Source organism: Narcine bancroftii, chromosome 5 (assembly GCF_036971445.1).
Source record: "Narcine bancroftii isolate sNarBan1 chromosome 5, sNarBan1.hap1, whole genome shotgun sequence".
Lineage (NCBI taxonomy): Eukaryota > Metazoa > Chordata > Chondrichthyes > Torpediniformes > Narcinidae > Narcine > Narcine bancroftii.
The window spans coordinates 181,606,277-182,141,989 of record NC_091473.1 but is presented as its reverse complement, the minus strand read 5'-3'; the positions used below and the strand labels follow the sequence as shown (position 1 = coordinate 182,141,989).

General features: G+C 49.7%; 13 protein-coding genes across 39 annotated transcripts; 5 read left to right on the top strand and 8 right to left on the bottom strand.

Moving 5' to 3' along the window:
- Positions 1-32,140: 32,140 nt before the first annotated feature.
- LOC138764293 (mitochondrial import receptor subunit TOM40 homolog) lies at positions 32,141-55,465 on the top strand. Of its 2 annotated transcripts, XM_069940020.1 has the most exons (10): positions 32,141-32,483; positions 34,619-34,686; positions 42,417-42,509; positions 42,978-43,079; positions 43,763-43,868; positions 44,992-45,114; positions 45,207-45,290; positions 45,795-45,871; positions 47,397-47,499; positions 54,580-55,465. In XM_069940020.1, the coding sequence occupies exons 1-10, from the start codon at positions 32,297-32,299 to the stop codon at positions 54,717-54,719; spliced, it is 1,083 nt and encodes a 360-aa protein (XP_069796121.1). In that variant the 5' UTR covers positions 32,141-32,296; the 3' UTR covers positions 54,720-55,465. The 2 variants fall into 2 exon arrangements, with proteins under 2 accessions (XP_069796121.1, XP_069796122.1); XM_069940021.1 differs by lacking the exon at positions 45,207-45,290 and having other exon boundaries at positions 32,143-32,483.
- Positions 55,466-59,860: 4,395 nt separating this feature from the next.
- Positions 59,861-62,830, top strand: LOC138764295 (apolipoprotein A-IV-like). The gene is made up of 3 exons (XM_069940026.1): positions 59,861-59,910; positions 60,657-60,810; positions 62,267-62,830. Exons 1-3 carry the CDS (start codon positions 59,868-59,870, stop codon positions 62,805-62,807), a joined length of 738 nt encoding a protein of 245 aa, XP_069796127.1. The 5' UTR covers positions 59,861-59,867; the 3' UTR covers positions 62,808-62,830.
- A 14,692-nt stretch (positions 62,831-77,522) lies between these two features.
- LOC138764294 (apolipoprotein Eb-like) lies at positions 77,523-86,149 on the top strand. Of its 3 annotated transcripts, none has more exons than XM_069940023.1 (4): positions 77,523-77,726; positions 79,317-79,377; positions 84,378-84,510; positions 85,425-86,149. In XM_069940023.1, the coding sequence occupies exons 1-4, from the start codon at positions 77,538-77,540 to the stop codon at positions 86,041-86,043; spliced, it is 1,002 nt and encodes a 333-aa protein (XP_069796124.1). In that variant the 5' UTR covers positions 77,523-77,537; the 3' UTR covers positions 86,044-86,149. The 3 variants fall into 3 exon arrangements, with proteins under 3 accessions (XP_069796124.1, XP_069796126.1, XP_069796125.1); XM_069940025.1 differs by lacking the exon at positions 77,523-77,726 and adding an exon at positions 78,949-79,102; XM_069940024.1 differs by lacking the exon at positions 77,523-77,726 and adding an exon at positions 79,111-79,218.
- Positions 86,150-115,634: 29,485 nt separating this feature from the next.
- On the bottom strand, positions 115,635-185,912 carry nphs1 (NPHS1 adhesion molecule, nephrin). Of its 4 annotated transcripts, none has more exons than XM_069940016.1 (30): positions 185,837-185,912; positions 182,145-182,285; positions 181,392-181,589; positions 179,138-179,260; positions 178,289-178,420; positions 177,473-177,554; positions 176,433-176,536; positions 175,143-175,264; positions 156,827-156,998; positions 155,442-155,599; positions 148,101-148,242; positions 147,630-147,754; positions 146,880-147,048; positions 146,302-146,431; positions 145,928-146,100; positions 145,202-145,342; positions 144,751-144,891; positions 144,322-144,443; positions 141,983-142,145; positions 138,596-138,752; positions 137,732-137,883; positions 136,309-136,420; positions 135,685-135,866; positions 129,649-129,699; positions 128,816-128,938; positions 128,160-128,184; positions 122,839-122,968; positions 118,278-118,332; positions 117,553-117,713; positions 115,635-116,489 (listed from the first exon to the last, which is right to left on the bottom strand). In XM_069940016.1, exons 1-30 carry the CDS (start codon positions 185,910-185,912, stop codon positions 116,409-116,411), a joined length of 3,843 nt encoding a protein of 1,280 aa, XP_069796117.1. In that variant the 3' UTR covers positions 115,635-116,408. The 4 variants fall into 4 exon arrangements, with proteins under 4 accessions (XP_069796117.1, XP_069796118.1, XP_069796120.1 ...); XM_069940017.1 differs by having other exon boundaries at positions 181,392-181,586; XM_069940019.1 differs by lacking the exon at positions 117,553-117,713.
- A 1,636-nt stretch (positions 185,913-187,548) lies between these two features.
- On the bottom strand, positions 187,549-212,039 carry st14 (ST14 transmembrane serine protease matriptase). Of its 6 annotated transcripts, none has more exons than XM_069939977.1 (19): positions 211,951-212,039; positions 208,873-209,038; positions 208,570-208,721; positions 206,880-206,950; positions 206,254-206,429; positions 206,023-206,058; positions 205,306-205,537; positions 204,886-205,025; positions 203,362-203,459; positions 196,336-196,445; positions 196,037-196,167; positions 195,464-195,568; positions 195,030-195,137; positions 194,432-194,545; positions 193,746-193,865; positions 192,638-192,815; positions 192,164-192,429; positions 188,908-189,044; positions 187,549-188,179 (listed from the first exon to the last, which is right to left on the bottom strand). In XM_069939977.1, the coding sequence occupies exons 2-19, from the start codon at positions 209,033-209,035 to the stop codon at positions 188,021-188,023; spliced, it is 2,496 nt and encodes an 831-aa protein (XP_069796078.1). In that variant the 5' UTR covers positions 209,036-209,038; positions 211,951-212,039; the 3' UTR covers positions 187,549-188,020. The 6 variants fall into 6 exon arrangements, with proteins under 6 accessions (XP_069796078.1, XP_069796080.1, XP_069796081.1 ...); XM_069939979.1 differs by having other exon boundaries at positions 211,966-212,037; XM_069939980.1 differs by having other exon boundaries at positions 211,948-212,007.
- Positions 212,040-217,730: 5,691 nt separating this feature from the next.
- aplp1 (amyloid beta (A4) precursor-like protein 1) lies at positions 217,731-248,919 on the bottom strand. 2 transcript variants are annotated; one of them, XM_069939991.1, is made up of 17 exons: positions 248,763-248,919; positions 240,590-240,763; positions 239,985-240,114; positions 239,375-239,487; positions 238,770-238,921; positions 237,906-238,105; positions 236,894-237,024; positions 236,200-236,274; positions 234,695-234,853; positions 233,998-234,126; positions 233,283-233,382; positions 231,803-231,946; positions 230,861-230,884; positions 229,528-229,604; positions 229,374-229,439; positions 218,392-218,532; positions 217,731-217,882 (listed from the first exon to the last, which is right to left on the bottom strand). In XM_069939991.1, the coding sequence occupies exons 1-17, from the start codon at positions 248,850-248,852 to the stop codon at positions 217,781-217,783; spliced, it is 2,007 nt and encodes a 668-aa protein (XP_069796092.1). In that variant the 5' UTR covers positions 248,853-248,919; the 3' UTR covers positions 217,731-217,780. The 2 variants fall into 2 exon arrangements, with proteins under 2 accessions (XP_069796092.1, XP_069796093.1); XM_069939992.1 differs by lacking the exon at positions 230,861-230,884 and having other exon boundaries at positions 217,732-217,882.
- Positions 248,920-254,232: 5,313 nt separating this feature from the next.
- On the top strand, positions 254,233-283,613 carry LOC138764289 (uroplakin-1a-like). The gene is made up of 8 exons (XM_069940013.1): positions 254,233-254,336; positions 260,769-260,860; positions 265,227-265,427; positions 266,687-266,761; positions 267,920-268,030; positions 270,925-271,104; positions 272,008-272,091; positions 281,869-283,613. Exons 2-8 carry the CDS (start codon positions 260,795-260,797, stop codon positions 281,911-281,913), a joined length of 762 nt encoding a protein of 253 aa, XP_069796114.1. The 5' UTR covers positions 254,233-254,336; positions 260,769-260,794; the 3' UTR covers positions 281,914-283,613.
- Positions 283,614-289,808: 6,195 nt separating this feature from the next.
- Positions 289,809-323,930, bottom strand: LOC138764280 (rho GTPase-activating protein 33-like). Of its 5 annotated transcripts, none has more exons than XM_069939971.1 (24): positions 323,730-323,929; positions 316,815-316,943; positions 316,630-316,722; positions 310,296-310,369; positions 309,583-309,667; positions 307,908-307,994; positions 306,758-306,895; positions 306,210-306,302; positions 305,687-305,809; positions 305,173-305,250; positions 304,060-304,141; positions 303,576-303,656; positions 302,777-302,926; positions 301,697-301,799; positions 301,308-301,452; positions 300,924-301,006; positions 300,335-300,442; positions 299,932-300,077; positions 295,483-295,639; positions 294,948-295,090; positions 293,919-293,993; positions 292,504-292,881; positions 291,621-292,003; positions 289,809-291,325 (listed from the first exon to the last, which is right to left on the bottom strand). In XM_069939971.1, exons 3-24 carry the CDS (start codon positions 316,699-316,701, stop codon positions 290,402-290,404), a joined length of 3,708 nt encoding a protein of 1,235 aa, XP_069796072.1. In that variant the 5' UTR covers positions 316,702-316,722; positions 316,815-316,943; positions 323,730-323,929; the 3' UTR covers positions 289,809-290,401. The 5 variants fall into 5 exon arrangements, with proteins under 5 accessions (XP_069796072.1, XP_069796071.1, XP_069796073.1 ...); XM_069939970.1 differs by having other exon boundaries at positions 323,743-323,929; XM_069939972.1 differs by lacking the exon at positions 316,815-316,943 and having other exon boundaries at positions 323,743-323,929.
- A 5,403-nt stretch (positions 323,931-329,333) lies between these two features.
- Positions 329,334-346,199, bottom strand: proser3 (proline and serine rich 3). Of its 5 annotated transcripts, XR_011358095.1 has the most exons (14): positions 346,130-346,199; positions 344,378-344,498; positions 343,616-343,896; positions 343,138-343,310; positions 342,329-342,471; positions 341,553-341,641; positions 340,044-340,165; positions 338,724-338,881; positions 337,903-338,220; positions 336,461-336,859; positions 334,119-334,308; positions 333,762-333,843; positions 331,532-331,624; positions 329,334-331,355 (listed from the first exon to the last, which is right to left on the bottom strand). XR_011358095.1 is itself a non-coding variant. In XM_069939987.1 (13 exons), exons 1-13 carry the CDS (start codon positions 346,144-346,146, stop codon positions 331,582-331,584), a joined length of 2,136 nt encoding a protein of 711 aa, XP_069796088.1. In that variant the 5' UTR covers positions 346,147-346,199; the 3' UTR covers positions 331,409-331,581. The 5 variants fall into 5 exon arrangements, 4 of the variants coding, with proteins under 4 accessions (XP_069796088.1, XP_069796089.1, XP_069796090.1 ...); XM_069939987.1 differs by lacking the exon at positions 329,334-331,355 and having other exon boundaries at positions 331,409-331,624; XM_069939988.1 differs by lacking the exon at positions 329,334-331,355 and having other exon boundaries at positions 331,409-331,624; positions 343,162-343,310.
- Positions 346,200-346,260: 61 nt separating this feature from the next.
- Positions 346,261-358,108, top strand: lin37 (lin-37 DREAM MuvB core complex component). Of its 3 annotated transcripts, XM_069940010.1 has the most exons (10): positions 346,262-346,364; positions 348,675-348,769; positions 349,172-349,247; positions 351,580-351,633; positions 352,158-352,187; positions 352,421-352,506; positions 352,890-353,056; positions 356,418-356,561; positions 356,868-356,941; positions 357,394-358,108. In XM_069940010.1, the coding sequence occupies exons 2-10, from the start codon at positions 348,715-348,717 to the stop codon at positions 357,473-357,475; spliced, it is 768 nt and encodes a 255-aa protein (XP_069796111.1). In that variant the 5' UTR covers positions 346,262-346,364; positions 348,675-348,714; the 3' UTR covers positions 357,476-358,108. The 3 variants fall into 3 exon arrangements, with proteins under 3 accessions (XP_069796112.1, XP_069796113.1, XP_069796111.1); XM_069940011.1 differs by lacking the exon at positions 352,158-352,187 and having other exon boundaries at positions 346,261-346,364; XM_069940012.1 differs by lacking the exon at positions 356,418-356,561 and having other exon boundaries at positions 346,261-346,364.
- Positions 358,109-363,344: 5,236 nt separating this feature from the next.
- LOC138764282 (dual specificity tyrosine-phosphorylation-regulated kinase 1A-like) lies at positions 363,345-472,009 on the bottom strand. Of its 4 annotated transcripts, XM_069939984.1 has the most exons (12): positions 471,781-472,009; positions 465,426-465,523; positions 386,667-386,899; positions 382,086-382,205; positions 379,625-379,813; positions 377,183-377,330; positions 375,850-376,136; positions 374,512-374,658; positions 373,683-373,823; positions 368,876-369,179; positions 366,100-366,203; positions 363,346-363,815 (listed from the first exon to the last, which is right to left on the bottom strand). In XM_069939984.1, the coding sequence occupies exons 3-12, from the start codon at positions 386,817-386,819 to the stop codon at positions 363,408-363,410; spliced, it is 2,001 nt and encodes a 666-aa protein (XP_069796085.1). In that variant the 5' UTR covers positions 386,820-386,899; positions 465,426-465,523; positions 471,781-472,009; the 3' UTR covers positions 363,346-363,407. The 4 variants fall into 4 exon arrangements, with proteins under 4 accessions (XP_069796083.1, XP_069796085.1, XP_069796084.1 ...); XM_069939982.1 differs by lacking the exons at positions 465,426-465,523; positions 471,781-472,009 and adding an exon at positions 407,319-408,883 and having other exon boundaries at positions 363,345-363,815; XM_069939983.1 differs by lacking the exon at positions 465,426-465,523.
- Positions 472,010-487,476: 15,467 nt separating this feature from the next.
- On the bottom strand, positions 487,477-505,528 carry fbl (fibrillarin). 2 transcript variants are annotated; one of them, XM_069939993.1, is made up of 9 exons: positions 505,324-505,528; positions 500,174-500,353; positions 499,044-499,148; positions 497,215-497,309; positions 495,302-495,472; positions 494,382-494,514; positions 492,521-492,633; positions 491,332-491,477; positions 487,477-488,159 (listed from the first exon to the last, which is right to left on the bottom strand). In XM_069939993.1, exons 1-9 carry the CDS (start codon positions 505,511-505,513, stop codon positions 488,135-488,137), a joined length of 1,158 nt encoding a protein of 385 aa, XP_069796094.1. In that variant the 5' UTR covers positions 505,514-505,528; the 3' UTR covers positions 487,477-488,134. The 2 variants fall into 2 exon arrangements, with proteins under 2 accessions (XP_069796094.1, XP_069796096.1); XM_069939995.1 differs by lacking the exon at positions 505,324-505,528 and adding an exon at positions 505,186-505,294.
- Positions 505,529-506,741: 1,213 nt separating this feature from the next.
- Positions 506,742-532,103, bottom strand: haus5 (HAUS augmin-like complex, subunit 5; the record flags this gene model as incomplete). Its single annotated transcript, XM_069942418.1, has 17 exons — positions 506,742-507,281; positions 507,800-507,932; positions 508,260-508,398; positions 509,552-509,663; positions 509,978-510,123; positions 510,439-510,519; positions 511,315-511,477; positions 512,043-512,200; positions 514,361-514,439; positions 516,493-516,620; positions 517,505-517,562; positions 518,247-518,332; positions 519,201-519,291; positions 520,116-520,275; positions 520,983-521,097; positions 525,911-525,973; positions 532,071-532,103. Coding segments are annotated over 17 exons (1,908 nt in total), but the record flags the coding sequence as incomplete, so codon positions are not given.
- Positions 532,104-535,713: the final 3,610 nt, after the last annotated feature.

Here is a 535,713-nt window from a genome sequence, read left to right as displayed (position 1 = left end):
TGACGAACACAGGCGCCCAGAACATCCTCGCTATCGCTCCTGGAGCTGGCGCTAGTTACTCCCAGAAACGGAGCTGCTTCAACCGAACTCCTGGAGCGGACGCTGGGTAACTCCACTCGCGAGTTCCAGCTTCCAGTGAACCTGTGCGGACCGGGCTCCACCTGTTCTCGCCGCCAACGATGCCCCCTCTCTCGGTGACTGTCGAAACTGAGCAACAAAGCAAACATGTTGGGCAGTTTCGGCTCCTCCTCCGCCGCGTTTCTGTTTCTGCCTCCCCTCCCACTGTCCCGGCTGCCTGTCCTTCACAACGCTCCAATTCTCCGCACCCTCTCTGGCCCCTCTCAAATTTCCTCGCACACCCACCCGACCTTCCTCTCTTCCCAGTCCCTCTCATTCTCCTCCTCCCCTCTCTCCCCACACTCACACCTCTCTCCACATCCCCCCTCCGCACACACACCCTCTCCCCACACCCCTCTCCACACATCCCCTCTCCCCACAACCCTCTCCACACACACACCCTCCACACATCCCCTCTCCCCACTCCCCCTCCACACACACACCCTCTCCCCACACCCCCTCCACACACACACCCCTTCTCCCCACAACCCTCCACACTCACACCCTCTCCCCACACCCCCTCCACACACACCCTCTCCCCACACCCCCTCCACACACACACACCCTCTCCCCACACCCCTTCTCCCCACACCCCCTCCACACACACACACACACACACACCCTCCACACATCCCCTCTCCCCACAACCCTCTCCACACACACCCTCCACACATCCCCTCTCCCCACTCCCCCTCCACACACACACCCTCTCCCCACACCCCCTCCACACACACCCTCTCCCCACACCCCCTCCACACACACCCTCTCCCCACACTCCTTCCACCCACACACACCCTCTCCCCACACCCCCTCCACATACACACCCCTTCTCCCCACACCCCCTCCACACACACACACACAAATACACACACACACCCTCCACACATCCCCTCTCCCCACACCCCCTCCACACATCCCCTCTCCCCACACCCCCTCCACCCACACACACCCTCTCCACACACCCCCTCCACCCACACTCACACACCCTCTCCCCACACCCCCTCCACATACACACCCCTTCTCCCCACACCCCCTCTACACACACACTCACACACACAAATACACACACCCTCCACACATCCCCTCTCCCCACACCCCCTCCACACACACCCCCCCTCTCCCCACAACCCTCCACACACACACACACCCTCTCTCCCCCTCCCTCCCTTTCCCCTCCCCCTCTCCCCTCCCTCCCTTTCCCCTCCCCCTCTCCCCTCCCTCCATGAAAGCCGCCTTCAGCATATTCAAGAAAGTAAATCTCTTTCCAGAGTATGCCAGGGGTTGGCCTCTAAGGTTAGGCTTGTTCTTTGCATGAAGGGGCCTTTAGAGTGAAAGTGAATATCTGTCAGGCACTTTTCCAATGGGCCACATTGTGTCAATGGTGACTTACAAAAAGGCTTCATGAAAATTCCACAAATTCTTTCTTTGAACAGACACAATAAAGAACTGATAAAAGACTTCAATGGTAAAGTGTTATCACAAAGAATTTGGCAAGAATGCATTGGGATAGTCACAAAGATTGAGAATCACTGCTCTAGACCCAAATGTCACTGAAATATTTTGCTTGAGAAAAATTGTCATTGGCCCATTTCCTTTGGAGTTATGAAACCATGCACATAATTAGTCAATAAAGTACGATTTAAATCCAGTCAAATTTTTATTTCCACTCACATCCCACCTTAAACAATATCTTACTAATCACAGAGCACCGATGGCAGAGGGATTACTTAAAGTGGGATATGACTGGAAAGAAAAAGGTTGAGAACCACTGATCTAGACAAATAAATATTGCTTTGTGAGAGTCTTGGATGTGAGCCGTTCCTTTGGGCATTCAGCATTCTTGCTGCCCATGGGAAGAAGCTGTTTCTCAGCCTGGTGGTGCCGGCTCTGATCCTCCTGGATCTCTTCCCCTGACTGGAGCAGCTGGAAGACGCCGTGTGCGGGGGGTGGGGGGGGGGTGTGGAAAGAGAGATCGGTGCCACAAGACTCACACCATCAGATTCAGGCAAAGCTGCCACCCCCCTCCACTATCATTACCCCTCAATGACTTATTTGATTCTTACTTTTGCACCTTATCGATTTTTTAAAAAATTCTCTTTATTGCAGCTTTAATGGGAGGGAGGGAGGGGAGGTGACTGTGAATACGGAGCTGGAGGAGAGAAGGTCTCCATCTTTTTGCTCATCCCTTGATGAAGGGCCCAGGTTATGTGTCTGTGCCTCATGCCTCATGTGGACGCTGGGAGACCTGCTGAGTTCAGGGCCTCAGGGAGCAGAGGCCCAGTTCTTTTTTACATTTTTTTTATTTTTCACACTATAAACCATATTGACCAAACATAGAAACATAGAAGATAGGAGCAGGAGTAGGTCATTCGACCCTTCGAGACTGCTCCGCCATTCAATGAGATCATGGCTGATCTTAAAGTTCAGTACACCGTCCCCGCCTTCTCTCCATAACCTTTAATACCCTTATACTGAAGAAATATATCTAATTCCCTCTTAAATATATTTAATGAACCTGCCTCTACTGCCCTCTGTGGCAATGAATTCCATAGATTCACCACCCTCTGGGTAAAGAAATTCCTCCTCATCTCGGTCCTAAATGGTTTGCCTATTATCCTCGAACCATGGCCCCGGGTTCTGGATTTTCCCATCATTGGAAATATCCCATCTGCATCCATTCTGTCCAGTCCTGCCAGAATTTTATATGTCTCTATGAGATCCCCTCTCAATCTTCTAAACTCCAGCGAGTACAATCCCAAATTGTGCAATCTTTCCTCATAAGTCATTCCTGCCATTCCAGGTATCAGCCTGGTGAATCGCCTCTGCACTCCCTCCATTGCAAGAACATCCTTCCTTAGATAAGGTGACCAAAACTGCACACAATACTCCAGGTGTGGTCTCACCAAGGCCCTGTACAGCTGCAGTAAGGTATCCTTGTTCCTATACTCAAACCCTCTTGATATGAAGGCCAACATACCATTTGCCTTTTTAACCACCTGCTGTACCTGCATGCTCATCTTCAGAGACTGATGTACAAGTACCCCTAGGTCTCTCTGCACTTCCCCATCTCTTAATCTATTGCCATTCAAATAGTAATCTGCCCTCCGGTTTGTATTACCAAAGTGGATAACCTCACATTTATCCACATTGTAGTGCATTTGCCATGTATCTGCCCAGTCCCTCAATTCCTCAATTTATCCAAATCACACTGGAGCTTCCTGACCCCCTCTTCAGTGCACACAACCCCTCCTAGTTTAGTGTCATCTGCAAATTTGGAGATATTACATCCAATCCCCTCATCCAGATCATTAATGTAAATTGTGAACAGCTGGGGTCCCAGTACAGATCCCTGTGGCACCCCACTGGTTACCGCCTGCCACTCAGAAAACGAGCCATTTATCCCAACTCTCTGTCTTCCACCTGCCAGCCAGTTCTCAATCCACATCAATACTTTGCCCCAGGAAGTCACGTGATGGAGTAGTGGCCGGACAGTGAACTCCAGCCCTCTCAGAAAGTGGAAAAAAATAAAGGAAAGCACAAAGGCACAAAATAAAAATTAAAGTAAAGTGAGTATAAGGTGGAAAGAAGATGGCGACAAAAAAGAAAAATCAAAATCAACGGTAAGAAGAGAGGAAGAGAAGACAACGGAGGAAGAAGGAGAAGGCCTTACCAGTTCGAAGAGGCCCGCGGTGGAGAGAGAAACCCGCTCCCTCAGGTCGGTAGAAAGTGGACTACAAAAATGGCTCGCTGAGCCGAGTAAAAGTGTGCAACCGCGCATGCAAAAAAACACACCGACGGGAGGGGTGACCAGCTGGGGAGTCGATCTCCACAGCCGGCAATGACAGCTGCAGAACACCTGCAGCAAGAGGAGGACATAGAAGACAACGAAAACAAGAAAGAAGAGAAGAAAAAGAAAACAAAGAAACAACAGATGGCCAACCCAGAGGAAGAAGAAGAGGAAGAGTACAGTGAAATGGAAGAAGAAGGGAAAGGCAAGACAATGGATATATTTTCTCTTATTAAAGAATACATGGATTCATTTAAAGAATGGCAAGCACAAGAATTTAGTGATTTAAGAAGAAGAATAAACAGTACAGAAGAGAAAGTGAATAAAATAGATATGACCTTAACAGAAATAGGAAAAAGAATGATCAAGGTGGAAGAACGAGAAGCAGCAGTAGAAATGGAGGTAGAGGACTTAAAAAAGAAATTAGAAGAATCTAATTAAAAAAAGTTAAAGAGACACAAGAGCTGTTAGCTCAGAAGATAGATATAATGGAAAATTATAACAGAAGAAATTGCGCGCAGTACTGGCCCCACCCTTTACACCCATGGTTCGTGTGCCGTGGCCGAGCAAGCTGGGACGTGGCAGCGAGGTCCTTGGGTCGTAGGTTTTATATCGGAGTGGCCTTCTCCTATGCAGGTTTCTTACCCGGGCTGGAGGGGCCTGCCTCCCCTCCTAGGTCGGTCCATACTGCCCGGACCGGGGCCGAGGCCGCCACAGCTCTCCCTGTGCCTGGACTGGGGCCGCCGCCTCCCACTCTCTGCCCGGATCGGGGCCTCCGCCTGCCTCACTCGACCGAGGCCAGGGCCGCCGTCTGCCCCTTGCTCCAGCTCCCTCAACAGCCCCTAAGGCTAGAGCTGGATGTGGTCCTCACCCTGGATGAGACATATAAAGCAATCGAACAACTGAAAAGTGGCAAAGCAGCAGGTATGGATGGAATCCCCCCAGAGGTCTGGAAGGCTGGCGGCAAAACTCTGCATGCCAAACTGCATGAGTTTTTCAAGCTTTGTTGGGACCAAGGAAAACTGCCTCAGGATCTTCGTGATGCCACCATCATCACCCTGTACAAAAACAAAGGCGAGAAATCAGACTGCTCAAACTACAGGGGAATCACGTTGCTCTCCATTGCAGGCAAAATCTTCGCTAGGATTCTACTAAATAGAATAATACCTAGTGTCGCCGTGAATATTCTCCCAGAATCACAGTGCGGCTTTCGCGCAAACAGAGGAACTACTGACATGGTCTTTGCCCTCAGACAGCTCCAAGAAAAGTGCAGAGAACAAAACAAAGGACTCTACATCACCTTTGTTGACCTCACCAAAGCCTTCGACACCGTGAGCAGGAAAGGGCTTTGGCAAATACTAGAGCGCATCGGATGTCCCCCAAAGTTCCTCAACATGATTATCCAACTGCACGAAAACCAACAAGGTCGGGTCAGATAGAGCAATGAGCACTTTGAACCCTTCTCCATTAACAATGGCGTGAAGCAAGGCTGTGTTCTCGCACCAACCCTCTTTTCAATCTTCTTCAGCATGATGCTGAACCAAGCCATGAAAGACCTCAACAATGAAGACGCTGTTTACATCCAGTACCGCACGGATGGCAGTCTCTTCAATCTGAGGCGCCTGCAAGCTCACACAAGACACAAGAGAAACTTGTCCGTGAACTACTCTTTGCAGATGATGCCGCTTTAGTTGCCCATTCAGAGCCAGCTCTTCAGCGCTTGACGTCCTGCTTTGCGGAAACTGCCAAAATGTTTGGCCTGGAAGTCAGCCTGAAGAAACTGAGGTCCTCCATCAGCCAGCTCCCCACCATAACTACCAGCCCCCCCACATCTCCATCGGGCACACAAAACTCAAAACGGTCAACCAGTTTACCTATCTCAGCTGCACCATTTCATCAGATGCAAGGATCGACAATGAGATAGACAACAGACTCGCCAAGGCAAATAGCGCCTTTGGAAGACTACACAAAAGAGTCTGGAAAAACAACCAACTGAAAAACCTCACAAAGATAAGCGTATACAGAGCCGTTGTCATACCACACTCCTGTTCAGCTCTGAATCATGGGTCCTCTACCGGCATCACCTACGGCTCCTAGAACGCTTCCACCAGCGTTGTCTCCGCTCCATCCTCAACATCCATTGGAGCGCTTTCATCCCTAACGTCGAAGTACTCGAGATGGCAGAGGTCGACAGCATCGATTCCACGCTGCTGAAGATCCAGCTGCGCTGGGTGGGTCACGTCTCCAGAATGGAGGACCATCGCCTTCCCAAGATCGTGTTATATGGCGAGCTCTCCACTGGCCACCGTGACAGAGGTGCACCAAAGAAAAGGTACAAGGACTGCCTAAAGAAATCTCTTGGTGCCTACCACTTTGACCACCGCCAGTGGGCTGATATCACCTCAAACCGTGCATCTTGGCGCCTCACAGTTTGGCGGGCAGCAACCTCCTTTGAAGAAGACCGCAGAGCCCACCTCACTGACAAAAGGCAAAGGAGGAAAAACCCAACACCCAACCCCAACCAACCAATTTTCCCCTGCAGCCGCTGCAACCGTGTCTGCCTGTCCCGCATCGGACTTGTCAGCCACAAACGACCTGCAGCTGACGTGGACTTTTACCCCCTCCATAAATCTTCGTCCGCGAAGCCAAGCCAAAGAAAGAAGATAACAGAAGAAATAATATAAAGATAGTGGGCCTTAAGGAAGATGAAGAAGGCAAGAATATGAGAGAGTTTATAAAAGATTGGATCCCCAGGATCTTAGGATGTCCAGAACTACAGCAAGAAATGGAAATAGAAAGGGCACATAGAGCATTAGCCTTTAAACCACAACCACAACAAAAGCCAAGATCCATTTTAGTAAAATTCCTAAGATATACTACAAGAGAAAAGGGACTGGAGAAAACAATGGAAAAAGTAAGAGAGGACAACAAGCCACTGGAGTACAAAGGGCAAAAAAATTTTATTTATCCAGATATAAGTTTTGAACTCCTGAAGAAGAGAAAGGAGTTCAATACAGCAAAGGCGATTTTATGGAAGAAAGGGTATAAATTTATACTAAAGCATCCAGCGGTATTGAAAATATTTATTCCAGGACAGCAAAACAGACTATTCTCGGATCCAGAGGAAGCACGAAAATTTGCAGAACAATTATACAAAATAGACTGAGAGATGAAGACGTGTAATGAGAGTACAAAAGACTGCGAACTAAAAAGACGTGTGTATAGGACTATATACATATATAATACATATATTACATAAGTGTATGTGCATTTAAAAGAAAATATATAGTGTATAGAGAAGAATTAATGAGGGAAAAAAAGGGGAAGAGAGGAGTAAAGAGGGAATTTAGAGAGTGACCTTTGTTGTATATAAAAATTGAAATCTTTTCAGGGGGGCTGGGTAGGGAGAAATTACGGTCACTGCAAAATCAGTTGACGCTTGCGAGTGAATTCGCAAATCCAAATGGAGAGGGGAGATGTGGATGCCCGACAAGGGATAATGGGCAACTCAGGAAGGGGAGGGGACAATGGGGTTAAAGAAATATTAGGTAGGAGAATAAGGGGAATGTTTGATGTGTTAAAAATGTTGTCTTATAAACTGTTCAAAGAAAGAAAGCAGAAATGGATGAGAAGGAAAGGTGATGATGACGAAACGGAAGGGAAAGATAAACAAAGTATAAAATGGCTACATTAAACTATATGAATTTAAATATTAATGGAATACATAACAAAATCAAAAGGAAGAAACTGCTAAATTTACTGAAAAAAGAAAAAATTGATATTGCATTTGTGCAAGAAACACACTTAACTGAAGTGGAACACAAGAAATTAAAGAGAGATTGGATAGGACATGTAACGGCAGCGTCATATAACTCAAAAGCTAGAGGAGTGGCTATATTAATCAGTAAAAATGTACCAATTAAAATAGAAGAGGAAATAATAGATCCAGCAGGAAGATATGTAATGATAAAATGTCAGATATATTCGGAGTTTTGGAATTTACTTAATCTATATTCGCCTAATGAAGAAGATCAAAAGTTTATGAAGGATATTTTTCTGAAGATAGCAGATACGCAAGGGAATATATTAATAGGATGGGATTTCAATCTCAATTTGGATTCAAACATAGATAAAACCGGGAAAAAAATTAACAGAAAGAATAAAGTAACCAAATTTATAATTAAATCGATGCAAGAAATGCAACTTTTGGATATATGGAGGAAACAACACCCAAAGGAAAAGGAATATTCATATTATTCGGATAGACATAAAACATATTCAAGAATAGATTTATTCCTGTTATCAGCTTGTATACAAGATAGAGTTAGGAAAACAGAATATAAAGCTAGAATATTATCGGACCACACACCCCTGATATTGACAATAGAGTTAGAGGACATCCGTCCAAAAATGTATAGATGGAGATTAAACTCCATGCTACTTAAAAGTCAGGATTTTAGAGAATTCATAGAAAGACAAATTAAAATGTATTTTGAAATAAATACGGAATCAGTGAAGGATAAGTTTATATCATGGGACGCAATGAAAGCGTTCATCAGAGGGCAAATAATAAGTTACGTAACTAAGATGAAGAAGGATTACAATCAGGAAACAGAACAGTTGGAAAAGGAAATAGCAGATATAGAGAAAGAATTAGCAAGGAAGGAAGACACTACTAAAAGAAGGGAATTGGTAGATAAAAAAATAAAATATGAAACATTTCAAACATATAAGGTGGAGAAAAATATAATGAAGACAAAGCAGAAATATTACGAACTAGGAGAAAAACGCTCAAAATTCTAGCGTGGCAGCTTAAGACAGAACAAACTAAAAGAATGGTATTGGCATCAAGGAAAAAAGACAAACAGATCACATATAATCCAACGGAAATTAATGAAAATTTCTGAGAATTCTACGAACAATTATACCAAACTGAAAACAAAGGGAAAGAAGGCAAAATAGATGAATTCTTAACTAAAATTGAACTACCGAAATTACAAACAGAGGAACAAAATAAATTAATAGAACCATTTGAAATAGTAGAAATACAAGAGAAAATAAAAAATCTGCCGAATAATAAAACACAAGGAGAGGATGGTCTCCCAATAGAATTCTATAAAACATTTAAAGATTTATTAATTCCTCCCCTCCTGGAAGTAATCAACCAGATTGATAAAACACAAAGCTTACCAGATTCGTGCAAAACAGCAATAATTACAGTAATACCAAAGCAAGGGAAAGATCCACTCGCACCAGTGTCATATAGAGCAATATCATTACTTAACACAGATTATAAGATAATAGCTAAATTATTAGCAAACATATTAGCTGATTATGTACCAAAAATAGTAAGTCTAGACCAAACTGGATTCATAAAAAAAAGACGAACAACAGATAATATTTGTAAGTTTATTAACTTAATTCATGCAGTAGAAGGAAATAAAACTCCAACAGTAGCAGTTGCTTTAGACGCAGAGAAGGCCTTTGACAGAGTAGAATGGAATTATTTATTCAAAGTACTACAAAAATTTAGTTTACCAGAGAAATATATTAATTGGATTAAAGCATTATATAAGGGGCCATTGGCAAGAGTGACAGTAAATGGATATGTATCAAAACATTTTAACTTAAGCAGATAAACAAGGCAGGGATGCCCACTATCGCCCTTATTGTTTGCGTTAGCCATAGAACCACTAGCAGAACTGATAAGAACAGAAAATAAAATAAAAGGGATAAAAATAAAAGGCAAGGAATACAAAATCAGTTTATTTGCAGATGATGTTATAGTATACCTAACGGAACCAGAAACATCAATAAAAGAATTACATAAGAAATTGAAGGAGTATGGAGAAGTGTCGGGATACAAGATTAATGGAAATAAAAGTGAAGCAATGCCAATGAATAATGCGGATTTCTCAAAATTCAAGAAAGAATCACCGTTTAGATGGCAAATGCAAACAATACGATACCTAGGTATACAAATAAATAAAAACCTCAGCCATCTATATAAACTTAATTATTATCCACTAATGAAAAAAATACAGGAAGATTTAGAGCATTGGAAAGACTTACCATTAACACTAATAGGAAGGATAAACTGTATTAAAATGAACATTTTTCCAAGGATACAATACCTATTTCAGGCACTGCCAATATACTTGACAGAAAAATTCTTTAAGGAGTTAAAGAAAATAATAAGGAAATTTTTATGGAAAGGGTGGAAACCGAGGATAGCACTAGATAAATTAACAGAATGGTATAGACAAGGAGGCTTACAACTGCCAAATTTTAAAAATTATTATAGAGCCGCACAATTAAGATATCTATCAGATTTTTACCAAACAAAAGAAAAGCCAGATTGGACTAGATTAGAGCTAGACAAAATAGGGGAGAAGATACCTGAACATATATTATATAAATGGGATGAAAAATTAGTAAAACATAGGAATTCTCCAGTATTGCACCATTTGCTTAATATTTGGAAGAAGATTCATGTAGAAAGAAATAAAACAAACTACCAATTATCAAAACTAATACTGACGCAAAATCAGCTAATCCCTTTTACGGTAGATAACCTGTCTTTTAGAGAATGGGAGAAAAAAGGGATTAAAAAAATAGAAAATTGTTTTTCGGGGAATAAATTATTATCCTTTGAACAAATGAAGGATAAATATAATATAACTCAAGATACAGTGCTGGCATATTACCAATTAAAATCCTATTTAAAGGAGAAATTCGGAAGTAGTCTGAAGTTACCAGAAGGAAGCAATTTTGAATATGTGATTACAGACACAATGATAATCAAAAAATTTATAACAAACATGTATATCAAATTACAAGAAAAGGAGAATGAGGAAATAAATGATAAAACTAAACAAAAGTGGGAACAAGATCTAAACATAAAGATAAAAAAGGAAACATGGGAGAGGTTATGTTTAGGAACTATGAGAAATACAATAAATACGAGATTACGTATGATACAATATAATTGGATACATAGGTTATATATCACTCCTCAAAAGTTAAATAAATGGGACCCAACAGTATCTGACAGATGTTTTCGTTGTAAAAAAGAAATAGGAACAATTCATGCAATCTGGACTTGTGAAAAGGTGAAAAAATTTTGGGAAGATCTAAACCAAATATTAAATAAAATCACATAAAGCAATATACCAAAAAATCCAGAGATCTTCCTCCTAAGTAACATAAAAAATAAAGAATTTGGACTTGATTTGGAGGGTGTACAAAAAAGATTTGTTAAGATAGCCCTCGCTGTAGCAAAAAAATGTATTATGTCAAACTGGAAATTAGAAGATATTAGAAATTAGAAAACGACACTGTATATATTTGAAAGGAGAAATGTGTATATTGTAAGGTAAAAACATCATGAGCTGGGAATGAAGAAGGAGTCACCCAATGCTGGGCCGTAACAAGATGCAGATGTGACCTTGTACGCTCAAGATAAGCTTGGCACTAACAAGAATGATGTGCAGCAGACTAACAGAGAAGGATAGCAACAGTTTATTCATTGGACAATGTAATGGTATGATAATTTACTAAGTACGTATCCTAAGGTATATAAAAAACACCACTTGCTGATAACGGCAGAATGCGCCTTCTCCAACTAACACTGTTAGTTGCAAGTGTTACAATCCGGCAATAAAGAACAAAGAACCTTGATTTCGACTCAGTCTGGTGTCTGACCCACTCATTCATGAACAAAGCAGACTTAACAATATCTTGAATAATGTGATCTATAGTGTGAAAAATAAAAAATAAAAATAAAAAAAATACTTTGCCCCCAATCCCATGAGCCTTGATTTTGGAAGTCAGTCGTTTATGCGGGACCTTATCGAAGGCCTTTTGGAAGTTCAGTTACACCACATCCACTGGCTCTCCCCCATCTATTTTACCTGTCACCATCTCAAAGAATTCCAATAGATTTGTCAAGCATGATTTACCTTTTGTAAATCCATGTTGACTCCGTCCAATCCCTTCTCTGCTAGTCATATGCTCCGCTATTACATCCTTAATAATGGATTCCATCATTTTGCCCACTACTGATGTAAGGCTCACCGGCCTATAATTCCCCGCTTTTTCTCTACCCCCCTTTTTAAATAGTGGGGTAACACATTAGCTACCCTCCAATCCATGGGTACTGATCCTGAGTCTATTGAGTTCTGGAAAATAATTCTTAAAGCATCTGCTATCTGAATGGCCACTTCCTTAAGTACCCTAGGATGTAGATTATCAGGCCCGTGGGATTTATCTGCCTTCAATCCCATCAATTTCCCCAAGACCATGTCCTTAGAGATACTGATTTCTTTCAGTTCCTCCCTTGCATTAGTCTCTATGTTTCCCAACATCCTTGGGAGGTTATTTGTATCCTCTCTTGTAAAATCAGAACTGAAGTAAGAATTTAATTGGTCTGCCATTTCCTTATTCCCCATTATATATTCCCCTGATTCCGACTTCAAAGGACCTACTCTGGATTTCACCAATCTTTTCCTCTTGACATATTTATAAAAGCTTTTGCAGTCGGTTTTTATATTTGCCGCAAGCTTACTTTCGTAATTTATTTTTGCCCTCTTGATTAATCCCTTTCTCCTCCTTTGGTGCATCTTGAACTGCTCCCAGTCTTCGGTTGTGGTACTTTTTTTGGCCAATTGATATGCTCTCTCTTTGGACCTAATGCTGTCTCTAATTTCCCTTGTTATCCACGGTTGAGTCACCTTTTTTGGTTTATTTTTATGCCAAACCGGTATAAACGATTTTTGCAATTTCTCCATTAGATCTGTGAATGCTTTCCATTGTCTATCCCCAGTCAACTCCCCCATAAACACCACCCAATCAATCTTACTCAACTCCCGTCTCATACCATCATAATTCCCTTTATTTAAATTCAGGACCTTAGTCTCGGTTTTAATTTCATCACTCTCCATGTCGAGTGAGAATTCGATCATATCGTGATCGCTCCTACCCAAAGGGTCTCGTACAACAAGATTGTTGATTAGCCCATTATCATTGCATAATACCCAATCTAAAATGGCCTGCTCCCGAGTTGGTTCCTCGACATATTGGTCTAGATAACCGTCCCGTAAACATTGAAGGAATTCCTCCTCCTCAGTATTTTTACCAATTTGACTAGTCCAATCTATATGCAAATTAAAGTCTCCCATAATTACAGCTGTTCCCTTATTGCACGCTTTTCTAATTTCTCTTTTAATGCCTTCCCTCACCTCTACACTACTATTTGGAGGCCTATATACCACCCCCACTAACGTTTTCCGCCCCTTGCTATTCCTCAGTTCTACCCATATAGATTCCACATCTTCTGAGTTAATATCCTTCCTGTCAATTGTGTCAGTCCCTTCTCTCACCATCAATACTACCCCACCCCCTTTTCTTTCTTGCCGATCCCTCCTAAATGTCGTATACCCTGGGATGTTAAGTTCCCAGGCTTGCCCACCCTGCAGCCATGTTTCTGTAATCCCAATCAAATCATATTTGTTTATCTCAATTTCCACAGCTAATTCATCTACCTTGTTCTGAATGCTTCTTGCATTAAGATATAAAGCCTTCAGATTTGCTTTTTTCACCCTCCTTGCTCTTTCTGATTTTTTACTTTCGCTGCCTAACCTAACATTTCCTGTTTTATCTTTTCTGTCCTTTGCCCTATCATACAGGTTCCCACCCCCCTGCCAAATTAGTTTAAAACGCACCCGACGGCTGTACCAAACCTAGCTGCCAATATATTGACCCCTTTTGGGTTTAGGTGTAACCCATCCTTCTTGTAGAGGTCATGCCTTCCCCAAAAGAGATCCCAATGATCCAAGAAGCCAAAACCCTGTCCTTTACACCAGCCCCTCAGCCACACATTCATTTTTCTTAACCTTCCATTTTTGTCCTCAATTGCACTTGGCACAGGTCGCAAACCAGAGATCACCACCCTGGCTGTCCTATTTCTTAGTTTCTGTCCTAGCTCTCTGTAATCCTTTTTCAGTACTTCCTCCTTTTTATCTATGTCATTGGTTCCCACATGTACCAAGACATCAGGCTGTTCGCCTTCCCCTTTTAGAATACCCTGGACCCGATTTGAGATATTCTGCACCCTTGTACCAGGGAGGCAGCACACCATGCGGGCATACCTATCTGGCTCACAGAATCTCCTGTCTGTATTTCTGACAATGGAGTCCCCAATGACCACTGCATTCCTCTTTACCTTTTGGTCCACCATGCCAGGCTCAGTGCCAGCGACCTGGTCACTGCTGCCAGCTTCTGTCAGGTCATCTCCCTCAACAGCATCCAACAAAATATACCTGTTACTGAGAGGGATATTCACAGGTGTGCTCTCCATTTTCCTGGTATTTTCCTGATACATACAGACATTTTTCTTCTTAAATATATACAGTGTCGTTTTCTCCCCCTTTTCCCCCCTCCCTTCCCTCCCTCCCTCACCCCCATCCCCATTTATTTGAAGTTCAATCTATAAGATACATTAAACCCGTTAAACAATGTTGTCACCCAATAAAAATAAACAAGAAATTCCACTGAGTCAGTTCTTTTCATTCTCTTCTCCTTCTGTCATTTTAGGTGGTAGATGTCCCCGGTAGGTTTTCTCTATTGTGTTTCACGTATGGCTCCCATATTTGTTCGAATATTGTAATATTATTTCTTAAATTAATGTTATTTTTTCTAATGGAATACATTTATTCATTTCTATATACCATTGTTGTATTCTCAAGTTATCTTCTAATTTCCAGGTTGACATAATACATTTTTTTGCTACAGCTAGGGCTATCATAACAAATCCTTTTTGTGCTCCATCCAAATCAAGTCCAAATTCTTTGTTTCTTATATTACTTAGGAGGAAGATCTCTGGGTTTTTTGGTATATTGCTTTTTGTGATTTTATTTAATATCTGGTTTAGATCTTCCCAAAATTTTTTCACTTTCTCACATGTCCAAATTGCATGAATTGTTGTTCCCGTTTCCTTTTTACAGCGAAAACATCTGTCTGATACTGTTGGGTCCCATTTATTTAACTTTTGAGGTGTAATGTATAGTCTGTGTATCCAGTTATATTGTATCATACGTAAACTCGTGTTTATTGTATTTCTCATAGTTCCAGAGCATAACTTCTCCCATGTTTCATTCTTTATCTTTATGTTTAGATTTTGTTCCCATTTTTGTTTAGTTTTACCATTTCTTTCCTCATTCTCCTTTTCTTGTATTTTAATATACATGTTTGTTACAAATTTTTTGATTATCATTGTGTCTATAATCACATATTCAAAATTGCTTCCTTCTGGTAACCTCAGACTGTTTACCAATTTGTCCTTCAAGTAGGTTTTCAGTTGGTAGTGTGCAAACATTGTATCGTGAGTTATATTATATTTATCCTTCATTTGTTCAAAGGATAATAATTTATTTCCCGAAAAACAATTTTCTATTCTTTTGATCCCTTTTCTCTCCCATTCTCTCAAGGAAAGGTTATCTATTGTAAAAGGGATTAGCTGATTTTGCGTCAATATTAGTTTTGGTAGTTGGTAATTTGTTTTATTCCTTTCTACATGAATCTTCTTCCAAATGTTGAGCAGATGATGCAATACCGGAGAATTCCTACGTTGTACCAATTTTTCATCCCATTTATATAGTATATGTTCAGGTATCTTCTCCCCTATTTTATCTAGTTCTAATCTGGTCTTTCCCGTGTTTGATAAAAATCTGATAGGTATCTTAATTGTGCAGCTCTATAATAATTTTTAAAGTTTGGTAGTTGTAAGCCTCCTTGTTTGTACCATTCTGTTAATTTATTTATCTAGTGCTATCCTCAGTTTCCCCCCTTTCCATAAAAATTTCCTTATTATTTTCTTTAACTCCTTGAAGAATTTCCCTGTTAGGCGTATTGGTGATGACTGAAATAGGTATTGTATCCTTGGGAAAATGTTCATTTTAATACAGTTTATCCTTCCTATCAGTGTTAGTGGTAAGTCTTTCCAATGCTCTAAGTCATGGGTGTCAAACTCAAATTCACGGAGGGCCAAAATTAAAAACTTGGACTAAGTCGAGGGCCGAACTAAATATTTATTGAAAATTTTCAACAACATCTGCATGTTTTCTCTTCTTTCAACATATGTAATGTTAAACTTTAGGATATAACTTTAGGAGGATAATGTTACAGGTCAAGAGTAGGTAGCTCAAGTTCACCCTTTGCTTGACCTGAGGGAAAGATATTTAGTCCCTGTGGAGATGTAGTCAGCATTCACAGGCTGTGTCCATTTTGACCTGCATCAGGACTCAGCATTTCCTGCTCACTCCTCAGGCTCTAGGCCTCTATTCACCCTCGACCCACCATCCCTCTACCTGACCAGTCCTTTACCCAACCTCTACTCACCCCTCACTCCACTTGCTCTGCCTCTACCCACCCCATCCTATACACGCCCCTCTACTGCCTCTCCCCTCAACCTGTTCCTCCCTCTACCCATCTCTCACCCTCTAATCACCCCTCCCCTACTCGCCTTGCCCCTCCCCTTTTACTTCTTCCCTATCCACCCCTCCTTCTACTCATCCCTCCCTCTAACTACCCCTCGCACCACCATAACTTCCCCTGCCCATTACTCCTCACCTACACCCTCTGCCCACCCCTGCTTACCCACCCACTCAGGCCCAGCGCACTGCCGATCAGCCTTTGTGGAACAGCGGGGGCCGTGCGCAGCCTGCCATGTCCGTCGCGCCGACAGGAAATCACAGGCGCTCGCCAATCCGCCGCACCGCTCAACAGGTGGGAGAAGTGACTGGTTGTGCGGGGAGCCTTCCAACTGGCTTGCCGGCTGATGACATCGACAGACTTCTCGTGTTACAATTTTGTTTTCCCCATTCTCAAAGTTTGCACAGTCAACCTGCAACACTCTTGCTCCCTCCGCATCCCGTGGATCTGATGCCCGGGTGTTGTTAGGATTCCCAGCAGAAGGTTTGTGGAACTTTACCATTCTGGATTCCTTTTTGAGAATTTTCTGGCCATCTTTTAAGGGGGGTGGTTTTAGGAGGGAGGGGATAGTTAGGGGATGGGGAAGGATGTGCAATGAAGGGGGAGGATGGTGGGGGTGACATTACCAAAAAACAGCATCGGCTCTCGCTCCAGGGCGGGCCACCTCTAATACATTTTTGAAATGATCTTGCAGGCCAAATATAATTATATCGCGGGCCAAATTTGGCCCGTGGGCCAGAGTTTGACATGTGTGCTCTAAGTTGTCTTGTAATTTTTTCATTAATGGATGGTAATTGAGTTTATATAGATGGCCTAGGTATCGCATTGCTTGTGTTTGCCATCTAAATGGCGATTCTTTCTTAAACTTTGAGAAATCCGCATTATTCATTGGCATTGCTTCACTTTTATTTGCGTTGATCTTGTACCCCGACACTTCTCCATATTCCTTCAATTTCCTATGTAATTCTTTAATTGATATTTCTGGTTCTACTAAGTATATTATAACGTCATCTGCAAATAGACTGATTTTATATTCCTTCTCTTTTATTTTTATCCCTTTTATTTTATTTTCTGTTCTTATCAGTTCTGCTAGTGGTTCTATAGCTAACGTGAACAGTGAGGGAGATAGTGGACATCCCTGCCTTGTTGATCTGCTTAAGTTAAATTGTTTTGATATATAGCCATTTACTGTCACTTTCGCCAATGGCCCCTTATATAATGCTTTAATCCAATTAATATATTTCTCTGGTAAGCTGAATTTTTGTAGTACTTTGAATAAATAATTCCATTCTACTCTGTCAAAGGCCTTCTCTGCGTCTAAAGCAACTGCTACTGTTGGAGTTTTATTTCCATCTACTGCATGAATTAAGTTAATAAATTTACAGATATTGTCTGTTGTACGTCTTTTTTTAATAAATCCAGTTTGGTCTAGATTTACTATTTTTGGTACATAGTCGGCTAATCTGTTTGCTAATAGTTTAGCTATTATCTTATAATCTGTGTTAAGTAAAGATATTGGTCTATATGACGCTGGTGCGAGTGGATCTTTCCCTTGCTTTAGTATTACTGTAATTATTGCTGTTTTACATTAATCTGGTAAGCTTTGTGTTTTATCAATCTGGTTGATTACTTTCAGGAGGGGAGGAATTAATAAATCTTGAAATGTTTTATAGAATTCTATTGGGAATCCATCAGCAGAGGCCCATTTCTATGCCGACTGCAGCCGAGGGATTCTCGCTGGGCTGCGGAGGCTGGTTCGAGGGTGGCTGGGGCACCAGGCATCAGAACCAGGGCGCGGGAGGGTGCCAACGGCACTGGAGGCTTCCTGATCGCGTTGGAGGTTTGGATGGGGATCTCGGGCAGCTGGTGGTTTGGACTGAAGGCCGTGCGGCTGCCTAAGGTGAGAATACGGGCACCTGGCGACCCTGGGGGAACACTCCTTTGCTTCTCTTGCTCGGGCTGCCGGGCAATTTTTTTGCTGACTGCAAATCATTGTCTATGGAGGTAGACTAAAAGAAATTTCATTTAATATTTGTTTTATTATACATAAAAGAATCTGGAACCTGTCGATTGGTGCTGCCACCTGCTGGCGCCCGCCCTCATTTACAGGCGCAGGAATTTCTTCAATTTATGGTCATGTAATAAAGACAGTGTAATATTGTATGAAATTTGTTTTCACCGGCTGTGTCAGGCAGACAGATTCACCATTGGCAGATATTGCCTGAAGCGCCTGTTATAGTCAGAGAGAGAGAGAAGCAACAGACCGTCGCCAAGTGTCCGTGGATTCGCCTCCTGCAGCCACACGGAGTCCAGTCCAAATCCGAGCCACCGACATGATCTTGCGTACCGGTACCGGATGCCCCTTCAGCCGGAGTCGAGCCGGTTCTAGTGCCCTGCACCAGTCCTCCGCTCCCCCGGAGCCCGCAGCCCCTTGTGGCCACGGCTGATCAACTTGGGCGCAGGATCGTTAAATAAAACCCTTGCACGTCAGCTCCTTTAACGAGCCTGTACAGAGCTGAGGTCAGTCATATTGGGTGGTTGGACCCTGTGGAGCAGCCCTGTCACTCTACTCTCTGATCCCCGCGGGTCTGCACCAGCAGTAGCAGCACCTCTACTCAGCTGTGGCCATAAGATATAGGAGCAGTAAGGGGCCATTCAGCCCATCGAGTCTGCCCCACCATTCAATCATGAGCTGATCCATTCTCCAATTCGGCCCCACTGCCCAGCCTTTTCCCTGTAACCCTTGATGCCCTGGCTCATCAATCTCTGCCTTAAATGCACGACAATAAATGGTTATTGGTGGAAGCTTTCAGTAACCGAGAGGGGTTCTTGCAAGTGGTGTTGCTGGCTGCAAGAGGAAGTATTCGAGTGACAAAATGTCACAACTGTGGGAGACAAGGGAAGTCAAGGCCAGCATTAAAGGGAGGGCATACAGCAAAGGAAAAATTAGTGAGAAGATTTTAAAAACTTTGTGGGTTACTTCCAAGGAGAGAGAAAAGGTTGTGAGAAAGTAGCCTAACAAATAATATTAAAATGCTTCTTCGAGTATAGAAAGAGAGGTTGGAGTCACTATCAGAATTTATTGCCATGAAGAAGTTATGAAATTCGTTGTTTTGTGGCAGCGTCATGGGGCGAACATTTTTATGAACCACCTTCCAACCATAAATAAATATAGTCCACGAAAAGTCAAAGTGAGGCCGTGTCTGGGGTTCATTGTCCATTCGGGAATCTGATGGTGGGGGTGGGGGGGTGTGGTTGGGAAGAAGCCATCCCTGTGCCCTCTTCACTCTTCTACTATTGGGAAGGAGGTCCAGGAGCCCCCATTGGCGGAAGGACGGCTTCTTCTCACAAGGCAGCCTCTCCAACCCAAGCAGTATTCTTGTAAATATCCTCTCCAACGTCAGCACGTCCTTTCTTCAATGAGTAGCCCAAACCTCCGCATGAGGTCTCCCTCCACTGTAAAGGCTGATGCAAAATACTCCTCTGCCATCTCCCTGTTCCCCATTGTTATTTCTCTAGGGTCGTTTTCTGGTGGTTCTATACCTACGCTCACCTCTGCGGGGGCAGCCGAGAGATATCAACAAAGAGCTGTCAGGTGGCTGCCTGAAAAGAGGAAATATCCAAAAGGTAAAAATATCACAACTGTAGCCAACGAGGGAAGCCAATGTAAAAGCAAAAGAGAGGGGAGACGGCAAAGCAAAATTTTAGTGAGAAGATGGAGGATTGGGAAGTTTATAAAGACTTGTAGAAGGTAACCAAAAATCTCATAAGGAGGGAAAAAATCTTAAAGAGGATTCATAAAGCTTCTTCAAGTATATAAAAGGAGGAGTCACGCGATGGAGTAGTGGCCGGTCGGGGAACTCCAGCCCTCTCCAGAAAAGTTAAAAAAAAACAGAGAAAAAACAAAGGCATAAACATAAAAACTAAAATAAAGTGAAAATAAAGGTGTGGAGAAGATGGCAGCGAAGAAAGAAAAGCCAAAAGCAACGGGAAGAAGAGAAGAAGAAAAGACGTCGGAATAAGAAGGTGAAGGCCTTACCTGTCCGAGGAGGCCCACTGTGGAGAGAGAAGCCCGCTCCCTCAGGTCAGTTGAAGCCCCGAACTCAGGACTACAAAAATGGCTCACGGAGCCAAACAAAAGTGCGCAACCGCGCATGCGCAAGACAAGAAAAACACTGACGGGAGGGGGGACCAGCTGAGGAGTCGATCTTTACAGCTGAAATTGACAACCACAACAAAGCAGCAAGAGGAGAACATAGAAAATAATGAGAACAAGAAAGAAGAGAGTAAAAAGAAATCAAAGAAACAACAGATGACCAACCCAGAGGAAGAAGACCAACATCAAGACATTTCTAGTAAAAATAAGAAGACCAAAAATACTCAACAAGATAAAACAAACAACCCAACAAGAAAACCAGAAGAGACAGAGGTAAAGGACACAGATCCTGGAGTGGACTCAGAAGAAGAAGAGGAAGAACACAGAGAAATGGAAGATGAAGGGAAGGGCAAGTACATGGATATTTTTTTTAAAGAATATATGGAATCAGTAAAAGAATGGCAGTCACAAGAATTCAGTGAAATAAAAAGAAGAAGAAAAAGTACAGAAGAAAAAATGAATAGATTAGAGATGATCATGTCAGATATAGGAAAAAGAGTGGACAAGGTGGAAGAACGAGAAACAGCCGTAAAAATGGAGGTAGAGGACTTAAAAAAGAAATTAGAAGAATCTGATAAAAAAGTTAAAGAGACACAAGAGCTGTTAGCTCAGAACATAGATATAATGGAAAATTATAATAGAAGAAACAATATAAAGATAGTGGGGCTTAAGGAAGATGAAGAAGGCAAGAATATGAGAGAATTTATAAAAGAATGGATCCCCAGGGTCCTAGGAAGACCAGAATTACAGGAAGAAATGGAAATAGAAAGGGCACATAGAACATTAGCCCCTAAACCACAACCACAACAAAAACCAAGATCCATTCTAGTAAAATTCCTAAGATTAACAACAAGAGAAAATATATTGGAGAAAGCAATGAGGAAAATAAGAGAAGACAAAAAACCACTGGAATACAAAGGTCAAAAAAATTTTTTCTATCCAGATATAAGATTTGAACTCCTGAAGAAGAGGAAGGAGTTTAATACAGCAAAAACGATCTTATGGAAAAAAGGATATAAATTTATGCTAAAGTACCCAGCGGTACTTAAAATAGTTATTCCAGGGCAGCAAAACAGACGATTCTTGGATCCGGAGGAAACACGAAAATTTGCAGAACAACTACAAAACAGACAGAGAGATGACGACATGTAACGAGAACAAAAATGACCACAAACTATATGTATGTGTGTATATGTGTGTATGTATATTTTTAAAAAAATAGAGTATAGATAAGAACTAAGAAGGGAAAGTAAGAGAAGAAAGGAAGTAAGGAGGGAATTAAAAGAGTGACCTTTGTTACATATGAAAAGTGAAATCTTTTCTGGGGGGGCTGGATGGGGAGGAGTTACGGTCACTGCAAAATCAGTTGACGCTTGCGAGTGATTTCGCAAATCCAAATGGAGAGGGGAGATGTGGTTGCCCGACAAGGGACAAAGGGCAACTCAGGAAGGGAAGGGGATAGTGGGGTTAAAGGAATTTTAGATAGGAGAATAATGGAAATATTTTATGTTTTTGAAATGTTGTCTTATAATGTGTTCAAAAAAAGAAAGCAGAAATGGATAAGAAGGAAAGGTGATGATGAGGAAACGGAAAGGAAAGATAAACAAAGTATGAAATGGCCATGTGGAACTATATGATTTTAAATATTAACGGAATACATAACCAAATCAAAAGGAAGAAACTGCAAAATTTACTGAAAAAAGAAAAAATTGATATAGCATTCATACAAGAGACACACTTAACTGAAGTGGAACACAAGAAATTAAAGAGAGATTGGATAGGACATGTAACAGCAGCATCATATAATTCAAAAGCTAGAGGAGTAGCTATATTAATCAGTAAAAATGTACCAATTAAAATAGAAGAGGAAATAATAGATCCAGCAGGGAGATATGTAATGATAAAATGTCAGATATATTCGGAGTTTTGGAATTTACTCAATGTATATTCACCTAATGAAGAAGATCAAAAATTTATGAAAGAGCAGACACGCAAGGGAACATACTAATAGAAGGAGATTTCAATCTTAATTTGGATTCAAACATGGATAAAACTGGAAAAAAATTAATAGAAAGAACAAAGTAACCAAATTTATAATTAAATCGATGCAAGAAATGCAACTTTTGGATATATGGAGGAAACAACACCCAAAGGAAAAGGAATATTCATATTATACGGGCAGACATAAAACATACTCAAGAATAGACCTATTCCTGTTATCAGCTCACATGCAAGAGAGAGTTAGGAAAACGGAATATAAAGCTAGACTATCATCAGACCTCTCACCCCTGTTATTGACAATAGAGTTAGAGGACATGTATAGATGGAGATTAAACTCCATGCTACTTAAAAGGCAGGATTTTAGAGAATTAATTGAACAACAAATTAAAATGTACTTTGAAATAAATACGGAATCAGTGAAAGATAAGTTTATACTATGGGACGCAATGAAAGCGTTCATCAGAGGGCAAATAATAAGTTATGTAACTAAGATGAAGAAGGACTACAACCAGGAAACAGAACAGTTGAAAAGGGAAATAGCAAATATAGAAAAAGAATTAGCAATGAAGGAAGACACAACTAAAAGAAGAGAATTGGCAGATAAAAAAATAAAATATGAAACACTACAAACATATAAGGTGGAGAAGAACATAATGAAGACAAAACAGAAATATTATGAACTAGGGGAAAAACACACACAAAACTCTAGCGTGGCAGCTTAAGACAGAACAAACTAAGAGAATGGTATTGGCATTAAGGAAAAAAGACAAGCAAATCACATATAATCCAACAGAGATTAATGAAAATTTCAGAGAATTCTATGAACAACTATATCAAACTGAAAACGAAGGGAAAGAAGATAAAATAGATGAATTTTTAACTAAAATTGAACTAACGAAATTACAAACAGAGGAACAAAATAAATTAACAAAACCATTTGAAATAGAAGAAATACAGGAGATAATAAAAAAAACTTTTTTTTTTTTTCTTTGGCTTGGCTTCGCGGACGAAGATTTATGGAGGGGGTAAAAAGTCCACGTCAGCTGCAGGCTCGTTTGTGGCTGACCAGTCCGATGCGGGACAGGCAGACACGATTGCAGCGGTTGCAAGGGAAAATTGGTTGGTTGGGGTTGGGTGTTGGGTTTTTCCTCCTTTGCCTTTTGTCAGTGAGGTGGGCTCTGCGGTCTTCTTCAAAGGAGGCTGCTGCCCGCCAAACTGTGAGGCGCCAAGATGCACGGTTTGAGGCGTTATCAGCCCACTGGCGGTGGTCAATGTGGCAGGCACCAAGAGATTTCTTTAGGCAGTCCTTGTACCTTTTCTTTGGTGCACCTCTGTCACGGTGGCCAGTGGAGAGCTCGCCATATAATACGATCTTGGGAAGGCGATGGTCCTCCATTCTGGAGACGTGACCCATCCAGCGCAGCTGGATCTTCAGCAGCGTGGACTCGATGCTGTCGACCTCTGCCATCTCGAGTACCTCGACGTTAGGGGTGTGAGCGCTCCAATGGATGTTGAGGATGGAGCGGAGACAACGCTGGTGGAAGCGTTCTAGGAGCCGTAGGTGGTGCCGGTAGAGGACCCATGATTCGGAGCCGAACAGGAGTGTGGGTATGACAACGGCTCTGTATACGCTTATCTTTGTGAGGTTTTTCAGTTGGTTGTTTTTCCAGACTCTTTTGTGTAGTCTTCCAAAGGCGCTATTTGCCTTGGCGAGTCTGTTGTCTATCTCATTGTCGATCCTTGCATCTGATGAAATGGTGCAGCCGAGATAGGTAAACTGGTTGACCGTTTTGAGTTTTGTGTGCCCGATGGAGATGTGGGGGGGCTGGTAGTCATGGTGGGGAGCTGGCTGATGGAGGACCTCAGTTTTCTTCAGGCTGACTTCCAGGCCAAACATTTTGGCAGTTTCCGCAAAGCAGGACGTCAAGCGCTGAAGAGCTGGCTCTGAATGGGCAACTAAAGCGGCATCATCTGCAAAGAGTAGTTCACGGACAAGTTTCTCTTGTGTCTTGGTGTGAGCTTGCAGGCGCCTCAGATTGAAGAGACTGCCATCCGTACGGTACCGGATGTAAACAGCGTCTTCATTGTTGGGGTCTTTCATGGCTTGGTTCAGCATCATGCTGAAGAAGATTGAAAAGAGGGTTGGTGCGAGAACACAGCCTTGCTTCACGCCATTGTTAATGGAGAAGGGTTCAGAGAGCTCATTGCTGTATCTGACCCGACCTTGTTGGTTTTCGTGCAGTTGGATAATCATGTTGAGGAACTTTGGGGGACATCCGATGCGCTCTAGTATTTGCCAAAGCCCTTTCCTGCTCACGGGGAACAATAAAACACCAGGAGAGGATGGATTCCCAATAGAATTCTATAAAACATTTAAAGATTTATTAATGCCTCCCCTTCTGGAAGTAATCAACCAAATTGATAAAACACAAAACTTACCAGAGTCATGTAAAACAGCAATAATTACAGTAATACCAAAGACAGGGAAAGATCCACTTACACCAGCGTCATATAGACCAATATCTTTACTTAACACAGATTATAAGATAATAGCTAAACTATTAGCAAACAGATTAGCCGACTATGTACCAAAAATAGTAAATCTACACCAAACTGGATTTATTAAAAAAAGACGAACAACAGACAATATTTTTAAATTTATTAACTTAATTCATGCAGTAGAAGGAAATAAAACTCCAACAGTAGCGGTTACTTTAGACGCAGAGAAGGCCTTTGACAGAGTAGAATGGAATTATTTATTCAAAGTACTACAAAAATTCAGCTTACCAGAGAAATATATTAATTGGATTAAAGCATTATATAAGGGGCCATTGGCGAAAGTGACAGTAAACGGATATATATCAAAACAATTTAACTTAAGCAGATCAACAAGGCAGGGATGCCCATTATCTCCTTTATTGTTCGCATTAGCCATAGAACCACTAGCAGAACTGATAAGAACAGAAAATAAAATAAAAGGGATAAAAATAAAAGAGAAGGAATATAAAATCAGTCTGTTTGCAGATGACGTTCTAATATACTTAGTAGAATCAGAAATATCAATAAAAGAATTACATAGGAAATTGAAGGAATATGGAGAAGTGTCAGGGTACAAGATTAACGCAAATAAAAGTGAAGCAATGCGAAAGAATAATGCGGATTTCTCAAAATTTAAGAAAGAATCACCATTCAGATGGCAAACGCAAGCAATGCAATATCTAGGTATACAAATAAATAAAAACCTCAGCCATCTATATAAACTTAATTATTATCCACTAATGAAAAAATTACAAGACGACTTAGAACATTGGAAAGATTTACCACTAACACAGATAGGAAGGATAAACTATATTAAAATGAACATTTTCCCAAGGATACAATACCTATTTCAGACATTACCAATACGCTTAACAGATAAAATTTTCAAGGATTTAAAGAAAATAATAAGAAAATTTTTATGGAAAGGGGGAAACCGAGGATAGCACTAGATAAATTAACAGAATGGTATAAACAAGGAGGCTTACAACTACCAAACTTTAAAAATTATTATAGAGCCGCACAATTAAAATACCTATCAGATTTTTATCAAACAAGGGAAAAGCCAGATTGGACTAGATTAGAACAAGATAAAATAGGGGAGAAGATACCTGAACATATATTATATAAATAGGATGAAAAATTGGCACCACGTAGAAATTCTCAGGTATTGCATCATCTGCTCAACATTTGTAAGAAGATTCATGTAGAAAGGAATAAAACAAATTACCAACTACCAAAACTAATACTGACGCAAAATCAGCTAATCCCTTTTACAATAGATAACCTTTCCTTTAGAGAATGGGAGAAAAAAAGGATCAAAAGAATAGAAAATTGTTTTTCGGGAAATAAATTATTATCCTTTGAACAAATGAAGGATAAATATAATATAACTCACGATACAGTGTTGGTATACTACCAACTGAAATCCTACTTGAAGGACAAATTGGGAAGCAGTCTGAGGTTACCAGAGGGAAGTAACTTTGAATATGTGATTACAGATACAATGATGATCAAAAGATTTATAACAAATATGTATATTAAACTGCAATAAAAGGAGTTTAATCTCCATCTATACATTCTTGGTGGGATGTCCTCTAACTCCATTGTCAATAACAGGGGTGAGTGGTCCGATGATAGTCTAGCTTTATATTCCGTTTTCCTAACTCTCTCTTGCATGTGAGCTGATAACAGGAATAGGTCTATTCTTAAGTATGTTTTATGTCTGCCTGAATAATATGAATATTCCTTTTCCTTTGGATGTTGTTTCCTCCATATATCCAAAAGTTGCATTTCTTGCATCGATTTAATTATAAATTTGGTTACTTTGTTCTTTCTGTTAATTTTTTTCTCAGTTTTATCCATGTTTGAATCCAAATTAAGATTGAAATCCCCTCCTATTGGTATGTTCCCTTGCATATCTGCTATCTTCAAAAAGATATCTTGCATAAATTTTTGATCTTCTTCATTAGGTGAATATACATTGAGTAAATTCCAAAACTCCGAATATATCTGACATTTTATCATTACATATCTCCCTGCTGGATCTATTATTTCCTCTTCTATTTTGATTGGTACATTTTTACTGATTAATATAGCTACTCCTCTAGCTTTTGAATTATATGATGCTGCTGTTGCATGTCCTATCCAATCTCTCTTTTATTTCTTGCGTTCCACTTCGGTTAAGGGTGTCTCTTGTAACAATACTATATCAATTTTTTCTTTTTTCAATAAATTTAAGTTTCTTCCTTTTGATTTGATTATGTATTCCATTAATATTTAAAGTCATATGATTCAACATAGCCATCTTATACTTTGTTTATCTTTCCTTTCCGTTTCCTCATCATCACCTTTCCTTCTTATCCATTCTGTTTTCTCTTTTTAAGCACATTATAAGACAACATTTCTAAAACATAAAATATTTCCATTACTCTCCTATCTAAAAATCCTTTAACCCCATTATCCCCTCCCCTTCCTGATTTGCCCTTTGTCCCTTGTCGGGCAACCACATCTCCTCTCTCCATTTTAATTTGCGAAATCACTCGCAAATGTCAACTGATTTCGCAGTGACCGTAATTCTTCCCCACCCAGCCCCCCCAGAAAAGATTTTAATCTTCATATATTACAAAGGTCACTCTCTTAATTCCCTCCTTACTTCCTCGCTTTCCTTACTTTCCCTTATTAATTCTTATATATACTCTATATATTTTCTTTTAAATATACATACACACATATACACACATACATATAGTTTGTGGTCATTTTTGCTCTTGTTACATGTCTTCATCTCTCTGTCTGTTTTGTAGTTGTTCTGCAAATTTTCGTGCTTCCTCTGGATCCGAGAATAGTCTGTTTTGGTGCCCTGGAATAACTATTTTAAGTATCGCTGGGTACTTTAGCATAAATTTATATCCTTTTTTCCATAGGATCGCTTTTGCTGTATTAAACTCCTTCCTCTTCTTCAGAAGTTCAAAACTTATCTGGATAGAAAAAATTTTTTTGAGCTTTGTATTCCAGTGGCTTTTTGTCTTCTCTTATTTTCTTCATTGCTTTCTCCAATATATTTTCTCTTGTTGTATATCTTGGGAATTTTTTAAAATGGATCTTGGTTTTTGTTGTGCTTGTGATTTAGGGGCTAATGTTCTATGTGCCCTTTCTATTTCCATTTCTTCCTGTAATTCTGGTCTTCCTAGGACCCTGGCGATCCAATCTTAATAAATTCTCTCATATTCTTGCCTTCTTCATCTTCCTTAAGGCCCACTATCTTTATATTATTTCTTCTATTATAATTTTCCATTATATCTATCTTCTGAGCTAACAGCTCTTGTGTCTCTTTAACTTTTTTATCAGATTCTTCTAATTTCTTTTTTAAGTCATCTACTTCCATTTCTATGGCTGTTTCTCGTTCTTCCACCTTGTCCACTCTTTTTCCTATGTCTGACATGACCATCTCTAATCTATTCATTTTTTCTTCTGTACTTTTTATTCATCTTTTTATTTCACTAAATTCTTGTGATTGCCATTCTTTTATTGATTCCATGTATTCTTTAAAAAAATATATATATCCATGTACTTGCCCTTCCCTTCTTCTTCCATTTCTCTGTTCTTCCTCTTCTTCTTCCTCTTGGTTGGTCATCTGTTGTTTCTTTGATTTCCTTTTACTCTCTTCTTTCTTGCTCTCATTATTTTCTGTGTTTTCCTCTTGTTGTTGTGCTGTGGCTGTCATTCTCAGCTGTGGAGATTGACTCCTCAGCTGGTCCCCCCTCCCGTCAGTGTTTTTTTTTGTCTTGCGCGGTTGCGCACTTTTGCTTGGCTCCGCGAGCCATTTTTGTAGTCCCGAGCTCGGGACTTCGACTGACCTGAGGGAGCGGGCTTCTCTCTCCACAGCGGGCCTCCTCGGACAGGTAAGGCCTTCACCTTCTTCTTCCGATGTCTTATCTTCTTCTCTTCTTCCCATTGCTTTCGACTTTTCTTTCTTCGTTGCCATTTTCTTCCCACCTTTACTTTCACATTATTTTAATTTTCGTGTTTGTGCCTTTGCGTTTTCTCTGGTTTTTTTAAACTTTTCCGGAGAGGGCTGGAGTTCCCCGACCGGCCACTACTCCATCACGTGACTCCTCCGACACTGTATATATTTAAGAAGGAAAATGTATGTATCTTGATCAATATGGTTTATAGTGTAAAAAATAAAAAAATTAAAAAATGTATATAAAGTGTAAAAGAGAGGCGACCTCAGGAAATGTATTTAAGGTCAGGTTGGAGAGATGTTTACATGGTAGGGGAATTAAGGGAAGTGGGGATAAAGGCAGGTGGGTGGAGATGGGGAGTGTGAGAGAACTCAGAAGCAGGTTTATTGTCATGAACATGACCCGAAATGTGCTGCTTCGCAGCTGCAGAACAAGGTGCAAGTTGGCCAGTGGGACACAGGCATTCTTCACCACGAAAGGGTTTGGATTTCGGAGCCAGGAGCCTCCCTGCTGCAACCATCCAAGGTCCTGGTGAGGCTGCATCTGGAGCACCGCGGGCAGTCCTGGTCTCCTTGCCCCAGGAAGGACGTGCTGGCCGCAGAGGAGGTTCACAAGGTTGATCCCAGAGATGAGGCGAGGTTGGCGGAGCTGGGAGAGAGATTGTGAGAGGCATAGGCAAGGTGGACAGGCAGCAGCGGTTTCCCAGGGTGGGACCAGCAAACACCAGAGGAGGTGCACAAAGGGAAGGGAGGGGAGTTTAGGGGAAATGTCAGGGGGGCATTTTTTACGCGGGTGCCAGGTATGCCTAGGCAGGGATGGAGGCTAAAACACTGGGGGCATGTAAGAGACTCTTTAGCAGATAGATGAAAGAAAAACAGATGGTTAAGGGGGTAAGGAGGGTTTAACATTTTTTTTAAGGAATAGTTAGGTCGGCACAACCTAATGTTCACGAAGGGGTTGGGGAAAGGGCAGGTCGGTGGAGATGAGCCGATCATCAGGTCAGCCATGATCTCATTGAATGGCGGAGCAGGTTTAATGGACCAAGTGGCCAACCCCTGCTCCTGCTTCTCATGGGTGACAGGTTTAGCTGTGTGACTTGGACAAATTAGGTGAGTGGGCCAAGATGTGGTAGATGCAATAATAATGTGGATAAATGTGAGGTTATCCGCTTTGGAGGCAAGAACAGGAGAGAAGGTTATTACCTCAATGGTGTCCGATTAGGAAAAAGAGAGATGCATCGAGACCTGGGTGTGGCTGTGCACCAGTCATTGAAAGTAGGCACTCAGGTACAGCAGGCATTGAGGAAAGTGAAGGGTATGTGGGCATTCACAGCAATAGGATTTGTGTACAGGAGCAGAGAGGGTCTACTGCAGCCATTCAGGGCCTTGGTGAGACAACACCTGGAGTATTGTGTACAGTTTTGAACAACCTGCCCATGGAGGGAATGCAAAGAAGATTCACTAGATTGATACCAAGGATGGCAGGACTTGCATATGAAGAAAGGTTGGATCGACTAGGCTTATACTTGTTGGAATTTAGAAGATCGAGGGGGGATCTTATATAAAATTCTTAAGGGATTGGACCAGGCTGGACGTAGGAAGGTTGTTCCTGTTGTTGGAGAAAACCAGAACCAGGGGTCTGTGGGTGGGAAGGGAAAGTACTGCTCTAGACCCAATTGTTACTGAAATATTTTGCTTGAGAAAATTGTCATTGGCCCATTTCCTTTGGAGTTATGAAAACGTGAACATAACGAGCCAATGAGGGACGATTAAAACAGTGGGTTTCAAACTTTTTTCTTTCTACCCACATCCCACCTTGAGCAATCCCTCACTGACCACAGAGCACTGATGGCATGGGGAATACTTAAAGTGGGATGTGAGTGGAAAGAAAAAGGTTGAGAACTACTGGCCTTGGAGGATTACGAGAGGCATCGATAGGGTGGACATGCAGCTCCTATTTCCCAGTGCAGGAGTAGCAAACAGCAGAGGACACCTGTATAAAGTTAAGGGAGGAATGTTGAGGGCAGTCCCCATATGACTATATAACAATTACAGTACAGAAACAGACCATCTCGGCCCCTCTAGTCCTCACCGAGTGAAGAGAACTCCACTAGTCCCACCTACCCGCTCCCTGTCCATAATCCTCCAACCACCTCATCCAACCTTCTCTTAAAGGACAAAATTGACCCTGCTGCAACCACTTCTTCTGGAAGGCCATTCCACTCAGCTGCCCCTCTCAGGGTGAAGAAGCTTCCTCTTAAGTTACTTCTAAGTTTTGCCCCCTAACCCTCAACTTATGACCCCTTATTCCAATCTCCCCGACCCTCAAGGGGAAGAGCCTGTTCATATCTATGTCCATTCCCCCCATAAGTTTATATCCTTCTATCAAATCTCCCCCTTCTACGCTCCAATGCATAAAGACCCAGTCTACTCAATCTTTCTCTGTATTCTCGAAACTGCAATCGGGATAAGTTTTTACACACACACAGTTGTGGGTGTCCGGAATGCCTTGCCAGGGATGGTGCTGGGAGGCTGCAACATTAACGGGGCACACGGATGGAAGAAGAAAGGAGGGTTTCGGGGTGTGTTTTTTGGAATGAATCAATGGGTCAGCACAAGGTCGAGGGCCGAAGGGCGTGTACTGTGTTGCAGTGTGGTTGATGCACAGCGGAGGGTGGTCGTCCCCGGTCCTCCTGAAGTCTACGATCATTTCCTTGGTCTTGCCCTCGATGTTCCGTCTCTTCGCTGCACTGTTGTGGTCAATGAGGCCAACCGCAGTCAGCGACTCAGTGAAGGGGTTCAGGGGGAGGTTGCATGACAGGGGGAGAAGGTGGAGAAGGCAGGAGTGGTGGACGCCCCCATTCATTCCCAACGGCAGCATGTTGCCTTCTGACCTTGGGCAGCACGTGGGCGCGCTGCTCAACCCAACCTGAAACGGGCCTCAACTCAGCCTCCTGACGGGAAGCAGGGCCGACCAATCAGCGGGCCGGGCACGAGACAGAGGCGAGACAGCCACTGATTGACGTGGCAGAAGGCCAGTGGTGAGGCGGCGAGCTGACGTCGCTGCGGCGGCGCAGCCAACGGGAGCGGGGGGCGGGGAGAGCGAATTAGGTTGCGCACGCCTCAGGGGCTCTGTTTCTCTCTCTCTCTCTCTGTGCCGGGGTTTGGGCCGCCGTGGAACGGCCGTGAGTCATACAGCGAGGACCCCCCCCCCACCACCACAGCCTGGGTTGAGTGAGCGACCATGGGCAATGTGCTGGCGGCTGGCTCGCCCCTGCCCGTGCCCGGCGCAGCCTTCGCCGTCCCGCCCGGCTTCACCGTGCCTCCGGTGCAGGGCCCCGAGCAGAAGCGGGCCGCCGGGGCCGAGGCCGAGGCCGAGGGGAAGCTGCCCAACCCCGGCACCTTCGAGGAATGTCACCGCAAGTGCAAAGGTGAGGCCGGCCCGATGGGCAAGGGGGTGGCCCCTGACCCTTCACCTCCCGGGACCCTTCACCTCCCGGGACCCTTACCCTGACCCTTCACCTCCCGGGACCCTTACCCTGACCCTTCACCTCCCGGGACCCTTACCCTGACCCTTCACCTCCCGGGACCCTTACCCTGACCCTTCACCTCCCGGGACCCTTACCCTGACCCTGGACCATCCCCTCTCCCATCTCTCTCTCTCTCTCTCACACACTCCCTTCCTCCCCTCCACCCCCCCCCGCCGTCTCCCTCCCCTCCACCCCCCACCGCCGTCTCCCTCCCCTCCACCCCCCACCGCCGTCTCCCTCCCCTCCACCCCCCACCGCCGTCTCCCTCCCCTCCACCCCCCCCGCCGTCTCCCTCCCCTCCACCCCCCCGCCGTCTCCCTCCCCTCCACCCCCCCGCCATCTCCCTCCCCTCCACCCCCCCGCCGTCTCCCTCCCCTCCACCCCCCCGCCGTCTCCCTCCCCTCCACCCCCCCGCCGTCTCCCTCTCCTCCACCCCCCGCCGTCTCCCTCTCCTCCACCCCCCGCCGTCTCCCTCTCCTCCACCCCCCCGCCGTCTCCCTCTCCTCCACCCCCCCGCCGTCTCCCTCTCCTCCACCCCCCCGCCGTCTCCCTCTCCTCCACCCCCCCGCCGTCTCCCTCTCCTCCACCCCCCCGCCGTCTCCCTCTCCTCCACCCCCCCGCCGTCTCCCTCCCCTCCACCCCCCCGCCGTCTCCCTCCCCTCCACCCCCCCGCCGTCTCCCTCCCCTCCACCCCCCCCGCCGTCTCCCTCCCCTCCACCCCCCCCGCCGTCTCCCTCCCCTCCACCCCCCCGCCGTCTCCCTCCCCTCCACCCCCCCCCGCCGTCTCCCTCCCCTCCACCCCCCCCGCCGTCTCCCTCCCCTCCACCCCCCCGCCGTCTCCCTCCCCTCCACCCCCCCCGCCGTCTCCCTCCCCTCCACCCCCCCCGCCGTCTCCCTCCCCTCCACCCCCCCGCCGTCTCCCTCCCCTCCACCCCCCCCGCCGTCTCCCTCCCCTCCACCCCCCCCGCCGTCTCCCTCCCCTCCACCCCCCCGCCGTCTCCCTCCCCTGCACCCCCCCCGCCGTCTCCCTCCCCTCCACCCCCCCCCGCCGTCTCCCTCCCCTCCACCCCCCCCGCCGTCTCCCTCCCCTCCACCCCCCCCGCCGTCTCCCTCCCCTCCACCCCCCCGCCGTCTCCCTCCCCTCCACCCCCCCCGCCGTCTCCCTCCCCTCCACCCCCCCGCCGTCTCCCTCCCCTCCACCCCCCCGCCGTCTCCCTCCCCTCCACCCCCCCCTGCCGTCTCCCTCCCCTCCACCCCCCCGCCGTCTCCCTCCCCTCCACCCCCCCGCCGTCTCCCTCCCCTCCACCCCCCCCGCCGTCTCCCTCCCCTCCACCCCCCCCGCCGTCTCCCTCCCCTCCACCCCCCCCGCCGTCTCCCTCCCCTCCACCCCCCCCGCCGTCTCCCTCCCCTCCACCCCCCCGCCGTCTCCCTCCCCTCCACCCCCTCCCGCCGTCTCCCTCCCCTCCAACCCCCCGCCATCTCCCTCCCTTCCACCCCCCTCCCCGCAAGCACCTCCCCTCCACCCCCCCCCCCCCCCCCGCAAGCACCTCCCCCACCCTCTCCGCGCCCCTCCCTCTCTTTCCCCTATCCCCCCTTCCTGGGTTCAATACTGGTGGGGACAGGTCTGTCACTGTGTAACATCGGTGTACAGTACTGGTGGGGACGGATGTCGCTGTGTAACACTGGGGTACAGTACTGGTGGGGACGGATGTTGCTGTGTAACACTGGGGTACAGTACTGGTGGGGACGGGTCTGTTCCTGTGTAACACCAGGGTATAGTTCTGGTGGGGAAGGATCTGTCGCTGTGTAACACCGGGGTACAGTGCTGGTGGGAATGTCTCTGTCGCTGTGTAACACAAGGGTATAGTTCGAATTGAGGACGGGTCAGTCATTGTAACACTGGTGTACAGTATAGGTGGAGGATGGCTCAGTCACTGTATAACATCATCATCCGGCCCCCCTCTTTTCTCCACCCCAACATTGGATGAGCTCTTGACGTGGTACCTCTTTGTCACCTCTTTCCGTTTCCCCTCCAGAACTCTTCCCGCTACAGATGGAGGGAGTGAAACTCATCGTGAACAAAGGTCTGAGCAATCACTTTCAGGTCAGTCTCTACATCCTACCTATTCCCCCCAGTCCTTTCTCATGAAGCAGCACTTTACTTTTGTGTCCGAGGGAGTGATCTACACATCTGGTGCTCCCGTTGTGGCCTTGTCTACGTCGGAGCGACTGAGCGTAGACTGGGGGATGGTTTCGCCCCTCCGTCTCCTTGTTCTGTCTGCTTCAGTGGCCAACCGCTTCAAATCTGCACCCCACTCCTCTGTTCGCATGGCTCTCCGCGGCATCGTGTACTGTTCCATCAAGACCACTTGAATTTCCATCTGGCCTCTCTCTAGCCGTATAGAATTAACATCAAATTCATCGGTTTCTGCCACCCTGCTTTCCGTTCCCATTCCCTTCCCCCCCTCCGTCTCCTTCCCTTCCCCCCCTCCGTCTCCTTCCCTTCCCCCCCTCCGTCTCCTTCCCTTCCCCCCCTCCGTCTCCTTCCCTTCCCCCCCTCCGTCTCCTTCCCTTCCCCCCCTCCGTCTCCTTCCCTTCCCCCCCTCCGTCTCCTTCCCTTCCCCCCCGTCTCCTTCCCTTCCCCCTCTCCGTCTCCTTCCCTTCCCCCCCTCCGTCTCCTTCCCTTCCCCCCCTCCGTCTCCTTCCCTTCCCCCCCTCCGTCTCCTTCCCTTCCCCCCCTCCGTCTCCTTCCCTTCCCCCCCTCCGTCTCCTTCCCTTCCCCCCCTCCGTCTCCTTCCCTTCCCCCCCTCCGTCTCCTTCCCTTCCCCCCCTCCGTCTCCTTCCCTTCCCCCCCTCCGTCTCCTTCCCTTCCCCCCCTCCGTCTCCTTCCCTTCCCCCCCTCCGTCTCCTTCCCTTCCCCCCCTCCGTCTCCTTCCCTTCCCCCCCCGTCTCCTTCCCTTCCCCCCCCTCCGTCTCCTTCCCTTCCCCCCCTCCGTCTCCTTCCCTTCCCCCCCTCCGTCTCCTTCCCTTCCCCCCCTCCGTCTCCTTCCCTTCCCCCCCTCCGTCTCCTTCCCTTCCCCCCCTCCGTCTCCTTCCCTTCCCCCCCTCCGTCTCCTTCCCTTCCCCCCCTCCGTCTCCTTCCCTTCCCCCCCTCCGTCTCCTTCCCTTTCCCCCCCCTCCGTCTCCTTCCCTTTCCCCCCCCTCCGTCTCCTTCCCTTTCCCCCCCCTCCGTCTCCTTCCCTTCCCCCCCTCCGTCTCCTTCCCTTCCCCCCCTCCGTCTCCTTCCCTTCCCCCCCTCCGTCTCCTTCCCTTCCCCCCCTCCGTCTCCTTCCCTTTCCCCCTCCGTCACCTTCCCTTTCCCCCTCCGTCTCCTTCCCTTTCCCCCTCCGTCTCCTTCCCTTTCCCCCTCCGTCTCCTTCCCTTTCCCCCTCCGTCTCCTTCCCTTTCCCCCTCCGTCTCCTTCCCTTTCCCCCTCCGTCTCCTTCCCTTTCCCCCTCCGTCTCCTTCCCTTTCCCCCTCCGTCTCCTTCCCTTTCCCCCCTCCGTCTCCTTCCCTTTCCCCCTCCGTCTCCTTCCCTTTCCCCCTCCGTCTCCTTCCCTTTCCCCCTCCGTCTCCTTCCCTTTCCCCCTCCGTCTCCTTCCCTTTCCCCCTCCGTCTCCTTCCCTTCCCCCCCTCCGTCTCCTTCCCTTCCCCCCCTCCGTCTCTTCCCTTCCCCCCCTCCGTCTCCTTCCCTTCCCCCCCTCCGTCTCCTTCCCTTCCCCCCCTCCGTCTCCTTCCCTTCCCCCCCTCCGTCTCCTTCCCTTCCCCCCCTCCGTCTCCTTCCCTTTCCCCCCTCCGTCTCCTTCCCTTTCCCCCCTCCGTCTCCTTCCCTTTCCCCCCTCCGTCTCCTTCCCTTTCCCCCCTCCGTCTCCTTCCCTTTCCCCCCTCCGTCTCCTTCCCTTTCCCCCCTCCGTCTCCTTCCCTTTCCCCCCTCCGTCTCCTTCCCTTTCCCCCCCTCCGTCTCCTTCCCTTTCCCCCCCTCCGTCTCCTTCCCTTTCCCCCCCTCCGTCTCCTTCCCTTCCCCCCCTCCGTCTCCTTCCCTTCCCCCCCTCCGTCTCCTTCCCTTCCCCCCCTCCGTCTCCTTCCCTTCCCCCCCTCCGTCTCCTTCCCTTCCCCCCCTCCGTCTCCTTCCCTTCCCCCCCTCCGTCTCCTTCCCTTCCCCCCCCTCCGTCTCCTTCCCTTCCCCCCCTCCGTCTCCTTCCCTTCCCCCCCTCCGTCTCCTTCCCTTCCCCCCCTCCGTCTCCTTCCCTTCCCCCCCTCCGTCTCCTTCCCTTCCCCCCCTCCGTCTCCTTCCCTTCCCCCCTCCGTCTCCTTCCCTTCCCCCCCTCCGTCTCCTTCCCTTCCCCCCCCTCCGTCTCCTTCCCTTCCCCCCCTCCGTCTCCTTCCCTTTCCCCCCCTCCGTCTCCTTCCCTTTCCCCCCTCCCGTCTCCTTCCCTTTCCCCCCTCCGTCTCCTTCCCTTTCCCCCCTCCGTCTCCTTCCCTTTCCCCCCTCCGTCTCCTTCCCTTTCCCCCCTCCGTCTCCTTCCCTTTCCCCCCTCCGTCTCCTTCCCTTTCCCCCCTCCGTCTCCTTCCTTTCTCCTTCCCTTTCCCCCCCTCCGTCTCCTTCCCTTTCTCCTTCCCTTTCCCCCCTCCGTCTCCTTCCCTTTCTCCTTCCCTTTCCCCCCTCCGTCTCCTTCCCTTTCTCCTTCCCTTTCCCCCCTCCGTCTCCTTCCCTTTCCCCCCCTCCGTCTCCTTCCCTTTCCCCCCTCCGTCTCCTTCCCTTTCCCCCCTCCGTCTCCTTCCCTTTCCCCCCTCCGTCTCCTTCCCTTTCCCCCCTCCGTCTCCTTCCCTTTCCCCCCTCCGTCTCCTTCCCTTCCCCCCCCTCCGTCTCCTTCCCTTCCCCCCCTCCGTCTCCTTCCCTTTCCCCCCCCTCCGTCTCCTTCACTTTCCCCCCCCTCCGTCTCCTTCCCTTCCCCCCCCTCCGTCTCCTTCCCTTTCCCCCCCTCCGTCTCCTTCCCTCCCCCCCCCCCCCCCCCCATTCTAGCTGGATCTGCCAGAACATTACAGCACTTTGGGCCTTCTGGTCTGTGCCAAATAATTATTTTGCTTCATCCCCACTGACCTGACCTCCCACATCCCCTTTCGACTGGGCGGCCGCCCAACCAGTTGGCATTAATATTTACTTCTTTGGCTTTTGTTTAAACCCTCCCCTCACCAACCTTCCCCAAGCTCTGTCTTACTTTCATACAGGCATGATAAATCCTTACCTCTCTCCTCTGTATCTCGTTTACACCTTTGGTCTGGATTCCTCTTCTTTCCACCCGCCCCCCCCCCCCACCCAGCCATTGTCTGAGATTTCCTGCTTCTGGTTTATTCCTTGAAGACGGGCTCTGGCCTGAAACGAGAAGTCAGTGTTGCTTAGTATTGATGCAGAGTTCCTCCAGCATTTGAGTGATTTTTTTAAAACCACATCCCTCTAATACCCCTCCTGACCATGTACCTGTCCAAATTAGTTTTAAATTTTAAAATTGAGCCCGCATTCAGCACTCCAACTCATTCCACACTCTCTGTGGGAAGAAGTTCCCCCCTCAACTTTTCCCCTTTTGCCCTTAACCCATGTCCTCTGGTTTGTATCTCACTTACCCTCAGTGGAAAAAGCCGACCGACTCTCTCTGTCCCTCTCATTATTCTGTCCACCTCTGTCAAATCTCCCCTCATTTTTCTGCGGTCCAGGGAATACAATCTGATCTGTTTAACCTGTCCCTTGTATTCCACCCTTGTGCATCTGGGGACCCTGCAGCCGGATGGCATTAACATCAACATCTCCGGTTTCCATGAGCATGCCCCCACCCCATGTCTCCATTTCTATAGTGCATTCTCTCTCTCTGTCTTTTTTCCTAGGACTTTTCATCCTCTGCCACCGTCGGGAGACTGGCTTGGAACTGAATGAAAAGATATTTCTTACCTTTTTATGCAGGCCCACAAAAGCCTGCTCTGATGTCCCCTTTCACTCTAGAGGCGGCTGGGGCATTGACGCGGTGCTCGGGAGGTGTGGCGATTGGTGCCACAACGCCATACATGCGTGCCGAGCTCAGATGTGCCAGCAACTGGGGTGTTGGTGGCTCAGCTGGGAGGGGGTTCAGGAGCTCAGGTAGGTGGGCAGCTGGGGCCAAAAATAGGATTTTTAGATGGGATCAACTACTACCCTGAAGAAGAGCTTAGGTAAGAAATGTTGGTTATACAGTAAAATCTACGTTATCCACAACTCGAAGCCTCAAGCAACTGGCAAAAAAAACCATAAATAAATAGATAAATTATACAGATGTTTAAAATTGGCGCACCTTTACTACAATCACAATGTCTGCAGACTTTCCCTTCAACTCGGTTCCTCAAGTCCCGGCAACATCCTCTTAATCTGCAGCATCCTTGGTTCAGAGTAGCCCACCTCTCCCTCCACTCCCACTGGGTACCCTTCTGAATGGGTCCCCTCCCCTTCCACATTCGATTGTCCGTCGCCTGTTGGTTCCGACCTCTTCCCTGGAGAAACCTGTTCAGAAAGTCCTGTGGCCTGAAATCCACAGAAGCTTGGCTGTGTGGGATTCAGAATCAGGTCACCCATGGAAAGCAGAGAGTGGCAGTGGGGAAAGTATTTTGCCTGGAGATAGGTAACTAGTGGCATTCTGCAAGGGTTGTGTTCTGGGTCCCCTGCTCTTGGTGATAGTTATAAATGATCTGGATGAAATGAGACGAGTTTGCGAATGATACATAGATTGAAGGTATTGGGGATATTGTTGAAGGTTATTGTTGCAGTTGAGTGGAAAAGTGGTAGATGGGGTTCAATCCAGTTTGAGGTGATGGATTTTGGAAGGTCAAAGTTGGAACGCAGAGTACATGGTTAATGGTTGGTTACGTAACGGTGTGGATGAACAGAGGGACCTTGTGGTCTAAATCATACCTTTCCAGGTTGCCGTACAGGTGGGTAGGATAGTTAAGAAGGTCATAGAAACATAGAAGATAGGAGCAGGAGTAGGTCATTCGGTCCTTCGAGCCTGCTCCGCCATTCAACGAGATCATGGCTGATCTTAAAGTTCAGTACCCTGTCCCCGCCTTCTCTCTGTAACCCCTAATTCCCTTATACTGAAGAAATATATCTAATCCCGCTTAAATATATTCAATGAATCTGCCTCTACTGCTCTCTATGACAATGAATTCCACAGATTCACCACCCTCTGGGTAAAGAAATTCCTCCTCATCTCGGTTCTAAATGGTTTGCCTATTATCCTCGAACCATGGCCCCGGGTTCTGGACTCCCCCACCATTGGAAAATCCCTTCCGCATCCATTCTGTCCAGTCCTGCCAGAATTTTATGTTTCTATGAGATCCCCTTTCAATCTTCTAAACTCCAGTGAGTACAATCCCAAATTGCACAATCTTTCCTCATAAGTCATTCCTGCCATTCCAGGTATCAGCCTGGTGAATTGCCTCTGCACTCCCTCCAATGCAAGAACATCCTTCCTTAGATAAGGCAACCAAAACTGCACACAATACTCCAGGTGTGGTCTCACCAAGGCTCTGTACAACTGCAGTAAGGTATCCTTATTCTTATACTCAAACCCTCTTGATATGAAGGCCAACATACCATTTGCCTTTTTAACTGCCTGCTGTACCTGCATGCTCGCCTTCAGTGACTGGTGCACAAGAACCCCAAGGTCTCTCTGCACTTCCCCATCTCCCAATCTGTTGCCATTCAAATAGTAATCTGCCCTCCAGTTTGTATTACCAAAGTGGATAACCTCACATTTATCCACATTGTAGTGCATTTGCCATGTATCTGCCCAGTCCCCCAATTTATCCAAATCACACTGGAGCTTCCTGACCCCCTCTTCAGTGCACACAACCCCTCCTAGCTTAGGGTCGTTTGCATATTTGGAGATATTGCATCCAATCCCCTCATGAATGTAAATTGTGAACAGCTGGGGTCCCAGTACAGATCCTTGTGGCACCCCATTGGTTACCACCTGCCACTCAGAAAATGAGCCGTTTATCCCAACTCTCTGGCTTCTATCTGCCAGCCAGTTCTCAATCCACATCAATACCTTGCCCCCAATCCCATGAGCCTTGATTTTGCATGCCAGTCGTTTATGTGGAACCTTATCGAAGGCCTTTTGGAAATCCAAGTACACCACATCCACTGGCTCTCCCCCATCTATTTTACCTGTCACCATCTCAAAGAATTCCAATAGATTTGTCAAGCACGATTTACCTCTTGTAAATCCATGTTGACTCTGTCTGATCCCTTCTCTGCTAGTCATATGCTCTGCTATTACATCCTTAATAATGGATTCCATCATTTTGCCCACTACTGATGTAAGGCTCACCGACCTATAATTCCCCGCTTTTTCTCTACCCCCTTTTTTAAATAGTGGGGTAACATTAGCTACCCTCCAATCCATGGGTACTGATCCTGAGTCTATTGAGTTCTGGAAAATAAATTTTAAAGCATCTGCTATCTGAATGTCCACTTCTTTAAGTACCCTAGGATGTAGATTATCAGGCCATTTATCGGCCTTCAATCCCTTCAATTTCCCCAAGACCATGTCCTTAGAGATACTGATTTCTTTCAGCTCCTCCCTTGCATTAGTCTCTATGTTTCCCAACATCCTTGGGAGGTTATTTGTATCCTCTCTTGAGGTCGATGGAATGCTGGGGTTTGCACGTCAGGGGATTGAGTTCAGGAGCTGTGATGTTACAGCTTGATAGAACTCTGGTGAGACCATACTTGGAATATTGTGTCTGCCTCATTGCCGAAAGGATGTGGAAGCTGTGGAGAGGGGGCAGAGGAGATTCACCAGGATATTGCCTGGGTCGGAGAACATGTCTCATGAGGCGAGGTTCTCAGAGCTGGGACTTTTCTCTCTGGAACGTAGAAGGATGAGAAACAAACTTAATGGAGGACGGACAGGACCTTTTTCCCAGCGTGGGATGAGCAAACGATAGAGGACGTCTGTACAAAGTGAAGGAAGAACAATTTAGGGGAGACGACAGAAGCAATATTTTTACACAGAGTGGCGGGGGCCTGGAATGCATTGCAGGGGGTGGTGGTGGAGGCTGGAACATGAGGGGCATTTAAGAGACTTTTAGACAGGCCCATAGGTGAAAGAAAAATAGAGGGTTGAGGGGTAGGGAGGGTTTAGTATTTTTATATAAGAATATATAGGTTGGCACCACAATGTGGGCCGAAGGGCCTGTAATGTTCTATGTAATCTCAAAATCCGACACAATCAGGAAGCCTTCAGGGGCCCTTCTTGCCCTCGGCACTCTATGGAATTCTGGCTCTGATGCCAGGTCCTCATGAGCCCGTCTCCAGAAGCCTGTGTGGGTCACTCAGCCACTGAGCCTTCGCTGGCCCGCTGCTGTGGTCACTGTCCTGCGGAGTCGTCTCCTCTGGTTCTCTCTCTGAACCGGGGGGGGGGTGTTTTATCCGTTTCTGGTACCCTGCACTGGTGCGCCGCTCCCCCGGAGTCTGCAACCCCTAGTGGTCCGCTACCCAGCACAGGCACCACCATCCTGGGCACAGACCTCCGTAGATTTTTTTTAAAAATAGGAAGTTTAAAGCTTGTGCTGTGCCATTGGATTCAACACCAGGCATTAGGACCCTGTGGAGCAGCACAGAGACCCAACCCCCAGAGACCCAGAGCCTGGTTTCCTGCTGGATGATTGCGTGGAGGAGTTTCCCTTCCCTCCATCACCGTCCACCCCCTATTTTATGCACTCTGCCATTCTCAACACCCTCCTCCCCCCCCTTTCCCTCCACAGGTCAATCACACTGTCTCTCTCAGCACAGCCGCGGAATCCAGCTACCACTTCGGAGCCACGTACGTTGGAACAAAACAGATCAGTCCTACAGAGGTGAGAGGCGGTGGGAGGGGGGGAGAGGGGTGGGCTTGCGTCTGTGGGGATGGTGTGAGACACGTCTATGAGCATCTATACATCCGTATATGTGAGAGAGACTTACTGCACAGACGGGAACGGGGAGGATAAGGTGGGAATGCGGAGGGCTAGGAGAATCCCCGCTCTCCAAGGGCAGGGGGGGAGCATCCCCGCTCCCCAAGGGCTGGGGGGCGTAGGAGCATCCCCGCTCCCCAAAGGTGGTGGGAGGGGCAGAGCCTCAGTTCCCTGGGCAAGAATTACAGGGTTTTGGAGTGGGGGAGTTTGCTTTAGATTGGCATGTGTCAGACCCCTGGGTTGCACGCTGCAGCCTGTGTGTCTCAGACCTTGGTCATCCTCAGCCTGGCATCTGGTCGGCAGGATTTGGGGAGCTGTGTTCCGAGTATGATCGGAGGACTTGCCCGTGTGAACCCACAAACTGTTTTTCAGGCATTCCCAGTGCTGGTCGGGGACATGGACAACACAGGCAGCCTGAACGCACAAGTCATTCACCAGTTAACCAACAGAGTCCGCTCAAAAATGGTCCTCCAGGTGAGTGAAAACTGCAAGGTGGTGGGGGGGGGGGGGGTGGGGGGGTGGGTGGGAGGGAACTTCATACTGTACTACACAAGAATATCAGAAATGGGACCAGGAATCGGCCACCTGGCCCATCGAGCCCGGCTCCCCAGTTCAATATGATCGCAGCTGATCTGATGAGAAGCTCATCTCCACCTTCCTGCCCTCTCCCCACATCCCTTAATGTGTAAAGAAATTTTACCTGGTCTGAAATTTATTTACTGAGGCTGCCTCCACTGCTTCAACGGTCAGCGAATCCCACAGATTCCCCACCCTCTGGGGAAAGCAGTTCCTCCTCATCTCCTTCCTGAATCTACTCCCCTAGATCTTGAGGCTGTGCCGCCTAGTTCTCGTCTCCCCCACCAATGGGAACAACTTACTGACCTCTATCTTATCTATGCCTTTCATAATTTTGTTTGTATAAGATCCCCTCTCATTTTTCTAAATTCCAGCGAGTTCAGTCCCAGACAACTCAATCTCTTCTCATAGGCCGAACACCCTGCCCATCCCTGGAATCGACCTGATGAACCCCCTGCACTGCCCCCAAAGTCAGTCCATCCTTCCTCGAGTAAGACCAGGACTGCACACTGATCTCTAAATCCAGCCTCACCAGACCCTTATACTGTTGCGGTACTCACCCCAGCTCTTGTCCCGGACAGACGCAGCAGTCGAAGTTTGTGAACTGGCAGGTGGACTCGGAGTATCGGGGCGAGGATTATACGGCAATGCTAACCCTGGGGAACCCCGACATCCTCCTGGGCTCGGGTGAGTCAGCTCCAGCAGCTGGAGGCCATTCAGCCCATCAACCTGCACCACCCTGTCATTCCTTTCTTGTCATGTTACAGTACAGCGTGTGTAATATTTCACGCGGTCGCCTTCTGCCTTTCATTAGTATCGCCCGCAGCCCCTCAAAGTATGGGAGAAAGAGCCCCTTCAGGGTCACCAAGTGTCCGTGGATTCACCTCTGCAGCCAGGCGGGCTCCTGTTCGATCCGTCAGCTGCCCGAGTTCCAGATCTGAACCCCTAACACAATCAGGAAGCCCATTGATGCCTGAGGCCCCTTCTTGCCCTCAGTGCCCTCTCCAATCCCGGCTCCGATACCTAGTTCCCACGAACACTGCTCTCTCTAAGCTGTTTGTGAGTGCATTTTGCAACTAGGACACAAATAAATAGTATGCGCACAAAAGGGCAGTTACCTAAAAGACCGTAATTAATAATTATACTTTTGAAAATAATTGCTTAGCTAACTGTTTCCGAACTAGTTTGTGGGTTAAACAAATAGTTAATCATAATATAATAGAACATTCCAGGACAGTTTTATTAGCCATGAGAGAGGCTGTGCCAAAATGATCTTGAGCACTCAGTGCCCACATGCTTTTGTCGCAGGAAAACAAGATTTTTGCACACACTGATTCCTAAACAATTAAAGGAAACGTTGCCCATGAACCCGGATGGCACCCGCAGCTGCTGAGCCCCTCGCTGGTCCCCTGCCTTGGTCACCATCTGTAGGGTCTTCTCCTCCTCAACGGGAAGTGTTCTCCTCATTACCGGTCCACTAATCCTCCAGCACGGGTGCCGCCATCTTGGGCACGGACCCCCACATTTGCAGAATTTAAAGCCCAATGCGGAGCCGTCAACAACAGGAGCAGGCGGACTGTGAAACTGTTGCTGTGTTTTCGCTGACACAGTCCCCACCAGTACTGAAACCCCAGTGTTACACAGCGACGGACCCGTCCCCACCAGTACTGAACCCCGGTGTCACACAGTGACGGACCCCTTCCCACCAGAACTGTACCCCAGTTATACACAGTGGCAGATCTGTTCCTGCTGTGTGTTGGGACAGTTCTATGCTGTAAACTGACTAATCTCCCTCTCCTTCTCCCTGCAGGGATCATGGTAGCACACTTCATGCAGAGTATAACTCCGCGCCTGGCACTTGGTGGAGAGCTGGTTTACCACCGCCGGCCAGGAGAGGAGGGTGCTGTGATGTCCGTCGCTGGCCGATACACAGGTGAGTCTACTGTGTGATCAGCCCCCAGAGGCTGTGAGGGGATGGAACACAACAGGGGTTGTTGAATCCTGTTTCCATCTTCTCTGGGGCAGTAATTCCAGGGATGGCCAGCAGGTGGTGCGTTTGTGACATCAAAACAGTGTCAATCCACCCACCAACACCCTGCTCCGGTACCGGTAAGGGAGATGCATTTACATTGGAACCACCAGGTGCTGCGTAGTCTGGGACCGGAGGGGGTTACAGATATAGGGAGGGGTGTAAGAGACCAGAGGGGGTGATAGAGACAGGGAGGGGTGTAGGGGACTGGAGAAGGTTACAGAGACAAGAAGGGGTGTCAGACACTGGAGGAGCTTACAAAGACAGTGAGGGGTGTAGGGAACTGGAGGGGGAGTTTCCGCGGCGGGGAGGGGGGTATCCGCGGCGGGGAGGGGGGTTTCCGCGGCGGGAAGGGGGGATTTCCGCGGCGGGGAGGGGGGGTTTCCGCGGCGGGGGGGGGTTTTCCGCGGCGGGGAGGGGTTTTCCGCGGCGGGGAGGGGGGTTTCCGCGGCGGGGAGGGGGTTTCCGCGACGGGGAGGGGGGGTTTCCACGACGGGGAGGGGGGTGGCGGGGAGGAGTGCAAAAAGAATCAGTGGGAGGTGGGACTTTATCAGTGACCAGTTCATCTTTGGCTTTCCCCACAGGTAGTAACTGGATTGGGACCCTGACCCTGAGTCCTGCTGGAGGCCACGCTACATATTACCACAAGGCCAACGATCAGGTACTTGCAGCCCAGCTGACAGGGGAAAGGGTGGGGGGTTAGCAAAGAGGAGAGGCTGCATCACCCTTTCGCCTCCCTCCATTCCCCCTTTTCGCCTCCCTCCGTTCCCCCCTTTTCGCCTCCCTCCGTTCCCCCCTTTTCGCCTCCCTCCGTTCCCCCCTTTTCGCCTCCCTCCGTTCCCCCCTTTTCGCCTCCCACCGATCCCCCCTTTTCGCCTCCCTCCGTTCCCCCTTTTCGCCTCCCTCCGTTCCCCCCTTTTCGCCTCCCTCCGTTCCCCCCTTTTCGCCTCCCTCCGTTCCCCCCTTTTCGCCTCCCTCCGTTCCCCCCTTTTCGCCTCCCTCCGTTCCCCCCTTTTCGCCTCCCTCCGTTCCCCCCTTTTCGCCTCCCTCCGTTCCCCCCTTTTCGCCTCCCTCCGTTCCCCCCTTTTCGCCTCCCTCCTTCCCCCCTTTTCGCCTCCCTCCGTCCCCCCCTTTTCGCCTCCCTCCGTCCCCCCTTTTCGCCTCCCTCCGTCCCCCCTTTTCGCCTCCCTCCGTCCCCCCTTTTCGCCTCCCTCCGTCCCCCCCTTTTCGCCTCCCTCCGTCCCCCCCTTTTCGCCTCCCTCCGTCCCCCCCTTTTCGCCTTCCTCCGTCCCCCCCTTTTCGCCGCCCTCCGTCCCCCCCCTTTTCGCCTCCCTCCGTCCCCCCCTTTTCGCCTCCCTCCGTCCCCCCCTTTTCGCCTCCCTCCGTCCCCCCCTTTTCGCCTCCCTCCGTCCCCCCCTTTTCGCCTCCCTCCGTCCCCCCCTTTTCGCCTCCCTCCGTCCCCCCCTTTTCGCCTCCCTCCGTCCCCCCCTTTTCGCCTCCCTCCGTCCCCCCCTTTTCGCCTCCCTCCGTCCCCCCCTTTTCGCCTCCCTCCGTCCCCCCCTTTTCGCCTCCCTCCGTCCCCCCCTTTTCGCCTCCCTCCGTCCCCCCCTTTTCGCCTCCCTCCGTCCCCCCCTTTTCGCCTCCCTCCGTCCCCCCCTTTTCGCCTCCCTCCGTCCCCCCCTTTTCGCCTCCCTCCGTCCCCCCCTTTTCGCCTCCCTCCGTCCATCCCTTTTCGCCTCCCTCCGTCCCTCCCTTTTCGCCTCCCTCCGTCCCCCCTTTCCGCCTCCCTCCGTCCCCCTTTTCGCCTTCCCTCCGTCCCCCCTTCCCGCCTCCCTCCGTCCCCCTTTCCGCCTCCCTCCGTTCCCCCCTTTCCGCCTCCCTCCGTTCCCCCCCTTTTCGCCTCCCTCCATTTTCCCCTTTTCGCCTGCCTACCAGTATTGCACCCAAGTGACTTTTCTCCACTAACTGGTATCTCTTCCCCCACCCCAACATCCCTATCCTCACTTCCGGAGAGTTCTGCCATCAATCACCACACCATCACTGTGGCTTTCGTGATCCAATAAGTTAATACTCGATTTTTTTAAAAAACTCTTGCCTTCCCTCCTCCATGCTTGCGTGCCCCCATTGCCCTCGGGCTCCCCATTCTCTCTTTCATTTCTCCAACCTTCCCCCCCCCCCTCCACCAGTTGCAGGTGGGAGTTGAATTGGAGGCCAGCCTCCGCATGCAAGAAACCAGCGTTACGTTCGGGTACCAGTTGGACCTACCCAAGGCCAATCTCCTGTTCAAAGGTGGGTGTCCTCTCATCCTCTGTTGTTGTGGTACATCCCCAGAATCTGTCCAAATTCAGAAAGATTTTTCGAACCTTTGCCCATTGGAAGCTGTTAACCCAAAACCTTGGCAGTGTCTGCCAACGAGATCGGGCTCATTTTAGAGTCCTGATGCAGTAAGTGGAGAATAATCAAGTTGGGTCTCTCAGTGATGGTGGGGAACCTTGCTGATCGAGCCCGCTCAAACTCTCAGCAGCTATTCCTTGTCAGAAGGTTCAGGAGATTTGGTACGTCTATTTGTTCAGGAAGAGGGAATCAGAACATGGCCCAGTCCTCATCGAGGGCTCAGCACAGGGGGGGAGTCACGTGATGGAGTAGTGGCCGGACGGTGAACTCCAGCCCTCTCCAGAAAAGTCAAAAAAAACAAAGGAAAACACAAAGGCACAGAAATAAAAGTTAAAGAAAAGTGAGTATAAAGGTAGAAAGAAGATGGCGACGAAAAAAGAAAAGTCGAAACCAACGGTAAGAAGAGAGGAAGAGAAGACAACGGAAGAAGAAGGAGAAGGCCTTACCTGTTCGAAGAGGCCCGCGGTGGAGAGAGAAACCCGCTCCCTCAGGTCGGTAAATAATGGACTACAAAAATGGCTCGCAGAGCCGAGTAAAAGTGCGCAACCGCGCATGAAAAAAAACACACCGACGGGAGGGGGGACCAGCTGGGGAGTCGATCTCCACAGCCGGCAACGACAGCTGCAGAACACCTGCAGCAAGAAGAGACCACAGAAGACAATGAAAACAAGAAAGAAGAGAAGAAAAGGGCAACAAAGAAACAACAGATAGCCAACCCAGAGGAAGAAGAAGAGGAAGAGTACAGTGAAATAGAAGAAGGGAAAGGCAAGGTAAAGGATATACTTTCTCTTATTAAAGAATACATGGAGTCATTTAAAGAATGGCAAACACAGGAATTTAATGATTTAAGAAGAAGAATAAACAACACAGAAGAGAAAATGAATAAAATAGATATGACCTTAACAGAAATGGGAAAGAAAATGGACAAGATGGAAGAGCGGGAAGCAGCAGTAGAAATGGAGGTAGAGGACTTAAAAAAGAAATTAGAGGAATCTAATAAAAAAGTTATAGAGACACAAGAACTGTTAGCTCAGAAAATAGATATAATGGAAAACTATAACAGAAGAAATAACATAAAGATAGTGGGCCTTAAGGAAGATGAAGAAGGCAAGAATATGAGAGAGTTTATAAAAGATTGGATCCCTAGGATCCTAGGATGTCCAGAACTACAGCAAGAAATGGAAATAGAAAGGGCACATAGAGCATTGGCCTTTAAACCACAACCACAACAAAAAGCAAGATCTATTTTAGTAAAATTCCTAAGATATACTACAAGAGAAAAGGTACTGGAGAAGACAATGGAAAAAGTAAGAGAGGGCAACAAGCCACTGGAGTACAAAGGGCAAAAAATCTTCATTTATCCAGATATAAGTTTTGAACTCCTAAAGAAGAGAAAGGAGTTCAATACAGCAAAGGCGATTTTATGGAAGAAAGGGTATAAATTTATACTAAAGCATCCAGCGGTATTGAATATATTTATTCCAGGACAACAAAACAGACTATTCTCGGATCCAGAAGAAGCACGAGAATTTGCAGAACAATTACAAAATAGACTGAGGGATGAAGACGTGTAATGAGAGTAAAAATGACCACGATTTATATGTATGTGGGTAAAGAGGTATAAGTGTGTATATGTATAATGTGCATACGTGAATGTATCCGTATTTAGAGGAAAATATAGATAGTATAGACAAGAATTAATAAGTGAAGGAAATGGAATAGAGGGAATAAGGAGGGAACTAAAAGAGTGACCTTTGTTACATAAGAAAAGTGAAATCTTTTCTGGGGGGTGCTGGGTGGGGAGGAGTTGCGGTCACTGCAAAATCAGCTGACGCTTGCGAGTGAATTCGCAAACCCAAATGGAGAGGGGAGATGTGGTTGTCCGACAAGGGATAAAGGACAACTCAGGAGGGGAAGGGGAGATTGGGGCTAAAGAAGTTTTAAATAGGAGAATAAGGAAAATGTTTGATGTTTTAGGAATGTTGTCTTATAAAGGGTTTAAAATAAGAAAACAGAAATGGATAAGAAGGAAAGGTGATGATGGAGAAACGGAAAGGGAAGATAAACAAAGTATGAAAAGGCTACTTTGAACTATATGACTTTAAATATTAACGGAATACATAACCAAATCAAAAGGAAGAAACTGCTAAATTTACTGAAAAAAGAAAAAATTGATATAGCATTTGTGCAAGAAACACACTTAACTGAATTGGAGCACAGGAAATTAAAGAGAGATTGGGTAGGACATGTAACAGCAGCATCGTATAATTCAAAAGCAAGAGGAGTGGCTATATTAATTAGTAAAAATGTGCCATTTAAAATAGAAGAGGAAATAATAGATCCAGCAGGGAGATATGTAATGATAAAATGTCAGATATATTCGGAGTTTTGGAATCTACTCAATGTATATTCACCTAACGAAGAAGATCAAAAGTTTATGCAAGATATCTTTTTGAAGGTAGCAAATACGCAAGGGAACATATTAATAGGAGGGGATTTCAACCTGAATTTGGATTCAAATATGGATAAAACTGGGGAAAAAAATTAACAGAAAGAACAAAGTAACCAAATTTATAATTAAATCGATGAAGAAATGCAAATTTTGGATATATGGAGGAAACAACACCCAAAGGAAAAGGAATATTCATATTACTCGGCTAGACATAAAACATACTCAAGAATAGACCTATTTTTGTTATCAGCTCGTACGCAAGATAGAGTAAAAAAACCAGAATATAAAGCTAGAATACTATCGGACCATTCACCCTTGATATTGACAATAGAGTTAGAGGACATCCCTCCAAGAATGTATAGATGGAGATTAAACCCCATGTTACTTAAAAGGCAGGATTTTAGAGAATTTATTGAAAAACAAATAAAAATGTATTTTGAAATAAATACGGAATCAGTGGAAGATAAGTTTATACTATGGGATGCAATGAAAGCATTCATTAGAGGGCAAATAATAAGTTATGTAACCAAGATGAAGAAGGACTATAATCAGGAAACAGAGCAGTTGGAAAGGGAAATAGTAAATATAGAAAAAAAATTAGCAATGAAGGAAGATACAACTAAAAGAAGAGAATTTGCGGATAAAAAAATAAAATATGAAACACTACAAACATATAAGGTGGAGAAGAACATAATGAAGACAAAACAGAAATATTATGAACTGGGTGAAAAAACGCACAAAATCCTAGCATGGCAGCTTAAGACAGAACAAGCTAAGAAAATGGTATTGGCATCAAGGAAAAAAGACAAACAAATTACATATAATCCAAGAGAAATTAAGGAAAACTTTAGAGAATTCTATGAACAATTATACCGAACTGAAAACGAAGGGAAAGAAGGGAAAATAGATGAATTTCTGACTAAAATTGAACTACCAAAACTACAAATAGAGGAACAAAATAAATTAACAGAACCATTTGGAATAGTAGAAATACAAGAGATAATAAAAAAATTACCAAATAATAAGACACCAGGAGAGGATGGATTCCCAATAGAATTCTACAAAACATTTAAAGACTTATTAATTCCGCCCCTCCTGGATGTAATCAACCAGATTGATGAAACACAAAGCTTACCAGATTCATGTAAAACAGCAATAATTACAGTAATAATAAAGCAAGGGAAAGATCCACTCTCACCAGCGTCATATAGACCAATATCTTTACTAAACACAGATTATAAGATAATAGCTAAACTATTAGCAAACAGATTAGCAGAGCATGTACCGAAAATGGTAAATCTAGACCAAACTGGATTTATCAAAAAAAGACGCACAACAGACAATATTTGTAAATTTATTAACTTAATTCATGCAGTAGAAGGAAATAAAGCACCTCAGTAGCAGTTGCTTTAGACGCAGAGAAGGCCTTTGACAGAGTAGAATGGAATTATTTGTTCAAAGTATTGCAAAAATTCAATTTACCGGAGAAGTATATTAATTGGATTAAAGCATTATATAAGGGACCGTTAGCGAAAGTGACAGTAAATGGACATGTATCAAAGCAATTTAACTTAAGTAGGTCAACGCGGCAGGGATGCCCACTATCACCTTTATTGTTTGCGTTAGCTATAGAACCACTAGCAGAATTGATAAGAATAGATAATAATATAAAAGGAATAAAAATAAAAGACAAGGAATATAAAATCAGTCTATTTGCGGATGATGTTATAGTGTACTTAACAGAACCAGAACTATCAATAAAAGAATTATATAAGAAATTGAAGGAATATGGAGAAGTGTCGGGTTACAAGATAAATGTAAATAAAAGTGAAGCAATGCCTATGAATAATGTGGATTTCTCAAAATTTAAGAAGGAATCTCCATTTAGATGGCAAATGCAGGCAATAAGATAACTAGGTGTACAAATAAACAAAAATCTCGGCCAATTATATAAACTCAATTATTATCCACTAATGAAAAAATTACAGGACGATTTAGAACATTGGAAAGATTTGCCACTAACACTAATAGGAAGGATAAACTGTATTAAAATGAACATTTTTCCAAGGATATTATACTTATTTCAGGCATTGCCAATACAACTGACAGAAAAATTCTTCAAAGAGTTAAAGAAAATAATAAGGAAATTTTTATGGAGAGGGGGGAAACTGAGGATAGCACTAGATAAATTAACAGAATGGTATAAACAAGGAGGCTTACAACTGCCAAACTTTAAAAATTATTATAGAGCCGCACAATTAAGATACCTATCAGATTTTTATCAAACAAGGGAAAAACCAGACTGGACGAGATTAGAATTAGATAAAATAGGGGAAAAGATACCTGAACACATATTATATAAATGGGATGAAAATTTGGTACAACGTAGGAGTTCTCCAGTATTACATCATCTCCTCAATATTTGGAAGAAGATTCATGTAGAAAGGAATAAAACAAATTATCAATTACCAAAACTAATATTGACGCAAAACAAGTTACTCCCTTTACAATAGATAACCTTTCCTTTAGAGAATGGGGAAAAAAAAGGGATTAAAAGAATAGAAAATTGTTTTTCAGGAAATAGATTCTTATCCTTTGAACAAATGAAAGATAAGTACAATATAACTCAAGATACAGTGCTGGCATATTACCAATTGAGATCCTACTTGAAGGACAAATTAGGAAGCAGCTTGAGTTTGCCAGAGGGCTCAGCACAGTGGAGAGGGGTCAAGAACGACAAATTCCTGGGGTCAACGTCTCCAAGGATCTGTCCTGGAGCCTCCACGTCGATGCAGTCACGAAGAAGGCTCACTGGTGACTAGACTTCGTGAGACGATCTGCTGTGTCACCGAAAAACTCTACAGATGCATCGTGGAGAGCGTTCTCTCTGGTACGGAGGTGCCAACGCGCAGGACAGGGAAAAATAAATCTCCAGACAGTTGTGAATTCTGCACCAGATTTCACTCCATCGAGGACACCTACAAGAGATGGTGCCTTAGGAAAGCAGCCTCTGTCCTCCAGGACCCCCACCTCCCCCCCCAGGCCGTGCCCACTTCACTCTGCCACCATCAGGTAGGAGGTTCAGGAGCCTGAAGACGAGCACAGCAGCAGAAGGACAGCTTCTTCCCCCACCCCTTCCCCGCCATCAGATTCCTGAACAGACAGTAAACCCCAGACATGGCCCCACTTTCTCTAATTTTCGTGCACTATTTATTTTTGAAATGTAATTTATGGCACAACGACAAAACCCCTGGTATCCGGCACCTATGGAGATTGGAAGATGCCGGATAAGTGTATTTTCCGGTTGTTTGAGACTCACTCTTACAATGCCTAATTAATACACCTGCATAAAGAATAAACAGTTTAAAAGACAAAAACACTAGACTGTACTTACATCAAACAAATTCCAGTTGCATGAATGTATAAAAAAACCTAAAGCATTTTCCTTTATTTTCAGACACATTCTTTCAAAACATTTAATTGTCGCTGCATCTGCAGGTTCCTCCCCCCTCCACAGAGCTGCCCGAAAGACGAACAATAATGTTACAGATAATTAACCCCCCCTCCCCCAAGTTTACAGATAAAGCCTTTGACCAGGGCAACTCTTACTAAATAAGCAGGGACAAGGAGCCACTTGAAGAGAGTCTCCCCCACGGAGAGCGGCATCAACCCGCTCTTCGTCCTGGGCGACGCCATTGCCATTTCACCCAAACACCGACTACGAGCAAAGCCCCGACCAAGGCTCTCCCTCCGCTGTCCGGATATTTGCTCCAGTCTTCACCAAAGGTTACGTGTTACTTCAGAAAACAGTCACTTTTACAATTTTAAACGTAACATTTTTTTACTTGTTATTCATATTTATTTTTTAATTAATTTTTTCCCGATACCCCCAGGGGCTTTACTGTATTTTGATTCTTCCCCATCTCCTCCCCAATTTCAAACAGCTGAAAGTAAGGTGGTGGGGGGGAGGGGGGGGCAGAGACAGCATTAAATTCCTGGGAGTCACTCTCTTGGAGGATCATTTCTTGACCCCAACACACTTGTGGCGTCATGAAGAAAGCACGTCAGTGCCTTGACTTCCTCAGGAGGTCGATATGACATTTTAAAAACCTTGGCAAACGTACAGTTGAAAGTGCACGGTCAGGTATGGGAAGGGACACCAATACCCCTGAGCGTAAAGCCCTGCTAAAGGCAGTGGATACAGTCCGGGGACATCGCAGGCCAAACCCTCCCCACCCCACCATCGAGACCATCTACAGGGGACGCTGCCGTCGGAGAGCAGCAGCAGCGATCGAGGGTCCACCCCGCCCGACACACGCTCTGTTCTCATTGCTACCAGTTACAGGGGCCACAAGACTCGCACCCACCAGGTTTAGTATCAGCTGCTACCCCTCCACCATCAGCCTCCGGTTGCTTGAGGCTGCCACTTGCATGAATTCTGGGCACCTGGCATTTTAGTGTATTTGCACTGTTGTAAAACAATACATTTTGACAATAAATGAATTTTGATTCACTCTTCACAGGGTCGTTGGACAGTAACTGGGTCGTGGGGGCGACTCTAGAGAAGAAGATAGTGCCGTTACCCTTGACCTTGGCGCTGGGAGCACTTCTCAACCACAGGAAGAACAAATTCCAGTGTGGCTTTGGGTTAACGATTGGCTAGCTTGGCTGTCAGTGGAATGCAGGGTGTCTCCCTCCACCCCTCACCGAGGATGGATGGACGAGCTGGCGGGGGTGGGGGGGGGTTATACTGGGGTGTACTGCGGTCTTGTTTCCCCAGAGTCAGGGAGGGCAATTGGGCTGGGTTGTTGTGAAATCTCCCCACCACCAAGGTGTGTGATGGAGAACTGGATGTCAGGGGAGGGTGTGTGTGGGGACCTCCCCTCCCTCCCTCCTTCCTTCCTCAACCTCCTAAGAACGGCAGTCATGGGAGGGGAGAGGTAGTGAGATGAGACCCACCCCATCCTAATGTCCCCCTAACCTCCCGCTTCTTTGTCCTCTTCCCTTTCCATTTCCCTGGGCTTCAAAGGGGGGCTACGAGACAGAGGAGCCCTGAATATCCACTGGGGATCTGTAACCCCATGCCCCCCCATCTCCACACAGGCCCATCCACTCCCTCTCAACCTCCCAGGCCTCAATAGGTTGACCCCCTGACCTCTTGGCCGGGCAAGGGAGAGATACCCACAACACACCCCATGCTTGTCCAGACTGGGATCTCTCCCGAGCCCCTCCTGTTTTTAACCTAACGGTTCCCCACCACTGGGTGGTCCGACTGAGGTCCCAGGGTGGCTCAATGTCCAGAGAAAGAACTGTGCATGTAAATCATGTTCCATACCGTAAACCACAGAAGCTGGTTTTATTTTTGCCTATTTTTTTGTGTTATAACTGAATAAACAAACAAGGAGCCTCCCACTGTGTGTCAGGAACTTTACCTCTACACTAGCCGTTCTCAATTAGGGGGGGTGGTCCACGGACTGAAATCTTAGACTGAAATTTTGTTGCCTGTTGGAGAGAGGTACGGAAGGAACCGACTAAACACAACTGCTTTAGAGGGAATGGGCCCATAAACCTGGAGTAGGCCAAGGGGGCCGAGGCCGGGAAATGGCTGCTTTAAACCAGCCTTCCTAACCTTGTCGCTCCCTCCCCACTGCCATTAGGAAGAGCAGGAGAGGAAGAAGGAAGGGACAGTGGGAGGAGGGAGTGTAAAGGATTAGAAAGGAAGGGGCAGGGAAGGAACATAGGGCAACAGGTAAGAGATCACACATGGATACGGTTGGGAGGGTAGAAGGACAGAGGTGGTGACACTAAGATTGGAGGCATTGGGGACAGCGAGGAAGGGTTTCAAACCTTCCAGAGGGATCTGGACCAGCTGGAAAAATGGGCTGGAAAACAGCCAATGGAGTTTAATGCAGACAAGTGCAAGGTGGTTGCATTTTGGACAAACCAAGAAAGGACGTACAGGGTGAACAGTCAGGCACTGAGGAGTGCGGTGGAACAGAGTGATCTGGGAATATAGATACAGAATTCCCTGAAAGTGGCGTCACAGGTGGACAGGGTCGTAACGAGAGCTTTTGGCACATTGGCCTTCATAAATCAAAGTATTGAGTCCAGGAGTTGGGATGTTATGTTAAAATGAGGTCCATAGACAGGGTGGGCGGCCAGCGCCTGTTTCCCAGGCCAGGAATAGCAAACACCAGAGGATGTGTGTATAAGGTGGGGGGTGGGGGTGGAGGTTTAGGGACAATGCAAGGGGTATATCTTTTTACTCACAGAGAGTGGTGGGGGCCTGGAATGCGTTGCTGGGGGTGATAGAGGTTGGTACAATAGGGGCATTTCAAAGACTTGGTGCATGGATGCAAGAAAAATTCAGGCTTATGGGTGTGAGGGAGGGAAGGGATAGATTGTTGAGTAGCTTTATATGGGTTGGCACAACATTGTGGGCCATAGGGCCTGGACTGTTCTATGACACACACCTCGAGATCTCTCAGGTCGTCCACTTCTCCTATTGACCCGGTGTGCGGCGTTCAAATTTGACCAACCATAACGAACCACTTTACGTTTTTCTGAGTTAAGCTCCACGTAGGCAGCGTCAGAGGTGGGGATTGAACCTGGGACAGTGGGACTAGCCTGCCCAGCCGAGTTGGAGAGTAGAAGGTGACCTTTATCCCTCTGAGGCATCTGGTAATCTTGCCAGTGTTTTGTACGTTGAATGGTTCCAAAGGTAAAGCATCCGATGTGTGGCAGGGAGAAAGGGCAGGGTGATAGGATTGCTGGGCAGGGCTGTGTTGGAATGGCAGGTATGATTCAGCAATGTGGCAGGCAACCCTGGGACATGCCATTCACCCCATCCTTTCTGGCTTACCTCATTCCAAACCATAGTCATCTCCAACATTCTGGATCCTCCGTCTAATCCCCAGACCTCGTACACTTCACAAGGAGATGCAGAGATAAGGAGGGGTGTTGGGGGGGGGGGGGGGTTACAGAGACGGGGAGGGGTGTAGGGGACTGGAGTGGGTTACAGAGACAGGGAGGGGTGTAGGGGACCGGGGTGGGTTACAGAGACAGGGAGGTGTGTAGTTGACCGGAGGGGGTTACAGAGATAGGGAGGGTTGTAGAGGACCGGAGGGGGTTATTTGGCAGTTGCTGTTCTCTGTGCTGAGATAATTCATAGGTAATTAACCGTGGGTGCCTGTGGTAGACAGCGGCCTCGAGGAGTTGCAGATTCAGGGGAGCAGTGGACTGGTGCTGGGCACAAGAAACAGGGAGAACACAACCCCACAAACCCCCCCCCCCCCCAGATTAAGAAGACCCTAGAGGATGGTGATCATGGTTGCAGACCAAAGGGGTTCAGCAGCTGATGGATCCACATGGACTGGGAAACCCACACAGGCTCATGGAAGCCAGTAATCGGAATTGGGATTCGAGAGGGGCTGAGGGCAAGAAGGGGCTCCCAAAGGGTCTTCAGGCTCTGATAGGGCTTCCTGATCATGTTCAGAGCTCGGGTGGCCGATGGACAGAATGGGTCCAGGGGGTTGCAGGAGGTGAATGCGGACACTCCGTGTTTCTGAAAGGACTCCATCTTGCTTCTCTTCCTCTGGTACTGCAAGGGGTGCCAGGTGATCTTAATGGCAACACTTGCCGAAGGTGCCGCTGTGTAATATTACATGTTCTGTGCTATTACGTGACAAGGAATCCTCAATCCATTCAGTATCTCTGAAGGAACTCTCTTTCGCCAGAGGGTCACTGGAGTCTCCCTCCCCTTGTTCTCGTGATCTACCAGGATTGTTGTCTGAAGGAGGATCAGAGCCGGCACCACCAGCCTGAGGAATAGCTTCCCACGTGCAGCGAGAATGCTGAACACTCAAAGGAACCGCTCGCACTGACCCTCCGAGATTCATATTCATGAAACTATTTATTCATTTATTTGTACATTGGCCTTCATAAATCACAGTATTGAGTCTAGGAGTTGGGATGTTATGGCAAAGTTGTACAAGACATTGGTGAGGCCAAATTTGGAGAATTGTGTGCAGTTCTGATCACCAAACTACAGGAAAGATCTCAATAAGATAGAAAGAGGGGAGAGAAGATTTACTAGGATGTTGCCTGGATTTCAGGAACCGAGTTACAGGGAAAGGTTCAACAGGTTCGGACTTCATTCCCTGGAGCGGAGAAGAATGAGGGGAGATTTGATATTTAAAATGATGAGGGGAAGAGACAGAGTAAATGTAGGTCGGCTTTTCCCACTGAGGGTGGGTGAGATACAAACCAGGGGACGGGTGAAGAGTGAAAGGGGAAAGGTTTAGGGGGAACGTCTTCACACAGGGGTGGGGAGTGTGGAATGAGCCTAGGTGGTGGATGCGGGCTCGATTTTGACACAATAAATTTGGATGGGAGGGATATGGACCAGGTGGAGGTCAGCGGGACTAGGCAGAAACATAGTTTGGCAGAGCCTTGGGTGGCATTGCAGTCAGTGCAACGCCTTTACTGCGCCCAGGACTGGGGTTCGACTCCCACGCTGAATACAAGGAGCTTGTACATTCTCCCCGTGCCTGTGTGAGTTATCTTCCCATCATTTGAAACGTACCAGGGGGTGAAGTTCAATTGGGTGTAAATCGGGTGGCACGGACTCATGGGCCGAAATGGCCCATTACCACAGTGCATGTCTGAATTTAGATTGAGGAGGCCTGTTTCTTTCATGTTCGGCTCATCATGTATGTGTTGTTTGTCTGTACGTGTGTATGTTTAACCCTAATGTCCGCGTGACCTGCACCGAGGACCGGAGAGTGTGGATTTGTCAGGTTGCAATCAGATGGCAATAAACCTGGCCATTGTTAGGGGCAGTGGGCAATGATGAAGGTGACCTTAGCCTCACCCAAGGGGAGAGTGTCGTGCATGGTACATTCTGTAGGTGACAAGGAAAGGAACATTGTACCTTGAGAGATGTCACCCATTCAACAGTGAGCTTTGGATGGGGGCCAGACCGAAACTACTGCCCGTTCACCAGTAAGATGCCCTTTACACCGACAGGTGTAACCTTTGAGTGACAACGGGGCACCTGGAATCGTGAACTGACAAACGAGGGGAGATAAGGAATTGGACTTTGGGACACCCCTCCCGAGGGCTGGAAATTCTCCTGTCTCCACCCCCTCCCCCTATGCAGGGATCCCGCTTATATACCTGGCGAGATCAGTTGCAGCTCTGACTGACAGGTTCCACCAGTCTGCAGGTGAGTCTGGAGTGAGGGGAAAACGTGACAGGCGTTTGCAATGAAGGGTTTCTGGGGAGGGAGGGGGTAAGAGGGGTGGGCTAAGACGCAACCTTGAGTTGGGAGGTCGCACACAAGGCGGAGGGAGCTCTCGTTTGGGGGTGCAGCAGGATCCCACAGAGGGCTCCCATTGGTGAGGGAATTAGCTCTGAGGATTTGATGGGGGGGGGTCCTGGGAGGGGACGAAGAGGAGGAGGCTTGAGTTTACAGGACAGAGGAACACCCTCAAACCCCTCGCCCCCCCCAGTAGGAAATTACAAACCCAGTTGCCTCCGATGAGGTGAGGAGGGAGAGGGAAGATGAAGAGGGAGGGGAGGGTGAGGAGAGAGGGGGTGGTGAGGAGGGAAGGGGATGGCGAGGGATGAGGTGAGTGAAGGAATGTCGAGGAGGGGGCTTGGTGAGGTGGGTGGGGAAGCGAGGAGGAAGTGAGGAGGGTGGGAGGTGGGTGCTGCCTGGGAAAGATGCTGCGATCCTCCCAGATGGAATAAATCTTGAGATTGTGTGTTCTCTCCCCAGCATCGTGTCAGTTCCTGGGGTAACATCAGGATGAAACTCATCGCTCTGCTCGTGACCCTGACCTTGGCCCTCAGTGAGTTCACAAGGAGAGGGGTTCTTGGGTGGAGGATTGTGGTCACTGTAACCCCCTCTGGTCCCCTACACTCCTCCCTGTCTCTGCAACCCCCTCCGTTCCCCTACACCCCTCTCTTTCTCTGCAACCCCCTCTGGTCCCCTACACCCCTCCCTATCTCTGTAATCCCTTCCAATCCCCTACACCCCTCCGTCTCTGCAACCCCCTCCGGTCCCCTACACTCCTCCCAGTCTCTGTAACCCCATCCACTCCCCTACACTCCTCCCAGTCTCTGTAAACCCCTCCTGTCCCCTACACCCCTCACTATCTACCCACGCCCCTCCCTGTCTCTATCACCCCCTCTGACCCCCACACCCCTCCTGTCTCTGTAACCCCCTCCGGCCCCCTACACCCCTCCCTGCCTCCCTGTCTCCCCACACCCCTCCCTGACTCTGTCACCCACACCCCTCCTGTCACCCCACACCCCTCCCTGTCCCTGTAACCCACCCACCCCCACCGTGGTCTCCAACACCCTCCCCAAATTTCATCTCTGGGGAAGGTCTGCATTGATGGTGGATGTGAACATGTTTGTATTGGCACCTGTCCAAGTAGCACCCTGCATCCTAATGCACCTTACATGCAGATGCAGGCACTGGCGCGCATACGTGCAGTCCCCTGAATCCCAGCATGCGCCCATGCGATCTCGGGGTTGTGTTTCCGCGTCAGTCACAGTGGAGATTCACTGGGCCCGTTTTCACTACTCACAGGCTCCCAGGCGTTCCAGTTCCCGTGGCAACACGAGCATCGTACGCGGTTCGAGGAGGCACGCGATGCATTCTGGGAGTACGTCAGTCGGATGAGCAACATGGCAGAGGAGTCCCTGGAGGCAGTGAAGCAGTCAGAACTGGGCCAAGACATCAAGTAGGTGAAACCAGCACGGCCGCATGCAGGGGGCAGCACTGAAGGCAATGGTCATTCCGTCCATTAGCTCCCTTATCCCTGAACCCACTCCGGTCACCAACACCCCTCCCCGTCTCTGTAACCCCCTCCAGTCCCCTACTCCCCTCCCCATCTCTGTACCCCACTTTGGTCCCCTACACTCCTCCCTGTCTCTGTAACTCCCTCTGGTCCCCGACACCCCTCCCTGTCCCTGTAACCTTCTCTGGTCCCCTACACCCCGCCCCGTCTCTGCAACCCCCTCCAGTCCTCTACACTTCTCCCTGTCTCTGTAAATCCCACCGGTCCCCAATACCCCTCCCTGTCTCTGAAACACCCTCCTATCCCCTCCACACCTCCCCGTCTCTGTAACCCCCACCGGTCCTCTACACCCCTCTGTCTCTGTAACCCCCTCCGGTCCCCATACCCCTTTCTGTCTCTGTAACCCCTTCCGGTCCCCTACACCCCTCCCTGTCTCTCTAACTCCCCCTCCAGTCCCTGACACCCCTCTCTGTCTCTGTAAACCCCTAAGGCCCTCTCGTCCCCTCACCCCTCCCCGTCTCTGTAACCCCCTCCTGTCCCCTTCACCTCTCCCTGTCCCTGTAATGTCTTCTGGTCCCCTACACCCCTCCCTGTCTCTGTAAATCCCTCCGGCCCTCCGGTCCCCTACACCCCTACCTGTCTCTGTAAACCCCTCTGGCCCTCCGGTCCCCTACACCCCTACCTGTCTCTGTAAACCCCTCCAGCCCCCTACACTCCTACCTGTCTCTGTAAACCGCTCTGGCCCTCCGCTCCCCTGCACCCCTCCCTGTCTCTGTAACCCCCCCCACTATTGATTCCAATGCCTGACTCCCCACCAACAAACCCAGAGCTTCCACTTTTGTGACCCTCAGACACCCACCCCCCGAGATTTTTCTCACCGATCTCTCTGACTGACCTGTCCCAGGACCCCTTCTCCAGACCAGGGTTGCATGATGACCCTTCAATAACAAGAGAGGAGCCAAAGCTGTTTCCCAGCCTTCCCACCACAATTGGCAAGTCAACACACAGGAAGGGAATGAATGTATATAGGCCGGGCCTGATTCTAAAATGCTCTCTCCCCAACCCCTTTCTCCTTTACCCCTTCCTCCTATTCCCCTACCATCCCTGTACCCCCCTCCCCTCTCTCCCTCCCGCACTCTCCCTCTCTCCCTTCCTTCCTCCCTTTCCCCTACATCCCTCTTTCCCTCTCTCCCTCCGCCCTTCTCTCCCCCTCCCCTTCTCTCCCCCTCCCCTCTCCCCCTCCCCTTCTCTCCCCCTCCCCTTCTCTCCCTCTCCCCTCTCCCTTCCACCCTTCTCTCCCTCCCCTTCTCACTCCCACTCTCCCTCCCCCTTCTCTCCCTCTTTCCCTCCCTTCTCTCCTCCCCTCCCCCTCTCTCCCTTCACTCCTTGCCCCCTACAGTCAGCGGATCGCACAGAGCGTAACCAGTGCCAATGTCTACGCGTCTGAGATGAGCCTGAGGATGAAGCCCCTCGCCCAGGAGCTGGTGGAAGGACTGAGATCCAATGCCGAGCTCGTGAGACAGCAGATCACCAGCAGCCTGGCAGAGATCGACGAGCGTCTCAGCCCCTACACTCGGGACCTCCAGGAGCAGCTGACAGTCGGCCTGGGCAAGTTGAAGGAGCAGGTGGATGTTGACCCCGAGCAGCTGGGCCGTGAGGTGCAGGAGATGGTCCTAAGCGGAGTAGATGCCTTCAGGGAGAAAGTGGGACCCTTCTCCAAGGAGGCACAGCTGAAAGTGAACCAGGGCTTCGAACAGTTCCAACAGGGCCTGGTACCCTTCGTCGAAGAGATGCAGGCGAAGATCATCCAGGGAACGCAGCAACTCCACGACAGCCTCGCCCCCTACGCAGAGGACCTTGGCGAGCAGCTGGTCAACTACGACCAGACCTTGCGGGAGAAGGTCTCCTCCTTCCTCAACGATGTCCAGGAAGAGGACTAAGGCCCACAGCATGAACCCTTTCCGCCTGCCCGCGCCACCACCTTGGCTTCAATAAATCTCTCTGCAGTTGACTTGAGTTCTCTTTCTTCCTTCATGCTTGCGTAAACACTGGTGGGACCAATAGCCGATGGGCTGAATGGCTGAATTCAAACACAGAACATAATGCTAGTGTCATCAAGGTCAAAAGGGCTGAATGGTCTAATTAGAAAATAACATGTCAGGCGCTTTGGCCCACAAGATTGTACTAATCAACATAAAACAACTCAACAATCTAACCTTTACATGCTTCACTCCCATAACTCTCAATTGTTCTTGCCCTCTGTAACCCCCTCCAGTCCCCTACACCTCTCCCCATCACTATAACCCTGTCCGGTCCCCTCCACCCCTTCCTGACTCTGTAACCCGCTCTGGTCCCCCACACCCCTCCCTGTCTCTGTCACCCCCTCCGGTCCCCCACACCCTCCCTGTCTCTGTAACCCCCCTCCAGTCCCCCACACCCCTCCCTGTCTCTGTAACCCCCTCCTGTCCCCAAACCCTCCCTGCTCCCTGTCTCTGTAACCCCCTCCAGTCCCCCACACCCTCCCTGTCTCTGCAACCCCCTCCTATACCCCACACCCTCCCGGTCTCTGTAACCCCCTCCAGTCCCGCACACCCTCACGTCCCCCACACCCTCCCTGTCTCTATAACCCTCTCCAGTCCCCTATACCCCTCCCTGTCTATGTAACCCCCTCCGGTCCCCTATACCCCTCCCTGTCTATGTAACCTCCTCTGGTCCCCTATACCCCTCCCTGTCTCTGTAACAAGGAATTAGGGGTTACGGAGAGAAGGCGGGGACAGGGTACTGAACTTTAAGATCAGCCATGATCTCATTGAATGGCAGAGCAGGCTCGAAGGGCTGAATGACCTGCTCCTATCTTCTATGTTTCTATGTTTCTAATCCCCTCTGGTTCCCTATACCCCTCTCAGTCTCTGTAACCCACTCCAGACCTCCACCCCTCCCTGACTATGTAACCCCCTCTGGTCCCCTATACCCCTCCCTGTCTATGTAACCCCCTCCGGTCCCCTATACCCCTCCCTGTCTATGTAACCTCCTCTGGTCCCCTATACCCCTCCCTGTCTCTGTAACAAGGAATTAGGGGTTACGGAGAGAAGGCGGGGACAGGATACTGAACTTTAAGATCAGCCATGATCTCATTGAATGGCGGAGCAGGCTCGAAGGGCCGAATGACCTGCTCCTATCTTCTATGTTTCTATGTTTCTAACCCCCTCTGGTTCCCTATACCCCTCCCAGTCTCTGTAACCCCCTCCGGTCCTCTCCACCCCTCCTTGTCTCTGTAACTTCCTCCAGTCCTCTACACTCTCCAAAGACAAAAGTCCCAACTCTGTTAAATTTGCATCACGAGACATATTCTCCAATCCAAGTGACGTCCTGGTCAATCTCCTCTGCCCCCTTTCCATAGCCTTCACGTCCTTTCTGTAATATCACTTGACTAATAAAGTTCAATGTACGCTATCAACCTGCCCGGCGACCTTGAGTGATCTGCGGAATTGTACCATAGAACATTAAAGCTCAGAAGCAGGTCTCTTCAGCCCTTCTAATCTGTGCCCTGTCCCACTGACCCAGTCCATACCCATTCCATCCACGTTCCCATCCAAATTCTTCTTCAGTGTAAAAATTGAGCCCGCACTCACCACCTCAGCTCGTTCCACACCCCCACCCCTTTCTGTGTGAACTTCCTCCTTAGCCTTTCCCCTTTCACCCTTAACTCACGTCCTCTGGTTTGTATCTCACCCACCCTCAGTGGGAAAAGCCGACCTATATTTACCCTGTCTCTCCCCCTTATCATTTTAAATATCAAATCTCCCCTCACTCTTCCATGCTCCAGGGAATAAAGTCCGAATTTGTTTAACCTTTCCCTGTAACTCAGTTCCTCAAGTCCGGGCAACATCCTAGTAAATCTTCTATGCACTCTTTCTATCTTATTGAGATCTTTCCTGTGATTTGGTTACCAAAACTGCACACAATTCTCCAAATCTGGCCTCACCAATGTCTTGTCTAACTCCTGACCTGTTCTTGAACCTGGAGGTGCTGGTCTTCAGGATTCAGTGCCTTCTTCCTGAAGGCAGCAGTGAGACCAGGTTGTGGCCAGGGTGAAGGGGATGTGGGCGGGGTCCTTTACAACTTTGGCTGGCTGGCTCCTTGAGGCCGCACCTCACGTAGATGTCCGCAGTGGGTGGGCGGTCAGGTTCCAACCCTCATTGTCAGAAGGCATACTAAAATAACAGACAACTCTCAGGATCTTTTCCGTCCAGAATTTCCCCCCCAAATTGGCAGTGCAAGAAGAAAACTCTACACAGCGTTTTTTTTTTAAATGCAAACAGACAAAGAGCTGTTAACAGATAACAATTGAGTTGAAGGGCCACGATGTAATGGTGCAGCTCCGCAAAACTCTGGTGAGCCCCACTTGGAGCCCCATGTTCCAGTTCTGGAAAGACGTGGACGCGTTGGGAAGGGTGCAGAGGAGAATGACCAGGATGCCCTCTGGTTGTCGAGCGAACGGGCAGAGCTGAAGGAGGCCGGGGCTTTTACTTTTGGGAGGTCGGGAGGAGACGTGATCAGGGTGTACGAGAGTGGACGGCTAGCACCTTCTTCCCAGGGCGCCACTGCTCAATGCTTTAAGGGAATGGGTGGGAAGTTCGAGGGAGATATTTGAGGGGTTGTTGGGGGTGGTTACATTGGTGATTGCTCAAGGCGCATGGTGTGATTTAAAGGGGAGGGTGTGGTATGCTGTTAGCCAGAATCAAACACACACAAGGTAAAGACGGTACAACAGGCTTTAATCCACAAAGACTTCCACAGAGCCAGGCTGGCTGTAACTGCAGTAACTCTGAGTGAGGCTTTGGGAGGCTGGCGCAGGCTTATATCCCAGAGGGTGATTGACATCCGCCTGCCTGGATGGGGCTTGATCCCTTCAGGCTGACTGATTGACAGCCAGCCAGGTGTTGTCCTGTCCCCTTACACTCCAGCGGGTACAGAGATTGCCCCCTGCAGTAGGTCAGCGGTGTACCACCACATTCACCCCCTTCTTTAAAATTGTCCCGGGGGAGCAGTAACAAGGAATTGTACCCACTATACAACATACAATATTTACAGATTGAGACGATCTGGCGGCCGCCGGGGTCTCTGTGACCATCGTAGGACTGGCTCCTGGTTACTGGTCAGAGGGAAATTGGGGGGGCTGGTGGCAGGGGTGTGTGTGTGTGTGTGGCTGGTGTGGTGCCACGCGGAGGGGTGGCCAGGGGGGGCCGGGGTCGACGTATGCAGGTCGTATTGGATGGGGGGGGGCGCGGGTTCATCTCCTAAGGCTGAAGCAGGCTCCTGGTGGTCAAGGAGGCCCTGTGTGCCCCATAGCTGGCTGGGGATGGGGATGTGTGCCCAGTCAGCATCATCCTGGGTTGGAGGGTGGCATAGTGTGGTGGGTGCTCCTGCTGGTGCCAGGTCCCCGATTGAGACGGTGTCCTCCTTGCCACTGCCGAACCTAATGTAAGCGTAGTTATGGTTTGCATGAAGGAGGAAAACCTGCTCCACCAGGGCTTCGGCCTTGTGTGTCCGTACATGCTTACGGGAACATGAGCCATGCTGGGAGTGACATCCCAGTCACTGACCTCCTGTGGAATGAGAACAGACGTTCATGAGGGGTCTCATTGGTGGCCATGCACAGAAGTGACTGAATGGCATGGAGCGCCTCTGGCAGGGCGTCCTGCCAATACTCAACAACCCACCTTTTTGACCTGAGAGCCAGGAGGACTGCCTTCCAGACCACCCCATTCTCGCATTCCACTTGCCCATTGCCTCTTGGGTTATAACTCCTCGTGTGACTGGTCGCGATGCCCCTCGCTGTCAGGTACTGGCGCAGTTCGTCACTCATGAAACTAGACCCCTGGTCACTGTGGATGAAAGCGGGGTAGCCAAACATGGTGAAGATCTGCCCCAGGGCCCTGAGGTGTCTGGGTAAGGGATAGCGAAAGGGAAGCGTGAGTACTCATCAACTTCCGTGAGGAAGTAGACTTTTTGATTCGTGGAAGACAGGGGCCCTTTGAAGTCCATGCCGAGACGTTCGAAAGGCCAAGTAGCCTTTACTACGTGGGCCTGGGGCGGGCGGAAGAAACGGGGTTAACACTCCGCGCAGACCCGACAGGCCTCAGTCATGTCCCTGACATCACTGATGGTGTATGGCAGATTTCAAGACTTTACGAAATGTTACAACCAGATGACACCCAGATGGCAGAGGGACTCATGCAATGCCTGCAACCTTCGTCATGCAATAACGCGCAGGGGAGTCTTTAAACTTCCCGGGGCAGTACTGGATGTCATAGCTGTAGGTTGCCAGCTTGATTCTCCAGCGCAGGATCTTGTTGTTCTTGATCTTGCTCTTGTGGAAATAGTTAAACATGAACGCCACGGCCTGCTGGTCCGTAAGGAGCATGAATCTCCTGCCGGCCAGGTAGTGGCACCAGTGGCGGACTGCTTCCACAATCACCTGGGCCTCCTTTTCAATGGCGGAGTGCCCTAGCTCGGAGTCGTGGAGGGTCCTAGAGAAGAAAGCGACGGAGCACCCCCCCACCTTGGTTGAGGGTAGCAACGAGGGCCACCTTGGAGGCATCGCTCTCCACCTGGAAGGGGGAGTCCTCAACCACAGCCAGCATTGTGGCATCCACGATGTCTTGCCTGATGCGGATGAAGGCTGCCTGCGCCTCAGGTGGGAGGGGAAATGTTGTGGCTTGGGACAGTAGGCTGACCTTGTCCGAGAAGCAAGGGACCTGCAAGTAATAAGAGAACAGGCCCAGACACTTGCAGAGGGCCTTTAGCGTGGGGGGAGGGGTATTTCCATTAATGGGCACATCCTTTTCGGATCTGGGCCGACGACTCTATGGGTCACGATGTACCCCAGGATGGCAAGGCAGGTGGTGCTGAACACACACTTCTCCTTGTTGTAAGTGAGGTTCAGCTCCGCGGCCGACTGGAGGAATTTTTCCAGGTTAGTATCGTGGTCCTGCTGGTCACAGCCACAGATAGTGACGTTATCCAGATACGGGAATGTCACCTTTATCTTGTGCCGGTCTACCATGCAATTCATCTCCCTCTGGAAAGTGGAGACCCCGTTCGTGACCCCAAAGGGAACACGGCGGAACTGGTACAGGCGCCCATCTGCCTCAAAGGCGGTGTAGGGCTTGTCCTTCGGATGGATGGGGATTAGGTGATATGCCGACTTCAGGTCAATCGTTGAGAAAACCCGGTAACGGGCTATCTCGTTGACCATGTCGGCGATCCTCGGCAGGGGGTAGGCATCCAGCTGGGTGTACCAATTAATGGTCTGGCTTTAATCCACGACCATCCTCGGCTTACTTCCCCCTTTGACCACCAGGACTTAGAGTCTCCAAGGGCTGTTACTGGGCTCTATGACACCTTCCGCCAGGAGTCGCTGCACCTCCACCTTGTTGAAGTCTCTGTCTGTGGCGCATTAGCGCCTACTTCTGGCGGCAATCAGTTTGCAGCCTAGCATAAGATGTGGGAAGAGCGCCGGTGGGGTGATGCATAGTGTGGAGAGGCCACAGGTTGGCCGGGGCTGGTAGGTTGGTGTGCTGTGTAACTTGAGTGGAGGTTGGGGCCCCCCGAAGGCAAGGGTGACACTCTGCAGGTGGCACTAGAAATCCAGGCCCAGGAGGAGTGGTGCGCAGAGTTTGGGCATGACCAGGAGCCTGAACCCTGTGTATGTCTCCCCTCCCACAGTTATATTGGCCGAGCAGAGCCCAAGGGTACCAACAGTCTTATTCTTGTTGGTGAGGGCGATCGAGCAGGTGGTGGGGTGGACTTTTAATCTCAGGGAGTGGGCCACATTCGGATGAATGAAGCTTTCGGTGCTGCCACTGTCGAACAGGTACTTCATTACCTGCCCGTTGACTTGCACGTCCATCATAGAGCGCCTGAGGTCGTGAGGGATGTCCCTGGTCAGTGTGGTGGTAGCCAGGACCGTCTCGGGGTTGGGGTCATCACTCTCCGGTTGTGGGCGGCAATTTATGGCATCCGGAGGCGTGAGGAGCGTTGGTAGGGAGGCCTGGTCATCGCTCGTGTTGTCCACATCGACGTCGGTCATGAGGTGCGGCATGTGGCAGCCAATGGCATCTGGAGGTGTGGGGAACATCGGTAGGGTAGCCTGGACATCATCTGTGTTGACCATGTCAGTCTCATCGTCGTCGGGGACCCTCCATGTCGGCCGCTGTCTGGCCCAAGATGGCAGTGACACGTGGGGGACCGCTGCGTGGCTGGCCTTCCCCAGCCGTGTTTGTTGTGCCTGGGGAAGTGACGTTGCCATGGCCAACGGCAGTGACGCCATTACATCAGCTGGAAGTGATGTCACTGTAGCTCTTGGCAAGCGGCGCTGGCGGCGGGGTAGGGCTGGTCCAGGTGCTTGGAGCACACACTGCGATCGTTGCTGGCGGAGCCAGATGCTGCACTGTTGGAGTCAGGGAAGGCGGGAGTTGTAGCAGAGACAATGGCGCCACCCAGCACGTGCACATAGAGGAGTCCACAGGGGAGGTGGGGAGGTCATAGAGGGCTGCCGAGCTGCTAGCTGGTTTTGAGAGGCACACTTTAGGGTAGTTTTGGCATGATCGTCGGTCTGACCCACACCAGGACCCACAGTACTTACAGGGGCGCCGGGTGCCTGCCACAGCGACGTTTTCCTTGCCCAGCTCAGTCTGGGGCTGCAGCTGCAGTGTGAGGGGGCCATGAGGGAGCCTGGGGAAATCTGGACTCGAAGGCTTCAATGTGCATGGCTGCAGCTTCCAGGGTTCAGACCATTTCCACTGTCCTGGTCAGGGCATAGATATTATCTTCCAGCAGCTTCTGCCGGATGGCCCTCGAGCATAACCCTCAGACAAAGGCATCCTGGATCAGCCTGTTGACCTCCTCTGCACCTACCCCTGGTTCAGCCAGACACGGTCGGGCCACTCTTGCAGGTGTCCCAGGTAAGACTGAGCCATCTCCCCTGGTTGCTAGGCTCGAGTGTTGAGGAGGTACCTTGCACAGACCGCATTCATGGGGGGCTTGTACAAGTTCTCGAGAGGTCCATTGCACTCTTGTACATGGAGGAGCCTTTGGTTGCCTGGAAGGTGTGGGGACCCAGCTTCGACCGGGGTAGGGCCAGCCTCTTCCGATCTGAATCCAGGATGCTGCCTGGGTGCGCTTCGATGATTGCCTCGATCGCATGCCGCCAGATCTCGAAGCATGTCTGGGCTTCCGGGTGGCACGGGTTGATTTCGAGGCTCCCTGCGCTCAGGAGTTTTTCCATGGCAGCCGTGGGAAAATTTTGTGGATTAAATTGTGGTGCGCTGTTAGCCAGAATCAGACACACACAAGGTAAAGACTACAACAGGCCTTAATCCACAAAGACTTCCACAGAGTCAGGCTGGCTGTAGCTGCAGTAACTCTGAGTGAGGCTTTGGGAGCCCAGCGCAGGCTTATATCCTGGAGGGTGATTGACACCCGCCTGGATGGGTCTTGATCCCAGGTGTTGTTCTGTCCCCTTACACTCCTGCAGGTACAGGTGTTGCCCCCTGCAGTAGGCCGGAGGTGTACCACCACAGAGGGCGATGTGGGAGGGCAGGGGCTAAAATTCAGCCCAACGTTGTGGGCCAGAGGGCCTGTACTGTGCCACTCTGTTTGGCATTCCACGGGAACATACTGCGCAATGCAGAGAGGGCAAAAAGAAAATCAATGAAGTGCTCGAGCAGAGGGCCCTGAAACAGACTGAGTTGGCCGTGGGAGGAGCCTGTGGAGGGACTAATGTGTGATGGCTTTGTGCCACAATTTCCCAAACCAGGCTGTATTGAAACTACTCAGTATACTTTTCACGGTGCACTGTGTCGAAACTTAATCGAATATTTGACAGCCTGCCAAATCTCCTCGGAGTTCACAGAAAGTAGAGCTGTTTGTGATTCAGTCGCGAGGCCCTCTGAACTTCAATGATGTGAAGAGAGCTTTTTAAAATAAAATCTGAAGTGGGGAGGGGGGGGAGTTCACTTCAGTTCAGAGGGGAGGCGAATCGTTCTCAATTCTGATGGTAGAGGGAGGGGTGCGCTCCCTCAAGGATCAAAGTTCAAGGATCTTCTAATTGTCGCATAATAACACAAAATATATGCACGATATTTTCTGCTTCCAGAAGCGCAGACAAACAGTCGCCGTGACCGTTGCTCAGTGCCCCAACAATGGGGAAACAGAAGCAAAAGAGAGTCCCTTCAGAGACACCGAATGTCCGTGGTTTCGCCTCCAGCGCTCCCGCACGGACCCCTGTCCTGATCCGAGTTGAGTAACCTTTACTTCTCTTTCACACCTTGCTCACCCGGTGAAGATGAGATGGCATTTCTCCAGGACCACGGAGCATATAAATACAAGTTAGAATAGAAGTTAAACATTAAAATATTAAGACAGTTACATTAACGGTCCACAGTTCACTGTCCACAAATGTTCTAGGAATTCAACAGTCTGATGGCTTGGGAGAAAAAACTTGCCCAATCTGGACATTAAGGCCCAAATGCTGCGGTACCTTCTACCCGATGGCAGAAGGGAGAACAGTTTACGTGAGGGGCATATGGAGACCTTCCAAATGTTTATTGCCTTTCGCCTGCATCGAGTGTTGTCGATGCCCATCACGGTAGGAAGAGAGATCCCCGATGATCTTCTCCGCTGACTTCGCGACCCTCTGCCGGGTCTTGCAGTCCAAGGCAGGTTTGCTTCCAAACCCGAGCACCAGATCCGAACCTCCTGACACAGTCAGGAACCCCTTCAGCGCCCGAGGCCCCCCCTCAGAGCCCTCTTGAATCCCGGCTCCGATACCTGGTTCCCATGAGTTGATCTCCCCCTGCGTGGGTTCTCCACTGTTGGGCCCCCTCACTGCTCCACCGCTTTCCCGCGGTCTCCTCTGCTTCTCTTTCTCAGCACAGGGTGAGGGGGAGGAGGGGAGGGTGTGGTGTTCTCCCTGGTTATGGTTCCCCGTGCTGGCCCACTGCTCCCTTGGAGTCTGGAACCCCTCATGGCCTGCTGCCCAGCTCAGGCATAGACCCCCACGGTTGCAGGATCTTAAAAAAAAAAGGACCCCCACAGGACCTTGAACAGTCCATTTAAAGCCTGTCAGCATCAAGCCCGTCCAATAGGATCCTGTGGAGGAGCGCTGAATCTCTGCTCCTTGTTCTCCCAGCAGCGCCACCATCTTCCTTCATGGACACCGATGATTGTCCTTCCCTCATCTCCAGCGGATGCTTCTCGGTCCACTGATCCCCACCAGCAGGTCATGTTGACCCTACTTCCTGCTTCGGGACTTCCCTTCCTCTTGCCCTCTCTCTCTCTCCCTCTCTGCCCCTCGACCTAGACAGGATGCAGGGTTGTGCAGAGAAGCGGCAGATGGGAGTACAATCCAGATAAATGTGAGCTGATGTGTTCCGGACAGTCAAACTGGAAGGATGGGCGCAGGGTCAATGGTCAGATACTTAACAGTGTGGAACACTGGTTTTCAAACTTCTTTCCACTCATGTCCACAAGCCTTTGGTGCTCTGTGATAAGTAAGGGATTGTTTCAGGTGGGATGTGAGTGGAAATAAAAAGTTTGTGTAGAGGAACAGAGGGACCTCAGTGAGGGGGGTCCAAATCCACACATCTCTAAAGGTCACCGTGCAGGTTGATTGGATAGTTTAGAAGGCCAATGGGATTCATTGGCCTGAGGATTGAGTTCAAGAGCCGTGAGGTCACGTTGCAGCCCTGGTGAGACCCCATTTGCGTTCAGTTCTGATTGCCTCATTGCAGGAAGGATATAACTGTATAACAATGACAGTTCAGAATCAGGCCATCTCGGCCCTTCTAGTCCGCACAAGTGAAACTCCTCTAGTCCCACCTACCTGCTCCCTGCTCATAACCTTCCTAACCCCATCACATCCAACCTTTTTTTAAATGACAAAATTGACCCTGCTGCAACCACCTCTTCCGGAAGGTCGTTCCACTCAGCCGCCACTCTCTGAGTGATAAACCCCCTCTCATGTTACTTCTAAAACTTTGCCCCCTAACCCTTAACGTGTGACCCCTTGTTCCAATTTCTCCTACCCTCAAGGGGAAGAGCCTATTCACATCTACTCTATCTATCCCCCTCATAATTATAAATAACTCTATCAGATACTCCCTCAGCCTTCTATGCTCCAATAGAATCAACTCAATATTTCTTCATATTCTAGATACTGCAATCCAGGCAACATTTTAGTAAATCTTCTCTGCACCCTCTCTACCTTATTGATATCCTTCCTATAATTCGGTTACCAGAACTACACACAATACTCCAAACGTGGCCTCACCAATGCCTTGAACAGTCTCAACATCACCTCCCAACTCCTATATTCTATGCTTTGATTTATAAAGGCCAGCATACCCAAAGCCTTCTTCACCACCCTATCCACATGGGAATTCACCTTCAAGGAATGATGAACCATTATTCCAAGATCTCTCTGTTCCTCAATGTCCTCCCCTTCACCACATACAACCTGTTTTGATTATTCTTCCCAAAATGAATCACCTCACACTTTAAACTCCATCTGCCACCTTTCAGCCCACTCTTCCAAGCGAGTCCAAGTCCTTCTGCAGTCCCTGAAAACCAACTCCCCTTATTTTTGTATTGTCCACATATTTACTCACCCATCATCCAAATCGTTAATGCAAATGACAAACAACAGGGGACCCAATGCCGAGCCCTGATGTGGAAGCTGTGGAGAGGGGGCAGAGGGGATTCACCAGGATGTCGTCTGGATCAGAGAGCATGTCTCATGAGAGCTGGGACTTTTCTTTTTGAAGCGAAGAAGGATGAGAGGAGACTTAATAGAGGTCAGCAAGAATGAAGGGGATTAGCACATGACAGCCCTTGGACTGCACCTCCATGGAGTTCACAGAAGCATTTTGAACCGTGAAAGGCCTGGACAGAGTAGATGGAGAAAGATTGTTTCCCAAGGTAGGGGAGGCAAGAACAAGAGGGCACAACTTCAGGACTGAAGGATGCCCATTTAGAACAGAGACATGGAGGGATTTCTTCAGCCAGAGGGCGGTAAACCTCCAGGATTTGCCACCATGGGCGGCTGTGGAGGCCGGGTCGTTGGGTGCATTGATGGGTCTCTGAATAGTCAGGGTATCAATGGGGAGAAGGGTGGGGATCAGCTCACGATGGCAGATGGGCCAAGTGGCCTGCTTCCGCTCCTAAGGCTTACAAACATGGAGAGGATGGCAGGGGAGGAAAGCTGCAAGGTGATTGAGGGGAGGGGGTTGGCTCTGTGAATGCGGATCTGGGGAAAGAGAGGGAGAGAGAGAGAGAGAGAGAGAAGGGGCGGGGAGCCGGTGGAGAGGAGATGAAGGGAGGAATAAGGAATGAGGGAGATGAGGAGGGAGGGGCGGAGAAGTCGATGCTAATGCCGTCCGGTTGGAGGTGTTGTTCCTCCAATTTGCACGTGGTCCTGGTCTGGCCATGCACAACATCGTGGATCATCCTCTCTTGGCTTGGGTTCGCGGACGAAGATTTATGGAGGTGTAAATGTCCACGTCAGCTGCAGGCTCGATTGTGGCTGACAAGTCTGATGTGGGACAGGCAGACACGGTTGCAGCGGTTGCAGGGGAAAATTGGTTGGTTGGGGTTGGGTGTTGGGTTTTTCCTCCTATGTCTTTTGTCAGTGAGGTGGGCTCTGCGGTCTTCTTCAAAGGAGGTTGCTGCCCGCCAAACTGTGAGGCGCCAAGATGCACGGTTTGAGGCGATATCAGCCCACTGGCAGTGGTCAATGTGGCAGGCACCAAGAGATTTCTTTAGGCAGTCCTTGTACCTCTTCTTTGGTGCACCTCTGACACGATGGCCAGTGGAGAGCTCGCCATATAACACGATCTTGGGAAGGCGATGGTCCTCCATTCTGGAGACGTGACCTACCCAGCGCAGTTGGATCTTCAACAGCGTGGATTCGATGCTGTTGGCCTCTGCCATCTCGAGTACTTCGATGTTAGGGATGAAGTCGCTCCAATGAATGTTGAGGATGGAGCGGAAACAACGCTGGTGGAAGCGTTCTAGGAGCCGTAGGTGGTGCCGGTGGAGGACCCATGATTCGGAGCTGAACAGGGGTGTGGGTATGACAACGGCTCTGTATACGCTTATCTTTGTGAGATTTTTCAGTTGGTTGTTTTTCCAGACTCTTTTGTGTAGTCTTCCAAAGGCGCTATATGCCTTGGCGAGTCTGTTGTCTATCTCGTTGTCGATCCTTGCATCCGATGAAATGGTGCAGCCGATATAGGTAAACTGGACCATCCTATTGGCAAGGGAATGGGGCGGAGAATCAGTATCAGAATTCATTGTTGCGAACATATCATGAAATTTGTGGCATTATTACAGGGCTATATATTGCGATAAATTACATATAAAAATAAGTAATTGCAAGACTAAGTGGAAGTGTCTGGGGTTCATTGTCCATTCGTGAATCTGATGGCGGAGGGGAAGAAGCCATCCTTGCGCCGCTGGGTGCTCGTCTTCCCAATGGTAGCAGAGTGAAGAGGGCAAGGCCTGGGGGGGTCCTGGAGGAGAGGGGCCACCTTCTTCAGATGCTGCCTCTCACAGACATCCTCAATGGAGCGGAGTCTGGTGGCCGCGATGTCGCAGGCTGGGCTTGCAACCCTCTGGAGTCCTTTCCTGTCCTGTGTGCTGGCACCTCTGGGCCAGATAAGCGAGGCGACCGGCTAGAACGCTCCCAGCAGAGGTTTTCGAGAGTTGCCAGTGACACGCCGAATCTCCTCACGCACCATAGCTGCTGGCTGGCCTTCTTCACGACGGCGTCGACAAGGAGGCCTCAGGACTTATCCTCAGAGATGTTGACAGCCCCCCCCCAGGAAATTGACCCTCTGCGCGACTGAGCCCTCGATGGTAAAACATGCTGCTGGTTTCCTGAAGTCCGCAGTCAGTCCCTTGGCTTTGTTAACAGTGAGTGGAAGATTGTGGAGAGAAAGCAAATTTAAGTTCCTAGCTGGGTCAATCTCCCCCTGCAGCCTGCCCCACTGGGGCAGAAATGGCGGTGTTACAACTTCACCTCCCGTGGACTCTGCGAGACCTGCTGAGCTTCCCTCCAGCATTTCAGTGATGTTCAATGACTCAGTTGAAGTGTGGGCCACCACTTGCAGTCACGCGAGGCCTCATCTGCACATTCCTGACCTTATCTTTCAGCTGGCTGATCAAGGTCGTCCAGGATCAATGAACTTTGAAACGAAGGTTGCCCTCGACCTGGATTGTTGGAGCCCGTTCTAACCACGTCAGGTTGGCGGCAGGAAACCATCCCGCCCTCTTTTCTGCTAAACCAGGCATTGTTCGGGGCCTGTCCATGGTGACGTTGGGGCAGGAGGGAGTTCAACCCACCTTGGGCCTGCTACACCGTGGCGAGGCTATTCAGCCCCTCTCTCTATCTTGCTGCAGGACAGTTCAGCCTATCCACACTGGGACCAGAGGCCTTTCAGCCCTGCTACACTGGAACAGGAGGCAGTTCAGCCCATCAACAGCCTGTTAAGCCGGGAGAGGGGGCCATTGGTCCCTCTACACCCTGCTACACTTTTGAGATCTGTGAAGGGTTAATGTCCAGGGGCAGAGGCATTTAAATGAGTATTTCCCCCTTCCCCTCCACAAGGGAGACTGGGTAGAGGCTGAGAGCCCACTCCAAGTGGAATGGAATTGACCTGGCATCCGTCTCCATCCTGTCTTAAAGGGACAGGCCACCAGACTCCAAGAGCTAGATGGTGGGCCCCTCCCACAGCCCAAGGTCAGACCAACATGGACGGTCACCCCCGTGTGTCCCGGACATGGGCGTCCAAGACCTGGATCACTCCCACATGTGTTCCAGACATGTTAACACATCTGGTCTCCACACACATGTTCCAGACATGTGAACACATGTGGGCACCTCCATACATTAACATTTCACCACAAGTTCTGGTCGTCTCAGTACAAGAAGGATGTGGAGGCTGTGGGGAGGGGGCAGAGGGGATTCACCAGAATGTTGCCTGGATTGAGGAACGTGTCTCACGAGGCAAGGTTCCCGGAGCTGGGACTTTTCTGTCTGGAGCGAAGAAGGACAAGAGGAGACTTAATAGAGGTCAACAAGAATCTGAGAGGCTTAGACAGGGTGGACGGCCAGTGGCTGTTTCCCAGGGCAGGATCAGCAAACACTAGAGGACGTCTGGACAAAGTGAAGGGAGGGAAGTTTAAGGGAGACGTCAGGGGTAAGTTTTTTTTGCACAGAGGGTGGTGTGGACTTGGAATGAGTTGCCGGGAGTGGTGGTGAAGGCTGGAACAATAGGACCATTTAAGAGACCTTTAGGTACATGGATGGAATAAAAATTGAGGGATATGGGGTAGGGAGGAATATATTTTCTGGTAGGAACATATAGGTTGGCACAACATTGAGGGCCGAAGGGCCTGAACTGTACTATATTTTATGAGTTCGAGACTTGCTAATCAGGTAGTGTCTCCACAAGTGTTCCAGACACGTTATCCATGAAGATATGTCCAAGCGCGTTTCAGACACCTAAACATGTGGATGTTCTCTCCGCGTGTGCCCCAGGCACATTATCTCCCAGACATGCTGACAAATGAGAGTCTTGGTGTGTGAGGACCGATTTCTCGCCATGCCGCAGAGGCAGAACAAGAGCTCTGGGCACGTGCCAGAGATAAGCTCAGGGACTGATTTATCACTGCTTCCTGGACCTTGGCCCCGTGAGTTGGAACGACACATTGTTCCCGGCCGAGCCCCCTCTGCCCCAGACGCCGCTATAAGAGGACCACTCCCACTCCTCATCCCCGCATGCAGGCAGCAGGTAGGTGCTCAGGGAGGGGAGGAGTGCGTGGGAGGGAGGGTAGGGTTAAATCCGGCAATTCTGTACCCCTAGGGTGACCAAGGTGGGCAGTTTCCACAGGTTTGGAATTTTTCCTAAAATTCTCACACGCTGAAAAACACGACACATCCATATTCTCACATTGTCTCATAGTCTCATGCACATTATTGCATACTCACACGTTCACACCTACGAATACATCCACACACACTCTTAAACACACTTCACACACATATTCCCACATTGTCTCTCAGTCTCTCTCTTACACACACACACACACACACACACACACAAACACACACGATCACATATGCACACATATTCGCCCGCACACACACGCACGTTCACGCCTACAAACACATCCACACACACACACTCTCACTCACACACACTTGCACACGCACATACACAAACACACACCCTTGCACACGCAGACCCGTGCACACGCTCGCACATGCCATCATGAAGGATCAGGTTATGGGAGAATCCGGGGAATGTACCACGGAAAAGGGGTAGAAATCGACGCTGAAATGTGTGATATTCCGAGATAGCGGATCGGTGGGAGTTTTACACGACGCGTCAATTCCTCGTCTCCGGATACCCTATGAGTCCAAGAACAAAGTGGGACATACTCAGCCCCCACCCCAGTTTCGAGGGAGCAAAACAGAAGATCGAGGCGAAGCAAGATCCCGTTATTTCAGGGAATGGGCAGACCTATTTGCAAGGTGGATCCCTGTAGCGGAAGCAGCCCCAACCCATGGGATTCTCGGCCTAAACAAGGCACACCCCGCAGTGTGACGTTCCCTCAGGGCAGCTCGTGCCCACCACGGGACCTTGGAAATGTTCGATTCCAAGGAGCTTGAGAAGAGGGTGCAGTGGACTGGAGGGGTGTAGGGGACCAGAGGGGGTTACAGACAGGGAGGGAAGTAGGTGACCGGAGGGGGTTACAGAGACAGGGAGGGCTGTAGCGGACTGTAGGGGGATGTTACAGAGACGGGGAGGTGTGTAGGGGATTGGAGGGCATTACAGAGACAGGGAGGGTGTAAGGGACCAGAGGGGGTTACAGAGACAGGGAAGGGTGGAGGGGACTGGAGGGGTTTACAGTGACGGGGAGGGGTGTAGGAGACCAGAGGGGGGAGGGGTTACAACGACAGTATGGGATTTCACAGCTCCAGGAACACACATTGGGCCAGTTCCATGTCTCTAACCAAACATTCAGAGTTTTGAGTTGTGCCCCGTATCTGGGAGAGAAGTCCGAACACATTCCCATCTGGGAGATAGGGAAGAATCTACGCTGTTATCTCTGGTGGAATGCTGCAGGGTTGATGTGAAAAGCCAGAGGGGAGGACAAGGGCGGGGTAGGTTTCATAGGTCTGACTAATCCTTTTATAAAGAGTTCAGTTCTGCACTGGCTCTGTGGAGCAGGAGGGGATCGCAGGCGCACGACCTGGAGACTAACTGCAATTTCTGAAATGTTGGTAAATTAGTATCCTGTCTGCGTTTAGCTCATTTCTTCGTCAATTAGATTGGCTGTTTGGGACATTTTTACTGTAATCTTTTCTCTCTCTCCAGACACCAGGATCAGAAGTCATGAAATTCATTGCCACCATCCTAATTCTGGGGCTGATAACAGGTCAGTAAATGTAAACCGAGATCCCATCTCTCTCGAAAGTTTCTCCATCCCCTCCCCCTCCGCCCACCCCCCTCCCCCCCGCTACCACCAGAAAGGGCAGGATGGGGCAAAAGTCCAAAGTTTACAGTGAGATTCGAAGGTCCCCATCCTCGAGTGTCGGCCGTACAGAGCGGAGAGGGCAAGAGAGGGAGGGGTGTAGGGGACCGGAGGGAGGTTACAGCGACGGGGAAGGGTGTAGGGGATCGAAGGGGATTACAGAGACGGGGAGGATTGGAGGGGATTACAGAGACGGGGAGGATTGGAGGGGATTACAGAGACGGGCAGGGGTGTAGGGGATCGGAGGGAGGTTACAGAGACGGGGAAGGGTGTAGGGGATCGGAGGGGATTACAGAGACGGGGAGGATTGGAGGGGATTGCAGAGACGGGGAGGGGTGTAGGGGATCGGAGGGAGGTTACAGAGACGGGGAAGGGTGTAGGGGATCGGAGGGGATTACAGAGACGGGGAGGATTGGAGGGGATTACAGAGACGGGGAGGATTGGAGGGGATTACAGAGACGGGCAGGGGTGTAGGGGATCGGAGGGAGGTTACAGAGACGGGGAAGGGTGTAGGGGATCGGAGGGGATTACAGAGACGGGGAGGGGCGTAGGAGATCGGAGGGAGGTTACAGCGACGGGGAAGGGTGTAGGGGACCGGAGGGAGGAGGGGTGTAGGGGACCGGAGGAAGGTTACAGAGACGGGGAGGGGTGTAGGGGACCGGAGGGAGGTTACAGAGACGGGGAAGGGTGTAGGGGATCGGAGGGAGGTTACAGAGACGGGGACGGGTGTAGAGGATCGGAGGGAGGTTACAGAGACGGGGAGGATTGGAGGGGATTGCAGAGACGGGGAGGGGTGTAGGGGATCGGAGGGAGGTTACAGAGACGGGGAAGGGTGTAGGGGATCGGAGGGGATTACAGAGACGGGGAGGGGCGTAGGAGATCGGAGGGAGGTTACAGCGACGGGGAAGGGTGTAGGGGACCGGAGGGAGATTACAGAGACGGGGACGGGTGTAGGGGATCGGAGGGTTTTAAAAAGGGGGGTGGTGGTGCTATGAAATGTGGATTATCAGGAATGGGGATTGTTGGGTGAATTAGTTGAGTCTATTGGGAGTGGGGGGGAGGGGGGGTCATGTACATTCCAGTTGCCTGTTGTTTTCACTGATAGCAGCTCCACTCCACCATCACTGATCGGAGAGATAAACTGGGGGAGGAGAGGCGGGAGGGGGAAGGCCATAGGGAGGGAGGGAGGGTGATAGGGGACAGAGATGGAGGAAAGGACAGTGAGATGGAGAGTGGGTGGGCAGAAGGGGACTGAGTTGGAGGGAGGGAGGGGGAAGAGAGATGGAGGGAGGGGGAAAGGGGGAGAAAAGGTTAATATGGAGGGAGGGAAAGGGATGGGGATAGAGAGATGGGGGTGTAAAAGGAGAGGGAGGGGGAAGGGAATGAGAGCTGGAAGGGGGAAGGGAGAGATGGAGGAAGAGAAGGGGAAGGGGATAGAGAGAGACAGAGGGGGAAGGGAACAGAGAAACAGAGGAAGGAAGGACGAAGGGGACAGAGAGATGGACAAAGGAAAAAGAGGGACATGTAGAACATTAGCACTCCAACCAGAAGGTGTTGAATCTGGAATTTAGGCTGCAGGTAGTTGTGGCCAAGTCTTTGGTGTTTATTGTTTAAAGACAGGAGGGGTATCCGAGGGGGTTACAGAGACAGGGAGGGGTGTAGGGGCCGGAGGGGGCTACAGAGACAGGGAGGGGTGTTGGAGACAGGAGGGTATTACAGAGACAGGGAGGGGTGGAGGGGACTGGGGGGGGGGGTTTACAGAGACAGGGAGGGGTGTCTGGGACCGAAGGGGGTTACAGAGACAGGGAGGTGTGTCGGGGTCCAGAGGGGGTTACAGAGACAGGGAGGGGTGTAGGAGACAGGAGGGGATTACAGGAGACGGAAGGGTGGAGGGGACCGGAGGGGTGGGGGGTTACAGAGATAGGGAGGGGTGAAGGGGATCTGAGATGGTTACAGAAACAGGGAGGGGACTGGAGGGGGTTACAGAGACGGGGAGGCATGTGGGGGAGCAGAAAGGGTCACAGAGACAGGGAGGGGTAGAGGGGATTGAAGAAGGTTACAGGGACAGAGCAGGGTGGTTAATGGTGGAACTCAGATTCTCCGTGACCATTTTGTATTCTCTGCCAGTTCAGTTCTGCATTTCCTGAGGGTGAACCTTTCAACAAAACATCATTGGATCGATGTGACCGGGTCTTGATGAATCAGGGTTTCAAGGGTTATGGGGAGAAGGCCAGGCAGTGGTGCTGAGTGGGAGAATGGATCAGCTCATGGCCTCTTACTGCTCTTCTTATAGGACAGAAAGATGAAGGAAAGTGGGAGGGAAATGGGCCATAAAGATCATGGAGGGATAGGTGGAAGGGAACAGAGAGAGGGAGGAGGGGGAAGGGAACAGAGAGAGGGAGGAGGGGGAAGGAAACATGGAGAGGGAGGGGGAAAGGAAACAGGGAGGGAGGAGAGGGGACAGGAACAGGGACGGAGGAGAGGGAGGAACAGGGAGGGAGGAGAGGGGAACAGAGGGAGGGAGGAGAGGGGGAAGGAAACAGTTATGGAGGAGAGGAAGGAATGGGGAGAGAGGGAGGAGAGGAGAAGGGAACAAAGGGGAAGAGAACAGAGATCAAGGGAGGAGAGAGGGAGGGAACAGAGAGAGGGAGGGGGGGAAGAGAACAGCGAGGGAGTAAGGGAAGGGGATAGAGAGAGGAGAGGGGGAAGGCATAAAGAGAGAGAGAGAGAGCAGATGGCAGGTGGGGAGGGAAATAGGGGCAAGGAGAGAAGGGGGAGTGTGTCCCAACTCCAGTATCTCCCAGATCAGATCCATAAATCTAAAACAGTGACACACACTGGCGTTCCAAATCTGGAGAACGGGTTCCAAGCTGGACCATCTCCCCCCACGGACTCTCCAGTGATCTTTTGTTGAAAGTTTCAGCCTGGGGAATGGAACGTGGTCACAGGAATCCAAAATTCTATTATTAACCCGTCCCTGTCTCTGTAATCTCCTCCAGTCCCCGTCACCCGTCCCTGTCTCTGTAACCCCCTCCTGTCACTGACACCCCTCCCTGTCTCTGCAACCTCCTCTGGTCCCCTCCACCCCTCCCTGTCTTTGTAACCCCCTCCAGTCCCCTCCAATCCGGATCAGTGTTGGGTGATGCATTTTGAATGGACAAACTTGAAGGCTGAGCATAGGGTTAATGGCTGGAAGTTAAGAATCCAGTTGTGAGAATGAACAGAGGGACCATAGGACCCAAATTCATAGATCCCTCAAGGTCATCTCAAGGATAGTTAAGAAGGTTTATGGTCTGTTGGCCCTCATCAGTTCAAGAGCCAGGTTGCAGCTTCACAAAAGTCTGCTGAGACCACACTTGAAGATTGACCAGGGCATTGCCTGGATTGGAGAATGTGTCTTTATAAGCAATGTTAGCGGAGCTAGGACTTTATGAATTAATGGAGGATGAGAGGAGACAATAGAGGTTGAGAAGATTCTGAGAGACATCGATAAGGTGGACGGCTGGGCGCCTGTTTCCTGGGGCGGGAGTAGCAAATACCAGAGGACAACTGTAGAAGGGGAGGGGAGGGAAGTTTGGGGGAGACACAAGAGCGGTGGGGGCCTGGAATGCATCGCCAGGGGTGGGGGTGGAGGCTGGTACAATAGGGGCCTTTTAAAAGACTCTTACACACGGATGAAAAAAAAATGTGAAGGTTACGGGTGAGGGAAGGGTTAGATTAGGTTTATTTGGGTCAGGAGAGTATTGTGGGTTGAAGGGCTTGGACAGTGCTGGAATGGTGTATAAAGATTGGAGGCATTGTGGTCAGCGAGGAAGGTCCCAGATGGGAAAAAGGGCTAAGAAATGGCAGAGGGAAAGTTTAGGAAGGGCCTGCTTTCTGTGCTGGAGTGCTCTACGTTACCAACCTCTTACCCTCGGACAAGAATGAAAGGAGATTTGATAGCGGTATACAAAATTACAGAACCATGGAACATTACAGCACAGAAACAGGCCCTTTGGCCCTTCTAGTCTGTGCTGAACCACTTTTCTGCCTAGGCCCGCTGTCCATCCAGAGCCCTCCACCCCTCTCCCATCCACGACTCTGTCCAAATTCTTCTTAAATGTTAAAGTTGAGCCCACATTCACCACCTCAGCTCGTTCCACACTCCCATCGCTCTCTGGGTGAAGAAATTTCCCCTCAACTTAACCCACATCCTCTGGTTTGTATCTCACCAATATTCAATGGAAAAAGCCGACCTACATTTACTCTGTCTGTCATCAGTTTAAATATCAAATCTTCCCTCATTCTTCTCCGCTCCAGGGAATAAAGTCTGATCCTGTTTAACCTTTCCCTGTAACTCAGTTCCTGGCCACGTCACAGTAAATCTTCTCCACACTTTTTAAATCTTATTGAGATCTTTCCTGTAGTTCGGTGACCAAAACTGCACACAATTTGCCACATTTGGCCTCACCAATGTCTTAGACAACTTTACCAGAACATCCCAACTCCTGGACTCAATACTCTGATTTATGGAGGCCAATGTGCCAAAAGCTCTTGTTACAACCCTGTCCACCTGTGATGCCACTTTCAAGGAATTCTGTATCTGTGTTCCCAAATCCCTGTTAAATTCTGTTTATATTCCAGAGTAAATATAAGGTCGACTTTTCCCACTGAGGGTTGGTGAGATACAAACCAGAAAATGTGGGTTAAGTGGGAAAGGGGAGAAGTTCAGGGACAACATGAGGGAGAGCCCCTTGTGAGGTCTGTATCAGATCATGGGCAAATGTTCTCCTGCGAATCGGGGAATCCCCGGGTTTGGGGATGGGTCAAGATCTTCCTGGAACCCTCTGGTGACACAGTTCAGGGGAGGCTGAGGGGGAACCCTGTGCCGGAATGTTCTGACAGAGTCTTCCTGTCCGGGGCAGCTGCCTGGGGAGACCAGGAACCGGCCGAAAGCGAATGGGAGAAGGCGGTGGAGCAGTTCTGGAACCTGGCCAGCAAGGTGGGCTTCTCCGCCAAGAACATGCCATGGAGCAGTGAGACAGATGGAAAGTTTCGGTGAGGAGGGAGAGGTGGTGGGGAGGAAGGGGAGGGGGTGAGGAGGGAAGGGCAATTGGGGAGGAAAGAGCTGTGGGAGAAGGAGGGGGGGTGAGGAGGGAGGTGGTGGGGAGAAGGAAAGGAGTGTAGGGGAGGGAGGGGCTGTTGGGGAGGGATGGTGCTGAGCTGGGAGGAGGAGAAGGGAGGAGCGGTAAGAAGGAATGGACATGAGGAAGGAGTGGGGGTGAGGAAGGAGAGGGTGTTGAGGTGGGAGAGGGCTCAGGAGGGAGGGGGAGGTGAGGAGGGAGCTTTCACTCTTTCTCCAATTCCCCCTTCTCTCTACTCCCTCTCTCTTTCCCCTTCCATCTCCCTCTCTCCTGGAGGTGACCGCCAAGACTCGACCTTCCCTCTCTCTTGTCCACTCCCCCTCTCTCTTCTCCCTCTCTCATCATTCTCTACCCCTCCTCCCCCTCTCTCTCTCCCTTCCTTTCACTCTCTTCCTCTTACTCCTTCCCCCTCTCTTTCCCAATCTCTCCCCATCTTTCTCTCCTCTCCCATCTCTCCTCCCCTATTTACCCCCTCTCTCTCCTTCTCTCCTGAAGCAGACAATTCAAAGCCCCATCCCTCACCCTCCCTCCCTCTCTCTCTCTCTCTCTCTCTCTACCCCCCTCCTCCCTCTCAGCCCCCTCTTACTCCTTCACCCCCTCCCCATTCTCTTCCCATCTTTCTCTCCTTTCCTACCCCCTCTCTTCTGAAACAGACAATTCAAGGCCCCCATCCCTCACCGCCTCTTTTCCCCCCTCCCTTCTGAAGCAGACAATTCAAAGCCCCGTCCCTCACCTTTTCTCTCCCCCCTCTCTTCTGAAGCAGACAATTCAAGGCCCCATCCCTCACCCCTCTCTCTCTCTCTCTCCACCCCCCAACTCCGCTGGCAGGGAGCTGATAACGGAAACCCTGACCCAGCTGAATGTCTCCAGCGAACAACTGCAGGCGCGCCTGGGCCCCTACTCCAAGCAGTTCCAGGCCGACCTCGAGCTGCTGCGTGCGCGCCTCGAGAAGGACCTGGAGTCAGTGAGGAGCTCTCTGCAGAACTACCACGAGGAGGCCCAGCTGTTGCTGCAGCAGAACCTTGATGATGTGCGCCGCATTTCTGGTGTCTACATGAACAAGTACCGCAAGCGGCTCTCACGGGACCGTGCCGAGATCCGTCGCAAGTTCCAGGAGTACCGCGAGCTGCTGGAGTCCCAGCAGCAACGTGCCGTGGAGGGCCTACGGGAGGCCATTGACCCCATGGTCGCTGCTGCCACCGGCCAGTTCCAGAAACGCGTCAAGGCCCTTGCTGACGACCTGCGCCAGCGCACGAGCGAAATCAAGAGCCTGACCCAGTCCCTTCAGAAGCATGCGGCGGCCAACACCGAGGAGCTGGGCGAGGTGGTCAGCAGAGTGTTGACCGCCATCCAGAGCTGGTTCCAGACTGAGCCCCAGAGGGTGTCCAGCTACTTGCAGAGCCTCCTCAACTCGGCCCAGGAGCTCCCGAAGGAACAGAATGCCTGAGACCTTCTCCTCCCCTCCCCCACCCGCCCCCTCTGCCATGTACTAACCCCTCCCTTGGTCACCACCGAGCCTCCGCCATAACTAACTCAATAAAGGATTGCTGCAAGCCTTCGTCTCTCTGCGTTGCTGTGACTCAGGAAGTGGTGGGGTGGGGGGAGGAGAGTGGGGTGGATCCAAACCTGGCCATAAGCCCTCCTCACAATTCTCCCCCACCCTCACCCCCTTTAACCTCCCTTTCCTCATCCCTGGGGTTGGGAATTTGAGAGAGCATGTTACCCAGCATCCGCCACATTTTCCCCTCCCGTCTACAAGGCAAGGGTTGGGAGTGTGAGAGAGCGCTCCCCTATAGATGGTGACCCTCTCTGCCGCTCTTGGGTTCCTATGGATCGACCTCCAATCCATTTCTCTACAGCAACCGTCCCCACACTGATGCAGCCAGCCAGGACCCCTCGATAGAGCCTCTAAAGAAGGTTAACGTAGTAGAAGAAATAGACAAGCAGACTATTATTTAGACGGGGAGAAAATTTAAAATTGGGAGGTGCAAAGGGACTCAGAGTCCTCGTACAGGACACCCTAAAGGTTAACCTCTCGATTGAGTCGGTGGGGAAGAAGGCGAATGCCCTTCATTTTTAGGGGGATAGGATACAAGAGCAGGGATGTGATATTGAGACCTTGCAGGGCACTGGTAAGACCTCACAGGGAGACGATACAGGTTTTGGGCGCCGTGTTTGAGAAAGGACAGGCTGGCGTTGGAGAGGGTTCAGGGATTTACTCGATCGATACCTGGAATGAAAGGGTTAGTGTATGAGAAATGATGGTCTGTGCTCACTGGAGTTACAGAAGGAATGGGGGGGGGTGGGGGGGGAACCTCATGGAGGCATTTCAAATGCTGAAAGGCCTGGGAAGAGTCGATGTGGCCAGGATGTTCCCCATGGTTGGAGAGTTAAGGACAAGAGGGCTCAACTTCAGGATAAAAGGGCGTCGATTTGAAACAGAGGCAGGGTGACATGCTGAGTTTGATTCCACATTCCTTTATTGTCATGTAATGAAGACAGTGTAATATTACACGGAATTTGTTTGCCGTCAGGCGGACAGATTCGCCTTCGGCAGAAGTTGCCTGTAATGCCTCTTACAGTCGGAGAAAGGAGCAAAAGAGTCCCCTCCCCCCCCAGATTCACTGAGTGTCCATGGATTCATCTCCCACGGCCTCACAGAGTCCAGTCCGAACCGTCGGCCGCCTGAGCTCTGGATCTGGACCCCCGGCCCGATCAGGAGGCCTCTTACGTCCTGGCTCCGATACCTGTGTGTATCCCTCAGCCGATAGCCCCTCGATGGTCTTCCGCCGCAGTCACTGTCCCGTGGGTCATCTCCTTCTCAAACGTTGGGGGGTGGGGGGGAAAGGACTGTTCTGCCTGTTTTCTGGTGTCCTGCGCCAGTCCTCCACTCCCCCGGGTTCTGTAAACTCCCTTGTGGCCACTGGTGATCACAGGTGCCACCATCTTGGGCCCAGACCCCATGGGCATGGGATTTTTAAATGAAGTCCTCATCAGCTCCATTCATAGGCTGTGGGACTGGGCAGTAAGACCCTGCAAAACCATGCTGTGTCTCCACTCTGCTCTCCCTGAGTCCACACCAGCTCAGCTCTGCGGTTCCAGCATTCTCATGCATTATTGCTAGAGGGATCTCCTTTATGGAAAACCAGTTCCCAACCTTACTGCCGGAATCCCAGCAGGAATTTTCAGTATGGTAAACTACCCCCACACCCCTCCCTGGCCCTGGAGTCCACAAATTTCTAGGAACCCTTCCTCACCCCCTAGATGTACAAACAGCCTCCAAAATTTCTGGGAAAATTGCCCCACCTTGGATGTGACCCCCTTGGGGTCTGGGATATGGGGTGAGGGTCTGATCTGCACTGTGCCAGAGGAACAGCAAGATCCCAGAGAGTCTGTGGGGGGGGGGTATTTTGGTAACTGGGTTCCAGTGTCGGACCTTCAACTCCCCTACCCTGGATAAACCCTCCCCCCTCACAATGTAAGTCCCATGACCCTCCTCAGCAAGGGGTGATGGGCCCTGACTATGGATCAGAGGGTGGTCCCCTTCCATACTGGGTCTCTCCTACCCTCCTCACTGTCCCCTCCCTCCTCATCGCTCCTGCCGCCCCCTCCCTCCTCACCATCTCCTCCCTCCCTCCTCACCACCCATTCCTCTTTATTGCCCCCTCCCTCCTCACCACTCCCTCCTATCCTCCCCTACCTTTGTAACCTTGTGAGGCTTGAACGCCTGTGTGTGTGGAGGGGTGCGCGAGACGCAGGAGATGGGGGAACATGGGACAACATTCGGGGCAAGTAACTATTGGAAGAGGCTGTTCCACTGACAGGTACAGACACTGAGATGCAGCTGTGGTTCACATTCGGTTTTATTGAGAGCAAGAATGATGCTGGAGAATTTCTACAGGGAATGAGACACCTGGTGGAGTCATGGACCATCTCTGGGAGTGTGTCAGGGTCACAGGTCCAACCCCTGTCCCGCCCCCTTGAGTCTGTCACTCCCTGACACATCAGGCCTCTCTTGGGGTATGGGGTACAGTTTTTGGCCTCATTACTGCTGGCGTTGGAGAAGATTCACAAGAATGGCTCCTGGATTGAAGGGATTTGTATATGATGAACATTTGACAGCTGTTGGGCCTGAATCTGCTGATATGGGACACTGGTCTTCAATAGGAGTGAGTTCAAGAGCCGCAAGGTCATGTTGCCGGTGAGACCACACAGAGTATTGTGTTCAGTTCTGGTCACCTCATTCCAGAAAGGATGTGGATGCTGTGGAAAGGGGGCAGAGGAGATTCGCCAGGACGTGGCCTGGATTGGAGAATGTGTTGCATAAAGCAAGGTTATCAGAGCTGGGGGCTTCTCTGAGCGAAGAAGGATGAGAGAAGACTTTACCGAGGTCCACAGGAATGATCCCTGGAACAAAGGGGTGTGCAGTTGAGGGACGTTTCACAGCTCTTGGACTACACTCGGAGGTCAGAGAATGAGGGGAGACCTCATAGAAGCATTTCAAGTATTGAAAGGTGCGGACAGAGTTGATGTAGAAAGTTTGTTTCCCAGGACAAGAGGGGCACAACTTCAGGAGTGTAGGGCGTCAACTCAGAACAGAGGAGTAATTTCTTCAGTTGGACGGCAGCGAATTTGTGGGATTTGTTGCCACGGGCGGGTCATTGGGTGTATTTAAGGCAGAGATTGACAGGTTCTTGATTAGCCGAGGCGTCAAAAGTTTTGATTTAATGGTGGGGGTGGGGGGATGGCGCGATGGCCCTATTTCTGCTCCTATGTCTTGTGGTTGTGTGGTTGTGGGGAGAAGCCAGGTGAGTGGGGAGGCCAGATTTGGAGAATTGTGTGCAGTTTTGGTCCCCGAACTACAGGAAAGATCTCAATAAGATAGAGAGAGAGCAGAGAAGATTTACTGGGATGTTGCCCGGACTTCAGGAACCAAGTTACAGGGAAAGGTTCAACAGGTTTGGATTTCATTCCCTGGAGCGGAGAAGAACGAGGGGAGATTTGATATTTAAAATGATGAGGGGGGAAAGACAGAGTAAATGTAGATCGGTCTTTCCCACTGAGGGTGGGTGAGATACAAACCAGAGGACGTGGGTTAAGGGTGAATGGGGTAAAGTTTAGGGGGAACGTCTCACACAGAGAAGGGTGGAGGTGTGGAACGAGCTGAGGTGGTGAATGCGGGCTCAATTTTAACATTTAAGAAGAATTTGGACTGGTACTTGGATGGGAGGGGTGCAGAGGGCTTGGTGCAGGTCAGTGGGACTAGTCAGAGAAATGGTTTGGCACAGACTAGAAGGGAGGTCAGGGCCAGTTTCTGTGCTGTAGTGTTCTATGGTTGGAGCCGAGGGGGTGAATTGATCAGCTCATGATGAAATGGTGGAGTAGACTCGATGGGCCAAATAGCCATCTGCTCCACTATGGCTTCCACTCACTGCACTTTAGAAACAATCCTGGTATTATTGGAAGAGACTTTGCTGTAATTCCGGTCGCACAGAGTGACTCTTTTCCAGGAGACCGTAGACTTTTGGCGCCATCATCTCTCCTTTGCCCGCGTTTGGACACCTGGACCTTCGCCACCTCAGGGGTCAGAGGTCTGAGGACCTCATTGGGAACCAGCTTTCCCTTCCACAGCCTCATCGAATGCCTCGATCGCCGCACGCCAGACCCCCCTGCATCCAAAGGGAAAAGGAAACATGGCGATATCCCTTCGAAGGTCGACCTCAGGACCCAGCGCGGTGGATCCGGTTTCCCTGGAAGCCTGCCCTACTCCAAAGATTTTAGACTGATCAAGAGAAAGGTGGGAAAGTGAACAGTCACAAGAACGGGCCGACTGAATGGGGTGGGGGGGGAGGTGGAGGATGACATTTAAAATCCCGGGATGCAAAGGGACCTGAAGGGTCCTCATGCAGGGGATCGCCTGAATCTCATTGCAGGTTGAGTCGGTGGTGAAGAAGGCGAACGCAATGCTGGCGTTCATTTCTAGAGGAAGCCTTAGGTACCGGTCTATGGCGAATGCCACCTCACTGGCTCGACGCAAAATTCTGGGACAGCAAAGATGTGTTCATCAGGACGCTCTTTATCAACTACCGTCGGCATTTAACACCATCGTCCCCTCGAAATTGAGACCTGGGACCCAACACCCTACTGTGTAATTGGATCCTGAATTTCCTCACCTCCAGACAACAATCGGCAAGAACATCTCCTCCACAATCTCCATCAGTACCAGAGCACCACAGGCCTGTGTTCTGAGCCCTCCGCACTACTCACTTTACACCTACAGCTGTGGGGCTCGGTCGGACAATAATGGCATCTGCAAACTCGCTGAAGGTACCACTTACCAGCGTACGCTGTCTACAGGTTATTTCTTTTTTGCACTACAAGTCAGTGGTAATTCAGCCTGGCCCACAGGAGAAAGAATCTCAGGGGAGGTATCGGACAACGTCCGAACTTTGAATCGAGTACAGGAGCAGGGACGTGATGTTGAAGGCATCATGAGCAATTTTGAGAGAGGACGTGTGCTACAATATTTACGGGAAAAATTAGGTCCAACAATGTGAAAGGTTGAACTGGAAATTTTGATTGGTCTAAAAATAATTTATTTTGGCTTTTTCTGGCTAAAAGGAACTCACAGAGCTCAGCAGAGATGGGATTTAAATATTAGTAGTGGGGGAAAAACATTGTTGGGACTCTGTCCTGATATTAAGACAAAAATAATGAATGCTATCTACGGATGACTGCACCGTAACTTCGTGTATCCTACCCCACAGAAAGGACTCGGATGGAAATCAGATTTATCAGATCAGTGGGGGTAAAACCAGGATTCGGTTGATATCATGGTAAGTGGGGAGAAAAAAAACACCCACAAACGCTGGCGAAACTCAGTGCCTTTTCGCATTGGCCCTGCTGAGTTTTGCCAGCGTTTGTGGGTCGAGAGGCAAGCGCTTTCCTTCACATGTTCAAAATAAAGACCATTTGCGGGCGTCGAATTCCCTCTTCCTCGCTTTTCCGATGTGGGTCAACACATCTGGGATGAGAACAAACCGAATCGCTTTGAAAACTGCAAGAGAAAAAAAAAGAAAACTGCAAGAGAAATGGCCCGGGAAATGGGATTCTCGTTTTGGGGAACGGACGGTTGGTGTGCGGAAATTCGTAGTGGTAGACCTCTTGAGGAGATTACTTACAATAGATGGGATTCTTTTTTGAAAATTTGGTGTCCATATTTACGAATTGTAGGTACTAATGTATAAAAAGTCATCCCCTGGACCTCTGAGAACCTTATCAGCTCCAGATGGAGTCAATTAATTAATGTACAAGCTTGATGAAATTATGAATATTCTAATAACCAGGTGTGTTCTATCTTAATTTTCTTTCTTTTTAGTTTTCCACCTTTCTTTTCCTTTATTTTTGAGTTTAATATTTAGGGGGAAGAGATGGGAAGGAATTATACATATAAAAGACGTGTGTTATAACCATGTGATGTATGATTGCTAAATTCTGTAATTTGGATTAATGCACATGCAGGATTTAAATAAAATATTTTTGAAACAAAGAGAACGTGTAGCTGTCTAATTGAACCAGCTCGGGAGGTTCCGAGTGACGTCGCGCTATCAGAACGCGATGGCACTGTTTGGAAAGCGCCCGCACGGCGGGGGGTAGGGTTTTTCAAAAGCTGCACAAGGAAGGAAGCCTTCGAGTGAAAAACAGCTTCAACTCGACGATGTCTGATCCCTCTCTTGCTCTTCGTTTCGCACTGTGGCTACAAAAGGCCGTGCTGGTGTTCGAGGACAGTTCCGATAATGAGTGGGCGATCGTACACGTTGGAATTTCTGGGCAATAGAAGTTAATTTAATGTCTACGTGATTCAGCAAATCTGAAATTGTGTTCAGTTTGAAGTCGTCTATCATAATCCCCAATTCTTTTACCCTCTTGGGGGGAAAAAATTGTTGTCCAGTGTAACCAGACTGTTTGCTGACTTCACCTGTTTAAACCAGGGGTCCCCAAACTTTTTAGACCATCAACCCCCTTCATGGACCAGGCATAGACAATACATAATTCAGTTAAATTTCCTAAGGCTTTTCAACAAAAAAGTGATTATAATGGCAGTCAGAAAAGAGACCTTTGTTTCTGACCGGGAAGATGCCAAACCGAACTGGGTCCAAGTCTTCAGCACCAGCTGCAGCCAGAGTCGGCCACTCCATTCACCACATCGGGAGCGGTGCTGTCCGCATTGAAGAGGTCGCCTCGTTGCCCAAGTGCACTCAGTGCAGGAACCACAACTGCGCATCGGCTCCCGGGGCAGGAACGCGGACCTCAGGCTCAACAATTCCCTTGATCCCAAAAGTTCAATTGACCGGCCCCAACTGCCAGCATTTATCGACCTTTCAATCCCTTGGCATTTTTTGACCCCTTGGATAGTCCCATCGACCCCCACCCAACCCTCAACAGGGGTCAATATTGACCACTTTGGAGATCCCTAGTTTAAAAAGACTGTTGTTTGCGAAAGAATGCACGTTCAGCATTTCAAATCTTTGGTTTGAATGCGCCTGATCACGAGACATGGAGGGAGAGAGATTGGGGAGAGAGAACAGAGGAGGGAGGGAGCGAGAAAGCGGGAGAGCAAAAGTGTCAGATAGGGGAGGAAAGAGATGGAAAATGGAGAAGGAATGAGAGAGAGGGAGAGATAGTGAAGGGGAGAGAAGAATGGAGAGAGGGGAGATGATGGGAAAGGGGAGGGGAGAAGGGGTGAGGGAGAGGGAAAAAGAGACAGGGAGGTAATGAGAATGGGGAGAAAGGGAGGGGAAGGAGGGAGAGAGGGAGAGTGGTTTGGCATGAAAGAGAGGAAAAGGAAAGTGGGGAAGGGGAGATAGAGAGTGCGGAGAGAATGGGGAAGGGGAGAGAGAAAGAAGAGAGATGAGGGGAAGGGGAGATAGAGGGGGTGATAATGGAGAAAGGGGGAGAGAGAGTGAGAAAGAGAGGAGAGATGGGGAAGGGGAGAGAGAGTGAGAGAGAGGGGAGAGATGAGGGGAAGGGGAGAAGATGGGAAGGGGTGTTGGAGGGAGAGAGGATTTGAATGGGAGAGAGAGGAAGAAGAATGGGTGGGATTACAGCATGGACTGGATTGGTTGAATGGCCTGTTTCCGGGCAGGATTCTGGGACAGTGACTCTGTGATCCAGGAGTGCGATGGCAGACTGACCTGGCCACGTGTTCCACACTCTCCCGTGTCTGGCGGTCCAGGAGACCCAGGGCTGACTCGAAGGCCTGATCGACCAACCTGTGGCCGTTGTCCAACAGCTCCTCCAGGAGGGTGGAAGCACCTGCCACCTCACGAGGTGTCTCCCGACTACTTGTCTCCGACCTGCTGCTCCCGGCGTCTAGATGGGCAATCAAGAAGATGGTCAGATCGTCCCCTACAACCCCCTCTGGTCAACTACTATCTCTGTAACCCCCTCTGGTCAACTACACACCTCCCTGTCTCTGTAACCCCCTCCGGTCCCCTACATCCCTCTCTGTCTCTGTAAACCCCTCCAGTTTCCTATACCCCTCCCTGTCTCTGTAACACCCTCTGGTCCTCCCCCACCCCTCCCAGACTCTGTAACCCCCTCTGGTCCCCTCTACCTCTTGCTGCCTCTGTAAACACCTCTGGTCCCCTACACCTCTCCCTCTCTATGTATCCCCCTCTGGTCCCCTGTACCCGTCCCAGTCTCTGTAACCACCTCTTGGTCCACTAAACCCCTCCGTCTATGTAACCCCCTCCGGTCCACGACACCTCTCCCTATCTCTAACTCCCTCCGTTCCCCGACATCCCTCCCTGTCTCTGTAACTCTTTACGTTTGTTTACACCCCTCCTTGTCTCAATAACCCCTCTGGTCCCCTACAACCCTGCCTCTCTCTGTAAACCCCTCCAGTCCCCTCCACCCCTCCCTATCTCTGTAAACCCCTCTGTTCCTCTACACCCCTCCCTGTCTCTGTATCCTCTTCCGTTCACCTACACCCCTCCCTGTCTCTGTAACCCCCTCTGGTCCCCTGCACCTCTCCCTTTCTCTATAACACCATCTGGCCCCATCCACCCCTTCCTTTCTCTGTAACTCCCTCTCTGGTCCCCTACACCCCTCCCTGTCTCTGTAACCCTCTCCGGACAACTGCACCTCTCCCTGTCTCTGGAACACCCTCTGGTCTCCATCACACCTCCCTGTCTCTGTAATCCCACTCCGGTCCCCGACACTCCTCCCTGTCTCTGTAACCCGCTCCGGTTCCCTACAACCCTCTATTTTCCTGTAAGCACCTCCGGTCCCCTCAACCACTCCCTGTTTCTGTAAAACCTTCCATTCCATTCCACCCCTCTCTGTTTCTGTAACCCTCTCCAGTCCCCTACACCCATTCCCCGTCTGTTTAACCCACCCCCTCCAGCCCCCGACACGCCTCCCTGTCTCTGTAACCCATTCCGGTCGCTTACATCCCTCCCTGTCTCTGTAACTCCTTCGGTCACCGACACCCCTCCCTGTCTCTGTAACCCACTCCAGTCCCCTACACCTACACAGTCACTGTAATCGCCTCTCTGGTCCTCTCAACTGCTCCCTATCTATGTAACCCCCTCCAGTCCCTGACATCTCTCACTGTCTCTGTAACACCCTCCAGTCCCTGACTCCCCACCCTGTCACTGTAACCCCTTCCGGCCCCTGAAACCCCTCCCTATCTCTGTAATCCCTTCGGTCCCCGACACCCCTCCCTGCCTCAGTAAACCCCTCCGGTCCCCTACACCCCTGCCTGTCTCTGTAACCCCCTCCGGTCCCCTCCACCCCTCCCTGTCTGTAAACCCCTCTCTGGTCCCCTACACACCTCCCTGTCTTTGTAACCCACTCAGATCCCCAACACCCCTCCCTGTGTCTGTAACTCCCTCTGGTCACCTCCACCCCTCCCTGTCTCTGTAACCCCCTCCGGTCCCCTCCACCCCTCTCTGTCTCTTTAACCCCTTCGGGTCCCTGACTCCCTTCCCTGTCTCTGTAACCCCCTCCAGTTCCCCACACCCTTCCCTGTCTCTGTAACCAACTCTGGTCCCCTACACCCCTCCCTGTCTCTGTAACCAACTCTGGTCCCCTACACCCCTCCCTGTCTCTGTAACCCCCCCTCTCTGGTCCCCTACACCCCTCCCTGTCTCTTTAAACCCCACTCTGGTCCCATACACCCCTCCTTGTCTTTGTAACCCCCTCCGGTCCCCTGCACACCTCCCTATCTCTGTAACACCCTCCGGCCCCCGACACCCCTCCCTGTCTCTGTAACCCCCCCTCTCTGGTCCCCTACACCCCTCCCTGTCTCTTTAACCCCCACTCTGGTCCCATACACCCCTCCTTGTCTTTGTAACCCCCTCCGGTCCCCTGCACACCTCCCTATCTCTGTAACACCCTCCGGCCCCCGACACCCCTCCCTGTCTCTGTAACCCCCCTCTCTGGTCCCCTACACCCCTCCCTGTCTCTTTAACCCCCAATCTGCACCCATACACCCCTCCTTGTCTTTGTAACCCCCTCCGGCCCCTGCACACCTCCCTATCTCTGTAACACCCTCCTGTCCCCGTCACACCTCCCAGTCTCTGTAATCTCCTACGGTCACCAACACCCCTCTCTGTCTCTGTAACCCCCTCAGATCCTGTCCACCACTCCCTGTCTCTGTAACCCCCTCCGGTTCCCTCCATCCCTCCTGCTTCATGTCTGGCCGGTGTCTGCTGTCTAGACACAATCTGCGAACTCACGACTCCCGGTCACGAAGAGGAGTAGAATCAGGACGAGGAACATAATCTGCTGAAGAGATCTCGCTCTTTTTCTGTGGAAAGAGGAAATGGGAAGGGTCAAAGGGATCATGGCAGTCGGCCATTTGGGCCATCACCTTTGCTGCTGATCCATCACCTCGAGGCCCAGGGTTATGACCAGCTCCAAAATTGAAAAGTTTATGTAGATGTGTCTCGCAGCGCTGGGAATTGCTGGGGTCAATCGGAGAGAGTGGTCAACGTCTGGGGACAGAGGGAGAGAGGGAGAGGAAAGGAGGGGGAGGAGGTGAGAGAAAAAGGGAGAGGGAGGGAGTGAGAGAAGGAGAGAAAAGGAGGGAGAGGGAGAGATAGAGAAAGAGAGAGAGAGAGATAAAGACAGGAGGGAGAGGTGGAGAGAAAGGGGGAAAGAGAAGGAGAGAGAGAGAGAAAGGGGGAGAGAGGAGAAAGGGAGTCATTGGGAGAGAATGAGAGAGCTGAGGGAGATTGTGAGGAAGTGAGGGAGAGGGTGAGGGAGGGGAGGAAAGGGAGTGTGAGGGGAAATGGAAGGAAGGGAAAGGAGGGGGAGGGTGAGAATGAGGGGGAGATGGGAAAGAGAGAGAATCCTTACCTCACCGTTCCTGGGACTGTGACAGATCGGGGCAGAGTCTGCATTCTGTCTGCACACAGCAGCTGAGACTGACTGCAGTGCCCGAGGGGACGTCCCACGGGCAGGGAGCAGAGGAGCAGCGGGAGACTCCCCGCCCTGCAGTTTCCCAATCGTGTGGTTCCAGAGAGAGATCCCACAGGCGCAACTCCTCCCTGCAGGGCGCCGAGAAGGTGCACAAAGAGTTACCTCCTCCTTGTCCACTCAACTAGCGATCTATTGTGGAAACACAACATCCCCACTCCCTGTGAAGACTGAAGTGGGTGAGGCTACTGACCTTCTACAAGGGCTCTATTGCGAGTGTCCTGGCCAACTGCATCACAGTGTGGGAATGGTTGCTTCAAAGAAACAGATTGGAGGGACACGCTCACCAAAATTCTGCAGCTGAATATGTATCTTCGTTTTAAAAAAAACCATCTACAATGGTAGACAATTCAATTAAACAGAGATGGGGGCGAAGAAGGGTGAGGGGAGACTTGATAGAGGGGTACAGGATACTGGGAGGGTGGGCGGCCAGCACCTGTTTCCCATGGACGTGTGTACAAGGCGATGGGAGAGAGGCTTCAGGGAGGCACACAGAGAGAACGGTGGGGGACTGGAATGCATTTGCCGGGTGGGGTGGTGGTGGGGACTGGGAATGATGGAGTAAAAACACGAAACGCTGGAGAAACTCAGCAGGTCAAACAGTAAACTGCAAAGATACAGAACCAACATTTCGGGCTTGGGCCTGTCATCAAGGTTTTGGAAAATGTCAGCAGTCGCCTGAACTAAAGTGTGGTGGGGGAGATGCTAGGGGGTGGGAAGTAGGGTCGCAAAGGCAGGAGGTGGAGGAGGGAGGGAGTGGACAGCAGCGATCCAGGGGAGGGGGGAATAGAGAGAGAAGGGGAGGAGAACAAGAAGTGTGAAGGTCTTCTCCCCCTTCCTCATCTCCCTTCTCACCGCCCACCTCCTTCCTCACCACCCCCTCCCTTCCTGCCACCCTCTTGCCCCTTCTCGCCACCCCCTCACCCCTCCTGACCCCAGTAGATGACACCATGATTCCTTCAAAATTGATCTACAAACTCAACACCCCTCTGTGTAACTGAATCCTGGATTTCCTCGCCTCCGGACCACAGTCAGTGAAGAACTTCTCCTCCCCAATCTCCATCAGTACTGGAGCAGCACAGGCCTGTGTTCTTAGCCCCCTGGTCTACACACTGTACACCTGCGACCTAGGTACGACAATAACACAACAAATTCACTGACAATCCCATGGTGGTGGGTTGTATAAAGGAAGGGGATGGGTCAACATACAGGAAGGAGGTTGAAAACTTGGCCGAACGGTGATACCAACAACAACCTTGCACTCAATGTCACCCAAACCAAGGAGCTGATTGTTGACGTCAGAAAAGGAAAACCAAATCCAGGGATCACTGGGGGGATCAGAGGTGGGGAGGGTGAGCAAATTAAAATTTTTGGGAGTCACATCTCAGAGGATTGTTCCTGGACCAAACACACTAATGGCATCGTGAAGAAAGCATGTCAGCACCTTGATTTCCCCAGGAGTTTGTAGAGGTTTGGTACAATATCAGAAATCCTGGCAAATTTCTACAGATTTTTGGTGACCGGCTGCATCATGGTCTGGTCTGGGGGATCCCCCGAGCATAAAGCCCTGCAAAAGATCATGGAACGGCCCAGGACATCACGGGCAAAACTTTCCCCACCGTCGAGAATATCTACGGGGAACGCTGCTGTCGAGAGAGCAGCAACGACCGTCAAGGACCCACCCACCCACCACATGCTCTGTTCTCGCCGCTGCCATCAGCAAAGAGGTGTAGGGGCCACAAGACTCACACCACCAGGTTCAGGAACAGTTGCTCCCCTCCACCATTAGGGACTCATTTAAGGAGATTATTGAACATTTATTTTCTGCATTGCACAGTTTGTTTACATTTCTTTCTTTCCTTGAGCACAGTTACTGGTAATTCAAAATTCTGCCTGGCCCACAGGAGAAAGAATCTCAGGTTGTATGTGATGTCAATCCAGGGCCCAAGCCCGAAACGTCGGTTCTGTATCTTTGTCTTTGCTATGCAGACGCTGTTTGACCTGCTGAGTTTCTCCAGCATCGTGTCTTTACTTCAACTGCGAGGTCTGCAGACTTTTATGTTTGACTATGCATTTTGGAGGTTCAAACTTGAAGGCAGAATACGTGGTTAATGGCAGGATTTTTGGCAGTGCGGAATAGATCCACAGATCTCCCAAGGTCACCGCGCAGGTTGATGGGGTGGTTAAGATGGCTTGTGGTTCGCTGGACTTGGTGAGATGGGGGAGCGAGTTCAAGATCCGTGAGGTCATGTCGCAGCTCTATATAACTCTGGTGAGACCACACTTGTGTTCAGTTCTGGTCGCCTCATGACAGGAAAGATGTGGAGGCTGTGGAGAGGGGGCAGAGGAGATTCACCAGGACATTGCCTGGATTGGAGAACAGGTCTCATGAGGCGAGGTTCACAGAGCCGGGGGCTTTTCCCTTTGGATGAGAGGAGACTGAGTAGATTAATAGATTCTGAGAGGTGTAGCCAGCGCCTGTTTCCCAGGGAGGGAGTAGCAAACACCAGAGGATGTCTGTACAAGGTGACGTGAGGGAAGTTTAGTGTGGAAGGTCAGGGGTAAGTTTTTTTTCTACACAGAGAGTGGTGGGTGCCTGGAAGGCCTTGCTGGGGGTGGTGGTGGAGGCTGGAACATTTGGGGCACTTAAAAGTCTTTGATATTTCCCAGAGGGTGGTGAATCTGTGGAGTTTGCAGATATGGGGAGGAGATGGGGAAGGAGGGTGGAATGGGGGAGGAGGAGGAGAGGGAGGGAGGAATGGGGGAGGAGGAGGAGAGGGAGGAAGGAATGGGGAGGAGGAGGGGAGGGAGAAAGGGGCAGGTGCAGGGAGGAGGAGAGGAGGGAGGAAGGGGTGGGGAGGAGGAGGAGGGAGGAAGGGGCAGGGAAGGTGAAGGGGAGGGAGGAAGGAGAAGGGGGAGGTGGAGGGGAGGGAGAAAGGGGCAGGGGCAGGGAGAAGAGGAGGGAGGAAGGGGCAGTGGAGGCAGAGGGGAGGGGGAAGGTGGAGGGGAGGGAGGAAGGGGCAGGGGAGGAAAGACCAACAGGTAAAAGGTCACAGGTGGATCCGAGTGGGAGGGTAAAAGCTGAGGTGATGGGGGGAGGGGGCAACTGAATGGAGAGGGAAGGGAAGGGGGTGGGGAGGAGACAGAGGGAATGAAGAGACGGTGGGGGGGGGGCAGGGGGCTAATGGAAACTGGAGGTCGGCTCTAATACCGTCCGGTTGGAGGGGGCTCCAGACGGAAGATGAGGTGTTGTTCCTCCAATGTGCATAAGGCCACGGTTGAACATGTCCGTGCGGGAGTTGGGTGGAGAACTAAGGATGGTTTGTAGTCTGGGAATGAACAGAGGCAGGTGGGGTCAGACACAAGGAGCAGACAGTCAGTCACAGACACAGGGGAGGGGTCACCACCTCTTGCACAAGGACAGACCTGTGGCAAGGAGGGGCCATAATTATAGCCCTCGACCCATCCTCCGGGGACTGGAACGTCTCCAATATAAGGAGGAAGTGTTACCCAGTCAGGCAAACAACGACTGGTTTAGGGAAGGAACAGTCGTCTCGGTGGTAAGTGCTGGGTGCTCCGAGCACCCTTCCCCACCATCCCCACCTCTGATCTGTGGTTATTCCGTGACCATGTTTCTTCCCAGCCAGATCCCTCCAGAACCGCGATTCCCGTTACCCTACTGCTCACAAGCTGACCCAAACCCGACACCCCTCCCTGTTTCTGTAACTCCCTCTGGTCCCCTACACCCCTCCTTGTCTCTGTAACCCCCTCTGGTCCCCTACACCCCTCCCTGTCTCTCTAACCCCCTCTGGTCCCCGACACCCCTCCTTGTCTCTGTAACTCCCTCTGGTCCCAGACAACCCTCCCCGTCTCTGTAAACCCCTCTGGTCCCCGACACCCCTCCTTGTCTCTGTAAACCCCTCTGGTCCCCTACACCCCTCCCCGTCTCTGTAAACCCCTCTGGTCCCCTACACCCCTCCCCGTCTCTGTAAACCCCCTCTGGTCCCCGACACCCCTCCTTGTCTCTGTAACTCCCTCTGGTCCCAGACAACCCTCCCCGTCTCTGTAAACCCCTCTGGTCCCCTTCACCCCTCCCCGTCTCTGTAAACCCCCTCTGGTCCCCGACACCCCTCCTTGTCTCTGTAAACCCCTCTGGTCCCCTACACCCCTCCCCGTCTCTGTAAACCCCTCTGGTCCCCTACACCCCTCCCCGTCTCTGTAAACCCCCTCTGGTCCCCGACACCCCTCCTTGTCTCTGTAAACCCCTCTGGTCCCCTACACCCCTCCCCGTCTCTGTAAACCCCTCTGGTCCCCTACACCCCTCCCCGTCTCTGTAAACCCCCTCTGGTCCCCGACACCCCTCCTTGTCTCTGTAACCCCCAGTAGTGTGCAGGAGGGTGAAAAGGTCTGGGGAGGGAGATTGATGTCTCTGTTCTTCAGCAGTCGAGGTGATCCGTACGAAGATGCGTCTCTCCCTGACATCACTTGCTCTCCTCGCTTTGGGCATTGCCCTCCTGATGGGTAGGTATCCAGGAAAGGATTAAATTGACCAGCGTTCCATGTATTGACCCCTCGGGGGTCCTTCAATGCGCAGGTCAGGGGCAGCTTGGAGGGAGGGTCTGGGTGGAGCGGGGGATGGGAGATGAGAGAGTGGGGAAGTAAGGACAGGGAGAAAGAGAGGGGGATAGGGGGAATGGAAGGGGAAAAAGGGGAAGGGGAGGATGGGTGGGTGCCCATGAGATGGGAGGGTTGTGAGAGTTGGGATGAAGGACAGCGAGGGAAAGGGGTGTGAAGGGGAGGGGGAAGATGGAGGGAGAGGGGATGGGAGAGAGAATGGGAGGGGGAAAGAGGGAAGGAACAGAGATGAGGGAGAGAAGGGGTCAGGGGAAGGGAGCAGTAGAAGAGGAGGAAGAGGGAGGGAGGAAAGAGGGGATGAGGGAGAAGGGAAAGGAGTTGTGGGTGAGGAAGGGAGGGGGAGGGAAGGAGGGAGTGGGGAGGGAGCCCATGAGATGGGAAAATGAGGGAGGGAAGGAGAAGGGTGAGTGAGGATTGGGGTGAAGGGAAAGGAGATGAGGTGAGGATGGAGGGATAGGATGAGGGACAGAGAGGGGGAAGATGGGGAGGGGGAATGGTGTGGGAGTGGAAGAGATGGGGTGAGAGGGAGAGTGGGGGAGAGAGGGATAGTGAGAGGGAGGGTAAACAGAGAGGGTGGTGTGGGAGGAGGAGAGGGGAATGGTGGAGAGAGGGGGATGGAGGGATGGTGTGGGAAGGAGAGAAAGGGGAGTGACAGAGAGAGAGTGAGAGAGGAGAAAGATGGAGAGTGGGGGATGGAGGGATGCTGTGGGAAGGAGAGGGGGAGTAATGCAGAGAGTGGTAAGGTGAGGGATGGAGGGACAGTGAGAGGGGGGCAGAGGAATGAAGAGGAAGGGACAGAGAGGTTGGGGAGAGGGGGACAGTGAGAGAGGGGAATGGAAGGAGGGACAGAGAGGTAGGGGAGAGGGGAATGGAGGGAGGGTCAGATAGGTTAGAGGAGAAGCAGACATTGAGAGAGAAAAAGAGACGGAGGGAGGGACAGAGAGTTAGAAGGGAGTGAGGGCAGTGAGAGAGGGAGCGGAGGGAGAGGCGTGAGGGGTGGAGCTGCAGGGTGATTGACAGTCCCCTCACTGGGTCCCCAGGATTTAACCCTTCATTCTCCCTGAAGGGCCTGTGTGGAGCTACAAGAGGCGAGGGCATGAGGAGCTCTCTGAGTTCAGTCTGGACATCATCCGCGATGAGGCACAGGGCGTGATCAGTCGGATCAAACAATTCATCTCCTCCTTCCTCCGTAACCCCGAGTTCAGGCGCAACATGGCGTATGTGTCTAACCATGCGGTGGGGTGGGAGCTTCGCTCTGTATCTGACCCCAGGAGTGTGTGGAGGGAGCTTCACTCCGTGTCTGACCCTGGGAGTGTGTGATGGGACAGTGCGGAGGGAGCTTCACTCTGTGTCTGACCCCGGGAGTGTGTGATGGGACGGTGCGGAGGGACCTTCACTCTTTCTGACCCCGGGAGTGTGTGATGGGATGGTGCGGAGGGAGCTTCGCTCTGTGTCTGACCCCGGGAGTGTGTGATGGGACGGTGTGGAGGGAGCTTCGCTCTGTGTCTGACCCCAGAGGTGTGTGACGGGACGGTAAGGTGGTGGTGGTGGGGGGAGTGTGTGATGGGTCAGTGACCATTATTTATTCCCCACAGACTGCTGTACAACCAGTTCATGAATTCCATCAGGAAAATGATGCGTTATTGACCCAGGTTCCATCGCCGTCTCCACCTCCGCCTTCTGATTAGGCCGCCGACTTTTATTCATCTTTCAACCCTCTCTTGCTCCAAGACAGAAGAAAGCATTTCATCCCATCCAGCCTCCCGCTGCCGTCCCACAGAGACCATTGGATCCGGTTCTCCTGCTGTCCCGTACCCACCCACGGACCACAGGAGACTCCCCTTCCACCTGATCTGCTCACACCATCCCCCCTCTCCATCTTCCATCTGACACCTCTCCCCTCCCTGACTGCCCACTGCTCCGATCTTTCCCCTCTCATTGAACCCTTCAGCCATTCCCGTCTGTGCTGGACACTTCTGCCTCATCCCACTGACCCAGTCCATCGCCCTCCCTCCCTCTCCCATCTGCGCATCTGCCCAAATCTTCCTTCAGGGTTCACTCACCACCTCAGCTGACAGCTCATTCCACACTCCCACCGGAGTCGAAATTTATTGCCATGAACATCTTGAAATTCATTCTTTGCAGCAGAATTTTACAGGTGTAGAAACTGCTATAAATTACATTTAAAAATAAATAAATGAGTGCAAGAAGATTGGAGAAATGAGGCTGTGTCCATGATTCATTGTCTGTTCAGGGATCTGATGGCGGAGGGGAAGAAGCCGTCCTTGTGCCGCTTGGGGCTCATCTTCAGATTCCTGGACCTCCTTCCCGATGGTAGCAGAGTGAAGGGAGCACGGCCTGGGGGGTGGGGGTCTTTGAGGATAGAGGCTGCTTTCTTGAGGCACCACCTCTTGTAGGTGTCCTCGATGGAGTGGAGTCTGCTACCCGTGATGTTTCAGGCCGGATTAACAGCACTCTGGAGTTTCTCTTGTCCTGTGCATCGGCTCCTCTGTACCAGGCATTGATGTGAGCGTCCAGAGTGATCCCCACCGTCCACCTGTGGAGATATTTGTGACACGATCTCTCCACCTCTCCCCTTCTCCCTCCACCTCTCCCCTTCCTTCCCTCCATGATCTCTCTCCTTCTCTCTCCCCTCCCTCCACGATCTCTCCCTCTCTCCCCTCCTCCCTTTCTCTCTTCCCCCTCCCTCATACACAAACCTGCCCTCACTCCCCACTCTGTGCTGAAGAGGTTTTTTTTAAAATTTTTTATTTTTCACACCATAAACCACATTGACCATGATACACACTTTTTCCTTTTCAAATATATACAGTGCCATTTTCTCCCCCCCTCCCTCCTCCCATCCCACCCTCCCTACCTTCCCCCCCACCTCCCCGTCCATTTAAAGTACAAAATCTAGGATACATTAAACCAGTCGAACAATGTTGTCATTCAATAAAAATAAACAAGAAATTGCACTGAGTCAATTCTTTTCATTTCCCTCTCCTTTCGTTAATTTAGGTAGTGAATGTCCCTGGTAGGTTTTCTCTATTGTGTTTCATGTAAGGCTCCCATATTTGTTCAAATATTTCAATATTATTTCTTAAACTATTATGTTATTTTTTCTAATGGAATACATTTATTCATTTCTATATACCATTGTTGTATTTTCAAATTATCTTCCAATTTCCAGGTTGACATAATACATTTTTTTGCTACGGCTAGGGCTATCTTAACAAATCTTTTTTGTGCATCCTCCAAATCAATTCCAAATTCTTTGTTTTTTATGTTACTTAGGAGGAAGATCTCTGGATTCTTTGGTATATTGTTTTCTGTAATTTTATTTAATATTTGGTTTAGATCTTCCCAAAATTTTTCTACTTTCTCACATGTCCAGATTGCATGAATTGTTGTTCCCATTTCTTTTTTGCATCGAAAACATCTGTCAGATACTGTTGGGTCCCATTTATTTAACTTTTGAGGTGTAATGTATAGCCTGTGTATCCAGTTATATTGTATCATACGTAACCTCGTATTCATTGTATTTCTCATCGTTCCAAAACATAACTTCTCCCATGTTTCCTTTTTTATTTTTATATTTAAATCTTGTTCCCATTTTTGTTTAGTTTTACCATTTGTTTCCTCATTCTCCTTTTCTTGCAGTTTAATATACATATTTGTTATAAATCTTTTGATTGTCATTGTATATGTAATCACATATTCAAAGTTACTGGTATTCTGGTAACCTCAGACTGCTTCCTAATTTGTCCTTCAAGTAGGATTTCAATTGGTAATATGCCAGCACTGTATCTTGAGTTATATTGTATTTAACTTTAATTTGTTCAAATGATAATAATCTATTTCCTGAAAAACAATTTTCTATTCTTTTGATCCCTTTTTTCTCCCATTCTCTAAAGGAAAGGTTATCTATTGTAAAAGGGAGTAACTGATTTTGAATCAATATTAGTTTTGGTAATTGATAACTTGTTTTATTCCTTTCTACATGAATCTTTTTCCAAATATTGAGCAGATGATGTAATACTGGAGAACTTCTATGTTCTACCAATTTTTCATCCCATTTATATAATATGTGTTCAGGTATCTTTTCCCCTATTTTATCTAATTCTAATCTAGTCCAATCTGGCTTTTCCCTTGTTTGATAAAAATCTGATAGGTATCTTAATTGTGCGGCTCTATAATAATTTTTAAAGTTTGGCATTTGTAAGCCTCCTTGTTTATACATTCTGTTAATTTATCTAGTGCTATCCTCGATTTCTCCCCTTTCCATAAAAATTTCCTTATTATTTTCTTTAACTCCTTGAAGAATTTCTCTGTCAAGTGTATTGGCAATGCCTGAAATAGGTATTGTATTCTTTGGAAAATGTTCATTTTAATACAGTTTATCCTTCCCATTAGTGTTAATGGTAAATCTTTCCAATGCTCTAAATCGTCCTGTAATTTTTTCATTAGTGGATAATAATTGAGTTTATATAGTTGGCCGAGATTTTTATTTATTTGTATACCTAGGTATCTTATTGCTTGCATTTGCCATCTGAATGGTGATTCCTTCTTAAATTTTGAGAAATCCGCATTATTCATTGGCATTGCTTCACTTTTATTTACGTTAATCTTGTAACCGACACTTCTCCATATTCCTTCAATTTCTTATATAATTCTTTTATTGATAGTTCTGGTTCTGTTAAGTATACTATAACATCATCTGCAAATAAACTGATTTTATATTCCTTGTCTTTTATTTTTATCCCTTTTATATTATTTTCTGTTCTTATCAATTCTGCTAGTGGTTCTATAGCTAACGCGAACAATAAAGGTGATAGTGGGCATCCCTGCCGTGTTGACCTGCTTAAGTTAAATTGCTTTGATACATATCCATTTACTGTCACTTTCGCCAATGGCCCCTTATATAATTCTTTAATCCAATTAATATACTTCTCTGGTAAACTGAATTTTTGCAATACTTTGAATAAATAATTCCATTCTACTCTGTCAAAGGCCTTCTCTGCGTCTAAAGCAACTGCTACTGTTGGCGCTTTACTCCCTTCTACTGCATGAATTAAGTTAATAAATTTACAAATATTGTCTGTTGTGTGTCTTTTTTTAATAAATCCAGTTTGGTCTAGATTTACCATTTTTGGTACATACTCTGCTAATCTGTTTGCTAATAGATTAGCTATTATCTTATAATCTGTGTTAAGTAAAGATATTGTTCTATATGACGCTGGTGCGAGTGGATCTTTCCCTTGCTTTAGTATTACTGTAATTATATATATGCCGCTTTAGTTGCCCATTCAGAGCCAGCTCTTCAGCACTTGACGTCCTGCTTTACGGAAACTGCCAAAATGTTTGGCCTGGAAGTCAGCCTGAAGAAAACTGAGGTCCTCCATCAGCCAGCTCCCCACCATGACTACCAGCCCCCCCACATCTCCATCGGGCACACAAAACTCAAAACGGTCAACCAGTTTACCTATCTCGGCTGCACCATTTCATCAGATGCAAGGATCGACAATGAGATAGACAACAGACTCGCCAAGGCAAATAGCGCCTTTGGAAGACTACACAAAAGAGTCTGGAAAAACAACCAACTGAAAAACCTCACAAAGATAAGCGTATACAGAGCCGTTGTCATACTCACACTCCTGTTCGGCTCCGAATCATTGGTCCTCTACCGGCACCACCTACGGCTCCTAGAACGCTTCCTCCAGCGTTGTCTCCGCTCCATCCTCAACATCAATTGGAGCGCTTTCATCCCTAACATCGAAGTACTCGAGATGGCAGAGGTCGACAGCATCGAGTCCACGCTGCTGAAGATCCAGCTGCGCTGGATGGGTCACGTCTCCAGAATGGAGGACCATCGCCTTCCCAAGATCGTGTTATATGGCGAGCTCTCCACTGGCCACCGTGACAGAGGTGCACCAAAGAAAAGGTACAAGGACTGCCTAAAGAAATCTCTTGGTGCCTGCCACATTGACCACCGCCAGTGGGCTGATAACGCCTCAAACCGTGCATCTTGGCGCCTCACAGTTTGGCGGGCAGCAACCTCCTTTGAAGAAGACCGCAGAGCCCATCTCACTGACAAAAGGCAAAGGAGGAAAAACCCAACACCCAACCCCAACCAACCAATTTTCCCCTGCAACCGCTGCAACCGTGTCTGCCTGTCCCGCATCGGACTTGTCAGCCACAAACGAGCCTGCAGCTGACGTGGACTTTTTACCCCCTCCATAAATCTTTGTCCGCGAAGCCAAGCCAAAGAAAGAAAAAAAAAAGAATTATTGCTGTTTTACATTAATCTGGTAAGCTTTGTGTTTTATCAATCTGGTTGATTACTTCCAGGAGGGGAGGAATTAATAAATCTTTAAATGTTTTATAGAATTCTATTGGGAATCCATCCTCTCCTGGTGTTTTATTATTTGGTAATTTTTTTATTATCTCTTGTATTTCTACTATTTCAAATGGTTCTGTTAATTTATTTTGTTCCTCTATTTGTAGTTTTGGTAGTTCAATTTAGTAGTGCCAATACCATTTTCTTAGCTTGTTCTGTCTTAAGCTGCCATGCTAGAATTTTGTGCGTTTTTTCCCCTAGTTCATAATATTTCTGTTTTGTCTTCATTATGTTCTTCTCCACCTTATATGTTTGTAGTGTTTCATATTTTATTTTTTTATCTGCCAATTCTCTTCTTTTAGTTGTATCTTCCTTCATTGCTAATTCTTTTTCTATATTTACTATTTCCCTTTCCAACTGCTCTGTTTCCTGATTATAGTCCTTCTTCATCTTGGTTACATAACTTATTATTTCCCCTCTAATGAACGCTTTCATTGCATCCCATAGTATAAACTTATCTTTCACTGATTCTGTGTTTATTTCAAAATACATTTTAATTTTTCTTTCAATGAATTCTCTAAAATCCTGCCTTTTGAGTAACATGGAGTTTAATCTCCATCTATACATTCTTGGAGGGATGTCCTCTAACTTTATTGTCAATATTAAGGGTGAATGGTCCGATAGTATTCTAGCTTTATATTCTGTTTTTCTTACTCTATCTTGCATACGAGCTGATAACAAAAATAGGTCTATTCTTGAGTATGTTTTATGTCTAGCCAAGTAATATGAATATTCCTTTTCATTTGGGTGTTGTTTCCTCCATATATCCAAAAGTTGCATTTCTTCCATCGATTTAATTATAAATTTGGTTACTTTGTTCTTTCTGTTAATTTTTTTCCCAGTTTTGTCCATATTTGAATCCAAATTCAGGTTGAAATCCCCTCTTATTAATATGTTCCCTTGCGTATCTGCTATCTTCAAAAAAATATCTTGCATAAACTTTTGATCTTCTTCGTTAGGTGAATATACATTGAGTAGATTCCAAAACTCCGAATATATCTGACATTTTATCATTACATATCTCCCTGCTGGATCTATTATTTCCTCTTCTATTTTAATTGGCACATTTTTACTAATTAATATAGCTACTCCTCTTGCTTTTGAATTATATGACGCTGCTGTTATGTGTCCTACCCAATCTCTCTTTAATTTCTTGTGCTCCAATTCAGTTAAATGTGTTTCTTGCACAAATGCTATATCAATTTTTTCTTTTTTCAGTAAATTTAGCAGTTTCTTCCTTTTAATTTGGTTATGTATTCCGTTAATATTTAAAGTCATATAGTTCAACGTAGCCATTTTATACTTTGTTTATCTTCCCTTTCCGTTTCTCCATCATCACCTTTCCTTCTTTTCCATTTCTGCTTTCTCGTTTTGAACACTTTATAAGACAACATTTCTAAAACATCAAAAATTTTCCTTATTCTCCTATTTAAAACTTCTTTAACCCCATTCTCCCCTCCCCCTCCTGAGTTGCCCTTTATCCCTTGTCAGACAACCACATCTCCCCTCTCCATTTGGATTTGCGAATTCACTCGCAAACGTCAGCTGATTTTGTAGTGACCGTAACTCCTCCCCACCCAGCCCCCCCCAGAAAAGATTTCAATTTTCATATGTAACAAAGGTCACTCTTTTAATTCCCTCCTTATTCCCTCTATTACCTTTCCCTCCCTTATTAATTCTTGTCTCTACTCTATATATTTTCCTCTAAATACGGATACATTCATGTATACACCCTATATATATACACACATATACCCCTTTACACACATACATATAGTTCGTGGTCATTTTTACTCTTATTACATGTCTTCATCTCTCTGCCTCTTTTGTAGTTGTTCTGCAAATTTCCTTGCTTCCTCTGGATTCGAGAATAGTCTGTTTTGTTGCCCTGGAATAACTATTTTAAGTACCGCTGGGTACCTTAACATAAATTTATATTCTTTTTTCCATAAGATCGTTTTCGCTGTATTGAACTCCTTCCTCTTCTTCAGGAGTTCAAAACTTATGTCTGGATAGAAAAAATTTTTTTGACCTTTATATTCCAGTGGCTTTTTGTCCTCTCTTACTTTCTTCATTGCTTTTTCCAATATATTTTCTCTTGTTGTATATCTTAAGAATTTTACTAAAATGGATCTTGGTTTTTGCTGCAGTTGTGGTTTCGGGGCTAAAGTTCTATGTGCCCTCTCTATTTCCATTTCTTCCTGTAATTCTGGTCTTCCCAGGACCCTGGGGATCCAATCTTTTATAAATTCTCTCATATTCTTGCCTTCTTCATCTTCCTTAAGGCCCACTATCTTTATATTATTTCTTCTATTATAGTTTTCCATTATATCTATCTTCTGAGCTAACAGCTCCTGTGTCTCTTTAACTTTTTTATTAGATTCTTCTAATTTCTCTTTTAAGTCCTCTACTTCCATTTCTACAATTATTTCTCGTTCTTCCACATTATCCACTCTTTTTCCTATCTCTGATATGGCCATTTCTATTTTATTCATTTTTTCTTCTGCACTCTTAATTCTTCTTTTTATCTCATCAAATTCTTGTAATTGACATTCTTTCACTGATTCCATATATTCTTTAAAAAAAGATACATCCATTGTCTTGCTTTTCTCTTCTTCTTCCACTTCTTTCTGTTCTTCCTCTGGGTTGACCATCTGTTGTTTCCTTGTTTTCTTTTTACCCTCTTCTTTCTTGTTGTCGTTATTGTCTGTGTTCTGCACCTGCTGCTGTGCTGCAGGTGTCTCTCTCAGCTGTGGAGATCGACTCCGCAGCTGTTCCCCCCTCCCGTCAGTGTGTTTTTTTTCATGCGCGGTTGCGCACTTTTACTCGGCTCTGCGAGCCATTTTTGTAGTCCCGAGCCCGGGACTTCCACTGACCTGCGGGAGCGGGCTTCTCTCTCCACGGCGGGCCTCTTCGGACAGGTAAGGCCTTCACCTTCTTCTTCCGACATTCTTTCTTCTTCTTTTCTTCCCGTTGTTTTCGACTTTTCTCTCTTCGCTGCCATTTTCTTCTCACCTTTATTTTTACTTTATTATAAATTTTAATCTTGTACCTTTGTGCTTTGTTTTTTTTTAACATTTCCGGAGAGGGCTGGAATTCCCTGACCGACCACTACTCCATCACGTGACTCCTCAGTGAAGAGGTTCAGTTCAGTTGGAGTCCTTCCATGAGCAGCCCAGCAAGTCCTCTCTAACATTCACCTGGCTGAATGGAGCAGGGGCACGTTCCAGAGCGGGGTGTGATGGTGAACAATCAGTCAGGGCTGACTGCAGGCAGCAGAGCGAGCGTGCCAGGGTGCCGGCTTCCTGATTTACAAACGATTGGCACCCATGACCTGTTTCCCCTTGATCTTCCAACCACAGGACTCCCCCACACCCCCTGCTTGACCCCTGACCTCGGGGCAGATTTGGAGGTCGAGTCTGTCACAGAGTGATTGTTGCGTTCTATTGACCTTGATTCCTCGCCTTGGTTGAGGTGAAGCAATTCAGGGAAAACTAATCCATCCTCTCCTGGCTCCCCCCATGACTCCAAAGAGAAAATCCCCAAGGGGTGGGGGGGTAAAATTCCTCAAATGGAAATGGGACAACAACCCCCGGGACACTGAGCAGAATGGGGCTGGGCGTGAGCTCTGGAATGCACAGGAACCAGGGGGGAGGGAGTTGGGACCGTTTAACTGGAGGTGCTCTGGAACAGAATGGTGGAGGGGAGTACGGTTTAGAGGGGCGCACATTGGTAGAAGGACAGGGGCACTTGGGAACACAAGAGGGTGTGTGTGCTTCTTCAATGTGCGCGGCCTGGAATTCCGGAGGCAGGAGCTGTCACTCTAGAACATGAGGGATGGGAAGGTTAAAATAATTGTGTGCTAGAATCCAGGGGTGTGAACACTCGAGAACATAGGACGGTATGTTCTAGATCCTGCGCGCTCTGGAAAAGTGAGTGGCAGGTTCTAGAGCCCAAGGGTATGTGCACTCTAATGGGGTAGTGGTACAAGCACTCAAGAACTTCAATTTGTGTGTTCTGGAACACAAGGGTTGTGTGCAACCCAAATACCAGTGGTTGTAGGTCGTGGGTGCCCTCTAGGACACGGGCCCCAGAGCAACCTCAAACACTACATTCTCAATCATAAGGGGTGGTGGGTAGTGTGTACATGAGGCAGGGGGTCGAACCAGTGGGATTTAGAACACAAGGGCACAGGGCAAGTGGAAGCACTGGAGAACACAGGGGCGAGGGACCTCAGATTTTGTGCCTTAGTGCACAAGGGGTGCGTGCACAAGGATGCCGGTGGTTGGGCAACCTAGGTGCACTCTAGAACACGGGGCCAACAGAGGAAGCTTGCATGACTTCACTGCAGACCAAAAGGAAGTGGGTGCTAGAAGATAAGTGGATGCTCTTCGTGACGTGGGGCAGGCTCTAGAACACAAGGGGCCTCCACATTCTAAAACACACATGGTGGTGGAGGGAACACGTAGTGGTCTCCAGAACACAGAGCGGCGTGGCCTCATGTTGCATATTCTAGAAAACATGGCCTCGGCAGCATGGGCGTACTTGAGGATATAGGGGTGTTGGAACTTGCGGGTGCGCTCTAGTGGACAAGGCAAAGGTTTAAGTGAGTGTACTCCAGAATGCGGGTTGGCAGAGGGAGCACACATATGTTCTAGAACACACGTGCCACATGCATGATGGGGGATGTGGTGCACTCCAGAACATGGGGCAGAGAAAGCTCATGTGGGTTCTCTAGAACTTGAGTGTGGGCGCTCTCTAGAATACAATTAGTGGGCGGGGGAGATAGGTGAATGTAAAACACAGAGGTGGAGGGAAGATGGCACTCTAGAACACAAGGGGTGGGAGACAAGTGTGTTCACTCTAGAACAGAAGGCGGGGCTTAAAGGAGTGCACTCGAGAACACGGGGTGACGGAACAAGTGAGAACAAGGGGTGCTCATGTTCTAGAATACTCAGTGGAGGGAGAACCTGGTGCACTCCTGAGCACAGGGCAGGTGAGACACCAATGGGTGCGCTCTAGAACCCAAGGGTGCGTGCATGAGAATGCCAGAGGTTGAGGGAAGTGGTTGCACCCTAGAACATGGGAAAGAGGAGGCCCACATGCGAGAGCTCTAGAACACAAACAGCGGGGGAGATTAGTGGTGCACTCCAGAATGCAAGGTGGAGGTTGGAATGAGCATAATCCAGAACATGGGGTGGCAGAACAAGTAGATGTAATCTAGAACACAAGGCAGAGGAAGTGTAAATGGGTACACCCCAGAACACAAGTGGAATGGTACAAGTGGGGTGCACTCTAGAACACAGAGCAGACAAAACATTAAATTGTACATTCTGGAACAGAGTTGTGCATGAGAATGGGTGGTTGTGGGAGTTGGGCACACTCTAGAACACAGCCCGGTCCCCTCACATGGGAATGTTCTAGAACATATGTGAGGTGCACATTCTAGATCACAAGCTTTGGGAGAGGCATGAATACTTCTAATACACAAGGCAAAGAATCGATGAGTGCACTCTAGAACATAAGGAGTAACAGAGTGAATTCCGGAACGTGGGGTATGGAACCTCATGGCAGAGTGGTCTCAGGGGAACATCCCCTCATCAAGGTGGGGGGTCAGCATTGGGGAGAGCGAAGAGCTTCAGATTCCCGGGGCCAACATCTCCAAGGATCTGTCCTGGGCCCTCCACATCAAAGCATTCACGAAGAAGGCCCGGCCAGTGGCTCGACTTTGAGATCCAGCTCGTCACCAAAGACTCTTGCAAGTTTCTGCAGGGGCGGGGGGTGTGGCATGGAGAGCATTCAGGCCGGTTGCATCACGGGGCTCGTACAGAGGTGCCAATGTACAGGACAGGGGGTTGTGAACTCAGCCAGCACCATTATAGGGACCAGACTTCACTCCGTCGAGGTCATTTATTTGAGGCGGTGTCTCAAGAAAGCTGTCGGAATGTGTATAAGCTCATCTTCCTTTGATCCGGAAGATCAATGCGAGATGGAAAACTAACGTTGATGGGCAGAGTTAACGGTGTAAAAATGATGCCAAGACCACCACATCTTTTTCAAACACTGCCCATTTCGATGTCCCAGAGCCTCTATAAGGTGAACACATCAGAAACCATTTGTGGAATGGTAGGAGGTCTAGAGTCTCCATGGAAAGGTTGACGTGAGAATATAAATTGGGGGGGGGGGGGGGTGGCGCTTAAAACTGCCAGATTTTAAAAACACACCACTGGGTGTCCTAGGCGAGGTTTGTTGCCTCATTTTTCGAGGGAGGGGGTCCCCCTTCTTGAGCACAAATTTGGTTACATGCAATAGGGGGAAAAGAAAGCAGGAGAATTTATAGACAAATGGGACATTAAATTAATTTTTAAAAGCCCCAGATAAGCCCATAATAAAATGTGTCAGATGTGGCAGAGAAAATCAATTTAGGGTGAGGATATAGACTAAAATGCCCTTGACCCAGAACAATTTAATACCCATGACTCTGGGCAATAAGATCCTGGACACCTGGGGTCAGAAGGGGATCAGGTGTATTGTGACCATCAAGGGCAGCTCAAGTCATTCGAGGAGCTGATGACTAAATACGAGTTATCGGAAAGAACATTCTTCTGCTTTCTACTTCCTAAGGGACAAACTCTGCCCGACTGTAGTGACACGGAGACCCTAACTCGAAAGGGGATTGTGTGTAAATTCGCCTCTGGGATGCATTCCATTATCCAAAGTGAGGGCCCGAAGCCGGGCTTACGTCGTCGATGGGTGTTGGGCTTGGGCGTAACGATGGTGGGAAGATTTGTGTCTTGAATTGCCTGGCAGGAATTGTCAATGCCAGACACCCGCTGGTGCAATAGAGTTTCTTGAATCAGTTGTGCCTCACGCCGGCCGGTAAGTGAAAGCCTGAAATTTCAGAAAAGTACTTTAGCTGCCGTGTGGAGGTTGGAACCTTTTGTCCACTCCACCTGGCTGTGTATGAAGGTGAAACCCTCCTGGGAAGACCTGGGGGACAAAACAAATTACACAGGTGGATTTTCCAGAGGATGCAGAATTGTACCTTCCAGGGGACATTGGGGGAAGGGCAGTTTAAACCATCCAAACACCAGATTCAGTTTGTGAAGGTTGGCCTTGTCAGGAAGTGGACCGCGGTAACGTGGACGTCCGACTCCCAAATACATTCCCCTGGAGAAAGTCACCGACAATTTACGGAAGGGATAGGACACATTCGTTGAAATGGGGTAACCGGATCTGAGGCACAGATATAATTCATACCCCCTGCCCTTCCCCGAATAAGAGAAAATACCCAGCAGGTAAAAGAGTGTGAATTAGAGGACATGATGCAGATGGAGAAAGCAACCTCTATCCACAAGGAACCCCCCGCACCCCACCTCCCAGGCCGTGCCCCCTTCACTCTGCTACCATCAGGAAGGAGGTCCAAGAGCCTGAAGACGAGCCCCCAGCGGCACAAGGACAGCTTCAATCCACCCCCCCCCATCTGAACGGACAATGAACCCCAGACTCGGTTCCACTTTCACAACGTTTTGCACTAAATTTATTTATTATTAAATGTAATTTCTAGCCATGTTTGTTCTGTGATGTGGCCGCAAAGCAACAAATTCTGTGATGTTTTGTGACAATAAATTCTAATTCTGATTATGAAATTGAACATGATAGATCACAGGCAGTGTGTGGTCAAGTATGGCAGAAGGAGGGTGGGAATAAAGGGAGGGAGTGGGGGGATAAGGGAAGGGAGAGGGGAAAGGAGGAGGGATAAGGGGAGGGAGGAGGAGAGGGAGGAAGAATAAGGGGAGGGAGAGAGGATGTAAGGGGGGAGGGAGGAGGAGATGGAGGGTGAGAGGATGCATAGACGTGCTGATGTAACCCAGTAGGCTACGCAGCGCCCATATAGAGTAACAGGGAACCAACGGTTCAGGCCTGAGCAGGAAAATCTAGACCAAGGGGCAGAGGAAGCCCAAGTGGGTGAGCACTAGAAAACGAGGTCGGGCGTGCTCTAGAACAACAGGAGGGCATGAAAATGGGTACGGTCTGGAACCCCTTCAAATGGAAGTGGTGGAGGTAATGTGAGTTGGGAAGGGTCTTCAATGAGTGCACAATGGAGCAAAGCTCAGGGGAACTCTAATGGGTATACTCTAGAACAGGAGGGACGCCGAGGAGATACTCTAGAACATCCAGGGATGGATCCAGTTCTGTAGGAGATCACAACCAGTGGGTGACGTACACTCCCCCATATAGGTAGAGAGAGGGGCAGACACGAATTTGCACAGTCCAACCATGTGGAACCATCAGACAAGCTCTCCCAGGAGTTCCGTGAGGCCAGAGGATCGATCAGCTTCAACCACTCTGTCTGCATCCCACACGGTTCCCTGTGCAGGGGAGAGAGGGGGGAGGAGACAGAGGGGGGGAAGGAGACGGGAGGGGGAGGAGAGGGGAAGGGGAGGGGGAGGAGTGGGGGAGGGGGAGGAGGGGGGAGGGGGAGGAGGGGGGAGGGGGAGGAGGGGGGAGGGGGAGGAGAGGGGAGGGGGAGGAGAGGGGAGGGGGAGGAGAGGGGAGGGGAGGAGAGGGGAGGGGGAAATTTAAAAAAAGGGTGAGAAGAGGGGGAGAAAGATACAAGAACTCAGAATCACACCCTCCTGCTTCATTGAGGCCCCATTCGCCACGATTTTGGTTCAAGTTCATTTGACGTGTTATGGGATGCAGACATGCTGGATAAACTCAGCAGGTTACGGAGCATCCATGGGCCCTTGTCAAGGGATGGGCATAAACAGGCAAGATCCTGAATAAAATCATGGGGAAGAGGGGATGGAGGAAGGGGCAGGGGGGGAGGAGGAGGAGAGGGGGGAGGAAAGGTGGGGAGGAGGGGCAGGAGGAGGAGAAGAAGAAGAGCAGGGGAGGAGAGGAGGGGTAGGGGAGAAGGAGAGACAGGGGAGGGGAGGAAGGGAGGAGGAGAGGAAGGGGAAGGGGAGGAGGAGAGGAGGGAGGGAGGGACAGGATAGCATCTCTTGCGGTCACGGGTTAGGTGGCAAGGGGGCGATTAGTGGGAAAAGAGAAGGCGGTAGTTATGGAGGGAGTGGTCCCGACAGTAGTCAGAGAGGGGAAGAGAAGGGAAGATGTGTCTGGTGGTGGGATCAGGTCATGGGATCATCTGCCTATTTGACCACAAAGTCATTAATTCTATGATCGAAATCAATGAGAAACATTGGCTTGGGGTGAGAGGGATCTGGGGCGAAACACGGGGAGGTGGGACCAGTGTAGGTGGGACATGGGATGGATCCATGGATAGGACAGGGTTTGAAGGGACATGGGACTGTTGGACCGATCCATGGATAGGACAGCTTCAGAGGATATGGGCCACTGTGGGTGGGACAGTTTCCTCATGTGGGCAGGTTGGGTGGAAAAGCCTGTGACCTCCAAAGAGAGGTGACTCACGGGATCAGTGTCCAAAGGTCTAGGCCAGGAAGATGAGGGAAGTGCAACTGATGATTCCCTCAGGAAGGAAGGGTCTTCAAACACATCTTCATAAATGCCTTCGTCGGAATCAAACTCACGTCGGGGGTCTGGGAGAGTGGCCTGAAACAGCCAACCATGACCTGGAATAGAGCACAGGGAAAATCCATCCCCCCCAGTCAGGGTCAGTGTGTCTGGGACCCGTCCCCCAGTAAGAAGGGTCAGTGGGTGGGACCCGTCCCCCAGTAAGAAGGGTCAGTGGGTGGGATCCGTCCCCCAGTAAGAAGGGTCAGTGGGTGGGACCCGTCCCCCAGTAAGAAGGGTCAGTGGGTGGGACCCGTCCCCCAGTAAGAAGGGTCAGTGGGTGGGACCCGTCCCCCAGTAAGAAGGGTCAGTGGGTGGGACCCGTCCCCCAGTGAGGGTCAGTGGGTGGGACCTTTCCCCCAGTGAGGGTCATGGGTGGGACTCGTCCCCCAGTGAGGGTGGGACCCCATTCCGCCAGTGGGGGTCAGTGTGTGTGGGACCCGTCCCCCCAGTGGGGGTCAGTGTGAGTGGGACCCGTCCCGCCAGAGATGGTCAGTGTAAGTGGGACCCATACCCCCAGAGATGGTCAGTGTGTGTGGGACCCATCCCCTCGGTGAGGGTCAGTGTGTATTATAACCAGACCTGTGACACTGAGCCCCTTGCAAAGAATTCTGGATATTTACCTGCAGTGCCAGTTTCTTGGAATGTTCTTGGGCGGGTGTAGGGACCTCTCTGATTCTGCAGGGTCAAACAAAAAGATTTCACATTGATAATGTCCCATCACACACTCCCGGGGTCAGAGTGAAGCTCCCTCAGCACCGTCCCATCACACACTCCCGGGGCCAGACACAGAGTGAAATTCCCTCCGCACTGTCCTATCTCACACTCCCGGGATCAGACACAGAGTGAAGGTCCCTCCGTACCGTCCCATCACACTCTCCCGGGGTCAGACACAAAGTGAAGCTCCCTCCGCACCGTCCCTGTAGAGCGCATCGAAAGAACCAAAGACTTGTTGATTCAAACCAAGGCCTTTATTAACTAGAAGACTGGAGCATATCACATGTAGGTCGACCAGTCCAGAATGACCTGGTCTGGCTAGGAGCAATCCTTTAAGACCTGCCAGTAGGTGTGGCTACATTCTCAGCCAATCACAGTCACCCTACACTACAATCTGTATATATACACATGGTGATAGAATCTGTACTATCACATTCACCCCTTCTTTGAGAACTGACCTCGGGGTGGATGGAGAGCTGTAAAAAAAAAGGAAAAAAAAGGGCCCGGTGGAGGTTAGAGGCTGTAACAGTCAGGGAGCCTGAGCATCCGGCGTGACCACCGTGGCACCGGGATTGGGGTCGCCGGAGTCATGTCACCGTCAGGCCCATAGGGTGCGGCCACTGCTTTACTCAATTCCCTAACGGCGCTGTCGACAGTCTGGCCTGAGCTGGTGGGGTGGTGCTGGTCCCTCTGTTCAAGCACATGATCTGAGGGAGAAGGAATAGGGGGAGGTTGGGTTGGAGGCACTGCTGCACCTAATCCAGCTTGGGCTAGGTCCCTTACCGAGACTGTGTCCTCCAGCCCGTGAACCGTGAGCCATGCCAGTATGGTTGTTCCCGATTCGGATTTTCTGGGGAAAGAGAACATCCTTTCATGAGGTGGTGACATTGGTCACGGTGCATAGGAGGGAGCGGATGGAAGGAGTGTAGGGTACTAATGAGCACTTCCTCCTAGCAGGAGGTGGGGAGACCTTTGGACCGGAGGGCAAGCGTAACTGTTTTCCAGATGGTGGCATCATTCTCTCTTTCGACCTGCCCATTATCGCATGGGTTATAGCTGATGGTCCTGCTTGAAGCAATATCACCCTGCAGAAGGTACTGCCGCAGCTCCATGCTCATAAATGAGGACCCCCTGTCATTGTGTATGTAACTGGGGTATCCGAAGATGGCGAAGATGCTGTGCAGGGCCTCTATGATTGAGGAGGCGGTCATGTCCAAGCAGGGCACAGCGAACAAGAAGCAGGAGTACTCGTCGATGGCCATAAGGATGCAGGTATTACGTTTGCTCAATGGTAGGGGCCCCTTGAAGTCCACGCTGAGATGCTCAAAGGGGCAGGTGGCTTTGATGACATGTGTGTTCTCCGGACCAAAACTTGTCGAAATTGTAGGTCAAGTTCAGCCGAGTTGCAGTCTCCAAAAATTTCTCAAGGTTGGCATCATGGTCCTCCGTGTCATGGCCGCAGATGGTGACATTGTCCAGATACAGGAAAGTAGCAATCAGACCATCCGGTCCATTTCCCACTGGAAGACCGCGACGCCATTCGTGACCCCAAAGGATACCCTGAGGAATTGATACAGCCACTCATTTGCTTTGAAGGTCGTGAAAGGACGGTCTTCTCGGCAAATCGGGAGCTGGTGATAGGTCGAATGTAAGTCAATGGTGGAGAATACGCAGTATTGAACGATCTGATTCACCACATCCGTGATCCGTGAAAGGGTGTATGCATCCAGAGGCGTGAAGTGGTCGATTGTCTGGCTGTAGTCAACCACCATCCACGGCTTCTCCCCGTTTTTAACAACCACCACCTGGGCCCTCCAGGGACTCGAGCTAGGTTCAATAATGCCCTCGTCCAGCAGTGCTTGTGATAAATTTCCTGTCTTCAAAACTATATTGCCGGATTTTGGTGGCCACAGGCTTCCAGCCAGGGTTGAAGTTTTCGAAGAGCGCTGGCGGAGCAACTCGGAGGGTGGAGAGGCTACAGGTGAGGCCCCAGGGTGAGTGGCTCGGGCTCCCGCTGGCAGGAGGCTTCCAGGATGGAGTGTTTACAGACAGTGGAGCGTGAGGACCCTCAAAGTGCAGGGAAACAGTTAGAAACTAGCACTGAAAGTCCAGTCCCAACAGTGCAGGGGCGCACAATTGAGGAAGGACTAATAGGTTGAAGTCTGTGCACATGATGCCCTGGACTTTCAGGGTCGCCACGCAGTACCCCTTTACTCCAGTCGATTGCGATCTGGTCGCCAATGAAATCCTCAGGGCATTGGGGAAAATAGCCAGTCCGCAACAGTGGGCCAGGTCTGGGCGGATAAAATTCTCAGATGAACCCGAGTCAAATAAGCAATTGGTACAGTGTCCATGCACTTTAATCAGTGCCATTGCTTTTGTGAGGGGATGGGGGCAGTCCTGGTCTAGGGTTACTGATGCAGTGAATTATAATGGGGACAGTGGAGTCCTGCATGATGACGTCACACAATGTTTGCGTGGTGATGTTACAAAAAAGTCAAGCCTGAACAGTCAGCGTCCAGGAATTGGTCTGCTGCCTGCAGGGGGTGTCGGCCAGCTAACGGTAAGTGCTGGGGGTCACTACTTGCTGTCGGCGGTGGGGACCAGGTCGGTAGCGGTGGCGGCAGGCTCAGCGGTGATGGCGGCGGCGGCCTCAGCGGTGATGGCGGCGGCGGCCTCAGCGGTGATGGCGGCGGCGGCCTCAGCGGTGATGGCGGCGGCGGCCTCAGCGGTGATGGCGGCGGCGGCCTCAGCGGTGATGGCGGCGGCGGCCTCAGCGGTGATGGCGGCGGCGGCCTCAGCGGTGATGGCGACGGCGGCCTCAGCGGTGATGACGACGGCGGCCTCAGCGGTGATGGCGATGGCGGCCTCAGCGGTGATGCCTCGGCGTCGGCCGTTGAGGTCAGGGCTGGGGCCTGGTCGGATGTTGCTTCGTGATGAGGGAGGGTGAACGTCATCGCGGCAAGGGTGGGTTATATCTTCCGCGCTCCGCATCTGCCCCGTGACGTCAGGCACTGCCGCGCAGTGGAGCCCTCGCTCTCATTGGATGAGAGCTCTGAGGAAGAAGTGTTTGAATGGGAGGGTGGTGGTTGGGCTTCACATGAGGCACTGTGTTTGATGGTGGCCATTTTGGAATGACAGACCACAGCAAAGAGGCCGTTTTTAATGCACTTCTGGCACCTGGCTTTTCTCGCTGCGCACTGGGACCTGCTGTGCTTGTCCCACCTGCAGAAATAACACTTTGGGATTGCATCGGGCAGTGTAGCGGCAGCTGATAGGCCGTCGGTGGGCCGGGGGGGGTAGTAGGGTAGAGGAAGGGCATCCAACTCACATCAGAGCGTGGGGTCCAGCCCCGAGAGTACACGTCCACACTTAAGACGCATCCTCCATTGTCTCTGAGATCCGGATCACATCCTGTAGGTTTTCTCCCCTATGCTCTAGCAGGCGCTGCCTCACCTCATTCAATCGGACCCCGGCCACAGGCATTCCGAATGAGATCGTCTGTGGTCTCCGCAGCAGTTCTGTCTGTGCAGGGACAGTCCCTGCCCATTGCCCTTAGTGCCTGAATATAAGCTCTACAGGACTCACCGGGCTGTTGCCTCCTTGTTGCAAGTTTGTCCCGAGCATAAACCCTGTTCACCGGTCGCTCGTAGAGCCCTTTCAGCACCTTCATGGCTGCGGCGTAAGTGGTCGCGTCCTGGATGCTCTGGTAGACTCTCGAGGATGTCTGTCCTCTATCACGGCAGGGTCAGAGAGCTGTAAGTATGTTTCGAAGCATCTCACCCACTGCTTAAAGTCATTCGAGGCTGTAGCTGACTGTGGGTTGATGTCGAGGCGTTCCAGCCGTAGCATACACTCCATCTCTTCAGAACTTTTTAGTTAATAAAATTATAGAGCGCGTCAAAAGAACCCAAAGACTTGTTGATCTAAAAGACTGGAGCATATCACAAGTAGGTCGACCAGTCCAGAATGAGCTGGTCTGGCTAGGAACAAACCTTTAAGACCTGGCAGTAGGTGTGGCTACACTCTCAGCCAATCACAGTCATCCTACACTACCATCTGTACGTACACATTGGTGATAGAATCTGTACGATCACAGTCCAAACACACACTCCTGTGTCAGACACAGAGTGAAGATCTCTCTGCGCCATCCCGTCACCCACTCCAGGGGTCAGACACAGAGTGAAGCTCCCTCCGCACCGTCCCATCACCCACTCCAGGGGTCAGACACAGAGTGAAGTTCTCTCTGCACCGTCCCGTCACCCACTCCAGGGGTCAGACACAGAGTGAAGCTCCCTCCGCACCGTCCCATCACCCACTCCAGGGGTCAGACACAGAGTGAAGCTCCCTCCGCACCGTCCCATCACCCACTCCAGGGGTCAGACACAGAGTGAAGCTCCCTCCGCACCATCTCATCTCAAATTACTTTCACATCAAGATTTCAGAAAAGGGAGTGGAGGAACTCACATATTGAGAAGAACAGTTGTCATAGCTTCCATTGTTACTGGGTTCAGAGCTGGTCTTGAGGAACATTGACTTGTCAGAAGTGATATCCTGAATATCCTCACCATAATCATTTAGTTCCAGGACACCGAAACTGGGAATCAGCAAATGAGAACTGTGAGAGCTGGAACCGAAGGCTTAGACACAGTGTGAAGCTCCCACCGCACCGTCCCATCACACACTCCCGGGGTCAGACACAGAGTGAAGCTCCCTTCGCACCTTCCCATCACACACTCCCGGGGTCAGACACAGAGTGAAGCTCCCTCCGCACTGTCCCATCACACACCCCCGGGGTCAGACAGAGGGTGAAGCTATCTACGCATCATCCCATCATACAATCCCAGGGACAGACACAAAGTGAAGTTCCCTCCACATCGTCCCATCACACAGTCCCAGGATCAGGAACAGAATGAAGCTCCCTATTCACCGTCCCAACGTACACTCCCGGGGTCAGACTCAGAGTGAAACTCCCTCTGCACTGTCCCGTCACACACCCCCGGGGTCAGACAGAAGGTGAAGCTCACTCCACACAGTCCCATCACATGCTCCCAAGTTCAGAGACAGAGTGAAGCTGCCTCCGCACTGTTGCATCTCACATTCCTGGGGTCAGACACACACATCCCTGAGATCAGGAATAGAGTTAAGCTCCCACCGCAGCGTCCATTCACACACTCCTGGGATCAGGCACAGAGTGAAGCTCCCTCCGTACCATCCCATCAAACACTCCTGGTGTCAGACCCAGATTGAAATTCCCTCTGCACTGTCCCATCACGCACCACTGGGGTCAGACACAGAGTGAAGTTTACTCCGCACCGTCCCATCACACATTCCCAGAGTCAGACCCAGCGTGAAGCACACTCTACACCATCCCATCACACACTCCCGGGGTCATACCCAGAGTGAAACTCCCACCACACCTTCCCATCACCCACTCCCAGGGACAGACACAGAGTAAAGCACCCTCCGTCAGGTCCCATCACCCACTCCCGAGGTCAGACACAGAGAAGCTCCCTCACAAGCTCCCATTGCACACTCCAAAGGTCAGTCAAAGAGTGAACTTCCCACTGCACCATCGTATCATACACTCCCGTTGTCAGACCCAGATTGAAATTCCCTCTGCACCGTCCCATCACACATTCCCGGAATCAAGCACAGAGTAAACCTATCTCTGCAACGTCCCGTCACACACTCCCAGGGTCAGATCCAGAGTGAAGCTCCCTCCACACCATCCCATCACACACTCGCAGGTTCAGTCCCAGAGTGAAGCTCCCTCCGCACCGTCCCATCACACTCTCCCGGGGTCAGACACAGAGTGAAGCTCCCTCCGCACCGTCCCATCACACTCTCCCCGGGTCAGACACAGAGTGAAGCTCCCTCCGCACCGTCCCATCACACTCTCCCGGGGTCAGACACAGAGTGAAGCTCCCTCGGCACCATCCCGTCACACACACCAGGGGTCAGACTGAGAGTGAAACTCCCTCCGCACCATCCCGTCAGACACTCCCAGGGTCAGAAACAGAGTGAAGCTCCCTCCGCACCGTCTCATCACACACTCCTGTCATCAGACCCAGAGTGAAACTCCCTCTGCACCGTCCCATCTCCCACTCCCATGGTCTGACACACAGTTAGCTCCCTTCCCACTGTCCCATCACACACTCATGGGGTCAGACACAGTGAAGTTCCCTCTGCACCTTCCCATCACACACTCCCGGGGCCAGACACAGAGTGAAGCTCCCTCCGCACCATCCCATCACACATTCCTGGGGTCAGACACAGAGTGAAGCTCCCTCCACACCATCCCATAACACACTCCTGGGTTCAGATACAGAGTGAAGCTCCCTCCACACCGTCCCAACACCCACTCTTGGGCTCATACACAGAGTAAAGCTCCCTCCACACCGTCACATCACACATTCCCGGGGTCAGATACAGAGTGAAGCTCCCTCCACACGGTCCCATCACACAATCCTGGGGTCAGACCTAGTGTGAAACTCCCACCGCACTGTCCCATCACACACTCCCGGAATCAGGCACAGAGTGACGCACCCTCCACACCGTCTCATCACACACACCCAGAGTCAGAGACAGAATGAATCTCCCTCCACAACGTCTCATCACACACGCACAGGGTAAGACACAGAGTAAACCTCCCTCCACACTGTCCCATCACACATTCCCGGGATCAGGCACAGAGCGAAGCTCCCACCATACCATCCCATAAAACACTCCAGGGTTCAGATACAGAGTGAAGCTCCCTCCGCACCCTCCCATCACACACTCCCAGGGTCAGACACAAAGTGAAGCTCCCTCCGCACAGTCCCGTCACACATTCCCGGGGTCAGACACAGAGTGAAGCACCCTCCACATGGTCCCATAACACACCCTGGGTTTAGACACAGAGTGAAGGTCCCTCTGCAACGTCCAATCACAAACACCTGAGATCAGGAACAGAGTGAAGCTCCCTCCGCACCATCTCAACACACACCCCCGAGATCAGGAACAGAGTGAAGCTCCCTCCGCACAGTCCCGTCACACATTCCCGGGGTCAGACACAGAGTGAAGCACCCTCCACATGGTCCCATAACACACCCTGGGTTTAGACACAGAGTGAAGGTCCCTCTGCAACGTCCAATCACAAACACCTGAGATCAGGAACAGAGTGAAGCTCCCTCCGCACCATCTCAACACACACCCCCGAGATCAGGAACAGAGTGAAGCTCCCTCCGCACTGTTCCATCACACAATCCAGGAGTCAGACACAGAGTGAAGCTCCATCCGCACCGTCCCAATACACACCCCAGGGGTCAGACAGAGTGAAGCTCCCTCTGCACCGTTCCATCACACACTCCTGGGGTGAGAACTAGTGTGAAACTCTGACCGCACCATCCCATCACCCACTCCCGTGGTCAGACACAGAGAAGCTCCCTCACACCCTCCCATCACACACTCCCGGGGTCAGTCACAGAGTGAAGTTCCCACCGCACCATCCCATCACACATTCCTGGGGTCAGACACAGAGTGAAGCTCCCTCCACACCATCCCATAACACACTCCTGGGTTCAGAGACAGAGTCAAATTCCCTGTCCACCATACCATCACACACAACCGTGGTCAGACAGAGTGAAGTTCCCTCCAAACCGTCCCATCACACATTCCCGGGGTCAGACACAGAATGAAGGTGCCTCCGCACCATCCCATCACACACTCCCTGGATCAGGAACGGAGTGAAGCTCCCTCTACACCGTCCCATCGCACACTCCCGTGGTCATACCTAGAGTGAAGCTCCCTCCTCACCGACCCATCACACACTACTGCAGTCAGACCCAGAGTGAAGATCCCTCCACAACATCCCATCACACACACCCTGGATCAGGAACAGAGTGAAACTCCCTCCGCACCTTCCCATCATCCACTCCTGGGGTAAGACACAGAGTGAAGATCCCTCCACAACATCCAATAAGACACTCCTGAGTTCAGACACAGAGTGAAGATCCCTCCGCACCGTACCATCACCCATTCCTGGGGACTGACATAGAGTGAAGCTTCCTCTACACTGTCCCAAAACACACTCCCGAGGTCAGATACAGAGTGAATCTCCTTTCACACCGTCCCATGATACATATCCGGGTTGAAACCCAGAGTAAAACTTCCTCCGCACCATCCCGTCACACATTCCCAGGGTCAGACACAGGGTGAAGCTCACTTCCCACCATCCCATCACAGAATCCAAGGCTCATACCCAGAGTGAAACTCCCACTGTACCTTCCACAGAATCCAAGGCTCATACCCAGAGTGAAACTCCCACTGTACCTTCCCATCACCCACTCCCGGGGTCAGACACAGAGTAAAGCTCCCTCCTCACCGTCCCATAGACACTCCTGAGTTCAGATACAGAGTGAAACTCCCACTGTACCTTCCCATCACCCACTCCCGGGGTCAAACACAGAGTGAAGCTCCATCTGCACCTTATCATCATACACTCCCGGGGTCAGACCCAGAGTGAAACACCCTCCGCACCATCCCGTCACACACTCCTGGGGGTCAGACCCAGAGTAAAGCTCCATCCACACCGTCCCATCACACACTCAAGGGGTCAAGCACAGAGTAAAGCTCCCTTTGCACATCCGGTAACACACTCCCAGGGTCAGTTACAGAGTGAGGCTCCATCCATACCGTCCCATTACACACTCCTGGGGTCAGAACTAGTGTGAAACTCCCCCATCACTCACTCCCGGGGTCAGACCCAGAGTGAAGCTCCCTCCGCACCATCCCGTCACACACTCCCAGGGTCAGACCCAGTGTAAAGCTCCATACACACCATCCCATCACCCACTCCCAGGGTCAGACCCAGAGTGAGGCCCCCTCTGCACCGTCACATCACACACTCTTGGGCTCAGAACTAGTGTGAAACTCCGACCGCACCATCCCATCACCCACTCATGGGGTCAGACACAGAGAAGCTCCCTCACACCCTCCCAACGCACAATCCCGGGGTCAGACACAGAGTGAAACTCCCTCTACTGCGTCACATCACACAACCCGGGGTCAGACACAGAGTGAAGTTCCCTCTGCACCGTTCCATCACACACTCCCGGGGTCAGACACAGAGTGAAACTCCCTCTACTGCGTCCCATCACACAACCCGGGGTCAGACACAGAGTGAAGTTCCCTCCGCACCGTTCCATCACACACTCCCGGGGTCAAGCACAGAGTAAAGCTCCCTCTGCAACGTTCGATCACACTCCCGGGGTTAGTTATAGAGTGCGGCTCCATCCGCACCGTCTCATCACACGCTCCCGGGGTCAGACACAGAGTGAAGCTCCCTCTACTGCGTCCCATCACACAACCTGGGGTCAGACACAGAGTGAAGTTCCCTCTGCACCGTTCCATCACACACTCCCGGGGTCAGACACAGAGTGAAACTCCCTCTACTGCGTCCCATCACACAACCCGGGGTCAGACACAGAGTGAAGTTCCCTCCGCACCGTTCCATCACACACTCCCGGGGTCAAGCACAGAGTAAAGCTCCCTCTGCAACGTTCGATCACACTCCCGGGGTTAGTTATAGAGTGCGGCTCCATCCGCACCGTCTCATCACACGCTCCCGGGGTCAGACACAGAGTGAACTTCCCTCTACTGCGTCCCATCACACAATCCGGGGTCAGACACAGAGTGAAGCTCCCTCCTCACCATACCATCACACAATCCCGGGGTCAGACCCAGAGTGAAGCTCACTCTGCACCATTTCATCACACACTCCCGGGGTCATGATTCTGGAAACTTACCTCTTCATTTTTCCTGCATTTGTTCCTGTTACAAAAGATAAAGCAAGAAATCATGTAATTTACTGAAGCTGAGAGAATGGGAACTTTTGGAGAGAGCGGAATGGGGAAAGTAGGGGAGAGTGGAGGGGTGAGAGGTGGAGAGAGTAGGGGAGGATTGAGAGAGAGGGCTTGAAGTGTGGTTGATAGGGGGTGAGAGAGGGGGATAGAGGTGGAAGTGGTGGAGAGTGGGTGAACGAAGGGGGAAAGGGTGGGGGAAAAGAGAGTAGAGAGGAGACAGAGTGCGGGGGTTATAGTGGGGGGGGGGGGTAGCCTGGCAGAAAGATTGCGGATAGAGAGGGGAGAAAGAGTGAGGGTGTGTGCAGGGTGAGAATTTGGGAGGAGAGTGGGCAGGGAGAGCAGGGGGACAGAGCGGGGCACAGAATGGGGCAAATTAAAGTGAGGGAATTAAAGTGAGAGAAGATGTGGGGGCATGAGGGGGGGGCGACAGAATTCTTGAATCAGACCATCAGCAGAAGCAGGTGTTGTGCTCAATACCAGCCTGGCGTAAGGTAACTCCACAGCCTTTTGGTGTTGATAGTATATCAGGGAGAGAGTGGGGGGAAAGGGAGGAAGTAATGCTGTGGGGAGGGGGTTTGGGGATTTCGATGACCAGGTACCTGACGAATGTCCAACCCTCATTTTCCGCAGGATCCAGAGCAGGATTCCAATGTTCAGGAGGAGCAGGGAAATAGCAAGGATTATGAGCGGGATTAGGATGGGGAGAGGCAGCGTGAGCCCACCTGAATGGGTGAGGTGGGGGGGGAGAAATGGGGAGAGAGAGGAGGGGGGGAGAGAGAGAGGGAGAGAGAGGGGGAGAGAGGGAGAGAGAGGGGGAGAGAGGGGGAGGAGAGGGGGAGAGAGAGGGGGAGAGAAAGGGGGAGAGAGGGGGAGAGAGAGGGGGAGAGAGAGAGGGGGAGAGAGAGGGGGAGGGGGAAAGAGGGGGGAGAGAGGGGGGAGAGAGGGGGGAAAGAGGGGGGAGAGAGGGGGAGAGAGGGGGGAGGGGGGAGAGAGGGGGGAAGCGGGAGGGAGAGCGGGGGGGAGAGGGGGGGAGAGAGGGGGGAGAGAGGAGGGGAGAGAGGGGGGAGAGAGGGGGGAGGGGAGAGAGGGGGGAGAGAGGGGAGAGAGAGAGGAGAGAGAGGGGGAGGGGAGAGAGGGGGGAGAGAGGGGGGAGGGGGGAGAGAGGGGGGAAGCGGGAGGGAGAGCGGGGGGGAGAGAGGGGGAGAGAGGAGGGGAGAGAGGGAGTGCAAGGGGGGAGGGAGAGTAGAGGAGAGAGGTTAATGCAGATTAAATAAAATGACCCCTCCCACCCATTCCCATCCCCCCTCCTCGCCATCCCCTTCCCTCACCACCGCCCCTCCTCATCTCCACCACCCCCCTCCTCGCTGCCCCCTTCCTCCTTGCCTCCCCAACTCACCTTCTCCCCTCCCCCCATCTCCAAGAATTGACTCACCTCCCTGGACATCCAGATTCTCCAGGGATTCCATGGTGAAAGGACTTTGTCCTGGAAATCAAAGTCAGATCAAGAAGAGACTGAGAGAGTGCATCCCGCTCCTGAAACCCTGCCCACCGATCTAGAACCACCACCCCCCCCTCCTGGACCCAGATCTAGATCCTTCCCTTGGACCCGGAACCCCTCTCTGGACCAAGGACCTCACCCCAGGCACTAAAACCTTTCCCAGATCTAGAATTCCACCAGGACCTAGAACCCTTGCCTGGACCTCACTGGCCTTGGGGCACTACCCTGTACCCAAAGCCTCTGGGACCCTCCCCCAGACCCACCTTCCTGGATTCTTGGATCCAGAACCTCTATCCAGATCCAGGACCCTACCCTGAACCTGGACTCCCACCCTGGCTCTAAAACCATTCCTTAGTCCTGGAACTCACCCCTCCCCCCTTCCCCGAGGTCTCAGTAGGCAAAGGTCTGGCAGATGGAGAACCATGTTAGTAAATGTGAGGTGGTGAGATGGAGAGATATGGTTGACCGGCACATAAAGGTCATGGTTTGAACTGCTGAGTTTCCCCAATATCGTGTTTACCCTTCAACCGCGGGATCTGCTTTATCTTGGACATCACCTCACCCCAACATCAAGGACACTGCTCGGGACCCATCACCCCTCCCTGGCTCACAAATATATATATATATATATATATATAGATGTGTATGTATATATGTGGATACATGAATGTATCCGTATTTAGAGGAAAATATATAGAGTATAGACAAGAATTAATAAGGGAGGGAAAGGGAATAGAGGGAATAAGAAGGGAATTAAAAGAGTGACCTTTGTTATATATGAAAATTGAAATCTTTTCCGGGGTGGGCTGGGTGGGGAGGAGTTACGGTCACGGCAAAATCAGTTGACGTTTGCGAGTGAATTCGCAAATCCAAATGGAGAGGGGAGATGTAGTTGCCCAACAAGGGATAAAGGGCAACTCAGGAGGGGGAGGGGAGAATGGGGTTAAAGAAGTTTTAAATAGGAGAATAAGGAAAATGTTTGATGTTTTAGAAATGTTGTCTTATAAAATGTTCAAAACAAGAAAGCAGAAATAGATAAGAAGGAAAGGTGATGATGGAGAAACGGAAAGGGAAGATAAACAAAGTATGAAATGGCTACTTTGAACTATATGGTTTTAAATATTAACAGAATACATAACCAAATCAAAAGGAAGAAACTGCTAAATTTACTGAAAAAAGAAAAAATTGATATAGCATTTGTGCAAGAAACACATTTAACTGAATTGGAGCACAAGAAATTAAAGAGAGATTGGGTAGGACATGTAACAGCAGCGTCGTATAATTCAAAAGCAAGAGGAGTAGCTATATTAATCAGTAAAAATGTACCAATTAAAATAGAAAAGGAAATAATAGATCCAGCAGGGAGATATATAAAAATGATAAAATGTCAGATATATTCGGAGTTTTGGAATCTACTCAATGTATATTCACCTAATGAAGAAGATCAAAAGTTTATGCAAGATATATTTTTGAAGATAGCAGATACGCAAGGGAACATACTAATAGGAGGGGATTTCAACCTTAATTTGGATTCAAATATGGATAAAACTGGGAAAAAAATTAACAGAAAGAACAAAGTAACCAAATTTATAATTAAATTGATGCAAGAAATGCAACTTTTGGATATATGGAGGAAACAACACCCAAAGGAAAAGGAATATTCATATTATTCGGGTAGACATAAAACATAGACTTATTTCTGTTATCAGCTCGTATGCAGGATAGAGTAAGAAAAACAGAATATAAAGCTAGGATATTATCGGACCATTCGCCCTTGATATTGACAATAGAGTTAGAGGACATCCCTCCAAGAATGTATAGATGGAGATTAAACTCCATGCTACTTAAAAGGCAAGATTTTAGAGAATTCATTGAAAGACAAATTAAAATGTATTTTGAAATAAATACGGAATCAGTGAAAGATAAGTTTATACTATGGGACGCAATAAAAGCGTTCATCAGAGGGCAAATAATAAGTTATGTAACCAAGATGAAGAAGGACTATAATCAGGAAACAGAGCAGTTGGAAAGGGAAATAGTAAATATAGAAAAAGAATTAGCAATGAAGGAAGATACAACTAAAAGAAGAGAATTGGCAGATAAAAAACTAAAATATGAAACACTACAAACATATAAGGTGGAGAAGAACATAATGAAGACAAAACAGAAATATTATGAACTAGGAGAAAAAACGCACAAAATTCTAGCATGGCAGCTTAAGACAGAACAAGCTAAGAAAATGGTATTGGCATCAAGGAAAAAAGACAAACAAATCACATATAATCCAAAGGAGATCAATGAAAACTTTAGAGAATTCTATGAACAATTATACCAAACTGAAAACGAAGGGAAAGAAGGCAAAATAGATGAATTTTTAACTAAATTGAACTACCAAAATTACAAATAGAGGAACAAAATAAATTACAGAACCATTTGAAATAGTAGAAATACAAGAGATAATAAAAAAACTACCAAATAATAAAACACCAGGAGAGGATGGATTCCCAATAGAATTCGATAAAACATTTAAAGATTTATTAATTCCTCCCCTCCTGGAAGTAATCAACCAGATTGACAAAACACAAAGCTTACCAGATTCATGTAAAACAGCAATAATTACAGTAATACCAAAGCAAGGGAACGATCCACTCGCACCAGCGTCATATAGACCAATATCATTACTTAACACAGATTATAAGATAATAGCTAAACTATTAGCAAACAGATTAGCAGATTATGTACCTAAAATGGTAAATCTAGACCAAACTGGATTTATTAAAAAAAGACGAACAACAGACAATATTTGTAAATTTATTAACTTAATTCATGCAGTAGAAGGGAGTAAAGCGCCAACAGTAGCAGTTGCTTTAGACGCAGAGAAGGCCTTTGACAGAGTAGAATGGAATTATTTATTCAAAGTATTGCAAAAATTCAGTTTACCAGAGAAGTATATAATTGGATTAAAGCATTATATAAGGGGCCATTGGCGAAAGTGACAGTAAATGGATATATATCAAAGCAATTTAACTGAAGCAGATCAACAAGGCAGGGATGCCCACTATCACCCTTATTGTTCACGCTGGCTATAGAACCACTAGCAGAATTGATAAGAACAGAAAATAATATAAAAGGGATAAAAATAAAAGACAAGGAATATAAAATCAGTTTATTTGCGGATGACGTTATAGTATACTTAACAGAACCAGAACTATCAATAAAAGAATTATATAAGAAATTGAAGGATTATGGAGAAGTGTCGGGTTACAAGATTAACGTAAATAAAAGTGAAGCAATGCCAATGAATAATGCGGATTTCTCAAAATTTAAGAAAGAATCACCATTTAGATGGCAAATGCAAGCAATAAGATACCTAGGTGTACAAATAAACAAAAATCTCGGCGATCTATATAATCTCAATTATTATCCACTAATGAAAAAATTACAGGACGACTTAGAGCATTGGAAAGACTTACCACTAACACTAATAGGAAGGACAAACTGTCTTAAAATGAACATTTTCCAAAGGATACAATACCTATTTCAGGCATTGCCAATACACTTGACAGAGAAATTCTTCAAGGAGGTAAAGAAAATAATAAGGAAATTTTTATGGAAAGGGGGGAAACCGAGGATAGCACTAGATAAATTAACAGAATGGTATAAACAAGGAGGCTTACAAATGCCAAATTTTAAAAATTATTATAGAGCCGCACAATTAAGATACCTATCAGATTTTTACCAAACAAGGGAAAAGCCAGATTGGACTAGATTAGAACTAGATAAAATAGGGGAAAAGATACCTGAACACATATTATATAAATGGGATGAAAAATTGGTACAACGTAGGAGTTCTCCAGTATTACATCATCTGCTCAATATTTGGAAGAAGATTCATGTAGAAAGGAATAAAACAAATTACCAATTACCAAAACTAATACTGACGCAAAATCAGTTACTCCCTTTTACAATAGATAACCTTTCCTTTAGAGAATGGGAGAAAAAAGGGATCAAAAGAATAGAAAATTGTTTTTCAGGAAATAGATTATTATCCTTTGAACAAATGAAAGATAAATACAATATAACTCAAGATACAGTGCTGGCATATTACCAATTGAGATCCTACTTGAAGGGCAAATTAGGAAGCAGTCTGATGTTACCAGAGGAAAGTAACTTTGAATATGTGATTACAGATACAATGATAATCAAAAGATTTATAACAAATATGTACATTAAACTGCAAGAATAGGAGAATGAGGAAACAAATGGTAAAACTAAACAAAAATGGGAACAAGATTTAAATATAAAGATAAAAAAGGAAACATTGGAGAAGTTATGCTCTGGAACGATGAGAAATACAATAAATACGAGGTTACGTATGATACAATATAACTGGATACACAGGCTATACATTACACCTCAAAAGTTAAATAAATGGGACCCAACAGTATCTGACAGTTCCCAGAAATGGGAACAACAATTCATGCAATCTGGACATGTGAGAAAGTAGAAAAATTTTGGGAAGATCTAAACCAGATATTAAATAAAATTACAGAAAACAATGTACCAAAAAACCCAGAGATCTTCCTCCTAAGTAACACAAAAAACAAAGAATTTGGACTTGATTTGGATGGTGCACAAAAAAGATTTGTTAAGATAGCTCTAGCCGTAGCAAAAAAATGTATTATGTCAACCTGGAAATTGGAAGATAATTTGAAAATACAACAATGGTATATAGAAATGAATAAATGTATTCTGTTAGAAAAAATAACATATAGTTTAAAAAATAATATTGAAATATTCGAACAAATATGGGAGCCATACATGAAACACAATATAGAAAACCTACCGGGGACATTTAACACCTAAATTAACGAAAGGAGAAGGAAATGAAAAGAATTGACTCAGTTCATTGGAATTTCTTGTTTATTTTTATTGAATGACAACATTGTTTGACTGGTTTAATGTATCTTAGATTTTGTACTTTAAATGAATTTGGGGGAGGTAGGAAGGGTGGGATGGGAGGAGGGAGTGGGGGACAAAATGACACTGTATATATTTGAAAAGGAAAATGTATGTATCTTGGTCAATGTGGTTTATGGTGTGAAAAATAAAAAATTTAAAAAAAAACATCTCAGCTCCTGGACTCAATACTTTGATTTATGAAGGCCAATGTGACAAAAGTTCTCGTTACAACCCTGTCCACCTGTGATGCCACTTTCAGGGGATTATGTATCCGTATTCCCAGATTCCTCTGTTCTATTGCACTCCTCAGTGCCCAACCGTTTACCATGTACGTCCTTCCTTGGCTTGTCCTTCCACCTCCCTGGATCCAGTGCTTCTCCCCAAGCCAGGATGGGCCCCCTGAAATCCAGAACCTCTACCCACTTCTGAAACACTTGCCCAATAGTAATACCCCTCTTCCCTGGTTCTAGAATCCTTTTCTAATACCATATCCCCTCCCTGATTCCTGAACCCTTCTGCAATGCCAGAAATACTCTCTGCATCCAGAACCCCTCTCTGCTCCAGGCACCCTTCAAAAGCCAGTGCATCTCTACCCAGCTCTAGAACCCATCTTAAATGACAGAAACCCCTCCGCAGCTCTGACCCCAACACCATAGCCCCTCCTTGGTTCTGGAACCCTTCTCCAAAACCCCTCCTTGTTCAGGATGCCAAAACCCTCTCCTGACTCCAAAACCGCCCCCTTCCTCCAGTTATAAAAACCTTCCCCGATATCAGAATCCCTCTTTGGTTCCAGAGCCTCTCCCAAGTTCTGAAACCCTTCCCCAAAACTCCCCGACTCCTCCCTGGATCCAGAAACCTTCACTAGACGCCAACCCCTCCTCCTCTGCCTCTCTCCCTTCACTCCCCATCTCAAACCTCCCTCCCATTCTCTTCCACCTTGGCCCTGACTCACTGGAACCACCCTCTCTCCATTCCCCAATCCCATCTCAGACTCGGAGTGACACTCACCTGGAGTGGAGACGGTGAGAGAGAGTCCCCCATCTGCATAGCTACTCGCTCCCAGCTGGTTGATGGCGTTAACAGAGAAATTATATTGAGAGCCTGGTCTCAGGCCTGTGATGGTGAATGTAGTGTCCTGGGGTGGATAGACGTCAGCATACAGGTAATTTCGTGAACCCCTCTCGGCGTACCTACAACAGGAAAGAGCTGGTGGACAGCAATATTTGATCACAGTGAACAGTTCCCGGTCTCCGTATCGCACACCGGGAGCACCGTGCACAGTTCCTTGTCTCCGTATCCCACACCGGGAGCACCGTGCACAGTTCTCCGTCTCCGTATCCCACACCGGGAGCATCATGCGCAGTTTTCGGTCTCCTTATCCCACATCGGGAGCACCATGCACAGTTCCTGGTCTCCATATCCCGCACCGAGATTACCGTGCACAGCTCCTGGTTTCTGTATCCCACACCAGGAGTACCGTGCACAGCTCCTGGTTTCCATATCCCACACCAGGAGCACCGTGAACAGTTCCCAATCTCCGTACACCTGGGGTCAGACCACACCACCCACGGTGGCACCCTGCACACCATTGAAACCCCACCATCCCTGGGCAAGAGTCCAAGTTCATCGAACCTGACACGGAACGTCTGGGTCACTCCGCCATTGAAGCCCGCGATCCAAGCCAGGGTGATGGAATTCTGGGATACTCGGAGCACCATCAAGTTGGAGGGTGGGTCCGGGGGCCCTGTGCACAGAGAGAGAGAGAGAGACATGGAGAGTGGGTGACAGGGGGGAGAGAGTGGATGAAGGAGGGGAAGGGTCCCAGGGGAGTCAATGAGGGGACGACCTACCAGGGACGTCGCGGTGGTCAGGTCTCTGGCACTGGGGGCTGGCCCCTCAGCTCAGAAGGGAAGGCGTACAAAGAGGAGAGGGCTTGTAATTTGGGATGCTGCCTAGGGGAGCAGATTGGACAAGATTGGGGCATTGCCTCCCAAGTGCCAGGGTCTGGGACATCTCTGATCGAGGACACATCATTTTGGAGGCGGAGGGCAAGCAGCCAGATGCCATGGTCCATGTGGGGACCAATGACATAGAGAGACATGGGGATTAGGTCCTGAAGGAAGAATATGGGGAGTTAGGGAAGAAGTAAAAAGCAGGATCTCAAGGGTGATTACTGCCTATGCCAATGGAACAAAGGGATTTAGGAATTCTGGTACATAATTCCCTGAAGGTAGAGTCACATGAGGACAGGGTAGCGAAGAAAGCTTTGGGTAAGTTGGTTTTCATAAATCAGAGTATTGAGTAAAGGAGTTGGGATGCCATGTTGAAGCTGTATAAGACATTGGTGAGGCCAAATTTGGAATAATGGGTGCAGTTTTGGTCACCGAATTACAGGAAGGATATAAAGAGAGAGGGCAGAGGAGGTTGATGAGAACATTGCCGGGATATCAGGGTTTGAGTTACAGGGAAAGGTTGAGCAGGCTGGGACTTTATTCGCTCTAGCGTAGAAGGTTGAGGGGTGATTTGATAGAGGGGGACGGATAGAGTCAACGTGGACAGGCTTTTTCCATTGAGAGTGGGGGAGATCCAAACAAGAGGACATGGACTGAGATTGAAGGGGGAAAGGATTAGGGGAAATACGAGGGGGACTTTCTTCACTCAGAGGGTGGTGGGGTGTGGAATGAACTTCCAGCCAAAGTTTAAGGAAAAGTTGGATAGTATATGGTTGAGAAGAGGTGAGGAGGGTTATGGACCAGGTGCGGGTCAATGGGACTAGGTGGGAGAAGGTGTTCGGCATGGACCAGAAGGGCTGTAATTGTTAAATGGGATTCAGTGAGGGATGGAGGGTCCTAGTGGAGCTGGTGATAGAGGGCCTTAGGGGAGTCAGTGATGGAGGGAGGAGTGGGTGAGGGAATGGAGGGTCCTAGGGAGTGGGTGAGGGGATGGTGTCAGGGAATCGATGAGGGGATGGGGGGGTCCTGGGGGAGCTGGTGATGGAGGGTCCTGGGATCTGGAGAGCAGGGCTGGCATGACACCTGCCGCCCTGGCCCCTTACCCATGTGGATCAGCTGCACATCAGCCACATCTGATCCCAGCGAATTGCGTGCAGTGCAGGTGAAGCGTCCAAAGTCATGGAGGGCGCTGGCATTGCCCACCCTCAGCTCCGAGGTGTGGAGGGGACCCTCATGGGTGGTCTGGTGAGAGTACCTAAGGGGAGCATGAGGGGGAAGGGGGACAGGGGAGAGAAGGGGAATCTGGTCACGTCACTGCCCCATGACATCCCATGTCCCATTTAGGGTGGGATCCCTTCCACCACCTCCCTACACTCTGTCACCTCCCCTCCCCCCGGACATCCCCTCTCCTCCAAACCCTCCCTCCTCCTCCTGTCACCTCTCCCTACCTCCCTCCCTCCTCTCCTTCCCACTTCTCCTTCCCCTTTCCCTCCTACAAACTCTCCTCCCACAACCCCTCCCTCCCTCCCTCTATCCCACCTGTCCCCTCAACTCCAAACCCAATCCTCTCTCCCTACCCTTCCAACCCTTCCCTCTTCCACTCCCCCTCTGTCAGGTCCAAACCTTTCTGTTCCTCCTCCACTCACATCCCCTTCCCTCCTCCCTCTCCAATCAATTTCCCTCATCTCCCACCAAACCTTCCCCTCCACTTCCCTTTTAACTCTCCACTCCCACCTCTCACTGACTGTCTCCACCACTCCCCTCTCCCTGCCAATCGCCCAACTTTCCACTACTCCCGTCTTTCTCCTCCCCGATCCCCCCTCCCCCATGTCCCACCTTTCACTCTTCCCCATTCTACCTGGGCAGCCCAATTCTCACCCAAACCTACTGTGATCTATCTGCCTTCCTACAGTGGACAACCATCCTCTCCCTGCACACACGCCTGTGGTGGGTAAAAGGAGACTTACCGAGGAATTTCGGGGCCCAGAGTCACCCCATTCTTGGCCCAGCTGAACTCCACATCTGGAACACCCTCGGCCTTACACCTCAAAATGGCCGACTTGCTCCCGTTGCCCACGACAGCCACTTTCTGCAGTCCCACACCCTTCTGAATCATCGGTTTAACTATGGACACAATCCATAGCGTCTCATCACTCACGGAGTCAGACAGAGAGTGAAGCTCCCTCCACACCGTCCCATCATACACTCCCGGGGTCAGACACAGAGTGAAGCTCCCTCCACACATTCCCGGGGTCAGACACAGAGTGAAGCTCCCTCCACACCGTCCCATCATACACTCCCGGGGTCAGACACAGAGTGAAGCTCCTCCACACATTCCCGGGGTCAGACACAGAGTGAAGCTCCCTCCACACCGTCCCATCACACATTCCCGGGGTCAGACACAGAGTGAAACTCCTCTGCACCGTCCCATCACGCACTCCTGCGGTCGGACACAGAGTGAAACTCCCTCTGCACCGTCCCATCGCACACTCCCGCGGTCGGACACAGAGTGAAGCTCCCTCCAATCCATCCCGTCACACACTCCCGGGGTCAGACACAGAATGAAGCTCCCTCTGCACCGTCCCATCACACACTCCCGCGGTCGGACACAGAGTGAAACTCCCTCTGCACCGTCCCATCACACACTCCCGCGGTCGGACACAGAGTGAAGCTCCCTCCACTCCATCCCGTCACATACTCCCGGGGGTCAGACACAGAGTGAAACTCCCTCTGCACCGTCCCATCACACACTCCCGCGGTCGGACACAGAGTGAAGCTCCTCCACTCCATCCGTCACACACTCCTGGGTCAGATACAGAGTGAAACTCCCTCCACACCGTCCCTTCACACACTCCCGCGGTCGGACACAGAGTGAAGCTCCCTCCACGCAATCCCATCACACACTCCCGGGTCAGACACAGAGTGAAACTCCCTCCACACCGTCCCATCACACACTCCCGGGTCAGACACAGAGTGAAACTCCCTCTGCACCGTCCCATCACACACTCCCGCGGGTCAGACACAGAATGAAGCTCCCTCCACACATTCCCGGGTTCAGGCACAGAGTGAAGCTCCCTCCTCACCGTCCCATCACACAATCCTGGGTTCAGAAACAGAGTGAAGCTCCCTCTGCACTATCCCATCACACACTCCCGGGGGTCAGACACAGAGTGAAGCTCCCTCCACACACTCCCGGGGTCAGACACAGAGTGAAGCTCCCTCCGCACCGTCCCATCACACACTCCCGCGGGTCAGACACAGAATGAAGCTCCCTCCACACATTCCCGGGGTCAGACACAGAGTGAAGCTCCCTCCTTACAGTTCAATCACACACTCCCGGGGGTCAGACACAGAATGAAGCTCCCTCCTCACACTCCCGCGGGTCAGACACAGAATGAAGCTCCCTCCACACATTCCCGGGTTCAGGCACAGAGTCAAGCTCCCCTCCTCACCGTCCCATCACACACTCCTGGGTTAAGAAACAGAGTGAAGCTCCCTCTGCACTATCCCATCACACACTCCCGGGGGTCAGACACAGAGTGAAGCTCCCTCCACACATTCCCGGGTACAGACACGGAGTGAAGCTCCCTCCACACCGTCCCATCACACACTCCCGGGTCAGACACAGAGTGAAACTCCCTCCACACCGTCCATCACACATTCCCGGGGTCAGACACAGAGTGAAACTCCCTCTGCACCGTCCCATCACGCACTCCTGCGGTCGGACACAGAGTGAAACTCCCTTCTGCACCGTCCCATCACACACTCCCGCGGTCGGACACAGAGTGAAGCTCCCTCCACTCCATCCGTCACACACTCCTGGGTCAGATACAGAGTGAAACTCCCTCCACACCGTCCCTTCACACACTCCCGCGGTTCGGACACAGAGTGAAGCTCCCTCCACTCAATCCCATCACACACTCCGGGTCAGACACAGAGTGAAACTCCCTCCACACGTCCCATCACACACTCCCGGGTCAGACACAGAGTGAAACTCCCTCTGCACCGTCCCATCACACACTCCGCGGGTCAGACACAGAATGAAGCTCCCTCCACACATTCCCGGGTTCAGGCACAGAGTGAAGCTCCCTCCTCACCGTCCCATCACACAATCCTGGGTTCAGAAACAGAGTGAAGCTCCCTCTGCACTATCCCATCACACACTCCCGGGGGTCAGACACAGAGTGAAGCTCCCTCCACACACTCCCGGGGTCAGACACAGAGTGAAGCTCCCTCCGCACCGTCCCATCACACACTCCCGCGGGTCAGACACAGAATGAAGCTCCCTCCACACATTCCCGGGGTCAGACACAGAGTGAAGCTCCCTCCTTACAGTTCAATCACACACTCCCGGGGGTCAGACACAGAATGAAGCTCCCTCCTCACACTCCCGCGGGTCAGACACAGAATGAAGCTCCCTCCACACATTCCCGGGTTCAGGCACAGAGTCAAGCTCCCTCCTCACCGTCCCATCACACACTCCTGGGTTAAGAAACAGAGTGAAGCTCCCTCTGCACTATCCCATCACACACTCCCGGGGGTCAGACACAGAGTGAAGCTCCCTCCACACATTCCCGGGTACAGACACGGAGTGAAGCTCCCTCCACACCGTCCCATCACACACTCCCGGGTCAGACACAGAGTGAAACTCCCTCTGCACCGTCCCATCACACATTCCCGGGGTCAGACACAGAGTGAAACTCCCTCTGCACCGTCCCATCACACACTCCCGCGGTCGGACACAGAGTGAAGCTCCCTCCTCACCGGCCCATCACACTCTCCCGGGGGTCAGACACAGAATGAAGCTCCCTACACACATTCCCGGGGTCAGACACAGAGTGTAGCTCCCTCCTCACCGTCCCATCACACACTCCCGCGGGTCAGACACAGAATGAAGCTCCCTCCACACATTCCCGGGGTCAGACACAGAGTGAAGCTCCCACCGCACTGTCCCATCACACACTCCCGAGGGTCAGACACAGAATGAAGCTCCCTCCACACATTCCGGGGTCAGACACAGAGTGAAGCTCCCTCCGCATTGTCCCATCACACACTCCCGCGGGTCAGACACAGAATGAAGCTCCCTCCACACATTCCCGGGGTCAGACACAGAGTGAAACTCTCTCTGCACCGTCCCATCACGACACTCCCGCGGGTCAGACACAGAATGAAGCTCCCTCTGCACCATCCCATCACACACTCCCGCGGTCGGACACAGAGTGAAGCTCCCTCCACTCCATCCCGTCATACACTCCCGGGGTCAGACACAGAGTGAAGCTCCCCCCGCACCGTCCTGTCACACACTCCCAGGGTCAGACACAGAGTGAAGCTCCCTCCACATCGCCCTGTCTTACACAGTACGATGAGGCGCGCGCTGGCTGTGACACCAGGTTTGATCCCATTGTCCGCACTGCATTGATATGTTCCAGCGTCGCTTCGCGTCACCTCTCCCAGGACCAGTCTGGTCGTGTTCCCCTCGAAGATTTGATCACCATCGTTCACCTCTCGTCCCCTCCCCTGCAACAGAGTGGGACATGAATATTGCCGTGACCGTCTATCCCTATCACCGTCCCAGAGCGGGGGGAAGGTGGGCGACTGAATTACCGATCCGCTGGTGTGACTCCCCGAGGGGGCAGAGAGTGGATGATGGATTCAGGGAGTGAAAAAGCTGAGAGGGACCCTCGTCTCGGTGAAACATTTGCTGGTGTCTTTGGCTCGGAGTCATGGGTTTGATCCAGACCTGCAGAGCAGTGTGAAGGAGAGATGGGGGGAGAATGAGAAAGGGAGGGGGAGACAGATAGGGGAGAGAGAGAGATAGGGGAGAGCATAAGAGAGGGTAACAAGTGTCTGCGTGTGTAAGAGAGTCAAGGAGATCTACATCAGGCATGGTGGTGCCAAAGCTGGATGAGCGCACCAGGGCCGGTGCTCATTCAGAAACATGGGAGGACGCAAAAGACGGATCCGATTGTCTAAAAGGGGGAGCTGCTGCACGTAGCCCCACACCATGCTTTTGTGAAGAACCCCAACCGAAGGCAGGATTCGGTGTACATGCGGAACCTCGCACCGGCGGGAAACACAGAAGTATTGTCGGTACCAGGAACACCCCGACCAGCACCAGAGACTGGGATGTTATCGCCAGGACCCCAGGTCACCACCCCTGACCCCGGACACTGCTGAGCAGACACTCCCAAACAATCCTTTAACCCTACTTCCACCCTCGCCCTCACCCTGGGCAGCACCCGAGCCCGTCCGGAGGAAGTGCTCGAGACAGAGAAGAGCCCCGGTGAAACAGACTATGTAAAAATGTATAGGTGGGGTGGGGGGAAAGCTCAAAATTCTTTAAGTGGGGGAGAATGTGATGACATGGATACCTGCCATTTCATCACCTGGGCACACTCACTATATAAGGTGAGACAATCGCCTATTGAATACTTCTGACCTATCCGGCTAGAGGCAAGGCTGTGTTAGGTTTCCTGGTTGATTAAAGTTGCACTTCAATCTCACACTCTACTTGGTTGATGGGCGCTACAGAGATAAGCCATGTGAGTGAGGAAGGAATTTGAGAGACAGGGAGAGAGATCACGAGAGAGGGAGGAGTGTTTGAGAGAAAAAGGTAGAGAGATCGAGAGAAAGACGAGGAGAGGAAGAGAGATGTGTGAGAGAGAGAAGACAGAGGGAAAAAGAGTGCGAGAGATTGAGAGGTGTTGGAGATAGGAGAGAGGAATGTCTCTGAGAGAAGTTTGAGAGAGGTAGAGACCAAGAGGAGTGTGTGTGTGTGTACTTGTGTGTGCGAGTGTATGCTGTGAGTGTGTAAGGTGTGCAGGTGCATATGTGTGTATGGTGTGTGCAGGCATGTGTGTGTCTCTACGTGCACATTCACACTGTGACCCCACAGTTCTATCCACCTCCAAGATCTCGAGATCATTCCCACGTCCCAGTAAAAGATCAGGGTGGGGTGGGGGGAGGGTTCAGCAGGTGGATAGATCCCTCCCCTCATGTCAGGGAGCCCTGTGGGGAATCGTGCAGCACCAGGTAGATCTCCTGGGACCCGGGTGAGATTACAGGGTCGAGCACCTTTCAAACAGCAGCCGAACCTACCTGTTTGTACTGTCAATAACCACACCAGCAGTGCGAGTATAAGACAGCTTTAATAAATTAATATGTACACTAAGAGGTCTTGTCTCTCTGCAAGACGAATCTGGAAGGCGAGACTGTAGCTCTGGACTGCTTTATATACAAGGTCACCGGGGTGACCCCTAGTGACCTAGTGGTGTAATTACATATCACCACACTGTTAAACCAGCAACCCGGCGATTTAAGGGGGAACCCCCCCCCACCCCTGCAATGACATGTCGCACAGTTGCAGGGAACCCCTATTCCCCGTGTTTTTGCTGTTTAACGTTCCAGGGTAACCAGTTAAATCATTTCCCCTTTCATATCAGTAGAGGAGGATGCCAGGGTAAGTTTTACTGGGTTCCCCTGACCCCGTCCGAGGCAGATCTGGGACTGGGTAGATTTTGACTGGGCCTGCCTGGTTTGGCGCTTTCAAATAACCTTGTCCCCTGGGTCTTCACCCTGGTAAATTGCCTGGTTAACCACATTTTACAAGGCCATGTGAAATGAGTTGGGACGTCCCAAAACAACTGCCATAAGATTTCTCACAATGGTCAACACAGAAACTCAGAGCCCTCACCACCCAGTTCCAGCGAACCATCCCACTCCGGACTGGATTCGCATCCACAGTGCACACCATTTCCACACTTCCGCCAACTTCCACCTCCGTGGGATCCGAAATGGATGAGACTCGGGGAGAATCTGTGAGATGAAACTTAACTTGAAATCTGGAAAAGTCCCTCTGCACCGTCCCGTCACACACTCCCAGGGCCAGACCCAGAGTGAAGCTCCCTCCGCACCGTCCCATCACAGAGTCCCGGGGTCAGACACAGAGTGAAGCTCCCTCCACACTATCCATCGCACACTCACAGGGTCAGACACAGAGTGAAGCTCCCTCTGCACCATCCCATCACACACTCACAGGGTCAGACACAGAGTGAAACCCCCTCCACACCGTCCCATCACACACTCCTGGAATAGAAGTAAACTAAATTGATTCCAAACTCACAGATCATCTCCAACTTGATGAAGGCCTCAATCACCCCTTCAAAATTGCTCACACTGATCCTGTATGTCCCTGCATCAAAACGGGACAGGTTCCAGATCTCCAGAGAACCATCAGCCTTCAAGTGGTGCCGGGTTGGACCATCTAGAAATTCCAGTATGTTCTGTTAAAATTTCTGCAAACTGGGCTTTGTGTGCGTGGGACCCGTCCCCCAGTGAGGGTCAGTGTGTGTGTGGGACCCGTCCCCACAGTGAGGGTCAGTGTGTGTGTGGGACCCGTCTCCCCTAGTGAGGGTTATTGTGTGGGACCTGCCTGCCCCCCAGTGAGGGTCAGTGTGTGTGGGACCCATCCCCCAAGTGAGGGTCAGTGTGTGTGGGACCCATCCCCCCCAGTGAGGGTCAGTGTGTGTGGGACCCAGCCTCCAGTGAGGGTCGGGTGAGGTTTGAACAGTCACCTTTAACCAGCGACTCTCCACGGAGACTCCAGGTGTAGGTCACAACTTCGGGATTTGCAGACACTTGAAGTGGGATCACTACTGCTCCATGTTCTTGACCCTCCACAGCCCAAACCTGATCGTCCTGAAATCTTGGTGCATCTGGGTCAGGACGAGAGGCTAAGTGAGAGATGGGAAGAAAGTGGGGGGTGGGGTGAGAGGTGGGGAAGATAGAAGGCAGGAAAAGAGAAGGGAGAGAGAGAATGGAGATGGGGAACAGCGATAGAGGGTGTGAGAGAGGTGGAGAGAAGGGGGTAAAATGAAAAGGGGGAAAGAGGGGGAGAGAAAGTGGGGCCAGATAGAGGGGGATGAGAGAGAGGGGAGAAGGAAGGGGTGAGGGGAGAGGGATGAGGGAGCAGAGGGGGATCGAGGGTGGGTGCAGGGATGGGAGCAGAGGGGGGGTAGGGGAGAGGAAGAAAAATAAGGGAGAGGGGAGAGAGCGAGTTGTAGAGAAATGGGGGAGAGAGAGCTGGTGAGAGAGGAAGGAGGAGAGAGAGAGGGGGAAGTGGAGAGCAGGGGAGGTGGAGAGAGGGGGAAGGGGAGAGATGGGGAGGGGGCATGGGAGAGGGGGAGAAGGGGAGGGAAAGAGATGGTAAGGGCAAAGTGAGAGGGGAGAGTTGGGGGGTGGGAAGAGGAAGGGGAGAGGTGGCCGATGGATGTACACACGGTTTTGTGCTGCACACATACGCAGGATGTTGAGAGTGTGGAACGTGCGCAGGGTCTCGTGCAGAACTGGGGTCTCTGCCCGGCACGAGAGGTGCCTCCCGTTGTCTACAGCAACGGCAAGGAGGGTGAGGGAGGAGGAGACGGACCATCCCCCGAACTCCGCTCGTTCCAGGCCCATCTTCACTCCTGGAATCCTGACGGAACAGAGACACTGTTAGACTGGTTGGGGAGGGGGGGGAGCGGGGGAAAGGGAGAGTGAGGAGGGAGGGGGCGGAGAGGAGGAAGGGGGCAGGGAGGAGGGAGGGGCAGGGAGGCGAGGGGACGGTGAGGAGGGATGGGGAGGTGGTGAGGAGAGAGGGGACGGCAAGGAGAGAGGGAATATCTGGTGTCCTTACCACTTCCCATCCTTGACCCAGGAGATCTCGGCGGCCGGGTTACTCGATCCACACTGACAGACCAGCGTGAAGCCGTCTCCCTCATGGATCCCAGATGCCGGAGGCACAATCGTCAGGGAGGTGGGAGCAACTGGAAGGGTTGACCGGGAATTAGCTCTGGGATTATCCGTCGCGAGGTCATCTTCTCCCCGTCCGCTCCTGTTGTGATTGTGTGAATGAGGGAGAGCGAGTGTGTGACAAAGAAGGTGAGAGTGTGCAAGAGTGGGAGACAGAGTTTGAGAGAGGGTAGGCGAGAGGGAGGGGGGAGAGAAGGAGGGGAGAGGGGGGGAGAAAGAGTGGAGAAGAGAGGGGAGTGGAAGAGAGATGGGGAAGAGGGGGAGTGGAAGAGAGAGAGGGAAGAGAGGGGAGGGAGAGAAGGGTGTAGAGGGCAGAGATAGGGGAGGGAAGGGGAGATAGAGGGGGAAAGGGTGTGTGTACAAATGCCAGAGTGTGTACATGTGTCAGTTATGTGTGCATGTGTCAGCATGGAACGTTTATGAGACATGGAGCTCCTTCCCCACACCAGTAGACACACTCACACTGCACAGTGACGTGGGTGTGCGCGCTGAGCGTGCCCTCACTGGCCGGGTGTGTGGCCGTGCACCGATACTCTGCCTGGTTGTCACTGGGCTGAGAGGTAAAGGTGAGGTCCAACGCAGAAACACTGCCCAGAGTCCGTGGGGTCGCTCCAAACACTGCGGTCGAATCCTGGGGAGAGAGCAGCAGCATCTCCAAGTGAACTGGGGTGGGGGGGGGCGGAAGAGAAAGGGGGGAAGAGGAGGGAGAGAGATGGGGGACAGAGAGAGAGGGTGGGGAGAGAGAAATGGGGAGAAATGGGGGAGGGGGGGAGAGAGAGGGGGTGGGGGAGAGAGAGGGGGTGGGGGAGAGAGAGGGGATGGGGGAGAGAGAGGGGGTGGGGGAGAGAGAGGGGGTGGGGGAGAGAGAGGGTGGGGAGAGAGAAAGGGGGAGAGAGAAAGGGGGAGAGGGGAGAGAGGGGAAGAGAGAGAAGGGGAGTGTGGCGGGAGAGAGAGAGAGAGTGGGGGAGGGGGACGGAGAGAGGGAGGGGGAGAGAGATAGAGGGGTGCCCATCCAGTAGGTGGACAAAGTGCTTGGATAAGCGAGAGGCATTTCCATCACAGTTGATATGTCTGCAGGCTAGCATCGTTGATGGCCTGAATGGCTTTTGCTGCTGAGAGTTTGGTGTCAAGGTCCCGTCCTGTTGGGGAGCTGGCGTCCAGGTCAGTGTTCCGAGGTGAAGGTCGGACAGGGAAAGAGAGGTCGGGGGTTACCTTGGTCCAGACAAGAGTCGCGGGGGGATTCCCTCCGCTGCAGAAGCAGGACAGGGTGATGGAAGTCCCGACTTGGAATGGGGTGTCTTCCCCCGGCCCCTGGATCCAGATCTTCTCGGGAGGGTCTGTTCCGGAGCAAGACAAGAGGGGAACAAGTTCAACAGGCTTGCCTCTCACCCCTGGCCCACCCACATCCACTCTTCCCATCCCTCTGGGCCCAAAACCTGCAGCCAAGGAATTCATGTTAGTACTGGACATTCAGGCCTGCAGCCTTGGAACTAATGTTAGGCCTGGAGACTCAGGCTTGTGACCTGGGAACTGGCGGAAGGCCCGGAAATTCAGGCCTAAGTCCTCGGAATTGATGCGAGGCCTAGAGATTCAGGCCTGTGGCTTTCAAAATGACGTGTTCCTTCAGACTGAGGCCGAGGCTCTGGTCCAATCGCAGAGGCTGAGGCAACGGGGCCGACTCACAGAGAACGTAGATGGTAAGATGTGCACTCCTGCGCTCCAATGTGGCCTCATTCAGTGCTTCACACACCAGGCCTGTCCCGTCCATCGAGCGTTGGATCACAAAGCTCATGTTGGATTCGGCCACCATTCCACCATTGTCGGCCTGGTGGGGGAGAAGTTCAAGGGGAGGTCAGAAGGGTGTAGAGAGAGAGGGGAAGGCGAGGAAAGAGGGATGTTGAGGAGGGAGGGGCAGTGAGATGATTGGTGAGGGGGGCCCTGAGAGGAGGGGGGCGTGGTGAAAAGGGAGGGGGCAGTGAGGAATTGAGGTAATCATGGATGCTCTCCTCAACAATAGAATCATAGAGCATTGCAGCACAGAAAGATCCTTCAGCCCTTCTAGTCTAAACTATTATTCTGCCTGGTCCCACTGACCTGCACCCAGTTCATATCCCTCCATAACCCTCCCATTCACGTACCTGTCCAAATTCATCTTATTTTTTTTTATTTTTTTTATATTTTTTTATTTTTCACACCATAAATCACATTAACCATGATACACATTTTTTCCTTTTCACACATATACAATGTCATTTTCTCCCACCCCCCCTCCCTCTTCCCGTCCCACCCTCCCCACCTCCCCCCTCCCGTCCATTTAAGGTATAAAATCTAGGATACATTAAACCAGTCAGACAATGTTGTCATTCAATAAAAATACACCAGAAATTCCACTGAGTCCATTCTTTACATTTCCTTTTCCTTCCGTTAACTTAGGTAGTGATTTCCTTGGTAGGTTTTCGCTATTGTGTTTAATGTAAGGCTCCCATATTTGTTTGAATATTTCAATATTATTTCTTAAACTATATGTTATTTTTTCTAATGGAATACATTTATTCATTTCTATATACCATTGTTGTATTTTCAAATTATCTTCCAATTTCCAGGTTGACATAATACATTTTTTTGCTACGGCTAGAGCTATCTTAACAAATCTTTTTTGTGCATCCTCCAAATCAATTCCAAATTCTTTGTTTTTTATGTTACTTAGGAGAAAGATCTCTGGATTCTTTGGTATATTGTTTTCTGTTATTTTATTTAATATCTGATTGAGATCTTCCCAAAATTTTTCTACTTTTTCACATGTACAGATTACATGAATTGTTGTTCCCATTTCTTTTTTACATCGAAAACATCTATCAGATACTGTTGGGTCCCATTTATTTAACTTTTGAGGTGTAATGTATAGCCTGTGTATCCAGTTATATTGTATCATACGTAACCTCGTATTTATTGTATTTCTCATCATTCCAGAGCATAACTTCTCCCATGTTTCCTTTTTTATCTTTATATTTAAATCCCGTTCCCATTTTTGTTTAGTTTTACCATTTGTTTCCTCATTCTCCTTTTCTTGCAGTTTAATATACATATTTGTTATAAATCTTTTGATTATCATTGTATCTGTAATCACATATTCAAAGTTACTTCCCTCTGGCAAACTCAAACTGCTTCCTAATTTATCCTTCAAGTAGGATCTCAATTGGTAATATGCCAGTGCTGTATCTTGAGTTATATTGTATTTATCTTTCATTTGTTCAAAGGATAATAATCTATTTCCTGAAAAACAATTTTCTGTTCTTTTAATCCCTTTTTTCTCCCATTCTCTAAAGGAAAGGTTATCTATTGTAAAAGGGAGTAACTTGTTTTGCGTCAATATTAGTTTTGGTAATTGATAATTTGTTTTATTTCTTTCTACATGAATCTTCTTCCAAATATTGAGTAGATGATGTAATACTGGAGAACTTCTATGTTGTACCAATTTTTCATCCCATTTATATAATATGTGTTCAGGTGTCTTTTCCCCTATTTTATCTAATTCTAATCTAGTCCAATCTGGATCTTCCCTTGTTTGATAAAAATCTGATAGGTATCTTAATTGTGCGGCTCTATAATAATTTTTAATTATAAGCCTCCTTGTCTATACCATTCTGTTAATTTATCTAGTGCTATCCTCGGTTTCCCCCCTTTCCATAAAAATTTCCTTATTATTTTCTTTAACTCCTTGAAGAATTTCTCTGTCAAGTGTATTGGCAATGCCTGAAATAGGTATAATATCCTTGGAAAAATGTTCATTTTAATACAGTTTATCCTTCCTATTAGTGTTAATGGTAAATCTTTCCAATGCTCTAAATCATCCTGTAATTTTTTCATTAGTGGATAATAATTGAGTTTATATAGTTGGCCGAGATTTTTGTTTATTTGTATACCTAGGTATCTTATTGCTTGTATTTGCCATCTAAATGGTGATTCTTTCTTAAATTTTGAGAAATCCGCATCATTCATAGGCATTTCCTTCACTTTTATTTACGTTGATCTTGTAACCCGACACTTCTCCATATTCCTTCAATTTCTTATATAATTCTTTTATTGATAGTTCTGGTTCTGTTAAGTATACTATAACATCATCCGCAAATAAACTGATTTTATATTCCTTGTCTTTTATTTTTATCCCTTTTATATTATTTTCTGTTCTTATCAATTCTGCTAGTGGTTCTATAGCTAACGCAAACAATAAAGGTGATAGTGGGCATCCCTGTCGTGTTGACCTGCTTAAGTTAAATTGCTTTGATACATGTCCATTTACTGTCACTTTCGCTAATGGTCCCTTATATAATGCTTTAATCCAATTAATATACTTCTCCGGTAAACTAAATTTTTGCAATACTTTGAACAAATAATTCCATTCTACTCTGTCAAAGGCCTTCTCTGCGTCTAAAGCAACTGCTACTGTTGGTGCTTTATTCCCTTCTACTGCATGAATTAAGTTAATAAATTTACAAATATTGTCTGTTGTGCGTATTTTTTTGATAAATCCAGTTTGGTCTAGATTTACCATTTTCGGTACATACTCTGCCAATCTGTTTGCTAATAATTTAGCTATTATCTTATAATCTGTGCTAAGTAAAGATATTGGTCTATATGACGCTGGTGTGAGTGGATCTTTCCCTTGCTTTAGTATTACTGTAATTATTGCTGTTTTACATGAATCTGGTAAGCTTTGCGTTTTATCAATCTGGTTGATTACTTCCAGGAGGGGCGGAATTAATAAGTCTTTAAATGTTTTATAGAATTCTATTGGGAATCCATCTTATCCTGGTGTCTTATTATTTAGTAATTTTTTTTATTATCTCTTGTATTTCTACTATTCCAAATGGCTCTGTTAATTTATTTTGTTCCTCTATTTGTAGTTTTGGTAGTTCAATTTTAGTCAGAAATTCATCTATTTTCCCTTCTTTCCCTTCGTTTTCAGTTCGGTATAATTGTTCATAGAATTCTCTAAAGTTTTCCTTAATTTCTCTTGGATTATATGTAATTTGTTTGTCTTTTTTCCTTGATGCCAATACCATTTTCTTAGCTTGTTCTGTCTTAAGCTGCCATGCTGGTTTTTTTTACTCTATCTTGCGTACGAGCTGATAACAAAAATAGGTCTATTCTTGAGTATGTTTTATGTCTAGCCGAGTAATATGAATATTCCTTTTCCTTTGGGTGTTGTTTCCTCCATATATCCAAAAGTTGCATTTCTTCCATATTTTTAATTATAAATTTGGTTACTTTGTTCTTTCTGTTAATTTTTTCCCCAGTTTTGTCCATATTTGAATCCAAATTCAGGTTGAAATCCCCTCCTATTAATATGTTCCCTTGCGTATCTGCTATCTTCAAAAAGATATCTTGCATAAACTTTTGATCATCTTCGTTAGGTGAATATACATTGAGTAGATTCCAAAACTCCGAATATATCTGACATTTTATCATTACATATCTCCCTGCTGGGTCTATTATTTCCTCTTCTATTTTAAATGGCACATTTTTACTAATTAATATAGCTACTCCTCTTGCTTTTGAATTATACGACGCTGCTGTTACATGTCCTACCCAATCTCTCTTTAATTTCTTGTGCTCCAATTCAGTTAAATGTGTTTCTTACACAAATGCCATATCAATTTTTTCTTTTTTCAGTAAATTTAGCAGTTTCTTCCTTTTAATTTGGTTATGTATTCCATTAATATTTAAAGTCATATAGTTCAACGTAGCCATTTTATACTTTGTTTATCTTCCCTTTCCGTTTCTCCATCATTACCTTTCCTTCTTATCCATTTCTGTTTTCTTGTTTTGAATCCTTTTTTAGACAACATTCCAAAAACATCAAACATTTTCCTTATTCTCCGATTTAAAACTTCTTTAGCCCCAATCCCCCCTTCCCCTTCTGAGTTGTCCTTTATCCCTTGTCGGACGACCACATCTCCCCTCTCCATTTGGATTTGCGAATTCACTCGCAAGCGTCAGCTGATTTTGCAGAGACCGTAACACCCCCCCACCCAGCCCCCCCCAGAAAAGATTTCACTTTTCATATGTGACAAAGGTCACTCTTTTAATTTCCTCCTTATTCCCTCTATTCCTTTTCCTTCCCTTATTAATTCTTGTCTATACTATCTATATTTTCCTCTAAATACGGATACATTCATGTATGCACATTATACATATACACACATATACCTCTTTACCCACATACATATAAATCGTGGTCATTTTTACTCTTATTACACGTCTTCATCTCTCTGCTTGTTTTGTAGTTGTTCTGCAAATTTCCTTGCTTCCTCTGGATCTGAGAATAGTTTTTTTCCATAAGATCGTTTTCGATGTTTTGAACTCCTTCCTCTTCTTCAGGAGTTCAAAACTTATGTCTTTTTAGTTTGCAGTCTTTTGTACTCTCGTTACACGTCTTCATCTCTCAGTCTATTTTGTAATTGTTCTGCAAATTTTCGTGCTTCCTCTGGATCCGAGAATAGTCTGTTTTGTTGTCCTGGAATAAATATATTCAATACCGCTGGATGCTTTAGTATAAATTTATACCCTTTCTTCCATAAAATCGCCTTTGCTGTATTGAACTCCTTTCTCTTCTTCAGGAGTTCAAAACTTATATCTGGATAAATGAAGATTTTTTGCCCTTTGTACTCCAGTGGCTTATTGTCCCCTCTTAACTTTTTCCATTGTTTTCTCCAGTACCTTTTCTCTTGTAGTATATCTTAGGAATTTTACTAAAACAGATCTTGGCTTTTGTTGTCATTGTGGTTTAAAGGCCAATGCTCTATGTGCCCTTTCTATTTCCATTTCTTGCTGTAGTTCTGGACATCCTAGGATCCTAGGGATCCAATCTTTTATAAACTCTCTCATATTCTTGCCTTCTTCATCTTCTTTAAGGCCCACTATCTTTATGTTATTTCTTCTGTTATAATTTTCCATTATATCTATTTTCTGAGCTAACAGTTCTTGCGTCTCTTTAACTTTTTTATTAGATTCCTCTAATTTCTTTTTTAAGTCCTCTACCTCCATTTCTACTGCTGCTTCTCGTTCTTGCACCTTGTCCATTCTTTTTCCCATTTCTGATAAGGTCATATCTATTTTATTCATTTTCTCTTCTGTATTGTTTATTCTTCTTCTTAAATCATTAAATTCTTGCGCTTGCCATTCTTTAAATGACTCCATGTATTCTTTAATAAGAGAAAGTATATCCTTTATCTTGCCTTTCCCTTCTTCTTCCATTTCACTGTACTCTTCCTCTTCCTCTTCTTCTTCCTCTGGGTTGGCCATCTGTTGTTTCTTTGTTGCCCTTTTCTTCTCTTCTTTCTTGTTTTCATTGTCTTCTGTGTTCTCTTCTTGCTGCAGGTGTTCTGCAGCTGTCGTTGCCGGCTGTGGAGATCGACTCCCCAGCTGGTCACCCCTCCCGTCGGTGTGTTTTTTTTCATGCGCGGTTGCGCACTTTTACTCGGCTCAGTGAGCCATTTTTGTAGTCCACTTTCTACCGACCTGAGGGAGCGGGTTTCTCTCTCCACCGCGGGCCTCTTCGAACAGGTAAGGCCTTTTCCTTCATCTTCCGTTGTCTTCTCTTCCTCTCTTCTTACCGTTGGTTTCGACTTTTCTTTTATCGTCGCCATCTTCTTTCCACCTTTATATTCACTTTACTTTGATTTTTATTTTTGTGCCTTTGTGTTTTGCTTTGTTTTTTCTGAATTTTCTGGAGAGGGCTGGAGTTCACCGTCCGGCCACTACTCCATCACGTGACTCCTCTCCAAATTCCTCTTAAATGTTAAAAATGAGCCCGCATTCATCACCTCAGCTCGTTCCACACCTCCACCCCTCTCTGTGTGAAGACATTCCTCCTAAACTTTACCCCTTTCACCCTTAACCCACGTCCTCTGGTTTGTATCTCACCCACCCTCAGTGGGAAAAGCCAACCAACATTTACTCTGTCTCTCCCCCTCATCATTTTAAATATCAAATCTCCCCTCATTCTTCCACGATCCAGGGAATAAAGTCCGATCCTGTTTAACCTTTCCCTGTAACTCAGTTCCTAAAGTCCGGGCAACATCCTAGTAAATCTTCTCTACCCTCTTTCTATCTTATTGAGATCTTTCCTGTGGTTCGGTGACCAAAACTGCGCACAATTCTCCATATTTGGCCTCACCAATGTCTTATTAAACTTCACCATAACATCTCAACTCCTGGACTCAATACTCTGATTTATGAAGGCCAATGTGCCAAAAGCTCTCTTTACAACCCTGTCCACCCGTGACGTCACTTTCAGGGAATTTTGTATGTGTTCCCAGATCCCTCTGTTCTACCGCACTCCTCAGTGCCCGACCATTTACCGTGTCAGTCCTTTCTTGGTTTGTCCAAACTGCAACACCTCGCACTTGTCTGCATTAAACTCCATCGGCCATTTTTCTGCCCATTTTTTCAGTTGGTCCAGACCCCTCTGCAAGCTTTGAAAACCTTCCTCGACATCCACGACGCCTCCAATCTCAGTGTCATTGGCAAACTTGCTGATCCAATTTAACACGTCAATTTGAAAGTAGAGAGAGCAGGCCAGTGGGACGACTTTGGGACTGATACGAGACTCAAGTTTTGGTCTGCAGATGACATGCTTGTAGTAAAAGCATGCACATGATGGAGAAATTCAGCAGGTCTCGCAGCGTCCAGAAGCCACAGGAGCAGAAATAGCCCATTCGGCCCATCGAGTCTGCCCCACCTTTCAATCATGAGCTGAAGAAATTCTTCCGTGTCTCTGTTCTGAGCAGACACCCTTCAATCCTGAAGTTGTGCCCTCTTGTCCTGGACTCTCCCACCGTGGGGGAACAACCTTTCTACCTCGACTCTGTCCACGCCTTTCAGTGTTCAAAATGTTTCAAAGACGCCCCCCCCTCCTTTCCAGATCCATCACCTCCCTCCACCTTCCTGAGGGCTCCACTCAGTCAAACATGTGGCAGGAGCATTGGTGGTGACCTGTGACCCTGCGGTGTACAAACTGACCTCACGGTAGGTGACATCGCTGATGTTGAACTCCACTCCATGTCCCCACCATTGGATACGAGCAGGTGGGTTGCTGCTCGAAGTAGTGCAGCTGACGGAGACACCTTCCCCTTCCAGAGCGCTGGAAGACCCAGCGATCGACACCGTCTCTGCAGAAACTGGTGGAGGAAGATACTCAGTCAGGGTGAACCAAAGCCTATTCCCCACTAGTGTGTGGGACCCGTCCCCCAGTGAGGGTCAGTGTGTGTGGGACCCGTCCTCCAGTGAGGGTCAGTGTGTGTGGGACCCGTCCCCCAGTGAGGGTCAGTGTGTGTGGGACCCGTCCCCCAGTGAGGGTCAGTGTGTGTGGGACCCGTCCCCCAGTGAGGGTCAGTGTGTGTAGGACCCGTCCTCCAGTGAGGGTCAGTGTGTGTGGGACCCGTCCTCCAGTGAGGGTCAGTGTGTGAACCTGCCCCCCCAGTGAGGGTCAGTGTATGTGGAACCCGTTCCCCCCAGTGAGGGTCAGTGTGGAACCCATCCGCCCAGGTGAGGGTCAGTAGGTGTGGGACCCGTCCCCCCAGGGAGGGTTAGTGTGGGACCCATCCCCCCAGTGAGGGTCAATGTGTGGGACCCGTCCCCCCCAGTGAGGGTCAGTGTGTGTGGGACCTGTCCTTCAGTGAGGGTCAATGTGTGTGGGACCCGTCATCCAGTGAGGGTCAGTGTGTGAACCTGCCCCCCCAGTGAGGGTCAGTGTATGTGGGACCCGTTCCCCCCAGTGAGGGTCAGTGTGTGTGTGTGTGCGTGTGCGTGATCCGTCCCCCCAGTGAGGGTCAGTGTGGAACCCATCCCCCCAGGTGAGGGTCAGTGGGTGTGGGACCTGTCCCCCCCAGGGAGGGTCAGTGTGGGACCCATCCCCCCAGTGAGGGTTAATGTGTGGGACCCGTCCCCCCCAGTGAGGGTCAGTGTGTGTGGGACCCATCCTCCAGTAGGGGTCAGTGTGTGTGCGACCCGTCCCACCGGTGAAGGTCAGTGTGAGTGGGACCCCGTTCCCCCAGTGAGGGTCAGTGTGTGTGGGACCCGTCCCCCAGTGAGGGTCCGTGTGTGTGTGGGACCCGTCCTCCCAGTGAGGGTGAGTGTGTGGGGCTCGTTCCCCCAGTGAGGCTCAGCGTGTGTGGGACCCATCTCTCCCCAGTGAGGGTCAGTGTGTGGGATCCATTCCTCAGTGAGGGTCAGTATATGTGGGACCCATCCCCCCCAGTGAGGGACCATGTGTGTGTGACCCGTCCCCCCCAGTGAGGATCAGTGTGTGGGACCCGTCCCCCCCCAGTGAGAGTCAGTACTTATGGGACCCATCCCCCCAGTGCAGATGTGAGACAGAAATCTCTGCCAACTTTCCTTGAACTCACACATCACGCGGAGGGAGACCTCTGTCCTTAGAGGAAAGTGTGTGACACGGTTAGACACTTCGCAGGCCAACGTAACTCCATTGTCAGCCTGTGTTACCTCATAGGACAGGACACTCCGCAATATCCCCGTGCTTTCATCCGTCTCCCAGATCCTGGAGACCGTCTCTTCCCCCTGGGAGAGGGATTCACAGCGTAAGTTATTGACCAACCCTCTGAGCACCCAGCCTTTCCTCCACTCCAGACCCCATTTCGTGAGGGCTGGTATGGACATCTCCTCCACAATTGAGTTTGTGGTTGAGGGGGGCTCTGAAGGTGGAGGGGGGAGCAGCTGTTCCTGAACCTGGTGTGGGCGGAGGAGTCACGTGATGGAGTAGTGGCCGGTTGGGAAACTCCAGCCCTCTCCGAAAAAGTTTTTTAAAAAACACAGAAAATGCAAAGGCACAAGCACGAAAATTAAAATAAAGTGAAAGTAAAGGTGGGAAGAAAATGGCAATGAAGAAAGAAAAGTCGAAAGCAACAGGAAGGAGAGAAGAAGAAGAAAAGACATCGGAAGAAGAAGGTGAAGGCCTTACCTGTCCGAGGAGGCCCGCTGTGGAGAGAGAAGCCCGCTCCCTCAGGTCAGTCGAAGTCCCGAGCTCGGGACTACAAAAATGGCTCGCAGAGCCAAGCAAAAGTGCGCAACCGCGCAAGCGCGAGGAGACGTGCATGCGCGATGCGCAAGACAAAAAAAAATGACGGGAGGGGGGACCAGCTGAGGAGTCGATCTCCACAGCTGAGAATGACAGTCACAGCACAGCAGCAAGAAGAGAACATAGAAAACAATGAGAGCAAGAAAGAAGAGAGTAAAAGGAAATCAAGGAAACAACAGATGACCAACTCAGAGGAAGAAGAAGAAGAAGAAGAACACAGAGAAATGGAAGGGAAAAGCAAGACAATGGATTTTTTTTTAAAGAATATATGGAATCAGTAAAAGAGTGGCAATCAGAAGAATTTAGTGAAATAAAAAGAAGAATTAAAAGTACAGAAGAAAAAATGAATAGATTAGAGATGGTCATGTCAGACATAGGAAAAAGAGTGGACAAGGTGGAAGAACGAGAAATAATCGTAGAAATGGAAGTAGAGGACTTAAAAGAGAAAGAAGAATCTAATAAAAAAGTTAAAGAGACACAAGAGCTGTTAGCTCAGAAGATAGATATAATGGAAAATTATAATAGAAGAAATAATATAAAGATAGTGGGCCTTAAGGAAGATGAAGAAGGCAAGAATATGAGAGAATTTATAAAAGATTGGATCCCAAGGGTCCCAGGAAGACCAGAATTACAGGAAAAAATGGAAATAGAAAGGGCACAGAGAACATTAGCCCCGAAACCACAACCACAACAAAAACCAAGATCCATTTTAGTAAAATTCCTAAGATATCTTTGGCTTGGCTACGCGGACGAAGATTTATGGAGGGGGTAAGTGTCCATGTCAGCTGCAGGCTCGATTGTGACTGACAAGTCCGATGCGGGACAGGCAGACACGGTTGCAGCGGTTGCAGGAGAAAATTGGTTGGTTGGGGTTGGGTTTTCGGTTTTTCCTCCTTTGTCTTTTGTCGGTGAGGTAGGCTCTGTGGTCTTCTTCAAAGGAGGTTGCTGCCCGCCGAACTGTGAGCCGCCAAGATGCACGGTTTGAGGCGATATCAGCCCACTGGCGGTGGTCAATGTGGCAGGCACCATGAGATTTCTTTAGGCAGCCCTTGTACCTCTTCTTTGGTGCACCTCTGTCACGGTGGCCAGTGGAGAGCTCGCCATATAACACGATCTTGGGAAGGCGATGGTCCTCCATTCTGGAGACGTGACCCATCCAGCGCAGCTGGTTCTTCAGCAGCGTGGACTCGATGCTGTCGGCCTCTGCCATCTCGAGTACTTCGATGTTAAGGATGAAGTCGCTCCAATGAATGTTGATGATGGAGCGGAGACAACGCTGGTGGAAGCGTTCTAGGAGCCGTAGGTGATGCCGGTAGAGGACCCATGATTCAGAGCCGAACAGGAGTGTGGGTATGACAACGGCTCTGTATACGCTTATCTTTGTGAGGTTTTTCAGTTGGTTGTTTTTCCAGACTCTTTTGTGTAGTCTTCCAAAGGCGCTATTTGCTTTGGCGAGTCTGTTGTCTATCTCGTTGTCGATCCTTGCATCTGATGAAATGGTGCAGCCGAGATAGGTAAACTGGTTGACCGTTTTGAGTTATGTGTGCCCGATGGAGATGTGGGGGGGCTGGTAGTCATGGTGGGGAGCTGGCTGATGGAGGACCTCCGTTTTCTTCAGGCTGACTTCCAGGCCAAACATTTTGGCAGTTTCCGCAAAACAGGACGTCAAGCGCTGAAGAGCTGGCTCTGAATGGGCAACTAAAGCGGCATCGTCTGCAAAGAGTAGTTCACGGACAAGTTTCTCTTGTGTCTTGGTGTGAGCTTGCAGGCGCCTCAGATTGAAGAGACTACCATCTGTGCGGTACCGGATGTAAACAGCGTCTTCATTGTTGTGGTCTTTCATGGCTTGGTTCAGCATCATGCTGAAGAAGATTGAAAAGAGGGTTGGTGCAAGAACACAGCCTTGCTTCACGCCATTGTTAATGGAGAAGGGTTCAGAGAGCTCATTGCTGTATCTGACCCGACCTTGTTGGTTTTCGTGCAGTTGGATAACCATGTAGAGGAACTTCGGGGGGCATCCGATGCGCTCTAGTATTTTCCAAAGCCCTTTCCTGCTCACGGTGTCGAAGGCTTTGGTGAGGTCAACAAAGGTGATGTAGAGTCCTTTGTTTTGTTCTCTGCACTTTTCTTGGAGCTGTCTGAGGGCAAAGACCATGTCAGTAGTTCCTCTGTTTGCGCGAAAGCCGCACTGTGATTCTGGGAGAATATTCTCGGCGACACTAGGTATTATTCTATTTAGGAGAATCCTAGCGAAGATTTTGCCTGCAATGGAGAGCAGCGTGATTCCCCTGTAGTTTGAGCAGTCTGATTTCTCGCCTTTGTTTTTGTACAGGGTGATGATGATGGCAACACAAAGGTCCTGAGGCAGCTTTCCTTGGTCCCAACAAAGCTTGAAAAACTCATGCAGTTTGACATGCAGAGTTTTGCCGCCAGCATTCCAGACCTCTGGGGGGGATTCCATCCATACCTGCTGCTTTGCCACTTTTCAGTTGTTCAATTGCCTTATATGTCTCATCCTGGGTGAGGACCTCATCCTTAGGGGCTGTTGAGGGAGCTGGAGCAGGGCGGAATCTTGGACTGAGCGGTTGGCATTGAAAAGAGATTGGAAGTGTTCTGACCCCATCGGTTGAGGATGGAGATCTTGTCGCTGAGGAGGACTTTGCCGTCTGAGATGCGCAGCGGGCTTTGGACTTGGGGTGAGGGGCCCTACACAGCCCTTAGAGCCTCGTAGAAACCCCTGAAGTCGCCAATGTCCGCACTGAGCTTGGTTCGCTTGGCGAGGCTAGTCCACCACTCATTTTGGATCTCCCGGAGTTTGCGCTGAAGATGGCTGCATGCGCGACGGAAGGCTTGTTTCTTCTCTGGACAGGACGGTTTTGTAAGGTGAGCCTGGTGGGCAGCTCGCTTCTTTGCCAGCAGCTCCTGGATTTCCTGGCTGTTATCGTCGAACCAGTCCTTGCTTTTCCTGGAGGAGAAGCCCAGTACCTCTTCAGTGGATTGCAGTATGGTAGTCTTCAGCTGATCCCAGAGGGTTTCAGGGGACGAGTCCATGAGGCGGATTGCATCGTCGAGCTTTGCTTTGAGGTTTGCCTGGAAGTTTCCTCTCACTTCGTCTGACTGCAGGTTTCCAACATTGAAGCTCTTTCTGGGGGCTTTACTGTTCCTGGGCTTTGGCTTGAAGTGAAGGTTGAGCTTGCAGCGAACCAGCCGGTGGTCAGTGTGGCATTCCACGCTGGGCATGACCCTGGTGTGGAGCACATCTCGTTTGTCTCTTTCTCGCACCAGGACGTAGTCCAGGAGGTGCCAGTGTTTGGATCGGGGATGCATCCAGGTAGTCTTCAGGCTGTCCCTCTGCTGAAAAAGGGTGTTTGTAATGACAAGCCGCTGTTCTGCGCAGAGCTCCAACAGGAGGCGCCCATTGTTGTTGCATTTGCCGACACCATGCTTGCCCAGGATTCCTGGCCAGGTTTCTGAGTCTTTGCCGATGCGAGCATTGAAGTCGCCAAGGATGACAACCTTGTCGACTGTAAGGGTGCGTTGAATGAGGTTGCGCAGGTCAGTGTAGAACTTGTCCTTTTCTGCTGGTTCTGCCTGGAGGGTTGGAGCATAGACACTGATGAGGGTGATGCGACGCTTGTTTTGAAGGGAGAGTCGCATGGACATGATCCGGTCCGAGTGGCCTGTCGGGAGGTTTTCGATTTTGGAGGGAATGGAGTTCTTGACCATGAAGCCTACACCAGATAGGCGTCGTTCATCCAAAGGCTTGCCAGACCAGTAGAGTGTGTAGCCTGCGCCGCGTTCTTGGAGGCTGCCTACATCTGCCAGGCGGACTTCACTGAGAGCGGCTATGTCGATGTCAAGTCTGAGGAGTTCATGAGCAATGGGGCAGACCGACTTTCAGGTCGGTGGCTGTCAGCCTTGTCTAGCATGGTTCTGATGTTCCAGCATGCTAGCTTGAGTTTGTGTGCATCTTTTGAGGGGGAGGACGTGGAGGGGGAGGACGTGGAGGGGGAGGACGTGGAGGGGGAGGACGTGGAGGGGGAGGACGTGGAGGGGGAGGACGTGGAGGGGGAGGACGTGGAGGGGGAGGACGTGGAGGGGGAGGACGTGGAGGGGAAGGCCGTGGAGGGGGAGGACGTGGAGGGGGAGGACGTGGACCTGTCCTCGGGCCTGCGCAAAGGAGCTTTTAGGTGGAGTGCAGTGCGCGCAGTACTGGCCCCACCACCCATGGTTCGTGTGCCGTGGCCAAGCAAGCTGGGACGTGGCAGCGAGGTCCTTGGGTCATAGGTTTTATATCGGAGTGGCCTTCTCCTATGCAGGTTTCTTACCCGGGCTGGAGGGGCCTGCCTCCCCTCCTAGGTGGGTCCATACTGCCCAGACTGGGGCCGCCGCCTCCAACTCTCTGCCAGGACCGGGGCCTCCGCCTGCCTCACTCGACAAAGGCCGGGGCCTCCCCTTGCTCCTGCCCGGATTGGGGCCGCCGCCGCCTACCCTCTGCCCAGACCGGGGCCGCCGCTGCTTTCCCTGTGCCCGCACCGGGGCCGCCACCTCCCCCTTGCTCCTGCCCGGATCGGGGCCTCTGCCACCTACCCTCTGCCCGGACCGGGGCCGGGGCCGCCGCTGCTTTCCCTGTGCCTGGACTGGGGCCGCCACCTCCAACTTTCTGCCCAGACCGGGGACTCCGCCTGCCTCACTCGATCGAGGCCGGGGCCGCCGCCTCCCCCTTGCTCCTGCCCGGATCGGGGCCGCCGCCTCCCCCTTGCTCCTGCCCGGATCGGGGCCGCCGCCGCCTACCCTCTGCCCGGACCGGGGCCGGGGCCGCCAATGCTCTCCCTGTGCCCGGACCGGGGACGCCGCCTCCAACTTTATAACTTTATAACTGGACAAACTGGTCTTCCCCACACCTCCCCCACTGCAATTTAAACAAGAGAAAATATATTGGAGAAAGCAATGAAGAAAATAAGAGAAGACAAAAAGCCACTGGAATACAAAGGTCAAAAAAAATTTTTCTATCCAGATATAAGTTTTGAACTCCTGAAGAAGAGGAAGGAGTTTAATACAGCAAAAGCGATACTATGGAAAAAAGGATATAAATTTATGCTAAAGTACCCAGCGGTACTTAAAATAGTTATTCCAGGGCAGCAAAACAGACTATTCTCAGATCCGGAGGAAGCACGAAAATTTGCAGAACAACTACAAAACAGACAGAGAGATGAAGACATGTAACAAGAGCAAAAATGACCACAAACTATATTTATGTGTGTATATGGGTATATATATATTTTTTTTCTTCTTTTCTTTTCTGTGAGAATATGGGTATATATATAAAATATATATAGAAATATAAAATATATATACGTGTGTGTGTGTGTGTGTGTGTGTGTGTGTGTGTGTGTACGTATATATGTGTGTACATGAGTGTATGTGTATTTAAAAGAAAATATAAAGAATATAGATAAGAATTAATAAGGGAAAGAAAGGGAAGAGAGGAAGTAAGGAGGGAATTAAGAAAGTGACCTTTGTTGTATATGAAAATTAGAATTTTTTCTGGGGGGGGCTGGGAGGGGAGGAGTTACGGTCACTGCGAAGTCAGATGACGCTTGCGAGTGAATTCGCAAATCCAAATGGAGAGGGGAGATGTGGTTGCCTGATAAGGGATAAAAGGCAACTCAGGAAGGGGAGGGGATAATGGGGTTAAAGAAATTTTAGATAGGAGAATAAGGGAAATGTTTGATGTTTTAGAAATGTTGTCTTATAAAGTGTTCAAAACAAGAAAGCAGAAATGGATAAGAAGGAAAGGTGATGATGAGGAAACGGAAAGGAAAGATAAACAAAGTATGAAATGGCTACGTTGAACTATATGACTTTAAATATTAATGGAATACATAACCAAATCAAAAGGAAGAAACTGCTAAATTTACTGAAAAAAGAAAAAATTCATATAGCATTCGTCCAAGAAACACACTTGACTGAAGTGGAGCAGAAGAAATTAAAGAGAGATTGGATAGGACATGTAACAGCAACGTCATATAATTCAAAAGCTAGAGGAGTAGCTATATTAATCAGTAAAAATGTACCAATTAAAATAGAAGAGGAAATAATAGATCCAGCAGGGAGATATGTAATGATAAAATATCAGATATATTCGGAGTTTTGGAATTTACTCAATGTATATTCACCTAACGAAGAAGATCAAAAATTTATGCAATATATTTTTTTGAAGATAGCAGACACGCAAGGGAACATACTAATAGGAAGGGATTTCAACCTTAATTTGGATTCAAACATGGATAAAACTGGGAAAAAAATTAACAGAAAGAATAAAGTAACCAAATTTATAATTAAATTGATGCAAGAAATGCAACTTTTGGATATATGGAGGAAACAACACCCAAAGGAAAAGGAATATTCATATTATTCGGGTAGACATAAAACATACTCAAGAATAGACCTATTCCTGTTATCAGCTCGTATGCAAGACAGAGTTAGGAAAACAGAATATAAAGCTAGAATATTATTGGACCACTCACCCCTGATATTGACAATAGAGTTAGAGGACATCCCTCCAAGAATGTATAGATGGAGATTAAACTCCATGCTACTTAAAAGGCAGGATTTTAAAGAATTCATTGAAAGACAAATTAAAATGTACTTTGAAATAAATGCGGAATCAGTGAAAGATAAGTTTGTACTATGGGACGCAATGAAAGTGTTCATCAGAGGGCAAATAATAAGTTATGTAACCAAGATGAAGAAGGACTACAATCAGGAAACAGAGCAGTTGGAAAGGGAAATAGCAAATATAGAAAAAGAATTAGCAATGAAGGAAGACACAACTAAAAGAAGAGAATTGGCAGATAAAAAAATAAAATATGAAACACTACAAACATATAAGGTGGAGAAGAACATAATGAAGACAAAACAGAAATATTATGAACTAGGAGAAAAAACGCACAAAATTCTAGCATGGCAGCTTAAGACAGAACAAACTAAGAGAATGGTATTGGCATCAAGGAAAAAAGACAAACAAATCACATATAATCCAACGGAGATTAATGAAAACTTCAGAGAATTCTACAAACAATTATACCAAACTGAAAACGAAGGGAAAGAAGACAAAATAGATGAATTTTTAACTAAAATTGAACTACCGAAATTACAAACAGAGGAACAAAATAAATTAACAGAATCATTTCAAGTACTAGAAATACAAGAGATAATAAAAAAAACTACCGAATAATAAAAAACACCAGGAGAGGATGGATTCCCAATAGAATTCTATAAAACATTTAAAGATTTATTAATTCCTCCCCTCCTGGAGGTAATCAACCAGATTGATAAAACACAAAGCTTACCAGATTCATGCAAAATAGCAATAATTACAGTAATACCAAAGACAGGGAAAGATCCACTCACACCAGTGTCATATAGACCAATATCTTTACTTAACACAGATTATAAGATAATAGCTAAACTATTAGCAAACAGATTAGCAGAGTATGTACTGAAAATGGTAAATTTAGACCTAACTGGATTTATTAAAAAAAGACGCACAACAGACAATATTTGTAAATTTTTTAACTTAATTCATGCAGTAGAAGTGAGTAAAGTGCCAACAGTAGCAGTTGCTTTAGACGCAGAGAAGGCCTTTGACAGAGTAGAATGGAATTATTTGTTCAAAGTATTGCAAAAATTCAGTTTACCAGAGAAGTATATTAATTGGATTAAAGCATTATATAAGGGGCCATTGGCGAATGTGACAGTAAATGGATATATATCAAAGCAATTTAACTTAAGCAGATCAACAAGGCAGGGATGCCCACTATCACCCTTATTGTTCACGCCAGCTATAGAACCACTAGAAGAATTGATAAGAACAGAAAATAATATAAAAGGGATAAAAATAAAAGACAAGGAATATAAAATCAGTTTATTTGCGGATGATGTTATAGTATACTTAACAGAACCAGAACTATCAATAAAAGAATTATATAAGAAATTGAAGGAATATGGAGAAGTGTCGGGATACAAGATTAACGCAAATAAAAGTGAAGCAATGCCAATGAATAATGCGGATTTCTCAAAATTTAAGAAAGAATCACCATTCAGATGGCAAATGCAAGCAATGCAATACCTAGGTATACAAATAAATAAAAACCTCGGCCAACTATATAAACTCAATTATTATCCACTAATGAAAAAATTACAGGACGACTTAGAGCATTGGAAAGACATACCATTAACACTAATAGGAAGGATAAACTGTATTAAAATGAACATTTTCCCAAGGATACAATACCTATTTCAGGCATTGCCAATACACTTGACAGAGAAATTCTTCAAGGAGTTAAAGAAAATAATCAGGAAATTTTTATGGAAAGGGGGGAAACCGAGGATAGCACTAGATAAGTTAACAGAATGGTATAAACAAGGAGGCTTACAACTGCCAAACTTTAAAAATCATTATAGAGCCGCACAATTAAGATACCTATCAGATTTTTATCAAACAAGGGAAAAGCCAGATTGGACTAGATTAGAACTAGATAAAATAGGGGAGAAGATACCCGAACATATATTCTATAAATGGGATGAAAAATTGGTACAACGTAGGAATTCTCCAGTATTACATCATCTGCTCAATATTTGGAAGAAGATTCATGTAGAAAGGAATAAAACAAATTACCAACTACCAAAACTAATATTGACGCAAAATCAGCTAATCCCTTTTACAGTAGATAACCTTTCCTTTAGAGAATGGGAGAAAAAAGGGATCAAAAGAATAGAAAATTGCTTTTCGGGAAATAAATTATTATCCTTTGAACAAATGAAGGATAAATATAATATAACTCACGATACAGTGTTGGCATACTACCAACTGAAATCTTACTTTTTAAAAAATTTTTTTATTTTTCACACCATAAACCACATTAACCATGATACACACCTTTTCCTTTTCAAATATATACAGTGCCATTTTCTGCTCCCCCCCTCCCCCCTCCCACCCTCCCTACCTCCCCCCTCCCGTCCATTCAAAGCACAAAATCTAGGATACATTAAACCAGTCAAACAATGTTGTCATTCAATAAAAATAAACAAGAAATTCCACTGAGTCAATTCTTTTCATTTCTTTCTCCTTTCGTTAATTTAGGTAGTGAATGTCCCCAGTAGGTTTTCTCTATTATGTTTCATGTATGGCTCCCATATTTGTTCAAATATTTCAATATTATTTCTTAAACTATATGTTATTTTTTCTAATGGAATACATTTATTAATTTCTATATACCATTGTTGTATTTTCAAATTATCTTCCGATTTCCAGGTTGATATAATACATTTTTTGCTACGGCTAGAGCTATCTTAACAAATCTTTTTTGTGCACCATCCAAATCAATTCCAAATTCTTGGTTTTTTATGTTACTTAGGAGGAAGATCTCTGGATTCCTTGGTATATTGTTTTCTGTAATTTTATTTAATATTTGATTTAGATCTTCCCAAAATTTTTCTACTTTCTCACATGTCCAGATTGCATGAATTGTTGTTCCCATTTCCTTTTTACATCGAAAACATCTATCAGATACTGTTGGGTCCCATTTATTTAACTTTTGAGGTGTAATGTATAGCCTGTGTATCCAGTTATATTGTATCATACGTAACCTTGTGTTTATTGTATTTCTCATGGTTCCGGAGCATAGTTTCTGCCATGTTTCATTCTTTATCTTTATGCTTAGATCTTGTTCCCATTTTTGTTTGGTTTTACCATTTGTTTCCTCATTCTCCTTTTATTGTAGTATAATATACATGTTTGTTATAAATTTTTTGATTATCGTTGTATCTGTAATCACATATTCAAAATTACTTCCTTCTAGTAACCTCAGACTGTTTCCCAATTTGTCCTTCAAGTAGGATTTCAGTTGGTAGTATGCCAACCTTGTATCGTCAGTTATATTATATTTATCCTTCAATTGTTCAAAGGATAATAGTTTATTTCCTGAAAAACAATTTTCTATTCTTTTGATCCATTTTTTCTCCCATTCTCTAAAGGAAAGGTTATCTATTGTACAAGGGATTAGCTGATTTTGTGTCAGTATTAGTTTTGGTAATTGATAATTTGTTTTATTTCTTTCTACATGAATCTTCTTCCAAATATTGAGTAGATGATGTAATACTGGAGAACTTCTATGTTGTACCAATTTTTCATCCCATTTATATAATATGTGTTCAGGTATCATTTCCCCTATTTTATCTAATTCTAATCTAGTCCAATCTGGCTTTTCCCTTGTTTGATAAAAATCTGATAGGTATCTTAATTGTGCGGCTCTATAATGATTTTTAAAGTTTGGCAGTTGTAAGCCTCCTTGTTTATACCATTCTGTTAACTTATCTAGTGCTATCCTCGGTTTCCCCCCTTTCCATAAAAATTTCCTTATTATTTTCTTTAACTCCTTGAAGAATTTCTCTGTCAGGTGTATTGGCAATGCCTGAAATAGGTGTAATATCCTTGGAAAAATGTCCGTTTTAATACAGTTTATCCTTCCTATTAGTGTTAGTGGTAAATCTTTCCAATGCTCTAAATCGTCCTGTAATTTTTTCATTAGTGGATAATAATTGAGTTTATATAGTTGACCGAGATTTTTATTTATTTGTATACCTAGGTATCTTATTGCTTGCATTTGCCATCTGAATGGTGATTCCTTCTTAAATTTTGAGAAAACCGCATCATTCATAGGCATTGCTTCACTTTTATTTATGTTAATCTTGTAACCCGACACTTCTCCATATTCCTTCAATTTCTTATATAATTCTTTTATTGATAGTTCTGGTTCTGTTAAGTATACTATAACATCATCCGCAAATAAACTGATTTTATATTCCTTGTCTTTTATTTTTATCCCTTTTATATTATTTTCTGTTCTTATCAATTCTTCTAGTGGTTCTATAGCTGGCGTGAACAATAAGGGTGATAGTGGGCATCCCTGCCTTGTTGATCTGCTTAAGTTAAATTGCTTTGATATATATCCATTTACTGTCACATTCGCCAATGGCCCCTAATATAATGCTTTAATCCAATTAATATACTTCTCTGGTAAACTGAATTTTTGCAATACTTTGAACAAATAATTCCATTCTACTCTGTCAAAGGCCTTCTCTGCGTCTAAAGCAACTGCTACTGTTGGCACTTTACTCACTTTTACTGCATGAATTAAGTTAAAAAATTTACAAATATTGTCTGTTGTGCGTCTTTTTTTAATAAATCCAGTTAGGTCTAAATTTACCATTTTTGGTACATACTCTGCTAATCTGTTTGCTAATAGTTTAGCTATTATCTTATAATCTGTGTTAAGTAAAGATATTGGTCTATATGACGCTGGTGCGAGTGGATCTTTCCCTTGCTTTAGTATTACTGTAATTATTGCTGTTTTACATTAATCTGGTAATCTTTGTGTTTTATCAATCTGGTTGATTACTTCCAGGAGGGGAGGAATTAATAAAACTTTAAATGTTTTATAGAATTCTATTGGGAATCCATCCTCTCCTGGTGTATTATTATTTGGTATTTTTTTTAATTATCTCTTGTATTTCTACTATTCCAAATGGTTCTGTTAATTTATTTTGTTCCTCTATTTGTAGTTTTGGTAGTTCAATTTTAGTTAGAAATTCATCTATTTTCCCTTCTTTCCCTTCATTTTCAGTTTGGTATAATTGTTCATAGAATTCTCTAAAATTTTCCTTGACTCCTTTGGATTATATGTGATTTGTTTGTCTTTTTTCCTTGATGCCAATACCATTTTCTTTGCTTGTTCTGTCTTAAGCTGCCATGCTAGAATTTTGTGCGTTTTTTCCCCTAGTTCATAATATTTCTGTTTTGTCTTCATTATATTCTTCTCCACCTTATATGTTTGTAGTGTTTCATATTTTATTTTTTTATCTGCCAATTCTCTTCTTTTAGTTGTATCTTCCTTCATTGCTAATTCTTTTTCTATATTTACTATTTCCCTTTCCAAGTGCTCTGTTTCCTGATTATAGTCCTTCTTCATCTTGGTTACATAACTTATTATTTGCCCTCTAATGAACGCTTTCATTGCATCCCATAGTATAAACTTATCTTTCACTGATTCCGTGTTTATTTCAAAATACATTTTAATTTGTCTTTCAATGAATTCTCTAAAATCCTGCCTTTTGAGTAACATGGAGTTTAATCTCCATCTACACATTCTTGGAGGGATATCCTCTAACTTTATTGTCAATATTAAGGATGAATGGTCCGATAATATTCTAGCTTTATATTCTGTTTTTCTTACTCTATCTTGCATACGAGCTGATAACAAAAATAGGTCTATTCTTGAGTATGTTTTATGTCTAGCCGAGTAATATGAATATTCCTTTTCCTTTGGGTGTTGTTTCCTCCATATATCCAAAAGTTGCATTTCTTCCATCGATTTAATTATAAATTTGGTTACTTTGTTCTTTCTGTTAATTTTTTTCCCAGTTTTGTCCATATTCGAATCCAAATTCAGGTTGAAATCCCCTCCTATTAATATGTTCCCTTGCGTATCTGCTATCTTCAAAAAAATATCTTGCATAAACTTTTGATCTTCTTCGTTAGGTGAATATACATTGAGTAGATTCCAAAACTCCGAATATATCTGACATTTTATCATTACATATCTCCCTGCTGGGTCTATTATTTCCTCTTCTATTTTAATTGGCACATTTTTACTAATTAATATAGCTACTCCTCTTGCTTTTGAATTATACGACGCTGCTGTTACGTGTCCTACCCAATCTCTCTTTAATTTCTTGTGCTCCAATTCAGTTAAATGTGTTTCTTGCACAAATGCTATATCAATTTTTTCTTTTTTCAGTAAATTTAGCAGTTTCTTCCTTTTAATTTGGTTATGTATTCCATTAATATTTAAAGTCATATAGTTCAGCGTAGCCATTTTATACTTTGTTTATCTTCCCTTTCTTTTTCTCCATCATTACCTTTCCTTCTTATCCATTTCTGCTTTCTTGTTTTGAACACTTTATAAGACAACATTTCTAAAACATCAAACATTTTCCCTATTCTCCTATTTAAAACTTCTTTAACCCCATTCTCCCTTCCCCCTCCTGAGTTGTCCTTTATCCCTTGTCGTGCAACCACATCTCCCCTCTCCATTTGGATTTGCAAATTCACTCACAAACGTCAGCTGATTTTGCAGTGACCGTAACTCCTCCCCACCCAGCCCCCCCCAGAAAGGATTTCAATTTTCATATGTAACAAACGTCACTCTTTTAATTCCCTCCTTATTTCCTCTATTCCATTTCCCTCCCTTATTAATTCTTGTCTGTACTCTATATATTTTCCTCTAAATACGGATACATTCATGTATGCACACTATATATATATATATATATATATATATATATATATACACACATATACCCCTTTACACACATATATATAGTTCGTGGTCATCTTTACTCTTATTACATGTCTTCATCTCTCTGCTTGTTTTGTAGTTGTTCTGCAAATTTCCTTGCTTCCTCTGGATCCGAGAATAGTCTGTTTTGTTGCCCTGGAATAATTATTTTAAGTACCGCTGGGTACCTTAACTTAAATTTATATCCTTTTTTCAATAAGATCATTTTCGCTGTATTGAACTCCTTCCTCTTCTTCAGGAGTTCAAAACTTATGTCTGGATAGAAAAACATTTTTTTGACCTTTATATTCCAGTGGCTTTTTGTCCTCTCTTACTTTCTTCATTGCTTTCTCCAATATATTTTCTCTTGTTGTATATCTTAAGAATTTTACTAAAATGGATCTTGATTTTTGCTGTGGTTGTGGTTTCGGGGCTAAAGCTCTATGTGGCCTCTCTATTTCCATTTCTTCCTGTAATTCTGATCTTCCCGGACCCTGGGGATCCAATCTTTTATAAATTCTCTCATATTCTTGCCTTCTTCATCTTCCTTAAGACCCACTATCTTTATATTATTTCTTCTATTATAGTTTTCTATTATATCTATCTTCTGAGCTAACAGCTCCTGTGCTTCTTTAGCTTTTTTATTAGATTCTTTTAATTTCTCTTTGAAGTCTTTTACTTCCATATCTACAAATGTTTCTCGTTTTTCCATATTTTCCACTCTTTTTGCCAATTCTGATATGGCCATTTCCATTTTATTCATTTTTTCTTCTGCACTCTTAATTCTTCTTTTTATCTGATTAAATTCTTGTAATTGCCATTCTTTCATTGATTCCATATATTCTTTAAAAAAAGATACATCCATTGTCTTGCTTTTCTCTTCTTCTTCCACTTCTTTCTGTTCTTCTTCTTCTTCTTCCTCCTCTGGATTGACCATCTGTTGTTTCCTTGTTTTCTTTTTACCCTCTTCTTTCTTGTTGTCGTTATTGTCCGTGTTCTGCACCTGCTGCTGTGCTGCAGGTGTCTCTCTCAGCTGTGGAGATCGACTCCGCAGCTGTTCCCCCCTCCCGTCAGTGTGTTTTTTTTTTATGCGCATGCGCGGTTGCGCACTTTTACTCGGCTCTGTGAGCCATTTTTGTAGTCCCGAGCCCGGGACCTCCACTGACCTTTGGGAGCGGGCCTCTCTCTCCGCGGCGGGCCTCTTCGGACAGGTAAGGCCTTCACCTTCTTCTTCCTACGTCTTTCCTTCTTCTTTTCTTCCCGTTGTTTTTGGTTTTTCTTTCTTCGCTGCCATTTTCTTCACACTTTTACTTTCACTTTGTTTTGGTTTTTAAGTTTGTGCCTTTGCTTTTTCTCTATCTTTTTTTTACTTTTCTGGAGAGGGCTGGAGTTCCCCTACCGGCCACTACTCCATCACGTGACTCCCACCACTGAAATCCTACTTGAAGGACAAATTGGGAAGCAGTCTGAGGTTACCAGAGGGAAGTAATTTTGACTATGTGATTACAGACACAATGATAATCAAAAAATTTATAACAAACATGTATATTAAACTACAAGAAAAGGTGAATGAGGAAACAAATGGTAAAACTAAACAAAAATGGGAACAAGATCTAAACATAAAGATAAAGAAGGAAACATGGGAGAAGTTATGCTCAGGAACTATGAGAAATACAATAAATACGAGGTTACGTACGATACAATATAACTGGATACACAGGCTATACATTACACCTCAAAAGTTAAATAAATGGGACCCAACAGTATCTGACAGATGTTTTTGCTGTAAAAAGGAAATGGGAACAACAATTCATGCAATCTGGACATGTGAGAAAGTGAAAAAATTTTGGGAAGATCCAAGCCAGATATTAAATAAAATCACAAAAAGAAATATACCAAAAAACCCAGAGATCTTCCTTCTAAGTAACATAAAAAACAAAGAATTTGGAATTGATTTGGATGGTGCACAAAAAAGATTTGTTAGGATAGCCCTAGCTGTAGCAAAAAAATGTATTATGTCAGCCTGAAAATTAGAAGATAACTTGAGAATACAACAATGGTATATAGAAAGGAATTTTCTATATTCCACTAGAAAAAATAACATATAATTTAAGAAATAATATTACAATATTTGAACAAATATGGGAGCCATACATGAAACATAATAGAGAAAACCTACCGGGGACATCTACCACCTAAAATGACAGAAGGAGAAGAGAATGAAAAGAACTGACTCAGTGGAATTTCTTGTTTGTTTTTATTGCGTGACAACATTGTTTGATGGGTTTAATGTATCTTAGATTCTGAACTTTAAATTAATGGGAGGGGAGGTAGGGAGGGTGGATGGGAAGGGGGGGGGAGAAAACAACACTGTATAAATTTGAAAAAGAAAATGTATGTATCTTGATCAATGTGGTTTATAGTGTGAAAATTAAAAATTTAAAAAAAAAACCTGGTGTGGGCGAGTCCTGCAGTCCCGTGACCTCTTTCCAGATGGCAGCAGCGAGAACAGAGAGTGTGCCAGGCGGGATGGATCCTTAACGATCACTGCTGCTCTCCGATGGCAGCGTCCTCCGTAGACATTCTTGACGGTGGGGGAGGGCTTTGCCTGCAATGTCCTGGGTTGTGCTCACTACCTTTTGCAGGGCTATATGCTCAGGGGAGGTATTGGTGTCCCTGTGATGCAGGGCACTTTCCACTGCACCTCTGTAGAACTTTGCCAGGGTTTCTGGTGTCGCGCCAAACGTCCGCCAACTCCTGAGGAATTCGGGGCACTGATGTGCTGTCTTCATGATGCCGTTAGTGTGTTGGGTCTCCTCCCTAGAACTTACACTTGACCACCCTCTCCACCTCTGACCCTTAATGATCACCAGATCGTACTCTCCCACCCAGATTGAAAAACCGCAAATGTTCTGACACTGGCTCCCTTAAAACCTGTGCTGCCTAATTGCATCCAAATTAACCTACATCCCGGGACGTTTTCGAATGGTGGGAGAAACTGGAGCCCCCGGAGGAAGCCCACGCAGACACGGGGAGAATGTAGAAACTCAGGACAGATTCTGGGTGCTGTGCTGTAATGGCAATGCGCTAACCCATGTGTCTCAAAACTAAAAGGAAAATTCCAGAATCTCTCTTCTCTGCTGGGCTGACGTTGGAAATAGAATGAATTATTAACTTGTGCAACAGGCAGTGATTGGGTGCGATCTTGTTGGCTAAATCACCCTGCTTTGGGTGATTTTCATAAATTACCTGGACGAAGAGGCGGGAAAGACGGGTCAGCGCATTTGTGGGTAACATGAAGGTTGGAGGAGTCGTGGATGGAGCTGAAGGTCAAACAGGATACAGACGGGATGTAGAGTCAGGCCGAGAAGTGGCAGATGGCGTTCAATCCGGACAAGCGTGAGGTGATGCATTTTGGAAGGACACTGAGTGCAGGGTTAATGGTCGGATGCTTTAAGATTTGGACCTTGGGGTCCAAATCCATGCATCCCTCAAGGTGGCCACGCAGGTTGATAGGACAGTTCAGAAGGTCGATGGAACACTCGGATTCACAAGTCAGGGGACTGAGTTCAGGAGCCAAGAGGTCATGTTGCAACTTGACAAATCTCTGGTGAGACCGCACTTGGGTTCAGTTCTGGTCACCTCATTACAGGAAGGATGTGGAGGCTGTGGAGAGGGGGCAGAGGAGATTCACCAGGATGTTGCCTGAATTGGGAAACAAGTCTTATGAGGCAAGGTTAGCAGAACTGGGAAAATTCTCCTTGGAGAGCAGAAGGATCAGAGGTGACTTAATCGAGGTCGACAAGATTCTGGATAAGGGTAGACAACCAGCACCTGTTTCCCAGGGCGGGAGCAGCAAACACCACAACGTGAAGGGAGAGATGTTCAGGGGAGACGTCAGGGGCGTTTTTTTTTAAACACAGAGTTGTGGGTGCCTGGGATGCCTTGTCGGGGGTGGTGGTGGAGGCTGGAACATTAAGGATATTTAAGAGAATCTTAGACAGGCTCAAGGATGGGTGATGGGATAGGGAGGGCTTAGGAATATATGGGTTAGCACAACATCGAGGGCTGAAAGGCCTGAGCTGTGGTGTAGCATTCTATGTTATCCATAGAGTGAAAGGGCAGTTCTGAACAGATGTCCCTAAGATGGATCAGGGGCAGGAAAAAGATTGATTTCCCTTTGCAACCGGCCACAACACTGCCCCCTGATTGACTGTCGCTCACCTTCATCCACTGCAGGGCAGCTGATGGGTTGCCTCCCCGAGAGGTGCAGGTTAGCTTGAGGTTGTTCCCAACTCGGAGCAGGTGGCCATCGTAACCTTTGACCTTTGGCTTCTGCGGGGGATCTGGGAGGAGTGAAACAGAGTTCAGGGTGGGAGAGGGAGATGGAGAAGGAGTGAGGGGGTCAAAGAGTTGGAGAAGGGGAGGGTAGAGGGGGAGGAGGGGGTTAGGGGACCAACCGAAAGGCCTCCTATCCTTTCCCTCTGTATAACAGGACAGAGAGAAGGGTTGAACAGCTTCAGCTCTATTCCAAGCTCCTGAATTCCAGCTCTTTCACACATCCTGGAATCTCCCACCCCCATCTCCTACAGCACATATGTCAAACTCAGGCCCGCGGGCCAAATTTGGCCCGTGATATAATTATATTTGGCCCGCAAGATCATATCAAATATGTATTAGAGCTGGCCCGCTGGCCGCCGCGCCAGTCTAGCACATGCACAGCTAATACTACAAATCCCAGAATGCTTTGCAAATGCATTGGCACCGGCCCGTCAGCCCGCTAATCGCCCCCACCTCCTCTCTTTACTTTTATTAGCATCTGCGACCTGTCGCCTCACTCACATGTAATAAACCCCTTACGAAAAATGGCCAAACGAAAGACAGAAAACAGGACCTTTCAACACAGGTGGGAGGCAAACTCTGACCCCAGAGTTTGATGAACTTGCATCTAAGAAGAGATGCCAAGTATCTGGTTTAGACCCAGGTGCATCAGAGTAAATCACAGTGTAGCAAGCTAAGCTTGGATTCATATTTTCTTTGGTTAACTTTGGACTGTTCATAGTTGAAAGATTGGATTTTCATTGAAGCAAGTTGTTATTTTTTTGACGTTGGCTTGTGAAAAAATACATTTAAAAGGAGCTTAAAGGCAATAGAGAAATATTATTTATTGAATATTTTAGTTCTCATTTGTTAATGCTTCTTCTGGAAAGAGTTTAACCAAAACTATTATTAAACATTTATTTTAATAAGAAAAAGTTTAACATTACATATGTTGAAAGAAGAGAAAACATGCAGATGTTGTTGAAAATTTTCAATAAATATTTAGTTTGGCCCACGACTTAGTCCAAGTTTTTAATTTTGGCCCTCTGTGAATTTGAGTTTGACACCTCTGTCCTACACGAAGACCGCACACCACTCTGCCATTCTCCCGTCATTCCCAGTAATGGAATTGGCAGAGATTGAAATGCTGATTTCACAACGTGCCTAAGTGATTCCGATCGTCGAGAGACTTACACAGGACATTCATGGAGAAAGTGGTGATCTTGGGTTCTGTGAGGGCCTCATTGATGGCTGAGCACCTCAGTTCCTTCCCGTTGTCAGAGGGTTCAGCGATAAATCTACCAAAACAAGATATCCCGACGTAAAGTGTTCTCCCTGCCCTGGGAACCTGTGGCAGGAGTGTCGCTCTGCATCCGACAGAGTGTGTGATGGGATGGTGCGGAGGGAGCTTCACTCTGTGTCTGACGCCGGGAGTGTGTGATGAGAGGGTGCGGAGGGAGCATCACTCAGTGTCTGACCCCGGGAGTGTGTGACGGGACAGTGCGGAGGGAGCTTCACTCTGTGTCTGACGCCGGGAGTGTGTGATGAGAGGGTGCGGAGGGAGCTTCACTCGGTGTCTGACCCCGGGAGTGTGTGACGGGACAGTGTGGAGGGAGCTTCACTCAGTGTCTGACTCCGGGAATGTGTGATGGGATAGTGTGGAGGGAGCTTCACTCGGTGTCTGACCCCGGGAGTGTGTGACGGGACAGTGCGGAGGGAGCTTCACTCGGTCTCTGACCCCGGGAGTGTGTGATGAGAGGGTGCGGAGGGAGCATCACCCAGTGTCTGACTCCGGGAATGTGTGACGGGACAGTGCGGAGGGAGCTTCACTCGGTGTCTGACCCCGGGAGTGTGTGACGGGTCAGTGCGGAGGGAGCTTCACTCGGTCTCTGACCCCAGGAGTGTGTGACGGGACAGTGCGGAGGGAGCTTCACTCAGTCTCTGACCCCGGGAGTGTGTGACGGGACAGTGCGGAGGGAGCTTCACTCGGTCTCTGACCCCGGGAGTGTGTGACGGGACAGTGCGGAGGGAGCTTCACTCGGTCTCTGATCCCGGGAGTGTGTGACGGGACAGTGCGGAGGGAGCTTCACTCGGTGTCTGACCCCGGGAGTGTGTGACGGGACAGTGCGGAGGGAGCTTCACTCAGTGTCTGACCCCGGGAGTGTGTGACGGGACAGTGCGGAGGGAAGATTACCTGCTCCTGGAGTTGATGGGAGTCCTCATGCTCTGCTCACCTGAAAGTGGACACTGTGCTGAAGACTTTGTCCTTTGAACCTTGAATGACCAAGGTTTCTGCTGTAGAAATCTCCACTCCATCTGTGATCAAATTTGTCAAAAGCAAAATCTAGTTGGTAATCTTCTTGGGATAAATAGTTGGGAGCTTCCTTTGAGGGGGAAGGCTATCAGTTATTCATAGGGGCAACGAGCTCGCTTCAATCCCCCTTCTTCCTCATCCCGTCTCCCTCCCTTGCCCCCCCTCTTTCTCTCTCCCCCCTCGCTACCCCCCTCCATCCCGTCCATTCCCCCACCACTCCCCTCTCTCTCTTTCTCCCTTAACTCTCTGTCCCCCTCTTTCTCCCCCCTCATCTTTCTCCCCATTGTCACTCTCTCTTTCTCTTGTCCCTTTCTCCTCTCTCTCTCTCTCCCTCTATCCTACCCCACCCTCTCCCTCTCCTTTCACGGTCCCCCCTTTCTTTTGCCCCATCACCTCTTCCTCCCCCACTGGTCCCTCTCCCTCCCCACTCCCTCCTCTCTCTCTCACCCCTTCCCCATGCACTCTCTCCTTTCCCACGCCCTCTCCCCATCCCTCCTCTTTCTCCCTCTTTCCTCTCTCCCCTTCTCTCTATTTCCCCGTTTCTCAAACCCTTTCACTCCCCTCCTCTCTCCCCCTTCTCTCTATTTCCCCGTTTCTCATTCCCTTTCACTCCCCTCTCTTCCCCTCCTCTCTCTCCCTTTCACTCCCCTCTCTCCCCCTCCCCTTATCCCTCTTTTCCTTCTCTCCTCCTCCTCCTTCTCTCCCCCTCCTGCATCCCCTCCCCCAGCCCGCTCACTCTTGCTGAAGACGACACTCGACTCTGGTTTGGAATCGGCCGCGCAGCAGGTCAGCGAATACTCCTCGCCCGCCACCCAGTCCAGCACTTCCCCTGTGGCCAACTCCTGGAAACTCGGCGCTCCCGGGGGAACTGTGGGGGAGACAGGATTAGTTGAGACATAATTCAGGTGACAGATAATGCAGAGCGTTATATTCTACCCAGACCAAGATCTCCCAGCCAGAGAGGACGCCACTCCCTGAAATATACCCACCTGTTTTCAATGTGGAGGTTGACGCCTGGTTGGACACGCAGAGGAAAAGGGAAACTAAACGTGAGGCAGGTGTGGCAAAGTCCGACTGGGAGGAGAGTAGTGGGTGAGGGAAATATGTCGGACTAACTTGCAAATGTGGATCAGTGGCAGGCAGCGGGGATTTAATTTGTATTGAACATTGTGTACAGCAGAGACCAGGTGGGCCGAAGGGCATGTCCCTCGGAGGTACCGCTCCACATTTCTGTCTGTCAGAGGTAAAGAGAGAGTGTGTATGTGTGTGTACACGATTGTGTGATTATGTGTGGGTGGGTCGGTCAGTGTGTGGCAGTTTCACCGAGTTAACAGACCACGATTGCTCTCTACCCCTCCCCTCCTCCCTTCCCATCCCCACGCCATCACCTCCCCTCCTCCCCACCACCCTTCCCTCCCCATCCTCCTCTCTCTGTAATCCCTCTCTCCCCTCCACTACCCTCATCTCCTCTCCCCCTCTTCTCCCACCTCTCCCCTCCTCCCACCACCTTCCCTCTCCATCAGCTTCAACTCCTCCCCACCCCCCTCCCCCACTTCCCCTCCCCACCCCTGATCTGATCACTCACCCAATACCTCGAGCCAGGCCATTTGGGACACGATTCCAAGACTAGCCCCCGACTGCCCAGCCTGACACTGGTACCAACCCTCGTCCGACAGCCTCACTCCTGACACCTGCAGGTGAAACACCCCTGGGCAGGGGACAGGAAGGGTCAAGAGGTCAGCCATCTCCAACCCACCATGGCGGACCAGCACGTGAAGTGAACGGGCTAGAAGGAGGGGCTGAATGAACTACTTTCCCCACCGTGTAACGAGTCAAGAGACAGAGGGGCTGAACAGCCATGGGATAGAACAGAAAGAGGGACTGAGCAGCCTCCTGTGAGAGAGAACGGAGAGAAGGGCCAGTATAAAAACACAGGAATGCTGGAAGAGTTCAGCCAGTCTCACAGCGTCCACAGGAGGTAAAGGTCTATGAACGACATTTCGGGCCTGAGCCCTCCCTCAAGGAAGAAGCAGGAAATCTCAGCGTCCCAGACAGTCCTTCCAAGTGAAGCAACACATGTGTATCCGCGATATCCTCCATTCAGCGCTCCCGTGGTGGCCTCGTCTAGGCACCCAGACAGCGCAGTCACAGACCATGACAGCTCATGTGCCCCCCACAATTTACACCCCATTAACCTACAACCTTCCCTCTGGAACGTTTTTAAAGGGTGGGAGGAAACCGGAGCCCCCCTCCCTCTGGAGAAAACCCACACAGACAGACTCCTCACAGACGATGGGCCGGGGGTGGATTCGAACCCATGCCCCGATCGCTGGCGCTGTAAAGGTGTGGGTCCAACCGTGCCGACCACATCGCCGCCTACATCAGCGGGGGGGGGGGGCTGGGAGATCGCTTGGCTGAGCACCCTCGCCCCGTCCACAGCAGTGACAGGGGCCGACCACTTCAACCCCACGCCGACATCACCCCGTGGCCTCCTGTGCCACGTGTGCAGACATCCGATGTGCAAATTTCGGGTCCTGGGACAAAAGTATGTGGGCACTGAATGCTTGTGTAAATGTAAACGTGAAATGGTTTCCAGATAATTTGGCACAGCCTCTCTCTCACGGCTTATAAAACTGTACCAGCTTGTTTTAATATAACACAGGTATGACCGCTTTCTACGAAGTAACTGTGATAGAACAGATCTATCACCAATGTACATAGTGTATATAGTTACTGTATCTAGACTGTGCTTACAGCGATTGCCTGAGAGCTAAGCCACACCTATTGTCTGGGCCTTAAAGGGTTGTGTCCCTAGCCAGGTCGGATCATTCCGGACTGGTCGGCCACCTGTGAAGAGCTCCGGTCTTTTGCTAATAAAAGCCTTGGTTTGGATCAACAAGTCTTTGGTTCTTTCGACGAGCTCTACAGTAACATATTTCAATTTTATTCTATCCTTTGAACTGGGTCGCTGACCTTTTGTGCGCACGTTAATCTCCTTTGTGCGTTGGTGGAAATGAAGAGGAAGCAGTCTCGTGTTCTGACCCACCAAGGACACCCGTAAATTGGAGGAACAACACCTGATTTTCCGTCCGGCCGCTCTCGAACTGGACGGCGACTTCCCCGGTTTCTGCTCGCCCTTCCCCGTTCTCCCTCCCTTCCCCATCCCTCTGCCTCCTTTCCTCCAGCTCCCCGCCCACCCACTCACAGAGCCATCCCCCGCAACCCGCCCGGACTTTCTGCCTGTGGGACCGTGCTCCTTCCCCCCCACCCCCACCCCGATCATTTTGTTCAAGCATTTCTGGTCTCCCGACTCAAGGAAGGACGTCCTGGCTGCGGAGGGGGCGCAGAGGGGGTTCACCGGGTCGATTCCAGAGATGGGGGGGTGGGGTCAGGTCAACCTATGAGGGGAGACTGGACTCGCTGGGATTTAGAAGAATGAGAGGGGATTTTATTAGAACTGTATAAAATTATGTAAGGCAGGGATAAGATAGAGGTAGGTGGGTTGTTCCCATGGGGGGTGGGGGAGACCAGAACCAGGCGACACAGCCTCAAGATTCAGGGGAGTAGATTCAGGACGGAGATGAGAAAGAACTGCTTTTCCCAGAGGGTGGGGACAGAGCCAAGGTGCTCAATGAAGCATCTCCCAGTCTGCGTCCAGTCTCTCCGATGTAGAAGAGACCACAGCAGGAGCCCTGGATGCCGTACACGACCACACGTTGCTTCACATGGAAGGATTCTTTGAGGCTCCGAATGGCGGTGAAGGAGAAGGTGTGGGAGAAAATGGAGGAGGGAGGGACTGAACGGTCTTCTTGTCCCCTGAAACGATCGATACTCAGTACCTGCGGCCTCGTCACCGGTCACGCTGTAGCGCGGAAACCCAGGGAGATCCCGTCCTGGACCCAAAAGCAGTCCATCCTTCATCCACTGAACCACTCCAGAGGGAGCCTCGACCTCACACTCTAGCATGCTGACCTCACCCTCAATGGAGGTCACGTTCTGTGGCTCCTTCAGAAACCACTGCCTCGACGCCCCACCTGCTGAGAGAAATCCAACAAGGCATGTCCGACCCCTCGAATGTGTGATGGGACGGTGCGGAGGGAGCTTCAATCTGTGTCCGAGCCCGGGAGTGGGTGATGCGACGGTGCAGAAGTAGCTTCACTCTGTGTCTGACCCCAAGAGTGTGTGATGGTCCTCTACCCTTCCTCTCTCCCCATCTCTCTCTCTCTCCCCCTCTCTCTCTCTACCCATCTCCCCCTTTCTCTTCCCCCTCTCTTGTCTCAACACCCTCACCCCTTCTCCCCTTTCACACCCCCTTGTTTCCCCTCCTAGTGCACACTCAGGTGGTCAAGGTGAGGACACCCCCCACCCAGGGAGGGAAGGGGAAGTTTGAGGGTGATGGGCTTCAGGGGTGATATCCTGGTGGGATATTTGGGAAGGAGGAATGAAAGGGTGGAGTTGGGGAACCCCCAGGATCTGGGAACAGAATGGATAAGATGGCGAGAGGCTCAGGGCTAGCCACCCCTCCCAGCTTCCACTTCTGTACTGACCCTGGGGTGTGGGGAGATCAGACTATGGCCAGACCCCTGACTCACCTGCAACCTGAGACAGGAACAGCAAGAAGACCAGCCAAGACCGCGTCTCTGCAATGTGAGCAGCAAGCCAACGACGGGACGAACAGCCGTCTTCCTGGTCGTCTGTGTCTGGAAGTGGGTGACCCATCTTGAGGCACCAGGCTGTTGTAACCAATGGGTCAGAGTGTGAGTGAACCTTCCCCACTACCCTGGATGGAGTTAGTCCATGCACTCTACATCACCACATTTCCCACATCTACAAGGCATGGGTCAGGAGTGTGAGGGAACATTCTGCATGCTTCTGAGAGTGATTAGTCCATGCACTCTGCATTTGCCACATGAACCCTGTCTACAAGGCATGGCTTAGATATGTGGGGAACACTCCCCACTGCACTGAGTGGAGTTAGTCCAATCCAGGGCAACTACCATATTATCCCCATCTTCCAGGCATTGGTTATTTTTGTGAGGAAACACTCCCCAAACCTCTGGGTGGAGTTAGTCCATGCACTCCACATCCGCAACATTCCCCCCCCCCCCATCTACAAGACTCAGGAGTGAGGGAACTTTCCCCCTACCTCCACTGGGTAGAGTTAGTCCATGCACTCCATATCTGCCACACTTACCATGATCTACAAGGCACAAGTGAGGGGTGTCAGGGAATGTGGAGTTAGTCCACGCACTCCACATCCACCACACATCACAATCTACAAGGCATAAGTCAGGGATGTCAGGGAATGCAGTTAGTCCATGCACTCCACATCCGCCACATTGCCCGCCATCTGCAAAGCGTGGGTCAGAAGTGTGAGGGAACACTCCCCACTCCCAGTGGATGGAGTTAGTCTATGCACTCCACATCCACCACACTTACCACGATCTATAAGGGAACACAGAGTTAGTCCGTGCACTCCGCATCTGAGCATGTGTGCGAGGGGGAGTGTGTTCCAGAGCACGAATGTGTCCTGGGGTAGCAAATATATCTCCGGGGGGGAGTGAGAGTGTCCGGGGGGGACGCAAGTGTGTCGGCAGGGGGTGCGAGAGTGTTGGGGGAAAGCATGTGGAGGACGGGTGTCTTGGGGATGAGTGTGTCGGGGAGGTTGAGTGAGTTTGGGGACCAGCGTGTCCGGAGATGAGTGGGTCAGTTTGTGAGTGGGCAAGTGTGTCAGGGGGAGAGAGAGGAGGAGAGAGAGAGAGAGAGAAGGAAGGGAAGAGAGAGAGAAGGGGAGAAAGGGAGGGGGGAGAGAGAAAGAAGGAAAGAAAGAGAGAGGGTGGAGGGGAGAGAGACCCTTTTTACACTGAAAAGCCACATTATTGCTGTATCCATGACCTATCTCTGGAAGCCGGCTTTAACAGAAAAAAGCCATGTCCATTAATCCATTTACGCTGGCTTGCCAAACCAAAAGAGACTGGATGTTTAGCACAGCAGCATCATCGCCTAGTGTGATGTTAACATAGAATATAGCAAGTACAGGCCATTCGGTCTTCAAAGTTGTGCTGACCCCTTTATCCCTTCCTAAAAAAATTACTAAACCCTCTCTACCCCGTAACCCTCGATTTTCTTTTCATCTGTGGCCCTGTCTTAAATGCCCCTTATGTTCCAGCCTCCACCACCACCCCTGGCAACACATTCTAGGCCCCCACAACTCTCTGTATCTCCCCTCACCTTGTCCGTCCCCAGGTATTTGCTCTTCCCACCCTGGAAAGCAGGCACTGGCCGTCCACCCTGTCTATGCCTCTCAGAATCTTGTTGACCTCGATCAAGTCTCCTCTCGTCCTTCTTCACTCCAAAGAGAAAAGTCATCGTGTGAAGAAAAGAATCTGATTTGGTGGGTTTGGCCCACATGGGTTTGCAATCACACGTAGCATATTTTGTTGAAGAATATGGGCAAATGTTTACAGGAATAAAACCTCCCCTCTTTCCATTCCCCTCCCCAGTCCCTCCCCTCTCTCTACCTGCTCCCTCTCCCCATTCCTTCTCTCCCGTTCCCTTTCCCTCTCCTGTCTCCCCTTCATCTGCCTTCCCCTTTCCCTCTCCTTTTCCCCTTCCCGCTTTCCCCTCTCAGTTTTTAAGGGGTACAGGAAAATGTTAAACATACAGTAAGTGTGCACTGTTTAACATTTTCCCACCCACTTTTATAAATTACATGCATTTTATTCCCGTTAACGTTTTCCCACGGTCTCTAATTGTTGCGTCCAGACCCAGCAACATTCGCACACTATGCACTGGTTGAGTCGCCTGGTCGACTCGCTGTGAACCTGTGAACTGTTAGAGTCACCTGGTCTACTCACTGTGAACCTAAACACTGGTAGAGTGGCCTGGTCGACTCGCTGTGAACCTGTGAACTGTTAGAGTCACCTGGTCTACTCACTGTGAACCTAAACACTGGTAGAGTGGCCTGATCGACTCGCTGTGAACCTGTGAACTGTTAGAGTCACCTGGTCTACTCACTGTGAACCTAAACACTGGTAGAGTGGCCTGGTCTGCTCACTGTGAACCTATTACGATGAACCTTTTCTGGACCCAATATCTTCCATTGACCCAACAAAACAGTTCGCCCATTTTAGACTGGCCCCGCATCGATACGCTCCACCATTGATTCCTACCTACCTTGGCGGATCGAAGACGGGCAAATCTAGACCACACCCCCCTCCCTCCAAAATCGACCTTCCATGCTTTCACACAGCGCTCGATAGGCGGGTAATACCCGACTGTGTAAAGAGAGAGCGTGAGCTGGGGGGGGGGGGGGGGGGATGTTTAATGGAAACCGGAGATATCGACGTTAATCCCATCCAGTTGGAGGCGGCCCAGACGGAAGATGAGGTATTGTTCCTCCAGTGTGCGGGTGGTCTCAGTCTGGCCGTGCACATCACCATGGACGGCGTGGGATTGGCCACTGGGAGATCCACGCTAGTGCAGCGGACAGAACCGAGGTGCCCAGCCAAGTGACCTCCCAGTCTGCGTCCGGTCTTTCCGACATAGAGACGACCACAGCGGGAGCCCCGGAGGCTGTAGACGACCTCCTGCAAATTCACAAGTGAAACTTTGCTTCACTTGGAAGGAGCGTTTAGGGCCCTGGATGGGGGTGAGGGAGGGGATTTGGGCGCAAGTGGAGCATCTCCTGCGACCATCGGGGTAGATACCAAGGGGACGATTGGTGGGGAGGGGAGAGGGGAATATGTGTCCAGTGGTGGGATCGCGTAGTAGGTGGCAGAAATGGCAGAGGACGATGTGTTGGAGGCTGGTGAGTGAGGACAAGGGAGTCCTGCCCTTATTGTGCATGAGGGTGAAGGGGTCCAGGGCAGATGTGTGGCTATGACAGACACCAGTCTGTGCACACAGATCCCCGCACCGGCCGGCTAGCAGTTAACCGCACTCCCAACCTCCTGGGATTCATTAAAGCTTTTAATTAAATGTCCTCCTCCTCCTCTCCCAGAGAATTTCAGTCATCTCACTCCCTTACCAGACACTTCCTGCCCTTGCCCCCTTCACCGAAATCCTGGACCAGCCTCAAACCTAATGTCTCCCCGCCAGGCACCTCGATACAACCCTCCATTCTGCGCTGTGAACTGGTTCCCGACAATCACTGACCCCACCGCATACCCCAGCACACCTCCCCTCCCTCCTTCCCTCTCTCTCTCCCCATCCCTTTATCTCCTCTCCCCTCTCTCCCACCCATTCTCCCCGTTACCCCCTCTCCCTAATCCCTCCAACTCACCAGCCTGTAGACAACGGTACCTTCTCTGGGACCCAGCACTCTGTGCCCAGTCACAGACACCCACCCACCCATACATCCTGGCTCTGACGCAGATGGTGAAGGCCCTCCCACACGAAGAACCGCCTCCCTTCCTCAGCACAACATTCCTCCCCCCCGCCCCCGGTCGTTGGGATTTGCCATCAGAGGCTGTTGTTGGACGGAGATGTGAGGGAAGGGGTCGGGAGCGAGAGGGGAATACTCCCATTCCCTTACCCTTCACCGAACTCCTTAACCAGCCTCAAACCTACCCCCTCCATCTCCACCTCCCCACCCAGACACCTCAACACAACCCTCAATGCTGTGTGAACCCAGTCCCCATCAATCCCACCCTGACCCTACCTCAGTACCCCAGCTTCCCTCCTTCTCTCATTAAAACCCCTCTCCCCCACCTCCTTCCTTCTCCACTCCCCATCCCCCTCCTCTTCCCTTCCCCTTCCTCTCACCCAACCCCTCTCCCTCCCCTTGCCCACCTTCCCTATCTCCCTCCTCCCCTCTCCACCCTCATCCCTACCCTCTCTAGCCACCTCCCTGAACTCTCCCACCCTCCTGCCCCCTTCCTTTTCTCAACCACTCCCTTCTCTCCCTTCCCTCTCCTTTCCCCTTTCCTCCTCCCTCTCCTCCCCTTCCCTCACTCCCCTCTCCACCATCTACTCTCCCATTCTTCTCTCCTTTCCCCTTCCCTCCCTCCTCTCCCCTCCCCTCACTCCTTTCTTCCTTCACTCCCCTCTCCCCCCTCTTTTACATGCTACTTTGATGAAAGCCTTGAGCCCGAATTGTTGGTTCTGTATCGTTATCTTTCCTGTATAGAGGTCACTGTTTGATCCGCTGAGTTTTGTTTTTACTTCAACTATAGGGGCTCCAGACTTTCATGTTTAATTCCTTTCCTGTACACCCTTCCCTCTATTCCCCCCCCTCCTCTCCCCTTCTCACCTCCCTCCTTGCCCCATCTCTGCACTGTCCCATCACACACCCCCGGTGTTGGACACAGAGTGAAGCTCCCTCTGCACCGTCCCGTCACACACTCCCGGGGTCAGACACAGAGTGAAGCTCTCTCCACACTGTCTCATCTCACACTCCCGGGGTCAGACACAGAGTGAAGCTCCCTCCGCACCGTCCCATCACTCCTGTGTTGTTCTCTGCTCAGTGTTCCTTCCCCATTACAAGGTCTGAATTCTGGAAGTGAGAGAGGGGAATGAGAGGGGCCGAGGGAGAGGGAGAAGAAGGGAGAGGGGCAGGAGGGAGAGAGAGAGGGGAGAGGGGGGGAGGTGCCAGGGAAAGGGAGAGTGAAAGTGGGGAAGAGGGAGGGGGCCGGGAGAGGGAGAGGAGGGAGAGTGGGAAGTGGAGTCCAAATGAGTGACAGGAGACACGGATACCCCCTTCCACTCTGTGTCAGCTCCACTCCAGCTCCCGTCAGGCACATGCTTCGTCCAGGTTTTAGCTGGACCTTGGATCACAGATGCACACAGAAGGACAGGAATATTTTTAACATTAGGATAAGAGACTGTCTCCTGTGGGTTTCACATCCAACCAGCACCAATGAGGTACCAACACCAGGTAGTCAGCAGTAAATCCTGGAGTTGATCATGGATACAAACTGGCCAGTCGCCCCGTTAATGACCAAGATCCCACCTCGTCAGGAGTGAAACCAGCTTAAAAGCAGACTTCAAACAGCCTTACTTAGATATATATATATATATATATATATATTTAAAAAAAATAATACAAGAGCAGGCGATAAATTCCATCGCAACCCGTTAAATGGCACAGAATTCCCAAAATTAGAATATCAGGTATATCCCACACACTCCCAGACCCAGAGTGAAGCTCCGTCCGCCCCGTCCCTACACACACTCCCGGGATCAGACCCAGAGTGACGCTCCCTCCGCACCATCCCGTCACACACTCCCGGGGTCAGACACAGAGTGAAGCTCCCTCCGCACCATCCCATCACATACTCCTGGGGTCAGATCCAGAGTGAAGCTCCCTCTGCCCTGTCAAATCACACACTCCTGGTGTTTGACACACTAAAGTGCAAGAGGAACGGTTGGCCTGGTTTATGTCCACTGTCAGAGTTGGCGGGACAGATTTTGGAGAGAGTGATCAGTGGGACCATGGTGAGCAGTCTATGTACAGGTCGGCTGTCCCTCAGAGTCCAGTCTGTTCCCGAATCCATTCTCGAAGCTTTGTCACACGACTGTAAACTCCTGGTTTGTTCTTCCGGGCACATCCCTCACCCCAGCTCACGATTCCAGCCAGGAACCACTTTCCCTTCTCCTGGCACGACAGCGGACCCCCAGAATCTCCCTGTGTGGAGGGGGAAGGCAGTGGGCAGAGGAGCGAAGGAGGGAGAGAGGAAGAAAGTGTGGAGGGAGAGAAAGGAGGGACAGAAGAGAGGGGTGGAGAGAGGGAGGAAAGGAGGGAGAGAGGTTGATGAAGGGAGAGAGGTTGATGGAGGGATGGTGGAGCAGAGAGAGGGGAATGAATAAATTTAGGGAGGGATAGAGAAAGAAGAACAGAGGAGAGAGGGAGCGAGAGAGAGGGGGGGGGCAAGGAAAGACCAGAGAGGGGAGTGGGGACAGATGGAGGGAGAGAGAGGGGAGGGGAAGGAGGGATTAGAGTGAGTGAGGGGTAAGGAGGAGGCAAAAAAACAAATTGATATCTAAATCTGTCACCTGCCATCCAAGGGATACTGGAGGAAGGGGGCAAGGGAGGGGCAATTGGGTCGTGGGCAATGGGGAGGGGATGAAGAGGGATGGGGCAATGGAGGGAGAAGGGCAAGGTCGGACAGAGGGGATGTGGATGGAGGGAGGAGGAGGTGTTGGAGAAGGTGGTGCAGAGGACAAGGGGTGGGGGGATAGTGAGGGAGTGGGCAGAGAGAGGTTAAGGGGACAGGGAGAAGGGATGGGTGAGGGCAAGGAAGGGATGGTGGAGTCAACGATGAAGGGACGGAGTGTACCTGGGTGGGGGGGGGGAAGGAGATGTTGAGGGAAGAGGCATGAAGTGGTGGGACCTGACCCCTGACCCACACCCACCTGACAGGCGTCGATGGCCCCGGCCAGATAACCGCTGCACAGCATGCGGGAGGTGAGCTCTCCCTGCGTTACGTCTCTGCACACTGTCTGATTAATGATCTTCACCTCGGCTTTCTGTAGAGACACTGAGGCAGAACCTGGGGGGGGGGGATTGGGGCGAGAGAGGAGGGGGTGAGGGGAGGATAGGGAAGATGGGGAAGGGGAGATAATGGGAAGAGGTGTGGAAGGGGAGAGTTGGGGGAAGGGGCAGGGGGAGTGGGTGGGGGTAAGAGGGGAGGCGAGGTTGGTAGAGGTGGGGAGGGGGTGTGGGGGTGAGGAGAGGTAGGAGGGAGCAGGGGGAGATGGGGAGAGAATGAGAGTGTTTAAATTGGTGTTGTGGAGAGGCCCATTCGGCCCATCGAGTCTGTTCTGCCATTTGATGAGATCACAGCTGATCTGATAATCAGCTTGTCTCCACCGACCTGCCTTTTCCCCTCATCCCTTAATTCCCCAACAATGTAATAATCTACCCAACCTGGTCTGAAATATATTTACTGAGGTTGCCTCCACTGCTTCAAAGGGCAGCGAATTCCACAGATTTCCCCCCCCCCCCAAGGAAAACCATTTCCTCCTCGTCTCCATCCTAAATCTACTCCCTGAACCTTGAGGCAATATCCCCGAGTTCTGGTTGCTGTTCCCTCGAAGCTAACCACCTTACAAAGTGAACAATGTAATTCAAAGTACAGAATAAAATCTTAATTAATTGCATGAGTTCGTAGAATGTAGTCATACCTGTGTTATTTTAAAACAAGCCAGGACATTTTATTAGCCAAGAGAGAGGCTGTGCCAAAATTATCTGGAAACCATTTCATCTTGACATTTGCACAAGCATTCAGTGCCCATGTACTTTTGTCACAGGATTAAAAATTTGCACGTCAGATTTTTTCACACACTGACTTTTAAAAATGAGAGGGAACATTGGTTCAGGTCTCCCCCACCAATGGGAGCAACTGACCTACTTCGATCTTATCTATCCCTTTCATAATTTTATACATTTTTATCAGATCCCTCTCATTCTTCTAAATTCCAGCGAGTACAGTCCCAGTTCTCTCTTCGTAGGCTAACCCCCTCATCTCTGGAATTGACCTGGTGAACCCCCCCTCCCCCACCGCCTCCAAAGCCAGTCTGTCCTTCCTCGGGTCAGGAGACCAGGACTGCCCGCGGTTCTCCAGATACAGCCTCACCGGGACCTTGCACAGTTGCAGCAGGACCTCCCTACTCCCAAATCCGATCACTCCGGCAACAAAGGCCAACGTTCCATTGGCTTCCTTGTTAACCTGCTGCCCACCACCCAACCCCACAGGCCAATCTTTTGCGATTCACGCGCCAGCCCTCCCCAGTCCTGCACGCCTGCTGTCCACACAATTATCTGATCTTCCATTTTTCCTTCCAAACTGGATGACCTCACATTTACCGACATTGTTCTCTGTCCGCCAGACTCTTGCCCACTCGCTCATCCTATTGATATCTCCCTGCAGACTCTCTGTATCCCCTGCTCAATTTGCTTTTCCACTTAATTGATGGTCAACAGCAAACTTAGATACAGGATACCCTGTCCCCTCTTCCAGATCGTTTATGTACGTATATTGTGAAGATTTGTGGGCCCAGCACTCACCACCGATTGCACCCCAACTCTCTGTTTTCTACTGGTCAACCAATCCTATATCTATGTTAATACATCTCCCCCAACTCCACGCATCCTTATCTCATGGATAAATCTTTTATGCAGTGCCTTCTCAATCCAGGTGAACAACATCCATCTGCTCCCCTCTATCCACTGCGGTCATTACATCCTCAAAGAACTCCAGTAAATTTGTCCCTGCCTCTGCCAAATCCGTGCTGCGTCTGCCTGGTAGATCCATTTCACTCCAGATCCCTCACTGTTTCTGGTTTAATGGCGGCTTTGAGCATCTTCCCAACGACAGGCAGTCCCCCAGGTTACGAACTACGACTGACGGACAACCCGGACTACGCCCAGCTTCAGCGATGGGTTCATTGGCTCGAGGAAGGAGAATGCCGCCTGCCAATTTAAGTTGGATCATGTTGATGATCAAAATCAGTGTAATATTACCCATTAGCCTGCACTTCAAGCTGCTTCAGTGATTTAAAAGCTGCTTGAGAGTGTGGAGGAACAGAGGGACCTTGGGGTCCAAATCCATACATCCCTCAAGGGATGTTAACCGCCTGAAGAGGAAAATGCATGTATCATGGTCAATGTGGTTTATGGTGTGAAAAATAAGAAAAATTTAAAAAAAGAAAAAAAAGGGATGTTAACCGCCCAGGTTAACAGGATAGTGAAGAAGGCCGATGGGACGCTGGACTTCATCAATACGGGGATTGAGTTCAGGAGTCGAGAGGTCACAATACAACACTACAAATTTCTGATGAGATCGCACTTGGAGGATTGTGTTCAGTTCTGGTCGCCTCGTTACAGGAAGCTATGGAGAGGGGGCAGAGGAGATTCACCAGGATGTTGCCTGGATTGGGAAACAAGTCTTATGAGGGCCAGGTTAGCAGAGCTGGGACTTCTCTCTGGATGAGACTGAATAAGGTCGACAAGACTACGAGAGCCATAGATGGCGGTGGGGGCGGGGGGTGGGGGGGTGGTGTCTGTCACCCAGGGCGGGAATATCAATAAGATAGAAAGAGTGCAGAGAAGATTTACTAGGATGTTGCCCAGACTTCAGGAACTTAGTTACAGGGAAAGGTTAAACAGGTTCGGACTTTATTCCCTGGGGCAGAGAAAAATGAGAGATTTGATCGAGGTATTTAAAATGATGAGGGGGATTGACAGAGTAAATGTAGGTGGGCGTTTTCCACTGAGGGTCGGTGAGATACAAACCAGAGGATGTGGGTTAGGGGTGAAAGGAGAGAAAAGTTTAGGGGGAACTTCTTCACTCAGAGAGTGTGGAAAGAGCTGAAGTGATGAATGCGGGCTCAATTTTTAACATTTAAGAAGAATTTGGACAGGTTCTTGGAAGGGAGGGGGACCAACTAGATGCTGGACAGTGGACTGAGCAGAAAAATGGTTCGAGAACAGACAAGAAGAGCTGAAGGGCCTGGTTCTGTGCTGTAATGCTTTGTTCAGTTGATCTTCTCTCCCCAGCCCCACATTGAAATGCTTCCTGAACCATCCTTCCCCTCACACATTCACACAAGGACCAAGGATCTTGACGAAGGAGGGAAGCATGGACTGAGGGGGTGCACGGACACCTACCTCCCTCATACATGGCGCCCCAGCCTGTGACCCAGCAGCTCTTCCCAGAGGGGAAAGTGTGCGAGGTATCAGGCAGACAGATGGGCTGCAGCTTGGGACGGAGGTCGAAGGGTTGCTCGAGACGCAGGAGAGCCACGTCGTAGTCGAAGGTGTCCTCGTTGTACCGTGGGTGCCGCACGATGAGGGAAATCTTCCGCACCTGGGCGGTGGGCTCCCCCTGGAAGTTAAAGCCCCCATACGCCAGCCAGCTCGAGGCATCGTTGTACCTGGAAGGGGTGGGGGAGGGAGGAGAGAGATTGGAGGGGAGGACGGGATAGAGGGTACGGAGGAAGCAGTGGGAGAGAGATTTATCCACAAAAATCACAGATCACCACACCCATCACCAACCCGTTGCCTCTCTTCTCACCACCAACCCGACAAATGTGAGAGCCCTTTGAGACCCCTCCACCACCCCCTCGGATGGCAGGCACTCACCCATCAAGGAAGCAGTGAGACGCAGAAACAAGCCATTCAGCAGAGATGACGGAGGCTCCACATGTGTGGCCCATCACCTTGAAGTGCAGGCTGATCTGCCAAGGCCACTCCCCGACATCCGCTGACATACCTCCCACAATACGATTCTGTTTGTAGGGCTGGGTGCCACACTGTGGGACTGGGGATAGAGCACTGTCAGACACAGACTGAAGCTCCCTCCGCACCGTCCCATCACACACTCTCGGGGTCAGACATAGACACATAGAATGAAGATTCCTCTGCACCGTCCCAACACACACTTGTGGGGTCAGGCACAGAGTGAAGCTCCCTCCGCACCGTCCCATCACACACTCCCGGGGTCAGACACAGAGTGCAGCTCCCTTCACATCATCCCATCACACAATGCCGGGGTCAGACACAGAATGAAGACGCAGATTGAAGCACCCTCCGCACCGTCACATCACACACTCCCGGGATCAGACAAAGAATGAAGCACCCTCCTTGCTGTCCCATCACACACTCCCGGGGTCATACACAGAATGAAACTCCCTCTGCACTGTCCCATCACACATTCATGGGGTTAGACACAGAGTGAAGCTCCCTCCGCACCGCCCCCTCACACAATCCCAGGGTCAGGCACAGAGGGAAGCTCCCTCCGCAACGTCCCATCAAACACTCCCAGGGTCAAATACAGAGTGGAACTCCCTCCGCAGTCTCCCATCACACACTCCCGGGGTCAGACACAGAATGAAGCTCCCTCCGCCCCTTCCCGTCACACACTCCCGGGGTCAGACAGAGAGAAGCTCCCTCCGCACTGTCCCGTCACACACTCACTGGGTCAGACACAGAGTGAAGCTCCCTCCGCACTGTCCCGTCACACACTCACTGGGTCAGACACAGAGTGAAGCTCCCTCCGCACCGTCCCACCACACACTCCCAGGGTCAGATACAGAGTGAAGCTCCCTCCACACCGTCCCACCACACACTCCCAGGGTCAGATACAGAGTGAAGCTCCCTCCACACCGTCCTGTCACGCACTCCCGGGGTCGGACACAAAGTGAAGCTGCCACTGCAACTTGAGGGGAGGGGGGAAGTTTACATCGCTCACCACAGCTGTTCTCATCAGAGCCGTCGGCGCAGTCGGTCTGCCCGTCACATTCTGCATTTGCACGGTGAACACAGGTCCCGTCTGCACAGCGGAAGTTGAAGTCTGTGCAGATCGCGTTGTCTGGAGGAAAGGTGGTAGAATGAGGGAGACGGTTCGAAACCCACTCCTCCCATGGACGTGACAGATCGTCCCCGCGTGCAGGCCAATGTCGCAAACACAGACCGTCACTGCGCACAGGCCACAGTCGCTGACACAGACCGTCCCCACACACAGGCCATACATACAGCCCTACACAGAGACATGGACTGAAATGCACACTGTCCGTACATACAGCCACGGTCTCTACACACAAACCTACTGGCCCGAACGCTGGCTATATATGCAGTCACTATCCATACTCATAGACCAACATGCTTACTGTCCACAAATATAGCCAAGGTACATACACACATTCACAGACTGGACCCCGCTGTCCATACTTACATACATGGACTGATACACACATTGTCCATATGTACAGTGTCAGTCTGTACAGGACACACAAACAGGCTGTACTTAAAAACCACACAGTCCTGCGCGCTGGCCGTACACACACAGACCATCCCAAGCACAGTCTATAAATACACAGACTATCCTGCGCGTTGGCCTTACACACACAGACCAGGCTGTTCTTTGCGTGAACCCACCTCCGGTGCACACTGCCTCGTCACTGCCATCAGCGCAGTCCAGGTGCCCATCACAGGCCTTGTCATTGGCAATACACAAGCCGTCTGCACACTTCCACTGGTTGACTGCGCATGCTGTGGGGGGGGGGGGGGTGGCGGGAGAAGGGGAAGAAGGGTAGAAGGAGTAAAATATCAGGGAGAGATGGGAGGGGATCAGGATCTCTGGGGGAGACAGGGAGGGGGAGATGGGGAAGGAGGGGAAGTAATTGGGGAGAGATGGAGATGGGGGAGGGGTTCAGATCACAGGGGGAGAGTCGGGACATCGGGAACAACAGTGGTGTGAGGGTGCATGGTGGGGTCTCTCCAGCCTCCCACCTCTCCCCCTGCCCCATTCCATCCCCTCCCCATTACTTGCCCCAGCCCCTCCTGCCACATCAACTGCTCCAAGTCCCCATCATTCCTGTCCTACCTTCTCCCCCCACCTTCTCCCCCATCACTCAACCCCCCACCCCTCCTTGTCCTCCACCCATTCCCTCTCCCCCACTGTCTGGTCCCCCACCACCATCCACCCCATTCCCTTGCTCCCTCATCTTCCCCCTCTCCCCCCCCACCCACTTACCGCACTCCTTCTCGTCACTGTGGTCACCACAGTCGTTTTTCCGGTCACAGAACCAGAGTTTGGGTTTGCAGAGCCCATTGTCACAGGTCAGCTGATCGGCTCCACAGTCTGTGTGAGGCAGGGGGGTGGGGTGGGGGTTAACGGCTCCAACACAGGACCATAAACCTGCATGCATGCATGCACACGCTCACACACACACAGACCCTCCCGCCCACAGCCCCTTACAAACCAAACCACTCGCACACACCCAGTTTACACACACAGTGCTGACATAGACATTTCGTGCATACACCCACCACTCTTCCTCACGTCCACGCTCATAGCTCACACACGAACACAGGCGGCTCCCCCCCACCCCCCCCCCACACACACACACACACGCAAATGAGGTGCAGGTGAACACCCCCCCCTCCCCTCCCTCCGCCCCCACTCACTGCACTTCATTTCGTCACTGAGGTCTCCACAGTCGTTCCACCCATCGCAGCGCAGGTCGGAGGCCACGCACATTCCAGAGCGGCAGGTGAATTCATTCGGGCAGGCTGGGGATCAAAACCGAGCAGCCAGTTACACGCATGGGAGGACCAGGCCCACGGGGACTAGGAGGACCAGGTCGGGGGGGTGGGGGGGGGGGGCCTGGGAGGACCAGAGATGGTGGACTGCGTAGGGGGGTCTAGGAGGACTGGGTCCACACTGGGAGGACCAGGAAGGGTGGGGGACTGGGTAGGGAGAACAGGGAGGACAAGGGAGGGTGGGGGACTGAGAGGACTGGGTAGGGGAGACTGGGAGGACTGAAGAGGGTGGGGGACTGGGAAGTCTGGGGAGGGTGAGGGACTGGGAGGACGGGTGGGGGGGGACTGGGAGGACCGCGGAGGGTGGTGGACTGGGAGGATTGGGGAGGGGGAGACTTGGAGGATCTGGCCCCCACTGGGAGGACTGGGGTGGGTGGGGGACTGGGAGGACTGGGCACACACTGGGAGGACTGGGGTGGGGGGGGTGGTTATACTCACGGTCACTTGGGCTGAACGCACTGAACACGCCCATGAAGCCTTTGTCCGTGTGTGACTCGTCCGAGTGGAAGAGAATCCTAACCTCATGGCTGTTGAGTTGCAGACTGATCAACGAGTGGTCACCACAGTACCTGCGCAGGACACAGCGGCGTGAGCGATGTACGTTTTGCGCTGAATCACGCGGGAACACCACAGCAGCCCGCCGGACAAAGACTGCTGGAGCCCTCTCCCTCCAGACACACGTTCATCCGTGAGACGCCCTCCCTCCGTGTAGTAACTGCCCCATGGCCTTGCGCTACCTTTGCCCCTCGATCTCCATGTAGTCCTTGGTGCAGTTGCCTTGCCTGGCACCTGGCTCCTCCATCCGAAACATGTCGAACTTGATCCTGATCTTCAAATGGATTGGCACCTGCAGAGAGTTGAGAGAGAGGATGGGGTTAGTGAGGGAGGGAAAGGGGGAAGGGAGAGAAGGGGTGAGAGACGAGGGAAGGAGAGAGAGAGGGGAGAGGGGGGAGAGGGTGAGAGATGGGAAAAAGAGGAGGGAGAGAGGGGAGGATAGAGAAGAGAGGGAGAGAGAAAGGGTTACATTTGAAACAAAAGTTGTCAGTGAGACTTCCGCAAGCGAGTTGGGACCTGTTCACATCACATCGGAAAGAATGGGCAAATTCCAGAAGACAGATCAAACGGCTCCCAAATGCAAAGATTGTAATTTTCCATGAATGTGATTTAATCTTCAGAGAGCAGAGGTGGATCTGTATCAGAACTAGGCACGGTGCTCCCGGTGTGGGATACGGAGACCAGGAACAGTGCACGGTGCTCCTAGTGTGGGATACAGAGACCAGGAATTGTGCACGGCGCTCCCGGTGTTGGATACGGAGACAGGGAACTATGCACAGTGCTCCCAATGTGGGATATGGAAACCAGGAACTATGCACGGTGTTCCCGGTGTTGGATACGGTGACAGGGAACTATGCACGGTGCTCCTGCTGTGGGATATGGAGACCAGGAACAGTGCACGGTGCTCCTGGTGTGGGATACGGAGACAGGGAACTATGCACGGTGCACCCGGTGTGGGATACAGAGACCAGGAACTGTGCACGGTGCTCCCGGGTGTGGGATACGGAGACCGGGGAACTGTGCATTAACCATATCAGCTGTAGGAGGAGTCACGTGATGGAGTAGTGGCCGGACGGTGAACTCCAGCCCTCTCCAGAAAAGTTAGAAAAAACAAAGCAAAACACAAAGTCACAAAAATAAAAATCAAAGTAAAGTGAATATAAAGGTGGAAAGAAGATGGCGACGAAAAAAGAAAAGTCGAAACCAACGGTAAGAAGGGAGGAAGAGAAGACAACAGAAGATGAAGGAAAAGGCCTTACCTGTTCGAAGAGGCCCGCGGTGGAGAGAGAAACCCGCTCCCTCAGGTCGGTAGAAATTGGACTACAAAAATGGCTCGCTGAGCCGAGTAAAAGTGCGCAACCGCGCATGAAAAAAAACACACCGACGGGAGGGGGGACCAGCTGGGGAGTCGATCTCCACAGCCGGCAATGACAGCTGCAGAACACCTGCAGCAAGAGGAGAACACAGAAGACAACGAAAACAAGAAAGAAGAGAAGAAAAGGGCAACAAAGAAACAACAGATGGCCAACCCAGAGGAAGAAGAAGAGGAAGAGTACAGTGAAATAGAAGAAGAAGGGAAAGGCAAGATAAAGGAGGTACTTTCTCTTATTAAAGAATACATGGAGTCATTTAAAGAATGGCAAACACAGGAATTTAATGATTTAAGAAGAAGAATAAACAATACAGAAGAGAAAATGAATAAAATAGATATGACCTTATCAGAAATGGGAAAAGGAATGGACAAGGTGCAAGAACGAGAAGCAGCAGTAGAAATGGAGGTAGAGGACTTAAAAAAGAAATTAGAGGAATCTAATAAAAAAGTTAAAGAGACGCAAGAACTATTAGCTCAGAAAATAGATATAATGGAAAATTATAACAGAAGAAATAACATAAAGATAGTGGGCCTTAAGGAAGATGAAGAAGGAAGAATATGAGAGATTTTATAAAAGATTGGATCCCCAGGATCCTAGGATGTCCAGAACTACAGCAAGAAATGGAAATAGAAAGGGCACATAGAGCATTGGCCTTTAAACCACAATGACAACAAAAGCCAAGATCTGTTTTAGTAAAATTCCTAAGATATACTACAAGAGAAAAGGTACTGGAGAAAACAATGGAAAAAGTTAAGAGAGGACAATAAGCCACTGGAGTACAAAGGGCAAAAAATCTTCATTTATCCAGATATAAGTTTTGAACTCCTGAAGAAGAGAAAGGAGTTCAATACAGCAAAGGCGATTTTATGGAAGAAAGGGTATAAATGTATACTAAAGCATCCAGCGGTATTGAAAATATTTATTCCAGGACAACAAAACAGACTATTCTCGGATCCAGAGGAAGCACGAATATTTGCAGAACAATTACAAAATAGGCTGAGAGATGAAGACGTGTAACGAGAGTACAAAAGACTGCGAACTAAAAAGACATAAGTTTTGAACTCCTGAAGAAGAGGAAGGAGTTCAATACATCGAAAACAATCTTATGGAAAAAAACTATTCTCGGATCCAGAGGAAGCAAGGAAATTTGCAGAACAACTACAAAACAAACAGAGAGATGAAGACATGTAATAAGAGTAAAAATGACCACGATTTATATGTATGTGGGTAAAGAGGTATATGTGTGTATATGTATAATGTGCATACATGAATGTATCCGTATTTAGAGGAAAATATAGATAATATAGACAAGAATTAATAAGGGAAGGAAAAGGAATAGAGGGAATTAAAAGAGTGACCTTTGTCACATATGAAAAGTGAAATCTTTTCTGCGGGGGGGCTGGGTGGGGGGTGTTACGGTCACTGCAAAATCAGCTGATGCTTGCGAGTGAATTCGCAAATCCAAATGGAGAGGGGAGATGTGGTTGTCCGACAAGGGATAAAGGACAACTCAGGAGGGGAAGGGGGGATTGGGGCTAAAGAAGTTTTAAATAGGAGAATAAGGAAAATGTTTGATGTTTAGGAATGTTGTCTTATAAAGGATTCAAAACAAGAAAACAGAAATGGATAAGAAGGAAAGGTAATGATGGAGAAACGGAAAGGGAAGATAAACAAAGTATAAAATGGCTACGTTGAACTATATGACTTTAAATATTAATGGAATACATAACCAAATTAAAAGGAAGAAACTGCTAAATTTACTGAAAAATGAAAAAATTGATATAGCATTTGTGCAAGAAACACATTTAACTGAATTGGAGCACAAGAAATTAAAGAGAGATTGGGTAGGACACATAACAGCAGCATCGTATAATTCAAAAGCAAGAGGAGTAGCTATATTAATTAGTAAAAATGTGCCATTTAAAATAGAAGAGGAAATAATAGATCCAGCAGGGAGATATGTAATGATAAAATGTCAGATATATTCGGAGTTTTGGAATCTACTCAATGTATATTCACCTAACGAAGAAGATCAAAAGTTTATGCAAGATATCTTTTTGAAGATAGCAGATACGCAAGGGAACATATTAATAGGAGGGGATTTCAACCTGAATTTGGATTCAAATATGGACAAAACTGGGAAAAAAATTAACAGAAAGAACAAAGTAAACAAATTTATAATTAAATCGATGGAAGAAATGCAACTTTTGGATATATGGAGGAAACAACACCCAAAGGAAAAGGAATATTCATATTACTTGGCTAGACATAAAACATACTCAAGAATAGACCTATTTTTGTTATCAGCTCGTATGCAAGATAGAGTAAGAAGAACAGAATATAAAGCTAGAATATTATCGGACCATTCACCCTTAATATTGACAGTAAAGTTAGAGGACATCCCTCCAAGAATGTATAGATGGAGATTAAACCCCATGTTACTTAAAAAGCAGGATTTTAGAGAATTTATTGAAAAACAAATTAAAATGTATTTTGAAATAAATACATAATCAGTGGAAGATAAGTTTATACTATGGGATGCAATGAAAGCATTCATTAGAGGGCAAATAATAAGTTATGTAACCAAGATGAAGAAGGACTATAATCAGGAAACAGAGCAGTTGGAAAGGGAAATAGTAAATATAGAAAAAGAATTAGTAATGAAGGAAGATATTACTAAAAGAAGAGAATTGGCGGATAAAAAAATAAAATATGAAACACTACGAACATATAAGGTGGAGAAGAATATAATGAAGACAAAACAGAAATATTATGAACTAGGGGAAAAAACGCACAAAATTCTAGCATGGCAGCTTAAGACAGAACAAGCTAAGAAAATGGTATTGGCATCAAGGAAAAAAGACAAACAAATCACATATAATCCAACGGAGATCAATGAAAACTTTAGAGAATTCTGTGAACAATTATACCCAACTGAAAATGAAGGGAAAGAAGGCAAAATAGATGAATTTTTAACTAAATTGAACTACCAAAATTACAAATAGAGGAACAATATAAATTACAGAACCATTTGAAATAGTAGAAATACAAGAGATAATAAAAAAACTACCAAATAATAAAACACCAGGAGAGGATGGATTCCCAATAGAATTCTATAAAACATTTAAAGATTTATTAATTCCTCCCCTCCTGGAAGTAATCAACCAGATTGACAAAACACAAAGCTTACCAGATTCATGTAAAACAGCAATAATTACAGTAATACCAAAGCAAGGGAAAGATCCACTCGCACCAGCGTCATATAGACCAATATCATTACTTAACACAGATTATAAGATAATAGCTAAACTATTAGCAAACAGATTAGCAGAGTATGTACCGAAAATGGTAAATCTAGACCAAACTGGATTTATTAAAAAAAGACGCACAACAGACAATATTTGTAAATTTATTAACTTAATTCATGCAGTAGAAGGGAGTAAAGCGCCAACAGTAGCAGTTGCTTTAGACGCAGAGAAGGCCTTTGACAGAGTAGAATGGAATTATTTATTCAAAGTATTGCAAAAATTCAGTTTACCAGAGAAGTATATTAATTGGATTAAAGCATTATATAAGGGGCCATTGGCGAAAGTGACAGTAAATGGATATATATCAAAGCAATTTAACTGAAGCAGATCAACAAGGCAGGGATGCCCACTATCACCCTTATTGTTCGCGCTAGCTATAGAACCACTAGCAGAATTGATAAGAACAGAAAATAATATAAAAGGGATAAAAATAAAAGACAAGGAATATAAAATCAGTTTATTTGCGGATGACGTTATAGTATACTTAACAGAACCAGAACTATCAATAAAAGAATTATATAAGAAATTGAAGGATTATGGAGAAGTGTCGGGTTACAAGATTAACGTAAATAAAAGTGAAGCAATGCCAATGAATAATGCGGATTTCTCAAAATTTAAGAAAGAATCACCATTTAGATGGCAAATGCAAGCAATAAGATACCTAGGTGTACAAATAAACTAAAATCTTGGCCATCTATATAAACTCAATTATTATCCACTAATGAAAAAATTACAGGACGACTTAGAGCATTGGAAAGACTTACCACTAACACTAATAGGAAGGATAAACTGTATTAAAATGAACATTTTCCAAAGGATACAATACCTATTTCAGGCATTGCCAATACACTTGACAGAGAAATTCTTCAAGGAGTTAAAGAAAATAATAAGGAAATTTTTATGGAAAGGGGGGAAACCGAGGATAGCACTAGATAAATTAACAGAATGGTATAAACAAGGAGGCTTACAATTGCCAAACTTTAAAAATTATTATAGAGCCGCACAATTAAGATACCTATCAGATTTTTACCAAACAAGGGAAAAGCCAGATTGGACTAAATTAGAACTAGATAAAATAGGGGAAAAGATACCTGAACACATATTATATAAATGGGATGAAAAATTGGTACAACGTAGGAGTTCTCCAGTATTACATCATCTGCTCAATATTTGGAAGAAGATTCATGTAGAAAGGAATAAAACAAATTACCAATTACCAAAACTAATACTGACGCAAAATCAGTTGCTCCCTTTTACAATAGATAACCTTTCCTTTAGAGAATGGGAGAAAAAAGGGATCAAAAGAATAGAAAATTGTTTTTCAGGAAATAGATTATTATCCTTTGAACAAATGAAAGATAAATACAATATAACTCAAGATACAGTGCTGGCATATTACCAATTGAGATCCTACTTGAAGGGCAAATTGGGAAGCAGTCTGAGGTTACCAGAGGGAAGTAACTTTGAATATGTGATTACAGATACAATGACAATCAAAAGATTTATAACAAATATGTACATTAAACTGCAAGAAAAGGAGAATGAGGAAACAAATGGTAAAACTAAACAAAAATGGGAACAAGATTTAAATATAAAGATAAAAAAGGAAACATGGGAGAAGTTATGCTCTGGAACGATGAGAAATACAATAAATACGAGGCTACGTATGATACAATATAACTGGATACACAGACTATACATTACACCTCAAAAGTTAAATAAATGGGACCCAACAGTATCTGATAGATGTTTTTGATGTAAAAAAGAAATGGGAACAACAATTCATGCAATCTGGACATGTGAGAAAGTAGAAAAATTTTGGGAAGATCTAAACCAAATATTAAATAAAATAACAGAAAACAATATACCAAAGAATCCAGAGATCTTCCTCCTAAGTAACATAAAAAACAAAGAATTTGGAATTGATTTGGAGGATGCACAAAAAAGATTTGTTAAGATAGCTCTAGCCGTAGCAAAAAATGTATTATGTCAACCTGGAAATTGGAAGATAATTTGAAAATACAACAATGGTATATAGAAATGAATAAATGTATTCCATTAGAAAAAATAACATATATTTTAAGAAATAATATTGAAATATTCGAACAAATATGGGAGCCTTATATTAAACACAATAGCGAAAACCTACCGGGGACAATCACTACCTAAGTTAACGGAAAGAAAAAGAAGTGAAAAGAATGGACTCGGAATTTCTGGTGTATTTTTATTGAATGACAACATTGTCTGACTGGTTTAATGTATCCTAGATTTTATACCTTAAATGGACAGGAGGGGGGAGGTGGGGAGGGTGGGAGGGGAGGAGGGAGGGTGTGGGGGAGAAAATGACATTGTATATGTGTGTAAAGGAAAAAATGTGTATCATGGTTAATGTGATTTATGGTGTGAAAAATAAAAAATTATAATTAAAAAAAAAACCATATCAGCTGTACGATGAGGAATTTCCTCAATCTTCAGAAGTTTTCTAAACTCTTACTGATAGCAAGCTCCCTTCAGAGCATCATCTTACCTGTATGGTCCACTGGCAGTCGATGTTTGGAGGATAGAAGGATGGATAATAGGGAGTGGTGAACTTCCCAGACAGGGTAGTTAGTGTCTGTCCACATTCTGCAAGAGATCAGTGAACACACACTGAGCACGTCACCGGGAACAGGACTCTGTTAACCCTCTCTCCCCGGCCTGTTACACCCGGACAGGATACAAGATCTTACAGGCCTGTGAGCCTGACGTCAGCAGTAGGTCAATTATTGGAAGGTGTCCCAAGAGATTTTGATAGCCAGAATCTGAATGGGGATAGTCAACATGGCTTTGTGCGTGATAGGTTGTGTTTAACCAATCTTATAGAGATTTTCGAGGAGGTTATCAGGAAAGTTGATAAAAGAAAGACTGTGGATGTTGTCTACATGGACGTTAGTAAGGCACATGGGAGGTGAATCAAGAAGGTTCAGACGCTCGGGATTTATGGTGAAGAAGTGAACTGGATTTGAGAAAGGCTGGATGGGAGAAGCCAGAGAGTAGTGGTGGATGATTGTTTCTCAGACTTGAGGCCTGTGACGAGAGGGGTGGGCCTCAGGGATTGGTGCTGGGACCGTTGTTGTTTGTTGTCTGTATCAATGATCTAGATGATAATGTAGGAAATTGAATCAGCAAGTTTGCAGACGACACTAAGATTGGAGGAGTTGCAGATGACGAGGAAGGTTTTCAAAGCTTGCAGAGGGGTCTGGACCAGCTGTGAAAATGGGCTAAAAAATGGCTGATGGAGTTTAATGCAGACAAGTGTGAGGTGTTGCAGTTTGGACAAACCAAGAAACAACATACAAGGTGAACGGTCGGGCACTGAGGAGTGCGGTAGAACAGAGGGATCTGGGAACACAGATACAGAATTCTCTGAAAGTGGCGTCACAGGTAGACAAGGTTGTAACAAGAGCTTTTGGCACATTGGCCTTCATAAATCAGAGTACTGAGTCCAGGAGTTGGGATGTTATGGTGAAGTTGTATAAGACATTGGTGAGGCCAAATTTAGAGAAATGTGTGCAGTTTTGGTCACCGAACTACAGGAAAGATCTCAATAAGATAGAAAGAGGGTAGAGAAGATTTACCAGAATGTTGCCCGGACTTCAGGAACCAAGTTACAGGGAAAAGTTAAACAGCTTCAGACTTTATTCCCTGGAACATTGAAGAACGAGGGGAAATTTGATATTTAAAATGACGAGGGGAGAGACAGAGTAAATGTTGGTCGGCTTTTCCCACTGAGGGTGGGTGAGATATAAACCAGAGGTTAAGGGTGAAAGGCCAACATTGCATTCACCTTCTTCACCAGCCAACAATGAAACCATTCAACCCCTCTTGCCAGCCTGTTAAATGGGAGACCGTTCAACTCATCTCATTGGCCCATTACAGGAGGCCGTCCTGTCCGTCTCCCAGTCCTGTAACAGCAGGACAGGAGGCCATTCTACCCACCCTTCCGGCTTGTTACACAGAGACAGACTGATCAGCTCTTCCCCCTCCCCGTCACCTTCCCAGCAACACTCACCCCCCATCTTGAGCAGCTGCTTGAAGGTGGCTGAGAATCCTCCGTAGCGCAGTTTATCATCGGTGAGCAGTGTCACCAGCATCACGCTGCCGGACGACAGGATGGACAAGTGGTGGCTGGACGGGCGCTTCCCACACTTCCTGCAGGAAGGAACGTCGGGAGACCAGTCACTCCCACTCCTGGGAACACTCCACACCCCACACGGTGAATCTCCCTCCTCACCGTCCCATCACACACTCCTGGGGTCAGACACAGAGTGAAGCTCCCTCCACACCGTCCCGTCACACATTCCCCGGGTCAGACACAGAGTGAAGCTCCCTCTGCCCTGTCCCGTCACACACTCCCGGAGTCAGACACAGAGTGAAGCTCCCTCTGCACCATTGCGTCTCACACATACTCCCACCCCCAGAAGAGGCTCACTTAGTGATGACATCATCCTCGGCTGGGCTCAGTGAGTCATGGACCATGACAAAATCGTTGCCGCAGTCGTCATCTGTGTTGAAGTCCAGGAACTCGAGGTAGAGGACGTGTCCACGGTCCGCGCGGAGCACCCACTGGCAGTGAACATTGTTGGGGTACCCCGCACCACCAAAGCCTGGAGAGGTGAAGCGAGTGGGGATATCCTTGGCCCGCAGGTTGTGGTAACACACCCCTGGGGAGGTGAGAATGGGAGACCGTCAGACTGGGTGGGGGGATGCGGGGAGGTGGGTTGGGAGAGGGTCGTGGATAAAACTTGGGGACGTGGCATGAGGGGAGGTGGGAGAGAGATGGGGAAGAGAGCAGCAGGGGGAGAGTGGTGGCTGGAGTGTGGGGAAGGGCAGGGGAGAGGGGGGAGAGGGAGGGAGGAAAGGTGGAAGTGGGCAGAGGAAGAATGTGGGAAGAGGAAGAAATTTGGGGAGAGGGGGTGAGGGGAGAGAGTGGAAGCGAGTAAGATGGGGATCGAGCGAGTGGGGAGAGAGAGAGGGAGAGTGCAGGTATAGGGTAGATGGAGGGTAAGAGACAGAGGGGACGGGCTGAGAGAGGAAAATGGTGGTGTTGGGGAAAGGGAGGGAAGCAGATGCTCAGGAGTGAGAGGGGGAAGAGTTGAGGGTGAGGACAAGACACGGGGTCTGGAGAGAATTTGAATGACGCCCGTACTTTCCTCAGGAGTGATGACCAGATCCGGATTTGCAACTGTGGAGAAAACGGGACAGGAGTTAGATTCGGAGTGTGAGGGGGTGAGTGTGTGAGTGAGTGTGAGTGTGTGTGAGTGAGTGTGTCTGTCCTGACCACAGAGTACGAGTTTGAAAGTGTGGATAAGTGTGACCTCCCCTATGCGTGAGTGAGCTGCCCCCATGCAGGGTTCCATGTCCTGGCGCTGACACTCACGTGAGGATGAGACACTGGTGATACCAACCGGCAACGAGCGCAGCCGGCCCATCCCGACGATGTTCTCATGCAATGGTTGTGTTAGCGCGTCCTCGCTGAATTGTGATAGCACCGCCTTGTCCTCGGGTGGGATCCGGAACTTGACAAAGTAGTAGGCCTTCATGTGGGTTCCGTCACTGTCAAGGGGGGGTGGGGTGAGGTCGGTCAGGGGGTGGGGGGAAAATACCCTCCCACCCCCACAGTGTCACTCCCGCCTTTCCCCACAACCCCTCACTACCAACCACCCCTTACACCTTCCCCCACTGCCCCCTCCTTCCACTGCCCCCACCCCCTCCCTCCACTGTCCCACCCCTTCCCCTCCCCCCCACCCCATCCCAGAGAAAGAGGAGAGGAGAGAGGAAGGAGGGAAGATGCAGAGGGAGGAGGTGAGGGTTAGAGAAGGAGGGAGAGGGGAAGGTATGGGGAGGGAGAGGGGAAGGTATGGGGAGGGAGAGGGGAGGAGGGAGGGGTGAGGGACAGGGAGGGAGAGGGGTGAGGAACAGGGTGGGAGAGGGGTGAGGGACAGGGAGGGAGAGGGGAGAGGGAAGGATGGAGGGGGAGGGAGAGTGGGATAGGGGAGTCACTACCTGTAGTCATACACACGGGACTTGACGAAGTACGGCGAGAGGTTTGGGATATTCTGACAGGACGAATTTACCTGTAAGTGAAGGAACAGGAGATGGTTTCACACAGGCAGAGACAGGCGAATGTCGTCTGTATCAGGTCCCTGTAGGTCACCAGCCTCAGAGAAACAAACCCCTTCACACCCAGCTCGATACAATGGCTGAGAATTGGAACCAGACTCTCTCTCTCCAGAGAAGCTCTATAAACTTGGCGACTCTGCCGCTGGTGCGGGGGAGTGGAGATTCAGCATGGCTCCTCGGGGGTCCTACTGCCTGGAGTTGACGTCCGACTGCTCTGTCCAGGCTTTTAAAGGAGCTGACGGTCTTCTATTTAAAAATCCCACAGCCACTGTGATTTGGCGCCCGAGATGGCGGTGCCTGTGCTGGGCAGACCACGTAGGGAGTTGCAGAGTCCGGAGGAGCGGGGATCTGGGATCTGGCGTGGGGCACCAGAAACAGGGAGACTACCTGCCCATTGAGAAGGAGAAGCAGAGGAGATCACTCTTCAGGGAAGGCGGTGGACCAGCAAGCCCCACATGGGCTGCGGCCGACCCGTGGTCGGGAAACCCACACGGGCCGCTGAGGATCAGCTCATGGGGAACCAGGTATTAGAGCTGGGGTTCAAGGGGGCAAGAAGGGGCACTGAAGGGCTTCCTGATTGTGCCAGAGGTTCGGACCTCGAGCTCCGGTTGCCGATGGATTGAACAGGGGTCTGCAGAAGCGCTGGAATCAAATCCACGGACACCTGGTGACTAGAAAAGAAACCTTCACCATTAGATGGATGTAGATGCGTTGCAGAGTTTTCTTGGTGAAATTTACATTTATCACTGTCCCTCTGTAACCGCTAGCAACTCTCTCGACTATTTACACCACCACCAAACTTTGGAACTTATTGTTCTGGTTGCCTCATGATAGGAAGGATGTGGACACTGTGGAGAGGGGGCAGAGGAGATTCACCAGGATGCGGCCTGGATTGGAAAATAAGTCTTATGAGACAAGGTTAGCAGAGCAGGGGTCTTTTCTCTTTGGAGTGTAGAAGGATGAGAGGAGACTTAATAGTGGCCCACAGATTCTGAGGCGTAGACAGGGTGGACGGACAGCGCCTTTTTCGCCAGGGCAGGATCAGCAAACACACAAGGACAAATCTACAAAGTGAGGGGAGGCACAGAGAGCGGTGGAGGCCTGGAATGCCTTGCCAGGGGGCAGTAATGGAGGCTGGAACATAAGGAGCATTGAAAAGACTCTGAGACAGGCACATGGATGGAGGAGAAACCGATAGTTGTGGGTGTGAGGGAGGGAAGGGTTAGATTGTTGTGTCGGTTTGTATGGGCCAGCACAACATTGTAGGTGGAAGGGCAGTAAGATTGAGACCTCCACACACAATCCCTCACCCCTGCCTATATGTTAAAGGACCCGATCCCCCTCTCCCCAATCACGTTCCCTTCTCCCCACTCTGCCCCGGCGGAAAGATTCCTGAGTGCACGAGATCACTCACCCACCCTGGATCCGTGGGCAGATTTTACCCCTGCCATCATCAGGATCCTGAATGGGCCCCACCCAAGTCAAACCACCCTCCATGCAACTTGGTCGGAGTCCGCCAGCCTCCCCCATGGGATGGGACGATCGGCTGGCCAGCTCGCGAGGGCTGACTCACCACCTCCTCCAGTTTCTGAGAGAGGGTCTGGAAGTCCTTTGAACTAGGGTCCTCGAGGGCACTTCGGTACTGCATGTCGGTGAGCGTGAGGTGTCCGCTGTATATGCGCACGGCGTCCTCCTGCGATCCACGGGCATCCTCGCTTGTTCTGCCTGCAAGGACAGGCCATAGGGGCCATGAGGCACCACACCAGTGGAGGGGAGTAAGGGGCAAGGGAGGAGGGGGAAGGGGAGGAGGGAGGGTCAGGGGTGGAGGAGAGGAGGGAGAAAGGGGCAGGGGGAGGAGGAGAGGCCCAAGATGTACCTGCAAAATACCAGTAGAGGATCCCAGCAACGGCTGCTAGGATTCCCAGGGTCAACAGCACACTGAGCACTGCCACTAGGGTCCTGCTTCGCTTCCCCTGACGTTTCCGGGGTTCCGAGTCAGATTCAGACAGGAAGGTCTCCCTAGACTGGGGGTCCTGCATGGTCTAAGACAGAAAGGGAGAGAGTCAGTGTGTGTGGGATCCATCCCCCAGTGGGGGTCAGTGTGTGTGAGTACAGGGTGGGAGATGTGGGAGTTAGTTACACCCCCTGGCCTCACATTCCCTGTGACTGGTTCAAACCAGACACATTCCTCCTGCTGTAGCTGAAAGCTGTCAAACCAGATAAACAGGCAGGCAGGCTGGGGGAGTGTGGAAAACTATTCCGACCCCCGGCCTGTTTTTAATTCAGCCAGTGTCTACAGTTGCCCGCATTTCCTCAAGCCCAAAGCGTCGGTTCTGTGTCGCTATCTTTCCTACATAAAGGACAATGGTTTGACCTGCTGAGTTTCTCCAGCATTTTGTGTTTTTAAATCCTACCCCACCTTCCGGAAGCTTTAGAGTTGTTACACACCAGGACCTGCTCACATGTTGGGAACACAGAGGCCCAGGAAGAGTTAGTGCACAGGGCATCCCAAAACCTACACCCTTCCCTGTCTCTGTAACCCCCTCAACTCCTCCCTATACATTGACTTTCTTTATGAGAACAGAGGGTGGGAAGAGAGAAGAGCTGCACCCTGATCCACTCCACCCACATTCCAGCCCATGGTGTTATCTCGCTGCCCTGTGACCAGTGTTCAGGAAGGTCGAACTAATCGTCCCCACTTCACTGAAGTTCGACGTCACTTCGCTGTCAAGCTCCTCCTGCCCATCCCATCCCTGAGATCAATCCCAGCCTGAACTCCCTTGGACAATAACCACCCTCCCCAACACACACACACCTTACAGCAACCAGTCCAGTCCATCTTCGGAACAGTTGTGGGAACAGAGTGATATCTCTGGAGGAATTTGTTTGGCCAGCGAGCAATGAACCTTGAGAATTTGTGGGCTCCTGTGAAGTCCCGGTCCATTATGGTCACGTAATACTACATTTAGAATGGAACCTTCATGAATTTTCTGAGAGTGGCTACTTTGTCCAGCGCACACCCCACCTGGTGGGCCTCGATGGTCTCCCCTTCAAGTCCTGAGGGGCCTGAGCCCTGCTTAGCTCCCCAGATCAGACAATCCCAAGTTTATTCAGGTCAGTAGGTACTGCAAAAGTGGAGACTGACAGGATCTTGATGAGCCGGGGGCATCAGATTGTGGGGAGAAGGCCAGGGAGTGGGGCTGAGTGGGAGAATAGATGGCGGGGCAGACTCGGAGGCCTGTTTCTGCTCTCATGTGATCTAAGGTATTTTCCAAAGCAGTTAAAACAGAAGTGAAACGCGAACATCTGCGGTCACTGGTAAAATACCCAAGGAAATGCTGGAGGAGAAGGCCTGACCCGACGTTTCAAACTGCGTAGAAAGGTAGGGTGGGAGAAAGGGGCAGGAGGAGAAGCTCAGGCCAACAGGCAGGCAAGAGACCGCAAGTGGACATGGAGAGAAGGGCGAGAATCGGTCGGGACAGGATCGGAATCTATTCTCGTGAATGCGTCAAGAAATTCATTTTTTTAATGGTAGTCACAGGGCAAACATTTCTCTAAAACCACCTTCCAATAATAAATAAAAATAATGCACAGAAAGTCAAAGAGGGGCTGTGTCTGGGGATAATTGTCCGTTCAGGAATATGATAGGTGGGGGGGGGGGGGGGTAAGAAGGCGTCCTTGTGCCGCTGGGTGCTCGTCTTCAGGCTCTTGGACCTCCTTCCCCGATGGTAGCACAGTGAAGGGGGGGTGGGGGAAGAGTCCCTTGAGATTAGAAGCTGCTTTTTTTAAGACACCACTTCTTGTCAACGTCCTCGACGGAGTGGAGTCTGGTACCCGTGATGTCGCAGGTCGAGTTAACAATCCTCTGGAGTTTTGTCCTGTCTGAGAGTTGGCGCCTCCGTACCAGGCAGTGATGCAACCGGCCAGAATCCTCTCCACGGTCCAGCTGGAGAGGTTTCCGAGATTTCGGTGACATTCCAAATCCTTGCTTGAGGTGCGCCTGTGTTGATCGTCAGCGAGGAGGACACGTTGTTCCCAATTTGTAATGACTGTGGTCTCCGATGAGTGTGGGGACTGAAGTAGGCCACCCTGCCACCTTTAATTCAGATGCCTGCTTATTTCTTGCACGTACCTTGAGGAAGGGCTCAGGCCCGAAACCTCAGTGATAAATCGTCACCTCCCGTGGGATCCTCCAGTATCTCCATGTGTTTTATACACAGACGCTGATACACTCAGGCACCCAGAGGCAGAGGTGGGTGTCAGTGAGAGTGAGGGGATGGAGGGAGATCAACCACAGGTTCCCCCTCACAAAATCCCCCCAAGAGGGCAAAAAAAGTTCCCCTGAAACTTGGTCCAACTTCCTGCCCCCCTCCTTCCTCGATGTACCCCTCCTTCCTTCCTCTGTCCCTCTCTCACCCCTCCTGCTTGTCACTCCCTCCCTCCTCAGCCCCTCTCTCCCCTCCCTCCTCGCAAGTTGTTGAGCACCCTCTCCGCCTGCAACTCCGCACTGCCTCTCCCCACCCCCCCCCCCACCAATCACCGGCCCATTTCTCCCCCCACCCACCATCCCTTCCCAAACACCCCCCCCCCTCCTAAATCTCATCCCATCCTGGGACCCCACACCCGAGGGAACCCACACACTCACCAGAAGAGCCGGCGACCAGCGACCGCTGTGTCCAGCTAGTTCACCGAGCGGCTGTGAGCGCCGGGCAGATGGTCTCTCTTCCTCCCACACACCCTCTCTCTCTCTACCCCTCCCCGTATCCCCAACCTTCCTTTCTCTCTTACCCTCTCCTTCTTTCCCCCTCCCCCACTCTCACTGCCTCTCCCCCACTCCCTCCCTCTCACTGCCTGTCCCCCACTCCCTCCCTCTCACTGCCTGTCCCCCACTCCCTCCCTCTCATTGCCTGTCCCCCTTTCCCTCTCCCCCCCCCCCAAAAAAAACTCTCACCACCTGATGACAACGCACGTTCAATAATATCTACTGCCAAGCCATCGCCACAACCACCAGCTTCACTTCCTGCTGTCAGTCTGGGAAACGCCCCAGCACAAGGACTCACCTTAGGGGAGGGAACTCGACAGGGCGTGTGGGTGGGAATTTACACCATGGCCTTTCTTCCCGGATGAACAGCGAAATCCTTGCTTGCAGGTGCTCGGTTAAAAATACTACCACCGTACACTATTAAACTTAAAAAGAGATTACCGTGTTGTGTTTTGATGGGAGTATTTTGGAATATTGAACAATGCAAGATTAAAAACACGATGCTGGAGAAACTCAGACCTTTCTACAGCAGAGATAACGATACAGAACCGACGTTTCGGGCTCGAGCCCTTCGTCAAGGTGTCTGGGGCTCGTTGTCCGTTCGGGGATCTGATGGGGGGGGGGGGGGGAGAAGCCGTCCTTATGCCGCTGGGTGCCCGTCTTCAGCCTCCTGGACCTCCTTCCCGACAGGAGCAGAGTGAAGGGGGCACGGCCTAGGTGGAGGTTCCTGGAGGACAGAGGCTGCTTTCTTCAGATGCCGCCTCTCGCCGACGTCCTCGACGGAGCAGAGTCTGGCGCCCGTGGGGTCGCAGTCCGGGTTCGCAACCCTCTGGAGTTTTCTCTCTCTCTCTCTCTCTCTCCTGCCCTGTGCACACCCGTACTAGACAGCGAGGCGACGGGCCGGAGTGAGCCCCACGGTCACCTGTAGACGAAGACTAGCAGCCAGGCGGTGTGGAAACAGCTTCTTCCCCCTCCTTCATCAGATTTCCTGATGGGCAATGAACCACAAACTCTACCTACATCTTGACGAAGGGCTGGAGCCCCAAACATCAGTTCTATATCGTTATCTTTGCTTTATAAAGGACACTGTTCGACCTGCTGGGTTTCCCCAGCATCGTGTCTGTACCTCAACCGCGGGGTCGTTAGAACCGCATTTCACTTCCCAAGATTCAATTATTGTCACGTAGTAAAACAGTGGAATATTACACCAAATCTTCCCAAAGATTCGCCATCGGCAGAAATTGCCCGGCGCCCCTTTCAGTCAGAGCCACCGAGCATCCGTGGATTCGCCTCCCGCAGCCGACCGGACCCCTGATTGATCCGTCGGCTGCCCGAGCCCCGGATCCGATACCCGGTACCCCTTCAGCCAGTCTCAAGCGCGCCTCCAGCAGCCGCAGCCTGGTGAGGGTCCCTCGACCGCAGGGTGCGGTTCCTTGCCTCGGGTCCCCAGCTGCCCCACCATCGGTGTGTCCTTCAGCACTTCCCCCTCGCTGACCCGCCGCCCAGGTCATCGCCCCGTGGGGTCGTCTCCTCTGCTTCTCCTTCTCCAACGGGATGAGATCTCCCCGTTTTCTGGTGCCCTCTGCTTCCCCGGAACCTCGAGGCCACCGCCGAACGCACAAACATCTTAGGCGCAGGATTTTAAAATTAAAACACCGCTAGTTCCTGAGCACACAAAACTGCAGGAGGTTTGAAGGGCGTCTGCTCTCACCTCCCTCCCGCTGTCTTGGGGAGAGATTCCGGCACCCACCCCCCACCAAAGGTCCCCCATTGGGACGAAGATTCCCGAATGTGTGAGATCGCCCACCGAGATTTGTGGACAGGTTCTTGCCCTCAACGACCAGACGCCTGAATGACCCTCTTCCCAGTCAAACACGGTGCCCTTCCTCAGTTCGACCCAAGCCCCCAAACTCTGCGCGGTGTGGCTACCGCTGTACTAGCTATGGGCCACCTGGGCTGCTCGTAAAACAAACTTTGTACTCGGGGCGTGGATTGAGACAAGTTTCCAAGGTCAGTCTACTTGCTCCCTGACCCCAGGGGTCCCTGCTGGGGAGCAGGGACGCTGGCTGATTTCCTCCCCCCTCTATCCCCGGGGTCACTGGGCAGGGACGAGGAGCAGGAACCCTGGCTGATTCCTGGGAACACCAATGTAGAAATATCACAAGTTAATTCATATTTGGACAGAGTGAAAGGTTTTCAAAGCTTGCAGAGGGATCTGAACCAGCTGGGAAAATGGAGGATGGAGTTTAATGCAGGCAAGTGTGAGGGGCTGCATTTTGGACAAACCAAGAAAGGTTTCTTCACGTAAAACGGTCAGGCACAGAGGAGTGGGGTGGAACAGAGGGATCTGGGAACACAGATACAGGATTCCCTGAAAGTAGCATCACAGGTGGACAGGGTTGTAACGAGAGCTTTTGGCATATTGGCCTTCATAAATCAAAGTATTGAGTCCAGGAACTGATATGTTGTGGTAAAGTTTAATAAGACATTGGTGAGGCCAAATTTGGAGAATTGTGGGCAGGTTTGGTCACCGAACTACAGGAAAGATCTCAATAAGATAGAAAGAGGGTAGAGAAGATTTACTGGGATGTTGCCGGACTTCAGGAACTGAGTTACAGGGAAAGGTTAAACAGGTTCGGACTTTATTCCCTGGAACAGAGAAGAACCAGAGGAGATTTGATATTTAAAATGATGAGGGGGACAGACAGAGTAAATGTAGGTCGGCTTTTCCCACTGAGGGTGGGTGAGATACACATCCTCTATGTGGGTTAAGGGTGAAAGGGGAAAAGTTGAGGGGGAAGTTCTTCACGCAGGGAGGGGTGGGGGTGTGGAACAAGCTGAGGTGGTGAATGTGAGCTCGATTTTAACATTTTAGAGGAATTTGGACAGGTACACGGATGGGAAGGGTACAGAGGGCTACGGACTGGGTACAGGTAAGTGGGACTAAGCATAAAAATGGTTTGACACAGACTAAAAGGGCCAAATGGGCCAGTTTCTGTGCCGTAACATTTGCTGGTTCCTCGGTGTTGAGGTTTACAGAGACACTGACACTGATCTGGAAAATTCGTGGCAAGTCGTATATTTAATATTACCCATAGCGAATACTTCAAATAAATATGTTATGGACAAGACTCAAGGAATGCTGGAAGTCTGGATTGTTGTGTTGGAAGAGATTTGGCAAGGATTTGAAGCCCTTCCTGTCCCCAGGTGGGGGGGGGGCATTAGACGCCGTCCCTGTCTGGAGGGGGAGTTAGACCCTGTCCCTCCCCATCTGGGGCAAATTTGGCCAATCCTACTCCCAGCATTCCCTGCAATCCGTAAACTTCTAAAGCGTTAGCCAATCACATTATCACGCACAGTCCCCTTACAGGTTCACATCAGAGCTGCTGGGAACTGGTAAGACGACATGGAAGGAATTATCTTTCACATCTTAGCGGCATGGTCAAATATTAAAACTGAAAATTCACCAAACGAGAGGGTCCAGGGGGTGATGAGCGAGGAAAGAAAAAGCTTCAAGCAAGAGAAATGGAAGAGAGGGGGCAGACGCTGGTGTCCGGAGCTGAGTGTAGACTTAAGCATCAGAGGGGGAGGGAGGGGGGGGGGGAGGGGGGGGGGAGGGAGGGGGAGGGAGGGGGAGGGAGGGGGAGGGAGGGGAGAACCATTAGATCATGAATGATCATGAATGCGCCGAGTCATCACGGGGAGGGCAGAGGAGATTCACCAGGATGTTGCCTGGATTGGGGAACTATGGCGAGGTTCATAGAGCCGGGGGCTTCTCTCTTTGGAGCAAAGAAGGATGAGAGGGGACTTGATAGAGGTCGACAAGACGATGAGAGGCGTAGACAGGGTGGATGGCCAGCACCTGTTTCCCAGGGCGGGATCAACAAACACCAGAGGACATCTGTACAAGGTTAAGGGAGGGAAGTTTAGGGAGATTTTATTTTACACAGTGAGCAGTGGGGGCCTGGAACGCGTGGTGGAAGTGGCTCTAACAATAGGGACATTTAAATGAGTCAGACACATGGACGGAAGGAAAATGGAGGGTTATTGGGTGTGAGGGAGGGTTGGGTTGTAGTGGAGTAGGCACAGCATTGGGGGCCAAACGGCCTGCACTGAGCCTTGACACTGCTCGATTCAGACTTCCTCCAGTGGGGTGTTACTGGAAGAGCTTGCAGAGGTTGGAGTCCTTGGCAAGGAATCGCTGGGTCAGACCCACCAGCAGGAAGTGTCGGTCAACGTTAACGGAGGGGGCAGGCACAACCCTTTATGGAGATGAATGTGCGCGGAGGGGAGGTGAAGGAAGGCCACTCTCTGCACCTCTCCCACTCATGGCCCTCCGAGCTGACCCTCCCTCCTTCCCACCCCCCCACCCGACACGTCACATCAGCCAGAGGCCGGGCAAGAAAATCCTCGGACGCTGGGGCCTGGTACAGACACACAAATGCACCAGACTCAGCAGGATAAGAGGAAATCACGGGGAGAAAGAGGCAGATGAGGTTTCGAGCCTGGGCCTTCGTTGGGAGTGTGGGAAATGAGGAGATAGGAGGAAAGGAAGGGGCAGGGGAGGAGGAGGAGAGGAGGGAGGAAGGGGCAGGGGAGAAGAGGGAGGAAGGGGCAGGGGAGAGGAGAGAGGAAGGGGCAGGGGGAGAGGAGGGAGGAAGGAGCAGGGGGAGAGGAGGGAGGAAGGGGCAGGGGGAGAGGAGGGAGGAAGGGGCAGGAGGAGGGAGGAAGGGGCAGGGGAGAGGAGGGAGGAAGGGGCAGGGGAGAGGAGGGAGGAAGGGGCAGGGGAGAGGAGGGAGGAAGGAGCAGGGGGAGAGGAGGGAGGAAGGGGCAGGGGAGAGAAGGGAGGAAGGGGCTGGGGGAGGAGAGTCCAATGGGTAAGAGGTCACAGGTGGATCCGGGAGGGTGGGTGGAAGAGAAAGGAGCTGAGAAGTGATGGGGGGAGGGGGCAGCTCTGAATGGAGAGGGAAGGGAAGGGGGTGGGGAGTTGGAGGGAAGGAGACAAAGAGATGGAGAAAGTGAGAGACTCGAGGGAGTGTAGGAAGTGGGGTTCACAGAAACTGGAGACGTTGATGTTAATGGTATCTGGTTGGAGAGCGCCCAGACAGAATATGAGGTGGGATTTCACCCAATCTCTACCAAGTATCCCGAGCCAATCCCCACCTATAGGTGCTGGTTGTCCTAGCAAATCCTTGTCGGCCTCCTGGATCCCAGTCCGGTGATCCCAACCCTGGGGCTTGAACCCATGGCACCGGGAAGCATCTCAGGAGGCCGGCGGGTCTCGCAGATGGCCGTGTCTCCCTTCTGAGGAGAGCTCCTGGAGGGATTTCCTCTTCTTTTTACCAGGAGGATGATCTCTGTGACCTTCCCGCCCCCCCCCCCCCCCAGAATATCCTGGGGTGTAGGGGAGGGGAGGGATAATCAGGAAATGTGGGAGGGGATACACTTCATTCTGACTCCCACCCAAGAGGTCAGGATGGGGTGGGGTGGGGGAGAGCGTGGAGGGAGCATTCGGCACCAACGTCCAATCCCAACACTCGACGGGGGAGGGTGGGGGTGGGCTGATCAGGTATGTGGGACGAGCTTCACGTCTTTCCTCCTAATCCACCCTTCCCTTTCCCGAGTAGAGGGATCGCTCGGTAGTGCCATCCATCCAATCCCAATGCGCGATGGATGGGGGTTGGAGGCCATTGGGGAACAGACGGCGTCCAATCACACTGGGGGTGGCCAAACGATGGATCCATTATTGAAGAGATCCCCAGAGAACTCCCCCCCCCCTTCCCACTGGTTCTCAGATCTCCAAGCTCGTGAGACAATCTCCCTCCATCCCACCCTTCCTCCCTCCGTCTCTCCATCCCTCCTTTCATCCCTCCCTCCTTCCATCTCTCTTTCCCATTTTTCCCTCCCTCTTTTTTCCCTCCCTCCCTCTATCCCTCCCTCCCTCTATCCCTCCTTCCATCCCTCTCTCCTTCTGTCCCTCCATCCCTCCCTCTATCCCTCCTTCTGTTCCTCCCTCCATCCCTCAATTTTGCATTCGCTCGAAGAACTTGTACGTCGGGTTCTCGTAACCGTGACTCTGCATCTTGGTCAACTGACGTTCCTCCGGGCTCAACATGGGATCGACCTGTTCAGTGGGAGGGTTTGGGGGAAGGTGTGGGGTGGGGGGTTGGGGGGGAAATAGCAAAAAGGGAGGAACAAGTCAAGAGGAGGTGGTCATTGATAGAGAGGAAGGGAGGAGAACTGGTTAGGGATAGAGTCTGTGGGGAGTGAGGGGGAAAGGGTGGGATCTGCGGGGTGAAGGGGAAATAGTGGGGACCGCAGGGAGTGAGAGGGAAGGGGTGGGGTCCGCAGGGAGGGAAGGGGAAGGGGTGGGGTCCGTGAGGTGTGAAGGGGAAGGGGTGGAGTCTGCAGGGAGAGAAGGGAAAGGGGTGGGGTCCGCAGGGAGGGAAGGGGATGGGGTGGTTCCGCAGGGAGAGAGGGGGAAGGGGTGGGGTCCATGGGGAGTGAGGGGGAAGGGGTGGGGTCCACGGGGAGTGAAGGGGTGCAATCCGCAGGGAGTGAGGTGGAGGCGGTGGGGCCTGTGGGGAGTGATGGGAAGGGAATACAGACATTGGGAATTAGGAGAGAACTCACCTCCACTACTCCATGACTGATTCGCCCAATTTGCCTTCGTCGAACAACAAACAGAGAGAAGACGACGATAATGGCGATGACCACAGCTACCAGCAGCAATCCAATCAGCGTGCCTTTGTTCAAAGTAAATTTAACAGGTTCCTGCCAAAGAGAGAATAATTTAGATTCCTGGTTGATTCCCCCCACCCCCCCCAGGGAGGGTGGTGGAGAGATGGAAGGAGAGTGGTGGAGGGGTGAGGGAGCTGATAGATTTGCTTTATTTACTTCCTTTTGCCTCAACCTAGACCAGTAACAACAGGAATTCACGAAGCCAACGGAATCTATCTTCCAAATTAAATTTTTTAATTACAACAAAACACTCCTTACTTATTGGCGTGTGTGTGTGTGTGTGTGTGTGTGTGTGTGTGTGTGTGCAACTCAGATTCTATTATTTGCTCAACCAGTGATTATACAGGAGTGAGGCCTCAGACACCTCAAAACTCACTAACTTCTTGTAGAGTCGACTTCAGAGAATTGTTTCTTCATACAAATGATTTCCCCTCTTGCCTGCAGGTTTCAGAACTTGTGTGTTCTTCCACGATGATTTCCCAAGCCCGATGAAGTCACCACTACAATGGTTACGATCCAGAAACAAGAGTGATCCTGTCTTCTTTTGCCCAGATTTGGGCCAAGTGGCTACTTCAAATGCTGCCACAGCTCTGCTCTCTCTCTCTCTCTCTCTCTCTCTCTCTCTCTCTCGGCCAAGAGAAGCAGCAAAGTGGATGTCCCTTCTGGAGCTAGTGTCAGTCTGTGTTACTTACAGAATGTTACGGCATTTCAATCCTGGGAGACCTACAGGATGGCCAAGTAACTTCATCTTGATTCAAAATGTCTCCGGTGGGTTACTCTAGTGTTTTCCTGAGTGTTGGAAACTGATCTCTTCCAAAGGTTCATGAGCTAATGTGGACTCGAGTTCTCTGCACAGCCCAACCAGCAGAATGATTGTACACACGTGTTTTCCGCACAGCTCAACCAGCAGAATGACTGGAGATGTGTGTTCTCCACACAGCTCAACCAGCAGAATGACTGTACACACGTGTTCTCCACAGAGCTCAACCAGCAGAATGACTGTACACACGTGTTCTCCACACAGCTCAACCAGCAGAATGACAGTGCATGCGTGCGCCCCATTAGCACAAACCATTGTTCCAGCAATTTCACCGGACAATCGCTTCTGCTTTGAATGGGTTGCGTACCAGACCTCCGAGAATGGCTTCTCTCTAAGTGTAACCGTGTGTCGTCTGTAAATGTGTCCCTGTTTCTCCAGCCCACAATTCCTTTACTAAAAAAAAACTAAAAATTGATGACACAATTCTGTCACACTTTTGATAAATTACAGCAGTGTCCAAAAGGCTTAAAGAGAGTTTTTTTAAAATGGGAAGGTGCTAGAGTTGGAAGGTGCTAGAGTCGGAAGGTGCTAGAGTCTGCTAAAGAACTTGCTTTCTTTTATAGGGCAGATGCAAGACGCAAGAGCCAAGGGTGCGCTGTTCTCGAAACTCGTGCTGGATGTTTTGCTGAAGTCTGCAGATTGCAAGGCCGAGTGAATAATCATATAACAATTACAGTTCGGAAACAGGACACCTCAGACCCCCTAGTCCCCACCGATCTAAGTGCCAGCCCCCCCTCCCTGCACTTTGCCCATAACGCTCCAGGCCCCTCCCATCCATTGACCTATCCAACTTTTCCTTAAAGGACAAGATTGACTTCGCTGCGACCACTTTTTCCGGAAGCTCATTCCACTCGGCCACCACTCTCTAAGGGAAAAAGCTCCCCCTCGTGTTACTTCTCAACTTTTTCCCCCTAACTCTCAACTTGTAACCTCTTGTTTGAACCTCACCCACCCTCAACGGGAAGAGCCTATTCACATCTACTCTTTCTATCCCCCTCAATTATATATCCCTCTATCAAATCCCCACTCAACCTTCTACGCTCCAATGAATAAAGTCCCAGTCTACTCAATCTTTCTCTGTCTTCTAGATACTGCAATCCGGCAACATTTTAGTAAATCTTCTCTGCACCCTCTCTACCTTGTTGATATCCTTGACAGATTAGAATGGAATAATTTATTTAAGGTTTTGCAAAAATTTCAATTTGGGCCAATATTTACAATTGGATTAAAGCTTTATATAGAAATCCTTTGGCTAGAGTAGTTACCAATGGACAAGTTTCTTCCTCTTTTTCATTAACTCGATCGGCCGGACAAGGTTGACCTATTTCCTGCGTTATTTGTTTTAGCAATTGAACCGTTGTCACAATAAACAAGGCAAGATTTTAGTATTAAAGAAGTATAAAATTAAGTTTGTTTGCAGATAATGTATTGATTTATATAACAGATCCTGAAAATTCTTTAATTTCTTTATATAAAAAGTTACAAGATTATGGGGGAATATCTGGTTATAAAATTAATTGAGATAAAAGTGAAGTTATGCCATGAGTAGAAGGAGATTATGATCATTGTAAATGCGTAGCTCAATTTAAGTGGACATATAACCCAATTAAATATTGAGGTATTAGAATTGATAGAAATTATGTGAAATTATGTTCCATTATTTAATGAAATTAATGATGATTTAAACAGATGGAATGATTTACCTATTACCTTAATAGGCAGACTGTATTAAAATGAATATTTTTCCAAGGATTCAATCTATTTTTCAATCTATTCCGTGTTTAATACCTCAAAAATTGTTTAAAGATCTTAATTCAATTGTAAGGAATTTTTTATAGAAAGGGCAAATGAATAGGGTACCTTTGGAGAAATTAACGTGGAAATTTGAATTACAACTTTCACATTTTCAGAATTACTATAAAGCTGCACAATATTAATTCAATGTTTGATCTAAATAAACCTTCTATTTGGGCGAATATAGAGTTGGATAAAATTGATGAGAAGTTTATGTCAGAATTTATTTATAAATGGAATTCAAAATTGTTAATTGGTGAGGATCCGCCAATTTTGAAACATTTAATTGAAAGATGGAATAAAATTGATTATGAGGTAGGTGGAGAAGGAAAGATTTCAGTGAAAATACCCCTTATATCAAAATAAACTTTTTCCTTTTACTGTCAATAATCAACTTTTGAATCAATTGGGGATTTAAAAAGTTGAAGGTTGTTTTGAAGGAGGGATGTTTGTATCTTTTAATCAAATGTAGGAGAAATTTCAAGTCCCTAGTATTTTATTTGTTACTATCAGGTTAAGACTTTTTTATTGGGAAAATTAGGTCATAGTTTAAAACTACCAAGACGACCTGCTTCGGAATTATTGCTCACTAAGGAAGGAACAAGTAATTTTATTTCTGAGATGTACAAGTTATTACAAAATAAAATGCCTATGTTGAATGTTTGTAAATCAAGAATGAAATGGGAACTTGATCTAAACAGGAAGATGGATGAAAATATGTTTGGAGAAATTTATGTAAAGGATAGTATGACTAAGGTTATAAATGTACGATATAGATTAGTACAATTTACATATTTAACCCCTCAAAAATTAAAGAAACTTGAATTAATTTCTTTGGATTTATGTTTCGCTGAGAAGAAATAGGCCCTTTCATTCGACCTGAACTTGCTCTAAAGTTAAGAACTTTTGGATAAAAGTTCAATTGTTTCTGGAGCGAGTATTAAAAGTGAGTTTACCGTTGGATCCAATGATGTTAAGCCGATTGCTTTAGGACTGACACTGAGGATGCATCAAACTGAATTCTAATGTTTGGCTTTGGCCATTTCTAAAAAAAATGTTTGGCTATCACTTGGAAATCTGATTTAGTTTTAGGAATGCAAAGGTGGCAGGCTGAAATGAAATCCCGTCTTCATCTAGAAAAGACAACGTATAATTTGAGAGATAAATATCATTTTTTTGTAAAAGTGTGGCGCCCATAGTTAAAAACTCTTGGTTTGAAGATTTAATCTCTCAGCCCACTCCGTGGGCATCTCGGTCCCCGCAACTAAAAAGTTAATTATTGTGGTTTTAAGCGTTGATCTCCTCGCTTTGCAGTTGGAAGGGGGGAGGAGGGAGGGTGTTAGTTGGGGTGGACGTGGGAGGATGGGGTGGGGGGCGTTTACTTAATTATGTAACATATAACAATTTACATTACGGGAACAGGCCACCTCGACCCGTCTGGTCTGCACTGATTTATGTGAAACTCCACTAGTCCCGCCTTCCTGCTCCCTGCCCATAACCCTCCAAACTCCTCACATCCTTGCACTCATCCAACCTCCTCTTAAATGAGAGAATTGACCCTGCTGCAACCTCCTCTTCCAGAAGGTCGTTCCACTCGGTCACCCCTATGAGTAAAGAAGCTTCCCCTTATATTACTGCTAAAGTGTTGCCCCCTAACCCTTCACTTATGACCCCTCATTCCTATCTCCCCTACCCTCTGTATGAATATGTTATAAATAATATATGATTTAAAATTTATAAATAAATAAAAATATATACATATTTATATATATATAAAAAAATAATGTTGGCCAATGGTGGGGGTGGGGGGGGGAAACAACGTGAAAAGGCAGTGCAATTGTTGTAGAGGAAAAAATGTGGGATCAAAGTGGAAGGAATTGATAAATTTCTGGGACCAACAGTTAAAAAGGTACAATGACAAAATGCTGATGTGTTAGAACATAGAACAATACAGCACAGTACAGGCCCTTCAGCCCACAATGTTGTGCTGACCCATGTAAATCTCCTCCATAACAATTTAATTTTTCCCTCCCCCCCACCCCACCGCTGTAACCTCCTATTTTTCTTCCATCCATGTGTCTAAGAGTCTCTTAAATACCCCCATTGTTCTAGCCTCCACCACCATACCTGGCAAGGCATTCCAGGCCCCCATTGCTCTCTGTGTAAAGAACTCACCCCTGACATCTCCCCTCAACTTCCCTCCCTTCACCTTGTACAGACGTCCTCTGGTGTTTGCTGACTCAGCCCTGGGGAACAGGTGCTGGCTGTCCCCCCTCATAATCTTGTCGACCTCTAGTAAATCTCCGATCATCCTTCTACGTTCCAGAGAGAAAATTCCCAACTCTGGTCATTACTTATTTTCCAATCCAGGCAACATCCTGGTGAATCTCCTCTGCCCCCTCTCTATAGCTTCTTTATCCTTCCTAATAATGAGTCAACGAGAAGTGAACACAATCCTCCAAGTGGGGTCTCACCAGAGATTTGTAGAGTTGTAACATGACCTCTTGACTCCTGAACTCAATCCCTCTATTAATGAAGATCAGCGTCCCATAGGCCTTCTTAACTATCCTATCAACCTGGGCGGCGACCTTGAGGGATGTATGGGTTTGGAGCCCAATGTCCCTCTGTTCCTCCACACTGTTAAGTAACCGACCATTAACCCTGTCCTCAGCCGTCTGGTTTGTCCTTCCAAAATGCATCACCTCACCCTGATCCGGATTGAAATCCATCTGCCACTTCTCCGCCCGACTCTGCATCCTGTCCAGATCCTCTTGTTATCTTCGACCACCTTTGGCTCCATCCGCGACTCCTCCAACCTTCGTGTCACCCGCAAACTCACTGATCCATCCGTCTGCCTCTTCACCCGGGTCATTTATAAAAAAATCACAGAGAGCAGGGGGTCCCAGAACAGACCCCTGTGGCCCCTCCACTAGTCACTGACCTCCAGGCAGATACTTCCCTTCCACTACTGCTCTCTGCTTTCTTCCTACAAGCCAGGTTTTTCATCCACAAGGCCAAGGTTCCACTGATCTGGTGTCTCTTGACTTTCTTTTTTTTTAAATTTTTTATTTTTCACACCATAAATCACATTAGCCATGATATACACTTTTTCTTTTTCACACATATACAGTGACTTTTTCTCCCCCCCCCCCCTCCTCCCAAGCCACTCCCCACCCACCCCCCCCCTCATCCATTTTAGGTATACAATCTAGGATACATTAAACCCGTCAGACAATGTTGTCATTCAACAAAAATACACCAGAAATTCTACTGAGTCCATTCTTTTCTTTCCTTCTCCTTCCATCAACTTAGGTAATGATTGTCCCCGGTAGGTTTTCGCTATTGTATTTAATGTAAGGCTCCTATACTTGTTCGAATATTTCAATATTATTTCTTAACCTATATGTTATTTTTTCTAATGGAATACATTTATTCATTTCTATATACCATTGTTGTATTTTCAAATTATCTTCCAATTTCCAGGTTGACATAATACATTTTTTTGCTACGGCTAGGGCTATCTTAACAAATCTTTTTTGTGCATCCTCCAAATCAATTCCAAATTCTTTGTTTTTTATGTTACTTAGGAGAAAGATCTCTGGACTCTTTGGTATATTGTTTTCTGTTATTTTATTTAATATCTGATTGAGATCTTCCCAAAATTTTTCTACTCTCTCACATGTCCAGATTGCATGAATTGTTGTTTCCATTTCTTTTTTACATCGAAAACATCTATCAGATACTGTTGGGTCCCATTTATTTAACTTTTGAGGTGTAATGTATAGTCTGTGTAACCAATTATATTGTATCATACGTAGCCTCGTATTTATTGTATTTCTCATCGTTCCAGAACATAAATTCTCCCATGTTTCCTTTTTTATCTTTATATTTAAATATTGTTCCCATTTTTGTTTAGTTTTACCATTTGTTTCCTCATTCTCCTTTTCTTGCAGTTTAATATACATATTTGTTATAAATCTTTTGATTAACATTGTATCTGTAATCACATATTCAAGGTTACTTCCCTCTGGCAAACTCAAATTGCTTCCTAATTTATCCTTCAAGTAGGATCTCAGTTGGTAATATGCCAGCGCTGTATCTCCAGTTATATTGTACTTATCTCTCATTTGTTCAAAGGATAAGAATCTACTTCCTGAAAAACAATTTTCTATTCTTTTAATCCCTTTTTTTTCCCATTCTCTAAAGGAAAGGTTATCTATTGTGAAAGGGAGTAGCTTATTTTGCGTCAATATTAGTTTTGGTAATTGGTAATTTGTTTTATTTCTTTCTACGTGAATCTTCTTCCAAATATTGAGAAGATGATGTAATACTGGAGAAGTTCTATGTTGTACCAATTTTTCATCCCATTTATATAATATGTGTTCAGGTATCTTTTCCCCTATTTTATCTAATTCTAATCTCGTCCAGTCTGGTTTTTCCCTTGTTTGATAAAAATCTGATAGGTATCTTAATTGTGCGGCTCTATAATAATTTTTAAAGTTTGGCAATTGTAAGCCTCCTTGTTTATACCATTCTGTTAATTTATCTAGTGCTATCCTCGGTTTCCCCCCCTCTCCATAAAAATTTCCTTATTATTTTCTTTAACTCTTTGAAGAATTTTTCTGTCAGTTGTATTGGCAATGCCTGAAATAAGTACAATATCCTTGGAAAAATGTTCATTTTAATACAGTTTATCCTTCCTATTAGTGTTAGTGGTAGATCTTTCCAATGCTCTAAATCGTCCTGTAATTTTTTCATTTGTGGATTATAATTGAGTTTATATAATTGGCCTAGATTTTTGTTTATTTGTACACCTAGGTATCTTATTGCCTGCATTTGCCATCTGAATGGAGATTCCTTCTTAAATTTTGAGAAATCTGCATTATTCATAGGCATTGCTTCACTTTTATTTACGTTTATCTTGTAACCCGACACTTCTCCATATTCCTTCAATTTCTTATATAATTCTTTTATTGATAGTTCTGGTTCTGTTAAGTACACTATAACATCATCCGCAAATAGACTGATTTTATATTCCTTGTCTTTTATTTTTATTCCTTTTATATTATTATCTATTCTTATCAATTCTGCTAGTGGTAGTGGGCATCCCTGCCGCGTTGACCTGCTTAAGTTAAATTGCTTTGATACATGTCCATTTACTGTCACTTTCGCTAACGGTCCCTTATATAATGCTTTAATCCAATTAATATACTTCTCCGGTAAACTGAATTTTTGCAATACTTTGAACAAATAATTCCATTCTACTCTGTCGAAGGCCTTCTCTGCGTCTAAAGCAATTGCTACTGCAGGTGCTTTATTTCCTTGTACTGCATGAATTAAGTTAATAAATTTACAAATATTGTCTGTTGTGCGTCTTTTTTTGATAAATCCAGTTTGGTCTAAATTTACCATTTTCGGTACCTGTTCTGCTAATCTGTTTGCTAATAGTTTAGCTATTATCTTATAATCTGTGTTTAGCAAAGACATTGGTCTATATGACACTGGTGAGAGTGGATCTTTCCCTTGTTTTAGTATTACTGTAATTATTGCTGTTTTACATGAATCTGGTAAGCTTTGTGTTTCATCAATCTGGTTGATTACATCCAGGAGGGGCAGAATTAATAAGTCTTTAAATGTTTTGTAGAATTCTATTGGAAATCCATCCTCCCCTGGTGTCTTATTATTTGGTAATTTTTTTTATTATCTCTTGTATTTCTACTGTTCCAAATGGTTCTGTTAATTTATTTTGTTCCTCTATTTGTAGTTTTGGTAGTTCAATTTTAGTCAAAAATTCATCTATTTTCCCTTCTTTCCCTTCGTTTTCAGTTCGGTATAATTGTTCATAGAATTCTCTAAAGTTTTCCTTAATTTCTCTTGGATTATATGTAATTTGTTTGTCTTTTTTCCTTGATGCCAATACCATTTTCTTAGCTTGTTCTGTCTTAAGCTGCCATGCTAGGATTTTGTGCGTTTTTTCACCTAGTTCATAATATTTCTGTTTTGTCTTCATTATATTCTTCTCTACCTTATATGTTTGTAATGTTTCATATTTTACTTTTTTATCTGCCAATTCTCTTCCTTTAGTTGTATCTTCCTTCATTGCTAATTTTTTTTATATATTTACTATTTCCCTTTCCAACTGCTCTGTTTCCTGATTATAGTCCTTCTTCATCTTGGTTACATAACTTATTATTTGCCCTCTAATGAATGCTTTCATTGCATCCCATAGTATAAACTTATCTTCCACTGATTCCGTATTTACTTCAAAATACATTTTTAATTGTTTTTCAATAAATTCTCTAAAATCCTGTCTTTTAAGTAGCATGGGGTTTAATCTCCATCTATACATTTTTGGAGGGATGTCCTCTAGCTTTACTGTCAATATTAAGGGTGAATGGTCCGATAGTATTCTAGCTTTATATTCTGTTTTTCTTACTCTATCCTGCATACTAGCTGATAACAAAAATAGGTCTATTCTTGAGTATGTTTTGTCTCGCCAAGTAGTATGAGTATTCCTTTTCTTTTGGGTTTTGTTTCCTCCATATATCCAAAAGTTTCATTTCTTGCATTGATTTAATTATAAATTTGGTTACTTTGTTCTTTCTGTTAATTTTTTTCCCCGTTTTATCCATATTTGAATCCAAATTCAGGTTGAAATCCCTTCCTATTAGTATGTTCCCTTGCTTATTAGCTACCTTCAAAAAGATATCTTGCATAAACTTTTGATCTTCGTTAGGTGAATATACATTAAGTAGATTCCAAAACTCCGAATATATCTGACATTTTATCATAACATATCTCCCTGCTGGATCTATTATTTCCTCTTCTATTTTAAATGGCACATTTTTACTAATTAATATAGCCACTCCTCTTGCTTTTGAATTATACGATGCTGCTGTTACATGTCCTACCCAATCTCTCTTTAATTTCTTGTGCTCCAATTCAGTTAAGTGTGTTTCTTGGATAAATGCTATATCAATTTTTTCCTTTTTCAGTAAATTTAGTAGTTTCTTCCTTTTAATTTGGTTATGTATTCCATTGATATTTAAAGTCATATAGTTCAGCGTAGCCATTTTATACTTTGTTTATCTTCTCTTTCCGTTTTTCCATCATTACCTTTCCTCCTTTTCCATTTCTGTTTTCTTATTTTAAACTCTTTATAAGACAACATTCCTACAACATCAAACATTTTCCTTATTCTCCTATTTATATCTTCTTTATCCCCAATCTCCCCTTCCCCTCCTGAGTTGTCCTTTATCCCTTGTCGGACAACCACATCTCCCCTCTCCATTTGGGTTTGTGAATTCACTCGCAAGCGTCAACTGATTTTGCAGTGACCGCTATTCCCCCCCACCCAGCCCCCCCCAGAAAAGATTTCGCTTTTCATATGTAATAAAGGTCACTCTTTTAATTCCCTCCTTATTCTCTCTATTCCATTACCTTCCCTTATTAATTCTTGTCTATACTATCTATATTTTCCTCTAAGTACAGATACATTCACGTATGCACTCTTATACCTCTTTACCCACATACATATCAATCGTGATCATTTTTACTCTCATTACCCGTCTTCATTCCTCAGTCTATTTTTGTAATTGTTCTGCAAATTTTCGTGCTTCTTCTGGATCCGAGAATAGTCTGTTTTGTTGTCCTGGAATAAATATTTTCAATACCGCTGGATGCTTTAGTATAAATTTATACCCTTTCTTCCATAAAATCGCCTTTGCTGTATTGAACTCCTTTCTCGCCTCTTGACTTTCTGATGAGTCTCTCGTGGGGAACCTTGTCAAATGCCTCACTAAAACCCACATAGACCACGTCTACCACCCGACCCTCATCAATTTCTCGTTACCTCCTCAAAAAACTCAATTAGACTCGTGAGGCACGACCTCCCCTTCCCTGGAGAACAGAAAGGGATGATGGTACGTCCATCTGTCTGGAAACCCCATCATGGGAAATGCTGAAAGCTAAATGTGGATGAGGAGGAGGTGGAGAAAACCACGGTGAATCAAGCGAACATTCGTGATAAATTGGTCCCTCGTGATATGTCTGGTATAGCCACTCTGTCCACAAAGACAATGAGGAAGACTGGCAGCTCCCCCACCCCGAACCCACAGCACCATTAAACTCACCGCATCTGGATGTGGTGGCCTCATTTCCCAGGGGGGAGAGAGGTGGAGGTGGGAGAGGCAGAGGGGAAAAGTGGAGGGTTGAGAGTGAGGGGGGAGAGAGACGGAGGGTGAGAGGCTGAGGGACCTACCAGTTCGTCCCGCTGTAACCCTGGAGAGGTCTTGGTATTGTAGATGACCTCCGCGGATTCATCGACCTGAAACCAAGGGCAAACAAGGTCAAAAGTCAAAACAAACACGGCTGTGGGCAAGGCCAGGGGACGGTGGAGAAGGTCAAGATCTCACCGTGTCCATGTATTCTTTCAGGAAGCTCTGCTCCTGGTGAATGTCACTGGCTGCAGGACTGTAGTCATCAACTGATCCTGTACAGATGGAGAGAGAAAAATCACACATGGGATCTGAGGGGGAGGTCAGCACAGCTTCTTTGAGCTTTCAATCCAGGAATAGGAGGGAGGAGTGAGGAGGGAGGCCTCCAGATTCTCTCAGGGGGATATCTGTTCACTGACTGGGGTCTCTCTGTCCCTCTCTCTCAGGGGGATATATGTACACTGACCAGTGTCTCTCTGTCCCTCTCTCTCAGGGATATCTGTACACTGACCAGTGTCTCTCCATCCCTCCCTCTCACTCAGGGGGATATCTGTTCACTGACTGGGGTCTCTCCATTCCTCTCTCTCAGGGGAATATCTGTACCCTGACCAGGGTCTCTCCATCCCCCTCTCTCTCTCGGGGGGGGGGGGGGGGGTGGGAAATATCTGTTCACTGACCAGGGTCTCTCCATCCCTCTCTATCAGGGGGGATATCTGTTCACTGACCGGGGTCTCTCCGTCCCCCTCTCTCTCTCTCGGGGGGATATCTGTTCACTGACCGGGGTCTCTCTGTCCCTCTCAGGGGGATATCTGTACACTTACCGGGGTCTCTCCAACCCCTTCTCTCTCTCAGGGGGGGGGGGGGAAATATCTGTTCACTGACCGGGGTCTCTCCATCCCTCTCTATCAGGGGGGGATATCTGTTCACTGACCGGGGTCTCTCCGTCCCCCTCTCTCTCTCTCGGGGGGGGATATCTGTTCACTGACCGGGGTCTGTCTGTCCCTCTCTCAGGGGAAGCATATTGGAGACAGGGATGGCACCACGTCCATAGACCAGTGAAGGGCTCAGCTTCTGAGGGACCCACACAGGCTGCGGGCAACTTACAGTCAGGGGAAACACATGGGCCGCCAGCTCGTGGCAACCAGGTATCAGAGCCGGGATCAGTGAGGGCGCCAAAGGCAAGAAGGGGCTCCCACTGAAGGGCTTCCCAACCAAGTCAGGGTGGGGTGGGGTGGGGTTTGGATCTGGAACTTGGGCAGTCGACGGATCAAGCAGGAGTCCGCGCGGCTGCAGAGGGTGAATCCACGGACACTCGGTGACTCTGAAAGGGGTCTCACTTTTGCTTCTCTGACCGGAAGGGGCACTGGGAAATTTCTGCCAAAGGAAATTCTGTGTAATATTACACGTTCTGTGCTATTACACATGACAATAAAGGAATCGAATGTAATCATGATTATTAGAGCAGATTTATCTATTTTCTATTGGCTCAGTCAACATCCAATGGGACTAGGCCCCATGTCTTGTCTCTCACCTTTCATGGATGTAGTTCCAGCCCCTGTGATATTCCAATGCAGCGAGGTGGGGCGAGTTCAGGATGGAGGGAGGGAGGGAAGGGTGGAGGGGAGGATGGTGGAAGAGGAGGTGGAGAGAGCAAGGTGCACCAGCCATTGACCAATTGGAAGAGTGCAAATGAATTAAGGATAGGATGGGGGGAGTGTGTCGGGGGAGAGGTAGAGAGAAGGGAGAGGGGAAAGAGAGAGGAGGCAAGAGAAAAAAGAAGTGAAAGGGGGAGATAGAATAAAGCATGTTTGAGAGAATGGTGGGGAGAGAAGGGAGGGATGAAGGGGGAGGGGATTGTGAAAGAATGAGAGAGGGAGACCCAGAGAATGTGTTGTGGGGAAGACAGGAGTCGGGGAAAAGGGAGAGAGGGCAAGTAGTATAGAGGGGTGGAGGAGGGATGGAGAGGAAGTGGAAGTGGGTGAGGGATGGAAAGTGCAAGAGGATACGGAGTTGGAAATGGGAAAAGGGGAGGGATGGTTAGAGTGCAAGAGGAGAGGTGGAGGAGGTATGGAGGAAGGATGGCAGGAAGAGAAATGGAAGGGTTGGGATGGAGAGAATGGAAAAGGAATGGAGAAAGGGAGGGATGGAGAGAGAGAAAGGATGGAGAGAATGAGAGAGGATGGAGAAAGAGAGAAAGATGGAGAATGAGAGAGGGATGGAGAGAGTGGGCAGGAGGGGTGAAGGGAGTGGTCAGGAGGGATGGAGAGAGTGGACGGGAGGAATGGAGAGAGTGTGAGAGGTATGGACGGAGAGGGGAAATGGATGGTGATCGAGGGAGAGAGAGGAAGAACAGAGAATTAAGAGGAGATCTCATGATCACAACCGACTCCCCCGCCTGTCTTCACCACCTCAGGCCGGGTGGGTCAGTCCCCTTTCCTCCCTCCCTTGTCACTCGAGGACGCAGGACACTGACCCTCAGTGGTAGGGTCTGGCTGGACGGAGTCTGTGGGAGAGGCAAGGCCGAGGTCCTCCTCCTCCGCTTCCTCTGAGTTGCTCTCGTAGAAGGAAGGGGTTAACAACTCGTTCATGTCCAAGCGATCGGCCCTCAGGAGTTCCTCTGTGGGGGGAAGGCAGGGGGGGGGAAGGGAGAGTTTGGGGAAGGGAGAGGTAAGGTGGAGGAAGGGGTGAGAGAAGGGAGAGTGGAGGGATGGGAATGGAAAATTGGGATGAGAGGGGGAGGGAGAGAGAGGGTGGAAGGGGGAAGGAAGGAGAGGGGAGAGAGGAGGGATGGGGATGGAGAGGTGACAAGGGAAAAGGCAAAGAGAGAGAGCAGAGGAAAATGAGAAGGGGAGGAGCAGGGGAAGGAGAGAGAAGGAGGAGAGTGGAAGAAGGAGACAGGGAGTGGGGTAAGGAGAGGGGAGTGGAGGAAGGGGAAGGGGAGATGGGGAGTGGGGGAAGGATAGAGAAGGAGTGGGAGGAGAGAAGGAGAGGAGAATGGGGAAAGGGAGGGGGAAGTAGAGAGGGAGTGGGGGAGAGAAGGGGAGGGGAAATGGGGGAAGGGGAGGGGGGAAGGGGAATGGGACAAGAGGAGAGAGAGGGGGAGTGGGGGATCAGGAGACAGGGAGTGGAGGAAGGGGAGAGGGGCAGTGGGGGAAGGGGTGAGGGGGAGTTGGGGAAGGGGAGATGAGATATGGAGTGGGGAAAGGAGAGAGGAGTGGGAGGAGAAAGGGGGAGTGGGGGAAGGGGAGACGGGGAGTGGGGGAAGGAGATGGAGAGTGGGAGGAGAGGGGGAGTGGGGAAGGAAGGGGGAATCGGGGAGAGAAGAGGAGACGGGAGTGGGAGAGGAGAGTGGGAGAAGGAGGGTGGGAGTGGGGCAAGGGGAGAAGGGGAGTGGGGGAAGGGAAGAGGGGGAGAAGGAAAGGGACGGTAGAGGGAAGGAGGGAGGGAAAGAAGGAAAGGAGAAACGAGAGGGAGAAAGGAGAGAGAGGAAGTGAGGGGGAAATTGTGAGGAATCGAAGGAGGGAGAGTGAAGGGAGAAGGAAGAGAGGGGGGAGAAAAGATTGAAGCGCGAGAGAGGAGAGGAGAGGGAGTAAAGATGAAAGAGAGAAGGAAAAAGAAAAAGAGTCAGCCACAGAGTGAAGCTCCCTCCACACCGACCCGTCACACACTCCCGGGGTCAGACACAGAGTGAATCTCCCTCCGCACCAACCAGTCACACACTCCTGGAGTCAGACACAGAGTGAAACTCCCTCTGCACCGTCCCATCGCATAGTCCCGGGGTCAGACCCAGAGTGAAACTCCCTCCACACCATCCCATCACACACTCCCGGGGTCAGACATAGAATGAAGCTCCCTCTGCACCATCCCATCACACACTCCCGGGGTCAGTGCCAGAGGGGTGTTGGCATGGGAGTAAGTGTTGGGGCAGGAAGGGGAGAGGAGAGCAGACATACCCACATCGTTGCCCAGCACTGCCGCCAATTCCGGGACGTGAAGGAGGAGAGAGAGACTCTGGTTCATCCGCTCCTCGATCACTCGGAGGTGGGTCAGTACCTGAGGGTGGCAATGGGGGAAGGGAGAAAGAGAGGGAGGGGGTGTAGGGGAGAGAGAGGTAGGGAAGGGAGGGGATAGGGGATAAAAGTCAGTTCAGACCCCCCGATGACTCCCCACTAAATCAATGGTCCCCCATCGCCCTTCCCTCTCTCCACCTCCCCGTCTCTCCTGCAATCCCTCTGTCCCACTCCACCCTCTCCCTGTCACCTTCATTCTCCCCTCTAGCACCTTCTCCTGCTCCCCCCACTCACCTCCTCCCCTACCCCACGCTATTCCTCCCAACTCTCGCTGTTCTTCCCCTCCCTCTACCCTACACCACCCTTCTTCCCCACTCCTGCTGCCCCGACACCCTCTCCTCCCCTCCCTAACCCCCTCTCCTCCCCTCCCTAACCCCCTCTCCCCACACTTGCCCTACCCCCATTCTCCTCCCACAAGTCTGCCCTCTTCCATTCTCCCACCCCTCCCCATCACCCACACTTTCCCACAATCCACCATGCCTTCCCCTATGCCCTTTCCCACTCATTCCCTTCTCCCTATTCCTTGCCTCCCATGTATTCCCCCATCCCTCCCAATACCTTCCCCCACACCCACCACCAGCCCCCTCCCAGGACCCACCTGGAACTTGGCCTGCTGGGCCCGGCTGGGATCCACGCTCAGCAGATGCTGGTAGTGACGGACCGAATGGCTTCTGTCCTTCTGCTCCGCACGGACATACCTCAGCAAGGCCTGGAACACACGGCTCGCCTGCGGGGAGAGGGAGCAAGCCGTGGGGCCGTGGAGAGGGAGGGTGGAGGGAAGGGGGAGAAGGGGTTAGGGGTCAGGGAGAGGGGTTGGAGGAGAAGAGAATGGGGGAAGAGGGGGTTAGGGGCAGGAGAGGGGGATAGGGGTAGGGAGAAGGGGTTAGGGGTGGGGAGAGGGGGTTAGGGGCGGGAGAGGGGGTTAGGGGCGGGAGAGGGGGTTAGGGGCAGGGAGAGGGGGGTTAGGGGTGGGGAGAGGGGTTTAGGGGCGGGGCGAGGGGGTTAGGGGCGGGGAGAGGGGGTTAGGGGTGGGGAGAGCGGGTTAGGGGTGGGGAGAGGGGGTTAGGGGCGGGGAGGAGAGGGTTAGGGGTTGGGAAGGGTTAGTGGATCAACGAGAGGTTCTCGGCATGGAGAACGCCCTCACCTGTGGGGGCGGGGGTGAGGTTAAGGAGTCGGGGAGGAGTTAGGGTGAGGGGGCAGGGAGAAGGAGTTAGGGGGCAGGGAGGAGTTAGGGTTAGGGGTTGGGAGGGATTAGTGGGTCAGCAAGAGGGTCTCGGCAAGGCAAATGCCCTCACCTGTGGGGACGGGGTCTGCAGTGCCCCGAGGTAAGCCTCCAGTGCACTTCGCCGCTCATCGTTAATGAGTGCGAGCACCCGAGAGAGGTGGGTCTCCGTCAGCCGCTGCCTCTCCCTCGACACCTGGTCCTCCAGCGTGGCCACAATCTGCTGGAAATGCTGGCAGCACGAGGTCAGTTGTCTCGCACTCACACTCACACCGACACACTCACGTTGACACACTCAGACTGACGCACTCAGACTGACGCACTCAGACTGACACACTCAGACTGACACACTCAGACTGACGCACTCAGACTGACGCACTCAACTCTGACACACACACACACACACTGATGCACTTACACACTCAATGACACACTCAACACTGACACACATTCACGCTGACACACACACATTCACGCTGATGCACTGACACACTCAGATGCACTCACACTGACACACACCCACACTGACACATTCACACACACTCACACTGATGCACTCACACTGACACACACACACACTGATGCACTTACACACTCAGTGACACACTGAACACTGACACACACATTCACGCTGACACACACACTCACACTGATGCACTCACACACACACTGACACACACTCACTCACTGACACTCACATATTTACATACTCACAGACACTGACACACACACAGACACTGACATGCTCACACACACTGACACTCTCACACACACTCACTGACACTCACATATTTACACACTCACACTGATGCACTGACACACTCACACTCACAGTGACACACTAATGCACTCACACACACACACACTCAGTGACACACTCAACATGAGACACACACACTCACACTGACACACTCACACTGATGCACTCACACTGATGCACTCACACTGACACACACAGATGCACTCACACACACTGACACTCACACTGATGCACACACAAACACTGACACACACACACACTCACTGATACACATACTGATGCACTCACACTCACACTGGTGCACTGACACACACTGATGCACTGACATAGATGCACTCACACACACTGACACACACTCACATTGATGCACTCACACACACACAGACTGACACACACACAAACACTTACACGCTCACACACACTGATGCACTCACACAGATGTACTCACACACTGACACACACACACACACTGACACACACACAAATATTGACACACACAAACATGCTCACACACACTCACTGACACAATCACACATTCACACACTCACACTGATGCACTGACACACATTTACACTGACACTCACACACACTCAGTGACACACAGACCCTGACACACTCACACACACACAGTGACACACTCAACACTGACACACACACTAACACACTCACAGATGCACTCACACACACACACACTCACATTGACAGACACACACTCACTCACAGTGACACACTGACACACCCATATCACTCACCCAACCTCACTCACACACTCTCATGCACACGTCACTGACGTACATCCCGTGCATTTGCACTCTCACCTTGTTCAGTGCCACACGGTCCGTGTTGGGAGCGTTCTTTGCTCTCCGATCTGCTGCAGCCCATTCCCTCATCACCTGGGGGACAGGACAAACCCTGTGAGCTGTCAAACCCTGACCCAGACCCCCACCTCCTCCCTCTGCTTGATCCATCCTGTCCTCCAGCACCTCAGATAGATCCCACCCCTTCCCCCACATTCCCCGGGGACCCCACCCCTTCCCTCTCACTCCCCGCAGACCCCACCCCTTCCCCTTCACTCCCCGAGGACCCCACCCCTTATTCCCTCATCCACCCTTCTCTCACCCACCTCACCACAGGAGAGGAGGGGAGGGAGGAAGGGGTAAGGGAGGAGGGAGGAAGGGAAGAAGAGAGGAAGGGTCAGGGGAGGGGAGAAGGGGCAGGGGAGGAGGGAGGAAGGGGCAGGGGAGGAGTAGAGAAGGGAGGAAGGGGCAGGGGATGAGGAGAGGGAGGAAGGGGCAGGGGAGGAAGAGAGGAGGGAGGAAGGAGCAGGGAGGAGGGGAGGAGGGAGAAAGGGGCAGGGGGAGTAGGAGAGGGGAGATGGAAGGAAGGACACAGAAGGAAGGAGACTAGAGAGGAGGGGGTGTTCAGAGAGGTTGAGGTCGATGTTCTTCCTCCAACCCACTGCCTCTCCCCATCTGCCCCTACCCCTTCCCACCCCTACCCCTTCCCACCCACCTCGTTGATCCGGTTCATTCGCCGCTCTTCGAGGTCCATCTTGGCCCGCAGGAAGTGAACATGCTCATTCTCATGACCTGGGCTCTCAAAGTAGACATCCACCCCATCGCTGGGGTCAGGGGTCGGTGAGACTGGCAAGCGGGGGTGTGGGGCAACAAGGTAAACAAAGTGAGTCAACCAATGGGATTGCTTGTCGAGGAGGGAGCAAGCTGGGGGAGGGTCGAGGGAGGGGAGACAGCAGCAGGGGTGAGACAGGGGCAGGTTGGGAGGGGAAAGGGAGAGGCGAGCAGTCAGGGGAGGGGAGAAGTAGGTGGGTAGAGAGGGAGGGAAAAGGACTGGAGTGAGAGAAAGAGGAGTGAAAAGGAGGGCAAAAGGGAAGAGACAGAAGGGAGGGGGAGAGGGAGGTAGAGAGAGAGATGGAGAGGGAGAGAGAGGGACAGGGAGGGAGAGAGAAGGACAGGGAGGGAGAGAGAGGGACAGGGAGGGAGAGAGAGATGGGGAGAGAGAGGACAGGGAGGGAGAAAGAGGGACGGAAAGAGAGAGAGGGAGAGGGAGACACAGAGGAGAGAGAGAGAGACAGAAAGGGAGAGAGAGAGACGGAGAAGAAGAGACAGAGAGGGAGAGAGAGGGATGGGGAGGGAGAGAGAGACAAGGAGAGAGAGAGAGGGATGGGGAGGAAGAGACCTGCCCCCCTCTCTTCTCCCCTCCAACTTGGTGATGTGTCTCAAGGTGAGGGGAGGGTGGAAATTTTGGACAGAAGGATTTTGCCTCCAGAGAATACTCTGCCCACAGAGGGTGTGGAGAGAGAGAGAGAGAGAGAGAGAGAGAGAGAGAGAGAGAGAGAGAGAGAGGGATCTGCGCATGGTGTGAGAAACGAAGGGTTGCAGGGAAAGGGTGACTAGATCAGCCGCCATTCTCTTTAGATGGGGTTGCAGACCCGATGGGCCGAATGGCCTGCTGTGGTTTCCTCTGGGAAAGATAAAGCGGGGGTGGTGGGGGAAGGGAGCCTCACCTCTCAGCTCCTCAGAGGTTGCCTCGATGGTGGTGGTTGTAAGCAGGGCTTCAGAGATGGGGTCATCGTAGAAATCGCTGTCCACCAGCCCCGAGTCGATGTAGTCGTTCCAGCGGTCACGGTACGCCTGGGGTTCCTCTGCTCCTTCCTCTTCCTTGGATCGGATCATCTCCACCTCCTCCACCTCCATGGTTTTCGTCCTGAGGGGGTGAAGGGAGGGCGAAGGCCTCCAGTCAGATCGGGTGCCCTTCGGATCATTGCCCCCTCCCTCCTCTCTGCCCCCTCCCTCTCTGCCCTCCTTCCTCTCCACCCCCACCCTCTTCTCCCCCCTCCGCCCCTTCCTCCATTCTGCCCCCTCCACCTCTCCCTCCTCCCCTTTCTCCACTCTGCCCCCTCCCTCCTCACCACCCCCTCCCTCCTCCCCACCCTCCACCCCTCCCTCCTCACTCCTCTCCACCCCTCCTTCACAGCCCCCTCCCTCCTCCCTGCCCCTGTCCCTTCCTCCTCTCCGCCCCACCCTCCTCTCTGCCCCCCTCCTCTCCACCCCTTCCCTCCTTCCTCCACTCTACCCTCGCCGCCCCTCCCGCCTTGCTGCCCTCTCCCTCCATCCTCTCCCTCCACTCTGCCCCTTCCCTCCTCTCTGCCCCCTCCCTCCCTCCTCTCTGACCCTCCACCCCTTTCTTCTCTTACCCCTCCCTCCTCTCTGCTCCATTCCTCCTCTCCACCCCCCTCCCTCATTGAAGCCCTCTCCTTCCCTCAACCCTGGAGAAAAGGAGGACATTCGGCCCATCAAACATTTGCCAACCAGTCCCCATTACCCCCTCACCCCCGCGGATTCTCCCCCTCCAGAGCAGCATCCCCTACCTATCCGGGGAAAGTTGGGGATTCTCTCCCTCAGCACGGTTCCCCTGAAAGCGGGAGGGACAGCAGACGTACTCCACCCCGCGGAATCTGTCCGGGCCACATGGCAGCAGCATTCCGTAGCTGTGGAGTTCCAACGTCTCGGCAGTGCAGGCCTATCCGGGTGGAGGTCGGAGCAGGAGTTAGGACCAGCCCACTTGGCCCAGCACATGCATGCTATCCCACAGAGGGAAGGGGAGGTGGAGATGGAGGGTGGAGGATCAGGGAGAAGTCGCAGATCACGGCTCACTAGGCCACAGGGGGAAGGGGAGGGGGGGGGGAGCCAAGGGGGAAGGGAAAGGGCGGGGGGGAGGGGGAGTGAGTGAAGAGGGTAGAGAGGAGAAGAGGCTAAGGAGGAAGGATAGAGAGAGGGAGGGCTGGGAAGGATAGAGAGAGTAGGAGGAGTGAGGGGAGATCATTGAGGGGGAAAGGAGGAGGTGTGGAGTTGGGGGGAGGGGACGGGTCAGGGGAAGGGGATGATGTCGAGGGAGGGAGCGAAGAAGGGAGGAGGAGAGGGGAGGAGGTCAGGGTCGGGTGGGGTTGTGAGGGCGCGAGGGGATACAACTCACCTCCTTGGCTACACTGTGCCAGTAGAAATGGCTGTCGCACGTGTCCATCTGCTCCTGATGGAGGAACTTGCAGCGGTCCGGGACCAGGAGGGCCTCACTGACAAACTCCCCCACTGAGATAAGGGAGGGGCAGGAGAGTGGTGGGGGGAGGAGAGGGGGGAGTTGAGAGGGAGGGGGAGAGAGGGAGGGGGAGAGAGGGAAGCAGGTGAGAGGGAGTGGGAGGGAGGGGAGAGAGAAGGGGAGGGGAAGAGAGGGAGGGGGAGAGAGGGAGGGGGAGAGAGGGAGGGGGAGAGAGGAGGGGGAGAGAGGGAGGGGGAGAGAGGGAGGGGGAGAGAGGGAGGGGGAGAGAGGGAGGGGGAGAAAAAAAGGTTACGATGGAAGATGTGATTGAATTCCCCGGGACTCAGACCAGTTTGATCAGATGGGCCCCTTTTAATCTCTTCATACTCAGTGACATCTCAACAGGAATCACCCCTCAGGAATCCCCTCCCCACCCAACTAAACCATCTCCACACATACTGACCCACCCTGGGGGGACGGGTCCCACACACTGACCCTCACTGGGGGACTGGTCCCACATTCACTGACCCTCACTGGGGACGGAACGTACCCAGACAACGGAATGGTACAACAATGTGAATGTGGCCGCTACATTTTCTCTTTCCCCTCTTGCACCAGTTGTCGATTTTCGTAGGCTGGTTCGATTCCATCACCCCACTTATCTGTAGATCCGGGTAAACCTGGAACACACGAGGCAAAGATGGGGGGAGTGACCATCTATCCGCACTGTCGGAGCAGGAAGGCAGCTCCTGTATCTCAACTGTTCCCAGTTCTACTCCATTTACCTGCTCTCTGCCCCCGTCACTCATAATGTACCCCCTCCCTCTCAACCTTCCCCTCGAACCTTCTCCTCCTCTTAACATTCCCCGTCCCTCTAAACCTCCCCCCAATGAAACCGTCCTACTCCCTCCTCTCAACCTTCCCCCCTCAACCTTCCGTCCCTCCCTCTCAATCTACCCCCCCACCAAACATTCCCGCCTCCCTCCATCACACACTCCCGGGGTCAGGCACAGAGTGAAGCTTCCTTCACACAGTCCCATCACACACTCCCAGGGTCAGACACAGAATGTAGCTCCCTCCACACCATCCCAACACACAATCCCGGGGTCAGACACAGAGTGAAAGTCCCTCCACACTGTCCCATCACACAGGTACCTTGGTGCAATAGTTTAGGATCTCATCCTTCGTTCCAAGACAGCTCCGAGTTCCTGATGGATCCACTTCCCATGTTCCGGTGTTGATATCCATGAACATATTGAGTTTTCCGCAGAACATTGCTATCTGTGGCTCAGCCTGCCGGATCCGGGAATCTCCGTGCGTTCCCATAGCCTGGAAAAGCAGAGACCAACATGAACGGACCTGCCCGGCCCTTGTTCACGGGTCCCTCACCTGTCCCTCCAATGCACAGACCTACCCCCCCCCATCCCCGTGCACCCCACTGATCCCATCCTCTGGATCTGGAAATGTCTGTGATGTGCGGCCGTGGGTAGCAGAGGCAGGGGGTGGGGGGGTGGAGGTTGTGGGAGAGAGGATGTGCTGACATAGGGTCAGTAGTCGTTAAATTGGGGGGGCACAGTCAGTGCGATGTTGTCACAGCGGCAGCGATCGGAACCAGGATTCAAATCCCACGCTGTCTGTAAGGGGTTTGTACATTCTCCCTGTGCCTGCGTGGGTTTTCCCTGGGAGCTCTGGTTCCCTCCCACCCTTCAAAAACATTCCAAATGGGCAGCACAGGCTTGTGGGCTGAAAGGCCTTGTTACCGCGGTGTTCGTCTAAATTTAAATTCAAACATTGAAATGTTCTTTTTCAATATTTTCATTAACATCGATATTTCCCATCCGTAAATACAGGTTCGTACGGATATAGGTTAAAAGTCAAATAGATAAATTACTCTTAAATCATCTCCTTTCATCCAAGATTCCCCACGTTTTAAATATTATTATTCAAAAAGGAAAATCTAAACCCATGTCCAAGAAAGAAGTTGTTTGGCCAAAAAAGGGGAGGAAGACAGAATTCTTATTACTGTGATAAATAACCTCATTAATCAACTGTTCCATCTTCATAACTAATCAACGATTAGAAAAGTCACTCAAAAAGTTCCCCGTGGCATTTGAACTTTTGCATTGAAATCGGAAATTGAGCATCGAATCTTCTCTAAGTTTAGACACGTCGTCATGTAGCCGTTGCGCGTGATTCAGAGGGGTGACGTCCCTCCGACTGAGCCACGCCGCCCGCCCAGGCATCCGAGAGATAAAACCTAATACGTGCAAATCAGATGCTGTTAATGTTACGCCATTCTCTCCAACAATACCAAATAAGGCAGGGAAGGGGATTAGGTTTAAAATCAACTCTACATGTTAAATTTGAAAATTTTAAAGTTTAAAAAAAATTAAAAATTTAGAAATTTAAAAAAAAATTTGAACATTTAAAATTTGAACATTTAAAAATTATAAATATTTAAATTGTTAAAAATTAAATTATAAATTACAAATTTAAATTATTGGAAGGTGTTCTAAGAGATCGGATATGCAAGTAATTGAATAGCCAGGGACTGATTGGGGATAATCCACGTGGCTTTGTGCACGGTAGGTTGTGTTTAACCAATCTTATATAGAGAATTTTGAGGAGGTTACCAGGAACATTGATGCAGGAAAGCCTGTGGCTGTTGTCTACATGGACTTTATAAAGGATCCCGCATGGGAGGTTAGTCAGAAAGGTTCAGACACTAGGTGTCCATGGATTCGACAATGGCTGGACGGGAGAAGCCAGAGAGTAGTGGTGGACAGTACCTTCTCAGACTGGAGACCTGTGACAAGTGGTGTTTGTTATCTATATCGATGATCTAGATCACACCTGTCAAACTCTGGCCCGCGATATAATTATATTTGGCCCACAAGATCATTTCAAAAATGTATTAGAGGTGGCCCGCTGGCCGCCGCGCCAGTATAACGCATGCACAGCTAATACTATAAATCCCAGAATGCATTGGCGTCAGCCCGCTAATCGCCCCCACCTCCTCTGTTTACGTTGCAGGGTCTCACCGTGGACTCTGGTTTTGGGGCCTGGCCGGTGTCAGGGGAAGCCAAGGCCGCTTCCCAGCGCCCGGAACCAGAGGCCTCGGGCCTGACTTCGCCAGGACCGTTGCCCACTCCCCTTCCCTGCCGCAGGCTGACCCGCGACTCACGGTGACGGGGGTGCTGATCCGCCGAGATGCCGCCCTGCAGCGAGAGCCGATGCCCCCGCACTGTCGTTGTCCAACCCGATCGCCCGCAAACCCCGCCTTCCCGTACACAAGCCTGAGTAAGGATTATGAACTTTAATCTCAGGATAAAACGATCTTCCAATAGTTTCATGTCACAGTGATAAATATATTCCTGGTTTAAAATGGTCCTGCACCTGGATACAAGCTCATTAGGCATAAAACTTGAAAAGTGTGTAAATCAAAGGATATCTGTACCAATGGAAAAAGGGCATGGCAAATAACCCTGCTAGAGTTCATGCCCACAATCAGTCACCCATTTGATTGTTTCAGGAATCATGTTATTCTCCCACATTCTCAATAGCCCTCAGATTTTACTATTCGACAGCACACTAGCAACATTTGACAAATCCTCTATAGAGAAATATTATTTATTGAATATTTTATTTCTCATTTGTTAATGCTTCTGGAAAGAGTTTATCCAAAACTATTATTAAACATTTATTTTAATAAGAAAAAGTTTAACATTACATATGTTGAAAGAAGAGAAAACATGCAGATGTTGTTGAAAATTTTCAATAAATATTTAGTTCGGCCCTCGACTTAGTCCAAGTTTTTAATTTTGGCCCTCCGTGAATTTGAGTTTGACATCCCTGAACTAGATGATAATGTGGTAATTGGGATCAGCAAGTTTACAGATGACACTGAGATTGGAGGGGTCGTTTTTCAAAAGCAAGGTTTTCAAAACTTGCAGAGGGGTCTGGACCACCTGTAAAAATGGGCTGAAAAATGGCCAATGGAGTTTAATGCAGGCAAGTGTGAGGTGTTGCATTTTGGACAAATCGAGAAAGGACGTACACGGTAAATGGTCGGGCACTAAGGAGTGTGGTGGAACAGAGGGATCTGGGAACACAGATACAGGATTCCCTGAAAGTAGCATCACAGGTGGACAGGGTTGTAACGAGAGCTTTTGGCATATTGGCCTTCATAAATCAAAGTATTGAGTCCAGGAACTGATATGTTGTGGTAAAGTTGTATAAGACATTGGTGAGGCCAAATTTGGACAATTATGTGCAGTTTTGGTCACTGAACCACAGGAAGGATATCAATAAGATTGGAAGAGGGCAGAGAAGATTTACTGGGATGTTGCCCGGATTTCAGGAACTGAGTTACAGGGAAAGGTTAAACAGGTTCGGACTTTATTCCCTGGAGCGGAGAAGAACGAGGGGAGATTTGATATTTAAAATGAGGGGGATGGACAGAATAAATGTAGGTCGGCTTTTCCTACTGAGGGTGGGTGAGATACAAACCAGCGGACGTGGGTTAAGGGTGAAAGGTGAAAAGTTTAGGGGGACCTTCTTCACACAGAGAGGGGTGGGAGTGTGGAACGAGCTGAGGTGGTGAATGTGGGATCAATTTTAACATTTAAGAGGAATTTGGACAGGTACACGGATGGGAGGGGTACGGAAGCCTATGGGCTGGGTGCAGGTCAGTGGGATGAAGCAGAAAAATAGTTCGGCACAGACTAAAAAAGCAGAAGGGCCTGGTTCTGTGTTGAAATGTTCTATGGTTTTATCATTCCATAAATTATGTTTCGGTCCTGAGCCCTGAGCAAGAAGCAGGCTGAGAGAGGGAGGGTGGGAGAGAGGATGGGGGATGGGGGGTGGGTTTGCTTTTGGCTCTGTGAAGGGAGACACCAGGAAGAGACTGAGCGAGAGCAAGACAGGAGTGGGATTTCTAACAGAAACTGGAGAAGCTGATGTTAATGCCATCCGGTTGGATGGAGCCCAGATGAAAGATGAGTTACTGCTCCTCCAATTTGCGGGTGGTCTCAGTCTGGCAGGGCACAAGACCGGGGAGAGACACATTAACATGAGAACAGATCAGTGAATTGAAATTGGTGGCCACTAGAAGATCCACGCTGTTGCAGCGCACAGAGCCGAGTCTGCGCCCAGTCTCTCTGATGCAAGACCACAGCGGGAGCCCTGGATGCCGCAGACAAACCCCAAGTGCAAGGTTGCTTCACTTGGAGAGAGGGTTCGGGTCCCCGAATGGCGGTGAGGAGAGGAGGGGTGGGCACAAGTGGAGCATTTCCTGCGGTCACAGGGGGGTAGGTGCCGAGTGGACGAGGGAGTCATGCAGGGAGCGGTCCCTGCGGAAGGAGGACGGGGGAATATGTTTGTGGTGGTGGGATCACATGAGGGCTCAGAGGAGGTTCACAGGGACGATTCCGAGAATGGAAGGGTCATTGTACGAGGAGCTCTTGGCCTGAATTCATTGGAATTTAGGAGAATGGGGGGGGGGGGGGGTGGGTCCCAGTGAAACATTACGAATGTTGAAAGGTATCGATGTAGAAAGGTTGTTTCCCCGTGGTGGAGAGTCCATGACAAGAGGGCACAACTTCAGGATTGAAGGGCATCCGTGCAAAACAGAAGAATTTCTACAGCCGGGGCGGGGTGGTGAATCTGGGGGATTTGTTGCCACGAGCGGTTGTGGAGGCTGGGTCATTGGGTGTATTTAAGACAGAGATTGATTAGCCAGGGCATCAAAGGATATGGGATGAAGGCCGGGCATTGGGGCTGAGTGGGGAAATGGACCAGTTCATGATTGAATGGCGGGGCAGACTCGATGGGTTGAATGGCCTAATTCTGCTTCTATGTTTTATGGTGATTGTCTTAAATGAGAATAGAGAAGGGGGAGAGGATGTGGGATCTTCCCTTTCTATAGTGCCAGTCGATATTCCAAGGCCGGTTACCAAGACGACTAATCCCAATGGAAGTAATCCAGCTCAATCCAGTTGCCATAGAAACAGTTTCCAGAATATATCACCATCTGTAGCACAAACTCCCTCTGCTACTGATGGAGGGGACCAGGGGGAGGGGTTACAGAGACAGGGAGGGTGCAGGGAATCGGAGGGAGTTACAGAGATAGGGAGGGGTGTAGGGGACTGGAGGGGGTTACAGAGACAGGGAGGGGTGTAGGGGACCAGAGAGGGTTACAGAGTCTGGAAGGGTTAGGAGACCAGAGGGAGTTACAGAGACAGGGATGGGTGCAGGGGTCTGGAGGGGGTTACAGGGACGTGCAAGGGTGGAGGGGACCAGATTGGGTTACAGAGAAGTGGAGGGGTGTAGTGGTCCGGAGGGGGTTAGACAGGGAGGGGTGGAGGGAATCGGAGGGGGTTTCAGAGAAGGGGAGGGTTGGAGGGGACTGGAGGGGGTTGCAGAGACAGGGTGGGATGTTGGGGACCGGAGGGGTTAACAGAGATGGGGAGGGGTGGAGGGGACCAGATTGGTTTACAGAGACATGCAGGGGTGGAGGGGACCGGAGGGGGTTACAGAGATGGGGAGGGTTGTAGGTGTCCGGAGGGGGTACAGAGACATGGAGGGGTGTCGGGGATTACAGAGACAGGGAGGGGTGTAGCGGTCTGGAGGGGGTTACAGAGACATGGAGGGGTGTAGCGGTCCGGAGGGGGGGGGGGGGTACAGAGACATGGAGGGGTGTAGGGGACCGGAGGGGGTTACAGAGATTTTGATGGTGGTGTATCTCCCTCAGTTTTACTCTCCCTCTCTCTTCACCCTCTCCCCTTCCCTACTTCAGGATTGAAGGGCGTCCGGTTAGAACAGAGATGTGGAGGAATTTCTTCAGCCAGAGGGCGGCGAATCTGTGGAATTTATTGTGGAGGCCGGTCCATCAAGTGTATTTAAGGAAGAAATTGACATGATTAGCCAGGGCATCATAGGTTATGGGGAGAACGTCGGGCAGGGGGGCTGAGTGGGAGAATGGATCAGCTCATGGTTAAATGGCAGGGTAGACTCGATGGGCTGAATGGCCTATTTCTGCTCCTATGTCTTATGGTACCATGGGGAAGAATCTGAACAGTGTAGACAAACAAAGGGACCTTGAGCTCCAAATCCATTGACCTCTCAAGGATGGCACACAGGTTGATTTGGTGGTTCAGAAGGCCAATAGGGATGCTGGGCTTCATGAGTCAGGGGGTTGAGTTCAGGAGTCGAGAGGTCATGTATCGCTCTATAAAACTCTAGTGAGACCACACTTTTGGCTATTGTTGTTCAGTTCTGGTTGCCTCATTGCAGGAAGGATGTGGACGCTGTGGAGAGGCGGCAAAGGAAATTCACCAGGATCGGGGAATGTGTCTCGTGAGGCGAGGTTCACAGAGTTGGGGCTTCTCTCTCTGGAGCAGAGAAGGATGAGAGGAGACTGAAGATTATTAAAGATTATTATTAGTGTGGACAAGCCCGCATATTATCCCAGGGCAGGAACTTAAAACGCCAGAGGGCGTCAGTACAAAGCGAGGGGAGAAAAGTTTAGGGGAGACGTGTGGATTTTTTTTAAAACAGAGTGGTGGGGGCCTGGAATACGTTGCCGGGGGTGGTGGTGGAGGCTGGAAGACACCCGGCTGTAGGGGAATCAAAGGTTTATGGGTGTGAGGGAGGGAAGGTGGAGATTGATGAGTCGGTTTACATGGGCCGACACCACGTTGTGGGCCAAAGGGCCTGGAATGTTCTATGTTCTGTGGGTTTTTTTCTCTCTCTCTCCTCTCCCCATCCTTTCTCCTCTCATCTTTCTCACTCCTTTTCTCTCCCACCACCTCCCCTCTCTCTCCTCTCACCTCTCTTCCACCCTCCTCTTTCTCTCTCCCTACCCTTTGGTCTCTCCTCTCTCCCACCCTCCTCTTTCTCTCTATCCCTCTCTCCCTTCCTTTCTCACTCCCTCTCTCCCCTACACCACTCTCACCTCTCTCCCACCCTCCTTTCTCTCTATCCTTTCCTTTCTCACTCCCTCTCTCTACTCTCACCTCTCTTCCACCCTTCTTTCTCTATCTATTTCCTGTCCTTTCTCTCTCCCTACCCTTTGCTCTCTCCTCTCCCACCCTCCTCTTTCTCTCTATCTCTCTCCTGTCCTTTCTCACTCCCTCTCTCTCCCTCCCCTTTGCTCTCCTCTCTCCCAGCTTCTTCTTTCTCTCTACCTCTCTCTCTCCTGTCCTCTCACTCCCTCTCCCACCCTCCTCTTTCCCTCTCTCCCACCCTCCTCTTTCCCTCTCCCTTTCTCACTCCCTCTCTCTCCCTACCCTTAGTTCTCTCGTCTCTCCCACCCTCCTCTTTCTCACTATCCCTTCCTTTCTCACTCCTTCTCTCCCACCCTCCTTGCTCTCTATCCCTCTCTCCCACCATCCTTTCTCTCTATCCCTCTTTTTCTCACTCCCTCTCTCCCCTACTCTCGCCTCTCTCCCACCCTCCTCTGCCATCCCTCCCTCCCCCCTTTCTCACTCCCTCTCCCCATGTTCTCTCCCACCCCTTTCCCATTTCTCTCTCTCCCATCTCCCTCCTTTCTCAAAACCTCTCTCTGCCATCCGCACTCCTGATGCGTTAACCACCAGTCTCAAGGACTTAGTGTGTCTTGTCTGCCCTGCTGATGTAACCTGTACCTCTCTCTCTCTCTCTCTCTCGCCGGCCACACCCTCTCCGCCCCCTTCATCACCACCATCCCCTGATGGGCTGCTGTCAAATATCACCCCATAGCTACTGGGTCCCATCACTTGAGAATGCAGGCATTGTCTCTGTCTCCAGCAAGCCACAGTCGTCCTATTCTCTCTCTCTCACACACACACACACACACCCAGATGCAGTGTCTGTTCAGATGATCTTGGGACAAAGGGAAACAATGGATGGAGAGGAAGGGGAGGAGAGAGAGAGAGGGGGAGGGAGGGAAAGGATACAGGGGGTGCAATGAAAGGAATGGAGATGGAGGGAGAGGGTGATGGGGAAAGAGGAGAGAAAGCAGAGAAATGAGAGAGAAAAGGAGAGAGAGAGAAATGACAGAAAGGGGGAAGGAGGGGGAGGAGAGAAATGAGGGAAGGAAGGAGAGGGGGAGAGAAAAAAGGGGGAGGAGAGAGAAGGGGAGGGGGATGAGGGGATGGGGAGGAAGGAGATGAGGGGGGAGAGAGAAGGGGGAAAAGGGGAGAGGGGGAGAAGGAGGAGAGAGGGGGGAGGGAAGGGGAAGGAGGAGAGAGGGAAGGGGAGGGGTGAGAGGGGAGAAGGGAAGGAGAGAGGGGAGAAAGGAAGGAGAAGGGGTGAGGCTCCCCCCACCCACCCCTATACCCGGACCCACCTCGGGAGGGAGAGCCGCCGCACCGAGCGCACAGAGCAGACAGATCCCGGCCCCGACGCGTCCCGGGCCGGCCGCCGCCATCAGCACCATCCCGCCTGCCTGCCTCCGCCCGCCGCTGTGGGAGCCGCTGGCACCGCCTCTCGGCCCGATTCACCAAGTCAGCTCCGCTGGCGTCAAACACCTCCCACCCGCCCAGCCCGGCCCGGCCCGGCCCAACTCACACCCATTCACACTCACACCCACACACACACACACACACACACACACTCACCCACTCACACCCACACACACCCACACACTCACATCCACTCAAAACTCACACAGACACACTCACCCACTCACACCCACACCCTTGCTCACAGGCAGACTCACACAGACTCATACTCACACCCATTCACACTCACACACACACACTCACCCACTCACACCCACACACAGACACACTCACATTCACAGACACACACACCCACACACTCACATCCACTCAAAACTCACACAGACACACTCACCCACTCACACCCACACCCTTGCTCACAGGCAGACTCACACAGACTCATACTCACACCCATTCACACTCACACACACACACTCACCCACTCACACCCACACACAGACACACTCACATTCACAGACACACACACCCACACACTCACATCCACTCAAAACTCACACAGACACACTCACCCACTCACACCCACACCCTTGCTCACAGGCACACTCACACAGACTCATACTCACACCCACTCATACTCACACCCAGTCACAGACACACCCACACAAAGACACACTCACTCACTCACACTCAAACCCACACACACTCACTCACACCCACACAGACACACACCCACACCCACTCACAGACACACTCACTCACACCGACACTCACACCCATTTACACTCACACATAGACACACTCACACCCACATAGACACATTCATACCCACACACAGACACACCCACACACAGAGACACTCACATCCAATCACACCGACACAGAGACACACTCTCACACACACCCATACACAGACACTCACACCCACACACAGACATACTCACTCACAGACCCACACACACTCACACCCAGTCACAGACACACTCACACCCACTCACAGACACACTCACTCACACAGATACACACTCACATACACACTTACACTCACACATTCACAGATACACTCAGAGACACACTACCAATCACACTCCCACACACACTCACAGAGACACCCACACTCACTCACACCCACAGAGACACACTCACACTCACTTCCACTCACACAGACAACCACACTCACTCCCTCACTCACAAACACACTTTCACACTCACTCCCACAGAGACACACTCACACGTTCTTACACTCACACTCACCCACTCATACCCACTCACACTGTCTCACACCCACAGAGACACACTCGCATTCACTCACAGACATACTCACACCCACACACAATTATACTCACACACACTCATACTCACACCCACACACACTCACACCCAGTCAGACACACTCACACCCACAAAGACACTCACTCACACTCAAACCCACTCACACACTCACACTCACTCACACACACAAACACCCACACTCACACCCACTCACAGACACCCACACACAAACTCACTCACACCCACAGAGACACACTCACATACACACACTCACACTCACTCACAGACACCCACATACACACTCACCGACACACAGTCACACTCACACACACCCACTCTCAACTACTCACAGACACACTCACTCACAGTCACACCCACTTGCTCACTCACTCACACTCACATTCACACACCATGTCACAGTCACTACTCACACCCACAGAGACACACGCACATACACACTTAAACTCACCCTCTCTAATAACCACTCACACTCAGTCACACTCACAGAGACACCCACACTCACAGACACACTCACTCACACTCACTCCCACAGTGACACACTTACACTCACACACACTCCCACTGACACACTCACATACACACTCACCCTCACACTCATGCACAGTCACACCCACACTCACTCGCAGGGACACTCACTCACAGTCACTCATACTCAGACACCTACTCACACTCACAGAGACCCCCATACTCACTCACGCTCACAACCACAGAGACACACTCACCCACTCACACCCACTCTAACTCCCACTCCCACCCACAGAGACACTCACACTCACACCCACACCCACCCACACACACTCACTCACACTCATGCAGACCAAATGTCCCATCTGCCTGTTCCTCTAATCCTGTCCTATCCATTGATCCGTTATTAGTCCTTGTAACTGAACTACTCGCAAAACAACTTCAACCACTTCACCCTGGTGGAGGTGACAATGAACTATTGAAACATCACATTTTTTTCTCTATTTGTCACTCTGAATATTCAAGGCTCCTTTATTGTCATGATACAAAACCGCTTTCTGCCGGCCGTTAGGCAAAGTGTCACCTTTAGCGATACCCGGCTCCCCTTACAGTACGACAGAAAGAGAGTCCCTTCAGAGACACCGAGTGTCCATGGATTTGCCTCCAGCGCTCCCGCGTGGACCTCTGTCCAGATCCGTCAGCCACCCAAGTCGAGACACCTTTACTTCTCGTTTACACCTTGCTCCCCCAGTGAAGACGAGATGGCGTTTCTCCAGGACCACGGAGCACATTTACATAATTACAAGTTAGAATAGAAGTTAAACATTAAAATATTAAGATGGTTACAGTAACGGTACCCTATCCACATCTGTTCTGAGAATTCAGGAGTCTGATGGCTTGGGGGGGGTGGGGAGCTGCTGCCTGATCTGGAAGTTAAGGCCCAAGAGCTGTGGGACCTCCTATCCGATGGTAGAAGGGAGAACAGTTCACATGAGGGGTGTGTGAAGACCTTCCCAACGTTTATTGCCTTTTGCCGGCATCGAGTGTCGTCGATGCCCGTCACGGTAACAAGAGAGACCTCCCCCGGTGATCTCTTTTTTTTTGGAATATTTATAAAAGAAAACAAACAACCATGATTACAGGAAAGGAAATATAACAATATATCAAAATTTAAACATGGTTTACAAAGAATAAGTAAAAAATCTACCAAAGAAATACCCAAATCGTCGTCCAAACTCTCCCTCTACCCAACATCAAAACCCGTTAACCCACCCAAGAAGGAAAACACAATTCATTTAACATGCAATAAGGAGACCCAGCGGCCTTCAAAACCCTATCCTTCGATTTTTAAATTAAAACCCTCCAAATATGGGGTCCAAATCCTTACAAATACATAAAATATGTATCCCTGAAATGACACGTTACCTTCTCCAGTGGAATACGCCACCTCAATTCATCTTTGGGAATCAAGCTCCATCTGATCTTTCCATGTAACGGCTGTACACTTCCTCGCCACTGCTAACGCTCATCTCGAAAAAGCCATTTGAAATCTGCCTAATTTAGAAAACAAACCCATTTCACTAATATATCTCCGATTTAAGAACATTTTCTGATCTAAATATTCAAAATATTTCTTACTGAAACCGCCTGACCTGATCACAGGACCACACTGAGTGTTAAAACGTACCTTTCCGATCATTACACAATGAAAATACAAATCAGAGATAACGTTCCGGAGTCAAATAGAATTGATGCATAAAATTATAGGTCACCTAACATTTTCAATCTTTACCATGTTTAGGCCACGATTTATCCAACTCACTATTTCGGTTGCAATAATTTAGGACGTATCTGAAATTAAAACCTTTCTTCCCTCCATCACGAATCAACTTTTCAAATTTCGACTCATTAGGTAATAGCAAATCTCTCCCAAAATAATCGTACAACATTCTGATGGGGAACAAAAAAGTGCCTGAGTCGGTATTTGATATTTTTTCTTCAGTGTTTCAAATGATAAAAAAAAGGTCTTAGTTCAAAATAATCAATTATCGTCAATCCCATTCTGGTCCCAAATTTTGAGAAGATTATTAATAACCGTAAAAGGTAAATGCTTATCCTGTTACAAAGGAATATATCTAGATAATTTACCTTGATTACCCCCAGTGTTCAACAGGAGGTAAAGATGTTTCCAGCCTGAACCCTTCCTCAAGATATGAGTTGTAAAATTCAGGCATCCAAATTAAAGTCAGGAAGAATGAGAGGGGGAGGGGTCCAGTCCAACAGAAGGTGTTAATGAGAATTGCTTGTGGCTCTGTGAAAGGAGACAGAGGGAAAGGGGGTGGGGGGGGGGGGAAGAGAGCTGGGGGGAGATGACAGGGAGGAATGGGGGTTTTGTTTTTAACGGAAACTGGAGAATTTGACGTTAATGCCATCTGGTTGGAGGGGTCCCAGATGGAAGATGAGGTGTTGTTCCTCCAGTTTGCAGGTGGTCTCAGTCTGGCCGTGGGCAGATGTGTCAGCCAGGGAATAGGGCGGGGAATTGGCCACTGGGAGATCCACGCTATTGAGGCGGACAGAACGGAGGTGCTCAGCGGAGCGACCTCCCGGTCTCCCCGACGTAGGGGAGGTCGCAGCGGGAACCCAGGATGCCATGGACAACCGATTTCCCCCCCACCACCATCGCGGGTTCATGGTTGAAGTGTCGCTTCATTTGGAAGGACCATTCGGGGAGGTGAGGGAGGGGGATGTGGGTGTAGGTGGAGCATCTCCTGCGGCCACGGGGAAAGGTGCTGGGGGTGGGGCGATTGGTGGGGAGGGAGAAGTGGGCAAGGGAGTCACAGAGGGAGCGGTACCCGCAGAGTGGGGAAGATGTGTCTAGTGGTGGGACTGTGTAGTAGGTGGCGGACGTGTTGGATGCGGGGGGTGGTGGGTGAGGACGCCTTTCGTTCATTGGTCTGGACCCCTCCCGCCCCCTTTCCTCCCCCTTTCTCTCCCCAGACTTTAATTCGGACATCTGTCTTTATAACTCGCACCTAGACGAAGGTAATATACATCTTTACCCCCCCCATGGACACTGCCAGACGGGCTGAGATCCTCCAGCATCTCTGTGCTTTAACTCCAGTCCTCGCGCCTGCAGGCTTCACTCCCTTGCTAACTCCCCGGCTGGGTGCAGAGGGCAGCAGTGGTTCAGTGTGGAGCTGTTGACTGAGGGCAGCATCTGGGAGTGATTCCCCGCATCCAGAGGTACTTGTTACTCCCAACGCCCCTTGCCTCACTTCCTCCCACGTCTGCCGAAACCCCCTGCCCATCTCCCCAAACCCCCCACCCCCAGACCCCTTCCTCTCCCTCCCCAATCTCGCTGCTCTCTCTCCCTCTCCATTTACTCTCTCCCTCCTCTCCCCCTCGCCACCCCCTCCCTCCTCGCCAGACCCTCCCTCCTCACCGTCCCTGCCTCCCCATCCTAGAACTGGATCTCTCCATCTCTGCTGCTGGGATCCTGGTCCCTGGTGAATCCCATGACTCGGACAGCAGTTCAATCCAGACTGCCATGGGGAATCCTGGTTCCTCATCTTACTTCTCACTCACCTGTGTCATCAGGGAACAGGTTGGGTTGGGGTTCAGGTTGCATTGAACTGTGAGCATTGGTATTTGGGTGTTGGTGTCAGTCCAGGTGTGGTACAGTGCGAATACAGACGGCTGGACAGGTAAGTCTCTCTGTCAGGGGACCTCGTCTTTCACTCCGAGGCTCTCTCCCTCACTCCGGGGCTCTCTCTTTCTCTCTCTCCCTCTCTCTCTCTCTCTTTCTCTCTCTGTGCCCCTTTCTGTCTCTTCCTCTCTCTCTCTCTCTCTCTGTGCCCCTTTCTGTCTCTTTCTCTCTCTCTCTCTCTCACTGTCTTTGTGGGGAGGAGGGGTGGTGGAGGAAGAGGGTATGCCTCGGTCTTGAATTTTACTTGCTGTTGACCAGCCATTGATCCTCAATTGTCCATTGCAATGTACACAGTTAGTATGGGAAGCAGCTTTGTTCTGCGCGCCACCCAGGCAAGTTGTCCCGTACTGCAGAGGAGCAGGGAGCAGGCGAGGGCAGAGACCAGGTTAGGGAGATATGCTCAGGATGGTGGTGGCGAGGTGGACCATAAACTGTCCAATGATCTCCCGTTGCTCTGATGGTGAGGGGAGGGGCACTTTACTCCAGGGCGATGAGTTCATCTGGGTGGGGAGCAGTTTGAAGTCAGACCTGCTGGGATCCAGAAGAATGGGAAAGCAGGACTCAGGGCTGAATGGCCTTCTGATCCCTGCTGAGTGTTCAGACAGCTGGGGGAAGCTGTGAATTCTCCAGGGTGGCTGAAAGTCTGTAATCGAGCAAGATTCTCGTCGGATGAAAGGGGGTTAAAAAATGCTCCGAGTTATTGTCTAATTGGATTCAACCTGGCCTAATTCCATGGAATGAAGCACGAAAGTTGCCAGGATTGCAATGAAAACACCAGGATGGGGGTGGGGGTGGGGGAACCCACACAGACATAGGGCGAACGTACAAACTCCTTACAGACAGTGCAGGATTCGAACCCACAGTCCCAGTGACATTTTGGGCCTGCGCCCTTCTTCAAGGCGCAGGCAATGAGTCGGGTGGGGGGTGGGGTTGATGTTGGTGGACAGTTGTGTCATCTTCCCGAAGCGTTTTCTCGCTGTGACATCAGTCCCTGCATAGTCTGGGAAAGGGAGAACCTCTTTTTTCAACCGAACCACGCCCACGTTCGAGAAGGGTTCACAGTCTGTGTTTAGGGTTGGAGTTGTGCGGAATACAAAATCTCTTTTCTGCCAATGTTTCACCAGGTTGGACAGGTCATGCTTGTATCTGTCTTCTCTGTTGATTCAGAGTTGGGCGGAGAAGTGGCAGATGGAGTTCAATCCATATAAGTATGAGGTGATGCACTTTGGAAGGTCAGGCACTGGGTTACTTGGACAGAGGGACTTTGGAGTCCAAATCCATACATCCCTCAATGCTGGAGAAACTCAGCAAGTCAAACAGAATCAAATCAGAATTTATTCCCATGAACGAGTCATAAAATTTGTTGTTTTGTGGCAGCGTCTCAGGGCAAACGTTTATATAAACTACCTTCCAACAATAAATAAATATAGTCCACAAAGAATCAAAGAGGGGCAGGGTCCGGGGTTCGTTGTCCATTCAGGAATCTGATAGCGGTGTGCTGCTGGGTGCTCATCTTCAGGCTCCTGGACCTTTTTCCCAATGGTAACAGGGTGACGAGGGCACAGTCTGGGTGGTGGGAGGCCCTGAAGAGGACAGAGGCTGCTTTCTTCAGTCATCGCCTCTTGTAGAAGACCTCAATGGAGTGGAGTCTGGTGCCCGGGGTGTCGCAGGCCAGGTTTACAACCCTCTGGAGTTTTTTCCTGAGCATTGGCATCTCCCTTATCAGCATGTCAGGCTTGGGCCTTGATCCCTTGACGAAGCGTTCAAGCCTGAAACGTCAGTTCTGCATCTTTATCTTTGCTACATAAAGGACACGGTTTCGAACAAGTATGGGAGCCTTACATTAAATACAATAGCGAAAACCTACCGGGAACAAACATTACCTAAGTTGATGGAAGGAGAAGAAAAGAAAAGAATGGACTCAGTAGAATTTCTGGTGTATTTTTGTTCAATGACAACATTGTCTGACTGAATTAATGCAACCTAGATTGTATACCTAAAATGGATGGAAGGGGGGGGGTGGCTTGGGAGGAGGGAGGGGGGGGGGAGAAAAAGTCACTGTAAATGTGTGGAAAAGAAAAAGTGTATATCATGGCTATTGTGATTTATGGTTTGAAAAATAAAAAAATTTTAAAAAAAAGGACACGGTTTGACCTGCTGAGTTTCTCCAGCGCCATGCCTTTACTTCAATCACCGTGCCTGAAGACCTTTGTGTTTTATTCTTAGATCTCTCAGGTTTGCCGTGTAGGTTGACAGGGTAGTGCAGAAGGCCTCTGGGACACTGGGCTTCATTAGTCGGGGGAATGAGTTCAAGAGTTGTGAGGCTATGTTTCCGCTCTGTAAAACTCCAGTGAGTCCTCACTTGGAGTATTGTGTTCAGTTCTGGTTGCCTCATTACAGCAAGGATGAGGAAGCTGTGGAGAGGGGGCAGAGGAGATACACCAGGATGTTGCCTGGATCGGAGAACGTGTCTGGTGGGGCAAACTCCGCGGAGCTGGGGCTTTTCTCTTTGGAGTGTAGAAGGATGAGAGGAGACTTAAAAGAGATCTACAGGATACTGAGAGGTACAGATAGGGTTTACGGCCAGCGCCTGTTTCCCAGGGTGGGATCAGCAAACATCAGAGGACGTGGGTACAAAGTGAGGGGAGGAAAGTTTAGGGGAGACGTCAGGGGGAAGTTTTTTTACACAGACGGTTGTCGGGGCCTGGAATGCCTTCCCAGGGGTGGTGTTGGAGACTGGAACATTCGGGGCACTTAAGAGACTGTTAGACTGGATTGAGTTACAAAGAAAGGAGGGTTTAGTTACATATAGATCAGCACAACTTCATGGGCCAAAGGGCGTGTACTGTGCTGGAATGTTCTTTGTACCCCACATCCCCTGAAATTTGGGAGATTAAGGGGACAAGATTAAAATCGCCCATCAACGCAGGTACGGCAAGGCTGCATGGTTCGTTCCCCTGAGGTACGACTAGTAGCCAAGTTTGGCTCCAACTGGTTCGACAAGTCTGCTGATGTCACCATTGTCAGTTAGGCCCTTAACTGGAAATGATGTACTCCAAGAACATGGTCGGGCAGTGCCAGAACAACAATCTTGCTCTCACTGTCAACCTTCTACAGGAGCCTCTATCCAGAGCGTCCTGGCCGGGCTGCATCACAGGGCGGAGAGGGTTGCTGTAGCGAAACGGATCGGAGGTCAATACACAGAACTGAAAGGGTGGCAGGGGGGGTCCCTGGGGTCTCCCTCCCTTTCCCATCGATGTGATCTACCAGGATCATTGTCCAAACATCATCAAGGACCCCCTTCCACCCCGCACACGGCATTTTTCAGCTGCTCCCATCGGGGGAAGAGATGCAGGAGGATCAGAGCCAGCACCACCAGGCTGAGGAACAGCTTCTTCCCACGGGCAGCGATAATGGTGAACAACCAAGGAACCGCTTGCCCTGACCCTCCCAGATACAGGACCGATGTTTCGGGCTTGAGTCCTTCAAGGTGTGAGCAAAATGTCGACAGGTGTCCAAACAAATTATTTTAATCCATGGACACTCAGGGTCTCTTTTGTTTCTCTTTCTCTGACTGGAAGGGGGACCAGGCGACACTAACGGAGACTCTTTGACTGCCTTATGGCCGGCAGAAGGCCATTTCATGTATTATTACACGTTCTGTAGTATTACATGACAATAAAGGAACCATGAATATTCCACTCTGTGAAAAGAACACTGACTGGTTTGGGAATTCAGACACCCTTAACCTTTACCTATGTCCTCTGGTTTGTATCTCACCCAATCTCAGTAGGAAAAGCCTGTCTATACCCCATGTAATTTTGTACATCTCCTTCGAATCTCCCCTCATTCTCCGACCCTCCAGGGAATAAAGTCCGAACCTGTTTAATTTTTCCCTGTAACTTGGTTCCTGAAGTCTGGGCAACATCCCACTAAATCTTCTCTACCCTCTTTCTATCTTATTAATATCTTTCCTGTAGTTCAGTGACCAAAACTGCACACAATTCCCCAAATTTGGTCTCACCAATGTCTTATACAACTTTACCACAACATCCCAGCTCTTGGACTCAATACTCTGATTTATGAAGGCCAATGTGCCAAAAGCTCTCCTTACAACCCTGTCCACCTGTGATGCCCCTTTCAGGAAATTCTGTGTCTGTGTTCCCAGACCCTTCTGTTCTACTGCACTCCTTGGGATGACTTCTTCCCGCACGCTGTGAAATTGATGAATGGTGTCCTGCAAATGAATAAATCATCCCAAAATATTTATATTGCATACAGACATGTTAAGCATGTGTGTGTGTGTGTGTGTGTGTTTATATGGACACTGTGGTGTGTTCGTAGAGTGCAATAAGCAGTCTTTGATTAAACCTGAGTGATATTGGTCCGTCCCATTCACCTTTTTCAATGTGGCTAAGCCGGGGGATAATTTACGATCAGACTTATTTTCATGTAATAACGTAGAAATGTAATATTACACAAAATTCCCTTCTGCCCGCTGTGAGCCAAACAGAGAGTCACCGTGAGTGTTGCCCAGTGCTCATAACAATAGGGGAAAGAGAAGCAAAAGAAGGTCCTCTCAGAGACCCTGAATGTCTGTGGATTTACCTCCCACAGCTGCATGGACTCATGTTTGACCCGTCGGCTGCCCGAGCTCCAGATCCAAACCTCTGACTCGATCAGGAAGCCCTTCAGTGCCCGAGGCCCCTCCAGGAGACCTTCTTGCCCTCGCCCCCCCCCCCCCCCCGAACCCCCGCTCCAATACCTGGTTCCCGTGTGCCGGTCACCAGCAGCCCTCAGCCTGTACGAGTTCTTTGGCCATGTCAGCTGCAGCTCGCTGCCTGTGTGGGTCCTTCCGACACTGAGCCCCTCGCTTGCCACCAAGTGAGGTCTCACCAGTGCCTTATAAAGCCTCAACATTTTGAACATTGAAAGGCCTGGGCAGAGTTGATGCAACAAAGTTGTTTCCCAAGGTCGGGGAGTCTAGGACGAGAGGGAACAACTTCAGGATAAAAGGGCATCATTTTAAAACAGAGATGCAGTAAAATGTCTTTAACCAGAGGGTCGTGAGTCTGTGGAGTGTGTTAAGACTGTGGACGTGAGGTCGATGGGTGTGTTTAAGGCAGAGATTGATGGGTATTTAATGAGTCAGGGCATCGAGGGTCATGGGAAGGAGACCAGGGAATAGGGCTGAGTGGGAGAGTAGATCAGCTCATGATTAGCCTGGCGGAGAAGACCTGATGGGCTGACCTGCTCCTATGACATGGTTAGTGCAATGCTGTTGCAGGAACTGGGACTGGGGTTCGAATCCTGCGCTGTCTGTAAGGAGTTTGTACGTTCTCCCCATGTTCCTGAACCTGGTGGGTGTGAATCTAGTGAAATTGAGACTTCTTTCCAGACCTCAGCAGTGGGAACAGAGCGTGGATCCTTGATGATCGCTGCTGCCCTGTCTGACGGCAGCGTTCCCCATAGATGTTCTTGACGGTGGGGGAGGGTTTTACTCGTGATATCCTGGGGTGTGTCCACTGCCTCCTGTGGGGCTTTATGCTCGGGGTGGGAGGGGTATTGGTGTCCCCACACCAGACCGTGATTAGCTTGCCAATCCTACCCCATAACCCTTTATTTTCCTTCCATCCTCGTGCCTGTCTAAGAGTCTCCCTGGCAAGGCATTCCAGGCCCCCACCACTCTCTGTGTGAAGAAAATGTACCCCTGATGTTTCCCCTAAACTTCTTTCCCTCCACTTCATGCCCACGACTTCTGGTCTGTGCTATTCCTGTCCTGGGAAAAAAAAGCCATTGACTGCCCACCTTATCAACGTCTCTCAGAATCTTGTCGACCTTAATCAAGTCTCCACTCCGAGGAGCAAAGTCCCAGCTCTGCAAACCTTGCCTCACAAGACTTGTGTCCCAATCCAGGCAGCATCCTGGTGAATCTCCTCTGTCCCCTCTCCACAGCTTCCACATCCTTCCTATAATGAGGTGACCAGAACTGAACACCATTCCCTAAGGATGGGCTCACCAGAGATTTGTAGGGTTGTAACACGACCTCTTGAATTTTGAATTCAATCCCCCCCGAGTAATGAAGCCCAGGATCCCATCAACCTCCTTAACTATCCTGTCACCCTGCGTGGCCACCTTGAAGGAAGAATAGGTTTGTGGGGGAAGGGGACGGGAGCAGGTTTGTTGTGGGGTGGGGGGGGATATGATGGAGAACTAGCCAAATCACAAGCAAATGGGTCAAGCTCAGGTAGACGGCTGGTTTAGCATGAAGATGGGTTGAATGGCCTGGTTCTGCCCCGACTCTTTACCACTCTGTTTCCACCAGGAACCCCTCTGCACTTGGAATCTGAGTGGGGCGTTGATGTGGGGGGGATTAAACCTGATGCAGAGGGAACCCTCTTGTCAAATCCTTCATGTCTTGTCTCTCTAGAGCACAGAAAGATCCCGGCAAGAGTCATGGGGGATTCAACAGCCTCGCCAGGATTCAAAGCCGTCCTGATCTTTGGGAAGTTGGTCCTTATGGTGAGTTAAGTGGGGATGTTCGCAGTCGCTGGGGTCCAGGGCTGGGGAAACTCAGCAGGTCATGCAGTGTCCAGAGGAAGTCAACGTGAACTGACTTTTCAGGCCTGGACCCATCGTCAGGGTACGAGCAAAATCGGGCGGGTCCCTGAATAAAGAGGTGGGGGAGGAAGGGCAGGGGGAGGAGGAAAGGAAGGGACAGGGGGAGAGGAGGGAGGAAGGGACAGGGGGAGAGGAGGGAGGAAGGGACAGGGGAGAGGAGGGAGGAAAGGACAGGGGGAGAGGAGGGAGGAAGGGGTGGGGAAGGGGAGAGGAGGGAGGAAGGGACAGGAGAGGAGGGAGGAAGGGGAAGGGGAGGAAAGGAAGGGGGAAGGGACATAGGCAGGGGGAGAGGAGGGAGGAAGGGACAGGAGAAGAGGGAGGAAGGGGAAGGGGCAGGGGCAGGGGGAGAGGAGGGAGGAAGGGGCGGGGAGGAGGAGGGGCACACAGGTTCTGGGCTGGAAAGCCCTGTTACGTCTATGTTTAAATCTAAAATTTAGATTCTGACACCGTGATGATCTCAGTAAGAAGGGGAAACTGTCCATCCCTTCAAGGGAATGTGGTTGAACTGCATGGAATCTTCCCCAACCGGTTGGCGAAAACTGGTGTCGCAACCTGAAACTCCACAATGTCCTGAAGTGATTCTCTTGGGGATGGGACAGAGAGACCTCAGTAATCACACCACCCCCCCACCACCAGCCAGCAACATTCTTATTCCACCCCCACCCCCCACTCACTTCCCAGTGAGGAAAGGAATCCACTGGGGAGTGGATGGGGGGGTGCCTTGGCCAAAAAACAGGGACACAGGGCGGGGAAGAGTGTTGCAGAACAAAGAGACCCTGGGGTACAAGGATATCGTTCCCTGAGTGTGGGGACACAGGTCGACGGGGCGGTGAAGGGTATTGTAGAACAGAGAGACCCCGGGGTACAGGGATATCATTCCCTGAGAGTGGGGACACAGGTAGACAGAGCTGTTTGGCCACGTTTGCCTTCATGAGTCAGGGAACTGAGTCCAGGAGCTGAGACGTCCCATTCCAACATTAGGAGTCATGGGTGAGATCGCACTCGGAGTATCGACCACAGTTCTGGTTGCCCGACCGTAGCGGGGAAGGGCTCCACAGCAGAGGGATCTAGACAGGCTGCGGGCGACCTGCGGCCGGGGGGGACTCGCGCGGGCAGCTGGAGACCGGCTCATGGGAACCAAGCATCAGAGCTGGAATTTGAGAGGGTGCTGGGAGTGAGAAAGGGGCTCCCCAAGGGGCCTCGGGCACTGAAGGGCTTCCTGATCACGCTGGGGGTTTGGATCCGGAGCTGATGGAATCTATGCAGCTGCAGTGGCCGAGGGAGTCGAATCCACGGACATTTGATGACTCTGTAGGGTCTCTCTTTTGCTCCTCTTTCCCCAGTTGTATGGGGAGCCAGGCGACAGTCAAGGCAAACCTGATGGCAGACAAAAAGGCATGTTGTATCCGTTTCATTGCACAACAACAAAATAATCTTGGTGGGAGCGCGGAATGTGCTGGAGCAGTGAATGCGGGCTTGGTTTCGGACATTTGGATGGGTCCATGGGTCGGAGGTCTATGGACTGGGTGCCCATCGATGGGACGAGGCAGAATGATAGTTCAGCACAGACTAGATGGGCCAAAGGGCCAGTCCCTGTGGTTAAATTTAAAGTTTTAATTTTTAAGAGCATGGTAACGGGCCCTTTCGGCCCCCGAGCCCGTGGCGCCCAATTGACCAACAACCCCCAGTGTGTTTTGAACAGTGGGAGGAAACTGGAACCCCCAGGGAAAACCCACGCAGGCACGGGGAGAGCGTCCAAACTCCTCACAGATTCGAACCCCAGAGGCTGGCACTGGGACAGCATTGCACCAACTGGGCCACCTGCTGTCCTGAAACCTCAGCAAGTCGGCTGGGGTCTGCAGAGGGTTGACCTTTAGGCTTGGAGGTCTCTGTGGGAACTCCAGCAAGAAAACCAACCCCAGTTTGAGTTTCATGGCAAATATCTGTGGAAGGGTGGAGGGCGAGACAGTAAATGACGAAGTTAGAATTGGGTGTGTTCAGGGAGTCAATTACAATCCTGTTGGGTGAGAGTCCCTGGGCAATTACAGAAAGACGCTGGTGGAGGATATTTTATGTGACGATCAACACAGGCACACCCCAAGGAAGGCGCTTAGCCCACCGGTCTACTCATTATACGCCCACTTCTGCAGCCAGTGCCATCCACAAATTTCCTGTTAACACCTCGGTTGTCAGCAGAACCACAGATGAGGAAGAGAACAGGAGGGAGATGGATCGGCTCGCCGAGTGGGGTCACGACAACCACCTCATGCTCGACGTCAGCAAAACCAATGAGATAACTGTGGGCCTCAGGACGGGGAAGTCAGGGGAACTCAATCCGGTCGGTCCTCATCACGGAGAGGGTCATATTCCCGGGGGTCAGCGTCTCCGAGGATCCACCCTGGAGCCTCCACATCGATGAAGTCACAAAGAAGGCCTGCCAGTGGCTAGATTCTTCGAGAGGGTCTGAGGAGATTCTGTACGACACCAAAAACTCTTGAAAACTTCTCCAGAATTTCATGATGTGTTTATGACAATAAATTCTGAGTCTGAGTTCGTCTCAGGCCCAAAGAGAAAGAGAGGAAGAGCTGCTCCTCATGGTGGACTTTATAGTACAGTGGGCTGGAGGGTCCAGCCCAGGTCATCACCAGGTGTTAAAGGGGCCAATGGTCAGGTGTGCACTAATGGGTAGGAGGAGTCCAACCTTGATTGGCAGGTGATGCGATTCTGACCAGGTTCTGGAGGGGGAAGGTCACGTGATCCTCCACGATCCACATTCCCTGCAGGTTCCAGGCGGAGAGGTCACATCAGTTCTTGGGAGTCACTATCTCGGAGGATCTTTCCAACAGATTAACGCCATCATGAAGACAGCATGTCAATGCCTCGACTCCCTCAGGAGTTGGCGGAGGTTCCGTGTGACGCCGGAAACCCTGGCAAACTTCTACCACGGTGCGGTGGAGAGTGTGCTGACTGGCTGCGTCACAGTCTGGTGCGGGGTCACCAGTACCCCCAGCGGAAAGCCCTCCAAAAGGTAATGGTCACAGTCCAGGACATCGCAGGCAAAACCCTCCCCACCATCGAGAATGTCTATGGGGACACTTCCGTCAGAGAGCAGCAGCGATCGTCAAGGACCCATACCGCCCAGCACACACTCTGTTCTCGCTGCTGCCATCAGGAAAGAGGTCTCGGGGCCACAAGACTCGCTCCCACCAGGTTCAGGAACAGCCGCTCCCCCTCCACCATCAGACTCCTCAACGTCAAACTCAATCAGGGGCTCATTTAAGGACTCTGACGGGCACTTAATTGATTTTTTTTCAGTTTCTTCACATTTCTTTATATGTGTTCACTGTGTACAGACTTTCTTTTGCCCGACCAAATGGTAATTCTGCCTGGCCCACAGGGAAAGGAATCTCAGGGTTGTATGTTATGCCCTTCGATGATAAACCTGAAGTGCAGATCTGACGCGACCCTCCAAAGTCCACACCTCGGCCCTCGAGGAACGTCAATTGCGGGCGGATCTTCTGGGCATCCTGAGTAGGTCGAGGTCAGATGGAGAGATTCGAGAGCCCTGGATTTGAAAGCCATCCTTGAACAAAGAGATGCTGAAGCTTCTGTAGCAGTGAGTTCTTCACCCCCCCGCCACCACCACCACCCACCCCACTCAAAGCAGTTCCAGTACCTGAGTCTGGTTGGTTCTGCAGGGACCATTTCTGTCCATGCTGTCTCTAAATGACTTGGATTATGGAATAGATAGGTCTGTGGCTAAATTTGAAGATAATGCCAGTGTAGATGGTCTGGGAGGCAGTGCTGAGGACATGAAAAAAGGCTGTAGAGATACTTGAGTAGATAAGGAGAATGGGGAAAGAGATGGCAGATGGAATGTGGTGTTGGAAAGTGTATGGTCAGGGTAGAAGAAATAGCCGGGCAGATCTAAATCATAGTTTATTATTTATGCCTGGGGGCTTTTGCATGGGTTCTGTGCGTGGGTTCTGTGCGTGGGGCCTGTTCGCAGGGCCTATGCTTGTGGCCTGTGCCTTGGGCCTAGGTCTGTACATGGGGCTTTTATGCGCAGGGCCTGTGCATGGGGCCTGAACCAAGGGACTGTACGTGGAGCCTGGGTCTGTACATGGGGACTGTGTGGGGACTGTGTGTGGGGCCTGCACCTGGAGCCTGTGCCGAGGGACTGTGTGTGGAGCCTGGGTCTGTACATGGAGACTGTGCGTGAGTTTGAATCTCCCTGTCTTCTCCCCCCCCACCCATGCTGACCCAGTTTGCTGCCCTGGCCCTGTTCGCCGTGACCATCTGGGTTGTAACGGATCAGTACGAGGTCTACCCGGCACTGGGGGCTTCGGGCAAGGACGACGTATTCGCCGGTGCCTGGATCGCCATCTTCACTGGTTTCGCCTTCTTCTGCCTTGCCATCTTCGGTATTCTCTCCGTGCTGAGTGAGAGCAGAACCATGATGATAACGGTAGGGCTCCCACCACACTCTCCCTCTCACTAACCCCACACCCCTCACTGACTCTCCCTCTCCCCCCCGCCCCCTCCCTGACCCCCACTCATTGACTCTCCCCCTCCCCCTACCCAACCCCCTCGCTGACTCTCCCTCGCTGACTCTCCCTCTCCTGCTCCCCGACCCCCTCGCTGACTCTCCCCCTCCCCGACCCCCTCGTTGACTCTCCCCCTCCCCCTCGCTGATTCTCCCCCTCCCTGACCCCCACTCATTGACTCTCCCCCTCCCCCTACCCGACCCCCTCTCCCCCTCCCCGACCCCCTCTCCCCCTCCCCACACCCCTCACTGACTCTCCCTCTCCCCCTCCCTGACCCCCACTCATTGACTCTCCCCCTCCCCCTACCCAACCCCCTCGCTGACTCTCCCTCTCCCCCTCCCCAACCCCCTCGCTGACTCTCACCTCCCCCTCCCCGACCCCCTCGCTGACTCTCCCTCTCTCCGACCCCCTCGCTGATTCTCCCCCTCCCTGACCCCCACTCATTGACTCTCCCCCTCCCCCTACCCGACCCCCTCGCTGACTCCCCCTCGCTGACTCTCCCTCTCCTGCTCCCCGACCCCCTCGCTGACTCTCCCCCTCCCCGACCCCCTCGTTGACTCTCCCCCTCCCCCTCGCTGATTCTCCCCCTCCCTGACCCCCACTCATTGACTCTCCCCCTCCCCCTACCCGACCCCCTCGCTGACTCTCCCTCTCCCCCTCCCCGACCCCCTCGCTGACTCTCTCCCTCCCCGACCCCCTCGCTGACTCTCCCTCTCTCCGACCCCCTTGCTGACTCTCCCCCTCCCCCTCCCCCTCGCTGATTCTCCCCCTCCCTGACCCCCACTCATTGACTCTCCCCCTCCCCCTACCCGACCCCCTCGCTGACACTCCCTCTCCCCCTTCCCGACCCCCTCGCTGACTCTCCCCCTACCCGACCCCCTCGCTGACTCTCCCTCTCTCCGACCCCCTCGCTGATTCTCCCCCTCCCTGACCCCCACTCATTGACTCTCCCCCTCCCTCTATCCCCTCACTGACTCTCCCTCTCCCCCTCCCCGACCCCCTCGCTGACTCTCCCCCTCCCCCTCCCCGACCCCCTCGCTGACTCTCCCCCTCCCCCTCCCCGACCCCCTCGCTGACTCTCCCCCTACCCGACCCCCTCACTGACTCTCCCCTTCCCCGACCCCCTCACTGACTTTCCCCTTCCCCGACCCCCTCGCTGATTCTCCCTCTCCCCCAACAGTACCTGGTCCTCATGCTGATCGTCTATATATTCGAGTGCTCCTCCTGCATCACTTCCATCACACACAGAGACTATGTGAGTATCTCCCTTCCCCGCCTTCCTGGTGGGGGGTGTGGTGAGGATGGGGTGGGGGGGAGCCCGAGTTACCCTCCCGGACCAGGGGTGGCAAGAGAGAGGGAGATGGACAAACTCCTAACTGTCCACCAGTGTGTGGGGAGGGGGGTGGAGCTAGAAGCCCCTCACACCACGTCTCAGGAAAGCAGAGACCCAGCTAATTTCCTCAACCTCTCTGACCCAAGAGGGAGACTTTCTGTCTCCTCTCAACTCGAGAGATGGGGAATCGTCAAAGTTTATTATCATCCGATTGCACAAGTTCAACCCGATGAAACAGCGTTCTCTGGTCCTCGGTGAAAAACACACAGACACACAACCAGACACAACACATCCAGACAGACACACAACACAAGTGTTTCATCTAGACAATTAAATATCGTTTCATGAATGAGGGTCTCGGAGGGTTAGCGGTTCCTTTGGTCGTTCAGCCTTCTCGCTGCCTGTGGGAAGAGGCTGTTCCTCAGCCTGGCAGTGCTGTCTCTGATCCTCCCCCGATGGGAGCAGCTGAAAGACGTTGTGTGCGGGGGTGGAAGGGGGTCCTCGATGATCTTCACACAACGATCCCTGTAGATCATGTCGATGGGCAGGGAGGGACCCCCTCTGCTTCTCTTGCGGTCCTGTGGATTGACCTCCGAACCATTTCTCTGCAGTGACCGTGCCCGCCCAGTGACGCAGCCCGGCCAGGATGCTCTCATTAGAGGCTCCTGTCGAAGGTTGACATGATGGCGGCCGGCGGCCTTGCCCAACTCAGACTTCTAAGGGAGTTCAGTCGCTGTTGTACCTTCCTGACAAGCGAAGAGATGTCGAGCATCCACAATAGGTCACAATATCCTGCACACATGCAGGACAAGTATTTCATCTCTAAAAGTAAATTGATGAATCCTGCTTTGTTCATAGGAGAGTCACGGAGGATCAGTGTGAGCAGTTCCTTAAGTTTGTTATTTGGGAATTGTTACATTTGGGATTTACTGAGTCTCGCAGGTGCTCCGGGGGTTCCCTTCCTGAGGTCAGGATCGAACCGTCTGAGCTGGGGTTGGGGGAGGAAGGGCGGCTCAGCGACGCCAAAGTAGGACCTCTCCCCGTTGCAAGCAACTCACACTTTGCCCCGCCCCCCCCCAGCTTGTCTCCAACCCCAAGTTCCTGAAAAAGCAGATGTTGCAGTTCTACGGCGATGAGTCGTCCACCCAGGGCCGGGACATCACCAACCTCTGGAACCGTGTCATGCAGCAGGTAAGGACAAGATCCCGTCGGGGGGAGGGGTCAGACAAGGCTGTCATCTGCTGGAAGTCGAATCATTCTGTTCTAAATGCCCCCCACCCCTCCACTGCCACCCCTGGCAAGGTTCACAAAAGACCATGACATAGGAGCAGAACTAGGCCATTCAGCCCATCAATCACGAGCTGGTCCATTCTCCCACTCAGCCCCACTGCCCGGCTGTCTCCCCATAACCTTCGATGCCCTGGCTAATCAAGAACCTGCTTTAAGTACTCTCAATGACCCAGTCTCCACAACCGCCCGTGGCAGCAAATCCCCCAGACTCCCTGCCCTCCAGCTGAAGAAATTTCTCCACATCTCTGTTCTAAATGAACGTCCTTCAACCCTGAAGTTGTGCCCTCTTGTCCTGGACTCTGCCACCATGGGGAACAACCTTTCTACATTCAACTTCTTTCAACGTTCAAAATGTTTCAATGAGACCCCTCCACTATTTTCCAAAATTCCACCCACCTTCGAGTCACCTGCACGAACCCACCCTTCCAATTCCTCATAATTACGCACCTTTTTCTCTCTGCACAACAAAGGTGCTTTGTGCGTGGTAGGTCGCTGTGTTTGACCAATCTTGTAGAGTTTTCCGAGGAGGTTTACCGGGAACGTTAATGAAGGAAAGGCCCTGGAGGTTGTCTTCGCGGAATTTAGTGAGGATTTTGACAAGGTTCGAAATGGGAGATTGGTCAGGAAAGTTCAGGCACAGATCTGGATATCAAGGGCTTCAAATTTTGATGGGAAGAACACAAAATTTGCTGTTGATGTGCTATGATACATGTCTGACCCTGCTGGATCACTGATAAGATTACAAATGATACTAGAAAAATGTGGAAGAATATCGGGATAAAAGTGAGATCATGTCATTGCAGAACTTTGATTATGAAAGATATCAAAAAGGCAGTAGATTTGAATATTTAGGAACAATGACTGATAATAACTTACAGTAGTTGAATGAGGTTAATTATACCCCTCTACTCGAAAAAAAATTACAGGAATGGGAAGATCTGCCGATTACATTAGCAGGAAGGGCAAATTGTATAAAAATGAAAGTAACGCCAAGACGACAGTATTGCTTTCAATTATTGCCTATTGTAATAAGAAAAAGTTTCTTTAAATTATCACATCATTGTTTAAGACAATTCCTGTGGAATAACAAAGTTTCAAGAATTGCTCTGGAAAGGTTAATGGGGACGGTAATCTGGGAGGACCTCGACTCCCAGATTTTAAATATTATCGATTGGCACAAGCAAGATTTTTAGCATCTTTCTTTGAAGAAAACAGTTCCCCACCGCACTCCGTGGATTCGAATGGGCCTGAATTCAATAAAAGAGACTTTGTTTACAAGTGGAATGTCATCAATAACAAAAAAAACCCCAGACCCTTTCATATTAATGCACATGATTAGAATAAAATAAATGATACATAAATAAATGAATGTATCAGGCAAAAAAGCAGGTAGATCATCGAGGGCACCATTATACCTATGAATCTGGGTGACAAAATATTGAATTCATGGTACAACAAAGGAATGATACGTTGACTATTGTTATATCGAAGGATCTTGTGCCTGTTGAACTAATAAGTACAGAGTAGCCAACGGAACTTTCTTCTGCTTTCTTCAGTTAAAATTGTTCTTGAGAGAAAGACAGGACCAAACTTGGGCCCCACCTGAAGTTAGTGAGATGGAATGGCCGATCTGGCCGGAGAAGGCACCAAAATTTATACTTGACTCTTCGAAGTGAAAGTGCAAAACCAGGTTGGCAGAGACAGAGGAAGAGATGGGAGTCGGATTCATGTGTTGCAATAATGGAAAAGGTGCCGGTCTGATTGGTGTCTGGACAGCACGACGTCAGTTATACGGATTAGTGCAATATACTTTCCTCCACCAATTAGACCTCACACTGCATAAATCACATCGATCAACATCAGAAATGTCAGAGATGTGTTTCAGGTATGAGACAGAAATAGGAACGTTTGTACGTGCTACATGGTGTGGTCACGTGTGCAGGTGAGACCTTTCTGGCAGGAGACGATTGAAATAGTAACAGGGGGTGGCCTTCACCAACAACTTGGTTTATTTTCTGGGTAATTTTATTGAACTAAGTAATAAACTAACGAAATTCCAAATTTCATTTGTTAAAATAGCTTTAGCTGTGGCTAAGCGATTTGTGGCGATGACTGGGAAATCTACAGAGAACACACAGAGGAAGACAGAGATGAATAGTTGTTTACCTATGGAGAAAATCACATACAATCTAAAGAACAAATATAACGTATTTGTAAAAAATATGCCAACCTAATTGGGACTGTATTTAGGGGGATTTACAAGGATGTTACCCAGACTTCAGGAACCGAGTTTCAGGGAAAAGTTCAACAGGTTTGGACTTTATTCCCTAGAGCATGGAAGATCGAGGGGAGATTTGATATTTAAAATGATGAGGGGAGAGACAGAGTAAATGTGGTCGGCTTTTCCCACTGAGGGTGGGTGAGATACAAACCAGAGGACGTGAGTTAAGGGTAAAAGGGGAAAGGTTTAGGAGGAACTTCCACGCAGAGAGCGCTGAGGGTGTGGAACAGTCTGAAGTTGTGAATGCGGGCTCAATTTTAACATTTAAAAGGTATTTAGACAGGTACATGGATGGGAGGGGTATGGACTGGGTGCAGGTCAGTGGGACTAGGCAGAAAAATGGTTCATCACAAACTAGAAGGGCCGAATGGGCTTGTTTCTGTGCTCATAATGTTCTGTGGTTCTAAGACTGCTGCCGCAAAACAATGAATTTTGGGGCTGGAGTACGTGACAATGAATCTGATTCCAGTTCTTGTTCCCACAGCGGAATTAACCTGTTGCCTGTCTCCTCCAGGAGAAGTGCTGTGGCACGTTGGGACCCACAGACTGGATTACGTACACCTCTTTTTTCCGGACAAACTTCAATGAGACCTTCGCTCCCTGGCCGTTCCAGTGTTGTAAGAAAGACGAGAATGCGGAGATCATTAATCAGGAAGGCTGTGGTGTTGGCCACCAGGAATTCATGAACCAGCAGGTGGGAGTTTGGCCCATCTTCCCACTGCTTTACCTCTTCCTCCACCACCACCTCTGTCACCCCTCGTGACTTCCCCTCTGGAACATGGAGGAGGGGATAAAATTGGCCCCATATTTGTTCTCTGACCCAAAAATAAATTTTGGCTATTCACACTTGAAAATCTCATTAGACATACGAGTAGAGATAGGCCATTCAGCCCATTCAGTTTTCCCCACCTTTCAATCATGAACTGATCCATTCTCCCACTCAGCCCCAGTGCCTGACCTTTTCCCTGTAACCCATGATGCCCTGGCTAATCGGGAACCTGCCTTAAATACACGCAATGACCCGGCCTCCACAACCGCCCGTGGCAACCAATTCCATAGATCCACCGCCCTCCGGCTGAAGAAATTTCTCCACGTCCCCTGTTCTAAATGGACGCCCTTCAATCCTGACGTTGCACCCTCTTGTCCTGGACTCTCCCACCGTGGGGGACAACCTTTCTACACCGACTCTGTCCGCGCCTTTCAACATTCAAAATGTTTCTCTGAGATCCCCCCACTCATTCTCCTAAATTCTGATGAGTTCAGGCCAAGAGCCATCACACGCTCCTTGCATGGTGACCCTATCGTTCCCAGAATCATCCTCTGGACCTTCCTAGAGGTCAGCTCGTCCTTTTTTAAACTGCTCACGATGCTCCCAAGTGAGATCCCACCGGTGCCCGGGGCACTGTGGAAGGTGATTTGGACGGAGAGTGTTCCAACATTACGGGAGGCCCCAAGTTCTGCCGCAAAGACCTTTCGGACTCTTCTTTCGCACCCCCCCCCCACCCCCGGATAGTTGTTGGTAAATCTACCCAGGATCAGATGCATATCAGTTCATTCGGTTTTTCCTTCCTCCCCCCCCACCCCCCACCCCGTGCAGGGATGCTTTGAGTTTTTTAGCATTGCCATCAACAGTTACGCGTGGGCTGTGGCATGGTATGGATTCGCCATCCTCATGTGGACGGTAAGTGCTCACCGATCTTGTGGGCTGTGGGGAGGGCAAGAATAGCAAACATCAGAGGATGTACGTACAAGGTGGAGGGGGGAAGACGTGTGTTTATTTTTACACGGAGGGCTGTGGGGATTGGAATGCGTTACCAGGGATGCTGGTGGTGGCTGGTACAATGGAGGCATTTAAAAGACAGACTCATATAAGGGAAATAGAAGGTTGTGGGTGTGAGGGAGATAAAGTGAGATTATTGTAGAGTAGAACAGAGAACATTTCTAGCACAGTGCAAGCCCTTTGGCCCACAACTTTGTGCCGACCCAACATAAACCCACTGAATATGGACCTACCAGAGTTTTGAAGAGCTGCAACCTGACCTCACGGCTCTTGAACCCCTGAGTAATGAAGGCCAATGTGCCACCGCCCATCTTCTCAAATGCATGCGGCCACCCGGAGTGAGCTGCACACCTGGACCCTTAAGGATCCGGCCACGAACCGCGTACTCCGCCCTCGGGTCTGGCTGGCAAAGGTGTGTTACTTCAACCTTGTCTGGAAAGGGAGGAGTCACGTGATGGAGTAGTGGCCGGTCGGGGAACTCCAGCCCTCTCCGGAAAAGTTTAAAAAAAAACACAGAAAACACAAAGGCACAAACACAAAAATTAAAATAAAGTGAAAGTAAAGGTGGGAAGAAAATGGCAGCGAAGAAAGAAAAGTCGAAAGCAACGGGAAGAAGAGAAGAAGACATTGGAAGAAGAAGGTGAAGGCCTTACCTGTCCGAGGAGGCCCGCTGTGGAGAGAGAAGCCCGCTCCCTCAGGTCAGTCGAAGTCCCGAGCTCGGGATTGCAAAAATGGCTTGCGGAGCCAAGCAAAAGTGCGCAACCGCGCAAAACAAAAAAAAAAATGACGGGGGGGGGGGGGACCAGCTGAGGAGTCGATCTCCACAGCTGAGAATGACAGTCACAGCACAGCAGCAACAAGAGAACATAGAAAACAACGAGAGCAAGAAAGAAGAGAGTAAAAGGAAATCAAGGAAACAACATATGACCAACCCAGAGGAAGAAGAAGAACACAGAGAAATGGAAGGGAAAGGCAAGACAATGGATATATTTTTTTTAAAGAATATATGGAATCAGTAAAAGAATGGCAATCAGAAGAATTTAGTGAAATAAAAAGAAGAATTAAAAGTACAGAAGAAAAAAATGAATAGATTAGAGATGGTCATGTCAGATACAGGAAAAAGTGGACAAGGTGGAAGAACGAGAAACAGCCGTAGAAATGGAAGTAGAGGACAAAAGAGAAATTAGAAGAATCCATTAAAAAAGTTAAAGAGACACAAGAGCTGTTAGCTCAGAAGATAGATATAATGGAAAATTATAATGGAAGAAATAATATAAAGATAGTGGGCCTTAAGGAAGATGAAGAAGGCAAGAATATGAGAGAATTTATAAAAGATTGGATCTCTAGGGTCCTAGGAAGACCAGAATTACAGGAAGAAAATGGAAATAGAAACGGCACAGAGAACATTAGCCCCTAAACCACAACCACAACAAAAACCAAGATCCATTTTAGTAAAATTCCTAAGATATACAACAAGAGAAAATATATTGGAGAAAGCAATGAAGAAAATAAAAGACAAAAAGCCACTGGAATACAAAGCTCAAAAAAAATTTTTCTATCCAGATATAAGTTTTGAACTCCTGAAGAAGAGGAAGGAGTTTAATACAGCAAAAATGATGCTATGGAAAAAAGGATATAAATTTATGCTAAAGTACCCAGCGGTACTTAAAATAGTTATTCCAGGGCAGCAAAACAGACTATTCTCGGATCCGGAGGAAGCACGAAAATTTGCAGAACAACTACAAAACAGACAGAGAGATGAAGACATGTAACGAGAGCAAAAATGACCACAAACTATATGTATGTGTGTATATGGGTATTCTTTGGCTTGGCTTCGCGGACGAAGATTTATGGAGGGGATAAAAGTCCACGTCAGCTGCAGGCTCGATTGAGGCTGACAAGTCCGATGCGGGACAGGCAGACACGGTTGCAGCGGTTGCAGGGGAAAATTGGTTGGTTGGGGTTGGGTTTTTCCTCCTTTGTCTTTTGTCAGTGAGGTGGGCTCTGCGGTCTTCAAAGGAGGTTGCTGCCCGCCGAACTGTGAGGCGCCAAGATGCACGGTTTGAGGCGATATCAGCCCACTGGCGGTGGTCAATGTGGCAGGCACCAAGAGATTTCTTTAGGCAGTCCTTGTACGTCTTCTTTGGTGCACCTCTGTCACGGTGGCCAGTGGAGAGCTCGCCATATAACACAATTTTGGGAAGGCGATGGTCCTCCATACTGGAGACGTGACCCACCCAGCGCAGTTGGATCTTCAGCAGCGTGGACTCGATGCTGTCGGCCTCTGCCATCTCGAGTACTTCGATGTTAGGGATGAAGTCGCTCCAATGAATTTTGAGGATGGAGCGGAGACAACGCTGGTGGAAGCGTTCTAGGAGCCGTAGGTGATGCCGGTAGAGGACCCATGATTCAAAGCCGAACAGGAGTGTGGGTATGACAACGGCTCTGTATACGCTAATCTTTGTGAGGTTTTTCAGTTGGTTGTTTTTCCAGACTCTTTTGTGTAGTCTTCCAAAGGCGCTATTTGCCTTGGAGAGTCTGTTGTCTATCTTGTTGTCGATCCACGTCCCAGCTTGCTTGGCCACGGCACACGAACCATCGGTGTAAAAGGTGGGGCCAGTAGTGCGCACACTGCACACCACCCAAAAGCTCCTTTGCGCAGGCCCGAGGACAGGTCCACGTCCTCCCCCTCCACGTCCTCCCCCTCCACGTCCTCCCCCTCCACGTCCTCCCCCTCAAAAGATGCTCACAAACTCAAGCTAGCATGCTGGAACATCAGAACCATGCTAGACAAGGCTGACAGCCACCGACCTGAACGTCGATCTGCCCTCATTGCACATGAACTCCTCAGACTTGACATCGACATAGCCGCTCTCAGTGAAGTCCGCCTGGCAGATGTAGGCAGCCTCCAAGAACGCGGCGCAGGCTACACACTCTACTGGTCTGGCAAGCCTTTGGATGAACGACGCCTCTCTGGTGTAGGCTTCATGGTCAAGAACTCCATTGCCTCCAAACTCGAAAACCTCCCGACAGGCCACTTGGACCGGATCATGTCCATGCGACTCCCCCTTCAAAACAAGCGTCGCATCACCCTCATCAGTGTCTATGCTCCAACCCTCCAGGCGGAACCAGCAGAACAGGACAAGTTCTACACTGACCTGCGCAACCTCATTCAACGCACCCCTACAGCTGACAAGGTTGTCATCCTTGGCGACTTCAACGCTCGCGTCGGCAAAGACTCAGAAACCTGGCCAGGAATCCTGGGCAAGCATGATGTCGGCAAGTGCAACGACAACGGGCGCCTCCTGTTGGAGCTCTGCGCAGAACAGCGGCTTGTCATTACAAACACCCTTTTTCAGCAGAGGGACAGCCTGAAGACTACCTGGATGCATCCCCGATCCAAACACTGGCACCTCCTGGACTACGTCCTGGTGCGAGAAAGAGACAAACGAGATGTGCTCCACACCAGGGTCATGCCCAGCGTGGAAACTTCCAGGCAAACCTCAAAGCAAAGCTCGATGATGCAATCCGCCTCACGGACTCGTCCCCTGAAACCCTCTGGGATCAGATGAAGACTACCATACTGCAATCCACTGAAGAGGTACTGGGCTTCTCCTCCAGGAAAAACAAGGACTGGTTCGACGATAACAGCCAGGAAATCCAGGAGCTGCTGGCAAAGAAGCGAGCTGCCCACCAGGCTCACCTTACAAAGCCGTCCTGTCCAGAGAAGAAACAAGCCTTCCGTCGCGCATGCAGCCATCTTCAGCGCAAACTCCGGGAGATCCAAAATGAGTGGTGGACTAGCATCGCCAAGCGAACACAACTCAGCGCGAACATTGGCGACTTCAGGGGTTTCTACGAGGCTCTAAAGGCTGTGTACGGCCCCTCACCCCAAGTCCAAAGCCCGCTGCACAGCTCAGACGGCAAAGTCCTCCTCAGCGACAAGATCTCCATCCTCAACCGATGGTCAGAACACTTCCAATCTCTTTTCAGTGCCAACTGCTCAGTCCAAGATTCCGCCCTGCTCCAGCTCCCTCAACAGCCCCTAAGGCTAGAGCTGGATGAGGTCCTCACCCAGGATGAGACATATAAGGCAATTGAACAACTGAAAAGTGGCAAAGCAGCAGGTATGGATGGAATCCCCCCAGAGGTCTGGAAGGTTGGCGGCAAAACTCTGCATGTCAAACTGCATGAGTTTTTCAAGCTTTGTTGGGACCAAGGAAAACTGCCTCAGGACCTTCGTGATGCCACCATCATCACCCTGTACAAAAACAAAGGCGAGAAATCAGACTGCTCAAACTACAGGTGAATATGGGTATATATTTAAAGGAAAATATATAGAGTATAGATAAGAATTAATAAGGGAAAGAAAGGGAAGAGAGGAAGTAAGGAGGGAATTAAGAGAGTGACCTTTGTTGTATATGAAAATTAGAATTTTTTCTGGGGGGGGCTAGGTGGGGAGGAGTTACGGTCACTGCAAAATCAGTTGACGCTTGCGAGTGAATTCGCAAATCCAAATGGAGAGGGGAGATGTGGTTGCCCGACAAGGGATAAAGGGCAACTCAGGAGGGGGAGGTGAGAATGGGGTTAAAGAAATTTTAGATAGGAGAATAAGGGAAATGTTTGATGTTTTAGAAATGTTGTCTTATAAAGTGTTCAAAACAAGAAAGCAGAAATGGATAAGAAGGAAAGGTGATGAGGAGGAAACGGAAAGGGAAGATAAACAAAGTATGAAATGGCTACGTTGAACTATATGACTTTAAATATTAATGGAATACATAACCAAATCAAAAGGAAGAAACTGTTAAATTACTGAAAAAAGAAAAAATTGATATAGCATTCGTGCAAGAAACACATTTAACTGAAATAGAGCATAAGAAATTAAAGAGAGATTGGGTAGGACATCTAACAGCAGCGTCATATAATTCAAAAGCTAGAGGAGTAGCTATATTAATCAGTAAAAATGTACCAATTAAAATAGAAGAGGAAATAATAGATCCAGCAGGGAGATATGTAATGATAAAATGTCCGATATATTCGGAGTTTCGGAATTTACTCAATGTATATTCACCTAACGAAGAAGATCAAAAATTTATGCAATATATTTTTTTGAAGATAGCAGACACGCAAGGGAACATGCTAATAGGAGGGGATTTCAACCTTAATTTGGATTCAAACATGGATAAAACGGGGAAAAAAATTAACAGAAAGAACAAAGTAACCAAATTTATAATTAAATCGATGCAAGAAATACAACTTTTGGATATATGGAGGAAACAACACCCAAAGGAAAAGGAATATTCATATTATTCGGGTAGACATAAAACATACTCAAGAATAGATCTATTCCTGTTATCAGCTCACATGCAAGACAGAGTAAGAAAAACAGAATATAAAGCTAGAATATTATCGGACCATTCACCCCTGATATTGACAATAGAATTAGAGGACATCCCTCCAAGAATGTATAGATGGAGAGTAAACTCCATGCTACTTAAAAGGCAGGATTTTAGAGAATTAATTGAAAGACAAATTAAAATGTACTTTGAAATAAATACGGAATCAGTGAAAGATAAGTTTATACTATGGGAAGCAATGAAAGCGTTCATCAGAGGGCAAATAATAAGTTATGTAACCAAGATGAAGAAGGACTACAATCAGGAAACAGAGCAGTTGGAAAGGGAAATAGTAAATATAGAAAAAGAATTAGCAATGAAGGAAGATACAACTAAAAGAAGAGAATTGGCAGATAAAAAAATAAAATATGAAACACTACAAACATATAAGGTGGAGAAGAACATAATGAAGACAAAACAGAAATATTATGAACTAGGAGAAAAAACGCACAAAATTCTAGCATGGCAGCTTAAGACAGAACAAGCTAAGAAAATGGTATTGGCATCAAGGAAAAAAGACAAACAAATCACATATAATCCAACGGAGATTAATGAAAACTTCAGAGAATTCTACGAATAATTATACCAAACTGAAAACGAAGGGAAAGAAGACAAAATAGATGAATTTTTAACTAAAATTGAACTACCGAAATTACAAATAGAGGAACAAAATAAATTAACAGAACCATTTGAAATAGTAGAAATACATGAGATAATAAAAAAAACTACCGAATAATAAAACACCAGGAGAGGATGGATTCCCAATAGAATTCTATAAAACATTTAAAGATTTATTAATTCCTCCCCTCCTGGAAGTAATCAACCAGATTGATAAAACACAAAGCTTACCAGATTCATGCAAAACAGCAATAATTACAGTAATATCAAAGACAGGGAAAGATCCACTCGCACCAGCGTCATATAGACCAATATCTTTCTTTACTTAACACAGATTATAAGATAATAGCTAAACTATTAGCAAACAGATTAGCCAACAATGTACATAAAATACTAAATCTAGACCAAACTGGATTTATTAAAAAAAGACGAACAACAGACAATATTTGTAAATTTATTAACTTAATTCATGCAGTAGAAGGGAATAAAGCTCCAACAGTAGCGGTTGCTTTAGACGCAGAGAAGGCCTTTCACAGAATAGAATGGAATTATTTATTCAAAGTACTACAAAAATTCAGCTTACCAGAGAAATATATTAATTGGATTAAAGCATTATATAAGGGGCCATTGGCGAAAGTGACAGTAAATGGATATATATCAAAACAATTTAACTTAAGCAGATCAACAAGGCAGGGATGCCCACTATCTCCTTTATTGTTCGCGTTAGCCATAGAACCACTAGCAGAACTGATAAGAACAGAAAATAAAATAAAAGGGATAAAAATAAAAGACAAGGAATATAAAATCAGTTTATTTGCAGATGACGTTATAGTATACTTAACAGAACCAGAAATATCAATAAAAGAATTACATAAGAAATTGAAGGAATATGGAGAAGTGTCGGGATACAAGATTAACACAAATAAAAGTGAAGCAATGCCAATGAATAATGCGGATTTCTCAAAATTTAAGAAGGAATCACCATTCAGATGGCAAATGCAAGCAATGCGATACCTAGGTAAACAAATAAATAAAAACCTTGGCCATCTATATAAACTCAATTATTATCCACTAATGAAAAAATTACAGGACGACTTAGAGCATTGGAAAGACATACCATTAACACTAATAGGAAGGATAAACTGTATTAAAATGAACATTTTCCCAAGGTTACAATACCTATTTCAGGCATTGCCAATACACTTGATGGAGAAATTCTTCAAGGAGTTAAAGAAAATAATAAGGAAATTTTTATGGAAAGGGAGGAAACCGAGGATAGCACTAGATAAATTAACAGAATGGTATAAACAAGGAGGCTTACAACTTCCAAACTTTAAAAATTATTATAGAGCCGCACAATTAAGATACCTATCAGATTTTTATCAAACAAGGGAAAAGCCAAATTGGACTAGATTAGAACTAGATAAAATAGGGGAGAAGATACCCGAACACATATTATATAAATGGGATGAAAAATTGGTACAACGTAGGAGTTCTCCAGTATTACATCATCTGCTCAATATTTGGAAGAAGATTCATGTAGAAAGGAATAAAACAAATTACCAACTACCAAAACTAATACTGACGCAAAATCAGCTAATCCCTTTTTCAATAGATAACCTTTCCTTTAGAGAATGGGAGAAAAAAGGGATCAAAAGAATAGAAAATTGCTTTTCAGGAAATAAATTATTATCCTTTGAACAAATGAAGGATAAATATAATATAACTGACGATACAGTGTTGGCATACTACCAACTGAAATCCTACTTGAAGGACAAATTGGGAAGCAGTCTGAGGTTACCAGGGGGAAGTAATTTTGAATATGTGATTACAGACACAATGGTAATCAAAAAATTTGTAACAAACATGTATATTAAACTACAAGAAAAGGAGAACGAGGAAACAAATAGTAAAACTAAACAAAAATGGGAACAAGATCTAAACATAAAGATAAAGAATGAAACATGGGAGAAGTTATGCTCAGGAACTATGAGAAATACAATAAATACGAGGTTACGTACGATACAATATAACTGGATACACAGGCTATATATTACACCTCAAAAGTTAAATAAATGGGACCCAACAGTATCTGACAGATGTTTTCGCTGTAAAAAGGAAATGGGAACAACAATTCATGCAATCTGGACATGTGAGAAAGTGGAAAAATTTTGGGAAGATCTAAACCAGATATTAAATAAAATCACAAAAAGCAATATACAACAAATCCAGAGATCTTCCTCCTAAGTAACATAAAAAACAAAGAATTTGGACTTGATTTGGATGGTGTACAAAAAAGATTTGTTAGGATAGCCCTAGCTGTAGCAAAAAAATGTATTATGTCAGCCTGGAAATTAGAAGATAACTTGAGAATACAACAATGGTATATAGAAATGAATAAATGTATTCCATTAGAAAAAATAACATAATTTAAGAAATAATATTACAATATTTGAACAAATATGGGAGCCATACATAAAACACAATAGAGAAAACCTACCGGGGACATCTACCACCTAAAATGACAGAAGGAGAAGGGAATGAATTGACTCAGTGGAAATTCTTGTTTGTTTTTATGGAGTGACAACATTGTTTGAAGGGTTTAATGTATCTTAGATTCTGAACTTTAAATGAATGGGAGGGGAGGTAGGGAGGGTGGGATGGGAAGGGGGGGGAGAAAACGACACTGTATATATTTGAAAAGGAAAATGTATGTATCTTGATCAATGTGGTTTATAGTGTGAAAAATAAAAAAAATTTAAAAAAATCCTTGTCTGGAAAGAGGAGCTGGAGCCTGGCCATTCGGCCCATCGCGTCTGCTTCACCATTCCACCATTAGCGGATCCATTCTCCCACCCAGCCCCGCTACTCCCCCTGATCCCCTGACTGTTCAGATACCCACCAACCTCTAGATAAATGCACTTTAAATGGACATCCTTCAATCCTGAAATTGTGCCCTCTTGTCCATTGCCTCCCCTACCCTGGGAAACAACTTTGCCACATCCAGGCCTTTCAAAATGCTTCTATGAGATCCCCCCCCACCCCCCCACCATTCTTCTGAATTCTGAGGAGCCGTCAAACACCAACCTTCTACAGAATCGAGAACCTTCACCCTTCTCCCCCCCCGCCCCCCCACTTCTCTGCCCCTTCTGGGAAGACATCAATCAATTCCCCCATCCCATTCCCTCACTGCTGGGTCTGTCCAGGGCCTCATGCTCGGCCAGACTGAGGCCACCCTCAAATTGGAGGAACAACACCCTCCAACCGGATGGTATTCACCACCACTCCCCACCCCCGTCACCTTCCCCCAGCTCCCTCTCTCTCCCCGTCTCCCTTCACAGGGACAAAATGAATTTTCACCCCTTCCCTTATCCTATTCAATTAATGTTGGCCTGGACCCCTCCCCCAGCCTCCCCCCCCCCACCCCCCACCCCCCCACGTCTCTGCTCTGAGACAGGCTCAGGGCTGTAACTTGTGTGCTTCTACCACATGGTCACGGCATCTGCAGACTCTCGTGTTTCGCTCCTGATTCCGTCTGCCATTCAAGTTTAGGACTCCCGCATGAGAACGCGGGAGAGGTGCGTTGAGTGAGATGGGGAGGGAGATGTTTGTGAATTAATGTGAATTTAATTCAAAATTCTGATCAATTTTCTCCCTCTTCCAGTTTTTCCTCATGTTACTGAGCATGTATTACCTGCATACTCTCTAACCTTGGACCACGGGAAGAAGTTCTTCAAACCCATCTTCAAAACGTACAGGATTGTATGTTCATTTGGGTGTAATGGGAGGCATGGGTTTAAATGGTCAGAATCGGCTTCTACCATGCATAAAATTCATCCCTCTCCCCCCTTCCCAAAAATCTCTTCAATAGATTGGATTTTTTTTAAAAAACTTCTTAAGGGAGAGACCGTAAGACACAGGAGCAGGCCTTCGAGTCGGCCCTGCCTTTCAATCACGAGCTGATCCATTTCCCCACTCAGCCCTGGCCGTTTCCCCATAACCCAGCTAATCCAGAACCGGTCAATCTCTGCCTTAAATACACCCAATGACCCGGCCTCCACAACCGCCCGTGGCAGTAAATCCCCCAGACTCCCTTGGCTGAAGGAATTCCCCCTCATCTCTGTTCTGAGCAGACGCCCTTCACTCCTGAATTTGTGCCCTCTTGTCCTGGACTCTCCCACCGTGGGGAACAACCTTTCTAATCGACTCTGTCCACATTCGAAACGTTTCACTGGGAACCCCCCCTCCTCATTCTCCTAAATTCCACCGAGTTCAGGCCAAGAGCCATCAAACGCTCCTCGTGTGATGACCCTTTAATTCTCTGGGACCCCCCACCTCCTGATTCTCCTAAATTCCATCGAGTTCAGGCCAAGGGCCTTTCATTCTCTGGGAACCGTCTTCTGAGCCCCCTCCAGTGTCAGCACATCCTTTCTCCAACGAGGAGCCCCAAAGCGCCCGCGATGCTCCGATGGTGGGGGAGGGGAAACTATTCTCATGGCTCCCTCAAGAGAAATGCTGGGTGTTGATAATTTTTTGAGGGGGGGTTTGATAAACAATGCTTTTGCTCACATCCAACCCCACCACGAGGCCCACCTTCCCCTCTCCGCCTTCTGCAGGGACTGTTCCCTCCGTGTCCCCACCAATCATTGCCTTGCTACCCCCCCTTCCCTCGCCACCCCAAACAGGCCTTTCGAGTGAAGCGACATCTTCCCCCGTTAACCTGCAGTGGGTCGTCTATGGCATCCGGGGCTCCCGCTGTGGTCTCCCCTCCGCCGGAGAGGTTGCTTCGTCTAGCACCTCGGCTCCATCCTGCCGCCACAGCAGCCAAAGCCCTTGCTGGCCCGGCTAGACCACCCACAAATTGGAGGAATACTTCATCCTCCAAACAGAGGGCATTAATTGACCTCTCTGTCTTTCATTAACCCCCCCCCTTTATCAGGTCGAATTCACCCCCTTTTGTTGCTCCAGCCTATTCTTTGTTTCTTCCTTGAAGAAGGGCTCAGGCCCCAAACGTCAGTCATAGACCTTGACCTCGTCTGGATGCTGCCAGACTGGCCGAGTTCCTCAGCGTTTTCCTGTGTTTGTGCTACAACTTTCATATTTTGCTAAAATTGACCTGTTCATCCCTTCTCTATTTTCCTTAAATTGGAGGAATGGCCCAAGATTCCGGAAAATTCGGACCAACCCAGTCCCGACCAGTCTGGATTTTTGGACTTTGAATGCTCGTGTCACCCTGGGTAGAAACACAGGTTTAGGAAGGGTGGAGTCAATCTGTAACAAGTATCCTGCAGCACCAGAGACTAATTTTGCTCGTGTTATTGTTATGTGACCTGCTCTGTCATTTCTCCCTTGCATTCAATCACGTGTAAATGTTTTATAATCATCATTAAAGATTGTGTTTTCTCCTGGGTTCTGTCTGGCTTTCTGCTCTGAGCTCTTGAGGGGAGGGAGCTCTTGAGGGGAGGGAGGTCAGAACAGAGGCATCCATGTGGCCTGTCCAGTTTAGACAGGAGAAAGCTCCTACCTTCACATGGGGGAGGGGGGGAACAGCAGCATCGATCGCTACCCACCACCCCACTAGCCCACACATCTATGGAGCTTCACAGCACAGAAACGGGGCCTTCCAGTCTGTTCTGAACCATTGTTCTGCCTGGTCCCACTGACCTGCACCCAGTCTGTTACCCCCCCCCCCCCCCCCACAACCAGGTACCTGTCCAAATTCTTCCGAAATGTTAAAATTGAACCCACAGCTACAGCTGACAGCTGGCTCCACACTCCCACCCCTCTCTGTATGAAGTTCCCCCTAAACTTCTCCCCTTTCACCCTCAACCCGTGTCCTCTGGTTTGTATCTCACCCGTCCTGAGTGGAAAAAGCCGACCTACATTTACTCTGTCTCTCCCCCTCATAATTTTAAATATCAAATCTCCCCTCATTCTTCTTCACTCCAGAGAATAAAGTCCGAACCTGTTTAACCTTTCCCTGTAACTCGGTTCTTGAAGTCTGGGCAACATCTCAGTAAATCTTCTTTGCCCTCTTTCTATCTTATTGAGATCTTTCCCATAGTTCAGTGACCAAAACTGCACACAATTCTCCAAATTTGGCCTCACCAATATCTTATACAACTTTACCATAACATTCCAATTCCTGGGCTCAATACTTTGATTTATGAAGGCCAATGTGCCAAAAGTTCTCGTTACAACCCTGTCCACCTGTGATGCCTCTTTCAGGGAATTCTGTGCCTGTATTCCCAGATCCCTCTGTCCTACTCCTCAGTGCCCGACCATTTATTGTGTACGTCCTTTCTTGGTTTGTCCTTCCAAAATGTAACACCTCACACTTGTCTGCATTAAACTCCATCGGCCATTCTCCAGCCCATTATCCTCCGCAGTTTCTGCCACCTACAACAGGATGCCACTACTAGACACATCTTCCTTCTGCAGAACCCTCCTTGACTCCCTCGTCCACTCCCTCCCCACCAATCGCCCTGTGGCACCTTCCCCCGTGACTGCAGGAGATGTGCCACATGCGCCCACATCCCCCTCTCACCGCTATTCCAAACAGCCCTTCCAAGTGAAGCAACACTTCAATTGTGTGTCCGTGGGGGTCGCCTTCTGCATCCAGTGCTCCTGCTGTGGCCTCCTCTACTATGAAGAGACTGGGAGATCACTTCACTGAGCACCTTCGCTCTGCCGGCATCAGTAACAGGGATCTCCCAGTGGCCGGCCCCTTCAATTCCATGCACCCCTCCCATAAATTGGAGATTTTCTGACTGCGTATTCTCCAGCCAGATGGAATTAACATGGGCTTTTCCAGTTTCTGCTCGGCCCCCTCCCCATTCTCCCTCTCTTCCCCAACCCCTCAGCTCTCCCTCCTCCCCCATCCCTCCCTTCTCCACCTGTTACCTCCTGCCTGTGGGACTGCATTCCTCCCCCCCCCCACCTTTTCATTTGGGAGCCTGGCAACATTTTGCTCATACCTTGAAGGCGATCAAGCTGGAAACATTGGTGATGCATCTTTATCTTTGCTCTATAAAGTGCCCTGTTTGACCTGATTTTCTCCAGCATCATGTTTTTAAATCAATCCTTACTGTAGAACACTAGAGCAATAACAAATTGGAGGAACACCACCCTCCAAGCAGAGGGCATTAATTGACCTCTCTGGCTTTCGTCAACCCCCCCCCCCCCCCCTACCTTTATCAGGTCCACAGTAGTCTGTGCCTGGTCTGAAATCTATTTACTGAGGTCGCCTCCACTGCTTCAACAGGCAGCAAATTCCACAATTCCCCACCCTCTGGGAAAAGCAGTTTCCCCTCATCTCTGTTCTCAATCTACTCCCCTGAATCTTGAGCTGACGTCCCCTGATTCTGGTCTTCCCCACCAATGGGAACAGCCCACCTTCCACTGCCTTTCATAATTTTATACACTTCCTTCAGATCCCCTCTCATTCTTCTAAATCCCAAAGAGTCCAACCCCAGACGATTTAATCTCATCCCATCATCTCCAGAATCAAACTGGTGAACCTCCTCCAAACTCCAATACATCCTTCAAGGAGACCAGAACTGTGCTGTGCTTGAAGAATTAATTGGAGGGGAGGTTGAGATGGAGGAGAGAATAAGCCCTCTTAGGCAGTGCTATCTGTGGACAACTTGTTCACCCATTCCTGTTCACTCTTTCCCCCGCCCCCCCATCATGTCCAGGCTGTACCAGAGATGCTCGGACACCAATGCACCTGAGTGTAAAGCCCTGCAACCACCCAGGATGTCACGGGCAAAACCCTCCCCACCGTCAAGAACATTTACAGGGACCACTGCCGTCGGAGAGCAGCAGCGATCATCAAGGATCCACATGCTCTGTTCTCACTGCTGCCATCAGGAAAGAGGTGTAGGGGCCACAGGATTCACCCCCACCAGGTTCAGGAACAGCTGCTCCCCCCTCCACCATCAGACTCAATGACAAACTCAATCAGGGACTTATTTAAGGACTCTGACTTGTGCACTTTATTGATTTTTTACCTCTCTGTGATGCACAGTTTCTTTACAGTTCTTTGCATGTGTACATTGTGCACATATTTTACACTCTACCAATTAGCGGGAATTCTGCCTGGCCTGCAGGGATAAAGAATCTCAGGATTGTATGTGATGTCATACATATCTGCCAATAAATCAAATGTGGATGTGCATCAAATGTCCCTCCAAGGGAAAAATTGGAGGAACATCTCATCTTCTGACTGGCCAACCTCCAACATCAGATGGCATTAATATGGACTTCTCTGGCTTTTATTACCCCCCCCCCCTACCCCTACTGCTGCCTTTCCCCAGCTCTCTGTCTCCCTTTCTCCCTTTTCCCTGTTTTCTTTTGCACAGACATGATCATTTCTGACCTCTCCCCTCATCATATCCAGTTACCACCTTGTGTTGGTCTGGATTCCTACCCAAGCCAGCCTGGTCTGAATTCTCAGATTGTCTGTTTTATTCTCATTCTGCTTATTCCTTCAAGAAGGACTCAGGCCCGAAACGTCAGTAATATATATTGTCTCCTCTGGATGCTGAAAGAGGGGCTGAGTTCCTCCAGCATTTTGGTGACTATTTAGAGACAGAAAGACACACATGGGGAGAGAAGGGAGATCAAATCAGGCACTATCTGGAAAGTTTTTCATTCTCCCCTTGTCTGTATGGGTTTCCTCCACGTTCCTCCCTCCCTCCAAAGTGTATGGGGGTTGGAGCTTAATTTGGATGTGATTGGCTGGCTCTGGCCGGATTCAGCTTCTACCATGTTGTTAAAAAAGTACATAGTTCCCTAAAAGTATGCACATACTGTGGTAGTAGTGTGAAACACAAAAGGAGTGTCCTGGAGCGGAGGGATCTGGGGGAATGTGGTGGAGTGGAGGGATCTGGGGGAGGGTGGTGGATCGGAAGGATCTTTAGGAGGGTGGTGGAGCAGAGGGATCTAGGGGAGGGTGGTGGATTGGAGGGATCTTTAGGAGGGTGGTGGAGCGGAGGATTCTAGGGGAGGGTGGTGGATCAGAGGGATCTGGAGGAGGGTGGTGGAATGGAGGGATCTACGGAAGGACGGTGGAGAGGAGGGATCTGGTGGAGTGTGGTGGAGAGGAGAGGAGTCACATTACTGGTGTGGAATACTATTACAGCGACAGAAAGGAAAGACGCTGTGGAGGGAGTGACCACTGAAGTAGTGTGGGTGGAAGTCAGAAATAGGAAGGGGGCACCCACTGTATTGGGAGTAGACTACAGTCCCCAAAACAGCTCTCAGGACAGATTAGTAGGCGGATTTTGGAATGCAGCAGAAATTACAGAGTGGTTGTTATGGGAGACACGACTTCCCAAATATTGACCTGCTGCCTCCTCACTGCGAGTGGGATAGATGGGGCAGAATTGGTCGGGAGAGTCCAAGAAGGGTTCCCGACGCAGTTTGCGGACCAGCTGACTAGAGGATGGATCTAGAACTGTGCAGTACCCTGTTTGGGACCAGACGCTTTTGGGTTTTCTTGGTTTTCGGAACAATGGAACTAAGCAGCCCAGTAGCACCAGCAGAATCCCGGAATCAACAGTTAAAGAACAAACAACAGGCTTTCTGATCACCGACATGAGGCCACAAGTGGAAAATTCACATGAAATGATGTTTAGTACTTACCAAAAAAATCACTGCTTACAAAAGAAGATAAATGCAGCACCAAATATGAGAAATTCTCCTCGACAGCTTTTTCCAAGGTTTCCTCCAGTGTCACCTGTTTTTTGTCTTTTGCAGCCACTGATCCCAACACCTGCCCACTGCTTTTCGACCCCTCCCCTCTGCCGCCACTGATCCCCAATACCTCCCCACCGCCCTCTTGGGTCCCCAACTAATCTCCACTCCTGCCCAGGAGCCCACAGTGATTTCTTTGATGCGGACGCCACCACACCCGATGTTGAGAATGGAGTTGCCGTCGCCGACACCGGCTGCAGCCGATGCTGAAGTCTTGGACCCAGCTCCTTTTGGCCAGAAGCAAAGATTTTGTTTTGTACCACAGAGCTTTATGTTACCAAAATGGCATCAACAGAGCATCAGAGCCCCACATGGTCAAGTCAGGTGAAGATTGTTTTTCAACTTGTGACGTCGTGTCGGTGTTTGGATCCTTCCAGTTTTCGCAACTTCAGATACTGGGTACTCGACCTGTACTGGGTAACGATCCTGGTCAAGTGACAGACCATTCAGACAGGGTAACCACATCTCCCTGAGCTTTAGCTCAGCTATGGACAAGCAGACAAGGTAGTAACGTGTTTAATTGGGGAGGGGCTAATGACAACAGGATGAGGCAGGAACTAGGGAAAGTAAATTGGGAACAAATGTTCTTGAGAGAAAGCACAGAAGTAATATGGAGGAAGTTTGTTTAGACACCATTTGCCAGGTTCTTGATAGGCTTGTCCCACCGGGACAAGGAAAAGATGGCTGGAAAAGGGAACTGTGGTTGACAAAGCAGGTGAAGCAGTTATTTAAGAGGAAGATGAACCATACAGCATGGTAACAGACCACTTCGGCCCGTGAGCCTGTGTCACCCAATTTACACCCCATTAACCTACACCCCCAGTGCGTTTGGAGGAAACCGGAGCCCTCGGAGAAAGCCCATGCAGACACGAGGTGGGGGGGAACATGCAAACTCCTTACAGACAGCGCAGTCTGTCCTGATCACTGACGCTGTAACAGTGTTGCACTAACTGTTACCCTGCCACCCTTAAATTAAATTGAACCAAACTTTAGATTCAGGAAGCAAAACCAGGAAGGCTCATGAGGAGTACAATGGTAGCCAGGAAGGAGCTCGATTCTTACGTGACAGAACAGACGGATGATGAGAATGAAGGTGGGGCTGTTTAAGGATAAAGGAGGAAACCCATGGCTGGAGGCAGGGAAGGCTGGGGAGGTCCTAAATAAGTTCTTTGCTTTGGTATTCATGAGAGAAAAGGGACAAGGTGAGGTCAGAATAGAAGAAGCTTGTAAGGTTTTTTTTTAGAACACGTGGAGTTGTGTTAGAACACATGGAATGCCAGTTGGTGGTGGAGGCTGGGACAATAGGGACATTTAAGGAGTCTAGGACATTTTGGCCTCCACAATTTGGCACTGGACATTTTGGCATTAACAGTTAGGAAATAGTTAGTGGATGGATGGATGGACTCTCCGTGTGGACTGTATCCAGGCACAACTCCCCGCCCGCTGGCCAACTCTGTCTTGCCGCATTGTCTGCCGGGAGACCGAACCACCGGGGTTGCAGAAAGTCCCTTCCTCTGGAAACTGCTCCTCCCCCCACCCCTGGCCAACAAGGGGTTCTGGTAGCATTTCCCCCTTCCACTGAGATTGTGACTCCCTCCCCAGGGTAACACACTTTCCCCCTCCCCCAGGGAGAGGAGGCATGAAGTTGTGAGGTTGACACAAATGCTGGAATCAATCAGCAGGTCAGTCTGCATCTGCAGGGAGAGGAAAACAATATTTTGGGATTTATTGTCTCATAAGTATTTTATTCTGGGATTAAACTTACAGGATGAAACTTATTATAAGGGTATTTACGAGGCCTTGCCATAATTTTGACATAATTGATAAAAAATTTTAATAAACAAATTTTAATAATTTAATTCATAATTTTAATTATATTTAATTAAATTTTTAATAAATTAAACGCCATGCCCTTCACCAAATGCGAGTGCCAAAATACCTGGTGTCAAATTGCCGACATCAAAATGTCCGATTCCACACTTAAGAGACTCTTAGACAGGAACATGGATGAAAAAAAACTGGGGGTGTGAGGGAGGGAAGGCTCAGATTGTTGAGCAGGTTGGTATGGGTTGGCACAACATCATGGGCTGAAAGGCCTGTACTGTGGTGGAATGTTCAGTGCTCTCAGACCCCTCCAAGAAACTGCAGGGGAACATGAAAGAGGCTCAGAACCCCCACCACACTCCCCTCCACGGACACCACCTCCCTGGCCACACTCTCTTCACCCCAACCCCAGGTTCTCTCCCCCTCCCGCTGTACGGACCTCACCCCAGTTCAATGCCACTGGCCTGGCTCACATTTCCGGCCTGTGGATGGGCAGACTGGCTGGAACTGGTTGTTGGATGAATGTCCTTGATCATGGTGGGCATGAGCCTGTCATTGGCTTGGGATCCCAGATCCTTGAGGCGCCTTCTCAGAGTGGCGGAGTGGGGGAGGGGTCAACAGAAGGTCCTCTCAGGTCGCTGGGATGCCCAGTGTCGGGGGAGCATGGTGAGAGGGGGCTGAGACAAATGCGGGGCAGGAGGGAGACCCCGGATGGGACCAATTCCATAGTGTTGGGCCACGGCGATGGCGCGCTCGGGGAGACCTGGGTAAAGGGCAGAGGGGCGGAAGTGGCGGTGGAGGGGGCAGGGTGGGGGGTGGACCCACCTCCGGGACCATCCTCCCCCTGGAGGCAGGCCTAGGGCCCATGGGGGTGGGTGGAAGACCTCACGGCGAGACAGGGGCCGTTCTCGGGGAGGGGCTGCGGACTCAGGGGGAGGACGGGGGCGGATTGGGTTCTCTGGGCCAGGGGGAGGGGCTCGCCTCACACGGTCGAGGCGAGGTGGGGGTAGGAGCTTGGGCCGGCTCCTGTGTCCGGGTGAGGGAGGCTCCGGGGGGACGAAGGGTGAGGGAGGCTCCGGGGGGACGAAGGGTGAGGGAGTCTCCGGGGGGACGAAGGGTGAGGGAGGCTCTGGGGGGACGAAGGGTGAGGGAGGCTCCGGGGGGACGAAGGGTGAGGGAGGCTCCGGGGGGACGAAGGGTGAGGGAGGCTCCGGGGTGACGAAGGGTGAGGGAGGCTCCGGGGGTACGAAGGATGAGGGAAGCGGGAGAGAGGGACAAGAAGGCTCGGGGGAGGGGGGGGAGCGGCGGGGAGGGGGGCTGCCGGGAACCCGGCCCAGCAGTGGGGTTGGGACCAGCAGGTGAGCGGAGGCAGGGGGCAGGGGGCCACGAGAGAGAGAGCCACCCCGAGGGAAGGGGGAGGGGCGGCCGGGATCTGGCCGGGGGTCGCGGGTCAACGAGGGGTGGGCACTGCGCCGGAAGCGGCAGAGGGGGCGGGGGGGATCACATGACGGGTCAGGGATCAGTGGGGGGCCCAGGACCTGTGGAGACAGAAAGGAGAAGGAGTATTAGACAGGACAGAGAGGGGAGAGGTGAAGAGGGAGGGGGTGGCAAGGTGGGAAGGGGTGGTGAGGTGGGAAGAAAGGGGCAGTGAGGAGTGGAGAGGGGCGTGGTGTTGGGTGGGGTGGCGAAAGGAGGGTGGCGGTGAGGGGGGAGCAGCAAGGAGAGGGCGGCGAGGAAGGAGGGGGAGACAAGGAGGGAGAGGACAGTGAGGGAGGAAGGGAGAGGAGAGGTGAGGAGATGGGGAAGGAGGGGTCCTGAGGAGGGAGTCGGTACCTTAGCCTGGGTCACTTCACTCCCATATCCGAGGCCTTGCTCCGGGTGTGAGATTGAGACAGAGGGATGGACTTTCTGCACGGAGCCGTGAAACCGGCTCTCCCCCCGTTCCTGCTCCGACTCCGGATCTGGAGAACAGCGTCCGAACTCGTGCCTGTGCCGGGATACATGCTGGGCCTCTGTAGACAGGGCCAATGCCATGATCCTGGCAGGGTCCTTTGGAGGGGGAGGAGGTGGAGGATGGAGAGGGGGTGGAGGAGGAGGAGGATGTTGAGGAGGAGGAGGTGGAGGAGAAAGAGGGGGAGGTAGAGGGGAGCGAGGGGGAGTTGGAGGGGAGAGAGGGGGTGGGGAGGACATGAAGTGGTGAGCCGTCGGATTTCGACCTGTAAAGACAGACAGAAACAGATTCTGTCCAATATTACGTCTTCATCCCTCCTCTACTGTCTACTCAAACCCTCCCTCTGTAACCCCTCCAGTCCCCTGCATCCCTCCTGACTCTGTAATCCCTCTGGACATCTACACCTCTTCCTGTCTTTGTAACCCCCTCCAGACCCCAACACCCCTTCCTGTCTCTGTAACCTCCTCCGGTCCACTACACCCCTCCCTGTCTCTGTGTAAGCCCCTCTGGTCCCCTACACCCCACCCTGTCTCTGTAATTTTCTCTGGTCCCTTACACCCCTCCCTGTTTCTGTAACACCCCAGTCCCTACTCCCTGACTTTTAAACTCCCTCTGGTCCCTACACACCCCCCCCCCCGTCTCTGTAACCCCCTCTGGGCCCCTACACCCCTCCCCATCTCTGTAACACCCTGGTCCCTACTCCCTGTCTCTGAAACCCACTCTGGTCCCTACACCCCATGCCCCTCTGTTCCTGGGCTCCAATACCTAACATGCCCTCTGTTGGGATCTCGCCCTCCTTCCCATGCAGAGGTTCCACTGTTGATTGGCTGCCAGCTTGCCCTTTGACCTCAGGACCACCAGCCACCATCATGTCCTGCCTGTTGACCTCCAGGTTGGGGTGGACATCTGCAGGGCCCCGGGACGCTCCTGCTGAGGCCCAGGGGAGCAGTCTGGATCCGTCCGAGCCACGGCGCCCTATACCAGGGTGCCTGGGAAGGTGCTGGGGATTTGTGAGTCCATCAGGGTGGTCACTGGGCACCGAGCACGGCCGTTGGTGGGACGGGACCGAGGAGCCGGCCCTGCCCCGATCAGGTAGCTGTCCTGCGTTGGAGAGGTGGCGGAGACTGTGATGCCTTGGGAATTCTAAGAGGAGAGGGTGGAGGAGGGAAGGAGTGAGGGGGGGGAGAGGGAGAGAAGGGGAAAGGGGGGGGAGAGAGAGAGGGAAGAGGGGGGAGAGGAGGGGAGTAGGGAGAGTGAGAGAAGAGATGGAGAGGGAAGAGTGAGGACAAGAGAGGGAGAGAGAGAGAGGCAATGGGGAGAAGAGGGGAGGGAGAAGGGAGGGGCATTGAGGAGATGGGGAGAGGGAAGAGGCAGAGGGGAGAAGAAGAGGGGTGAGGAGGGGAGAGAGGGGAGTATATGGGAGGGAGGGGGAGAGAAGGGAGCTTATGGAAAGGAGGCGAGGGTAGAGATGGGAAGAGCACAAGAGAGGTGGTTGGGAGGAGAGAGAAGAATGAGAATGATGAAGGAGAGCGTGAGAGAGGGGAACAAAAAAAGATGAAGAGAGTGAGAGAGAGGGAGGAAAGAAAGAGGAAGAGAAGACAGAGAGTGAGAGTGAGTGAGTGAGAGAAAGTAAGGGAGAGAGAGTAGGAGAAAGAGGGAGAGGAAACAGTAATAGAGAAAGAGAGTAAAGAAAGAAATAGTGGGAGAAAGAGAGAAAATTAGTGGGAGTGGAAGAGAGGAGGGAGAGTGACAGAGACAGGAAAATATGGGTGGGAGAGAAAGGTGAGAGTTTCCTCCTCACTGCCCCCTCCCAGAGCGCGGAGCTCCCTCCTCCCCACCCCCCCACAGGGCAGAGCTCCCTTCTCACTGGCCCTCCCGCAGCATAGAGCTCCCCCCTCAATCTCCCTCCCACAGCACAGAACTCCCTCCTCCCCATCCCTCCCATAGGGCAGAGCTCTCTCCACCCCACCCCTCGCACAGGGCAGAGCTCCCCCTTCAACATCCCTCCCATGAGGCAGAACTCCCTTAAGCTGCCCCAGGGATCAGGCATCACAGACATGCCGATCCTTCTCTCCGATTTGAAGCAAGAGAAGGATTGCTGTTGGCTGTGAGCGATGCAAGCCCATTCCCGAGATTTCGGTGAGTGTGAAAGGATCTTGGCAGTTGCTGTCATACAGTACCTGTGGTTTCTGTCTGGGAGGAGAGAGATTCTTCACTCTTAACAGAACGAAGGGTTCGGTATACATTGCCATATCCTGCAGGGAATCGCAGAGATCGAAGATCAGGTGTCACATGCAGCTTGGGCCACATTTGAATCAAATCCCTTCTGTTGCCTGTGGTCCAGGACCATGAGATGGGACGGTGCGGAGGGAGCTTCACTCTGTGTCTGACTCCGGGAGTGTGTGACGGGACGGTGGGGAGGGAGCTTCACTCTGTGTCTGACCCCAGGAGTGTGTGATGGCATGGTGTGCAGGGAGCTTCATTCTGTGTCTGACCCCGGGAGTGTGTAATGGGACGGAGTGGAGGGAGCTTCACACTGTGTCTGACCCCAGGAGTGTGTGATGGGACGGTGCAGAGGGAGCTTCACTCTGTGTCTGACCCCGGGAGTGTGTGATGGGACGTTGTGGAGGGAGCTTCACTCTGTGTCTGACCCCGGGAATGTGTGATGGGACGGTGCAGAGGGAGCTTCACACTGTGTCTGACCTCGGGAGTGTGAGATGGACGGAGCGGAGGAAGCTTCACTCTGTGTCTGACCCCGGGACTGTGAGATGAGACAGTGCGGAGGGAGCTTCACTCTGTGTCTGACCCTGGGAGTGTGTGATGGGACGGTGCAGAGGGAGCTTCACTCTGGGTCTGACCCTGGGATATGTGATGGGACGGTACAGAGGGAGCTTCACTCTGTGTCTGACCCCGGGATTGTGTGACAGTACGGTGTGGAAGGAGTTTCACACTGTGTCTGACCCCGGGAGTGTGAGATGGGACGGTGCGGAGGGAGCTTCACTCTGTGTCTAACCCCGGGAGTGTGAGATGGGACAGTGCAGAGGGAGCTTCACTCTGTGTCTAACCCCAGGAGTGTACGATGGGACGGTGTGGAGGGAACTTCACTCTGTGTCTGTCCCCGGGAGTGTATGATGGCATGGTGCAGAGGGAGCTTCACTCTGTGTCTTACCCCGGGAGAATGTGATGGGACGGTGTGGGAGCTGACATACCCATTCCCCTTTCTGACACGTGGAACAACCGTCCCATCTCCGGTTGAGAATCCCTTGCTGTACCGCTGGCTGCCTTCCCAATGGTGAAGAAGCTTTTCCAGCTCCCGGTGCCAGTTTTCCGTCCCTTGCCAGCGTTCCTGTTCCTGTTGAGAAATCATGAAAAGATATAAGAGTCAGAGGTGAACCACGTGACATCAGCCCCTTGAACCAGGGTCCAGAACTGTAACCCAGGGAGGACACATCTCTGAACCACATTCCTGGGTAGTTGCCTGTCAGACCCTTCCTCCCTTGGAGATGTCTGACACTCCCTCGCGGGGAGATGTCTGTTTGACCGCTCCCCTGGCGGGACGTCTGAGTGTCCTGCCATCTTGGGTTAAGACTGTCTGGCCTGGCCTCACAAAAAGTCCATCTGCCCACATTCCTGGACTGATTTCTTTCTGACACATGTCCCCCAGCAGGACTCCCAATGTCTCACTCTCCCCCACCACCCACTTTATGGACAGGCCAGGGCATTTCATCATTCCATGGTCCCTACCTCTGCACCGGTGGTCGTTGGGAGCATGGACCCCTGTTTACACTGCTTGGACGAGTCCTGTGCAGAAGGCCTCGGGCTTGAGGGTCTGGCAGGAAATGCAGGGGGGCCCGGCTGCCTCCCGCAGGCAAGGGCTTGTTCCTTGATCTGTCCGTGGAGCCTGAAAAACACAAATGCAGGCATCAGAGCATCATACAGCTGTGGTCAGGGTCAGTGTGTGGGATCTGTTCCCCAGTGAGGGTCAGTGTGTGGGACCTGTCCCCCAATGAGGGTCAGTGTGTGGGATCTGTTCCCCAGTGAGGGTCAGTGTGTATGGGACCCGACCCCCCCCAATGAGGGTGAGTATGTGTGGGACTTGCCCCCCCTCCAGTGAGGGTCTGTGTGTGTGGGACCCGACCCCCCAGTGAAGGTCAGTGTGTGTGGGACCTGACCCCCCCAGTGAGGGTGAGTGTGTGTGGAACCTTCCCCACTCCAGTGAGGGTCAATGTGTGTGGGACCTGCCCCCCTCCAGTGAGGGTCAGTGTGTGTGGGATCCGACCCCCCAGTGAGGGCCAGTGTGTGCGGGACCTGCCCCCCCAGTGAGGGCAGTGTATGTGAGTGCATGCGAGTTTGCACGAGCAGACAAGACCTTTGTGGCACAGAGCCATCAGACACAGAAGGAGGAGTTTGGAGCCATACGCAACCAGCTGGAGTAACTCAGCCAGTGGAGCAGCAGACAGGGGAGGAGGGATTGGGGAGAAGCATCTATCAGACCCTTGAGCAATTGGACACACTGGACCTTGGCGCAGGAACTGCAAGACAACAGCAGGATGCAAGTGCAAACATCTGCTTATGGGGACAGGAGAGATTGTGGGGAGTGCAGTGGGGGTAAAGGCTTACAGTTCAGAGCAGGAGCAGTGCAGCTCAGGATGAAAGAGTCCTTCCCCAGTACCCAGGATATTACCTTCACAGGAATCTTCCACATCTTGATCCTGAAACCCAGTTGTTCCCCACATCAGATGCTCAGTCCCGGGTCAGGACTGGTGAATGGAAATTCGCCTTCATCAAATCTCACAGCTCTGTAACTGACAAACTGTAGGACGGACATAGAGTATAGCTCCCTCCGCACCATCCCGTCACATAGTCCCGGGGACAGACACAGAGTGAAGCTCCCTCCGCACCATCCCGTCACACACTCCTGGGGTCAGACACAAGTGAAGCTCCCTCCACACCATCCCATCACACACTCCAAGGGTCCGACACAGAGTGAAGCTCCCTCCACACCGTCCCATCATACACTCCCGGGGTCAGACACAGAGTGAAGCTCCCTCCGCACCATCCTGTCACACACCTGGGGCCAGACACAGAGCGAAGCTCCCTCCTCATCGTCCCGTCACACACTCCCGGAATTCGACTCAGAGTGAAGCTCCCTCCGCACCATCCCATCACACATTCCTGGGGTCAGACAGAGTGAAGCTCCCTTCGCTTTGACCCATCTTGTTCTGAATTTCAGTGACTATAATCGCAGATGACTCAATCTCTCTTCATGGGCATCCCCCTTGTCTCCAGAAGCTCATCTGCACATCCTCCAAAGCCGGTAGATTCTCCCTAAAGTTCGGAGACTGGAACTCTGTGCGATGCCTCAGGTTTGGCCTCACCAGTTCCTTGACCAGTTCCAATAGAACCTCCTTGCTCTTAAACTAAATCCCTCCAGCAATGGTTGGCCAATGTTTGCTGCATTTGAAAACTAACCATTTGTGATTCAGGTACAAAATTATTATCTGTGGGGTACGGTTTGTTGACCATCACTCCGGTGTCCTTGTGTCCCCAATGCCTTCTTGGGGAGTGTGTCACAGGCCAAGAAAACACTATTGTACATTCCTCATCACTGAGCCCACACCCCTCCAGTGAGAAGGTGGGGGGAATGAGGGCCCCACCATTGAACTGGCACAGTACATGTTGGTAGGGCGCTCGCACTGCCCTGTGGGGAGCGGTGAGGAGGGAGGGGGAGGTGAGGAGGGAAGGACGGTGAGGGGGAGGGGGAAGGGCGGCAAGGATGGAGGGGATGATGTGGAAGGAGGGGAAGTGACAGGGATGGGACAGTGAGGAGGGAGAAACCATGAGCAGGGTGGAGAGTGGGGGTGGTGAGGGAGGGAGTAGTAGTGAGGTGGGAGGGTCAGCAGGGAGTGTGCAGTGAGGAGGGAGGGTGTGCAGTGAGGAGGGAGGGAGAGGAAGAGAGGAATGGGATGGTGAGGAGGGTGCGCTGCACTGTGATTTTATTTCAAAAGGTTGCAGAGTGTGTCAGGTAATTCGGCCCTTCGAGTCTGTACTGACCATCAACCACCCATCCCATTTAACTCTTCCCACATACTTGCCCTCACCCACACACTCGAGTGGGGGGGGGGAGGATTCGCTGCAGCTAAATCACTCCACCCCACATATCTGGGATGTAGGAGTGAACCAGAGACTTGAGGGAGGGGCACACCCAGTTCCAGGGAGAATGGGGAAACGCCATACACACACACACACACACACTCCTTGTTCACACTCACTCCTCTCTCACACATAGATGCACACACTGCTTTCACTCTCTCTCACACACACACACAGACCTCACACTCATGCACACTCCCACTCTCCCTCTCACATACTCCTCACACACACACACACACACACACACAAACAATACACATACAATTGGGATCAAACCCGAGGCCGTAGAGACGAGAGAGATGCCTCCTCCCTCTGTGCCACTCGAATCCCTCCACTGGCGGGAGGAGGTAGCCATCACAGCACAGAAGATGGCCCATTGGCCCACCGTGTCCTCCCTTCCCTGACCTCTGAGCACTCGTTCACCTTCATCCCGTTGACCAAAAGTGGTGGGGAGCAACCCCCATGAAAACAGGGTTCAAATGGGCAGCGTGTGAAGGGAGCAGAAAAAAGATAATTTATTTGTGAGTTCTTCAAACAGTCCAAGTCCAGCCTGGGTTCTGGGGAGAAAAGTCCCTGAATGAACTTCCCCACGGCCCAGGAGAGAGACGACGTCAATCGTCTGTGCACCTCAGCTCCCAGGACAGTGGGGGAAATGATCTTGTGACAAGTCCAGTTAAACCTTGCAGTTCATCAGACTTCGTCCAGTTCTTGCTCTGCCAGCTCCTCCTTCTCCGCCTCCTCCTCCCCTGCTCTACATTCCAGCTGGACATCCCGGATCCTCCGTGCCTCCTCAAGGGTGAGCAGCTTCTGCCCCTCTGTTGGGGCACAGGAGAGTTTGCGGCCACCCTGCACTGCCCCATCCACGAAGGCTGAAAGGGGTCAGGAGTCAGTCTCTGCTCAATGTTCGGAAAGGAGTGGGAAGGGGGAAAGGGAGTGAAGAGGGAAGGAGGTGGGCAGTGATGGGGTGGGGGAGGAAACGCTTCTCAGATTCGGCGGGCAAGGGAGATACGATACGCAAAACCACAACAGAAATCGGGAAAATCTGTAAGTGAGACCTGCTCCCCCCCATGAGAGTCTGTGTGTGTGGGACCTGTCCACCCCAGTGAGGGTCAGTGTATGTGGGACCCGTCCAACCCCAATGAAGGTCAGTGTTTGTGGGACATGTCCCCAGTGAGGGTCAGTGTGTGTGGGACCTGTCCACTCCCAGTGAGGGTCAGTGTGTGTGGGACCATCCACCCCCAGTGAAGGTCAGTTTGTTTGAGATCCGTCCCCCAGTGAGGGTCAGTGTGTGTGGGACCATCCACCCCCAGTGAAGGTCAGTTTGTTTGAGATCCGTCCCCCAGTGAGGGTCAGTGTGTGTGGGACCATCCACCCCCAGTGAAGGTCAGTTTGTTTGGGATCTGTCCCCCAGTGAGGGTCAGTGTGTGTGGGACCTATCCCCCAGTGAGGGTCAGTGTGTTGGACCCGTCCCCCGTGAGGGTCTGTGTGTGTGGGGCCCAACCCCCAGTAAGGATTAATGTGTGTGGGACCTGCTCCCCATTGAGGGTCGGTGTGTGTGGGACCTGTACCCCAGTGAGGGTTAGTGTGTGTGGCACCCATCCCCCAGTGAGAGTCAGTGTGTGTGAGACCCGTCCCCCAGTGAGGGTCCGTGTGTGTGAGACCCGTCCCCCAGTGAGGGTCCGTGTGTGTGAGACCCATCCCCCAGTGAGGGTCCGTGTGTGTGGGATCCGTCCCCCAGTGAGTGTCCATGTGTGGGACCCATCTCCCAGTGAGTGTCCGTGTATGTGACCCATACCCCAGTGAGGGTTAGTGTGTGTGGGATCCATCCCCCAGTGAGTGTCCGTGTGTGGGACCTGTCCCCCAGTGAGGGTCAGTGTGTGTGGGACCTGTCCCCCAGTGAGGGTCAGTTTGTGTGGGATCCGTCACCCAGTGAGGGTCTGTGTGTGTGGGACCTGTCCCCCAGTAAGGGTCAATGTATGTGGGACTCACCCCCAGTGAGGGTCAGTGTATATGTGGGGTCTGCCCAACTCTGCCACTTACCATGGATGTCCCATCCGGCTGAGCTGAAGGAGTCGCTGAACAGGACGTTGACGTGACTGAGAAGGAACTCCACCACGATTGACTGAATCCGCACCTCTCGGAATGCATCCGTCCCACTAAATCCCACTGTCTCGATGTCGCTGGATCTGCATAGGGCCAGCCGCAAGCAGGAGAATCAGTCCTGGGCTCTCACGGTCCCAGACATGGCGACGTGAAGTGGGGAAGTGGGGTGATGCGGGAGGTGAAGGGAGGGGTGGAGAGGCGAGAGGGGGGTAGGAATGGGGGTCCGGGTGGGGTGAGAGGAGGGAGGGTCCGTGTGGGGTGAGATGAGGGGGGGGACGGAAGGTGAATGAAGGTGAAGGGAGGAGTGTAGATGGGAAGGGAGGGATGGGTCTGGTCTCACCGCAGCAGATTGGGTGCCCAGACGATAGCCAGGTTCCGGACGTGCATGCCCGTGGAGAGACTGTGCTTGGCCAGGACTTCCAGGTGCCTCATCAGGAAGTGCAGGGTCCTGCCGAGAGAGTCAAATCAGATGCAGCAGCCTGGGGAGGTGAAGCTTGGGGAGAGGGAAGGAGGAGAGAAGGGCCGGGCAAGAGAAAGTAGGAGAAGGGAGAGGAGGGGTGTGAAGAGAAGAGCATGCAGGACGAGAGAAAGGGGAGGGGTGGTGGAAGTGATGGGATGGGTAGAGAGAGAGTGGGGAGGAGAATGTGGAAGGAGGAGGAGAGATGGAAAGTGGATTGGGAGAGGGAGAGAGTGGGAGAGGGGATGAGGGAAAGGCAAAGAGTGAGGGGAAAGGAGGGGAGGGAAAGGGGTGAAGAGAGGGAAGGGAGAGAGAGAGAGACTGGGGAAGGGAGGAGAGGGAAAGGGGGCCGGAGGGGGAGAGGTAGAGCCAGAGGAAGGGAGAGGGACGTGTGGGTTGGAGGGTGAACAGAGAGCCTGTCCGTGCAGGCCAGGGTTTGACTCCCCCCTGAAGCCTACCCCTACACTCTGACCTGTAGTTGGGAGGGGGGAGTTGTTGGACGACATTGTGAACACTCCGAATCCTCTCGTCCTCACCTGGCACACTCACTGCCTCCTGTGGCGGAAGGAAATCTCGTCACTGAGTGTGCAAGACAGGTAAGCACAGATCAACTGTTTTCACCACATTCAGTTCAAAATCACACACATGTCCCGCTCACACCTACCATATCCCCTTCATACACACACACACACACACACACAACTTCCCGCTCACACCAGCCACATCTTGTTCACATTCTTCACACCCACCACATGCTGTGTACACTGACACCTATCACAGCCCATTCACAATCGCACGCTCCTGCCATTTACACTCACACCATGCCCTGAGCCCCACCCCCACCCCGGGTACTCACAGCAAAGCGGTCGTACAGCTGGTAGGTGAGCAGAGGGTTGGGCAGCTCACGAAAGTAGAGCTTACACAGCGAGCCAACACAGTGGATGTCCTGCAGGTAGGTATCCTGAGTCAGGTCGGGGTTGTGACCGCAGTCAAACTCATGGCTAGGGGAGGGAGATAGAAGATTGTGAAAGAGGAGGGAGAGAGAGGAATGGAAAGGGGGAGAGGGCGCGGGCGGGAGAGGGCACAGGCGAGGGAGAGAGAGAGTGCGTGAGGGAAGACCGCGGGAGAGAGAAAGGGTGGGGAGAGAGAGTGCAGTGAGAGAGGGAAGGAAGGAAAGTAAGATAAGGGAGGATAAATTGGGAGGGTGGTAGGATGGGATAGGGAAGAAAATGAAGGCACCATTACCGCAGCTTCTGGATATTGGATGAGATCCCAGAGAGGCGGTAAATGCCGTCGACAATCCCGTGATTCTCGATGAACTCAGAACAACTCTTTAACACCTGGGGGACTAAACCACAGGAAAAATCAATAGGAAAGGGTGGAGGGGACTGGAGGGGGTTACAGAGATAGGAGGGATGGAGTGGACTGGAGGGGGTTACAGAGACAGGGAGGGGTGTAGGGCACCGGAGAGGTTTACAGAGACATGGAGGGGTGGAGTGGACCGGAGGGGGTTACAGAGACATGGAGGGGTGTAGGGGACCGGAGGGGGTTACAGAGACAGGGAGGGGTGTAGGGGACCGGAGAGGTTTACAGAGACAGGGAGGGGTGGAGTGGACCGAAGGGGGTTACAGAGACAGGGAAGAGTGTTGGGGATCAGAGGGGGTTACAGAGACAGGAAGGGTGTTGGGGACTGGAGAGGGTTACAGAGACAGGGAGGGGTAGGGATACTCAGGTATGTTGGCTTCAGATTGCCTAATGAAGGAGGGAATGAGGTTAGCTGCTTATCCATCTCCCCCTCATGCTCTCATGCAGTCTGTCTTGCCCCCTCTTTCCCTTGTTGCCTCTCTTTCTCCCTCCATTTCATCCCCCCCTCCCTAGACCCAGTTCTGTTTTTAACCCCTCCTTCACTCTGCATGGCCACCACATCCCCTCCACCTGTGCACCATCAGCTAACCTTGTCTGTCTTCTTCTTTGGCTTGGCTTCGCAGACGAAGATTTATGGAGGGGGTAAATGTCCACGTCAGCTGCAGGCTCGTTTGTGGCTGACAAGTCCGATGTGGGACAGGCAGACACGGTTGCAGCGGTTGCAGGGGAAAATTGGTTGGTTGGGGTTGGATGTTGGGTTTTACCCCATCCTAAATGTATTTAAGACAGAGACAGGCAGATTCTTGTGATGTTGGGATGTGGGGAACAGGCGAGATCCACGGCTGGAAGAGCTGTGATTGTCGTGAACGGGGAGCAGGCGACCGACTCTTGTCCCGTTGCCGATGCTGCTGCCCCCTCCCCCCTCACACCCCTTCACCCGTCCACAGCAGGGACACCTACCCTCCAGTCCAGAGTTCAGAAGGTGCTCGCCCAGGTCACAGCCAAAGACCCTCTCCCGCAGGATTCCTTGCTGCTTCAGCCTCTGGCGGGAGGGGCGAGATTTCATGAAGGCCAGCAGGTAGCCCATCAGGGAGCCCTGCCTCCTCGGTCCTGTAAACAGGGACCTACCTGTTAGTGTGCAGAGTTCCCTCTGCAGCGCTCCATTCTCATTGACCCACCCTCTCTCCTTGGTGCTCCCCTCTCACCACCCCACCCCCTCACTGACCCTCCAACCTGATTGTCACTGCCCCTCCGCCCTCACCAACCCACTGCACTCCTCTCCCCTCACCAACCCTCCAACCTCACTGACCTTCCTCCTTCAGTGCCTTTCCTCTCTCACTGACCCTCTGTCCTTACTGTCCCTCTCCTCTCATTGACCCTTCCCCTTCACTCCCCTCCCACTGGCCCACCACCCTCACCAGCCCTCTCCTCAATGACCCTCCACCCTTGCTGCCCCTTCCCCTCACTGACCCTCTGCCTTCACTGCCCCCTTCACTGACCCTCTGCCCTCCCCCTCACCTTCCTGACCATCCCTCCACCCCACCCCCTCCCTCCATCCTCCCCATCGCCATCACACTCTTTCTCCTCACTCCCCACTCTCTCCTTCCCACTCCCTCCCTCTTTCCCAACCCCTCCATCCTCATTGCTCACCCCACCCTGGAATGCTGTAAGAGGTGAACAGCTCTGGGCCATGTTTGACCACTACCTCCCCTCACAGATGGCTCCAGATCCCCCAGAGAACTGGATCCTATGACTTTACCCGATCTTGGGGAGAGTTCCCGCACTGGCATTCCAACCATGGCGCTCCGGGTCCCTGGATTCACAACGACTCCCTCGGAATCTGAGAAGGCAGAGTTTGGAGTGACTCAGAGGGTGCCTGAAGTGAATGTGGAGCCGATATCAGACAGAGGCGTCACGCAAAAAGAGTCGATCCCCACCACCCCCCAATCGCGGGTCACTGGGCAGGGACGAGGAGCAGGAACCCTGGCTGATTCCCCCTTTCTTAACCCCGGGGTCACTGGGCAGTGATGGGGAGCAGGGACCCTGGCTGATACCCCACCTCTCTCTAACCCCGGGGTCACTGGGCAGTGATGGGGAGCAGAGCCCTGGGTGATCCCCCCCTCTCTCTAACCCCGGGGACTGGGCAGTGACGGGGAGCAGGAACTCTGGCTGATTGCCCTTGTGTTACCCCTCCCTCTCTCTGTCTCGCTCCCCCCACCCTCAAAGGGTCATGACATATTGACCTGGTTTCACCAAGGCTGTGGAGTTTGTTGCTGGGGCTCGTTCACTGATCAACTGAACACATTCACTCGGAAAAAATCCAACCTATAAACACAAAACATCAAGTGCAATGGAGTACACCTCCAGCAGGACATTTCCCTTTGCCATCCCTTGTAACATCCCCATGTCACTAGCCCTCCTGTCCCCTCCATCCATCCCTATCTCTGTAACCCACTCCAGTCCCCTACACCCCTCCCCGTCTCTGTAACCCCCTCTGGACCATACACCCCTCCCTGTCTCTGTAACCCCCTCTGAAACCATACACCCCTCCCTGTTTCTGTAACCCCCTCCGGACCCCTACTCCCCTCCCAATCTCCATAACCCCCTCAGGAACCATACACCCCTCCCTGTCTCTGTAACCCCCTCTGGACCCCTACACCCCTCCCTTTCTCTCAACCCCCTCTGGACCCATACACCCCTCTCTGTCTCTGTAACCGCTTCCGGTCCCCTACACCCCTCCCTGTCTCTGTACCCCCTCCGGACCGGACCCATACACCCCTCCCTGTCTCTGTAAACCCCTCCGGACCCATACACCCCTCCCTGTCTCTGTAAACCCCTCCGGACCCATACACCCCTCCCTGTCTCTGTAAACCCCTCCGGACCCATACACCCCTCCCTGTCTCTGTAAACCCCTCCGGACCCATACACCCCTCCCTGTCTCTGTACCACTCTTCTGTCTTCTTCCCTTACCCTTCCACAAGCAGTGGTATCCTCTCTCGAACAATACTGTTCGACACACTATTGTTGGTGATAACGTGTGGGCCTGGGAGGGAACACTGTGGGAGGGGCAGTGAGGAGAGAGCTCTGTGGGAAAGATGGTGGGGAAAGAGGGGATTTGAGGAAGGAGGTGTGGCTATGGAGGAGGGGGCGATGAGGAGGCAGGGAGGGACGGCAAGGAGAGAGGGGGCAGCGTGTATGGAGGGAGGGGTGATGAGGAGGGAGGGTGGAGGGAGAGGTGGTGGGATGGTGGAGGGAGAGGAGGTGAGGAGAGAGGGTGAAGAGAGAGGCAGCAAGGAGGGAGTGGTGGAGGGCAGTGGGAGCATTGATGAGGATCTGGCAGAGGACAGAATTCATACCTGGAAGCTCCGTTTCCCCCGCCACCACGTGGTTTCTTGTTTTGGTGGCATGTCGATGACAGACACAATGTCTCCCACCTGTGGTGAAGCAGAGAAAGGATTAACACTGTGGTGAAATCCATCCACCCTCCCCTCCCTCACCTGCTGGTTAGTGTCTCCCTCTGGGTTAGACCGGAGTAAAGGGTGGGGAACAACAGCTGCAACAGGGCAGAGCATGCTGGCAAATGCACATCACTGCACAGAGAAAACTTTCATGCAGAGGAATTTAGGTGGAACCTGTTGCAGAGCTGCACACAAGTTAGCGCAGAAACACGTGTACACACACTTCACATAGACATTACACACACATTTCACACACACACACACACACACACACACAGGTGCACCCTCGTACTCTTTCAGGGAGGTGAGCAACCTCATGGCCCCGAATCCTCCCTCCACCTGTGAACGCAGGGCCAGACCCAAGGGCTCCTCGCTCTGCAGCCACTGTGCACACTAGAGCACTGGGCTTTACCTCGAAGGAGAGCTCGTCTCTGGCCTGCGCAGTGTAACGTTTGATGACCTGGGCCGCGGCGATGGCTGGGATGTTAATGAAGGTCTCGTTGTTGACGAGCAGGCGATTCCCCTTGTTGTCAATCTGTTAGAAGGTGTCAGAGAGAGTGTCAGACAGTGAGAATGGACACCCACCCCTTCCTGAAGAGCGGAGCTCTCTTTCTCGCTGCTCCTCCCTCCTTTCCCCCCTCCCTCATTATCTGCTATCCCTTCTCACTGCCCCCTCCCTCCTTGCCATCTCCTCCCTCTTCACCGCCTCCTCCCTCCTCCTCCTCCTCTCTTTGCCACCTCTTCCCACGTCCGCCTTCTCCTTCCTCACTTTCCCATCTGCCAAACCTTCCACTTTCTCTTCACCCTCTCTCTCCTCACTACTCCCTCCCTCCTCACCACCCCTCCCTCTTCATCCCATGACCCCCACATTGCCCCACCCACAGAGCAATCTCCTGCCCACCTCGAATGCAGAGCACCCTCCACACCACATTCACCTCCATCCATGTGAGGACAGGCCCACAATTGATCCTGTTATCAGCGATGTTGCTCAGTCTGATCAAATAACCCATCAGTTCTGAAGTGATGCTCTGGAGAGAGGATGGGAGAACCAGCAGCTTGATACTCAGTCACCAGTGTCCCACACCCTGACCCACACTGGGAGCGGATGGGTCCCACACACTGATCCTCACTGGGAGGGGATGAGTCCCACACACTGATCCTCACTGGGGGGGAGGAACGGGTCTCACACATACTGATCCTCATTGGGGGATGGGTCCCACACCCTGACCCTCACTGGGGTATGTGTCCCACATGCTGAGCCTCACTGGGGGCATGGGTCACACACCCTGACCATCGCTGGAGGACATGTCCCACACACTGACCTTCACTGGGGGACAGGTCCCACACACACTGACCATCATTGGGGGAACAGGTCCCACACCCTGGCCCTCACCGGGGGACGGGTCCCACACACACTGACCCTCATTGGGGGGGATGGGTCCCACACATTGACCCTCACTGGGGGATGGGGATGGTACATTACCTCCACATCCCCGATTCTGTCCTGGAGTGGCACCAACTCTGGCAGCTGCGAGAATCGGCGATCGTAGATGCACTGGTGGAGGTGGGAGTCCAACATCCGGAAATCATCCCAGCTGCGGTGAACAAGCCATTCCTTCCCCTGTGGGTTGGGGGAGAGGGGATAAGGGGGGGGAGGGAGAGGGAGGGAAGTGAGAAAGAGAGGGAAAGAGAATCCATTCCACCCCCCACCCATGAGTGTGACAGCACAGAATATTATATTCAGCTTTGGTCACCTCATTACAGGAAGGATATGGAAGCTGTGGAGAGGGAGCAGAAGAGATTCACCAGGAAGTAGCCTGGAGTGGAGAATGTGTCTCATGAGGCAAGGTTAACTGGGGTTTTTCCCTTTGGAGAAAGAGGGATGAGAGGTGACTGAACAGGCCTGAAAGATTATGAGGGGCTAAAATGGGGCGAATACCCAGCATCCTTTTCGCCAGGGTGACAGTAGTAAATACCAGAGGACATCCGTACAAGTGAGGGGAAGAAAGTTTAAGGGAAATGTTTTCTTTTTAAACAGAGTAGTGGGAGTCTGGAATGTGTTGCCTGGGGTGAAGTTGGAGGCTAGTGCAATAGGGACATTTAAAAGACTTTTAGACAGCCACATGGATGTGAGAGAAAATTAGAGTTGTGGGTGTGAGGGAGGGAAGGGTTGGATTATTAAGTAGGTTTATATGGATCGGCATAACATTGTGGGCTGAAGGGCCTGGACTGTGCTGGACTGTTCTATGTCACTTCCTTGCTTTCGACATTCTAGGGAAATCCATCCCAGCCTTTCCAGCCTCTCATATCTTGAGCCACGCAGTTCCAGAATCTAGTTAGCACCCTTTCGAGCTTTATTACCATAGACCAAAAGGCATAGGATCTGAAATAGGCTATTCGGCCCATTTAACTATGTCCATGCCCTCATTTCAATGAATAATTCTCCTAGATTCCAACAAGTGCAGGCCAAGAGCCGTCAAATTCTCCTTGTATGATGATCCCAGTGAACCTTTAATTCGTGGGAATCTTTGGGCCTTATGACCAAGATAATGATGAATGGACAGGGGAAAGATTGGGTACGAGGCCGTGAAGGATTCAAAAGAGGGGATCGAGTGTGAGGAATTCGATCAGACCTGGCAGAGAATCTTCACCAGGAATCTCAAGTCTTTGATGGTAAGTCCGTTGCCGTACGTCTCTGTCTGCTGTGCGGCGAGGGAGAGCTGTAGGAGGAGGTGAGTGTAGAAAGGGGTCAGGCTCCATCTAAAATACAGGAACCTCCATCTTACCCCTCCCCCAAGTAGTTCCTCTTGTCTGAATCTCCTCAAATATCGCCCAGTGCCCCTAGCTGTCACCCTCGCCCCATCCTGAAATATAAGCCCTCCCAAGCACCTCATCTTGAAATATAACCCCTCTGTTAAAGCCCATCTCCAACACCTCATCCCAAAATATAAATCCCCACCAAATTTATAACTATTCTTCATCCTGAAATGTACCCCTTCTCTCAACCCCACTCCAATGCATCCCCTCCCCAACACCTCATCTCAAAATATAACCCCTCTGCTAAACCTCATCCAAATATAACCTTTCCCGAATGCCTCATCTTGAAACATAACCCTCCTCTAAACCCTACCCCAATATTACATTTCTTCAACACCTCGTGTCGAAATATAACCCCCCACAACAGCTTCTCCCGAAATATATCATCGCTTCTCCCTCCCAATTCCTCATCCTGAAATGCACCCCTCTGCTAAATCCCACCCCAACCTCATCCTGAATTAACTTCCCTTCTAAACCTCGCCCCTTAATGGCCTCTCCTCAATTCTCAAAATGCAACCAATTCTGAAATAGACCCCGTCCTCTGCACCTCACTGAAATATATCCCCTCCCCTGCCCCTTATCTCGAAACAAAGCCCCTTGCCTACCTCACATCCTGAAATATACCACCTCCCTCAATCCTGCCCCAAAATAAATATCAAAAAATTTAAGACATACACAACGGTAACAGACACTTCGGCAATTACACCCAATTAACCAACACCCACAGTATGTTTCAAACTGTGGGAGCCCCCCCCCCCCCACCCGAGGAAAACCCACGCAGAAAGGGGAGAGCATGCAAACTTCTTACTGACAGTTTTGGACTCGAACCCTGGACCCCATCATTGGTGCTGTAAAGGGCATTGCACTAACTGTTATGCCAACCTTCCTGGGGTAGAGGAGAGGTGAGGAAGGGAAAGGGGCAAGGGGAAGAAGAGGGAAGGTCAAGGAGGGGAGGCGTGAGGGAAGGGAGAAGAGGGGCGAGAGGTGAAGGGGGAGGATAGGAAGGGGAAGAGGCAAGAAGAGCTGGAGGGGAGGGGTGAGTGAGAAGGGAGGAGAGGTGAGGAGGGAGGGGAGGTGAGAAGAGGGAGAGGTTGGGGAGGGGAAGAGGCAAGGAGAGAGTCGAACTGAAAGGAGGGGAGGAGGGGCGAGGGAGAGGTGGGTGGGGAGTGGAGGGATAGGGAAAGGGAGAGTAGATTGAAGGAGGGGGTATGATGAGAGATAGGAGAGTGGATGGAAGTGGTGAGGGAAGGGAATAGGGCAGGAGGAGGAACAAGGGGGAAAGAGAGGATAAGGTGAGGGAGGAGGGATGAGAAGTGGGAGAGGAGGGTGGTGTTAGGGAGGGACGGTGGGAGGAAGCATGAAGGGAGAGAAAGTAGGATACAGGAAGGGGTGGGAGGGAGAGCAAGGGTGGAGAGGGGGGGAGGGAAGGAGGGGTGGGAGAGGAGGTGTGATGCCAAGGGGTGGGAAGGACAGCAGAGAGTACGGATTTACCTGCACAGTTCTGAAGTCCACATACTCGTAGTGGAAGTGCGCACAGTCAGCGAGTTTTGGAAAATGTCCTCGGACTATGGATGACCTGAGAATGGGAGAACACATGGAAGGAGGGGTCAGAGCAGACTGGGTGAGTGTCAGGAAGAGAAAGAGAGAGAGAGAGAGAGAGAGAGAAAGGGTACAGAGAGAAGGGGAAAGAAGGGGAGAAAGAAAGTGAGAGGTAAGAGGAGGAGTGAGAGAGATAGAGAGAGGTTGAGGGAGAGGACAGAGGCAGAGAGGGACACATAAAGGGATTGAGAGGTGCGAAAAGTGCCCAAGAAGGGGAGACAGTGAGGGGAACAAAGGGAGAGAAGGGGGGGAGGAGAGAGAGAGAGGGAGAGAGGGTCAGAGGGTGAGAAGGGGACAAAGAGAGAGAGAGAGATGGAGATTATCAGAGAAGGAGGGAGAAGGATAGAGGTAGAGAAGAGAGCAGAGAGAGGGGGGAGAGGATTACACCGAGACAAAGGGAGAGGGGGACAGAGAGAGGGGGAACACGGAGAGGGAAGGTCAGAAAGAGAGAGATGGAGAGAAATCGGCACGGAAAGACAGGGGGATTAAAGACAGACACAGAGAGAGGGACAAAGAGGTGAACAGAAAGAGGGAGATGGAGAGAAAAGAGAAGGGACACACACAAACACACACACACACACACACGCGCACGCGCGTGTCCTCACCTTTGCCCACTCCTTCCCCTGACACTGGTCCGTAGTTGCTCCCCTGTGGACTCCAGGTTATCTGAACTCCTGGCCTGGGGCATAGGGAGAAAATACAGTCAGAGTTAACAGTGTCCTGGGTAGTCACATCCCTGCTCTCAATCGCTTGCCGCTCTCAACCTCTTCCTGTTTCTTCCTGCCCTTGGATTGGGGGGGTGGGGGGAAGATGTGAAATAAACTCACCATCAGCTCCACTTAAGACCTCACACACCCCAAAATCTCTACCTCTCTGGGACATGAGGAAAGTAGGTTGAGCGGTGAGAGAGGGGCTTGATTGTGGGAGGCGGGGCAGAGCCAGGTTACTTGTCTCTCCCCATTGACAGTGGGAAGAGGGGGAGTGGGAGAAGGGAAGGGGGAGGAGAGAGGGTAGGAAAGACAGGAGAATTAAAAGAGGAAGGTAGGGGTGGGAGAGAAAGGGAGGGGGATGGGAAAGGGGGTGAGAGAGAGGGGGTGAGAGAGGGGTAAGGGGTGAGAGAGAGGGGTGAAAGAGAGGGGGTGAGAGAGGGGGGTTAGAGAGAGGGGGTGAGAGAGAGGGGGTGAGAGAGAGGGGGTGAGGCGAGAGGGGGGTGAGAGGGGGGGGGTGAGAGAGGAGGGGTGAGAGAGGGGGGGTTAGAGAGAGGGGGTGAGAGAGAGGGGGAGAGGGAGAGGGGGTGAGAGAGGGGTAAGGGGGTGAAGGAGAGTAGTGGGGGGTGAGGGAGAGGGGGGTTGAGAGAGAGGGGGTGAGAGAGAGGTGTTGTGGGAGGGGTTAGAGAGAAGGGTTTAGAGAGAAGGGGTTTAGAGAGAAGGGCAGTGAGAGAGAAGGCAGTGAGAGAGAAGGGCAGTGAGAGAGAAGGGCAGTGAGAGAGAAGGGCAGTGAGAGAGAAGGGGATGAGAGAGATTGGTGAGAGAGGAGGTGAGAGAGAAGGGGTGAGAGAAAGAGGGGGTGAGAGGAGAGGGGGTGAGAGAGAGGGGGTGAGAGAGAGGGGGTTGAGAGAGAGGGGGTGAGAGAGAGGGGGTGAGAGAGAGGGGGGTGAGAGAGGGGTAAGGGGGTGAAGGAGAGTAGTGGGGGTGAGGAGAGGTGGGGTTGAGAGAGAGGGGGGTGAGAGAGAGGGGCGGAGAGAGAGGGGAGTGAGAGAGGGGAGTGAGAGAGGGTGTAAGAGAGAGGGGGTGAGAGAGAGGGGGGTGAGAGAGAGGGGGTGAGAGAGAGGGGGTGAGAGAGAGGGGGTGAGAGAGAGGGGTGTGAGAGAGGGTGTGAGAGAGAAGGGCAGTGAGAGAGAAGGGCAGTGAGAGAGGAAGGGGATGAGAGAGAAGGGGATGAGAGAGATTGGTGAGAGAGGGAGGTGAGAGAGAAGGGGGGGGTGAGAGAGAGGGGTTGAGAGAGAGGGGGGTGAGAGAGAGGGGGGTGAGAGAGAGGGGGGTGAGAGAGAGGGGGGTGAGAGAGAGGGGGTGAGAGAGAGGGGGTGAGAGAGAGGGGGGTGAGAGAGAGGGGGGTGAGAGAGGGGGGTGTGAGAGAGGGGGTGAGAGAGAGGGGGTGAGAGAGAGGGGGTTGAAAGATGAGGGGGTGAGAGAGAGGGGGGTGAGAGAGAGGGGGGTGAGAGAGAGGGGGTGAGAGAGAGGGGGGGGTGAGAAGGTGTGAAGGGGGTGGAGAGAGGGGTGTGAGAGAGTAGGGGTTCTGTGAGAGAGAGGGGGGTGAGAGAGAGGGGGGTGAGAGAGGAGGGGGGTGAGAGAGGGGGCTGAGAGATGAGGGGTGTGAGAGAGGGGGTGAGAGAGAGGGGGTGAGTGAGAGGGGGTGGGAGAGAGAGGGGTGGAGAGAGAGGGGGGTGAGAGAAGGGGGTGAGAGAGAGGGGGGTGAGAGAGAGGGGGGTGAGAAAGAGGGGTGGAAATCAATGGTATGGAATGGTCTCATCCTGTTCCTGGGGAGTTACAGGAAGGACAGGGCTGAATGGCATTTTCCTGACTCCGTGTTCTAGTGACCCAGTTTCAGCTGCTGTATGTGGGACGCAGCTGAACTGGAAACAGTCTCAGGGGCTTTGGAGAGACAAATCACTGCCTTTTGCAAGCAGTACGCATCCAAAAATACACTTGGCAATCTCTGGGCAAGGACGGACAGCAGCTCGCCTCACTTCCTCGTGTTCCAAATGACTCTACCTCCCACCCAGCCCCGCCGCACTGCTAGCCCGCGCAAGACTGCCGTACGCACAAAGCCGCCCTTTATACATAGGCACCTCGAATGGCGCTGGAGTACAGGCATGCAGTAACGCAGCCCCCTCACATAGGACAGGCTCATGGGGCCTTAACACCCGAATGCAAGCACACTGCAATGGTGCACCATCACGCAGGGCTGTTCGTGGGCCTTAACCCCGCACCATTGCGCAGGACTGTGGTTGGGCCTTAACACTGCACCATTGCGCAGGACTGTGGGTGGGCCTTAACACTGCACCATTGCGCAGGGCTGTGCGTGGCCCTTAACACCGCACCATTGCACAGAACTGTGGGTGTTTCTTAACACCGCACCATTGTGCAGGACTGTGGGGTGGGCCTTAACACTGCACCATTGGGCAGGACTGTGGGTGGGGCCTTAACACTGCACCATTGCGCAGGACTGTGGGTGGGCCTTACACTGCACCATTGCGCAGGACTGTGGGTGGGCCTTAACACTGCACCATTGCGCAGGGCTGTGCGTGGCCCTTAACACCGCACCATTGCACAGAACTGTGGGTGTTTCTTAACACCGCACCATTGTGCAGGACTGTGGGTGGGCCTTAACACTGCACCATTGCGCAGGACTGTGGGTGGGCCTTAACACTGCACCATTGCGTAGGGACTGTGGGTGGGCCTTAACACTGCACCATTGCGCAGGACTGTGGGTGGGCCTTAACACTGCACCATTGCGCAGGACTGTGGGTGGGCCTTAACACTGCACCATTGCGCAGGGCTGTGCGTGGCCCTTAACACCGCACCATTGCACAGAACTGTGGGTGTTTCTTAACACCGCACCATTGTGCAGGACTGTGGGTGGGCCTTAACACTGCACCATTGCACAGGGCTGTGCGTGGCCCTTAACACCGCACCATTGCACAGAACTGTGGGTGTTTCTTAACAACCGCACCATTGTGCAGGACTGTGGGTGGGCCTTAACACTGCACCATTGCGCAGGACTGTGGGTGGGCCTTAACACTGCACTATTGCGCAGGACTGTGGGTGGGCCTTAACACTGCACCCATTGCGCCGGGCTGTGCGTGGCCCTTAACACCGCACCATTGCACAGAACTGTGGGTGTTTCTTAACACCGCACCATTGTGCAGGACTGTGGGTGGGCCTTAACACTGCAACATTGCGCAGGACTGTGGTGTGGCCTTAACACTGCACCATTGCGCAAGACTGTGGGTGGGCCTTAACACTGCACCATTGCGCAGGACTGTGGGTGGGCCTTAACACTGCACCATTGCGCAGGGCTGTGCGTGTTTCTTAACACCGCACCATTGTGCAGGACTGTGGTGGGCCTTAACACTGCACCATTGCGCAGGACTGTGGGTGGGCCTTAACACTGCACCATTGCGCAGGACTGTGGGTGGGCCTTAACACTGCACCATTGCGCAGGGCTGTGCGTGTTTCTTAACACCGCACCATTGTGCAGGACTTGTGGGTGGGCCTTAACACTGCACCATTGCGCAGGACTGTGGGTGGGCCTTAACACTGCACCATTGCGCAGGACTGTGGGTGGGCCTTAACACCGCACCATTATGCAGCAACACAAATTGAAATAATACATTGCGAAGGAATACAATTTTTTAGTCACAGCTCGCCCTTTCACGGGTTCGTCGACTTGAAAAACGCCAAATCCTTGCACAGAATCGCGTCCCACAGGAAAGGAATCGAGATGCCGTTACATAGAACATGGGCTTCTCGAAACGCCACACCATTACACAAGTCCATGAGCATGCAAAATTGCTGCTTCCTTGCAGGAGGACACTGACCCCCAGTAACACAACACTCTCGCACTGGAACAGGGGCAACATCAACATTCGGGTAATGCCGTGCCATCAAACAGGAGCGTGTCAGCGCTGAACATTAGAGCCAAACAGGTATGTGTCAATGTCGCACCAGTACGCAGGCTTCAAGTTACGACGTACCGCTACACAGGATCACATGCGTGCGGTAATGCAACGTCATTACACAGCAGCACAGGAAAGCGGGTGACACCGTACCATTACATAGTGACATAGACATGAGGGTAAGGCCACATCATTCCACAGGCACACAAGTAACGCCAGACCATTACACGGAACAAAGACGCATTAGTAACGCTGCACCACTACACAGTAACACAAGCATGCAGGTAATGCCAGACCATTACATGGGAACATTATGCATGTGGGTAATGAAACACCATTACATAGGACCGCAAGGGATTGTACTGCGTTGCACATTTCAAGGTATCTGTGACCCTCACACCAATTGATTCCAATAGCATTTCATGCACTCGTGAGGAACCCCAATTTCCTGATCAATTTCAAGCCTGTAACACAGTCATCGCTGAACCCCAGGGAGGCAACTCACTTATCGCACATCAGCTGCACACACCTCAACTACGGCTGAACCTCAGACCACAAGACATAGGAGCAGATACAAGCCATTCAGCTCATCAAGTCTCTCCCCCCCCCCCCACCATTCAATGACAAGTTGACAAGCCATTCAGCCCATCAAGTCTCCTTCCCCGCCATTCAATGACGAGCTGATCCATTCTCCCACTAAGCCCGGCCATCTCCCCTTAACCTTTGATGCCCTGGCTAATCCAGAACCAATCAATCTCTGCCTTAAATACACCCAGTGACCAGTCTCCACAACTGCCCGTGGCAACAAATTCACCACCCTCCAGCTGAAGAAATTCTGCCGCGTCTCTGTTCTGAGCAGACGCCCTTCAACCCTGAAGTGGTGCCCTCTTGTCCTGGACTCTCCCACCGTGGGGAACAACCTTCCTTCATTGACTCCCTCCCTCCTCGTTCCTTCAACGTTCGAAATGTTTCAACGAGATTTCCTCTCCCCTCATTCTCCAAGATTTCAACAAGTTCAGGCCAAGAGCCTTCCAACCCTCCTCATATCACATTTTTATTCCAGGAATCATCCTTGTGAACCTGCTCCAAACATTTTAGTATTGTGGTATCTGAGATTCAAACTTCACCATCACACTTCCTCCCCTCCACCAAGGCAGTGGCAAGAAGGGAGGGGAGGGCAGGTGAGGAGGGCAGAGGGCAGGCGAGGAGGTAGGGAGTGGGAGGAGAGCCAGAGGGGGAAAGGGAGAAAAGAGCAGAAAGGCACAGGAAGGTGGAGGAGTGGATGAAAGAGGAGGCAGGAAAACGAGGGAAAGAGAGAGGGATAAGAGGAAGGGGAGAGAGAGTGAGGGTGGGAGATGATGATCAGGTAAATGAAACTCACCACCATGACAGCAGGGGGTTGCCGATGCCCCCACGCTATGGCTAGGTAGGTGGGCAGAGACCCTGCCTCTCATACCCAGTGGACGACTGCCAAGGATGGAGACCAACTCCCTTGACACACAGGGGCAGGTGCTTCGACACGTCAAGCAGTCTTGGTCACCTCTGCATTCTCTGGAGAGCCCTGTCTGACCGCTCAACCGGCACCTGTCTCCTTCCTGGGAGAAGGAGATGGAGAGAGAGAGAGAGAAAGAGAGCAGAGAGAGGGAGAGCAGAGAGACGGGGAGCAGAGAGACAGGGAGCAGAGAAAGGAAAAGCAGAGAGACGGGGAGCAGAGAAAGGAAAAGCAGAGAGAAGGGGAGCAGAGAAGGAGACCAAAAGGAGTGAGGAAAGTGAGAGAGGGGGAGAGCAAGATAGAGGGAGAGAGCATGAGAGAAGGAAAGCAGACAGTGAGAAGATGAGCAAGAGGAGAATGAGAAAGGAAGAACAGAGAGTGAAAGAGGGAGAGCAGAGAGAATCTTTCCTGCAGTCGCTTCACACAAGGAGGGAGGGTTCAATAGGCACCGCCCCTTCCCTAGTTTCTAAAGTCCACCTGTTTCTAACAGCGTTCCAGGATATCACTCCAATCTTGAAACACCCATGCAGGCAGTGGCCAGACCTTACCCCAAGACAAATGCTTTGGCCCTGGATTGTGAGAAGCTTCCTCTATACTGTCCGATCACACACTCCCAGGGTCAGGCACAGAGTGAAGCTCCCTCCCCACCGTCCCATCACACACTCCCGGGATCAGACAGAGTGAAGCTCCCTCCGCACTGTCCCATCACACACTCCTGGGGGCGGGGGTGGGTCAGACATAGGGTTAAGCTCCCTCCGCACCGTCTTACCACAGACAGTAATGCCTCGTCTTTGCTGAAGATGTCCATCAGGGATTTCCTCCAACACCGAGCGTTCTCCATCCCCTTTCTGAACTTCCAGAGCTGTAACAGACAAAAACCAGTGAACCTCTGGGAACTGGCAATCTTTGAGGCATCCACCCTACCCTGTCCACCATCCTGGGGTCCACACCTACCTCGCTATCAACTGTAGACTGTGTACGGGTGTAATATGGAGGGTCACGCGATTCCTCTGGTTGAAAGCCACATCTGCCAATCACGGTCAAGACAACCCACAGTGAGCGCACACAGCTTGCCGTTGGCCCCTTTGAGAGAATACACATCTCATCACTGTCTCCCTTAATCACCTGCCTTATTTTGAGCATACCTGAGCTGGCCCCACTAGCCGGCTGGGGTATAACATCAAAGTGTGGAGTAGGTTTTCATCTGAAGACGAAGCCAAGGTTCACTCCAGGTCGTGAATTGTGGGCAACACTGGAGAGTCAATTACAAGTAAAAACGCAAACTGCTGGAGAAACTCAGCAGGTCAAACTGTATTTTATATAGCAAAGGTAAAGATAAGTTACCAACGTTTCGGGCTTCAGCCCTTCATCAAGGTAGGAGAAAAATGTCAGCATGCCCCCCCAAACAAAATGCTGGGGGTGTAGGTTAATTGGGTGTAAATTAGGCAGCATGGATTTGTAGGCTGAAATAACCTGTTACCGTGCTATATGTCTAAATTAAACAATTTTTTAAAAGTGGGGGGAGAGAGAGAGAGGGGTGAGAGAGGGGGGGAGTGGGAGGGGGAAAAGAGAGAGGGGAGAGTGAGGGGGAAAGAGAGGGGAGAGTGAGGGAGAGGAGAGAGGGGGGAGGGAGGGTGGGGGAGAGAAAGAGGGAAAAAGAAAGAAATGAATAGAAAGAAAGAGAAAGGAGAAGAGCAAAGAAATTTGTGAGTTCAGAATGACAGTGACCAGGAAGAAGCTGGAGCCGCTGACACAGGGACCTTCTGGCACTGGATCGAACGCTCGCAGGACCTGCCTGTGAAACCAGTAAGGTCAATCTCTGATCAGGCAGCTCAGAATCCGAGCGGAACTGAAATTTGAGCCCAGTGAACGCTTACCACTTCTGCCTCGAGATCCCCTGGTTCCCATTTATCAAATAAAATTTCCTAACTTCCTCACTCACAAACACCATACAGCAAAGGCAGCAAATAATCAGCACTAATCATGGAGGATCCCTTCCACCCCGCACACAGCCAGCAACTCTCAGCTGCTCCCGTCGGGGAAGCGATGCAGGAGGATCAGAGCCGGCACCACCAGGCTGAGGAACAGCTTCTTCCCACAGGCAGTGAGAACGCTGAACAACCAAAGGAACGGCTCACATTCACCCTCCGACTCATATTCATGAAGTCATATTTATTTGTATAGATGAAATACTTGTCCTGCATATATATTGTCTTTCTGCGTGTGCTTTATGTCTGGTTGTGTGTCTGCATGTTTCGCACCGAGGACCAGAGAACACTGCTTTGTCGGGTTGTACTTGTATGATCAGATAACAATAAACTTGACACTATCTCAAGCAAACAATCTACACTCAACACTCCCTGCTCATTTCCACTGTCCGCACTCCTGATGGACCTCACCCATTCCCCTTTATTCCCCACAGATCCCACCCCTTCCCCTCACTCTCCCCCAGACTCCATCCCTCCCCTTCACTCCCCGTGGACCCACCCCTTCCCCTCACTCCCCCCAGACTCCATCCCTTCCCCTTCACTCCCTGAAGACCCACCCCTTCCCCTCACTCCCTTGGACTCCATCCCTCCCTCTTCACTCCCTGTAGACCCACCCCCTTCCCCTCACTCTTCCCCCAGACTCCATCCCTCCCCTTCACTCCCCGTGGACCCACCCTTCCCCTCACTCCCCCCAGACTCCATCCCTTCCCCTTCACTCCCTGAAGACCCACCCCTTCCCCTCACTCCCTTGGACTCCATCCCTCCCTCTTCACTCCCTGTAGACCCACCCCTTCCCCTCACTCCCTCCCAGACTCCATCCCTCCCCTTTCACTCCCCGTGGACCCACCCCTTCCCCTCACTCCCCCCGGACTCCATCCCTTCCCCTTCACTCCCCGCGGACCCACCCCTTCCCCTCACTCTCCTCCGGACTCCATCCCTCCCCTTTCACTCCCCGTGGACCCACCCCTTCCCCCCACTCCCCCCAGACTCCATCCCTTCCCTTTCACTCCTTGCAGACCCACCCCTTCCCCTCACTCCCCCGGACTCCATCCCTCCCTCTTCACTCCCCACTGACCCACCCCTTCCCCTCACTACCCCGGACTCCATCCCTTCCCCTTCATTCCCTGCAGACCCCATCCCTTTACTGTTCTCGTATTTTCCAATTTCAAAACGCATCATCTTCAAGGAAACATGAGGACGATATTCCGAATTATTATCTTATTAATTCAATAAATCAAACTTCGTAGTTGCAGCTGTACGTAGCTTTAATTCATTGATAAAATGAATAAACATTTTGCATAACTTCGCATTTAGATTTTTATAACGATGAGTAACAAAGCATACTGTATAATGATAACAATATTCAACTTTAAACAGATAGAAAAGAAATAAACAAAATAAGATGAATTCAAAGAAAAGTATGTTGACCTCTGTTCATGATTCTTTAAAGAATGAGATACAAACTCTGTGCGTTCAGATATTACCACATATGATGTTATAGTAACTACAGTAACACTACAAACAACAATTTTTCTTAAAGGGATAGAAACAAAATTAACAAAAGAATCAAAAACACAAAATTTTAACCTTTACACCCTTGCCCTCACTCCCCCTTCCTGGACTCCATCCCTTCCCCTCCTTCCCCCAGACTACATCCCTTCCACTTTACTCCCTGTGGACCCACCCCTTCACTCCCATCACCTGCACTCCCATTCTTACCCCGGGAGGGATAAAAAATTCTGACTGTCCACATTATCAATGGCTCCAATTGCCTCTGTCATGCCATAGAAAATAACCCAAGTTTGTCCGACCTTTCCCCGAGGCCCATACCCTCTAATCCAGGCACCATCCTGGTGAACCTCTTCTCTCTAAAAGGGGCAGAGAGGTTCACTGGGGTCTCCTGACCCACTACCCCCATCAATGGGATTTACTGGGATAATTGTTTAAAGAAAGCTTGCAAAATCAGAGAAGACCCCTACCACCCTACACACAGCATCTTGCAGCTACTCCTGTCAGGAAAGAGACGCAGATGTTTGTGAGAGAGAGTAAAAGCAGGAAAAGCGAGAAATGTTCAGCAGGTCAGGTCACATTTGTGAGATGAGAAGCAAACCTCAGGTCAGAGAACTTTCAACAGAACCAAAATACAGTAAAACCCCTTATCTGGAATTCAAGCAACCGGCAAAAGAATAAAATAAATAAATAAAATTTAAATTAAAGTTTAAAATTGTAAAATGTTCTCTGAAGTAACACATAAACCTTTGGTGAAGTCGAAACATGACACTGGAGAAACTCAGTAGGTCAAACAGTGTAGTTTATGGAGCAAAGATAAAGATACAGAACCAATGATTCAGGGTTGAGCCCTTCATCAAGGAGTGGAAAAATGTCGGCAGGCGTCCGAACTAAATGGTGTGGGGTGGTGGGGGGAAGAGGGGCAGGTGGAGGAGCACAGTCCCAATGGCAGGAAGTGATAAGTGGATAAGGATGGGAGGGCACAGCAGGAAGCCGGGGAGGAGGAATGGCTCCGTAAATGAAGGGAAGGGGATGGAGGTGAAGATGGGAGCAAATATTCAGCCAGCAGAGTGTCTTGGTCATGCTTTGCTTTGTTTGAATAGAGTTGTGTTCAACAGTAGTGGCGTCGCCCAGGATGGTTGATGCCGCTTGCCGTTGGGGTGACTCTTAAAGTGTCCCTTATCCCTGCTAAGTAAGAGTCTTTATCTTTATTAGTACATTATTAAGTAAAGCTTTATCTGTAAACTTGGGGGTGGGGGGGGGGCTTAACTATGACGGCAGCATGGTTATCAACTGGGGCTCGAATTTAAAATTAAATTTTATAAGTTACGGAATTACCTGATTAAAATGAACTTTACAGAATTAAGGACTACAATAATGATTTTCTTTACAAATTAAACTTTGCACTGTTTTTTGTCTTTTACATTGTGTATTCTTAATGCATCAGTTAGGCAATGTAAGTGAGCCTCAAGCAACCAGAAAACTCGCTTATCCGGCATCTACCAATCCCTGTAGGTGCTGGATACCAGGGGTTTTACTGCAGAACAAAAAAAGAGGCTTATACTCAAGCAGGTGGATGGAAGGGAAAGGGGTGGAGTGTGATATCTGTGAGAGGGTATAACTCGGGGACTATGGTATACATTTTGAACGTTGAAAGGTGTGGACAGAGTCAACGGAGAAAGGTTGTTCCCCCACGGTAGGAGAGTCCAGGACAACTTCAGGATTGAAGGGTGTCCGCTTAGAACTGAGATGTGGAGGAATTTCTTCAGCCAGAGGGCGGCGGATCTGTGGAATTTGCTGCCATAAGCGGTTATGGAGGCTGGGTCATTGGGTGTATTTAAGGCCGAGATTGACAGGTTCTTGATCAGCCAGGGCATCAAAGATTATCAGGAGATGGTCGGGGCAGTGGGAGAATGGATCAGCTCATGATTAAATGGGTAATGGGTTGAGGGCCTTTCTGCTCCCATGTCTTATGGCATCAGAGCCAGAACCACCAGGCTCAGGTTCAGCTTCTTCTCAAGGGCAGTAAGACTACTGAAACCACTTGTAGTGTGTATTGTCTGTGTATGGGTTGGGACCCCATTCATGTTTTCAAGCAGAACACAATGTTAACGGGAGGGCTCTGAGCAGTGTGGATGAACTGAGAGATCTTGGGGTCACTCACAGCTGGTGCACAGGTTGATAGTGGTGTTAGGAAGGTGTGTTGGCCTTCTTTAACCGTGGGGACGAATTCAAGAGCCGTGAGCTAGTATTGCAGCTATACAAGCCCTTGGCTAGATCCACTTGCTGAGTTCAGGTCACCTCACTACGGAGAGGACGTGGAGGCTTTAGAGAGGGTGAAGAGGAGATCTACCCAGTTGATCATTGTATGAGGCAAGGTTATCAGAGCTTGGGGGTTTTTTCCTTGGAGCAAAGGATGAGAGGCAACTTGCAAGATTATGGGAGGCTTAAATAGGGTAGGCAGCTCGCATTTTTACCCTAAGGGCAAGAGTAGCAAATACTAGAGGATAAATGTACAAGGTGAGGGGAGGAAAATTCAGGGGAGACATCAGCGGTCAGATTTTTTTCAACACTGAGTGGTGGGTGCCTGGAATGCATTGCCGAGGGTGATGCTGGAGGCTTGCACAATAGGACATTTAAGAGACTCTTAGACGGACACATGAATGCATTTGCAGTTGCCACTCCCTTCCCCTGATCAATTCTCACCTGCCCCCCTACCTGTGTCAAATTATAGCTTGGATTTTGGCCTAGGAGAATGGGTCAGCTCATGATTGAATGTGAGGGCAGGTTTGATGGGCTGAATCACCTGCTTCTGGTCACACCATTTAATTAGGAGTCAGTCTTCCTGATAACTGTCAGATGTTCCCCAGACATATGACCTCTCCAGGTACCCGAGCTCAGATTAATTGCCATCTGCCATCTCTCTGCTCTTTGAACTGCTAGTGGCATATTCTTCCCCAGATGAGGAGACTGATAACCATGCACAAGTGCTCTACTTGTGGTCTCACCAAAGCTCTGTATTACTGAAGATTTCAACTGAGGATAGGGAAGGACCTAGCAATGTGGGGCCGAGGTGAAGAATGAAGTTCCAACACCTTTTCGTAGCATCAGTTTTGACATAACATCGTTCTGGCAAATGGAAATATGCAGCGAGGAGGGGGGGGGGTTGCAGTGAGGGAGGGAGGAGTGGTGGCAAAGGAGGGGGGAAGTCAGGGGGTAGTGAGGGGGGAAGTCAGGGGGTAGTGAGGGGGGAACAGGAACACCTTGACCAACCCTTCTCGATGAGTGTTCCCACCGAACCACTGGGCAGCCAATACTCATCTAACCTCCTACCTTTGGGATCTTGCTGTGGGTGTGGTTTCCCCTCCCCAGAACCATCACCTTAGGACCGCCACATCCTGCTCCAGGGCAGTCCAGGAAATGGGCTGGGGAGAGGCCCAAGGATTTAAACCATCTGAGGTCAGGGCAAAGGAAAGGAGGCTTCTTCTTTCTTCATTTCTCTCTCTTCACCCCCCTTCCCCCAGGCAGGCCTTCCCCTGTCATTCGGGGAGATTGGGGGGGGGGGGGTGGTAGGGGAAGGCAGTCATGCAGTATTATTCAGCAGGAACTGTGTGGCTATACAGGAAGTGATGCAGGGATGGGGGCTTGTGAATAACTGCAGTGTGAGATTTCACTAGGTTACGGTGAAAAGGGAGAAGTCGAGCTCCTGGTGCCCCCGTCCAATGTGCTGTTCACCTGAGGGAGGTTGCAGCTCTGCAGGACTTGAGGGAGTGAAACCCCTCTCCCCAGCACCCAAAGAGAATGAGATTAATGGTCAATGGGGGGAGAGGGGAATCCCAACAGACATAGGGGTATTCTGGGGAGGGAAGGTGAAGAGGGAGGGAGCGTTGCACTGTGAGTTAGTGAGGAAGGAGAGTTCTGAGGAGGGAGGAGATGCGAGGAGGGAGGGGACGCCAGGAGAGGGTTCTGAAAAGGGAGGAGACGGTGAGGAGGGAGCGCTGTGCTGTGGGAGTGTTGGCGAGGAGGGTCGGTGAGAAGGGAGCGCCACGCTGCGGAATGATCGGTGAGGGAGTGCCGTGCTGTGAGAGGGTTAGTGAGGAGGGAGGGTATGGCAAGGAAGGCATGCTGCACAGTGGGAGGAATGATGGTGCTGTGAGTCGGGAAGGAGGGAGCGCCTTTGCTGTGGGGGATCTATGAGGATGGAGCGTCAGGCTTCGGGAGGGTCCATGAGGAGGTAAGGAGGGAGACCTGTGCTAAGTGCATTGTGAGTTAATCTCAGCCACGAACATCCCGGCAAATCCACCCCGCACCTCCCAGATCAGCCCTCTGTGCCAGAGTGAATCTTGGCTTCCACTCCCCTCTCCGCACTGACCTTTACCTCTCACCTTAGAACCCCATGGCAGCTCCCCCAGACCCGTTCTCCAAATTTAGGGGGTGAACCCGCGGAACAGTGGAGCCTTCCGCCCTCAGTCTCAACCTCGATCAACGCAGCTTGTGTCTCATCGGAAGTAGCAGCTGAGGAACCACTAACCCAGTTTGCAAACAAGAGAGAATGAAAAGCGGAACTGGTTCGATGTTAACCCTGCACCTTCCTGGTTGCTTCATGCCTGGCCTCCAAACCCTTAATTGGAGGAGGTTAAGAGGAAGGGGAACAGGCAACAACCAAGCACCCCTTCCAACCGGGCAAGCACAGTTTGTGCCTCGTCTCCATTGTCCGCAGATGGAATCTCAAAACTGCACACCCCTGCTCCAGATTTGGGATTTGTACTCCTGTGAAAGACAGCTTCAAGCTGCTCTGGTCCACATTTAACATTTGATGGGATGGTGTGGAGAGAGCTTCACTCTGTGTCTGACCCCAGGAGTGTGTGATGGGACAGTGGGGAGGGAACTTCACATGTGTCTGACCCCGGGAGTTTGTGATGGGATGGTGCGAAAGTAGCCATAAACTGTATTTGAACTTGTTTTTTCAGTTTTGTCACCAAGCCATCAATTTTCTTTGTTTTTTGTTTTATAAATAACCTAATCTATATATTTTCATCTTTTTCCCATAAAGACAGATTCCAGAATGTAACTTGAGGGTTACTTACCAGTTTTGGAAACCGTCCAAGCTACCTGTGGTCACTGCCTGCTGCTTCTCCAGGAACCTACAGGCATCGAGGTACCAGTGAGAGATGGCCAGGTCATTACTTCGGTCCAGAATGAGGTTTCCCTGACTGAACCGCCCCCTTTCTCCACACCACGGAGTAAAGCAGCCTCTCTGCATCTCCATCACACCCACCACCAGACATGTCTCCGCCTTCCTCATCCACCTCTCCCTCCCTGCTAATCGACCCCTAGCCCCTGTCCACAGGAGATGTTCCCCCTGCACCTCCTCCCTCACCGCCATTCGAGGCCCTGAACAGGGCAACATTTCACTTATGAATCATCAGGGGTCATCCACTGCTCCCGTTGTGGTCTCCTCTACATCAGAGACTGGGCACAGACTGGGAGATCACTTAATTGAGACACATTCTGTCCACTGCAATAGCGTGGATCCAGCGGCCACCCATTTCAATTCCCCGTCCCATTCCCTTGCTGATATGTTTATCTACGGTCTCATGCACTCCCAGACTGAGATTGACCGCAAATTGGAGCCTGTATATGCAAGGTTTCGAGGTAAATATGTAAAAATGTACTACCATCATCTTAAGACTTGGGATAATCTGCTTCCCTAAAATGGTTGTATAAATACATCCCAGTGTGCGAACCAACCCCTCATGCAATTCAGGAAACTTTCTCTTTGTTTTCTATATTTTATATAACCATCTTTTTTCTTTGTACAATTTCTGAGTGGGAGGGAGAGGAGGGGTAAAACCAGCATGCCATCATTGTAATTTTAAATTCAATCAATATTCATTTGAAAGTTTATTAATTTCAAGTACGGGAAAAAATGTAAATAAAATATTCAACACAAAAAAAATCTGCAAATCGGAGGAACCTCATCTTCCACGTGGGCACCCTCCCACTGGCATTAACATTGACTTTTCCAGTTCCTATAATCTCTCCCCCCCCCACCCCAAATCTCTACTTTCCTGTTCCTTTCCCCCAGCTCTACATTCACAAGCCACCTCTCACCCCAATCAATTTTCACCTTTCCTCTCCTGCCGTCGTATCCATGTCCACCTATGTTGGCCTGTGTTCCTCCCCCCCAGCCTTTCTATTCAGACTCTTGTCTGCTTTTAGCTTGCACCTCAGGCCCAAAAGGTTGGTTACTGGATATACGCATGTAATACCTGTAGTTGAATTTTGTGAACCAATTTTTTTGGGTTAAATAATGACTATTACATGCACAGTATCTGTGCTTTTTGGGGCAAGAGATGGCAGTTGGGATGTTAGGAGCTCCAGTGGGCAGGCAGCTAGGTCTAAGATAGGGGTGTCGATTTATATTAGGTATCAGCTACTACACGCGTATATATCTTTACCTCCTGTGAATGCTGCAGGACCTGCCAAGTTTCCCCAGCAATTTTCTGTACGAACCATCCACCCTCGAGGGCCCCCATGTTTAAAGCAGACAAGCCCGGGAAATTCCAGCTCTTGGCCGCACTTACCTTCGTCAGACAGGGTACTGGGTCCAGGAGTCACTGTGGGTGGGACTGCACTCATAGCATCACAGGCAGTTCCAGTCACCCAGCTGCAGGAAGGACATCACTGAGTTGGAATGTGAGGGCAGGGAAGATTCATCAGGACTGGAGAGCTTGGGTTATAAATGGAGGTGTCCTCAATTAAATCAGCTGAATAGCGGAGCAGGCTCATTGAACATTACAGTACAGGCCCTTCGGCCCATGATGTTGTGCCAACCCATATAAACCTAGTTAACAATCTAACCCTTCCCTCCCATAACCTATCGATGTCTTTTAAATGTCCCTATAGTACCAGCTTCCACCACCACCACCACCCCCGGCCACACATTCCAGACACCCACCACTCTCTGTTTAAAAAAATCTCCCCTACAGTTTCCTCCTCTCATCTTATACAGATCTCCTCTGATTTTGCCCTCCCACCCTGGGAAAAAGGTGCTGGCTTGTCCACCCTATCTATGCCTCTCAGAATCTTACTTGTTAGTTATAGCTTGACTTTGCAAACGAAGAATGCAATGTGTGTAGTATTGGCCCAACCCTTTACACCCGGGGCTTATGTGCCATGGTCTAGCATGCTGGGGTGGTGACAGCAGGTCCTCGGGTCTTGGGTGTTACATTGGAGTGTCCTGCTCCTAGATGGATGGCCTACAAGGCTAATGAGCCCCAGCTGCCGGTTTTGGAACGAAGAGTTTTCCTTCTCTTAGGTTGACTGCCGACCAAGGTTAATGAGCCCAGCCTACCCGTCCAGTTATACCACCGGGTACTCAGTTGCGCCATGACGTAGCAAACTCAGTGAAAATGCAGAACAGCATAAGAAGGTGTTACTATGGACGCAGTAATGTTGGAGAGGCCATTTGTAGAGATCTTCTGCCTGTCAAGCCAGACAGTGCCCACACAGTGGTCACTACACCAAGAAAGGAGGCGATGTATTATGTGTGCACTTTCCCTGGGTGAGTGGAACATCAAGCCCAGACCTCAACCCTTATAATCATCCTCTCTTCTTCGCTCCAAAGAGAAAAGCCACCAGCTCTGCTAACCTTGCCTCATGAGGCACGTTCTCCAATCCAGGCAACATCCTGGTGAATCTCCTCTGCCCCCTCTCCATAGCTCTTCATACCCTTCCTGTAATGAGGTGACCAGAACTGCACAATACTCCGTGTGGTCTCACCAGAATTTTAGAGAGATGCCCATCACCCAATCACTGTCCATGTATCTCCCACTTCCTCATCCCTCAGTCCCACTACCCTCTGTGTACACAGATGTCCTCCATTATTTTCAGGCGGATTTGACTGGCTGGATAAGAACCTAAGAAATAGGAGCAGGAGTAAGCCATTCGGCCCATCAAGCCTGCTCTGCCACTCAATGAGATCTGGTGAGAGGCTCATCTCCACCGACCTTCCCCATATCCCTTAATTCCCCTACTGTGTAAAAATCTCTCCAATCTGGATGGCTGATCTCTGCTCTCACTTCTGAATTTCTTATCAGGGGAGGCTGGCTAGGCTGGGTCTTTTCTCTCTGGAGCGTAGAACCTTGTAGAGGTTTATAAAACCACAAAGGTCATGGACAAGGTGGACGATCACAGTCTTATCCCCCTCCGAGGGAGATAAGCCTAAAAGTAGAAGGATGAAGGTGAGAGGGTAGAGATTTAAAAGGGATCGCATGGGACAATTTTTTTCCCACACAAAGGGATGGTGGGTTCTGTGGGTGGAGGAGGTGGGAATGGTCATGGATTTGGATGTAGAGGGGCTGAACGCAGGCAAACTAGACGAGCTTGGGTAGGCAACTACTCGCCATGGTGAAATTGGGCGTTGTGCTCCAAGTTTCTTCGCGGCGAGGAGAAAGCAGTAGATGTGAGGCTGCCCAGTGGATCAATGGCCACGGAGTCCGTAGAGCAAGCTCTCCCCATGCCCAAGGCCAATTTTCTTTCATCTCCGGGAAGACATCCTATTGCAAGGATGGGAGCTGTATTCTCTGCCCTGCTGACTGTGAGACTTACTGTGATCATGATCGGATCCCTCAACCCCGCACCCCCCCTCCCGTTCTTCACACTTTCCGGTCAGCACTCAAGCTGGGGGTGCAGGACTGGGACGGCGAGAGAACAGTGCAGCTAGCCACTCTTACTCGATCTGCCTGTAGTTCACGTCATCCAGAGGTGAGCTGCTGAAACAATAGAATGTCCCCCCTGTTTGCTTGCTCCTCCGTCCCTCAGAAGGGGAGAGGGGAAGAACAGCTCCTTTCCTACTGCTTTCAGACATTTGAATGGGCTTCTCATTGGTAAAAGAGGATGCCTCTGCACTTTCTTTTAAACAGTGCTCCAGATCGAGAAAGGCCATGGAGGTATTGAAGGCAGATGGAACATCATGCAAACTTCACTTCCCTCCATCATCTCCGTCAACACCTCCCTCCATTCACACTGTCAACACTTCCCACTGAAACCTCCTTCCGCCTCCATCCACACCTCTTGCTGAAACCTCCCTTCCTCTCCCTTCATATCACCCATGGAAATAGGTGGTGGCTGTCCAACCTATTCAAGTCTCTCATAATTTTGTAAACCTTGATTCAGTCACCTCTCATCTTTCTTCACTCCAAAGAGAAAAGTACCAGCTCTGAGCACCTTGCCTCATTAACCACGTTCTCCAATCCAGGCAGCGTCCTGGTGAATCTCCTCTGCAACCTCTCCACAGCTTCCACATCTTTCCTGTAATGAGGCAACCAGAACTGAACACAACATTCCAAGTGTGGTCTAACCAGAATTTTATAGAGCTGCAATATTACTTCACAGATCTTGAACTCAATCCCCCGACTAATGAAGGCCAGCGTACCCCAAGCCTTCTTAACTATCCCATCAACCTGCACAGCAACCTTGAGAAATTAATGGATTTGGACTCAATCCAGATTAGGATGGGGATGTGCAAGAAGTGCTTCTTCAAGATTTCATTCCTTTATTGTCATGTAATATTACTTGAAATTGCTTTCTGCCTGCTGTAAGGCAGACAAAGAGTCACCATTAATGTTGCCCAGTGCCCTTTAGAGTACAAGAGAAAGAGAAGCAAAATACTCCCTTCGGAGACACAGTGTCCGTGGATTTGCCTCCAACACTCCTGCATTTTCTGTAGCTGCACAGACTCGTTCAATCCACTGGCAACCCAAGCTCCAGATCCAAACCTCTAACACGATCAGGATGTTTTCAGTATCCAAGGGCCTTCGGGACCTCTTCTTGTCCTCTTTTTTTTTAATTTTTTTAAAAATTTTCACACTATAAACCACATTGATCAAGATACATACATTTTCCCTCTTGAACATATACAGTGTCGTTTTCTTCCCCCCCCCCCACCTCCCCTCCCTCCCTCCCTACCTCCCCTCCCATTCATTTAAAGTTCAGAAAATAGGATACAATAAACCCCTCAAACAATGTTGTCACTCAATAAAAACAAACAAAAAATTCCACTGAGTCAGTTCTTTTCATTCTCTTCTCCTTCTGTCATTTTAGGTTGAGACCAGTGAATCTATGGAATTCTCTGCCCAAGCAAAGAGTGGAGGCTGCCTCATTAAATGTGGTTAAGACACAGATTTCGACATAGCAGGGGTATTAAGGCTTAACATCCATACAACATAGAAATCTACAGCATAATACAGGCCCATTGGTCTAACATCACGTCCACCCAATAACTGACTCAAACAACTGCCTCGAATTTCCCCAGTGCTTAACCCTCCATTGTTCTCAGTTCCATGGACCTATCTAATAGTCTCCTAAAAGACCCTATTGTCCCTGCCTCAACCTCCATTGTCAGCAGTGCATTCCAAGCACCCACCCCTCTCTGTGTAAAGGAGATTGCCCCTGTACTTACTCCCAAGTATCTTAAAACAATGCCCCCTCATGTTGGCCATTTCAGACTGAGGGAAAAAGCTGTTCACATGATCAATGCCTCTCATCGTCTTGTCCACCTCTATCAGGACATCCCTCATCCTTCATCACTACAGGAGAAAAGACCAAGTTCACTCAGCCTATCCTCATGAGGTGTGCTCTCCAATCCAGGAAGTATCCCTGTAAATGAGCAGGATGGTTTAGCGTAGTAGAAATCAGTACAGCACAGGAACAGACCCTTCAATCAGCCTCACTGATTGTTGTCCATGGGACATGAGGAAGGGGGCAGCAAGGAGGGCGGGAAGGAGTGAGGGGAGTGGCAGGGGTGTAGCAGAGGGGAGAGGAAGAATGAGGGGTGATGAGGAGTGAGGGGAGCGCCAGGGGGGGAAGGAGGGACGGTGAAGAGGGAGGGGCGGTGAGGAGGGAAGAGTAGCAGGGAGGGAAGGGATGGTGACAGGGAGGGAGGTGATGAGGGAGCAGATAGCAATGAGGGAGGGGCAGCGAGGAGGGAGAGAGTCTTAAGTAGGGAGGGATTGGCGAGGATCAGGGAGGGGCAGTGAATAGAGAGGGGCAGAGTGAAGGAGTGGAAAGTAGGGAGATGCTAGCATCGAGGAGGAAGGGATGGCAAGTAGGTAGCTCCACACTGTGGGAGGCATGGTGAGGAGAGAGGGGCCAGTTACAGCGCCTGTGACCCAGGTTCAAATCCGGTGCTGTCTGTAGCGAGCTTGTACATTGTCCCAATGTGGGTTTACTCCAGATGCTATAGATTCCTCCCATTGTTCAAAACATATGGGGGTTGTAGGTCAATTGGGCATAATTGGGTGGTGCGGGTTCCTGGGCCGAAAGGGCCTGTTACTGTGCTGTTATGTCCAAATTTAAATTTAAAATTTAAATCTCCTCTGAAGCATCCACATCCTTTCTATTGCGACGTGACCAGAACTGAGAGCAATATTCGAAATGGGGTCTAATTACGGATTTATTTTCATGCAACATATCTCACGGCTCTTGAACACGATCCCACAGATAACGAAGGACCACATACCATACGCCTTCTGAACAACTCTGTGTAGCCAATTTGAGTGACCCAAGATCTCTCTCAATTCATCCACACTGCTCAGTCCTCCCGTTAACACTGCATTCTGGCCACTTCCAGGTTTCACATGAAGCTTGGGACAGAATTCAGTTTGATTAACCACTTCACAAATTGTTGGTGAGACCGCACTCAGGGGTATTGTGCACAGTTCTGGCCTCCTGGTCGTAGGAAGGACATCACTGAGCTATAAAGGGGGCAGGAAAGATTCACTGGGACTGTGTGAACTGCGTATCTCTCAGGTCGTCCCGACTGCTCGCGTCCTCCTATTGCATTCTGCCTTCGAATGTGGAACGGGCGGCTCAGTGGGGCTGAGTCCATGGCCAAATCAACTGTGGTCTCATGGGATCACAGAGCAGGCTCAACAGGTCAGATGGCCTTCTCCTGTTCCTATTTCTTATATTTCCACTGGTCGACTTGACATGGCTGGATAGATCATAATACAAAGCTGGTTAATGCATTTCAGTTCACATGACAAATGAATGATTCAACATTTATTGTGTCAAAACAACTTAAATGAAACTCTGGGTCGTCCCTCGACTGAAATGCCCCTCCTCTGCCTTCAGGATCCGGGGGTGGGGCAAGGGGAGGTGGTTACTCACTCTGCTCCACAGAAGGGCTGACCAGGTCCTGCTGGGCACCTACTTCCTCGTTATCCAGGACAGCCGATGGACACCAGCCTTTCATTGGCTTCCCTGGTACAGAGAAACACCCAGTCAGGGCTCATCTCACACCAGGGCGCCCCAAAACGGTGAAGGACATCACCCAGTGGACGGACGACAATCTGTTTCAGCAAGGCTGGGTGAGCAGCGAACCTCCTCTGCTCACAATAGGTAGGAGGTGGGGTCTCACTGGGACAGCACTTTCCCACTGTTACCCCTTCCATACCAGTATCACTTTTGCAGCACATCTTCACTCCTCACGCCCCTTCCCACACACCGGCCCCTCTCTCCTCACCATCCCTCCCACAGTGTGGAGCTACCTACTTGCCATCCCTTCCTCCTCGATGCTAGCCTCTCCCTACTTTGCACTCCTTCACTCTGCTCCTCTCTATTCACTGCCCCTCCCTGTTCCTCGCCAATCCCTCCCTACTTAACTCTCCCCCTCCTTGCTGCCCCTCCCTCATTGCTATCTGCTCCCTCATCACCTCCCTCCCTGTCACCATCCCTTCCCTCCCTGCTACTCTTCCCTCCTCACCGCCCCTCCCTCTTCACCGTCCCTCCTCCCCCCCCCCGGTGCTCCCCTCACTCCTCATTGCCCCTCATTCTTCCTCTCCCCTCTGCTACACCCCCGCCACTCCCCTCACTCCTTCCCGCCCTCCTTGCTGCCCCCTTCCTCATGTCCCACGGACAACAATCAGTGAGGCTGATTGAAGGGTCTGTTCCTGTGCTGTACTGATTTCTCTCAGATTGTTGAGGGTGTTAAAAGGGTAGGGATCGATTGAGGAGATATAAATGGTGCAGGCGCTGGAATCTTGCACAGACAATGTGCTGCTGGAGGGACTCAGTGGGTCATGCAGCATCATGGGCAGAAATGGTAGGGTTGAAACCTGACATGAAGGGGCTCTGAGTTACATCAACATCTCCTTTTAATTGACAGGTGGATGCAGATTGGATAGGAGCAAATAACACAAAGATTGGAGGTTGAGTGGACAGAGAGAAAGGCTTTCAAAGCCTGCAGAGCTGGGGTGGCCAACCTTTTAATTTAGACATACAGCATGGTAAATGACCATCTCAGCCCACGAGTATATACCAGGGGTGTAGGTTAATTAGGCAGCTTGGACTTGTGAGCTGAAATGGCCTGTTACTGTGCTGTTATCTCTCAAAATTAAAAATTAAAAGGTTGGCCACCCCTTCTATAGAGGGGTCTGGACCAGCTGGAAAAATGACAGATGGAGTTTAATGTAGACAAATGTGAGAGATTTTATTTTAGGACAAACCAAAAAAGGACATACACGGTAAACGGACGGGCACTGAGGAGTGCGGTAGAACAGAGGGATCTGGGAACACAGATACATAACTCCCTGAAAGTGGCATCACAGATGGATAAGGCTGTGAAGTGAGCTTTTGGCACACTGGGCTTCATAAATCAAAGTATTAAGTATAGGAGTTGGGATGTTATCGTGTGCAGTTTTGGTCATTGAATTCAAGGAAAGATTTCAATAAGATAGAAAGAGTGGAGAGATTTACCAGGATGTTGTCAAGACAAGAGGAACTGAGTTACAGGTGAAGTTTAAACAGGTTAGGACTTTATTCCTTGGGGTGTTGGAGAATGAGGGGAGATTCGAAAAACAAAATTATAGAGTAAATATTTTTTCCACTGAGGGAGGCGAGATACAAACCAAAGGACATGAGTTAAGGGGTAAAGTTTATAGGGAACATTTGGGGGAATCTCTTCACACAGAAAATGGGGGGGGGGGGGGGGGAGAGTGTGGAACAAACTCCCAGCTGAAGTGGTGAATGCAGGCTCAATTTTAACATTTTAGAAACATTTTAGACAGGTACATGGATGGGAGGGGTATGGAGGGAAATGGCCGGGATGCAGGTACATTGGACTAAGCGGATTGATAGTTCAGCACAGACTATAGAGGGGCCGAAGAAACTTTTTCTGTGCTGGAGAGTTCAATTGTTCTATTTAAGAGGATTTCAGATGAATATGTAGGGGATGGAAGAGCATGAATCATGTGCAAGAGATTTAAATTTCTTTTTGCGTCGTGCATAGCACAGATGTTGTGTTCCTGTGCTGGATTGTTTCATGTGTTGGACGGTGAAAAACATTCAATGGTCGGCCAATAATGTTGTGAACATGCTTGATTATTGGAAGTAACGGTACCTGAGTTGTTGGCGTACCCAGGCCCTCTGTTGTCTCAATACCCAAAGCAGCAAGTCGTCCTCAAACTCCATGCCATCCGATTCTGTAGTGACAGGGAGTGGGCATGGGAGAAATGAACAAATGCATTGCTGATTGAAGGGCAACGCTGGAGACTAGCAGCAGGCAACTGAATATTATCATGGCCTGAGTGGGACGGTGTAGAGGGAGGTTCACTCTGTGTCTGACCCCGGGAGTGTGTGATGTGTGACGGGACGGTGGGGAGGGAGCTTCACTCTGTGTCTGACCCCGGGAGTGACGGAGGGAGGTGATGGGACGGTGCAGAAGCTTTGGTTGAGGAGTGCTTCTTATCACTGATACCTTGTGCTTCATCCAGGAGCTGTGTCAGTGCTTCTGGAGTGTGGTGGCCTTCTGCCACCGTGGAGGGTTGGGGGTGGGAAGGTGGTGCATACGATGCGCTCTCTTTGTCTCTCACAGTTCTGGTCACTTTCCTTGGTTTCTTGTGGTTCCGTCGTAACGGAGGAGGAGAAAAGATAGTTTCAGAGATAACCTGGGTTGGAGTGAGAGAAAGAAGTGGTCAAGAAGACATGAGTTACAACATCAAACATTGCAGCACAATACAGGCCCTTCAGCCCAGTGTTGTGCCAACCTAATAACCTACTTCAAAACACTCAATTTTTCTCAGTTCCATGAACCTATCTAATCATCTCTTCAAATACCCTATTGTCCCTGCCTCCACCACTATTGCCAGCAGCACATTCCATGTACCCACCCCTCTCTGTGTAAGGAATATCCCCCCTGGACTTAATCCCAAGCACTTTAAAATTATGCCCCCTCGTGATAGCCAGTTCATCCCTGGGTAAAACCCTCTGGCCGTTCACACGATCAATGCTTCTCGTCATCTTGAACACCTCTTTCAACCCACCCCTCATCCTCCATCGCTCCAACAAGAAAAGACCAAGTTCACTCAACCTCTCCTCACAAGGCACACGCTCCAACCTAGGCAGCATTCTTGTTCATCTGCTCTGCAACCTCTCTACAGCTCCCACATCCTTCCTGTGGTGAAGTGACCAGAACTGAACACCATGTTCATACTCTAAGGTATGCAGACACCGTGGTTTAAGTAAAAACACAATGCTGGAGAAACTCAGCAGGTTAAACAGAGTACTTAATATTGCAAAGCTAAAGATACAGAACCAACATTTCAGGCTTAAGCCTGTCTCACCAAGGTCTTGCATAGCTGCCACATAACCTCATGTTTTATGATCTCCCACTGACTTGCATCTGGACTGTGACCCTTCACACCCTTGAACGCTGAGTTTTTCCAGCATTTTTGTGTATACTAACAACTGTTTTGAATTCCCGACTGCATAACCCTCCATTTTTCTCAGTTCCATGTACCTACTAATAGTCTTTTAAAAGATCCTATTGTCTCTGTCTCCACCACTGTTGCTGGCAGTGCATTCCATGCACCCAGCACTCTCTGTGTGAAGAACGTTGCTCCTGGACTTACTCCCAAACACCTTAAAACTATGCCCCCTAGACTTAGCCATTTCAGCCCTGGGGAAAGGCAAGCCTCTGGCCGTCCACACGATCAATGCCTGTTCTCATTTTGTCCACCTCTCTCAGCTCACCCCTCATCCTCTGTCGCTCCAAGGGGAAAAGACCATGCTCTCTCAACCTCTCCTCATGAAGCATGCTCTCCAATCAAAGCAGAATCCTTGTACATCTCCTCTGTACCCTCTCTATAATATCCACGTACTTCTTGTAGTGAGGTGATCTGAACTGAAGACAATGTTCCACGTGGGGTCTAACCAAGGCCTTGTATAGTTCATGGGAACTCGACCTCATGGTTAATGAAGATCAAAATACCATATGCCTTCTCAACAAACTCTCTTCAACCTGTGCAGCCATTCTGAGTAATCCCAAAATCTCTCTCAGTTCATCCACACTGCTCACTTCCTATTAACATTATATTCTGCCTTATCAAAAACATTCTGACCATTTTCAGGTTTCACATGAAGCTAGAGACACAATTTAGTTCAACGAACCACTTTACAAATTGATGAAGCCCCATTTGGAATATCGCGCGCAGTTCCAAACACCTGGATGTGGGAAGGAATGCACTGAGCTGGAAAAGACGGCTGGAAAGGTCCCCCGCCCCCATTTGAGAAGAAGGAAAGGAGACAACCCATGGGATAGTGACCAAGGTGAGGGGACTCCAAGGCTGAAGAACACAGATGGCGAGCTATTGGTGACTAGAGGTGAGAAACCCCACTAGGCTTGCGGGCTGTTGGTGACTGCAGTCAAGGGATTCACAGCAGGCTGTGGAATGCTGGAGAAATGGCTGAAGGGGGGGGTATGAGATATTGGAACTGGGATGCAAGAGGGGAAGAGATACATACAGATTAAAAAAATGTATCCATGTATATAGGTGATTATTTTGTTCACAGGTGGTATGGAGAAACAATGTAACATTTTGTTCTCTGTACAGTCAAATGGTAATAAATGTGAACTTGAAGAGTTAGGGACTTCTTGTAGTGAGGGATATGAGCTGAAAAGAGGCAAATGGGACCAGCTCAGGTAGTACAACTGGGTCCACACAGAGGAGATGGGCTGAAGAGCCCGTTTCTGTGCCATAGAACTAGCCAAGTCTCCCTGAAGGGGTCCAGGCACCAGCTCCTGGTCTACTGCGGGTGTACCTGTCCCAGCACGTGCTGGATGCTGGATGGTGCATGCCCCGATCCTGTTCGGCGCTCCGTGCCAGAATGACAGTTCTCGTTGCAGGACTCATCGCCAGACGATTCCTGACTGGGGCGGGCAACCGTAGTGATGGGGAGTGAGGGACTGCCCTGATTGATTTCCCGGGAGACACCGTCCACTGTCTCTGCTCTGCCGAGCTTCCCGGTGGTGTCACTGCAGTGCCCCCGCTCTCGGTGGCACGAGGGCAGCCGATGGTCGTGGTGACTGCCTCCTCTCCGGCGAGGCTCCTCTGGGGGTTCGGTGACGATGTGGGCAGGAGAAAGTTCACCCTTTTTCTGACCGCATACACCCGCTCTCCGTGCACCACCCTCGTCTCCAGCCGACCCACACCCTCTAACCTGTCAAAGAAAATTCAGTCAAATTCAGCATTTCCAGTTACCCAGTAGGAAGGACGGCACTGAGCTGGAGAGAGGATGGAAAGGCACCCGCTCCCCATTTGAGGAGATGACCCGACAGGACGGTGACAACAGTGGTAGACTAGTGAGGAACTATGAGGCTGAAGAACACAAGGCAGTGGGGGCTGTTGGCAACTAGAGGTGAGGAACCCACGCAGTCAAGGGACTCACCCAGGCTGCGGACTGCTGGGAATTGGAATCAGGATGTGAGAGGGCGCTGAGGGCTGATCGTGTCGGAGTTTCAGATCTGGAGCTCAGGTTACCGATGGTTTCGACTGGGCTCTGTGCGGCTGTGGAGATGAATCCACAGATATTCAGTGACTCTGGGGCACACTCTTTTGCTTCTCTTTCTTTGACTGTAAGGGGTGCCAGGCAATTTCTGCTGATGGTGAATCATTGCCTTCATTATAGTCAACTAAAGGAAATTTCTTGTAATTTTCCTTTTTCTGTTTAATTACATGACAATAAAAGAATCTTAAATATTGAAAATATCCATTGGGATGTTCTCAGGGCTGGGGTGGGGGAGAACCTCGATAGAGCTTTATGAAACCATGGTCAGTCTTTATCCCCAGAGCCGGAAAATCTAAAACTTGAGGGATGAAGGTGAGAGGGGAAAGATTTAAAGGGCAAAAATTATCCTCATTGAGGCTGGTGGGTCTGTGAAACAAGAAGGTAAAGATTTATTTTTAAATTGTATCTTCAAGATTGTTATGTAGTGGGTATTGTGTGTGCACCGTGGTCTGGAGAAACGCTGTAACATTTAGTTTTCTGTGCCATTAGATATCATGAATGAACTTGAAGAGCCAGTTACCAAATATGGATGAGTCAGTGGATAGGGGAGGTTGAGAGGGAGATGGGCTGAATGCAGGCAAATGGTCCTAGATCAGGATATGCCACTGAGTCAGCACAGAGGAGATGGACCATCGGATCTGCTGAGTCTCCCTGAAGGGGTCCAGGCACCAGCTCCAGGACTACCACAGGCTTACCTGTCCCAGCACACGGTGGATGCCAGATGGCACCTGTACTGATGGCGTCGATTCCAGCCACTCGCTACAGGATCTGTCCTCTGTCTCTGCTCTGCTGAGCTTTCCAGTAGCGTCACTGTGCCCAGCAGCCGGGGAGATCAGCCCCTGCTCCTGGTGGCACAAGGGCAGCTGGTGGTGGCGGTGAGTGCCTCCCCTCTGGTAAAGCTCCCCAGGGGGCTCACCAATGACATGGGAGGATGGGGCGTCACCTTCTCTCCTGCCGCAGATCCCAACTCCCCGCACACCGCCCTCGTCTCCGTCTGGGATGCACCCTCCAACCTGTCAATCAAATAAAATTCAGTCAGATTCCAGCTCCTGCCCCACCCTCGCTCCCCACTTCCAAAGGACCCCCACTCCTCAGGAGGGAGCATGTCCTGCAATACCCACACCACCCTCCTTCTAGGTAAATGCACAATTGCTGGAAGACCATCGACTTGGTGAAAGACCTTGGGTGTGCCCCACACCTGTTGGTCTTTCAGCACATAGAGATGTCGGTGAGGGAATGCTGCCGCCTGGCACATTTCAGGCTGCAAGAGTTTGTGCTGAAGCTGTGCACAGCTAACTGGTTGGAGCTGTGGGGAAAGACCACAATCTGGATGGGCTCAAACCGAGGGGAAGCCCCTCAAACAATAGAGAGGGGGGTAATGACAAGGTGCCACGAGTGCAGACTCTGAGGGAGCAGCAGACTGGTGCAGGGTACCAGATGCTCCCCCCTCCCTGTCCAACTGGAGGGCATGCTGCCTCTTCTCAACCGCACATTGCTAGGTTTGCCCCTCCCTTACCTGCCCAGCCAGTTGAAGAGGGGGTGGCTGGGCATCCGCCGGGAGCAGCAATGGCTGGAGAGCGTGACGGGCCAACTCCATCTTCCTCCGCAGGCGCCACTGGTGTAGAATGTCCTCCTCGGGACGCAGAGCTGGGCGCCGGGCAGTCAGCACATCACCTACATGAACCAGAGGGATCCGGTCACTGGCCAGCTGCCATCCCAAGTGGGCCGGTGGGCTGTTTTAAGAGGTACACGAGTAGGAACGGGGTCTGAAGCCAAACACAACCTGCTGGAGGAGGCTCTGTAGATACTGGGGGGAAAAGTTTTGAGGGACATGGGCCAAAGGTATGGGCTCAGGGAGAGGGTGAGGTCGGAACAGGTGACATAGGCTGAAGGGCCTGCATCCATGCCATAAAACCTCAAGGTCCCTTGACACATGGAACATGAAACATTTAGACTATAAAACCTTACAGAGGGGCATGAATGAGGGCAAGGGTTTAAGGTGAGAAGAGAGAGATTTAAAGGGGGTCCTGAGGGGCAACTTATGCGGGGGGAGGGGTGGGGGTGGGGAGCAGGTTTATGTAGTAAGCACCATATCGTGGAACGAAGGGCCTGTATTGTGTTGGAATGTTCCCTGTATTCTGCCGCACGGTTCATGGTCTAAGGAACCTTTCTCTCTGTCTTTAATTCAACTGCCCACCTGCTTTTTACTTAAATCTTGAAGAAGGGCTCAGGCCCAAAACATTATATCTTTATCTCCCATGAATGCTGTGAGACCAGACGAGTTCCTCTAGCAATTGTGGATTTTCACTACAATCACAGAGAGCGGTAGGTCTGTGGGACGAGAAAGAGGGAGAGGCGAAGAACAGTTGCAATGACTGGATGGATCTATAGAGCAATGGTTTTCAACCTTTTCTCCCCCCCACGGATTAATTAAGGTGGTATGTGAGTAGAAAGAAAAAGGTTGAGAACCACCAGGTCAGAGAAGTACAGGCCAAATGCAGGTCGGTGGAAAGAGCTTGGAGAATATTCTCCCTTAAGTCAGACTGAGACCACCTGCAAATTGGAAGAACAACACCCCACATTCCGCTCTCTACAATCATGGAGCCTGCAGATTTTGATGTTTCATGCCAATGTTTAGAGGGAGATGGGCTGAATACAGGCAGGTGGGATGAGTTCAGGCAGACAATTGGGTCAGCCTGGGATTAGTTGGGGGTTTCCAACCATGTCTAGGGGCTGAATGGCACTGGGTCAGATGTGTGTTGGCTGCACGCCATGCCCCTCATTGGGGAGAGAGAGGGGTAGGGGTTCCCAGCGCTCCGTCCCCAGACAAGCTTACCAGCAGCTAACTCTCCGAGCGTGACGCACGGTGTCTGTCGCAGAGTCTCTTCAACATCTAGGGGTTCCGGAGAACCTATTCCTTCAGAGCTGACGGCAACAGTTGTGGTGAGTGAAGAACGGCTACAGAGGCAAGAGGAAGGGGGAGAACACTGATGGACACAGCACTCCACTCCCCTGGACCACCTGAGACATTGCACAAACCTTCCCCCCCCCTCCCCCCATCTACTCCACCTATGCCTCCCACTGCCCTGGAGAAGCAGCTACACTGAAGGATCTGTCCTCACATCCCCAGACAACATGGAACATCATGCAAACCTATCCCCTCCGTCTACTCCACCACGCCTCTCTGCTGCCCAGGAGAAGCAGCCGACACTTATGGACCCATCCCCACTCCCCCTTCCTGGCTGGACACACTCCTGGAACATCACCATCCCCCCACCCTACTACAGCCATTCAGCATCTAGTCTGTCCCAAACTATTATTCTGCCAAGTCCCACTGAACTGCACCCGGACCATATCCCTCCCATCCACATATGTGTCCAAATTTTTCTTAACTATTGAGCTTGTATTTACCGATTCAGCTGGCAGCTCATTACACACTCCCACCACTCTCTGTGTGAAGAACCTTCCACCTAATGTTCCCCCTAAACCTCTCCCCTTTTACTCTTAACCCATGTTCTTTGTTTTGTATCCTTGGAAAAAAAAATATCTATCCCTATCACAATGAGTACAAGAGCTGGGACTTCCCATTACAACTGGACAAGGACATTGGTGAGACTGCACACCGAGTATCGTGCAGAGTTCCGGTCGCCCAGCTGAAAGGATGTCATTGAGCTGGAAAGGGTGGAGGGCAGAAAGGATTCACCAGGATGTTCCCAGGAATGGAGGGCTGAATTATAAGGAGAGGCTGGAACTTTTCTCCCTGGAGCATTGAAGACTGAGGGGTGACCTTATAATAAAGATTTATAAAATCATTAGAACATAGAACACTACAGCATAGTACAGGCCCTTCAGCCCACGATGTTGTACCAACCCATATAATCTTTTTAAAAAAATGCTAAACCCTCCCTAACCTGTAATTGTTTATTTTTCTGTCATCCGTGAGCCTGAGTTTAGAACTGCTGTTTTATATTTAAGTTTTATTTACAACATGGCAGAAGTCGACTCGGGCCAATTTAAACCCGTGCTGCCCAATTACACCCAAATTAACCAACAAAAACGTTCACTTTGAAGGGTGGAGGAAACCAGCGCGCCAGGACGAAACTCACGCAGACATAGGGAGTAGATACAAATTCCTTACAGACAGTGATGGATTCGAACCTTGCTGGTGCTCTCATACCATTGTGCTGGCCACTACTGTAACCGTGCACCCCAGAGGTTTATAAAACCATGAAGGATATAGAGAAGGTTAAGTTTATGGACAGATGGGATAGGTGGGCTGAAAGGCCTGTTTCTGTGCCAATTACATCGTTCCCCTGCATTAGAGAAACCCAGTGCCCCACACTACCTGCGTTCCAAAAGTAAGTTGGCTTTCTCCTGGAGCTGAAATGTGTTTGGATCGAGGGAATCCACCAAGGAATTGCGAGGTAACTCCTCCTGTGAAGTTAGCAGAAGCCCAGCATCAGCACGAGGAAGGTCTGTGAGGGAGAACCAACACTCCTCAATAGTTCCATTCGCACATACGTACAGACACACACATCACTGGGAGTGAGAATTATGGCTGATTCCCCTTCTCGGTCTAACCCCAGGGTCACTGGGTAGTGACAGGGAGCAGGAACACTGGCTAATTCCCCACCCCCCCCCCCTCGCTCTCTAACACTGGGTCTCTGGGTAGTGACAGGGAGCAGGAACACTGGCTAATTCCCCCCCTCCCTCTCTCTAACTCTGGGTCACTGGGTAGTGACAGGGAGCAGGAACACTGGCTAATTCCTCCCCTCCCTCTCTCTAACTCTGGGTCACTGGGTAGTGGCAGGGAGCAGGAATACTAGCTAATTCCCCCCTCCTTCTCTCTAACTCTGGGTCACTGGGTAGTGACAGGGAGCAGGAATACTGGCTAATTCTCCTCCCTCTCTCTAACTCTGAGTCACTGGGTAGTGACAGGGAGCAGGAACCCTGGCTAATTTCCACCCCCCTTCTCTCTCCCTGGGTCTGGGCAGTGATGGGGAGCAGGAACCCTGGCTGATTCCACCCCCTCTCTAACCCAAGGGTCACTGGACAGTGATGGGGACCCTGAAATTCAAAACATGTACCAAACAAGGTAAAGAAATCAATGACTATCCTCACTAGTGCAGACAGACCCATCTTCAGTGAAGGTCGGCTGGAGAGGGAAACAACAGGCAGGGATGAGATCCCTTGTGGACTGCCAGATCCTGGTAGATGAAAAGGCGAACGAAGGCTGTGTGCTCCTCCCTCAGGGAGAAACAGACCTGTGGGCAACACCACATCAATGAAATTGAAGGCAAGATTTAACTATTCATAATCTGGTGTGGATTATAGGGTGTAATCTGACCCAGGGGTTCGGGGGGGGGGGGGCTATATTTAGAATAAGACCCCCAGGAGAGGGTTACAGGCTGGGATCTGATCTAGGGGTTCGGAGGGAGGGTTTAAATATAGAATAACAGATCCCTGGGAGTGGGTCAGAGGCTGGGATCTGATCCAGGGGTTTGGGGGGGTGGGGTTTATGTAGAGAATAACAGATCCCCGTGAGTAGGTTACAGGCTGGGATTTGATTCAGAGGTTTGGGGGCTGTTTATAGAATAACAGATCCCCAGGAGTGGGTTTTAACCTGGAATCAGATTCAGGGGGTTTATATATAGAAATACAGATCCCCAGCTATAGGTTGCAGGCTGGGACCTAATCCAGGGGTTCAGGTGGTTTATTTATTGAATAATAGATCCTTGGGAGTGGGTTACAGGCTGGGATCTGGTCCAGGAGTTCAGGGAGTTTAGACAGAGAATAACAGATTCCCAGGAGTGGGTTACAGGTTGGCATCCATCTAGGAGTTTGGGGGATTGATATATAGAATAATAGATCCCCAAGAGTGGGTTACAGGATGGGATCTGATTTGGGAGAAGGGCTTGTATAGAGCATACCCCACACACCGCCAGCCTTCTTACTGCCATTCATGGTGTGCTGGTCCTCATTTGGCACGATGCTGCCAGGGGGCGAGTCTCGGAGCCACCAGAACTCCCTGATGCCACCTCCAAGCTGGGAAGCCCGTTGCTCTCGGCTCCGCGGCTCCGCGTGACGGAACCTCTGGATGTACCTGATTCAGGAGGAAGGAGGGAGGATTGAGAATGCCCAAACAAGCAGTTGGAAAAATCTTTGGTTCACTCCTGTCAAAGGGCAAGTTGTGCAGGGAATCCTTCCCCCCCTGCCCAGCCTATGACCCCCCCCCCCCACCTACTCCCAATAATCCTGTCTTGGATCCAAGTGCCTTGATTCCATCTTCCCTTCTGGAGAATGACCCCATCCCTCCGGTTGACCACACTCCCTGAATCCCCACAATAAACTCTCTCCCAAGTGCCTGGGATCCTGCTGAAATGGGCCAGGGATGAGCTAAGGACTCACTTGGCGATCACAGAAGTGTCTGTGGCTGTTCCACCGATACCACTTGCTTCCCCTGTGTCTGGGCGGAAGGCCTTGCGTGCCAGGAGGCAGCCTGATGAGGACTGTGAGCAGGTCTCTGGGGTGGTGACAGGGGAGCTCTCACTCGAAGGCCAGGACTCCTCCAGGGGGCTGACTGGGTCCGAACGCCCAACAGCGGCATCTAGCAGTTCTGGAAGGGTGGGGGGCCAGCCTTCAAGAGGTGGGGTGTGCTCCGGCCGCTGGATCCTCCCTTCCTTTGTCACCTGGAAGAGGAAAGTTGAGGACGTCAACCTCGTGGGGCTCCCTCCTCTCCGTCCCCTCCCACAGGGCTCCCTCCTTGTGCCTTGTGGCTCTCTCCTCTCTGCCCAATCCCTCACCACTCCCTCTTCTCCACTATCACTCCATCCTCTCTGCTCCTTCCTTCGATGCTACCTCCTCGTCCCTGCCTCCTCTTCACCCTCTCCCTCAATGCTCCCTCTTCTGTCCTCTCCCTCCTTACCCGTCTCCCTTCCGCTCCCTCTGTCTCCACCTCTTTCCCACTCCCTTCTCTCTGTCCCCTCCCTCTTCTGCCCACTCCTGCTACACTACCTCCTCTTTGTCCCCTCCTTTCTCCGCAGCACCCTCCTCCCAGCCCCCTTCTGTGCCGCTCCTTCCTCCCCAGGCCCTCCCGCCAAACATCGAGAAATTGCTGCCATTCATCTCGTGTATTCACCAAACCACTCCCCCAATCCTCACAGCCCTTACCTGCCCCATCTTTAGCCTTGCTTGCTGCAGCTCAGACGTGCTTTGCGGCGAAGAGGGGTAGTAGTAACTCCGGCAGAGGGGAGGCACCGCAAAAGGGTGGGCACTGGTAAAGAGAGCTGATCTGGGGGTTGGGGTGGGGGAGAGAGGGAGGAAAAGTGTCAGTGAAGGTCAGTTGCCAGAGCTGAGTGCAGGACATGAGATTACATCAACTATGTCCATTTGCATAGGACCTCAACAGCAGAGAGAAATGCTCCATCAGGTCTGTCGTCAAAGAACATGATGGACCTCTGAGTGTTTCCTGTCTTTCTTCCCCCCTATTCTGGCAGCTGCCTCCACCTTATTGTGGATCCCTTCTGCCCTTCACACAAATGCATGCCCCTCAACCCAAATACACAATCCTTAGATAAATAGACACCTCCAGTATGGACAATAAGATAAAGGAGCTCACAGAACATTACAGCACAAAAACAGACCCTTTGGCCCTTCTAGTTTATGGCGAACTATTATTCTTCCTCGTCTCACAGATCTGCACCCGGTCCGTAGCCCTCCATACCCCTCCCATCCATGGATCTGTCCAAATTCTTCTTAAATGTTAAAATTGAGCCCAGATTCACCATTTCCACCGCTCTCTGTGTGAAGAAGTTCCCCCTAAACTTTTCTTCTTTCACTTTTTTTTAGACATACTGCACGATAACACGAACTTCTGGTCTATGAGCCGTGCCGGCCAATTACACCCAACCCCAGTACATTTCAAATGGTGGAAGGAAACTGGAGCCCTCAAGCAGACATGGGGAGAACATACAAACTCTTTATAGTCAGCGTCAGATCCAAACCCAGTCCTGATCGCTGGCACTGTAACAGCGTTGAGCTAACTGCTACGCTAATCATGCCTTAACCATGATCTCTGGTTTGTATCTCACCTAACCTCAGTGGAAACCCCTCCACACAAATGCTGCCACCTGATGTAGATTCTGACATGCATGTAAACTCCTTTAAACCAACATAGGCCCTTCTATGTAAACACAGAACTTAATGCAAACCCCTGACCTAAACACAGGTCCCAATGTAAACATCACACTCATACTTAAACACAAGATCCTTAGGTAAACACAAATCCATTTTTCCAAAACCAGTTACTGCATAAACCCTCTTCCCAAATGCAGGAACATGGGAACAAAGCCCTCTCCCAAAATACAGGGCCTTATTTAAACAGCCTCCAAATGCAGGACCTTTTGGAAACAGCCCCTTCCCCAAACACAGGACTGAGTAAACACAGCCTCAAATGCAGGGCCCTACACAATAAGACCCACAGGACCCTGTATAAACATAACCCCCAAACACAGAACCCTGTGTAAACACAGCTGCCAAACACAGGACCCTGTGTAAACACAGCTGCCAAACACAGGACCCTGTGTAAACACAGCCGCCAAACACAGGACCCTGTGTAAATACAGCCCCCAAACATGGGATCCTGTGTAAGCACAGTTCCCACGCACAGGACCCTGTGAAAACACAGCCCCTCAACGTCTAGGCCCTGCATACAACCCTCAAACACGGGACCCTATGTAAAAACAGCCCTACCTAAATGCAGGACCTTATACAAACACAGCCCCTCCCAATACGCAGGATCCTTATTAAACACAAGATCCTTCCCCATACACAGGACCCTTAGCAAACGCTGACCCGTCCCCATACGCAGGACCGTGTAAACGCAACCCGTCCCCATATGCAGGCCCTTGTGTAAACGCAAACCCGGCTGCTCTCTCCATCCCGCTCGCACTCAACCGTCCAACCGCCGCCTGACGTCACGCACCCATGACGTCATTGCGCGCGGGGGTCACCCTGAGGGGAGAAGTAGGGGGCGGGACCCACCAGCTACCGTGAGGAATTGCGTCACGAGAGCGCGCAGCCAATCAGCGGATGGAACCGGCGACGGTTGGGGCGGGTGCGGGACGTCGTCGCAGTCGGAGCCGAAGGAGGGGTTCGGGTGAGCAGTGGGGAGACGGCGCGGAATCACTCGGTCGAGCGGGCAGTCCGGGGTCGATACGTATGGTCGCCACTACGAGGGGAAGGGAGATGGGAGGGGGGGGTGGAAAGAAGGGGACAATCCGCGACCGCTGCGATGATCACTGCGCAGCCGCAAAACGACGGCAGTCCTGTCAATGGGGCTGATAGACCGTGCCCATCAAACCACGTGAGGGTACCTGGACCAAGTGGTGACTCTCATAATAGACAAAGAATTTCATGCCTGTTGCATTTTAAATGTAGTATTACGTGACAATAATGGAAACTTTACCTTTTTACCTTTACTATTTTGCTTCCCTTTCTGCGAGTGACAGAATTCATCATTCTCTAATCAAATTTATGGTCACCTTGATTGTCCAACTCAACAAAACTATTCTCCAGTCCTCGGTGCAAAACATGCAGACGCACAACCAGACAGGACACACAATACACATGCAGGACAAGTCTTTCATCTGTACAAATAAATAAATATTGTTTCGTGAATATGAGGGTCTTGGAGGGTCAGCGTGAGCAGTTCCTTTGGGCGTTCAGCATTCTCACTGCCCGTGGGAAGATGTTCCTCGGCCTGGCTCTGATCTTCCTGCGTCTCTTTCCCTCTCCCCGGCAGCTGCCTCCGCCTCGTTGTGGATCCCTTCTGCCCTTCGCACAAATGCATACCCCTCAACCCAAATATACAACCCTTATGTAAACACAGACTCCTCCAGGCAAACCCTGTATGGACAATAAGACAGAGGAGTCGGGGGCTGTGTTTACACAGGGTCCTGTGGGGCTTTTTGTGTGGGGTCCTGCGTTTGGGGAAGGGGCTGTGTTTACAAAAGGTCCTGCATTTGGAGGTTGTTTAAATAAGGTCCTGAAAGAAGCTGTGGAATGGGGTCTCTTCAGACAACAGCAGATCACGTCAATTGGTGAGATGGGATGGGATGGGGGGAAGACTCCAGTGACCCTCTCTGCTGCTCTTCTGGTTCTGTGGATTGACCTCCGATCCGTTTCTCTGCAGTAACCGTCCCTGCTCTGTGATGCAGCCCAGCCAGGACGCTCTCGATAGAGCTCCTGTAGAAGGTTGACGAGGTGGCAGCCGGTAGCCTGGCCCAACTCAGTCTTCTCAGGAAGTTCAGTCTCTGTTGCCCTTTCCTGACAAGTGAGGAGATGTGTGTCCATGATAGGTCACTAGTGAAGTAAACTCCAAGTAACGGTGTTCTCCACTCTCTCCACCACAGAGTTGTTGACGTATAGCAGAGGGTGGTCGTTCCTGTTCCTCCTGACGGCCGCGATCATCTCCTTCATTTTATCCACGTTGAGACTCGGCTTGTTATTCTCGCACCATTTCACGAGATTTTCCTCCCTCTTCTATGTACTGTGACTCCTCGTTGTTGCTGATGAGGCCGACAGCTGTTGTGTCATCTGCAAACCTGATGACACAGTTAGAGCTGGATCTGGCGATGCAGTCGAGGGTGCCCAGACAGACTTTTAGGTGTTGCTCCTCCCACCGGATGGCATTGACATCAACGTCTCCAGTTTCTGCTAGCTTACGCTCTCTCTCTCTTGCTGGTTGGTCACTGGGAGGTCCTCGCTGTTGCAGGTAGAAGTGGTAGGGAAAATGAAACCAAAGACGAAGGTGGGGGAAGGGGTTTGGGGTAAGTGTGAAATAGGACAAATAAATGGAGGCAAGGGGAGAGTGGATGTGGTAAGGAAAAAGAAAGGGGGTACACATTACTTGTAATTTCTCTGTTCATTCCTCTGGGTTGTGGACTGACCAGGCGGAGCGAAATTCTGCTCCTCCACCTACCTCCGCATCACCTGCAAACTTGGCCACAAAACTATTAATTCCATAATCTAAATCATTGAAACAACATAAAACGAAAGGTCCCGAGCACCACTAGCAACTGAGAGAATCTGACCCCTGTATCCGGACTCTGCTTCCTACCAAGCAGCCAATGCTCTACCCTTGCTAGTATGTTTCCTGTTACACCATGGGCTCTTCACAAGTAGCTTCATGTGTGGCCCCTTTTCAGAGGCCTTCTGAAAATCCAAATATACAACATCCACTGCATCTCCTTTATCTAGACAACTTGTCACTTCTTCAAAGAATTCCACTAGGTACCAGTACTCCTGAAATTGCTTTTGCCTTCCTCACAGCTGACTACACTTTGCAGGTTAACCTGGAGGGAACTCCCTGCCTTCACTTCAGACCCCAGACCACAACCTGGATAGTTCCTCGTTTCTCAGACTCTGCCTCTATGTCTCTCCCTGCCCCTCACGTTCCCCCATTCAGGCGTCTGATACCAGCCCCTCTCACCTCTTCGGTGGTGTTGATGAGATCTCGCAGAGCCAGCATGCTGTCGGTGAAAGTTAAGACGGAGAAATCAGGTAAGAGGGAACAGGGACCATCTCCCCCATGACCCTCCCTGTCTCCCAGGGAATTTTGCCCACTCACATTCCAGGTCAACGCTGTCCCTTTCTCTGGGGATTACAGCCAGCCCCTGGACCCTCCCCCACCAATCTCCCTCCTTCTCCAAGACCTTCCCCTGCCGATCTCCTTCCACCTCCTGGACCCTCACCCACTGACCTCCCCTTAGACCCTCCCCCTTCTCCTGGACCTTACCCAGCTGATCTCCCCTGTCCCTCAGATTTCCCTCTGCAAGCCCTGCAGAACTCCCTCCGTTGAGCTACCCCTTGGGCTCTCCCTCCCAGACCACCTGCCGTTAACCTCTGGTGATCTCCCCACCCTCATCTCTCACCCTTACCTCATTTCTTCCCCACCCCTTATAGATCTGGAGGCGTCCACCGCCCGTAATCGGCTGGATGCCGTCCTGCAGAACCTTGTGGAGAAGACTGACGTGGAGAGGTAGTTGGAGGGGAGGGGGGTGGGCATACATCTGCTCGAGCTTAATCCGGGGGTTGGGCGTAGATGGGGTCGTGAGGGTGATCCACTCCTCTTGTAAGGCCGGGCAGAGTCCATCCCCCGTCAGCAAACCCTCACACGGTGGTCATATACATGGTGAAAACCCGTTTGGTGTGCAGTCCTGACAGCCTGCTCGACTTTCACCAGCATGAATGTGGGAATAAAGAGATTCAGCACAGTGACAGGCCCTTCTGGCCCACGAGCCTGCCCTGCTCAAGTTCAATGAAGCCAATGTACGTTGTTGGAACTGGAGCACTCGGAGGGAACCCATGGGGAGGATGTACAAACTCTTTACAGACAGCGCTGGATTCAAACCTGGGTCACTGGCACTCTAAAAGCCCTGATCTAACCATTACGCTAACCATATCACCTCGTAAGAGAAGAAATTTTGTGGCCTGAGACTTCACTGGTTGAAGTTGGGAAGGATTTCAAGAGGAATAGAATATGAAGAGGGATAGGACGTTGAAGCTGGTGAGACCTCACATGGAGCATCGTGAACAGTTTTGGGCTCCTCATTTATGAAAGGATGCGCTGACGTTGGAGAGGGTTCAGAGGAGATTCACTAGGATGATTCCAGGAATGAAAGGGTCATCATACGAGGAGCGTTTGATGGCTCTTGGCTTGAATGGGCGGGGGTGGGGGTGGAAATCTCCTTGAAATGTGTGGACAGGGTAGATGTAGAAAGGTTGTCCTCCATGGTGGCAGAGTCCAGGACAGGAGGGCACAACTTCAGGACTGATGGGCGTCCGGCATGTGGAACTTGTTGCCACGGGTGCTTGTGGAGGCCAGGTCATCGGGTGCATTTAAAGCAGGTTCTTGAGCCAGGGCATCGAAAGTAATGGGGAGAAGGTCAGGAAGTGGGGCTGAGTGGAAAAATGGATCAGCTCATGATTAAATGGCAAGGCAGACTCGATGGACTGAATGGCCTATCTCTGCTCCTGTTTCTTATGGATGACATTTAAAATTACATTGATATTGATAGGATGCAGAGCTAGGCTGAGAGGTGGCAGCTGGAATTTAACGCAGAAATGTGTGAGATGGTTCATTTCAGTCGGACAGATTTGACAGCAGAACACAATGTTAACAGGAGGACTCTGAGCAGCGCGATCTTGGGGTCACTCACAGCTGGTGCACAGGTTGATAGTGTGGTTAAGAAAGCGAATGAGACACGGCATCAAGATTCGGGGTGCAGATGTAAGAGGGAGACACAAAAGCTGCAAACGTTGGAATCTTGCTGGAGGAACTCACCACATTTGTCGGGGGAAATGGTCAGAGAATGTTTTGGGTCTGAACCCTTTACAAAGACCAAGATGGAGGAGGTGGAATTACCTGAATAAAACTCAAGACAACCTCCAGAGAGCAAAGCGGTCACATTTGGTCTCACTGATGTAGAGGAGATTTAGGATGGAGAGGAGGAGGAACTGCTTCTCCAAGAGAGGTATGAATCTATGGGATTCCCTGCCTGAGAAGCAGCCAAAGTATTTATACCAGGGAGGGCGAGAGAGAGTTTTACACAGTTTGAAATTTAAGGGTTTTGGTAGGGGGGGTGGGGGGGAGGCCAGGTGGAGAAATGGAGCCAAGCCCATGGCCAGATCAGCCACGAGCTTTCATGGAATAGCAGGCTCAACAAGCCAAATGGCCTGCTCTTATTTCTTCCCTTCTCAGATGAATGAGGGGGGTGTACAAAATGATGAGGGGGAGAGACAGAGTAAATGTAGGTCGGCTTTTCCCACTGAGTGTGGGTGAGCTACAAACCAGAGGACATGGGTTAAGAGGGGTGGGAGTGTGGAACGAGCGGAGGTGGTGAATGTGGGCTCAATTTTAACATTTAAGAAGAATTTGGCCAGGTCCATGGATGGAAGGGGGATGGACTGGGTACAAGTCAGTTGGACAAGGTAGAGTAATAGTTTAGTACAGGTCGTAGGGGCCTGTATCTGCATTCCAGTGTTCTGTGGTTGTAACCTATATGTAATAAACACAGGGTAGAGTTCGGTTCGAACAGAGTACAGGCAGCATCGTGTTACTGGGGTGAGGTTCATTCAGGAGTCTGATAACAGCAGGAAAGAAACTAATTCAAACTGCGGGTGGGCAATCTCACCACCTTCCCAATGGGAGGGGGAGGGTGGTATGAGTCGGCTGCAATTCCAAAGGCAGTGGGGAGGTGCTACATTGTGACTTTAATTCCATGGGAGGGGTGGGGTCTGCTGGGGGGGGGGTGTCAGGGCTGACTCTCTGCTTCATCTAACCTCCCCTCCCTTTCCCTCCATCTCTCCAGGGACCAGACTGAAAGTGAGGCTGTGAAACCAGCCATGTGTGAACTCCAGACCAAGTGAGTGGGCGCTGGTGGACTACCAGCTCTGTGTGCGGGGTGGGGGTTGGACGCTCCAACATGGGGAAGCTGCTCCTATTCATCCCAACCTGCTTCCCTCCACTCTCCCCACCCCCGCATCCTCCTCCTACTCGAGGGATGCAAGCCAGGAGGTTGGATCCCTTGGGGTTGGAGCAGGGGATGGGTGAGATCACTGAGGGAGAGAGAAACCGTGGTGGGGGGGTGGGGAGATGAGATTAGCATTGTGGGAAGCATCTGGAATGATGCGTGTGAGGTGGGAGAGGGAATGGGGCATGGAGGGTAAGAGATTGGGATGGGGAAGGGGAAAAGGAGATGAAGTATGGATATGGATGGGTGGGTGGGGGGGAGAGGAGGGAGGGTGCCAGATGGGAGAGGGATGGAGATGGGGAGAGGTTTGGGGAGGGAGGGAGGAACAGAAGGAGGGAGGGTGGTTGGGGGTAGGGGGGAGGAAGGACCAGGGAGGGTGGTCTCTGCAACACTGAGGGTCTCCGCTCCTGTTTCAGGGACTGTTCCTCGCCAGCAACAGGAAAGCGGTAAGTGGGAGGATCCACTGGAGTGGGGGCAGCCCTCCCTCGTCACCTAACTCTTCCCCAGCCCTCCTCATCACTGCCCCCTCCCCCACCCGTCACCTAACTATTGCCCGCCCCCTCTCTTCGTTGTCTGCCCTCTTCCTTCGCCTGCCCCCTCCCTGACGCTCACCCTTCCCCTCCCCCGTGGCCCATCCCCTCCCTCACCTCTCTCTGACTAGCTGCCCCTCCCCCTTTAGCGTCTCCACACGGTTCCCCCACCAGCGGAGAAAGAAGAGGAAGGAGATGGAAGATGGCGGATGCGAGGGAGCCCTACAGAGACCTAGTAAGGAGTACGGTGTCACCAAACCCCTCCCGATTAGGAGCCTGGGGAGGGGGCTGGAGCAGGGCAGGGTGGCATCGGTTGGGGGGGGGCAACTGAGCTCATTGAGCTGGGCGCCGAGCTGGGGGAGGGAAGGGCTGAAACAGTGAAGTGACCTGAGAGGGTGGCTACCGCAGGTGGGGTGCAATAGAAGTTGGGGACACTGTCCGGGACGGGAGTTATTGATGATAACAGTGCCCCTGTAACGGACAGTGCCCCTGAAATGGTGGTGATCGTGCCCCTGCAACCGGCAGTGCCCCCATAACCAGTGGTGATGAAGCACCCACCCCCCCCTCATAACAGGTGTTGACGGTGCCACTGTAACCAGCTACTCTCCCTCTACACAGATGCCTACACCATGAAGCTGTTTGACCGCAGTGTAGACCTGGCCCAATTCGCCGAGGGCGCTCCCCTCTACCCCATCTGCAGGGCTTGGATGAGGAACAAGCCCTCCCTACGCGAGGGAGACCACAGCCTCACCCCACATCTGCCCACTGCTCCGGAGGATGAGGAGGTAGGGGTAGGAGCTGGGGGGGGAGGAAAAGCAGATAAAATGGGGAGGGGCTTCACTGGGGAAGGGCTAATTATGAAGGGATGAGGCAGGAACTAGCGAGAATAAACTGGAAGCCGATGGTCAAGGGTGAAAGTACAGAAGTAACGTGGAGGAAGTTTTGGGACCACGTGCTGGGTTTAGGATAAGGTTGGTCCCACTGGGTCTAGGAAAAGGTGGTAGGAAAAGGGGAACTGTGGCTGGCAAAACAGGTCAGGGAACTGGTCAAGACAAGAAGGAAGCATACATTAGATGTAGGAAGCAGAAAGGCTCGTGAGAAAGACGTGGAAGGAGTTTAAGAAAGGACAGGAGAGTTTGAAGGGGGCACGAGAAGGCTTTGGCATGTAGGATTAAGGAGATCTCCCAAGGTGAGAGTGAAGGTGGGGCCGCTAAAGGATAAAGGAGGCAACGTGCCTGGAGGTTTGGGATGTCCTAAATGAATACTTTGCTTCAGTCTCTTCTTTGGCTTGGCTTCGCGGACGAAGATTTATGGAGGGGGTAAAAAGTCCACGTCAGCTGCAGGCTCGTTTGTGGCTGACAAGTCCGATGCGGGACAGGCAGACACGATTGCAGCGGTTGCAAGGGAAAATTGGTTGGTTGGGGTTGGGTGTTGGGTTTTTCCTCCTTTGCCTTTTGTCAGTGAGGTGGGCTCTGCGGTCTTCTTCAAAGGAGGTTGCTGCCCGCCAAACTGTGAGGCGCCAAGATGCACGGTTTGAGGCGTTATCAGCCCACTGGCGGTGGTCAATGTGGCAGGCACCAAGAGATTTCTTTAGGCAGTCCTTGTACCTTTTCTTTGGTGCACCTCTGTCACGGTGGCCAGTGGAGAGCTCGCCATATAACACGATCTTGGGAAGGCGATGGTCCTCCATTCTGGAGACGTGACCCACCCAGCACAGCTGGATCTTCAGCATGCTGTCGACCTCTGCCATCTCGAGTACTTCGACGTTAGGGATGAAAGCGCTCCAATGGATGTTGAGGATGGAGCGGAGACAACGCTGGTGGAAGCGTTCTAGGAGCCGTAGGTGGTGCCGGTAGAGGACCCATGATTCGGAGCCGAACAGGAGTGTGGGTATGACAACGGCTCTGTATACGCTTATCTTTGTGAGGTTTTTCAGTTGGTTGTTTTTCCAGACTCTTTTGTGTAGTCTTCCAAAGGCGCTATTTGCCTTGGCGAGTCTGTTGTCTATCTCATTGTCGATCCTTGCATCTGATGAAATGGTGCAGCCGAGATAGGTAAACTGGTTGACCGTTTTGAGTTTTGTGTGCCCGATGGAGATGTGGGGGGGCTGGTAGTCATGGTGGGGAGCTGGCTGATGGAGGACCTCAGTTTGCTTCAGTATTCGCAAGTGAAAGGACCTTGATCAGGGTGAGGCCACAATAGAACAGGCCTGTGTGCTGGACAGTGTGGAGAGGAAGTATTGGATCTTCTTAAAAACATCAAGATTGTTAAGTCCCCGGGGCCAGACGCAATATAATCAAGGCTGCTGAGGGAAGAGAGAGTTGGGGCAGTAGCTATGATCTTTGAGTCCTCTTTGGCCACAGGGGAGGTGCCGGAGGATTGGAGAACGGCAAATGTAGTCGCCTTGTTTAAATAGAATCCTGGACCGATGAGCCTGACGTCAGTGGGGGGGCAAACTAATGGGGAGGATTCTGAAGGACAGGGTCTATGAGCATTTGGAGGAGTCCAGTCTACTCAAGGGTGATTGGCAGGGCTTTGCAAAGGGAAGGTCATGCCTCACAAGCCTAATTGAGATTTTTGAGGAGGTAACAAGAGAAATTGACGTGGTCTATGTGGGTTTTAGCGAGGCATTTGACAAGGTTCCCCACAAGATACTCATCAGAAAGTCAAGAGACACCAGATCAGTGGAACCTTGGCCTTGTGGATGAAAAACCTGGATTGTAGGAAGAAAGCAGAGAGCAGTAGTGGAAGGGAAGTATCTGCCTGGAGGTCAGTGACTAGTGGAGGGACTGCAGGGGTCTGTTCTGGGACCCCCTGCTCTCTGTGATTTTTATAAATGACCCAGGTGAAGAGGCAGACAGATGGGTCAGTGAGTTTGTGGGTGACACGAAGGTTGGAGGAGTCGTGGATGGAGTCAAAGGTGGTCGAAGTTAACAAAAGGATCTGGACAGGATGCAGAGTCAGGCGAAGTAGCAGATGGAGTTCAATCTGGATCAGGGCCAGGTGATGCATTTTGGAAGGACAAACCAGATGCCTGAGGACAGGGTTAATGGTCGGTTTCTTAAGAGTGTGGATGAACAGGGTCGTTGGGGCCCAAATCCATACAGCCCTCAAGGTCGCCGCCCAGGTTGACAGGATAGTTCAGAAGGCCTATGGGACGCTGGGCTTCATTAATAGGGGATTTAAGTTGAGGAGTCGAGAAGTCATGTTACAACTTTACAAATCTCTGGTGAGACCCCACTTGGAGGATTGTGTTCACTTCTTGTTGTCTCATCGGAAGGATCTGGAAGCTGTGGAGAGGGGGCAGAGGAGATTCACCAGGATGTTGCCTGGATTGGAAAATGTCTTCTGAACAGAGCTGGGACTTTTTTCTCTGAAATGTGAAAGGATGATCGGAGATTTACTAGAGGTCGACAAGATTATGAGAGGCAGAGATAGGTTGGACACCCAACACCTGTTCCCCAGGGCAGGGTCAGCAAACACCAGAGGACATCTGTACAAGGTGAAGGGAGGGAAGTTGAGGGGAGACATCAGAGTTTTTTTTTACTGAGAGGTGTGGGGGCCTGGAATGCCTTGCCAGGGATTGTGGTGGAGGGTGGAACATTAGGGAGTTTAAGAGACTCTGAGTCAGGCACATGGATGAAACAAAAATAGAGGGTTACTGGGGTGGGGGGGGGGGTTAGTACTTTAAAAAAAAAGGAATATATGGGTCAGCACAGCATGGTGGGCCGAAGGGGGTGTACTGTGTTTTATGTTCTAAAATGTAGAAGGGTTGCAGGTTAATTTGGGTGTATCTGGGTGGCACGGGCTTGTGGGTCAAAAGGGTCTGTTACAGTGCTGTATGCCTAAATTTAAAGGCAAGGACAGGATTAGCTAAGGGTCAACGACAAGGAGAGGGGGTCAAGGTGAGTAGGGCTGTCCAGCAATGGTGGCATCTCTGGGGTCAAGGCATAGGAACGGATCAGGCAGGTGTCTAAGGTGACTGACTGGAATGATGGGTGATAACTGGGTGAAGGGGGTGATGGGATGGGGGAGAAGGGGAGGCTCCCTCGCTGGTCCGGGGAGAATGGGAGACTCACACGCTGACCTCGGGCAGAGCTGGCGCTAACCTTATGCTTCCTTCCACCCCCCCCCACCCAATCCCAGGTGGGAGAGCTGAATGGGAAGACCCAGGATGTGTACAAACTCCCGGATCCAGCACCACACCCATCCAGTACCGGGTCGCCCTCGGTCAGCCTTCGCATTCCCTCACCCCTACCCACCACGGACACACCGCTGAACATCAACATGGTAACCAGGGGCAGGAGAGGAGTCTGGCTTACGTGGCAACTGGGGACAGAAGAGGGGGGTCTGACTCACCCTGCACAGGGACGGGTCCCCAACACCCCTCACAGGGATGGATCCCATTCACATGGACGGGTCCTACTTACCCTGCATGGGGATTGGGTCCCCCACACCCCACTCAGAGATGGGTTCCACTCACGGGGACGGCTCCCACTCAAAGGGATGGGTCCCATTCACCATGGCCGGGGATGGTGGTATTCTCCATGTCCAGCCTGGTTTACCCACCTCACGCTAGTCCTGCTTTAATTCCAGGGCCGCTCAGCTGCCCCTGGGGTCCCCACTCTCCTCTACCACCATATGGAGCGCTGGAAGAAGATCCGCCAGAGGTACGTTCTTCCTGGGGAGGACTCCTTCCCCGTGGACCCCACCCCTTCCCCCTCACTCCCCGCAGACCCCACCCCTTCCCCCTCACTCCCCGCAGACCCCACCCCTTCCCCCCTCACTCCTCACCCCTTCCCCCCTCACTCCCCGCAGACCCCACCCCTTCCCCCTCACTCCCCGCAGACCCCACCCCTTCCCCCCTCACTCCCCGCAGACCCCACCCCTTCCCCTTCACTCCCTGCAGACCCCACCCCTTTCCCCTCACTCTCCACGGACCCCTTTCCCCTCACTCTCCGCAGACCCCTTTCCCCTCACTCCCCGCGGACCCCTTTCCCCTCACTCCCCGCAGACCCCTTCCCTGTTGCCCCCCCACAGACCCCACCTCTTCCCCCTCACTCCCCACGGATTTAGCGATACCAGTGATGGTACTGAGCCCCCGACTCACTCTCTCCAACAGATGGAGGGACTCCTCACACAGGAACCAGCACCGATACCGGGAGAGCATGAAGATACTCAAGGAAATGTTCGAGCGGCAGTGAGGACAAGAGATGGGGTGTCTGGGGCAGTAACCCTACCCCATTATCGCCAACACCCTCCCCAACCCAACTTCAGTAGTTCTCTCCCATTGTCCACACACTGGCACCAGGGTCACTGCTCCCTGTCCCTGCCCAGTGACCCCAGGGTTAGAGGGGGGAAGAAATCAGCCAGGGTCCCTGCTCCCCTTCACTGCCCAGTGACCCCAGGGTTGGAGGATGGGGAATCAGCCAGGGTTCCTGCTGTTTCTGCTGCCCCAATGCACTGGGGAAGGGGGGAGGATAGAGGAGCTAACGAAAATGCAGAGAGATAGGTGCCAATGGACTGAGGGGCAGCATGGACTCTTGAGCCAAAAGGCCTGTCCAAACACTACCCCCCCCACTTGCTCTAACAGCAGAGCTCACAGCCCAGCTCACCAGAGTGCAATCGTTTTATTTGCTGCTGATTCCCACCCCCTTGCTTTCCTCTCCCCCTCCTCCACTGCTTGAAGCTAATAGACGTGGGTGGGGAGGGGGAAGCCGCAGAAATGCCACGATGTCATGGATGGGTCCGCTGCCTCCAGGACTGGTCTAGGTTACACAGTGGATTAATAAAGAACGTCAACTGAGGTTCTGCCAATTGTTCCTCAGTCAACCCCAGCTGTTGCATCTATCACCAGTCCTTTCAATGAGAGTAGAACATGGGCATGCTGCTTCAAGATTCAGCAGTGATGTTCTTGATTCTGGAGAGGAGGGGGTCAGTTTATGAGAGTGTGTGTTGCCTTACCCTGTACGCACTGGGAGGTATATTAAATAGTCGGCCACTGAGGGGTGAGGTAGAACAGAGGGATCTGGGAATACAGATACAGAATTCCCTGAAAGTGGCATCACAGGTGGACAGGATTGTGAAGGGAGCTCAGTGTCCGACCATTTACTGTATGCATCCTACCTTAGCTTGTCCTTCCTCAATGCAAACCTCACACTTGTCCTCATTTAACTGGATTTACTAGGATGTTAAGGGACTGTTACAGGGAAAGGTTAAACAGGTTCGGACTTGATTCCCTGGAGGGTAGAAGAACGAGCGGAGATTTGATATTTAAATTGATGAGGGGAGAGACAGAGTAAATGTAGGTCGAGTTGAAGTGGTGAATCCAGATTCAATTTTAACATTTAAAAACAATTTGGATAGGTCCATGGATGGGAGGGGTACGGAAGGTTATGGACTGGGTGCAGGTCAGTGGGACTAGGGAAAAAAAAATGGTTCAGCACAGACTAGAAGGGCCAAAGCTGCCAGTTTCTGTGCAGTAAGTGCTCTATGGTTCCAAATTCCATCTGCCATTTTTCCTGCTGACCCAGACATCTCCATGATGCTTCCCCCTGAACCATTGCTGTCCAAGGACGTGTCCAAATGTGGTCATTGTCCTGGCCTCTGGCTGCTTCTTCCACATACCTAGCACTGAGTAGCAAAGATCTCCCTTTAAATCTTTCACCTGAAAGCTCTGTCTTCAAGGGCCAGTACAAGCTGGGTGGGCAGAATGGATTCTCAGTAGCTTCATACCTTGAACAGCTTGAGTGTCCCCCAGCAGTTTCATTCAAGGACCTGCCTGCTTCTTATACCTTGACGAGGGGCTTGGGCCTGAAACGTCGGTGATATATCTGCCTCCTGTAGGCTCCGCAAGACCTACCTACCGAATCACATCCGTCAGGCAAGTTGGAGGAACAACGCCTCATCGTCTGTCTGGGCCCCCTCCAGCCGGCATTAATATCAACTTCCCGTTGCCTCTCTCCCCTTTGTCGCCTCTCTCCCCTTTGTCTCCTCTCACAGAGCCATAATCAGTTTCACCTCTCCTCATATCCTGCTTTTTGCTTCGACCTTGAAGAAAGGCTCAGGCCTGAAATGTCAAATATATCCCTGTACCTCCTCATAGTTTCACCAGCATTTCCACTGATTTATCAACCATTCAAATCCACCAGGCCAAGTTCCTTCACGCTAATCCCATCCTGGCCACATTCCTCTCATCAGGTCTGACCCTGCAGATTTAAGTGCAGTCCACGCAGCCGCTGGGAGGAACTCAATGGGTCCATCGGCTTCTGAAGACAATCACTGACCCTCTAGACTCATGCCAGATTTTCCCTGCTGTAAGATGCTGCATTGTCCCTGTCTACACCCCAATCTGCTTGAGCACCTCATTGGGCTGGGCAGGATCAGTGGGAGAATGAATAGTCACCCAATATTGTGCTGACCCATATATATAAACCCTCCCTATCTCGTAATCCCCCTATTTTTCTTTCATCCATGTGCCTGTCTGAGTCTCTTAAAAGCCCCTAATGTTTCAGTCTCCACCACCATCCTCAGCAAGGCCTTCCAGGCCCCTGCATCTCTGTGTAAAAACTTACTCCTGATGTCTCTCCTGAACCTCCCCCCCTTTCATTTTGTATGTAGGCCCTCTGGTGTTTGCTCCTCTTGCCTGTCTTTCTGGGCCTATCGGAATCCTGTGGACCTTGTTTCAGTTTCCTCTCATCCTTCTTTGTTCTAGAAAGTCCCAGCTCTGGTCACTTTGCCCCATCAGGACCGTTTTACAATCGAAGCCACGCCCTACTACATCTCTCCACATTCTTCCCATCATGATCTTGCCAGAACTGAGCTGAGTGTGGCTGGTAAAACAAGAGCAGCATTGGATGGGGCAACCCAGGGTGGATTAGAGAGGGAGCTGCACAGAAACTGGACAGCAGACCGAGGGAGACGAATAGCAAAAGGGAGAGGGCAGGACCAGTGGATGAAACCTGCCAACATCAACAGGATGCCCAGCCCAAAACCAACTGAGAGGTATCCTACTGAAGTGAAAACACGATGCTGGAGGAACTCAGATCTTGCAGCATCCGTAGGAGGTCCATATGTGACCGTTTCGGGCCTGAGCAAAATACAGACAGGTGCCTGAATTAAAAGGTGGGGATGAGGGAAGAAGGGGCAGGAGAAAGGCACAGGCCAACAGGCAAGAGGACATAGGTGAACATAGGATGGCAGGAAAGAATTGATCAGGGGAGCAAGTTGGCTTGAGAATGCAGAGCTTGGGCGGGGGAGGAGAGGAGACAGGGATGGGAAGAGAGAGAAGGGATGGGGAGCTGGATGAAAGATGGGGAAGGAGGAAGAGGGATAAGGGTTGGGGAGAGACAAAGTGGTGAGCTGAAGGAGATGATGAAAGATGTGGAAGGGGGATGGGGAGAAAAGGTGGGATGGGGAGAGAGATAAGGTGGGGAGCTGGAGGAGATGGGGATGGGGAGCTGAGGGAGAACAGAAATTGATGTTTGTGCTGTAGCTGGACGGAAGGTGAGGTGTTGTCCGTCCAATTTGCGGGTGGTCTCAGTCTGGCCGTACATAAGCCCACAGACAGGCACATCATTGAGGGAATGGGACAGATTTGAAAGCGATCTCCCAGTTCATGTCCAGTCTCTCCAACATAGAGGAGACTACAATGGGAGCACCAGATGCAGTAGACGACCCCTGTAGATTCACAGAAGTGTTGCTTCACTTGGAAGGACACTTTGGAGGCCTGAATGGTGGTGAGGGAGGTGTGGCCGCAAGGGTCACATTTCCTGCTGTCATGGGGTAGGACCCAAGGTAGGGAGGGAGGAGTGGACAGGTGAGTCACGGAGTGATCCCCACAGAAGGTGGAGAGGGGAACATGAGTATGGTAACTGGATCACGTGGTGGGTGGCAGAAATGGTGGAGGATGGTAAAAGGATGTTGTATGCAGAGGCTGGTTGGGGGGAAGGTGGTTGTAAGTGAGAACAAGGAGAAAACGTGTTGGGGCAGAGGGGGACAGACAGAGGTGCAGGAAATGGGAGTTGTGAGAGAGGCTGCAAATTAAGATGCAGTAGAACGACAGGCAACACAAAATATTTCAACGCACGTGATTTCTACTCCAGTCTGTGTGTGACTCACCTTTACCATGCTGTGAGCTGCTGTCTCGCTTGTCTCAGGGAGACCAGCAGGTGGCAGAGTCCCCCACATCTCAGATGGTGCAACTGGCTGGGGGAGTGGGACCCCACCAGTGACCCATCCACTGCCCAGTGTACAGAACCCTGGGCATAGGGCATATGGGTAGGGTTCACTGCAGGAAAGCAGGGAAGATAACCAGCGCTGTCCCCACCAGTACTGTAACCCAGTGTTACACAGCAACAGACCAGACCCGTACCCACCAGTACTGCACCCTGGTGCTACACCATCAAGTCAAGGGGGTTAATCTCTCGGTGTCTAGAATCACCCCCTGGAGTTTTTTTTTCCATAGATATATATTTAAAACAAAGTGTTAGGAAAAAAAGACATTTTTAAAAGACAAATCTAAAATCCTGTACACATTACCCCATCCCCCCACCCTCCCCGCAGACCCTTCAGTCAGTAGAGATTTCCCAGTCATATCTCCAGGCAGTCTTTGGTTCAATAAATTAAAAAAAGACACACAACAGCTGGTTGTTGTAACGTTCTGAATCGATAGCTTCTCCTAGCCTCGTAACGTCCGGCATCCAGTTGCAGGAGTCGCTGCCGAGGGGCGTGTGCAGGGTGGGTAGGAAGGGGAGCAAGAAGCCGGATGCTCTCCCCCTCTCTGGCCAACCTCAGCCCCAACCCTCACCAAAGGGAGGGGGTCACTGTGATGGGAGCTGCCATGGGGTCCAGGGAACCCAGTTCGGTGCTCCCCTCCACCCCACCCTCTCACGGAGTCCCGTGTGATGGCAGCAGAAGTGGGGTGGTGGGGGAAGTTGTCAGATTTTGGGTGCCTTGCCTGAACTGGCCAGCTGTACTCCTGCCCAGGAGAGGAGAGAAACAGAGGCAGGGAGACGGGGAAAGTGCGAGGGTTTCTTGAAGCAGGTATTTACATTAGTGTCCTGGTGGCTTCGAACAGAAAATAAACGTGGGGGAAATCGGGGAGCAGTGGGACAATGAATGGGGAAAGGACAAGGGAAAGCTAACGGGTGAAACATCAATGTAAGGAGGAAAATGAAGGAGGAGGAGAGAGAATGGGGGAGAGAGAATGGGGAGGGAGAGAGAGAGAATGGGGAGAGAGAATGGGGAGGGAGAGAGAGAATGGGGAGGGAGAGAGAATGGGGAAGGAGAGAGAATGGGAAGGAGAGGGAGAATGGGGAAGAAGGAGAGGGAATGGGGAACGAGAATGCCAGATGGGGAAGGGGAGAGAATCTGGGGAGAGAAAGAATGGAAAACAGGTGAAGGGAAGAAAGGAGGGAGTGAGGGGAATGAGGAAAGGAGTGAGGGGATGAGGTAAAGTAGAGGGAGAGAGGGGTAAAGGAATGGGCTAATTGGGAGAAGGGATATGAAGTGTGAAACGTGTGAAGTCCTGTTCCCTCAGCGATAAACCCTTTTAAGCTCTGGTACAAATTTTTAAATAAATAACGGAGGGATGGGAAAATTTACATGGACAGTTCAGCTTGGGGTTTGATAAGTTGCTGTGACAGCCTGCTCCCTTTTTACACCCCTCCCACTCCTGGACCCCTCCCTCACTGTCCCGACCCCTGTAGATCTGAATCAATATTATGGCTTTTAATTCAATCCCCCACCCTCCCCTTCTCCCCATTTCTCTCCCTTACAAGTTCTCACTCTCTCTCTCAACAACACCCCCCCATACCCCTCCCTCACTCTCTCCACCACCCTCTCTCGCTCCTCACTCTCTCCCTCCCAACCCTCTCCCCTACTTCCTCTTTTGCTACCTCTCCCCCCCACCACTCTCCCCCTCATTCCCCATTCTATTTCCCTCTCCATCCCTACTCTCATTCCTCACTCTCCCCCAACTCTTCTCTCGTCCCTAACCCTCCCTGTCTCCCCTACCTCCAGCCCACTCTCTCCTGCACTTTCCCCCTCTCTATCCTCCTCCCCCCTCTCTCACCTCACTTTTTCTCACCCCCCTTTCCCCATCACCAACCCACCCCCATTGCAGGGAGGTCAGCATCAAGAGGTGGCAGTGGAGCTCTGGGCAGTGCGGAAGCCCACCAATGTGGTGCTGTCAGGATGGGACCCATCCCTGAACTGCCTGGGAGCCCCGGGCGAGGAAGAGAAGGGAGGGTGAGAGGGGACAGGTGCTCGAGTCCTATGGGGGGGAGCTGAAGGGTCAGCATGGGCCAGGCCTGGGCTCTGGGGGGAGAGGAGAAGGAGGGCAGGAGGGTCAGGTGGAGGGGGAGAGGAGGGCAGGGTGCGTCGGGTGCTGGGCTGTCGGTACAGCTGCTGATGGAGAGGTTGCCGGTATGCAGGAGCGTGGAGCAGTGCTGGGTACAGCCCACCGCCGGTGTCAGGGACGTCTCCGATGGTCCAGAGTCGCAGCGACGGTGGTGGCTGGTGGAGGAGCGATGGCACAGGAGCCTGGGGAGAGAAAGGCAGAGAGGGTCAGAGACAGCAGGGCCTGAGGTAGGGGGTCATCCCATCTCCCCCAAAAACACACCACTTCCCAAACCCTGCACCCCTCATCATTACCCTGACCACATCTCCACCAAACCCTCCCGTCAGTGTGGCTCCCACAAACACTGACCCTCACTGGGGGGGGAAAGGGTCCCACACACACACACCCTCACTGGGGGACGGGTCCCACACACACTGACCCTCACTGGGGGAAGGGTCCCACACACACTGACCCTCACTGGGGGTTGGATCCCACAAACACTGACCCTGACTGGGGGGGGGGGAAGGGTCCCACACACACACATCCTCACTGGGGGACGGGTCCCACACACACTGACCCTCACTGGGGGAAGGGTCCCACACACACTGACCCTCACTGGGGGTTGGGTCCCACAAACACTGACCCTGACTGGGGGGGGGGGAAGGGTCCCACACACACACCCTCACTGGGGGACGGGTCCCACACACACTGACCCTCACTGGTGGAAGGGTCCCACACACACTGACCCTCACTGGAGGAAGGGTCCCACACACACTGACCCTCACTGGAGAGGGGGGTGTGGGTTCCACACACACTGACCCTCACTGGTGGGGGGGGGGGGGGCTGGTCCCACACACACACTGAATCTCACTGGGGGGACATGTCCCACACACACACAAACTAACACACAGGAACATACACACGAGTGGACGTCACGATGTTGAAACAGACAAACAAGAAGCGCAGACAACTCCAATAAAGATAAGAATCCCCGTATCCCCGGGGCAGACGTTCAAGGAGACAGTAGGAGGGTGGGCTCAAATGTGAAGACTGGTGATACCATCAAGGTGGTGAACAGTGTGCACAGAGCGACTTCCCTCCATGGGTGGTGGGTGTATCTGGCCCAGAGCTTTGGGACGAATAATGTGGCTCTCTGCACCTTAGGCTTTTCCACAACCGCTGTGCGAGGACATCCCTCTGTTCTACTCCAGAACTGCCGTGCGAGGACATCCCTCTGTTCTACTCCAGAACTGCCGTGCGAGGACATCCCTCTGTTCTACTCCAGAATCGCTCTGTGTGAGGACATCCCACTGTTCTACTCCAGAACTGTCATGCGAAGACATCCCTCTGTTCTACTCCAGAACTGCTGTGTGAGGACATCCCTCTGTTCTACTCCAGAATCGTTCTGTGTGAGGACATCCCTCTGTTCTACTCCAGAACCACTCTGTGTGAGGACATCACTCTGTTCTACTCCAGAACCACTCTGTGTGAGGACATCACTCTGTTCTACTCCAGAACTGCTCTGTGTGAGGACATCCCTCTGTTTTACTCCAGAACCGCTCTGTGTGAGGACATCCCTCTGTTCTATTCCAGAACTGCTCTATGAGGACATCCCTCTGTTCTACTCCAGAACCGCTCTGTGTGAGGACATCCCTCTGTTCTACTCCAGAACCGCTCTGTGTGAGGACATCCCTCTGTTCTATTCCAGAACCGCTCTGTGTGAGGACATCCCTCTGTTCTACTCCAGAACCGCTCTGTCGAGGATATCCCTCTGTTCTACTCCAGAACCACTCTGTGTGAGGACATCCCTCTGTTCTACTCCAGAACCACTCTACACAAAAATATCCCAATTATTTCAGAACTGCTCTGGATTATTCCACAGTTGTTCTGCACAAAGACATTCCCATTTAATACATAGCTGCTTGCTGCGAGGATATTCCTCGCATTTGCTCTACATGAGGACATTCTTGATTTACTCCAAGCAATGCATTGTGAGGATATTCTTCTGATTTACTCCAGAGCCGGTCTATGCAACGACATCCTGATTTAATCTGGAACCGCTCTGTGCGGGGACATCCTGATTTACTCCGGAGCTGATCTATGCAATGACATCCTGATTTACTCTGGAGCCGGTCTAATGAGAACATTCCTGATTTACTCCAGAACCAATCTACACGAGGACATCCTGATTTAATCCAGAGCCGATCTATGCAAGGACATCCTGATTTACTCTGGAACCGCTCTGCCTCAAGACGTCCTAATGCTCAGAAACTGTTCTGTACAAAGCCATTCCACGCAAGGATATTCCCAATTTACTGTAGAACCGCTCGACGTAACAACATTCATCAGATTCAAGAGGATTGTTGATTGTTTCCGGAAGGTGATGAGGAACACTCAGTGGACATCCAGCTGCCCCTTCTCTATGCCCCGCTCAACCCTCCCAGCCGCTCTTACGCAGGGAGTGGCGAGGGCGTGCTTTCTTTGTACCTGGGGACTGTGCATCTCACAGTCAGCGGGAATCTCGGCATGGCTGAAGAACCGGTTGGGGTAGCGCTGGTTCCGGGTGTCGCTCGAAGACCCACTGGATCCACCTGAGAGCAGGAACGGTGCAGGGTTAGCAGAGGAGCGGTGTGCAGGGCAGGGTGGAGATAAGCAGGGATAGGGAGGGAGAGAAGATGTGGAAGAGAGCAAAAAAGAGCAAAAAATAATACAAAAGAGGCGTGCAAGCAGGAACAGATACACAGGCACAATGGACGCACGAGACAATGATACGTTCAGAAGCAACAGCAGAATTCAACATCAACAACAATCTGAGCAAAAGTCTCTTGAACCCCCAGCACCTGAGACAAGCGATGAAGGAAAGTCAATGATAGTTTCAAACAACAGCCAAAGAAGCAAGTGAAATGATTTAAAACTTTTTCAAGACTATCAAAAAAGTGACAGACCCGTCCCCACCAGTACAGTAGCCCAGTGTAACACAGGGACAGACCCATCCCCACCAGTACTGTACCCCAGTGTAACACAGGGACAGACCCATCCCCACCAATACTGTACCCCGGTGTTACACAGGGACAGACCCGTCCCCACCAGGACTGTACCCCAGTGTAACACTGGGACAGACCCATCCCCACCAGGACTGTACCCCAGTGTAACACAGGGACAGACCCATCCCCACCAATACTGTACCCCAGTGTAACACTGGGACAGACCCATCCCCACCAGTACTGTACCCCAGTGTTACACAGGGACAGTCCCATCCCCACCAGTACAGTAGCCCAGTGTAACACAGGGACAGACCCATCCCCACCAGGACTGTACCCCAGTGTAACACTGGGACAGACCCATCCCCACCAGGACTGTACCCCAGTGTAACACAGGGACAGACCCATCCCCACCAATACTGTACCCCAGTGTAACACTGGGACAGACCCATCCCCACCAGTACTGTACCCCAGTGTTACACAGGGACAGTCCCATCCCCACCAGTACTGTACCCCAGTGTAACACAGGGACAGACCCATCCCCACCAATACTGTACCCCGGTGTTACACAGGGACAGACCCGTCCCCACCAGTACTGTACCCCAGTGTTACACAGGGACAGACCCATCCCCACCAGGACTGTACCCCAGTGTAACACAGGGACAGACCCATCCCCACCAGGACTGTACCCCAGTGTAACACAGGGACAGACCCATCCCCACCAGGACTGTACCCCAGTGTAACACAGGGACAGACCCATCCCCACCAGGACTGTACCCCAGTGTAACACAGGGACAGACCCATCCCCACCAATACTGTACCCCGGTGTTACACAGGGACAGACCCGTCCCCACCAGTACTGTACCCCAGTGTTACACAGGGACAGACCCATCCCCACCAGTACTGTACCCCAGAGTAACGCAGGGACAGACCCATCCCCACCAGTACTGTAGCCCAGTGTAACACAGGGACAGACCCATCCCCACCATGACTGTACCCCAGTGTAACACAGGGACAGACCCATCCCCACCATTACTGTACCCCGGTGTTACACAGGGACAGACCTGTCCCCACCAGTACTGTACCCCAGTGTTACACAGGGACAGTCCCATCCCCACCAGTACTGTACCCCAGTGTAACACAGGGACAGACCCATCCCCACCAGTACTGTAGCCCAGTGTAACACAGGGACAGACCCATCCCCACCATGACTGTACCCCAGTGTAACACAGGGACAGACCCATCCCCACCATTACTGTACCCCGGTGTTACACAGGGACAGACCTGTCCCCACCAGTACTGTACCCCAGTGTTACACAGGGACAGTCCCATCCCCACCAGTACTGTACCCCAGTGTTACACAGTGACAGACCCATCCCCACCGGTACTGTACCCCAGTGTTACATAGTGACAGACCCATCCCCACCGGTACTGTACCCCAGTGTTACATAGTGACAGACCCATCCCCACCGGTACTGTACCCCAGTGTTACATAGTGATAGACCCATCCCCACCAGTACTGTAGCCCAGTGTAACACAGGGACAGACCCATCCCCACCAGTACTGTAGCCCAGTGTAACACAGGGACAGACCCATCCCCACCAGGACTGTACCCCAGTGTAACATAGGGACAGACCCATCCCCACCAGTACTGTACCCCAGTGTAACACAGGGACAGACCCATCCCCACCAGGAATGTACCCCAGTGTTACACAGTGACAGACCCATCCCCACCGGTACTGTACCCCAGTGTTACATAGTGACAGACCCATCCCCACCGGTACTGTATCCCAGTGTTGCCTAGTGACAGACCCATCCCCACCGGTACTGTACCCCAGTGTTACATAGTGACAGACCCATCCCCACCGGTACTGTACCCCAGTGTTACATAGTGACAGACCCATCCCCACCAGTACTGTACCCCAGTGTTACATAGTGACAGACCCATCCCCACCGGTACTGTACCCTGGTGTCATACAGTGAGAGAATAACTATATTTATTACGTCGGGGTTACTGGGCAGTGAGGAGAAGCAGGGAACCAGGGTGATTTCCTCCCCCACCTCTTTTCTAAGCAATGAATTCCCCTTCTCTCTAACCCCAGGGTCACTGGGCAGTGACGGGGAGCAGGAACCCTGGTTGATTCCCCTCTCTTTATCCTATCCCATTGTTCCTGCATCATCTTGCACCAGAAGGTGTGGGGGAAAACCCGGGCTCAAAGAGCGGCTGTAATACCCGCTCCAATCTGTTCCCAATTGCTAGGGAGGGGGAAATCAACCTTTACCTGAGCTGGACAACGAGCTGGCGTTGCTGGTCGACTGGCTGTGCTCCACTGAGGGGCTAGTGGAGATGCTGCTGCTCGTGTTGGTCCCCTCATCCAGCGTTTTCTTGAAGAAGTTGTGTTGCAATGCATAGAAAGGGGTGATGCGTGTTTTGGGATCATAGTCCAGCATTCTGAGAATCAGGTCCTTGAACTTCAAGTACTCGGCAGGCGTGTGGCCGGGTTCACCCGCTCTGCGACCACTCGGACCTCCCGTCTCCACGCCAATAATGTGGTGGAGCTTCCGTGAAGCAGCTACTCGGTATTCCTGTCCAGAGACCAATGGGGGGCACAGGGTTAACACAGGGACCCATGGATATCACGGGGTTAATACTGTGTACCCATGGGGATCAAGGATTTAACAGCGACACATGGGTATTACAGGGATCATAGGGTTCACATTGGGAAGCAAGGGGTTAACACAGGGACCCCTGGGGAGAAAACCACTCTCTCAGCAGGAATGCCTCACCTCTTGGGTCGCCTTACAGACTTTCCATGTAACAGTACAGCACAGAAACACGCAATTCAGCCCGTTTTGTCTGTGCCAAACTGTTATTCTGCCTCGTTCCACTGACCTGCACCCAGACTATACTCCTCTCATCGATGTATCTGTTCAAATTCTTCTTAAATGTCAAACCTGAGCCCACGTTCTGTTGACAGCTTGTTCCATACCCCCACCCACCGTTCTCTGTGTGAAAACGTTCCTGCTAAACTTCTCCCCTTTCACCCTTAACCCATGTCCTCTGGTTTGTATCTCACCCCCCCCCCCTCCCTCCACCAGTGGGAAAAGCCTGCTTGCAATTCCTTGATCTATCCCTCTCATCATTTTGTACCCCACCATCAAATTTCCCCTCATTCTTCAACGCTCCATGGAATAAAGTCTGAACCTCTATCTGTTCCCTGTAACTCAGCTCCTCAACATCCGAGTAAATCTTCTCTACACCCTTTCCATCTTTTTGATATTTCTCCTGTAGATCAGTGATCAAAACTGCACACAATGCTCCAAATTTAGCTTCACCAATGTCTTGTACATTATGTTTGGAATAGGTCGTGGTTAAGAAAGAGGAATTGCTGGATCATTCTCCAAAGTCCCTGGGAGTAAAGACCCCTTATGTTCAACCTGTGCCCTCAGGTTCTCGACTCTCTTTTCGCTTGGAAAAATATTCTGATTTTCCACACAATCCGTGTCCCTCATGATTCTATAAACCACTATCAGATGGCCCCACAGCTCCCCAATGCTCGAGGGGTAAATCATCCCAGACTGTCCTATCTCTCCTGATAACGCTAGCCCTCTATCCTGGCAATAGCCTGACGAATCTCCTCTGCCCTCTCTCTAATGCTATTCTATTCTTCGTCACCCAGTGGGGAGACAGGCCCTTTGGCCCATCTTCCCCATGCTGACCAAAATGGCCCACCCAACCTAGTACCACTTGCCTGCAATTGGCCCCAGATCCCTCTAAACCCATCCTATCCATGGATCCATCCCAAGGTCCCACCCACACTGGTCCCACCTGCTTATGTTTGGCTCCATATCCTCCAATGTTTTTTCTTAATGCTGCAATAGTCCCTGCTTCAACTCCCCCCTCCGCCAGCCTGTTCTGTGCACCCACCACACTCCGAGTGAGCAACTTCTGGGACAGGTAGGCCCTGCAGAGACTCGAATGCGCACGGAATTATAATTTGAACGTTTAAGTGGCGTGAAACTGAATTACTGTAATATTGTATTCTGCTAAAACCACCGGAGCAAGGTTTGTATTTGTAAACGTTGTCTATGTATCTTTTCTTGAATATAGTTTTTTTTTTGCACTACCGACAAGTAGAAATTCTGCCACACCCGCAAGTAAAAGAATCTCAGGGTTGTATGTGATGTCACGTATGTACCCTGGCAATAAATCTGAGTCTGAACCTTGGTCAAATGGAAAAAAAACCTGAGTAAAAACAAATATTCACCCCCCCACCTTTGTCCACTGGTTACTGATTCCCATGGATAGACACTCTATGTGTTCACCTGATCTATTCCTCTCTTGATTTGTACACCTCCTCATTCTCCAGTGCTCCACAGAATAAAGTGCCAACTTGCTCAACCTCTCCCTGTAACTCAGGTCACCTCCCCACACCCTATCTGGGACTTCGCAACATCCTCATTAATCTTCTCTGCCCCCCCCCCCTTCACCTTAAACCTTTGTCCTCTTGTTACTGATTTCGCTGCTCTGGGCAACAGACTCTCTGTGTTCACCCAACCTGTTCCTCTTGTGGCATGGTCAACCAAAGAGTGCAGAAAATTCTCAGTGTCGCAACCTCTCTGTTGTTCAAAACACTTCTCAGCAAAACCAGCAAAACACGAAAGTCTGCAGATGCTGTGACTGTAGTAAATGCACAAAAGTGCTGGAGAAATTCACCAGGTCCTGCAGCATCCACAGGAGGCAAAGACTTACAACCAGCGTTTCAGGCCTGAGCTCTTCATCAAGGTATGGGCAAAAGCAGGCAGGCGCCTGAACAAGGTTGGCTGAGGGGAAGGAAGGAGCACAAGCCAACAGCCAAGGACTCGTTGGACATAGGGAGTTAGGTGCAGAGTTGGTGGACAGGACATCCAGGGTTGTGCTCTCAGGAGTGCTATGTGCCATGTGCTAACGAGGCTAGAAATAGGAAGTTAATGCAGTTAAATACTAAATATGTAGCTAAAGAGATGATGCAGAAGGGAGGGCTTCGTGTTTCTGTGCAATTGGGCTCGGTTCCAGGGATGGTGGGACCTGTTCCGATGGGATGGTTTGCACCTGACCGGGAGGAGGACTACCATCCTTGAGGATAGGTTAGCTAGTGCCGCTCCGGGGGGGGAGGGGGTTTAAACTAGATTGGCAGGGGGATGGGAACCATAGTGTTAGAGTAGATAGGGAGGTGGAGGAGGGTAAAGGTCAGGCGAGGACTATATGTCCAGACATAAAACAAAGGTTTGTACGTGATAGAAATGTTCTAAGATCTATTTATTTAAATGTGAGGAGCATTGTTGGAAAGGAAGATGAGTTTAGGTCGTGGATTGGGACATGATTGCAATTAGTGAGACGGTTGCTGGAGGAGCAGGGCTGGCACCTCAATGTTCTGGTGTGATAGAGGGGAAGGGATAAAAGGTGGAGGAGTCAGATAAAATATCACAGCTATGCTTAGACAGGACAGCCCAGAAGGCTCATCTACAGAGCCCACTTGGATGGAGTGGAGGAACGGGGAAGGTTGGGTTGTATTATAGACCGCCCAATGGTCAGAGAGAATGGGAGGAGCAAATCTGTCGAGAGAGAGAGCAGACCGATGAAAGAAACAGAACGTCGTGGTCAGAGATTTTAACTTTCCACATATTGACTGGGACTCCCATACTCTAAAAGGGCTGGATGGCTTGGAGCAGGGGTTCTCAACCTTTCTCTTTCCACTCACATCCCACCTTAAGTAATCCTTCTGCCATTGGTGCTCTGTGATTAATGAGGGATTGCTTAAGGTGGATGTGAGTGGGAAGGGAAGGTTGAGAATAGCTGCTCTAAACCCAATTGTGACTGAAATATTTTGCTTGAGAAAAATGGTAATTGGCCCATTTCCTTTGGAGTTCGGAAACCGAGCTGCTCTAAACCCAATTGTGACTGAAATATTTTGCTTGAGAAAAATGGTCATTGGCCCATTTCCTTTGGAGTTCGGAAACAGTGCACATAATGAGTCAATTATGTATGATTTTAAGTGGTTTTCAACTTTTTTGTTTCCACCAAGCCTAAGGTGTGTAAATCCTTTGGTTATGGGATTAATTTTATATTTTAAAATGTAGTAACAGATGAATGTTTCTTTCACTTTTCCAAACCAAAGGATATCTATTTTAACAAATATCAACAATGAGGGGAGATTTGATAAAGTTTACAAAATTATGAGGGGTATAGACAGAGTAAATGTGAGTAGGCTCTTTCCACTGAGATCGGGAGAGATAAATATGAGAGGACATGGCTTTAGGGTGAAAGGTTTAGGGGGAACATTTTCACTCAGAGTGGTGGGAGCGTGGAACGATGTGGTAAATGCGAGCTCATTCTTAAGCATTAACCATAAAATGGATAGATATACAGATGTGAGTGATCTGGAGGGTTATGGAATGGGTGCAGGTCTATGGGACTGGTGGAATGACGTTTCAGCACAGACTAGAAGAGCCGAATGGCCTGTTTTCTGTGGTTCTATGGATAGGAGGGCAAGAGAGAAAAGCTGAGAATTGATCAGGGAGGGGGGTTGCTCTGTGAATGCAGAGCTAGAGAAAAGGAGACACGGGGATGAGTAAAAAAGGAGAGACAAGAGGTTGGGAGCTGGAGGAAAGGAGGCAGAGGGAGAGGGATAGAGAGACAGGGGAGCGGGCTAACAAAAACCAGAGAGGTCGATGTTAATTCCATCTGGTTGGAGGGTGACCAGATGGAAGATAAGGTGTTGTTCCTCCATTTTGTGGGTCGTCTCAGTGTGGGAGTGCATGAGACCATGGGCAATATGTCAGCCTGGGAATGGGACAGGGAAATGAAATGGGCTGCCCCTACCACATATTCTTCAAGCTCCTGCTTGCTCTGATGTAGTGATCAGGCTTGAAACATTGGTTATATATCATTGCCTCCTCTAGAAACTATGAGACGTGCCTAGTTTCTCCAGAAATTTATGTGTATTCAGTCCCAAACCAGGTATTGGGCAAAAAAAAAATCAGAACAGACGGCATGAGAGAATTAGACAACCACATTCTTGGGTGGAGATCCGCATTGGCCTGACATACCTTCTTCATGTCCTTGACCTTCTTGATGGCCCAAAGGCCATCGGAGAGCTTGTCAAAGTACTTGCGGGCTTTAGGGGCTTGCTCCAGCATGTGCGTGGGAGGGATGCCGACGACCTCCACTATCTTGTTCATCTGATCCACCTGGAGGGAGAAGGAAGAGGCCGGGAGTCACACTTGGCCAAGAGAAAGGAGAGGGAAGATGAGTTGGAGCAACAGAGGTGAGAATTCATGGCATTGTACCCCCAAGAAGGTTGGACAGTAGTTTTGTTGGAACGGTGCAGAGGGAGCTTCACTCTGTGCCTGACTCCGGGAGTGTGTGATGGGACGGTGTGGAGGGAGGGAGCTTCACTCTGTGTCTGACCCCGGGAATGTGTGACGGGACAATGTGGAGGGAGCTTCACTCTGTGTCTGATCCCGGGAGTGTGTGACGGGACGATGTGGAGGGAGCTTCACTCTGTGTCTGACCCCGGGAGTGTGTGACAGGATGATGTAGAGGGAGCTTCACTCTGTGTCTGATCCCGGGAGTGTGTGACGGGACTGTGCGGAGGGAGCTTCACTCTGCGTCTGACTCCGGGAGTGTGTGACAGGACGGTACGGTGGGAGCTTCACTCTGTGTGTGACCCCGGGAGTGTGTGACAGGACGGTGCGGAGGGAGCTTCACTCTGTGTGTGACCCCGGGAGTGTGTGACAGGACGGTGCGGAGGGAGCTTCACTCTGGGTCTGACCACGGGAGTGTGTGACGGGACGGTGCGGAGGGAGCTTCACTCCATGCTGTCCCTTTCCCGGATGTACTTGATGGAACACAGATACAGGGAATGTTGTGGCTCACCTCATTGGATCCACTGAAGAGGGGTTCTCCAGTGTGCATTTCCACCAGAATGCAACCCAACGACCACATGTCAATGGAGAGATCATAGGACATGCCAAGGAGCACCTCAGGTGAGCGGTAAAACCGGCTCTGGATGTATTGGTAGATCTGTGGGCACAAGGCATCGTCTGTACATCAGGCTACTCATTTCAGGACATCGAAGGGCCACATTGGCCTGCCATTGGTTTTGGGCCTGGCTGGACCACAGTCACAGGCCAGGGAGGTTCCTGGCTGGACGGTGACAGCAAGACCATCATTTTTTAAAATATTGACAGCATGGTAGAAGCAAAGTCCAGCCATTTAAACCTGTGCCAACCAAATTAACCTACAACACAAAATGTTTTGAGAGGAGGAGTAAACTCTAGCACCTGCAGGTCAAATCAAATCAAATCAAAATCAAATCAAATAGCTTTTTATTGTCATTGTACAAGTTATACAACGAGATTTATGACAGCAGTACAAGGTTACCAATGCAGCGACGCAACCACAGGCAGCACCACAGAAGTTAAATAAAAAATTTAATTTACAGTGCCGTATATGTCCTTTATGTGAATGGAAGGGGGGTGTCGGCTGTATGTATAATAGATGTGGAGGACAGAGAGGGGAATTTGTGGATATGTGTGTTCAGTGTAGTGACAGCCTGGGGGAAAAAGCTGTTTCTGAGTCTGTTTGTTCTTGTCTTGATTGACCTGTAGCGTCTGCCAGAGGGTAGTAGGTCAAACAGATGCAGGGCAGGGTGGGTGGGATCCTTTATTATTGCTTGGCACGGGGGAACATAGAAACCCTTTCCATACAGCACCCAATTCAAACCCAGATCATTGGCACAGTAATAGCGTCGTGCTAATTGTGCTAAAACAACAGATATCAGTTACACTCTCCCTGTGCAAAAACCATCAAACCTCACTCTTAAACCTGGTGATCAGACCTTAGCCTGTAACCCACTCCTCGGGATCTGTTACTCCATACGCTAACCCTCTGAACCCTGGATCAAATCCCACTGGCAACCTACTCTCAGAGATGTTACTCTATAGATGTATAAACCCCTGAATCCCAGGATTACATCCCAGCCTGTAACCTACTGCCAGGGATCTGTTATTCTGTAAATCTCTGAAAACACATACACACACACATATCTCTCACACACTCTTGTTTTCTTATACACTCCCTCTCACACACTCACCTCTCTCTCACACTTTCTCTCACATCTCCCCCTCTCAAACACAACCCCTCTGTCCCCCCCTCCTCACACACACACACACCACCCCCCCCAACCAAACACCAGCCATCTTGATGCCTCACCTGTTGCCCGAGCTGGCAGGAGCTGCCAAAATCCACGATCTTGATGGCGCTGCGCTTGGGGTTCACCAGTAGGATGTTCTCGGGCTTGAGGTCACAGTGGATGATGCTGAGTTCGGGCGTGGCGAGAAAGAGCAGGGCTGTGCACATTTGCTGGGCAAACTTGCGGGTGAGGTTGAGCGAGACGCCGCGGAAGTTGGTGTTGCGTAGCAGGTCGTACAGGTTGTAGGAGAGCAGCTCAAAAACCAGGCACAGGTGATTACGGAACATGAAGTGCCGCTTTAGGTGAACTGCGGGGAGGGAGGGACATTCTGCTTTACACACAGGGCAGCAGACTCTTCGGCCCACCATGACCGTGCTGGCCCACCAACAGCAATCCTCCCCCACCCCCCACTGACTCCATAGCTGCCCCTGCTTCCTAGGGATAATTCTAGTGTCCTGTTAGCCCACAGGTTTCCATGCAGAACTCTGCGCAGGGAGTGCCCGGAGCTGGGCATCGAACCTGGGTCACTGCCCATTGCAATGCTGGGTATCTTTCCCTCCAACCTCTGCTCCCTACATTCCCGTCAACTCCTCCTGGATTCTACCTTCCTCACCCACACACATCGGGGGTGATTTGCAGTGGCCAATTAACCCAGCAAACACAACACACTAATGCACACACACATGTACATACCCACACACACAGGTTGGGATCATACACTGGTCTCTGGATATCTGATGATGTTGATGGGCCCTGGGAGCCTAAACACTCCAGTGGATGGAGGCCAGTACCCAGAGGTTCCTGGGTCTTCTGCTATTGCAGCTCTGGAAGTTTGGAAGGAAGTGGAAAACGTCTCTCCCTCTACCCCCCCAACCACATACACACAAACATATAGACACACATGTAGACCTATATAGATAGACACAAATATTTTGGCAAACATACAGATACATACAAATGCACACACACAAAACCAAATGCAAACATACCCAGATGCACAAAACACACGTACACTCTCATACACACCCATACATAGATACACACACAAACATAGACACATATGCACACAAATATAACCCAGCAAACACAACACACACACACACACACACACACGCATACGTGGCAGAGTTGAACCCAGGTCCCTGCAGTTGTTGAACCAGCTGTGCCACGTGACCCATTAACAAGAGTTGACCTTTTCTATGACCTGCCTGCAGGCTGGTCAACTCTCCACTGCCTCGTGTAGTTGCTCATGAGCAAGGGTCAAGGACAGCCTCGTGTCAACCTGCATGGGGAGGAGGTGGGGAGAGGACTATGTCACGGTGACCTGCGCGGGTGGATGTGGGGGGTGCCTACCGATATAGTATTTCATCTCGGTGTCGTGCTTGTTCATCAGCTCCAGGAGACGCAGCTCAATCTGGGCCTGGTTCAGAAAGGCCTTCTTGTTCTTGATGATCTTGACGGCGACCCACTCCTGCTCCTGGTGGTCGTAGGCCTTCACTACCTGGGCCCAGGAGAAGGGGAAGGGGGGGGAGGGGGTGATGGAGGGAGCAAAGGAGTGAATGAGCAGCATTAAAGCAGACCCATGTAGAAACAAATGGCAGGCCCTTTGACCATCACCTCCATGCTGACCAAGTAGTCTACTTGAGCTGGTCTCTATCATCTGCATTCTGCCCATTCCCTTTAAATATTGCAACTGTTCCATGAGACCGTAAGACTGGAGCAGAAATAGGCCAATCAGACCATCGAGTCTCCCCTGCTATTTAATTATGAGCTGATTCATTTTTCCACTCAGCCCCATTGCCTGGCCATCTCCCCATAACCTTTGATGCCCTGGCTAATCAAGAACCTGTCAATCCCATCATGATCATTTCCTCTAACAGCTCATCCACATGTGCGCATCCCTTTGTGTGAAGAAGGTGTCCCTCAGGTACCCTTTTATTCTTCAAAGTTCAGATTTATCGTCAGAGAACATACATTCAAGATTCCTTTTTTGTCATACAATCGTACAGAATTATGAAATATATGAAATTTCCTTCTGCCTCATTAAGAATTGCCATTAGTGTTGCCCGGCGCCCCTCACAGCACGAGAGAAAGAGAAGCAAAAGAGAGTCCCTTCAGAGACAATGAGTGTCCATGAATTCGCCTCCCGCAGCCGCACAGACTCCTATTCGATCCATCAGCTGCCTGAGGTCCAGACCCGAACCTCCGGCACGACCAGGAAGCAAGATCATGATCAAGCCCCCAAGGATCCTTCAGGTGAGCCCTACTTGCCCTGAGATTCTTTTTCCTGTAGGCCAGGGAGAATTTCTAATTATGATTAAATGTAAACTGTACTCAGAAAGGAATGAACACACAAAAGAAATGTAAACAAAATTTATTGTAAATTTGGAAGAGTTCTTAAATTAGTCCCTGATTGAGTTTGCTGTTGAGGAGCCTGATGGTGGAGGGGTAGCAGCTGTTCCTGAACCTACTGGTGCAAGTCTTGTGGCACCGATACCTATTTCCTGATGGTAGCAGTGAGAACAGAGCGTGTGCTGGGTGGTGTGGGTCCCTGATGATTGCTGCTGCTCTCAGACAGCACCGTTCCCTGTTGATGTTTTGGATGGTGGGGAGGGTTTTGCCTGTAATGTCCTGGGCTGTGTCCATTACCTTTTGCAGGGCTTTACGCTCAGGGGTTTGGTGCCCCCATACAAGACCATGATGCAGCCGGTCAGCACACTTTCCACCACACATCAGTAGAAATTTGCCATGGTTTAGGTTCCAGATTCTCCAGATGTTCGTAGTATTGGAAAGGCTGGGAGTTTTCTCCCTGGAGTGTAGGGGACTGGGGGGGGGGGGGGGGGGGGGTGGTGGGGGGGGAAACACCTTATAGTGGGGCGAGGGTCACAGATCAGGTGGGTGGTCACTGTCATGTTCCCCTGGATAGGGGAGTCTAAAACTATAGGGGAGAGGGGTAAGACTAGTGTAATCATGAAGAGAGCACGTCAGCACCTCTACATCCTCGGGAGTTTGCGGAGGTCCAGGAACAACTGCTCCCCCTCCACCATCAGACCCATCAAAGACAAATTCAAACAGAGACTCATTTAAGGACTCTTATTTATTGTTGAGAATTTTTTTCTGCATTCCAGTTTGTTTACATTTCTTTCTTTTCTTAAATTTCTCTCTTTTGTATCTTTTCCTGAGTACAGTTTACACTACCAATAAGTAGAAATTTGGCCTGACCCAGAGGAAAAAGAACCTCGTGTGATGCCATGTACATACTCTGACAATAAATCTGAACATGTATTCCTAAGCGTGCATGGTCATGAACAATGTAGCACCATATATACAAGCTCTTCAGCCCACGGCGTTGTGCCAACCTATATACACTTACAGAAAAAACTAAACCCCCTACCTCTATTTTCCATCCATCCGTGGGCCTGTCTAAGAGTCTCTTAAATGCCCCTAATGTTCCAGCCTCCACCACCACCCCTCGCAATGCATTCCAGGGCCCCACATCTCTCTGTGTAAAACGGCTTTCCCTTGACATCTCCCTAAATTTCCCTCCTTTTTCACTTTTATATATGTTCTGGGGTGTTGGCTACTCCCACCGTGGGGAAAAAGGCACTGGCTGTCCACCCTATCTCTCCCTCTCAGACCATGCAGATCTCTATCAAGTTTCCTCTCATCCTTCTACATTCCAAAGAGAATATATGGGAGCGAGAGAAGTTTAAAGGGAGCAGAGCTCCAGCTCTGTTAATCTTGCAAGAAATATTTTCCAATCCAGGCTACATCCTGGTAAATCTCCTGGGTTACCTGTCCGAATGAGCCCTTTCCAATCAGGGAGTCGATTTCATATCTATCCATCCACTTCTCTCCGTTCTTCACGATGTAGTCATAATTATCATCGTCGTAGCCCTCATTGTAGATCTTTCGCTCCTTCTTGTGACTAGAATCGTCTGGGGGCACGTGCTGGGCTCGCCTCTTCTTCTTGGCATAGTAAACCTGTAGCAGCAGAGACCATAGGGGTTTCAGGTGCTAGGGCAAGGTAGGAAACGGCAGTGGCACATGGGCCAAATCGTCTGTGCTGCCCAGGGTGTCTACCCGAGTTATTTGTCCGAGTTTCTCCCTTATTTAGATAAACCTTTACTTGTGCTCCCTCTAAACTCACCAGGACCCCATCTCACTCTCCCGTTAAACTCCCAGGGACCCCGTTTCCCGCTTCATTTACACTCCCCGGTCACCATCTCCCACTCCCTTTACAGTCCCTGGGACCCCGTCTTACACTCTCCTTATCTCCCAGAGACACTGGTTCCCGCTCCATTTACACTCCATGGTCACTGTCTCCCATTCCCTTTTGCACTCCCTGGGACCCTGCCTCATACTCCCTTTAAACTCCCAGGGACCCCAGTTCCTGCGGCCTTTACACTCCCTGCGACCCCATCTCACACTAAATTCCCAGGAACCCTGTTTCCTGCTCCATCTAAACTCACCAGTACTCTATCTCCCACTCCATTTTCACTCCCCGAGACCCCATCTCCCGCTCCCTTCATACTCTCTGGAACCCATCTCCCGGACCCCTTTATAGACCCCAGGACCCCGTTTCCCACTCCTTTGAAACTCCCCGGAACCCATCTCCTTTTAAGCTGGCTGAGACCCCATTGCCCACTCCCCAGGCACCCTGCTCCCTTTAAACTTCTCTCGCTCCCATATATTCCTCACTAATCCCCGCAGATGCCAGAATTGAGTGAGGGTGTGGGAGAGTGAGAGACACAAAACTGTACCCCTTAGAATGGGACCCTCACCCTCTTCCCACTTCACCCGTTGGTAACTGGTGGGAACCTGGTACCATGTGGGGGTGGGGGGTAACGGCAAGGGCTCCTGAAAGGCCTCAGGCGCTGACTGCTTCCTGATCGTACCGGAGACTCTGAACTTGGAGCTCAAGATCAGTGCTGAAATGGTCAGGAGGCCACGCAGCTGTGGAAGTGATAAGGGGTGCAGGATCCAGACCCACAGACACTTGGGGCCCCTAAAGGGCTCTCTTTTGATTCTCAAGTGCTGAAGAAACTTAGCAGGTCACGCAGCATCGAGCTGCATGGCCTGCTGAGTTCAACCTTGGATCCACAGATTTTCTTGTTTAACTCTTTTGCTTCTCTCTCCCCAACCAGAGGGCAGTACATCTGAGGAATTTGTGGCCATGGGCAATTGTGGAGGCTGGGTCATTAAGGAAAGTTCTTGATTAGCCAGGGCATCAAAGGTTATAGGGAGAAGGCGGGGAGTGGGACTGAGTGGGAGAATGGATCAGTTTATGAATGAATGGCAGGTTGAAGAGCCTAATTCTGCAAAGTTTGTACATTAATATACATAATAATAAAGGAACCTTGACCCTCTTTCGATTCTTTTTCTCCCACTGACACAATGTTAATGGGAGGACTCTGGGCAGTATAGACGAACTGAGAGATCTTGGGGTCTGTGTCCACAGACCCTCTAAGCTGCTGCCCAGGTCAACAGTGTTGTTAAGAAGACGTATGGTGTGTTGGCTTTCATTAAATGTTGTTCGAATTCAAGAGCCGTGAGGTAATGTTGCAGCACTACAAAACCTTGGTTGGACCCCACGTGGAATATCGTGTTCAGTTCTGGTCACCTGACTGCAAGGAAGGAGGCTACAGAGAGGCTGCAGAGCAGATTTACAAGGATGCTGCCTGGATTGGAGAGCACACCTCATGAGGAGAGGTTTTGTGAATTGCTCTGTTCTCCTGTAGTGATGGAGGATGAGGGGTGTCCTGACAGAGGGGTATAAGACGATGAGAGGCATTGATCGTGTGCACAGCCAGAGGCTTATCCTCCGGCTGAAATGGCCAACATGAGGGGGCATATTTTAAAATGCTTGGGAGCAAGTACAGGGGGATGTTCTTCACACAGAGAGGGGTGGGTGCATGGAATGTGCTGCCAGCAATGGTGGTGGAGGCAGGGACAATTGGGTCTTTGAAGAGACAATTAGATAGGTGCATGAAATGAGAGAAATGGACGGGAAATTCCACCTTGTTGTTAGAGTAAGTTATTTGGTTAGCAGGATGCCGTGGACTGTACTGGGCGTAGATTTCTATGTTCCTTGTTCTATAATAGTGGCAAATGGACTAGTGCCTGCACAGGACAAAGCAAGATGAAAGAATTTTGTGTTTGAAACGATAGTCTTGAACCTTGAGGGAAGCTGGATTGACAAGGGATGGGGAAAATTGGGGAGGTGGCATGCCTAGCACCCCAGCAGCTTGCTCACCTCGTTGATGTGCTTGTAAGTCTTGATCAGATCCACTGACAGTTTCCTGAGGGGGGTCATGCCAGACTCACGGAAACACAGGGGAATCCTCCTCTGCAGGATCGTCATGTCTGAGAGTACCTGGAAGGTGAAGCAGCAGAACAATGGGACCCTATCTGTTGTCACCCAGTAAATGGGGATGGTGACCCCCCCCCCCACCTTCCATCACACCCCCCACACCCCAAGACGTTCCATACCACAGGTCGAGAGATGGGGAGAAAGCAAATAACAGCCTGGTTAGAACTGTCACCAGCTGTCACCCCATTGAGAAGAAGCATGACAGATTACCCTTCAGGACAGTGACAATGGCAGCAGACCAGCAAGGAACTCAGTGGCTTTGGGACCCACACAGGCTGCGGGCTGCAGGAGACCGGCTCATGGAAACTGGGATTCTTCACGCTGTGATTAAGAGGTGCCAGCTAAATTAATGAACACGGGCTCAATTTTGACATTTAAGAAAAATGTGGGCTTTTCTCCTTGGAGCAATGAAGGATGAGAGGTGACTTAATACAGGTCTACAACTTAACGAGAAGTATAGGTATGGCAGACAACCACCACTTTATCCCCCGGAGAGACAGTAGCAAATACCAGAGGACATCTGTTTCAGGTGAGGAGAGGAAAGTTCAGGGGAGACATTTTTTTATATCAACACAGAGAGTGGTGGGTGCCTGGAATGTATTGCCAGGGGTGCCTGAGGCCATTACAATAGGGACATTTAAAAGACCTTTAGACAGGCACATAGATACAAGAAAAATAGAGGGTTATGGGTGTGAGGTAGGGAAGGGTTAGATTGCAGAGTAGGTCAGCACATCATGGGACAAAGGTCCTGAAACGTGCCGGGATGTTCTATGTGCAATGAATCATAAAAGATTATTTTGCTGATGCAGAAGGTAATCAAGAAGAATGCTGAGCCTTTCATTCCTGGAGATTTTATTCAATTGGATAGGGGACAAGTAAGGCCACGCCTGGTGTACTATATGGAAGTTCTGGTCTCCTGACTGGAGAAAAGATCTACTGCCTTTGGAGACAGTTGTAGACGAGATTCACCAGGTCCATCTACTGCCTTTGCAGACAGTTGAAGACGAGGTTCACCAGGTCCATCTACTGCCTTTGGAGACAGTTGTAGACGAGGTGCATCAGGTCCATCTACTGCCTTTGCAGACAGTTGTAGACGAGGTTCACCAGGTCGATCTACTGCCTTTGGAGACGCTTGTAGACGAGGTTCACCAGGTTGATCTACTGCCTTTGGAGATGGTTGTAGACGATGAACACCAGGTCGATCTACTGCTTTTGGAGACAAATGTAGATGAGGTTCACCAGGTCAATCCACTGCCTTTGGAGATAGTTGTAGACGAGGTTCACCTGGTCGACTGCCTTTGGAGACAGTTGTAGATGAGGTTCACTCAGTCGACTGCTTTTGGAGACTGTTGTAGATGATGTTCACCAGGTCGATCTACTGCCTTTGGAGACGGTTGTAGACGAGGTTCACCAGGTTCATCTACTGCCTTTGGAGGCAGTTGTAGACGAGGTTCACCTGGTCGACTGCCTTTGGAGACGGTTGTAGACGATGTTCACCAGGTCGATCTACTGCCTTTGGAGATGGTTGTAGATGATGCTCACCAGGTAAATCTACTGCCTTTGGAGACAGTTGTAGACGATGCTCACCAGGTCGACTGCCTTTGGAGATGGTTGTAGATGATGTTCACCAGGTCGACCTACTGCCTTTGGAGACAGTTGTAGACTATGTTCACCGTCTACTGCCTTTGGAAACAGTTGGAGACGATGTTCACCAGGTCCATCTACTGCCTTTGGAGACAGTTGTAGACGAGGTTCACCAGGTTCATCCACTGCCTTTGGAGACAGTTGTAGATGAGGTTCACCAGGTCGACTGCCTTTGGAGACGGTTGTAGATGATGTTCACCAGGTCAATCTACTTCCTTTGGAGACGGTTGTAGATGAGGTTCACCTGGTCGACTGCCTTTGGAGACGGTTATAGATGATGTTCACTAGGTCGACTGCCTTTGGAGACGGTTGTTGACGATGTTTACCAGATCAATCTACTGCCTTTGGAGACAGTTGTAGATGATGCTCACCAGGTCGACACGATGCTCACCAGGTCGACACGATGCTCACCAGGTCGACACGATGCTCACCAGGTCGACACGATGCTCACCAGGTCGACTGCCTTTGGAGATGGTTGTAGATGATGTTCACCAGGTTGACCTACTGCCTTTGGAGACGGTTGTAGACTATGTTCACCGTCTACTGCCTTTGGAAACAGTTGAAGACGATGTTCACCAGGTCCATCTACTGCCTTTGGAGACAATTGTAGATGAGGTTCACCAGGTCAATCTACTGTCTTTGGAAACAGTTGTAGACGAGGTTCACCAGGTTCATCTACTGCCTTTGGAGACGGTTGTAGATGATGTTCACCAGGTCAATCTACTTCCTTTGGAGACGGTTGTAGATGAGGTTCACCTGGTCGACTGCCTTTGGAGACGGTTATAGATGATGTTCACTAGGTCGACTGCCTTTGGAGACGGTTGTAGACGATGTTCACCAGATCAATCTACTGCCTTTGGAGACAGTTGTAGATGATGCTCACCAGGTCGACACGATGCTCACCAGGTCGACACGATGCTCACCAGGTCGACACGATGCTCACCAGGTCGACACGATGCTCACCAGGTCGACACGATGCTCACCAGGTCGACACGATGCTCACCAGGTCGACTGCCTTTGGAGATGGTTGTAGATGATGTTCACCAGGTCGACCTACTGCCTTTGGAGACAGTTGTAGACTATGTTCACCGTCTACTGCCTTTGGAAACAGTTGAAGACGATGTTCACCAGGTCCATCTACTGCCTTTGGAGACAATTGTAGATGAGGTTCACCAGGTCAATCTACTGTCTTTGGAGACAGTTGTAGACGAGGTTCACCAGGTTCATCTACTGCCTTTGGAGACAGTTGTAGATGAGGTTCACCAGGTCAATCTACTGCCTTTGGAGACAGTTGTAGATGAGGTTCACTAGGTCGACTGCCTTTGGAGACGGTTGTAGATGATGTTCACCAGGTCAATCTACTTCCTTTGGAGACGGTTGTAGATGAGGTTCACCTGGTCGACTGCCTTTGGAGACGGTTGTAGACGATGCTCACCAGGTCGACACGATGCTCACTAGGTCGACACGATGCTCACCAGGTCGACACGATGCTCACCAGGTCGACACGATGCTCACCAGGTCGACACGATGCTCACCAGGTCGACACGATGCTCACCAGGTCGACACGATGCTCACCAGGTCGACTGCCTTTGGAGATGGTTGTAGATGATGTTCACCAGGTCGATCTATTGCCTTTGGAGACAGTTGTAGATGATGTTCACCAGGTCGATCTACTGCTTTTAGAGACAATTGTAGATGAGGTTCACCAGGTCAATCTACTGTCTTTGGAGACAGTTGTAGACGAGGTTCACCAGGTTCATCTACTGCCTTTGGAGACAGTTGTAGATGAGGTTCACCAGGTCAATCTACTGTCTTTGGAGATGCTTGTAGATGAAGTTCACCTGGTCGACTGCCTTTGGAGATGATTATAGATGATGTCCACTAGGTCGACTGCCTTTGGAGACAGTTGTAGATGAGGTTCACTAGGTCGACTGCCTTTGGAGACGGTTGTAGACGATGCTCACCAGGTCGAGACGATGCTCACCAGGTCGACACGATGCTCACCAAGTCGACTGCCTTTGGAGATGGTTGTAGATGATGTTCACCAGGTCGATCTACTGCCTTTGGAGACAGTTGTAGACTATGTTCACTGTCTACTGCCTTTGGAGACAGTTGAAGGCGTTGTTCACCAGGTCGATCTACTGCTTTTAGAGACATTAGTAGATGAGGTTCACCAGGTCAATCTACTGCCTTTGGAGACAGTTGTAGATGAGGTTCACTAGGTCGACTGCCTTTGGGGACGGTTGTAGATGATGTTCACCAGGCCAATCTACTGCCTTTGGAGACAGTTGTAGATGAGGTTCACCAGGTCAATTCTGAACATGAAGGGCCATCTTGTGCGGGGAGATTGCGTCGCCTGGGACTATGTGCATTGGAATTTAGGGAATCTTTTCAGAGACATAAAATAATAAAAGGAATAGATAAGATAGAAGAGGTTGTTTCTACTGGGAGGTGAGACTAGAATGAGGGGACACCGGCTCAAGATACTGGGGCAGTGAATTTAGGATGGAGATGAGGAGGAAATGCTTCTCCCAGAGAGCGGTGAATCTGTGGAATTCTCTCCCCAAGGAAGTTGTAGAGGCTCATTAAATGTGTTTAAAACTCAGATGGATAGATTTTTTTGAATAGGAGGTGAATTCAGATTTCTTCAGATTCAGAATTAAGGGTGATGGTGAACAGGAAGAGTGGGGAGTGAAGCTGATCTTAATAAACAGCAGAGCAGGCCATTCTGCTCCCATATGTCACATAGCCCGCTGCTCTGGAGGCAGTGCCCTCCACCTCGGGCTGTATCACAGGCCTGGCCCAGGTGTGTGGACGTACCCTGTCGGTGGTGTTGCCTCTCTGATGGTCAGCGGCTTGGCCCCGTGCGCGGGCATTGCTCAAGCCCCAGTGTGGCCCATGTCGGACCTGCGGGGCTTCACCCGCGGGCTGCTGCAGTCCGCCAAGGGGCAGGTGGCCGTGCTGGCTCGACATTGCCGTCTCAGCAGGGGTGAACCCAAACGAGGCAGCCAAGCAGTGAGAGGAGGGCGGCTTGCATCCTGAGCTGGTCCCACCTGCAGGCACAAGGAAGAGGAGCTTATCAGTCAACCTCTGCACAGCAACGCCCCCACCCCAGCAATGACTCCCCGCCTTGTGAGGCTCCAATCCCACTCATGACCCATGGCGGAGTTAGGGGGTTCCCAGCAGTTAGTCCAGATCTGCAGCGCTGGGGTGCAAAGAAGTAATGGTTGGAGGACTTGCCAACACTTAAAAGCGAAGCCTCCGGATCTTCTCCAATCCCCAGAGTGGTGCTTGGACTCGCACCTTGTTCCAACAACTCCCAAGGTACCACGCACCCTCAGATACACCTCCCTGACAGTACATAGGACTGTGTTTGCATGCCTCTCCACTGTCAGAAACCTGTCCTTCAGGTCCATTTTAAATCTTTCCCCGCTCACCCTCTAGTTTTGACTCCCCTACCCTTGGTGGTGGTGGGGGGGGGGGGGGGGGGGGGAACTGTGACCATCCACCTTATCTACGCTCTTCATGATTTTATAAACCTTGATAAAGTTGGTCCTCAGCCCTCTACACTCCAAAGAACCAGCCTATCCTAACTCAAGCTGACCAGTACGGGAAACACACTTGGACTATTGTGTTCAGTTCTGGTCGCCTCGTTACAGGAAGGATGTTGAAGTCGTGGAGAGGATGTAGAGGAGATTCACCAGGATGTTGCCTGGATTGGAAAATGTGTCTTTTAACAGAGCTGGGGCTTTTCAATTTAAAGTGAAGGAGGATGAGAGGTGACTTAATAGAGATCTACAAGATTTTGAGAGGCACCTGTTTCCCAGGGTGGGAGTAGCAAACACCAGAGGATGTGTTTACAAGCTGAAGGGAGGGAAGTTTAGGGGAGACACACAGAGAGTGGTGGGTGCCTCGAATGAATTGTCTGGGCTGGTGGTGGAGGCTGGAACAGTAAGAACATTTGAAAGACCCTTAGACGGGCACATGGATGTAAGAAAAATAGAACATTATGGGTATGAGGGAGGAAAGGGTTAGACTGTAGTGTAGGTTTATATGGGTCAGCACATCATCATGGGCTGAGGGGCCTGAACTATACTAGTGAATCCTTTCCAGTTCCAGGCCTCCTGCACCCTTTCCCGTTTGAATGTTTTGATTAGTTTTGCGGCATCAAGTTTATTCCAGAATATCAGCAATGAACAGTGAGCAGCACATCACAGGAACAGCGTGTCTGTGATGAATATGATGCCCAAATCAAATGGAAACCCTGCTGGTTTATGTCCCTCCATCCATTTCAAATTTAGCGTCATCCGATTGCACAAGTATAACCCAATGAAATAGCGTTCTCCAGACCTCAGTGCAAAACATGTGGACACACAACCACACATAACACACGTACAGACAAACAATACCCATGCAGGACAAGTACTCATATGCACAAATAAATAACTAAGTATCATCTCGTAAATACGAGAGTCTCAGGTGGTCAGTGTGAGCAAGTTCCTTTGGTCGTTCAGTGTCCTCACAGCCCGTAAGAAGAAGCTGTTCCTCAGCCTGGTGGTGCTGGCTCTGATCATCCTGGATCTCTTCCGTGACTGAAGCAGCTGAAAGACGCTGTGTGTGGGGTGGTAGGGGTCCTCAATAATTTTGCCCACCTTCTTCAGACAAACGACCCAAGTAGATCACTTTGATGGGAGGGTGGGGGGGGGGGGGGGGGTGGGGGGAGGAGGAAGGAAGACTCCAGTGATCCTCTCTGCTACCCTATAGTACTGTGGATCGACCTTTGATCCATTTTTCTGCAGCAACCGTACCTCACTGTGTGTGAGAGAGAGAGAGAGAGAGAGAGAGAGAGAGAGAGAGAGAGAGAGCTCCTATAGAAGGTTGATATGATGATAGCCAGTAGCCTTGCCCACTTCAGCCTTCTCAGGAAGTGCAGTCGCTGTTGCGCCTTCCTGACAAGTGGATAGGTTGGGTGACACCAGTCAGCTCCAAAGAACTTGCTGCTTTCAACTACAGAATTGTTGATGTGATGTAGAGTTATTTGTCTATCCTGACAGTACATGGGACTGTGTTTGCATGCCTCTCCACTGTCAGAAACCTGTACCATTATTTCTACAGTACTATTATTTCTGCTTTCACTACTACCTTAGCAGTTCATTCAAGGCACCCACCATTCTCTGTGTAAACATTTACTCCACACATCTTTCCCCCCCCCCCCCCCCACTTCACATTAAATGCTTGTCTTCTGGAGTCCTCATCAAGGGGTCTGCAGTGGAGTAGGGCAAGAGCTTTAAATTTCTGGGTGTCAACATCTCTGAAGATCTATCCTGGGACCTCCACTTCAATGCAATCATAAAGACGGCTCGCCAGTGGCTATGCATCATGAGGAGTTTGCGGAGATTTGGTATGTCACCAAATATTCTTTCCAAACTTCTACAGGGGTATCCTGGAGAACATTCTGACTGGTTGCATTGCTATCTGGTATGGAGGTGCCAAGGCACAGGACAGGAAAAAAATATAGTGAGTTGTGAACTTGGCCAGCGCCATCACGGGCACCAGTCTTCATTCCATGAATGACATCTACAAGAGACGGTATCTCAAGAAAGCAGCCTCTATCCTCAAGGACCCTCACTTCACACTGCTACCATCAGGAAGGAGGTACAGGAACCTGAAGATGAACATTCAATGGTATAAAACACATTTTTCCCCATCCGAATGGACAATGAACCACAGAGACTACCTCACTTCTTTCTCTTGTACTAATTTTTTTTAAAAAATAGCCTATTTACAGAAATGTAATTTATAGCAATTTTTTCACCTGTAATGCATAGTAACGCTGCCACAAAACAAAAATTTTCATAACACATGCTCATGACAATAAATTCTGATTTTACCTCAGGAAAAAGATTCAGAATGTCCACTCTATCAATGTCTCTCATGATTTCATAAACCTCTATCAGTTTGATCCTCTTTACTCCAGAGAAAACAACCCAGGTTTGTCCAACCTCTCCCCATAACCACTGCCTCCTCCACCCCTCTGAACATTGTGCCTCCTGGATAGAGGATGAGCTCATTGCTGTGAGATAGCGATGAGAACCCAAGGCCTTCTCTCTCACCTGATGGGAGGGGCAGTGAGACGCTGCTGACAGGACTAACCAGACACTATAAGTGCATGCACCTTTAAGTTTCAGGCGGTCTTGTTACTTTAACAAGGACCTTGCAATGTATTTGAGGAGGGAGACATGAGAAGGGGGAGGGGGTGACAAAAGGGAGGGTGAGTGGAGGAGAGGGAGCTTAGGGGAGAGGAGGGGGAGTGCAAATGAGTGGAGTTGGGAGAGACGGGGGGGGAGAGAGATGGTGGGAGAGCTGGGGAGAAGAGGGGAGAATGGAAGAGGAGAAGAAGGAGAGCAGAGAGGAGGAATGTGAGAAGAAAGGAGAGAAGGGGAGAGAAAAAGGAGAGAAAAGGGGAAGTGAGTGAAAAGGCAGAGAGAAGGGCAGAGAAGATAGAGAAGGTGAAAATACGGGAGACAAGATAAGGGAGACAAGACAATTGGCAAATCAGACGAAGGGCGACATGGACAGAGGTTCGTACACAAGCCTAGGTGGTGAGAACAGATAGCGTGGACTCAGGAAAGAGCAGATAGCGTGAATTCAAAACTTGGTGTTCAGTGAAGCAGTGCTAGAGAACACATTCAGAATGAAACAGGTGGCCAACGCTTGTTCAGGCTACAAAGCAATCAGGAGGCAGACGCCTGAACATTTCACATTGCAGTCGTCATCAGCTGCGGGTTATTTTGGGACACATTTCACATAGCAATCGTTCATCTTTCTGCATGTGTCTTCAGCATGAGGTCAGGCACCACCAGGGAGCTGCCTTGAATGGACACAGCACTTCAGGTTTAAGGTTTACATCTAATCTGTGAACATTAAAATTATTTAGTGATGGGGAGAACCCTCGAATCCACTTTCTCCTGTAAGTGGGGTAAAACAAGTTCAAGTTGATTGACACGTGTGAGAAAATTTGTTTTGCAAGCAGATGGTAACAGGCCTGTACCCCACAAATACACCAATTAACTTACAATCATTAGTAGGCCATTCAGCCTGTCAAAACCTCTCTGCCATTCCATCATAATCTGATCCATTTTCCCCTGCTTTCTCGCTACAACCTGACTATTCAGATACCTATCAATCTCTGCCTTAAATATACCCAATGACCTGGCCTCCAGAGCTGTGCTTGGTAGCAAATTCCAGAGGTTCACCACCCTCTGGCTTTTTTTAAAAATTTTTTTATTTTTCACACCATAAACCACATTGACCAAGATACATACATTTTCCTTTTCAAATATATACAGTGTCGTCTTCTCCCCATCCCACCCTCCCTTCCTCCCCTCCCATTACCACCCTCTGGCTGAAGAAATATCTCATCTCTGTTCTAAATGGGTGCCCTTCAATCCTGAAGTTGTGTCCTCTTGTCCTCGACTCATCTAGCATGGGTCTACGCTTTCCAGGCCCTTTCAACATTCAAAGTGGTTCTTTGAGGCTCCCAATCTTCTGAATGTTTGTGCATTGCATAGTTTCTCTTTATTTTCTCCCTGACCTAAAATTATAACTTTAAAAGTGGCAGAGAGAGAGAGTTGACAGTCAGAATCTTTTCGTTCCAAAGCATGGGTGTCAGGTACATGTAATTAAATTAAGGGGGGGGGGGAAAAGAAAAAAAAACAAAGAACAGTTTGTTCCCTGCAGCCATCAAGCTCATGAATAAACTCCACAATGATGCTCTCATACTGATGAACAGAGTGCAGACCCAATATATTGGTAGCTGCATGAATACAAGTTGATGAAGTGGCGATTGTGGGCTCGATTTTGACATTTAACGAACATTTAGATAGGCACATTAACATAAGGTCAGTGAGAACTCATCCTCTCCATACTGTTATACAGAAGGTCACCTGATCTCTCTGGCAAGAAGCAGGTCAGAGTTACCTCACCTGCCAATCAATCCACAAGTGAGGCTGCCACACATGGGCGCACCTGAGCTGGCCCCCTCCCACTCCCAGGCAGATGCAGTTCAAAGCCCACCACACAGAGCAACTCTCTTCCTTTGGACTTGAGCCAATCCAAGCTCCTCTCCAGGTTGAGAGCCGTGGGTGACGTCGGACGGCAGACCATGAGGGGTCGGATCCAAGTTGCGAGCTGCAGACGCCAGAGAACCAGTTGTGCAGTGTAAGCTGGTATAGGGTGAGGTCTATCTGTGGTATGAACCCAGAAGAGACTGTAGTGTCTCAGCCATTATGAATGGTAACCAGATGTGTACGTTTTAATTGATCAGTGTGCTGTGCCTGCTGGTGAGAGGGGTGGCGGGTACCATTTGTTTAACCCTTGCTTCACAATTAGGAGATGTGATTATCAGTGATTCACCAGATTTGTATGATTTGTGTGTAGTTGCTTTGTCTGTGTGAGAGTTGCGAAATCCCCCGCGAGTAAATCTGGTTAGCGTAGCAGTTAGCGCAACGCTGTTACAGCACCAGCGACCATGGTTCAAATCCCGCACTGTCTGGAAGGAGTTTGTATGTTTTCCCCTGTGTCTATGTGGGGTTCCTCTGGGTACTCCAGTTTCCTCCCACCCTTCAAAACCTTTAAGTGAATTGGGTGGCATGGACTTGTGGGCCAAATGGGTCTTTAACATGTTGTATGTCGAAAAGAAATATAAATAAATAAATACCATTGTTTGTTCATAAACCACAGTGCTGGTGGTCCACAGGACCAAATCTCCATCACAAACTCTCACTCTGACATCTCTCCCCCTTTGACTTCCCCAACCCTCCCTCCTTCGGACCCTTCTTACTCTCCAGCTCCTGATCCAGCTCATTCTACTCCCCCCCCCACTGACCCCACCCCCCCCCCCCCAAAAAGCCCTGCCTGGCTGTCACCATCCCCTTCAACGAGAGGAGATGGAACACTTTGTCCTCAGCAGAGGCCTCGCCTTCACCCCCCCCTTGGGCCACAACTCCACGATTTCTGCGCATATCATAAGGCCGCATTCTTCTTACGTCAGTTCCGTCACCATGTCCACCTCTACAACCAGAATTCTCCACCCCCCACAACAGACTTCTTCTCCCACTTGAAGCCTTTTTCCTCCTCTTGAGACCCCCTGTCTTGACCTACTGCCTGCTCTGGATGATTTTATTTCCAATTGCCGCCAAGACATCAACCACATCTCGATCCACCACTCCCCTAACTTATTCCAAGCTCATTTCCTCAGATCACCTGACCCTCCACTCTCTCCACACTAATCCCAACCTATCAAACCCACTGCAGTGGTCTAATGCACTGACCTCTATCTGCCACACGACAATTCTCAGACATCTCCTCTTACTCAGGACCTCACCAAAACTCATCAAACCACAGTCTCATGCACCATCTCTGAACTCATCCTGTCCAAATCATCACCCTCTCACGGCTTCTAACCTCGCTGTTTCTCAACCCCATACTTCTTGGTTTTACCTCCTATCCAAGATCCACAAACCTTTGATTCCGCTTACCTTGATTCTGTTTTGTCCCTGCTGGTCCAGTCCCTCCCACCTACCTCTGGAATAGTTCACAGACCCTCCATCACTTCAACAACTTCCAGTTCCCTGAACTCAACTGCTAGATACCTTGAAGAAGGGCTTAGGCCTGAAACGTCAGTAATAGATCTCTACCTCCTATGGACCAGTGTGAGACCAACTGAGTTCCTCCAGCATTTCTGTTTTTACTACAAAGTGTCTTCAGTCTTTCGTGTTTCACTCGGATGTTAAACACAGAACATAGAACACTACACCATAGTTTAGGCCCTTTGCCCTTCAATATTGTGCTGACCCATATATTCTTAACTCTCCCTACCTCATAGCCCTCTATTTTTCTTTCATTTGTATGCCTAAGAATCTCTGAAATGCTCCCTAATACTCCAGCCTCCACCACCACTGAGGGCCTGGCCTGTTCTATGTTCCAAACATCCACAACTTATTTTCTCTTCTTTTGCAAATATATTTTTTTAATAATTAGTGAATTTACGGAAGATAATTTATAGGAATTTTTGCACCTGTAAACCACAATAAAGCAACGAATTTCATAACACAACAATAAATTCTGATTGATCATTGACTTTAGGAAAAGGAGAGGAGCACATGGTCTCTGAATATATCAATAGTGCTGAGGTGCAGATAGTGGACAGCTTGAAGTTCTTTGTGTGAGTATCGCCAACAATCGCTCCTGGTCCAACCATGGTGACACAATGGCAAAGAAAGTGCGCCAATAGCTCGACTTGCTCAGAAGCCGGAGAAAATTGGGCAGTCACTGAGATATCTTACCAACTCTCTGGATGCATCACAACTTGGTACTGGAACTCCTTCGCCTATCGTTAGGGGCAACGCTCACGGTGACTCTTTATTTGCCTTACGACGGGCAAAAGTTGAAGTGTGTGTATAATAAAATTCCTAGTATCTGGCATCTATGAGAATTGGTAGATGCCAGATGAGTGAATTTTCCGGTTGCTTGAGATTGGTTGTTGAGTGGATTGGCAAACTAACAGCAAGGCACACCGAATTTAAACTTTCTTATTTTTTTTTACCTGTTTATTTTCTGTGATTTTTTTTGCTGCTTGCTTGAGCTTGCCAGTTGCTTGAATTCCGGATAACGGGGTTTTACTGTATACAGATTGAGTACACCTCATGCGAAAATCCGAAATGCTCCAAAATCCAAATGTTTTTTAATTACTCACGCCGTTTTTTGCTTATTCTCTGAATTAAAATGCCACATTGAGTGTGACATGACCAGCAACATTATTGCGATTAAAAAAAAAATCAGTGTACTGCATCCTTCTGATTAAAACACAGCATGGTAGGTGGAGACTGAAAGGCTGCCGTTGTTGTTGTTTAGCACCTGATACAGGGATTCTGCTGATGCTACACTGTGCTGCTTAGGTACCCGAAAAACATTATTGCAAAATCCGGAAAAAATCCAAAATCTGAAACACTTCTGGTCCCATGCATTTCGGATAAGGGATGTTCAACCTACATTAAATTTTTATGTATTATTACATGACAAATTAAAGGAACCTTGGCACAGTTCAGGTCAGCACACAAATGCCCCTCTCCTCTATCAACTGTCTCAGAAAAACTGCCAGAACATTAAAGGACCCGTCCCACCCTCATCACACTTTCTTCCCCCCCCCCCACCCCCGTCCTTCTGTCGCGAAGATACATGAACTTGAAAACTTAAACCTCCAAATTCAAGGACAGTTTGTTTCCTGCCTGATGTCAGACTTAAATCAATCTCTCTCCGGCAAAAGAGGATGCCTTTGCACTGCTTTTAATTGTGCTTTTCTCTGTACCTTGCACTCTCTGATTTATTCTGAATACTTCCAACACTGTGGATTACTTGCTTAGTTTATTATTGTTCTACCTGCTGTATGACATGCCCGGATAGCATGCAAATCAGAGCTTAAAATCAGGTAATAAACAATTTAATGTCATCATCTGCAACCAATCAGAGGTAAGACTGATGAGCATGAGAGAGATGGAGAGAAATAAGAGAGATAAAGATAGAGAGAGGTGGAGAGATCGAGAGAAATAGATAGAATTAGAGAGAGAAAAGAATGAGAGCGAAAGATCGGTTTTGGGGAAATCGATGGGGAAATTAGATTGATCAAAATGCTCCAAGATCATTCTAGGTTCCATGGACTTAATTTTCTCCTTTTTTGTGGAACAAGAGAAAGCTGTGGAAGCTCACATTGCTGACGGGGATGGAGATGATGAAATATGAGCCAGCGAGGTATTCTGTGCACATTACGTTCCTACAAACAGCAATGTGACAATGATCAGATCAGCTATTTTTGTGTTGTTGGTTAAGGGATGACTATTGGCCCCAGGTGTCAACTTATGGCCTCTTTCCCATCTGCCATCTTTGCGTAATTGTGCAACAAATCTATGCATTGAGGCAATGCAGCTGAAAACTGAGGGGCTGAGAGGAGGAGGGGTGTGGCAGAGGATCACAAGGCCCATCTTAACTTACACGCCTCTTTGAAAGAGATTGCAATGGGCGTATTTGCTGTGGCCTTCTTTGCATCAGTAACACCAAACAGAGATTGGGTGTCTGCTTCTCCTGACATCACTCTCTGTCTAGCAGGTCAAAGCTAGGATTTCCAGTCTCCAACCATTTTAATTCCCTTTTCACTTCCCACGCAGGCAGGTCTGACCTTGGCCTCAACACAAGATGCCGGTGCCATTTTGAACAACTACTAGACAGACCTGTGCAATGTTACTCATCGATGAGAACATTTTGATGACACAGGGGTTTCTGGGAGTCACCATCTTGAAGGATCTTTCTTGCAACCAACACACAAATGGCATTGTGAAGGCCGCAAGTCAATGCCTCTTCTTCCTCAGAAGTTTCTGAAAGTTTGGCAGAGGATGACTCAGAGGATTCACAATCTGTTGAGGGCGAGATCAAGGGCTTTTGACAAGAAGTCCAGGTACGTCCTGTGGAAGGCCATCTCTGAAGCAAAATGGCAATTCTGGGGGAAGCTAGAGACAAATACACGCCAGCTATGGCAGCGAGGCCATTACCGCCAACAAAGTGAGGGCAAACACCATAGATGGCTGTGATGTTTCATTACCCAATGAAATGAACACCTTCTATGCCCGCTTTGAGAAGAAGAACCCAACAGTGCCTATTGGGCTGAGGACCCTATCATACCTATCTCTGAGGACAATGTCAGAATATCAATCAAAAAGATGAACTCTCGCAAGGCACCAGGTCCTGACGGTGTACCTGGCTGCTGGCTGAGTACTGTAATTTGCACAGACCAACGAGCTGGAGTGTTCGTGAACATTTTCAACCTCTCATTGCTGCAGTAAGAGATTCCCACCTGCTTCAAAAGGGCATCAATCATCCCAGTGCCCAAGAAGAACCGTGTGAGCTGCCTCAACCCTAGTAGCACTTTTATCTATTGTGATTAAATGCTTTGAGAGGCTGGTCATAGCCAGAATTAACACAGACCTAAGCAAAGGTCCAGACCCACCTATCGTCACAATCGCTCCACAGCACACACAATGTCGCTAGCTCTCCACTCAGCTCTGGATCACCTCGAAAAGAGCAGCTCATACATACTGCTGCTCTTCTTTGACTACAGCTCAGCCTTCAACACAATTATTCCTTCAGTGTTGGACCTCTGCACCCTCCTCTGCAACTGGATCCTTGACTTCCTCATTGGAAGACCACATTCAGCACAAATTGGAAACAACATCTCCTCCTCACTGATCATCAACACAGGCACATCCCAAGGATGCTCGACTCATTATACACCCATGACTGTGTGTCCAGGCACAACTCCAATGCAATCTACAAACTTGCCGATGACACCGTAGTTGTTGGCAAAATCTCAATGGCAACAAGGAAGTGTACAGGAGGGAGATAAATCTGCTTACTGAGTGGTGTCACGCCAACAGCCTTGCGCACAACTTTAGCAAAATCAAGGAGATGATTGTGGACTCAGGAGGAAGTCAGGGGAACACTGAAGACTTGAAAATTTCTACAAGTGTACCGTGAAGAGCATCTAGTTAGTTGCATCACTGTCTGATACGGGGGTGCCAACACTCAGGACAATGCTATTAACTCAGCCTGCGACATCACAGGCACCAGACTTCACTCCATTGAGGATATCTACAAGAGGCAGTGTCTTAAGAAAGCAGCCTCTATCCTTAAGGATCCCCACCACCCAGGCCATGACCTCTTCACTCTGCTACCATCGGTAAAAAGGTACAAGAGCCTAAAGACGAGCACTCAACGTACAAAGACAGCTTCTTCCCCACTGCCATCAGATTCCTGAATAATCAATGAACCAAAGGTACTGCCTTACTTTTCATGCACTATTTTTTTTTAAATTTATTGTTGTAAGGTGGTTTATATGAATGTTTGCACTGTGAAACAACAAATTTTGTGACTTGTTCATGGCAATAAATTCTGATTTTGAAACCCTGGCAAATTTCTACAGATGTGTGGTGGAAAGTGTGCTGACTGGCTGCATCATGGTTTGGTACAAGGACGCCAATGCCCCCAAGTAAAAAGCCCTGCAAAAGGTTGTGGACACAGCCCAGGACATTATGGGTAAAACCCTCCCCACTATCGAGACCATCTACAGGGAACACTGCCGTCGAAGAGTAGCAGCAATCATCAAGGGTCCCACACCACCCAGCACACGCTCTATTCTCACTGCTATCAGGAAAGTGGTCTCGGTACCATAAGACTCGCCCCACTACATTCAGGAACAGCTGCTACCCCTCCACCATCAGGCTCCTCAACGACAAACTTAATCAGGAACTAATTTAAGGACCCTGACTTTTGAACTTTATTATTTTTTCTCTCTGTATTGCAGTCAGTTTGTTTACATTTCTTTATTTGTTTACATGTGTACTTTGAGTCAGTTTTCTTTGCACTGCCAATAGTTATTCTCCCTCACCCCCAGGATAAAGAATCCCTGGGTTATATGTGATGTCATGTATATACTCGGACAATAAATCTGAATCATTTTACCTGCTTGGTAACTGGATGAAAACTGCCAGATTTAATACTGTTTGGCCCATGGCCCACACCACCCTGCACTAACGGATCTTTCTCATTGCTCTGCTACTTTGAACTCCTGTATGATAATTAGAATTAAAGACCTAAACCCATTGCAATTTGCCTACTGCCAAAATTGCTCCAAGGCAGATGCAATCTCACTGGCTCTCCACTCAGCCCAGGAACACCTGGGCAACAGCAACACGGACATCAGGCTGATTTTCATCGATTACACTTCAGCTTTCAACACATCATGCCCTCAGCTTCAAAACCTCGGCCTCTCCAACTGGATCCTCGACTTCCCTATCAGAAGACAAAAATCAGTGTGACTCGGTAACAACATCTCCTCCTCGCTGACAATCAACACAGGCACACCTCAAGGATTTGGACTTAGCTCACTGCTCTGCTCTCTCTCTACACTCATGACTGTGAGGACAGGCACAATACAAATGCCATCTATAAATTGGCTGATAACACCACGGTCAGTCGTCGGCAGAACCACTGTAGTTGAAGTAAAAAACACAATGCTGGTCAAACTGAACATACAGGTAACCAATGTTTCGGCCTTGAGCCCTTCGTCAAGGTATTATCATGCACTCAATATTAGCAAAACTAAAGACCAGATGGTAGACTTCAGGAAGAGAAAACCAGAACACCAACTAGTACTCACCGAGGGATCTGCAGTGGAGAGGGTTAAAAACTTCAAATTTCTAGGTGTCATCATCTTGGAAGATCTATCCTGGGGCCTCCATTTCGGATGCAATCATGAAGAAGGCTTACTAGCGGCTATACTTCATTAGGAATTTGAGGAGATTTGGTATGTCACCAAAGACTCTTGCAAATTTCCTCAGCAACACTATGGAGAGTACTCTCTAGTTGCATCGCTGTCTGGGATAGAGGTGCCAATGCATAGGATAGCAAAAGGCTACAGTGAATTGAGAACCCGGCCAGTGACATCATGGGCACCAGGCACTGTAAGAGCATTGCGCTAACTGCTCCACTAACCGTGCCGCAGTTCCTTTCCCACTGTTATCAGACTTCTGAATGGACCTCACAACAGTAAAATAATGCGTATGCCCTAATTGATCTTCTGCAATGTTGCATTGTGTTTTTAACTGCGGCACTATGTATGGGTTAATTAGCTGGACTGCTTGCAAAACGCAATAATAGAAAACCATAAGAAATGGAAGGAATAATCATGACTGCTCCACCATAGAACCATGGAACACTACAGCACAGAAACAGGACCTTCAGCCCATCTGGTCTGTGCCAAATTATTATTCTTGTCCCGAGCTATTATTCAACAAGGCCATGACTTCTCCACCTCCCGCCTGTTCCCCAAACCCTTAATTTCCCACCCACGTAAAAATCTGTGGCATAGTTAATGCAGCAGTTAGTGCAAAGTTATTATGATGCCGACGACCTGCAATTGAATCTGCCACTGACAATAAGGAGTTTAAATGTTCTCCCCGTGTCTGCAAGGGTTTTCCTTGTCTCCTCCCACCTTCCAAAATGTATGGAGGTGATAGATTAATTTGGGTGTAATTAGGTGGCAATGGCCAGAATTAGCTTCTACGACATTGAAAATAAAAAAAAATTAAAATAATCCATTTAATGCAGCAGCCTCCACCATTTTCTTGGGCGTAGAATTCCACAGATTTGTTGCTGTCTGGAAGAAGCAGTCCCACTCAGTCTTAAATCTGGTCTCTCAAATCTGGAGGCTGTGTCCCCCAGTTCTAGTCTCAGAAGCGAACTTTCTCGTGGCACCCTGGGTTCGTGTGGCGATAAACCTTGCTCCAGCACAACCGTTCTCCCTTTTTAAACAGAGAAATCTACGGCACAGTGTTGTGCCGACCTAATAACCTGATCTAACAACTGCCTAGAATTTCCCCACTGCATAAACTGTTTGACCTGCGAAGTGCTTCCAGCATTGTGTTTTTTCTTCAACCACGATGTTTGCAGACTTTTGTGTTTTACTTCCCCACTGCATACCCCTCCATTTTTCTCAGCTTCATGTATCTACCCATCTCCTAAAAGATCTTATCGTACTGCTTCCATCACCGTTGCCTGCAGGACATTCCATGCACCCACCACTCTGTGTGAAGAACATCATCCCACCCCCCCCCCCCATACTTACTCCCATGCACAAAAGTATGCCCCCTCATGTTAGCCATTTCATCCCCAGGGGAAAAGCCTCTGGCCGTCTACATGATCAATGCCTCTCATCAGCTTGTCCACCTCGATCAGGTCATCCCTCGTCCTCCGTCACTCTAACGAGAAAAGACCAAGTTCACTCAATCTCTCCTCACGAGGTGCGCTCTCCAATCCAGGCAGCATCCTTGTAAATTTCCTCTGCAAACTCTCTACGGCACCCACATCCTTCCTGTAGTGAGGTGACCATATTCCAAGTGGGGTCTAAACATGACCTCATGGTTTGTGAACCCCTATTAACCAGCAGCAAGCCCATAGCCCTCCACATCCCTTCCATATGGCCATACTACCCCTCATTATCAAACTTCATTTATAGGGCTAACAAAAATGATAAAGCATGTGATCAATCACATGGCAAAGGCTGGCGCGCAGCACAAAGGAGTGAAGCTCCTGTCCCTTACAAGGCTGCATGGGAGGGCAGGGCTGTAGCATGTTGCGTTCAAAGTCGGGTCAGATCATTTGTCTCAGAGCCAAACGCCGGAAGGGGAAAGACAGAGAGGATAAGTTAGCCTGGCAGCCCTTGGTATGGTACGGACACTGCACGTGCTGGCAACCTTTACAACTACATTTGGACAGGCTAGAATTACACAAGATGGGTCCTGTGCAAACTGTACTCAAGTCAGCTGTGGAATGGATTTGATGCCCCAAAGGATAGTGCGGTTAGCACAGCTCTGTTACAGTGCCAGCGTTCGAATCCGTCGCAATCTGTAAGGAGTTTGCACGTTCTCCCCGGGTCTGCGTGGATTTCCTCCCACCCTCCAAAAACCAACAGGGGTTGTAGATCAATTGGGTGGCATGGGCTTGAGGGCCAAAAGGAGTTGTTACCGTGCTGCATGTCTAAATTTAAATGTAAAATTTCCCTTCAGCCCTGGAAGGTCAGAGGCAGTTGCTTCAGGGGGAATAAATGACATTGTCCAAGAGTGCAGAATCAAGCACCAGCCACAGCAAATGGCGACTGGAATTCATAACTCTGTGCACTCAGCAGTATGAATCACGGGCTCTGCTATTCAGTTTTACAACCAGAAGGCAGACACAGATGCTTTGTCCCAAACCCGTCACATGCTCCTTTCACTCTAACACTGACTATACTGGCCTGTACTTCAATTCTTCAATCCCTCTCTACTGGTCCCTGTGGGAACTAATGCCGCCTCCTACAATGCTCCTTCCGAAAACAACATGGTTCTCCATCCGGAATTGCCACCAGATTCATCAGGTGCCCATTCACTCTCTCTCACAATTGTGTACGGAACTCATCAGGACCTTTCGTATGATGTTAAAGAGCTCTGTTGAGGCACTCTGCCTACCCCCCAAAAGTGCCCTCCCCCCACCTTATTCAGCCTTGTAGCTCATAGCAAAATCGCACAATGGCACGCCAGGTTGCAAAAACACTAGATTGTGGGAGGAGGCCTCTGCCAATTCTAGTGCTAAAGTCCAAAAGGCTGAACGTCCCTGCAAACACAACTGACACCCTCCCAATCCAACCTGGTGCTACTCACTCTCCAAAGCATTCCGAGAAATTAATGCAGCACAGTGTCGTTATTCTTTTATGCTTCTTAACTGTTCGGCGGTTGCCAACTTCTCCAAATAGCACAGATCATCGGGGCAGGAAAACAAATCAAAGTGGAAACACTTTGAGAGCAATTTCACCTTTGAATTCAAATCCATGTCAGGTACACAACCCTGAGTCAGCACTCACAGTTAATGTCAGCAGAGTTTCTGGGCTGTACCTTTCAGCCATGAGTTGGAAGGCTTCAGGTTCAAATTCCTCCTCGTCGCCATAAGTACAAAAAAAATAGGCCAATACCTCACGGAGTAGAGGGAAGTCTCGAGGGCAGCCATTCTCAACTTTTATTTTTGGCTATACCCTTCTTAGGACTCTGCTCAAAGTTTACGGACCCCATTCCCTGTGAAGCTGTCAAGTTTAGTTGGTTTCTTCTACTGACCAGACTAGTAGTTTTCAACCTCCCCCCCCCCCCCCCCCCACATGTGGTTAGTAAAGGATTATTTATTTAAGGTGGTATGTAAATGGGGGGAAAAAAGGTTGAGAGCAACATTTTATGATTTCATTCTGCCCCCCCCCCCCAAGGGAGGAGCTGTTGACCCCCATTTGGAATGGCTATTCTAGAGGACTCCTAGACAAGAGGTGGCCTACTAATTACATGGCATTTTTAAGAAGCTGGCAGAGATCTCCTTGGAGTTCCCAAACAGATATTTATCAGATAATTATTTGAGCAGCTCTGTGTATTTTTTAAAAAAAACAATATCTTTCTGTATGTCAAGAATGATAGAAATGAATGAACATTACTCTAGTTCAGCCATTCTCAACGAGAGCCATATGACCACCACCGCCCCCTTCCCCAGACACCACAGCATATTTAAGGGGGGGGGCATGGACTGAAATTGTAAAAAAAATGTATAATACATAGTCAGTAGGAGAGAAGTATAGAAGAAACCAACTAAACTTTACTGCTGCAAGGGGAAGGGGACCTATAAAAATTTGAGCGGAGTCCCAAGGGGGCAATAGCTAAAAAAAAAAGGTTGAGACCAACTGCTTCTGGATACATGCGTCAATGGAAGGCAACAATTGTTGCAACAAATTATGGAGAAGCTGGAGAGAAAGGGAAGGGGCTACTGAAGGGGTTCGGAAATACCCAGAAGGGCTAACAACAGGGTCCTCCAAAGAAAAAAGAGAGAGGATGTTGTTCACAGGGTCTTGCAAAAGGGCAGAGCCTGAAAACTAGCCCTTTAAAACACTGAAACACAGGGGTTTTTTAAAATCTCTTTGCCCCCTGATGAAATGACAAAAGTGGCAATCTGCGAGGAATCTCATAGCCTCAGCGAAAGTAGAATTGATGTGGAAATAACTCGAATCTAGTTAGTGACTTGGAACTAATTATAGTGGTTGGGATCAACTTTGATGTAGTATATTCACTTTAAGTTCAATGACACATTTTACCTCCAAATCAGAGGCGGCAGTGGGAAAATTTTCTCTGGCCATGGTAGAGTAGGAGGAGTCTTCCAAAGGTGCACCTGACTACCCATAAACCATACTACAGGGTTTTGGGGAGAGTGCTTACAATTGTTACAATGGAGTGGTGAGTTTTCACATTTAAGAAAAATGTGAACAGCTACATGGATGGGAGGGGCATGGAGGGCTCCAGATTGGGTAAAGGCCAGCAGAATAAACAGTTCAGCACAGACTAGTAGGGCCAAAGGGTCTGTTCTCTGTGCTGTAATGTTCTATGGCAGGAGTGGCCAAGCCACATGCAGCTTACGTAAATATGTTGGCTGAGACAGAAATCATCTGTGCTCACAATGGTAGTTTTAGTGGCATGGCTTGCAATTGAAAATATTTGGTATTTATATGTGTACTTATTGAGCATTGAAATACAAATTAGCAATTTAAACATGAATAAATATTATGTGCATGTATTTCTTAATATTTTTAACATTTTTGTAACATGCAAGAGCAAAAACACGCATTTTTCCATGTCTTGCAGCTGTCAATCTTAGTAAAGTTCATCGTTTACGTTAGCGAGTTTGACCACCCCTGTTCTATGGTTTTATAGAGGACTCCTGGACTAAACAAGGTGGTAGAGCTCTTTAATAGTGACCCCTAATCCCAGCAGAGATCTCACTGGAGTCCCCAGGCAGATATTTATCAGATAATTATTTGAGCAGTTTTGCATACTTTTATAAAAATAAATGAACAAACGTTACTCCAGTCCAACCAAGCACTGACTGTGGGTGCTCGCCATACACACAAAAAACAATTAGTTGCCATTCTTCATAAAACAGCGACCGTACTTGAAGTAATGAAAAGATATGGGTGACTGGAGGGAAACATGAACAACTTGGCTGAAATGCAACAATAAAAATTCAAAACTCCAGACCAGCCGAAAATCCAGACTCTCAAACTTTTTAAATTTAGCGGGCTTCTGTGTGTGTGCTTGCGTAAGCACCACAGATATGCACAGTGGCAACAAGCGACTTCGCTTATACGGGTTCGTTTTATCACAAATAAATTCATTTGTACACTGTACTTTTCTTTTACAATGTTCATTTTTAAACATAATTTCAAACATTACACACTATTTTCTGTTGTGAAAACAATGTTTACATTTTTATCAAGTGTTGACTTTAGTCTTCTTTAAGACTGCTCATTTTGATAAAGAAAGCATGCTGTATTTGCTAATGAATAAACTATCAAAATCTGTCCGTTCATCTATCTCTATTCCTCCTGACATTTGAATTTTAAAAGTACTGCTCGAGAATCTGGAACAACCCAATCCCTACGCAGCCCTGATTTTAGGACTTTTACTAAATTTCTTTTTTTTTGGAAAAGTTAACCAAACCACACCTTCTTCCTGTCTGCCATCAGATTTTGAATGGACAACGACCACAGACACTACCTCACTTTCTATTCTCTTCTTCTGCACTAATTATTTATTTTTAACTAGCATCTTTACAAAAATTCAATTTATAGCAATTTTTGCACCTGTAATGCATGATATAGCTCTATAAAAGTGTCAACCTTCTACAAGAACTCCATCGAGAGCATCCTGGCTGCATCACAGTGCGTTACAACTGGTGAGAGAAATGGATTGGGGGCCAATCCACAGGATTGTAAGAGTAGCAGAGACGTCTCCTCCCCACCACCCCCCCCTCCCCCCACCATCAACGTGATTTACCAGAATCTGTCTGAAGAGGACACGCAAAATCATCAAGGACCCCTTCCAGCCCGCACTCAAAATCTCCAACTACTCCTGTTGAGGAAGAGATCCAGGAGGATCAGAGCCAGCACCACCAGGCTGAGGAACAGCTTCTTCCCACGGGCAGTGAGAATGCTGAACGGCTAATTGAACTACTCACACTGACTATCTGAGACTCTACTATTTATTAAACAATATTAATTTATTTTTATACATGTTTATTGGTCCTGCATCTGTATTGCCTGTCTGCAAGTGTGGTATGTCTCTTGTTGTGTGCCTGCATGTTTTGCACTGAGGACCAGAGAACACTGTTTCATCAGGTTGTACTCAAGCAATTCGATGATAAACAAACTTGAGCTGCTGCCACAAAACAACAAATTTGGTGACACATGTTCATGACAATAAACCTGATTCTGAAACCAGTGTTGACATACTACGGAGGTAGGGGAAGGAAAAAAAAAGTTTCCTTTAAGTACCACTTCAATTTTCTCCTGAGGTGTAGGAGTTGGAATGTCACAGTGAAGTTGTACAAGACATTGGCGAGGCCAAATTTGGAGTATTTTGTGCAGTTTTGGTCAACTAACTGCAAGGCGACTTCAATATTGAAAGAGTGTAGAGATTTATGGGTATGTTTGCAGGACTTCAGGAACTGAGTTACAGGGAAAGGTTAAAAAGGTTAAAACTTTAGTCCCTGGAGCTTTGGAGAATGAAGTATATAGAAGTATATAAAATTACAAGTTACAGGTAGATACAACTGGGCTTAGGTGAGACAAGAACTAGAGAACATGGGTTAAGGGTGAAAGGGGAAAGGTTTAAGGGGAACATGGGGGGAGGGGGGAAACTTTATCATGCAGAAAGTGGTGAGAGTGTGGAACAAGCTGCCAGAGGAAGAGGCGAATTCAGGCTTCATTTTAACATGGCAACCCAGTTAGTGTAGCAGTTAGTGCAACGCTGTTAGAGTGCCAGCGATCAGGACTGGGGTTCCAATCCCACTCTGTCTACAAGAAGTTTATACATTCTCCCTGTATCTCTATGGGTTTCCACTGGATGCTCCGGTTTTCTCCCACAGTTCAAAACGGACCAGGTGTTGTATGTCAATTAGGTGTGATTGGGCGGCATGGGCTTGTGGGTCGAAAGGGTCTGGTCTGTTACTGTGCTGTATGTCTAATTTTTTTTTAATTTAAAAAAATTTAATTCAAGAGAAATATGGACAGGTACATGGTTGGAAGGGTTATGGAGGAATATGGTCTGGGTGCTGGTCAGTGGGACTAGACAGAATAATAGTCAGCACAGACTGGAAGAGCTGAAGGGCCCGATCTCTGCCTGTACATTCTATGGTTCAAATGGCATTGACAGGCTAAACAGTTTTGGATTTTATTCCTGCAGCATAAAAGAATGAGGGGCAATTTGATAGAGGTAAACAAAATTATGAGGGTATAAATGGAGTAAATGCAAGTAGATGTTTTCCATTAAGGGTAGGTGAGATACAAACCAGAGGAATGGGTCAAGGGTGAAAGTTAAGAGTGGAACATTGGGGGCGGAGCGGGCAGGATGGGAACTTCTTCATGCAGAGAGCGGTGAGAGTGTGGAACAAGCTGAAGTGGTGAATGTGGGCACGACTTTGACATTGAAGAAAAAAATTGGTCAGGTCCATGGAGGGGAGGGGAATGGACGTGGTGCAGGTGAATGCGATAAGGTAGAATAATAGTTTGGGCATGGACAAGATGGGTTAAAGGGCCTGCTTCTGTTCTGTGGTTCGAAAGATTTCTGCCAGCACTTCATTTGCCTTTGACGAGGCACCTGTTACTGCCAAAATGCAGTGCTACGGAGCTCAGCACCCTTCTTCTACAGAGCCTGGGTTTGAAAGGGTAACAAACCTTTAAGTAGATGCTCTGGCCCCAAACACAAGCGATCCACCCAATACCACCCCTCCCCACCCCAAGCACATACTAACTTCGTGCTGGCTTCTTGCTGCAGTGAGAGGTGGCAGGCAAGCAACAGATCGGATCCTGCTTAATCCACTCCGACCGGAGGGCAGCCAGCATGCTTGAGGGAGACGGCTCGACTTCACTGGCCGAGGTGATCACCATTGGTGCGAATCTTCGCAGCGGTCACCCGCCGGATGCGTGACGAGATTGGAAAGGCCCAGGAGGGGGAGGGAGTAGCAACCAGAAGGTGAAGGAAAGGTTCCCGTGGAACAGCGCCAACTTTTCCTTCACACCCAGGTCGAGGATTCCGTTGGATACTCCACGCAGTGGCTGTCCAGGGGTAGCAGTGTGTGAGGATCACGTGTTAACCTGCCAGCTTCCGAATGGCCAGGGCAGTCAGCCACAGGGATGATCAGCTCTTGATGGTGGAACCCAGCAGTGGCCAGTGTAGGTCAATTATCAGGTGTCACCCAGATATCTCTCCACTCGTCCCCAAAAAGTAGTCACGACAAGTGTAAAGATTCTGTGCCCCCACCTCTCTCTCTCGTGCATACAACACAGAAAAAGCCAAGGGTTTGCAACAAGAGATCTGCTTCAGACTTTTACAGATAAGTCAGGAGCCCAAGTTGGTGGGGGAGATGAGAGGACTGTTTATACTGCAGCAGATCTCACACACACACACACACAAAGGTTCTGCTTCCAGAAGGGAAATGGAAGAGAAGGCAGCAGCTCAGTTCTGTGTCCAGACCCACTTATGGATCTGGCGCTGAGTGTGTATGTATAGATTTCTTTTTGTTTCAAATTGACACACTGCACGTGCTTAAAAGCCCTTCCTTTCGTTTATAAATACATCCCAGGGACGCCACTGTCCCGTGATCGGTGCCAACTTGCCGTTCTCCCTGCTGTGGGGGGCGGGGGAACCAACTCTGTCCTTTGGGATGAGGATCCTTCGCCTTGCAGAACTTGGAAGGCGAGCCAGGTGCAAGTCTTATTCTGCCCCGAATGAAATATTTTGATGCCCACAAGGTTTTTTTTTGTTTTCACACACCAGCTGGATGGAAAGAACACAGCTCCTCACGACTGCATGTAAAAAGGCAAGGCCCACAGTTTTGCTGGTGTTGAATCACTTCCCGGCACGGAGGAGAGACGTTTCTTTTGTGTCCTTTTCCTTTAAAATTCCTGGCGAGTTTGGCAGCAGGTCGCTTGCAATCCCCGAGGTCGGCGTTCAGTCGAGCATTAGGATGAAACAAAAAAAGTTGGCCACCTCCGAGCGACACGAGAGAAGGGAAGGGTTGAGGAGGAGGAGGAAAGTTTACGCCCCCCACCCCCCCTCTCTCTGCTCACGGAGCTGCGATGCTCCCCGGCGCGGCTGCTCCTGTTGCCGGAGCCTGGTCGCCTGAAACGGACCACATCGCCGGGGCTTCGCTCAGCGGTTTGCAAAACGCCGGCCTCCCCGCGTCGCAAAGAGGGAGGGAGGGGAAAGAGGAGAGACTGAGGAGGGGCGGGGAAGTAAAAGGCAAGTCGGGCTGTCCTCCACCGCCCTCCTGGAGTGAGTGAGCCGAGCGTCTCCACGGCCGGGAGGGGAGGGGTGGGCTTAAACGCGTTGGTGCAATCCAGGAGGAAGAGATGCGAACAGACATCAACAGCTGGGCTGGGTGGTATGAGAGGGAGGGGTTGTGCAGGGAAAATAATCAGTGCCGCGTCCACACCCAGCCCGGAGACGGGGAGACTAAAAGCTGCAGCGCGGATGGCGACTGAACACCGGCTGCGAATGCAATCTGCAATTACAGCAATGCACCCGGCTGCATTTCACTGCAAGGCTCCTGCGAGGAAAGGAGGGAGGGGAGCGCACCCACCTCCCCACCCACCCCTGGCACGCCGCCTGGTCCCGGGATGGTCGGGTCCGTCCCGCACCACCTCCATTTATAGTCAGGGAGCGGGCGGTAAATTTAGCAACAGGGCACAATCGCACTCTCTCCCCCATGTCTCTCCCTGTCCCTTTCCCCCTGCCCTCTAATAGGGGAAAGGCACACCCAACAACCCCCCCCCCCCCCAACCCAGATCGGCCACTAGGTCATTGACACAGTACCTTGCACTGTTAATTGCTTCCCTGAGCCCACCCCAGTGGGGTGAGCAGGAAAGGAGGGACCACCCGGGAAAAACTGGGGTTGCTCTTTTTTATATTAAATTTAAATAAGGCCAGAAGATATGGGAACAGAAATTCAGCCCAGCCATTTAATCATGAGCTGATTCATTCTCCCACTCAGCCCCAATGCCCGGCCTTCTCCCCATAATCTGTGATGCCCTGGCTGATGAACTGATTAATTTCTCCTTAAATACATCCAATGACCTGGTCTCCACATCTGCTTGCGGTTACAAATTCACTTCCCCCTAGCTGAAGAAATTCCTCCACGCCTCTTTTCTGAGTGTATGCTCTTCAATCCTGAAGTTGTGCCTTCTTGTCCGAGATACTACCTAGTATTAAACAATAAGGAAACAACGTGTCCATGCCAACTAAGTTATCTCCCTGAACTAGTTCCATTCGCCTGCCTTTGCCCCATAATCCTCCATGTACCCATTCCAATGCCCCAAAAGAGTGAAACACGAAAGTCTGCGGATGCTGTGATTGAAGTAAAACCACATCGAAATGCTGGAGTGAAGAGATATTACTGACGTTTCCAGCCTGAGCCCTCCTTCAAGACACAAGCAAAGAACAGGAAGCATCTGAATAAAGACAGAAAAATGACTGGGGGAGGACTCCAGACCAACAACCAAAAGGTGTTCATTGGATAGGTTGAGGAGAGAATCGATTTTGGCTGTGAATGGAGACAGAGGGAAAGGGAAGAAAGATCGAGCCGGGGGAAAGGCGACAGAAGGAAGATGGGAGGGTGGTTTAATAGAAACCAGAAAAGTCAATGTTAATACCGTCTGGTTGGAGGGTGCCCAGGTGGAAGATGAATCGTTTTTCTAATATGCAGGTGGTCGCCTTCTGGCAGTGCATGAGACCATGGACGGACAAGTTGTTGTGGGAATCGGGTGGAGAATTGGCCACTGGGAGATCAACGCTGTTGCAGCTGACAGAGCTGAGGTGCTCAGTGAAGCGATCTCCCAGACTGTGCCCAATCTCAATACCCCAACAATTTCTCTCGTAGCTCGTCCCCCCCCCCAACCCTCGGGGAAAATTGAATATTCACCTTAACTATGTTGCTCCTGATTTTATGAACTTCTATAGGACGACGGACTCTCCGAGGGGCCAATAGCGGCTTTGGAAGACGACACGAGAGTCTGGAAAAACCTCACAAAGATCAGCGTGTACAGAGCCGTTGTCATACCCACACTCCTGTTCGGCTCCAAATCATGGGTCCTCTACCGGCATCACCTACGGCTCCTACAACGCTTCCACCAGCGTTGTCTCCGCTCCATCCACAACATTCATTGGAGCGACTTCGTCCCTAACGTCAAAGTACTCGAGATGGCAGAGGCCAACAGCATCGAGTCCACGCTGCTGAAGATCCAGCTGCGCTGGGTGGGTCACGTCTCCAGAATGGAGGACCATCGCCTTCCCAAGATCGTGTTATATGGCGAGCTCTCCACTGGCCACCGTGACAGAGGTGCACCAAAGAAGAGGTACAAGGACTGCCTAAAGAAAGCTCTTGGTGCCTGCCACATTGACCACCGCCAGATCGGCGGGCAGCAGCCTCCTTTGAAGAAGACCGCAGAGCCCACCTCACTGACAAAAGACAAAGGAGGAAAAACCCAAAACCCAACCCCAACCAACCAATTTTCCCCTGCAACCGTGTCTGCCTGTCCCGCATCGGAGTTGTCAGCCACAAACGAGCCTGCAGCTGACGTGGACATTTACCCCCTCCATAAATCTTCGTCCGCGAAGCCAAGCCTAAGAAGAAAAGAAAAAAAGAATAGGTTCCCCTTCAGTCTCCAAGGGGAAAAGTCCTAGCCTTGGTAAATATTCTGGTGAATCTTTTCTGAATAGAAGAGAGAACATAAACTATAACAGAATACAATAGAGGCCCTTCTATTGAGGCCAATGCTGTGCTGACCCATATATTCATTTAAAAAAAGTACTAAACCCTCCATACCTCATAATCCACATCTCGCTGTGTAAAAAGAAAAACCCCGATGTCTCCCCTAAACTTCCCTCCCTTCACTTTGTTCATTTGTCCTCTGGTGTTTGCTGTTCGCACCCTGGGAAAAAGGTGCTGGCTATCCACCCTTCTATGCCTTTCAAAATCTTGTAAACCTCTATCAGTTCTCCTCTCATCCTTTTATGCTCCAAAGAGAAAAGTCCCATCTCTGCTAAACTTGCCTCATAAGACTCGTTTTCCAATCCAGGCAACATCCTGGTAAATCTCCTCTGCACCCCCTCCATAGATTCCACATCTTTCCTATAATGAGGTGACCAGAACCGAACATGACCTCTCTACTAAACCTAATCCCCCTATTAATGAATCCCAGAATCCCATAAGTCTTCTTAACTATCCTATCAACCTGTGTGGTGACCTTGAGGGATGTATGAATTTGGACGCCAATGTCCCTCTGTTCATCCACACTCTCAAGTAACTGACCATCAGTCTTCTGGTTTGTCCTTCCAAAATACATCACCTCACAATTGCCTGGATTGAACTTCATCTGGCACTTTCCTGCCCAACTCTACATCCTGTTTATATCCTTTTGTAATCTACAACAGCCTTCAGCTGTCAATCTTCATGTCATCCGCAAACTGACCGACCCATCCTTCCACCTCTTCATCCAGGTCATTTATTTTTTTTTTTTTTTTTTTTTTTTTTTAAATTTTTTTATTTTTCACACCATAAATCACATTAGCCATGATATACACAATTTCTTTTTCACACATATACAGTGACTTTTTCTCCCCCCCCCCTTTCCTCCCAAACCACCCCCCCACCCCCCCTCTCATCCATTTTAGGTATACAATCTAGGTTGCATTAATCCAGTCAGACAATGTTGTCATTCAACAAAATTACACCAGAAATTCTACTGAGTCCATTCTTTTCTTTCCTTCTCCTTCCATCAACTTAGGTAATGTTTGTCCCCGGTAGGTTTTCGCTATTGTATTTAATGTAAGGCTCCTATACTTGTTCGAATATTTCAATATTATTTCTTAACCAATATGTTATTTTTTCTAATGGAATACATTTATTCATTTAAATTTGGTAGTTTCTTCCTTTTAATTTGGTTATGTATTCCATTAATATTTAAAGACATATAGTTCAGCGTAGCCCTTTTATATTTTGTTTATCTTCTCTTTCCGTTTTTCCATCATTACCTTTCCTCCTTTTCCATTTCTGTTTTCTTATTTTCAACTCTTTATAAGACAACATTCCTACAACATCCAACATTTTCCTTATTCTCCTATTTCTATCTTATTTATTCCCAATCTCCCATTCACCTCCTGAGTTGTCCTTTATCCCTTGTCGGACAACCACATCTCCCCTCTCCATTTGGATTTGCGAATCCACTCGCAAGCGTCAACTGATTTTGCAGTGACCGCTATTTCCCCCCACCCCGCCTCCCCCAGAAAAGATTTCACTTTTCATATGTCACAAAGGTCACTCTTTTAATTCCCTCCTTATTCTCTCTATTCCATTACCTTCCCTTATTAATTTTTGTCTATACTATCTATATTTTCCTCTAAGTACAGATACATTCACGTATGCTCCTTGTCTCTATTCACTCTTATACCTCTTTACCCGCATACATATCAATCGTGATCATTTTTACTCTCATTACCCGTCTTCATCCCTCAGTCTATTTTTGTCTTTACCCACATACATATCAATTGTGATCATCTTAACTCTCATTACCCGTCTTCCTCCCTCAGTCTATTTTTGTAATTGTTCTGCAAATTTTCGTGCTTCTTCTGGATCCGAGAATAGTCTGTTTTGTTGTCCTGGAATAAATATTTTCAATACCGCTGGATGCTTTAGTATAAATTTATACCCTTTCTTCCATAAAATCGCCTTTGCTGTATTGAACTCTTTTCTCTTCTTTAGGAGTTCAAAACTTATATCTGGATAAATGAAGATTTTTTGCCCTTTATACTCCAGTGGTTTGTTGCCCTCTCTTACTTTTTCCATTGTCTTCTCCAGTACCTTTTCTCTTGTAGTATATCTTAGGAATTTTACTACAATAGATCTTGGTTTTTGTTGTGGTTGTGGTTTAGAGGCCAATACTCTATGTGCCCTTTCTATTTCCAATTCTTGCTGTAGTTCTGGACATCCTAGGGTCTTAGGGATCCACTCTTTTATAAACTCCCTCATATTCTTGCCTTCTTCATCTTCCTTAAGGCCCACTATCTTTATGTTATTTCTTCTGTTATGGTTTTCCATTGTATCTATTTTTTGAGCTAGTAGTTCTTGTGTCTCTTTAGTTTTTTTATTAGATTTCTCCAATTTCTTTTTTAAGTCTTCTACCTCCATTTCTGCTGCTACTGCCCGCTCTTCCATCTTGTCCATTTTCTTTCCCATTTCTGTTAAGGTCATCTCCATTTTAATTATTTTCTCCTCTGTGTTGTTTATTCTTTTTCTTAAATCCTTAAATTCCTGTGTTTGCCATTCTTTAAATGATTCCATGTATCCTCTAATAAGAGCAAGTATATCCTTTACCTTGCCTCTCTTTTCTTCTTCTATTTCACCATACTCTTCCTCTTCTTCTTCCTCTGGGTTGACCATCTGTTGTTTCTTTGTTGCCCTTTCCTCCTCTTCTATCTCGTTTCTATTGTCTTCTGTGGTCTCTTCTTGCTGCAGGTGTTCTGCAGCTGTCGTTGCCGGCTGTGGAGATCGACTCCCCAGCTGGTCCCCCCTCCCGTCGGTGTGTTTTTTTTCATTCGCATCGCGCATGCGCGAAACTTCGCGCATGCGCGGTTGCGCACTTTTACTCGGCTCTGCGAGCCATTTTTGTAGTCCATTATTTACCGACCTGAGGGAGCGGGTTTCTCTCTCCGCAGCGGGCCTCTTCGGACAGGTAAGGCCTTCACCTTTTTCCTCCTTTGTCTTCTCTTCCTCTCTTCTTACCGTTGCTTTCGATTTTTCTTTTTTTGTCGCCATCTTCTTTCCACCTTTATACTCACTTTTCTGTAACTTTTATTTCTGTGCCTTTGTGTTTTCTCTTGTTTTTCCCGACTTTTCTGGAGAGGGCTGGAGTTCACCGTCCGGCCACTACTCCATTGCGTGACTCCTTCCAGGTCATTTATAAAGATCACAAAGAGGAGCAGGGGTCCCATAACAGACCCCTGGAACACTCCACTAGTCTCTGACCTCCAGGCAAAATACTTCCCTTCCACTACTACTCTCTACTTTTTACATACAAGCCAATATTTTTATTTTCAAAACCAAGGTTCCATGGATTCCCACTTGAGTGACCTGTTGTCCACCTTCTGAGAATAAAAGATTAAGAATACCACAGGTTTCAACACATACATTCACCTGTTAATTGCAACTATTAAAGTCTAGAGAACAGTGGTATATTTGAAATGAGTTAAATGAGGGCTGAAAATGACCCCAGATCTGATCTGGACGAATTCTGCTGACGTTGGGGAGAGTTCAGAGGAGATTCACAAGAATGATTTCAGGAATGAAAGGGTTATCATAGGAGGAACATTTTACAGATCTTGGCCTGTACTCATTGGAATTTAGGAGAATGTGGGGGGGGGGGGGGGGAGGGCACCAGAATCTCATTGAAACATTTCAAATGTTGAAAGGCGTGGACAGAGAAGATGTATAAAGGTTGTTTCCCACAGTGGGCGGGTCCACAAGAGGGCAGAACTTCAGGAATGAAGGACATTTGCTTAGAACAGAGATGTGCAGGAATGGTAAGTCGGTGAAATCGGTGGTAGTTGTGATGGCCAGGTCATTGGATATATTTTAGGCAAAGATTGATATTGATAGATTCTTGATTAGCCAGGGCATGAAAGGTTATGGGGAGAAGGCCAGGCAGTGGGGCTGAGTGGGAGAATGGGTAAATGGTGGAGCCGTCTCGATAGGCTGAAATAGCCTAGTTCTGCTCCTATGTCTTGTGGTCTTGTAGTTGTGTTAACCCAGAATAATTTAATATTCCACCACGAGCTTAGGCTCTTGGACCCAAGGAAGCAGAATTAGATCTTCACCAGGTGTTGCCTTGTGGGCCAGACACTTATGGGAAGGAGTTGGGATACGCTGAAGGGGAGGCAAACTTTCGGAATGGGACATGGAGAAATTTTTTCACTGTGAGGATTCTGAATCTTTGAAGTGATCTCTCCATTACACGAGGCCGAGAATTCAAGTGAATAGGATAGTTAAGAAGTCAGGGATTGAGTTCAGGAGTTGTGAGATGACGTTGAAGCTCTATAAATCTCTGGTAAAACTACACTTGGAATATTGAGTTCAGTGCTGGTTGCCTCATTACGTGAAGGATGTGGAGGCTGTGGAGAGGGGGCAGAGGAGATTCACCAGGATGTTGCCTGGATTGAGAAACAAGTCTTATGAGTCAAGGTTAGCAGAACTCTCTGGAGCGACAAAGGATGATAGACTTAATAGAGGTCTACAGGTTTATGAGAAGCGTAGATAGAGTAGACAGCCAGCATCTTTTTCCTAGGGCAGGAGTTGCAAACACCAGAGAACATCTGTACAAAGTGGAGACATCAGGGGCAAGTTATTTTTAAACATTGTTGTGGGTGCCTGGAATGCTTTGCCAGAGGTGGGGAGCAATAGGAGGGGGTTTAAAAGACATGGATGAAAGAAAAATGAAGGGTTTTGAGGCAGGAAGGTTTTTTTTTCGGTGGGTTTCTATAGTTTGGCACAATATCATAATGTTCTATGTTTTCATTTCATACCTTGATAAAAGAAAATTCATCCACTTTAAATTACCTCCCGCTAACCTGGTCACCATACCCCCTTGTTAGTGACTCTCCCACTCCTTAATACATCTCACCTGTTCTGTAAAACCCCCTTAGGATCTTATACATCTGAATAAGGTCACTTCTTGTCCCTCTCAACTCTAAAGATTACAGACTCAGACTGTATTGCCTCTCTTGATGGGACACAATTTTGTCCCACGAGCTAAAAGGATACATTTCCAAACTTGGCCAATAGATTTCTGGAATGATGAAGGGGTTCAGATGCAGCTATAAATTCCTACAACAATTTCTTACCATCAGAGTTATACAGCATGGAGACAGGTCCTTTGGCCCAACTCATCCATGCTGACCAAGTTGTCCACCTAAGCTGGACCCATTTGCTTGTGTTTGGCCACATCCTTGCAAGCTTTTCTCTTTGGAACGACAGAGGAGGACAAGTGACTTCACAGAGATGTATAAGATTATGAGGGGCTTAGATAGGTTGGATAGCCAGCACCTTTTCCTTGAGCAATGGTAGCAAATAACAAAGCCCATATGTTTAAGGTGAGGGGAAGGAGGTTTAGGGGAGATATTATCTTATATATACACAAAGTGATAGGTGCCTGGAATACATTGCTAGGTGGTGGTTTGTACAATAGAAACATTTAAAGCAGCCATTGTCTACCTTGCTTTTCACTATGGCCCCCTTCAGACTCTGCTCAAAGTTTATGGGCCCCTTCCCTGTGAAGTAGTTTAGTTGGTTTCTTCTGCACTTCTCTCCTACCAACTACATAAAAACAAAAAATATTTAGGATTTCAGTCCATAGCTCCCCTTTGTACTGGAGTCTGTGCAGCAGTAGCGGCTGCAGGTCCGCTGGAGATGAATCCATGGACTCTCAGTGACTCTGAAGGGATGTTCTTTTGCTTTTTTTTCTTTTGTACTTACTGTTATGGGCGTCATGGTCTTACAGCAGGTAAACGTTAAAGTACATCATGTATGTTACATTTTTAATGTTTTATTACGTGACAATAGAAGGAACCTTGGAACCTTAAATGTGGCCTCTGCTAAGAATGGCCAATTTCACAAAATCATATAGGAGCAGAAGCAGGCCAATCAGCCCATCAAATCTGCCCACCATTCTAACTGTGACCTGATCCATCTTCCCACTCAGCCCCACTCCCCGGCTTTCTCCCCGTAACCCTTGATGCCCTGATTAATCAAATACCTGTCAATCTCTGCCTTAAATGCACCCAACAATCTCACTTTCACAGCTGCCTGTAGCAACAAGTTCCAGACTCTCAATCCTCTGGATAAAGACATTTTTTCACATCTGTTTTAAATTGACACTCTTTTATCCTGAAGTTGTGCCCTCTTGTCCTAGACTCCCCAAGCAACCTTGCCACATCTACTCTGACCAGGCCTTTCAGCATTTGAAATGCCTCATCCTTCTGTTCTCCATCGAATACAGTCCAAGAGCTGACAATCATTCCTCATATGCTAACCTTTTCATTCTAGTAAATCTTCTCTGAACCAACCCCAGCACCAACAATCTTTCTCAAATAAGGCACCCAAAATTGTCATTTAAAGGACTCTCAGATAGCACAGAGAGGAAGGGAAGAGTTAGATTGTTGCAGACTAGGGGTTATATAGGTCATCTTAAAATAGTGGGCAGAAGGGCCTGTGCTGTAACATTCTATGTTCTAAGCTTTTCCTACATAAATGTCTTTGTAAAGTTCTATTTGTACCCACCTCCACCACTTTCTCCTCCAACTTCTTCATGTAGTGTGATAAAGTTGCCCCTTTAAATGTTTATGCTCTCACCTTCTATTTTTAGACACCTCTTCCCTGGTAAAAGGGCTGTAATCAACCACATTATCACCCTCCTGATTTTATAAACTATAACACCAAGTCAAGTTTATTGTTATCCAATTGTACAAGTCCAACCCAACCAAACAGCGTTCTCCAGTCCTCGATGCAAAACATGCAAACTCACAGCCAGCCATAGCACATATACAGGTAACAGTCCACGTGCAGGACAAGTGTTTCATCGACACAAAGAAATATGGTTTCGTGAATATGAGCGTCTCGGAGTGTAAGTGGTAGCCATTCCTTTGGCCGTTCTTCAGCCTGGTGGTGCCGGCTCTGATCCTCCTGCATCTCTTCCCCCCCACCGACGGGAGCAGCTGGAAGATGCCGTGCATCCCTCAGCCTTCCAGGGGAAAAAAAATTAAATCAGTCTTCATTTTGTATCATGTGTGCAAATTCTTTGGCTTGGCTTCGCGGACGAAGATTTATGGAGGGGGTAAAAAGTCCACGTCAGCTGCAGACTCGTTTGTGGCTGACAAGTCCGATGCGGGACAGGCAGACACGGTTGCAGGGGAAAATTGGTTGGTTGGGGATGGGTGTTGGGTTTTTCCTCCTTTGCCTTTTGTCAGTGAGGTAGGCTCTGTGGTCTTCTTCAAAGGAGGTTGCTGCCCGCCAAACTGTGAGGCGCCAAGATGCACGGTTTGAGGCGATATCAGCCCACTGGCGGTGGTCAATGTGGCAGGCACCAAGAGATTTCTTTAGGCAGTCCTTGTACCTTTTCTTTGGTGCACCTCTGTCACGGTGGCCAGTGGAGAGCTCGCCATATAACACGATCTTGGGAAGGCGATGGTCCTCCATTCTGGAGACGTGACCCATCCAGCGCAGCTTGATCTTCAGCAGCGTGGACTCGATGCTGTCGACCTCTGCCATCTCGAGTACTTCGACGTTAGGGATGTAAGCGCTCCAATGGATGTTGAGGATGGAGCGGAGACAACGCTGGTGGAAGCGTTCTAGGAGCCGTAGGTGGTGCCGGTAGAGGACCCATGATTCGGAGCCGAACAGGAGTGTGGGTATGACAACGGCTCTGTATACGCTTATCTTTGTGAGGTTTTTCAGTTGGTTTTTTTTCCAGACTCTTTTGTGTAGTCTTCCAAAGGCGCTATTTGCCTTGGCGAGTCTGTTGTCTATCTCATTGTCGATCCTTGCATCTGATGAAATGGTGCAGCCGAGATAGGTAAACTGGTTGACCGTTTTGAGTTTTGTGTGCCCGATGGAGATGTGGGGGGGCTGGTAATCATGGTGGGGAGCTGGCTGATGGAGGACCTCAGTTTTCTTCAGGCTGACTTCCAGGCCAAACATTTTGGCAGTTTCCGCAAAGCAGGACGTCAAGCGCTGAAGAGCTGGCTCTGAATGGGCAACTAAAGCGGCATCGTCTGCAAAGAGTAGTTCACGGACAAGTTTCTCTTGTGTCTTGGTGTGAGCTTGCAGGCGCCTCAGATTTTTTTTTTTTTTTTTTTTTTTTTTAAATTTTTTTATTTTTCACACCATAAATCACATTAGCCATGATATACACTATTTCTTTTCACACATATACAGTGACTTTTTCTCCCCCCCCCCTTTCCTCCCAAACCACCCCCCCACCCCCCCCTCTCATCCATTTTAGGTATACAATCTAGGTTGCATTAAGCCAGTCAGACAATGTTGTCATTCAACCAAATTACACCAGAAATTCTACTGAGTCCATTCTTTTCTTTCCTTCTCCTTCCATCAACTTAGGTAATGTTTGTCCCCGGTAGGTTTTTGCTATTGTATTTAATGTAAGGCTCCTATACTTGTTCGAATATTTCAATGTTATTTCTTAACCAATATGTTATTTTTTCTAATGGAATACATTTATTCATTTAAATTTGGTAGTTTCTTCCTTTTAATTTGGTTATGTATTCCATTAATATTTAAAGACATATAGTTCAGCGTAGCCCTTTTATATTTTGTTTATCTTCTCTTTCCGTTTTTCCATCATTACCTTTCCTCCTTTTCCATTTCTGTTTTCTTATTTTCAACTCTTTATAAGACAACATTCCTACAACATCTAACATTTTCCTTATTCTCCTATTTCTATCTTATTTATCCCCAATCTCCCCTTCACCTCCTGAGTTGTCCTTTATCCCTTGTCGGACAACCACATCTCCCCTCTCCATTTGGATTTGCGAATCCACTCGCAAGCGTCAACTGATTTTGCAGTGACCGCTATTTCCCCCCACCCCGCCTCCCCCAGAAAAGATTTCACTTTTCATATGTCACAAAGGTCCCTCTTTTAATTCCCTCCTTATTCTCTCTATTCCATTACCTTCCCTTATTAATTCTTGTCTATACTATCCATATTTTCCTCTAAGTACAGATACATTCATGTATGCTCATTGTCTCTATTCACTCTTATACCTCTTTACCTGCATACATATCAATCGTGATCATTTTTACTCTCATTACCCGTCTTCATCCCTCAGTCTATTTTTGTCTTTACCCACATACATATCAGTCGTGATCATTTTAACTCTCATTACCCGTCTTCCTCCCTCAGTCTATTTTTGTAATTGTTCTGCAAATTTTCGTGCTTCTTCTGGATCCGCGAATAGTCTGTTTTGTTGTCCTGGAATAAATATTTTCAATACCGCTGGATGCTTTAGTATAAATTTATACCCTTTCTTCCATAAAATCTCAGGCGCCTCAGATTGAAGAGACTGCCATCCGTGCGGTACCGGATGTAAACAGCGTCTTCATTGTTGGGGTCTTTCATGGCTTGGTTCAGCATCATGCTGAAGAAGATTGAAAAGAGGGTTGGTGCCAGAACACAGCCTTGCTTCACGCCATTGTTAATGGAGAAGGGTTCAGAAAGCTCATTGCTGTATCTGACCCGACCTTGTTGGTTTTCGTGCAGTTGGATAATCATGTTGAGGAACTTTGGGGGACATCCGATGCGCTCTAGTATTTGCCAAAGTCCTTTCCTGCTCACGGTGTCGAAGGCTTTGGTGAGGTCAACAAAGGTGATGTAGAGTCCTTTGTTTTGTTCTCTGCATTTTTCTTGGAGCTGTCTGAGGGCAAAGACCATGTCAGTAGTTCCTCTGTTTGCGCGAAAGCCGCACTGTGATTCTGGGAGAATATTCTCGGCGACACTAGGTATTATTCTATTTAGTAGAATCCTAGCGAAGATTTTGCCTGCAATGGAGAGCAACGTGATTCCCCTGTAGCTTGAGCAGTCTGATTTCTCGCCTTTGTTTTTGTACAGGGTGATGATGGTGGCATCACGAAGATCCTGAGGCAGTTTACCTTGGTCCCAACAAAGCTTGAAAAACTCATGCAGTTTGGCATGCAGAGTTTTGCAAATTAATGGAGTGATAAATGTAGCAAAATGAAGAGTATATGGAAAGGAGAGTGGGATTGAACGATCAAGCGCACAAGAATGGTATTCATTACTCTATCATACACGGAGAATCGGTTGCTGTTTCGGCCTTCTCCCCACAGTCTTTGATGCCCTGGCTAATCAAGAATCTATGGGTCTCCGGCTTGGATACACCCGATGACCTGGCCTCCGCAACCTGCTGTGGCGACAAGTTCGACAGATTCACCATGCTCTGCCACGTCCCTGTTCTGAGTGGACACCCTTAATTTCTGAAGTTGTAGCTTCTTGTCCTGGACTCTCCCACTCTGGAAAGCAACCTTTCAACATCTACTCTGTGGGAATAAATTTAGGATGGAGATGAGGAGCAACTGCTTTTCCCAGAGGGTGGTGAATCTCTGAAATTCACTGCCCATTGAAGCGGTGGAGGTGACCCCAGTAAATATATTTAAGACAAGATTAGATCGATTTTTACACAGGAAGGCAATTAAGGGATAGGGGAAAAGGCAGGTGGGTGGAGATGAGCCTATCAGCAGGCTCAACGGTCCAGATGGCCTATTCCTGCTCCTAGTTCTTATGTAAGAATCCGCTAGAGACTCAAGCATAAATACCTTAGGGAGGGGGGGGGCGGGTGGTGGAGGTGGGTATAAACACCCCCACGCTGTTGCAGGAGCAGCCGTGAGGGAGCACCACTTCTCAAGAAGGAGCTGCCTTTTAGACTATACATTAATCGAAAAAGCAGCTACTCATTCAGTTGATATCATAAGGTCCCCAGGGCAATGATAAAGTGAGGCAAAGATTTTCCCATTGTCAGTTTTTTTTGAATTAATATCCCCGTTATGTGAATTTCAATTAAAATTTCCGACCATATGCCCATGCCGCTCAAATAACCTACAACCCCCAGTATATTTTGAAAGTTGGAAGGAAACTGGAGGTCCTGGAGGAAACCCACAGGGAGAACATACAAACTCCTTACAGACAGTGTGGGGGCTGCATCTCTTTCCAAATGGGAGCGGCTGAAAGATGCTGTGTGTGGGATGGAATGGGTCCTCAATGATTTCACTCGCCCTCTCTGGACAATTTTCCTGGTAGATCGTTGATGGGGGTGGGGGGTGACCCTCTCTGCCAATCTTATGGTCCTGTGAATTGACCTCCGATTAGTTTCTTTGCAGCAATTGTACTGGCCAGGACGCTCTTGACAGAGTTCCTGAAGAAGGTTGACATGAAGGTGGCTGGTAGCCTTGCCCACTCTCGTCTTCTCAATAAGTGCAGTCGCTGTTGCACCTTCCCAAACAAGTGAGGAGAGGTTGAGCCTGTTTCTTAATATGTACAACTCTGCCATTGCTTACATTAGAACTGTAAGAGCACAACACCTTCTCTGGGTATAGATGTCGTGGCAGACACCTCGAAAGCACTGTAAACCAATGCAAGTGCTTTTCCAACGCGAAGGGTGTGATCCACGGTGGTGGTCCATCCTCTACAATATAACCTGGGCATGCATAATCGGCTCGATAGTGCCAAGGAGCCCCACGTCGTCCCCGCCCGCACCAAATCTTCATGGAGCGCGTCCACGCTCCCTCGCGCATCTCCCAGCCAAGCGCGCTCCCGCTGTTTCCAGCCGGCTGGCTCGGGACTCGCCCTGGGATTGGAGAGGCGGCTTGGCGGGCGACGCCCTCCCGATTGGGCGGCGGCTTGCTCCAATCGGCGAACCGGCCTCGGCAGAGCGAGCCGGCTGATTGGCTAGTTCGCAGGGCGCACTGAGCCTTGGTGACTGCAGCCGTGAAATGCACTCGAAATATACGCACGCACACTCAGGGACGCGGAAATAATGCAGGCGTCCAGAAATACACCCAAATAAAACCACAAACGGCTCCTTGCCTGGGTGTACTGATACAAATCCAAACAGTAATAAATATATTTATAGACACAAAAACTCAGCAAAAGCGCGAGCAACGCATATTCTGGAATTTCTTCCCTGCACCTCTCCAGCAGGATCCAGAAATAAAATCATTTGTGCACACTGTATCTGATATGATCCAATTTATTACTAATCCCTGTACTGTCAGATGGACAATTCAATGGGATCTGCCATCTTTAGCTTGGCGAGGAATTATGAGAGGTCGGGACCTTTTCTCCCTGAGGCTGAGGGGTAACTTTCTAAAAGTGTAGACAAGGTACATAATCAGTTTCCACCCCCCTCCCCTCCCCTGCCCTCCCCCAGGATAAAGTAGTTCTAAAGCTAGAAGCTTTTAAGGTAAGAGGGGAACATTTTAAAAGGACACTCAACCTCTCCTCACTTGTCAGGAAGGAGCAACAGAGACTGGACTTTCTGGGAAGACTGAAGCAGGCAAAGTTACCATCCACTGACATGTCAACCTTCTACAGGAGCCCTATCCAGAGCGTCCTGGTCAGCTGCATCACAATGCGGTACAGTGGCTGTATGGAAATGGATTGGAGATCAATCCTCAGGACCATAAGACCAGCAGGGAGAATCACTGGAGTCTCTCCCACCCACCCACCAGAATCAACACAGTCTCCTGGGATCATTGTCTGGTGGGTGCGCAAAACCATTGAGGACCCCTTCCACCCACCACACAGCATCATTTTACTACATTTATCACTTCATTCATTTGTATACACAATACAATACTAAGACTGATTTAATTTTACTGGAAGGCTGAGGCGTGCAAGCAGCATCTTCCAGCTGCTCCCGTCGGGGAAGAGATACAGGAATATCAGGGCCAGCACCACCAGGCTGAGGAACAGCTTCTTCCTATGGGCAGTGAGAACGCTGAACGGCCAAAGGAACAGCTCACATTGACCACCCGAGACTCTCATAATCATAAAACACTATTTATATATTTGTAGCAGTGAACTTCTATCCAGGATATGTTTGTATGTGTGTCATGTCTGGTTGTGTGCCTGTGTGTTTTGCACCGAGGAATGGAGAATGCTGTTTTGTCGGGTACAATCAGGTGAGAATAAACGACCTCATACTGAGGGCAGTGGGTATGTGGAACTAGCTGCCAGAGGTAGTAGTAGAAGCAGGTCAATTATTACATTGAAAACATTTGGACATGTACATAGATAGGAAAGGTTTTTTCTTTCCACTCAGGTACCACTTTAAGTAATCCCTATGCCACCGGTTCTCTGTGATTAGTAAAGGATTGCTTAAGGTGGGATGTGAGTGGAAAGAAAAAGATTGAGAACCACAGGCTTAGAGGGATATGGTCATATGCAGGTAAATAGGCATATTGCCCAGTGCAGCCTGTTTCAGTGCTGTAAAGTATCAAGCCCACCCTCTTCTCTCTCATAAGAGGAGGTGGGGGAAAGAGTTCTTTCCACTGACCAATATTTATCCTACAATCACTGAAAAACAGATGGCCAGGTCACCAGAAATGGGGAGAACAACACCCCCCTCCCCATTGAAAACCATGGGAGATGAATCTACAGGAAGGTGACCGTGACAGTGGACTAACAAGGGGCTCAGGGGCTGTAGGACTCACACAGGTTCCGGGCTGATGGCAACTTGCAGTTGAAGGACTCAAACAGGCTGCGGGCTACTTGGGACTTGTGATTGAAAGATTCACACCAATCTGCTGGAGATTGGCTCACGGGAACCAGGTGTTGGAGCCAGGATTGCAGAGGGTTCAGAGAGCAAGAAGGGCTCCCGAAGGGGATTGGGAGCTAAAATCTTCCTGATCATGTTGGAAGTTTGGATCTGGAGCTCGTGTTGCCAATGGATCAAACAGGGGTCTGTGCAGCTGTAGAGGCTGCGGGAACGCAGGAGGAAAATCCGCGGACACTCAGTCTCTGAAGGGACTCTCTTTTGCTTCTCTTATTGGGGCACTAGGCAATGCTGACAGCAACTTTGCCTTACAGCAAGCAAAGGTTGAAGTATATCGTACACATTACATTAAAAAAAACAAAATCCTTCTTACCTCAATCTTCTATTTTCTTTACGTTTATGTGCCTGTCTAATAGTTACTTAAACATCCAAATGTTTCAGCCTCCACCACCACCCCTTGCAAGACATTCCTGGCAGCCCACCACTCTGTGTAAAAAAACTTACCCCTGACATTTCCCTTAAATTTTCTTCTCTTAATTTTGGATAGATGTCCTACTCTTGCTCTGGAAATCTTGAAAACCTCTACTAAGTCACCTTTCATTCTTCAATAACCAAAAAGAAAAGCCCCTAGCACTGCTAACTTTGCATCAAAAGACATTCTCCAATCCAGGCAACATCCTGGAAGAATCTTCTCTGCCCCCTCTCCATACCTTCCTCATCCTTCCTATAATGAGGTGACCAGAACTGAACACAATACCCTTAGGGTGGTCTCTTCAGAGATTTGTAGAGTTGCAACAAATCTCAACTCAGCCAGCATCATCATGAGCATTAGACTTCACTACATTAAAGAGGTGGTCTCAAAAAAGCAGCCTCCATCATTAAGTACCCTCACCACCACACAATGCCCTCTTTTTACTGATACCATCAGAAAGAGGTACAGGAGCCAGAAAATGAATACCCAGCATTACAAAAACAATTTCTTCCCCTCCACCATCAGATTTCTGAAAGGACATTAAACCAGACACTACCTCACTTTTTTTCTCTTTAGCACTGGTTATTTATTTTTAAATTTAGATACAACAGTAGTTACAGGCCCTTTTGGCCCCCGAGCCTGTGCCACCTAAATAGCCCAATTAACCTACAACCCCTGTACAATTTTAAGGGTGGGAGGAAACTGGAGCATCCAGAGGAAACCCTGCAAATACAGGAAGACAGCGCTGGATTCAAACCTGGGTCACTGGCACTTTAAATAGTCTAGTTACAGAAATTTAATTTAAAGCCATTTTTGCACCTGTAATGCACAACACTGCTGCCGCAAAAGAACAAATATCTTGACTCATGATCATGACATTAAACCGGATTTTGACCAAAGATAAAAGGATAAAGGCTCTGACCATCCTCCCAGTTGAAGTCTCCTCTCTGCTTCCAACGTTCCAGAGAAGACTTTGTCCAACCTCTCTACATAACATGCAGCATCTTGGTGAACCTTCACCAATGACTCAGCATACAGCAACCAGAACTCCACACAATATTCCAAAAGTTTTTATGCAGCTGCAACACAACTTCCCAACTTTTACACTCATTACTTTCAAATAATTATGCCGGAGTCTGCAGGCACTGTGATTATAGTAAAAACACAAAAATGCTGGAGGAGCTCAGCAGGTCTCACAGCACCTGTCGGAGGCAAAGATGTACAACCAACATTTTTTGCCTGAACCCTTCAAGATTCATGAGAATCTTACCAGGATTGGAGGGCTTGACTTGCAAGGAAAGGCTGATTAGGCTTCGACTGTTTTCCCCAGAGCATAGGAATCTGAGGTGATCAAATAGAGGTTTATAACATTATCAGGGGCAGTGGTGGGGGGGGGGGGGGGGGTGGGGTGGGAAGGAGGGGGAAACAAAATCTAGAGAACATGGGTTTAAGGTGAGAGGGGACAGATTTAAAATGGGAGGGGGGGGACTTTTCCCACAGAACATAGTGTGTGTGTGTGTGTGGACTAAAGTGCCAGAGGAAGGGGCAGAAGTGGGGCAGTTGTAATGTTCAAAAGAAATTTGGATTTGTGCACAGAGAGTGCTACGGGCCGAACACAGGCAAATGAGAGTATCTGGGTTGGCCTGAAAAGGCCTGTTCCCATGCCATAAAATTCTATGCTCAGAGAAGAAGGGGAGATTTGAGAGAGGTATACAAAATTGTGAGAGGTCTAGATAGAGTAAATGTAGGTCGGCACTTTCCACTGAGGGTAGGTCATGGGTTATAAAGGTGAAAGGAGAATATTTGGGGGAAATTCTTCACAAAGAGTGGTGGGAGTGTGGAACGAGCTGAAGTGGTGAATGCAGGCTCAATTTTAACATGGACAGGTACATGAATGGGAGGAGTACGGAGGGCGATGGACCAGGAGCAGGTCAGTGGGACAGAGCAGGCTATAAGGGAGAAAGGGACTGCTTTCTGTGCTGCAGTGTTCTATGGAGAGAGCCAGGGCTGAGAGGGTCCGATTGGCAAGTATTCTATGGTCTGTGGCTCAGCGCTGTGCAGCAGAATCACTGGACCACGACGCAGAACTATATCGGGATGGTGCCAAGTGTCCAGTGCATGTGTTGCATGTGTTGCACGTGTTGCCTTGTGAGGCAGTGAGGTTCTTTGGGCTGGGCTCAGGATCAAGAGGGACCAAGGTTGATTGTTCATTGAAGTACCAAGTCAAGTCTATTGTCCTCTGATTGCACAAGTACAACCTGACAAAACAGCAGTCTCCGGTCTTCAGCGCAAAACACGCAGACACACAGCCAGACACAACACATGTGGTGACCAACAATACATACGCCATACAAATATACATGTACAAAAATAAATAACTAGGGTTTAATACATAGTAGCGTCTCAGATAGTCAGTGTGAGCAGTTCCTTCGGCCGTTCAGCATCCTCACGGCCCGAGGGAAGAAGCTGTGCCTCAGCCTGGTGATGCTGGCTCTGATCCTCCTGCATCCCTTCCCCCTGACAGGAGCAGCTGAGATGCTGTGTGCAGGGTGGAAGGGACCCTCAACAATTTTGTGTGCCCTCTTCAGACAACGATTCCAATAGATCATGTCGATAGGGAAGGAGGGAGACTCCAACAAACCAGTCTGCCTCTCATGGTCCTGTGGATTGACCTCCAATCCATTTCTCTGCAGCAACCGTATCGCATTGTGATGCAGCCAGCCAGGACGCTCTGGATAGAGCTCCTGCAGAAGGTTGACATGATTGATTGCGGCCGGTAGCCTTGCCCACTTCAGTCTTCTTTAAAAGTGCAGTCACTGTTGCGCCTTCCTGACAAGCGAGATGTTGAGTGTCCATGATAGGTCACGAGTTAAGTGAACCCCAAGCTCTCCACTCTCTGTACTATAGAGTTGTTGATGATGGTGGAAAGTGGTCACTCCTGGTTCTCCTGAACCATCATCAACCAGACGTTGATGAAGAGACAATGAGTGTATGGATGCAAGTCACACACCTGGAGGCAGATATTGTTGCCATCTTATAAGCACACAATGAGCAGCTGGATTTGTCCTTGCATCTCCATGCCAATGCAATCACTAAGATGGCTCAGCAGCAGCTGCACTTCATGAAGAGTAATGTCATCAAAGACTTTTGCAAATTTCTACACGGGCATCGTGGAGAGCATTCTGACGGGTTGCATCTCTGTCTGATGTGGAGGTGCCAATGCACAGGACAGGAACAGGAAACAGAGGGTTGTGAACTCAGCCAGCACCATCATGGGCATCAGTCTCTACAACACTGAGGTCATCTACAAGAAGGGGTGTCTCAAGATAGCAGCCTCGATCCTCAAGGACCCTCACCCCCAGCCTGTGCCCTCCTCTCTGCTGCCATCAGGAAGGAGGTACAGCAGTCTAAAGAGGAACACCCAGTATCATTAAAACAGTTTCTTCCCCTCTGTCATCAGATTTCTGAACAGACGATGAACCACAGACTCTGCCTCACTTTCTCTTATTTTTTGCACTGATTTTTAAATGTAATATATAGCAATATTTACACTGCCGCGAAAACGAATTTCATGACACGTTTATGTCAATAATTCTGTCAGTGGGTCAGGCAGCAATGGACAGTATCAAGAAAGGGTCCCAAAATGTCAACTGACCGTTTCTCACCCTGGACCTGCTGACTCCCTCCAGCTTACTTTTGATTCCAACATCTACAGTTCTTGTGTCTCCTTGGCAATTTTAAAAAGCACGGGTTACCCTGCTGAAATCTGGAGTTGGTGGAACGGAAGCAGAAAGTTGGGACATCTGTCGGCACCTTAAGTACAAAATAAATGTTTCTCTCGCGCCCCCCCCCCCCCCTTTTCCTTTGGTGACAAGTCTCGTCTTAAAAAAGAACCAAGTTCAGAAGTCGTGATAGCATTGCAATGTGGGCGTTATCTTACTGGCAGTACTCCGAGGGTTTGTCACACAATCACCATTAATCACAACTATATTTTTAAAAAGTTACCAAAGGCTGCTTCGCTTCCCCCTCCGCCCACCCCCTCAATCTCTCATACCTCCTCCATCTGGTGAGGTAATGCAGGAATACCGGCCCTGGTTATCTCAAGGGCTGCACTAAAGGAGGGAAATTAAAAATAGAGAGAGAGAGAGAGAGAGGAATGAGAAAGAAAGAAGAAAAGGAGGGAGTGGGGGGGGGAATGGAGAGTGCGAGCTGATCTGGAAGGAGCTGTTCTGGCAATGGGAAGAGGGAGGGATAAGGTGGACGGCTTTAATCATTTGCTTTGTATCTTTCTGATAGGTCTGCGTGTGTATGCAGAGTAAAACCAAAGCTTAATTTATTCCAGCCTCGGCCAAGCTTTGCTGTGCCCGGAATTATCCTCCCCTCTCTAATATTAGCTCTCTAATATTATAGGTGTAAAAACACTACCGCGGCATGGTCTGCGGAAATGAAAGGGCTACTTTTATATCCAGTCCGTGGATTCCCCCTTAACGCTCGTGGTTCCTCATTCGTTTTTTTTCCCCTCTTTCTCCTGAAATGATACAATGTTGCGGCTGGCTTCGCCTAGCAACAGGGTGGTCGCCGATTGGCCCGCGGCTCAGCCCAATGGCGAGCGAGCGCTTCCTTGTTGCCATGCGGGGACGGGGCGAGGCCAGCGTCGGTTCTGCCCGGCAACAGGGGAATGATTGACAGGAGGCCAGGCCCCAGAAATAGATGCGCGCCCCCGCGGCAGCGCACTCCCTGAGCTGATCCCACACCAGGTATGGGCAGTGCCCTACCAAGGGCAGGCTAACCTTGCCAGCTGAAGGGATGTTCGTGTTCCCCCAACCTTCAATAGCAGACCCAGATTCAAGATCCTTTTATTGTCATGTAATAGCACAGAGCATGTAATATTACGTGAAATTGCCTTCAGACAAAGTCACTATCAGAATTGCACATTGCCCATGGATTCACCACTAGCGCTCTGTAGCTGCACGGACTCCTGTTTGATCCCTGAGCAACCCGAGCTCCAGATTCAAACCTCCAACACGATCGGGAAGCCTTCACTGCCCTTTGGGAGCCCTACTTACCCTCAGTGACCTCTAGGATCCCAGTCTCACTACCTGGTGCCCATGAGCCAGCAACCAGCACCACTGCTGCAGACCCAGGAAGACCAGTGAGCAGAAACAAAGTGTTGTTTCGCAGGGTCCTACCACCCGGTCTTGATCCTGACAACTCCATGCACGTTTTAAACAGCATGTTACAGGTGCTGGCAGTGTTTTATTTAAAATCCTGCTGTACAGAGTGGTCAGGACCCAAGATGGCAGTAGGTACGAGGGGATGAAGATTCCGGGAGAGGGGAAGCAGCGAACTGGTGCAAGGCACCACTAATGGGAGAACCCTGGCTTCACCCCTCCCCCACCCCATTGAAGAGAAGCAATTCGATAGAGGTAAGTTGATCCCATTAGTGGGGGAGATGAGAACCAGGGACATAGCCTTAAGGAATTGCTTTTCCCAGAGGATGGGGAATCTGTGGAATTCGCTGCCCATTGAAGCAGTGGAGACGACCTCAGTAAATGTATTTAAGACAAGGTTGGATAGATTTTTACATAGCAGGGAATTAAGGGATGTGGGGGAAAGGCAGGTGGATGGAGATGAGCCCATTGTCAGATCAGCCATGATCACAATGAATGGCAAAGCAGGCTCAATGGGCTGGATGGCTCACTCCTGCTCCTATTTCTAATGTTCTTATGACCATAAGGATGATGACTACAGTGGCAGACTGGTAAGGGGATTACCAGCTGAAGGACACACAGGTGGCAAGATGTTGCTGACTTGCGGGCAAGGAACACATGCAGGCTGAGGGCTGCTGGTGACTTGAGGTCAAAGAACTCAGACAAGGCTGCTGGAGACCAGCCCATGGGTACCAAGTTTTGGAGCCTGTTTTTGAAAGGGCACCAAGGGCAAGAAGGGCTCCTGAGGGGCCTCAGGCACTGAAGGCTTCCTGATCATGTCAGAAGTTTGGATCTGGAGCTCACATGGCCAATGGATTGAACAGGAGTGTGTGCGTTGGCAGAGCCTGCGGGAGCGCAGGAGGCAAATCCACGGATACTCAGTGCCTTCTGAAGAGGCTCTCTTTTGCTTCTCTTTCTCCCATTGTTAGGGGCGACAGGCAATGCTCGTGGCGAACCTTGCCTTATAGCAGAATAAAGGTGATTTTGAGTAATATTCCATTTCTGTTTTATAGTATTTCATCATGTATACACTTGTTCAATCTACAAATGCACCAAAACCCTTAGTTGCTGCACTCAGATAGGTACATGATACACAAAACAATAGCATGAGGCAGAAAAAGAGATAAAAAAGGATAGATAAATATTCAAAGTTTTAGTAAGGCAGGCAAATATTTTGGTGGTCCCAGATTAGTTTATGGTTAGGACAGTAAGGTATAACTGATGTTTAAGATTCTGATAGCTGTTGGGGGTAGGAGAGGAAGGAATAAAAACGGTCCTTGACCTTTGAGAGGTGCTGGTTTTTAGGCTTCTATATCTTCTGCCTGAAGGTAGCAGTGAGAAGAGGTTGTGCCCAGGGAGAAAGATTAGCATCTTGAGGCTGCATCTCACATGGATGTGTTCCAATGGAAGGGAGGCTGGTGGGAGAGTAACGGAAAGTTCCCGTTTTCATCCAGCTCAACAAGGAGGCAACTCTACCTGCCCTTTTCAAAATTTGGGGATTTAGTCCAAAATTTAAATGCAAGTAGTCCTTGGGTGAGGATTAACAGGCGTTCTGATGAAACCATAACAAACTTTGCTCCAGTGCTCTGCTTGGGGTCACCTGAAACTGTGATCATTTTTGTCAGCCATTCTCAACCTTTTCCTGGCTATGGCCAGGTTGGGACTCTTCTCAAAGTTTTATAGGCCCCCTTCCTTGAGGAGGGGGAAAGTCAGGAGAACACAAACCAGTCCTCATCGAGGGATCAGCAGTGGAGAGCATTAAGAACTTCAAATTCCTAGGTGTCACTATATTTTATGAACTGTCCTATGGCCTCTATATCGATGCAATCACAGAGAAGGCTCACCAGCAGTTACTTTGTGAGAATTTGAGATTTGGTATGTTAGCAAAGACTTTTGACAATTCCTACAGGTGCACTGTGCAAATCATTCTGATTGGTCGCATCACTTTCTGGTATGGAAGTGCCAATGCACAGGACAGGAAAAGAATACAGAGGGTTGTAAACTCAGCCAGCGCCAGCATGGACATCAGTCCTCTCCATCCAGGACACCTACAAGAGGCAGTGTCTTAAGAAAGTAGCCTCTATCCTCAAGGACCTTCACCACTTCTTCACTCTGCTACCATCAGGAAAAAGACTCATACCTTGATGAAGGGCTCAAACCCGAAACACTGGTTATGTATCTTTATCTTTGCTTACAGTAAAAGACCAAAAATCCAGATGCCAGAAATCCGGACCACTTGAGAATTCAGACTTCTTGAAAATTCTCAGCTTTTGCCAGGTGTGCGTGCATGCGTAAGTCCCATAGATGTACCATGGCAACAAGCGACCATGCGGAAGTAGAAGAAAAAGAGAATCCAGATTGACCTAATCCCTGAGAAGTCTGTATTTTAGAATTTTTACTGTATAAAGTACGCCATTTGACTTGTTGAGTTTCTCCAGCATTGAGTTTTTACACTCTGGCTTTTGCCCATGGGAACCTGTCTCAACCCTCTTCCCAAATCTGAGCTAAATCTGTAAGGCTTGTGTGTGTCCTGCCCACCCCCAGCTCATAACTTTCTTTCGAACAAGATAGCCTTGCACTCTGATCAGTGAGCAGGAAAGCCATGAGCAGAGAAGTGGCTGCAATTGAGGAACATGGAACGCACAGAGTAAACGACAACTTACTGCTCAAAGAAGTTATCTCAGGGTGGCACTAATTTCCCCACCACCTCCACAAAATTGGCAAGTGAGACACTGGCTCTTGCCAAATGCTCCCTGGGCTCAGCAATTACCAGTTCTTCTCAGGCCCAAAAATTGGCACAGACGCAGGATCCCAACCAACTTGAACAAAGAGGCCACAGTGCTGCTGGGGACAGCACCGTGAAACGGATCAATGAGTCGGCCCGTGGACGAGCCAGCTGGGACGGGCACAGGGAAGTACCCGCGCCACACACAATCCTATCATTCAGGCCACGCCACTGGGAATCCAGCCAATGTGCCAGCAGCAAAATAAATGCTGAAGCACACAGCGGAAGGTCACTCACTCACCATCTCTGACCCCCACCCATCCTTGGATGGGAAAGTTCAGAGAACTAGGACATAGAACATTCCAGCACAGTACAGGTCCCTCAGCCCTTGATGTTGTTCCGACCTATATATATCCAAAAAAAATTAAACCCTCCCTACCTCAAAATCCTCTATTTTTCTTTCATCCTTGTGCCTGTCTAAGAGTCTTTTAAATGTCCCTATTGTACCAGCCTCCACCACCACCCCTGACAATGGATTCCAGGCACCCACCACTCTCTGTGTAAAAAAAAACCACATCTCCCCTAAACTTTCCTCCCCTCACCTTAAACAGACTCCCTCTGGTTTTCGCTACTCCCATCCTGGGAAACAGGTGCTGTCTGTCCACCCTATCTATGCCTCTCATAATCTTGTAGACCACCATTAAGTCACCTCATCCTTCTTTGCTCCAAAGAGAACAGCCCCCAGCTCAGCGAACCTTGCCTCATAAGACATGTTCTCCAATCCAACCAACATCCTGATAAATCTTCTCTGCATCCTCTCCATAGCTTTCCCATCCTTCCTGTAAAGAGGTGACCTGACTGAACACAATATTCCACATGGACTCACCAGAGATTTATAGAGCTGCAACATCACCCCACCCTTTACTTGGCACAAGACACAATTTGACACAAAAAAATCCCTGTATTTTCTGTCTCTCTGCTTTCTGCATTTCCCAGTGAACTGCTGTTTTCTCCTTTCAAAAGTTGGATGGTTTGCAGTCACAAGTTAGTGGACGTTCTGGCTTTTATATCAAAATGGCATCGCTGCTGCTGGTGTGCACCCACAGAGAGCAGGAATGGGAGGCCTGTTAAAGGAACGTGTGGTGGTTGTATTGAAAATCCTGCGTCCTCAGGGTCTGGGCCAAAGATAGTGGCACCTATGACTTTCAGCAGACCAAAAAGGGCTGCAGACTGTGGGGAAACAGACAACCAGCACAGGGCACTAGAAAACGGGGAGGCCACCCCCAATTGAGAAGATGAAGCAGAGGAGACAACCCAGGGGACAGCGATCATGGCGGTGGACCAGTGAGAGAGGTTCTGTGGAACACACAAAGGTGGTGGCGGGCTGTAGGCGACTCAAGGTGATGAACCCATGCAGGCTGTGGGCGACTGTAGTCAAGGGACTTGCACCAGACTGCAGCTGCTGGACTGGCTCAAGACTAGCTGAAGGGGTACCAGGTATCAGAACTGGGAAGCAAGAGGGTGGCAAGAGCGCTGAAGGGTTCGTAATTGTGTCGAAGGATCGGATCTGGAGCTCAGGTTGCTGATAGTTTGGGCTGGACTTTGTGTGGCTACGGGAACATTGGAGGTGAATCCACCAACACTCAGTGACTCTGGGGGAAGACTCTCTTTTGCTTCTCTTTCTCTGTCGGTAAGAGGATCTTCAGGCAATTTCTGCCAATGGCAAATCTGCCTGCCTGATGATGGCAGACGAAAACAAATTCTGTGTAAGATGACACTGTTTTTATTACATAACAATAAATTGAATTTTGAATCTATTCGTCCCTGTCCCCTCACACAATGTGGATATGATTTCTGCTCAATCCATTTACTGTACTCCAGTTCTAGGAAAGGAAGCTGATGTAACAGAGGTCAAACAATGACTATGTTTGTTTAATAGAATAATCCTCAGATCCCTGATTAACATTCATTTCCTTCTGGCCTTGTTTGGCTAACCTGGTGAACTGAAGTGAAAATAGCTCTTCAAAATTATTCCTTGAAGAATGTAGCCCAGTCCTGTCCCATGCAAATTTTAGCATGGGACTTGGGTTCTTTGAATACAGGAACAGAATATGTCCATTCACGTTCACTTTTATATATCATCTGATTGTACAACCCAACAAAACAGCATTCTTCAGTCTTTGGGGGCAACCCATTGTAAATACACATACAAACCAATACATACGCACAGTATAGAAATATTAAAATAAATACATATTATTGTTTATTTATCATCTGATTGCGCAAATACAACCAGATGAAACAGCATTTCTAGTCCTCAATGCAGGACATAACCCACATACCCTCGTATGTTTTAAAAGGTGGCAGTTTTAAAAGAATGCCCATAAAACATCCATGCAGACATGGGAAGAATATACAGACAGCACAGGATAAGCACCCTGGTCGCCAGTGCTGTAATACCGCAGCGCCAGCCGTGCTCCCCGAGTTGACAACTACAACATACAAACTGACCACAAGATTCTGAATCAGAATCAGACACATTGGATGATGGCACTGGAGAGAATTAGTAGTTAGTGTAGCGGTTACAGCGCCAGTGACCCAGGTTTGAATCCGATGGTCTCTGCAGGGAGTTTGTACGCTCTCCTCATGTCTGTATGGGTTTCTCCCAGGTGCTCCGATTTCCTTACACCCTTCAAAATGTACAAGGTTGCAAGTTAGTTGGGTGCTATTGGGCGATGTGTTTAAATGGTGGAAATCGTTTCTACTGTGTTGTAAATTTTTAAAACCTTGAATCAGACACAGAGACCAGATCAGACTGGATAGAGCCGTCAAGGATAGTGGACCCAAGAGGTTCTGGTGAGATTCTAGCATCAGAATGATTGGAAACTAAAAAAGGATCTGCATTTCTATTATACCTTTCATCACTTTGGGATCTGCCAAAGCACCTCATATCCCTGCTGAAATGCTGGACAATGCTTCTCCAATCAGAACATACCCAATTTAACTAAGCGTATTCAGGTTGAGGTTTTGAGCAGGCCTCTCGTTTTCAATCTCAAGATGGCGGCACTGCTGGAGCAGCTTTAACAGCAGTGCAGCCACTAGTGCAGACCCTGGAGAGCGGGGGACCCACACAGGCTGAAGGCGACTTGTGGTCGGAGGACCCACACAGGCTGAAGGCGACTTGTGGTCGGGGGACCCACACAGGCTGAAGGCGACTTGTGGTCGGGGGACCCACACAGGCTGAAGGCGACTTGTGGTCGGGGGGCCCACACAGGCTGAAGGCGACTTGTGGTCGGGGGACCCACACAGGCTGAAGGCGACTTGTGGTCGGGGGACCCACACAGGCTGAAGGCGACTTGTGGTCGGGGGACCCACACAGGTTGAAGGCGACTTGTGGTCGGGGGACCCACACAGGCTGAAGGTGACTTGTGGTCGGGGGACCCACACAGGCTGTGGGCTGGTGGCAACTGGCTCGTGGAAACCAGGTATTGGAGCTGGGATTCTAGAGGGTGCCACCTCACTCCATAGGGAATACTGCTGAATACAGCTGCTTAGGGGTGGTCTGATGACATCTCAATGATGCTGTCAGCCTGCAACTCAGGAGCCACCACCAGGGCTCCCAACATGATTAGTGCTGGGGTTAGGACTCCCTCCTGCCACCCAGAAGTATCCTCTTCCTGTTCCCCCTGCGTCCATCACTCCTTCACTGAGCAGGACCAGAAGGAGGCAGACAAGAGCATGGCAGAGTGGGCCTCTTTTTATTTTAATGTAGGATCAATGGCCATCTTTGTTACCCATAATCCCCCACACAGCTGGAAGTGTTCTGCATTTCCCAGAGCGGTTTCAATTGCATGGGGTATATGGGTAATGACGATGGCCATTTGCTTGGCGCATATGTTTGACCTCATGGCAACAGGTGGCGTGACTGCACCACTCATCCCACTTCCCTTAGCTCCAGAGGACGGCACCCGAAGCCACTCTCCATAAAAGCAACGCTGGATCAGCCTTATTAGGCCTTCTCCATAAAAGATGAGTCTACCTTTTTTCCCCTCGTTGAGCCGGCTTCAATGCAGTGTAGCTCCATAGAAAGGATTTATGTAAAAAAATTACCCCTGAAGTCTCCCCTAAACTTTCCTCCCTTCACTTTGTCTGGGTGTCCTCTGGTGTTTGCTACCTCTGCCCCATAAAAAGGTGCTGGCTGTCCACCTATCTATGCCTCTCATTATCAAGCAGAGTTCTATTAAGTCACCTCTCATCCTTCTTTGCTCCAAAGACAAAAGTCCCAGCTCTGCTAACCTTGGCTTAAAAGGCACATCTTTCAATCCAGGCAACAACCTGGCAGGTAGCCAGGGCCTAGATGAGAGGCTGCGATCGGGGCGCTGGGAGGTCAGATGGGCGGGGCCTAGATGAGCTTCCACGTCAATGGAATCACAAAGAAGGCTAACCAGCGGTTATACTTCGTGAGGAGGTTGAGGGGATTTGATACATCACCAAAGACTCCTGCAAATTTCCTCAGTTGTATCAAGAGGCGCATGCTGACCAATGGCATCATTGTCTGGTATGGAGGTGCCAATCCGCAGGACAGGAAAAGATGGCAGAGAGCTGTAAACTTGGCCAGCGCCATCACTCCATTAGTCTTCACTCCATTAAGGACATCTTTAAAAGGCGGTGTCTCAAGAAAGCAGCCTCTATCCTCAAGGACCCTCACCATCCAGGCCATGCCCCCTGCACACTGAAACCATCAGGAAGGAGGAACAGGAGCCTGAAGACCCAGCGGCACAAAAATAGCTTCTTCCCCTCCACCATCGGAGTTCTGAACAGACAATGAACCACTGACACGATTTCATTATCTCTTCTTTTGAACATCTATTTAAAAAATTTAACTTATTGCATATTTGATGCTGCCGTAAAACAAAAAATTTCATGACGTATTCATGACCATCAATTCTGATTTGATCAGATTCAAGAGTCTGCTAACAGCAGAAAAGAAACTGCTTGAATCTGAAGGTTTGTGTTCTCAAGGCCTGATGGGAGTGGGGTGGGGGGGGAGAAAAAGAAAACATGGCCAGACTGGGATAGGTCCTTCAATATTTTAGCAACTCTCCTGAAGCAATGAGAGGTCAGTCTTTATTACCTCTTCTTGACGTCATTGGAACTGCTGAAGGGAAACCCATTACACACTGTTTCTGAGGCATGCGGACAAGCGGTAGAATTGAATAGCCACAAGAGGGAAAGGGTGATCTCCCACTGCCTCCAGTGTCGAACTACTGTTTTTTTTGAATAGAATCCACAGTGCAATAATGGTAATGATCGACAATACAAAACCTACTGTTCAGAACTAGTATTGTCATGAACATTTCACAACATTTGTTTTATAACAGCATTAGTGCAAATATTGCTATAAATTAAATTTCAAAAATTCTAAAAAGTGCAAAAAAAGGAAATAGTGTGTCCATTCAGGAATCTGATGGCGGGGGGGGGGGGAGGGAAGAAGCCGTCCTTGTGCCACTGGGGGAGGTCTTCTTTAGGATCCTGGACCTCCTTTCCAATGGCAGCAGAGTGAAGAGGTGAAGAGGGCATGACCTGGGTGGTGGGGGTCCTTGAGGATAGAGCCCACTTCCTTATGACACTGCCTCATGTAGATGAATGAAGTCAGGTATCCCTGATGGCGCTGGCTGAGTTAACAGCTCTCTGAAATTTATTCCTGTCATGGGATTGGCACCTCCACACCAGACAGTGATGCAACTGGAGAGAATGCTCTCCACTCAACACCTGCAGAAATTTTCCAGAGTCTTTAGTGACCTACCGAACCTCCTCAAACTCCTCACAAAGTATAGACACTGGCAAGCATTCTTCATGATTGCATCAACTTGGAGGCCAGGACAGATCCTCAGGAATCTGAAGTTCTTGACCATCTCCACAACTGGCCCCTGGATCATGTTCCCCTGATTTCCTCCTGAAATCCACAATCAGTTCTTTGATTTTGCTGCCGTTGAGCGCAAGGTGGTGTTGTGACACTATTCTACAAGCTGATCTATCTTCCTCCTGTACACTTCCTTATTGCCGTCTGTGTTTTACCAATGACCGTAGTGTCATTAGCAAATTTGTAGATGGCATTTGAATTGTGCCTAGGCACACAGTTATAGGTGTAAAGTATGTAGAGCAGTGGGCTAAGCATGCATCCTTGAGACGTGTCTTTGTTGATCATCAGTGAGGAGGAGAAGTTTCCAATTTGTACTGACTTCCAATGAGGAAGTCAAGGATCCAGTTAAAGGGGGTTGCAAAGACCCAAGGTTTGGAGCTTGATGACAAGCACTGAGGGAATTGTGTTTTCAGCTGAACTGTAGGCAATGAAGAGCAGCCAGATGTATGTGGTGTTGTTGTCTTGGTGATCCGGAGCGGAGTGGAGAGCCAGTGATATTGCATCTGCTGTGGAATGATTGTGACAGCAGGCAAATTCATTGATCCACAGTTCCAACTTCAAAAAGCTTAACATAATTACCCAGAAATGCTGTAGCCCTGGATTACAGGGGATGGTCTTGGGGAAAGAATATCCTGCACAGACATACTGGCCAAACCAGTGGATAGAAACATCAATCAGAGGGATGCCCAGCACATACTAGTAGGGCTGTGACCAGCTGGTCAGAATAACCCACATCCCCTGCCAGAATAACCCCAAAACCAACAGGCCCACTGCCAAGAGGTGCGCAAACTAAGCAACACCCTGGGGATAACGTGCTCATTAGAGAAAGTAGGAAGCCAGCTTTTCATTACGCCTCTGGTTGTTCTTTTGAACGAACAGGAGATTGGATATGGAGATCGTGAGGAGTCTTAGACTGAAGCAACAAAAAAAAAGAAACACAAAAGCCAGGGAGGATCATCCCACTGCCCACCAGCTCATCGATTCTTCAAAATCAAGTTCAAGTTTACAATAATTTGACTGTACTATATGACACAAAGCATATTTTCAATGAACCACGGTACACACACAATGCACAACACATAATAAACAGTCACCTTCCTCAGATTGCTAAGGAAAGAGAGACATGTACACTTTCGATGAGGTAAAACCAGTCCTCCTTGATATGAATAAAAGAGCCCATCAATACGAAAGAGGAGTGCACAAGTTTGTTCTCAGTACAATCCTGTTGATCTAAAGCAACATCAAAACCAAGACTGATCACCATCACCTTGCTGTGCCTGAGAGCTTGCAGTGTACATAATAGCCATCACATTTACAACAGTAAATTTGCTTTGAAGAAATACCAGCAGATGCACAAGAGACCGTGGATGCTGGTATCTGGAGTAACAAGCAATCTGCTGGAGGAACTCAGCAGAGCAGACATGGGAAGAAATGGTCAGGTAATGTTTTTGAATCCTTCATCAAGAATTGCAAGTGCAGGCCGGAAACATCGACTGATCTTTCTACCCACAAATGCTGCCTGACACACGGAGTTCCTTCCTCTTAGACAATTCTTTATCTGCTCAAGATCCCAGCATGCTTTGGTGTTATTCTACAATTACAGGTCCATCTAGTCTGTGTGGACTACTATTCTGTCTAGTCCTATTCTGCACCCAATCCAGATCCCTCCACACCCCTCCCATTCTGTCCAAACTTTTCTTAAATGTCAAAAATGAGCCCGCATTCACCACTTCAGCTGGCAGCTCGTTCCACACTCGCACCACTTTCTGCGTGAAGAAGTTCCCCCTAAACTTCTCCCCTTTTACCCTTAACCCATGTCCTCTGGTTTTTAAATCTCTCCTAACCTCAGTGGGAAAAGCCTACTTGCATTGACTATCTGCACCAATCATAATTTTGTATACCTCTATCAAATCTCCCCTCATTCTTCTATGCTCCAAGGAATAAACTCAGAACCGGATTATTCTTTCCTTGTAACTCTTCTTCAAGACGCAGATATTTGTTATAAATCAATTGCTGAGCACATCCAAACCTCAAGGTTGAGTCGGTGGTGAAGAGGGCGAATGCAGTGTTGCCATTAATATCTAGAGGAATAGGATACAAGAGCAGGGATGTGATGTTGAGCAGAAGCAGGCCATTTGGCCCATTGTGTCTTCTCTGCCATTCCATCATGAGAGGATCCATTCTCCCACCCAGTCTCACTCCTCTACTTTCTCCTCATAACCTTTGATACCCTGACTATTCAGATACCTATTAACCTCTGCCTTAAATACACCCCCAACAACCTGGCATCCCCAGCCGCCCATGGTAGCAAATTACCGAGGTTTGCCACTCTCTATCTGAAAAAAAATCCCCCGCATCTGTTTTAAATGGCTGCCCTTAAATGCTGAAGTTGTGCCCTCTTGTCCTTGCCTCCCCTCATTTAAGAAACAATTTTGCGCATATCTGCTATGTCCAGGCCTTTTAACATTCAAAACACTTCTATGAGGTTGTAGTGCATGTCGAAAGAACCAAAGACGTTGATCCAAACCAAGGCTTTTATTACTAAAAGACTGGAGCATATCACAAGTTGGTTGACCAGTCCAGAATGACCTGGTCTGACTAGGAGAAATCCTTTAAGACCTGCCAGTAGGTGTGGCTACACTCTCAGCCAATCATAGTCATCCTACACTACCATCTGTACATATACATATTGGTGATAGAATCTGTACTATCACAAAGGTCAATCTCATTCTTCTGAACTCCAAAGAGTACAGTCCAAGAGCCGTCAAACGTTCCCTCATGTGCTAATCCCTTTATTCCAGGAATTATTCTTGTACGTCTTCTTTCAATCCTCTCCAATCCTAGCACATCCTTAAATAAAGAGCCCAAAACAGTACCCTGTGCTCCAAGTGAGGCCTCACCAGTGCCTTATAAAGCCTCAACATCACATCCCTGCTCTTGTATCCTATTCCTCTAGATATTAATGGCAACACTGCATTCGCCCTCTTCACCACCGACTCAACCTTGAGGTTTGAGATATCCTGCATGAGGACTCCCAGACAAACCTGCTTCCATGCTGGTGTGATCTAAAAGGAACTGCTGTGCCAGCTGCTGTGATCTAAAAGGAACACACCTTGTACATCCACTACTTTTAGCAAACACAAATCACCTGGTGGACTGAGAAATGCAAAAGGTCAAAGATATTTGGTAAATAGACAATGCTGGAGAAACTCAGCAGGTCAAACAGTGTACTTTATATAGCAAAGACAAAGATACAGAACCAATGATTCAGGCTTGAGCCCTTCATCAAGGTATGGAAAAATGTTGGCAGGCATCCAACCAAAATGGTTGGGGGTGGGGGGAGGAACACAGTCCTAAAGGCAGGCCGTAATAGTGGAGAAGGGAAGGAGGACACACTAGCAAGCACAAGGAGAAGGGATGGCTCTGTGAATAGAGGGGAGGGGGCGGAAACTAAGGGAAAAGGACAAGGTGGGGGGGGGGGGGGGGAGGGAAGGGAAGGAGAATCGGTAAGCAGAAACTGGAGAAATCAATGTTAATACCATCCGGTTGGAGAGTGCCCAGCCAGAAAATCAAGTGTTGTTCCTTCAATTTACGGGTGGTCTTGGTGGGATATTACATGAGGCCATGGACAGACATGCGAGTTTGGGAGAATGGACTGTGCTCCTTCACCTCACACCATTTAGTTCGGATGTCTGCCAACATTTTTCCATACCTTGATGAAGGGCTCAAGCCTGAATTCTCGGTTATGTATCTTTATATTTGCTATATAAAGTACACTGTTTGACCTGTTGAGTTTCTCCAGCAGTTTGTCTTTACTTCAACTGCAGTGTTTGTAGACTTTGTGTACCTAGAAATCTCCGAAGAGCTTTCTTATTACCGGGGATAGGGAACACAGTGACAGCCAATAATTTCACTCCAACCGGTGCCACCTGTCCCCGTCTACCCCATAACCCAGATAAATTACAGTGGCATGTCCAAACTCACTCTTGTGCAAATTCACTGTGAGGTGTACCACCAGTCTCTGAAATAACTGCTCTAATTCAAGCATGTGTTCTTCCCATATATCCGTACTAATTACTAAATCATCGATATAGGCTCCTGTGTGCTCTAAACCCTGAATTACTGCATTAATCATTCTCTGAAATGTGCAAGGTGCATTTTTCATCCTGAAAGGCATAACATTATATTCATACAATCCCAAAGGTGTAAAAAATGCAGAAATCTCCCTGCCTTTCTCTGTCAAAAGGAACACACCAGTATCTTTTAAGAGATCAATCTTTGTAAAAAACTTAGTCTTCCTCACCTTATCTATACAATCATCTAATATCTTCATTTCTTCCCTTTCTGATTTAGTCAAATGCATTAACCTGGTTTCTAAGTTTTGCAAAACGATGGAATTTATCAGCCTGGGGCTTACCACTTTCTGTGCTCTATGACCTTCCACAAAACTTATCTCCTCCTTACTTTCCTCTATAACTAGCACCTTGGTTGGAATCCTAGTCTTCTCCTCAGTCATTTTCTTAAAGTAAGGTTTCAGCATGTTCACGTGACAGACCTGTGTCTCTCTTTGACGATCAGGCGTCTCAATGACATAGGTGACCTGGTTAATTTTTGATTTCACCTTATATGGTCCTGAAAACTGAGCTCTCAAAGGGTTTGACTGCATTGGAAACAAAACCAATACTTTGTCACCAAGTTTAATGTCCCTAATTTTTGCTTTTTGATCATACCGAGTTTTCATTTTTCCCTCAGCAGTTTTTAAATTTTCCTTGCCATCTCGCAAGCCTGATATAATCTGTTTTTAAATTTGAAAACATAATCCAACAGATTTGATTGTATATCATTATATATCCACTATTCCTTCAACAATAGTAATGGACCCCTGACTTCATGACAAAACACCAACTCAAATGGACTAAAGCCAAGAGACTCTTGAGTCGCCTCTCTAACAGCAAACAATAACAAATGGATTCCTTCATCCCAATCCTTTTTATTTTCCATGCAATAAGCCCTCATCATATTTTTCACAGTTAAATGGAACCTTTTCAAGGCCCCTTGACTTTCAGGATGATAGGCAGACGACACAATTTGATGAGCTCCCAATTCATACACCACCTGTTGAAATATTCCAGACATTAAATTACTCCCTTGGTCCAATTGATTCTCCTTTGGTAGGGCAAACAGTGTGAAAAATTTTAGCATAGCTTTCACAATCGTCTTTGCTTTAATGTTTCTCAGGGGAATAGCTTCTGGAAACCTTGAAGCTGTGCACATGAGTGTTAACAAATATTCATTTCCTGCTTTGGTTTTTGGAAATGAGCCAACACAATCCACTATCACTTTTGAGAAGGGCTCCCCAAAAGCAGGGATGGGTTGTAAAGATGCCACTGGTGGTCCTTGATTAGGCTTGCCCACCAGTTGACAAGTGTGACAGGTTCTATAAAAGTTCACAACATCCTTTCTTAATTTTGGCCAATAAAACTGTTTCTTTATCTTTTCTACTGTCTTCTTCACTCCAAGATGACCTCCTAAGGGTGTACTATGAGCCAACTTTAATATTTCATTCCTGTAAGTTTTGGGAATTACAACTTGCCTCACTACCATCCAGTTTTCACTGGCAGGTATCACTTGTGGTCTCCACTTTCTCATCAATATTCCATCTTTTTTTTAAAATTTTTTATTTTTCACACTATAAACCACATTGATCAAGATACATATATTTTCCTTTTCAAATATATAGTGTCGTTTTCTCCCCCCCTTCCTCTTCCCATCCCACCCTCCCTACCTCCCCTCCCATTCATTTAAAGTTCAGAGTCTAAGATACATTAAACCCATCAAACAATGTTGTCACTCAATAAAAATAAACAAGAAATTCCACTGAGTCAGTTCTTTTCATTCTCTTCTCCTTCTGTCATTTTAGGTGGTAGATGTCCCCGGTAGGTTTTCTGTATTATGTTTCATGTATGGCTCCCATATTTGTTCAAATATTGAAATATTATTTCTTAAATTATATGTTATTTTTTCTAATGGAATACATTTATTCATTTCAATACACCATTGTTGTATTCTCAAGTTATCTTCTAATTTCCAGGCTCACATAATACATTTTTTGCTACAGCTAGGGCTATCCTAACAAATCTTTTTTGTGCACCATCCAAATCAAGTCCAAATTCTTTGTTTTTTATGTTACTTAGAAGGAAGATCTCTGGGTTTTTTGGTCTATTGCTTTTTTTGATTTTATTTAATATCTGGTTTAGATCTTCCCAAAATTTTTTTCACTTTCTCACATGTCCAGACTGCATGAATTGTTGTTCCCATTTCATTTTTACAGCAAAAACATCTGTCAGATACTGTTGGGTCCCATTTATTTAACTTTTGAGGTGTAATATATAGCCTGTGTATCCAGTTATGTATCATACGTAACCTCATATTTATTGTATTTCTCACAGTTCCTGAGCATAACTTCTCCCATGTTTCTTTCTTTATCTTTATGTTTAGATCTTGTTCCCATTTTTGTTTAGTTTTACCATTTGTTTCCTCATTCTCCTTTTCTTGTATACATGTTTGTTATAAATTTTTTGATTATCATTGTGTCTGTAATCACATATTCAAAATTATTTACCTCTGGTAACCTCAGACTGCTTCCCAATTTGTCCTTCAAGTAGGATTTCAGTTGGTAGTATGCCAACACTGTATCGTGAGTTATATTATATTTATCCTTCATTTGTTCAAAGGATAATAATTTATTTCCAGAAAAGCAATTTTCTATTCTTTTGATCCCTTTTTTCTCCCATTCTCTAAAGGAAAGGTTATCTATTGTAAAAGAGATCAGCTGATTTTGCGTCAGTATTAGTTTTGGTAGTTGGTAATTTGTTTTATTCCTTTCTACATGAATCTTCTTCCAAATATTGAGCAGATGATGTAATACTGGAGAATTCCTACGTTGTACCAATTTTTCATCCCATTTATATAATATATGTTCAGGTATCTTCTCCCCTATTTTATCTAGTTCTAATCTAGTCCAATCTGGCTTTTCCCTTGTTTGATAAAAATCTGATAGGTATCTTAATTGTGCAGCTCTATAATAAATTTTAAAGTTTGGCAGTTGTAAGCCTCCTTGTTTATACCATTCTGTTAATTTATCTTGTGCTATCCTCAGTTTCCCTCCTTTCCATAAAAATGTCCTTATTATTTTCTTTAACTCCTTGAAGAATTTCTCTGTCAAGAGTATTGGCAATGCCTGGAATCGGTATTGTATCCTTGGGAAAATGTTCATTTTAATACAGTTTATCCTTCCTATTAGTGTTAGTGGTAAAGTCTTTCCAATGCTCTAAGTCGTCCTGTAATTTTTTCATTAGTGGATAATAATTGAGTTTATATAGATGGCCGAGGTTTTTATTTATTTGTATACCTAGGTATCGTATTGCTTGCATTTGCCATCTGAATGGTGATTCTTCCTTAAATTTTGAGAAATCCACATTATTCATTGGCATTGCTTCACTTTTATTTGTGTTAATCTTGTATCCCGACACTTCTCCATATTCCTTCAATTTCTTATCTAATTCTTTTATTGATATTTTTGGTTCTGTTAAGTATACTATAACGTCATCTGCAAATAAACTGATTTTATATTCCTTGTCTTTTATTTTTATTCCTTTTATTTTATTTTCTGTTCTTATCAGTTCTGCTAGTGGTTCTATGGCTAACGCGAACAATAAGGGCGATAGTGGGCATCCCTGCCTTGTTGATCTGCTTAAGTTAAATTGTTTTGATATATATCCATTTACTGTCACTTTCGCCAATGGCCCCTTATATAATGCTTTAATCCAATTAATATATTTCTCTGGTAAGCTGAATTTTTGTAGTACTTTTTTTTTTCTCGAAACTTTATTTATTAATTTTAACATATAAAGAAAGTAAGTAATACAAGTACAAAAAAAAACAAAATAAAATAATACAAGTATAATTTGACATAGTTAATACAATACCAATCTCGGCATCTCCCCCTAACGACTAAAAACTAAGAGTAAGAAAAAAAAACTATTTTTAACCCCTAAACCACCCCCTCCCCACCCCCACGATAAAGAGTGAATTAATACTATTAGTATAATAATAATAAAAAAAATAAAAAATATATATCTTAAAAAAAGATCAATATATATATAAAAACAAACAAAGGTATTAAGTATTAATTATTAATCCAAACATTTTTATTATATAAAAATATATATTAAAAAAAAACAAAAACAAAAAGAACTTAAACAAAAATAATTAATTCAAACTTATTTAAATTGTATATAATCAATAAATGGGGTCCACTTTAACTCATAAAAAGACATCTTATCTTGTATAGAAAAAGATATTCTTTCCATAACCAAACAAGAATTTTTGTAGTACTTTGAATAAATAATTCCATTCTACTCTGTCAAAGGCCTTCTCTGCGTCTAAAGCAACCGCTACTGTTGGAGCTTTATTTCCTTCTACTGCATGAATTAAGTTAATAAATTTACAAATATTGTCTGTTGTTAGTCTTTTTTTTAATAAATCCAGTTTGGTCTAGATTTACTATTTTTGGTACATAGTCGGCTAATCTGATTGCTAATAGTTTAGCTATTATCTTATAATCTGTGTTAAGTAAAGATATTGGTCTATATGACGCTGGTGTGAGTGGATCTTTCCCTGTCTTTGGTATTACTGTAATTATTGCTGTTTTGCATGAATCTGGTAAGCTTTGTGTTTTATCAATCTGGTTGATTACTTCCAGGAAGGGAGGAATTAATAAATCTTTAAATGTTTTATAGAATTCTATTGGGAATCCATCCTCTCCTGGTGTTTTATTATTCGGTAGTTTTTTTTATTATCTCTTGTATTTCTACTATTTCAAATGGTTCTGTTAATTTATTTTGTTCCTCTGTTTGTAATTTCAGTAATTCAATTTTAGTTAAAAATTCATCTATTTTGTCTTCTTTCCCTTCGTTTTCAGTTTGGTATAATTGTTCATAGAATTCTCTGAAGTTTTCATTAATCTCCGTTGGATTATATGTGATTTGTTTGTCTTTTTTCCTTGATGCCAATACCATTCTCTTCGTTTGTTCTGTCTTAAGCTGCCACGCTAGAATTTTGTGCATTTTTTTCTCCGAGTTCATAATATTTCTGTTTTCTCTTCATTATGTTCTTCTCCACCTTATATGTTTGTAGTGTTTCATATTTTACTTTTTTATCTGCCAATTCTCTTCCTTTAGTTGTGTCTTCCTTCATTGCTAATTCTTTTTCTATATTTACTATTTCCCTTTCCAACTGCTCTGTTTCCTGATTATAGTCCTTCTTCATCTTGGTTACATAACTTATTATTTGCCCTCTGATGAACGCTTTCATTGCGTCCCATAGTATAAACTTATCTTTCACTGATTCTGTATTTATTTCAAAGTACATTTTAATTTGTCTTTCAATGAATTCTCAAAAGTCCTGCCTTTTAAGTAGCATGGAGTTTAATCTCCATCTATACATTCTTGGAGGGATGTCCTCTAACTCTATTGTTAATATCAGGGGTGAGTGGTCCGATAATATTCTAGCTCTATATTCTGTTTTCCTAACTCTGTCTTGCATGCGAGCTGATAACAGGAATAGGTCTTTTCTTGAGTATGTTTTATGTCTACCCGAATAATATGAATATTCCTTTTCCTTTGGGTGTTGTTTCCTCCATATATCCAAAAGTTGCATTTCTTGCATCGATTTAATTATAAATTTGGTTACTTTATTCTTTCTGTTAATTTTTTTTCCCAGTTTTATCCACGTTTGAATCCAAATTAAGGTTGAAATCCCCTCCTATTAGTATGTTCCCTTGCGTGTCTGCTATCTTCAAAAAAAAATCTTGCATAAATTTTTGATCTTCTTCGTTAGGTGAATATACATTGAGTAAATTCCAAAACTCCGAATATATCTGACATTTTATCATTACATATCTCCCTGCTAAATCTATTATTTCCTCTTCTATTTTAATTGGTACATTTTTACTGATTAATATAGCTACTCCTCTAGCTTTTGAATTATATGACGCTGCTGTTACATGTCCTATCCAATCTCTCTTTAATTTCTTCTGCTCCACTTCAGTTAAGTGTGTTTCTTGCACGAATGCTATATCAATTTTTTCTTTTTTCATTAAATTTAGCAGTTTCTTCTTTTTTATTTGGTTATGTATTCCGTTAATATTTAAAGTCATATAGTTCAACATAGCCATTTCATACTTTGTTCATCTTTCCTTTCCATTTCCTCATCATTACCTTTCCTTTTTATCCATTTCTGTTTTCTTTTTTTGAACACTTTAAAACATCAAACATTTCCCTTATTCTCCTATCTAAAATTTCTTTAACCCCACTATCCCCTCCCCTTCCTGAGTTGCCCTTTATCCCTTGTCGGGCAACCACATCTCCCCTCTCCATTTGGATTTGCGAATTCACTCGCAAGCATCAACTGATTTCGCAGTGACCGTAACTCCTCCCCACCCAGCCCCCCCAGAAGATTTTAATTTTCATATACAACAAAGGTCACTCCCTTAATTCCCTCCTTACTTCCTCTCTTCCCTTTCTTTCCCTTATTAATTCTTATCTATACTCTATATATTTTCTTTTAAATACATGTACACACATATATACATACACACACATATGTGTGTATATATATATATATATGTACACCCATATACACACATACATATAGTTCGTGGTCATTTTTTGCTCTCGTTACATGTCTTCATCTCTCTGTCTGTTTTGTAGTTGTTCTGCAAATTTTCGTGCTTCCTCCGGATCCGAGAATAGTCTGTTTTGCTGCCCTGGAATAACTATATATTTTTTTTTTATTTTTTACACCATAAATCACATTAGCCATGATATACACTATTTCTTTTTCACACATATACAGTGACTTTTTCTCCTCCCCCCCTCCTCCCAAGCCACCCCCCCACTCATCCATTTTAGGTATACAATCTAGGTTGCATTTGTTGTCATTCAACAAAAATACACCAGAAATTCTACTGAGTCCATTCTTTTCTTTCCTTCTCCTTCCATCAACTTAGGTAATGTTTGTCCCCGGTAGGTTTTCGCTATTGTATTTAATGTAAGGCTCCTATACTTGTTCGAATATTTCAATATTATTTCTTAACCTATATGTTATTTTTTCTAATGGAATACATTTATTCATTTAAATTTAGTAGTTTCTTCCTTTTAATTTGGTTATGTATTCCATTAATATTTAAAGTCATATAGTTCAGCGTAGCCCTTTTATATTTTGTTTATCTTCTCTTTCCGTTTTTCCATCATTACCTTTCCTCCTTTTCCATTTCTGTTTTCTTATTTTCAACTCTTTATAAGACAAAATTCCTACAACATCCAACATTTTCCTTATTCTCCTATTTCTATCTTATTTATCCCCAAACTCCCCTTCCCCTCCTGAGTTGTCCTTTATCCCTTGTCGGACAACCGCATCTCCCCTCTCCATTTGGATTTGCGAATCCACTCGCAAGCGTCAACTGATTTTGCAGTGACCGCTATTTCCCCTCACCCCGCCCCCCCCCAGAAAAGATTTAACTTTTCATATGTCACAAAGGTCACTCTTTTAATTCCCTCCTTATTCTCTCTATTCCATTACCTTCCCTTATTAATTCTTGTCTATACTATCTATATTTTCCTCTAAGTACAGATACATTCACGCATGCACATTGTCTCTATTCACTCTTATACCTCTTTACTCGCATACATATCAATCGTGATTTTTACTCTCATTACCCGTCTTCATCCCTCAGTCTATTTTTGTCTTTACCCACATACATATCAATCGTGATCATTTTAACTCTCATTACCCGTCTTCCTCCCTCAGTCTATTTTTGTAATTGTTCTGCAAATTTTCCTGCTTCTTCTGGATCCGAGAATAGTCTGTTTTGTTGTCCTGGAATAAGTATTTTCAATACCGCTGGATGCTTTAGTATAAATTTATACCCTTTCTTCCATAAAATCGCCTTTGCTGTATTGAACTCTTTTCTCTTCTTTAGGAGTTCAAAACTTATATCTGGATAAATGAAGATTTTTTGCCCTTTATACTCCAGTGGTTTGTTGCCCTCTCTTACTTTTTCCATTGTCTTCTCCAGTACCTTTTCTCTTGTAGTATATCTTAGGAATTTTACTACAATAGATCTTGGTTTTTGTTGTGGTTCTGGTTTAGAGGCCAATACTCTATGTGCCCTTTCTATTTCCATTTCTTGCTGTAGTTCTGGACATCCTAGGGTCTTAGGGATCCACTCTTTTATAAACTCCCTCATATTCTTGCCTTCTTCATCTTCCTTAAGGCCCACTATCTTTATGTTATTTCTTCTGTTATAATTTTCCAATGTATCTATTTTTTGAGCTAGTAGTTCTTGTGTCTCTTTAGTTTTTTTATTAGATTCCTCCAATTTCTTTTTTAAGTCTTCTACCTCCATTTCTGCTGCTACTGCCCGCTCTTCCATCTTGTCCATTTTCTTTCCCATTTCTGTTAAGGTCATCTCTATTTTATTCATTTTCTCTTCTGTGTTGTTTATTCTTTTTCTTAAATCATTAAATTCCTGTGTTTGCCATTCTTTAAATGACTCCATGTATCCTTTAATAAGAGAAAGTACCTCCTTTATCTTGCCTTTCTTTTCTTCTTCTATTTCACTGTATTCTTCCTCTTCCTCTTCTTCTTCCTCTGGGTTGGCCATCTGTTGTTTCTTTGGTGCCCTTTCCTTCTCTTCTTTCTTGTTTCTATTGTCTTCTGTGGTCTCTTCTTGCTGCAGGTGTTCTGCAGCTGTCGTTGCCGGCTGTGGAGATCGACTCCCCAGCAGTTGCGCACTTTTACTCGGCTCAGCGAGCCATTTTTTGTAGTCCATTATTTACCGACCTGAGGGAGCGGGTTTCTCTCTCCGCAGCGGGCCTCTTCGGACAGGTAAGGCCTTCACCTTTTTCCTCCTTTGTCTTCTCTTCCTCTCTTCTTACCGTTGCTTTCGATTTTTCTTTTTTTGTCGCCATCTTCTTTCCACCTTTATACTCACTTTTCTGTAACTTTTATTTCTGTGCCTTTGTGTTTTCCTTTGTTCTTCCCGACTTTTCTGGAGAGGGCTGGAGTTCACCGTCCGGCCACTACTCCATCACGTGACTCCTCTCTGGAATAACTATTTTAAGTACCACTGGGTACTTTAGCATAAATTTATATCCTTTTTTCCATAGGATCGTTTTTGCTGTATTAAACTCCTTCCTCTTCTTCAGGAGTTCAAAACTTATATCTGGATAGAAAAATTTTTTTTGAGCTTTATATTCCAGTGGCTTTTTGTCTTCTCTTATTTTCTTCATTGCTTTCTCCAATATATTTTCTCTTGTTGTATATCTTAGGAATTTTACTAAAATGGATCTTGGTTTTTGTTGTGGTTGTGGTTTAGGGGCTAATGTTCTATGTGCCCTTTCTATTTCCATTTCTTCCTGTAATTCTGGTCTTCCTCGGACCCTGGGCATCCAATCTTTTATAAATTCTTGCATATTCTTGCCTTCTTCATCTTCCTTAAGGCCCACTATCTTTATATTATTTCTTCTATTATAATTTTCCATTATATCTATCTTCTGATCTAACAACTCCTGTGTCTCTAACTTTTTTTATTAGATTCTTCTAATTTCTTTTTTAAGTCCTCTACTTCCATTTCTACGGCTCTTTCTCGTTCTTCCACCTTGTCCACTCTTTTTCCTATATCTGACATAACCATCTCTAATCTATTCATTTTTTCTTCTGTACTTTTTATTCTTCTTTTTATTTCACTAAATTCTTGTGATTGCCATTCTTTTACTGATTCCATATATTCTTTAAAAAAATATATATCCATGGTCTTGCCCTTCCCTCCTTCTTCCATTTCTCTGTGTTCTTCCTCTCTTCTTCCTCTGGGTTGGTCATCTGTTGTTTCTTTGATTTCTTTTTACTCTCTTCTTTCTTGTTCTCGTTATTTTCTATGTTCTCCTCTTGTTGTTGTGCTGTGTCTGTCATTCTCAGCTGTGGAGATCAACTCCTCAGCTGGTCCCCCCTCCCGTCAGTGTTTTTTTTGTCTTGCGCATGCATGGTTGCGCATTTTTGCTTGGCTCCGCGAGCCATTTTTGTAGTCCCGAGCTCGGGACTTCGACTGACCTGAGGGAGCGAGCTTCTCTCTCCACAGCGGGCCTCCTCGGACAGGTAAGGCCTTCACCTTCTTCTTCCGATGTCTTTTCTTCTTCTCTTCTTCCCGTTGCTTTCGACTTTTCTTTCTTCGTTGCCATTTTCTTCCCACCTTTACTTTCACTTTATTTTATTTTTCCTGTTTGTGCCTTTGCATTTTCTCTGTTTTCTTTAAACTTTTCCGGAGAGGGCTGGAGTTCCCTGACCGGCCACTACTCCATCATGTGACTCCCATCAATAGTCCATCTTGAACAAAGTAACGTACTGGCACAGTTTCAATTTCCTGGTTAGACAGAATCTTATCTCTTATCCCAGCAAGATCAGGATCATGCTTTTGTCTCGCTATTAATTCCACAATTCGCTTCGTCTGACCTGCAGTCAGACGAAGCGAGAGGAAAATTCCAGGCAAACCTCAAAGCAAAGCTCGACGATGCATCCCGCCTCACGGACCCGTCCCCTGAAACCCTCTGGGATCAGTTGAAGACTACCATACTGCAATCCACTGAAGAGGTACTGGGCTTCTCCTCCAGGAAAAACAAGGACTGGTTCGACAAAAACAGCCAGGAAATCCAGGAGCTGCTGGCAAAGAAGCGAGCTGCCCACCAGGCTCACCTTACAAAGCCGTCCTGTCCAGAGAAGAAACAAGCCTTCCGTCGCGCATGCAGCCATCTTCAGCGCAAACTCCGGGAGATCCAAAATGAGTGGTGGACTAGCCTCGCCAAACGAATCCAGCTCAGCGCGGACATTGGCGACTTCAGGGGTTTCTACGAGGCACTAAAGGCTGTGTACGGCCCCTCACCCCAAGTCCAAAGACCGCTGCGCAGCTCAGACGGCAAAGTCCTCCTCAGCGACAAGATCTCCATCCTCAACCGATGGTCAGAACACTTCCAATCTCTTTTCAGTGCCAACCGCTCAGTCCAAGATTCCGCCCTGCTCCAGCTCCCTCAACAGCCCCTAAGGCTAGAGCTGGATGAGGTTCTCACCCTGGATGAGACATATAAGGCAATCGAACAACTGAAAAGTGGCAAAGCAGCAGGTATGGATGGAATCCCCCCCAGAGGTCTGGAAGGCTGGCGGCAAAACTCTGCATGCCAAACTGCATGAATTTTTCAAGCTTTGTTGGGACCAAGGAAAACTGCCTCAGGATCTTCGTGATGCCACCATCATCACCCTGTACAAAAACAAAGGCGAGAAATCAGACTGCTCAAACTACAGGGGAATCACGTTGCTCTCCATTGCAGGCAAAATCTTCACTAGGATTCTACTAAATAGAATAATACCTAGTGTAGCCGAGAATATTCTCCCAGAATCACACTGCGGCTTTCGCGCAAACAGAGGAACTACTGACATGGTCTTTGCCCTCAGACAGCTCCAAGAAAAGTGCAGAGAACAAAACAAAGGACTCTACATCACCTTTGTTGACCTCACCAAAGCCTTCGACACCGTGAGCAGGAAAGGGCTTTGGCAAATACTAGAGCGCATCGGATGTCCCCCAAAGTTCCTCAACATGATTATCCAACTGCACGAAAACCAACAAGGTCGGGTCAGATACAGCAATGAGCTCTCTGAACCCTTCTCCATTAACAATGGCGTGAAGCAAGGCTGTGTTCTCGCACCAACCCTCTTTTCAATCTTCTTCAGCATGATGCTGAACCAAGCCATGAAAGACCCCAACAATGAAGACGCTGTTTACATCCAGTACCGCACGGATGGCAGTCTCTTCAATCTGAGGCGCCTGCAAGCTCACACCAAGACACAAGAGAAAATTGTCCGTGAACTACTCTTTGCAGACGATGCCGCTTTAGTTGCCCATTCAGAGCCAGCTCTTCAGCGCTTGACGTCCTGCTTTGCGGAAACTGCCAAAATGTTTGGCCTGGAAATCAGCCTGAAGAAAACTGAGGACCTCCATCAGCCAGCTCCCCACCATGACTACCAGCCCCCCCACATCTCCATCGGGCACACAAAACTCAAAACGGTCAACCAGTTTACCTATCTCGGCTGCACCATTTCATCAGATGCAAGGATCGACAATGAGATAGACAACAGACTCGCCAAGGCAAATAGCGCCTTTGGAAGACTACACAAAAGAGTCTGGAAAAACAACCAACTGAAAAACCTCACAAAGATAAGCGTATACAGAGCCGTTGTCATACCCACACTCCTGTTCGGCTCCGAATCATGGGTCCTCTACCGGCACCACCTACGGCTCCTAGAACGCTTCCACCAGCGTTGTCTCCGCTCCATCCTCAACATCCATTGGAGCGCTTTCATCCCTAACGTCGAAGTACTCGAGATGGCAGAGGTCGACAGCATCGAGTCCACGCTGCTGAAGATCCAGCTGCGCTGGATGGGTCACGTCTCCAGAATGGAGGACCATCGCCTTCCCAAGATCGTGTTATATGGCGAGCTCTCCACTGGCCACCGTGACAGAGGTGCACCAAAGAAAAGGTACAAGGACTGCCTAAAGAAATCTCTTGGTGCCTGCCACATTGACCACCGCCAGTGGGCTGATAACGCCTCAAACCGTGCATCTTGGCGCCTCACAGTTTGGCGGGCAGCAACCTCCTTTGAAGAAGACCGCAGAGCCCACCTCACTGACAAAAGGCAAAGGAGGAAAAACCCAACACCCAACCCCAACCAACCAATTTTCCCCTGCAACCGCTGCAACCGTGTCTGCCTGTCCCGCATCGGACTTGTCAGCCACAAACGAGCCTGCAGCTGACGTGGACTTTTTACCCCCTCCATAAATCTTCGTCCGCGAAGCCAAGCCAAAGAAGAAAGAAAAGAAGAAGAATTCCACAACAGCAAAGCTGGATCCTTAGGTTTATCCTCAATGCTTGTTTCCACTACAGGATTATCACAGACTTTCTCTCCCTCTACCTTTCCAAATCTTTTCTGGACGCATAAACCAATGGCTTACTTGTGAGTTTCACTGCAGGTATGACTTTACCCTCTGTTAAATCATTCCCTAGCAAAAGAGAAACTCCATCCACCAGCAGACTTGATCTTATCCCCATCGTAACCGGGCCATTAACTAAGTCTGATTTCATCACTATTCTATGCAAAGATATAGGGTCTCCTTCACCACCAATACCTTTAATTAAATTCACATCTCCAGTATCGGTCTCCTCAACAAAATTCAAAACATTGCTTAATACAAGCGATTGGGCTGCTCCAGTATCCTGCAGGATTTTAAGTGGCACTTGATTGGATCCTTTTTTAACCGAAATGAACCCTTCAGTCATGAATGGTTTAAAAATATCCCTAACTTTCTCTCTCTGAACTCAGGCAGTTGGGTACCACTCCTTTCTCTTTCTTCCTTTTTAGTGCAGGACTATTTGCTATTATGTGCCCAGGCTTCTTACAATAGTGGCAAATGACATTCGAAAAGTTTTCCTTCGCCTATTTCTCTTCCTCTCTTCCTTTAACCTCACTTCTAGATTTTCTTTCTACTCCACTTGGATTATCAGCAGTACTCCTTTGAAAAGTTTTCCCTGGTGTCCAATTAGGCTCGTGGGTTAAAGCATATTCCTCTGTGAATTTAGCCAATTCTTGCCAAATTTTTATATTTTTCTCTGCCAAGTGCACTTGAATATCGTCAGGAACACAATTTTTAATCTCCTCAATTAGAATTATTTCCCTCAATAAATCAAAGTTATTTTCTACTTTCATTGTGGCACACCATCGATCAAAACACACAATCTTCCTATAAGCAAAATCCAGGTAAGATTGGGTTACTGCTTTTTTAAAATTCCTGAACTTTTGTCAATAAGCCTCTGGGACTAATTCATAAGATCGGAGTATAGCCTGTTTCAAATTCGTAATCAGCTGCTTGTTGTACCATGAGACACGAATACACCTGCTGGGCTTTCCCTTTAAGAACACTTTGTAGCAGGAGTGTCCACTGGTCTGGTGGCCATTTTAAATTTACAGCTACTTTCTCAAAATGCTGGAAATACTGGTCTATTTCAGCTTCCTCAAATGGAGGAACTAACCTCGCTTCTCTACTGACCAGAAACCTCTCCTCCTGACCAGCGCGTGGGTTTGGGCTTCCCCTCTCCTTGGGTCAGCTTTAATTTAGCCAGTTCTAGCTCATGCTTCCGTTCTTTCTCTCTCTCTACTCCATTTCTTCCTGCCTTACTGCTTCCCGTTCAGCTTTCCTTTCTTTTTTCCTCTAACTCTAGTTTTCTCAAAGCCAACTTTACTTCCTTGAAGTTTTCTCCTTTGGAAACTGTTCTAATGCCGCTTCTTCAAATACCCCCTTTCCTACATTGTGCTTAACAGTCTTTTGGGCATTTCCATTTTTTTTCATCCCAGTTCTTACTGTAAGAAGTTTTAACATGCCAACTATAACTTTTTAGTCATTTTTAAATTAACCACTGAAGGGTTTTCTATGAACTGGTCAATATTCATGCTGGTTTTTCTGCTGGTGATTTATACACTCACCGTTTATTTTTAATTTCAACCTGGAGGTTGAGTCAAACTCAGATGACTGATAACTAAGCCCAAGTCAATCGGCCCTAAAGCTTCCAAATTGATTTGATCCCAGATGGTTCCCCCAAATTATGTTACAAGATCAAACCAGCAACCACAAAGAAGGCAAATCACACAGGGGTAAAGAACAATAATTACTTTATTAACAAAAATTCACCTTCAAACTTTAATTCAAAATCCCCCCCCCCCTCTTTATAACAATGCCCTCTGCCCACTGGTTACTATGCAAATCTCTATAACAGTGTAAAACGAATAAATCACCAGCCTAAATATAATGTATGGAATTAAAGTCTAAGTTATATTTCCAACCAGCCCACAGAAAAACTTAGATACAAAACCAACACAAAACACACAAGATTCAAAAAAACTTTGATCTCAACCAAAGCAAAGGTCATAAACAAAATTCAGTTTGTTTGGTAAACTGAAGCCAAAAGATCTTTGTGAGGGAGAGAGGGGGATGGGGAGGGAGAGAGAGAACAAAACTCGAAGTTGTCTTGTGTGGCTGCAGAGAGAGGAACCACTGGCTTGGTCCGGATCCTTCTGGCTGCCTTTGTAATGCCCAACATTCTAAACTGTCCTCCAGACCATGACTCATGCTCTGGGCCTCCTTCCACTCCACAGCACCACCCAGTGGTGGTTTATCGTCCAAGTCCAGAAATTTTTAGATAATTTTCTGCACATGCTCAGTCTGCCTCCCACTCTCTCAGCAGTCCACCTTCGCCTTGGCTCTCTAAGGCAAACTGTCACTTTCCAACACAAAACCACACAACACAGAACTCTGTAACAAACAACAGACCAGCAACTGGCCACATGCTCCTTGTATAAAATCAGTGATCCCTGGCCACAGGCCAAATCATTAACCATGCACTTCCCTGGTCAGAGGCTAGAGCGTTATTATAAATTCAAACCCTCAGATATCTATGTCAACTTTCTGTAGAATCTGGATTGCTTACCACATGGTAAGCCTGGAGTTAAGGGATTATGCATGTAAAAGCAATTCATTCAATGTTCAAATTTATTGTCATCAGAGTACATACATGACATCACATGCAATCCTGAGATTCTTTTCCCTGCCGGCTGGCAGAATTTCTACTTATGGGTAACTGTATACAAGCTGACAACTCAAATACAGAAAAAATAAATATTCAGTCATAAACAATGTGCTAAGTCAGAGTCCTTAAATGAGTCTCTGAATTTGTTGTTTATGAGTCTGATGGTGGAGGGATAGTAACATTTTGAAAAGATGGTGGTACAAGTCTTGTGGCACATACATCTCCTTCCTCATAGAAATCACTCCACATTTAAAGCACATATGAGTTTAGATTGTCTTACAAGTTCATGCATTGGGGTGTAAAAGAATTGCACCATTTCTATAAATAAGCGATGACTATTTAAATCAAATATATTGATAAAAATCAAATTTTGTCACCAGCTGTCAAATTGTCCCCTAGAACAAGTACAAGACAAATCTGCTCAACACAAAAGAGAATAGGTCATAGGGAAAATGAGTGGGGGAATGCTCAGAGATCTGTCACTTTGATGGGTCAAATAGCCTCCTGTGTGTTAAAAAATAAAAAAGTAATTTATAAATATATACCTAAAATATGCAAATTGGACACCAAATTCTCAAAAGGTATCATATTTAATTTTCAAGTTATATGTAAGCTTCTCAAGAGATATACAGCAATAAATTTCCACATGCCATCTTTCCAAACCTAAATGAGAATCCGATTTCCATGTCACTGCTATACATTTTCTTGGAACTGCTAATACAATTTTTACACATTCTTTTCCATATAAATTCAGTTTCAATTATGATATAATCCCTGAAATATTACCCAGTAAAAACATTTGATCCTGTGGAAATTTAACTCCCATGACTTGTCCATAAAAGTTCCTAACTCTATCCAAAATGGTCTCAATTTTGGACATGACCATGTAGAATGTAAAAAAAGTACTGGTTCCTTGGCTACATCTAAAACATTGATCTGAAAGATCTGACTTCAATCTATTTAATTTTGGTGAGGTAACATATAGTTGATGTAAAAAATTATACTAAACCAATCTATATCTCTTTCTTCTTTCTTTGGCTTGGCTTCGCGGACGAAGATTTATGGAGGGTATAAAAAGTCCACGTCAGCTGCAGGCTCGTTTGTGGCTGACCAGTCCGATGCGGGACAGGCAGACACGATTGCAGCGGTTGCAAGGGAAAATTGGTTGGTTGGGGTTGGGTTTTTCCTCCTTTGCCTTTTGTCAGTGAGGTGGGCTCTGCGGTCTTCTTCAAAGGAGGCTGCTGCCCGCCAAACTGTGAGGCGCCAAGATGCACGGTTTGAGGCGTTATCAGCCCACTGGCGGTGGTCAATGTGGCAGGCACCAAGAGATTTCTTTAGGCAGTCCTTGTACCTTTTCTTTGGTGCACCTCTGTCACGGTGGCCAGTGGAGAGCTCGCCATATAATACGATCTTGGGAAGGCGATGGTCCTCCATTCTGGAGACGTGACCCATCCAGCGCAGCTGGATCTTCAGCAGTGTGGACTCGATGCTGTCGACCTCTGCCATCTCGAGTACCTCGACGTTAGGGGTGTGAGCGCTCCAATGGATGTTGAGGATGGAGCGGAGACAACGCTGGTGGAAGCGTTCTAGGAGCCGTAGGTGGTGCCGGTAGAGGACCCATGATTCGGAGCCGAACAGGAGTGTGGGTATGACAACGGCTCTGTATACGCTTATCTTTGTGAGGTTTTTCAGTTGGTTGTTTTTCCAGACTCTTTTGTGTAGTCTTCCAAAGGCGCTATTTGCCTTGGCGAGTCTGTTGTCTATCTCATTGTCGCGCTAACAGAGGAACCACTGACATGGTCTTTGCCCTCAGACAGCTCCAAGAAAAGTGCAGAGAACAAAACAAAGGACTCTACATCACCTTTGTTGACCTCACCAAAGCCTTCGACACCGTGAGCAGGAAAGGGCTTTGGCAAATACTAGAGCGCATCGGATGTCCCCCAAAGTTCCTCAACATGATTATCCAACTGCACGAAAACCAACAAGGTCGGGTCAGATACAGCAATGAGCTCTCTGAACCCTTCTCCATTAACAATGGCGTGAAGCAAGGCTGTGTTCTCGCACCAACCCTCTTTTCAATCTTCTTCAGCATGATGCTGAACCAAGCCATGAAAGACCCCAACAATGAAGACGCTGTTTACATCCGGTACCGCACGGATGGCAGTCTCTTCAACCTGAGGCGCCTGCAAGCTCACACCAAGACACAAGAGAAACTTGTCCGTGAACTACTCTTTGCAGATGATGCCGCTTTAGTTGCCCATTCAGAGCCAGCTCTTCAGCGCTTGACGTCCTGCTTTGCGGAAACTGCCAAAATGTTTGGCCTGGAAGTCAGCCTGAAGAAAACTGAGGTCCTCCATCAGCCAGCTCCCCACCATGACTACCAGCCCCCCCACATCTCCATCGGGCACACAAAACTCAAAACGGTCAACTAGTTTACCTATCTCGGCTGCACCATTTCATCAGATGCAAGGATCGACAATGAGATAGACAATCTATATCTAACATTTATTGTATTTGTCATACTATCTTGTCATAGTTCCAACTAATTTTTCTCCCCAATAATAATTTTAAAATCTATTTCCCAACTCTGTCTAGATCTATGAATTCTCTGCTTTTGAGTTCCCTTTTGCAATAATATATATATGGCCAAAATAAATTTCTTAATAGATCTATTACAAATCTATTACTTTTAGGTAATAACATTGTTAGACCCAGTTTATCTCGTAAATATGCTTTTATTTGATAATAGCAAGATATTGTATTATTTTGTATCCTATATTTTTTAATTGTTCAAATGACATTAAATATTCTCCTTCATAACAATCTTCTAAGTTTCCAATTCCCTTAGAAAACAAAATATTCAAAAGTTGTAAATGGAATGTCTATTTTGATTCAAAGTCACTTGAGATTTCCTCTTTTCCATTTCAATGTTTACTTTATTAGATGTATTAATCAAATGCTTCAACAGTTGGGTTTCCCTATTAATCTCAGTTCCTATTTACATATAAAATCTTCTGTCATCTTCTCTCCTATCTTTTTCATCTCTATTTTAATCCATGATGGTTTATAAATTTATAAATGGCTTTTCCTAAACCTTGTGAAACCTCATTAACTCCTTGGAATAAAGAAATAAAACCGAAAAAGGTTAGAATTGAGTGAAAGGCAGTGATCCCTTGACAACTAGGTCTGCCTCTCTTTTCTTTCTTTAATATCTTCTTTCTTTCTTCCTTTTCTATCCTAATTGGGTTGTTTTTTTTTTGGGGGGGGAAGAGGGTTGGTGGGGCATTTATTTTATTTTTTTTAGGGGACTTTATAAAACCATCATGTATAATGGAATTGATATGACTATACCATTATTATATTTTGACATGAATACATGTATGGAAAACAAATAAAATATTAAAAAAAACTAGAATGGTAAAAAGTTTAAGGGGGAACTTCTTCATGCAGAGAGAACCAGGTATAGAAGCCAGGATTCTAGACGGTGCTGAGGGGCTCCGGAGGGGCCTCGAGTACTGAGGATTCCTGATCGTGTCAGGTTTGGATCGCCAATAGTTTGAACAGGAGTCTATGTGGCTGCCGGAGCGCTGGAGGTGAATCCACAGACATTCAGTGCCTATGAAGGGACTCTCTTTTTGCTTCTTTTTCTCTTGTACAGGTACACAATTCTTTATCTGGATATCTAAAATCCGGCAAGAGGGGAGAGAGATGGCAGCGCGAGTTGGGCGGGTGAAGGGGCGGAGACCAGCAGCGCGTCTGGAAGTGGGTGGGGGTGAATAAGGCAGCACAATTTGGGTGGGCTTAAATCTGGCTTTCCAAAATTCGGAACTCACTGTCCCCCAAGGGTTTCTGATAAAGGATTGTGTACCTGTACTGTAAGTGGCGTTGGGTAATACGGATGGTGACTGCCTGTCTTAAAGCAGGCAGAATTTAAAGTCTATCAGGTAGGTTACAATTTTAATCTATTACTAAATGACAATAAAAGGAACTTTGAAAGAGCATGGAATGAGATGCCAGCTGAAGTGGTGAATGCGGGCTCAATTTTGATTGAGGAAACATTTGGATAGGTACATTGATGGGAAGGGTATGGAGGGATATGACCCATGTGCAGGTCTTTGGAATGATGCAGAATAATGGTTTGGCACAGACTGGATGAGCCGAAGAACTGCTTGTGCTGTTCTACAGTTCTAAAATAAAGTTTATCATTTGGTTCAAATTTCCCCACACTTGTTTTGGAAATTCCTACATTTCCTTTTACTACAAGATGATCCTCAGTAAGAAAGTATGCCAGAGGGCGATGCTCAGCAAGGGCGTATGCCAGAGGGCAATCTCTGGCACATACAGGGTGCCTGCATTCAAGAGCTGTCAAGTTTCCTTTGGCTAATTCCTTGCTCCAGCCTTACAAGGGGAATCACTTTTGTAAGCATGTAACACTGCAGCACCTCCTTGTCAAACAATGTTTAACTGCAGCACAGGCACTCATAAAACCAGGACAAAATGTTTCAAGAATACAAGTCAATGTTTGTTTTTATTTTATTATAAACAGAGAAATTCACATTATCGATTTCATGTCCTTATTGACCACAGCCTCAATTATTGGTTAGATATTTCAATGCATTCCACTTCAAAATGGACACCTGCCCTTGGAGTCCTAAAACATAGAGAGGCCCTTCAGCGATCTTTGCACACCCTATTCTATTCTCCTCACGCTCCCATCTACTCCCCCCAGATTCTACCCCTCACACACAGACTTGAGGCAATTAATGAATGCCATTGGGATGCAGAAGGAAACTGGAGCACGGGGTAAAAAAGCAAACTGAACACCGGGCGGCGCTGCTGGTCAGGATCTGCGAGGCAGCAGCTCAACTCAGTACCATTTAAATTTAGACATACAGCTCGGGAACAGTCTCTGCTGCCCAATTATATCCAGTGGGCAGCACAGTGGGCACAATGCCTTTACAGTGCCAGTGATTGTGAGCAGGGTTTGAATCCTGTGCTGTCTGTATGGAGTTTACATGTTCTCCCTGGGACTGCATGGGCTTTCCCCAGGGGGGCTCCGATTTCCTCCCACCCTTCAAAAAGTACCAGGGTTGTAGGTTAATTGAGTGTAAATTGGACGGAAAGAAAACATGGGCCGAAATGGCCTGCACCGTATACAAATATAATAAAAGTATGTCTACAAATTCATTTTAAAAAATTTAACCTACAACCCCATATGTTTTTGAAGGAGGAAACCCACACAAACTCTTTCCAGACAGCGCCAGATTCGAATTCTGGTCACTGGTGCTACACAGCACTGTACTAACTGCTACGCTAACCATGCCGCCATTGCAGTCTATTTAATTGTGTTGAAGTTTAACATTACGCACCAAGATGCAGTGACATGGACAGACCAGTTGTACAAAAGTTCAAAGTCAACAGAGTGAGACCACTTGGTACAAAGCAGCATATCTAAACTATTTTAAGGTCCATACAGGAGTCTGATGTTGATTATGAGGTGTATGGATAGATTAAATGCAAGCAGGCTTTTACCACTGAGGTTTGATCCAGAGAACATGGGTTTAGGGTGAAAGGTAAAATGTTTCAATGGAACATTTGGGGGGAATTTTTCCCCTGCAGAGAACGAACTACCAGCTGAAATGGTGAAAGCGGGCTTCATTTTGACGCTGAAGAAAAATTTGGAGAGGTATATGGATGGGAGGGGTATGGCTTGGGTGCAGACAAGTTTGGCAGACTAGATGGGCTGAAAGGCCTGATTCTCTGCTGTAGTGTTCCATGGGTCGATGGTAATGGCAGCAAAGAAATGGTCCTTGAATCTATCACGCTCATGAATCTTCTTCCTGACGGATGGAAGGTAAAGAGAGAGTGTGTGGCCAGTATGAGATGATCCTTTAATATGGAAAAGAAGGCAAGGAGACGAACATTATAGATTGAGACTACATTGGGGTGGAGGGCATGTGTTTGTGAGAAATGTATAAATATTTTAAAAGTTATTTACATCACAATTTTTGAACGGATGCATTTGAAAGTTGTATGGGATGAAAACAAACCAATTTATCTCCTATAGCATGGGTTGCTATTGTAACTGTAAATCTATCATTCTCGGCTTGACTTTAAAAATCAGATTCTGTTAGTGATCTTACATATTAATCAGCTCACAACATTGATTAGGTATTAGGCCCATTAGAAAAACCAAGCCAATTTATTGATCAAAGCAATATTTAGTTGAACAGTCAGCGATTAAACATTTAAGTGGATTCAACTCTTTCATTATGTGAGGTTTGGTAAGTGAAGGTCACCTTGTGAAAGATCTGAACAGTGACCAATTAGGCTCCCTTAGGTGACTGAGCAGAGCTAATGAATTGCTCAGATCCAATTAGGAACAACACAGACAAATTAAAACTGTATAATTCTCAACATGGTTTAAATGACACAGACCTTAAATGGTGATCAATTAGATCCAGTTAACAACAACACAGATCCAATTAAGTCAGTTAACTTTAGATAAGTCTTTTCGATTGTGTTACTGACCACATCTGAAAGACAGACATGTAATGTCAGATTCATTTCATTCTTTTTTTTTTATTTTTCACACTATGAACCAGATTAACTAAAATACACACAAACATTTCCCTCTTGAATATACACAGTCATTTTCTTCCCCCTCCCTACAATGTATTGTATCAACGTATACAATACATTAAACCCATTAAACAATATCATCACACAATGAAAATAAACAAGAAAATTGTGGAGTAAAATACTTTTACACACTGGGTCAGTCCATTTCATCTTCTTCTCATTCTATCATTTTAGGGGGTGGAGGTCCATGGTAGGACTTCTCTGTAGTGTTCCATGTACAGTTCCCAAATTTGTTCAAATAATGTGACATTATTTTTTAAATTATATGTTATTTTTTCCAATGGAATACATTTTTTTCATTTCTATGTACCATTGCTGTACTCTCAGGTTCTCTTCTGATTTCCAGGTTGACATTATACATTTTTTTGCTATAGCTAAGACTATCATAATAAATCTTTTTTGAGCTTCATCCAAATCGAGGTAAGTTCTTTATATTACTTAGAAGAAAGATCTCTGGATTTTTTGGTATATTGCTTTTTGTGATTTTATTTAATACCTGATTTAGATTTTCCTAAAACTTTTACACTTTCTCACATGCCCAAATTACATGTACTGTTGTTCCCGTTTCCTTCTTACAGCGAAAACAATTGGGTCCCATTTATTTAACTTTTGGAGGATTCATTTCATTCATGACACTTGTTCATGACAATATATTAACCACACAGTGATCAATCAGATCCAGATACTTTCTACTAGTGACTGCATGCAACTCCCTTATACCCAATAAGTGATGGCACTACTACCATCTGCTCCCTTCTAACTGTGACAGCACACCGCTCCACTCTACCTTGGGACGGCACGACATTACCTCCTACCAAGGGATGGCCTGCCAGCCCCTTCCAGTTAAGGATCCCCCCCTGACCCCTTCCAGTTAAGGGTCCCCTCCCGGCCCCTTCCAGTTAAGGGTGCCCCCTCCCGGCCCCTTCCAGTTAAGGGTGCCCCCTCCCGGCCCCTTCCAGTTAAGGGTGCCCCCTCCCGGCCCCTTCCAGTTAAGGGTGCCCCCTCCCGACCCCTTCCAGTTAAGGGTGCCCCCTCCCGACCCCTTCCAGTTAAGGGTGCCCCCTCCCGACCCAGTTAAGGGTGCCCCCTCCCGACCCCTTCCAGTTAAGGGTGACCCCTTCCAGTTAAGGGTGCCCCTTCCCGGCCCCTTCCGGTTAAGGGTGCCCCCTCCCGGCCCCTTCCGGTTAAGGGTCCCCCCTCCCGGCCCCTTCCGGTTAAGGGTCCCCCCTCCCGGCCCCTTCCGGTTAAGGGTCCCCCCTCCCGGCCCCTTCCGGTTAAGGGTCCCCCCTCCAGGCCCCTTCCGGTTAAGGGTCCCCCCTCCCGGCCCCTTCCGGTTAAGGGTCCCCCCTCCCGGCCCCTTCCGGTTAAGGGTCCCCCCTCCCGGCCCCTTCCGGTTAAGGGTGCCCCCTCCCGGCCCCTTCCAGTTAAGGGTGCCCCCTCCCGACCCCTTCCAGTTAAGGGTGCCCCCTCCCGACCCCTTCCAGTTAAGGGTGCCCCCTCCCGACCCCTTCCAGTTAAGGGTGCCCCCTCCCGACCCAGTTAAGGGTGCCCCCTCCCGACCCCTTCCGGTTAAGGGTGCCCCCTCCCGACCCCTTCCGGTTAAGGGTGACCCCTTCCGGTTAAGGGTCCCCCCTCCCGGCCCCTTCCGGTTAAGGGTCCCCCCTCCCGGCCCCTTCCGGTTAAGGGTCCCCCCTCCCGGCCCCTTCCGGTTAAGGGTCCCCCCTCCCGGCCCCTTCCGGTTAAGGGTCCCCCCTCCCGGCCCCTTCCGGTTAAGGGTCCCCCCTCCCGGCCCCTTCCGGTTAAGGGTCCCCCCTCCCCTTCTAGTTAAGGGCCCCCCCGTCCCCTTCTAGTTAAGGGCCCCCCCGTCCCCTTCTAGTTAAGGGCCCCCCGTCCCCTTCTCGTTAAGGGCCACCCCGTCCCCTTCTCGTTAAGGGCCCCCCCGTCCCCTTCTCGTTAAGGGCCCCCCCGTCCCCTTCTCGTTAAGGGCCCCCCCGTCCCCTTCTCGTTAAGGGCCCCCCCGTCCCCTTCTCGTTAAGGGGCCCCCCCTTCCCCTTCTCGTTAAGGGGCCCCCCGTCCCCTTCTCTTTAAGGGGCCCCCCGTCCCCTTCTCTTTAAGGGGCCCCCCGTCCCCTTCTAATTAAGGGGCCCCCCGTCCCCTTCTAATTAAGGGCCCCCCGTCCCCTTCTAATTAAGGGCCCCCCCGTCCCCTTCTAATTAAGGGCCCCCCGTCCCCTTCTAATTAAGGGCCCCCCGTCCCCTTCTAATTAAGGGCCCCCCCGTCCCCTTCTAATTAAGGGCCCCCCCGTCCCCTTCTAATTAAGGGCCCCCCCGTCCCCTTCTAATTAAGGGCCCCCCCGTCCCCTTCTAATTAAGGGCCCCCCCGTCCCCTTCTAATTAAGGGCCCCCCCGTCCCCTTCTAATTAAGGGCCCCCCCGTCCCCTTCTAATTAAGGGCCCCCCGTCCCCTTCTACTTAAGGGCCCCCCCGTCCCCTTCTACTTAAGGGCCCCCCCGTCCCCTTCTGGTTAAGGGCCCCCCCGTCCCCTTCTGGTTAAGGGCCCCCCGTCCCCTTCTGGTTAAGGGCCCCCCCGTCCCCTTCTGGTTAAGGGCCCCCCCGTCCCCTTCTGGTTAAGGGCCCCCCCGTCCCCTTCTGGTTAAGGGCCCCCCCGTCCCCTTCTGGTTAAGGGCCCCCCCGTCCCCTTCTGGTTAAGGGCCCCCCCGTCCCCTTCTGGTTAAGGGCCCCCCCGTCCCCTTCTGGTGAAGCCCCCCCCCGTCCCCTTCTGGTGAAGGCCCCCCCCGTCCCCTTCTGGTGAAGGGCCCCCCGTCCCCTTCTGGTGAAGGGCCCCCCGTCCCCTTCTGGTGAAGGGCCCCCCGTCCCCTTCTGGTGAAGGGCCCCCCGTCCCCTTCTGGTGAAGGGCCCCCCCGTCCCCTTCTGGTGAAGGGCCCCCCCGTCCCCTTCTGGTGAAGGGCCCCCCCGTCCCCTTCTGGTGAAGGGCCCCCCCGTCCCCTTCTGGTGAAGGGCCCCCCCGTCCCCTTCTGGTGAAGGGCCCCCCCGTCCCCTTCTGGTGAAGGGCCCCCCCGTCCCCTTCTGGTGAAGGGCCCCCCCGTCCCCTTCTGGTGAAGGGCCCCCCCGTCCCCTTCTGGTGAAGGGCCCCCCCGTCCCCTTCTGGTGAAGGGCCCCCCCGTCCCCTTCTGGTGAAGGGCCCCCCCGTCCCCTTCTGGTGAAGGGCCCCCCCGTCCCCTTCTCGTGAAGGGCCCCCCCGTCCCCTTCTGGTGAAGGGCCCCCACGTCCCCTTCTCGTGAAGGGCCCCCCCGTCCCCTTCTCGTGAAGGGCCCCCCCGTCCCCTTCTCGTGAAGGGCCCCCCCGTCCCCTTCTCGTGAAGGGCCCCCCCGTCCCCTTCTCGTGAAGGGCCCCCCCGTCCCCTTCTCGTGAAGGGCCCCCCCGTCCCCTTCTCGTGAAGGGCCCCCCCGTCCCCTTCTCGTGAAGGGCCCCCCCGTCCCCTTCTCGTGAAGGGCCCCCCCGTCCCCTTCTCGTGAAGGGCCCCCCCGTCCCCTTCTCGTGAAGGGCCCCCCCGTCCCCTTCTCGTGAAGGGCCCCCCCGTCCCCTTCTCGTGAAGGGCCCCCCCGTCCCCTTCTCGTGAAGGGCCCCCCCGTCCCCTTCTCGTGAAGGGCCCCCCCGTCCCCTTCTCGTGAAGGGCCCCCCGTCCCCTTCTCGTGAAGGGCCCCCCGTCCCCTTCTCGTGAAGGGCCCCCCCGTCCCCTTCTCGTGAAGGGCCCCCCGTCCCCTTCTCGTGAAGGGCCCCCCGTCCCCTTCTCGTGAAGGGCCCCCCCGTCCCCTTCTCGTGAAGGGCCCCCCCGTCCCCTTCTCGTGAAGGGCCCCCCCGTCCCCTTCTCGTGAAGGGCCCCCCCGTCCCCTTCTCGTGAAGGGCCCCCCCGTCCCCTTCTCGTGAAGGGCCCCCCCGTCCCCTTCTCGTGAAGGGCCCCCCCGTCCCCTTCTCGTGAAGGGCCCCCCCGTCCCCTTCTCGTGAAGGGCCCCCCCGTCCCCTTCTCGTGAAGGGCCCCCCCGTCCCCTTCTCGTGAAGGGCCCCCCCGTCCCCTTCTCGTGAAGGGCCCCCCCGTCCCCTTCTCGTGAAGGGCCCCCCCGTCCCCTTCTCGTGAAGGGCCCCCCCGTCCCCTTCTCGTGAAGGGCCCCCCCGTCCCCTTCTCGTGAAGGGCCCCCCCGTCCCCTTCTCGTGAAGGGCCCCCCCGTCCCCTTCTCGTGAAGGGCCCCCCCGTCCCCTTCTCGTGAAGGGCCCCCCCGTCCCCTTCTCGTGAAGGGCCCCCCCGTCCCCTTCTCGTGAAGGGCCCCCCCGTCCCCTTCTCGTGAAGGGCCCCCCGTCCCCTTCTCGTGAAGGGCCCACCCGTCCCCTTCTCGTGAAGGGCCCCCACGTCCCCTTCTCGTGAAGGGCCCCCCCGTCCCCTTCTCGTGAAGGGCCCCCCCGTCCCCTTCTCGTGAAGGGCCCCCCCCGTCCCCTTCTCGTGAAGGGCCCCCCCCGTCCCCTTCTCGTGAAGGGCCCCCCCGTCCCCTTCTCGTGAAGGGCCCCCCCGTCCCCTTCTCGTGAAGGCCCCCCCCGTCCCCTTCTCGTGAAGGGCCCCCCCGTCCCCTTCTCGTGAAGGGCCCCCCCGTCCCCTTCTCGTGAAGGGCCCCCCCGTCCCCTTCTCGTGAAGGGCCCCCCCGTCCCCTTCTCGTGAAGGGCCCCCCCGTCCCCTTCTCGTGAAGGGCCCCCCCGTCCCCTTCTCGTGAAGGGCCCCCCCGTCCCCTTCTCGTGAAGGGCCCCCCCGTCCCCTTCTCGTGAAGGGCCCCCCGTCCCCTTCTCGTGAAGGGCCCCCCGTCCCCTTCTCGTGAAGGGCCCCCCCGTCCCCTTCTCGTGAAGGGCCCCCCCGTCCCCTTCTCGTGAAGGGCCCCCCGTCCCCTTCTCGTGAAGGGCCCCCCCGTCCCCTTCTCGTGAAGGGCCCCCCCGTCCCCTTCTCGTGAAGGGCCCCCCCGTCCCCTTCTCGTGAAGGGCCCCCCCGTCCCCTTCTCGTGAAGGGCCCCCCCGTCCCCTTCTCGTGAAGGGCCCCCCCGTCCCCTTCTCGTGAAGGGCCCCCCCGTCCCCTTCTCGTGAAGGGCCCCCCCGTCCCCTTCTCGTGAAGGGCCCCCCCGTCCCCTTCTCGTGAAGGGCCCCCCCGTCCCCTTCTCGTGAAGGGCCCCCCCCGTCCCCTTCTCGTGAAGGGCCCCCCCGTCCCCTTCTCGTGAAGGGCCCCCCCGTCCCCTTCTCGTGAAGGGCCCCCCCGTCCCCTTCTCGTGAAGGGCCCCCCCGTCCCCTTCTCGTGAAGGGCCCCCCCGTCCCCTTCTCGTGAAGGGCCCCCCCGTCCCCTTCTCGTGAAGGGCCCCCCCGTCCCCTTCTCGTGAAGGGCCCCCCCGTCCCCTTCTCGTGAAGGGCCCCCCCGTCCCCTTCTCGTGAAGGGCCCCCCGTCCCCTTCTCGTGAAGGGCCCACCCGTCCCCTTCTCGTGAAGGGCCCCCCGTCCCCTTCTAATTAAGGGCCCCCCCGTCCCCTTCTAATTAAGGGCCCCCCCCCGTCCCCTTCTAATTTAGGGCCCCCCCCCGTCCCCTTCTAATTTAGGGCCCCCCGTCCCCTTCTAATTAAGGGCCCCCCGTCCCCTTCTAATTAAGGGCCCCCCCCGTCCCCTTCTAATTAAGGGCCCCCCCGTCCCCTCCTAATTAAGGGCCCCCCCGTCCCCTCCTAATTAAGGGCCCCCCCGTCCCCTTCTAATTAAGGGCCCCCCCGTCCCCTTCTAATTAAGGGCCCCCCCGTCCCCTTCTGGTGAAGTGCCCCCCCGTCCCCTTCTCGTGAAGGGCCCCCCCGTCCCCTTCTCGTTAAGGGCCCCCCCGTCCCCTTCTCGTTAAGGGCCCCCCCTGTCCCCTTCTGGTTAAGGGCCCCCGCGTCCCATTCTGGTTAAGGCCCCCCCCCCAGTTCCCTTCGAGTTAAGGCCCCCCCCCGTCCCCTTCGAGTTAAGGCCCCCCCCCTCCCGTCCCCTTCTAGTTAAGGAGGGGCGTGTAGCTGGTTAGTTAGTGACTAGTAAATGAGTTAAAGCTCAATACGGGGTGGGGGTGGGGTGGGGACCTGGCACTCACCTCAGCGCTAGGCCCGAAGCCTCGTGGCCCGCGTAGTTGGCCGCCGCCCCTTCTCCCCTCCCCGGGGGGAGGGGCCTCCTCACTCGCCGGGCCCGGGCTCCAGCAGCAAGCGGCCTCGCCGCCTCCCTCCGCCCTCCATCGGCCGCCGACCCTCCTCCTTCTCTCTCCCGGGGAGGGGGCGGAGTTCGGTTCAAACTTCCCGCCATCCGCGCGCCGTCCCCCAAAATGGCGGCCGCCCCGCCCCGCCGCCAACGGCCCCCTTCCTCCTCCTTAATTCACGCTTCGCTTCCCTCCAGCCCATCTAAAAACCCTTTCGATTGGAATAAACAGGAAGCATAATCCTGACGACGGTTGGAAACCGTTAATTTGATTCTTCCCGCCCTCGAGACAAAATGGCAGTCGCCTCCTCGACGCCGAGCGCTGAGGGGAAGGTCAGATCCTTGCCCTCGGCTCCGGATGGACTGGGCGGCCAGGGATGTTTTAGGGGGGAGGGGATATTTAGGGCGTGTATTTAGTGTTTTTCTGGGTGATTATGAGGGGTCTGATTATGGAACCCTGCTCCAGCTCCCTCAACAGCCCCTAAGGCTAGAGCTGGATGAGGTTCTCACCCGGGAAGAGACATATAAGGCAATTGAACAACTGAAAAGTGGCAAAGCAGCAGGTATGGATGGAATCCCCCAGAGGTCTGGAAGGCTGGCAGCAAAACTCTGCATGCCAAACTACATGAGTTTTTCAAGCTTTGTTGGGACCAAGGAAAGCTGCCTCAGGACCTTCGTGATGCCACCATCATCACCCTGTACAAAAACAAAGGCGAGAAATCAGACTCTCTCAAACTACAGGGGAATCACGCTGCTCTCCATTGCAGGCAAAATCTTCGCTCGCACCAACCCTCTTTACTATCTTCTTCAGCATAATGCTGAAACAAGCCATGAAAGACCCCAACAATGAAGACGCTGTTTACATCCAGTACCGCACGATGGCAGTCTCTTCAATCTGAGGAGCCTGCAAGCTCACACCAAGATACAAGAGCAACTTGTCCGTGAACTATTCTTTGCAGACGGGAGAAGTCACGTGACCGGTAGGGGAACTCCAGCCCTCTCCAGAAAAGTAGAAAAAAGATAGAGAAAAAGCAAAGGCACAAACATAAAAACCAAAACAAAGTGAAAGTAAGGAGAAAATGGCAGCGAAGAAAGAAAAACCAAAAACAACGGGAAGAAAATAAGAAGGAAAGACGTCGGAAGAAGAAGGTGAAGGCCTTTCCTGTACAATGAGGCCCGCCGTGGAGAGAGAAGCCCGCTCCCTGAGGTCAGTCGAAGCCCCGAACTCGGGACTACAAAAATGGCTCACGGAGCCAAACAAAAGGGCGTAAATCCTCGTGCATGCTCGATGCGCAAGACAAAAATAACACTGACGGGAGGGGGGACCAACTGAGGAGTCGATCTCCACAGCTGAAACAGACAACTACAACAGAACAGCAAGAGGAAAACATAGAAAATAACGAGAGCAAGAAAGAAGAGAGTAAAAATAAGAAATCAAAGAAACAACAGATGACCAACCCAGAGGAAGACCAACATCAAGACACTTCTAATAAAAATAAGAAGACCAAAAATACCCAACAAAATAAAACAAACAACCCAACAAGAAAACCAGAAGAGACAGAGGTAAAGGACACAGATCCTGGAGTGGACTCAGTAGAAGAAGAGGAAGAACACAGAGAAATGGAAGAAGAAGGGAAGGGCAAGAACATGGATATTTTTTTTTAAAGAATATATGGAAACAGTAAAAGAATGGCAGTCACAAGAATTTAGTGAAATAAAAAGAAGATTAAAAGGTACAGAAGAAAAAGTGAATAGATTAGAGATGATCATGACAGATAAAGGAAAAAGAGTAGATAAGTTGGAAGAACGAGAAACAGCCATAGAAATGGAAGTAGATGACTTAAAAAAGAAATTAGAAGAATCTGATAAAAAGTTAAAGAGACACAAGAGCTGTTAGCTCAGAAGATAGATATAATGGAAAATTATAATAGAAGAAACAATATAAAGATAGTGGGATAATGAAGAAGGCAAAAATATGAGAGAATTTATAAAAGATTGGATCCCCAGGGTCCTAGGAAGACCAGAATTACAGGAAGAAATGGAAATAGAAAGGACACACAGAACATTAGCCCCTAAACCACAACCACAACAAAAACTAAGATCCATTCTAGTAAAATTCCTAAGATATACAACAAGAGAAAATATATTGGAGAAGGCAATGAAGAAAATAAGAGAAGACAAAAAACCACTGGAATACAGGGGTCAAAAATTTTTTTTCTATCCAGATATAAGTTTTGAACTCCTGAAGAAGAGGAAGGAGTTTAATGCAGCAAAAATGACCTTATGGAAAAAAGGTTATAAATTTATGTTAAAATACCCAGCAGTACTTAAAATAGTTATTCCGGGGCAGCAAAACAGACTATTCTCGATCCAGAAGAAGCACGAAAATTTGCAGAACAACTACAAAACAGACAGAGAGATGAAGAGATGTAACAAGAACAAAAATGACAACAAACTATATTTATGTGTGTATGTAGGTATATATATATATATGTATATGTGTGTATGTATATATATAAAAAATAGAGTATAGGTAAGAACTAAGAAGGGAAAGAAAGGAAGTAAGGAGGGAATTAAAAGAGTGACCTTTGTTATATATGAAGATTAAAATCTTTTCTGGGGGGGGGGGCTGGGTGGGGAAGTATTACAGTCACTGCGAAATCAGTTGACGCTTGCGAGTGAATTCGCAAATCCAAATGGAGAGCGGAGATGTGCTTACCTGACAAGGGACAAAGAGCAACTCAGAAAGGGGAGGGACTATTGGGGTTAAATGAGTTTTAGATTTGAGAATAGTGGAAACTTTTTATGTTTTAGAAATGTTGTCTTATAATGTGTTCAAAAAAAGAAAGCAGAAATGGATAAGAAGGGAAGGTGGTGAAGAGGAAACGGAAAGGAAAGATAAACAAAGTATGAAATGACTATGTTGAACTATATGACTTTAAATATTAATGGAATACATATCCAAATCAAAAGGAAGAAACTGTTAAATTTACTGAAAAAAAGAAAAAATTGATATAGCCTTCGTACAAGAAACACATCTAACTGAAGTGGAACACAAGAAATGAAAGAGAGATTGGATAGGACATGTAACAGCAATATCATATAATTCAAAAGCTAGAGGAGTAGCTATATTAATCAATAAAAATGTACCAATCAAAATAGAAGAGGAAATAATAGATCCAGCAGGGAGATATGTAATGATAAAATGTCAGATATATTCAGAATTTTGGAATTTACTCAATATATATTCACCTAATGAAGAAGATCAAAAATTTATGCAAGATATCTTTTTGAAGATAGCAGACATGCAAGGGAACATACTAATAGGAGGGGATTTTAACCTTAATTTGGACTCAAACATGGATAAAACTGGAAAAAAAACTAACAGAAAAAACAAAGTAACCAAATTTATAATTAAATCGATGCAAGAAATGCAACTTTTGGATATATGGTGGAAACAACACCCAAAGGAAAAGGAATATTCATATTATTCGGGTAGACATAAAACATACTGAAGGATAGACCTATTCCTGTTATCAGCCCACATTCAAGGAGAGTTAGGAAAACAGAATATAAAGCTAGACTATTATCGGACCACTCACCCCTGTTATTGGCAATAGAGCTAGAGGACATCCCACCAAGAATGTATAGATGGAGATTAAACTCCATGCTACTTAAAAGGCAGGATTTTAGAGAATTCATTGAACGACAAATTAAAATGTACATTGAAATAAATACGGAATCAGTGAAAGATAAGTTTATACGATGGGACGCAATGAAAGCGTTCATAAGAGGGCAAATAATAAGTTATGTAACTAAGATGAAGAAGGACTACAATCAGGAAACAGAACATTTGGAAAGGGAAATAGTAAATATAGAAAAAGAATTAGCAATGAAGGAAGACACAACTAAAAGAAGAGAATTGGCAGATAAAAAAATAAAATATGAAACACTACAAACATATAAGGTGGAGAAGAACATAATGAAGACAAAACAGAAATATTATGAACTAGGAGAAAAAACGCACAAAATTCTAGCGTGGCAGCTTAAGACAGTACAAACGAAAAGAATGGTATTGGCATTAAGGAAAAAGGACAAGCAAATTACATATAATCCAACGGAGATCAATGAAAACTTCAGGGAATTCTATGAGCAACTATATCAAACTGAAAACAAAGGGAAAGAAGTCAAAATAGATGAATTTCTAACTAAAATTTAACTACCGAAATTACAAACAGAGGAGCAAAATAAATTAATAAAACCATTTGAAATAGAAGAATTACAGGAGATAATAAAAAAACTACCAAACAATAAAACACCAGGAGAGGATGGATTCCCAATAGAATTCTATTAAAAATTCAAAGACTTATTAACTCCTCCCCTTCTGGAAGTAATCAACCAGATTGATGAAACACAAAGCATACCAGATTCATGCAAAACAGCAATAATTATAGTAATACCAAAGACAGAGAAAGATCCACTTGCACCAGCGTCATATAGACCAATATCTTTACTTAACACAGATTAAGATAATAGTTAAAGTATTAGCAAACAGATTAGCCGACTATGTACCAAAAATAGTAAATCTAGACCAAACTGGATTTATTAAAAAAAGACGAACAACAGACAATATCTGTAAATTTATTAACTTAATTCATGCAGTAGAAGGAAATAAAACTCCAACAGTAGCAGTTGCTTTAGACGCAGAGAAGGCCTTTGACAGAGTAGAATGGAATTATTTATTCAAAGCACTACAAAAATACAGCCTACCAGAGAAATATATTAATTGGATTAAAGCATTATATAAGGGGCCATTGCCGAAAATGACAGTAAATCGATAAATATCAAAACAATTTAACTTAAGCAGATCAACAAGGCAGGGATGTCCACTATCTCCCTCACTGTTCGCGTTAGCTATAGAACCACTAGCAGAACAGATAAGAACAGAAAATAAAATAAAAGGGATAAAAATAAAAGAGAAGGAATATAAAATCAGTCTATTTGCAGATTACATTATAATATACTTAACAGAACCAGAAATATCAATAAAAGAATTACATAGGAAATTGAAGGAATATGGAGGTGTCGGGGTACAAGATCAACGCAAATAAAAGTGAAGTAATGCCAATGAATAATGCGGATTTCTCAAAGTTTAAGAAAGAATCGCCATTTAGATGGCAAACGCAAGCAATGCGATACCTAGGTATACAACTAAATAAAAACCTCGGCCATTTATATAAACTCAATTACCATCCGTTAATGAAAAAGTTACAAGACGACTTAGAGCATTGGGAAGACTTACCACTAAGACTGATAGGAAGGATAAACTGTATTAAAATGAACATTTTCCCAAGGATACAATACCTATTTCAGTCATTACCAATACGCCTAAACAGAGAAATTCTTCAAGGAGTTAAAGAAAATAATAAGGAAATTTTTATGGAAAGGAGGGAAACTGAGGATAGCACTAGATAAGTTAACAGAATGGTACAAACAAGGAGGCTTACAACTACCAAACTTTAAAAATTATTATAGAGCTGCACAATTAAGATACCTATCAGATTTTTATCAAACAAGGGAAAAACCAGATTGGACCAGATTAGAACTAGATAAAATTGGGGAGAAGATACCTGAACATATATTATATAAATGGGATGAAAAATTGGTACAACGTAGGAATTCACCGGTATTGCATCATCTGCTCAACATTTGGAAGAAGATTCATGTAGAAAGGAATAAAACAAATTACCAACTACCAAAACTAATATTGATGCAAAATCAGCTAATCCCTTTTACAATAGATAACCTTTCCTTTAGAGAATGGGAGAGAAAACGGATCAAAAGAATAGAAAATTGTTTTTCGGGAAATAAATTATTAACCTTTGAACAAATTAAGGATAAATATAATATAACTCACGATACAATGTTTGTATACTACCAACTGAAAATCTACTTGAAGGACAAATTGGGAAACAGTCTGAGGTTACCAGAAGGAAGCAATTTTGAATATGTGATTACAGACACAATGATAATCAAAAAAATTGTAACAAACATGTACATCAAACTGCAAGAAAAGGAGAACGAGGAAACAAATGGTAAACCTAAACAAAAATGGGAACAAGATCTAAACATTAAGATAAAGGATGAAACATGGGGGAAGCTATGCTCCGGAACTATGAGAAATACAATAAACACGAGGTTACGCATGATACAATATAACTGGATACACAGGCTATACATCACACCTCAAAAGTTAAATAAATGGGACCCAACAGTATCAGACAGATGTTTTTGCTGTAAAAAGGAAATGGGAACAACAATTCATGCAATTTGGACATGTGAGAAAGTGGAAAAATTTTGGGAAGATCTAAACCAGATATTAAATAAAATCACAAAAAGCAATAGACCAAAAAACCCAGAGATCTTCCTCCTAAGTAATATAAGAAACAAAGAATTTGGATGGAGCACAAAAAAGATTTGTTATGATAGCCCTAGCTGTAGCAAAAAATGTACTATGTCAACCTGGAAATTAGAAGACAACTTGAGAATACAACAATGGTACATAGAAATGAATAAATGTATTCCATTAGAAAAAATAACATATAATTTAAGAAATAACATTACAATATTCGAACAAATATGGGAGCCATACATGAAACACAATAGAGAAAACCTACCAGGGACATCCAGCACCTAAAATGACAGAAGGAGAAGATAATGAAAAGAACTGACTCAGTAAAATTTCTTGTTTATTTTTATTGAGACAACATTGTTTGACGGGTTTAATGTATCTTATAGATTGAACTTTAAATAAATGGGGAAGGGAGTGAGGGAGGAAGGGAAGGGAGGGGGAAAAAGGGGGAGAAAACGACACTATATATTTAAGAAGAAAAATGTATGTATCTAGGCCAATATGGTTTATAGTGTGAAAAATAAAAAAATTAAAAAAAAAACTACTCTTTGCAGATGATGCCACTTTAGTTGCCCATTCAGAGCCAGCTCTCCAGCGCATGACGTCTTGTTTTGTGGAAACTGGCAAAATGTTTGGCCTGGAAGTCAGCCTGAAGAAAACTGAGGTCCTCGATCGGCCAGCTCCCCACCATGACTACCAGCCCCCCCACATCTCCATCGGGCACACAGAACTCAAAACTGTCAACCAGTTTACCTACCTCGGCTGCACCATTTCATCTGATGCAAGGATCGACAAAGAGATAGACAACAGACTCGCCAAAGCAAATAGCGCCTTTGGAAGACTACACAAAAGAGTGGAAAAACAATCACCTGAAGAAACACACAAAGATCAGCGTGTACAGAGCCATTGTCATACCCACGCTCCTGTAGAGCTCAGAATCATGGGTCCTCTACCGGCATCACCTATGGCTCCTAGAATGCTTCCATCAGCGCTGTCTCATTGGTATGACTTCATCACCAACATCGAAGTACTCGAGCTGGCAGAATCTGCAAGCATCGAATCCACACTGCTGAAGACCCAGCTGCGCTGGGTGGGTCACATCTCCAGAATGGAGGACCATCGCCTTCCCAAGATCGTGTTATATGGCGAGCTCTCCACTGGCCACCGAGACAGAGGTGCACCAAAGAAGAGGTACAAGGACTGCTTAAAGAAATCTCTTGGTGCCTGCTACATTGACCACCGCCAGTGGGCTGATATCGCCTCCAACCGTGCATCTTGGCGCCTCACAGTTCGGCAGGCTGCAACCTCATTTGAAGAAGACCGCAGAGCCCACCTCACTGTTAAAAGACAAAGGAGGAAAAACCCAACACCCAACCCCAACCCACCAAGTTTCCCTTGCAACCGTGCCTTCTTGTCCCGCATCGGACTTGTCAGTCACCAGTGAGCCTGCAGCAGACGTGGACATACCCCTCCATAAATCTTCGTCCGCGAAGCCAAGCCAAAGAAGAAGATGAGGGGGGACTTTTCCACCCATCATGGCGGTCGCCCCCCCCGACGGCGTCGAAGAGAAGACAGTCCTCAACCTCTCCTCCCGCCCCGGGGTTCGTCCAGTCTGTTCAGCCGCGGTGCTGGTTGGATATTCGGGGGGGGGGGGTTTATTTGCAATCGTTTTTGTGGGGGGTTTCCTCATCACAAAATGTCGACCACCCACCCAGGGGCAGAATCTTCTCCTCCCCCCCACCCTACTTTCCCTGTTCAATTCACAGTGCTTTCCTGCCCAACCTTGTGCAATTTAAGGAAATAGTTTCAATAATTCTAACGGTAATGTGGATGTTCCTCCTCGTGCCGCAAAATGGCCACCATCTCCTCAAAAAGTGTGGTGGAACCAGGGTCAACTCTTCTTCTAGGCATGGCCGGTTGAGACCCAAGGCTCCTTTCCCCTAATAAAGGCAGCAACCCCTGCTCCAGAACGAGCTCGGGTTAAGAGGGTTAACTAGGAGGAGACGGGGGGAACGACACCTAACGTGAGACGAGCCTTCTGTTTATGGTCATAAAAGCCAATCAGTCCGGTAACTTCTTGTCGTTGGAGTTATTGATAGTGTATTAGTTAGGTGGCCATAAATCTCTGCCTTTACCATGGATTTCATGGCAGTTGGTGATCAAGGATGGGTAGTTTTATTTTTGAGTTTGTTTATGATTTGCAAGTGTTTTAATGGGTGATTTTGTTTGGGGGGGAGGGTTTCCCCACACCTGCCACACAAAATTGTAGCCCAATGGGTTTAAAATTAATGTAACAATTCTTTCCCTCCCTCTGAATAGGGACATGGGCAAGCTGAAGCACTGGAGAGACCTTGGAGTTTTGTGAGCAGTTTTGGGCTCCTCCTTTGAGAAAGGACGCGTTAACATTGGAGAGGGTTCAGCGGAGGTTCACCAGGATGATTCCAGGAAGGAAAGGGTCATCGCGATGACCGTTTGACCACTCTTGGCCTGCATGCATTGGAATTTAGGAGAATGGGGGTGGGGGGGATGTGTCACGTTGAAACATTTCAAATGTTGAATGGTGTGGATGGAGTCAATGTAGAAAGATTGTTCCCAATGGTGGGAGAGTCTGGGACAAGACACTTCAAACTTCAGGATTGAAGTGTGTCCATTCAGAACAGAGAGGCAGAGGAATATCTTCAGCAAGAGGGTGGTAAATCTGAGGAATTTGTTGTAGATCCAATACCTCACCCCCACTCTCTCTTCCCCACCCCATCTCTGCTCAGTGCAGAAGAGGTGGAAAATCTCGTTACGGTGCTATTTGAGTCTTAACGTGGACAAGACAAAGGAGATGATCGTGGACTTCAGGAGGACCAGGGATGACCACCTACCACTACACATTAACAACAATCATGGAGAGGAGAGCACCAAATTCCTTAGAGGTCCTTTAACTTCCTGAGAAGTGGGCAAGGCTATTGGCCACCATCCTGTTGACTCTCTCCAGATGATCTGTTGAGAGCGTCTTGGCCAGCTGCCTCAGTGTGGGCATGATAGCTGTAGAGAACTGGATTGGAGGTTAATCCACAGGACCATGTGTGGCGGAGAGGATCACCGGTCTCACCCACATCAACATGATCTATCTGGATCTTTATCTGAAGAGGGCACACAAAATCATTGAGGATCCCTTCCTCCCTGCGCACCACCAGCTCCTGTCAGGGGAGCGAGGACCATCAGAGCCAGCACCACCAGGTTGAAGAACAGCTACACGACCAAAGGAACTGCTCACATAAACTTTGAGACTCTCATATTTACAAAACAAATGTATTTATTTGTATATATGAATACTTGTCCTGCATATATAGTGTTTGCATGTGTGTTATGTCCAGTTGCGTGTTGTGTTTTGCACAGAGGAATGGAGAACGCTGTTTTGTCAATCAGATGACAATAATCTGAACTTGAGGTATCAGAAATGGGATGAGTGGGTGCACAGGGAAAGAAGAGCTCCCGAAGGGCCTTGGGCACTGAAGGTTTGAATCTGGAGATTGCCGAGGGATAGAACAGGAGTCTGCGGCTGAAGAGGCCACGGGAGTGCAGGAGGCAAATCCACAGACCCTCAATGACAACAGACTCTTTTGCTTCTTTCTCCTTTTACTGGGGGCAATGGGTATTACTCATGGCAACTATTTGCCTTACAGCAGGCAAAAGTTGAAGTGTATCCAAAATATTAAAAGTCAATTTGCAACTCTGCCCATTGACTGGAATATTTGAAATCTCTGACAACTCCCTACAGACAGACTCAATAGCATTTTCATCCCTGTTAGCCAAGTGTCTAGTCGAGTTACATTGCAAGTCTGATAGGGGGTCTTTCTATTATACCATGGATTAAGGATATCATTATTAAACTGTAGAGAATCAAATGCACATCAAAAGAGTCTACTGTAAAATTTGTGCATAAATGGAGACCATTTATGTATTAATTCTCTGAATTATGAGTGCTTTCGAAGTGAAAGACTAAGACAGTTGTACCAGCACAATTATTAATATACTGTCAGCAAAGGTGGTTGGGGGTGGGTTGTTCAGGCATGTATCTGAGGGTTTATGTGTGAACATTTGTGTAAATGTGTGTTGGTTTTTTTGTCAAGAGAACAGGAGCACAATGTACATCTGTATAATGTGTACAAAGTTGTTTTTGATGCTCAATAATGCATTTTGATAAAAGTTAATCACGTACATGACATTTTTAATGTACATTATGTGACTATAAAATAAACCTTGAACCAAGTGATTTCAATGATGCCCACCTCCACCACTTCCTCTGATAGCTTGTTGCACACACTAACCACCCTCAGTGTGGATAAAACGTTGCCCCATAGATCCCCCCCCCCCCCCCTTTCAGGGAGAAAGCAAGGATATGGACAAATAAAGGTGGGTAGAAAAGGCCGAGTTCTGCAGAATTACATTCTCTATCAATCGTTATCCATAAATCCACTTTGCAGTCCTGTCACTGCTGTGGATCCAGGGAGAGCACTACCTCACGAGGTCCAGTCGCCCGCTTCTCATGCTGACTGAAACAGCCTGTTGAGCTGATGGTGTTATTGAAAATCCTGAAACCAAGGCAGTATGTGCCCAAGATGGCGGTGCCTGTGCTGGGCACTGGACCACAAGGGGTTGCAGACTCCAGTGGAGCAGCAGACCAGCGCGGGCCACCAGAAACCAGAAGAATCACTCCCTCTGTTGAGAAGCAGTCGACCTGACAGGAAGGTGATGACAGACCAGCGAGGGGCTCAGCGGCTGAAGAACCCACAGGCTGCGGGCGATTTGCAATTGGGGGACCTCCAGGGGCTGCATCACGAGAACCAGGTATCGGAGCCGAGATTCGAGGGTGTTGAGGTCACTCAAAGGACCTACCTCGGGTGCTGAAGGCTTCCCTGTGGGCGAGGAACCCACACTGACTGCAGGTGACTTGAGGTCAAAAAATTCACTCCCAGGCTATGCACTGCCAGAGAACCAGGCATCAGAACCAATTTTGAGAATGTCCTGGATGCTGAAGGTTTCCTCATCATGTCAGAATTTGTATCTAGCCTCAGGTTGCCGATGGTTTGAATTGAACCGGAGTCTTATCTGGCAGCGGAGGCTGCGGGAGCACTGGAGGTCAATCCACTCTAGCTTTTGGAGGATCCTCCTTCGCTTCTTTTTCTCTGACTGTAATGGGCATCAGGCAATGCTAACGGTGAGTCTTTGTCTTATGGCAAGCTAACAATAATTTTGTGCAAGTTCCGCTTTATTACATGGCAATAGTATCTGACTTTGATACTGGAAATTTTCACCCCAAGTTCTAACAAAATAAAAGATAATCTACACTCACTGGACCAAATGATGAGAGTTTCTTTAAAACAGCAGCCTTTAAAACTTGCATCCATTGTATTTAAAACAAGTCAGTAGGACTCAGTTGGTCAGGCAGTATATGGAGGGAACTGGCACATCAACATTTTGAATTAAGTCCCTTTGTCAAGACATTTAGATCCATCTAACTTTTGTGGGAGGTTGGAACCCTTTCCATTTGAGATGTCTGATTTTCTTGTATTGATGTACAGTGAGAATATTTTGGGTGGAGTTGAGCTCCTCAACCCATTGTGCTGAACAAAGCGCAGAGAAATCAATCCTTTTTCCAGTGAGAGGTTTGTTCAGGAGCCTGATGACAGCAGGAAAAAACTGTCCTTGAATCTAGTGGTATGCATAGTTGTGAATCTTCTTCCCCCACGGGGACGTGGCAGTGCTGTAACGACACCATTACAGCTGGTGCAGACCCAGGAGAGCTGGGAGCAAAGACACAGCATTGCTCCGCACAGTCCAACTGCCCAGTCTCAGCATAGACATTAAACGGCTTTTTAAAGGAGGTAACTATTTTTTTAAACCACAGTGGTCTGTGCTTAAGATGGCAAAGCCTGTGCTTGGCAGTACACCACTAGGTGTTGCAGACGCTAGGGGAACAGCTGACCAGTGCAGGGCACCAGAGATAGGGAGAACACCCCCTGTTGAGAGGGAAAGCAGAGTAGACAACCCTACATGAAAGTGAACATGGCAGCGGTCATAGGTTCCACACATGCTGCGGTCACCGGACCCACACCGGAGACAAGCTCATGGGAACCAGGTATTGGAAATGGGATTCAAGCAAGTGCTGAGGGCAAGAACGGCTTCCAAAAGGTCTCGGATGCTGAAGGCTTCCCGATCGTGTCGAAAGTTTGGGTCTGGAGCTCAGGCTGCCAACAGAATCTACGCAGCTGTAAAGGCTTTGGGAGCACTGGAGGCAAATCCACGGACATTATGTCTCTGAAGGGACTCTTTTGCTTCTCTTCTATCGTTAGGGGTGCCAGGTGATGCTCATGGCCTTACGGCAGACACGTTGAAGTGTATTGGGGCAGCAGGAAGTATCGAGAGTTGACAGAATATGATGGTCTGAGGTGCCCTCTCAGCTGGAGTTCTTGCACCACATAGTGATTCACCCTGATAGGATACTTTCACCTGGAGACGTTGTTGAAGGATGCAGGTGACCCTCTGAATTTCTGCAGGCTTCTGGGGAAGCAGAGGGACCAGAGCTCTGTACTGCCTTGTGTTGATGGTGGTGGACCAAGACATGACAATACATCGCAAGAGCTAGAGCTGTGTACTTTCTCCACCTCAGCACCATCGAGGAGTGAGCTCTGCCCTTTCTTCCAGAAGTCTGTGACCAGCTCTTTAGTTTTGCTGACATTGGTTGATGCTCCCAGCACCAAGCCACTTATCCCCATCTCCCATATTCTGACTCCATACCTCACTGCACAGACATGCCCTTTGGCCATCTAGTCCATGCCAAACTATTATTCTGCCTGGTCCCTCTGACCTGCTTCTAGTCCATGTCCCTCTCCACTCCTCCCATCCATTTATCTGTCCAAATTTTTCTTAAATGTTAAAATTGAGCACATGTTCACCACTTCAACTGACAGCTCGTTCCACACTCCTAACACTTTCTGCATGAAGAGGTTCCCCCTCATTTTCCCCCTTTCCCCACTTTGTCTTCTCTATGAAGTTCCCTCTAATAATCCCCATAAACTTTTCTCCTTTCACCCTTAATTCACTTCCTCTGGTTTGTATCTCACTGACCCTCAGTGGAAAAAGCCTTCTTGTATTTGCTGTGTCCATACCCCTCATCATTTTAAATACCTCTACCAAATCTCCCCTCATTTTTCTACACTTCAGGGAATAAAGTCTGAACCTGTTTAACCTTTCCCTGTAACTCAGTTCCTGAAGTCCGGGCAACATCCTAGTAAATCTTCTCTGCCCTTTTCAATCTTATTGATATCCTTCCTGTAATTCGGTGAACAAAACTGCACACAATACTCCACATTTGGCCTCTTGTACAACCTCATCACAACATCCCAACTCCTGCACTTAATACTTGATTTATGAAGACCAATATGTCAAAAGCTCTTTTTACCTGTGACACTGCCAGGAAATTGTATTCCCAGAATACAATTCTATGCCACTCGTCAGTCCCCTACCAATTTCTGTCTGTCCTACCTTCCAAAGTGCAACACCTCACACTCGCCTGCAGTAAATTCCATCTGCCATTTTGCAGCTAGTTCAGGTCCCTCTGTAAACTTTTAAAGCCTTCCTCACTGTCCCCAGTACCTCCAAGATTGTAATGAGACCGACAAGATCTGAGAGGTTGTAGGCTCCAGAGAGGAAATCGACTGGCATCAAAAAACAGGGTAACCATCCCCCTCCCTGTTTGAGAAGATAACCCACAGGTCGGTGACCACAGTGGCAGACCTGTGAGGTGAGGTGCTTTGCAGCTAAAGGATACACAGGCTGTGGGGCTGCTGGTGACTCGAACCCACACAGGCTGCAGGTGACTGGCTTGAAACAGGCTGAAGGGGTGGCATTTATCAGAACCAGAGGGCACCGAGGGCTGAAGGCTTCATGATCATGTTAGAGGTTTGGATCTGAGCTCGGGTTGCCGACATATCAAATTGGTCTGTGCAGTTAAGCGCAAGGTGGAAGGACAAACTTGAGGCAGAGTACATGGTTAATGGAAGTGTGGAAGAAGTGGGACGTTGGGGCCCAAATCCATACATCTCTCAAGGTCACCACACAGTTCATGGGATAGTTAAGAAGACCTATGGGTTGCTGGGCTTCATTAGTTGGGGGATTGTACAAAGTGAGGGAGGAAGATTCAGGGCAGATATCAGGTTTTGCTAAATACAGGGAATGGTAGGTGCCTGGAATTCAGGTGTCATCAGGTAATGTCACAACTCTGTAAAGCTCTGCTGAGACCACATTTAGAATATTGTGTTCAGTTTAGGTCACCTTGTTACAGGAAGGATGTGGAAGCTATGGAGAGAGTGCAGAGATTTACCAGGATGTTGCTTGGATTGGAAAATATCAGGCAAGGTTAGCAGAACTGGGACTTTTCTCTTTGGAGCAAAGAAGGATGAGGTGTAAACTGTTAGAGGTCTACAAGATTATGAGATGCGTAGATAAGGTAGTCAGTAAGCACCTATTTCCCGAAGGCAGGAGAAGCAACACCAGAGGACATCAGAACAAAGTGAGGGGAGGAAAGTTTAAAGTGGTGGGTGACTGGAATGCATTGCCTGGGGTGGTGGTGGAGTCTGGAAAATAGGGGTATTTAAGAGACCCTGACAGGCACATGGACGAAAGCAAAATGGAGGGTTATGAGATCAAGAGAGTTTATTTTTTTGTGGTAGGTACATAAGGGTCGGCACAACATCAAAGGGCCTATACTATGCAGAAATGTTCCATCTATAAATTCTAAGGCAGTCTTGGTCAACTGCTACACCCAAATGTGCTGGAGAAACTCAGTGTGTTGGAGCATCCATAGGGAGCAAAGGGTAACCAACATTTTGGGCCTGAGACCCTTGTCAGGTTTAAGCAAGAACAGACAGGCAGCTGAATAAGGTGGGGGGGGGGAGGAAATAGGAGCGCAGGTTAATGTGGGAGGGTGGAAGAGAAAGTGGCTGAGAAGTGATGGGGCAGCTCCCTGAATGGAGAGGGAAGGGGATTGGGGAGTTGGTGGAAGAAACTCGGGGAGGGTTTAGTGAGAACTGGGGAAGTTGATGTTAATGCTGTCTGGTTGGTAAGTGCCAAGGTGCTCTTCCTCCAATTTACGGACTTTCTTGTTTAACTACTAACAACAGACTTGGTCAACTCTTATTTTCCCAGTTTTAATATAAAAGCATCCTCCAAATCTGTCCACACTACAAAGCTATTTCCTGTAAACATCTGCTGCCCGAAAAAGAGTCCACAGGCTCCCCATCGTTAACTCCCTTCTAGTAACAGGACAATTTCCCTTAGCAAGGGAATGGGTCACTGCAGAAGGCATTGTGTTCTCCCCAGACTTTGGGAAGAGAATCCACTTTTGAAGTACATAAAATTCTCAAATGGGGCTGGTTTAATTAAGGAGGGGGCAATGTGATAAACCTCATCGTCAGGATAAGGGCTCGCCCATCTTTCAACTGAAGGGAGGATTGGGAATCTCTCTCCAGAGGACCAAGGACACCTCCGTCGCTCAAATCCAGCAGGAAAAGGGCTTAACAAGTTGGGAATCTTGCAAACCACTGTCCTACCAGAACCATCCCCCCCCCCCAAAAAAAACTCTCCTCCCCCCCCCACCAAATTCCAAAATCCAGGATCCATGATACCCCCAGGGCCCTTGAACCGAACGCCACTATTTGGAATCTAAACGGGGGTCCATTTACAAAAGATAAGGCAGGTGATTGGTTGCACTCAAATCTCTGATGCGGAATGTTTCGGGCCGAAAAACAACTGCAGATGGTTTCATAGTTTGGCAGCCAGAGTTAGATTTTTGCTAAGCTTTCTTCTTCAAGGATGACCTGCAAAAAGAAGCAATTTGAAATTTAGACGTACAGCACGGTTATGGCCCCTTCCAGCCCATACCGCCCAATTGACCTACAACCCCCAGTACGTTTTGAATGGTGGGAGCAGAGGCCCCAGAAGAAATCCACACAGACACGGAGAGAACGTACAAACTACAGGCAGTGGCGGACTCAAGCACAAGTAGGAACAGGAGTTGGCCACTCGGCCCATCAAGCCTGCTCCGCCACTCAATGAGATCATGGCTGATCTGACGATGGGCTCGTCTCCACACACTTGCCTTTTCCCCATATCCCTTCATTTCCCGACAATGTAAAAATCTACTCAACCTTGTCGTAAATATAATTGCTGAGGCCACCTCCACTGCTCCAATAGGCAGAAAATTCCAGATTTGCCACGCTCTGGGAAAAGCAGTTCCTCCTCATCTCCATCCTAAATGTACTCCCCTGAATCTTGAGGTTATGTCCTCTAGTCTGATCTCCTCCCATCAATGGGAACAACTTACCTACCTCTGCCTTATTTATGCCTTTCATAATTTTATGTTTGTCTAAGATCCCCTCTCATTTTTCTAAATTCCAGTGAGGACAGTCCCAGACGACTCAATCTCTCTTCATAGGCCGACCCCTTCGTCTCTGAAATCAACCTGGTGAACCTCCTCTGCTCCGTTTCCAAAGCCAGTCCATCCTTCATCAAGTAAGGAGACCAGAACTGTAGACAGTCCTCTGGATGCGGCCTCATCAGTACCATGTACAGTTGCAGCGTAACCTCCTTGCCACAAGGGGTCTAAATCCCAGAACCCCCTTCCTGAGAGTACCTTTCCCACATGAGGCTTTAGCAGTGTAAGGGGAAGCTCAACATGGTGGCACTAGGGAGCATGAGAGAGAGTAGACACTTTGGTCCAAACATCTGCTCCTAATGCCAACAGCTCCATACGGGCTTTAAATGGCCTAAAATCCTGTAATCACAGGGGTCTATGTTGGGCAGCGGACCACAATGGGTTGCTGACTCAGGGAGCAGCAGAAACTTCATTGAGGAGCAGTGAAAACGACCATACAGGTCACTGACCATGGTGGCGGACCAGCAAGGGGCTTTACGAGGGACCCACATAGGCTGTGGCCGACATGGAGGGTTGCTGGAGAATGGCTCACAGGAACCAGGTGTTGGAGCCAGGATTCGATTTGAGGGCAAGAAGGGCTCCTGAAGGGGTCTTGGGCACTGAAGGAGGTCGGGTGGCTGTTGGATCGAACAGGCGAATCCACGGACTCCTTTTGTTTTCCTTAATTGTAAGGGGCAGCGGGCTTCCCTCATGGTAAATATTTGCCTTGGGGCAGACTAAAGGAAATTTCGTGTGACAATAATAGAATCTTGAAACGCCACCCCCTCCTCTCCCCACCCAAGGAGTGATTCGGCCCCCAAAATATTATACAAGGCCACGCGAACAGGAACGTTTGAGTTGAAGGCAGAATTCCAAACGCTCTCTCCTCCGCCGCAATCCACAGATCCTACCACGGTCACTCTCCCAGTCTCCTCCAACAGACTGCAGGAAAAAAGTATCTTGGGGTTATACATGATGTCATTTGGCTTTGTGAAGGGAAGGTTGTGGCTCACGAGTTTAATTATTTTTTCTCCTGAGGTTAGCCACAAAATAAATTGATGAAAGTCAGATAGGCTGAATACGGAGTTAAAGGTGGCACTTTACGAGATCCCCCATGGGAGACTCATTCAGAAAAGCATGAGATCCGTGGCTGTGTGGATTCAAAATTGGCTTGCCTGGAAAAAGCAGATTTTTCAGGGATCTGTTCTGGGACCCCTGTTCTTGGTGATTTTTATAAATGACTCCGATGTAGTAGAGGGATGGGTCAGTGATCTGAAGATTGTTGCAGGTTACAACAGAATATAGACAGGATGCAGAGTTGGCCTGAGAAGTGTCAGATGGAGTTGAATTGGATAAGTGTGAGATGACTTATTGGGAAGGTCAAACTTGAAGGCAGAGAAGATGGTTAATGGTCAGATAATTAACAGTGTGAATGAGCAAAGGGACCTCAGGGTCCAAATGCATACATCTCATAACTTCGGCATCACAAGGAGTGGAAGCAGGCCACTTGGCCCATCAAGTCCGCACCATGAAACCTCCCTGAGCTAAACTGTTCTTGCATCTAGTTCCAAGTTCTGGCCTTGTCCCCATATCCTATGATACCCTGACTAATTAGATACCTATCAATTTCCCCTTTTAATTCCAATGATCTGGGCTCCACAGCTGGACGTGGCCACGAATTCCACAAATCCAATTTCTCCTCATCTCTGATGTAAATTGGTACTTTTTCATTCTAAGACTGTGCCCTCTCATCCTGGAATCGCCCAACAGGCATGCAGAAGAATAGGACAGTTAAGAAGGCCGATGGGATGCTGGGCTTCATTGGTCAGGAGATTGAGTTCAGGGGTTGTGCAGCTCTATAAATCCATGGTGAGACCACCCTTGGAGTACTGTGTTCATTTCTGATCACCCTTGTTTTCTGAAGGAGGTGGAATTTACAGAGAGGGGGCAGAGGAGATTTACCCGGATATTGCCTGGATTGGAAAATACGTCTCATGAGGTAAACTGGGGCTTTTCTCTTTGGGGCAAAGAAGGATGAGAGGTGACTTAGTAGAGGTCTACATGATTCTGAGGGCTGTTATTACAAGGTTATTAGGGTGGGTGGCTAGCACCTATTTTCCAGGGCGAGAGTAGCAAACACCAGAGGACATCGGTACAAGGTGAGTGGAGGGAAGTTTGAGGGAGACATCAGGGGTAAGAAGATTTTAAAAAAAAACACAGGGTTGTGGGTGTCTGAATCCACTGCCAGGGGTGGTGATGGAGGCTGACACATTAGGGGCATTTAAGAATCTTTTAGACAGGCACATGGATGAAATAGAAATAGACTTAATGGCAGGTATATATAGGTCAGCACACATTATAGGCTGTTATGCCTGTCAAGTATGAACTCTGACAAAACGTCTGAACTTTGAACAGCATCTCGCAAAAGGGGTAAGAGCAGCTCAAGATGTACCGAGTGTTCGAGATAGGGAGAGTGTTCTGGAACTCGGGCAGTTTATGATGGACCACCGAGGGAGCAAGTTCAGAAAGCTCCCTCGCTTGCTGAGGTGACGGGACGGGCCCCCTCACTCTCTCACCTGTAGACTCCGACCACCACGGCATGGTCCCTCTCATAGGGTTCCAGTGTGAGCTGCTCCTGTGGCTTCATGTTTTCCTGCTGCATCTTCTTCACCTCGGCCGCAAACACGGCTTCAGGGGACGCCGTGGAGTCGATGCAGTTCGCCTGGGGGAAGAGGAGGGGGAGCATCAGGGCTACCGTCAGGGTGTTCACCCGAAGCTTAAGCCAGCCTTGCATCACCCACATTTCGGGCCCAAGCCCCTCTTCAAGGTGTGAGTAAAAAGCAGACAGGCATCTGAATTACAAGATGGGGAGAGAATGGTAGGGGGAAGGACTTCAGACCAACAAAAGGTGTTCATTGGATGTGATGAGGAAAGGTGAGAATTGATTTTGGCTCTGTAAAAGGAGACAGGGAAAAGGAAAGAGGGACAGAGCAAGGGAAAGGAGACGGTGGGGAGGGGGTTTTAACAGAAAGTCTATGTTAATGCCATCCGGTTAGAGGGTGCCCAATGTGAGGTGTTGTTCGTACAATTTGTGGGTGGTCTGTCTGGCAGTGCATGAGACAGACATGTTGGCCTGGGAATAGGATGGGGAATTGAAATGAGTGGGCACTGGGGGATCCACGCTATTGTGGTGGACAGAGCCGAGGTGTCTGAATACAATGGTGAGAGCCCAGACCCATAGGCAGGAGGTATGTGAGGGAGGGCACACCAACAAGCAGGGGGAGGTTGGATGGCTGTGAATGGAGATGGAAAGGGGTGGAGAGTGGTAGAAAAGGAGACAGAGAGATGGGGGAAGAGAGGGAGAGGGGAGTGGTCCAGTAGAAACCATTTGATTTGGGCCTGAAACTTCAGTGATGCATCAATAAACTGTTTAACCTGCTGAGTTTCTCCAGTGTTGTGATTTTACTTCAACCACGATGTCTGCACTTTTGTGTTTTACTCCAAGGTACAGAGATGAAGACCCAACCTAGCAAGAGTGGACTCCACACGTCAACATACCCATCTACTGAACCCCCTCCAACGATCCCATCACCAACTCTCCCCTCCCATAGCCCACACACAGCATCACTCTCTTCATCTACTCTCCACACCCAGAGCCCATACACACTCTCGCCTGCACTCCCCCCACCATCACCCTCGCTCCCCCCCTTAATCGACTCCCCCATCCACTAAATCCCCCCCCCGACAGCCCACCACCCACCTCACCTTTATGGAGATGACAAAATGGCCGCCGACCTTGAGGAAATGGTGCGCATTGATTGCCACAATCCTGGACTGGTCTGGCTGAGCGACATCTGCAAATATGACATCCACCATTCCTGAGGATGGAGGGGGAGACATCGACTTAATATCTGGCACAACTGGCAGGCCGACCACGGCCCAGAATGGAGCGCACGGATCCCGAGGAGGTAGACCATCCCCCTCCTCAGTGGAGGAAAGACATGAAGGCCAGTGGGTCGTGATTTATCTGGGTTACGTTGAGGGGGATTTGGCTGGGAGAGAAGCCAAGCCAATCCCGCCAACACAGGGGGGGGAAGAAAGAGGGATTTATCACCAGCAGACGGGAGGATTCTTTCGAGTGCTAGCAAAATGCCCCTAGTCATAGACGCTGTAAAATAAGGAGCAGAACTATTTTCTGAATGGGGAGAAAATTGAAAATTCAGATGCAAATGGACCTAGGAGTTGTCCTGAAGGATATCCTGAGCTTGCAGATGGAGTCAGGGCAAATGCAATTCTTTTCAGGAGGAATAAAAGACAGGGGCAGGGGTGTGATGTTGAGGCTTCACAAGGCACTGGTGAGATTTACTGGAAAGATGCCAGGAATGAAAGGGTTAGCATTGGTTGGCTCTGGTCTGTACTCGATGGAATGACAGAAGGATGAGGGGGAGAACCTCATGGAGTCTTTTCAAATGCTGAAAGGCCTGGACAGAGTAGATTTGAGTTCCCCACGGTCAGGGATACAACTTCAGGGTAAAAAGGCTTCAGTTTAAAACAGTGATGTGAAAAAATTTCTTTAGTCAGAGGGTTGTGGATCTGTGGAACTTGTTCCCGCAGGCGACTGTGGAAGAGAGGTCGTTGGGTGCATTTAAGGCAGAGATTGACAGGTATTTGATTAGTCAGGGTATCGAGGGTCACAGGGAGAAGGCTGAGTTAGTGGTGCTAATAATAGAATGGGCCGACCTCTACTCCCACATCTTGCTTAAACTTGTGAGATCTCACTTGAAGTGAGCCATTTTGGGCTCCTCGTTTAAGAAAGGATGTGCTGAAGTTGGAGAGAATTCAGGAGTTTCACAAGGATGATTCTGGGAATGAAAGAATAACAGCATATGGCCTGTACTCATTGGAATTTAAGAGAATGGGGGGGGGGGCAGAGGGGTTTCCTCATTGAAACATTTCAAACGCTGAAAGGCGTGGAAGAGTCGATGTAGAAAGGTTCCCCACAGTGGGAGGGTCCAGGACAAGAGGGCACCACTTCAGGATTGAAGGGCGTCCGCTTAGATCAGAGATATGGAGGAATTTCTTCAGCCAGAGGGCAGTGAATCTGTGGAATTTGTTGCCACGGGTGGTTTTGGAGACCAGAGCATCAGGCATATTTAAGGCAGTGATTGACAGGTTTAGAGCATCAAGAGTTATGGGGAGAAGGCCGAGCAGAGTGGGAGAATGGATCAGATGATTGAATGACAGGGCAGACTCAATGGGCTGAAGGGCCTATTTCTCCTCTTCAGCCTTCTACTCTCACAGCGGCAGGGAATTCAGGTTCACCCAAAGGTACAGAAACCTTTTCTTCCCCTCTGGCAGCAGATTCCTAAATGGACAATGAACCACAGACACCCCATTTTCTCCTCTTTTTGGACGAATTTATTTATTTTTAAAATGTAATTTATTGCAACATTTTCTCCTGTGAAATTGCTGCAAAACAACGAATTTCCTGACATAAATTCTAATTTTGGACTGTCTCATCGTCTCTGCACTCCCTGGCCACAATACAATCAGTGAGGGTCAGGGATGGGCTCTCAGTTCCACCCCACTCTGCCCCCCAGCCACGACGATGGGCCAAACCACTTACCCAGCAGCATGCGGTACTTGTGGGGGTGCCTGGCATCCTCGATGATGGGGATGATGTTTGTCCTCTTCTTTGCCACGTTGATGAGGTCCCGGCCCGAGCGGTGAGAGAATTCAACCGCGTACACTAGACCGTCCTGCGAAGGGACGAGAGGGAACATCAGTAGCCAACCTCCCCGCCTGGGCCGTGTCTCACTATTCAGTAAGGTGGTGGATGAAATGGTCACATAGCCTGGGAACAGACCCTACTGCCCTCCCTGTCCAGAATGACATTGTCCATTCTGGAGCACAGCTTGCTCTGCAGGTTCTAGAATGGGGTCATTCTGGAGCATTGCCTGCTCAGCTGGCTCAGGAACAGGGGTGATTTAGGGCCTGGGGGTCTAGAACAAGGCAGTCCCAGAGCCCAGCCAACCACGTGGGTTCTAGAACAGAGTGGTTTTGGAGCCTGGGGTCTTGAACAAGGCAGTTCCAGGGTACAACCCACTAAGTGGGTTCAAGAACAGGGTCCTTTTGGAACTCCGCTGGTTCTAGATGGTCATGCCCACTCAGCAGGTTCTAAAATAAGGATATTCTGACAAGCACGGTTCACTGTTCCTGAAACTCCCCGACTGTCAGCCTTCATTTTTCCAGAATTGGTCCAAATCCTGGTCCCATCCTAACAGAACCTCATAGGCTCACCCTCCTTGGCACGCTGAATCGGCCTGTCCACACCCGTCCCATCTTATACTCCTCACATTCCTGCACTCTATTGGGTGACAGGCCCACCAACCATCCCAATCTCTCCCCGGGACGAGACCAAGCAGTGAACCCAGTCGGGGAAAAGGGAAAACTCTGCACACAAAACAGTCGGGATCAGACCCTATCCTCCAGCAGCCGCTCCCGACGTGCAGACCTCCCCAACAAGGTTATGCTGCCGAAACTCACCGGCCCGACAATATCCGACACATGGGAGACGGTGGTGCCAGAGGCTGCGCCCAGGTACAGCACCTTGGCCTTTGGTTTGATGTGGATCTGGTCGATGCCTCCCAGAATGGCGGCTGCTAGCTTTGACCGGAAGGGGTTCCACGCTCGATACTCAATCTTCTGCTCTGCCTCCTGTGGGGGGGGGGTTCAAACACAAAAACTCCAACGGTTCAAACACAGTCGTTCTCACTGACTGAGCAGAGTGTGGGACCGTCTGCACAACCTGCAGCCCAGGATAATAGGCAGCTGACACACTGAGAGACCATCCCCACCACATAATCCCCCCTACTGACCCCACCCACACCTCCCATAGCCCAGGGGACAGCCAACACACAGAGACCTGTGCCCATCTCCCCAAACTCAGAACATCACACCGTAATGTGGATTGTGGAGGGTCATGTGACCTCTCCGTCTCCAACCTGGTGGGAATGTGGATCGCAGAGGGACACAAATTCATCATCTGGAACCTTGTCAGATGTCGCATCATCTGCCAATCAAGGTTGGACTCCGCCTGACCACTGCCCCTTTAAAAATCTGTTGATGACCTGGGCTGGACCCTCCAGCTATCATACTATAAAGTCCACCAGGGGTGCAGGGGACCAGTCTCTACTCCTTGGCCTGACTACAAACACTGCTCTAACGCCAGGTCGAGAATTGTCAACATCGCAGGAGATGTTAGTAAGGAGTGCACTGCACTGAAGGTGGGACCATAGTGTTGTGCGGGAATACTTAGCATCCCCACCCCGTTGGAAATCTTACCCCACTGAACCCACCCCCACCTCCCACAGCCCAGTAGACGGCCAACACACCAAGGGACCCATCCCCACCCCTGCCAGACACACTCTCATCTCCCACTGCCCCCACAGGCATCAGGCTCCTGAACCTTCTCCCCTGGACACTTTCTCCCATCACCCTCCCACCCTGAATCCCTTCCAACACCCCCCACCCCGAATCCTCTCCCACAACCCCCATCCCGAATCCCTCTCCACAACCCCCATCCCAAATCCTTTCCAACACCCTCTGAATCTCTTATCACCCTCTCACTCTGAATCCCCCCAAAGCGTGAATCTCCTCCCACAACCCCCACCCTGAATCCCTTCCAACACATCCTGAATCTTATCACCCTCACTCTGAATCCCCAAAGCGTGAATCTTCCCCCACCCACTCTGAGTCCCCCCACCCCGAATCCCTCCCCACAACCCCCACCCCGAATCCCTCCCCACAACCCCCACCCCGAATCCCTCCCCACAACCCCCACCCCGAATCCCTCCCCACAACCCCCACCCCGAATCCCTCCCCACAACCCCCACCCCGAATCCCTCCCCACAACCCCCACCCCGAATCCCTCCCCACAACCCCCACCCCGAATCCCTCCCCACAACCCCCACCCGAATCCCTCCCCACAACCCCCACCCCGAATCCCTCCCCACAACCCCCACCCCGAATCCCTCCCCACAACCCCCACCCCGAATCCCTCCCCACAACCCCCACCCCGAATCCCTCCCCACAACCCCCACCCCGAATCCCTCCCCACAACCCCCACCCCGAATCCCTCCCCACAACCCCCACCCCGAATCCCTCCCCACAACCCCCACCCGAATCCCTCCCCACAACCCCCACCCCGAATCCCTCCCCACAACCCCCACCCCGAATCCCTTCCAACACCTCCCCTAAATCTCTTCCCACAACCCCCACCCTGAATCCCCTCTCTCACACCCCCCCACCACCCTCTCCTTCCAGACACCTCCGGATTTGGACCTGAGTCACTGATGCTGGAATGGTGTTGCATTAACCACACAGCCCGATTCCCCCTCCACCCCCCAGGCCCCGCTTCCTGATTCCACACCCCTTCACCCCAGCAGCCCCCACCTCACCTCCACGCCAATACGCTTCTCGCCGTACACCGACTCTCCTGGGACCATGTTCCTCGTTACCAGGGCATCTTCCTTCCCCCGGCAGATGAATACCCCTGGGAAAGCAGAGAGCCAGTTAGAGAAACAGGCCCTTTGACCCAAATTGCCCTTGCTGTCCCCCATTTGCCCATGTGATTTTATACACCTCAATAAGGTTCCCCCAAGTCAGGCCCCTGCTCCCCAGGGAGAAAGGTTACAGCCTCTCCTACAAATGCTGATGTTAGTGTGAGGGAACAGAGGGATGTTGGTGTCCAAATCCATAAATACCTTAAGGTCGCCGCTCAGGACGATGGGAGAGTTAAGAAGGCCTATGGGATGCTGGGCTTCATTAGTCGGGGAAACATGTTCATGCTGCAACTCTACATATCTCTGCTGAGACCACACTTGTTCACTTCTGCTCATCTCATGACAGGAAGGATATGGAAGCTGTGGAGAGGGGGCAGAGGGGATTTAACAGGATGTCGCCTGGATCTCATGAGGTAAGGTTCGCAGAGCTGGGGGCTTTTCTCTTTGGAGTGAAGAAGAATGAGAGAAGAGTGAATAGAGGTCGACAAGATTCTGAGAGGCAGAAACAGGGTGGACGGTCAGTGCCTGTTTCCCAGGGCAGGATCAGCAAACACCAGAGGATGTCTGTACAAAGTGAGGGGAGGGAAGTTTAGGGGAGACTCAGGGGCAATCTATTTATTTATTTTTTAAACACAAGAGTTGTCGGGGCCTGGAATGCCCTGCCAGGGATGGTGGTGGAGGCTGGAACATTGGGGGCATTTAAGCGACTCTTAGACAGGCCCACGAATGGAAGAAAAATAGAGGGTTACGGGGTAGGCAGGGTTTATTAATTTATTTAACGAATATATGGGTCAACACAACATTGAGAACACTACTGTGCTGTAGTGTTCTACGTTCTCCAAGGTAAAAGGAAGGGATCATTTACTCATCCACAAGGTGCGGGGAGGGGTTAGGGTCCGAGCCCTGTTGCAACTCTGCAGTCTCTTCAAGATTCGACCTATTGTCATGTAAAAAGACAGTGCAACATTCCACAGAATCTGCTTTTACCTGCTGTCAGGCAGATTCGCCATCACCAGACATTACCTGAAGTGCCTCTTACAGAGAAAGAGAAGCGAGAGCGTTCCCCTGGAGTCACCGACTGTCCGTAGATTTGCCACCAGCCCTTCTGCAGCCAACGGAGACCAGTCCAAACCATCGGTTACCCGAGCTCTAGATCTGAACCTCCTTCAGCGCCCTCAGCACCTCCTCGCATCCCAGTTCCGATACCTGGTGCCCCTACAGCCAGTCTGCAGACCACAGTCTCCAGCCGCCCACAGCCTGCGTGGGTTCCTCGCTTCGAGTCACCAACAGCCCGCCACCTGCGTGAATCCATCAGCTGCTGACCCCCTCGTTAGTCCACTGCTGTGGTCACCCTCTCTTCAACTTCTCCACGATGGGTTCTTCTCCCCGTTTTCTGGGGCGTGCGCTGGTCCCCAGAGTCTGCACTCTCTAGTCAAGTAGTGATTCCCCCCCCTCCCCCAGACGGGACACGCTCTAGACGAAGCACTCCAGAATGGTGGATGACTCAATCTTCCCGAGCTTCTGAAGAAGAGTGCGGCTGGGACCAGCCAGGCCTGAGCAAGGGCAACATTACTTCATTCACGAGCCCGATGACAGTGGGAGAGAGACTGTTCTTGAATCCAACGCTGCGCCATTTTCCTTCCCACCCTGCTCCCGTTTTTTTTCCCGCGATCCTCACCAGTGACCACCACACTAGGGGTCCGTGGCCCTCCAGCGTCACCCACCTTCGTGCCTGTGCGGCTCTACCGTCACCTTTGACCCTCCACGGAATCCGCCTCTGCCTCCACCTCGACCCCCTCTACCTCCGCCCCGGCCCCCACGAGGTCCACCTGCCAAGGAGGAAGAACGCACATAGATTGCATCAGGTTTCATGAGGGGCATTCTACATATCCAATTCCGCCACCCCCCCTCACATCCCCCAGAAACCCTACTGCCCGCCAGAGCAGAGGCAAGAAGCAAACCCACAATCCCCCCAACTCTGGGGCAAATAATCGGTTGGACTTTTCAAGCAGGACCAATCAACCAGGCCAGAGCCATGAGAAAAGAGGGAAATAAACAGCGGGTTGAGCAGCATCCGAGGGAAGAAACAGAACGGCTATTCTGACAGGTCGGGAACCCTTCATCCAGGCTCAGTGCGGAGGAGGGAGGGAGCTGGTAGAGTGAGGATAGGGTGGGAAGGGATGGGGATGGACAGGAAGGGGATGGACAGGAAGGGGATACAGACAGGGAGGGGTGGAGGAGGTTATAGAGACAGGGAGGGGTGTTGGGGACCAGGGGCCAGTGTGTGTTGGGGACCGGAAAGGGGGGGGGGGGGTTAGGGACTGAGGGGTATCTGTATTACATTACATTACTCAGGATTTTAAACGACATGGTGAGTGTGATGGGCTGGTTTTTGGACATACACAGAAGACTTGAACTGAGGACAGGAGACCACACATCCCAGGTGAGACATCTAGGCACAGCTTAATCAGAAAGGCATGGTGTACAAGGGGCTGGGGGAGCAGGGACCCTACTGCATCAAGAGCTCTGGGACCTGGGTTTGATCCCCATCTATCGTGGTCTGACCCTTACTTTCCCTTAAACACTTTCCAAACCCCCCCCCCCCCCCACCCAAGGTGGGAGTGGAAACTGAGAACAAGAGGCACGGTGTTTGCGGAGAGGAGAGACTATCAATGAATGAGGAGACAAAGTGTGGGGTGGGGAGATAAACAGTTCAGACAGGAGTGCAACAGGAGAAAGGAGGGTAAAGCATTCAAATGACAAAACTAGCATGGGATGGATGGGCAGAGCAGCCCAATTAATTTCCCCACACAGCGAGCAGTTCCAGAGAGGCCCTCCGACCAGCCACACGTACCTCGGAATCCACCTCTTCCTCCTCGATCACCAAAGCCCCCTCTTCCTCCGCGGCCCCCAAAGCCGCCTCTCCCTCCTCGGTCACCGAAACCCCCTCTTCCTCCTCGGCTCCTGAAGCCACCTCTCCCTCCTCGGTCGCCGAAGCCCCCTCTCCCTCCTCGGTCGCCTCTCGGAGAGAATCCTGCGGGCAAGAACCATTGGGTTAAAAATGTCCCCATTCGTAAAACAAGAAGTGGGAGGGGAGGCAGTAAAGCCATTCAAATTTGATTCCCCCCCATTCAATAAGCTCACTGCTGATCTGGTACCTGTGGACTCAGCTCTGATTCCCTATCACCTTGAAATTCATCCCCCCCACCCACTGTGCAAAAAATCCACCTATGTCTTCCAGCTACAATCCAGGAGGATCAGAGCCAGCACCAACAAGCTGAGGAACAGCTTCTTCCCACAGGCAGTGAGAACACTGAACAACAAAAGGAATGGCTCACACTAACTCATCCCAGACTGAAGCGGGCAAAGCTACCAGCCACCATTACAGCATCCTTCCACAGGAGCTCTATCGACAACATCCTGGCCAGCAGCATCACCGTGTGGATCAGGTGCTGCAGAGAAGTGGATCAGAGGTCAGTCCACAGGACCATAAAAGAGGAAGAGAGGATCACTGGAGCGCCCCTTCCTCCTATCAACGTGATCGACCAGGATCATTGTCTTAAAAGTGCACGCAAAACCATCAAGAACCCCTGCCACCCCACACACGGCATCTTCCAGCTGTTCCCGTCAGGGGAAGAGATCCAGGAGGATCAGAGCCAGCACCACCAGTCTGAGGAACAGCTTCTTCCCAAGAGCAGTCACGAAGAATACCCGCCAGTGGCTATGCATCGTGAGGAGTTTGAGGTGATGTGATACATCGCGACTCTTGCAAGGTTCTGCAGGCGCACCGTGGAGAACACTCTGACTGGTTGCATCACTGTCTGGGACGGAGGTGCCAATGGACCAGACGGGAACAGGCTACAGAGGGTTGTGAACCCAGCCAGCACCATCACAGGCACCAGTGAGGACATTGACAAGAGGGGGTGTCACAAGAAAGCAGCCTCTCCCCTCAAGGACCCCCAACCGCCCAAACCGTGCCATATTCACACTGCTACCATCAGAAAGGAGGTAAAGTCTGAAGATGAGCACCCAACGGGACAGAACAAACTTCTCCTGCACCATCAGGTGTGAAACTTTTTGAAATGCAGACATACAGCAGGCGAACAGGCCCTTCTGTCCCACGCTGCCCAATTAAACCCAACTGACGTCCAACCAGCATTTTCGAGAGTGGGAGGAAACATGCTCTCGGAAGAAGCCCACACAGACACGGAAAACAAACAAACTCCATAATGACAGTGCAGGGCGCAAACTGCAACACTGGCAAGGTAACAGCCATACACTAATAGCAACGAACAAGGACCCACAGACAACTCACTTTCTCTAACACTGTTCCACTGATTTGATAATTATAAATGTAATTTTTTGCCATATGTGCACCAATCACAAAACAACAGTTTGGAAACATGTTCATGACAATAAATTCCAATTTCTCACCTTTCATTAACACATTCCCGGAGTGAGACACAGAGTGAGCTCCCTCCGCACCATCCCATCACACATACCCAGGATTAGCCACAGAGTTAAGTTCCATCTGCATCCAGGGGTCAAAGAGTGAAGCTCCCTCCACAACGTCCCGTCACACACCCTGGGAACAGACACAGAGAGAAGCTCCCTCCGCACGTTCCAGTCATACACTCCTGGGGTCAGAGACAGAGTGAAGCTCCCTCCACACCGTCCCTTCACAAACTCCCGGGGTCAGACTTAGAGGGAAGCTCCCTCTGCAAATTCACGCGGTAAGATAAAGAGTGAAGCTCCCTCCACACCGACCCTTCACAAGCTCCCGGGGTCAGACCTAGAGGGAAGCTCCCTCTGCAAACTCACGCGGTAAGACACAGAGTGAAGCTCCCTCCACAACGTCCCATCACACACTCCCGGGATCAGACCCAGAGTGAAGCTCCCTCCACACCCTCCCATCACACACTCCTGCCCTCCACATCCCTAGGGTCAGACACAGAGTGAAGCTCCCTCCACACCATCCCATCACACACTCGCAGGGTCAAAGACAGAGGGAAGTTCCTTCCGCACCTCCCCATCACACACTCCCGGAGTCAAACACAGAGTGAACTTCCCTCTGCAACATCCCTTCACACTCTCCCGGGGTCAGACACAGAGTGAAGGCCCCTCCACATCATCACATCACACACCTGAGGTCAGACTCAGAGTGAAGCTCCCTCCGCACCCTACCGCCACACACTGCCGCAGTAAGATACAGAGTGAAGCTCCCTCCACAACCTCCCGTCACACTCTCCTGGGGCCAGACACAGAGTGAAGCTCCCTCCGCACCCTACCGCCACACACTCCCGCAGTAAGATACAGAGTGAAGCTCCCTCCGCAGCCTCCCGTCACACACTCCTGGGGTTAGACACAGAGTGAAGCTCCCTCCGCATCGTCCCATCATGCACTCCCGGGATCAGCCACAGAGTGAAGTTCCCTCTGCATCCAGCGGTCAGACAAAGAGTGAAGCTCCCTCCACAACGTCCCATCACACACTCCCGGGGCCAGACCCAGAGTAAAACTCCCTCCGCAATTTACCATCACACTCTCCCGGGGTCAGTGACAGAGTGAAGCTCGCTCCACGCCGTCCCATCACACACTCCCGAGGTCAGACACAGAGAGAAGCTCCCTTCGCACGTTCCCGTCACACACTCCCAGGGTTAGACAGAGAGTGAAGCTCCCTCCACAACGTGGCATCACACAGTCCCAGGGTCAGATACAGAGTGAAACTCCTTCCACACCATCCCATCACACACTCCCGAGGTCAGACTCAGAGTGAAGCTCCCTCCGCACCCTACCGCCACACACTGCCGCAGTAAGATACAGAGTGAAGCTCCCTCCGCAACCTCCCGTCACACTCTCCTGGGGCCAGACACAGAGTGAAGCTCCCTCCGCACGCTACCGCCACACACTCCCGCAGTAAGTTACAGAGTGAAGCTCCCTCCGCAGCCTCCCGTCACACACTCCTGGGGTTAGACACAGAGTGAAGCTCCCTCCGCATCGTCCCATCACGCACTCCCGGGATCAGCCACAGAGTGAAGTTCCCTCTGCATCCAGCGGTCAGACAAAGAGTGAAGCTCCCTCCACAACGTCCCATCACACACTCCCGGGGCCAGACCCAGAGTAAAACTCCCTCCGCAATTTACCATCACACTCTCCCGGGGTCAGTGACAGAGTGAAGCTCGCTCCACGCCGTCCCATCACACACTCCCGAGGTCAGACACAGAGAGAAGCTCCCTTCGCACGTTCCCGTCACACACTCCCAGGGTTAGACAGAGAGTGAAGCTCCCTCCACAACGTGGCATCACACAGTCCCAGGGTCAGATACAGAGTGAAGCTCCCTCCACACTGTCCCATCACACACTCCCAAGGTCAGACACAAAGTGAAGCTCCCTCCACAACGTCCCGTCACACACTCCCGGGATTGGACACAGAGGGAAGTTCCCTCCGCACCTCCACATCACACACTCCCTGGAGTCACACAGAGTGAAGCTCCCTCCACACCGTTTTGTCACACACTCACGGGGTCAGACACAGAGTGAACCTCCGTCCGCACCGTCCCGTCACACAATCCCAGGTTCAGACCTAGAATGAAGCTCCCTTCACACCAACCTGTCACACACTCCTGGGATCAGACACAGAGTGAAGCTGCCTCCGCACCACACCGTCCCATCACACATTCCAGGGATCAGACACAGAGCAAAGCACCCTCCACACCATCCCATCACACTCTCCTGGGGTCGGACACAGAGTGAAGCTCCCTCCACACCGTCCCATCACACACTCCCGGGGACAGACAGAGAGTGAAACTCCCTCCACAACATCCCATCACGCAGTCTCGGGGTCAGACACAGGGACAAGCTCCCACCACACCATCCTGTCACACACAAACACGGTCAGACCCAGATTAGCTCTTTCTGCACGGTCCCATCACACACTCCCAGGGTCACACAGAATGAAGCTCCCTCCACAATGTCCCATCACACAGTCCCGGGGTCAGATACAGAAGGAAGCTCCGTCACATCGCAAACTCCTGGGGTTAAATACAGTGTGAAGCTCCCTCTGCACCATCCCTTCACACATTCCCGGGGACGGACAAAGAGTGAAGCTCCCTCCGCACCATCACTCACTCCCGGGGTCAGAAACAGAGTGAGGCTCCCTCTGCACCGTCCCACCACACACTCACTGGGACAGACACAGAATGAAGCTCCCCCCACATCGTCCCATCACACACTCCCAGGATCAGACACAGAGTGAAGTTCCCTCTGCATCAAGGGTTCAGCCAAAGAGTGAAGTTCCCTCCACACCATGCTATCACACTCTCCCGGGGCCAGACCCAGAGTAAAACTCCCTCCGCAACTTCCCATCACACACACCTGGGGTCAGACACAGAGCGAAGCTACCTCCACACCGTCCCATCACAGAGTCCCGGGGTCAGACACAGGGACAAGCTCCCACCGCACCATCCCATAACATACTCCTGGGGGTCAGATACAAAGGGAAGCTCCGTCCCATCGTAAACTCCTGGGGTTAGACACAGAGCGAAGTTCTCTCTGCAACATCTCTTCACACACTCCCGGTATCAGACACAGATTGAAACCCCCTCAGCACCATCCCATCACACACTCCCGGAGTTAAACACAGAGTGAAGCTCCCTCCACACGTCCCATCACACACTCCCAGGGTCAGACCCAGAGTGAAGCTCCCTCCGCACCATCCCATCACTCACTCCCGGGGACAGACACAGAGTGAAGCTCCCTCCGCACCGTATCGTCACACACTCAAGGGGTCGGACAGAGTGAACCTCCGTTCGCACTGTCCCATCACACACTCCCGGGCCCTAGGCCTCAGCCTGGACCCCCACCCCCTCACCCGGCCTCATGCTGCCTTTCGCCGCCCGTCGAAATTATTGACTCCTCTGCGGAGCTCGCGCCTCCACAAAATGGTCTCTGACCACGTGCCCCGCCCCCGACTTTCTTGTGCAGCGCCACCCCCAGTCCCGGAGTTCACCCTGCAGCCTCGTCAGCGCCCCTTTCTTCCCTGCAGGGGAACCCTGCAGAGACCCCTTTCCTGGGGTCTCTGCCCGTCTTTCTGCAGGGGGCGGGGGTTGGTGCGTCACAGCGCCGCACTTTTCCCGCGTAACCGGGAGGTGGAACATCACGGTTTTGCTTTCTCCCCAGCCTTTGCAGTGGAGGATCATTCCTTCACGCCTCCTGGTGGCTGGGAGGAACTCGCCGCCTACTGCCTCTCAGATTCAGAAGCGCATAGTCGTCAGAATTTATTGTCATTAACAAATTGATAAATTCATTGTTTTGCAGCATTGTCAAGTGCAAACATTCATATAAACCACCTTCCAACAATAAATAAATAGACCATGAAAAATCAGAGTGAGTCCATGTCTGGGGTTCAGGAATCTGATGATGGGGGTGTGAAAAGCCGTCCTTGTGCCCATCTTCAGTCTCCTGGACCCCCTTCACGATGGGAGCGGAGTGAAGGGTCATAGCCTGGGTGATAGGAGTCCTTGAGGAGAGAGGCTGCTTTCTTCCAACGCCGTCTTGTGCAAATATCCTCAATGGAACCTGATGTCGCAGGCCAAGTCAACAGCACTGCATGTCAATCAGTAATAGAGACAATAACGTTCCATGGAGTTCACAACTAGTGACACCAGGAACAGACACAGAGTGAACTAGTGACTATCGTGGACACTCAACCTCTTCTCGCTTGTCTGGAAGGTGAAATAGCGGCTGCACTTCCTGAGAATGTGAAGTGGGCGAAGCCACCGGCCCCCGTCAAGTCAACCTTCTACAGGAGCTGTACTGAGAGCATCTTGGCTGGCTGCATCAGTGTGGGTTGCAGGGAAATGGATTGGTGGTCAACCCACAGGACCAGAAGGTGTGGTGAGGAGGGTTAGAATGTCTTGCCAGGGATGGTGGTGGAGGCTAAAACACTGGGGGCATTGAAGAGACTCTAAGACCTACACACAGGTGGAAGAAAAATAGAGCGCTACGGGGTAGGGAGGGTTTTGTGTTTTGTGCATTGTGGTGTCACAGCTTATGTTCTCCCATCTCCACTCCTGTTCCTGCTTCCAAATCTAAGCCCATTTGCTCTGTCAGACAGCTGTATCTGCCCCAGATCCGAACCCCCTCCTCTGTCTCTCCATCACTTCCCAACTCCTGGCCGAGGGCGATCTTTTCTCCTTCCCTGCTGATGGTATACTTCTGCCGGCCACTAGGTGGGCTCTTTCACATTTGAAGTTGACGAGACCACCAAGTCCTGTACGGAAGGAGGGTAAGGGTGACAATTCACCCCTTGCTCCTCACCACCCCTCCTCATCGGCCCTCCTGCAGCGCTCCCTCCTTCTCCCCTCCCTCCTATGCACTGTCCTGAGGCCGAAGGCCCCTCTCACCAATTCATTCAGTTCATCCAACTCTCAGTAATAAAGTGCCTTTATTCCCAGAAATCCCTTCACCCTGTGGTAATGCCAGTCTGTCAATGACACAGGGTGGGGAGAGGAAGGGTATGGGGGGGGGGGGGGGAGGAAATAGTAGAGGGGGAGAGAGTAAGTGGGCTAGAAAGGGGACAGGCAAATGAGGAAAGGGGAGATATGGGAGAGGTGGAAAGCAAAAGGAGTGGTGGAAGAGGGAGGAGGGGAGAGGGAGGAGGTGAGGTGAGGGAGGAGGGTCAGGAGCAGGTGGGAGGGACAGGTGGGTGGTAGCAGGGAGGGAGGAGGAGGGTCGGGTGCAGGTTGGAGAGACATAGGTAGGTGATTGAGGGAGGTGGCAGTCAGGACCCCAACGCTGTGGCCTCAGGTCAGAGGGAACCCTTTCCTGGGGTCTCTGCGAGCCGCCTCCTTCCGTCCCAGTTCCTGGCTCCTCTGCACCAAGCAGTTCCATCGCTGGACCCAGGAGCGGACGTTCATCCTGTTCCTCGTCACCCACGGGACCAGATACTGAGCCGGCTGTTCCCACCTGCGAGTGGAAGGGAGCCCAAGAGTCAGTGCAAACCCCAGCAAAAACCTTTTCCCCTCTTCGAGCCCAACCCACCAATCGGGATCTCCCCTTCCACCCCCAACTGTCCCAGATTTCATCGCATCACGATGGGGTTTACAGTCTCAGAGCAAGGAACTGGCCTCCTTCTGTCACCGTTGGACAGGTCGGGGAGATGGGTAGAACGGCCTCTTACACTGGGACAGGCAGAATGACCTCATTCCCACTGCGACAGGCTGAAAAGGATGTCTTCCTGTCACAGTGGGACAGGCCACAGAGATGGACAGAATGCCCTCCTGCTGCTGTGGGACAGGCTGAAGGAGGTGGGCAGAACGTCCTCCTGTCACCATGTAAGAGGCCAAGGAAATGGGCGCAACAGCCTCAAGTGGGACAGGTCAGAGAGGGGCTGAATGCCCTCACACACAATAGTTCAGGGAGGGGGGCTGAAGGGTCCCATGTGATAGTACAGAGGGAGGGGCTGAAGGACTGCAGTCACTCACCAGTCCTGGACCTCCTGCTGGAACCGGTGGGTACGGCCGATGGCCTGGTCACAGAGTCGCAGGTAGTGGCGCAGGGAGGGCACCGAGTCCCGCACCAGGCTCTCGTCCAGGGCACGCAGGCGTGACACGAGGGCTGCGGGGAGACAAGGGGGGGTGGGACAACAAGGAGTCCGTCAGACTGAGGAAGAGGATCAAGAGGAACAGGTGGTGAAGGGGGAGGGAGGGGGTGGTGAGGAGGGGGCGAAGCTGTGAGGAGCGGTGCGGAGGGGAGGGGTGGTGGGGCAGGGCGGAGGGGGTGGAGCAGTGAGATGGGGATGGTATGGAGGGAATGGAGCAGTGCGGAGGGGGCGGTGTGGAGGTGGGAGGGAGTTGTAGTGAGTGTCCCTCACAGACAATGTCCCTGACTGCAGGGGTTGTCTGCGAGGTTCAAAAGCGCGAGGATGGGGTTCGCCTTGTTTACCCTCAGTCTTAGTGGCCAGCAGGCCATGCTGCCGTTGGTGCAGACTCTCTAGAGCCTCTCTCTCTCGGCCCAGCAACACTTGAAGCCTTTCCTTCTCCAACTTCCTCTCTGTTGCCTGATCGATCAGCTGCTCGGGAGCCTGGGGTGGGGGGGAAGAGGAGAGAGAATCAAACCCGTCTGGTTCACAGAATGACTCGGGTCCCAGCAGATCAGAGAGCGGTGGGTGGGAGGGGCACGGAGGGAGATGGTCGGGGTGCAGGTCAGTGGAACGAAGCAGAACGATACTAGCAGGGCCCTTTACTGTGTTGTAGAGTTCGCTGGTTCACTTTGTCGGTCGGGCAGAGTGTGTGGAGTGAGAAATCAAGGCAATTCCTCGGATTGGGTGTCACGAGGAGGCGATGAAGATGTTGAAAAAGAGTCTCTGGCAAGAGTTCCTTCTCCAAGCAACTTCCTTTTCTCCCCACAGATGCTGCTCGACCTGCCAAATTCCTGCAGCCATCTAGTTCGGTGACTACAGCTGCCCGAGACGCTGCAGTATGAAGAGCTCACTTAGACTCACTCTGTCCACCCCCCTCATCATTTTAAACACTGCCATCAAATCACCCCAATAAAGTGCGAACATGTCTAACCTTTCCCTGCAACTCATAAGGACATAAGTACAGGAGTCGGCCATTCAGCCCTGCTCCCCATTCAATGAGATCTGATGATGGGCTCATCTCCACCCACCTGCTTTTTCCCCACATCCCTTCATTCCCCAATGATGTAAAAATCTACCCAACCTGGTCTTAAATCTATTTACTGAGGTCGCCTCCACTGCTTCAATGGGCAGCAAATTCCCCACCCTCTTGGGAAAGCAATTCCTCCTCATTTCCATCCTCAATCTACTCCCCTGGATCTTGAGGTTATGCCCCCTGGTTCTGGTCTCCCCCCCACCCATGGGAACAACTTACCGACCTCTATCTTATCTACGCCTTTCATAATTTTATGTTTGTATTAAGATCCCCTCCCATTTTTCTAAATTCCAGCCAGTCAAGTTCCAAACGACTCAATCTACCCCCATAGGCCGACCCCCTCATCTCTGGAATTGACCTAGTGAACCTCCTCCGCACTGCTTCCAAAGCCGGTGCATCCTTCCCCAGTAACAAGACCAGAAATGCACGCAGTGCTCCAGATGTTCCAGGCCCAGTAACCTCCTGCCCTCTTGCTGCCGTTTCCTGTCTTCCAGTCAGAGAGGAGAGACATCAGCTTCCCACCCTGACAAATTCTGTGCAGTGGTCGGGTGAGGCGTGTACCTTGTACAGGGGGAGTAAAAGCAGCCGCCGGAGATGTCGGAAGAATTGCGGGTCGTTCATCGAGCTGTCCATCCTGTGGATTGACAGAGTGTGCACGGGGACACTCTGGGACCTGAGGAGAGGGGGAAGGTACAGTGGCGTTAGACAGAGCAACAGAGTGTCAGTTAAAAGAGGGAGGGGAGGTGGCGGTCGCACCCAGGGTTGGAGGGGGTGGAAGTGAGGCCCTTCAGTGGGACGGGAGAAAATGAGAGAAGGGTGGAGGGAGAGAGAGTAAAGGGGACAGGGGAAGAGAAGGAAGGGGACACATACACACACACACACACACAGATGGTAGGTACTGCCCCAACGATGAGACTTCCCAGCCCCTGTGCATGTCTGAGACACAGCCCGAGAGCATCGGGCAAAGCAGGAGGAGAAGGCACTTACTGGCGGAGCACCCTGCGATCCAGACAAGGCAGGGAGACTGAGGCAAACAGCTTGGCCTCCTTGCTGATGGAATTGTGCAGCTGTTCCACCAGCGGACGCACCCGGGTCTTGTGTTGCTGAAGGTCATTCTCCATGAACCTAACCATCTACAGCAGGAACAGGGAGATGGAGTGAGCCAAGGCGACTCCGATTCATCCACACCCAGGCAATGACAACATTGGAGCCGAAGGGCTTTCAGGGAAGGTGTTATAATCGGAAGCAGTGATGTGTCTGGGAGCTGACAGTAATGGCATCAGATAATAAGATTCTGGTAGATGATTTGACGTCGGGAGTGTGTGGTGTGATGGTGAGGAGGGAGCTTCACTCTGTGTCTGACCCTGGGAGTGTGTGATGGGACGGTGCGGAGGGAGCTTCACTCTGGGTCTGACCCTGGGAGCGTGTTGGGATGGAATGAAACCCACCTCTGCTCTTGTTGCTATTAAGTGACTCTTGGCTGACGAATTTCCTTTCACCAGTGCTTGGATAAGGTCCTGTTTAACACACTGAGAATAGAACAGTCAGAGCAGAGAATGAGAAGTGGCCACTCGAGCCAACAAGTCGATGCTAAACCGATCCAGAGAGACTCTCACCCCGTACCTGTATACCTCTTAAAATTCAGGGTCCAAACCAGCTTCCTTTGGGAATCCCCTCCCTTCTTCTGTAAACCCAAACAATAGTGAGGTGTTGGATTTTGAAGGACAAACCAAGGTAGGACGAACACGGTGAATGGTCGAGCACTGAGGAGTACGGGAGAACATAGGGACAGATACAGAATTCTCTGAAAGGGGCAACACATGTGGACAGGGTTGTAAAGAGAGGTTTTGGCACATTGGCTTTCATAAATCTTGAGTGTTGGAGTTGGGATGTTATGGTATGAGACATTGGTGAAGCCAAATTTGTGTGCAGTTCTGGTCACTGAACTACAGGAAAGATCTCAATAAAATAGAAAGAGGGCAGAGAAGATTTACTCGGATGTTGCCTGGACTTCTGGAACTGAGTGACAGGGAAAGGTGAAACAGGTTCAGACTTTATTCCCTGGAGAGTAGAAGAATGAGAGGGGATTCGATGGAGATATTTAAAATTATGAGGGGGAGAGACAGAATTAATGTAGATGGGCTTTTTTCACTGAGGTTAGGTGAAATACAAACCTGAATTCACCACTCAACAATCCTCCATTAGCGGTAGAACCGCGAGTCCCCGTGTGGTGGGGAAGGAACATGGTTCTCTGTGCCAAACATGTTGAGTAACTGGGACATGAAGGGAAGTTGGAACTCAGAGCATCTGCTGGTTCTACTTACCACCAATCCCTGGAATTCAAGGATTCGACTGTGCTTCTGCTGCAGGTCTTTGATCTCCTGGTTCCGGGCTTCAATACAGACGTCCATGGCCTCAGACTGATTGAGCAGCTCCTTATGACGCCCTGCACTCTCTCCCACAGCCAGTCGCAGTTCACACAGCTCCCTGTGCCAGAAGAGAGGGGAAAGGGAGAGGTGGACCGCCAAGCGGGTCCTCCTGCATACACCACCCACATCCCACCCCACCCTCATGCTCAGCTCCACAAACCTACCCCACTGTTCGACAGGATCATGCCTAGTCAGCACTGGGCAGTCGACATCTTTGTTATGAGTAAACCCTCTCCCTTCTTCTGTAAGCCCCCCCCCCCTCTGGTCCCCAACACTCCTCCCTGTCTCTGTAAACCCCCTCTGGTCCTCAATACCCACCCCCCTGAATCTGTAACCCCCTCCAGCTCCCTGCACCTTTCCCTATTCCTGTAGCACCCTCCTGTCCCTGACACTCCTGTCTCTGTAACCCCCTCCAGTCCTCTACGCCCCTCCGCCTCTGTAACACCGCCTCCGGTCCTCTATGCCCCTCCCTGTCTCTGTAACCCTCTGGTCCCCGACACTCCTCCCTTTCTTAGTATCCCCCTCTGGTTCCCTACAACCCTCCGCAACTCTAACCCCCTCCGGTTCCCAATACCCTTCCCCATCTCCAACCTTCTCGGTCCCCAACACTCCTCTGTTCTGACCTGGCAGCATTCAGAAGCTCAGGGTTGTGTCCATAGTTCTCCACCAGCAGCAGGTCCAATTCCCTGCCCATCACCTCGAGGCGATAAACCAGCACCCTCTGGCGCCTCATCGCCTTGACCTTGTGCACAGCCCGCAGCTCGCCATCACGCCAGCCCTCCTGCAGAAACAGCTCAGTGTCAGAGAAACTCCCCACCTCCCTCCCCGTTCCAGCAGCACTAATGTGCAGGCTCTGGCCCAATGGCATAAACAGTCCATTTCTGTTCCTGAACCGATCCACCTCCGCAACTTCCATCTTTCCTTTCATTACCCCAGAGTTTATCATGGAAGTTGAACAAGTTGCCTGCCCGAACCCATCCCATTTGTCAACCTTTGAAACAAGAGGGTTTTGGGTGTGAGGTGGGCAAAAATTAAGATTGTTGTGAATTTGCATTATACTGGGTCAGCACAATATTGTGGGCTGCAGGGCCTGTACTGTGCTGGAATGTTCTATGTTATAGGGAAAGGCAGTACAGGTTAGGACCACTTCCTGGAGCGTAGAAGAATGAAGGGAGATTTGATCGAGGTAATTAAAATGATGAGGGGGAGATACAGAGTAAATGTAGGTTGGCTCTTTCCCAGGGGGTTGGTGAGATATAAACCAGAGGACATGGGTTAAGGGTGAAAGGGGAAAGGTTTAGGGGAATTTCTTCCCACAGAGAGCAGTGGGGGTGTGAAACGAGCTGAAGGGGTGAATCCAGTAAAAATTGGATAGGTCCATTCATAGGAGGGGTGTGGAAGACTCTGGACCAGGTGCAGGTCAGTGGGACCAGCCATAGTAATAGTTCACCACAGACTAAATGGGTCAAAGGGCCTGCTGAAGGGTTCAAAGCTCCCAACTGCTGTTCGTTGACTCTGGGCAGTTCCAGTCATCGAGATGTAGGAACGACATACACGGTAAACGGTCGGGCACTGAGGAGTGTGGTAGGACAGAGGGATCTGCGAACACAGATACAAAATTCCCTGAAATTGGCATCACAGGTGGACAGGGTTGTAATCAGAGCTTTTGGCACATTGGCCTTCAAATATCAGAGTATTGAATCCAGGAGTTCAGATATACAGTTGTATAAGATATTTGTGAGGCCAAATTTGGAGAACTGTATGCAATTTTAGTCACCGAACTACAGGAAAGATCTCAATAACATAGAGAGAGGGCAGAGAAAATTTATAAGGATGTTGCCCAGACTTCAGGAACGGAGTTACATGGAAAGGTTAAACAGGTTCGGACTTTATTCCCTGGAGCATAGAAGAATGAGGGGAGATTGGATATTTAAAATGACGAGGGGGAGAGACAGAGTAAATGTAGGTCAGCTTTTCCCACTGAGGGGAGGGGATACAAACCAGAGGACGTTGATTAGGGGTGAAAGGGGAAAAGTTTTCACAGAGAGTGTTGGGAGTGTGCAACAAGCTGAGGTGGTGAATGCGGGCTCGATTTTAACATTTAAGAAGAATTTGGACAGGTACATGGATAGGAGGGGTATGGAGGGATACGGACTGGTTACAGGTCAGTGGGAAGGCAGACGAATTGTTTGGGCCAGACTCGAAGGGCCTGTTTCTGCGCTGTAATGTTCTGTGGTTCCCTATCCATAGGCCCGTGCAAACGGTGTAACTGTTCACCCCTCTCCCAACTCCTTGTCCCACAGACCTCTGTGTGGAGGTTTCCCACTTTAAGTCTCCCCCCCTTAAACCCTCCAGTTTCAGATTCCCCAACCCTGGGGGGGGGAAAGAAAAGTACTGTGACCATCCACCTTCTCCATACCCCTCACTGTTTGATAAACCTCCCTCAGAGCTCCAGGGAGAAAAGGCCCAGACTCTCCTAATAATTCGAGCCCCACTCCAGACCCGACAATGTCCCAGTGAATTTTTCTGGCCCCCATTTCCAGCTCAGTGATGACCTTCCGACAGCCGGCGGACCAGAAACTGCGCGGATATTCCAAGTGCAGGCTCCTGGATAATTGTAACGGAACATCCCAGTTGCTGAATTTAGTGCCCTGACCAGGTGGGATATTGAGAGGTGAGCAAAGAGGGTAATTAATCTCTCCTCTTCCCCCCCCCCCAGGGCAGGGGTATCAGAAACCTGAAGGGCAGCCTTCCCAGAGGGTCATGGTTTATGGCACAGAATGGTGGCAGAGGTAGAAACCAACTTTCAAAAGTCCAACTTTCAAAAGTCAGAGACCATGAGTTGGGGGAACAGTCAGCGAGCGGACTAACACAGAGACGATGGGATGAAGGGCCTGTGGCACACCTACCCAAACACCTAAAGGACAGAGAGCAGATCTACCTCCAACAGCGACTTGATGGAACGCAGAACGGGCAGAGTTTCCGAAACATCCTGCAGGTGAGAACTGGTGTAGGAGAACCTGCAGGGAGAAGAAAGTTTATGGGTTACAGCAGAGGTCCTAACTCCTCCGCACCCTCCCATGACACACTCCCGGGGTCAGACCTAGAGTGAAGCTCCCTCTGCACCCTCCCATCACACACTCCCGGGGTCAGACCTAGAGTGAAGCCCCCTCCGCACCATCTCGTCTCACACTCCCGGGGTCAGACACAGTGAAGCTCCCTCCGCACCCTCCCATCACACACTCCCGGGGCCAGACCTAGAGTGAAGCCCCCTCCGCACCATCTCGTCTCACACTCCCGGGGTCAGACACAGTGAAGCTCCCTCCGCACCCTCCCGTCACACACTCCCGGGGTCAGACCTAGAGTGAAGCCCCCTCCGCACCATCTCGTCTCACACTCCAGGGGTCAGACACAGTGAAGCTCCCTCCGCACCCTCCCGTCACACACTCCCGGGGTCAGACCTAGAGTGAAGCCCCCTCCGCACCATCTCGTCTCACACTCCCGGGGTCAGACACAGTGAAGCTCCCTCCGCACCCTCCCATCACACACTCACGGGGTCAGACCTAGAGTGAAGCCCCCTCCGCACCATCTCGTCTCACACTCCTGGGGTCAGACCTAGAGTGAAGCCCCCTCCGCACCATCTCGTCTCACACTCCCGGGGTCAGACACAGTGAAGCTCCCTCCGCACCCTCCCATCACACACTCCCGGGGTCAGACCTAGAGTGAAGCCCCCTCCGCACCCTCCCATCACACACTCCCGGGGTCAGACCTAGAGTGAAGCTCCCTCCGCACCCTCCCATCACACACTCCCGGGGTCAGACCTAGAGTGAAGCTCCCTCCGCACCCACCCATCACACACTCCCGGGGTCAGACCTAGAGTGAAGCTCCCTCCGCACCCTCCCATCACACACTCCCAGGGTCAGACCTAGAGTGAAGCTCCCTCCGCACCCTCCCATCACACACTCCCAGGGTCAGACCTAGAGTGAAGCTCCCTCCGCACCCTCCCATCACACACTCCCAGGGTCAGATCTAGAGTGAAGCTCCCTCCGCACCCTCCCATCACACACTCCCGGGGTCAGACCTAGAGTGAAGCTCCCTCCGCACCCTCCCATCACACACTCCCGGGGTCAGACCTAGAGTGAAGCCCCCTCCGCACCATCTCGTCTCACACTCCCGGGGTCAGACACAGTGAAGCTCCCTCCGCACCCTCCCGTCACACACTCCCGGGGTCAGACCTAGAGTGAAGCCCCCTCCGCACCGTCTCGTCTCACACTCCCGGGGTCAGACACAGTGAAGCTCCCTCCGCACCCTCCCGTCACACACTCCCGGGGTCAGACCTAGAGTGAAGCCCCCTCCGCACCATCTCGTCTCACACTCCCGGGGTCAGACACAGTGAAGCTCCCTCCGCACCCTCCCGTCACACACTCCCGGGGTCAGACCTAGAGTGAAGCCCCCTCCGCACCATCTCGTCTCACACTCCCGGGGTCAGACACAGTGAAGCTCCCTCCGCACCCTCCCGTCACACACTCCCGGGGTCAGACCTAGAGTGAAGCCCCCTCCGCACCATCTCGTCTCACACTCCCGGGGTCAGACACAGTGAAGCTCCCTCCGCACCCTCCCGTCACACACTCCCGGGGTCAGACCTAGAGTGAAGCCCCCTCCGCACCATCTCGTCTCACACTCCCGGGGTCAGACACAGTGAAGCTCCCTCCGCACCCTCCCGTCACACACTCCCGGGGTCAGACCTAGAGTGAAGCCCCCTCCGCACCATCTCGTCTCACACTCCCGGGGTCAGACACAGTTAAGCTCCCTCCGCACCCTCCCATCACACACTCCCGGGGTCAGACCTAGAGTGAAGCCCCCTCCGCACCATCTCGTCTCACACTCCCGGGGTCAGGCACAGTGAAGCTCCCTCCGCACCCTCCCATCACACACTCCCGGGGTCAGACCTAGAGTGAAGCCCCCTCCGCACCATCTCGTCTCACACTCCCGGGGTCAGACACAGTGAAGCTCCCTCCGCACCCTCCCGTCACACACTCCCGGGGCAGGGGGTGCAACATAGTTTTGACCTACCGGAGTTCCTCCATGTCTTTCACCACGTTAACCTGGGACGAGAGAGCAAGAAGCACCTCTTTGTTTTCAGTGGCCAAGTTCTCCAGAGCTGCAAGGATGTGTTTCGGAGGGTGACAGGTAACAACAGCCTGGCACAGAAGGTAAAACACAGCAGTTGTGGGGATGCCAAGACCTGAGATCAATGTTTGTCCCATACAGCATCTGAAAACCTGGCCCAACATCGACTGATGGAGCTCAATCCAGCAACTATGATCGACGTGGGGCAGGCAAAATGAACGTGGGGAGTGTGGGGGGGGGGGAACAGAGAGACCTCAGGGCACAAGAGTGGGACACACTACCTATGGTGCCAGTGTCCAAGGATTGAGGGACCTCGGGGTACAAGAATGAATGGTGGGGAGTGTGTTGGGTCAGAGGGAATTTGGGGTACGAAGGTGGGACACACATTGTGATGTGAACGGTGGGGAGTATCGACGGACCTTGGGGTATGGGGTAGGGAATGGTGGGATATGTCACTCTCCTTGTTCCCAGATGGAATACGATCTGCTGGTCCTCCAGTTTACATTTGGCCTCCCCCAGAGGCCAATGACAGACATGTCTACACAAGAATGGTTGGGGAGGCAGTGAAAATAGTCGGCTACAGAACGTGTCGGTTCAAACTCGCACGGTAGGCGGGGTGAAGGAGTGAAGGGTTGCCCCAAACAGGCTGCAGGTTTCACTGACGCAGCAGAGCCCACAACAGATTCCCCCAGAACGGAGTGGGTCAGGAGGAAATGCCTCCCTTGAGAGGTACGTGTGCATGGCGCAGGATGGTGAGGACAGGACGAGAAGTCAAAACTGAGGGTGTTGGTACCCAGACCCAGTTGGCTTCATGGGTGGGAGGTGATGTAAGTGTGGCAAAAGAACTGTAGAACACCACTAAATCAGTCTGATCCTCTCTGCTCCACACCAGTATTGTGCCAGAGTGCCAGTGAGACCCCACATTTGGAACCATAGAGAAGGGGGGAGAACTCACCCCCACTTGGTTCAACCACTGTTGATTGAAGGCATCTCTCCTTTCGGAACATCGGGCACTGGTTACAAAGCAAAGTGGTTCAAGCAACAGGGCAAGCACCATCACTGTAACCCCCTTCATTCCCCTACAGCCCTACATCTCCATAACCCCTACCAGTCCCCTACACTCATCCCTGATGTAACCCCCCTCCAGTCCCCTCCACCCCTCTGTCTCAATAACCCCCTCCAGTCCCCTACACCCTTCCCTGTCTTTGTAACCCCCTCCAATCCCCTACACCCCTTCCTGTCTCTGTAACCCCTTCCAGTCCCCTACAACGCTCCCCATCTCTGAAACCCCCTCCCTGTCTCTGTAACACCCTGATCCCTAAACCCCTCCCCGTCTCTGTAACCCCGTTAGGTCTCCGACACCCCTTCCTGTCTCTGTAACCCCCTCCAGTCCCCGACACCCCTCCCTGTCTCTGTAACCTTCTCCTGTCCCCTACACTCCTCCCTGTCTCTGTAACCCTCTCCTGTCCCCTACACTCCTCCCTGTCTCTGTAACCCTCTTTGGTCCCTACACCCCTCCCTGTCCCTGTAACCCCCTCCAATCCCCTACACCACTCCTGTCTATGTCACCCCCTCTGGTCCCTACACCATTCCCACTCCTGTGCCATTTACTCCAAGGCTCCCAAATTTCCAAATCCCACTTCTCCCCCCCACCCCACCACTGCCCCCAGTACCCACAGTTACCAGGAGTCTCTCACCTGCCTGTGCCTTTGGAACTGCTCTGGTCATCATACAACAACTTAAGGTAGGAACTTCGACTGTCACACGCCATCCGTAAACCTTGCTGAGGGTGTGGGTGAGAGTTGTTCGAGTGGAGGGTTTGTTGGGAAGGGTAGGATGGAGAAAGTGATATATGAGGAGAAAGGGAGGGGGTTTGGGGGAGGGAGCAAGAGGGTAGCAGAGGGTGAGAGTGGGAAGAGAGAGAGGGGTGAGAAACGGGAGGGGTGAGAGGGTGGGTAACTTTCAACGATGCTGAGAGACTGAGCGATATCACTGTCTTGGTGGGCACACTAACACCGCGCCCCGCGCTCTGTGACCGCAACACCGCGCCCCGCGCCCTGTGACCGCAACACCGCGCCCTGTACTGTGTTGATGTTACATTACACCCTGCCTTTGTCTATGTCACATTACACTGTGCTGTATCAATGCAACATTACACCCTGCCAACAGAGTACAAAAGCCATGCCCACCCCCATCCCTAATCGTCAGAATGATGCCCATCCCCTGAGCAGGGACAGTTTCTGTGAACAGGCTCCTAAACTAGCCTCTCCCAAGTGAAGCAACACAGCCTTTGCTGCTCCCTGTCCTCCTTAGTCCCTGTGCTGTGCTGGGTCAGAGCGCCTGTTCACTGGCCGCAGTCCCAAACACCCCGTGTGCTCCTGACCTGCCAGTGCAGAGATAAGGCTGGTGGTCTCTCTTTCAGCAGTTAGCCCAACAGTGTTACAGCGCCAACAATCGGGACCAGGCTTCAAATCCAGCGCTGTCCATAAGGAGTTGGTACATTCTCCCCTTCCCCGCCCCTTCCTCCCTCCCTCCTCTCCTCACCCCAGACCTCACCCCGCCGCCCCCAGCGTATTGCGCACAGGACAAGCTGGGTTGTCCACTGAGTAGATGGGGTTGAGTCCGGTCTCCTGGCAGCCGCACTGACTTACCAAGACTTGTGGTTCCGGCCCCGACGCTTGCCAAAGCCTGTATCTCAGCCCATCTTCTGTCTGGAGGAAGCTGACCTCCTGGCAAGCCTTTCTGCCTCGAGGAAATTAAAAATTTTTAGTGATGCAGCCCAGTTACAGGCCCTTTCTACCCATGAGCCTGTGCTGCCCAACTAGCGTACAACCCTCAGTACGCTTTGAACAGTGGGAGGAAACCAGAGCCCCAAGGGTAAACCCAGAGACACAGGGATAAGCTACCAATTCCTTCCAGACAGCGCGGGATTCAATTCCCAGCCTGATCTCTGGTGCTGTAACAGCATTGCTCTAGCCATGCCACCCTAAAGCTCAGTGAGTTTAAAAGGGTCAGCATAACATCGCGGACCTAAGGGCCTGCACTGTGCTGGAAGGTTCTATGTCACGTACATGCTCTGAACTTTGAAAAGACTCGCATGCAAGCCTGGAGGCTTGCACCCCTTCTGCTGGTCTTTGGTTCTGTGCAGGAGGGAGGAAGGGGCAGGGGGAAGGGGAGAATGTACCAACTCCTTATGGACAGCGCTGGATTTGAAGCCTGGTCCCGATCGTTGGCGCTGTAACACTGTTGGGCGAACTGTGCTGAAAGAGAGACCACCAGCCTTATCTCTGCACTGGCAGGTCAGGAGCATACGGCATTTGGGACTGCGGCCAGTGAACAGGTGCTCTGACCCAGCACAGCACAGGGACTTCGGAGGACAGGGAGCAGGGCCGCCAGTGCCACGAAGGATGTTAAATCGCCACATGAGCGGGATGAAGAGAGGAGCAGTTCTATAACTGAGAGGGAGAGAGGAGAGGGGGGGGTGAAGAGAGAAAGAGAGAGAGAGCTAGCTGTGACCCAGACCCCCTCGTGCTGCCCCTCTACCCTTTCCCGGCCCCCCGCCTCACCGATGGATCAGCGCCAGTCCCTGCAGCCGATCTCCAAGCCTCCTGCTGTGCTCCTGCAGCCTTTCCCTCTGTTTGGCAGCTTGCAGACGGAATGCCTGCAGCATGGAGTCCCGCATCTTCAGGTCCTTTAGCCTCTCCCGGGTCTCCGTCAGTGCTTGCTCTGTGGAACACATATTATGATAGATCCACCACACAAAGCCAGCCAGGAGCGTGCCAGTGACACCTCCCTGCAGATAACATACACGGGAGGCCCTTCAGCCCATCTTATTAATGTTCTCCTAGTGGTCCACCTCAGGTCCCTTTCCCCACCTTGGTCCTGAGATCTATCCCTGGACCCATCCAAATGTGTTTCATTCATCATAACCGTCCCCATCTTTCCCATTTCCTCAGGGAGTATGTGATGGGGCAGTGCAGAGGGAGCTTCACTCTGTATCTGACCCTGGGAGGGTGTGATGGGACAGCGTGGAGGGAGCTTCACACTGTGTCTAACTCCAAGAGTGTGTGATGGGACAGTGTGGAGGGAGCTTCATTCGGTGTCTGACCCCGGGAGTGTGTGATGGGACAGTGTGGAGGGAGCTTCACTCTGGGTCTTACCCTGGGAGTGTGTGATGGGATGGTGCGGAGGGAGCTTCACTCTGTGCCTGACCCCAGAAGTGTGTGATGGGATGGTGTGGAGGGAGTTTCACTCTGTGCCTGACCCCAGGAGTGGGTGATGCGATAAAGTGGAAGGTACTTCCAACATCCCTGGTCTAAGATAATGCTCACAATATGACATCTGGTCCCAAGAAGGGAGTTTGGGAATTGCTGAACCCAGTTCAGTGCCTGTCAATTTCTTGTCCTCCATGTCCCAGGGGGTGGGGTACTCACCATCAATCACCAGCTGCTCTGAGTCACGATCATTTTCAAGTTCTTGGATGTCCGCCCTCAGAGAGATCACCAGGTCCATCAACCTCCTCTTCTCCTCCTCTTCAGCAGAAGTATCCTGAGGGTAACAAGAATGAAAAGTTACTCTGGATCACAGGTGCAAAGGCAAATAAGCTCAGGAGGTCAAATTATCTTGGAAGTAAATCATTGATCAATTTAGAAGTCACTAATATGAATGCACGGAGGGTTCTTCACTCTGTGTCTGACCCCGGGAGTGACTGACAGGACGGTGCAGAGGGAGCTTCACTCTGTGTCTGATCTCGCGAGTGTGTGATGGGACGGTGTGGAGGGAACTTCACTCTGTGCCTGACCTCGAGAGCGTGTGATGGGATGGTGCAGAGGACCTTCACTGTGTCTGACCCCAGGAGTGTGTGATGGGATGGTGTGGAGGGAGCTTCATTCTGTGTGTAATCCTGGAAGTGTGTGACAGGACGTTGCGGAGGGTGTTACTCTGGGTCAGACCCTAGGAATGTGGGACTAACTGGGGCTGCCCTTGCCCTGGGAGTAGCTGCTTTGGTTGTTCCACTCACCACTATTGGCTCCATTAAGCGGTACATGTTCAGTTCAACTGGTCAAGGAATTCGGAAGCACATCAGAGAAATTCTTCCTCTATAAACCCCTCCGGTCCCCGACACCCCTCCCTGTTCTGTAACCCCCCTCCGGTCCCCTATACCCCTCCATGTCTCTGTAACCCTCTCCGATTCCCTGCACCCCTTCATGTCTCAGTAACCCCTTCTGGTCCCCTTCCTGTCTCTGTAAACCCCTCCAGTCCCCTTTCTGTCTCTGTAAACCCGTCCGGTCCCCAACACCCCTCCCTATCTCTGTAACCCCCTCCGGTCCCCTACACCCCTCCATGTCTCCGTAACCTTCTCAGGTCCCCTACACCCCTCCATGTCTCCGTAACCTTCTCAGGTCCCCTACACCCCTCCATGTCTCCGTAACCCCCTCTGGTCCCCTTCCTGTCTCTGTAAACCCCTCCGGTCCCCTTCCTGTCTCTGTAACCCCCTCCATTCCCCTACACCCCTCCATGTCTCTGTAACCCCCTCCGGTCCCCTTCCTGTCTCTGTAACCCCCTCCGGTCCCCTTCCTGTCTCTGTAACCCCCTCCGGTCCCCTTCCTGTCTCTGTAACCCCCTCCGGTCCCCTTCCTGTCTCTGTAACCCCCTCCGGTCCCCTTCCTGTCTCTGTAACCCCCTCCGGTCCCCTTCCTGTCTCTGTAACCCCCTCCGGTCCCCTTCCTGTCTCTGTAACCCCCTCCGGTCCCCTTCCTGTCTCTGTAAACCCCTCCGGTCCCCTTCCTGTCTCTGTAAACCCCTCCGGTCCCCTTCCTGTCTCTGTAAACCCCTCCGGTCCCCTTCCTGTCTCTGTAAACCCCTCCGGTCCCCTTCCTGTCTCTGTAAACCCCTCCGGTCCCCTTCCTGTCTCTGTAAACCCCTCCGGTCCCCTTCCTGTCTCTGTAAACCCCTCCGGTCCCCTTCCTGTCTCTGTAAACCCCTCCGGTCCCCTTCCTGTCTCTGTAAACCCCTCCGGTCCCCTTCCTGTCTCTGTAAACCCCTCCGGTCCCCTTCCTGTCTCTGTAAACCCCTCCGGTCCCCTTCCTGTCTCTGTAAACCCCTCCGGTCCCCTTCCTGTCTCTGTAAACCCCTCCGGTCCCCTTCCTGTCTCTGTAAACCCCTCCGGTCCCCTTCCTGTCTCTGTAAACCCCTCCGGTCCCCTTCCTGTCTCTGTAAACCCCTCCGGTCCCCTTCCTGTCTCTGTAAACCCCTCCGGTCCCCTTCCTGTCTCTGTAAACCCCTCCGGTCCCCTTCCTGTCTCTGTAAACCCCTCCGGTCCCTTCCTGTCTCTGTAAACCCCTCCAGTCCCCTTCCTGTCTCTGTAAACCCCTCCAGTCCCCTTCCTGTCTCTGTAAACCCCTCCAGTCCCCTTCCTGTCTCTGTAAACCCCTCCAGTCCCCTACACCCCTCCCTGTCTCTGTAACCCCCTCCTGTCCCTTACATCCTCCATGTCTCTGTAACCCTCTCTGGTCCCCTACACCCCTCCATGTCTCAGTAACCCCCTCTGGTCCCCTTTCTGTCTCCGTAAACCCTCCGGTCCCCTTCCTGTCTCTGTAAACCCCTCCAGTCCCCTCCTTGTCTCTATAACCCCCTCCCCCCAGCAGGGAAGCTGGAGAAGTACAGTGGAAGTGGGAGAAGGGGGTGACTGGAAATTGAAGGTCGATATTGATGCCTGCCCGGATAAAGAAGATTGTTTCTCCAATTTAAAGGTGGCCTCTTCCTAGCAGTGCACGAGGGCACGTGCAGACAATTTTAACATCTGGCTCATGAACTGCACGTGAATTCTTGTACACAGCGCTAGAGCGCAGAACCAAAAGATTTCTGACCATAAGACCCAGGAGCAGAAAGGGGCCATTCAGCCCATCGAGTCTGCCCCACCATTCAGTCACAACCTGATCCATTCTCACACTCAGTCCCACTACCCGGCCTTCTCCCCATAACCTTTGATGCCCTGGCTAATCAATCTCTCCCTCAAATACTCCCAATTACTCGGCCTCCACAAGCGCCCATGGCAACACATTCCACAGATTCACCGCCCTCCGGCTGAAGAAATTCTTCTGCATCTCTGTTCTAAGTGGACACCCTTTCAATCCTGAAGTTGTGCCCTCTTGTCCGGGACTTTCCCACCACAGAGTAACAACCTTTCTACATCGACTCTGTCTGCACCGTTCGACATTTGAAATGTTTCAATGAGATGATTCCCCCCCCACCATTCTCCTAAATTCCAACAGTCAAACATTCTTCATGCGATAACCCTTTCGTTCCCAGAATCATCCATTGATCTTCAAGGTCCCAGATGCAAAGGATACCAATCAAGATTCCCTTTCAAATTCTTCACCTTCCTGCTCAGGGCGAAAAAAAAAATCAGTAAGCTTTACTAAGTTGTAAAGAGCGGGCAATCTCTCTCCCAACAGGTTCAAAAATGCCTTCTGGAAGTCCTCGACCAAATCCTCTGGTCAATAGGGCAGGGAAGCCTAAAGATACTATTTACTATCTGAAACAGAAATGTCATATTATATAAAACTGCCTTTCGACCGAACCAAGGCAGACAAAGATCCACAGTGAGCATTTGCCTGGAACCCCTTTACCGTCAGAGAAAGGGAAACGAAAGAAAGGCCCATCAAAGATATTGAGAGTCCATGGATTCACTCGTACGGACTCCACTTCAATCCATCAGCCGCCCAAGCTCCAGATCCAAACCTCCGCCCTTCTTGCCCTCTTGAACACTGGTCCCCACATGCTGATGTCCTGCAGCCTGCGCCTTGGAGTGTGACCTCTGACCTCGTCACCAACAGCCGGTTTCCTGGGTGGGTCGTTCACTCACTGGTCCGCAGCCTGATTACCATCTTTAGGGCCGTCTCCTCTGCTTTTCCTTCTCACAGTGGGGGTGGGGTGTTCTCCCCATTTCCTGGTGCCATGTGCCAGTCCGCTACTGCCCCGGAGCCTGCAACCCCCCCGCCCAAGGAATACAAGCTCCGCTCCCTTGGAGCCAGACCACATGGTGACAGGATTTTAAATGAAACATCGTTGGCTCCTTGAACAGGCCTTTACGGGGTCGGTCGGGGCAGTTGGACCCTGGAGAGCAGCGCTGCACCAGTGGCAGCCATAAGGCAAACAGCAGAACGATGGGGTCTCTGTGGGCAAATGGCGTGGTAAAAAGTGCTGGAGAAACTCCTGCAGGCGACTTGAGGGTGAAGGACCCACACGACTGCTGGAGACCGGATCACGGGAACCAGGGATCGGAGCCAGGATCCAAGAGGGCTCTGAGGTCAAGAAGGGGCTCCCGTAAGGGCCTTGGTCACGAAAGGGCTTCCTGATTCTGTCGGAGGTTGGGGTCGCCAATGGATCGAATAGGAAATCTGTGCTGCCACGGGAGAGCTGGAGGTGAATCCATGGACACTCGGTGGCTTTGAAGGGACTCTTGCATTTCTTTCCCCTATTGTTAGGGACGCCAGGCAACGATCACGGCAACTCATTGTCTGCCTTACGGCTGGCAGAAGTTGAAGTATGGAAGTTGTGAGGAGGGGGGCAGAGGAGAATGACCAGACGTTGCCTGGATTGGAGAACGTGTCTCGTGAGGCAAGGTTCGCAGAGCTGGGACTTTTCTCTTTGGAACAAAGAAGGATAAGAGGAGACTAACAGAGGTCAACAAGATTACAAAAGGCGTCGACAGGGTGGACAGCCAACACCTTTTTCTCAGAGCAGGAAACCAGAGGACATGTACAAATTGAGGGGAGCAAAGTTTAAGGGAGACGTCAGGTGTAGGTTTTTTTTTAAAACTCCGAGTATTGTGGGGGCCTGGGGGAAGTGGTGAAGGCTGGAACAATAGGAGCATTTAAGAGACTCTGAGGCAGGCAAATAAATTTCAGGGCAGTAAGGTCCTGCTACAGCTGAACAGGGGACTGATGAGGCCACATGGGGAGTGCCCCTGACTCCAGGGAGGATCTACTGGCTTTGGAGGTGTGCAGTGGAGGTTCCCCAGGTCAATTCTGGAGACGAAGAGGGAGCAGGGCAGTGAGGAGGGGGTGGCAAGGAGGGAGGGGGAGGTGAAGAGAGGCGAGGAGGAGGAGGGAGGGGACGGGAAGGGAGAGTGAAGAGGTGAGAACAAGGAGGGAGGGGCAGTGAGGAGGGAGGTGTCAGCGAGGAGGAAGGGAGGCGAGGAGGGAGGGATAGGTGAGGAGGGGCGGCAAGGAAGAAGGGGGCACCAAACAGTGCCTTGTGAATGGGACGGTGATGATAGACCATTGCGGGAAGGCCCTCAAAAAGAATGCCGGCCCTCTAGGATGCCCTTCCTCCTCAACCCAGAGGTGACACTCACTCGCTGGAATGGACGTGCTTCAGGATGTATCTCCAGATACTCCGTCCTTGTCCACTGCAGAGACTACAGGAGAGAAAACATAGGCCGTCACCCCAAGTATTGTTCCCCTTGAACACCATGGGGCAGGAAACCTCCTCTCCCCATTTGCATTGGGGTAAACCCCACCATCCCGTTACTGCAGGGGGGGAAAGGAGCAGGGGGGGGGGGGGAAAGGAGCGGGAGGGGGGGGAAAGGAGCGGGAGGGGGGGGAAGGAGCGGGAGGGGGGGGAAGGAGCGGGAGGGGGGGGAAGGAGCGGGAGGGGGGGGGAAGGAGCGGAGGGGGGGGAAGGAGCGGGAGGGGGGGGGAAGGAGCGGGAGGGGGGGGAAGGAGCGGGAGGGGGGGGGAAGGAGCGGGAGGGGGGGGAAGGAGCGGGAGGGGGGGGGAAGGAGCGGGAGGGGGGGGGAAGGAGCGGGAGGGGGGGGGGGAAGGAGCGGGAGGGGGGGGAAGGAGCGGGAGGGGGGGGGAAGGAGCGGGAGGGGGGGGAAGGAGCGGGAGGGGGGGGAAGGAGCGGGAGGGGGGGAAGGAGCGGGAGGGGGGGAAGGAGCGGGAGGGGGGGGAAGGAGCGGAGGGGGGGAAGGAGCGGGAGGGGGGGGAAAGGAGCGGGAGGGGGGGGGAAAGGAGCGGAGGGGGGGGAAAGGAGCGGGAGGGGGGGGAAAGGAGCGGGAGGGGGGGAAAGGAGCGGGAGGGGGGGGAAAGGAGCGGGAGGGGGGGAAAGGAGCGGGAGGGGGGGGAAGGAGCGGGGGGGGGGAAAGGAGCGGGAGGGGGGGGAAAGGAGCGGGAGGGGGGGGAAAGGAGCGGGAGGGGGGGGAAAGGAGCGGGAGGGGGGGGAAAGGAGCGGGAGGGGGGGGAAAGGAGCGGGAGGGGGGGGAAAGGAGCGGGAGGGGGGGGAAAGGAGCGGGAGGGGGGGGAAAGGAGCGGGAGGGGGGGGAAAGGAGCGGGAGGGGGGGGGAAAGGAGCGGGAGGGGGGGGAAAGGAGCGGGAGGGGGGGGAAAGGAGCGGGAGGGGGGGGAAAGGAGCGGGAGGGGGGGGAAAGGAGCGGGAGGGGGGGAAAGGAGCGGGGAGGGGGGGGAAAGGAGCGGGAGGGGGGGGAAAGGAGCGGGAGGGGGGGGAAAGGAGCGGGAGGGGGGGGAAAGGAGCGGGAGGGGGGGGAAAGGAGCGGAGGGGGGGGAAAGGAGCGGGAGGGGGGGGAAAGGAGCGGGAGGGGGGGAAAGGAGCGGGAGGGGGGGGAAAGGAGCGGGAGGGGGGGGGAAAGGAGCGGGAGGGGGGGGAAAGGAGCGGGAGGGGGGGGAAAGGAGCGGGAGGGGGGGGGAAAGGAGCGGGAGGGGGGGGAAAGGAGCGGGAGGGGGGGGAAAGGAGCGGGAGGGGGGGGAAAGGAGCGGGAGGGGGGGGAAAGGAGCGGGAGGGGGGGAAGGAGCGGGAGGGGGGGAAAGGAGCGGGAGGGGGGGAAAGGAGCGGGAGGGGGGGGAAAGGAGCGGGAGGGGGGGGAAAGGAGCGGGAGGGGGGGGAAGGAGCGGAGGGGGGGGAAGGAGCGGGAGGGGGGGGAAGGAGCGGGAGGGGGGGGAAGGAGCGGGAGGGGGGGAAGGAGCGGGGGGGGGGAAGGAGCGGGGGGGGGAAGGAGCGGGGGGGGAAGGAGCGGGGGGGGGAAGGAGCGGGGGGGGGAAGGAGCGGGGGGGGGAAGGAGCGGGGGGGGGAAGGAGCGGGGGGGGGAAGGAGCGGGGGGGGAAGGAGCGGGGGGGGAAGGAGCGGGGGGGAAGGAGCGGGGGGGGAAGGAGCGGGGGGGGGAAGGAGCGGGGGGGGAAAGGAGCGGGGGGGGAAAGGAGCGGGGGGGGAAAGGAGCGGGGGGGGAAAGGAGCGGGGGGGGGAAAGGAGCGGGGGGGGAAAGGAGCGGGGGGGGGAAAGGAGCGGGGGGGAAAGGAGCGGGGGGGAAAGGAGCGGGGGGGGAAAGGAGCGGGGGGGAAAGGAGCGGGGGGGAAAGGAGCGGGGGGGGAAAGGAGCGGGGGGGGAAAGGAGCGGGAGGGCGGGGAAAGGAGCGGGGGGGGAAAGGAGCGGGGGGGGGAAGGAGCGGGGGGGGAAAGGAGCGGGGGGGGGGGGAAGGAGCGGAGGGGGGGGGAAGGAGCGGGGGGGGAAGGAGCGGGGGGGGGAAAGGAGCGGGGGGGGGGGAAGGAGCGGGGGGGAAAGGAGCGGGAGGGGGGGAAAGGAGCGGGAGGGGGGGAAAGGAGCGGGAGGGGGGGAAAGGAGCGGGAGGGGGGGGAAAGGAGCGGGAGGGGGGGGAAAGGAGCGGGAGGGGGGAAAGGAGCGGGAGGGGGGAAAGGAGCGGGAGGGGGGAAAGGAGCAGGAGGGGGGGGAAAGGAGCGGGAGGGGGGGAAAGGAGCGGGAGGGGGGGGGAAGGAGCGGGAGGGGGGGAAGGAGCGGGAGGGGGGGGAAGGAGCGGGAGGGGGGGGAAGGAGCGGGAGGGGGGGGAAGGAGCGGGAGGGGGGGGAAGGAGCGGAGGGGGGGGGAGGAGGCGGGAGGGGGGGAAGGAGCGGGAGGGGGGGGGAAGGAGCGGGAGGGGGGGGGAAGGAGCGGGAGGGGGGGGAAGGAGCGGGAGGGGGGAAAGGAGCGGGAGGGGGGGAGGAGCGGGAGGAGGAGCGGGAGGAGGAGCGGGAGGGGGGGAAGGAGCGGGAGGGGGGGAAGGAGCGGGAGGGGGGGAAGGAGCGGGAGGGGGGGAAGGAGCGGGAGGGGGGGAAGGAGCGGGAGGGGGGAAGGAGCGGGAGGGGGGAAGGAGCGGGAGGGGGGGAAGGAGCGGGAGGGGGGGAAGGAGCGGGAGGGGGGGAAGGAGCGGGAGGGGGGGAAGGAGCGGGAGGGGGGGGAAGGAGCGGGAGGGGGGGGGAAGGAGCGGGAGGGGGGAAAGGAGCGGGAGGGGGGAAAGGAGCGGGAGGGGGGAAAGGAGCGGGAGGGGGGAAAGGAGCGGGAGGGGGGGAAAGGAGCGGGAGGGGGGAAAGGAGCGGGAGGGGGGGGGAAAGGAGCGGGAGGGGGGGGAAAGGAGCGGGAGGGGGGGGAAAGGAGCGGGAGGGGGGGGAAAGGAGCGGGAGGGGGGGGAAAGGAGCGGGAGGGGGGGGAAAGGAGCGGGAGGGGGGGGAAAGGAGCGGGAGGGGGGGGAAAGGAGCGGGAGGGGGGGGAAAGGAGCGGGAGGGGGGGGGAAAGGAGCGGGAGGGGGGGGAAAGGAGCGGGAGGGGGGGGAAAGGAGCGGGAGGGGGGGGAAAGGAGCGGGAGGGGGGGGAAAGGAGCGGGAGGGGGGGGAAAGGAGCGGGAGGGGGGGGAAAGGAGCGGGAGGGGGGGAAAGGAGCGGGAGGGGGGGGAAAGGAGCGGGAGGGGGGGGAAAGGAGCGGGAGGGGGGGGAAAGGAGCGGGAGGGGGGGGAAAGGAGCGGGAGGGGGGGGGAAAGGAGCGGGAGGGGGGGGAAAGGAGCGGGAGGGGGGGGAAAGGAGCGGGAGGGGGGGGGAAAGGAGCGGGAGGGGGGGGAAAGGAGCGGGAGGGGGGGGGAAAGGAGCGGGAGGGGGGGGGAAAGGAGCGGGAGGGGGGGGGAAAGGAGCGGGAGGGGGGGGGAAAGGAGCGGGAGGGGGGGGAAAGGAGCGGGAGGGGGGGGAAAGGAGCGGGAGGGGGGGGAAAGGAGCGGGAGGGGGGGGAAAGGAGCGGGAGGGGGGGGAAAGGAGCGGGAGGGGGGGGAAAGGAGCGGGAGGGGGGGAAAGGAGCGGGAGGGGGGGAAAGGAGCGGGAGGGGGGGGAAAGGAGCGGGAGGGGGGGGAAAGGAGCGGGAGGGGGGGGAAAGGAGCGGGAGGGGGGGGAAAGGAGCGGGAGGGGGGGAAAGGAGCGGGAGGGGGGGGAAAGGAGCGGGAGGGGGGGGAAGGAGCGGGAGGGGGGGGAAGGAGCGGGAGGGGGGGGAAGGAGCGGGAGGGGGGGGAAGGAGCGGGAGGGGGGGGAAGGAGCGGGAGGGGGGGGGAAGGAGCGGGGGGGGGGGGAAGGAGCGGGGGGGGAAGGAGCGGGGGGGGGAAGGAGCGGGGGGGGGAAGGAGCGGGGGGGGGGAAGGAGCGGGGGGGGGAAGGAGCGGGGGGGGAAGGAGCGGGGGGGGAAGGAGCGGGGGGGAAGGAGCGGGGGGGGAAGGAGCGGGGGGGGAAGGAGCGGGGGGGGAAGGAGCGGGGGGGAAAGGAGCGGGGGGGGAAAGGAGCGGGGGGGGAAAGGAGCGGGGGGGGAAAGGAGCGGGGGGGGAAAGGAGCGGGGGGGGAAAGGAGCGGGGGGGAAAGGAGCGGGGGGGGAAAGGAGCGGGGGGGGAAAGGAGCGGGGGGGGGAAAGGAGCGGGGGGGAAAGGAGCGGGGGGGGAAAGGAGCGGGGGGGGAAAGGAGCGGGGGGGGAAAGGAGCGGGGGGGGAAAGGAGCGGGGGGGGAAAGGAGCGGGGGGGGAAGGAGCGGGGGGGGGGAAGGAGCGGGGGGGGGAAAGGAGCGGGGGGGGAAAGGAGCGGGGGGGGGAAGGAGCGGGGGGGAAAGGAGCGGGAGGGGGGGAAAGGAGCGGGAGGGGGGGGAAAGGAGCGGGAGGGGGGGGAAGGAGCGGGAGGGGGGGGAAGGAGCGGGAGGGGGGGGAAAGGAGCGGGAGGGGGGGGGAAAGGAGCGGGAGGGGGGGGAAAGGAGCGGGAGGGGGGGGAAAGGAGCGGGAGGGGGGGGAAAGGAGCGGGAGGGGGGGAAAGGAGCGGGAGGGGGGGGAAAGGAGCGGGAGGGGGGGGAAAGGAGCGGGAGGGGGGGGAAAGGAGCGGGAGGGGGGGAAAGGAGCGGGAGGGGGGGGAAAGGAGCGGGAGGGGGGGGAAAGGAGCGGGAGGGGGGGGAAAGGAGCGGGAGGGGGGGGAAAGGAGCGGGAGGGGGGGGGAAAGGAGCGGGAGGGGGGGGAAAGGAGCGGGAGGGGGGGGAAAGGAGCGGGAGGGGGGGGAAAGGAGCGGAGGGGGGGGAAAGGAGCGGGAGGGGGGGGGAAAGGAGCGGGAGGGGGGGGAAAGGAGCGGGAGGGGGGGAAAGGAGCGGGAGGGGGGGGAAAGGAGCGGGAGGGGGGGGAAAGGAGCGGGAGGGGGGGGAAAGGAGCGGGAGGGGGGGGAAGGAGCGGGAGGGGGGGGAAGGAGCGGGAGGGGGGGGAAGGAGCGGGGAGGGGGGGGAAGGAGCGGGAGGGGGGGGAAGGAGCGGGGGGGGGGGGGAAGGAGCGGGGGGGGAAGGAGCGGGGGGGGGAAGGAGCGGGGGGGGGAAGGAGCGGGGGGGGGAAGGAGCGGGGGGGGGAAGGAGCGGGGGGGAAGGAGCGGGGGGGGAAGGAGCGGGGGGGGAAGGAGCGGGGGGGGAAGGAGCGGGGGGAAAGGAGCGGGGGGGGAAAGGAGCGGGGGGGGAAAGGAGCGGGGGGGGGAAAGGAGCGGGGGGGAAAGGAGCGGGGGGGAAAGGAGCGGGGGGGGAAAGGAGCGGGGGGGGAAAGGAGCGGGGGGGGAAAGGAGCGGGGGGGGGGGAAGGAGCGGGGGGGGGAAGGAGCGGGGGGGGGAAAGGAGCGGGGGGGGGAAAGGAGCGGGGGGGGGGGAAGGAGCGGGGGGGAAAGGAGCGGGAGGGGGGGAAAGGAGCGGGAGGGGGGGAAAGGAGCGGGAGGGGGGGAAAGGAGCGGGAGGGGGGGAAAGGAGCGGGAGGGGGGGGAAAGGAGCGGGAGGGGGGGAAAGGAGCGGGAGGGGGGAAAGGAGCGGGAGGGGGGAAAGGAGCGGGAGGGGGGAAAGGAGCGGGAGGGGGGGGGAAGGAGCGGGAGGGGGGGGGAAGGAGCGGGAGGGGGGAAAGGAGCGGGAGGGGGGGAAAGGAGCGGGAGGGGGGAAAGGAGCGGGAGGGGGAAAGGAGCGGGAGGGGGGAAAGGAGCGGGGAGGGGGGAAAGGAGCGGGAGGGGGGAAAGGAGCGGGAGGGGGGAAAGGAGCGGGGGGGGGAAAGGAGCGGGAGGGGGGAAAGGAGCGGGAGGGGGGAAAGGAGCGGGAGGGGGGAAAGGAGCGGGAGGGGGGGAAAGGAGCGGGAGGGGGGGAAAGGAGCGGGAGGGGGGAAAGGAGCGGGAGGGGGGAGGAAGGAGTAGTGGGGGGGGAAGGAGTGCCATACTTGCGCAGGGCAGCATCCGGGGGAAGCTCCTGATTAGACAGCCCCATCTTCCGCGCCCAGCTCCGGAGCTCCGCCACTTGCTCCTCCATTCCTGGAAAACACGACCAGAGGGGTCACGATGGCAATGGTGCCTCTCCCTTCCCTTCCCTTCTCTTCCCTTCCCTTCCCACCCCCTCTCATACATCACTCACTCTCCCTCTCTCTGCTTTACTCAGATGACTCTCCCCCTCCCTCACACTCTCCGTAACCTCCCTATTTTGCCTTAATTCTCCTCACTCCCCACCTCTCCCCCTCCATGTCCATTTCCCTCCCTCACTCTATCTCCCGAACTCTCATCTATTTCCCTCTCCCCACCTCACTCACTCCATCCCTATCTCTCTCTCTCTCTCTCTCTCTCTCTCTCTCACACCCTATTTCCGCCCCTCCTCACTTTCCCTCCGTCCCTTTTTCCCGCGTCTCTTCCTCGGCTCCGGACACAATGGCGCCACACGCACGCAGGCCGCTTATTATCATATCCATCGACGAGCGCGCGCTCCCGCCCACAAAGCTGCGCGCGCTGTTCAAATGGCGGGGATTGGTAGAGAGAGAATGGGAGGAGGAGACCAAAGGGGTTTCAGAGACAGGGAGGGTTGGAGGGGGGTCACAGAGGTGCAGGGAGCAAAGAGGGTCACGGAAACTGGGAGGGGTGGTGGTGGGGGCCGGAGGGGGTCACAGAGGGGGGTGGAGGGCGCCACGGAGGGGTGGAGGGGCCGGAGGGCGCCACGGAGGGGTGGAGGGGGCCGGAGGGCGCCACGGAGGGGTGGAGGGGGCCGGAGGGCGCCACGGAGGGGTGGAGGGGGCCACGGAGGAGGTCACAGAGGGGGACCGGAAGGAGTCACAGAGGGGGACCGGAAGGAGTCACAGAGGGGTGTTGAGGGCCAGAGGGTGTCTCAAAGACAGGGAGGGGGGGAGGGGGGGAGGGGTGGAGGGGGTCTCAAAGACAGGGAGGGGTGGAGGGGGTCTCAAAGACAGGGAGGGGTGGAGGGGGTCTCAAAGACAGGGAGGGGTGGAGGGGGTCTCAAAGACAGGGAGGGGTTCTCAAAGACAGGGAGGGGTTCTCAAAGGCAGGGAGGGGGTCTCAAAGGCAGGGAGGGGGTCTCAAAGGCAGGGAGGGGGTCTCAAGGCAGGGAGGGGGTCTCAAGGACAGGGAGGGGGTCTCAAGGACAGGGAGGGGGTCTCAAGGACAGGGAGGGGCTCTCAAGGACAGGGAGGGCGGCTCTCAGGGAGGGGCTCTCAGGGAGGGGCTCTCAGGGAGGGCTCTCAGGGAGGGCTCTCAGGAGGGGCTCTCAGGAGGGGCTCTCAGGGAGGGGCTCTCAGGGAGGGCTCTCAGGGAGGGGCTCTCAGGGAGGGGCTCTCAGGGAGGGGCTCTCAGGGAGGGGCTCTCAGGGAGGGGCTCTCAGGGAGGGGCTCTCAGGAGGGCTCTCAGGGAGGGGCTCTCAGGGAGGGCTCTCAGGGAGGGGCTCTCAGGGAGGGGCTCTCAGGAGGGGCTCTCAGGGGGAGGGGCTCTCAGGGAGGGGCTCTCAGGGAGGGGCTCTCAGGGAGGGGCTCTCAGGGAGGGCTCTCAGGGAGGGGCTCTCAGGGAGGGGCTCTCAGGGAGGGGCTCTCAGGGAGGGGCTCTCAGGGAGGGGCTCTCAGGGAGGGGCTCTCAGGGAGGGGCTCTCAGGGAGGGGCTCTCAGGGAGGGGCTCTCAGGGAGGGGCTCTCAGGGAGGGGCTCTCAGGGAGGGGCTCTCAGGGAGGGGCTCTCAGGGAGGGGCTCTCAGGGAGGGGCTCTCAGGGAGGGGCTCTCAGGGAGGGGCTCTCAGGGAGGGGCTCTCAGGGAGGGGCTCTCAGGGAGGGGCTCTCAGGGAGGGGCTCTCAGGGAGGGGCTCTCAGGGAGGGGCTCTCAGGGAGGGGCTCTCAGGGAGGGGCTCTCAGGGAGGGGCTCTCAGGGAGGGGCTCTCAGGGAGGGGCTCTCAGGGAGGGGCTCTCAGGGAGGGGCTCTCAGGGAGGGGCTCTCAGGGAGGGGCTCTCAGGGAGGGCTCTCAGGGAGGGGGTCTCAAGGACTGGGAGGGGGTCTCAAAGACAGGGAGGGGTGGATGGGACCAGAGGGGGGTCACAGAGACAGGGAGGGGTGAGACCGGAGGGAGTCACTGAGACAGGGAAGGATGTAGGGGACCGGAGGAAGTCACAGAGGCAGGGAGGGGTGTTGGGGACCAGAGGGGTCACAGACAGGGAGAAGTAGAGGGAACCAGATGGGGTCACAGAGACAGGGAGGGGTGCAGGGGACCGGAGGGTGTTCTAGAGGTGGTGAGGGGTGCACGGGACCGGAGGGGGTTCCAGACACGGGGAGGGGTGCAAGGGACCGGAGGGGGTTCCAAAGACCAGCAGGGGTGCATGGGACCGGAGGTGGTAACAGAGATGGGGAGGGGTGCAGGGGACCGGAGGGTGTTACAGAGACGGGGAGGGGTGAAGGGGACCAGAGAGGGTCATGACCATTATCTGAACAAATACTGTTAATGTATCACTTTGGGTAATTTTCCGACAGACTTTGGACTGTTTTGGAAACCGTTCTCGATCTCTTCCTCTGCTGTTTCCCACTACGGGTCCACAACGAGCCGGGATGTGGAGGGGGGTGTTTGAATTTAACTCCGTCTCCAGGAGATCTGCCTTATGAAGGTTCGATTCTCTCCCGGCGTGGATGGAGGGATGGGAGGAGAGGAGGATAGGGAAGGGGTGGAAGGAGAGGTGCAGAGAGGAGGTTGGGAGGGGCAGAAAGGAGGGTGAGGTGTAGAGAAGAGGGAGGGGCGGAGTAGAGGAAGGAGGGATTTTGAAGAGGGAGGGATGGAGAGGAGGTAAGGAAAGGGACAGTGGAGTAAGGTAGGGGCAGAGAGATGGGAGGGAGGAGAGGAGGGAAGGAGTAGAGGTAAGAAAGGGAATGCAATGGAGGGAGGGAGGAGTGAGTGGACAGCGAACAGGAAGGGACAATGGATTTAAGGAAGTGGGCAGAGAGGAGGGAGGGAGGAGCAGAGTTGGGGTAAGGAAAGGGAGGGAAGGATGGAGTAGAGGTAATGAAGGGGACAGAGTGGAGTAAGGTAGGGGTGGAGAGAAGGGAGGGAGAGACACAGAAGGGAGGGAGAACAGAGAGGAGGAGGGAGGGACATAGTGGAGGGAAGGAGGGATGGAGTTGTAAGGGAGGGAGGAGAGGTGGGAAGGAGTGGAGGGAAGGAGTAGAGGTAAGAAAGGGAATGCAGTGGAGGGAGGGAGGAGCGAGGGGACAGTGAAGAGGAAGGGACAGAATGGAGTTAAGGAAGGGGCAGAGAGGAGGGAGGGAGGAGCAGAGTTGGGGTAAGGAAGGGGAGGGATGGACGGAGTAGAGGTAAGGAAGGGGATGGAGTGGAGGGAAGGAGGAGTGGAGAGCAGGGAGGAGTGGAAAGGAGGGAGGGATGAAGTGGACCTGCCGAAGTAGGTCGTTACAAGTGACTGCATCAGAAGATTGTGTTGATGGTTTGGGGATGAATGTCATTCCCCATGACCTGCCCATTACCCAGATCTTGGGTGCAATGGTTAAACATCCACTTCACAAGAGGAAGGACCATCTTCAGGGGAGGGGAAGGGACAATTCCA

Bases quoted from the DNA above. Each gene is read 5' to 3' on its own strand.
- LOC138764293 (XM_069940020.1), top strand. From the start codon at position 32,297: ATGGGCAATGTGCTGGCGGCTGGCTCGCCCCTGCCCGTGCCCGGCGCA. The intron at 34,687-42,416 runs GTCAGTCTCTAC...TTCCCTCCACAG, and splicing joins GTCTGAGCAATCACTTTCAG to GTCAATCACACTGTCTCTCT. The intron at 45,291-45,794 runs GTAAGGGAGATG...CTTTCCCCACAG, and splicing joins AACACCCTGCTCCGGTACCG to GTAGTAACTGGATTGGGACC.
- LOC138764295 (XM_069940026.1), top strand. From the start codon at position 59,868: ATGAAACTCATCGCTCTGCTCGTGACCCTGACCTTGGCCCTCA. The intron at 59,911-60,656 runs GTGAGTTCACAA...CACTACTCACAG, and splicing joins GACCCTGACCTTGGCCCTCA to GCTCCCAGGCGTTCCAGTTC. The intron at 60,811-62,266 runs GTAGGTGAAACC...TGCCCCCTACAG, and splicing joins GAACTGGGCCAAGACATCAA to TCAGCGGATCGCACAGAGCG.
- LOC138764294 (XM_069940023.1), top strand. From the start codon at position 77,538: ATGCCGCAGAGGCAGAACAAGAGCTCTGGGCACGTGCCAGAGATAAGC. The intron at 79,378-84,377 runs GTCAGTAAATGT...TGTCCGGGGCAG, and splicing joins AATTCTGGGGCTGATAACAG to CTGCCTGGGGAGACCAGGAA. The intron at 84,511-85,424 runs GTGAGGAGGGAG...CTCCGCTGGCAG, and splicing joins GAGACAGATGGAAAGTTTCG to GGAGCTGATAACGGAAACCC.
- nphs1 (XM_069940016.1), bottom strand. From the start codon at position 185,912: ATGTATGGGTGGGTGGGTGTCTGTGACTGGGCACAGAGTGCTGGGTCC. The intron at 137,884-138,595 runs GTAAGTCTCCTT...TGCTCCCCTTAG, and splicing joins CTGGGCCCCGAAATTCCTCG to GTACTCTCACCAGACCACCC. The intron at 136,421-137,731 runs GTAAGGGGCCAG...CTCTGTGCACAG, and splicing joins TGTGCAGCTGATCCACATGG to GGCCCCCGGACCCACCCTCC.
- st14 (XM_069939976.1), bottom strand. From the start codon at position 209,940: ATGGACCGGGACTTCACAGGAGCCCACAAATTCTCAAGGTTCATTGCT. The intron at 205,026-205,305 runs GTGAGCCTCTTC...TCCTTCCTGCAG, and splicing joins GAGGATGATGTCATCACTAA to GAAGTGTGGGAAGCGCCCGT. The intron at 189,045-192,163 runs GTAGGTGTCCGT...CCCCCCCCCCAG, and splicing joins GGGCGCCATGTATGAGGGAG to GTTCTGCCTCAGTGTCTCTA.
- aplp1 (XM_069939991.1), bottom strand. From the start codon at position 248,852: ATGGTGCTGATGGCGGCGGCCGGCCCGGGACGCGTCGGGGCCGGGATC. The intron at 238,106-238,769 runs GTAGGGGATGCT...TCACCCCCTCAG, and splicing joins CCCCAACTTTCCCCGGATAG to GACGAAAACCATGGAGGTGG. The intron at 229,440-229,527 runs GTGAGATCTTGA...CCTTGGTTTCAG, and splicing joins TGAAAGAATACATGGACACG to GTCGATGAATCCGCGGAGGT.
- LOC138764289 (XM_069940013.1), top strand. From the start codon at position 260,795: ATGGGGGATTCAACAGCCTCGCCAGGATTCAAAGCCGTCCTGATCTTT. The intron at 260,861-265,226 runs GTGAGTTAAGTG...ATGCTGACCCAG, and splicing joins TTGGGAAGTTGGTCCTTATG to TTTGCTGCCCTGGCCCTGTT. The intron at 266,762-267,919 runs GTGAGTATCTCC...GCCCCCCCCCAG, and splicing joins CCATCACACACAGAGACTAT to CTTGTCTCCAACCCCAAGTT.
- LOC138764280 (XM_069939971.1), bottom strand. From the start codon at position 316,701: ATGGAGAACGCTCGGTGTTGGAGGAAATCCCTGATGGACATCTTCAGC. The intron at 309,668-310,295 runs GTGAGGACACGC...TCCCATTCTCAG, and splicing joins AGGGGAAGGAGTGGGCAAAG to GTCATCCATAGTCCGAGGAC. The intron at 301,453-301,696 runs GTAATGGTGCCT...TCCCTCCCCTAG, and splicing joins TCCAATATCCAGAAGCTGCG to CCATGAGTTTGACTGCGGTC.
- proser3 (XM_069939987.1), bottom strand. The intron at 343,897-344,377 runs GTAAGGGCTGTG...TTCCTCTTCCAG, and splicing joins CAAGGCTAAAGATGGGGCAG to GTGACAAAGGAAGGGAGGAT. The intron at 333,844-334,118 runs GTATCAGTGATA...CTGTCACTACAG, and splicing joins GCTCCTGGATGAAGCACAAG to AATCGGATGGCATGGAGTTT.
- lin37 (XM_069940010.1), top strand. From the start codon at position 348,715: ATGAGATCTCGCAGAGCCAGCATGCTGTCGGTGAAAGTTAAGACGGAG. The intron at 352,507-352,889 runs GTAAGGAGTACG...CCCTCTACACAG, and splicing joins GGGAGCCCTACAGAGACCTA to ATGCCTACACCATGAAGCTG. The intron at 356,942-357,393 runs GTACGTTCTTCC...TCTCTCCAACAG, and splicing joins TGGAAGAAGATCCGCCAGAG to ATGGAGGGACTCCTCACACA.
- LOC138764282 (XM_069939982.1), bottom strand. From the start codon at position 407,454: ATGGTGATCACCTCGGCCAGTGAAGTCGAGCCGTCTCCCTCAAGCATG. The intron at 377,331-379,624 runs GTAACCCAGGAG...TCCTGGGCCCAG, and splicing joins GAAAGGGCTCATTCGGACAG to GTAGTGAAGGCCTACGACCA. The intron at 374,659-375,849 runs GTGAGGCATCAA...TTGTGCCCACAG, and splicing joins CCTGCCAGCTCGGGCAACAG to ATCTACCAATACATCCAGAG.
- fbl (XM_069939993.1), bottom strand. From the start codon at position 505,513: ATGATCCTCCACTGCAAAGGCTGGGGAGAAAGCAAAACCGTGATGTTC. The intron at 494,515-495,301 runs GTGAGTTTCGGC...GTCCCTTCGCAG, and splicing joins TGTCGGATATTGTCGGGCCG to GACGGTCTAGTGTACGCGGT. The intron at 488,160-491,331 runs GTGAGAGAGTGA...TTCTTTTTGCAG, and splicing joins GTGGTGGTCGGAGTCTACAG to GTCATCCTTGAAGAAGAAAG.